This window comes from Acanthopagrus latus, chromosome 13, assembly GCF_904848185.1.
Source record: "Acanthopagrus latus isolate v.2019 chromosome 13, fAcaLat1.1, whole genome shotgun sequence".
NCBI lineage: Eukaryota > Metazoa > Chordata > Actinopteri > Spariformes > Sparidae > Acanthopagrus > Acanthopagrus latus.
Window position 1 is genome coordinate 16,575,938 of NC_051051.1, and position 415,728 is coordinate 16,991,665.

A 415,728-nucleotide genomic window follows, 5' to 3' on the forward strand; every position below is an offset into this window, starting at 1 on the left:
TCAAGTTTGCAAAATGAGAGTCAAGTACTTCGGGAACACTACAAGTGCCTGGGCTCACATCGTATGCCACCAGCCACCAACTGCCAGCCAATATTTAACTGGCAAAAAACAAAAACAAAATCTATCGCCAGCTTAATTTAAAAAAAAACAAACAAAAAAAAAAACAAAAAAACATGCAACCCTACAGCACTGTTGAAAGCAAAGGCTTTAGGTTTATGATGCACACAAGTGAACCGAAGCAAGTAATACCATGACGTCAGTATTTTACTGAAAAAGTCCTTCCTCAGCCTTACTAAGAGACAAATGTAAAAATCAGAGACACCTTGACCAAAGCCACAAAGGTAGCTCCTATATGTGATGCACATACTTCACTAGCAACCCAGTCATTCTTCACCTTCACAACTTCTTCAACAAGGGTGCCTGGAAGCTTGGGTCTTGTGTGTTCCAAACTAGGTGATGCACAAATGGATTTGGTGATTGTTATAGATAATGCTGCAAACACTCTTGCTGCTGCACAGATTTACAATATAACACACGTGTTTTGCGTATACAATTAGCTTTGTTCCTAAACAAGCTATGAATCTTACTTTGGTGTCATGGCTGCTTGGGAGGATCACAGGATTTTTCCATTGCAGTGCCATCGCAAATTGCCGCCACACAAGTTAAAATCGATGTCGCTACAAGGTGGAATAGCATGCTGGACATGATGGAGCCATTCCTGGAGCAGCAACCTGCCATTTGTGCCATCCTCCTCTCTCCCCAGGTGGAACAATGCTTAAGAAATAGCGCCAGCATTCAAGCTAATGAAAAGCACAAACCAAGATCATATTGGAGGGCTCTACAGTTACACTCTTAGTGATTGCTCCTTTGCATGCTCAGTTGCTTCACAACAAAGAAGCAGGCTTTGCTGGCATTGGAACACCAGTCAACCGGGAAATCAAATTGGCAATCCACAGAGATCTGGCTCAAACATACACAAGTGTGCAGAATAAACGCAGTCTTTACACAGCCTCGACACTCGAACCAGGTTTTTAGCACTGCCTTTACCTGCTAACGAAGAACAGCTGAACTCACATGTCACATGACTTGACTCGAGTCGAACTCCAGTCGCAAATTTGAGGACTTGAGACTTACTTGACTAACACTGACGAAAGACTCGGCTTGACTTTGACTTGGCATTCAGAACTTGAAACTTGACTCGAAAGTCTTGGCTTTTCTTTCTTTCTTTTTTTGCGCATATTGAGACGTTAGTTTCGTTTTTGATACTATGCCTTCTGCCACTGTATGACGCGATGCGTGCAAGCCTGGCAGGCGGCGGACGTGCCAGAGTGGCACTGTGGCGGACAGGATCAGAGGAGGGGAGGCAGCATGGAGGGGGCTCCAAAAATCGTCAAATTTGATTCAAAGATTATTTCATTCCTGGGTGATTTTGGCCGCAGTCTTGGTTAAAGCGTGTGTGTGTTTCAGATAGCGTCTTCAGTGCGCACAAAGACATTTTAAATGTAGGCGCGCTCACAACCCAACACGACCCAACTTGTGCGACACACTTGTTTTTTTTCTTGCACGTCCACGTCTGAGTCTCTCCTACTGTTTCTCACAGAGATTTGCTCCATTTGAAAGGAGAAGGGGCCTCATGTGTGTAAATATGTCGACTCTGACATGTAGAAAGTGATTTATAGACCAAAAACACACATTTTAGGACAGAACAGACATGTCCTGTGATTTTCAGCCTACTTTTATAGAGGGGGAGGGGGAACAATTCCTGGGAGTAATCTTCTCAGCTGTCAGGATGTGCAGCATGGTGTAGTTCCAGCATTGATATTAATCTAATCTTATTCTTGTATTCATGGCTTTGAAAAACAATCAAGATCAGCTGTGCGATTACATCATGTTATTGGCTAACCACCCTCTTCTGTTTACTGTGTCTACAGATATGAAGAATACATTCATACGAATTTCTTGTTACTTGCTTGACCTTAGCTATACTATGACTTGACTTAACTTGCTTGATTTTTATCACAGTGACTTGGGACTTGAAGGTTAAGACTTCAGACTTGCTTATGACTTGCACATATGTGACTTACTCCCACCTCTGCAGCCTACTCTTAAAAAACACATTTTCATAAAGTATACAGTACATGTTTTTATACAGATACAGTATAACATTTCAATGCTATATAATGTAGCCTTTGTATAAAGGTGTATGTGTGTATGCATTTATTTTGCATTTTACATTAGGGTGAGGGACCCTTGTTTATAAAGTACAGAATGAACCATGGTGAACAGGTGACCTTTTTTCTGCAGAAGAAGTTGAGACCAGATGAGACTGATGACAGTGCTGAGACACCAGAATCTGGCCCAGAAGAAGGCCCTTAAAGAAGGACATTTGGGGCAAGACATTAACTGAAGTCAGTGTTTTTCGTAAATCTGCCAGCATCAGATCTGAGGAGGGGCTGAGTAAGTATCTGGAGCCCCCTCTGCTGTCTCTCCCAGAAGAATCCTTTCACTGGGGGAGGTCTCATCGGACAGTTTTCCCTTTGATGGCAATATCAGCTAAACTTTACCTATGCATCGCTGGTACCAGCTGAGAAAGTGTTCTCCACTGCCGGGGATATAGTGACAGCACAGCGGAGCAGTCAAACTCCTGAATCTGCAGATCTGCTTATTTATCCAAAAACAACCTAGATATTGCTCTTGGTGGACAGTAATCATACACATCAAGTTGTGTCAGGCCTTATTTAATATTTAAATAATAAGTCTTTTATGTAACATCAGCTTATATGATGGTTTCTAATCAGGTTTTATGGTGCATCATAGCACGGCAACAGCAATGGTTGAAGTTACAAATTACTTCCTTATTCCATCTGATGATGGACTTGTCAGATCTTGGTGTTGCATTTGACACCACTGACCGTCACATGCTGACACAAAACTCGCCTATTGAATAGAAGGAACTGCAATGAGCCGGTTTAAGTCTTATTTATCAGATAGCTCTCAGTTTGCACAGGATAATAATGAATCATCATACATACCAAAGCTAGTTCAGTGGTTCCATAAGGTTATATGCTTGGACCAGTAATATTCACTTGATATGCGTCCTTTAGGGAATATCTTTAGAATATGAGTTTTCATTGTTGTGCAGACGATACACAATTGTACTTATCCATAAAGCCAGATGACACTAATCAGTTGGCTAAAATTCAGGCCTGTCTTAAGGACATAAAATCATGATGACCTGTAAGGCCCTAAACATCTTACAAACATATAATCTGGTGATACAGCTACTCTGGGCGGCATTACGCTGGCCTCTAGCACCACCGTAAAGAATCTGGGTGCTATCTTTGATCAGGATTTGTCTTTGAAATCCCACATAAAACACATTTCATAACCCGACTTCTTTCACCTATGGAACATTGCAAAAATCAGGAGCATCCTGTATCAAAAAGATGCCACAAAGTTAATCCACGCCTTTGTTACTTCAAGGCTGGATTACTGTAGTTCCCTCTCATCAGACTGCCCCAACAAATTTCTAAAGACTCTCCAGCTGATCCAGAATACTGCTGCATGTTTGCTAAGAACTCGCATTAGAAATCATCCCTCTTCAATGTAATTATCTCTGCACTGGCTTCCTTTAAAATCCAGAAACAAAATACAAAATAAAAAACATAAATTCCTCACATACAAAGGCATTATTGGCAAGGCACTTACATATCTTAAAGACTTAATAGTACCCTATTACTTCACTAGAATACTGCTCTCCCAGGATGCAGGATTATTTATGGGTCCTAGGGTCTCCAAACGTAGAATGAGAGGTAGGGCCTGTAGCTATTAAGCCTCTCTCCTGTGTAACCATCGTCCAGTCTTGGATTGGGAGGCAGACACCGTCTCTACATTTAAGAGTAAACTTAAAACTGTCCGCTTTGATAAAGCATTTAGTTAAGACCTGCACAGGCCCTTAGCTATGCTGCCATATATTAAGACTTCCAGGAGACTCCCCATGATGCACTGAGCTCCTCTCTCTTGCTCTTGATCTGTACACATTCGTGTCACATTAACACATGATACTAACTTGGCTTCTTCCCTGAGTCTCTGTGCTTTCTCATCTTGCAGGTTCCCGTGTATTGTGGTCGGCCCTGGTGCAGTTTTCCTGCCTACTACTAGCACTATCACCATCATCATCATTATTAATAATAATGATCATATTTAGAATTAAATGGTTTTCCATGTTTGAGTATTATTCCGACTCATAACTTAAATATTATTGCTGTTATTGCTCACTCTCTGCTGCGAGCACAATTTTTAACGCTCACTTTTGTTTTCGGAACAGTTCACGTATTCACATTCTTCCAGTCGTAGGATATTGAAAATCGCGTGTTCCAAGCCAATTGCTGAAATAAAATGGATAGTGAAAATCAGCATTTTGAAAGAGTAGGTACTTATAATTTGCATTAATTCCCCCTTAAACCAGGACAAGTCCCATGTGCCTAGCACTACACCTGTAATAAAAACTTCATTGCATGCAGAATAACAAGGTCTGGTTAAGTACCCAGTATAGATTTTACTACAACTGCATAGTTTAGACGGGGAGTCTCTCTTGGCAGACAACCTTTCACTCACAGTGCCAACATTTTCATCATCCTTGTTAAAACTCAACGTCATTTAACCGCAGAACTAACGATGTGAATTAACCCACAACCACCCTACATATCATCTTATTCACAAACACATTCATGAACCATAATTACGCCAACACCAACAGAATACCCAAGAGTCATTGTGCCACAGTCCACAAGGGGGCGTTACAATACGCCAGGAGAAGCTGTGATGATGATTTCCAATTTTGAAACGGCATCATGAGAGGAAGCATAGGAATTTTGAAGAGACATTTTCTGAAAATTCAGAGGTAAGAACAACACAAATTAATGCACTGAAATCATCATATCAAGCCACAAGCAGGATTCTTGTCACATTTATGACACAACAAAGAGCAACAGAGTGCTCACTGTGGATTTTGGGTAAGCACAAGAAGCCATTCTCAGATGCAGAAATAGTAAAATAATGCATGACTGAATTGATGGACACAATGTTTGAAGGCAAGCAAAAAGAGGAAATATTCAACTATGTAGTATGATTTATGTTAAAATGGAAATGACATATTTTAATTCATATTTGACTTGTTTGTTGTTGTTTTGAATATTACAGTATTATTGCGTGTGGCCTGACCGACCTCAATACATGGCAGGTCTGACCTCTTAAGTTTCTTTTCAGAAATGATAGGGTGAAACACTGTTACCAGCTCTCATCATGGCAAGCGTTCTTGTTTCCTCTGGCATTGCCTACAGACCCCCCATCTTGTTTCACTGTTTCCAATAAACAATGGGAAACCCCATGGGCGTATTTTGTACATAACAGATGCCCAAATGGCGCCTTTATGGGTTTTGTTGTGCTGAAAGTTTTTGTTGTACTCTTTGTTGCTGGAGATGCCTGTAAGAATAGAAATGCCTGGGAGGGGGTTGCTATTTTTTTTTTTTTTTTTTGCACTTAAAGATGAGCCATTAACCAGTTTGGATTTTCTATCCTGTAGTGCATTTTTCTAACCCACTGCTCAAGAGGAAGACTCACATTAAAGACTCCCAGACCTGTTTCATTTTCTCACACCAGGTTCTGCTGTTGTGGTTTCATATGAAGTGGGTTACGGAAATCAGTTTGGCAGGCAGATGTGATGCTGGTGTCGCGTCGCCTCAGCACAGTGAATTTGGTGGCCTCCTACCTGTTGCGGCCGAGTGAAAGCTAAATGTTGACTGATGACTTGCTTAAGGGAGAGAGAAATGGTGGAAGGAGGGAGGGAAGGAGAGACTGATAAATGTGCCAGGTGTTAGCCAATCTACATCTGTTTCATCTGTCAACAGCCCTGATGCATCACATGCCAGAGAGGATGTGCGTTTTTGTGTATGTGCCTTCATGGAGAGGTGTTTATGTGCGTATTGTGAGGTGGCAGACAGTTGGCTGTCCTGAAGTACGTGTTAATGTGCTGTGATTGATGTCCTTGTATTCTAAGCACATACCTTAGTACATCAGAGGGATAAATAGCCATTATAGGCCTCAGTGATGCTACATGCCAAGCCTGTGATGGATTTTTTTAAAGAACGCCGGACTGTATGTTACGCTTTAAGAGGTAAAGAGTCAGTGTGTGACAATGGGAGAATTCATCAGCTACATGAAAGGTTGCACTATATTTAGGTACCAGGGTGAATCTACATTTTGCCTCTTCAATATAACTGAGAACCTGATTTACTTGATTTGACCTGTTTTACTGATTATGCAACATTTTTCGCCACCTGAGGGCTTTAGTCATCTCCTGCCAACAAGAAAAGCAAAAAAAGTGGAATTCCTGTAAGTGCTGAATCCTTGGTGTTTGCGCAGTATTCATTGTGTGGCATGTCTTCCATACCAGCCAGCAGTTAGGTTTGTTGAATTAAGCATACTGGTATGTGTTGGTGGTTTATGTGAAGCTTATTGCCTCTGTCGTGTGTTCCTTAGCACATTCTCTTCTTTTGATAACATGTCCTTGGCCTCTAGTCAATCCAGCTATTTATCAAGTGACTCCGAATAGCAAAAGACTGGCTCCGTTGAAAACATGCTTGGTGTTTCTCGCGACTGAAACCTCAAAGTGACACCATGTGGCAGTTTCTCAAACACGGCTTCTGTTTCTGTAGATACACGTCCACATCTGGGCCATCCATGGCTGCTTTTGATGTTAAGTATTTTTTTTAATCCTGGTGACACCTGTTCCATATGGCTCCCCTACCAATAATTTGAGCGTCCTTTTTCTTACTGTTTTTGTGAAACATGGATGACTTACTTAGAAAACGGGTAATGAATTTCTGATGACCATATAGATCGACCATGGAATCAACTTATTCAACGGCGGCACCCAACATTGATCAGGAAGGGGGCACTGGCTATTCTTCTTTTTTATATGGTCATAGATCAGAGGTTTGTTTGTTTGTTTATTTGTTTGTTTTGGTGGTGTAGTGTTGGCACAAGTGTATGATCAAAAAATTGTTTCAATACTTTCATACCCACAACAACACCCTTGTTTAGATTAAGTTTGCAATGAATAAATAGTTCAACATTCTGGGAAACTTTGCTTTCTTTTTGCTTTTTCACCACTGCACTGAGACGTTATGAGTTTGGTCGGCAGCAAACAACACTAAAATTAACTGTTTCCAGGAAATAACATTCTAAATCTGACAGTGACAAAAGCCATGGCTCTCTCCTATTCACTTAGCTTTAATGCTACCAGCCTCACTATCAGAGATTTGAAACTGAAGTATAGCTTTAAACAATTCTAGAAACTCATGTACAGCTTGAAAAAGTTTAGGTTTATTTTTAGGAGTATAACGATGTATGTAATTGTTAATGCTCAGTTCTGAGAGTTGTCCTGATCTTAAAGTACCCTAATGAAGTATCACTGGAGAATGTATGTGTCAAATCATATCATTTGAACGGTCGTGGAAAATCTGACACAAGTCTGTCAAAAAGAAATCCATGGTACAGCAGCGTTACATAACCTAAAGAAGTCGTCCATAGGCTTGTGTTGGCAACAGAGATACACAAGAAAAGTATCATTTTCAGGTCATGTTGCAATCCTAAATAAATTGCTGCAAATTGTTACATAGAGCCCCTTTAAAATCACATTACACATTACTTACTATGTTATATTCTTAACAGTAACTTAAGATAACTCACTGCTGACTTTTAGCTTAAAACTGGACACAGTGGTAAATGTCTTGTGTTTGTTCAACCTGTCTATTTGTCTCCAACCTCTGCCCCATGGGAGTTGTTGTTCTTTATACTACTTTGTCTAACTTTCTCCTGTGCTGCTGTAATAGTACCTGCAGCCAGTAGAGGTCACCACCTAAAAAGAAACAGCAATATGGGTCAAGAGGCGCTTTCACAGGTGAGCTATATGAGAATTTTTCTGATGACGGTGTGTGGATAGTTTGTTAGATGCAGCTGTAAAAAGGTAAAACCTACAGGGTAAAAACTAACGTGGAGTGATACTGTCATTCCAAGTTAAAGGGCAGATTTAACTGTTTTTTTCGTGTGATATAATTCTTCTGTGGCATAATCCAGAACACAGAAAATTAATCGTAAATTTTATGAAGCTAAATAGACTGAAGACAGTGGAGATATACTTTTTTTTAAAGAATCTAAGATCTTAGAAAGTATTCACTTGCTGATGAATGAAGATAACTTAGGTTCAGAAAGGTCCTCTGATCTGTGTGGTGCATGATGCTCATTCATTCTAAATGACACTAGATCAAAGCCATGCTAAAGAGCCAATAGAGCCGGTTAATAGAAATTATTTATCACCATGAGCAGTATTTGCATTGCAAAATCCATTTGCAAAAGCTGTTGTGTTATGTATATTGTATGTATGTATATTTAGTTGATTATGAAAATATGCCAATAAAATATTCAAGACTTGAAATTACATGAGGCAACATGTAAATGATAAAAACTATAATGATAAATTCTGATTACCAAAATATATTAGGTTAAGAGCAGAGAGATAATTTAGAAAACTTAATAAAACAGAGACATGATGATGTGTGCTCTAACTTCAAATGATGGATTAAAATTGAGTGATGAATTATTATGAAAGACAGGTTTTTCTTTTTAACGAAAAAGTTATTATTATTTTAATTGAATTAAATAATTTATCTGATTTTCTATGACACTTAAAACAGACTCCTACATTGTTTGAACCTGACACCATGCTTGGACAACAATTCAGAGTTTCAAACTGTATTACATGACATTTACAATGTAAGCTGGTGAAGTAAGAAAGTAAGCAGAAAAAAATAACTGTATTGTATATGAACACATACTATATAGTCAGTACATGTTTGTGTGTTTGTTTCAGTAAGACACAGAATAAACTTGAAAGGCAAAGGACTTTGAAAGTTATATTGCTCATCTGCTCGCTCAGCCATTCTGGTCAGCTTGGCAGAAAATTATCTCCTCTTGTAAAACGATTGCTCAAGTTCAGTGGATGTGCAATTCAGCACCTCAGACTTGGCCTGCAAATCAGTTTGGATTTCAGTTGCTTGGGCGCTTTATAAAGTACCAACACATGGTTCTTGCAATGCGCTGCAGTCTGGTGTTGTTGTTGTCAAGAACTATTGGCAAGAGTAGTGGCAGTCCCTGCTGCTCAGTCTGCTATGTCCTTCATGTCAGTCTCAGCTCTCTCTGTGCCTCAGAAGGAGACTAACAGACCTTCCTTGCCCCCACACACATAAACACACACAAACACGCACACACACACAACATACAAAAAGATGGCAACTAGGACAAGTTAGCAACTTCTTCTAAATCCAGCAACTCCTTAAGATTTCCTTCAACCCCTCAAGATGCACAAGAGGAGTTTTTCAAACTTAAATTTGCACTGTTAATTTTTCAGTTTCTTTTATTTTATTTTTTTTATGAATCCAGTCTTTGGCACCCTGTTACTAGTGTCAACCTATGTTTGTTTATCTCTGCCCTCAGCATTGCTGGATTGCTCCCAGATTTATATGGTGTGCCTGCAGGGTGTGTTGACATCCTGGTGAACCAATTTATACTGATGGATCACCTGTGAGATGATGGTGTAGGTCATCTGTGGAAGCAGTTTATACATATTTAGATTAGTGGCAGTGGTTATCATGACAGGAGCAAAGGAGGAAGTCAGGTGATCAGTGGGAATTGTATAGAGTGTCAGAGGTGGAGACGCGTTCCTTCCAACAAAACCTGCTCAGTGGTACATAAAACAATACTAGTTCGACACCCAGGTATGAAATAACCCAGGTGTTCTGTTTAGCTTCCTTATCGTGGGGCTCATAAAACATGCACACAAGAGACTTTCATTGGCTGCGCTGGATAATTTTTGGTTTAGCCAAGGACATTATAAGAGAGGAGACAAACCACTGACAGCCTTTTGAACAAAAACATCTGCAACACCAGAGATGGCGGTTGTGTACATATATGATTTTGCAGGGGTGACGCAAACAAACGTATCGACAGTTTGTTTGGTCGTAAAGGTATAAGGATGTGTTGAAATACCAGCATGCCTCAGATGAGGTCTCTCACTTTCTCTCCATCTTCATGCAGCCTTGATGTCCTTAAATCTGCTGGTCCTTTTGTAAGTTAGTTTCAAAGTAAGTGTGAATACAGACCACGAGCAATAGAACATACAGTGCAATCTTTGAACTTTTTAACTTGGTCTGCCGTCATCACACAAGAGTCTGACATGATTGAGTTTTTCATGGCAGTTTAATACCACATGCTGGGTCATCAGCATGTTTTCCAGCACCCTCGCAGGATGTGCCCCACATTTGAAATTTGATAGCTGTCTTGGGAACTCAAATTGTTGGCGAGTTAAATATGCCTGAACTCTCAGACAAGACAGGTCATCCAAGTCCACGAGGAAATGGTAGGAACCTGACCACTAACAAGACATGATTACAGGTTTCCTTCACTGTGACACTAATTCAAGAAGCACATCCCACTATCATACTTCAATTGCAGCGTGATTTACTCCATGAATATGGTTTCCGGTGTCTAGAAATATATTTCATGCTGAGTTTAATCAAGTAGAGCCTTGACTTTATCACATTCATTCAGACATAATGTATAATTTGTCAACCCCTTATCCTGACATTATTGTCCATTACATTAGACTAGAAGAGCTGGGTGTGCAGGGTGGCCGTGTGAAACAGCAGGAAATCCAATGACTGTGTAACAGGTCAGCAGGAGATTTTCCTCTTTTTGCATTTTAACTTCTCAGTCTTGAAATAATGCCAACTAGTGTGCCAAGTAGTTAATGAATTATGGTCCACAGAGACATTAATTCCTGCCTGGGGAAAGGATTGGTATAGATTTTTCAAATGATCAATTACCCAATGTAATGGGTTATTGTTTTAGAGCTCATTTCCATAAGCCTGGCCATTAATCTCAATCAATAGTCTATAAGCATGACTTAAAGAGTCCTGTGCCTTTTTCTAAAATGAGAATACTCTAATTTTTCTTTGCCAATATCTCCAGCCGGGGGAAGGCAGTTCCCCTCCTAATGTGAATATTAGAGTATGCAAGATCACTTGGCATTGTCATTTCCAGGCTGTTCCTCTTGTCAAATATTTTAATATGCGTCCAAGATGACTGCCTACTCAAATATTACAGAGACAAAGAGACTGCTGGCCTCATCCCTCTCGCTGAAAATCCTGGTCCACGTGTGAGACACTGTGTGGGGCTGTACAATCAGTTTTTTTCTTTCCTGTAAATATTGTGCTAAGTGGCATATTACGTTAGGTAAACACAATGTAAGCCAGGATGATTGCACATACTAATTTGCAAGAAAGCTAATTGACCGTGTATGCCTTTGTGTGGTCTTTGGAAATCCAAAGCAGGTGACAGGGAAATGGCAGAGACTTTGATGAAACTGATGTCACTGAGTGTCACTTGTGCATATTGATGTGTTGAAATTAATGGTTTAACCTCATCAAAAACCCTGATAATACATTGTTTTGTTTTTGATTATGAAATGAAATACAGATTTTCTTGGGCATACAAGAGCTTAAACATACCTATGGGTCTAAGAAATATCTGTTTCTATTGCAATGTTTTTGCTTTCCTAAAACATTAATTTGTCATATCCCTAGTAATGGATAGTCAACCAATGGTGAGTCAACAGTCATAGTCCTACAGGATCTGCTGTCAGTCCATTGGCAGGTGAGACAGTGATGACATTGGAGCTTCCATTATCCATTTCACCAACCTGTGTGGGTACATATGGCTGAAAATACAATTGTAAAATTTTGTTGAAAGGACAATTATTAGTCATATTAAGTCAAACGCAGACAAGAAGCAGGAGGGACAGGAGGGTGTGCCAAAAGACCCCCAAGAACCAGAGGACGGCATGTATTGTTAAGTTTTATAGTCTAGAGGCGTTTTTTGGAAGAGAGAGAATCCATGGTGCTCTTGAATACTAATGAATTCCTTTGTGTGGAATGTAGGGCTGTCAAAGTTAACGCCCTAATAAGGTGTCAGTGGTTCCTCACTGTGAATTTTTTTGACTCACTACTAATGCACACATGTTATGACCCTCTGTCTGCTCTGTGTTTTAGGAAATAAGGAAGGGATGGCGGCAGAAACAGAGCTCCTTGAGTGGAAATGGATAAAGAAACAGATATTTTGAATGTTAAGTTCAGCTTCAAAGCCCTGCCAGATAGTTGCCTCAACAAGAAAAAAAAAGTTTTTTGCATTGAGTTATCACTGGAGTTCGTCAAAGGCTCAAATACCACTTGCTGGCTGAGCATACAGCTGATACAGAGAGCCCCCCTCCCCCCTTAAAAGGCAGACCATGTTGGATAGTTTAGGATTGGATAGTTTGCAATGGAGACACCTGGACAACTCTACATGAGACAAACTTTCAACAGCGATAGCTAAATGGGTGGCCACAGCTTCATCGACTGGCAGCCCTACTCGAAAGAGAACTCTATGTAAAGGGTTGTAATTTGATTTCATAACATAACATAACATAACATAACATAACATAACATAACATAACATAACATAACATAACATAACATAACATATAATCATTTTCTTCATCCATGTGGGTGAAGTACCTGTCTGAAGCGCAAACAAAGTAGTTACTCATTCAAAGTTGGTGGGATAAGGCTGGACTTTTCAGGTTTGTCATTCTTGACATCCTTCCTCCTTAAGGTCAGGGTCAGTGGGTCTGTGTGCACTCCAACACAAGCTCTTTAATTAAACTAATCAAAATGTTGAAGAAATAATTAGTCTCTTTGTATGTTCCTGTGTTTGGTATGCTACACATTAGATCCATACAGGTTACGAGCAAAATAACCATGTGATTTGGAGGATGTCATCACAGTCCCACAACAGAATCATGGAATTTCTTTTAGGGCAATATTGTGAAACCCAGAATATCCTTCCATCCTTACCTTAAATGAAACTCTACTACGGTAAAAATGCATATTTCAATAATTTAATTTTCTCATTTTAGATTAGTTTTGTCTTTGGTTAGGCAATTAGGGTGCTTACATTTGTGGGTAACATTCTTTTCAGCCAAGGTGACGACAGTTCTGTACATTCAATAAATAGCGGCTTCTTCCATGAGAAACAGTAAACCACTATGAGTTTGGAATTGGTTAAAAAAGCCGCAACTCTGACCATTGGCTAACATTCTTTCTCAAACAGAGAGTATGGATGTGGTTGATTGGTAGACATAAATCATTATATTACAAACAGACTGCTGTTCTAGCAAGATCATAATCATTAGCATGGATGTTTGCATGGATAGCAATAGCATGGATATTACCATGGATCGCAATAGTGGCCACTCTAACATGAGGTCTTCTTGGGTACTGAGAAGCTGTGAGTGTGTTTATTCATCGGCAAACTGTAACATGTCCTCTACATTTGCTAACTTCACTGTTCAATTTCCCTGTGCTCTGTTTGGCAACATGTTCTTTGCGCCACTGAGCAAAATTACAGACACTTTCTTTGAAGTTTGAATCCTTACGGTACCAAACAAGACAGCAACAATATAAAAGTAAATTCCAAACGATGAAGTGGCAGATTATTTATAATCGTATTATTATTACAGCGAAGGAAGATACTTGTGTCTGAGTAATTCCCCTCACAATTTCATTCTTCAGTCTCTTGGCTCATTTCAACCTTGTTTGTCTGTTTTGAGGGATTACTGTGCTCTTATGTTTGTATCAAACCCCTGATTTACAAAGAATATGAAATAGGAGACTCTTCCCCTTTAGAAAACCCCCATGTAGTGTGTAAGGCAATTTGCCAATCTCCGGAGGGAGTGTGGTGGACAGACTGCGAGGACTGTTGACCATGGTGCGTTAGGCCCAGCAGGAGGTTGCCTTGAACTGCTAGATGCAAAATCTATTAGCAATGCTGATTTGTCATTTGGGAACTCTGGAGAGAACAAATAACAGCTTTTCTCTGTCTGATGTTCTGCTGTTGTAGACAGAAACACTGATTTGTAGAGACATGCTGCTCAAACAAATAGCACTCCTAACTTCTTTTGTCTCTTTCATTGGCGGCTTCTCAGCTTCCCTGAAAGCTTTCTTATGAAAAGTGTCTGTGTGGTATTCTAAGAATGTGTTCGTTCTGTGCGTTCATCTTTTTGATATTGTCATAAATGCAAAGTCTAGAAAAGTTTCTCTGTCAACACAAACTTGATGATAAAATAATCTTTGGTATTTGGTTGAAAAGAATCGTTACTATTGCCATAACTTGATGTGCGGTTGTGAGTTTTGTTGCAGCTTCTGCTATAGCTCGACCTTTGTTGGACTTTTTTGACTGATAAAAATATTGTGGAGACTGTATTAAAAAAAACAAAAACAAAAAAAAACATAAAAAAAAAAAACAGTAACTTATACAGTGATACAACTTGACCAAGATTGATACAGTGTGAAAACCAACTTGTCAAGACACTAATTTTAAATTACTCCAAATTTATCAGCTGACATCAAGACTAAATCCAATATGGGTAACCTCTTCATTTTACAGGTCAGGAAATTCCATGATAAGTAGTTGGTTATTATCAATCAACATACATGAAATGTTTTTTGTTACCCCAAAGTTATGAGAATAATTACCTTCAAATGTACTATAAAATAATTAATATTAACATTTATTTGATAATTATGTTCAGTTATTTTTCAATGTGCTATAATAAATAGATGGAAATGTATTTAATGCATTCTCAGGATTTTTTTTAGCAGGTCAAGAAAGTGAAATGAGCGCACCGCATGGGATTTTCGTCAGTAAGCGGCACTGTAGATTGTCGTGGAAGTTCAGGTTTACGACTGCACACGGCAATTTGCAGGCAACACTGAAAACTGTCATGAATTGTCGGAAACTGACGTGGGCCTTGCTTGGCAGTTGTCCAACCATGACCCCCCTGCCCCTAATTCTAGGGGAGGCTTTAACATGTAAATGAAAATGCTGTGAGCTAAACAAATGCAAATCAGGGAAGCAGGGGGAGTTTTAACCCAGGTGACCTTTTGTAAAAGGTACTGGCTTCATTTTAAGAAAATCTCTGGTATAAATAGATCAGGCTCAGTATAGCCTAATTATAGAGTCTTATTTTTAGCTTGAATTGATTTATTTAATGAACGTATGCTAGATTAATTACTATGTATGGCATAAGCAATGGCCAATGTTATGTAAAAAAGATACACAAAATTATTTATTTATTTATCTATTTATCTATTTATTTCTCTCCTGGGAACAAGTTAAGGAAAAAAAGAAAGTTGTTAAAAAGTTAAAATTTGCATGAAATATTATGAGATAAATAAGATATTAAAATATATAAATAATTTCTGTTTAAAATGTGTGACTTTGAAATCTAATTTAATGGGTTCTGAATGTTTTAAAAGAAGTTGAAAAGTAATTCTTATTATGTGTGAGAGTTCACGACCTTTAAGAGTTTTACACTATTAAAAGTCGAAAGTTAATGGTGTCGAGCAGCTAACAGAGGACTGTGTGTGTCGTCAATGTCGTGTTTTATCACTAACGGACTGTGAACTGTTGTTGGATGACGTGCTGTGACTGTGTGAGTTTCACTGTCCATCGCAGTCCAAGTGTTTGTGTTTATTGGACACAAAGTTCGGCTAAGCTAGCTAGCTCCTGCTAGCTAGCAGCAGCTAGGCTAGCGACACGACCATTGTTGAGAGGAGCTTTGCCGGGTCGCCACAGAAACTGTTGCCGACGGACGGCGCTTCGCTGCCGCAGAGGCTCACAAAGGTTTATTGCTGCGAGCATTTTGTTTTCACAGACTAACCTCACCTCATAACGAGGCCATGACCTCCTGTTTGCTCGGAGCTACGTCTGCAAGTCCAGATTTACATGATGCTGACAATGGCGCCATTGTGTGTAAGTAACTTTTACTGTTTTCTCCTGGCTTGTTTATTTTTGCCGTGACTTGCGTTTTTTTAATCACACCACTCTCATTTAATTGTTTTCCAGCTGCCTGTAAGACATACTACGAGACAGTACGCAGGAGCTTCAGGTACAAACAACCAGATCTTGCATTGCAGGGGGAAGATGTGAAGAGTTCAGCTCGGAGTCGATCGAGAAGTATGAGGGTAACCGTATGATAAGACCCAAAGCGCATGAAGAGGAAAATGATCCCGGAAGTCATTCATTGTGTATTGGGAGCCAGGCGGACAAGGAGGGAAAGGTGGAAACGGTGGAGGCGGGTGGAACAGGCGGATTTGGAGGAAAAAAAAGTTTAAAATCCTCCAACTTTATGTAATGACCTATGACGCGTCTTGGTGGAAAAGGTGGAAAATCCATGCGATAACCAATGGGGATGTCTCGTTCTGCTCCCTCGAGCAGGACAACCTGCGTAATTTTGGTTCCTACCAAACATTTGTTCCGAGATGGCACTGGAAATGTTGATTGCTGCTGTAGAAGAACACCCAGTCCTCTACGATTTGACCCTGTTCGCGTATAGGGATTAGAGTTTAGAGCGAGCCCACAAAATCGAGCGCCAGACACATTAACTGGAATTATAAGCTGACCACTTTTTTCAGTAACGACTAATCTAACACGTTAATATTTCCAAACCAATAATCAGATTAAGGTACTTATTCAAGTCACTGTGCGTTACTATTATACTTTTTGTCATTTTCCTTAGTAAAAATATATATTTTTGCTTTCTTCTTGCGTCTCAGGGAGTGATGTCACATGTGCAACAAGTCACGTTTTCAGCGCGCAGTACTGATTGTTTTTACTGATGCTTATTGCAGCTGCTGGAAGCGAGACAGAGTGTGCTAGCTGAGGATGAGGTGGACCTATGGAAGTGCGCCACCAGAGACCTGATGTCTGGTGAATTTTAAAGAATTTCCAGCAGAATTTGATCATAATATGTGAATCATTACACACATTTATTCTTGTATTCTTAATATCTTAAGTCTCTGTGTGTGCGCACACAAATTCTAAACCATTCACTTGAAAGAATAAACGTCTTAAAAGAAAGTAATCAAAGTCATCTGTATATCAATACAGTATTTTAGCTTGTACTACAAATTGTGGCTTTTTACTTGAGTTACTTGGAGTATTTTGTATGCTTAATTAGTTTGGAGATGGAAACTATGACTTGTTGCTCTAATGTCTCAAGCTCCCCGAATCTGAAAAATACAGTATTTGTCTCAGGGCATCTAATTTAATAATCCAGTTTCTTGGTTATATTTAAACCATTTGTTGCCCCTGCTGAGAGTGTGAAGAGTATTTGGCTCTCCACCCAAGTTTAGTCTTGTTTTTTGGTACACTCTGGTGAAATCAAAACATTCTGTGACTGAAAAATCAATTTCTTCACTAACATACCTGGCATATGCTGCATAGCAGATACTTCACACACTGGTGATCTTTAGAAAATAACAAGCATGTATAGGGACATTGCATCAATGTGAGCTTCCTCTATGAAAATGCAGAGATGAAAACTTATTTAATGAGTGATACAAAAGACGGTATCAGCGTGTAGTTTCTGCACATTTGGGTTTTGAATGCTAACTAAACACTGTTATCCGTTATGTAGCTTATGTTCTGCTGTTACTCATCGCATTATAAACTGAAGCAAGGTATCAACCAGCAGAGTTTCATCTCACAGAGATGAAAACAAAGGTCAGAGAAAAAAAAGGCATATTCATCTTTTCCATTTGGGACCACCAAGGTTTTCATTTATTCATGCATCCAACCTTAGCGTATCCAGGCAAATAGGTCTTTTTTAGCACAATTTCTCATTAGCATGGCGTAAGTGTTAGCAGTGTGGACCAGAGAATATGATTTTCATTTAGCAAAAACTGCATCTTGAATTCAAAATGCACACACAGGGGAACAATACACATAGAGGAAAGGTAGAAAGTGTGTGACAGAAATGCAAGTAGTCTCCTAGTTGATGAAACTGTGTCCTTGCTGGAAAAACTTGATCATCTTAAAGCTTATTGATTTTGCTAGTGACTGGAGCTGTTTTATCGGTGTTCACCTTGAATAATCACATCATTGCAACTCAGCCAACAAGGAATACATGCTCAGTATAAATCCAGTAAAGTTCAGCATCATTCTCAGACCAACCTCACACGCAAGCTTTGAATTCAACAGTGCAGTCTTATCCATTCATAAAGTCTATGTGTTCCCGTCGGCAAACAAAGAAGTCTAATCAGGTACCAGCCCATCAACTGCTATTGGAACTCAGCTGCGCATTTGATTAAAAGAGGTGGTGGCCGTGTGTCTCTTGTTACCACACACACATACATACACACAAACACATGCCAGTGCAAGCACTCTGTTTCTGATAGAAATGTGGGCAGTTACGTCAGATAAATGGTGGGGGTGCACACTGAGTTGATGGCAATGTCAAATGGCAGAAACTGCTTTTACTTGGAGATATGCTTGTCCTTCCGTGTCCTTTTAGGTCAGTCACCCCTCTGCTTACTGTGAATAATGCCATGGCTACGGCATGATGATGTGATGTGACAGATAATACAACTGAGCAGCAGCTTTGTTATATAATTTGCAGCAATGTATCATCTTTCACTTTCATATTTCACTTTATCATTTTAATGGCATGTTCTATGATAATTTGATTGACTTCTGATAGACCCTCTTAGTGAGTTCAAGAAACAGGGAAATTACTAATTAGCGCGTTCAAGTCCCCTAATATCAGCTATGAATAACTAGTTAAGCTCGTGCCCACATTCTCTGTTCAGCTTACTATTTAATGTGAAGGGCACTGGGCTGAAGTCTACCCGCCAGAGAATTGCCAAACATTTCAAAGTAGTTTGAGCAGTTACTATGACTTGCATACCCTTGTGCAGGACAGTTTTTCAAGTCCAGGCCTCATTACCTGTATGTCAACCAATGTGATATACAAACTCAGGTGTCCTTGTGATGTGCCTGTGTAGTTAAAACCAGCAGATGTTTCAAGACCAGGATCAGTGAACATGGCAGCAGCATATTCACAGGGGAATGAAGGAACCTTGCTGTAGCCAATTTTTTAATTCAATATGCCTGTGAGTATATGCAGGGTTGTGTTTGTGTTGGTGGATACACACTGTAACTCAATGCCTTTTACATATAATTACTGTGCATAAAACATTTATGTTTTCTGTTTTCATATATGTGTGCATAAGCCACTGTATAAATTGTATACATGGTATAAAAAGAGCTCTAACAATTGGAGTGACTGAATGATGCCTACCTTTCTGAAGCCACATTCTGTTCTTTTTTTAATGCTATCATGATCCCATCATTTCCTTTTGTTTTTCAAATGAATAAAACCAGCCAATAGACCGAATAAACGTGTATGATGATGCATTGCATGCATGTGCATGTTTACTTTTGTTGTAATTTCCATCTGTTATGTGTATAGATACAGAATATAGTTGACCATGTGAGTGTGAACATGTCTGATGTTTCTGCTATGCCTTTCTTACATGCTGTGTTGCTTTGCTACCATCTTTGATACCTGACCAACAGCGACATTTCAGACAAACTACTTATTTGGTATAAACTGAGGCTGTCATTTTGCCGTCTGTGGCCCAGTGGGAAAATTAGGTCTCCAACCTAACATCTGTGAGAGTGTTGTTGTTAGTGAGATATGACAGCATCAAACATGCATTTTAGATGTAAACACTTTGAAATAACATCATTAAAAAGACAAATGCGAGGGGTTTTGGAAGCTGTGTTTCTGTCTGCCGCTAAGCACTAAATGAGTTCAGTTGGTCCACCAATTTTGTGCAGACTGATAAGCCACAACTACTCTTTGATGCATTGGCTTTTAATTTGGTGCAGTAGCTCGGTAACTGACTGGTGTGAATCAACCTTCTCATTAAGTATTACCTCCAGGTAAAATAATCTGTTGGTCCTATACACTAGTTTAAGTACCAGTAAAACTAATGACATCCCAGTTAGCCCCAGTTGTACTTTTGTAGAGACCCAGTAACATAATTTAGCTTACTCAAGCATCACATACATGTTCTCTGCAGTCAAAGCGGCTCATAAAACTACTGACAACAGTTTCATGGTCCACACCATCCACCACATACCTGCGCAGACCAAAATAATCGATCCCCAATGCTGGCACATGTAGGCCCTATTAGTGGAAGAAAGAGATTATTGTAACTTCATTTTGTTTATAACTTATGTAAATGCAAATTGCAAATGAATACTGAACATTGCAAATGAATACTGAACATCCACATGCTGAACGACAGTTTAGACACTAAAAGTACTTGGTTAGGTTAGGGCAAACATTATATTCTTATATTAACACGGGTTGAAAAATGTAGCCTGCATTACTTGTGTAACTAGTGCATGTGTTACACATGTAAATGAAATTACCTTACATGCATGAATGTGACATCACTTAACTACCAATTTCAAATAACTCGCCATCGGACATGAGCAGCTGTCTCTTGGGTGAAAATCCTTGTGTTTGTTGGGGCAGTTTCCATTCCACCTCTGATCCGCCAGCGGATGTAGTAACAGAGCCGCAACATTAAACTAAATGGATCCTTCACTCGTCAAATAAAAGAAATGTCCAACACTTCAACCCACAAAGCAACATTACAAGACCAAAAAACAGTATTGTAGTAGCAGGTAGTGTCTTATATGAGAAAAAAAGTCATCCTGCATCCATATGATTACAGACAGTAGGTGGATACATGTTTAGATTAACAGCTGAAAATGCAGTAAAAAACAAAAACAAAACAAAAAACAAAACAAAACAAACAAACAAAAAAAAACCACTCAAATCTTAACATTATGATGTGTACAGTACCATTGCTTGGTTCAATGTGAACAAACAAAGGCAGGGTAAAGGCGATGCAGCGTGAATGCCAGGCTTTGTTGCGGCGATAATGCAGAATTTCTGTGTGAATAGGGCTTTCTCGTTGTTCGTTCAAGTCTTCTTTGGTCCTTTTAAAGCTTTCCATTAGTATTGAATTTGAAATTAGTAAATGGTAAATTACATTTGCAGCACATGAAACCACTGCATACACTAAGAGGTGACAGAAATGCCCTCACTATTCCATTATTCCCACATCATCAGAGTTGGGAGCTTGTGGTGAGTGTTGATTGCACCAAAGAGGATATGTTGACCAACTAAATTGGAGTGCTACAGTACATGTCTGGTCTGGAACATTGAAACTGACATGAAAAACAGAGAAAGTTCTTGGGTAGCAGCAAACTCTTAACCCCTCTGATGCAGACAGCCATGCTATCTGCTAGGTATCTTGCATGTTCAGAGCACGGAGAAACAGAAACCTGACTGCATGACACATTGAGCAAAATCACTTCGAAATCAATTCATGATCACTAGAAGGATGTGACTTTCCATGTTTTTTTTTATTTGTTACTTTCTTTTGCAAAAACTTCACAACAGTTTCAAAAGTAGCTTTGCACTGTCATCCTTTTACTATTTTGTCCATGCTTCACAATAGGACCAAAGTGCTGTCAGCTGCCAGTTACATACGCCAACTGATTAGTTTCTAGTTTTGATGAGCAACTGACAGATGCCACAAGAAAGTTGGGTTATTTGTCACAAAGCTCTTTCTGTACTCTCGATTGTTCCCCTGGCATGTTGGCAATTTGTCCGCCCACAGCGTGCGCATGACTGCCTACCCACAATGCTAAGCACTCAGTCACAGGGCTGCTCTGCTACCTACCGTTATTTCCACTCATCTGTCACAATTTAGGAGCTTCAAACACCAGTGAATCATATTGAGGGTGAGCGGCTGCAGATGTTTTATACAAATGGGTCACATCCCAACAGTCTCCTGTAATTAGACCATTGTTGTGCAAACCGTCAGTCGTGCAAATTATTAACAAACCATTACAGTGAGTGCCTTTCATCCATCATAAAAGCCAGCTCTAATTGGGTTTGTAGGCATTTATTTTATCTGATGGGCCACGACGGTCATTATTTTTCCTCTTCAAAGCAAACAGATCTTATTAGCATGTTTTGGTCGATGTACTGCTGTGTCAATTTGGGACCGCAGCCCATTTTGCGTGCTGATAGCGACGCGTGAGACTTTGATATCTCAGTTTAGATAACCTTTCATTTGATGCACCTGCGGGCTGACCCATTTTCCAGTGGAATTTATTTGTTGTATCAAAGTACTGTAGGGGCTGTGTGGAGTTCATTCATCCTGCACCTTCCCCTTGCTGCAGCTCTTCTCAGTGTTGACTGCTGTCCCAAAACTACTCATGCAGGACACGTTACTGGTGCATTATGCTGAGCCGGTGCCTGTCAGCTTAATACCCTAAGAGACTACCAATACAAGGAGTTTGGCTTTTATAACTGATGAGTTCCATCCTCGAAATGAAATGTAAATTAATTTCCAGCAAAATAATACAGTATGCATGCAGCATAGAATATAACTGGATCTCTCATGAGCAAATTATATATTTTGTGGTCTCAACTGGAAGGTATTACTGAACAAATCTGTGTTATACCTTCACTACAAATTGAAATCGCAGACCATTAATATTAAGCTTTAGATAAACATTCATATCTGGTTATTTTGATCACGTTTCAAAAGTGGTAATACGTGTTTTATTACACTGAGTAGTATTTCTTGTATGGAAACTTGGTCCTCGATCAGTGAGTTCACTCAGCCATTAAAGTGGGGAGAGAGAACAGCCCAGTAATTTACATTGCTTTCATAATTCTTTAAGACTTCTTAATATGAATTCTGCAGCAAACCCCTCCCCAGATACAGAGCACTGAAAGCTCCTTGAAGCTATGCAGCAAAACGTTGAGCATACTGAAATTTAAGGTGGCTGGTCGATGAATAATAATCCAGGAATCTTCTGTTGTGAGCTGCTGGATGCCAATTGCATGTTTCCAATAAAGGGATGCTGTCCTGCCAAAGACCATGAAGACACTACTATGAAGTATTGTGTGAAGCATACAGTATGGCAGTCATTGCCCAGGTGTTTCACACTAAACCAGACAGTCCTTTAACAGTCCTTTTGTCACACAGCTGAAACAGCTCACTGGAGAGTAGTGTGATAACACTCGCTAAAATTTGGAACAGAAGATGCAACAGCACAATTATTACTAATAACTATATAATGCTTTCAATCTCACCTGTGGATTGGGCCCAAGCTGGTGCTCCCACTGCAGCATGCTGGGTGCTGTCCTCCTCTCTGCATGTCTCTTCAAAGCTATAATGCTTTCTCCTCTCCGGCAGTGTCTGGAGCCTTGAAATGTTGCTCAAGTTTCTAGGGACTGTGTTATGCAAATAACCCGTGTCAGAATTAAAGAATTAATGAACATTACAAACTTGCATGAGCACTTGATATTTACTGGCAGCTACTGCATGCTAAACATATAGTTTACTGTTAACTTATAGCTATGCTCACTAACTAGGCATTCATTTTCATGGTGTGATTAAGTGTAAACATATCATTACATGACCTTGTAAAGATGCAAGTTTAGCAGTACGCCATCGGGTTTTTTTTGTTGGGTAGCCGCACCCTAACAGGCTGAACGGCTGTGTTACTGAGCTGCTGTGGCTGCTGCTGCACCACCGCTCCTGCCTGAGCCATCTGTTTACATAAATTACAATAAACATTATTACGTTATTTTCCTTTACCCCGCTGAAAGAGCAAGAAACCCAGAAGCCGAACGAGAGGGAGTGAGGGAGAGAAAGTGAAAGTTCAAGAGAGTGAATGGAAAGAAACTGCCCCTCACCTGTTGTGTGTATTCTCTTCATGTCTGTGACTCATTCTACACAGTCAGACATTAAAACTGTAATGAAATGCCGGTATGATGTGGACATGAATGTCTACAGGTTGCTTTTTTGGAACTAGAAAATCAGCTGACATGCCACTCACCACTGCCAGCAATGCAGACGCACTAGCACACATGTGTAAATGCTCACAATGGTGTAGACCTCTTGCGGTTATCTCTGTGTAGAGCCTACAGAACGTGCGACAATAAATCAGCCCTTAATATAACACCAGAAGCCAAGGTGGATGGATGACTTTAAGTCCATTCTATTTGGGGGCCAGCCTACACATTACATTTCGTAAATTGCATTACATTTTTTAAATGAAAACACAAAATTGAGGTTATTTGTCAGAAACTATAAAATACTGATCATAAGATCATATAAATGACAAAACACCCTGGCGTGGGGTTTAAAAAAAAAAAAAAAAGTCAGGATGGAACTGTTAACAGGAGCACTGTCATATGCAGTCTTATCACCTCCTTTTAAATTTTAGAATGTCCAGTTATTAATTGATTCAGCCATCTACCAAAACACATTTGCATTGAAATATATTTTATTTATGGCAGGTATTGATATGCAGTTGTTTGCAACTAATAAATACCAACGCTTGTAATTAATAAGATTAACTGTTTTTAAGCACTTCACAGTCCTGAACATACCAAGTTATTTCTGCTAGTCACGTGCCTGAAAATTGGCGCATGAGTTCTGAATTAGCATGTGTGTGACATATTAAAGTGCAGTGCCCACAGCACCTATATTAGAGATGCAGTAGTCACATACACATTCTACAAAAAATGCAAATATTCAAGTTAACATTTTGCTATCAATGATCCTTTACTTGAGTATTTATTGATGCAGAACATTTTAATTATAATTACTAATATAACATAGTGTGTTACTGATACCTGAACTTCAATACTACTTACAACACTTGCTTCAGTAAATTAACACCACTGAGCCCTTAACAGCTTATATCAGATTAAAAGGTTGCTTCTGTACCATTACATGTAGCCTTTGCATTGGGGAGTCAAACATACAGATGTCTGTATTCATGAGTATAAGTGTATACATGAACAGCATCATTGCAGTCACAACTAAGCTGTGTGAGACCAGATAAGTTTTACTAATGGGGTAAAATCACATATTAATTCCATTAAACACTCTGCTGCAACTCTTGACAATTACATGCTTCACCTTCCTTGTGTTCTGTATCCAAATTAATAACCACTAGTTTGGGGTTTTGTATAGCTCGTGACTGGTTACTAAACCTTATGCAACTGTGTAAGGATCTCCTCAAATGCACTTCACCACGCATGCATTTCATTTGCACACACTCAACAAAGGGCTGGTCACAACAGTTATTGAGCTGGCAAGGTCAATTACATGGTGCAGTGATTTAGATAGTGTACTCAGGGCATAAATTTGTCATTGAGCATTACTTTCTAATTGACTGGACTAATTATTGGTTTGGTTTGTCTTTGCCTGAACAATTTTTGTCTTGAGCACTATTTCGAAAGTTGGGAGTGAAATCTAGTGATTGTGCTGAACTTCAGGTGGGACGCCATGTGACTTAAAGGTAATTGCGTGGTCACATTCGATCGATGAAGCAAACCAATACACACAAGAATGTATTTTATTCTGTTATTGAATCCCATACACTACATGACCTTTGTGAAACTGATAGCTTGAGTTAACTTGCCTCTCAGATAAGGAAGCACTGAATGTTAACCATGACTTGTTGATTGGTATTGCTTTGCTCCTATTAGGCCTATACTTACGGCTTACAGTGTAAACATGTTAGAGTGTTAAACTTTAATAAGTGGCGTATATAAGTGTCCGAAGCCTCAGTTTCCATCAGCCACAGATCATGTTTGAGCCCACACGACAAGGTCTGTCCAACCACATGAATACAGTAAGTTTAGAGATGTGGGCATATTAGTCCCTATCCATAAATTATCTTGTCAGATGACTCATTTAGGCTAATATGGGAGATAATACTGTCATTGTTTCATTGCTGTGGGTGAAGCATATCAGTCATGTCCACGTGAAAGAAGAGGATTTTTTTCTTCTTCCTCTGCGAACAATTTGGGCTCTTATTGTGTGCCGCTCTTCATCAGGCTAATTAAACTCAGTGTTCTATAAAGTACCCAAAAGTCTTCATAAAAATCCAAGTAAAGATATCGTGTGAAGATGTGACTTTGGAAAAAGTGAAAGTCAACCATACAAATAGTACTTGAACTACTTGAAAAGGAGTAAAAGTGCAAATAAAAGTAAATTATATATAATATATTCGCATGTATGCGTATAGTGGATATTACGAGTTGATAGGTCAGCCTGGCAAATCAATTATCAGATCTGATATTCGGCCTTTTTCTGATTATTGGAGGGGGTGTTTTTTAATCTCATTATCAATAAAATAAGTTAATTTCAACATTAATTTATTTGGCTCTTAAGCATCATCAAACCTATAATTAACATGAGTAAATACGCTTAATAACATTGCATCACTGATTAACCCAGTGAGCATAAATGGTTGACTACACATGCTAGCTTGAATATTTACATCATGACAGAGAGCAGGAGCAGTTTTAAGGCATGCTGTACTGTGTTTTCATCAAACGTATTGTCATTAACACAATGGACACACTTACTGCTCTCTGTCAGCTCAGTGTCAGCACGGGTCTCTGATGTCCTACTGATTTCAGACAACTACAGCCCGCAGAACTGTGCACTGTCAATTTGACTGTACATATTAAGTGCTGTAAGATGTAAGTTGTTACTACCCACCTCTGCATATGCGTCACTGGTCACAAGGGTAAGGCAGTAAGGAATTATTAACAACGCCCCTGACTAAACCCCCAGTTACTCAGATAGTACAGTCAGTCTGAGACGGAGATGCTTTGCAGTTTCTATGGTAAACACGGTCTTACCTTTCTCACCAATGTGACTACACAATCTGTAAAGATATGTAGATCATACATTAACAAGCATCATGAATACACAGCATTTGATATACAAGATCAGCCTTGCTTCTGAAAAACCCCACCTGATGGAATCATGATCAGGTACATGAGCTTGATGCCAATTCCCTTTCAATTCCCACAAACAAGCGGCTGAACTGCCTATCATGGAGTTCTTAATTTAGTGCATTCATTTTTGATGTGGTAATTGCAAAAGCAAATAGCATTAAGCGTAGACAAGTGCAACCCATCACTGACTTTGAAGTGAATCATTGTGGGGAGAGCTTACCTTTGAGCCCTGAGAGAAAGAGGATATTGTTTTCAGGGATTAGCACGGGCACTGCTGAGAAAGGAGAGCATTTCAAGATGCCTCTAAGTGACTGTGGATGAAATCAAAGACAATTCTCAGGTGAATATACCAGCATCTGTTAGAAAATTGGCATAACCTCTAAATGCACTTTCTTTGTCAAGTCAGGCATTGTCTCCCATCAGCACTCGAGTGGTTCTTGAGCGTCATTACTCACAAACATAAGACACCTTTAATGAATTACCCTATGAATAAATGACCATAATGATGGCAATTAAGATTTGCATGCAGCCTCAGCCTACCACAAATGGGTGGACCTGATTGTTGAGTAAGAATCTCATGTGCAAAACAAGGTGAACTGGGCTAACCCAGCTGCATTACTTTCAAACTTTGACAGTGCCTGTGAGATTCGGGTACAGGGCTTTATTTTTAATTTCATAATGGATAAAGAGCACTACGAAATACAGTGATCTTTTTTTTTTTTTTTTACATGAGTAAAAATCATTCTCTTCCACAGATAATAATACAATTCTTGATACCATTAGTAAGGCAGACAACAGCACAGCATCTGCTCTGCTGAGAAGGTGATCCATGACCTATACCCTTCCAGAAACCTGAGGAGTGTCATCCTGGACATAAACTGTTTGAGACACTCTCCTCAGTCCATTAGGACTAAGATCTCACACCACAAATGTTCGCTTTACATTTCACATCACAGGGCTATGCCATCTGACTCAAATTGCTTCATTAATGCGCATCTCTTTTAGATTACATCTTCTTGGGTAAAATATCTACCTAACACGTTTGAAATATTTTTATACTGCATACTGTAAACCTTTTGCATATTCTGTGTTGATTAGTTTCACATTCCAGGACAATCATGTTATATTCCAGCTTCTCCTCTTTTACTTGCTTTTTGTCTTTATATTTGTTCTTCTTGCAATGTCCATAAATGTTCAGTGGGGCTGAATTCAGGCAATTGTGGAGGAAAGTCAATGACAGTCAGGACTCCTTGGCCCTTTTTTTGGTGTTCAGGAAGTTCTTGTATCCAACATGTGACCAGACCATCAAAAATCATCTATACATGAACTGCCCTGAATATGTATGGTGGCACTTGAAGGATGAGAAAGCCAAGCATTCTGTGACACAACAAGACGCATTGTAAGACACTGTCAGATCATGCTGGGATAACGTGAGTTTTGCAACTTGTGGAGTCCATGCCTGCTTCAGTACATGCTGTCATTCAAGCAAAAGTGAGGCATACCCAATACTAATATATTCTGACATTCAGATTTATCTATTCATCTTTAAGTTGGTATTATCTTTTATAGGGAGAATATACTATCACAGTTGAAACAAATGCAAAATAAAAGTTTTTGAGATGTGGTCACAGAATATTTTCTCTTGTTGCCCTGGTTTTTCGCTTGTTTACAAGTAGGTACACTGAGAGCACTGAACAACTGGAAGGCCTTTTCTTGGATGGATGGATGAATGGATGGATGGATAGATAGATAGATAGATAGATAGATAGATAGATAGATAGATAGATAGATAGATAGATAGATAGATAGATAGATAGATAGATAGATAGATAGATAGATAGACAGATACATTCAAGTACAAATACAATCAAATATAAGGGCAACTATAGAAACAGTAAGAAACAGTGATGTACTATATACAAGATGCAAAAAACAATAAAGTAATATATACAATAAAATGCTTAAGTAGTTACAAATTAAGATCAAACAGTGAGGTAAATAAAATAAATGCCGAGCTAAGTGGAACTTAAGGTGCAAGAGAACGTATGCATGAATGAATGTATGTATCACATGCTTGGCCTATAAAGCCGACTGGTGTTTATATTTTCACCATCTCTTCTTCTGTGTCTTCTTTTTTATTCTGCTGGTATCAGGCAGCAGGTGCTAGTTGTGAAACTGTGTCAACCATTCTAAAACCCCAGAAAGTATCCAGATTTTTGGTTTTCATTAAAGCCCTGGCAGTGTCTGGCCAGTGTGCGTAATATATCCCGCACACAGATGGGGTGGCTAGCAGGGAAGCTCAGAACACCATGACATGTTCTTAACAACAGCCTATATTTGCCTCCACTCCTGCTAATCAATGTCCTCCCTCAGAGGTTTCCATCACTGTGGCTGAATCTGCCAAGTCAAAGGTGACGGGGAAAGGCAAGGAGTCGCTCTATGCCCGCATCTAACACGCCTGCAATTTCCCCTCTTCATCTGGTTGTCCTCCAGCCTCCCATTTTGTGGCCAAATGGAGAGTGAAGTGCGCACTACCATCTGTGCAAGGGGGATAGAGGGGAGCTAATAGTTCCACACAAGGGATCAAAATCTCATCACTCTTAACCCCGTGAGGAATGCCAAGTCGTAAACAACCTTCTCTGTTGGACAAAACATTTACTCCTAATGTGTTGCTGGCAAGTTAAGAGGAATGAGGGGAAGGGATGGACACACAGCCCTGTCTGGCTCCAGTAAATCCTGTGAGGAACCAAAAATCATTCTGAAAGAGTGTACAAATGTAGTATGCACTTATTGAAGAGGCCTTGCGCGTAAACCAGAAAAATTGAACGACAAGATCTTCAAAAAATGTCATCAGTCTCTCATTGTCAGTAAAGGCTCTTGTTTTAGCCCAAGTATTTACCAGTGTTTGTACAGGTGTGTGGTGTCACAATTTGTCACTTTTATAGTGGTGACGCAGCATGTGTTCATTGTAGCACAAATAAGGGCCTCTCAGCTCTACTTGTGGTGGTATGAAGATTTTTGTCAAGTTCAATTTACCCACTGGAGCAAACCTCAAAAAAGCTTTGGAGAGCCAATTTCTTATTTCATACACAGAGTTCATCATCAGTATTCAAAGTATTGCTTGAACATTATCATGGCCATGATAACAATATTATTGAAATATCTATAGAGATTTGAAGGAAAATGCTATCAGTTAAATCAGTCTTTCTTTGTTGTGTGATTTGTCTCATTTCTGTCAGTTGAAAACACAAAAAGGTTTGAGTGTATGGTGGTGGTATTTCCTTTCTTGGTGGTTATTGTTAATCAGCAGTTCCTGCGGACTAGGGGTTCCATGAACAGGCTGACTGTTTTATGAACAGTTAGTAACTAGCAAGCAAACAGTTTCTGCTACTTCTTCTCCCTCTTGTTTAGAGTTCTCAACAGGTCGGGCCGGCCTGCCAAACCAGACCGGACCTGCAGGTTTGGCCTCAGGCTTCCTTTTTTATGAAACACAATTTGTAAAATACATTTCTTGCAGGTTGTAAATTATATATTGTTTGTTGTGAATCATCGCTGTTCACGTGTGGTGAAGGGTAAGTCTGGCTGCCTGCTTCATGGGGAGGGGCAGACGCAGACCTGACACCACTGCCTGACGTACTCATGCCTATTGAATTTCCGTCTGCTGTCTGTCTGATCATGATAAAAAGTGTATGAGGAAAACAATGCAGGTGTGTGGGGGGTCGGGTTCGGGCCAGGTTCAGGCAGACAATTCATGCTGGTGTGTCAGGCTGCGTCGGGTTCGGGCTTAAAAACCCGCGGGCCGGGTCGGGTCGGGTTGTAATTTTCAGGCCTGTTGAGAACTCTACTCTTGTTTTATTTCATTTTATCATGGCCAGTGTGAAGATGCATTACCATCACCTGCTATGACAAAGCTAGAGCTAAGAGGGGTTGTTTTTTATGATATTTTTATATGTATATCATAAACACAACATCAATATTTAATTTCCTTAAATATCACAGTTATTGTCAATGCCAGTATATCAGACAGCCCTAATTTAAAGGTTGCTTTTTATTTTCTTTAAAGCAGCATTAAGTAGAAATTGGCATTTTGTCTGATTTGGTGATCCTCGTAGTTTTTGAGTGGGGTAAAGAAATTCCAGGTCTAAATTCCTCAGATATAATGTAGGTATTTATTGCATAGAAACAAAGATATGAACAATTCTTTGGTAATTCTTTATGAAGATGTATTGTGGTATGAAAGTACAAAACTCCAGGTTTGAGATTACACTTTGTTGTTAAGATGAAATCATATGAAATGATAACTGAGTATAAGCAACGTTGAGGCAGGTATATGACTCAAGGTTAATCACATGTTCTTTTGAGATTTACTCAAATGGTTGTCTTGTGGAGATGCATTAATCACAAAGAAGGGCTCATATTAAGGCTCAACACAATGTCCTTGTCAGGCAGTATGCACCATGAATATTAATTGAACTGAATTACCTCGCAGGTTCCAGTGCAACATCAGATTAATCATTTAACAATTGCATGACAATATAATATAGTAAGATATTAATAAAGAAAGGGGTGTGCCAAGATGGCAAGAAGTGAGCACACGCTCCCCGCCAAGCTCTAACGACTGAAGATTTGAAAATGAGTTAGACATTTTGTATGCATCTATCCTGTCTAACCGATCCACTCCGATTTTGATTCGGATTTGGTTCTTTCCTCCCATCACGTTTCATCAAAATTGTCCCAAAGTTTTCCATTGAGACAAACAAACCCAACTGAAAAAAATAAAAAATAATAATAATAATTATAATAATATTTTGGTGGAGCTTATAATGAGACAGTTCCTTTAAAGATACAATATGTAACATCTCAGCATTAAGACAACCAAACCCTTTCTTTGACTAATGCATTTACATCCCAAAAACCCAGAAAATCAGTAAGTTCCAAAATGATAACAGGTGATACATCAGAAAGTGAGGAAGGAAGCTGGTAAATGAGACCAACAGACATAACAGGAATAAAAGCAACATTATGTGACTTTATTAAAAAAAAAATAACAGCTTCACAATGGAAGTGAATGGTGTGTTTGTCTCAGCCACTCCATCCCTATGTCACTTGTTTCTGCACTATTTAACTTGTGAGGGGGTAGGATCACAGGGTTACATACTTGTGTACTTCAAGATGAACGTTTTCAGGACATAACATGTTGTTATAACGTGATGAGTTTTGTTTGTTGTTAGTACCTAGTGTACATTACGTCTGACAAATCGTTACAGACCTGGGATTTGCATTTACGACAGTGGTGTTGCACTCAGAAACTGTGGGTGGGTGTAAAATTGCAAGGAATGCCAAGTTCTACATAACATAGCTTAAAATGTAAATGTAAATTTGAACTTGAGTCATGTTGATATCTTTTATTTGCCAGTGCTGGGTTGTTTAGCAAAAAAAGACGACAAACTCCCATCATCCTATTCTACTTGTTTGTTTTTTTTTTCATTTGTGTACATGACTTATTTATCTTTAAACAAATTAACTCCATATTTTGAAACTAATAAAGTAAAGGGCATCTGCAATAATAGCAATGATACCAGTGATATAATACATTTTAAGATTCAAATGGACACATATTGGATTTGACTTACTTACTTATATGTAAGCTGTTACTTGCATTTCTTGGCTCTGAAGTCCCCTCCAATCTTGTGTGGAATAAACAAACAACATGTTAGGTGTTAATTATAGGGGAGTTTCACAGCTAGAACTTTCCCCTTGGACCAAAACGGTTTGATGAAGAAATAAACCTTTAAAGCCTCTAGAGCTGAGTAACAAACATTTATTTTCTGATAGCTACATGAGTTACATTCTAAACCAGAAATAAATAACCACCAAACACTCCGCAGGTCGTAAACTGTGACAGGAGCTCTGGGGTTTTCAGTCACCTTTTTCAACCTTTGCATCCCTAACTCAAAATTCTGTCACGCAGGAAGTACAAATAACTCTGCATTGTTGTCATGTAAAAAAAATGTTTTTCAAATACTGCTGTTATCATTTTAACCGCCAGTTGGTCTTATTGGCCTAATGTTAATTGCTCTTCAGATGCAGTGGAAACCAAAACAGAGAATGCTCAAAAGGGACTGTCAGTTGCTAGTGTAGTTCCTGAGATTAGTCTCACTTATGGGTCATACACGGCAGACTCTAGCCATTTGGTGACCTAGGCGAGAATAGGATCTCGCGGGGAACCTCCAGCATGTGGCGCTCTAGGTGACAGCCTATATGGCCTATGCCAGGAGCTCTCCCATAGTTCCCAGTAGGTTTTGCTGAAAAGGATGAGTGAGCTTTAGAGGTGCCAGTGGATGGATTTATTTGTTAACATTGGTAAGAGGCAGGCTAGCTGTTTTCCCGTGCTTCTGCTCTTGATGCTAAGCTAAGCTTAATGGCTGTTGCCTCTAGCTTAATTTTAAACAGATATATTTGAGAGTGGTGCTGATCTTCTCATCGTACTAGCTGCTAGAAAGAGAATCAAAATATGTAAAACTACACCTCTGTTAATGTGCTTTCATTGCCTAAAGTGAAACATATGAAGCAAGTGCACTGTTTGTGCACCCTCCATTCAGCCCTTACACTTTTATACTTCTGTGCAGTGCAAATATTTCTTGACTCTTAACATGATCAAGGCAGCAGTTACTTGCCCCCCAAAATTAAAGGCTATTAATGAATAATCTAGTAATACTTTAACGGTAGTTTGAGCAGACCAAATTGCAGTTTAATTAGTGAAGCAACTGTGTGAAATAAAGACAACTGTTTATCACAACAGATGAGATGTGATAATTAAGTCATGAAAGAAGGTCTTCAGTTGTTAGACTCTTGTGATCGAGTTGCATCTACCCTGAGCTGCAGACAGATGAAAGCTCCCACGCATTCCAGACAATGGTGGTGATGGCTAATGACACATCTAACAGTGATAAGCTGATGAAATGATGATGCTAGCGAATCTGCAAAAAACTGTGCGGTGATAGAGTGGTGGAGGGGCGTGTAAAACAGCAGCAGGAACTTACTAAAGGCAGAGGGATTCATAGAAAGACACAGCAAGACTAATAATGTTGGTGGATTGCTGTGCTGTTCAATGGATGCAACCAGCTGATGAGAACAGCTGATATCTCGAATGACAGCCCAAGATAATGACAGGAAATTATGAGTGTTATGTTATAAGAAATTAAATACAGTCCTAAGAATGAAAAAAAGTCTTTTTAACATTCTGCATGGTTCTCCTAAATGGTACAATTGGGCCCATTCCCCTGGTAACTTTTGTGACAAGGTTCTTTGTTCTTTTAACAACAAAAGACAATAGGTGTTTGCTTTTGGCCTTCTAAGGAAAAAAGTTTGGCCATCCCCAATTTTATACAGTACATTGTTGGTTACTGTGGTAGTACATTGTTGCTCACTGTATTATTATCCAGTGTATAGATTATAACTCATTGCTCATTGCATTGATTCTTTGCTCATAGTGTTTTTAAAGCACAAATGAATCTTTCCTTGTATTTATTTAAGTTTGGTTGGTTCAACAAAATTATGTAGTTTGCCTGTATGCTTAGAGAGATACAATAATGTGCCCATTGCCAAAAAAACATGACTGATGTCTGCATAAGGCTGTCAACTCAACAAGATCACTTATAACAGAACAGCACTGACATGTGGACTGAAAAGTTCCCATCCATACAATAAAGACACATTAACATTTTCACAAAAGTTAATTACAGACAATAATGCCAGGTACAATGTTAAATCTTATTAGGCATATTTTTCTAAAACTTAATCAAACATCTGTCTTGTTAGATTATGTCTTATGTGTAGTGTCAACACTACATGCGCTCTGTGTGATATATTGCCCCAGGGAAAATAATTAGCCTTCCATCATATTTACTGTCTCTATTTCTTGTTATGGTGCATTCCAGAGGTTGTCATCTCATTGTTTACTAGATCAGCTAAGTAGATTTTTCTCCCAGAACAAAAAGGATTCTAGACTTTTTACAGCTCTTAATCAAGTGGATCTGTAGTCTGATGGAAGCGACAGCCCAACTGTCAGTCCACTTTTCATTTATTCAGTAAGACGTTCATTCAAGCTTGTCTTACAAGTAATCTAACTCATAAATAATCAATAAAAACACAAAACAGAACACACAGATAAATAAAAAAAAATATCTGCAGAACAAATGCAAGTCATCGTGGCCCCCCTCTGAAATTCTCTTTAAACCTTTAGGTTCTGCAAGCTGAATGTTGCAATAAAGTCTGTCAGTGTTTGTTTGTGATGATTGATGTTTGTGTCAGGAGTTCTGTGTGCGCGTGTACGTACGTATTCGTGCGTATTTGTGTATAATGTGTGTGTGTGTGTGTGTGTGTGTGTGTGTGTGTGTGTGTGTGTGTGTGTGTGTGTGTGTGTGTGCGAGTGTGTCAGAGTGCTGTGCAGACAAATTTTACCCTCACCACCCTCAAATATAAAATCAGACATTTTCACAGCGCCAGCCACGAATCTGAGTCTAAAATTGAATGTTGGTGTGGGTCTGTGTGAAAGGAAAAGAGAGGGCAGGAGGGAAACTCTGTTCGGCTGCAATTGACAGTTCAAAGGGTTCAATTTGAAATTGAGCTTGTAATCATCTTGTAGGCCTGACAGGCTATCCTAGAGGGCCCACTCTCTTTTTCTCTTTCTGCACATCCCACCTTCATTAATACCCACACATCTCTGGTGTAACAATCCTGCTCACTTAATTATCTAGCAGCCAACCTTACTTTTAAAACCTACAGCATATACTATTATGTGAGCACATACTTGCACAGCGGGGCACCAGATGCAGATGCAGGGAACAGTCTTTGTTATTTAAAATAGTCTCTGATTTGTGAAGAAAATGCAAATCAATTTACCATTATTCATTTCAAGGAATCGAGTCTTGGTCATTTATACTGTCATATACCCTGTCAGTCATACCCAGTAGCTGTAATTTGTGTTAATAAAAGACTGTTCATCCATGAGATGTAATTAGTTTCTGATTAGTATGATTTTGGAGAATAATTATGTTGGATTTAGTTTCAGGATTATTCAATGTTGAGGGAGTCGGGTGAAGAATCAGACCTTCTGTAGGAATAAACACACAAATACACATCAGCTTCTGCTCTGATCCAGAGCTGTTTACTGATGGGAGGAGTGTTCACATATTACTTTTTAACTTTTGAGGTTAAAAAGTGGATTTATCTTCACTCCTGATCATCAATGATTGCAGCAGCAATCTGTGGAGGTGACCTCCATTATCAAGTGTTTATATTTACATTTAGGGCATTTAGCATACGTTTTTGTCCAAAGCGACTTACAGTAATTCAAACATACATTCATACAATCATGGCAGTTGCTGCCATGCAAGGTGCCAACCTGCAGATCAGGAGCAGTTTGGTGTTAGTATCTTGCCCAAGTACACTTTGACATGCAGACCAGGGGAATCGACCCAGTGACCTTCTGATAGCATGACACTGGCTCTACCCCTGATCCACAGCCACCCAATTATGTTGCATTATGTTGACTGCCGACTGAAGGAATGTACTTTACTTCACGAATTTAACATCACACAGAAGAGAGAAGTCAATGAAGAGAGAGAACCAGAGTCTCTGGTGGGTGCTAAGTCAGAGTTTACCTGAACTCAAACACACAGACACGCAAACCCCCAATGTCATTGCTCTCAAAGTAATGAAATTGTTCAGTAAAGAAATCTGGCTGTTTGGGTCAAATAAACTGGCCTGAGTAAATACGTATAACACAAAGGATTCCATGGTCAAACTTCCTTCACTGGCGGTCAACACACCATTAAATAACTACCACTGCTGATGAAAATTTAAGCATGTGACTCAGACTTAAATGTTCACAGATGAGGTTTTTTTTTTTTTTTTTATAGTTTATTCACATTTAGTTAAAGTCAAAGTCACTGACTTCCTTCCTCACTACTATGTTGCCTTGAGTAAACTTGTGGATTTCTCTGAGCTCGGAAATTGTTGGGCACATTAAATTCAATGTAAATACACAACTCAACATGAATGCAACATATAACACATTTAGTCTTGTTGTTTTTAACATTTTGATTCCTGGATATTACGTCTGTCAAAGGTGCATAGATAAACAATAACTCCAGGTGATTCACATGCTATATAATAAACCCATTACTTGAGGCTTGTTTCTTTCAATAAGCTTATATGTGACATCCAACATGTTGCAACAACAACAGTGATGCTCAATGATGCAGTATCTACAGTACTAATAACACAACTGAAGACAACAGTGGTATTGTCATCCAAATGGATATGACCTGCAAAACCTGCTCAGCATTTACTGTGTTGGGGCTGTCACCGGGAACTGTTTCACAAGTGGAGCTTGTGGGTTAAGCACGTACTGTAAATGTTTTGTTTCACTTAGGTTTTCTGGGATCACAAATCTGGTTTAATTCTAACTCCGTCAGACGACGATGGTAAACTATGCTGCATGGCTAACCTGCACTGGATTGACTACTCTGATAGGATCATGAGATAGACAAAAGTACTGAGTTGGTAAGCAATAGCCAACAGTGAGTACACTGTGACCAGTGAGTATGAATAAGTAGTCATTTTGCTTGGCTGGTATTTGGTTGACATGTCTACTGCCCAACCACCAGACCACTGTGAGAATAAAACAAGGCCTTTGACAAAGGAATTATAATATACCACAATAACAGATTAACACATAGTGATTATATCAACATAATAACTGCTCTAAATTTACCACAATTTATTACGAACAGATCTTAAAGTGGTGCTCTGGGTTGAGTTAACATGGCTTTGCCCTCCATGACATCCTTTTCTGTGATTGGAACTGGAATTGTTCTTGTTGTGACTGAGGAGATTATTTTCTGTTCTTGACCCAGTTCCCCATGCCTCATTATTTTGATGGTTTAAGGAGGGTTTTCCTGGTTCGTCGCTCCAGTGTTGCTCTACTGATGCTTGTCTGCATTCGCCTCAAGGTCCAGAACACGCAGTTCACAGCAAGTTCTCCAAATGTCCAAAAGACATTTTAAGGGACAAAACTTTATGTAGCAGACTCGTTAAAATGTGCTCAAATAGTGTATTGTTAACTGACAAGTGGAAAATAGCTGTACTGGCTATGCTGTTCCTCTGTTTCCAACTTTTGCCTTCATGTCTTTGCTGAAGATAATACTGCTTCTTTTCCCTTTACTTCTGTCTCTATCTCTGCCAATGCTTTTTCCTTTGAGTTTGAGATTTTTCTTCTCTCAAACCCCTGCCGAGTGCAGTTGCCTCTGTTAGTGTATCATGTTTTCATGGACTGCTGTTCCTGTTACTGATTGGTGTCATAGTTTGATTATAACCAGATTGAAGGGACGCTCGGCAGCTAGTAAAGGATTGTGGTCTGGGAGATGTGTGGCAGGGATCGGGGTCTGACTGCCATACAGTCCTACTGGTGTTTCTGTATGGTGAATACAGTAGAGTATGTCTCCATGTGTTTCATGAAAGAAACACGCTTTCTCCACATCACAGACCAACAGCGTGTTAGCAGCAATAACAACAATGCAACCATACATTACTGTAGGCATGAGGGGGAAGATATCACACACTTTGTGACTTTGTGATTGTTGCCCTCATTTTTATAATATAGTTCCATTTCCCCACTGAAATCTGTCTGACAATGTCCTCTTTGTGTCCAGCTCAGAAAATCTGAATTTCAATTTGTATATTTGTACATCTCATACTTATTATATTATAATTTCTACAGTACATTTATAAATACAGTGTTTTTTGTTTTGGCAGCTGTCTCGCTTAGTTGTTGCCTCCATTCTAAATATGACATGAAAAGAAATGTTCAAATTTAATGTAGCCATAGCTTAAAGAAAACATACACTGCCCTCATCTTTTCAAACTCAGCTGAAAATTCCAATGTTTGTAAAAAAAAAAAAATGTTGACACTCTCCTCTGAGACATCCTGAATTATGCTCACAGCAATAAGCTTTAATAGTAGCAGCAGTGCCTTGTAAATCTTTAGCATGTAGACCCTCAAGCTGAATGTGTTCAGTAAAAGCTGACATGATTAGGCAACATGAAAGATCAGACTACTTTATATTTCTGAAAATAAGCATTACTGGGAGTCAAGCCTAACTGGTGTCCTGTTCAAAACAGAGTGGATGGTATTAAACTTAATATTCAGCTCTTCTAATAATGTAAAGTAGGAAATGATTTCTGTGTCAAAATGTGGTGAACTTATTAGGAGACAGTTGCTTATTTGGCAACATTTTGATTTTTTTTTTTTTTTTTTGTGTCTGTGTCCACCTGATGAATGTAGGTCCAATATTAGGCAACAAATGTTCTTCTTCATTATGAAACTCGGTTTTTGATATCTACCAACGACTTTTAATACTCTTCTGTATTAACAAGCTATTTGGTAACTGCTCTATCTGGCTGCAGCCTTTTAATTTACACTAGTAGGGTGGTCAAACTAGTCATTTGTTGGGTTCTAGAAAGCACAGAATCTGACCTATTTTAAAACACATTAATAGGCTGTTATTAAATTGCTGCTGACTGGACACTGTCATAGTGTCATGGATAACAGGAAATAAATTGTGTTGTTTTAGTGCACAGAAGCAGCTACTTTAGCTCTATTCAAGCATGCCCCATGAAATTAGAACTGCAATCTGAGGGTATATGTGGTACACTACAGAGGCTGTACTCCTCTTGAGGCATCCAGACAAAAGGTCTAGCTCATTAAGGACATCATGAGCCTCAAGTCAGACATGAACTGTTCTGAGGACAGTTTTTCGGCATGGCATCATACTGCTTCCCCCTGTGTTAAAGTGGCATCCTTCTTGATTTTTCCAAAAGTAAGAACAAAGCGCTTACAATAATAATAATAATAATAATAATAATAATAATAATAATAATAATAATAATAATAATAATAATAATAATAATAATAATAATAATAATAATAACAATAATAATAATAATAATAATAATAATAATAATAATAATAATAATAATAATAATCAAATAAGCACAAATAAGAAATTTGCTTGGATGTGAGTGAGATTCTGAGAGACTTTCTTTTAGTTAGGGAATAACAGGGAATTATCAAAAATATTAATGTTTTTATCATGAATGAAATTAAATGTTTTCAGCAATTAATTATGGTTAAAGTCAATCTATGGAGAAATGACCAGGATATTGTTGTGATTTTAATCTAATTATTGGAAATTCCGGAGTCAAGGAACAATAATGGCATAATCTGAGTATGCATTTCTGAGTTTATGAGTTCACAATGTGCGCTATAATGCACCGTGAAGTTCCTGTTGGAGCTCATGCATTTTGTCGCTCTGCCACTACTTTTTCTCCAAGTGAGGGAATGAAATGTTCACAGTTTGCATAATCTAGTTGAAAAAAAAAGACATTATGACAAAAGTTATAGTGCACAGCCACAGCTTTGAATAAACCATCAGCCTACCTGCTGCAGTCACACTGTCTGTTATCACCTACTCCAAACATGTCCTGTGCCAGGCATTTCACGAGGTTCACAGTAATGAATATGGAAGACCATTCCCCCGTAAACGAAAAGGATAAGATGAAAACCACGCATGATGAAAAAGTATTCCCATGCATAATAATAAAAAGCCATAATCCTAAAATAAAAGGTAGAAATAATCCAGTTAAAAAAGTCAAAATAATTACATAAAATTCATTATTGTGAGATAATAGTCAAAGTTATGAAATAGAAATTCAAAATCATGAGACCAAAGTCATAGTTATGAGATAAAAACTGTTGAAATTATGAGACTAAAATAATACATATGACATAAAAAATTCAATAATTCACCAGTTCATTGAACTCATAACTTTATAACTCATAGTAATGCAATAAGTCATTTATACATCAGAGAGAGGTCAGTCTCTTCTGGTTCATTGTGCTGCTAGAGAATTTTTAATAACAAATTTTTCTCATTCCTATTTAATGCTGCTGCTTGTAATAGACCTACGCATGACTTCAGTATTTTTTAAAATCCTGTCTAGAGTCCTGTGTGCAAAAAAAAAATGTTCCAAATGTTGTCATTTTTTTTTTTTTTTTACCCAATATACAGTAGCTAGCCAGCATTTACTGGCATGGATGAGTTCATGGTGTACTCATAATGCACAAGCTCCCTTTCATTAGTTAGTTAGTTTGCGTTTGTTTGGCATACTCTGGATAACTTCTACAATAGGAGCAACTGAAAGTCCCCTGACTAGATACATTACAATAATGGCATGGCTCTTGCTCGACTGAGGACAGGAAGACTCTACAGTGGGTGATTAAAATGCCCAGAACATCACTGTTACAGTTCTAGATACAGAAACTGAATCTGTCTCAGCCATGCCCCCCTACTACAGAACAGCATATACCCCAAGATGTGAGACTCCTCAATTCATTCTCAACACTCAAAAACTAAAATAGATGTTGCATATCATTGGGATGTGACTCAAAACTTGTTTTTATTGTTTTTTGTTTACATTTTTAGGTGAGGGTTAAAATAATGAATGTATGTGGAAAGATGTTAAAGTATGATAGCTCAATGATTTAGCAAATGATGTTTTTCTGTTTCTTTAGGTACAATTTTAGTCAAGTTACTCTAGGGTTGAGACATACTTGTGTGTGTTTATTTGACAATAGACCTGACAAACATAACTGATATAGACCCATGGCAAAACTCATATCGTATTAAAAAGTGCTGCTACAGCTACAGTGCAAGTGTTGCTTATTACATATTTTGGAAATTAAGCATATGGTGTAATAGCAGATGTTGGGGTAATCAGAATAAACAAATAAAATGATATTCTCTTAATTAACCTGCTTATTAAGTACTGAATATTATTAACATGATTGGAAATAAATCACAATCAAACAATTACAAAGGGCAAGTAACAGTGGGAGACTAAAATACCCTTATTTTAGAAGTATGGTAATGTAACACAATGTCATAAACCCCAAAACAAAAACAAGGTCATCTGACGAGTTTAGGTTGTTTCTGCTAAATCCTCTCAAAAGTGCTTTAATACTGTCCTCACTTTCTGTGCTCACTGCTGTCAAATGAGTCAAATAGTGTGTTCTCCAACTGTGATGTCTTCTCCTGAGACATGCTGTGGGTGAGGTCTCACTTTTTTTGTCGGTGGTGCTCTTTTCTTATCTGTACAGCTTTGACATCTATCACTGCTCATCCCTCTTAACTGTCAGGAAGGAAATAAGAAAACAGTCTCAAAGTTAACGCTGATGCAGCTATGTCACTGATGAAAGCAAAAAAGGCCATCAGCTATAAGATTAGTTATTTCTATGTAGTTATTCTTATCGCCTGTCAACGAGTCAGATATTCTATAAGATAAAACTATTTTTTATGGCGAGGACCCACCTCACCCCACTGCCTTCAGGGTGGGGTTACAGAGAACTGAAGTGCAGAAGGGCTCGCTTTGGGGATTTGGTTTGTAGTTGTTGTTAAGGATTTTGTGTTTTTACTGTGTGTTGCTGTATGTACTGTTTTTGTATAGTGTGTGTAGTATGTAAAGGTCTGTCTGATGGGGACGGTGGGTTAAGTGAAAAGGAATTTCCCCTTGGGATGATAAAGTCTACTGTAAGTAGAATGAACTAAAGGGTCTCACAGCCTGAGAAAAGAAGCTGCTGTGTGTCTGGTGTCGGCATGTCTGCCAGCAGTACTGTGACATTTGATGTTGGCCTTGCAACTAAGCTTTATCTTGCTGCTGGCTTTTCATTATGAAGACATAACTTATAGCTAGCAGTTCACCAACAGATAGATCATATAATGTTCTTGTTAACCATACATTATGAGTGTTTTAAACATTATATTATTGATGAAGGTTCTCAGGAGCTGTATCGTAGGCAACTGGACCAAAGATGGTAAGGACACGTGATCTCTGAGTTTCAGAGCTGTTAGGGCCACTTGGTCAAACCGGCCTTCAATGGGTTGCTAAGGCTAGGTGAGCCCAGGCGTGAGTGGTTTTTAAGATGTCTGAGGAGAGGTCACCTCCTCTGTTGAAAGACAGTTGTTCCAGTTTGACACAGATGGCTTCCTTTACTCCTCTTTCAAACCATCTGTCTTCTCTGGCCAAGATGTTTACATTGTTGCCCTCAAAGGAATGATTTTGAGTGACATTCAGGCTCTGATTGCACCGACCGTGTGTCATAGAGCCGCTAGTGTTTTTTGGTCTTCACATTGTGAAGTTCATGTGCATATATGTTGAAGAAAAAATAACATATGAATATTTCAATTCATTTTCTAATATATATATATATATATATATATATATATATATATATATATATATATATATATATATATATATATATATATATATATATATTCACAGTTCATTAGAAAATGAATTGAAATATTCATATGTTATTTTTTCATGAAAGCCTTGACTGGGTGTGGTTTCATTTACAGTGGGTTGAAAAACAACAAAGGCAGAAGAGAGTGAGACAGACATCTTGTTGTGTGTGTCTGCCATTGATGTTTGTGTCAGAAGTTCTGTGTGCACATGTACGTGTGTGTGTGTGTGTGTGTGTGTGTGTGTGTGTGTGTGTGTGTGTGTGTGTGTATGCTTTTTCTTTCCCTTTCTTTCCTTAGAAATTCTTCTGACACTGGCAGTCCATCAATTTGCAGAGTGGAGACATGCAGAGTCTCCACCCTTATTGTTTTAGATGTCCCTTCTTCTATAGATTGTTTTCTATAGATTGGGTTTCCCTGTCTCCATATACTACTAATAATGTCAACATCTGCATTTGTAAAAAGCATGATCTGAAGCTGTGAGAGTTCAAACCTTACCTCTGAATGAACTCCATTGTGCATTGTGCATCCTCCTGCTTCTTAAGGTTGGATTACATAGCACAGTGCAAAATTGCCCTTTTTCTGTCCTTTTTCACATTAGAATGATCTTTTAGTATGTACGAGTGACTGAACTGATCTTGAACTGGGTTAACAAGGGCTGTTAGTAATGTTGCATATACATCATCCCTAAATAATTGAGAAATCTTTACACTAAAATGTAATCCTATACAAGACCTTTACAAAAGTACGGTGATCATGAAACATTTATGGAAGAGCACAATATTAGAGAGATCACAATATTAAAACACATTAGAAACAACCAATACAAATCCAAGGTTTTTCCTTAGGTTTCTGGAAGGCCTACGTTCCGTGGTGGCGGTGGTGTCGTTTGGCCTGGTGGCATTCAAGGCAATGCTGAATAAAAACTATGTGTTCTGACACAATTACACATAATTAGGGTATGCACTCAGACATTAGCTGAAAATACGTATTGACTTTTTTACTTTTAGAGAGAATAAAACAACAGTCTTAGCCATTATTGCGACAGACTGACGCATACAGACAGCTCACATGTCACTAGAGAAGTACATACACCTGCAAAGATCTTAAATCCATTCTGATCGTCAAGTTGAACTTGAGAAAGCAGGAAGGGTCTGACTTTTTTTTTTTTTTTTTTTATCAGCTTTGGCATACAGGATTTTTTTGACAGCTTCATTTGAGGGTCTGTTCTTGAATACGTCAGTGAGTACTCTACTGAGCACATGCATAACCTAGTTGAGCAAATCACATGATTACTGTGATTTTATACAGGATATTGGCGGTTGCTGTAACATTCAACTTGTAAAACTGTAAATTTGTTGAGGCCATTATCGTTTCTGTGATTTTTCACAGTTTATTGTTGGTTACTGTAATATTATACAGTACACTGTAATTCCTCACAGTAGTGACTTGATCACTGTGATCTTTACAGTTACTTTTTGTCTGGTGTATTTTGATGACTGAATATACAGCATTCTACTGTGAAATAGTATACATAGTATACATAATTTACTGTGCACAGACGCTTGTTTTTCTAATGTGTGTGCCAAGCTAGGCTGCACTGGCGCATCATCTAGAAATTTGGAGTCTTGCTTATTTTTACTGCTTCAAGCGTGTGGTACATTCCAAAAATAGACCTGAAAACGACCTATTGGCAGTCATATCGACAGCATACCAGCATTTCACTACAGTCTGAATCTGTAGAATATGTCACAGACATGGATAGAATACCCAAAGCCGGTGATGGGCATTTTTTTTTTTTTTTTTTTTTTTTTCTGTGGAGTCTTCTTCTTTCTTTTTTTTTTTCTCCCACGCTCCCTTCTCTTTCACTCTTCATCTTTATTGCTCTTTCAATAAGAGTTGAGGAAAGTGACATCAACATATTTATCCAAATTATCAAAGTCAAACTAAATGTAAACAGACAGGGCAGGCACGAGCCGTGCTGCAGCAGCAATCCCCCCCTATGTAAATGTAATGCGTGAGTGAGCAGCAGCAGCTCAGCAATGTTACCTTGATTTTGTACAGCACAATGTTGATTACTGTGATTTTACATAGTTCATTGCTGGTTACAGTAAGATAATACAGTATTACTGTCATTTTAGACAATTTACTGTTGATTACTATAATTGTATACAGTACATTGTTGGTTACTGTGCTTTGACACAGTGCATTGTTGGTTACTAGTGATTTTACATATTTCATTGCTGGTTACAGTAATATAATAAAGTATGTTGTTGGTTACTGTCATGATAGACAATATATTGTTGGTTACTATAATTGTATACTGTACATTGTTGGTTACTGCGCTTTGATACAGTACATTGTTGGTTGCGTATTATGCATTCCATTGGTGGTTACTGTGATTTTCTACATGTGACGATTCACTGTTATGGTTAAAAGGGGGACCCCACAATTTCTTTGTTTACAACTGTTAATTTCATGTTCTGCAGGGAAGAGGTGAAGTGACATGTTTATCTGATGTGTTGAATGCTGTACATGGTTGCGTGCAGTTCTCTGTTTTAGCCACCAGGTTGCACCAGAGAGCACGGGTCGGAGAGAACCGACGAAGAAGAGGTGTTTTTGCTCGGGTTGCCATGGTGACGCGGCTCGGCGCGAAAAAGACCGGAGAAGCAGCGGCGAGGTCTCGCTTTGGTGACCTGGACAAGTTAATGTGCTTGGTGACTGTAATTGTTTTTGGTAAAGAATAAAGTCAGCGTCATTGAAGACTCAAGCCCTGGTGTCCGCTGTCTTCATAGCTGCAACATATATTGGCGAGCTACCCGGGAGACAAGTCCAAACCAGAGGGCGCCGCCATCACGGATATCCCGCGGGCCGCGAAAAAGAGGACTTTTCTCCTGAGACGAACCTGGAAAAGAGACAAAACGTCAACTCCGTGAGTAAAAGAGATGGACCTGGAGATTCTCCTAGACCGTGCCACAACTGCTCTGTGCCAATTAAGCTGGGACCGGATTGTGGACGTCTGTAAATATCTAGAGTGCATTGAAAATAAAGAAGACGAGGCAGTCGCTCTTAAAAGCCGACGGGCATTGATTAAAATGGCTGAAAGCAAGCTGGATGAGATTGAACGAGAGGCAGACACAGATGAAGCCATTCAAACCATCCAAGAACTGTTAGCTTTCATGGAGGGCGAAGCGGAAGCCCGCGAAGAGGAGCAGGAACGCCGCCTCAATGTAAAGATGAAGGAAAAATATTTGGAGCTGCAGCAGTCCCGAAAGACGCTGGATGACGAATTGAAAGTGCTTGGAGAGAAACTGAATATGTCTGAGGATGTCAAGATCAGCACCGGCCAGAGTTCACTCCCAGCTAAGGTGCCAGAAGTGACCATCCGCAGAGAGTTTCGGATCTGTGGCCAAATCGGTGAAGGCGGGCAGCGAGACAAGCTGTCGTTCACAAACCTTATGCACCAGATCGAGAGTGGGCTCCGCAAAGGTCATGGTGAGTCTGAAATAATTGAGGCTGTGATAAGGGCCATTAGCCCAGGTTTGAAGCTGCGAGACATGCTGGAAATAAAGAGTGAATTGACCCTGCCCCAGCTAAAGACTATTCTAAAGGGACATTACAAAGAGGATGACACATCAGACTTGTACCAAAAGCTGATTAACATTTCTCAGGAGCAAAAAGAGTCAGCACAAGATTTCCTGTTCAGAGCTATTGAATTAAAGGACAGACTGCTGTTTGCATCCAAAGGAAGAGAAGCCGAGGAACACTACAGTGCAGACCTTGTCAAAAGAAAATTTTTGAGGTCAGTTGCCACAGGGCTGCTCAGTGACAATATAAAATATCAGATTAAGCCATACCTCGATGACATGGATGTGACAGATGAAACTCTGATTGAAAGAGTAAATGAAGCGGCCAACCTTGAGACAGAGAGGCTCAACAAGCTCAAGCGAAACAGTACCAAAGCACCTAGACTGAATGAGTTGCAGACAACCAGCAACAAGTGGGACAACTCTCCCAACCCCCCTGCACAGAGCTCACATCAGAGGAAGAACACAGAGATCCCAAAAGAAAAGGCAGAGACAGTCCAACCTCCACCAGAACCAGAAATGCAAACTTTGGTAAGAGAACTGAAAACAGAGGTGGCTGAAATGAGACGCATGGTGCTTGCTTCCATGAGTGCCAACAAACCACCGAACCCCAGCCATGTGATGAGGAACAACGGCACACGCAAAGGATCATGCAAAAGCTGCCAGGACAAAGGAGAGGAATCAACCTGTAGCCACTGCTTCAAGTGTGGTCAGCCAGGCCACATCTCCAGAGGATGCAGGGCTCCGCGCCAGCTGCAGGGAAACGCCAGAGGGTTGCTGCAGAGGGACCAGCAGTGACCCAACCAACACCTCCAGAGTCCCGCCACTGCAGCTACTGCCTACAGGCCTACAACATGAAACTCCACACCTGTGCAGGTTGTTCATCCACAGCATATTGCTCCAGAGCATGCCAGAAGAGCCACTGGCAGGAACACAAACCCCTGTGTAGAGCAATAAAACTAGTAGAGGGACACATAGCAGAAGTAGAGACACACAGAAACCAATTTCCAGATACAGGCCAAGTGGATTATCTCCCAGCAAAACAGGGTAAGGGGCTAATAAAACTCATAGGCAGACGGAAAATGGTGAAATGTACTTTTGATAAGGTACCTGTGACAGCATTGTGGGATACGGGCGCTCAGGCAACAGTAATAAACAACAGATGGCGAGCTGAGCATCTGCCTAACACCATTATCAGGGGTATAGATGAACTTTTGGGGCCAGAACCTCTGAGTGGACTTGCCGCAAATCAAACAGAAATTCCATTCATGGGATGGATACCAGTAGAGTTCCAACTAAGTGGGGTAGAGACTCTTAGTGCTAGCCTGCTAGTGCCAGTACTGGTTTCTAGTGACCCCAATGTAGCTGAAGACCCGATTATTGGTTTCAATGTGATCGAGGAAGTGATAAATGAACAGCTGAGACAACAGCAGGGCTCGACAGCAAGTGGTGATGTCACTGAAGTTGTGAGTGGTGCTTTTGACATTGACTCTAATGCTGCAGAAACCTTCATACAGCTAATGCATACTCACCAAGATAACACTGATGGAACCATAGTGAAAACAGGCAAGGACAAAGTTGTGTTACACCCAAATGAAGTCACCCCAGTGCAATGTCGCACACACACACAGACTGAGAAAGACACTGTCATGCTGTTTAGTCCCAAAATGAACACAAGTTTACCAGAAGGGTTACACATCCGAGAAGCACTGGTTACTGTGAAAAGAGGCAACTCTGCCATTGTCCCTGTCTCTGTGATTAACACTTCGGCCCACAGTATCACCCTAGGCCCCCGTGTTTGCCTGGGATACATCGAGAGTGTGAAGGCCGTGTACCCAGCAGCTGTAGAACCAGTGGCACATGAGCCGACATCAGGAGCACCTGAGGAAGCCGCTGAGAAGAACACAGACTGCTCAGGTATAAACCCCCCCACCACTGACTGTGATGAGGCCTGGGATCCGCCAGTGACACTGAACCACTTGTCAAGTGAGCAGCAGACCCTGGTAAGAGAAATGCTGAGGGAGGAATGTAAAGCTTTTGCCCGTGATGAAAATGATGTAGGCTGTATACCCTCACTCCGCATGCATATCACCCTGAAAGACCAGACACCAGTTCAAAAGACTTACATCAGTGTGCCCAAACCATTACATCAGGAGGTTAAGCAATACCTGCAGGACTTGATCAACAAGGGCTGGATCACAAAATCCAAATCCCCCTACTCATCACCCATCGTGTGTGTGAGGAAAAAATCAGGTGATCTGAGACTATGTATAGACTATCGTGAGCTTAATCGCAAGTCAGTGTCAGATAGACACCCCATTCCCCGTATACAAGACATGCTGGACAGTCTCAGTGGGAGCTCGTGGTTTTCTGTTTTAGATCAAGGCAAGGCATACCACCAAGGCTTCGTGGATGAGGACAGCCAGCCCCTCACCGCCTTCATCACACCATGGGGTCTGTATCAGTGGGTGAGAATCCCGTTTGGCCTGAGCTCAGCACCCGCTGAATTCCAAAGAAGCATGGAGGAGTGTTTGTGGGGCCTGCGTGATGACATTTGCCTGCCTTACCTTGATGATAATTTGGTTCACAGTAAGTCCTTCAAAGACCATGTAGAGCATGTAAGAACAGTCCTGCACCGATACCAGCAACATGGAGTGAAACTCACACCAAAAAAATGTGAACTGTTTAAATCCAGTGTCAGGTTTTTGGGCAGGATAGTGTCAAAGGAGGGGCACAGCATGGACCCGGCAGAGGTGGCACCGGTACAGGCCCTGAAAGAAAGATGCCCTACTACAGTGGGAGAAGTCAGACAAATCTTAGGCTTCCTCTCATATTACAGGTCATACATTAAAGATTTTTCTGTCATTGCAAAACCCCTATATGAATTGTTGTCAGCCCCATCCCCTGTTCCAGTTCTGTCACAAAAACATAAGATGTCCAAAAAGAGAAAAGAGAAAACAGCCAAACAGGGACAATTGCCCTCCTCATCACTAGTTTCCTGGACGGACACGCATCATCAGGTTCTGAGCCACCTTGTTGACCAACTCTCTACTCCCCCTATCCTAGGATACCCAGACCTAAATGAGCCATTTATCCTGCACACTGATGCTTCACAGGCAGGGCTTGGAGCGGTGTTGTACCAGCGCAGTCAAGGCATGCTGAAGGTGATAGCTTACGGGTCCAGAACGCTCACGCCTCCTGAGAAAAATTACCACCTGCACTCGGGTAAGCTGGAATTCCTTGCCCTCAAGTGGGCCATCTGTGAGCGCTTCAGGGACTATCTCTTTCATGCCCCCTCTTTTGTGGTATACACTGATAACAACCCGCTCACATACATACTGACAACAGCAAAACTAAATGCAGTGGGACAAAGATGGGTCGCTGAATTGGCCGATTTCAATTTCACAATAAAATACAGACCAGGAAAATCAAATGCAGATGCAGACGGCCTGTCGAGAATGCCAGTTGATTTTGAAAACTACATGAATCACTGCACACAATCAGTTTGCCAGGAAGAAGTCCACGCGACAAAGCAGGGCGTCCTAGTGCATCAGGAGGAAAGCAATCCACTCCTAAACTCAGTCTCTTTTAACACTCTGCAGACAGAACAGTTAGAAGTGGAAAACCTGCTCAACACGGTGCAGCCATTCGAACGAGAAGAGATAAAAACAGCTCAGCAACAAGATCCAGTAATTAGTAAAATATACGACCACAAAGTGAGAAATAAGAGACCCACGGCACAGGAACTAAAACATGAATGTCCAGAATTTAAGGCCTTGGTCAGAGAGTGGGGCAAACTCAAAATCAGAGCAGATGGAACTATGCACCGCGAGTCTCCAACAAGAAGCCAACTGGTGCTCCCAGATGTGTACCGTCCTCTTGTTTTGAAGGAGCTGCATAAGGATATGGGGCACCCAGGACCAGAAAGAACACTGAATCTGATAAGAGATCGTTTCTTTTGGCCAAAAATGCACAGAGACATTGAGCATTTTGTGACAAATGTGTGTGAGTGCCTGAAGAAAAGAAAACCTAACAGACGTACACTTGCACCTATGATGAGTATTGAAACCACCCACCCATTCCAGCTTGTCTCAGTTGACTTCCTGCATTTGGAGGAGTGCAGAGGGGGGTATGAATATATACTTGTTGTTATGGACCATTATACTCGTTTCGCACAAGCATATGCGACTACAAACAAATCAGCTAAAACTGTGGCAGAGAAACTGTTTAATGATTTTTGTCTCAAGTTTGGTTTCCCAGAAAGACTGCACCACGACTTGGGGAGGGAATTCGAGAACAAACTGCTGCAACGTCTGAAAACACTCTCAGGTGTCCAGGGATCACACACTAGTCCCTACCACCCCCAAGGTAACGGACAGACAGAGAGGTTTAACAGGACTCTGCTCTCCATGTTGAGAACACTCACTGAAGAACAGAAAAGTGACTGGAAAAATCACCTTCCCAAAGTCATACATGCCTATAACTGCACAGCTAATGAGGCCACTGGCTATTCTCCATTCTTTCTCCTTTTTGGTAGGCCGCCCAGACTGCCAGTAGATCTGCTGTTTGGACTTGAAAGTCAGGACTGCTCGGGCTCCTATGAGAACTATGTAGAGAAATGGGGGGAGAGGATGGCTGAGGCTTATGAAATCGCTTCCAGAAATGCTTCCAAATCTGCAGACAGAGGTAAAAGACAGTATGACAAGAGAGTATATGGTCCTACTCTGCAAGTAGGCAGTCGTGTTTTGGTGAGAAATGTGGTTGAGAGGGGAGGACCAGGGAAAATCCGTTCCTATTGGGAGGACAACATCTATGTCATCAAGAGTCAGAAAGGGGACAACAGCCCAGTGTTTGAGGTGGAGCCAGAGAGAGGTGGAGGCAGGACGAGGATCCTTCACAGGAACATGCTCTTACCATGTGACTTCCTTCCAGCCACTGCAGAGGGAAATCAGAATCTCACCAGAGAAAAAAAAAAGAAAAAAAGCAGCCACACAAATAAACAAACACATGTGAATAACAACACACAGCGAACAAACAACGAGGAGGAATCTGATGATGACTTCCCTACAATGACACTCACCTGGCCTTCAGCTGCACACGAAGATGCACCTGCACTGAACCCCACGGCTCAGGAGTTTTACCCTCAAGTTGTGGAAACTGTCCCAGAAATGAATGAGCCTCTGCAGGCCCCTGAAGGGGGACAAGCGGAGCATGTCCACCTGGTGACGGACGCGGGAGGAGGAGAGGATCCTATTCCAGCAGACACAGAGAGCTCAGGGGAGGAAATGGAGGAAGAGATCAGGCAGGAGGAAGTGCATCCTCAGAGACAGAGGAGGCAGCCCCAGACTCTGACTTACGATAAACTTGGCCAGCCAAGTTTTAGAGAGAGAACAGTTTTCACCAAAGAGGTAGCTGTCAGTGGGTATTGGCGGCCCTGGTAAGAAAAAAATGTAAAATGTGAATTCTGAGAGACACTTATCACCCCTTTTGAGACACCTTAGTGCTTAATGTGATGTTGAATAACACATAGATTGTTAGCTGAACTTTGTGTTTTGTGTGGACTGAGTTACAGAATTGTTGTAAACAAATTACATAAGATATGGACTCATAGATTATTTGAATATGCAGTGAGAAGATGATTATTTGGGCATATAAACTGATAAAATCAGGAGCACTCCTGTCTGCGGTGCACAGTGGTCAGGGAAACTCTAATGTGATGGTAGTAATGCTATAGACCCATAAATTCTCATATTAACTGTGTATTGTTGTGTAAGCCTAATTGGTGTGGTAAAATGTCGGGACGACATTTCTTAAGTGGGGGAGAGTGTGACGATTCACTGTTATGGTTAAAAGGGGGACCCCACAATTTCTTTGTTTACAACTGTTAATTTCATGTTCTGCAGGGAAGAGGTGAAGTGACATGTTTATCTGATGTGTTGAATGCTGTACATGGTTGCGTGCAGTTCTCTGTTTTAGCCACCAGGTTGCACCAGAGAGCACGGGTCGGAGAGAACCGACGAAGAAGAGGTGTTTTTGCTTGGGTTGCCATGGTGACGCGGCTCGGCGCGAAAAAGACCGGAGAAGCAGCGGCGAGGTCTCGCTTTGGTGACCTGGACAAGTTAATGTGCTTGGTGACTGTAATTGTTTTTGGTAAAGAATAAAGTCAGCGTCATTGAAGACTCAAGCCCTGGTGTCCGCTGTCTTCATAGCTGCAACATACAGGTCACAATTATCTGCTATGATTCTGTACAGTAGTGCTTTGATTACTGTGATTGTCACAAGACCTTTTTGTTTTGAACTGCTGACTGAATACACAGTATACTGTGAAATAGTATCCAGTAATGTACTGTGCATAAATCCAGTGAATTACTATGTATATCACAGTGATTCTTCACACTGATGTGTCAGCACACTGCCCAGGTGGCACAACCTCTGATTCTTTCAAGTACATCGCTTTTTACTGTGATATCATGTAGTACGTTGTCAGTGACTGCGATTTTATACAAAAGACTTTTGGTTATTGCGGTTTTCAACAGTATATTTTGGTTGCTGTGGTTCTAATTAGTACATTGTTGGTAACTGTAGCTTGACACGGTACTTGTTGTTTACTATGGTTTCTTAGTGTACTTTGGTTGTTATTTGTTGATTTTCTACAGGATATATTCACTGTCATTCCTTACAGTAGTGGCTCGATTACTGTGTTTTTCACAGTGACTTTTTCTACTTTAATTGTCAACTGAACAAACAGCATTTTACTATGAAATATTAACACAGTTACAGTGACAGTCACAGTACCTTACTGTGAATTTTTACAGTTAACTGACAACAACGGGGCCAGCTTTTACAAACAAGCATCTCTTGAGAGCATCAGTATGTGCTCTTTTGCTCAGGTGGAGGTACCAAATGTCAGCTCTAAAGGTGTAATCAGAGCGTTTCCATGACTGCAGTCGCAAACAAACATGTATGTGGAAGAATGTGTATTGCTGTACCGACTGCACAGAGGTAAGGGAAAACAAACAGCCCAGGAGAGCAGAGAAGATATGAGAACGTGTCATAAACACGGGGACATGTTCAGCTAAAATCTCCACAAATTGGTAAACTGTGTGTTTTTAGTGCAAAAGAACTCAAACTGATGGGGCCAGCTTGTTTCATAGTTGCTACAGGCTGCAGCAGCTATGAAACAGAATGAGCAGACTGCAGCGCGGGCTTACGCTACATTTCTCAAGTGATGCTTCAAGTGTCTGTGTCACTTCATTCTGTGCTGGTGCTTGGACCATGGTTCTGCATTGAGACATTTTCATCCAGGATCTCATTGAATCCATTCAAGCTTCAGTGCTTATCCATGGTCGACTGGTTCTAACAATTTGAATTGAGGAACCTTAAAAAAAAGATTAAGCCTCCCATGAACCGAATATGGGTTTTAACTACTGCTGTAATATGAAGTGGCATGAAAAAGCATTTACTGACATGAAAATATGACATATTGTACCATTATTTTGACCACGGTAAGTGACAGTGTTTAAACAGTTTCCATTCCACTTCACTAACCTTGTAAAGGATTTGTTATAGTAAAGAGCTCAGGACAAATATATGAAAATGAAAATCCCATGGAAACTTCATGATCATCAGAATCAAACTAAATGGACAATATACAATACATCAGATAGAGGCCTTTTAAAAATGTGCCACAGTTAAACCTTCAGTTGGATATGAGCCGCAGCATTCAAAGCACTCTAAATAATGATGCCATAAAAACAAAAACATTGTTTTTCAGATCACAGTAGGTTTATGCCAAGGGCAAGTACATGCAGCAATGCACCTTGGGAAAAGCTTGTGTATTCTCTGTGGGATGTGTTCATGCCTTTATTGTTTGTGGATGAAACAAAATAAGGGCAGAAACAACAACAGATGGCAACAAACACATTTTCATCAACTATGACAGCTACTCATCACAAGTCTCTTACACATAGTAGGGTAATTTAACATTATTTATCTAATTGATTTACAAAAACGAATATGACAATTAGGTGGTGACACTGTTCTCCAGTCTCTTTGCTTATAACATGCAACATTTTTGAAGCATTATATCTATCTATTCATTTTCTTGTTTTAAATATTTATTTCACTGTGTCTCAAAGAGCATTTTTGGATCAAGATTCCATTATGATTGGTGACCTTCACTGCATGAAAAGTGGGATTTTCGTCAGTAAGCGGCACTGTAGATTGTTGTGGAAGTTCAGGTTTGCGGCTGCACATGGCAATTTGCAGGGAACACTGAAAACTGCCATGAATTCGGAAATTGACATGGGCCTTGCTTGTCCAACCATGACCCCCCCTTCCCCTAATTCTAGGGGAGGCTTTAACATGTAAATTAAATTGCTGTGAGCTAAAGAAATGCAAATCAGGGTAGCAGGGGTAGTTTTACCCCAGGTGACCTTTTTCGCAAAGGTATTAACTTCATTTTCATAAAATAAATAGAAATAGATCAGGCTAAGTATAGCCTAATTGTAGACTCTACATTTCAGCTTGAATTGATTTATTTAATATAAGTTTGCTAGATTAATTACTGTGTATGTCATGGCCAATGTTATGTAAAAAGATAAACACAATGATTTATTCATTTATTTTTTCTCTCCTGCACAGGACCAAGTTAAAGATAAAACGCCAATTGATAAGAAGTTGAAATGTGCATGAAATATTTTGAGATAAGTAAGATATTAAAATGTATAAATCATTTCCGTTTAAAATGTGTGAATTTCTTGGGTTCTGAATCTTTAAAAGAAGTTCAAGTAATTCTTCTGTTGTCGGACGACGTGCTGTGAGTGTGTGAGTTGGACTCTCCATTGCAGTCGAAGTGTTTGTGTTTTATTGGACACAAAGCAAGTTTAGCTACTCTAGCTAGCAAGAGCTAGGCTAGAGGCACAGTCATTGTTGAGAGGCCTGCGCTGACAGGAGGAGATTTGCCGGGTCGCCACGGAGAGTGTCTCCGACGGAGAGTGTCGCCAACGGAGGGCACTTAGCTGATGCAGAGGGACATGGAGGTTTATTGATGCGAGCATTTTGTTTTCACAGACTAACCTCACCTCATAACGAGGCCATGACCCCACACAATTAAGATCTTCACACCTTAATGTCAAGCATTTTATGCTGTTGCATGTCTGACATGGTGATTTTAACTTTGAGATCACAAGATTTCAATCTTTGCAATCAAATGCATCTCTAAATGTCCAGATGTCACCTTTCAGTTGTGAGAATGCTCAGGATTGTTAGATTGCCAACCATCAAATGCAATTTTGCTTTGCATTCCTAATGAGGCTATCAATGGCCAATTAGAGCAAAGGATGAGGTTACTGTCTTGACTACACTGCTGCAAATCAGTTGGCTTTAATCGTTCAACTGAATGCTGCTGATTATGAGTCTGCAATAAACAAAACATTTCCTGTGCCAGCACTGAGGCATGATTCTCTCTTGTCAAAAAGCTTTGTGGCAGGAACATTTTAATAACAGTGATGACTAACCAAATTTTATCCCCCTCTGTCCTCATGTGTGTGTGCCACTTACAACTACTGCTGTCAGATGTCACATAGGGCAAGAAAAGAAATCAACCAGTCCAGTTCTCTGAGTTTTTTTTGTTTTGTTTTTTTTTCAACATCCATCAAAAGGTTTTAAACTACAGTTGATTGACTATTAAGAGCCATCGTTAATGCATGGGATTGTAGAACAGCTTGGAACTGGGGATGGTAATGATCGCAAGTCAAAGGGTGTTCAAAAGATGATATAATAGCGATTGTGCTCCAGGCAGTTAAAAAACAGCTAAAATTGCTTCAACTTGGATAGCTGAAGCAGTGATAAGAAAAGAGATGGCAACATGTGTGACAAACAGTGTATGTCCACAACAAGAGGAGGTTCACATCAAAAGTCAACAGAGGGATGGACCCAGCATTGTCTTTTTCTTTGCTCAAGAAATGGGAGAACCACAGAATGTTCTTCACTGCTTGTCAGCTCCATTTTGTCTTGTGTTGTGAATTTTCACAATGAATAAAATGGATTCAGAGTGCAATGTTTCAGTGCATACCATTTTTGTATAAGATGGTGGATTTTAAATAAATGCATTTGAAAAGAACTGACTCATTTTGAAGAAGCCTTAAATCTTTGTTTGTTTGTTTGTTTCTTTCGTTCTTTCTTTTATTACATTATTTAATGTCACTCACAGTTCATGAGTGCAACACCACTGTCATAAATGCAAATTCTAGATCGGTAACAATTTGTCAGACATAATGTAGATGCCAACTACAAACAAGACTCATTACATCATAACAATGCTGTGTCGTGGAAACTTGTATCCTGAAGTAAGCATGCATGGAAGTTACATTGTGCAGGTACAGCACAAATGATAGGGGGTGGCTGTGACAGACACTTCAGTAAATCTCAATAGAATCATGTCACGACAAAGAAGGAACAGGAGAAGGAGGGCTTTGACCTTAAATGGACACTATGGACACTCTGTTTTCATCTAATCAAGGTGTGTCTCGCATCATGTACAGTATGATGAAGGCATCTATTTGTACCTTGATCAAAACTGTTGTGCTGATTGAATTCATGTCATTTTGAAGACATGTTCAAATATTTTTGCACCCTGTGTCTCAAATTCCACTAACTCTTAGTTTGTTCTCTAATTCACTTCAAGAGCAGCTGGAGGCACAGGCCAGTGCCATTCAGTGCCACAATCAACAACTTACCTCTATAACGAGGGGTTTGCAGGAGATGGCAACTCAACACAAGAGAAACATAGGTTCCATTCAGAAACACTTCCAGAGGCTCTCCCTGTTGGAGAGTGGATCAGGTCCTGTGCCATCCTCCAGTCCTTACGTCCGGACTCCTCAATGATAAGTTTATTTGAAAAAACAAGGACAGTACACATTAATAACATTGCTGTGAATGCACCAGAATTAGCCAAGAGGCAATTTTTTTATCTATAGTCCCTAGACAGATGTTAAAGTCACCCTAAACAATTGAACAGAATATAAAAAAAATAAGATTAAAATTACAAAGTTACTGGCCAAGGCAATCTGCAAAACATGCACAGCAGTTAACAACATGACAAAATAGCATATATAACATCAATCAGAATACGCCATTCAAGACATCCCCAAAACATGCAGCACAAAAACCCAAAGACACATCACACCACAGCATGCAAAGCAGAAGCACAGACACAAAATGCATGCATACACAATAAAAGCAAGACCACAATAAGACATGCATGCCGACACATGAAGGCAGACAGACAACAGCAAGATGGCTACAGGCTCAGCACAGACGGACCGAGGACAGAAAGGTGTAATCAACTCAGGGTTGCAAGAGCTGTCAGCGGTCTCCCAGCTACAAGAGGTGTTGCATTGAGCTGGAGCAGCCTTAGATATCATGTTGCCAGATAACCTTCTTACCTCCCGCTTCAAGGAGAGGGAGACACCACGGCCAGCGTGGACAAGGGTGCCCCTCCTGCCAGACTTTGAGGCTGTGGTTCTGGCGCAGTTCTGTGCGCCTACATGAGACTGCCGCTGGTCCAGTGTCAGCAGGCGGCTAGCAAATGTTAGCGAGGTGTGGCGTATTGGTTTTGAATGCCCCCCCTCCAATTCACCAGTCCCAGACTTCCCTTGTGTCACCAGCAGGGTCACCATAAGGACCAACCAGCTGTTCTAGCAGGAACTGTAGGACAATGGATGGCTTTCTGCTTAGAACACACAGTGCAGTGGCAGTTCAGACAAAGCTAGCCAACACTACAGCTATCTTTTCACTTTACCTGCGCCATCTCTCTCATGGGGCAAGAAGGAACCTGTGGCTGGTGCAGCCAGCTGGCCATAGCTCTCTCACGGGGCTGCCAGTCGAACCTGCCACAATGTTCGGATCAGGGGCACTAACAATGATTCAATGGGCCCAGGAAGCCAGGCGCTATGCCAATGAGCTCTCAGGTCCATTAGCCTCCCCGCAAAGGAGCCGTCGCCCCTCACCGACATGAACATGCATTCCAGCAAAAGAGCAGAAGGAGAGGGGCCAGCCGGTGTCAGGGCTGACTGCCCGTACCTGGCTCCTAATGGTGTGCCAAACCCCAGCTACCCAGGCCCCCATCCTTAAGCCTTAAGAGGCCTGAACCAGTATCTGCGACACCTTCGGTACAGGATGCTCACAGTCCCAAGGATATGCCAGGTCATAAATCAAGGTGACTGGTTTGCCACAGTCGACCTCAAAGATGCCTACTTCCAAAGCCCAATTTGGAGAGGGCATTGGCACTTCCTTCGGCTCCAATCTGGGGGCAGAATCTATGAGCTTGTGGTCCACCCTTTCGTAATCTCTCTGGCACCCCACACATTCACAAGGTGCATGGATGCAGTCCTCAGACCCCTTCGTTGACGAGGCCTCAGGGTCCTCAATTATTTGGACGACTGGCTAGTATGTGCCCAGACACAACAGATGTAGCCTCTACCATGTTTCCAGGCAGCTGCTGCACATCAAGAATCTGGGGCTGCATATAAATGAAAAAAAAGAGCAAACTGTAACAATCATAGGTCACTCAGTTCCTGGGTATGACCCTGGATTCCAGTACAGCGTCAATTTCCCTGACCACACAGCGGAAAGGGACCATAAGGGCCTGCCTCCACCACTTTTGCCTCAACACAAGGGTGAGCTGGAGGCTATGTCTTCGTCTGATGGGACTGATGGCGGCCACTGTCCAGATAGTACCACTCGGCCTTTTGCACTTGCGACTGGTGCAGCAATGTCTGCTGAGTCTGGGGTTGAGCCACCGGACTCCCCATTGCCCAAAGTTTGGGTTACACGGTGACTTTGAGTGGCACTCCCCCCACAGAACTTGGGGAGGGGCAACAGGCTGGACCCTATGATGCATCGGCAACTCCCAGCAACAGATGCCTCACAGGTAGGTTGGGGAGCTATCCACGCGGGCCTAGGTATCCTGGGTACCTTGACCTATAAACAGTTGAACCAACACATCAATGCTCTCGAGCTCCAGGCAATTCACCTTGCGTTCCTACAATTCCTCCCATGCCTGCAGGGTGCCAGGTACAAGTCAGGACCAACAGCACAGTGGCAACAGCCTATGTCAACAGGCAGGGCGAACTGGACTCTCCCCACCTAGGGCAGCTGTCCCACGAATTATGGACATGGGCACACCCATGGTTCCTCTCACTAAGAGTTACCTACCTGTTGGGCCCCCTGAACACCACGGCGGACTTGTTATCCAGGGGAGGTCCTCAACCAGGAGAGAGGAGGCTCCATCCAGAGGTTGTTGCGCAGATCTGGCACCACTTTGAGAAGGCAGTAGCCAACCTGTTTGCCTCCAGGTAGATGGCTTATTGACCAATATTCTTCTCCCTGGGGAGGGACAACCCACCACTAGGGACAGATGCTCTGGCTCACCAGTGGCCCCAAGGCCTGCTGCATGCCTTTCGCCCTTCTCCTTTAAGCCTTCTCCACCCCCTTTTATGGAGGATCTGGCTTGAGAATGCTGTGGTGATTCCTGGTGGCCCAAATTGGTCCCACATGCCATGGTTCTCAGAGATCGCACCACTCCTGAACTGAACTCCTTGGGAGCTCCCCATCCGGAGAGACCAGTGGTTGCAGGCACGAGGCACCTTGTTTCAGCCCTTCGCACAGCGCCTGAAACTGTGGGCATGGCCCGTGAAAGGGCAGAGTTCAGTGCCCTAGGCTTGCCAGATCCCGTCATCCAAACATTGGAGTATGCAAGGACACCTTTGACCCGTGTGGGATATGCCGTCCATTGGGGCAAGTTCGCCTCTTGGTGCTAAGCCCATCAATTGGACACCCTCGTCTCCACATCACAGCATATCCTGAAGTTCCTGCAAGGGCAGTTGGACCAAGGGAAATCTGCTGCCACCCTCAGAGGTATGGTAGCTGCGATTAAGGCTTCACAAGTAGGGAACCATAGCTTGTCGGGACACTGCTCTGCCCTCATGTCACAATTCATGAAGGGCGCCCAGCGACAAACGGTGTAAATTAAGTCACAAACGGTCCCTTCATGGGACTTAGAAAGAGTATTGGGGCACTCCAGCAGGCTCCGTTCTAACCAATCGAGGCAGTTGAGCTGAAGTGGCTATCAATAAGGACTGTTCTACTTCTGGCAGTCAGCTCAGCAAGGAGAGTTGGGCAGCTGCACACCTTACCTGTCCACCAGAAGTGCTGTAAGCTGCTCCCAGGGAATGCTGCCTTCCCTCCAAAAGTACTCTCCTACGCCAATCTGTACCAAACCATCGAGCTCCGCCCATTGCCTCCCACTCAGGAGGGGGACGGAACTGGGCATCAGGCCTCTGCCCTATGCCCTTTCAGAGCACTGCTGTCTTCTTTGAAGCGCACAAACTCAGTGCACAAGACAGACCAGTTGTTTGTATGCTTTAAGACAGAGCACTTGGGCGAGCTGCCGTCAAAGCCAAGACTGTCCAGATGAGTTGTAGAGGCCTTCCAACAGGCATACACAGAAACAGACAGTCCAGCTCTACCAGGGCTCTGTGCTCACTCAACAAGGGGCATGGCAACCTCATGGGCGCTATGGCGAGGTGCTTCCTTACAGGAGATCTGCAAAGCAGCCACTTGGTTAACGCCCTCGACCTTTGCAAAATACTACTCTCTTAATGTAGCAGCTAGCCCATCCTTTGGAGAGCGGGTGCTAGCCACACCCCAGCCCTGAAATGGAGCCTTATATTTCTGTTACTCTTGTCAAAAAAAAAAGAAAAGAAAGAAAAAAGCCCAACACTGAGGCCCAAGGGGCTCTCAGTTAATCACTTGTTTCAACTCGACCAGCCTTGTGTCTGGCAAGGTCAGAGACTCTCTCAACCCCTGCTACACGCTTGCATCTTGCAGGGTTGGCAGGCCCAGGTTAGCGACTGGCAACTGAGCCGAAGGTTGTTTTGCTTTATCTTCCCAATACTGAGGCCCAAGGGCTCTCAGTTAATATCCTGTTCAACTTATGCAGCCCTACATCTGGCAGGTAGATCTGAGTTTATTTCACCCCTCCAATTTAATAGTTAATATTAAAAGGGACTGGGAGTTTTGCCAGTTTTTGTCACTGGTTTAATGAAAAGAAAGTTTGCCAATAATGAAAGTGTATAGAGTGAAGTGGCCTGCCTCTGTGTTTAAGGTGGTGGGTCCCAGAATGCTCTGAAATGGTCCTTGAAGGGATGCCAGTGAAATGGGACATGTTATTGCTTCATTTTCACAAAATGAGAGGATGTATGCACTTATAAGTGGAGACTGCGCTTTCATTCACATTGAAAAGCTAAGGGGAGTAGTTGTGCGCGAAGCAACAAGGTGTCCATTTGCCAACAAACCAGTCTTTCTTCTGGAAGCTTCTTGTACAATAAACACGCACTGTAGGAAAACACCTGTCATGAAATATGAATCTTACCTTCGTATCTTTAACCTTATCCTTATACCTCATGCCCTGAATCCTCACAGATTAGGTCGACATCACTGAGCAAGTGCTTAAGTGTGAGAAGCTGCAGTGGCTTCTTAAGGTATAGATAGGAGTGGAACAGCACTTTGCAATATTTCACTTCATGTCGAGGGGTTTGGGACTTTTAATTAATGTACACAAAATTGTGCAAGGAAACCACTGGAAGAAAGAGAAAAAGAGGAAATGTGTTTTAAGAAAAATTAGAAGTCCTTTCCCTGAAGCATCATGTGAACCGACATCCGTTTCTGATGACGACTGACAGCTGATCCCAAGCTGGATCAAACTAACCCTACTAACTACAATTTGGAAAATGGTTCATTTTAAGCAGAACAATATATTGCACTCCTGGGGCAGGGAATTTCAACCAGTTTTTAAAATGAATAACATATCAGCTCCTTCAAGAATTTGATTGAGAATCTCATCACACATAGAGTGTAACACCTCATTATGTCCCTCTCTGTCCAGCAGTGTTTCTATTCTACAGAAATACAGAAAAGAACATAGCTATGCGCTTAAACTGGGCACAACAATCGAAACTGTCATAATACTGCATCCAAATCCCTCATTAAAGTACACTCACGACAAGTCTGACAGCACCAAAAATCATATCAAGGGATGATTTTCTGAAAATTGCCCCCAATCCCGAAGTCACATTTTGCATTAATTAGGAGGCTGATATTTATTTAACTTAATTGAATATCATTCCTGCATCATCTACGTAAATCCTGCTCTTGTTCTGTCAGAGGGCAGCAAGAGGAAAAAGCTGGGCAGTTGAGGATGCAAAGCCACCAAGAGGAAAAGAAAAAAAAAAGAAAAAAAAAAAAACAGAGCTTGGACTGTTTGTGGATAATCGACAAACGCTTCAGCCAATGGCAGCTGAGCAGAGACTGCCCTCCCCCTCCTCTCCCCCCAGTCATGCAGAGTGCTGGTCCCTCTGTGTGCTGTAGTACGTGGAAGAGAGGGAGATCGAATACTGCGTGAGGAGCCAGCCTCTCTCTGTGTGTGTGCCGTCAACTACTACTTGCACTGGATTTAAAGCATCTTCAGTACAGCCCGCCAGTGGGGATGAAAAGCTATCTAAACTGACATTCAGGGAAAGGCAGAGAAAGATAAAAAAGCAAAGTGGGCAGCTCTCTGAAGCCCTGGTGTGGGAAGATACAAAAGAGCATCTCTAAAACAAACGAGCCGATCAGAATCAGCACTGCTTAGGAAGCATGTATAATTCAGTATGTTTCATCATCCTGTCATGGGTGTTTGCTGTGCTTGTGTTTCCAGGTAAGACTTTTTGTATTCCCCGTGTCTGTCTATGTCCATGTTTACAATCTTCAGTATTGTTGTCTGTGGCTTATCAGCCCCTGTTAACCCGGAGTGGTGCATTGTTGAAACAGCCTTATACTGTTTTCTATGTTATGCTTTCTGTCATCATCATCTGCCAGAGCCATTCTGTGCGGCTTGTTGGGACATCCAGCAATGAGAAGTTGGTTTGTTAGTTTATGGGGAAGCTTTCTGTGTTGGTTCAGTCTCCCGCAAGAAGGGAGAAAAAGTTATACCTCATAGACTTGTCTGCCTGCAAGTTTTGGGGAAGGGTTGATTTCAAAGATTTCCTGCAGGAATTTAATCACTTTTTAGTTTAAATTCATTTGAAAATTCAACGTACTCACTGTTTGTGTGTGTGTGTGAGTGAGTGTGTGTTTTTTTTTTTTCTGATCTCAGGAATGTCAAGAAAATAACGCTTTGTTATTCATATATGTTAAAATCTATTTTTATTAACTGCCTTTTGAAAAAAAATTGATCTGTTAATCCTAACAATGTATGCATGTGTCAATATTATTGAAAGTTGATGTCTGTAATGAAGTGGTATGTGTAAGCAATCGAGACATGTTTGTCAGTGAGGTGGGGAGCAAAGAAGTGCTTTTTTTGAAGAGTTTACATTGTGCATTGATGCGTGTATATAATGCCAGCATTACCCTTTAACCTGTAGTTCCAATATTTTCACATAAAGGAGTCCTGACAGGAAAATCTGGACTGGGACACGATGAGCAAAAACAGATTCCCAGTGGTGTCATGGGGGAGAATGGTGTCTTGAAATTATGTTAAATGAGTCTGATGACTGTAAATGCAAATATGAGCCCCAAGCACCTGAAGTGAGAGAAATATGTTCTCTCTCCTCACGGGGATTAAATGAAGGAGATTATGTCAAAGAGTCTGACAGGGAAATAATGTGATGCATGGGTGTGTGCATTTACCTTAAATTCTACTAGCTCAGCTTCCAAATCCTGCAAACAAGTTCTGTAAGGGATCTTTAAACCCTCCTTTAACCTCAAAGGTAACACAACACATTTTACATATTACAGTGTGTATAGGTGTTTGAAAAAAAAAAAAAAAAAAGTATTTAGTGGCTCCAGAGAACGCTGCATGTAATCAAATAATTTACCCCCAGTGATGTCACTCAGTGGCAGGGTTGCATTGTGGGTAATATTCAATTCAGATTCAGATTTTGAAAGGGAAGAAGAATGTGTAGAATAAAAAAAGCAATATCTCTGTTTCTGCTGTATATATATATATATATATATATATATATATATATATATATATATATATATACATATGTGTGTGTGTGTGTGTGTGTGTGTGTGTGTATGTGTGTGTGTGTGTGTGAAAACAATTTAATGTGTAACCTAAGTAAGTTTTCCTTCAATTTTTTTTTTCATATGTTGTTAGCAGTAATATACAAAAGTAACATGACGCTACTTTTAGTATTTAAGGAGTAATACAATGCTTTTCTGGTTACTGATTCGATTCACCTGGTCTGCATGTTGAATTGTCCTTGGGCAAGATACTGAACCCAAAACTGCCATGCAATGTGCTGGTCAGCACAATGCATGGCAGCCACCACCATCAGTGTATGTTTGAGTTTCTGTAAGTTGCTTCCAACAAAAGTGTATGCTAAATGCCTTAACATACAAACATTTTCAGTAGGATTTGTGCTAATATTACAATTGTGAATTCTGTCTGACTTTATCAAACAAAAATATTACCACTTTCAACATTTTTTGTTTTTTTATTTTTTATAATTTTTTTCATCATGTTGCTGCAACAACATGAATGTGGACTGACTTTGTCGGTTTAGTTTTTAGCCCAGGACATCCCCTGGAGTACAATGAGCACTTCCAGTTTGACAGGCCAATCGGCTCTTTTATGTATCTTTGCAACATGGTGCAATATATTATTGACTGTCAATGAAATACCCACAATTGTAGCCAATCATCCCAATGGATGGGTAGTTGGGTTGCATGGGAACCAAGCTATTTCATTGGATCATAGAGTGAGGTTACACATCGCAGATTGCATTAGGGCCCGGTTCAGAGAGAGCAGTTTTTACCGTGCATTTGTTTTCTTTTCTAAACAAAGCTGAACACAGATCAAATGACTGAATTACTACGTTTCGGGTGATATTGAAATATATTTTAGTCATCAGAGACCAGGTTAATCCTAGGCTATGGTAACAGCAATACTACCATCCTCAATATTATAATGCAGGGTCGCACTTCCCTAAAGTAACATAAAAGTAGTGTAATTACTAAAACATTGCATTATACTTGCAATACATGACATTTTGGAAGTAACTCTCTCGAAAATAGTTGTTAGTGACGAGGGGTTCATATCATATCATGTAGTTTGTGTTCTTGAAACATAAAAGTTGGCCATAATGTTATCAGTTGCAGAGTTTGTACTCCCAACAAAACAACAGTGTGTTGCACACTCTTGGATCCAGTCCACAGTGGTTACATTATGTCCATGGCAGTCGTTGTATCACACATAACAGGCCAAGCAGTCTCATACCAGGCTGAATGTAATATGACAGATTGGGTCTGGCGCCTGACTTCTTGCAGCAGTCTTGAATTTGCTGGGTTGCATTATAATAGTTAAATAAACCACTGATGCCTTTCTTCACCTTGTCTATCAATCTCACTTAAGTGTCGTGACTCTCTCACACAGACTGTGGAGTCCACTAACCACAGTGTGAGGGTGGAATAGGTGTTCTCTCTCAGGTTAAATTGGAGCTCTGGTAGTGTTGGCGTTGTCAGTGGGAAACAAAGTCACTTTTTCTGAAAAGAAAAAAAACAACAAAAAACAAAAACAAAGTAGAATTGCTTTTCTTTTCATTCCATTAGAAAAGTAATTAGTAACACCGCTCATATGTTTGTCTGTTGCATTGTAACCAAAAATAATTGCAAGAGGCTTTCTCTGTTGGGCTGCATTGTAGCTTTGTTGTTGACACCATCAGTGACTGGTGACAATCAGACATCACACATGCTCGTCATGAGCATGTGTGATGCTTGATTAAATGAGCTGCTCATGTCATTTAGTATGAACCCCTTATCAAATCCACAACAGACAGCATCATCAGAAGTCATTTGGTAAATCACAGGGCCATGCAAGGCAAACAGTGTTTTGGCTAAGACCAGTTGTAAATGTGCTGTAAGTTGGCTATCAAACAAAGAGGACAGCATGAGCGAGAGAATGAAATATACTTAAAGAAAATATTCTTTGAGAAAATGGGAAAATAGAAAGGTGACAATCTGGAGCTGTTGTATATGTTGACATTAGTTCTGTCACTTGTATTAGTCTTAGGGTGTAGCCCATGGTCCCCCTGCAGTACAGGCAAACCTCAGACTGCATGTGCGCTCAGCATTTTAAAAAAATGTTTGCTCAATTCAATGACTGTTCTGCAAATACATTTATTCATTATTCAGTGTTGAACCTGCCCACTCATGCTGATCCAACTTCAGTTTGAATTGCTCTTTGCAGTTTTAAATTTTGGTCTCTTACACTGCATTGGCCGTGCTAATGTATGGAAACTGTTGACACCAAAAAAGCTGTTGAGATTATGACAGCTGAGTCAAAAATTTATCATTAGTTTTTCATTGGAGAAATGTGTTTGTCTTTTCATATGTTTTGTTCTATACTCATGCGGTTACCTGTCAAAAACTAATGAACCAATACCGTCACCTGGTACTGGTACCCAATGGGATCTTTTGAAAATGTAATTTCACTTGTAAAGAATAAGTCACCAAATATGACAGGCATTGCTTCAAAGAAGCAAGCTGTTCAAATACCTGGAAGCATGCTGGAGAAACTGTTTCAACTGTGTGCACTTTTTTCAACCTGGATGATAAATAGAGTAAAATGAAAAATGTGATGGAATACCAACACAGTATTGGACTGAAAAGTAACTTTCATGGAAGAAAAAGAAATGGTAGAATTGTCTTTTAGAAGTCATGTCACTACAGCAGTGCTTACATGAATAAAGATGATGACGAAGATGATGGTGCCTCATGGTTCATGTAAGAGGGTTCAACTCTTCAAGAGCACGGTACTCTCTTAAATATACTTTATGTTTAACCTGTTTTTTCCTCTGGTTAGATATGTGTCCCCAGTCAGCTTTGTGGTTTACAGATATTGTAGTGAGTGTTGGCCCGGCTCACTGAAACACCTTACAGGGGTGACATGTCACTTCCTGTCTTTCTCTCTATAACATAATTCTAAATATATGCTTTGACCCTTTTGAGTGGTGTTGAGGAAATTCGGTTGGTGGCTCTCACCACTTCCCACTATTCAGAGTTCCAGAAGCCAGAAGGAATAGTTTACAATTTCGGGAAAAGGCTTTTTCCAATAAGCAAGTAGGACAACATCGTCAGTCTGTCCCTTCTAAAGCTGTTACATGCCTCTGTAAAGAAGAATAAGAGTATTATGGATTATGGATATGGTTTGGCCAGGGTTAGGGTAAATATTATAGGGCATTGAACATATTAAAATATCATACTTAACAAATGGAAATCACTGTCTTATCCAATTTTGAGAAAAACAAGAATTTCAAAAATCTCAAAACTATTCTTTTTAAGGGTTGCATAATTTAGCAGCCTATTGAGGACCATGTAAATTTTCAGTCACAGTTTATACATTTCAGTTTAGTTACAATGCTATCATGTGTTCTTTGATGTTGCTGTTACAGGTATTTTCATCGGGTGATTTTGAATATAGAAAACATGTTAGTACTAAACTGTGTAACACAAATATCCAGCTTTATCTTCTATGCTTATTTTCCTGCTTTATTCGACCTGGAATGGATTTTGCTGACTGTGCGTGTTCATTTTCAGCATTGCTCCGCTTCACATTCGTACACATTCTATACATACCTTCACACCTGGGAGCTGCCCAGTGCTATTATATGTACATTTACAGTACTGACTGAGCAGCTGTATCTTTTACCTGCATTGCTCAAGGGCACCTTGCTCTTGAAAGAAAAGAGAAAGGGGACAGCCACTTTGAAGTTCTGGTCATGAAACTGTGTGTTGGGGAAGCACAAGGAATGAGCTGATTTTGACATAAAACAGTGCAAACCATTTCCTGTGAAAACGCATTTGAGAATGCAGGCCAGGGAATTTGTTAGCTGAATGACATGTCTTGCTGCAACATACACCCTGTTGTTAGCTTTGTTTATCTTTTATTTATTTGAATTAATTGAACTGTCACTCCGACTGTTTGAGCCTGTAAAAGCTTTGCCTTCATTTTTTGTGTCAGCAAACAACAGAGGGAAATGACCGTGCGCATTTCTGATTTGAACGGGTCTGATCTGACGGGTTGAGAAAGTACCACAACACTCATTTGCATCAGCAAATTAAGCTGTCCAAGCCCAGTCCAAGTTTGGATGTTAAAAGTGAATTCCGTATTCTGGCTCGTACAAGACGGACTCTATCTGCCTCAAGTTAAACATTCTCAAGTGAGCCTGTGTGAATAAACGTACTCCATTCCATTAGTCCGGGTAAAGTGTAATTATGTGGAGGCTTGATGATCCCCGAGCAGCATTTTGCTGATGTCAGTCCAATTAATAAGAATTGCTGAGTCTTGTGTGTATTTTGACACCCTTTGATATTAAATACCATGAAAGCAGCGCACATTTATAAAGGATGTCACATGAAGCGGCTTTATCAGCTCATTTAATTTAATTTAACGCCATTAAGGAGCACAACTGCTTTTGCCTCAAGCAGCTTTAATATTGAAGCTTAAATGCCCTAAGATTTTGGCATTGTTACTGCAATGAAAAATGAAACTATTTAATTATGTAAACTAACAAACTGGCTATGAGAAGAACAGGATACGATTTAATGCTGCCTTCACACCTACGCACATTATGTCTGTGTACTTTTGCAATCTCTGCTGGTTTTTTATAGCAGGTTATTTTTTTTTATTTTTATTTATTTATTTTTTTTATGGTATTTTGAGCAGACCAAAAACCAGTCAGCTGTGACTTATGGTACAAAGGAAGCAACATTTATTCAGTTAAAAGTGTCATACAGTGGTGTTGACTTAATACGTCCCTGATGACTGCAACTGATCTAGATAGATAGATAGATACTCTATTGATCCCGGAGGAAATTCAACTCATCATTGGTGGCGTCAAGTCATTTAACACTACACTGAGGTGTTGTCAAAAATATTGATACTTCAATACATATCGATGCAGAGTATTTGAAACAGGTTCAACATTCAGTTGCTGCATGATACATAGATAGCGGCACTTCTCGCTCTGTCTTCTCTCAGTCTTTCCTCTCCTCAACAAGTTGACACACAACTTTCTGTCAGTGTACAGCAAGACCAGCGACCCTCCACACCTAAGCATAGATGGATTTTTACCTCTGCCAAGGAAGTTTAGTTTTGCCAAAAATGCGCTAAAACTACTGAACAGATTTCCACATAACTTGGATGGAGGATGGCGCTCAGCCCAGAGTAGGCCCCCATTTTTGGTTTCAATAACTCCTGTTACAAAAAAAAGAAAAAAAAAGAACAAGAAAAAGAACAAGTAAACAGAATACATGCAGTACTTAAATGGCTATGAAAATAACTTACAACATAATAACTGGTTTACAGAAGCATAACATCTAGTGCTTCATTTCATGAGATGATTGGATGAGTCCATTGTTTTTACACTTATAGTCCCCCTCACACATGCAATGAAACCCTGAACTTATCGCCACCTACCTGGAGGAGCTCTGTGTGAGAAAACAAATGTCTGAATCAGTTGACCCAGTAATTACCCTGACAGCTCCTTAGTCAAAGTCCTTGTAATGTCCATTTAAGCCCATGAGAGAAGAGAGGGAGTGAATTGGAGAATTGAAGACATTTCTATCATAACTCACAATACATTCTCATACCTAAATGACTATATAAGTCGATTGCCAGTCAACCCCCTAAAGCACATATAACACCGTTCCCAAAACAACATCAGCTTTGGAGTGTACATGGGTAATGGATCTTCTTCATAGGGTCACTGGTTAGGTTTAGGAAAACACTGTGCTTTGGCTTAGAATAAATGTCACTTATGCAACTTCAGCAACAAATGTAGCTATTTTATGTATCTAACTTGAGTTACATAATATATGTGATTTATCTCAACTAAAATAACTCAGCACTGACTTCTGCGTTTACACTGGACATGAACAGCAGTCCCCTGAATGAGGGTCCTATGCTTGTTTTAACCAAACATCTGTCCCAATCCTCCTCCCTATATAGACTTGTCACTTCCTCCTTTGCCATCGTAGTAACTGTTTCAGTCACTAGAGGTCCACATCACAAAAAACACAACTACGAGTTGCAACAAGTTGCTTTTACAGTCAACCTCTATGGTCATCTTTCAGATAAAGACGATCTATACCTCGTCCACAATCTTTGATGTCCCATAAACAAAACATAGCAATTTCTGCAGCATGCTTTTTGTATCGTGCCCTGCACACTCTACCACAGTTCCAATACTCACCTAAACTGAAAAGAATATACTGAGTAGGTTAAAACTAACTGATGTGAACAAGTGTTGAATGTGTGAAAGTTGTAACTGCGGACATGATTCTCTGGACATATGACAAAAAGGCTTGTTTTTTGTTCTCACGCCACAGAAAATATGAAAAACGTTCTTCAAATTTGAGTTCAACGGAATCAAATTTTGTGTTCACTTGTACACAGAATTTTCATTGTTCCTATGTTGTTCAACATGATGTATTACAAAGGTTAGGGCAGCACTTTATCTCTGTAAATGACTTGTCTGCAGTTTAAGAAGGTTTTCAGCGTTATTATTCACTTCCCAGAGTTTAGGCAAATCTGCATAAAACGAGACATTGTAATGCATTGTGTGTTTGGACTCTTCAGTAGAATAAATAACAATAGCAAAAGACTTACACCAGTGTTATCCTTGAAACTAACTGCTGCTTGAGGGAAGCTATTTTCCGCACTGTAATTCCTCCTCAATACATGATGTTCCCCTTGAGGCTGTATATTCATCAAAGTGATTGTGGAACGAGATAAAGTTGTGTCCAAAACTCTCTCAACTTTTCTGATCTGAGTGTGACTCATAAGGTAAAGCCCCCTCAGCTTTAGATGACTGAGCCGTTTATCATAATGACATGCCTGCAGCCAACTATAGACAGCATCACAGATTGCCTCTGCTCATCGATCCCAAAAACTCAAAATGATGAATTGCAATAATATCAGTCAAATTGGTTGTGAAAATTAAGCTCGCGTTTATTAGCCATTGATAATCAGTGTATGTATCTGTTTCTACTTAATATTTATACCATCAATTGTCACTTAGCCTAAATTGTGATTGTAAATCATGCTAACGACGGTGCCTTTCATCCCACGGAAGACTCCAGGGAGCCCTGTTTGAACACATTATGAAGCCTAGCACAGTTAAAGTTATTTTTGCTGTTGTTGTTTCCCTGAAATGTGTGAAACGTCAACTTATATGGCCTCATATTACTCACAGCTGACACAACTTATGTCTGTAAAGAAGATGGAACGTGTGACAATTTATCACCTTGACACCCGTCCTGGAGATCACATCACTCATGCAGTTCTTTCACACATTCATATTTTGTCAGTATGAGTGAAGCAAGGCTCTTCAAACTCCAGAAATATATCAAACGTGCTAAGCAGTTTTAGCTGTTAACCCCAATGAAAGGCAAAAAGCTGCATGTAGATTTAGTGTTGTCATAAAATTCAGTGAAGTGTTTCTGCACCTGTCACTCTCACATATATGTAGCCATGTCTATTTAAAGAAAGTCTGCATGTGTATTTCACCAGATGAACTCAAATGAGATGTTAATTTTCAACCGTAAATCCCAATATGTTCCTAGTATATGCTTCAAGACTTGGAGGAATGAGTCCCAGACACACACATTAAAAAAAAAAAAAAAAGTTTCTTGAAATTTTATTCAAAAACCACTAACAAAGTCAGATGGCACATAATCTACTTGGGCATTTGGGAAATTGGAGTGTTGTCTGGAAAGCTTTACAATGGCACAATCATTGACAGTGAGTCACTACTTACACCCAGCCACGGCATTGTAACAATAGCGGACACAGGCTAACATTCATTGGAGTGGATACGTTTGTGAGAACAGTGTCCCCTGGCATCAGTGAACAATCCCCAGCGAGCAATCACTGAACGTTGGTGGCTCAGTGAGAGCATCACACTCTTTGAATGGATGCAAGTAATAGATTGTCGCTGAATAGGCGATGGATGGCACAGGCAAGAACAAGCATTCAAGTGTCATGGGGCTGTAAGGCTTTAATACGAGAAAAGATTGCTAAAGCAGAATCCAATTGGTTTAAAAGGTATTGGAGCCATATTATAGCAGTGTTCATGGTGCATACAAATGAGCTCAGTTTCATCAAGGGCTGTTTCTGTTCAGAGCAAACCTTCATCAGCTCTTTTATCTATACGTTTTTTTTCTTTGAAACAAAATGGTTGCTGACTGATTGTAGTCATTGTTAATATGGCTTCAAAATGACAATTCAATTTACTCCCCCATACTTAACATATAACAGCTACATTTTTCAGTGCGGTAAGAAGGTGGTTACATCATTCTAATAATACCATCAGGTCAGTTATGGATTTCATTCATTTGTTTTTAGTTATACGTACTAAAGCAGACTCAATGGGTTTCTCCTGTAATTATTTAAAAACAGTGATATTGAAGCAGGGCATCAGATCGAGCTTGAAGTCTTCTTCTGATATTGATTCTGCTATATGCTTAATGCCTGTAAAACAGAGTCATTACTGTAATGAACCACTCGAAAGTCTTTGACCATTGGCTGGTTCCAGTTGTTTGCACTGATTAAGTATTTGTGTTCACTGATCCAATCTACTGGGCAGCAGTGTAAAATAGCCACAGGGACATGTGAGTCAGTATATTAGAGTTACAGCTGATGAAGTCTCTACTCCTGCGCTAATCAATATCATCGTACCGAGAATGGGTCAAACCGCTGGTCGTTTAAGAATTACCCCCAATGCTGCAATTCTCCTCAGCTCTATAGACCTCATTAGTGTCTTTCAGCTCATTGTTTTTCATATTTCCCTCCCACAACCTACAGTCACTGTTCTGGTTCACTCTCAGCACTCCCATCAAGGGTGTTTCCTACTGCAGCAGACAGATGTACAACAACAACAATACACACACACACAAACTGTTATCTAACTGCGGACCAAGTTTTGACGTCAACCACTTTGTGGACTACAATTTGGAAACCTTTAGTTTTGCATTATGGCCATTGCTATCTTGTTTTTGTTTTTGTTTTGTTCTTTGCCAAAAATGAACATATTTGGATGACAGTAGAGCTGGGGAGGATATCCTCATTGGATCTGACTTAGAACCTGAGGACACACTGTGGTAGAAACATCTTAATTCCAATGTAGCCACAGCCTAAATCATACCCTTGTCTATTTAACACTATACAGGGCCATAATTTACAAAATGGACACTATTCTGTGTTGAGGACTTGAAACTAGAGATTTACTTATCAGGAAATGAGTAAGAAACCAGATGGATTTGCCCCCTGCTGGCCTAAAGAAAGAATGCAGGTTTAACACTCCATAGCTTTGGCTTTTTAGACAGTTAGCAAGTAGCTGGTGAACACAGCAGCTGAACATGCTTTCTTAGGAGTTTATGGAGGCCAAACAAGAGCAATACTGGAGCAAAACTGGACTTGTAATGGACTGTGTTTAGTCTACTTGCAATACGAATTTTGTGTAGTCAAGTGATCCTGCGGCTGTATGAGGAGTCACTGTATCAGCCCTGTAGATACTGATTTTCATGAGGTTACTCCTGTATGTATACTGTGTGTGTGCCTGTAACAATAGGCTGAATCTGATGTTTTTGAACAAATAAGCTCATGCATATAATGCTGGTCTGAAAGATTATTTGTTCAGATTCTGTACTTTCTCAGTGATATGTAATATGATGCCATCAGTTCAGACAAACACGCTGCTTATTTCTGCTGCTGCTGCTGCCGATGCATGTCAAGCCCAGAATCCACCTGCAAGCTCTGTTTCTTCGTGGTTGCCTAGGGGGAAGAAGCATTGATCTCTCGCTGCTCTGGTATCAAAATAAGCTTCACAGGGGAGGGATGGGAAAGACAGACTTGCGATTAAATTTAAATAGATTTACATGTTTTTATATTGATCTGTCTAGTTTTATACATGCGTTAATAGATTTAAGGTCTAGTTACATTTATTGATATAACATCATATAATATCATATAAAAAAGCAAACCTAGTGATGAAATTGTTCAGTATCTGGAAAAAAAAAACAAGCTGCATCAACTGAGTAAATGCAGAATTTGACACTGAAACATATGCAAATGTGGTACATGTCAAAAGTTCACATTGACAGTATATAATTAACATGACTTGAGCCTTGTCTGCCTTTCACTTATAGCTGCACACATTTGTATGGTTACTGTTGCACACTTTTGTACCCCTGCTCGGTCTGTAACCATATTTTTTCTGATTATAGAGAACATATCGGCACCATCAGCTGATTGCCTTTACTTTTGGTAAAGACATTTGTGCCCCCCTCTGGATGTAATCACTTGGATGATCCTCTAAAGAAAAATGTATTTTATACAATTTGGTGATCCTCACAGTTTCTGAGTGCAAAACAACTGTTGTAAATACAAATTCCAGGTTGTCTGAAACTTGTCGCTGACTACAAACAGAACTTGGCATATCATAACAGTGTTATGTCTTAAAAGCTTAGCAAACACGCATGCTCACGTATTTTGTGATGCATTCAGCTTAGAACACTCGTAACACACTGACCTAATGTCACATGAACCAGTGACAATAACACATAACTATTACATATCACTGGCGAAACCTCTGATGAAGTGGTCTGACTTGGCTTAAGAGCAAAATGTAGGGGGCTGACAACTTTGCTAACACAGCTGAACAACCAAAGACATATAACTTAGCAAACTAGCTAATTCTATTTACCATTCAACAGCATCAAGTCCAGCTTGCATCTATCCTGCTGTGAGACTCAGGCACAGCCTACTTTTAACTCATATGAAAGCCATGTCTCCTAGTAATGATCTTTACATGTGACTACTTTACAACAGCAAATACGTTGAAAATAATGTTGATGGAATACCATTTTCCTTTAATACGAGGAAATGCTGTTAATTAATGCTTGACCTGACCTAAATGTCTCTGAAAATAATCCAGGCAGCGACTTTGTCAATGTTCTTGAAACAGTTCAGTTATATACGAACACCATGACGGCACGAATATGACACCTGCGTATTACTTTGAGAACAACAAGTGTGTGTTTGCGCTGCTTCTCAGGGATGGCTCTGCTGTAAGAAGCATAATGTAAATAAAATGTATTCATTTGTTAATTGAGCCCAAACACCTGTGTGGTATACAAGCGGAAATGCAGCACCTAAAGGTCGCCAGATTGGCTGCTTGTGTGCTGTTTGACAGCTGCGTTGCTGAGCTGCTGTGGCTCACTTACGCATGTGTCCACACAGGCAGCAGTGCTGCTGCAGTGCAGCTCCTGCCCCCTATTAACATGTAAACTTATCAGTAAAGATAATTATTTGATTTTCCCTTACCCCCATTGAAAGAGCAAGTAAGCCGGAGGGGGAGAGAAAAGGAGGGCAAGAAAGAAAAAGAGTGCACAAGAAAGAAAACTGCCCTTCACCTAATTTATGAACTGAACAGTGTTGTTTAGGTCAATTTTGAAATGTATCAGTTTCCACAGTTTAAACCATAAGCATGATGAGACATTTCATAATCATTATAGAAGAGCTTTCTCGCCACCAATCAGTCAAAACAAATCATCAGTACATATGTAGTTTGTCATACTTGCTTGTTAAGTGCAACATCAACGTTGTAGTATGTGAAATGATCAGTCCCTGCCCACACACACTGCCATACATTTAATACACAGGTGCAATACCCTGCTTCAGTATCTAGGCCAGTGCGTGTTGGACTTTCCTACCAACACAGTGCTGGCATTTTACAGAAGGAACTCTGTGCACCCTTCAAAAGAACTCACTTTTGTTAACTGCCAAGAGTGTGTTTCTGAATCGGGTCACAGTGAGGTCAAGGCACTGTTTCACTGTTTATACAAGTGCTGGAAGCAAGTCCCTCAGTATACAGCTGTAACCAATAGACTGACACTACAGCGTCCCTGGATTGTGGTTTAAACGTATACTGATAAGAAAAAGCAATAAACAATTTTAATGAATTGAATTATTTCATGTATTGCCTGCCTACAAACCAGCTCTGTGCCCGTGCTATGTTTGTTTGGATTTGGCAGTGACCTTATAAGCACTTCCCCAGGGGTACAAACCCCCCAAATTTTGTGATAATTGACTTCAATCCTTAATGACTCAGGGAACTCTTGAACATTTTCTAAATTTAAGATTTCATTGTTAATAACAGCTAAGTCTAAGACTAATCAATGGACTTATTATTGCAGCTCTAGCTGTCAATCTAAAAAGAACAACAATTCATTGTTTTAGTCAATTTTTCTGCGTCAAGTGAGAGACATGACACGGCTGCTGGAGCTTATTATGGCCATTGTAGATAGTATTTCTGGTTCCACCAGTTTTGCTATCCCTAACTGAAACTGGTAGAAGCTGCCAGGAATCTAGCCTGGAATTAAGTCAGACATGGGAATGACATATTGTGTCCGGTCAATTCTAAATTAAACATCATGTGCAGACTTGGGATGGACGGCAAAACAAAATCTGGTGTAATAAAAGGGGATATATTATTAATCACAACAAAAACATTAATCAAAATCCTAATCCGTCCTAAATGTCTCTGTTTTGATGTTAAGTCAAATTGTACCAAACACCAGTCTTGTAGTACTGTTAACCAGGATCTTATGGTGTATTAGAGCTGTGTTAAGTTAAAGAAGATGCAAACCAAACCTTTGCTGCAGTTGTGCTGCTTCACAATTTTCCGCTGACCAACTGTCAGGATGCCAGGGAAGAGCATTGCATTCAGTGGATTAAAAAAAATAATAATAATAAAAAAAACAGACACCTTATCTTGTAATTATGAGAAAAGATATTGTAACTACGAGATCAGGATCTTGTAATTACGAGATCAGGATCTCGCAGTCTCACAATCAGACCCATGAAACTTACGTGGATAAGGATTTTGACAGAGGATTTCTTAAGTAGTACACAGTAGAAGTACTTCATACTAGTTACACAATTATTCTAGGAAGTACTTAGTTCAGCAATATGAATCTTGGACTACTTATGGATTATACGTTTTTTTATTACACATCAAAGTCTGGCGAAATATCCTTATTCTTTTTCTCTGTTAAGGATTTTGACACAGGATTACTCATGAAGTACACGGTAAAAGATCTTCTTATTATTCATGCAAGTAGTCTAGGAAGTGCTAAATCCAGCAGTTTATGAACCTTGAACAACTTATGGAAACAATGTCTTGTTTTGTTGTTGTTGTTGTTGTTTTTTCTCACGTCATCCTTTACTTTGAAATCGGGAAGGATACCTCCGTGATACCTTCTAATTACTGTAGAAGTATGATCTCATAATTACACGATCTTTTCTCGTAATTATGAGATAAGGTGTGTTTTTTTTTTAAATTTATTTATTTATTTTTACTTTTTTGTTATCGAGTGAATGCAATGCACTTCCGTTGGATGCATTGATTGTGAACATATCATTGGAAATGCAATGCGTTTGTCACCAAGTTAGCTTAGCAGCGCTATTCCTCTATAAAAGCAGGCATAATTTACCAGATATGTGCATATTATGCATTATTTGGTGAGATGATTATTTTGCAATACTGTTGGGAGGAATAGCAGTTGTACAAATAGCAATAATCTCATCTAGCTACTACATTATGTTTGAGAAGATTCATTTATGAGTCGATGACTTACGGTGACTGATGGTGATGGTTAAAGGTCAGGAAATGAAAAAAAACATTTTTTTGTGCATTTGCATTTCTCTGTAAATGAAATAGCAACATATGAAGCAGAGATGATACAGCAAAGCAACACAGCAAAGACAGAGCATGAATGTTCTCCTAGTGCACAGCAGAGTGTGAGAAACCAAAAGGTCAGGAGCATCAACCTTTTTCTGAGCCAAACAGAAATGTGAAAGAAAACATCTTTGCTTCGGGATGTTGCCACATAAAAGAGAAATGAGAATAGAAAGATGAGAACGAAGTTAAATGCAGTGGAGCAGAAGTCAGTTTGAGTTCAGCTCCGAACTGTTGGAGTCACGCAAACTTGAACGATAGTAGATCAGTAGTGGAAGCTGGAGGTGCTGCTTTAGTTGGTTCAAGTTTCAACAACTGAAGCCTTATAACATGAAGTGTACTTGTTTCAATACTGTCACTGTGACCTTGAAAATCATGAGGCTTCTAAAGATTTCTTTTCTTCCTCACATAAACAGCCCTGGACGTACAAAGAGTCATGTCATCTTAGAGCAGCAAGGACCTTCGTAAAGAAGGTGTCTGATATTCAGATGCATATAGGCAGGAAGTAGAAGTATGGAGGTGAAAAGTAGCAATGAGGAAAGTGCAAAGAGGGGAGCCGGAGCTGATTGTTGAACTAACCTCTGCTTTAATCCAAGTCCTAAACATAACGTAGGCCATAGATAAATTGTGTTCTCATATCAGACTCTCATTTCACTCACTTGTCGCAATCAATTTGCCAAGTGTAGTCAGTCTGATCGCTCTAAACTGTTAAATACTGCGGTGAAACTTGTGCATAATGCTCCATGGCTTTCACTGTCCACACACGGCTCGAGGACAACGAGAATGAAAGAATCAAAAAGCATTTCTTAACCTCCGCCTCAACACGAACACCATTTTCTGGGCTTCAAAAAATCCTTCTCCTCAGCTTCCTCTCAGTTGCAGCCATGAATCACAGTAAAGAGCCACTCATCAGCTGGTTCATTTCCATGCATTTATATTCATAAGGTGCTTTGCATTGACCATTTATGGTTGAATGTGGGTGCTAAGGGGGCGGTATATGTGGCAGGATCCACATGTGCACATCTCCAAGTTGATACGGGATTTATAAAAGGTAACTGTGTACTGGCAAGCATACACATTTTTTTTGGCTTTTTTTTTTTTTTTAATTTGTAAGTAGGCAAACACTTACTGCGGCATGGATTCTCTGCAGAGTTTTTTTCTTTTCGTTTTTTTTTTTTTAAATAAGGCTCCTCACTTGACGTTTTAATTTGATGGCGGTACCACAGGCTTGTGATCACAGAAGGCAAAGCACCTGTGACACGACAGCCTGGATTATCACGCGCTCTATTCTCAAGCTCTCTGTTTCCGATTCATCCAAAATGCACTCCTGAAATCACAGCGCTGCATGCAAAGAAGGCAGGACGAAAGAGAGCACATACCTCTTTCTCATCCAGCGGTAACACGAGTAACAGTTCGAAAGTATTTTAATCTAAATGCATAGACTCAAACAGAAATTTCCTTCGAACACTGACTTTATGTATTTCAATTCCATAGAGGATAAATAAACGCAAAGTATATAATTAAAATGCAAGAAATTTCAATCATGTTGCCTCTAGGTGAATTAATTCAATAACTTAGTCTGTTTAAATTAAGTAGATTCAATTATTCAATTATCAAACTTAGTAATACGTTCAGTAAATGTTTTAGAGAAATTATTTAATCAATTTAAATTCAATATTTTTTTGAGTGCATACAATTAATATCCAGGCACAGTAGAGTAGTGAGTGACAATTCAAGGTAGTCGGACATCTCCACCACCCCCACCTACCATAAATCATGCTCATGGATGCCCCCAAGAAAATCATAGAGATAGGAATTAGGATTTTTGTCTGACAAAATGTCAGATCTGGAGACAGGAGACAATTCCCACTGCGACTTAACGTCCCATGATCAATGTTATTTGGTCCCTAAACTTAACAATCCAGTTATTTCAACCCAAACTCTAATCGTTCCCTTGCCCTAAACAGGTTGCTTTGTGCCTTAACTCCTCAAATTCATAAACATATCTGTGTGAAATTACACAGACCATCAGAGTTATTAACGTAACGAGAAATGTTGTTATCCTATCATGCAATAGTATTTTTTTTTTTTTTTTAAGTGTGGGACTAATACAGATGGTTACACAGGCTGGTACCAACATAATTGGCAGAAAACCGAAAGTCTGGAGGTAAAAACCTGGAGGGCCACCAGCCTGAGAGATCCATTCCCCGAGGGGACAAAGAGGAGATGAAAAGAGGCAGCAGACAGATCAGCAGCAACACTCCACACATCAGAAAGGAAGGTGAAAAACATTCGGGTCCAGAGAAGCCGGAGCAGTTCTCCTTGCTGAGCAGAGTGTGTGGAGCGAAGCCAGGATATTGCTCCCGACAAGAAAAGGTTCAAGCACTCACTTGGCGTCGGAGTGCCAGAAATCGAGCTGGAGCTCTCAAATCTACCTGCTAGAAATAAGAAGCTTTGTGAGCACTGTGAATCAGTGGGAAGCTTTCAGAAGCAGATGCAAAGAAGGCTGCAAAAAAACTGACAAAGCTACAGAGTCAAGGGAACTGCGATTAGCATGATGGAGAAAAATGACCCCATTTCAAATTTTAAAGGCTTTGTTACTTTTTTTCTAACTGTTAAGATTTCCATAAGAGTTTGACTTCCGTCTTTTGCTTGTGCCGACGCATGCGTCTGTGTATGTGTTTGTGCGTTTGATGCACGACACGCGGCTGTATTTGTAGTCTGAGAGCAGGACACTGCTTTCTGTTTGATCATAGATCAGAGGCGCTGTGTGGCCTTCAGAGTTCTGTCTGCCATTATTTATTGATGAAACAACAATTTCAACAAGACCCCATCCATACACACACACACGCACGCACACACACACACACACACACACACACCTCCCTCCTTTACTTCATGAGGGCAGCTCAGATTTTTCACAAACAGACGAGTCCTGAGCTGAATGTAAAGCCTCCTTGTTCATCATTCTTCACAATATTATATTTTTGAAGAGCAGTAATTGCTGAACAATGGACACATACAATCTGTTTAATTCAAATAAAAGTTATCATGATAAACCTAAGCTTTAAACAGATTCTCCGTAATTTGCAAATAATCACTCGTATTCATTATACTGTACACCCACTGTGAACATAGTAAAGCATATGATACAGAGGACCTTCTGTTCTCGTTTTAGCCCCATCAGCTGGGCCTGTTTTGTCTTTCAGCTGTCACATCTCATTTGGTGTTATGTTGCCTTTAGCGATGCAGGCACCAGCCCCTCAACACTGTGTCACTGCTACTGGTGCTGCTCGGACTTCCACTAGGCAATGATGAGGTCACATTTGTTAAACAGGAACATCTTCCACAGGGCAAAGTCAGAAAGGATGACCCAGTAGATTTAAAGGCTTTGGGACAAGTGTTACTGGTCTTGGTGCACGTAGTCGCTCAGGATTATTTTAGACACAGTGGAATATCGGTTATAGGATGAATAGTAGGTCATGTTGGCCTGTAACAAGGCAACATTTGCAGATATGAAGGTTTACCAATTTGTCTATTTTTCAAAGCTTTCACAGAAATTATTATCTATCAGCACACACAAACTAGTTTGTTATTGACCGATTCATGTGTTCAGTGTGTCCATAATACACAAGTATCAAAGGCACATCTTTGTGAAACAGACAAAACCTAACATCTTTTTTTTTTTTTTTTTTTTTTGGAAGATACATCTCTGGCTATCTAATCTGAGATCGTTATTTAGCAACACTTGCCACTGAAGGTATTTACAAAATACTCTATGACTTAAATTACCCAAATTAAAAGTGATAATAGATAATAAGAAATAAAAATTTAGTCCAGCCCTCATTGAAAATAAAAATAAAAATATTACCATACATTTTCCAGTCCAGACAGATCACACTGTCACATCTTCTTGCTTGATTCAAATGACATGAGAAAAAAATATATAAATGCATTGCTGTGTATGCAAAAAAACAAATACTGGAAAGTAACTTGATAACAATCACTGGTTGCCACCACAGAAATTCAGCAAGAAGATATGGCATATCCAACACCTCATGATACCTAAACAACAAAACAGATCGCCAGTGACTCCAAAAACCACATATACAGTGACACAGTCCCACCGTCTGACCATCCAGATGGATACAGAAGTGTTTCAGTGCTCTTATTACATGACCCCCTGGGTTTTTGAAAAAATCATCAAGTAGTTATCTTTCAGAAAAAAAAAAAATGGTTTCTTGTTAACCTTTGGCTGAATATTTAGCCCTGTAAGAACCGGTGATAAATAGATAACTTATATCAGTGAAATGATAACGACATATGTATAATCCTGTTGAGTTTCTTACCTGTAAACAGTGATAATCAACTTCTCAAATAAAATCTATGTAATGATTTGTTATTTTTCAGCTGTTTACTGCATATCATACAGTATGTTTGGCATGCAAATCTTTTGTTTTTATATAATATTCATGAAACACTCATGACAACTATGCAAAATTCACCTTGGTAATATACCTACGGGTGTCAAGCTTAGCACCAGTGCTGATGAGAAGCGTTACCATGCAAACAACCCCAACACACTCTGTGTTCTTCATGATATTGTGTGAAGAATGAAACTCTTAGGAGCATCGATTACTGTATGAAATGACCTTTTCAGCGCTGCTTGAGCAAAGTTCTGAAGGAGTACATGGTTGCGGGACACAGTTTGCTCAACTTCTCCTTTGCTGTCTGTTTGCATAATGCTGAGACACCCAAACACTGACACACATGATTTTAGATGTCCCTAAGCATTGTGAGAAGCTTGAAATACCATTATGGCTGAACAGCAGTGAAAGATGTCTGTGGACATCTGCATAAATTTCCCCCGCGAGAGGTGTCACTTAAAGGAAGATTTATTTCGCTGTACGGATGCTCGTGTTCCAATACAAATATCTGTTTATTGATACTCATTCTTTTTTACAAGTTTAAAATATTGCACATCCTTGCAAACAGTTCAGAAAAAAAAAAAAAAATGTCTGATGTTACTACAAACTATTTTATTAATAATAAATAAGTACATTTGAAAATGATTAAAATCAAATAAATACCAAGAGACCAGTAGAAAATTTATATTTGCAGTGTTTGTTTTCCCTTATCAAAATTGTATTATTTTTACAATCATTATAATATTCTACAATGACAGCACCTCTTACATTAGAGGTCTAAGTGGGTGCATATTTTTTTGTACCTGACTGATAATATTGACAATAGAAATTGTATCCCATCAATCACTAAACATTGTCTATAATATAACTACAACAGACATTGTCCAATGTATGCAGTCCACATTGTTTTGACAGTCAAAGAGGTTCTCAAGAGGGGATCGCTCAGAGACATCCATTGGCTGTTTGGTACTTGTATATATACAACTTGGATTGATTTTGATTTATTTCTATTTGGAAGCCATGTGCCGAGTAGCATAAACCCATCTGATCTGGTAGAAAGAATGCCGATATCGAGCTGTCCCAAGTACTGGTGGTAAGAAGAAACACATAATCAGCACAGGAACAGACTTTGACACAACACTGACCCTCTGCATTGACTGAACTAAGCTACATTGAGCTGAATTGCACTGTGGGGAATGTAGGCGTGGGGTTTTGAAAAGGATACAATGTGTTGGAACTGGTCAACTCGTAAATGATGAAGGTTCAGGAGACTCTGACGTGTTACACTTTATTGAGGCATGATGAAGGAGAACTAGCTGTAACAATTACTAGTGAAAACACCATGTAGTGACAGACCAATTCTGAAAATGATTTCTTAACATGTTAACTCATCCAGCAAAATGAATCTATTAATGAGTTTGATGGCTTTAAAAATGTGATGATGATACTATTAAAAGCAGAATTAAGAAAGAATTAACAGAATTAAGTAGCACAGAATTCAGTCGTTGTTCTTTGTGGCCTGAAGCCACTATTCCACTTGGTCACAGCCAGATACAGATCTTCTGTCAGTGCACAGGGGGATACCTGCCTCGCTTATAATCTGATCATTGTGTTCGTTGAACACCAGATAACTCACAGGCGAGCCTGCTTGAGGCAAGTGTCATTGGAGATTACTGATAAAAGACTCTGTGTAAATGTACATTTTATGAAAAATAATTGTTACCATTGTGCGGTTTAAATTATGAAAAGAAAATTTGGTGGTGAATGCATTGTGGTCGAGGCTTTTATGTGGTCCCCCCTTACTTAACTGTTGTCACCCACTGTGACCCCCACATGAAAAGAATCCTGATCCACCCCAGTCATAGTGTGTATCTTGTTACTTTCCTCTCCAACAGCAGTTTGGCCATAGGTGTCATTTACACTGGTAACATTTCCTCACCAATGTAGCTGACAAATCAGCACCTGCATGTGTAATTGGCTGCTGCTGATTCAAGTGAGAAATATTGATAAAATTGTCTATTACATCACAAACTAAGGTTAAGTAACAGCCTGCAACATGAGTAGGAACTATTATTGTTATTGGCAGAGATGATACATGTTGTTAGATCCCAAGTTTTACCCCTGTCCAGGAGGCACTCGACCAGTTCTCCATTATAAAGGGTTACTCCAATATCCAAATTGTAATCCACAGCATGTTGGCAAAAATGGTTAATCTGTTGTGCTCTTAATTCCTTGGTCGGTTTCTGCTGCAGATTTCTTGAAGTCTTTTCTGAGATGTTTAGGTTGCTCACATTCTCCGTCTCGGGTGTTTCTTCAAGGCTGGAGCGAGAGGAAGAATGAACTTTAGTCCGTGCTTCTCGGTTTATATATTCTCTCGCTTTGGACAGTGGCTTGGTTTTATGTCCTTATTAGGACATTTTCCCAGCCATCTCTCCGTTTAATGACGAATAGTCCCTTGATGATGGTTAACAATTTCAAAACGCTTCATCAAGAAATAATCATCATGTTACTGAGGCTGAGGCGTGGCTATTCTTCTTGTCCTCATGTTGACCTGATCAGTTCTTTAACACTTTCTCATGTCCTCAGCTCAACACTGTTTCTTTACTGATTTTCATTAGATTTCTAAACTTCAGTACATTGTTTTCAATCATGGTTACCCATTGTATCTACTTTTATCATACTTAAAGCAAAGTTCAACACGTAATTCTTATTGTGACAAAAAAAGAAACACCATGGCAGACAGAGCCTGGAGTGTAACACTTTTCCTTTTTCTTACCACACAGTGCTGTGTCACTTCCTCTTCACTTTCTCCTATAACACAACTGTAATATAATGATTTAACATTCCCTTCATTGCATTTTTAACCTCCAATACATCTATTCCAATCTCTGTTAAACATTCCCTTACTCTAATTATGGCAAACACAATGCAGCAGGCAGAGCTTTTACATACTTCAGAATCATGAATAATGTCCATTTCGTGTATTTGTGTATGGCAGGAGTGTATGAATCTCATCTTTTCTGACACTGTCTCAGTGTGTGTTCATACTTGTACTCATATTAGACAGCAGTACATGGATCTCAGCTATTTTGACAATGCTCACATACAATCAGAATGATATACATTAGGATGACTGATTAGGTAGCAAGCTAGAATAACCAGCACAAAATGATGATTTCTTCTTGTTTGCTTGATTTTTTTTTATTTTTTTTATTTATTTATTTATTTATTTTTTTTTTGGCACATGATAAGATGATGGTGACTTACATTACAGTGCTGCTTGCAAATGTCTCCTCACTTATTCATATGATCTCCCATTGGATTGCCTACATTTGCATATGATAAATACGACTAATTCATTTTAGAATCTTTTCAACACAAAATGAGACCCCTGAGTTTGATAAAATGTACACTGTATTCCAAATTTCACTCAGCCAAGGTCCATCCATCCATTGTCTGTAACAGCTTTATCCCTTTTATGGGGTCGCAGGGTTGTTTTGCTGGACAAGTCGCCAGCTCATTCCAGGGCGCTCGCTGATGGCAGATGCTGCCATGCAAGGTGCCAGCGGCACATCAAGGGCAATTTGGGGGTTAGTCTCTTGCTCAAGGACCCTTTGTCATGCAGCTCCGCTCAGCCCAGAGCTGGGATTTGAACCTGTAACTTTCTGATCATTGGTCGACCTGCTCTACCCGCTGAGCTACAGCCGCCCCCTCAGCCAAGGTATGTCAGTACATTTATGTACTGGAAACTTTGGTGTTACATCAAAATTCAGTTTGCTGTTTAACACTTAATGTCCTCTGGACAGAGACTTCCAGTCCTGCTGTGTGTTTAGCTCAGCTATAGACTATTAGCTCTCTTAACTGCTAGTGCTTAATATTCAATATGCAATATTCAAAGAGAAAGCAACAGCCACATTTTAAATTCTTGTTGGATTTGTCAGTTGACCTTTATTAAACAAGCTCCTGAATGTTTTATTAATTACAAAACTAGAAGACTTTCTTAATTTATTTGATTTTGGCCTTAAGGACATGGAGCCAAAGAAATCACACTTTGTCTCCATAACAACAATTCAGTTAAAATCAATGTCGAAGCTACAGACTAAAATCGAATTCATGAATAGAGCCAGTTTAGTAGGCCTATATTTAGTTCACATATGTAACAGTTTCCACCTTGCAGGCTGATGCCTCATGTCCTTGTCTTGTGTGCTGAAGTTTCCTAAGTGACTGATGTATCATAAGGGAGACATCAGCTGTCAACCTGGCCTGTCACACTTGTCAAGGAAGTCAATTCATTAATCATGTTTGACTCCACATGGGAGAGCAGCCTCCATTTGGCTGAGGTCTTAAACACCTGTGGCACCGGGCCAAGCTCTCCGCTGCGAGGTGAAATCACATCTGGAAGTGCTATATGTCAAGAACATGCTTTGATGGGAGCACATTAGAGTGGATTGATGTCCTTCATCTTTCTTTAAAGTTCGATGAGATGGAATTTCACAAGAGTTGTGTATGCATGGCATGAAAGGGTTTTTTTTTTTTTTTTATCAGTTTGGAAGGCTAGAGAGGTTGGGGAGGGATACAGAGGACATCTGGAGGGACTGTAAATAACAGCTCTAGATGTTTTACAATAATGGATCCTGACTGACTGACTTACCATTATCAGCCTTGATTTTACAGTTAACAATGATCTCTGCAATGACAACAATTAACCCATACGGTTCAGAACTACTCCAGTATGAAATATTTTTTCATCATGAGGAAAGTGTCTGATGTTATTGATTTTGGACAATGATTGTTATTTGATTATTTGATGCTTATGATGGAGCACATTTTTTGGTGACTGTTTCATATTTGTGTTAAGTCTGACACCAATGGATTCAGAGAGTCGGGCATAGACAGTATTTAGATCACAACAAATTATTTTATTCATTCATTTTTATTTTTATTTAAAAGGTTCTTATTTAAGGTTCTCAGCCATCCAGGTCATGGTAATTGTAAGTGCTGTTTCGTAGGCAACTGGACTTGTTACACTTTCTTGGAGACGTTTAAGACTTGAACACTGTGATTTGGTCTATTCAAAACTTTTCCAAGTTCAACCTTTTCTAAAAATCATGTAAAAAAAAAAAAAAAAAACTACTATTAAATTCATGGGACCTTGCAAAATCCTTTTGTACTTCCTGCACTCAATGAAAAACAGGCTCAATAGGTATCCAACAAAAGGAGCAGAACCTTGAAGCCAACACAGAACACATATTCAGAGTAGAACAACTGAATGTGGTATTACAGCCAGAGAAAAAGTCATTAAGATTAATAACTGATGGGCTATTATGATACTTATACTTATATCATACTAATTTTGTCACATTATATGTCTGGAATTGAACAATTCCACAGAATTAAAACAACCCTCCTTGAGAAAATGTAAGGTCAAAATAAAATTTTCAAAAATGAAAAATGTATTGTGATTCCAAGAGCAAGAAATATTGACACCATGTCTGGAAATTTGTATTGAAACAAATCACCACGACGGTCAGCCCTCCAGAGAGAGACTTCAGTGCACTTTCCCTGGAAAACAGCAGCCCTCCTCACCTGCGAGAGCCAGACAGTGTCAGCTATTTGCTGCTGATGATTATGTGATATAATTTGGAGCAAAGAACGTAACTTGTTGTCAGAATCCACGATAGTGGAGGGTCAGAATCTCAATCACAACACATTATAACTGCATCCATATGATTATAAAAAGTTAGCGATTCACAAGTGGAAACTGGGGGAAAGGATAAAAAAACAAACAAACAAAAAAAAAACAAAAAACACAAAGATCTCACCGTTATGATGTGCACTGTGGCAACTTTTTTGGTTCCAGAACGCCAGCCAGCCATATAAAATGACACACTGGAGCAGCTTTCTTCGGAGCTGCTTGTTTCAGTGTGAGCAAACAAGGGCGAAGTCTTTGCACACAAAGGCACATTTGTCTATGCAGGACCAAACAACTAATTAGAAAACTATATTCATACTTCACAGAATACACAAACAAAAAAATAAGCACTAAGTGATTATAAGATTACACGCAGAAATTACAAATGAATTATGATTATAGCTCAGAGGCCCAAACATAAAAATATTCAATTTGTGTCCCCCTATGATTTCCAAGCAGATTTATGGAACCCCCTTCAACCCATAAACAACAGTAAATGTTAAAACAAGTAAGTAAGGAGGAAAACAAAAGGTCAAATGTAAAAAACAAACAACAAAATCTGACGTTACATTAGATGCACGTGATATGCACAAGAAGGTAGTGACCTAAGGTGTAATAGCGAGTGATAAATATAGGAACTATCTCTGCAGTGTTTGCCGAGATGAAGTAAAACCTAATATAAAGATTTATTGAAGCTACACTTTTTTTTTTTATTTTGCATTAACTTGAAAATGGTCAGTGTAAATTTGTAGAGGTTTATTTGCAATGGTATCACTGATATCACCCCCCAGAAAATATAGCCTTGGGAAGCTGAAGTCTTATTGTATCTAAAAATATAACAATAATTGCCTCCTTGAGCTCTGAGTCACAGCCACAGCTGCAGTTCTAGCTGCTGACGGTGACACTTTAATAGTGGTTTTGATTTTTGACATTGTCAGCCAATAACCTGTGCTGTGTTTGTTGTTTGCCATTATTCAGCATGAACTGATTCAGTGTCAAGACTTGATGTCCAGACTGTATTAGTATGAATACATCTGTAGTAGTTGTTACTCTGAGAGAGAAGTTCAACCCCCACATAAGGGACAGTTTTTATATTGTCTCTGAAGATTATGGCCTGTTAGTGATAAGCCGTGTGCTAAAATAAGGCCATTGGCATTAGTTCAGTTACATACATACACAGAAAAAAGAAAATCACCAGATTTAACAAGTTTCCGGGCCGACAATACTCATTGCATTAACTACATCAGTATATGTACAAATTCAGCAAAGGGTTCAGCAGAAACAGATGTGTTGCTAATGGACTTTAACTTTCTGTTCTGCTTTCATCAATGACATTCATCTGCAGAAATATGATTAGCCAACATGAATCTGAACAGAGTCTACACAATTAGATTAGGGAGATGTGGGACAGGAAGTTAAAAGGAAGAGAGAAATTGTCTCTGTAATACACAGTGCATTAGACCGTGTCACAAGACACCAGGGTTCCTCACAGTCTGGCACCCAAGAGTCAAAGTTCTCAGTTTAAGAATAAGAACAATTTGGTCCAAAAAACACACACTACAGAATTTGGATGTGTGCCACGCAAGTGCTGTGAAAGGTGAGATTCATAGTGTTTGTCAGCGAATGAGAGGTGCAGGCTACATGTTATATTGCTGGAATACTGAAATGAACCGGGAGACATGATGAGCACACAACAAGTGGAAACAGTTTCTCTGAGCGCAACGGCATACATTTGTCGCACTGACACTTTTATCACATAATCAGTTTGCATTTTTAATGAGACACTCATAGACAATCACAAAGTGATTTTGGATTTTAGCCTAATTCGTTTGGTCATACGTCGATCAGACTTGGGTTGTTGCTGCTGTCATTAACACCCACAGGGAGCCTCTGTCCAGAATTAAAACAAAACAAAACAAAAACTGTTTAGAGCTAATTCTACATGATGATGCTAAGCAAGGTTAATGCTTACCATCGTGATACTTGCCACACACCAATATTTTAGTGTTATCCTTGTGACCATATTTGGTTTATGCTGCCATTTTCACTCAGCTTAGAGTATCACCATTGCCTCACAGAGCTGCTACTGTGGATATAGACTCCTACTCACACATGAAGTAGTCAGTAGTCTCTGGCCTCTCATGAAGCTCTAGCTTTGTGGTTTTATGTTGAGTATGTCATTTACATACGCTCCTCTGAATGGACAGTTATTCTCTGATGGAGATGTCGCACTACACACAAGGAAGTTGTTTGTTTTCTGCCACAAAGGTTTGTTACCCCAATTAGAGAATAGCTTTGTTTTGTCTGTGCAGAATGCAAACTTGAAACTGCTTTAAAAAAAGACAATGATGCTTGAACAGGCACAACTGATCAGCTTTATGATTCTGTAGTCCCACCCGAAGTGATCCACACTCCTATTTTGGAGCAGAGCTGTGGAAAGTTTCTGTGTAAATCAAAAAGCCTGGTTGTCTCTTGCAATACATCAGAGGGCAAACAGTCCCTGTATTGCTGCTGGCTGCCTATTAAATCTCTGTAACTCCGGTTTCCATTTCAATGAATAGCAGCATCACTGTCCCAACTTTTGAGTGTCTATCTGGGAACGTCCCATTTGTCTTGTTTAGTGCTGCACTGGCCAACAATCAACCACTGCAGCTTTAAAACAACATGGACAAGATGGGAAAGTTGTTCAACTGTGGCCCTATTTAGATGGTATATGTTGCTCGATCTAAAGCCCAACGCACCAGTGCGTTTAGAGTGTGTCCAAGTCCATTTTTCTAGTTAAACGGTGGATAATCTGGACGCACAGAGATGGTATTTAGAGTCTGAATTAGTCATGGGTGTATTTTGGGTGGAACATAAATCAAACTAATCCAAGTGTAGTCCCCCATGCCTTTCAAGAGCCAGATGCACCAGGGCCTGACACATATTAACCAGTGGCACTTCGCTAAGAGAAAGGGATGTGGTCCTCGCTGCTGCACCCTCTGCCCAGCCACTTCAAAATCACCTGTCCCATCAACAACTGTGTTTGACTGTATATGAAAATACATACTGATATTTAACTGAGGAGGAGGAGGAGGAGTGCTGCTGAGCACCTCCCTGTGTGCGTGCTGGTCTCAGTCCGTGGATCAGGAAGGATAGGTTATTAAAAAGAATAAAAAGTCAACAGGTAGCATCAGAGGAAAAAATATTTCATTAATTAGGAAATTATTAATGACATTACCTGCAGCGATCCTCCAGCAGAAACAATACAGGCATCTCTACACTCACGCAATAGCACGCACAAGGAATAGCTGACAATTAATGATTTAAAACTCCTGACTCGATTCCTTCTAGAGAGACAACTACAGCTTTTAGTTTTGCTGATTAAATGTGCCACAATATTTGTTACAGTGACATGACTGTGTTTATATAAATGTTTGAAATAACTGTCAGACAGCCTGTCAGCTCCCAAAATCAGAGTGATGAATGGTGTGAACCAGCCTGTGTAGGCGCATCAAACGCATCCTCTAAATAGCAGTAAACAGTCTGTGCTTTTGACTTTAGACGAGCTTTTTGTTGGTCTATGGCGCAGTGACTTTCCACTGTCTCAAGATAACAATCCGCCATCAACGCGCCTGACCACACCTCATTTTAAGTGAAACTCTCACCAAAATGCAACCGAGGCTTTTTTTGTGGATGTATATGAGTCAAATCTTCATGTAAAGCATAATGACGACGAAAGAGGGACTTTTAAGATTGACCGTATTTTCGTTTTCGGGTCAAGCTCATTTTCTCAGTGCAAGGAGCACTTTTACATCAGCATCAAAATCACTATTTTAAAAACAGTAAGGAGGCTCGACACAACATGAATCTTTGCTTGTAATACCACCAGGGTCTCTACACAAGAACACAAGCACTGATCACATTGTTTGTGTACACAGAGTTTACTAAAAAGACAGTTTTTTGACAATCACGTTAGCAGATGTTTCCTCCGCATGCCACCGTCCTGCCAGTGAGAAGTATCAATCTCCAAATGTGATGTAACATGGACATGAGTTAAGGTGGACTGCCTTTAGTTTGGAGCCTCATATAAGAAACAATACTAAAATCAAAAGCCTGAAAAGTCACGTGAGATATTGCGTGGATAGTTGTTGCCGAAAGACAGTAGTATTCCACCTTAACTCTCCTCAAAGTTACATTGCATTCTGAGATCAATACTTCTCGGCTGCCATGACAACTGTGAGTGGAACAAGCTACTGCTAAGGTGATTTGTTAGAAAAACTTTATTTTTAGCAAACTCTGTGTACATAAACAATGTTTTCAATGTATAGAGACCCTGGTGACACTACAAGCAAAGTTTCATTTGTGTTGAGCCTTCTCACTGTTTTAAAAATAGAGATTTTGATGCTAATGTAAAAGTGCCCCTTGCACTGAGAAAAAGAGCTTGACCTGATAAATGAAAATACGGTAAATCTTAAAAGTGCCTCTTAAAAGTGCCCCAAAAAAGGTGCATTTTGGCGAGAGTTTCACTTTAAGACCAACATGCCCAGGGGTGCACAGGTGGGCACCGGGACATTTGCAATTTACACAACGTAGGCGCTAGCAAAGACATGTGATAGAGCCAGCTGTCAAAGCATGTGGTTGTTGCCTTCCTGATAGTGCAAAATAAATATCAAATGAGAACAATTATACAATCAATGATACACCCCTTATGACTTCTTCTCCCATTCCAGTGCACTTAGTAGCCAGATGGGCTTAAACAGAGAGAATCGTACTGTGCCTCAAGAAAATGACACTAAATTTATTGTTGATCTGGGAAATAATATAATAGTACATGACATTACTATTTGTAAAATTGCAAATTCAGTATGCGTTATATAGATGGAGGGAGTCATGTATGAATATATGACATACTTCATTAATAGCACTACAGTTATCATATAACACGCAAAGTGATTTTCCAGAAATATATTTCCTAGTATTGGCCTTTTAAAGAATAATTCTTGTTTCAAGAGCTGCTGGTATGGTTGAGTGTTTGTGTAAGAAATATGAAAAAATGCTTTTAAAGCATTCACAATCTGAAGTGTTTCTATTTACCAGTCTGTTTCAGGAGCTTATGAAAATGTAAATGTTTCAAAAATGCATAGTGTTGAGTGATATGGTTGCTTTTCTTTCTTTTGTTTGTTTTCTTGCAATTTAGAGCAACCATTCTATTTAAGACTAGGAAAACAGAAAAGTGAACTTCAGGGAAAGTGAGAAACATCATGTTGCCTTACTTGGTGTGCCTTTGGGAGAAGTTTGTTGTGTGTATTTGTACGTGTGTGCCTATGTTTACGTGCGCCTGTGTTTTTTGTGTGCACGTACAGAGTTATTGGGTGAGGTTGAGCTCCAAATACAAGGAGACTGGTAGTGTATTACTCAAGGGACTTTGAACCAATTTCACCTTATGTAATATGACTCTGGGGAAATCAGTGCTGTCACACAGTGTTTATGGAAAAGATATCATGGCGGATACATTTGCAAAAGTGAGGACAAAAATAATGCAGAGGCAGCAGACATGCCAGTTTATGACTGGTTGGCATCAGCAAATGTGTCTGGGGAGTTGAATATGAAATGTAAAAAAAAAAAAAAAAAAAAAAAATAGGGGGAACATGAAGCCTTAAATGAGATGTCTGTTTCCCCAATCCAATAAATATTGTGTAGTGTATTGCCCTCTGAGGACCTGAGATGTATGAATAGTATGAGAAGCACTTATGGCTGCACCTAAGTGAAAAAAAAAAAAAAAAACATTTTCAAGCAGAAGGCCACTTTATATGTCATTCTTCATGACCTTAAAACCGAATATGGCTGCAATTTGTGAAATAGTTCACATAGTTGTTTCCTGCACTCGTTTGTCAACATAACGTTACATGTACATGCAACATGAGTTCACTTTATGTGAAATTGATGCCAGGCTAGTGCAAAATCACGTTACGGGGTCGCTGCACTTTATACAAAAAGCAGTTAGAGTAACTGTTTACTAAGTGGCCAGCACACAAGGAAAATTACACTCAGTGTTGGCAGTTAATGTGACTGCTAGAGATGCTGCTAGATGGGATGAAGATCAGAGGGAGAGAGAAAGCCCCATTTACCAGTATCAGTGGATTACTATGAATCCCAGTTTGTCTGATGAAAATTCCAATGAACGTTTCAGGTGTAAAATGGTCACTGCAGAGGTGGTTGTTGTGTGACTAGTGATCCTCAGCTCTCCATCAGTGTGACAAGGCAAAATCAATCTTTATCTCATCATCCACAAATGTGATATAGCAGGGGTCTGCCTCGCAATAATAACAGCTTGATTAGGAAAAGGAAGAGGTTTGAAAGAAGCTGTGACACAAGATTAATGAGCTGCAGATGTCTCCCACATAAACAGGTAGAATGCTAAAGTATAGCTGAAATGTCTAATGTGTGTAATTGGTAGCTCTGTGGCAGCCTTGTCTCATTTGTATGGGATTTAATCAAGGTAAATCCAACAGACGTCTGTGCGTAAAGACACTGTGCTCGGGCGCCTCACTTTTCTAATCAGACGCTGCAGATTTGTCAACATATGTGTCCTGCTGCCTTCAGACGTCTGCAGGGATTTAATGAACTTAAGGAGAAGCTTTTCATTCAGTATATAGCAGCTGTGGACATCAAATACTATAATAATTATCATTTTTTTAGTTAAACGCAGACAAATTTACTGATGTTCTTGCTTTATTCACATTAAATGTTGTTTTTTTTCATGCAGATTATTGAGAGATTTCTATTCTCAGCACGTCTAAGACACATTTTCCACCAGAATACTGAAAAATGTCTTTGTGTTGCTTTATTTGAATGAATCTTCCACCTATTCGCACCTCTCCTCCCACCTGTGTGCCACGTACTCTGGCAGCAGTTGTTGCACTTTAAGCTACATGTACAATTGTGTTGAATACTGGCTAACAGGGTGATGTAACCGCACAATCATAACTGCTATCGTAACTGAACAGGCAGGAAATGCACAGCTTAGTCCTGTTTCTCAATATATTTTATGTTTGATATTTTCTAGGCCAGAGGTTATTAGTTCAACTTGGAACACTTAAACACGATGTGGGAGTAAGCAGAATCCATTAATTTTCATAGTCAGTGGTTTATGTTCGTTGCTGCCATCAGTCGAGGCCAATCTCATTGCCATCATTATCGCTTTTAAAGCAGCAGCGCCTCCTACTATCACGTACTGACAGCTTGGTAATGGAGTCCAGTCTGGCCCCCCTCCCTGAGACATGTGTGGAGTTGGGCTGCAAATATAGGCAACCTCAAAAATACTTCTGATGGAAATGATGCCTTTTTGTAAACTGAATACACACAGTGATGATGAAAATCCCACTGGCCAACATGGTTTGCATGCATCAATCTTTCTGTTACTTTCGCATCTACCGGTTTAGTTTCATTGATGTTCTCAGTATGGAGAAGCCAGTGCCATGTTCCCTCGGATTGGATCTGTGTGGGTATCTTTGCTCAAAACACACTCAGTGCTTTGTCTTGATGTGGTGCATCATATTGCCGCTTGTAACAATTGTCACGCTCTAAGATATGACACATGCTGATTTTGACCTGCCCTGACCTCCCTATATAATGATATGAACGTTTCACTCTGTGTACTTCCACTCACTTTCTCTTTTGCAGTTGCAGCAATTACTACAATTACAAAGTCCTTGCTTAACAAGAAACACAATTAGGGTCACAATAAGCTGCTTTCACAGTCGACAGGCTGGACTTTGGCAATGTTGGACCTTGCATTATGAGGCACAATTAAGTAGTGTTTGCAATATTAAAAGGGAGTTTTAGGTTAAATTTGACTATCAATGATAATTAAAGATTAGGGATCAGGGATAGTTGTTAATTATAATTAATTACATGATCCAATTTACATTAGATAACCTTGGGGGACCACCCTTGAAGAAGGGAAAACACAGCAAAGGTACTAAATCAGTCTCATAAAAAAGGTATTAAACAGTTTATAACTCTGACTAATAATTAACTTAATAACTACAACCAAATTTACCATAACAGTTTGTAATGGTTGAAGGATTTTGGAGTTCTTGACAGGGATTTTTGAGTTCTTGCACAGCATTCAATAGACAGCAAGAAGGTTCAAAAGTCTTTTAATCAACACAAAGATGAAAACACACAATCTGAAAAACATTTACTATATGCAGGTATGTGTGTGTGTGTGTGTGTGTGTGTGTGTGTGTGTGTGTGTGTGTGTGTGTGTGTGTGTGTGTGTGTGTAAGACGTGATGCCAGGTTATAGAAGGTGGTTAGTTGCATGCAGAGATCCTGAGTCTGTGAGAAGTAGCATTCGACTAACATCAAATTATTCGTCAAGGAAAGCAAACTACTAATAACCTCACCTGAGATCACAATAACACTCAAACAGTGACCAAACACGTGAATTGAACACATATGCATTACATCAACCAAAGTTAAAAGTCCTGTGCTAAGCCGTGCTATGCTATGCTATGCTATCTAAGCTCAGTTCAACATTACCAGTCTTTGAAGAAAAGGTGCTGGTGGTTGCAGGAGAAGGTCGGGATTCCAACGTTGAATGCTGCTCTTGCTGTGCAAGGTCTGATGAAAGTCGACAGAGGAGGAAACAGTTTGCTCCTCTCCTTTGCGGGGATAGCAGCTCAGTGCTAACTTGCTTGGTGTTCCTCAGATTGTGAAGTTAGCTGGCAAGCTTTGCGTTGCAGCTGCTGGTGCTCACTGATCTGGAATCCTGGCAGGACCTGTGTCGCTGAAGTGAGGAGAATTTCTTTGTGCATGCTGCAAATGCAGCTTGCAGCTCTCTGCAGCTGTTAGGCCCAGAAGAAGAGATCTTGAGGGCAGGTAGCCCTGTAGGGGGTCTGGGGTGGAGAGGAGACCTTGAGGATAAGATGTCGAAGGAGTACAGGGTGTAGAGTAAGAGAGGAAGAACAAGGAAGGTGCTTGGCTATCTGGTCAGAGGGGGGTCTAAGAGTCCATTTTGAAATCCACACTGAATGACTTTATCTGTGGATCCCAACAGCAATATGAAACTTCAATTTAAGAACAATATTGAAGCAGAAAACTCTCAAATACAATATCCATGAGGACTTAAGTAATCCTTTTTGGATAATTCAATCCAATCTCCATGATGTGTGCCTTTCCTAAACGCTTTAAAGGAAGCAAATACAGTAAAGGAAGATTTTACGCATGTTATTTACCACCACATCACTTGTGACATGAGCTGCCCTTCCCTGGCAGCAGAGAGAGCAACACTGTGGCAGGCTGTACAATATTGACATGCTTCAAAGATAAATGTCTTTAACAAATCCAGCTAACATTCTGGGCGTTAATAAATGTGGATACAATAGCCTAAACACTGAATGTAGGTAAGTTGAGATGTCAGCTGCAGTCATCCATCACCGCCCCTTTTATCATTTTGCAAAACTGGGCTTCAACGTATTTCTTCCTATATCATTCTAATCATTTCCAATGCTGCTTTGGTATTAGGTTCTACATTTTTCTTCATCATGTGGGCAGACTCAAAGTTTCAACAAAGATAGATGTTTTACTCCTCAGCTTTTTTTTTTTTTACTTTTCCAAGCAAAGGTACTTTGGATAACAAAAACTGAATAATGAGTTATATCTTTCCCCCTTTGATGTTTTGTTTTTTACAAGAGCATGTCACAGTGACGCTTAAGGGTGGGATTGAGTGATGCTCGAGAGGCAGATGGAGACAATGAGCTGCTGCAGGAGAGAACAAGTGGCACCTGAGACTTGTTAACCCTCTCCTAGATGTACTCGTCTTTTCGGCAGAGAAGGTAAAGACACATATGGATGCTTCTTTGAAAACCTACCACCCGTACAGATGTGTCGCCATTTGTCAACACAGCAGTGGGATTTCTCCTTGCTTATTTGTATCATAAAAGCTGCTGGGCCTAATGAAGTGAAAAAGCAACATGTGACGGGGGAAGCTGAGGGGGTAGGCAGACCAATAAATAACAATTTAGCTAGGTTAAGTTGGGTAGCTGTTATATTGCTAATTTAAACTACAAAAAAAAAAAAAAAAAAAAAATGATGTGATTCCCTTAGAAAATTAGCTGGCCTAAAGTAAGTAATACATAATCTGTACCTATATCACCTCTAAGAAAAACTGAGCGAGAGCTGAATGGGTCAACTGATGGACAGACAAGTGAGCCTTTGTTTGAATTATTGCCATTATTACCTCAGTTAACAACCATATACTGTAGCATTTCTGTTCTGCACAAAATTCGACCAGTACCTAAATTATAATATAGCCCCTAAGACTGGCATAGTAAGAGTAAATGTATTTGTTTAATCATGATTTAATGTCATGATTTGAAACATATTATATTTTTTTCAATCCATGTTTGATTTTACTTTCTCTATTCACTCATTCATCTTGGAGGAATATACTTAAGTGTCACATAAGTATATGAAAGAAAATATCTCTGTTTTGATATAACTGGTTTGTCCTTGTTAATGAAGGTTCTCAGTCATCCAGGTTATGGTAATCATGTATCGTCGGCAACTGGACTGTGTTTCAGTTTCGTGAAGACGTTTCAACTCTCATCCAAGATGCTTCTTCAGTTCTAACTAACTGGAGTGGCGTGTCCTTACAGAGTCGTTAGCGACACTCTGAGCTTGGAGTTTCAGGCCATGTCCAGATGTACCGAAACAATCTTTTTTTCCCTCGTCTTCCTTGGCATCGTTTCAAGAATATTTTTTCAAGTAGAAGAGACGGAGCATGCGCATAAAGCTTGCGCACTGTATGCAAACAGACAGTAGAAGGAGAAACCGAACACAACAAGAAGACAACAAAAATGGCTAGTGTAAGGAAACCAGGAATGTTTGCGTTGACCGATAATGAGGTTGAACTGCTGCTGTGACACACACTCAACTACTACCACTACTCGGCAAGGGGTCGAGGGGTGGGCCGATGGTGTCATCGATAAGCAAATTATGCGGATTCGCTCGTTCACTGAATGAGCCCAGGTATGAGTGGTTGTTAAGCCGTCTGGGGAGGGAGCTCAACTCAGTACTGATTGTAGGTGGGTGATAAGTAATGTCGTAGGCCACCTCCTCTGTTCAAAGATGGTTGGTACTGTTTGTCATAGATGGATTCTTTTACTCAGCTTTCAGCCATTTGGCTTCTGTGGCCAAGATGTTTACATTGTTGTCCTCAAGGGAATGATTTTTATCCTTCAGATGTGAGTGGACAGCAGGGTCTTGACCTGAGGAGGAAGCCCTCTTGTGTTGTGCCATTCGCTTACAAAGGGGTTGTTTTGTCTGCCCGCAAGGACAGAGGGGAAGGAGAGGGAACAGAAGCACATCAGGGGGGCACTTAAAACCTGTGGCAACCCAAACTGCACCTTTGTCAAAACCTAAAATAAAAGATCCAGAGCCGACAGAGAGGAGGAAGAGACAGAAAAAACATTGTCATTCAATGTATATATATATATATATATATATATATATATATATATATATATATATATATATATATATATATATATATATATATATATATATATATTCAGAACATGCAATGAATGCATTGAATGCTTTGAAATCTGCTACAGTACCACATGTGTATTGATGTTAACAGCATGATTTTCTTATGATTTGACTTCAATTATCATTTATCATTTTATAAGTACTTAGCTGTTATATAATCCTGTTTTGTGTTATGTAACATTTAACTCTTTGTTATTTTATTTATTCATCTTACAAACTTTTAGACCGTTGGTTCTTATGATATGTTGCATTTATTGAGAACAGAACGAGTGAGTTTCCAATTTGCAGTCGCATATAATTCAAATATTTAATAGAAATCAAATTATTCTGCTTTAAGCCAAGTTTCTTTTCGCACAAAGCAATTCATTAACAATCAGTAAAAGACAATCTGACTCTTGGCTTTTTGCTCACCATCCTTTTTGGTCTCTCCATTGTGAAGCCCCCTGCTTGGCCATGTGGCTGACTGGCACTCGCCTTTTGTTTTCACTTTTTACTGACAGGTGAAAAAAAAAACCCAGAATGAACTCTTAACTGAGTAGAAAGAGGATTTCTAAAAGCCAAAAGGAAAGCCTGTCATTTACTATAATGAATAAACCTGACGCTGAACGCATCAAGACTGGAGAACACATGCGGTGTCTCCTCTATGGCCTGAGGTAAGCCTTTTCCAAGGAGTTTGCCTCATCATCAGCCCATCCTTCAACAAAGAAAAATAGGAAATCACCATTTTATGCATTTCCTTTATGAGTTGATGCAGAGATAATTCTAAACAGCCGCCTAAGTTTTCCACAGCTAACCAACTGAGTTTTTCCGATTGCCAGCATGTTCCAAGTCGCTGGGGGTGTGCTTAGATTCCACTGTAGACACGCCGATTCATTTTATAGCAGGATGTCTCCATGAGAAAAGAACAAAACAAAACAAAACAAAAAAACAAAACAAAACACAAAACTCGTATACAGCATAGACACCATTTAAGCTTAAACCATATTCTTCTACCCAATTACATCCCAGTGGCAAATGTATCAAATGTTTCCCCACTACATGAATTTTAAAGCTTTAGTTAGTTTAGTTACCGTTAACCCTACTGCTTGCTTTACCTTACTTACTTTGTGTATATCTCATATCAATAATCTGCTGTTGCAGCTAGGTATTATAATTATAGGTTAAGCCACCCAGCAGTATATACAGTTATTAAAAACACCAGTAGTTATAATTCTATATGTATATTATTCTGAAATGGATAATTTGTTGATTCAGTTCATTCAGTCATAAAAACAAAGACTGTGTGTTTATTTAGTGTGTTTAAACACATGAAATCAGTGAATGAAGATCCTTCTGTTCTGACTAAAATGTCTCTTCCAAATATATCCCAGTAGCTCAGATGATAGAGCATGCAACCCATATACAGACCTCCTGCAGAGGCCCAGGGTTTGACCCTGACTTGTGGTCTCTTGCTGCATCATCACTAGAGAAGTGTAACATTTTCCCCCTCACTGACTTCTTAGACAGTTTTATCAGAGTTATTTTTGGCCTCTGTTTTCATCCTACATGAAACACATATGTGGTGAGTACTACAAAGGCGAATTACCAATATTTGGCATTGCCCATGTTGGTATTAGAGGTATTGTGGGTGAGTGGTTGTGGTGCTGGAGTGAGTGTGGATGAGGGGACCGATTTGGATGCATGTTAAAACCCAAAAAACAACCCAGAGACCAAGAAGATAAATATAGAAGCTAATCTTGTCAGAGTCAACAGACAGGCAGGAAACCAGGCAAGAAAAGGCAGATGAAGTGGCTTGGACTGCTTCGTGAGAAGCACATATGACAATTTGGCAGGGACCAAATTGGGGAACTGGCCAGTATATATTCTGCATGGGCAATGAAGGATGTAGAAACAGGGGCTTACTTAATCTGATAATGGTGTGCACTGCTTTGTTTTGGTCTTCGAATTGAACAACATTTATTGTTGAAAAGGGTATCAAATAGTGTGACAGGCACTTGATGGGTGTGTCAGAGACATCAATACATTTTCACAATATCTTCTTGGGGCAGAATATGCCCCAGGTAGGTGGGGCAGTCAAGGTACGTGTCCACAGGCCTCATTTGATGCAAGGTCACATGACACTTCCCCGCTTTGCACACCGCTGCACCCTCTGACAAACTCACTGATTGCACCTGATTGGACAAACGCCACTTGGGCAGTGAGTGACAGGAGTGACAGAGTTACAATATCAGGCTACATTTATGACAAGCTAAACATACCTATTCGATGCAACTGAATGAATAAAAAGAGGGTATGTTTTATAATTTACTTTGCACAGTCAGATTAACATTTGAGATATGGGTTTGTTTCACACCTTTAGAGACTGCTTGGTGCCATCCCAACAGGAATATGTCCATCTGCTTAATTTAGCAGCTGAACAATAAAAAAGCGAGTGAAATCTCGTGACCACACAGTGTCTATCTGCGTCTACAAAAATTACATATTTTTGTCCCATTACCATCTGTTTACTCAGACAAGGTCCATCACTTACAAACAAAAGGAAGGGGGGCCATGGAAAGTAAAAGAGTGAGGATGTGTATTATGCTCAATATGTGAACAAATACAGACACTCAGTGCGATGAAGAACAGAAAAATCTCTGATCAGCAGCTACTTTGGATTGTGACGCATTCCTGGCTTGCTGCTCTTCCCAAGGCAGCATCCATGAGATCCAGTTGCGTTCAGGGCCAATAATTTGCAACTGATTTGGAAACTCTTTGACATCAGGGTTCATGAATAAACGCATCAATTTGGGTAATTCATTATGTGAATTGCCAGCATGTTTTTATTATTATCATTGTGGCTTCCAGCGTCATTTTAATAGGATTCAAACCAACAGAAGTTTGATGTGAAGTTATTATGTAGCTTAAATTCTGTGAGTGTAAATGTAAGCCAGTACCTGACAGCCTGGTAATATGTATGTTCAGCCATTGTTGTCAATGTCCAGAATTTTATTTACAAATGTGTGCTGATGATGCAGGACAACGTAATTCAAACTGTCTGGTCAGTCTGTAGAACTTTGGATTTACAGCTTTTGACTGGTTTCTACACCATTTTTTCCTTGGACACACACTGCTGACACCACTACATCTGCATCACATATTTTCTTACACAATACTTTTGAATATTGTTTTACATAAATATTCTCTTTCTCTTAAATAATAATAAATAATAAATAATCTCTTTTCCCTATATGAATTGGAAAGACCTCGCGCTTAAAATTGTATGTCACACTAATTTGGTAAGACAAGTTTCTGATTATTTTCAGAGCTGGGTTGCATAATTGGAGCTTATATGCACTTTTGAGGAACACAATATATACACAAATCTGACGAACTACTGGGCGTAAACAAGCTTGTGGCAGATGACCATGTTGTTTCTATTTTTCTCCATTACTGATATGTGCTATTGTTATAACCAGTGCCTTACATGTTAAATCTGAACATTGTTAATGATGATGTCTAACATTTTCAATCCAGCTACCTACGCTATACCTTTCAGCAGGCAGCATGAGCACAGGTCCACTCAAAACAATCGCTAGATTCATCTATACCTATATATTATAGGATAGAGCATGCATGCAAAGAATTAAAGGGAAATGTATACCTTAACCTAGAAATTTAACAGCTTAGTTCTAACTCTTGTTTTACAAATCTTCTTCAGGGACTGCTATGATGATGTCACCCTGTTACAAATCCCAGAGCTGCTCCACAAACAGTGAATAATGAGAAAACTCTGGGGCACATTTTATGAATCACAGCTCAGTGCTTTACATAACTCAGACAAAAACAAACCCACGAACCAGAGACAGCCACTAACTTAATCTCACTTAATCGATTTACTTTCCAATTGGTACCTAAGTGTATAACAGACTGCTGGTCTGATTTCCATTTAATGGACATACTGATCTGTCTTGGAACATATAACCTCCCTGTCCATAATAATATGGCTAGCATTCATTGTTAAGGAAGAGTTGAATGCCATGTTTCACAAAGGTCTTTATCTCCTTGATGGAGTGATGTAACAGTTCACATGGAAGGAGCCGATGACGAAGAGCCCGCTCTGCTCCAAACCATCTGTGTGCTGGTTGGGAGGCAGACGGCTGGGCAGGTGGGCACCAATGCTCAGGGACCCAGGTGCCCTTGAAACCAAGATCCTAGAGTGAGCCTGCAGATTACAGCCACTAATTAGTGAGCAGGGCAGAGTGCGAGCAAACTCATGTGCCAGGCCCTGGTGCATGTACACATGCAAACATACATACGCACAAAACTGAGTCAGACAATTACATTAGTGTATGTGCATACCTTGCAACACGTGAATGGTACTCACCACAGGTGCCTGACTAAAAGTTGTACATAATCATCCATGTCAGATGAATATATAATGTCTGAAAGCCCTGTATTCTGCTGAGATCACAAGCCTAAGTGTTGATTGTGTTTGTTTTTCTTATTCATGCATATTGATTACCAGGGTTATGATTTTATTAGCTTATCGAGGTATAAACACTCTCTTCCACTGATAAACTTGAATTAGTTTTTAATTTGAGGATCAGCCTCAAGCAGTTTGCAGGATAAAATGGTTGTTTTGTTGTTGCTACAGTGAGGAAAACACATGATACATAGTAATACAAAAAAATTGGCACTCTACTGGTTACCTTCTCTTGTTCTCTCAGTTCTGCTATAATGAGTATGATCTGTTCTGATATACATTTATTTTATAGTGTAAAGTTCCTGTTCTGTCAAACCTATACATCTCAAACTGAACAGCTTTCCTATGTTGGTCACAGTGCATTAATTGAAATCTTTGTTTGGTGCTTGTCGGGGCTGAATTAACTGCTTAACTTTCTGTAGTTCAAAGAACACTCTTCAGTTTGTGCAGCCTTCTTTGTCCCCTCATGAAAGTGGCTGCGGTGTTGCTGTTGATAGGACATCGCTAGATGTTTGCAAAGACTAGTGATAGGGACGACAGTTCTTTTTACTGTACTGAATCTCTAGAATCTGTTCATTAAAATCATTTGTTCAAAAGATTTGTTCACCGAATCGTTCAGTGCGCTCCAACTCCCAGGACTGATAAGCAGCCAAACGATCCGTCATTCAGTTCATGATTCAGCCCTGAGGTTCACGTTCACTTACGGTGAACTTACGGTGCGCTCACAGACTATAGTACACAATCATTCGCAGGAGACGCAGTGCTGCTTTGAGTGGTATACATGCACTAAAATTATTACACGGTGAAAGTGTCCTCTGTGCACAGTAAAAACACTTAACATGATGCGACACAGATGCAACACAGTGCTAATTTTAGCAGTACGGTTACTGAACGTGAATCAACTCCTCTGCCCTGAGTGAGTGAGTGAGTGAGTGACAGCGCCACTTTCAGCACAGTACGAGAACGAGAACGAGAACGAGAATCATGTCCTCAGCGACAGTTTGGCGTGTGCAGTAGGATCGTGAATCATGAACGAATCACAGCGCGAACGTGAATCACGTCCTCACCACGGCAGTTCCACTCCCGGCCGGCATGATCGTGGCTGAGCTCAACTGAACTAAGAAAGGAACAAATCAGTTCATGAAGTGATTCCGTTCACTTTGTTCATTAAAAGATTTGTTCGTTCGAACAACACGTTCGCGACCGACACAACACTAGCTAAGACTCTATGAGGTCATTTCTATGTCGCTAAAGTGCTTCGAAGGTTGGCTAAGGTTGCTCGGATGCTCAGGGCACCACTATAGGCCATAGCGTTGGTGGCATCCTCGGCAAGATCCAGTCACGTGATATTAATGAATAGCAGTACCTATATAAACAGTATATTTATATGCAGAACATCAATGTACTGAACTTTATATATTCTTATACAGCCTCACAAATCTTTGATAAATCAAACTTCTGTCAATTTACTATTTTGAATTACTGAGCTGAAATGGTTCCAATAGAGGCTCCAAAGTAAGCATGAACACATATGTTTGTGACTAAAATTATTCAGGTCAGCCACCACTGGGGGTTTAACACCACTTTGCTCTAAAGAATGCAGGAGGGCTTTGCTGTCAACCCATTGGGCCATCTTCCTTATGTGGGCTGTGGAGTAGTGGGAGGCCTCGGCTGCTCACATATGCTGTGCTACTGATCCATGGGTCGGCTCATCTACCTTGTTTAAAAAAAAAAAAAAAAAAGATAATGACCATATCAATTCATATAATAATTAATCTCTAGAGGAAATATTGACATCAACCTTGTATATCACAGGAAGATTACCTATCTGTCCACAGAGCAATTTGGGACTTTGTGCAACACACCATGATGAGTTGTGCACATGGTAAAGAAAACGTAAAGTGAGCAGGCTGAAAAAAACCTGCTAGGTACATTTGGCTTAGCAGGAAATTAACTGTGCTGTCCCAGCCTCACTTTCCCAGTGTCCAAGTTCTGCATGATTGCCAGGCAGGAGGAGGTGGTGGTGGACTGTGTCAAATGCAGCAGACAGGTCAAACAGGATGAGGGCAGAGGATAGCAAGGATAGAGAGGCAGCCTGCAGCGTGGGGAGATTCTGAAATACTGAGAAGTCCAGTCACGGTTCAGTGTGCGAACATGTTTTGAAGGTTTATTTTTCTGGTGATTTCCATTTTTTCATATGCATGTCAGGTCAGGTCATGTCAGCAGAGCAACAACAGCGACAACATCGATAAGACTAGCAGCTCAAATTGCTCTCGTGTAAGGAGAGAAAAAGGCTCAATCCCAAATTTCTACCTCTTCTCCTCATTTGCAAGTGCCCCCTTGCCCCTCAGACGAAGGGTAACAGAGGGTAATGGTTAAACTGGGAGAACGCTTCGGGACCCCTTTACATCATTCATTATCAAAAACAGCATTTATGTAAACGTGACTGGACATCCTGGCAATCCTGGTATGATCACAATGCCATTTGTATTTTTTTTTTGTGTGTAGGAGATTAAATAACATTGCTAACAATTCATTCACAACTTCACACTATCATTGAAGTCATCAAATAATGAAGAACATTGCTTCATTGCCTGGCCACTAGCTAGTGGAGCATTATAGGCTAACATTAGCAATCCATGCTCCTGCCCTGCCTGCCCTGTCTGCAGTGAGTACCAAGTGCAGCAAATTTACTGCTGCACTTTAGTAAAATTCCCAGCGTCATATGCCATCAAATGCAACAAGAAATGAAACATGTCAAAATGTGCAACTGTCATGGATGAATCAGCAATCACCAAGGGGTCTCATATTGGGAGTCCTACTCAAATTTATATTTTAATCGCCATGGACACTTTTACCATATCTATCCACGTGCTGTATTTCACAGAGCACTGTGTCAGTCATTCATTACCAAAACTGTTCCACTTGCTTATTAAGAGAATACCTGAAACCATATCACATTCTCACTGGTACTTTGCACCCAGGCAGATGGAGCATGCAATTATGAACATAGCTGAGTTAAGGTGGGCCACAACAAGACAGGAAAGAGGAAAGTAAGATGGTAAATTAGACTAACCCAAGGTTTCCATCGGGCCTTCCGTGGCCACATTACAGCTTCTATGTGGTTCCCTGATTGTGGCTGTTCTAACCCATGCTCATGTTTCCACCTGCAGCGCCTTAGCACATTTCAGCAGCGTCCCAGAAAAAGTCTATTTTTTAATGGAAGCAGACCATATCCACGTCAGTCTACACAGAGCAGATTGAGCCAGAAATGAAGTCAGACAGCGGCATAGTGCATCTGGTTAGCTTTCATAATGAAACTCCTGGTGCCAACTTGGGCTCAACAGTATGATGAAGTCGGAAATATTAACAATCAACACACTTAAAACAAACAAATAATGAAACAATTTAAGTATGTAGCCTACTCAACCATAGTAGAAGCACAAAAGTCAAGGAAAAACGATGAAATTTACACAGTTTGAGCAAGTCAACATCAGGTGGGCTTGACGCTCAGCTTCTGAAATGCTCCCAGTGGGATATGAAGTTGTGAGAAGAATGGAACAAAACAGCAGCACACACTTTTGTCCTGTCCAAAATGTAGATCAGGAGCCTGTGCCATAAAGCCGTTATAAATGTCACTGAATATGTTTCTGTGCTTTCAGCTCTTAAATTTCTTCAAATAGGTGATGGGGGGTAAAACTTCCTCCAGATGAAATTGCTAAATGTAGGCCTACCTATAATTTTTGGCAAGATAAAAATATGTATTAAACCGCCTTTTAAAGGCACCAGAGTACATGTGGTTTTAGCAAACAAGTACCAATTTAAAAGGACAATGATACATTGAAACAATCAAGAACTTGAACGCCCTATCCGTAGACATGAATGTGTAGAAGAGAGGAGTGGGACTAAGTGGTAGGGGCAAGTGGTGCATATTACAGCTAATGCTGTATATTCGAAAATACAATGACTGTATACAGACACCAATAACTCTGAATAGAAGGGTAGATTAGTCAGTGCTGTCATTATTTGATTAGCTCTATGTTTACTTGGGGACACATCAAGAGTACTTTTCACAGTGTGCTCATGACAGCAATTTGAGCCACAGCAATTTATTTTCAATGCATAGCAGAAACGATTGGTTTCTCCTATTAGATACCGCATATTTGTAAGGAATGGAAGCCATCCCTTGTAGAGTCAGTCGCAGCTCTGTGACCAAAATATTCAGTCTGCATCACTGTGGACTTGAGGCATTACATTTATTAACTTTAGCTGGCCTCAGTTACAGAAGAAACTCCTCTCAGTAATTGAAATTGGCTTCTTCGTCAGAATATTAATTCGCACACAGCAGAACACCCTCAAATAGGAAATGGGGAGAAGAGGAGCCGGCTTGAGTTGGGGTTGTAGCTCCATTTATATTCCTTTACAGTTCAGCAGGTCTGGTTAAAGTGCCTTTTAACACCCCTTGAAGGAATGGGATGTCAATTGTGGGAAGAATTTGCAGGTGACAGCCCTTGACCACCAGTTCACTCAGTGGTGATACTAATACCTTGAAGTGATTGTGGAGCAGCAGTATCTGCAGTTCTGCTATTTTATCATTAGAATTCTGGCAAGGGGGTGACTGGAAATAACAGCTTGAAGCAAGTGAGGAATAATGGAGCACAGGAAGCGTGGGGAAATGTGTCTAAATGTGATGAGCCTAATCAGCATGCAAACGATCTTGCAGAACAGAGAAAGCGTTCAAGTATGTGTATACACATCAAGCTTTGAGAGTGAAATACTTTGTCATTTGTCTATGTTGTAATCTGATTACAGGCCTGCTTAATTATCAACCTTCCAATCAAGTTTATTTCATCTCTCTCGACTTTCATTAGTATTGGATGATCTTTTTGATCTTCTTCATTACTGCATCAGTGCCTATAGCCAAAGTGAGATTTACTGTCACAGTATTGTAATTGACATCACACCAAGAAGATTCTCCTCTTACCTTAGCCTCCCTTTTACATTTCAATTTCAATTTTCTAAAGGTCACCAGACAGACTGAAACGGCCGGTGTTGAGAAAGAGAAAATGGAGGTCGTTACGATTACAACATAGTTATAGTTAGAAAGTGAGGTAAAACAAGAGTGATGGATTGATTGGATGAGCATTCACTAGATGAAGAGGGCCAGTGTTGTGTCACAGTCTAGTCCCTCACCGATATGGCTTCTCCATTCTTTTTACTAGATCATTTATTGACAAAATAATAATGAGTGCAACCAGGTGTTTTACGCTGCCTTTTTATAGCCCTGAAATAAGGATTTTTTGAGCTCTGTTCGCACGGGATTGGTCTGTGAAAACAATACAAGTAAGAAATGGAAAGTACTAAATGTGAAGGCTGACCAGGAGATTTTTAGTCTGTTGTGGCCAGTAAAAAGAAAGCAAAATTAAATGAATTCAGTGATTGATTTTTTTTTTTTTTTTTTTTTTTTTGCCTTCTGTGACTCACACTTTTATTTCTTATTTGCTTTCATACCATTCAGGTTTCAGTTGTTAAAACATAGTGGACTGGGAAAAGAGCAGTATGTGAGACACACAGTAACACATCTGGCAAATGATGAAGCACTGAGCAGAATGACAGTCAATCATCTATGGCCACTGCGATTGGTCCTCTTGGGCTTCTTCCGTGTTAAAGTCAAAAGTCGGTCCTAGATTGATTGAGCCTATGATGAAGTTACGTTATCAGAACAACTGTACACTCTATTATAGAACTCATCAGTGCCAAGGAAGAATTGGAAGTAATTGAAACTCATATCATCATCAACATCATCAACTTTGTCAAGTTTATACAATGCATTTTAAGAGAGGGGCCAGGTGTTATATGGAACAACATGTGTATTCTAGTGAAACAATCAATACTGTAAACAATGTGGTTCTGCTGGGGAAGATGTATTATTTACTCAAATTAAGTTTTTTTGTGATTTCCTTGTAGGGTTTGGGGCATTTAAAATGAACTGGCTATACTGACTGTAAAAATGTATTCATAAACTTAATTTCTTAATGCAAAACAGTTGCCTCTATCTTGTTGACTTTCATGTTCTCAGTTGGGGAAAGTCAAGTCAAAGTTTTTGTCAAGACAATTTCTTAGTTATGGCAAGTCTACAACAACAACAGAAAAAAAAAAATACACTTCATAAACACTGATTTATTATTTATATATTTATAACCCATAAGCTCATTTGTCAGTGAAATACTGACAACATTTAAAAAAAACGAATAGAACTAAACTAAAAACATTTCATTTCATTTAAACTCAGTCAGGCAGAACTCAGGCTAGTAATCATGTCTCATGTCAAGTCATCAACCTTTAACTTCCAAATTGAGTCATTTCTGTGAAGTAAAGCAGCATCAAAACTGTGACTACAGTCAACTTGATTCCAAGTAACAATAACTCATCATTTTACCACATCTCTGGTGCCCAGTCTTAACAACTGTGCGATGAGAACTTACCTCAGGGACACTCTGTCTAGCCTAAACCATTTTACAGCAAAGTTGCAGTCAGCCCTCAATTACATAAGTGAACAATGACTGCAGAGTCCAGTCACATACTAGGTTCCTACTTGGTCTTGTTTTACCATTGCTGTAACTACTGCAACATCTCAACAGGGACATACGGAAAATAATAATGTAGAAAGATGGGATTCTAGGCTGTTGCTGGTTGTTTTGTTGCACTGAGCTTTTTGTCTCTGTGTCTCTTGCATGCAGCAGAGAGGTATCAAAGGGTCACTTGGTGGGCCATCGATATAAAAAATGGACCCCGAGGTTCCACCTGGGATCATTAGACACTGACTTTTTTCATTTAGATATGACCTTGCCTTTTCCTGCTTTGTTCTGTCTGATCTATTAATCCTGGGCATTTGTTCATATTAATGGACGTTTTAAAACTTCTAAAGCATTATTGTTTTCCAATAAAATCCTTACATGAACTGTTCTCTTGTCAGCCCCTATCAGGAGAGTCACAGAAATCTTCCTAAAGCTAAAAAATATCCCCTCTCAAACGTCTCCAAGCATGTCGGCAGAAGTATAAACGCTCCATTTCTACAGCTCATTTCTTCTATTTTTCAGCGGTCTGATGCCGGCTGCTTCCTGCTGAAGCTCCAAACATTCAGCGCTGGGAAAATGGCTCAGAGCAAAGTGTTAGTGGTTTTGATAGAAGGTATCAACTGATTTTGTCTGACCCAGTTTGAAACCCGGACAGTGTGTCAGCCTACTGACGATACAGAAACAGTAAACGGTTGAATGAGATGTCAGTCTGTCAGCCATCTAACTCCATCTTTATGCAGTACACACTGGTTTACAGGAAGAGAAAGGCAACAGTGATGTTTGCATATATACAAGATACCTCCTCTGTGTATCAGTGCAATCTCTCCTGTTATTTTCCCAGCGGTAACACAAACAACTTGCAGACACATTCTGCATGCTTGAGAGCAGCAATTCACTGCAGAATCAGATAGAATGTGAACTGGGAAATTCTGTGTTTTAGAGTTAGTTTATCACGTTATGTGTGAAGTCCAGTAACTTGACAACCCTGCCAGGATATTTACGATCGCAACAATCATTTATCCGTCATTTGTGCTGTGGTATATACTGGTTTTGAGATCAACTGGACTGTGCGTGATAATCTGTTTAATGTTAGGGAAGTTTGGATCAAGTTCAAACGCTACCCAAATCCAAATCCAGTCAAATCAAATTCAATCCAGTCTTCATAAAGACCGTATTTCCGTCCAAAGAAGTGGGGCTTTGACTTAAATGTCAGGATTATAGTGTGCTGATAATTAGCCATTATATTTACAATGTTCACCATCAACTTAGGATGATGGTAATGTGATTACCTTTACAGGCATTTGGTCATAAACAAAGTTAGTTGAGATATTTTGCACACAACCACAAATGTTAGCCTCATCATGACTCTACAGGGAAGGTCAGTGGATCATTCAGGTCAGGAGGATTAATCCTCTAGGGGTCATAAATGGAAAATTTGATGGCATTCCACTCAGTACTTGTTGAATCTTACTTCTAACATCTAATCTTACTGTCAGATTAATGTACAAAGATTACTTTCCCAAGAAAATGCTTACCTTGTGAAGCAATTTGACTTGCAAGATCAGGTGATCTTGCAAAGTCTAAAGAGTTAAGTGTAGCTGCAATAGCATCAGTTCAATCAGACCTAGAGAGTAAATTTCAGTAAGAGAAAAGCGAAGAATGACACAGAAGGCTTCTCCCTGGCTAGTTAGAGTATGATTTCCCAGCCACTGCTGCTGGTAGAAGTCCTGTCCTGTTGATCTGATCGGTTGAAGCTAGCCTTTGATAGACAGATGGTTTATCCAATGACCTATCATAGTCACCTAGTATTTTCTGTCCATTTGCAAAGACAAATGTTTCCATATTACAAACCATTTAGCGCATCATGTTAAAAAAAACAAAAAAACAAAACAAAACAAAAAAAACGCTACAAGCATGGCAAAGAATCTGTTAGTGGCTGGACAGCCAGTAAGGCTGTTTTGATATACAAAAGACAAAATTAGATTCTTGGGAGAAAATAGAAAGAAGCTTTGGCAGTTATTGTTACTGACCAACAAGCTCTGGGAGTAGTCACTTTGTCCAACTCATTCAGTTGCCACCTACTGTATGATGGCTGAAGTAACTCTATATCAAATTATTTAAAAATCAGCTGTGCCTAATAGAGCCTTGTTATCAGTGATGGGGTCGTCCTGGAGAACACCACCTAAATTCAACCATTGCCAACCTGTCAGAACAGCAAATACTTTTTAGAAGAGGAAGAAAGTGCTGTAAATCCTAAAAACCTTCATCACCACCATTAATTATAGTGTCTAACCAGCAGCAGTCATTTAACCATTGGGACTTAATTTGTATATCAGCTTTCAGTAAATATTCACAATGACAAGTGGTGTTGTCTGCTCCTCTAAATCTACAGCAAATCAAGAGTCCATCAGCAATCAGCAATAATTGCTGTGTAGACTTGAGTTTGTTTCCAATTGCTGCTCTTCACAACTGCAGATAAGAGACATCTCTGTGAATTTCCATTTTTGAGCATGCATAGATTGCTGGATTGCCTAATTTAACTTGGAGTGAAACCATGCCTCTAATCAGTGTCTCACAGAAACAGCTGTGTTGGTACAGGTGGGAAGATTTAGTTTTGCCGGTGGCAAACAATGTGCAATCGATAGTTTGTTCTTGTATGAAGAATGAGAGTAGTCAATTAAAAAGCAGGGTTTCATGCTTTGCATATTCTTCATCATTCCTTGTGTTCACTGTAATTGAATGGCGCAACAGAACAGAAATTTCCTAACACAAACTGTCGACTGAAATATCTGTAAAGGAAGTTTTACAAGTTGTATGTTTCTCAAACATAAATTATGTTACTATAACAATTCACCTATGGATATCATTTCTGTGTTTGATGATGTTTTTTAAGTCTACCTTTTAGAGTTTTTTCACAGCAGACCTTTTCGTGCAGGATCATGGGTATGATTGGGAACATCATAAAATGACTGCATTCCATTTCAGTGAGCTATTTCCACGATTCCAATATTGTGCATGCTGGTTCACCAATTTGATGACTGGCATGTCACAATGCCTGGTGTCAAAATATCTGCCATGAGAAAGATCTACCCTGCTTTAGAATCTGTGATGAACTAATTATGCTACTACTTACGATACCTACCCTAACAATAGCAGACATGAGGAAACCAACATGAGTTCAGATTGTTTTGGATATTTCACACTGATTCTCACAGGCACTGATCACGCATAATATTATGACCACCTGCCTAATATTGTCTACCCCTTGTGCAGCCAAAACATCTCATTTTATAGTGGATCCTTAGGGCCTTGTATGTTGCAGGGTGGGGCCTCCATGGATCATACCTGTTCAGCACTACCATTTATATACATTTGTGCTGAAAATATTCCAACATTAAACCCCCACACGCATCTCTTAACTCATCCCCTAACTTTACACCACTGCCTTAACTCAGCAGACCTAAGTTGGTATTAGCAAAACAGTGGTGCGCCTTTAGGTGTACCTTCAGGCATGTAGTATCCTCTCGTCAAAATAATGTTATTTTATTGTGTAATGTTACAAACTCACCTTTTATCTCTGCTGAATTATATATAAAGTGGCTCAAAATGTCAACTTTTCCCATCACTGCCTGATGCTGGCTTTCTCCTGCAACCGGAGTGTGCAGTTTGCTCCAGGCTTTCACATAACTGATGGTGCATTGCTGTTGTGCAAAGTCACAAGGAAGATTATTCCTGGGAGCATGAGGGGAAACATACAGCTATCCAGTGACATCAATAAAACACAGTAATTTCATCGCCTCTTTTTCCAACAATGCTGTATGAAGATTTAGTCATAATTAATGTTCACAGAGGGAGGAAGAAAATAAAGCTTTACATTTTAGTGGCTGTTTTTATAGATATAGGTGACCTGCTTCTGTTTGTCCACCACCCATCACAGCCTTTACTTTTCATTTCCCCCTTTTATGTTATCTCAAATGCCATGACAGCTTCTTAACACGCTGAAACAATTCCCTGAAAATACCTTTGTGTCCTTCTGTGATCCCATGCGTTTTCTTGTTGAAACAGATCAGGGTTAATTTCTCAATGAGTGGCCATCAGATAAAGGGCACAGGGTCATTTCATGTCAGTCACTTCACAAGTAGTCACGCATCATCATGATTACTCTACCAGGCACCTATGCTTTCAAGTGAAACCACTCAGTCAGAGTTTACAAGTTTAAAAAGCAGCACGATTTTGCTGTTCCACTTTCATTTACACTTGTAGTCCACCTGCTCACCAAGAGGCACTTAAAAACTGGCTATATACTAACTGATCAGCACCAAACAGTAGATAGGGAGAGTGGCTGGATAATATCATTGAGCAGTTAGCATCTGGGTAAAGAGCCAGATATTTTTCTTGGCATAGATAAAAAAAAAATAGCTTGAAGGAAAAGCCAATACTGGACATGCTTTCATCAAATATCACACGGACAATTATATGATTACATGTGAAAGGTAATACAGTTCCATGCAAGCAGGAACGGACATCGACATTGGAGAGCAACTTTTAAAAAGTTGCAAATTTGTCCATGTATCTTACAGCCAAAATCTAATAATGCAGCTTCAGACCTCCAGTAATCAGTGTTTATTACTGAATCAATGTTCTAAGTTTACTGTCATACCCACCTCAGAGGCTTATTTTTTTACAGCAATGTTTTGGTGATATGGGCTGCAAATTCTACTCTCATAAATACAGATCAATTTCACTCTGAAGCGAAAAAGGTGAAAAAGGCTCACCTACACACAGTACACTATCTGAAAGAATAGCTGAAAGAATTAGTGACTACCTGGTGAAGAAAGTCGACCAAGACAAGCAAGCTCCATATACTTTTGTCAAGGGAGCTGAGGGTCCACCACCTGTTCTCATTTCCAGGATGTCAAATACCAACTTGTTTTATGGCATCTCACACACATCTCATGTAATACACAAGGTGCACTTTAGCAAAGACAGCCAGAAAGCCTTTCTAGCATGTGGTTAACAGAGTGAATTGCTACAGCCTGGTAAGTTTTTTGTCACTGAAACTACTTACATAGGTACATTATATGATTCATGTTACATACATACACAACATAAATTGTGTAATCTTACATACATAGGTTTAAAAAAGGTCAATTTGGATTTACAGCACAGCATTTACAACACGCACAGGACACACACAGCAGTCTCCTGTGTGAAAGATTTACCGACCTGTGTTCCAGACCTCCTCCATCACTTTTTAAACTACAGTGCCGGTTTAGTACAAATGTGCCTCATATAGATGATTAAAGAATACTATGGATATCTGTATGAGATGCCAGGGGGTATGACAAAACACTGGTATTCCACTGCCTGGGGATGAGATTGTGTGGGGTTCAAATAACGGATCGGCTTTATGAGCTTCTTATCTAGTTTTGCAGTCACAAGTGGCAAAAAAAAAATAAATAAATAATAATAATAATAATTTTAAAGACTAGTTGGGTTACTAGTTTATTGAGGATTGAAAAGTACTTCATAGACTGGTAACCTAAGACCTCTGTTGGGTGTGACTATCCTGAGCTTAAAAAGCATGTTCTAAAATAAAATACCTAAACATATGGTTTCCCATTTGACAGACTTCTTAAATTACTATTAAAACTCCTGCTGCTATTACTATTACTTGTAACTTGTAGTTCACTGTCAGAGTAATATTCAGTTCAGTTTGAGGAAGCACTTGTTTTGAAGTTTAGCTCCTTTATTTAATCCCACTGCATCCGAACCGGGTGTCACTCTGTCCCTTTGAAGCAAGGCCTTTTAATGAACACCTCCTACATACGTATCACTTTCATGCCTGGGTGGTAATTACCTCCTTCTCAACCCAAAAATTAATTACACACCCATAAATTGGCAATTTACTCACTGAGGCAATGCTTACGTCTGTTATATGATTCCTCAGTCAAAAGATGGATGGTACCTCAAGCATCTGCCAAACCGTGTTCCTTTTTTTTGCTTTCCCTGAAGGTCAGGCTGCCCACAGGCTGCCAGCATAAGCTGACACAACCCATAGTCTCAGGTGTATTCTAGGAGCTGTAATCTGTTCTCACTTGTTTGGATGACACGGGGAAACAAGCAATGCACAAAAACAATCACATACATGTCATCCTTCTTCTGTAAATATTATTTTTACAGAGGAAGATAAAACTGGGTGACAGCTGCCTCGACAGTAAAAGAGCGGCCACTGATTTTACACAAACCAGAGTTGATAATTGAAAGCATGGTTAACATTCTTTTAAGACCAGTTTTGTCATTATTTGAAGTACAACTGATAATGTGAAAATAATGATCTCATTCTGAAGGAGCTATGTCAAGTCTGAGAAACCCTAATGATGTCTTGGCTTGGGCTTGGGGCACTGGTGATTGACCAATAGAGGGAGCTAGATCCCCAACTTTAATTGATTAAAATGTAATTACTTAGATATGCAAATGAACAAGGTAAATATTATATAGTTATGGAGTAAAATGTATAATCTGAAATAATACGTTGATTAGAAATATCTTAACTAAAATCACTGATAGGTCACATATTTCCAGCTTGAGGGGGAAGAATCTGACTGCTGCTAATTTACACACCACCAGGTAATGGGTAGCAGCAGAGAGCAAGTGCCCGCTCACCATACTGAAAAAATGCCCTGCAGCCCAAAAAGCATTTTCCCTATAAAGCACCATTATAAAAGGACGTATGTGTAACTGTTGACAGGACACCAATTATAACTATTGTTATAATGAATTTTTGATCCACAGAGGTTTTGTATTTGTACAACTTTACTCAAGCTTGGAAAGTGAAAGTAAAAGTGTGTGGGCAGAGCGGGAACTCAGAACTAAAAGGTTTTTTGTGCTGTATAGGCAACATAATCTCAAACCAACTTAATGTTAAGTTGATTAACTTCAGATCTATTTGTCAGCTTGACTGTAGCAGCGATCGGAGTCAGCCTCCATCGGCAGCTGTTCACATAGTGTAATGTTGACTGAAGCTGGAGGGGAAATGTACTTTGTGGACCTAACGATGCAGAGAGGAGAGGGCTAAGGAGAAGAACTAAGTCGAGCTCTATATTCTGAGAGTTAACCTAAATTTAAACATGGGAAAGAAGTACACATCCTCCTTGTGAGCTGTTGCATGCTTATGTTAGCTTATTGCTAATGCACAGTAAGGTAATCTGTCTGTTTTGGGCGGACAAGCACTGCCTGAGTACCACAAATATACACAAATGATCCAGAGGTCAGTCTCACTGCGATGGTGGTGAATACACCATTAAACAACCACCATTGCTAGTGAGAATATACCTGACTTGACTCAGGTACACATGTTCAAGATGAGGCAATAGCAACAGGCAACCAAACTTGAGGATTTCTCTGTTTTGACCAATGTTGGAAGATTTGGTACCGTAACCTAACAAGACATATTGAATGCTAAGCCCACAATGGATGTTTATTCATTCAAATATGTACCTTTTTTTTATTCGGTCACTTAGGTTGTCTGTATAAATACAGCTAGTTACTACAGACAGAGGCAGGATCCTTCACTCCCCCCTCCCCAGATTACTGTGTAGGTGGTATGCATGATTGTTACAAAAACATCCTTCATTGTGCAGTTTCAAGGCTCAGTGTTCTCAGTATTGGAGCTGTATTCTGACTTCCTAATTAAATCCTATGTTGGACTCTCATTGAGCACATGCCAAACATGGGTTTCTTCTTGCTGAATAATGTTACTGTCAGCTGCTTCAGCAGTGCTTCAAAATGGCATATTAATGAGACTGGCCTTCTGGGAAACATAGCTGTTTTGTGATGAGAAAATACTTACCAAAATCAATCAATCAACGTGACCCAGGTAAATCATTGGCCCCAGTAGTTTACTTTATCTTACTGTACAGTACAGTACGCTGAGTAATATTAGGCCTGTGTAGCATAAAATACGGGTTTTGTATGTGATTTTAAGTGATATATTACGGGCATTACTGTTCTGACGGATGGCACATGGATTAGAGCAAAAAAAAAAAATCATTTGACTGAAATGTTTTTTCGACCTGTAGCCAAGTCATAATCCCAATTTGTAATTTGCGAAACATGTTACAGGGCACGTTACTTGACACGTGCTAAAAAAATAAGATAAGATTTACAGCCTCACCCCACTGCATGTTCTCTAATGCAGACATCAAGTTTAAATATTTGACCAACAGTGTTTTACAGGAGGATGATCTGAACGGCTGTTCTATTTACACTTAAAATGTTTTTTTTGTCTTGTCAATGTAATTTTCAATTTATGAAATCAAACTGTGCCTTTTTTTTTGCCAAGCTTCTCTCAAGTTTTACTCAAATAATCAACCACCTACAGAACTTTTCGGTGCGCTGTTTTTCTACTTCTTCTTCTTCTTCTTCTTCTTCTCATCATCATTATAATTAATTATTATTGTTATTAATAATATTGTTTAAAGTGAGCCTGTTATCGTTTAACAGAAAAATACATCATATATACAGCAACTTTTGCAGTCTTGTCAGTCTGATTATCACCTTTCTCTCATCACTGACATACTGTTAATAATCAAAGAAGCTCTGAGGCTTTACATTTTTTTTCTATAGATTATAATACAAGATTTCAGCATTGAGCTTCAATCAGGCTACATTCATGATTGTGTGCAGTCAAACTAACCAAAAGCTTCTTACTGATCTTCATTATAAAGTTTCAGGGCGTTCCTGAAACCATGGTAACTCACGCTGAATAAAACCATTTACAAAGATACACTCCAGACATAGTCCAGACTATAGTAGTTATTTTACACATGTAGCACACAATAGGAGAATCACCGTGTCAGACGAGTTCTCATGTGTTGACTAAACTCAAAAACTAATTGAGAACTTTAATCCATGCATGCAATAACGGCAGTCGTATTTATTTGTTGTAGGTCCCAAACCATGCATCCCCCATCCTGCATCCTACATGTATTAACGTCCTGAGGTATCATGTGCACACCAGGCAGGTACCAAATAGAAAAGGCAGGGGCATACTTGAAAAAAGCAAAGTAAGATCAGTTGGTTAGCAAGAAGTTTTTAATCTCACCTTACTGGTAGGCTATGATCTAATTCAGCAGTCAGCCTTGTGGGGAAATGACATCACCTCTCTGGGTAGATTCTGTAGACTATGTGTACATAGACAGTAACAAGAAACAGGAAGAAAAAGGGAAAACTGTAAGTGATGGTCTGCACTTGTTTTATCTCAACTCCAATTGAGTCCTTACTGTGTTTTGCTGCCATTCACTATCAAGGTAGTTTCTCTACTCTGTTTGTTTACCCCAAGCACATGTTGGGCAGGGCTCCTCATATACACCAGCAGAGCCAAGGAGAGACAAGTGAGATTGAGATGTACTAAAATAGGCAACAGCCAGTTACATTACATCTCAATAGTTACTGTCTATTCTTTTGTTTAAGTTGCTGGATGAAACTGGAGGCAGTCAATACGTTTTCTCAGAAAAAACAGCAGCCAAAACAGCCAGGTTCAGGTCAGGTTACTATTTGCAGTGGTATTTTAATTGAAGACACAAAAACCTTTACAAAAACCTGGTGGTTGAGTCAGTGTATGACTTATTATGAAATCAAAGCTTGAGCAGAATACGCTTATGCTGTGCAAGTTGTATTTGAAAGTGTGTGAGTAATATCCATCGGTCCTGGGAGAGATGTAGTCCCTTTGCTGGATAAACATCTTTTTAATATTCTAACAGGCCCAAAAATTAGCATCTTATTATTCTATAAACAGCTGGTTATAGTGTTTTGGCTACACGATAACAATGAGAATCTAAATGTCAAAGAAAATTACAGTTAAGTCCTGAGGTACCATTTGTGCTGGCAGACACTTCAAACTCATTCAGTCAGAATGAGGCATTGTGGTGGTTAGCTGCGGGGTCACGCAGTGGTGTGGGAGTGTCGATACTGAGTGCCATCCACGGCCCGTTTGTGTGACATTATGTTGTGAATTCTGACCTTTTTGATCCAGAAGGTGGCATCCAATCATCTCAAAGCAGTTTACCAAGTGCCAGTGAACAGGAGAGGAAACATCCAAAATAAAAAAGATAAATAAAAAAAAATTTAAAAAAAGCAACAACCAGGTTACATACCATTACACATTTTAAACTGGTGCACAAGACCAAATTAATAAATACAATTCAAACGTTACATGAAAAGTCCATTATTTTCCCTCTGTAGCCATGCTACTAGCACAGCCGGGACTGACACAAACAACAGTGAGAGAAGAGACAACAGTGGCGACATTAAGTCAAAGACACCAATGTTCTGTGTTGCAGGCAGGTCTGTTGAATTTAGCATGCTAACCAGCTAGCCCCAGCCTATCCTGTCTAACTCCACTTGACAAGAGACAAGTTTCAGCTGGGAGTTAAATGCCAGTGGCGTGATTACTGCGTTGTGCAAGCTCTGCTGCTTTTAGTCTAATACCTGAACAAAATGAACACCCAAAATACCAAGTAAGAAAATACAACCGCACATTTCCTAAATTCAAGTTTCTATCTCCTGAACTACAACAAGGTTAACAGCCTTGTTAACTCATCATAAAAAGACAGAATTCAAACCCAACATACATTAAATAAAACTCGCCAAGACAATCTGGGTTTGTCTTTGATGAAATAAATCCTCAATTCACAGAGTAAGCTGTGAGAAAAAAAAAAAAAAAAAAAAATCCAGCTGCACACACTGTTTAAGACAGCTGCCCATGCCCGACTCCCTCTCTCTCTCTCTCTCTCTCTCCTCCTCTCTCTCTCCTCGCCCCACCTGCGTTTCTGCTCCTCCGGTGTCATAGTGCTGATTTGAGCTGCTGTAACATCTCCGTACTGATCCTCTCTTCAAACTAGCATCTGTTAGTCTCCGAATCTGTGTTCTGTCCCAGTCTGTGTCTTGTCGTGCCCACTCTCATGCTGCTAAACCTTGTTGAGCTGAGCCCTGTTGCCCGTGTTGATTCCAGCTGTAATCTGAGTTCTGAGTCCAGGCAAACTTCAGCATTTTAGAATGGCTAACTGAGCCATGAGCTACTTAGCTAATGGCAGCTAAAAAAATGGCCAAGGATAGCTAGCAAAGAGCTGTGGATGTTGGTCAGTCTATACCCCCTATGATTTCCGGAGCTACCCTCGAATTCTAACCATATTTTATAAATTACACCTTTAAAAATGGCGCACGAGGCCAAACTGAGTAAATACTATGGGACATTAAATGACATTCCATTGTGTTTTTGGTCATTCATGCCGTCTAGATTGACAATTTATGTGACGTTTGCTGTCTCCTCCCACTCGTTTCATTCTCTAACTGTCTGATTTGATTCAGAGAGTCATGTTGCAGTAAAAGCTTCCAAAGCCTGCAGCTCTGCTCCATAAAACATAACCCTTTACATTAGTTTCCTTGTCTGTGCTGTTGCAACATCAGCCATCCATTTATTTCCAAGCAACACAGTTTGGAACTCATTTAGAGTCTCCCTGGAGTCTCTTCAGGACAGTTGCCACAGTTTGCAGATGCCTTTTTTTTTTCCTGTACTGATCCTTGTGCTAAATACATCAAAGACAAATGTCATGTAGTTCAGAAGGGAAGCAGTCGCCTGGTTTGCTGCTGCAGGCGAGTGGAATGAGTTGCAACACTTGCCTGCCTTTGTAGACCTCATTACAGACATGAGAACAGACAAATGAAATCCTCTCTTTTAGCTCAGTTCTAATTTTAATAACTGTCATGAATGACTCCTATGGTGATGTTCCCCACCTTCTCTTATTCTATTTTCAATGTCTTGTCAGTCATAGTGTTTAGGAGGCTGTTTTTGCTTTTCATATGTTGACCATTTATCACTGTCATCAGTGTCATTGCTGCTGTATGTCCACGTCTGTGTCATGTCTACGCCACACTTACTGTCTTTTGTGCCCTGATCCTTTTAACTGCTGTTAGGCATATTTAAAGAAAGAGAATCATGTCGTTGGTGATGAAAGTAAAATCATTTAAAATAAGTGTGAGGTTTGGGGAAAAAAAAGGCCAGACTGTGTTTTGGTGTTTTTGAGAATGAACACAGCGTTTCTTCTCCTCTTCTCCACTCTCATTTAATACTCTTTATCATGTCAATCCATGAAGCCATTCTGCTTGTCAAAAGGCATGTCGTGTGTGTTGCCTTGTGGACAAAAATAACACGTTGGTATATTTTGGAGGCTTTTGACTTTAATTCTGGCATTTCCTTTTTATCTTTCATCCAATACAATCCCTTGATAATTTTTTCTACCAGTGTGGATTATGGATACAATTTATTCCATTCTTGAAAAAAAAGAAGAGAAAAAACCCACACAAGCAAACAAACACACTTAGTGAAATCACTGGTTAGACTTATTAAATTAAACCTTGTATAATTGGCTTACCCTGCTTTGGAAAGGATAGAAATCTTGAGCGTGCTACAGGCGAATGCCTCTCATGCTGCAGTTGAGCTTCTTGTTCCCTCCTCTCTTGCATCAATGTTTGCTCATCAAGCACTTGTGTACATACTTAGCATTTTGACTTTTTCGCAAGTGCGTCTGCGATTTGAAGGTTTTCGGGCTATGAAAATGATTTTGGCAGCTGAGTCAAAGAATAGGGTTATTTTCTTTTCTGTTGAGCTGTAGATGCAGCCAGTTGGGCTCTTTAAATAGCTTGAGTAACACTGACATCTGCTGGGACAGTATTTTGTAGATGAAAGAAGAGCTCATGGTTTAAAACCTGTAAGTTGCAAACAAATACTGGCTTGACAATCTAACGTGAGATGAAATTACCTTTGTTTTATTTGGGCACCTGGCTCTCCTGTATTTATTTATGTATTCCTCTACCCAGTTCTAGCAGTCTGCATCAAGTGCTACACATCACCATATAAGAGATCCTCAAGTTTCAGTCTGTCTCATTTAATGTCTCAATTTTACACTTTGCCTGTAAATTAATAAACTTACTAGATTTTTTTTTTTTTTTTTTTTTTTTTACTGTAAACCATGACAGAACCTCAAAGTTAAGTTTGCTTTATGTCCAAATATGTACTCGGATATTTTATACTTTTGTAGGATTTTTTATTTTTTTTTGTCTACATCTGACTCTTTTAAAGCAAGTTACAGGTGTAATCCTATATTTGATTCACTGACTATGCAGATGTGCCCTAAATAGAAAGGCGATCAAATCACAACGGTGGAATTTGAAACGAAACTGATCATTTTCAGGGAAATATAACATCCACTGAAAATGAACAACAAAGCTTGGCAACAACCATTGCCTGTTGGCTCAGAGGATGAAACTACATGGATTTCCTTGACAAATCAATGCTGCTGAATGTGATGGCATAAACACATTGACTATGGAGCAAACAATACGTGTGATACCACTGAAAAGCTAAGAAACCCTTCCTTACATACATTTTTAAAGCATTAGTGGTTCAAAAGTCATTACATGTTTTAGAACAATGGCTATTTTTACCGCGGGTGACAGCAATTCTCTCCTAGCCAAGGAGTGAATTGAGCTGCTTGGAAATGAATCTAACATGGTGTTGATTAGAGACATGTCTGAGCCTATCCTGTATTGGATGATACAATATAGTGTGAGGCATCAATCAGCATAGCTCTGTCTCAGACAGGGATTTACATCAGTATACTTGAAGTAGCTGCAACTGTTTGATGACAGACATATTCATAAAGTTCTGAGGCAGAGTCTGTTTACAAGTACAACATTCAGTCTGTCATTCTTCCGTACTAATTGCATTTTTTCCCTCTTCCTTTTTAGGTAAGAAATCCTTACGTGTCTTCATTGCAGAACGGTACTGTAAGATCAACTCTCTGATAAGCATTTCAAAAGCACTCGTTAACCATTAATGTAAATGAGTCCATATGTTTTGTGTGTGTGTGTGTGTGTATGTGTGTGTGTCTGTGTGTGTGTGTGTCTGAGTCAGTCTGTCTCTGTTGGTATTCATCTTGCCAATTTACAATTCATTTACTCCTGCTAAGACTCTCAATTTGTCCTGACCTTAGTTGTTGCCCAGAGACTTGGACAGAATGAGTTTATATTCATGCTTTGGGTCTCAGAAAGAGACATACCATTTTGTGCCTATTTGTGTGTGTGCGTGCTTGTGTATGTTTGCGTATGTGAGTGATCAGGTGCCATTAGGACCTAATTAGGTCCAAATTGCTGTTTGTTACGTTCTGAATGCTAATGGCCCCTCTCCTCACAGCTCAGAATGCGTGAAATGCCGCTCGATTAACCAACCCTGAGTGATCACAGCTGAAGATCGTCTTCAGTGTGAATCATCTGAAATCTGAGTTCATGGAGAATGACTACTGTGTGTGTTACAGACTGAATCATGCTGCCTGCACTGTCAAGCTGGCAAAGACTATGTCATACAATCTTCTTTCAACGAGGCAATTCATTTTTTCTCTGTCTCACTGGCCACCGAAAAGAACAGCAGATGAATCCCGCCTCCCTCCCCGTGATGGTATTTTGATTTCAGTTTCCCATTTCCAGTTTATCACAGTTTGATAAGGTCACCTCACGCTGTCACCTGCAGTATCCAACTCCATTTACTCAAGCGCCCTGAAATGCTATTATCAATATGAAATATTGTCCAGACAGACTGGAGCCTCTTCCAGCGAGGAAAACATCAATGTTTACCGTTCAGAAATCAAGCCCTTGCCCCAGGTGCCAGCCACTATCTGTCTTCTCTGGAAAAAAAAAAAAAAAAAATCTCCAACAGGGATTACTAATCCCCCGCTTGTTTGTAGTGCTGCTGCAATTCAGCAAAACAAGATTATCCCCGTCGCTGCTAACAATTTGGACATCCCGATGAAATGATATAAGCAAAGAAATATTTATTTTGTTGAATAAACCACCTAATCCATTCAAATAGACTGTACTTGTTTTAGTAATTGCATGGTAATGGCTTTTCTCTATGGAAACCTCCCAGACTGTCAATACATGAATGGGAGTATGACTTCCCAGCTGTGAAATATTATGATCAGGATGACCCAGATTCTTTCCCGTGTCTCTAATGAGGTGCTCAGTCGTGTTGTGGAAGAATTACTACATTTATTCATTCTATTTGTGTCTGCCTGTAAAGACAGCTTTTATACAGTGTAGATTAGATGTAATGCTCTTATGGAAACAAGCATGTGTATACATGGTTTTGGTTAAGTTGGTGGAGTACTGAAAAGCCAAATTACATGAACAAATGTGTATTGAGTGATTAATTATTTCAATGGAATTCTTTTGAGATAGGTGTAACCGTCCTTATTGAGATGCAGGATTAAGTTTTCTAAGCCTGCAGCTAAAGCCATTTGAGAATGACAATGTGAATTCACTTAGTGAAAATACTTAACATGCACGGCAGTCTGTGAAACATCTGCAAGTCTCGCAGGACTGACTACAAGGAAGAGAGCAATGTTTCCAAGATGGAAGGGAGAGGACTACCACCATACCCAATCAATCAATTTCATCTCACCTGTGAACTAGCCTCAGCACATCCAGCGCAAAAATGGCTACCTAATAGCTTATGCTGACAGACAGTCAGGGATACTTATCCCCAAGCATCATTCCCAGCTGCTCTTACTGGACCTGGGATTGTATGCTGTACTTTTTAGGGTGTCACTCGGCATCACCTTAGTATAGATCAATGTCCATAACCCCATCGGTATGGGTGGCAAAGCTCTTGATCATTTTAACACATATATTGTACTTTCTTCCCTCAAATGCAATAGTTCATTATGTCAAAATGGTAGGAATTATTGCAGCACTGAGGACTAAATAAACCAATAAATTGCTTGGCCTGATATGGTGGTTGTCATTAAGTATTTGCAGATACATCATAATTGACACTGGCAGCATGTTGGCTGGTAAGCAACACAAAATGCTTAGTAGAGAATTGTAAACACTTCGGAGACTTTGAAATACTTGTCTGATGAGTGGCAATTTGTAGTACAGCACAGAACATATGGACTTGATAAACACATGTCAGATATGTATACAAAAAGAACAATAGCTAAAGATCATCTGCAGCAGCCATCATCACTGTCATCAAAGTCCAGACTGACTGTGAGGCAAATCTGCCAGCTGGACAAACTGTGCTGCTGGTTGTGATGGTGCAGCCCTCAGAAGTGATGTGTGCCATTAGAAACAATGTGTTTACATGTGAGTTTATGTACCAGATGGCACCGACAAGTTTATTTATCTACTAGTGAAGTAGCATTGAATAATAGGCAGTGTAGCCTTATTGCCATATGCAGCCACCATTGATAATGAAAATATATCATATTGACTCCAGCAGAAATAATCACGGACAAGGTCATGTTTTAAATTATTTTTTGCTGGCTTCCATCCTCACATTTAGATGTATAATCTGAAACTTCCCTGGAAGTTACAGCATCTCTTCAGATGCACTTTTGAAATATTCCGTTCCCATGCCTGCAGTTCCTCACCCAGCTGCAGACACCACCTCGACCCAGTGATGCAGCATCAGCTTCTACTGCCATGTCGGAACATCCCACTGATATAGCATCGAGTGCTCCTGTCCCCTCCATCTCAAAAGAGCCTAGTGATGTGCCACCAAGTGCATCTGTCCTTGCCATTTCAGCAATGGCAAATGTCTAAGATGCCGGAGACACCAACTAAAATTTGACAAGATAGACAAAGGTTTGGACAGCAAAGGGCCACAGGGTGGCTTCAAACCCTGGGCCACTGTGACGGGCACACACCCTCTTTACATGGGTTGCAAAGTCTATCAGTTGAGCTAATGGGGTGCCCCAGCACTGCAGTAGTTTTACAAAAAAACAAAGAAATATCAGAAACATTATGGGCAAACCCAGATGAGGAAAATAATGTATATGTACAAGTGCAGCTCAGTGAGAGATGATAAAAAGAAAAAAAAAAACAAAAACAAAAACATGACAGATACACATACAAAATTCTTTTCTACTACTTGTAGTAGAATAGCTGAAAGTTGTCATAGCATGCACACAGTGCTACTGCACCCAGCCAGGCCTGTTTCAAAGACTGTTCAGCAAATCACCATTTTCTAAGCACTCAAGGCTGCAGCATCTTTTGTTTGTATTGAGAGGCAGAAGGTTGCCTGATTGTTGAGACTCAAATATCATGTGACAAAAGTGTCACTACCGATAGTTGAATCCTAACTCTTTGGTATTCAGTTTTTCCAAATAGGTTGTCAGCAAATCGTGTCAAGAGTAGTTTCTTTGTATTCTTTTAATTGTTGCAAATCTTGGTGATATATGGGCTTTACAATGTTGCAATAATTAAAGCACTGGGCAACAAATATCACAATTATTTTATTAAATACCTTGATATCTTGGATTATATTATAGGGATGAGTACTGGTACTTTTACAAAGCATGAACACAATTAGATTTTTCAGAAATGTAATGTGTGTCACATCACAATATAATGATGGCCAAAATCTAAGATGATGTATAGTGTCATATCATGATAACAGAATAATATGGATATATTGCCCAGCCCTATTGATTGCCTATCATGGCTTCTGCAAAAAACCTGCAAAGATGTAATATCATGCAAACAATGGTTTTTACATACTGTGTGTTGACTGCATGTTGTTTGGAGGATGTTGATATGAAGCCTAGAGATTTTGCATCAAGATACAGATGTGTGCATTCACAGTGAAAGAATACAGATAAAATCATTGCAGACAATGAATGAAAAATGATAAAAGTCTGACATCTCAGCCGACAGAAGCACTGGCTGTCTTGTGCATGTGAATACTTAAATACACAGTAACAATCAAGAACAGATTCTCTGTACGTACAATATGATATATGAGCACTTAATATGTGCAAATCAAGGCTAATCCCCACATGGCACTGCATCAGTGGCCCTAGTACAGTTGCCCATATAGTACAGATGTCACCATTGCAACACAGTAAAGCTTTGTGTTGTAGCTTCAGGCTGCATGTGTCCCCTGGTGCAACAGTGAGTCTCAGTTTTGACATGTTTGTGTAGTTTGTGAGTCTGTGGACAGAGATGAGTACAAGTGAGAAAGTCATGATACAGACTGCGCGCCTGTGTGTGTGAAGGACTGTTGTTGGCTTGCAGGACTTGTCTTTTTCCTCTTCTTCATCCCCTCTGTAGATCACAAAGGGGATCAGTGTGACAATCAGTACAATAGTGGACCAGATACAGTCGAATCAGCTGAGCTTTTATACCAGCACTGGGGAAAAGTTGCTTGTCACAATATATCAATGAGCACGTCTGCAAATTTCCATAATACATTACCGTACAAACAAAGCAAGACCTCTTCCAATGTCTCTGCATTCCTTTTTTTTCATCAAATGAACACTGGCCCACAGATCTCGGAGGTCATTCCTTTTCATGCACCTCATAATTAGGCATTGTTTGAGTGTGACAGGTATACAGATGATAGTAAAGGGTGACATTATAAATACAGCTGTGCATATTACATGGAAAGTATGTTTCCAAACACACACTAGTTGCTAGGATGAACTATTAGCAGGTACCGTTTCTGCAAATCACTGAATAATTTACATTTTTCCATGTCATCAGCTTTGTACCGTGTTGACGTTTCTACAAAACATGCCATGTCATGTACACCAAACATGTTTATGACCTGACTGTCATATCAGGAGATCAAGGGGATGGTGGTGGAGAAGGCTGCCAAGTCAGTGACTGCAGTTAACAACTGTATTTCAACATTTGTAACTGAGAAACCACTGGATGTTGGCAAGGGACACTGGCATATCATCATTTGTATAGCATAGCACCATATGATTTTTAATGAGAACTAGTAACAATTCAACAACGATATATGTTGGGATAAAGACAGGTTGTGAAAACATGATCTTTTCCCCGCCCTAACCATGCAGGTTTTGAGCCTAAACCTAGCCATAAGCGCAGTGTTGTCACAACATAAAATTGAAAATGTAGCTTAAAGGAAAACAAAGTTTCATCCAAGGTTTGCAGAACATTGTCTGTGTCTATTCTTTGCTGGGGATTAAGTTGCCAAACACATACTATGCATTGAAATATGATGTGTTACAGGTTAAGATTAGAGTAAATGTCATTACTCAGGCAAATGAAGTCCATGTAATGTACTCCAAAATGACATAAGTCTATGTGTGTCTTTGTCTGTGTGTGTGTGTGTGGGAGAGAGAGAGAGAGAGAGAGAGAGAGAGAGAGAGAGAGAGAGAGAGAGATGATTCAGAACATAGGGAATACATGTTTCCCACAGGATTTCACATAGACAAGGCAAATATCAAGAGATGTTGTTTATGCAGAGGAATAACTAATCAATTCCTGTTGTCACCAAAGGTGGCTGTTGAATTTCTGGCGGCGTTCATTGATAATTTGCCACATTCTGTGTTCCAGGATATATGCGATACATATGCATCTCAGTATGGACTCAAAGCTTTGAATAAAATATCATCAAATAACACCGAAATATATTTGGTTTGACTTTAAATAAATAGTCTAGTAACCGTTAGGATGTGATATGAGGTTAAAATTCAGTTTCTAAGAGGTGATGTCAAGTGAATATAACACATGACTCATTTGTCATAGCAGTCTGGAAATGACTCACTAGAGCAAAAACCTCTGAGACGTGAGACTGAAAAAAAAAAAAAATCTGCCTCAGCTTACAAATTCAACTTCAAGACTGTAGTCAAATACAGATGCAGGGCATGTTTTGTAGAGCGTCACACAAATGCCTGTAGAAAACTAAAACCATATATTCAAAAAGAGCATATACTGTATGCAGCCCATCTATGTCCCTGCTAGAAAGTCAACAGCCTGAAGGTTATGATAATGGAACACTCCTCGTCTGCACTGAGTCTGTGTGCCACTGGGGGGCAAAGTAGCACTATCAACATTTAGCAGCAGTGACCTATTTTCTAAATGTTGTGCTCGTCTCATGCATTTGTTGTTGCCCCTTTGAAACGAAAATATGTATGTGAGCATAAACATATAATGCATTACCATATCAATTGGCAGTGCCGAATGCTGTGTCACTGCAGCAAAGGCCAAACATATTGTTAACAAGCCGCGGACATCGAATGACGACATCTAATTTTTCCTCTCTTGTCATTAGAGAGACATAGAGAGGCAGAGCGAGATGGGTAGATGTGGGAGGCAATAAGATGGAAGCTTTCAAAAATGCTCATACCTGATCATTATCCTCAGTAAACTGTCATATGTTTGCCTGGGTGACACGCTGCTGCTGTTGTGCTGCTGAACACTTTTATTTATTTACCAGCCCTCCAACATTTCAGTGAGGGCTTCTTGGTTGACTTAACAGGATTTAAGACTACAGCAACATGGCCATAAATAATCCACCTCAAGTATCCTCTTATACTTCAAAGAGATGCTGGCTGAAGATTAGCATTTTGCTCTCACCATGGGGGAACCGTCTAAAAATAGTTATGTATATAAAGCATTCTTTGGATTGGGGTACAGGGTGGTTGGCCTTGTCTGGGTGTTCACAAGTGCATCGGGTGGATGGCGGTGCATCTCTTCCCAGTCTGCTGTCAATTTATTCTACATCCAATATGTGCTGGAGTCCTCAGGCGAAGGGCACATGAACCCCCAGCACCCCCGTGAGGATAATTGAAATAAGTTCCAGCGTTGTAGTGGGGGAAATAGTGGCAAACCCAGATGAGGAAAATAATGTATATGTACAAGTGCAGCTCAGCGAGAGATGATGAAGAGAAACATGACAGATACACATACACCAACCTTTCTCTTCAAATAGAACCCACACAAAACATTCCCGATTTTCTAAATCCTTTTCTATTACTTGCAGTAGAATAGCTGAACGTTGTCATAACATGCACACAGTGCTAGTGCACCCAGCCAGGCCTGTTTCAAGGAAAGATTGTTCTGCATATCACCATTTTCTAAGCACTCAAGGCTGCGGCATCTTTTGTTTGTATTGAGAGGCAGCATTGAAAAAAGGATACAAATCTAACAGAAAATATGAATGTTTTTTCAGGACCCTACAGGCACAAAACCAGACAGCTACACAAAGGAAACCAACTGCGCAAGAATAAATAATCAATATTTAAATTTAAGAAAAGAACACTTAAAAGCAAAGTGCCAAGTTTGAATTGAGAAAGATGAGAATGCATTTTTAGAGGCAGGCTATGAAAAAAGCAGCCAGTAGTAATATCTATATATCTACACAGTTCCCAAACAAGTTAAAAAAATCCTTCAAAGTGATTTTTTATTTTTTTTATTTTGTGAAGTGTGCTAATAGCATGTAACTCTGACATTCTATCTAAAATGAATGAATAGCTTGAGATTTTCAAGGTCAAGTGAAACAAAAATATTAATTATAATATTCAACATCTCTGCTGGCTGAAACTGAAGGAGTCTATGTGTGTGTGTGTGTGTGTGTGTGCGTGTCTTTTTGTGTGTTACTTTGCTTGATTGTCACATTTAAATGTTGCAGATGACGTAGGGCTAGCTTCTTCTCTCCTTGATAAGTCTTATGGTTTATAAGTCAGTCTGATTTTTGTTATTTTGGGCAGCTCAGGTTCAGTTATCTCAGATTTCAATAACAAGTATTTGCATATAAGCTCAGTACAAATCGTTTCATCGCTGCTCTGACGGTCATGATGTCTGAATGGAAAGCATGTTGTGCTGCCATGACAACTAGTAAATATGACCTGTCGTATAGCAACAGCATAACAGCAGATTTAATAAGCCTCTAATATTGAGGTTAAAGGATCATATTTTTGTGATTTTATATGCAAAGTCTATATGGGCTATGCAGACATGCATATTAATAAAAGCTTTTATATTGGTTTTGGAGTTGTATATTATCTTAATATAATATGTTACAGTAGATATACTGGTAATGAAGTTGCTGCACTCCACTCCTCTAATATCAGTACAAACTGGAAGAGCACAGGTTTTCTACTTTTAACCCGAAAAGCACCACTAGTGGTCAGGTAATGAAACAGTGTTTTTTTTTTTTTTTTTGATGACTTGATTGATGGCATGGCAAGTTACAAACAGATTGCAAGCATATTGAAATATCAGAAATGATACTGATGATGTATAAGGATCTTAAGGGTTTTCCCATTTCACACGGGGGAGATTTCAACTACGACCCCTAGTAACTCTGTTCTTAGATGCTTGGAGTCATGCAAAAATGAAGGGTAAAACTTGGAAAAGGGACTGGGTCATGGTTAACTAAAACTTGCTGCAAAAAAAATAGATGGATGAAGGTGGCTTAATGTGATAAACATGCACAACTGACGCAGACAAAGATGAAATGAAAAAAAACAAAACACTATGTTTGTCAGACTTCTCATACATGTTCCTTTTTAATTAGCGTAATCTTGCATATTAAAAACTGAGAGTGAACAGAATCTGTTGATGAAGTGTGCAATCTGTATTAAAAGCTCCACTTCCACCATGCAGATAGGAGCCAAGCGCAGGCTTTTCTCTGTGCGCTGTGACAGTACAACAGCTAATGAAAAGGCTGTGCGAGTTAAGCAACACTTGGGCGACCACATTCATATTCATTAATGCAAAATTGAATGTTAATACAAACACTGGGAGTGTAAACAAAGATCATTTACAAATTGAGTATACCAGCAAGTGAACATCACACATACAAACACACGCTAACAAACACATTCCCAAAAAAAAAAAAGTATTGTGGGGGTGTTGAGCATTTTAATAATATATTTCCAGACATCAGCAAGTGATTCATAATTTAACTCAGTGGTAGGTATTGTCTCTGCCAAAAAACAAACAAAACCTGTGTAAGTTTTTCACATGCACAGCAGGTTACAGAGAACCAAATGTTACAAAAAGTTGAGTCATTTGGGGTAAGTGGAAGTCTTGTGTCTATCCATACTGCTGAGATAAGTAACGTGAGGGACTTCCCAAGGCCTACTTTGCTTCATGTCTGGGTGAAGGGAGGAAGAGAATAAGAAGAAGAAAAGCACAGCAGCTGCCAAGCAGACTGCATGAGGTGGTGTCTGATTCAGGCAACAGAATCTTTACTTGATACACAAAGCCCATGGTGTCTGGGGCTTTTAGAGGTCTGCGATCTTTCTGCCTTGTTTTTTGAGCTTGTGTCTGCTGTAATGACACACTGCAATGTACCGACATATCCAGGAGTCAAAAGATGTTCTTTTTAGACAGTCTGTCGAAAATACCTGCACTCCACCAACTTATTTAAATCTTAAAGACACCAAAAGAGGCATTTTCCGAGGTAAAGCTGGCTTGCATGTACAGACAGCCCGGCTAGGAGATGAAAGAGCTTCTGAAGTAAAGGTTTACTGATTTGAATTGTTCATCCTGCCACTTCTACATCAGTGATAATAAGCTGGAATATGTGCTATTTGATGCTTGCATCCCTGCTGGCTTAGGAAATATTGAGTGTACCAAAGATGATGTTATCTGGCTCCAATCACAGTCAGAGGCCCCACTATCTAGAGAGTGGCAGATGTACAGTATGAAGTGAGTAAAAGTCCTTAAATCGAGGTTTAAAGCTTGAGCTGCAGCCACATACAGAAAATAAAATGTTGCATTTTACAATCAAAACAGACCTATTTACATTTTGTAGAGCAGGTTGAACACAGCAATAAACAAATGAACTATATTATTTACTAAACACTTTGACGGTTTAATCAAAGTTTCTCTGTGCCTGTGTTGGAGTGCACAGCGACACACAGACCCAATGACCCAATGGCCCTAAGGAGGAAGGATGTCAGAGAAGACAAGAAACAGAACTAAAAAATCCAGCCACGTCCCTCTAACTTTAGAAGAGTAATGACTTTGTTTACTTTTAAGACAGAGACTACACATAGATGGGCCATTACACCTCTCTAGGGTCATAAATTGTGGGGCATGACAACATTCCTTTCACCCTGCTCCCCTCCTATATATATATATGTAATCTGAACCGAGAAGAAAAGACTGGAAAGATTCCTAGAAGCCATAAGCGAAGCCCACCATTTGCTATATGAATAATCATTCATTTTGTAATCCCCCCTTTTTTTTTATGTAGTGAGTTTTGGAGTCTTTTTGGCTCCATGCATCCCAACTCTGCAGCCTGTCACTGAACTCAGCAAGACTGGAGAATACATGCTGTGTGTCTCCTCTGTAGTCTCAGATAGGCCTTGTCCATCCCTGGATTCATCACCCTGAAGAGGCTTCACTGAACCTGTTGTACGGTGGTTATCATGTGGCTATCTCCGCCAGTCTCTGCTCGATGGATTCAGCGCTTACCACTCTAGCTGTATATACGCACACATGTCTAGACTGTAGTGTTCCTTAGTATTCACCCATGTCTCTTGGTAGTTTGAATATGAATAAAGTTGCTGCATTTGTTTTCCTTTATGCCAGATGGAGGTCAATGTAATCAGAATTTACAACTTTAAGAAAATCAGACTGATTCATTTGGTGTGATTAATTTTCCTCCTAATTAATTAATCAATTAATTAATCAGTGGAGGCGGTGTCCCTTCTAAGGAGCGCTTAATACAGTTTCATATCTGTGGTGACAATGCTACAGTGATTACACACATAAAAAAGCACCTATGAGGCACCTCTTCTCAGATTTTCCTGGCAGCTGACACAAGATTTTATATCCCTGTGAACTTCTGCTTGGATTTATATGACCTGATGAGGACTGTGAGCTGAAATGCATAGGCGCTAAGCCCATTTATGCATTTTTGCAAAGCAGTGTGCCTTGATGTTTCCTTATTGACTTATTGGTGGCAAAGCAAAGTACAAAGCCTTGTTTTTTTGTTTTTTTTTGTTTTTTAATCAAAGGACAACTGTTTTTGCATTTGCTCTTTAGGAACATAGTGGAGCATTTAACTACTAAGATTGGTGGAGACCATGATAAGAAAGGGAACCAGGGCAGACATTTATCAAGGGACAAGAACTTGATTACAAATATTTTTTTTTTTCCATATCTACTGAATTGGTATCCGTCCTTCCAACTGAATTATCATGTATCCATCTACCTGTATCATTATCGGAAAGGGCAGGACATAAACTGGAAGTATTGCTGCTTGCTGGAGGTTGTAAAAATAAGCCTGAAATTGGTATATGTTCATCAGAAGTGTCTATATTTATCATTTGACAAAAACCTTTTTACAAAAAACCTCAGCCTCAGATCCATGTTCCTGATTCTGTTTCTGATTCTAAGATTAAGATGACTATTTACAGAAGCTTTGCATAAACTTGAATGGATAAACTTCAGTCACCCAATAGCTCCTAACCCAATAGCTTCCTTTATCATGAGTGTGGATATTGATACAATTTACTCAGATTATACTTGTTAAAATACTCAGTGACATATATGGACATATTTGCCATACATCATACAATTTTACAATATATACATTATGTATTTCAATATCTAATAACAGAAATGTTTGTTTAGTCGTGTCACTTGTGCATTTACGTTATGTTTAAAACATATTTTGTGCGAAGGACAGGATGGATAACAAGGTTTCTTGTTACTGGTTGGTGATTTGTCAAAGATGGCAGCTTGGTCACTGGTCTTAAGCTTCGAACAATGAGGCTGCCCCCCTCTAGCCTCAGTTTTGGACATGGTGGCTCTGCAGTCAAGTTAGCATAGTTAGTCATTGTCAAACATGTCTCCATCCATTCACTTTCTCTGGGACACTGTGTTGATGGAAAATTGAAAACAATAAAACTATCTTGACTATCTCTAAATATCAGCATGTAATCCAAGACACATTCATATGATTTATTTATTCTTTTTTTTTTAAGCATTGTTACTCTGTAGCAAAATGATATTTCAAGAAGCTTTTCTTTTCACCCTAGAGTTCCTACCATCGTCTATTTCACAGAATCTTCAACAGCACCACAAGACGTCATATTTATAGCACAATGTTTTTACTTTAGGGAATTAAGTAATCCTTGTTTGCTTTTGTGATATGTTTATTTATTTGTTTGACTAGCTAAACAATTCCTCTCTCATGCTGAGCAGGTGTTCTGTGCACGAGCATACTTGAGGGAACACATTAAATGAAGATATCTGTTGTGGTCTGTGTACCGATGAGGAACCAGCAAATAATGCCATCCACCATCACTCACTGCCTTGAAACTAGTGTGCAAGCATATTTCAGCACTGTGGCTTTGGCGGCTTGGTCTGTCAGCTCCCTTATCTCAAAATAAAGGTCCCTCACACCCTCTGTATGCAAGAAATTCAAACTGGAGGCCAAAACATGGAGCCAGTCCATAATGTTTGCCTATTAGAAAAGCTGGTTCAGGCTTGTATTCACCTGTCAAAAGTGGGCTGAGGCGTTTAAATCATCAGCCGTATGCAGAGGAAGATAATGTGGAAGTTCAGAGACTGCCGAACAAATTATTTCTGAGGATTAGCTTCCCGACTGTCATCTCTGCCTTGCTCAGCCTGGCATTCAGAGGCTTGCTGACTCCCCGGACAAACAGCAACCTCTGACTTTGAAAGAGTTAGCCATAGCTCTCTTCCTGCCATAAATCTGCTCATTTTCTGTCAGCAGACTGCTCTGAAAAATAAGGGAATAATAATCTACATCTGCATCGGCCTGCTGATGGATTTTCTTCATTTCTTTTTCATTTGCACAATCTCTGCAATTAAGCTCCTAAGAGCTAAGAGCTGCTGAGATCAGTTAGTGCTGTAAATGTACTTCCTTTACTTATTGCAGCAGGAAAACATGCCCCTCATGCGTAGGACAAATGCAACATCCTTTTGAGTATATTTGTAAAAAATATACCTGCCCAATCAAAAGGATAACATGTTGGCAGTTGATGTCTTTGTAATCCACAGAGAGATCCAAATGTGTATGTGCCATAGGCTACTGTAGTGACATTTCTCTAAAACATATTATATCTTCTGGGCTGGGTGGCGGTAAATTTATAGGGGACAAGACTGCCAAGCTGGTGACTGCAGTTTGAGACTGCATTTTTTCTTTTTCTTTTTTTACATTAGTACACATGAAATCACTGCATATTTTTAAGGTAGCCTGTTTTGTAATAAAAAACAAAACATATTTCTGATGAGAGGGTCAGCAATAAGACCTTCTTCTGCAATCCCTTTCAGTAGTCGGTACCAAAGCAGAAGCTACAGTGTTTTTATGTCAAAGATTAATTTGAGTAAAGTCTCTGTGTGCAGGCAATAAGCGTTTTTTGGAAGCCAGATTGCTCCCTTAAGCGAAATCTCTGCTGACCTGCAACTCAGCTCCTGAGTTATCTGTGAGACATGTACTGTAAGGCAAGATTAAGACTTCATAAGAGTCACTCCATCTTGGCTATTTGTTTAGAATAAATTGCTACCCAATAGTAGCTCGGGGTATTCACTTCATGCACTAACAGTGGTCCATCAAGAACTCAGCCAGGCTCCAGACAGCTGTAGATATCTGAGATGGAGGAGAAAGAGGAGATAATTTGTATGACTTCAGCTGACATAACTAGTGCTGACAGATAATGTGGGAATAAATGCTACCTCCGCTTCCAGCAGCATGTATACATTTTACGGTGCTCCACATATCTTAGCTGGAACCCACATTTATGGTGGTGGATGCAAATGGCAGTGGCACCCAAAATTGCTCCTGTCAAATGGATATGTGTTGTGTTTTTAATATCATAGGACAGGATAGGCTGGTTATTATCCACAGGAGGGATCAAAAAAGAAAAAAAGCAAAAAAAAAAAAGTAAGGTCCTGCAATGATTTTGCCTAATGAAAGTGAGCATGTGATGTGGAGAAACCTACGCACCCACACCTACACACAATTAATATTTAGGCAGCTCTCACATTGCTGCGATTCACATGCCAATCAACCACCGCTGGGCAATTAGACGGGAGGCAGAACGACCCAGCCAAAGCTAATCTGATGGGAGAGGAAGGAGCTAGAGCCTGAGATGGAGATGGATGGTGGGAGAGAAGGGGCTGGTGGGGAAGCTGGAGATGGGTGGGGGTGGGGTGGCGGGTAGCTACATACAATGCGCCGAGATAGATACAGAGGGAAAGAGATGGATAGGTGGAGGGAGGAAAATTGTCAGAGACAGTGCTTTATATATAGCAGGCTGAGACAATATAGACTCTTCATCTCTTCATCTGGCTCCTGGCAGATGTTTAAAGAGCTTGCAAAGGAAAGACTGGTGCTTCCATAACAATGAGACTCACAAGCATTATCATATTCAGTTGATTAAACCAAGAGCTATATTTGCTTCCACCACCATGCAAATAATTCAGTAGATTGCTTTTCTTTCCATCCCCTGCCTTTCTTTGTTTTCACTCATCATTAATTACTGTCTAATAAAGTACAGACAGGCCATAGAAAATTCCCAAAAGCAAAACAGTTGAACAAGGGGAGAGCGACTTCCTCCAACAACCAAACCTTGGTTGATATTTCTGATCGGAGAGGAGTGTTTTGCCATTACATTTTTGTAATTAGCAATTTATTTATTTTCGACGAAGTGATCACTATATAAATAATGTGCCATACTCATAATGGGAATACATGTGGACTTTCACTTGACAAAGCACTCTATGATCACAGAGAATAATTCTGACAGTGAATTAATCTGTGTTTTTCATTGATCAGTATCTATAAACAGCAGAGCAATTATGCGTGAGTTACAGAAAAGGACACCCCTGGTATGTTTAAATCAAAATCCACCCTAATCACCAATAGTACTTTAAGTCACGCTGCACACCCAACTAAATCACCAGAATATATGTTGGCAGTGAACATTTCTGCAAAACATGGATAATGTTTAAACGCCACATTTCTGTTAGGGTTGAGTATTTTTGTCGGACCCAAATGCAGAGATTGGAGACAGAGATCCGTCCAAGGGTGTTTATTTATAACAAAACCGAGATGCAGGGAGCAAGGAGGGTAGGCAGGCGGGATGGAGTGGTCCTGTGGTAGTGAGAAGAGATCCGAGAAGAGCAGATGAAGCAGTGGGCCAAGCAGTGAGATGTTGGAGGATATGCAAATTGGGAGAGAGAAAAACACAAGCATGAGACAGTGTCCTGTCTTAGAAAAACATTAGTAATGACTGAGCTCCAAAAATGTAGCTGGCAGTCACTAGAAACACTGAGGAAAAAACACTGAGGCTTAAGAGAGCGCAGGTATAATCACTGAACGTGACGGAACAATCTGGCACTGGAGTGGTGAAAAGACCAAGGTAATGTAGCCGGAGGTGATGATCTGATGAATTGCAGGTGCGTCTCTCTGCTGCAGCAGGAACCAGTAGCCATGTCCATGACCACAGACACACACAAGGGGAAGGAGCAGGTGAGGGAGAAAGGAGGGAGGGAAACAGGTAGGGAAAAACACAACTAACACAAATACAACACAAAAACCCCTGACTGTCACAGCCGAAAACCATGATACATGTCCTTATGTTGCAATGTTACATTTATTCAGGTTCAAAGGTTCATCAACTAGTCATTTTACAACATTACTGTTGCTGTTGCTATGCTACATGGGGAAAAAAAAGAAAAAAAAAAAGAAAAAAAAAACATATGGTGTTGAGTTCAAGAGTCTTGGCAGCAGATAATCTGTATCTTTTGCCAGATGACAGACTGTGGCTGGAGTGGGTGCCTTCAGTATCCACTGGGCTCTGTGCAGACACGTCACAAAGCTTTGTCTATGCATTTTGGCCTACCGTACACACATAAACATCATCTGAAAAAGGGCCTTTAGGGAAACTCCCTCCTGGCTGAAGATGATCAGAAACTCGGGTGTCTGTGTTTACATATGGATGTGCAGAAACGGAGATTCTTGGAAAACCTAACCCATGTTTATCACTGTATGTAGCATCATTAGCACATGCGATATTGGAGTATTTGCATTTCAACATTGGCAGAGTGGATGCTATATTGTTTATATCTGGAAAAAGACAAACATACAGCAAAAATACCATGATGGAAAAGAGAGACAAAAAAGGCTGCTTACAGTGTTGGCTTTTAAATTAACATTTTCCCCAAAGCTTCTGTGAAGCCTCACCCCTCCCTTATTCCTTTATAGTATTTTCTGTATGTAAGCAGCTGACAGGAGTATACAATCTAATGATGGTGGTATCGTCTGCATACTTCACAACAAAGTTCTCTTAATATCTGAGGGTGCAGTCTCGGGTGAACAGTGTGAACAGTAGGGGGTTGAGCACACAGCCCTGGGGGGCTCAGGTGTTGTTTTTCTATTATATGCTGTCACAACACTGAACTTATATTCTGAACCTAGGTAGTAAAATTGGTTTAGAGTTAGGACAAGATCATGTTCTGTCTTAAAATACCTGCTTCGATTGCCACGGCTGAAAATTTCCGAGGTCTCCTTAAAATATCACGTCACATACTTAAAAATGTTAAAACACCTTGTCACCTGTAACCACCACAATCTCCTCGAGTTCCTGATATGACAGTCTGGTCATGAACATGTAACATGATATGACACATTTTGTAGAAGTGCCAGTACAGAAGCCTATGTATAAATGCTTAAGTATCAGTGGTTTGCTAAAATGCAGAGCGCAGAAACTGCCAACATTTTGCCCTGGTGACTAGGCTGGCATACTGCTCCCGGTGACATAATTCACACTGCAGCTTTTCTTATCAAACTACTGAGTAGGTAGTGAAAGCAATGTGCTGACCAGGAGCTTAATTCAAGCTATACAGTTAACTTAATAGTTATGAACTTAATAAATAACTGTAAATTCCCATCATCCTGGTTTCAGCTAAAAAAAATGTTTTGCTACCTGCTAGGCCTGTGTCCAGGTGTAGTTACAAACGACTCTTAGCCAACATATAAGTCAGCTTGAGGTACCAGATGGATTTATTGCATCACAGCTATCACGCTATATTAGCTTGTTGAAAAATCAAATTGCAATACAGGTTTTCTGTTTTTGCCATCTGCCATCCAGGTGTGACAAAATGAAAGAAGCGCTGATTTTTTAAGTGCATACATAATGTATTACAGCATTAAAATTAGCAAGTTACAGTTGCAAGTCATTGTTGTTGTTTTTACTCCCCCAGTTTCTATGAAGTTTTACAATAGACATGAACAGAATTCCATTTGTGGTAATCAGAAAGAAAATCATTTTAAAAGATGAACAATTTCATTTAGAAATTCAACAGCAACATCTACAACCATTTACTGTATGATCAGCATAAAACTGTCAACAGTTTTTTTTGGTAAATATTCATGTATAAGTAGATCAACTCAAATATTTGCCTCTGATTTCTTTTATGCATGCTACGGACTGCAGCTTTAAGTATGATAATTTTAGTCTGTCAGTCGAGCCTTGACTTTGGTCCACATTGAAAGACTGCAAAAACTGTAGGCTAGAAAGCTCAACTTTCCATCTGGCACCGTCATCAGGTTACAACGACAGTTCGTCTCATGCATAACTTTCTGACCACATACCTGCAAAACTCTGCTCTCTAAAGAGAAAAAAGACATGGAGACAAGGAGCATGTTTCTTATGTATTGACAAAATGGTCTGTTTTATATGGCAAAAAAAGAAAAAAAAAAAAAAACATGACAAACTTATTTAATAAAGATAGCTGTACGTGTAGAACTCTACTCATGAACAAAAGACAAAGATCCTTATGTGCGGATACATTCAGAAGTATACCATCAACCCTCAAGACCAGCAGGTTTAACACAACACCAGAGGAGGAAGTTTGTTGTGTGAGTTAGGTGACCTTGAGAATTATGTTCATTTTTTTTTTTTTGTTTTGTTTTGTTTTGTTGTCTTGTCTACGAGGACTTAGGGGATGTACTTTTTACTAGAATGTCCTCCATTTATGCTGATTTCTTTTGGTGAAAATAAAAAAACTGAGTTGTGCTCAAGGAAGGGAACCTCTTTTGCTGCTGAATTTTGTTTGCCTGGGAGAGAAGGCAGAATGTATTTTTTTGAAGACCAAGCTGCAAAATAACCTTCTAATTTTGGAACAAACTTACATTTTCATTTTCTTTGCATGACATGAAAAGAAAAAAATAATCAAACAATCAATTATAACTATATCATCCTAGTTTCATATTGGGTCATGAAACAAGTTGGACTGTCCAGCAGTCTCCCCTACAGTATAACAAAGTGGATGTTATTATGTTAACAAATATGGTATGGGGAATACATTTCAAGCATGATGCCTTGCAAAGTACAATTACACATTTATAAATATAGAATTTCAAGGTGTGAGGGCAGCCCTTTAAGGTGAAGTCATGGTTGAGGGCTTGATTATAATAAGAGGTGGTGGGGAGGTGGGGCCTCACTATCAGCTGCAGCTCTTTAGGTGCAGCACTGAGTGAGAAGCTATTTGGACAGGGCTTAAGTGGAAGACTTTCATGCATTTCTCAAGTCAAATTAACTCCTCTCTTCTCACATGACATGCTCTGTTTCCTGCACAACAAGCAATGACCTTCATTATCTTGAAAGCTGTAATTAGGCAACTTAAAAGCACCATTTATCTATTCTAAGTTGCCCTAGTCAGATGCTCGTCCTGATTGATAACCCATTGGCTCCCCTCTCAAAGAACAGGAATATAATGTGGCACATATCTGGGTGCATAATTAGCTGACATCACAATTTTTGCTTAAGTTTTGGCTGCATGCTTAGCAGGAATTGCAACAGAGCCAGAGTGAATATTTAAAATAGGCTGTGCCCTAGTACTCTTTGCATAGTCAGTGCAGTGGGTTTTATTTTGGTGAGTTATTCGCTTGCTGTAGCTTTGAATAAAGATCACCAGCCTGGCTTGGGAGCTGAAGGGGCAGGTTGTGACCCCTGGGCCCTTTAGGTACTGCAGCAGAGGGACAAAGCCTTTTTTTTTCGGTTAGCTCCATGACCCGGGCAGAGTCTCATCCACTTCCAATTGCAACAAGAGAGGTTAATCGACTCAAAACATTACAAGTAGAGAAGAGTAGCGTGGGTAGCTGTACTTAAATAACCAATGACCCTGGCAGATTCTAAATGAGCTATGTGCTGTATCATGGGTTTTGTAAACACAGGGCAGTTTAGGGAACTGTTCAGATCTACCCATGTTTAAATTATTCTGAGTTTATGCACTCACAACACTTTATTCTAATGTGGGCACATTGGAATAACTTTTGTTCATGCTAATGTTTGAATCATAGTCCCAGCTGTACAGGAGAGCGGCTGAAATGTAATGTGTTACAGTTGTATCACGTGTGCTTTTTTTCGTCATCATGTTGGCATGTGGCCAGCACAATACTAAGCATCCCTGAAAAATATCAAGAGGAATTGTCCACTCTGCAGGGAATCAGCCATCATTCCCTGCAGGGTGGACACATCCTTGAAAACTAGTTCAGCACAAACTGAGCAAAACATATTATGATTTAGGGGTATTTATTGAATATTTTTACATTTGACATTTTATTTGGCATTTAGCAGACGCTTTTGTCCGAAGCCACTTACAATAATTCATACATACATTCATGCACTGATGGCGGTGGTTGTCATGCAAGCACATCAGGAGCAGTTTGGGGTTCAGTGGGGTTCTTGCCCAAGGACACTTTGACATGTAGACCAGGGGAATCAAACCAGTGACCTTCCGATAACAAGACACTGGGTTTACCCGTGAGCTATAGCTGCCCCCCCCATCCCAATATAAAGTTTAATTTGCCTTCAATTGCCCGACACTCATATATAAGAAAAACGGCAGATTCCTTTTAAACCAATGTTCTAATGACTCAATGACTTCCAGTGCACTGTGTCAGCTTCTGAACTAGGTGGTCTGACATGCGCCAGATGGGGAATCTCTAACTGAGGTGTACACTAGTCTCATGTATCTGAACCTATTTCCACACCCAAGCAGGTAGTTGTGAAGTTAACTTTTATGTGTGAAAGCTGTCCAGCAGTTGCTTCTCAGCGTTAGCTTGTCTGCCTTGGCTAGCTTGCTTCTCAAAATGCTTTTCATGTGTTTGGGAACAGTATCTCTCGATGACATAACTTACTTGGGTACCAGTCTCTAGGTACAGATCTAGATCTTTGAATCCCTCTCTCTCCTCTACACTGATTGGCAGCGTATCTACAGCACATCACACTTTCTTCCCCCGACTAGCAGCAATGTGATCTTTGGATATGAGCCATCTTTACACATGGCAGCAGGGTGCTATATATGACTACTAAACTGAAGGATAATACCATATATTTTAACTTACATCTGGCTTTGTTGCCTTTCTGGAGGAAATGTTTTCACACCTTACTTTGGGACCTCTTCACATTTTTACCAAAGACTGCTCTTGCAAAAGTCATTGACAAACAATGTGTCAAAACAAATAACCTAACGAACCAACCTGGTCCAACTGGTCCAAAGTATTCTCAGCAGTTAACCAATCACATTCCTGGTTTGTATGTACACAGTTGTTTGCATATTACATATTATATTTATCCAAGGGCCTCCCCAAAATGCATGATCAATTGAATCTGACAAATTCATATGTGCCAATCAATGCTCTTTAGATGACTGTTAGATGTGTACATTTTTAACTATATAATTGTATTTTATACATCATCTGACCACATCCTTGATATGAAATCAATGTAGAAATGCTACTAGGGTGCCCAGGGGGGTGTGACAGTGGAGTTTAGCTGAGAACAGGCACTCAGCCATGGGCCTAGGTGCCACCGATCTTCCCTCCTCTTGCTGTCCAGTGGACTAGAGTTAGAAGGGCCACCTGTCATAAAGACCTGTCATTATCAATATTTCCTACCTGCAAGGTTAGTTTGGAAACAAGGCAGTGAGTGGCTAAGCATATGCGGGGAGTTATGAGCCCGTTTCCCACCACTACTAGTGGAGCGGCCAAGTGCTTATTTTCGTGAAAGCGTGACATTTGGCATGAGCAGTCTCCATGGGTCACTTGACAAGAAAATTGTCCAAGACATTTCAAGATGGCGGACATTTTTCAAGATTGCCACCACCAATGTTCTCATAGAAATGTGTTGGGTTTTTCCATTAGGGACGATTTGGTGTCATTTTATTTTATATGTTTTAGATTATGCTTTGATTTGCTGATCATAGACAGATTAGACAAGAGTGAATATCTGCTGCTATATCACTGCTGTTAAACTCAGAGCGGGGTTCAATGTCAGCTCATTGAAAGTTAGTATCCCAAACGCTATCTAATTTACCCCAAAACAGTTAGATAGCCGCACCTGAATTGAGAGCGCGGGAGAGCCGAGCCAAGGTTAATGGGGTTTTAGTTAACTGGATGGTGTACAGATCACACGGGATATAAATGGCATTGAATAAACGATCAGACTAAGTGTAGGTTTAAGGCATGAACTTAGTTGTATCCCATCTAAGTGCTTGGTAAAAGGTGGTAAAGGTATAAACCCTCGGCCTCTGCCTATGCGTTTGCTGCAGACATGGCAGAAGCCATCATAACAGTTGAGAAAACAAACTGGGACAGATGTTTCATCTGTCAGCAGGATATCAAAGAAGAACTCATTCAGCCGAGTTTATTCATCAGAGAGCACGATCGTACTGGTGATGATACCATTGCAAGAAATGTTCCATTATTTCACAAGATCAAGATCATCTTACTTAGATGATGGCATAGAAAGCACATTGACAAGAAACATAGCAAAATATCATTCAAGCTGTAAACATATGTCCAACGACACACAGCTGGAAAGGGCCCAGAAGAGAGCATCTACTGCTGCTGAAGACACCGAAGATACCAAAGATATCCATGTCAAGAGGTCAAGAAAATCCCAGCTCTCGAAAGCTTTGTGCTTTATCCGTGAAGATGAGAGTGCAAAGTCCCCCTTTAAGAGAAGCAATGACAATGAAACCTAATGAAAGGGTTAATGAATATGCCAGGAATCTAAGCAACATGAAGCTCCTTGCAAAGCTTAGGCAGAGGCTGAGGGTTTATCCTTTCACCACCTTTTACCAAGCACTTGGATGTATAGGATATAACTAAGTTCATGCCTTAACCCTACACTTAGTCCACTTAATATTTTGATGTGTTAACAGTTGTTCTTTAGCATAATCTAAAACATATGAAATAAAATGACACAAAATCATCCTTAATGAAAAAACCTAATACATTTCTGCAAGAAAATTGATCTTTTGAGGATCCAGGGGGTGACCATCTTGAAAATAGAAGTTTCAAGTGGCTGGGGGTGTTTTCTTGTCACCCAACCCTTAAGACTGCTCATCCCAATTTGAATGTTTGTGCTACTAACTAAACAATTATATCGCTTAACTGCTCCATTTAGTTGGTGAACATCTTGAAATTTCAAGTAGCTGTGCATGGCTTATTGTCAAGTGACCCACATAGACTGCTCATGCCAATTGTCATGCTTGTATCACGAAATAAACCATCATATCACTTAACGGCTCCACTATGGTGTCGGCCACACTGAAAAACTGCCGCCATCTTGAAATTTCAAATGTCTTGGACAATTTTCTTGTCAAGTGACCCATGGAGACTGCTCATGCAAACTTTCACACTTGTATCACAAATTGAAAGATTGTAGCACTTATCTGCTCCACTATACAGTGAAAAGACCGGATGGCAAAGGTGGGTTGCCCTGCTGCCCCCCCCCCCGCCATCTGGCCTGTCCTCTCAAGGAGGATGAGTGACCCCAAGAGCAGTAACACAGGTCCAGGAGAAGGGCCTAAGAGATCGATGTGTTTACCTGCACAGCTACAGCTTGATTAACTACAATAAAGACCTACTGTGCAAGTCAATAAAGCCATAATAACTTCTGGGTCATTGCAAATTGCAGACATTCTGAGCATAAAATCCAAAGTATGAAAAACAGACAATGCATTGTCTGTTTTTTTTTTGTTTTTTTTCATCACGGACATAAACAAAAAATGTAATAACAAATCAATTTTTCATGTTTTTCTCCACTGAATATCAAATGATAGGGCCAGTGCTGCTTTTGTGTTACAAACTCCTCTTATAAGCCTATAAATTTCATTTAGCAAGAAAGTGGACAGGCTAGCTTTCTGTAAACACACATATCTGCATACTCTGCACTTATTCCATATGACCCGAGACTTCCACGTGTTTTGGTAGATGCATTGCTTAAGCTTTTAGCCAGCTATTGGCATAATATTGACAGAGAAAGTGCAGCCAAAATGTCAAAATACTAACATGCTAGCTTGACAGCAGTGAGTGAGAATGATTATGTTGCCCTCACAGTTAACAGCTGCTGAGCCTGCTGTACAGGAACTAACTGAACTGAGCCAAAGAGTGATCAGCAGCAGTGACAGACTATCATTTAGTCATTTTAGTCTGTCTTGCACAAAGCACACAGCCTCTGAGCCACGGCAGCAGAAACAGCCTGCTTCAAGGAGTAAGATTTTGTGTCGCACAGTGTTTTGTGGCAACTTTGCTTATTTTTGTATGAATGTGGCATTTTGACATTCAACAGAGCTGTTAATTTATGTATTTATTAGACTTAGCTGTAAAGGCAGCTAGCTGGCCGCTAACACATCTCCCTGGCCAGTGAGAGCTACGCGGCATCTTTGTGTTGACACACTCATCTGTTTCTGAGGCTGTGAAGGGAAGCCTCAGGGAGGGATTTTTTTTTGATACTTTAAAAATTTAGCTCGCTCTTGCTGGTTAATCTTACCAACCCCAGCTTAAAACAATTTAAATTGGTTTGTGATTACACAGACAAATATAGCTACTTTGCTTGAAATACAATCTCTCTTTAAAAGCAAGGAATCTATGTCTGCCTGTGTGTGTGTGTGTGTGTGTGGCTCAAATATTTCTGCAGATCAGGATCAGACTGACCTGAGATTACCAACATGGCTGCTGTGTGGTTCAAGGGTGTGCAACATTGCATTTTTTTGGACTACAATGATACTGTTAATAAATTATTTCATAAATGCTTTACGAATTCCGCTAGCATTGTCAACCATAGCCACCATAATCACGTGCGCACCAGAGCCAATCACTGCACACCGTAGCCACGTGCGCACCAGCGCCAATCACTGCAGAGCTCAAGCCCATGACATACCTTAAGAAACAAGCAGATTTATACCTGCAGCAGCGCGAGCTGGACCGGGATTTTGCCAGTGGTTTGTTCCCATTCTGTGCATCTAAACTGACTGTTGTGGATTAATGAGACTAAACTAGTCCAGACCGAGTCTGTTCTGAGATCCGGACACGCGAGGACAACAAAGTGGAATCGTAATCTATGGATGTTCGTGTGTAGCTAGCTGCTAGCCCACCCACAATGTCCGCCATGCTTTTTCGCTAACATTGCCGTCACAGCTAAATGATATGTGATGTGTCTGGTGCAGGAAGAAATGGTAAAAAAAAACTTTTGCTGCTTTTGTCACGTCTGTAAGCAGCAAGTTTGGTTGCTGAGGAACAGGGGAAGTTGTGTAAGGGACACCGGCGGTGAAACAGACAGCGACAGAGATGGCGAGTTGTGAGAGTTGAGAGATTTGTGATATATAGCGTGTTTGGAGTGTATAGTCAATATGTTATATAATGTTTAGTGTAGTGTGTTTAGTGTGTAGTGTAGTTGTTTTTTTGTGTTGTGAGACAAAACAAGGAGGAGACTGCTGAATGTGTAACAGGCAGGAATGAGCTGAGGAGCCCTGCGCCTGAGTCATTGCCTGCATTTAAATGTAAATAGTTACATATAACTTTGCAAATTTCAAAAACATATGCACAAATTTAGCAAACAACAATTTATATTTGCATCATCACTATTGCAATCGGTTCATTAAACATATTTGTGGTTTTCACAGTAAAAAATCTAACTTTTTCCTACTCTGATTTTATTATTTTTTTTTTTTTATAAATCTGTTTATTTAAACACATCACATCATGTTACAAGATGTTATGTCATTTTGTGATTTTAAGTCCATAGTATTAATATAGTATGTCAAATTGAGAAAAAAAAAAAAAAAAAAAAAAAAGTGTACAGTCACACATGTGAGCCAATGGTATAATCAAAAGTAGTCAAAAACAGCCAGTTATATCCCTGACGTCATACCTTCAAACACAACCTCATTTGGCCATCCATGAAACCTCCCACTTTTCTATAGGAATACATGCTTCCTAAGGGCAATGCATTAGTTCTATTACAAATACAACTAAAACAGTAGAGTGCTATTTTATATATAAATAGTTTGGTGCTATGAAGCCACATACAGGCACAAGATAAGGGGTTCTGTACATTCCATTGGAAACTGTCGGAAGGCAATGGAAATAGAGAACAATTTATTGTAACATTATCACTGCAAACCATGACTTATCTTGCGCAGACCCTGGTGTTCCCACTGAGGCAGTGAGTAGGGATATGCCAGCAAACCTGCGGCTTACAGGCAGGACCGAGGACTGAGCTGCGGTTGTGTGATTTCAGCAGGCTGAGGTTTGCTCTCCTCTCTGCCCCTCCTTGTCAGAGCCAAATCCTTGATCCCAATACAAACAATTTTGCATTTTCTCAAGCAAAAGGTTCAATAAGCTTTTGATGCAAGCGCTGGCGACACATGAGAGCTGGCATGACACAAATACATCTAATTATGTCTTTTATTGCAGTTTCAGGTTGTAAAATGGCTTATGTTTGAATTACCTCTGCACTCTGGAGTGAAACAGACCTTAATATCAAACTGTGATAGGACAAGAATGTTTTAGTGCTGAGTGCACACACATTTTATTGTGATAAAATGTCCTGAACACGGCTTTAAAGAGTAAACTAAACATTTTCCATCAAGAACTGGAGGGACACAGGCAATGTCCCCAATGGCATAAGCTCCCTGCTCTGTGAACCGTCCCCATCATGAAACTGGGATTAATAAGAAAGGTGATACTAAAAGAAAAAACACTTTGTTAGGGCCTGACTGACGCTGGATTTTAAGGGTGTTGATATCAATATTCTTTCTAAAAGCAAAGATATGTAATGGAGGCAGGATATTTTTTATTCTAACACATTTCTATTGTACAAAATGACATCAGTATAAACATTATAATAATAAAGCTTTCTTCCGCAGTATATTATGGCAAAAATTAAAAAGCAATGCACTTTATATTACACAGTAAATTGCGATTGCAACTTTCCCTAATGCCACCATTCTCGCACTATGGTATGTGTTTGAGGGCTTGTGGTGAAATCCCAGAAAAATAGTATGTAAAAGACAGTTCAAAGTTAATTTAAAACCATATAATACAATACGAAATACTACTGAATTGCAAAATAGGATACACACATATGCCATTCTTTCTTTGCAGGTCAAGTTGGCCTTTATATTTGGAAAGGATACTTCCTCCTTGGCAATGAAAAAGGTTGTGTAATATTAATTTTAATTCACCTCCTCAGCGTACTGATTAACAACCTCTTGCCTTCTAAATGCAACTGATAGTGGAGTTGCATTTTCATTGGAGTACAGGTCAACGGCATATTTTATGCATTAGACTAGCACTGTGTTTGACCAGTGTGTTGTGTTTTAACTGTGTAGTGCCAGCATGACCTGCAAATTTCGTGTTCCCCACATGTTACAGGTATTGACTACAGAATGTGCAGGTCATTTGTCTCTATTTTTGAGATTCATTTGCTGGTAGAAGTCCTGCGTATCTGTTCTGGAGGGCTTTGGACTGCCGGAGCCGGACAGAGCAGATACGCAGCACAACCAATCTGGTGGAAACGCGGAGGTCGTTTCGCCATTGTTCGTTGAAAGTGAAACCTTCTCGTTCCGCACTCAGAACAACATTAGGACCCTCCCCCTCCTCACATTAGCCACTTGCAGTACCATTCCCAATTCCCTGACCCTCGCATCACATGCTTTGAGCTCTCAGTCTGGACTGCTAGATACACAGCTAACTGAACTAGCTAATGGTACCTTAAGTGATTCTGGTGATATGCTGCCCTCTATTTGTTTTTAGATTGAATTTAATAGGACACCAACTCTGGCATATTGCAACTTTAGCCTGAAATGTAATTGAAAGTATTGTCTTGTCATGTAATGTTTTTTTTTCTTTCAGCCTGCTAAGTAGTCACCTTCGTGCGCGTTGTCAACACATTTCATCCATGTTTAGTTATAAGTTAAACTCAAACTGGGATGGCAGGACAGTAAACAGGGGTTCAGATGAAAGGTTAAAAAGCTCCATGATTTGAGAAGTCCAGAGCAGGAGGAGAACGTTTCAAGCAGCCCTGTTGAAACTGGAGCCGACAACAGTGAACCAAATATGAGTGCTGGTGGCTACTTGAACAGTGCTGCTGAAGTGTTCATTGCACCGGCTAATGTTAGCAGCAAAGAGCGTGAAACAGTGAGGTGATATGACTCAACATCAGTTATAATGATGGTTCTTGTGTAATAATTAATATAATCGAGGTAGTACACAGTTTAAAAAAGTTTAAGAAACATTGACACAAGGATTTAATGAACAGACAGTAATGCTGCTGTACATACTCTCTGGATGCAAACATCACAAATGAAGAGCAAATGATTACTAATATCCTACAGTTTTTAAACAGAAAAGCTTCTTCCCGTTCTCTCCAAGGCTGCCGCACTGCAGCTGACCCTGACCTTTGTTAAATGAAAAGATTTCAAGAATGCAATGATTATATAACTGACATGTTTTAACTATATGTCAAGACTTTTATCGAAAGCTTCCATCAGAATGCATAGCATAGCTTTGACACTGAAAATAGATGAAACCTACAATAAAGGATGAATACATTCAATTAGATGAGGTAGAACCTTACATTCCTTGATTGTTTGAGTGGTTTGATGTAATCATTTGTTTCTTTGAGTGGGAGATTTCTGCTAGGCTTTCTGGAAGGACAACATCTTACAGACTCTGTTGTGCAAATGTCCTTCACACAAGACAACACAAGGATTTTGCACATGGCTAAGAATTGAGGGTGCAAGTTAGTGTAGTAATTATTATTTTTATTATTATGACAGCTAAGGATAATTCCGATACATTACATGTTGGATCTAATTTGTGCAGCTTTGGCCCCTCTTCCATTTGTAAATAACACTGTATTCAGCGCAGGGCCAAGAAACACATGTAGTCAGGCACTTACTTCTTGATTCTACAGAGTGGGTCTCCATTACCTGGCATGTGCAATGCTGTTTATTCGGTCCTCGAATGTGGCTTCACATTCCACCAGGAGCATTTCAGAAGCTGGAACAGGAGCATTGTCTAGAACTGCTGTGATCAGTTCTGGCAGCTGTATATCACTCCCTTAACGCGAGGCAGTTGAGCCCAGAGGAATCTTGGGTTTAGACAGGTTTATAGACAACCCAAAGTTAAACAAATGTATTTGTAGAGAAAAAAAATGGCAAGCAATTTTCCTTTTAGCAAGATATTTTTGTGTGCTCTATATTCATACAGACCAATAGGTGAAGATTACATGGCTCACCGCTTGGTTGAATTACAAACGGTCAGGTCACAACAAGGGTCCTTCAAAGCAATATTATGAAAAATTGGCATTTAGTGCAATTTAGTGCACCCTCTAACTCTTGTGTGCAACACCAATGTCATAAATATAAAGCACAGGTCTAGTCAGATATAGTATCTCTTCACGTCACAACAGTGTTTTGTCTTGACAAATTGTATCTTGAAGTAAACATGTATGTCACACTTTGATTTTGACTACCCTCACAGTGAAGTAACATAGTGCAGAAACAAGGATTTTGTAGCTGTTAGCTGTTAAGGTAAATCATTACATATGTTGCTTTAAATTAAAGGAAAGCATATGATGTTTGACAAAAACTCCAAAACCACATAAATATGTGTGTTTAATCAAACTCAGCTATGATTAAGGTCTGGTTAGGTTTAGGTACATGAATAAATTGGTGAGGTTTGGATCACAGTCAATGTTCAAAGAGACCAACGTTGAATGCCAGTTGGAAATAGGATGCAAACAGCAGTCTCTCCATGGATGAACTAAATAAGCTCATATGGGTGCAGCTTTTCAGCCTTGTAGCCAAATCGTCAAAGTGCTCACTAGTACAGTCACTTAAAAAATTCCCTAAAATCCAAAAAGCATTTGCCACATAGACCACCATTGTGATGTCTGTTCAACTGCAAACAACTCTTTATTTTTTTATCCACTTTTTTTTTTTTTTTTTTTTTTAACTTGAGCACATCGCAAAGACTACTGCCAATGGCCATCTAGCTTGTATGTTCATCTGTGAGAGGTAGTAATTCTCCATGCCATCTCAAAAAACAACAGACGCTCACCGATGGAACAGTGGTGGGTCAGGGCTTTCATCAGTCCAATGTTGACCAATCCAGCCAACATGACCTCCTTCCTCTGTGGACTCTGTGACATCACATTATATCCCCCTGTGCTTCCAACAGCCATAATTCCTACAGCAACTAGTGACCATTGTCACTTGGATGAATACATAACTTAGTATTGGGTATTCGAAAAGACTAACGGTTCGGTTTTATTGGTAGTCTGTCCCATCTGGCTGCCAGTTACTTCTGTTATTGGCCTTTATTGTAGAGATGTTGTTGTGCTCCCAGTATTCTTGTAACTGATAAAATTGCTAGAATACTTGAGAGATCCTTATTTCAAACACATCTTTACACAAACCTCTCACGACCTGTGCTTACCTTAGCTCTGAATGTAACCTATGTAAGTGACTTAAAGTGTTTTTTGTAAGAAAAATAGTTTTTTAGTTTCATTCCTAACTTGTCAAATGATAGTGCTCTGCTCTGGGTCTTCAAACGCGGCAAAAACTGACACTTTGGGATGGCAGCTGAGCCATCCTGTAATACCAAAGTGTCATAATTTGATGATTTGGGAATGAGACTCAAAAATCAACCTTTCTTACGAATAGAACTTTTAAGCAGACACTTTTATAACCAAAAGATCTTGCAGAGGAATTAAGCATTAGGACAAGCCTGAAACAAATGGCAAGTGTGTACTTGTCATGCAGCTCCACATCTAAACAGTCTGTTCTTGACTATATTTGCATTTTTCTGCACAATAGTTTATGAAAGATGTACCTGATTTCCAGTGCAAAATAATAGACCACATCATATTTTCCTCTTCGTAATTCTCAGTTCTCAAAGGAACAGTGCTTGTTTTTCGGCAAAATGTATGCATTTTTGATTAGTTTAAGTGGCAAACACTTGTTAATTTGTGAAATGGATTGATTCAGGGAATCGATGACCCCAGATGGAAATATAAGGGGCCTAGGCTTATTACAAAGCATCCTCTGTGCCTTTAGAAAGACATCAATCATCCAAATAATAGAGCTGAGTGTGTACTGAACTATTGTAAAGGACATCAGTCAACATGGTAGATAATAAGTGCTCTGCATAGATATAAGTAAAAATCGGTTTAATGTTAAATTAGCTTTATGAAGTAGATGAAAGATACAGATTTTGTATTACGTTGTTTACATATAAAATGGTTATCTTGATGCGAATGCACTGGTGAAAAAATGCATTATACAACACCACCTTTTTATCATTCTCATCAAAGACCTGCAAGCAAAACCCTCCTCATCAGGGGCCTGTAATACTAGTTGCACATGCATGCTGTAACTTGCAACACAAGATGATTTTGTTTTGCATTGATTTTGACACATTTCACTGATCAAAACAAACCATACTGCCATGCACAAGCATGTAAGCGACAGTATGACATACAAATGTATTAACAATTTGTGACAATCAGCTGTAAAAAAGTGAAATTGCCATGATTTGTGATGCCCCATGCAGCCCATAGGGATACATAAAAATAGATAATGGATAATGGATGGTCTTGGTTTAAATGAGAGTGCATTTTGATCTGATGCCTGATGCCATGTACAGTACAGGTGGGCTAGCTGTACATGTGAGTGGGTCATTCTGTTAATGTACTCGTTCTGTGACCAACTAAAATCTACTGAAGACTGAAAATGTCTGAAATAAAAACAAATCACACAAAGAAATCAAGGGCTGCCTATCTTAGAGATAACATAATAGCACTGTACAGAGGTGTACAAATTAATGAAAACAACAATGTTGTATCACTTCCATTATATTTTTCACTTTATTTATGCTCAACATTCTATTATTACTCATGACTGGCTCTAGAAAACCTTGTGAACGCTGGTCTAAGGTACATGTGAGGTGCAGACATTCTCACAGCACATTCTTGCGGCACATCAGAAATATAGACAGGATATACCTGTCTATCTTCCACCGAGGGATGTTTTTAAGCAGCTTCTCTCATCTCCTGGCTGACCGGGACAGCTGCTAACATGACGACACGAAGATTACTGTCTGTGCAACACTGAAAATGAGGTGGGAGAGGATGAAAGGAGGAGTAGCTGTGGGAGTTTAAGGTTGCTACCTGGATGTGTAACAGCATGAAAATAAAAAAAAAAAAAAAAAAAAAACTTAAACTACTTCTGTAACCTAACTTTATAAACTTAATCTAAAACTAAAACCATTTCTATTAATGTATGTGATGTTTTTTACAGTTTATTTTTAACATTTTACAACTATATGGAGCAACCTCTCCTAATGCAATAAAGACAAATGAAATATGATATAATACAATTTTATTTTACATCCTTAGGTTGAGTTCCATATAAACACCGTGAACTTTTCAGATCCAAGTCCAAATCCATCCAGATTTATTCATAATCAGTGAAAAAAAAAACCTCACATATTTCAGACATCTGTGCATTGCATACAAAAGGAAAATGCCAAAATCTACCATGCGCACAGCTGTTATGTTCACTTTTGCTGGTTTTCATTTTCCCCAACATGAAGCAGGAAGAGTTAAATGTGTGCAGTGGGTCGGTGTGTTACACTGCATATTTGGTGAGGTTAACCTTTATTGATCCCAGTTGGGAAATTCATTTATTGCATTTAACCCATGCTAAGTATTAGGTGCAGTGTCAGTGCATTGGCCCAAAGGCACATAGAAGAGAATTAACCCAACTTACAGTACATGTTTTCAGTGGTGGGGGAAACCAGAGCAACCGAGACCCATGAAACCATATTTGGAACATGCAAACTCCGGACAGAAAAAGGCCCTGCCCTTGCCAAGAATCACGCCCATGACCTTTATAATGTGATGCAACAGTGCTGACCACTGAATCACTTTGCTGCCCTTGAGAATCATTTGACACATTTCTGCAGTTTATATATTTGGTGTGATGTGAGCCCCGCCCTTCATCCCATACTGTTATTACTTGCTTGGAAATCAACTTTAAGGGGCCACAAAAACTACCAAATACACCAAATGTCATGACAATCTGGGAAGCAGTTGATCAGATATCTTTACCTGGACCTGACTGATGGACAGAGGACCAGATATTTTAGGCAAATAGTGTTAATAATTCCCTTTCCATGATATCATATGCCTGACAGAAAGCCTCTTTGGTTGATAACTTATTCACATGAATGCTAGGGTCCCTGTGTTGATATAGAAGCCTTAAGTGTCATATATGTGCTGGTTTTAGCTCTGACATGGACCAAATCTACACGTTGTACAGCCTGTACAGCAAGCTGTAAGCCCTCCTTGGAAATCCCAAGAAACTGTCCAATTCCAGTAACTTGTGATAAAGTAGCAAAGACAGGGTTCAAATATTAGATCTATGTCTGAGATATGAATAGCTTGAAACTGGAGAGATGTGGCTGAGCCATGGTGCCTGAAATCACATTGTATCAAAGGAAAAAAAAAAAAAAGTTGGGGGAAAAAAAGGAAGAAAAAAAAACAGACTGCCTGACCTGATTTTTAGAACAACAAATAACAAAGGCAATATTTCCACGCTCTACTTGCTGAATCCTTCATGCTGACAGGTAGATCTAGTGTGAGTGTGTGAGTATGATTTATTGGGTTCTCTACTGGCCCATCTCTAATGGTGGATGCTCCTGCCTGCAGGTTGCAGAGTGATTACTGTCCACTAATTCTTCATGGCGAGTGGGGTAGAAAAATGACAGTGAAAGCTGTGTAAAATGGCTAATCAATACTGTATTTATGCCCAGTGAGGAGACAGCATTGCTCACTTGCCAGCACAACAGGGCTTCCATCGATACATCCCAGTAGATTTCAGAGGGAAGATAATGAACCTTTCTTTATTTAGAGCAACCAAAACAGAGCAGTCGATAGTTATGGTGGAAAACTCAGAGTCTTGAGAAGTGCTTTTAAATAATTATCACCTTTCAGACAATCTGTTGAGTGCCACTCCCTCTGATTCAAAGTGCCTCTCGACCAAAACAAACCACGTTCATAGACTCTCTTTATCTTCAGATCCTTGTTCATGTTGTGCATTAATATGAGCTTCACTTTCTTTAGGCCTGCATTTCATTTCTCCAAAATGCTGTTGCTCATTTTAAATTTGGGTCAATTCAGAAAATGAAAAAAAAAAAAAAGGTTTATTTCACTACAGCATTCATACAAAAGAAGGTGACTGTGACTAGTGACCAAAAAATGTTGTGAGATGTACATCATCACATACATCATTAATGTTATGCTGTTATTATGTCAGAAACTTATTACATTTTGAAAAATAGTAGGATGTACATGAAAAGAAGATGTAAAAACATTATTTGATAAACAAAAATATGCATAATCATATATTCATGTTTAGATGGGAAATAGGTAAACATGCACATTTCAATTTAGAATCAGGCTGATCTTGGGGCAGCTATGGCTCAACAGTCCACCAGTCATAGGATTGGTGGTTTGATTCTGAAATGCCCTTGTACAAGATACTGAAACCCATGTTGCTCCTGATGGCTCTTCCATTGGTGGATGAGTGTGTATGAATAATTGATGAGCTTCTGATGAGCAGGTGGCACCTTATATGGCCACGTGCATATGAATGTGTGGTTGAATGGGTCAAGGCTGTGTTGTAAAGCACTTTGAGTGAGTGGGTTGATAAGCCTAGAAAAGCGCTATACAAATGCAGTCAATTGACCAGCCTGTATATTTATTGATTATATTTTGTGTCACAACAGCCATCAACGAAAAGTCTGCCCAGACACACCAACTTTCACCCTGAAGAAGCGGAGCAAACAGAAAAGCTGAAATAGAACCCGATAGGGCCCAATTTACATGTTGTACTGCCTGCACAGCAAGCTGCAGCCCTCCTTGGAAATCCCATGAAACTGTCTAATTCTATTAACTTGTGATAAAATGTATCAAACACAGGGTTCAAATATTAGATTTATGTCTGAGATATGAGTAGCTTGAAACTGGAGAGAACCGGCTGAGCCATGGTGCCTGCAATTAAAAGAAAAAAAAGTTGGGGGAAAAAAGAAAAAAGCTGAGAATGCCTGACCTGATTTTTTAGAACAACAGAGGCATAAAGCAAGGGCAACACATCCACCTGCTGAATACTTTGTGGTGGCAGGTAGATCTGGTGTGCATGATTTATTGGGTTCCATATAAAATGTCAGAGGTACTCAATTCTTATGTAAGAAAAATATTCCAGCTCTAGGTGCTTTTTTTCACCTGCTGCTGATGGCCAACTATCTTGCTCCTCTCCTGATGCATGCCTCTTCTGTTCCTGCCTGCTGAGTCCCCAAAGTCATAGTTGAAGTCAGAGTCCCTGTAAATCAACTTTGCACTGGTTCAAAACTGACCACCACTGGTCTTGGAGTGTTTTCCAAGTCAGGGGTTCAGCCATTTTCACTCAGGTTGGTACATCTGGTTGAGTGGAACCCTGTTGCCCATGGCTTCATGGCTAACTGAGCCATGAACTAATTAGCAAGCTAACTTTAGCTAGCTACAGTCAAGAACAGCAAGCAAGAAGCAGCAGCTATCAGTTACTCGGGTGATTTGCTGCCCCATGTATTTTTTTGAGCTAACTTTGAATTCTGCCAATATTTTTAATGTCACACGTTTTAATGTCAGTTAAAATAACCCTATTTTAAACATGCTGCTATCAACAGATATCAGAGGTGCTAAGCTCAAGGTAACAGTATGCAGTGGTAACAGTCTATCAGTTCTTTTTTTTTTTTTTTTAGGTGCAACAGACCTTTAGATGATCATTGACTGTGATCACTGATCACAATCACAATTTGTGGCATCTTACAGCTACCAGCTGCCATACCAACCCTGAAACATTGAACAAACCAACCAGACAAAGAGTCATTAGCCATACAAATCCGGTTTGTTCTTCTTTATGGCCCCTCCTAGCTAATGTCTGATCACTCGAAAATGAAATGGACGAATGGGTCTGATGTCAGCCAAGCAACAGATAACTGTTCACATCTATATAGGTGCTTTAGGTACCGTGTTCCGTACTGACGGATAGCAGGACTATAGCGGAACCTGGAGTCCTTTCATACCGTCTTATTTAGATTGCTTTTGTCAAACTTTAAAGTGAGAAAAGTGAAAAGTGAAATGTCAGTAACAGTCTAATATGGAATTAGAATAGAATGTTCTGGTCAGTGGACCACAGTTGTGTTTGAACAGTGTGCATAGGGCTTCTGGCCTGCTATGTAAACACACTGGGCTAATTAGATATTGGAGTAAAGTAATAATTGCTAAAGATAGCTCTCACAGTATACATAAAGTCCATATTGTAGCATGTGAGAGGCTGAGAGAGTCTTTGAACTAGGACGACGAAAATATATCATGTAACTGTTGATATCAGAATAAAAGTTTTAATAATAATAAAATATACTACTACTAATAATAATAATAGTAAATAGCAATAATAATAATAATAATAATAATAATAATAATAATAATAATACTAGCAACAATAACACATGTGATTGTTTAAAGGATTTTCACATACTAAGTTAGGTTATTTCATGAGATTTTATTTTTTTTGACCTTAAAAACATGTTGCAATATGATAGCTGCAATTTACATGAAATGTGAGCAAATTTCCAATGGCAAGACATCTCTCAGAAGCAAGGTTAACACAAAATGTTGCATTGTATTGCTGCTGTCTGGAAATACAGAACTATCTGCTGCTGTGACATCAGACCACATTTACAATTACATTTAGGGCATTTAGCAGACTCTTTTGTACAAAGCGACTTACAATAAGAACATTTGGGAGTCATGCTATGCGGGGTCGAGGTCGAGACTACAGAGCAGCTTTTTTCCTCTGCCTGTGAGACTGTTATTCATCCTCTGGATTTCACCATAAACAAAAGCTTATTGTGATCTTATTGTGAACTTATAATTAATTCATCTATCTGTTTTGTTTGGTGAGTAACAAAAAGGCACTTGCGGTTCATTGTATGAGCCTATGTTATAACATGATAAGTAAGTGAGGTTAGGCCAACAAGCTAGTTGGCATGTGAGTCACTCCTCCATATCAGTTGTTTAGGAACAATTCAGGTACTTGGTAAGTACAACAGCAAAGAAGAGAGAGTCGTAGATGAGACAATGATGGTGTACCAGCATTGTTCCACCAAGGTGACAGTTGCACTACTGTCTGTTTCAAATTAAATAAATATATCCCTATGCATTTGTTTTTATCTACCTGCTGTACTGAACTCACATCTACCCATGACTCCCAGACTGAAGTAAGAACCCAGCCATGACTGATGTGCACCTTGACACCCTACCTCATTTACGAATCTGTCCTGTGTTTTAGCATTTCTAAGAAATATCTAGAAAAAAATAAAATAAATATCCCTCCTTTCTCTTGTCCTCTTTCTTTCTCCCACTCTCTTACTTACTGTACATACATAAAAAAGGAGACTAGTGAATTAAATTGCTGTGTCTTACAGTGTATGTTGCAGAAGCTTACCACATGAACATAATTGAGGTGGAAAAGGGAGGCAGTTTTCAAGTATTACTCATATGTCTAGAGGCATGAAAACAAAATAAAGAAATTATATTTTTAGGGTTTGTGGAAGGTAAGGAGAACTCTTACGGATGCTGTTTAAGTGCAGTGACACCCCTTGGGAAGAAGCTGTTGAAGTGACAGCTGGCTTTAGTCATGATGGACTGGTACTGTGTGTTAAAGGAACATTTGTTGTGAGAAGATGGTTGCCTGCTGTGCAGTTGGTAGTGACGCTTCATGCTTTTTCCTTTCACCCCTGTGTCATGTGGCTCTTTCATGCAGGGAAGCTGAGAGTCAATCGCTCACCTAGGTAGCAGAGCATAAAACACAATGGAACAGAAGGAGGAAAAAAGGTGGTACGTCTATGGCACATCTAATTAAACTGTGACGTCATTGGTTTGAGCTGGACCAGTCTTGTGTTTTCTACACCTCCACTGCATATTCTCATTCCTTATATTTTCATTAATCTTAAAAAAAAAAAAAAAATGAATAAAATAGACAGAAAGAAACAGGATTTTTTTTTTTTTTTTTTTTTTTTTTAAACAAACCAGAATTATTGATAGTCTGTCAGGCTTCATTACCTCTTGCATTGGGACAAGTCTTAAGTATGTCATGCATTATTATTTTCGATTAGAAACAGCAGCAGCGTGTCCGTTCATCAACACCATTTAATTTAATGTAATCCTGAGTTCATCTTTTGGTTGTCCTAAGGGTCAATGAAATAAAACACACATACATGCACTCTGTATGCATGCACACACACATATACAGATGATAAGAACATTAAAAATATGTTTGTTAATAACTGACCTGAAACACTAAAACATTCTTCTGCATAGACGGTATGTCCAGTACCAGGACCTCACATATTACAGAAGTCTACAGACAAAACTAGAGACCTTGTGGGATCACACAAGCCACAATGCAATCAACATGCTGATGCTCTGACTCATCAATACTCAGGAGCAGCCTAATTACTAGATTATTACATGCTGTGACACTGTGGCTGGCAATTTTTTTCACCTTGTGAGTCTGTGTGTCTCAACATGCCAAATCCTGATGACACTTTCCTGGGAATTCCACTGGTTGCGTGTACGTTTCGGAATGGCTTCGCAACATATTTTCTCCGTGCTCCGTCTTACGCCATCTGTCAAACCCCACCGACTGCATTTTGAATCCTGCATGGTACAGCACTGCTGAACAGCTGGAGTTATGAGACCTAGGAGTTCCCGCGATAATTACAGAATCACGAGCCACTGCAGGTAAAGGTATGTGTTATAAACACAATAACAAACAGACAAAAGGTTAGTGTTCCCAACCGAAGGATTAGAAGAAGCGCTTGGTGCTTTTGTGCTGGTGTCAGAACAGATTCTGAAAATTAACCTGATGTCATGACTTGTTTTGGTGTGTGATGTGATTGCCAGTGATGTCATCCCAACCATGCATGATACAGTCACAACACTTCACATTTACATTTAAAGGAGGAGTTGAGAGGGAGTCATGCTATGCAGGGTTGAGGTGAAACAAATGAGTCTTGAGTATGCGAAAGATGACGTGTGATTCCACTATCCTGACATTGATCGGGAGTTTGTTCCACCACTGAGGTGCCGAAACAGATGAAAAAATGAAGACCTAGTTAAAAGATGACTTTGGTTCACCCCATGACTACTGAGTATTAATGTAACATTTAAATTACTCGTGGGTTGTAATGTAACTTGTTGAAGAGCGTCCCAGTGGTTGTGATCCCATTGCAAGATAGTCACCAGTTACATGAATGGTCAGTACTCATTGGTTGGACAAGACCCATCTTCAAACTCAGCCTTTGGACCGCATGATCACACACACACACACACACACACACACACACACACACACACACACACACACACACACACACCATCGATACCGTTCAGGCTGTTGTGGCAGGTAGTTGTCAGACAGAATAAACATTTCCCAGTGGTGTTCTCTCTTAGCTGAAGCCAGGACTGCATGTTTCAGTATTAGTACAGTATATTGGAACATCACTATATTGTTTCCCCCCAACAATATGCACTGAAAAATGCTAATTTCAGCTACTTTCTTAAGTTACACTATGGTGTGATCTCCTGTTGTTATAAAAAACAACACACTGGTTGGAGTCTTTCTTGGCTGTGAATTGGAATAGCACACATACCAAGTTTGTGATGAATGATGATGAATGTTGTTTCCTCATATAAAATAGATTTTTGGTTTAAAATTTGATTGAGCTGCTTTACTTTAGGGGTTTAGCAAAGGCGATGGGAACACTAACCTTTTGTCTGTTTGTAGTTGTTTTTATAACACAAACATGTATGATCGCCATTGCTTGTGATTCTATAATTGCTACGGGAGCTCCTCGGTCTTGTTACTCCAGCTGTCCCTCAGTGCTGTGCAGAGCTACACTAAATACACAGCCAGTGGGTGTTGACGGACAAAGGAACACAGAGCAAAACCGCAGTGGAGCAATTCAGCAATGCACATGAAACCAGTTGAATTCTGGAGTTAGGAGGATTTTAAAATGCATGGGACTGTGCAGGAGACAGAATCAGTCCTCCTCTCCTGGGAGGAAGCATCATTTCTCATTGATCAGCAGGAGCACCATGCATACAAGCTACCCAGGGCAAGTACTGACACTCCTATCTTTTGAGTTTGCCACTGATAGTGATCAATAAGAAAAGAAAGAAAGAAAATGACAAAAATTCTGTTTGGCTGCATATGAGCAACATGCTCTGTTTAACTGCAGGAGGAGGAGTGCTGCTGTGGATTAGGCCAGGTCATAAAAATTAACTTTCTGATTAATAGGGGGTGGAGTAGGTGAAAAAATGACTCTTTGATAACTAACATAATAATCATATACACCTGCAATGGACGTTTGCAGAAACATTAAGTGGCCCCCACACTTACAATGTGCCTGTTTATGCAGGAGACAGAGTATAGTTTAACTTGATTGAAATATCCATCACTGCTGTTTCCTCAGGAGAGTATCCTCTTGACGCTCCTGTTTATAATTACAGCTTTTAGTTTTGCTGCTTAAGTGAGTCATGATGTTTGCTAGAGTGACAGCACTATGTGCATGGCAAAATTTAAATGTCAGAAATGCGTTGTGTGTTCTCAATCCGCCTATGTAGGCGTATCTTACTCTCTGATACTGGGCCCTCTTTATAGTAGGTAAAACGCTGTGACACTGACTTTCAATCAAGGGCCCATCTCGCAAGCGGTCATGCAAATTGGGAGATGATGTCATTTAGCGACTTCTAGCGACTTTTAGGACAGCCAATATCGACTTCCCTTACTTAGGAGTTGGCAACAGTGCCTCTGAAGCCACTCTTTGCTGTCAGAGTGTAGGTAGAGCCTACATGTCGACTTCCCTGCCACTGCTCTGCCACCCTTTCTGCTGCACCCAACAAGCCCATAGACACTGTAGCTGCAACAGCCAAAGCATGGGTGTGTTTACTGGTGGTGTGATGGCTCACAATCCACCTCAGCTCCATTACTGGCTGTTTTTTTTATAAACCAATCACAGGAAAATCACAGTAACTACACATTTATACCAGACAGCCACTGACCATACAGTTAAGAAATAGCATCTCTTTTGTGGGTCCCACTGATCTCCCTCTCTCTTGTCCAGTGGACTGCCAGTGCCATGTTAGCATAACTGATATTTTTGCCATTTCCTGACATTTTTGTGGTGTGATTAAATAGTAAATTCATTATATACTGAGTGTAAGCAATAAGGGAAGTGATACATTGTCACTGCTGCCATATGTTCACATTTTTCTTTTTCCCTTTCATAAAGTATTAATGCTTTTAACCGTTTCCAGAATGTGGTCTGACTTATGAAATGGGGAAGTAAATAAGCCTTGTCAACCCTACTTGAATGGAGAATATCAGTGATCCGCAGCCAGGAGTGCAGGAGTTAGGGTTCACCATAACTACAGCTTCTCGGTACTCTGTCCAGTGCTGGCAGAGAACTCCACGCAGCTCTGTCAGGGGAGCAGAAACAGGAGAGCGTTTCAGTGTCTGTGGGATTGCATCAATTGTTCATCATGAGAAAAACCTCTCCACCTTTGCACTTGTTAGACTCATGCGCTTGACACAAAAAACAGAATGACTGGACAGCTCAGTTCAACACCTGATGGGTGAGCCATGTTCCAGCTAGATGGAGGAGGATGCATCCTGCTCTCCAAGGGTTGGGTTCCAGCTAGTTGTATACTGGGCAGGTGTAGATAGTGGATTTAAGGCTCATTTATGCTCAACATTAGAAAAATATTCATATGTTGCATTCATTCTGGCTGTATTTGTGTACATTGTTCAAAAGCCTATGGACACAGATAAAATGGAGGGGGACCAACTTGAAATCATGCGTGGCAGTGTAGCCAGTTGTCTACAATGTACTGAATGGCCTTCAGACCACCTTCAAGTACAAAACTGGCTCAGCTTTGTCTCGTTCTTTACACTATAACACAACCATCTCCACCATCATGTGCTTGTTATTATCTTTAGTAACCACTGGCACTTAAGTTGATGTATTGGTTAACATCGATGCTATCATAAAGGGAGCATGGGATGTGATGTTTACCTCATGAATGACACATTAAAGAGTATCTGGCTGTCAGCCAGTTCACAGCAGCATCTAGAAGATATCGCTGCCACTATTTAACACTATATCACACACTTAGAGCTCTTCATTTCTCTCAGAATCTCTACAACACTCAGAACAGGTCAGGGTAAAATAAGCTGTTTCTTTCATTCAGGTGCATACAAGAGACGGTGCAACTTTTGCAACTTATTATGCCGTGATAATAAAGGAAATGTGTTTTTGCTCGGTTAATAGAACATGGGAGGGTCCATGCCGGGGTCAGTGTCAGCTCTTGGCTCTTAATGTGGCACAGTTCACCTTTCTGTTATACATACTATGCATAAATACCATGCTTTGTGATGAGATCCACTTGTCTAAGTTTTCAGAGCAGTGTGATCAAGGAACAGCAGGCGATTCAGTCATTCATATACATAATCAAGAGAAGAGAGTTTGATGATATGCATGTAAGGCAGTGCTCATACCAGTACACCTCTACTGAAGCAGAGACTTTAAGACAAGAGTCTCACATCCTCTAATTTAGTCATATAGATATAGGATAATATAATGCCAGTACCAGCTGGCAAATGGTATATCACTATCAGACATTTGTGTTACAGTATATGCTGTAACTGCTGGAAACGTGCTGTGATTCAGACTCACCTAACATGCAAGAGTGCGCACACACACACACACGCACACACACACACACACACACACACACACACACACACACACACACACACACACACACAAATATGAAATATTAAAGATGCATGTGCTTTTGGAAGAAGGGGCTTTTTTTTGCGGGTTGATACAATAAGTGCATTCAACCATTGGTCAGAAGGCGTTTGCAATTGTAATAGTGTGTGCTTATCTGAGAGGCAGGTGAAAGCCAGTCTGAAGAACTAATTGACCAGAAAGATTTGATAAATGGTATTATTCAACACGGTTTAATTTTGTAGAAACCCAGAGGAAAGTGATCAAGGAGAGGCTGAAAGTACAGTTCTCTCTTATTCCTCTTTGAAAAACAGTTTATGAAACACTGCCAAGTGGATAACGCGTCATTGAAATGTTGTCACATTTGCCTAAAAAATTGCATTTAAATGTTTGGTATTTGGTATTTTGTCAAGCAATACAATTAATGGATATGTGCTGTGTAGGAAGTTAAACTGGAAGCTGTCTTTCAATCATAGACATCAGGCGGACAAGAAACAAATTAGTCACTTTATAATGAGAGTGATTAATCAAAATGCATGACACGTCATTAATACATAGTTAATTAATCTTTAAATAGTTATTTCATAGTTAACAATGAAAAGCTATACACCATTTATTTAGTAATTGTAAAGGTTTACAGTCAACTATTTACAAATTAAGTGTGGCATTAAAGGGGTGAGAGCTAACAAGCTATGCTTCTTCTCACTCCTTTTCAAATATGTCATTTATTTTACTTTTTATCATTATTATTTTGCTTCCTCAAAATCTTCATTTCCATATGATGTTGTGCAAATAATTTGTTAAATAGCAATCAGGAAGCCATGTTCTATTTGCATATTCGGAATAACATAATAATAATTTAAAAAAAGATGTATTTATCTCAGATCATGATACATAAATATCTGTTTCTCTTTTACAATAAACAATTGTTTTAAACATGGCTTAAAAACCTGAACTAAAGTTCTGTTATAGTTTGGAAGACAGGGTGAGGACCCAACACACAGGAGGCAGGATTTAAGAGACTAAAGGCAAGCTTTATTTAAGCAAAGCTGAATGACACACAAAAAGCAAGGGTCCAGGCAAACCAAAACTGATTCACAAAAGACAACGCAGAAACATACCATGGGGAGACATGCAGAGACACGAGGAGACGCGTATGGGAAACACAGGGTGGCATCACGGGGGAACACGGAACAAACTGACAAAGGCATGAAGGAGAACAAGGACTATATACAGACACAATAACAAGGGGATCAGGTACAGGTGGAGTGAGGCGGGAAAAGGACAGGTGAGGGACAGGGACAGAAAAACACTAGACGGTGATAAATATCACAGAGGGAGGAGCTGAAAAGCAAGACATGAGGGCACAATTTCACAACAAAATAGGAAACACAAAAACCGGGATGATGACTAGTTCAGTTATTACAATTATTGACAACGGTTAATTTAAAGTGAAAAGCAACATGTAATCGAGATCTTACCACTAAATATTTCAGTCATGATGCATGAACTTCATCCTCTAAGTACTTACAGATTTGAGTGATGTCACATTGAGTCAGAGTAAGCGTTGAGTCTAAAAGGGGTGTCCAACTTCTATAGTGACCTATTACTAGGCTGCATAAGTCTGCAGTGCCCTTCATATAAGCTAAAATGTATTTTTTAGATCTTTGAGCTTATTAGATGCTAGGTGTGTTCCAATGTTTATTGTTATGATTGGTACTGGTGCTCTCAGATAGAGTAATAGAGACTATGTGGGTGTCAGAACTATTATTCACACTCTCAAAGGCCTCACAGTCTGTCCTGCTGATTTAGTGTGTGACTTTGGTTCCACCCACAAACTGTGATTCAGATAGTCTTCACTGCTCACAGTCACTGTCTATATTATAAAACCACGGGGACCGTTGCATGGCCACAGTTGCTTAAAGTGATAGTTGGTGTTTTTTTTTAAGTGGGGTCCTATAAAGCACATATCTATAGTCGATCTGTTCCCTACCGTAATCACGGATCAGCGCAGCCTCAGTTTTGAGAAGTAGAGAGCCGTCCAGCCCAGATGCTCAGCTTTGTACTACAGTGAACGGTTAAACTGTAGTACAACGCTGAGCGTCTGGCCAGACTGAGGCTGCGCTGATCGGTGATTACGGTAGGGGACAGATCAACTATAGCTATGCACTTTATATGACACCACTTCGAAACACACGAACTACCCCTTTTAGGATAAATGGCACATGTTGGCATGCTAACTCTTAGTAGTTTGGAATACATCTCTGATGATACAGTTTATGACAACAGTGAGTGAGGATATCTTATAATGTAGTATGTTAATAACAATGATAATGCATTTTATTTGGCGGTGCCTTTCAAGACACCCAAGAACACCTTACAGTGCAGGAGAACAAAGTCACATTAATTAAAACAGCAAATCATGGTACTACATGACCAGCACGACCTAAACAAAACTTATGTTGTGTGAGTTGAGTCATAACACTGAAAGGACAGGTGAAGTGAAAAACATTGATTATCTTGTTAAAATGCAATATTCTGCTGGGAAACCTTGGTTCCCAACATTCACATGGGTGGCAACTTGACACCACCACCTAGGCCTGGAATTACATCATTTTAGGAGCAAGGCCGCTGAAGTTGTCTAGCAGCATGAAAATAGCAGTTTAAAAATAAATACAACTCCAAATCACAAGGCTCTAGATTTGTGTCTATTTTCAAATATAGCTTTTCCTGCAGTTCATACCAAACTAGAAAGCACAGCGTGTGACTTGATGTTATCAGGAGCAAATTGGAATCTGAACAAAAGCCAAAGATCGGTACTGACATTAAAGAGGCAGAGGAGATAATGGCGAACTGTGGTCACAGGGGATGTTATTTTTTGAGTTGGAAAAGGCCAAACTGAGGGGGCCAAGCAGTAGCAGCCGCACGGCAGCTGCACACTGTGCAGTGGCCCACCCAGAAGGGCAATGCACCCTGCCACACTACAAAAAATGCTCAAGGAATTTCCAAGGATAATGCTGGAGAGCTTGATATGTCAATCTGGCCTTGCAGTGCTTGCAAATAGGACCCAGAACTGGGGTTTTCGTGGGATGTTTGCCACCAGGGAAGCGGATCCTTTGAGTCCTGCAAGGTGGGGCCTCCATGGATCAAACTTGTACCCAATACTGATACATGATCAGATTGGGATCTGGGGAACTGGGAGGCCAGGCTGACAACTTGGGCTCTTGGTCACTTGTCATTATTGACTAGTTCTTACTCCCAGCCCATCAGATCCTGGTCAGTGGCCATAGGCTTTTAAGTTTGACACTGCAAGTCCCCTTCTATCATTGCCTTTTGTGCCTCTCTAGTGTGGCAGTATTTAGAGCAAGAAAAGTCCATGTCAGTGGATGGCTGGGTAGATAATATACAGGACACCTGCGTTTTTGCCCTGTTTGTGACCAAGAGTCAAGAGGGATTACTTTATAATTTGTGTAATGTAAGTAAGTGTACGGAAATGATGAAAAGTCAGGGGTATAGGGGTCAGAAGGCTGTTGTAATTTGAAGTTTAAGGCAACTGACCAAGCTGCCAGTTTATAAACTGCTTATAATTTTTTATTTTTTTTTAATTTATTTATTTATTTATTTTCTTTTAACATTTTTTCATTTTATTTTATTTTATTTATTTATTTGTTTTAACATACTGTAACATAGTTGTAAGCAGATATTAAGACATTTTATGAACAGTTATAACCCACTCTGTGACCAAATAGTTAATGCATGCTTGATAACACAATATGACATGACATATGACATGTTTTATCACATACAATCAGATGTCTTGGGTAATTCTAAACACATCTATAAAATAGTTTACTTGTCATCATACAGCAATTTAGCATACATATAAGCATATAATTACTATTATATAATTACTGTATCTTTACTTTTTTAATGATGATTACAGCTTAAGGGCAAATCAGTGGTCTGATTAGGGAGAAAATAATGAATTCAACAAAGCTTCACCTTGTGTACAACATGTTCGTCTATTTATTTTCCACCTTAACAGAGCCCTTGATTGCTCCTGTGTGATTTTCTGCTCATAGACAAATATTCATGGACTTTATGCAGGCAATTATTAGGAAGACTGTATCTGTGTGAGCACAAGTTTGTGATTATGATTTGAAATAAAACTAGCCAATCAAAATCTGACCCCCTAATTTATTTAAATTGTGAAAAATGTGATTCTAATCACGCTAGTCAAAATGTTTAATTTGTCGATTAAAGACCTGTGCAAACGATTCTTATGTATCCACAAATCAGTGTTATACCATTTTACATCCTAGGGTCACACAGTGATCTGACTCAATGTACACAGCAGCATAATCCTACACCCAGCCCCTGGCAGGCTTGTAAATTCCGGACAAGTGTATTTTTAAATGGCAAGAAGGCTATCTGTGTTCTTAAGCCATAACTAATTCACACCAACGCCTACAAACACTCAGAAATAATCCTGCTATCTTCCTATGCAGTCCAGAACCTTTGATGAAAGTCAGTGGAGATCAAGGGGATCTGTCAAGTGCTTTCCAATTTCCCCAACCTAATATAACAGAGAGCCATCCTTCAAAGGAGCACTCTCGTGGTACTATATTCTCCAAGTTCTTCCTCAATAGTCTTACATCAACGGCACAGATTTCTGCCATATGGCGGGGTTTTGCCTTTGCCCCATGGCAGCTTTGTCCTTTGGGTAGAATTCCAGTTCAGAGGTAGGCAGCACATCCACATACAGCTTTGGCAGCTCTTCATAAAAAAATTCCCATGACTTTTATGGCAATAACGTGCCAAGAAATTGTTCATGGAACAAAATTAAGTGTCATGACAGTTTATAACTGCCAGCATTGTGTGTGACAGCAGAGCTGACTCTTGGGAAGTGCAAGATGGTAATCAGGAGTAAGCTTCCCTAGATTTGCCACATTGGCCTCTTGTAACATAATGGATTACTGGCTGCTTGTATTCTTAAGTCCTCAAATCATATTTTCAAATAACATGCTAATTTTATTTTTCCCTTTTCACTTGGAGACAGCTGTTGAGACCTTACTTGCTATTTTCAGTGATGACATAACCAGGAAAATCTACAAAACAAGTGTCCAAACTGCATGCAGTGCAAGCAGCATCTGCAACAAAATTTGCTTTATTTTATTGTTTCCTGTTGAAGTGTCCAAACTGATCGCATGTTAAGTGGTGTGCCATTTGGGGCCAGATGCCTTGTTTCTGATTTCATTCCAGTCACTTGCGTTTGTAAGCATAACATGGAAAAGGAACAGTTGATTAATGAAGTTGAAATGAGGTGCCTGTGTCAATGCAATACCTTCTATTTTCACTTCAAAAAGTTAACAAGGTGCCAGCTGGCTAGAGGGAGATCACCAGGGAGCTGAATGTTTCTGATATGAAAACATGCCATCTTTACTTGTGGCTGGGTAAATCTTATCTCATTTTCAGGGGAGAAACATCTAAATATCACAGTATGAAATCTTTAAAAAAAATCACTTGTGCTCCAGTATCTCAGGTTGTAGAACTGGGGTGATGGGAAAATGGACAGGCAGATGGACAGGAGGTTTAGCGCGGCATTCGCAGTACTGTGAGTGTTGCTCTGGACCCTCGAGGAAGTGACGGGAGTTGTGCCAGAAGGTGAACCTCTCGATTTACCAGTCTATCTACGTTCCCATCCTCACCTATGGCCACAAGCTCTTTTAGTAACCGAAAGAGCAAGATCACAGATACAAGCGACCAAAATGAGTATGTTAGCTGTGCTCAGCCTCAAAGGTGGTTGAGGAGTTGAGCCGCTGCTCTTTTGCGTCAACATTAGCACTGATGATGGTTAGGATGCCTCCTGGGCGCCTGCCTCATGAGGTATACTGAAAATGATCATCTGGAAGGAGACCCAGAACTTGCTGGAGGGACTCTATGTGTCATCTGGCTTGGGAACACCTCGGGATCCATCAGGAAGAGTTGGAAAGTATTGTTGTGGAAAAGGAGGTCTGGAATACCCTTCTAAGCCTTCTGCCTCCACAACTCGATCCTGGATAAGCGGAAGATAATAGATGGATGGCTGGATAATATGAAGAATAATGTATTTATAATACTGGTTATTTAATAAGATCACCCAACTTTTACACAAGTGGTGAAGTCTCTTATCCGATTATCAGTTCACAGCTGACGGGCATGCGGTTTGTTTACATGCTGTAACAGAATGCATATTCACACAACTTAAAGAACAAAGTGTCAGTTCAGCCTCACCCTGGCTTTAAACACATTAACTAAGATAAAGTGGTTGCACAGACACACTTGGGGAAAGCAAATGTTCTTTTTTAACTTTGCCTTATCTGATATGTTGATTTATTTTTACATGACAAAGAGCTCATTAGGAGAAAGCTCACTATGGGAATTACAAGTCCAGAGTGCAACTAAACCTTATATTCTGAATAATGACAGGTTGAACAGGATGCAAAATTTGCCTTATGCAGTATCATTATTAGGGGGAGACAGTTATTATTATCGCTTTAAAAGTCATATTTCAGGCGAAATAACAGCACTCAAGTGGTAATGCACATAGGTGTAAATATTTGTTTTTATTATGCACGTTGCTTATGAGATATAGACAGCTGTGGCGCAGCAGGAAGGGCAGGGCATCCATTAATCGCAGGGTGGGTTTGACCACCAACTCTGCATATCGAATTGTCCTTGAGTGAAACATCAAGCCCCCAGTTGGGAGGCAAATGGTAAACTGTGAAGTAATGGCAGTTTTTTTTTTTTAATTTTCAGAACACTTCTGAACATGAGTTCTTTTAATTTGAAGTCTTTTGACCATAAATGATGAGTTGGATAAATGTAATGTACAGCTCAATCAACTAATAAAAATGTGTCTCTAAAGAAACATTATGATCAAACCTCTGAGCATGCATCGTGTGAGAAGTAAAAGTCTCCTGAGACCCTTCTTTTTCATATAGTTTTAAGAAAACAAATGTTATGAAGACTTGCTGCATATCTTTAGAACATTTCGAGAGAAGTTCTGGTTTTGTTCCTTTTTTCATAATAATGAAAAAACGTTCATGATCATCATGATAAAGGTTGGTATTGCATTCAGTCTTTGAATCAAACTTATACACATTTTATCAACATTGGTTACATAATGTATTCATGCAAAATTAATGCTAGAACAAAGTAGCTTCAATAAGAACCACTGCTGCTGTTTCTTATGTGAAAAGAAGAACACCTCAGAGAACTCAAATGTAAGGAAAATCTAATTTAATTGCGATGATTGTCAGTGTTGCTGAACAGTCGTTGATTCAACTTAATATCTCATATCTATAAAAGTTAACTGAAGATGTATTTTCAAGTTTTGTTAACTTTAAATGTTTTTTTTTTTTTTTTAGAAAGACAGAAAACTTAAAATAAGATCTTAAACAAACTATTCAACCTAATTAATTGAAACTATTCAAGGCAGCAGATGAACTTAGACTTTTAAGTCAAAACAGCCCAAAATTATTTACAGTGTAAAGTGCTTTGAAAGGGAACTATTTGAATGCAGTCCAGTCACCAGAATTTCAGTTTCACACATCTACTGTCATAAAATCCTGTACTTCCCTAACATGCTCTGACAGCACAATCAAACTGCATCAAAGTTCACTTGGAAGTAGACCAAGAAACTCTATTTCATCCTTTTCACACCAGCCTAAAAAAAACAAGACACTACCCCCCTAAAGCTAGTGGTGCCAAAATCTAAAAATCACAAATTTAGCTTAGCTTCTCCCGGAATATCAAAATGACTTGTTAGTTTTTGTCTATGATATGTATACGAAGACTCAGTACAATTAATTGTATGAAACTATCACATTGTGTAATGTGGAACAAAGAAACAAAGAAGGCTTTGTTTGCCAGTAGAACATCAGAAATGATAAAACTTTAACAGGCTTGATCTTGCAAATTGCAATGATAGATTCAAGCGACACACAGAGACCACAGGCAGCAGGTGTGCCTTCTTGGCCCTCTTTGTGGCCGCCTCTTCTGCAGTGTAACAAGGTTACTCATGTAGCTGCAGTTCCCAGGGCATTGTTACATATACCACCTTCTTCATCAGCAACAAGACATCAGCAAATGTGATAGCATTTTTTTTTTTTCTTCATCAAACATATATGTAGGGGCCGGCTGTAGCTCAGTGGGTAGAGCTACTTGGCTAGTGATCGGAAAGTCGCTGGTTCAAATCCCAGCTCTGGGCTGAGTTGCATGTCGAAGTGTCCTTGAGCATGATACTGAACCCCAAATTGCTCCTGATGCACAGCTGACACCTTGCATGGTGGCCTCTGCCATCAGTGAGGGCCCTGCGATGAGCTGGTGACTTGTCCAGGGATGTACCCTGCCCTTGCCCAGAGACAGCTGGGATTGGCTCCAGCAAATCCGCCCCCCCATCTCCATAAAAGAGATAAAGCAGTTACAGACAATGGATGGATATATGTAGCTGATAGCCAGGTCTACCCTTAAGAATACATAATATTGCCATTCCTCATTAAATCATATAATTTTCAAGCTAATAAATGAACAGATATTACACTGGCCTGTGCTTAAGTGAAAGAATATACAAAAAGCCCATGTATTGTGTGTTCCTGTAAATATACTAGCACATCCACACGTTCAGAGAGAAACCTTGACAGCAGTGTGTTCACCATGAACATCATGGCTTCTCTCTATATACTCTTTGTATCTATTACTTAAAACACAAATTCAACAGGGTCAGTGTTACAGTTCGAATGTTGGGGCAATAGCATGATTATGAAGCTATTTCATCAGTGTGGATCCTCTGATCTAAATAGTGATCTAGATTTAATTAAATTCAGTTGAGTTGATTGGTTGCATCCAGTTAATGACCAATTTACAGTTGATCGAATCAGCGTAACAAGACAACATCAACACAATAATAGCTGGAAGTGCAAAATGTCCAGATTTTTGGCTTTTACTCGGCAATGTAGGTTTCATCAAGTCATGGGTGTGTTGAAATGTTTTTACTTTCATTAATGATATAATATCATATTATATAAAGGTAACGTGTCTGTAAAGATAAGACATACTCTTACATAATATTTAAGTGAAACATTTACTATGATGTCAAAATGTCTATTTTTGCTGCAGGCAAAATAGGCTAAACTTCAAATCCCTAGATGTAGAAATGTTAGACACATGCATGAGAAGCACGTCTCATACATCCAATGTGGCCACTCTAACTTGTTAAAATGGACGCCGAAATGAAAAGCAAAGATAGCACCACACACTAGCACTGCACATGCATCCAGTGTGGATTCATGGAGATTCAGTATATACTGAATGGAAAAGTCACATTCCAGCCAGTGCTTCCTCCTGTCTAATGGTTAACATTATTTCTCAGATGGAGAATGGGAAGTGGTTAATTGTTGCACATTACACCATCAGACTACTATTTCAGCATTATTAGCATCATTAGCATGGATACAAATAACATGGATATTTGCAGTAATAGTGATAGCTGTCACTCAAACATGATGTCTGCTTGTGAATTAAGAGGCTGCAGTTAATTAATGTTCAAACTGTAACACGTTTTGTACATTTACTGCCACAAGACAACTTCACTGCAAAACTTTCCATCTGCTCTGAGCTCAGCCAACACCTGTTGGTCTGTAATCATTCATTACAAATTTTGTATTCTTAAAGGAGCTATGTCACTCTCATAACAAGCGTGGGGGATGGCATAAAAGTCTTAGATTGCGTGGGCTGTTGTCAGGGCAGGTAGGGGATGTGCAGGATGCTGGGATTCCATGAGATTTCCAGGCACTTTAGCAGGGATTTGGCTTCTTGCTCAGTTTGTTGGACCTGTGTTGACATCTATGGTGGAGAGGTTGGTGTTGCCCTCGGGTTAGGTTGCTGGATGAGGGCATTCTGGCTGGTGGTGTCAGGCTTTTTGTCCCCACCTTATCATACACCTTTTTAATTATAGTGTTTTTTTAGGAGTAGTTAGTGATAGCATATTGTCCCTCTAGTCAATAAATTACTGTTTAAATATCTATTTTTTATTCACTTGACTGCCCTAGTTGAAACCCTTATGAATCAAACAAAAGCATAACATTGAAGTTCTAAAAATCTGCACTTAACCAGTTGACTATCTACTTTTAGGCAAAATGAGAGAGCAGCCTGTGTGTGACTTAACCCTGACCAGTTTCATAAAAGATGCATGAGTGAAAAGGACAAGACATTTCTGCTTGTGCCCGTGTGAAAAATAGTGTGTTTCAACGAATTGACTTTAATCCCTGAAAAACCACCACGTTCTTACTCGAACCCATTAAATAGAGCAGCTTGGTCAGTCTTAAGCCTCAAACTATGACTATAATCTAACTCTCTAGTGTCAGTTTTTGTGGCAAACAGCTTTGTAGTCAAGTTAGCAATAGTAAGTTATAATGTACATATGAAATGTCTGGTTGGGATAGGTTTAGGAAAAGATCATACTTTATATAACTAACGTTTAGTCATGTTACTTAAATTGATGACAGCTGTATGTATGCGACGTATAAAGTCAAGTACTTCACTTACATCATCATAAATTATGTTACATCAGTAGGTCAACATGAAAAAATCACTCCAAATGGCAACTCCAGTGTATGACCCTTTCAGCCACCCCATCCACCCCCTGACCTGGAATCACTATAGTATAGTACTGCAGTACAGGGGTGATTCAAGAAGTGACACGAGAGGAGTACCTACAGTGTCAGACTTACACTGTCCAGGCTGCCGTCGTGAGATGCACTGGGAGGGAGAAGGGGCTGGAAAGACAATATTTGTAACAGACAGCAAGAGGTTTTGGTCATAACGGGAACATTAAGAGGCTAGGCGAGAGGTAGGGGTGCATATTAAGTTTCTTCTATTTTGTGGCTGCAGGATATTTAGTGGTATGGCAAGTTGTAATGCCAGCAGACTGTACAGTATTTTAGATGAATTTCATTTGAGTTCGAACATATAATTATTTACATATATAGATATGATGATAGTGTGGTACTGGACTGAAATGTTATTAAAGTAATGTTCCCTGCAGTGCATGAACCAGCAAAAGGAGAAACAAAGGTGCCATTCGATGACTGATTGAAGCAAAACGATCAGAAATCAATCAAAGTGTATCTGATGGGTCTATAGAAGCAAGTCAGTGTTGGCTGATGAAGTACAGTTAATGAACTATTAGGGTAATCAAAAAAAAGTTTAACAGCCAAGCAGTCTAGCCTTTCTTCATGCTTGGTTTCCTTCTCTGATTAACATTGAAAGCCGAGAGGAGTATGATGGATTGTCCTTGATTCTCAGCCTTTGAAAGCCTCGAATACATTACTCTATGCTGATACTGTACACTGTTCAAGTGGACTAAACAAATAGCAATAACAGTCAGAGTACAAAAATCCAAGATTTTGTGTTTATTTAAAAACTTAATCAATCTTTGCATCACATTCATTTGAATTTAATGTAGTGCCATTCAGTATAACTTACAAAAGCAGGATGAACAAATTATAGGCTCGAGCTCACAGCTGTCTCATAAACTAGAATGTTGAATATGTAACACCTGCCATCACAATCTTTTGTGTAAGTGGACAGCTCATTTACTATTTAATTTAAGTTCAGTAGGTAGAAACATGGTGCTATTTAGCCACATTGCGTCTCAGTTACTGATCGAAATGCAGAAAGCTAGACTCTAAAGTGTACCATACAATAATAAAAATGGGTGAACCTGGGATGTTGAATTTCAGTTATAAATAAATTCCTGTTTGGTTGACAGCAAAGTCAAACTTCAGTTTGTACTTTTTGGGGTCATGGTTTAACCTATTTAAACATATCAAATATAGCAGCCTGTCAATAGCCTTACGCCTCTAAGTTCGACCTGTAGCTACGCCTCTTGTATCATTTCTGGAAGCGCCCCTCTAGTGTATTAATTAAAAAGGTGAGAAAAGAGTCGGTCAGTGTGTTTACGTAACACTAGAGAAAACCGAATTGCTGGGTTAGTCGAACTGTGATTGGATTTTTAAAGGAATAGTTTGCGTTTTTTGGAGTCATATAAAGTACATATCTATAGTTGATCTGTTCCCTAGCATAATCACCGATCAGCGCTTCTCCGTTTGGAGAAGCAGAGAGCCACTCCAGCCCAGCCGCTCAGCTTTTTACTGCAGTGAACACGGTCCAGAGAAAAAGCGAAATTTAACCACCTAAAATAAGGCTCACCTAAAAAAATAAATCTATATCATTGCAAGTGTACATTGTATAGAGAAAATTCACATCGCTTTACATCGCTGTCAGACTGCCCTTTCTTTTGGCACTACATTTTCTCAACTGTAGAACCTCTGCATCCCTACACAGTTGCGCAGGTTCTACGGTCTGTGTCTGCGTATGTAATTGTCAAGTTTTGTTTTTATCGTAAGTAAACCTCTTGTCCATAAACTTGGCCTCGCACTGTATTTCGTCGCTCGCGAAAGCCCAGTTGCGCTAATGCATAGGGATACGGAGGTTCTTCGGTTGAGAAAATGTAGTGCCAAAAGAAAGGCAGGTCTGATGGCGATGTAACGCGGTGATTTCTAGATTTTTTTTCCCAGGGCCATGAGTCAGAAATAGAGGGACGGCGGCAGCGGCGTCTTTCCTCCGAAATAACCACAAGTAAGAGCACCACTGCACATCTAGTTTGTGTAATTATCATGTACACCATATACGAAATGTACAAAGATGTAGCTTCCTCTTGCTCTTCATTCGCCATCTTTCTCGAATGCAGACTGAGGCAGAGTTTGTTGTTGCTGGTGACGTAAAGAGGTTAGCCGGAGGTGGCTCTATTACCACTAGTTGAAATGACTACAGCGGCACTTGTCATACCGGGGTATGACATGCTTCAGCCAGTAATTCAATTTTCTCAACGGCATGTATATTCAGACAATTGCAGTTGACTGATTGAGTAGCATAATCGAACTATGGCTGTAATCCAACTAAGCTGTGCATTTAAAAGTACTGAGTCAGTGGTTGGGGCACAGTGGACTTTAGCTCCAAAGGCTGCAGTCCATGTCCCATTTGTGACCCATGTCAAGTGTGATTTGCTTTTAATTAATGTAATGTAAGTAAGTTAACCTACACAATACACACTTACATTACATAACATGCATTCTGTCACTTACATAACTTAAGTTAAGGCACTGAATGCAGTTATTTTAATTGTGTTCTTTTCCAAAATCTAACCAGCTAATTTCGTTGCCTACCATTTGCTACCGTTTGACAAGGTTAATAAGAAGCAACAAGCTTTATTTTGTAAGTCTAACTGGATGTTGAATATTATGTATACTTGCTAACTTGACTATGGAGTACATGGAAATTCGGTACAGCTGAAAATATGTAGCAGAGAATCCCCAATGCATAAGGCTAGGTCTCTTTTCAACTGGCAGTAGTGTAATTCTATCTAGTACGATTTTGTCCCACCTTACATAGTTGTTAAAGCCTGTAGTGCGTAAACGGCAGTAAACAGTGAACATACACTCTCTCATGGGTCAAATCTTTTGTTCAAGTATGAAAAAGACAGTATAGGATCTGTCTGATTTCACATCAGGAGGCTGCTAACAAACAGCGGGGATAATATAGGAACTAGGTTTTCTTTGTCAAAATCTCAGTGATGCCGCCTGATGTTTGTCAGCATTTTAAATATGTTTCTATTCACATTAAGGTTGGGAGGGTTTGTGGTTTTGCTCGTCTCCCTTTGTTTTGTTGTGATGTATTAGAATTGAGACTTGTGGTATTGGGTGAATTACTGCCACCTTGGAATTGGCATTGGCATTTCCTCTCACCAAATGTGACAAAGTCAGAAGTTTTCTTCTTATGACTGCATACATTGAACCCTGACATCCATATCATGGAGATTAGGGACAAATACATGGACAATTGCACCCCTTCTATTGACTACATGAAGCTTACTGTTTCAAAATGAGAACCTGTGCAGTGGTATTATGCCAGGTTGCATAATGGATTGATTTTTCTTTGAGGCAGGTCTGCGGCAAATGACATTCAGGATCCGTCACCTAATGCAATTCCCTCAGACGCAGCTTATTTAGGTAATAGCCTAAATAAAAGTGCAGGTGCTATTTTACAAATGAAATATGCTTCACTTACCCTCATCAAGAGCGTCAGTGATAAAACTCTAATTTAGAGTGAAACATAATAGCAACTCCATTGAGGAATGATGGCCTATAAAAATGCCACTTTACTACTAAACCTTTCCTTATCAGTAACCAGAAACATCTGCTGCTTTTATGAAGGTCTTTTATTTTGTTTCATTCTGTTCTGCAGAAAGCAGAAAGACTGTATGAAAACATACATCAGTCTAAATCAACGCATACATGGCTTTCAAAAATAGGCTAAAAACTGACTAAAATGAAATAAAGATGAACAACTTTTCAGTGTGTCCATTAACTCTGCTATTACTGACTAGTATAAAGTAGATCATAAGGTTAATTTCAAATCAGTACTTTTAAATGACTTAAATGTCCATTAAAATAATCGACATTCAGAAGAAAAATAGGGAACTTTAGGGTTTTTTTTGTCATATCCTCTCCCAGAGGACTTGATCCATACAAGGTTGCATCTAGTTTTGAGTCATTAATCATTTATGAGATTTCCTTTTCTGAATATTCTTATTTCATTTACTGTGACTGCTCCAGTATTCTGTGTAAAAATGATGGTCCAGTCTGGCTTTTGCTGTATCTCACAATGCTGCCTGAAAATGTGAGCATGTGGAAGATCGAAGACAATGCTATGCTTATAGCATGGAATACATACATCTATATTGAATCTTTTCATTTTCACTCTCAAGGACACAAATGCGGGATTTATGAGGGACTCATGGTGGATGAGTCTAAATTCTTTCAGGCTGTACTGTAGCTCACAAAGGGAATGGCAATACCCTGAACCAGGAGAAAGTGAAAAATGCAAGTCCTTGATTTTCAACAAGATGCTAATTGGATCAGACAAGATCATTGGCAACCAGTTTAGCCTTGGCTGTATTAGCCAAGGTCATTCCACCAGAGACATCCCAGACTCCATCTAACGAGCGACCTGCCTTTTCATTTGTATTTTGCAAATGCCACATTGCCTCTACAACATCTGCGACCTACTATACCTGTCTGAGACTTTATTGAAATGATAGAGCATATCAGTCCGACACCTTAACAGCAACAATTCATCAGCGTTGGCTAAACCTTTAAGTGCCATTCACTTCCTGACAAATGGGGCATATAAATAGGTGTTGGGTTTAATTTCCTTCTCCAGTGCCATGCAATTAAGGTAATATCAGTATGATGAATGTGATCACATTTTCTTTATTTATCTGCTTAACTCCAGCGTTCCTTACTGTATATGGTCAAATAAGGAAGGATATGCAGTTACAGTTTGCTTGTCTTTAATCTCAATTCAAAACTGATAAATGTGCTAAAAATTAAACTGCAAAAAAGTAGTCTGATTATCCGGACAAATGCATTATGGGTAGAACAGTGGTTATGTTCTTGTAATATGTTTGTTCGTTAACTAATTTAAATGGCTTGAAAATTAGAACCAGTGATCTAACCTCTGATCTCAAAATGCAGACAATTCACTCTGCCTTCATATTACCACAAACAGATATTCAATAATCTAGATTAATTGAATTATCTTCATACAACATGTTGTATGACAGTATCCTTTGGTCTCTGTGCAGACACCTCATGTCACCAATATTACTGATGTAGCACAAAGGCAAAGTGTGTCAACTACAATCTTTGTGGCAAAGACAGTTTACCTTTCGGCTGTTGCTCTCATTGAATGATCATACATTCCATCATCTTCCGTCTCCAACCCAACTGCCAGAATAAAGGTTGATAATATCAATTTTTGCAACTGCCAACATTTTTGGGGAGACTGGGATGTCATCTTTGTAAGCAAGGCTCAAACCTAGTTTAAATGTGCCGGATTCCATTAGAAAAGTCCTAAAGCTGGGGAAAAAAAAAAAAAGAAAAGAAAAAAAAATGTCTGTGCCAAATGCTTCCTCAGATACTTTTTTTTTTAGCAGTTTTTAGCTTAACAACTGTACTTCAGGTTTGAGCATGAAAATTGATCAGTCATATCAATTATATCAGACAAAACTGCACTCTTTGATGTGATATTTTATATTTTTAGAAAATGTAGACAGTCTCTTGTGTTCAGATTTGCCAGTGGTTGTTCGGATTTGGTCGTTATTATGCTGTGTATGTTATCAGGGAAAAAAAAAAAAAGATAGAAAAAAAAAAACATTACTGTACAGGGGACTGCATGATCTACGTGACCTCTGCAGTTTCCCGAAAGACAGAGGTCAAAAGTGAGGCTTGGCAGGGTATCACACAGTGTCCCATTCCATCTGCGCTGCCACTGTTTATGCAATCCACGTTACCAAGCCAGGGATTTGAAGTTCTTAGCACCTTTTGCTGGCATTGGTAAGAGCAAATTAAAGTTGTGGTCAATGATAAGAACACTGTCACCATTGTGTTTCTTCAGGGACTCAAAGTGTTGCTGTTAAAGTTAATTTAGAGTGATTTTATTACACGAAGACTTTTTAGTGTTGACAGATTTCACCAGTGCTACTTCAACATCCTAAATCCTGCCTCCACCCCGAACATAAATCTGCATTACTAGCATGTTGTCCTGGAAACGTGTTTAAACTCCAACTCATTTTTCAGCTAAGGAGTAGATGTTGATCCATAAGCACCTGTGATGGTAAACCAAATGACAACATGCTTGAGTAGTGTGTCACCAAATACCGGGCTTGATTGACTCTGACCCCTAGCGTTTTTACATGAGCAACTTGTCAGTTTGTCCAGTTGTTGATAAGAGACAGAAAATCCCCCCTCTCTTAGAATGCCAGCATCACTCCCTATTTTCGCTGAGCCCTACAAACTGTCAGTAGATAGCAGCATTTCAAATGACAGCCGCTTATCTGAGCAAGCTCTGGTGCATTTGCCAAGGGTGGAATTGGTGATACATAAACCACATTAATGTTGGAAGTTCAGCATCCCCTACTCAGTCTTAAGGCAGTCTTTTAGTCCAGACCTTTTATTTTGTCCCAGTGAAGATCACGTGACCCGCACCGTATCTTCATTTAATAGGCATTACTGTCTCCATCCCAATAGCAAAAGATGCTGGTTGAAGATCAAATGGGTTTTAAAAGTTAAAAGATTGAAGAGGGAAAAAACAGCTTGACAGTGCATTTTAATTGCTAACTGGAAACAATGTTTTCTTTTATCTAACTGTCCTATTAAGTGACTCCACTTTTAATTAAATTGAAATGTTCCACCGGACCGTCGATATGAATGGCACGTCTATTTACATGAAATTAGCATACATCTTGTGATACTGCAAAACACTGGGGGGAAAAAAACAAGAAAAAAAAAAAGAAAAAAAAAGAATTACATCCAATTAATGTCAGTGAGGGCTAATTTAACAACTCTTCCTGACAGCCTGTTCTTTGTACTTACTCATCTGTAACATGAAGAACTAATTACAGGTGATTCAGATCGTAAATTAAATTAAAAACATTTATTCCTTTCAAATGATATACAACAGCAACTAATTAACACTGTACTTTAATGAATAATATTGCAGAGATAAAAACATCTTTTTTTTCTTATTCTTGTAGATATAATGTTAATTTTGAGAAGGCCTTTCTCACCCTGTTCTTGAGCTGTTTTAGGTGGACTGAAATTGTTTATGGATTTAAAGAATGTTGTGTTGCAACCTGGATATATCAACGGTAGATATTAAGGGAGGCACATAGTATATTTTTAAAGATCGTTGTTCTGTGGATGATGCTCAAAGAGCTGTACTTAGTCTTGGCATGACAATGTACTGTAAATTGACAAGCACTTTATGGCATGGGAAATAAAAAATAGAGCAACATGTACAATATTTCTTCCAATCCATAAATATTGAATGACGAAAAGGCTACAAGTCAAAGCTGACTTCAGTAGTAAAATCAGAGGAGGGTCGTCTAGGTGAGGCAAACTTTATGACAGTGAGGGATTATGGCTCCACAAGTCCTTCCTGCTGTGACATTAGTCATCATTGCCAGTTCAGTCATTTCAGGGTTAGACCGGCTGGATATTCATCATCAGTTGACTCGAGAGGCTCTTGTTGAATGAAGGAGGATAGGGATATTTATGGACAAAGGAAGCAAATATCCCAGCTGCCAGTGGTTGGAAGCACCAGTGTTGAGATAGATCATTGGTGACCTTCCTTATTTATGACTGGTAGCTTCTTGCATTTGTGTCAAAAGACATACTGTACTGTCAAGGACTCTATGTCTCTAAGCTGACAGAGAAAAATATATTGATGAAATTATATTTGGAGAGTTATGATACATTGTGTGTCTTAAACAGGGACTCCCATTTGCCCTCAGTCCTCCTAATTCATCCTCCAATTAAAACCAATCATGACTTGGTACCACAGTGAGTATGTTCAGTTCGACACACAAATGCTTTTTGAATCTGATTCCTTTCAGAGCTACAGAAAACAACAAACAGCTCCGGGTGACAGCCTAATTATTGTTCACAATCAGTTGCTATCACCGGAAAATGATATGTACGATGTTAGATTTATAAGAATTGCATGAAAGTTTAAAGATTACAGTTACCTGAGTGATGTTGTTCCCAGGAGATCATGAATACTATTAAGGGTGCTCCTATCAGGGTTTTTGAGGCCGATCACTGATTTATTGTTGCTGAAGCAGTATTGGCTGATACCTATCACCGATCAATTTCTCTACTTTACTGTCATCTATAGTTGTTAGCTGTTAGTGGTTTAGTCAAATCCTGATAACAATCTTGAGGAAACAAATGAAGATAACAATTTTGATTCAAAGAAATAGATTTTGCTCAAAATGAAAATGTATGTGCTGAAAGAGAGAGAAATAAAAAAAGAGTGATACAATTTTCACTCTGACACAACATTGATATAAACATTGATGTAAAGTGTCTGTTATCTCAAAACTGTACGCAGCTAAAGTACTTCAGTATATTTATTTAGTGTAAACGTGTTGTAATGTCACATTAACCTGGCATTTGCCACCAGGCTGCTCATTGAGAGGCAGACGGTCCTTCAACCATTTAGTCTTTCCACTTTCTCTTACCCAGAGATACCCAGAAACACAGGTCATGATCCCCATTATTAACACTGCCACTAAGCTTAGAAAAGGAAAGGAAAAAGGCAATGCTTCCAAGCAGACCATTCACAGTTGTTATGGTCCACGTTGCAGCAGCATGCAGTTACATTTGGGGGTGGATGTCATGCTACAACGTAGGCTATGGTGTAGGGCATGCACCTACACAGACACTACGCTGTATGTACGGTGTCAATTCAACACAGAAGCATAAATCAAGCTTAACACTTCATGTTCTGCTGAAATGAAACTCTCAGTCCTGCATTGTGTTTAGCTCCACTGTAAGTTATTGGCTCCATCAGCTGTAAGCTGTTAACTGAGTCAGCTGTTAGCGGCATTAGCTGTTAGCTCTTGTGCTTTGGGGCTTGAAACAAAAGGAGCTGTGTTATCCCATCACTCAGGCATGGAATAAATTGTACTTATGAGGAACACACAATCCAAAACGATAACTTGAACTACTACTGACTACACTGACTATAACAATGTGTCTACCCCTGCTGTTACCATCGTTATCTCTCTCTCCACAGTTCTGTATCAGCACCGGTAACAATCACTGGCGGGGCTCTCAGCATGAGACCTAATGTTAAGAAAAATATTCAACGGTACCGGCCCATCTATCCCTTCAGTCACAAATGATTTCCTATTATGTTGCGCTGGTTAAACCAAGAGGGCACTGAACATTTTGATTGGTAATGGCAGGATGAGAGCTAATTAGCTGTTAGCAGCCATTGAGCAGTTGAGTCCTGCATTTTAATGTCACATACGGAAACTGTCTCGTGTGTTTATCTGACCGGGCTTCACAGAGATCTTCGATCAACTTTTTGATCAACACTAAGTTATTAGCAACAGTTACTTCAATTTAGTGACTTTTTGAGTCAGAGAATTAAGTCAGTTGTCATAACATATTTAGCAAACGGTATGACATCATCAACAATGCCATGGAATATCATCAAATAGGAACTTTAATTAAATTATGTGGTAATGTGAATAAATGCTGAGAAATAATAGACAAAGTTGTAGTAGCAGGTAATTACTGTGAAGTGTTGGAAGTTAAACTAGTCAGTAACTATCAGTACTTTGATAGTTACACAGTATGAACATCACCACATTGTTCTGTATCAAATAGAAATTACCTTTACGCTCCTGCAAAACGACTGATATATTTCATGGTGCCTTCCTTTTCCTCACTTACGATGCAATATTTGAACCAACCGCTAATTACTAACAACCAAGTGTTATGTTGTTATGTTTATGTTTAATTCCCATATGACTAGGAATATAACCAACGGTCTTTATTCTGTGTTAATTTTGCCTAGTAACTACACTGTTCCCAATGCCCAGTTCCTTCATATTGTTACCAAATTATGTGAATTAAAGCATTACCCAACAAAAATGGATGTCTTTTTAAAATTATGATTTCCGAGGAAAAACACAAGCATGCTGTTACCAGACCATGCTCTCATCACAGCCATTAGTGATGTTGGCTGAATGGACAGCATTTATGCTGTGCTTTTATCAAAGTGCAGGCAGACAGCGGGCTCTGCCTCTTGAGACACAGTTCAGAGTTGAAACAGACTTGAAACTTTGAACCACAGAGTGCCTTGAACACTGCTTTTTAGAGACTGACAGTCTGACTGATTAATAATCATGTGATGTCCAAAACATACCTATGACTAATGAAGAGGCTACACAACATAACAAAGTCTGTGAATAAGAACCATCAGTATACATGGATCAGCTACAAAATTACAACCACTTGTGGATGATTTGAATGACAAAGATCAGTTTGTTGCAATGCAATGTGCTTCTGGGACCCGCTGACTCTGGAATTCTTGTGGATGCCATGTTGACACCACCCACCCAAACTCCATTGCAGATTTTTCACTTTACCTGTCCGTATTTTTCTTGTTGTTATTGTTGTGGCTTACTGGTATATAACCTGCTGTCTGTTTTGGGAAGTCTTCTACCAGTAAAAAGGTTTTCCTATTAAAGACTTTTTTTTTTTTTTTTTTTATTTAAATGATAATTGAATATTAATACTCAAGTTATTCTAGAACAATTAATTTTTTCTCTGAAACTATCAAAACACATATGTTACATCTGAAACTTTTCATAGGGTTTACAGTAGGCTAATAGTTGTGTAATATGTTTTGTCAACCCTTAATATAATGACAGTTATGCCTCATCTAAGAGTTTCAGTAAACAATAAATAAATAGATAAACAGAATTAATAACAAGGCCCAACCTTTACATATTTGTTACGGCCTAGCAGTAGAACTTTTCGTCAGAGCTGTCACTGTGGGCAAAGATTACATCAAAGTCACTGTATGGCTCACCAAGCACAATAAACTCTGAGTCTGTATCAGTCCCAGTCCCAGAGTTTAACGGAGCATCATCCCTCTACTCCATCCAGTCGGTTTGAAATGGAGGTCTTCAGAAATGTCAGCACAATAAACTCTGTGAGAATGTCTACCTCTACACAGTGGCTGGTGCAGGTCTCTTAAGATTCCCATTAGGCATAAAAGAGTTATCACCTGAAAGCCAGTCCCCCTATTCTGCCTAATCCAGTTTGTAAAAGATGTCCAGAGGCAGCAAAATCCTGGTCATCCCTTCAGGAATGACGGCCACTGGTTTTCAAAAACTTCTGCTAATTAACATATAATAATAACAATTTTTCAAAGTACAACTCCATGCTCCTAATGCCTTACTTTGTTCCCAAATAATGTACAATTTAACAAGCAAACGCAAGCTAGACACCCAAACACACCATAGACTTTAGGGCCCAGAAAGGTATGTCAGATATTTAAATGGCAGACATTTGGAACTTGGATTCTTGGTATTAACCTGGAGCGTGATCCAAAATTAAATGATCTTTGGAAACCATCCCTACACTGTTATTGTACCAATTAATTCATGGCAGAAAACATAACATTGTGCTCGAAATCTGTGCTCGTTGTTGACATGGCATACAATGTATTTGTAACAGGTGTGTCAAAATAATTGGGACATTTCCAAGGTCTGTAGGGAATAAATATGGAATACTTAGGAAGAGAATAAGAAAATGTGTTAAAAGATAAGAATTTTGAAGAAAACAAAGACAATATTGCAACACCAGTATTAACAGTATTGAGTGAGCAAGGATTAAAAAGCAAAACAGATATTTTAGTTCCAGTTAAAACTTTGTCAGTTTTGTGGGCATCCCTCTGAATGGAGGCTTTTATAGATACAATTATTAGGAACAGACAATCCAAAACAATAAATTGAACCACTACTGACTACACTGACTATAACAGATCCTGTCTATTCCTGCTGTTATCATCGTTTTTTCTCCCTCCACTGCGCTGTATCAGCACTAGTAATAGTCACTGACTGGTCTCTCAGCATGAGACCTAATGTTACGAAAACTCTTACAATGTTACGTTAAACATACAATTATGCATGTGATAATGTGGGAGTCAGACCTCAGCTGATGAACTTGCTTTCTTTGTCACTTCAATTTACTGGATATGTTTCTGAGTAGTCTGATGAGATACAGCTGAGGTACTTTTAAACATAGAACTAGCAATATAACCTCATAGTCAGTGACAAAGTGGAACATCTTGCTAATCAGGAAAAAACTGGGTCTATTAAATCAAATATTAATTCAGAGAAATAATTAATTGTAGCATAAGTAAAGCATTAGAAAAACTGGAATGCATTCAGTGACTGAACTGTAAAATGACTTTTTAGTCAAACATGTGTTCACTAATCTAAAGACAAAGACATGACAACAACAAGACACAAACCAAGCTATGGTGACAAGACACCAAACAAGACAACAAGGTTGGGGATTTTGAGACCAGGTGTAAATGGTGCTGTGTTCAGAAACACAATAGAACCCTGAATGGAAGAACCTTCAAACAGATTGCACCTGCATTGTTCAAAGCAGGGTGTATGGAGAGGAACTGGAACAAAAGCAGGAAATCTAAGTCTGAACTTTTCTTATTTATTATTTCTCATCCTAGGCCACGCTTACTGAACCGTATTATGTAAGCGGCTTGATGAGGCTGCAGGGGGTACATTATTGATTCAGATTTGTTATGAGTGGCAACTCATAAGCATGACATACATCCATGTATTAGGCACAGTGAAATGAAAAAATGATCATTCAAATCAACACAGTATTTGTTCCTCATTCCATGTGTGTTAACAGACAGACGTGTAGATTAGCATCTACAAAGGCCATGGCACCCTGGGGTCCAAGGTCCTATGGTCTTGAGAGATCAGTTCACATGTCCTGGTGAACTCTGGGCCATGTCTGAAGAGGTGGAATTGGGTTAGGGTTGGGAGATGATGTCCTGGTGTGTTTGGAGACATTGTATGACACTCAGGGAGGTGTTCTGAAGACATGGCTGAGAGGTTTTCCAGTCTGATCCAAATGAAGGCAGGACTTTTTTTTACAGAACAGCCTAAGGTTGAGCCGTTTTTCATCTCAAGAACAAAATCTAAACTTTTAATGTTTTTGTACTTGTTTCAGTCAAGTACTCACTCAACCCTTTTCACAACAATGGGGACATGTGTTTTTTGGCCAGGCTAGTAATGATTCTGTGAAGATTCTTCCGCCAATGTAGTAAACAACTGAATACTAGAATTAAATAAATGCTGGAAGTGTTGTGCAAACATAACATTGTTACCAGAGGAACAAACTATAACACGGGTTGGTTTTATTTTGCACCAGCATTGTGCTGTGTTGGTTCATGACCAAATATCTCAAAACTCATTCCCGTAGCTTTAGCTGTGTTTTCGCCCGTCAGCATCTTCCAATTGTCAATGCCAGCATGCAGATAATGTCCTTTCGCTAACCTAGTAAATGTACTGGCCTCACAGAGCCCTAGTGTGGAAGCCCATTAGAGATAAATTACGATGTAATCTTTAAATTGAAAAGGCAGTTCCACAATAGCATTCTAATTTTCCACACATGAATTTCTCACTTTAATGAAAGTAAAAATTCAAATGCAATAATCCACTTTGCATTTTTATTTTCATATCCAGAATAAAAATGGAAAAGCTGTTTGACATTTTAATACATTGAATTCCTCACGTCTTTAGGGGACAAAATGAAAATGCTGTTTTTCTGAGAATTTGAAATGAAAATGATGATTAATTTTGACATTTACATTTAGACACATTTAGAATGGAGAAAGAACAAGCATGTTTGAGCATTATTTAAGTCACAATTAAAACATAAATGCAATCTAACAATTAGGGAAATAAGAGATAGCATTTCATCCATTTCATATATTTCTTATTGATTGTCGTATCTCTATCATCTATTGGATGAAATGACACACACTCTGCAGACATTCGTGGTTTACAGGCTGTGTGTATATATATATATATATATATATATATATATATATATATATATATATATATATATATATATATATATATATATATATATATATATATATATATATATCATTACAGTATTCATCAACAGTAGAGATGTCAACAAAAGCAATAGGAAAATAGTTTCATAAAATGCTCGATGATGTGTGTACAGTATAAAAATACAAAACAATAAAAAAAGAATATAATGAGTATGCCCGGCTCATGAACAGTCTGTCATATCTCTTGATGACTGAGCATTCTATGAGTGATATGTGAACAGCCAATCTTTTCACAGACAAATTCCATGTATGCTCCCTCCCTGGCTCATTTAAACAGCCTATTAAAACCCAAGGTGATACTAGTGACACACAAACAGCCAATCAGGCAACAAGTACGTGTGTGCCCTGATATGGCGGTTCATGAGCTGTAGTTTTGCTGGTAAACACACCTCTGGAGCCACTCTTTGCTGCTGGAGTGTCTCTAGGCATGTTTGCGCTACCTACGAGCCCAGAGACACTGCAGCTATGACGTCCAAAATGGTGGTTATGTTAACTGGGGCAACTACAACTTACAATCTGCTGTATCAGCTCCACTGCTGGTTGATTGTCTCACAAGACAGGTGGGAGAAAGACACAAGAGCAACACATCAACAGCTTAGTGAGAGTTGAAAATAAGTGATGATGAAGAGGAAATTGTAAAATGATAATAATAATAAACAAAGGACAGATTAGCTCACCCGTATGGCAGTATATTCACTTATTTTTTTATAGACTTTTCAACCATATCTTCCAGGCCTAGCTTTGGACAAGAGCCTATATTGCTGTACTTCTGATCATACTATTATGGGTTTGTGCAACACTGTTGCGTTTCCTTTTTTTAAAAAAAATGAACACCACAATTAAACTGCTTCTATGCCACATCCTGAGGCTTTGTGCAGAGGGGGTACGAGCAGAAGAATGGTTTATTTGTCTTCTCTTTAGCTTTAGATAAAGATAATAAATCCATCCTCCAAGCCTTTTCAATCATCTTTGTTGCTAAAAATGGAGGACGCCCTATTGCTTTCTTAGCTCTGTAATACCGTTCAGTGCAAACACACTGGCCCTGAAATCAGACAACTGTGAGAAAGGGAAGATTTTCAGCCTTCAAAAGCAATTTTTACAGTATTAAATAAACCTCTGAATGTATTTATAATGTTTGATTCACAGGGAAATTTAAAACTAGTTCAATGTGGGGTGCTCCTAAAGCACAGTTGCACCTCATTTACAGAGGCTGTGTCCTCCCATCTGACCCGTGGCCCTTTGCTGCATGTCATCCCCCCTCTCATTCATTCTGTTTCCTGTCACTCTTTAGCTGTACTTTCCAGTAAGGCCATGATGAAGTCCAACTAATAATAATAATAATAATAATAATAATAATAATAATAATAATAATAATAATAATAATAATAATAAATATTTTAATATAGCTTAATCAACTGAGGAGAAAATATCTCACCACTGATTCATTTTCAGAATAGTCTCACCTTTTTAATTACAAGTAATTCAACATGAAGGCTATACATGTGACTCCTTGTGCACTTACAGACATGAGGAAGATATCTTGATCCTGTGAAGAACCTGCTCTGCCCTGGGAGAAAATGGGACAGGGAGATAATGAATATTGAATGAGCATATCTACTTCATGCAATCATCCCCATTGACCAAATCCCATCGGCAGACAAATTGTCTGTGTGGTTATGCCGAGTTAATTAAGATCTAGTGTGTGGAATTAATCAAGTCATGCCATTGCAAATGTCTTCAATCAGTGGACCTGCACTGTCTTGTCTCCTAGTACTTTTACTGCTATAAGAAGGGCATTGATGAAGATGACATAATAATAAAGAAAATCACCCAAAACATGTCATTTTTACAGAAGGCCAAATCCAACTGACCCAGAGACGTGGAAGAAAATGCTTTTACCCTTTTGAATTCAAAACTGACCAATAGGGATACCAAGCCGAGATAGTAAAGACTGTTATGTTGCTTCTGTGTTGCTGTTTTTGTGAGTGGAATATCATTTGGGCTTTTATCTGGGGAAATACTGTACCCTCTCTGGCTTCTTGGACTTCCACAGATAAGAAAAATGAGCGAGATTACTACTCATTTTTCTTCTCAATGCCAACATTTTACTTTCCATTGCCAGCTGTAATTGTGCCCTCCAGACTTTTATACAGTGAGCGCAGAAATTGGTTGGCCAAAGAAAACCACCCTGGCTGAATCAAAATGCCCAAATGAGACATTTTCTGGTCTTGCTGTGACACAAGTAGACAAGCAATCACCTTTTATTGATATAAGTTAATTAAATATGGAAATAGGGAAAAAAGCAGGTCAGGGTCTCAGTTCTAAGTGGAAGTTTAATCTAGTCAGTGTCGAGGTAATTACTTAACCTGTGTAACTGTAAGTGATTCTTTATCATTTGTCAACTTTGAAAACACAATTATCCATGTAGGACTGCTCAGCAGTCTTTTCTCACATTTTTTTTTTTTTTTTGTTAGAAACTAATTTTTATGACAGTGAGAAAGAGATGACATGACATGATATGAAACGCATCTGGTCTTGCGTGCGTGTCTCTGAAAAGGGCCGTTTGGTCTGTCCACACAAACATGACTTGCAAAATGAACTTGCGCATTAACACAAAATTAACTTCAGTCACACAGTTGGTAAATGAGTTCTTGAAACTTGAAACAAAATTGTGTGTTACGTGTGTATGAAGGCTTTCAATCACTAGGGACGTGACAAAAAAGGCAGCACTGAAATACTGAAGTGAGAGTACATCACATTTAAACATTTAACGCCAACAGCGACGGGCCTGTTACTGCTAAAAAAAAAAAAAAAGCACCTTTATTTCAACCAATTGTTGTTAAGCAATGACCTCAAGCGGCTGTAGGAACTACTAACACTCTATAGAAAGACTTGGGGAGAAGGAGAATAAAGAATGAAAAGTCTGGAGGAGGTCGGGGATGGACAGTCAGGGTAAACAGCCGCAAGAGTGAGAGTTCTTTTAACTTGCTAATGCTGTTAAGTAACGTCATATACATAAGGTAATAAGGACAGGCCACACCCACGGGGTTCATTTTTATGAAGTCTCTAAGTAGTTGTGGATTTGAAGAGAGTACAAGTAGTGTAACAGCTTCAGTTCCCCCTCTGTACATCCTTAATATATGGGAGGTCACTCATCCTTTGTCACATTGTCCTCATAACTTTGTGTTCTTTGTCATATAATACAGGATGATTAGTAAACATTAAAAACCAGCTGGTCTGCCATGGCCATGAATGTGATTGGTCGACGGCTTCGTTTGTGGTGTGAAAAAACAAAAAAAATAGACCTTGTTCCGAACAAAAACAACAGTTAAAAAAATACTGACGTTGGAATTAATGGCACAAAAAACATGACCCAGGTCTTAATACTCTACCTTCATTCATTTTCACAAATTATCAAGATAGAACCAAGAGCGAAAAAAAAAAATGAATCACTGTTTCTATTATGGACAAAATTGTTTTCCTGACCTGGTCGAACGAGGATAAAGCGCTCTACTTTTTAGATTGATTTTAAAATACACTGAAGGGTTCAGTTAAATGCTCGTCCTTTGAAAAGGTCATCACAGCCAATGTTTTTGTCATTATGATTTGGGACCCAAAAACAGACAAAGTTCAGCACAAAACAGAGCTGTTGAGCCATGGACCTGCATGGACTTGACTTGCATAGCCCTGACCACTGGCATGCATTTGTGCACACAGCTATTTGCAGTTCAAGGTCAAGCTTTATTGCATAGTACCATTTAATAGAAATTCAGTTTTAATTTCCATACTAATTAACAGGAAAACCAAAAACAAAGAAAGACAGAAATGTGGGTGCACTTTGTGGCATTTGCTAGGGCATTAAATTAATAATAAACATTTTCAAAAATGCACTTTCACATGTCACAGTGCTGAATGCGACTTTAAAAAGTCGTCACATCGTGTCTTTTATTTTTGCTTTGAACAAGAAATACGGAGTAGCGGGAATTACATCTTGTGCGTTCAAGCTTCATTAGCAACATTATGAACACGCACAGGCTTCTAAGCTTATATTAAGATGCATTTAAAGTTTACCCTAAAACTAACTACTGTCATTCATGTCCTTTATGGCAACAAACTTAGCATTAAGATCTGTTTACTCCTACCACTGGATACAGTTTATTTTTAATGGACATACAGTAGAATCACAAGTCCAGAACTCCACCCTGAGGCATTGGTATGTGAACACAGATTTTAATTGCTTTCAGTTTTAAAAAGTTCCACTCACCCACACAGTCACTAAGACAGTCAGTTGCATTTTCATCTTCAAAATTCATGCTTTTCTCAGCCTCTGACTCAAGCTTGCACAACCGCTTAAGCTCTTGCACAAAGACATGAATACAGGATGACCCTAACCCATTATCAGATGCAAAGGCATCCAAGCTTATCTGTTTCAGTCCAACTGAGCATCTTTTTCAGTGTGCAACATCTGTATATTTGTGTCTGCATTTTTATTTAATGTCATTGTCCAGCAGGTAGTGGACTGTGCTGTGCTAAGTATCTCCTTGAATTAAAGCACTCTACTATTATTACAACGTTATTGTTGTCATCTAGATATAATGGTCAAACTCCATGACATTAACCTGTGTTTGTTATTGTGGATTTATTCTTTGGTTTACAGTCAAAGTCAAGTTGAAATGTTCACTTTGTTGTTGAAGTAATCTGTTCCATCTGTATTGCATATCCTGAGATAAATCTAGTCATTCTGAAGTCAATTTTACATAAATAGGCAATTTGGCAATTTGTCTTCTATTCAAGGACTTTAATTAATGTGTCCAACTTACACACATTGACGTCATGATACTATCTGGACTTTGTTTTATAAAATGAATCAATACCACTAAGCATCCTTGGACTAACTGCTTTGACCACATGTTTTTTGTCTTTCTGCATATCTTTGCAACTAATGCTGAATCTCTTACACATTATCTTTCTTTTAAAACGTGTTTTGCCTTCATAAGACCATTGTATAGATGCAGATAGATGAGGTGGACTTAGGGGTATGGAAAGCAATGGATGATTTGAACAATGTGTTGTGATCTTCTGCACATTAACAAGTCTAATTTACACATTTGAGACAACATTATCACTGGAAGTAGTGTGACTCAGGCAAGTGTGAATTGCAAATAAAGGCCACCATTACCATTGTGAATGTAGAGTTCTACTGGGTTTAGTTGCTTATGGCTACAAAGGACAGCAGCTGAACACACATAGAAAACCCTTTTTTAGCACTGACAAGTCTAGTTAAGGCTTTAACCCTTTGATGTGCAACATGGGTTTAAAGTGACTGAGTTTTTATTTTGTATAATTATGGAGTATAAAAATGTAATCATTCAGTTATTCAGCTATCACCCAGTTAACTTGAGATCAATCATCACAATTAATTATTTCCATTTTGCCTTTTTTACTTTTTTGACACCCCTCTAATCGTTTCCAGTGTCAAAAATGGTGCTGGGCATTGCGACACGTGTTCCATCACAAGATGGTGTCTAATTTTCCATTTTTTTTTTTTTTTTATTTAGAAAAATGTTTAATATCTTGTGGTCCAAATGACTGCTGTAATAACTTTTACTAACTATTACTATCATCTATTATCATTTTATAATAATAATTGTTATTGATATTTTTTATCATATTTGCATACCTAGGTCACGTTTGTTTGGAAAATTGGTGTTAAAATGATGTTTGTTCATGAGGTAAAAAAGGAGAGGTGAAAATAATTTGTGGTTATCAAAAACAAGATATTCAATGGAAATGTATGGACATTAAATGATGAAACAATTTATTTCAAAAGATACAGCAAATAAACACTCAGCCATACATGGAATAACAGGACATTGATTTCATTTTTTACCAATGATTTCATTTTTTACCAATGTTGCACATTAAAATGCATTTCCATAGCTTTTGCATCGAAGAGTTACCAAACAAAACAAATGCTCATATGGATACACACTATATTAGCACATTCCCACCTTTCAGGCAACTGGAGCGGCACTGAAAAATAAATCGTGATTGGTATTACTTCCTGATTGACTCCTGCTGATGTGGAAATTGGACGATAAACTACCTGGAACTGTGTGTAACCACTCATTAAATATTCCCTCATCATGTAGATATTTTCCCAACTTTTCCAAACTGCCATCCATATGTCAGTGTCAAATATGATTTGAATGGTTGATACATTATATCCCAAGTTATTAGTTCCATTTGACTAATATTAGAATGGAAATTGCTCAGTCAGATGCATTCACCTTGAAGTGAGCAGAATCCATCTCTGGGATGGCAGTTTCTGCCTAAATAAGCATTACTGGGAGCTGCTACTCTTACTTCAGATTGGACACTGTTATTGTTGCCATCTAAATTGTTTATAACCTTAGGGTTAAAGAAGGCTGTATTTGCATACATACAAATGAACAATTTAATGTTGATGAAACTGACGTTAGGGCTGAAATGACAGCTACTCTTCTGTCCAAGTGAACCACAATCTCTATCTCTTAGAATCACAATGGGACTCTGTTGATGAATACTGTTACCAATGTGGCTTCTTACTAATGACAGTTTGTGTAAATTATGTCTTTAAGAAGTTGCAACTGTCTAAGGAAAGGAAAGATGTAGTAATTGTTGAAAAAGCTGATGTGGAAGTGTTTTGTTGTAAACGTAACAAAATACTGCCAGATTATTTAGCTCTTCATTAGTCTTATGACTTTGTCCCAATACACTCCAAAAACTTATCAGACTTTCCCCCTAGGTAACTGTTGAAATACTATTTCAAAGCCACCATTATCCTAACCATTTACAGAGCAACAAACCTAGATATCATTCTATCCAGACTAATGTGTGCTACGGTAGGGTCTAAAGTCTGAGACCACTTTAAAAAAAAGAAAATGTTTAAAGGTCTCATATCATGAAAAACATGTTTTCCCTGGTCTCTAATAAACTGGTCCTCCATGAGCCTGCCAGAATGAGGAAAACAATGGGTTCCTTCATGGTCTCTGCAGCCCACCCACTGGTAAAACGGGGCTCCTACAGGCTGTTCAGATTCAGCTCCTTTAGTTACATAACAGAAGGAGTCATTTACATAGGCAGGCCTCCTCTGTGCGGTGATTGGAGATGGGAGATGGGATCCGAGAGGAGGGCATTCATCCCAGAGGTGAAGTCTGGTGTGTCCAGCGATAAGATAGCAATGTTTCGCAATGTCGCCACGGTATGATAGTATTTACAGTTGCCTACAAGTATGGTGAAGTCAGCTTTAAACTGGCTAACTAGTTAGCTTCGCTTTGGTCCGCTATGCAATGACGTTTGAAGCAAGTTTAATGTTAATAATATTATGATGGAGCTTGGTTGTCACAGTAAAAAAGTCTGGAAACGTGCAGACTGGAGACAGAGACCATTCGAACATTGTCCAAGAGTTTTTAGACTGTGCTGGAGACAAACACAGCTTTCGCTAGCTGTTAGCCATTAGCTACATGGTAGTAACTGTAACAACACATAGAACAAACAAACATTATTCAGGCACACTAACCATTCGGAAATGTCCTGCTGCAGCCGCAGAGTCTGTATTTCTTCAGGAGCCTCTCATTCTGGATCCAATTCTGGGTCAAACTGGTATAGTTGAACGAAAGCATCTCTGCGAGTCCTAAAGTTACATCCACTGTAAACATTAGCGCATGCTATCACTAGCATAAGAGGCATCGTCTTCCTGAGGGTAATGCAGCAGGCAAGTAAGTGTTGACAGATGGAACTCATTAGCATTTAAAGGTGCAGGCACAGAAACTGCCCTCTCAGTAGAACTGGCTTGAGCGACCTCTAGATTGCTGAAATTAGGGACCACAGATGGGTTTGGGGCAGTGCATACCGAATACCATGTTGCTGGACCTCTGACAGCTGTGTGAAATTGATGAAAGACAGTATGATATGGGACCTTTGATGATTCTTAACGTAAGTGAAAATGTCTGAGGTCAAATTGTTATTTAATGCAAAAAAATACTTTTTCAGCATCAAATGGCTGAACTCAAGTTAAGGGGGCAGTGCATAAAACTCTAAAATTGGATTTGCAGACACTGGGTTAGTTGTATCTAAAGCACACACAGACTGCCCAAAAGTGAGCACATGATCAGAAGATCATTTCATCAAGCTTAGTTCCCTGTGAGATAGAAAAGCATCACCATCACAGACAAATAATTTGCTGAATAAACTATGTTTTAGGAAAAGTCCTATCAAAAGAAGCCTGTTTTGTAGTGGTCACAGAGGACTAGTAGTAGTTGCTGAACCACTTCTCAGGAGAGGAAAAAGGTCAAACACTTGAGATGGACTCAGAAAACCAGCACTTCACAGTGGATGACTGAAAAAAAGTCATATTTTACCAATGAATCCATGTTTGACTGTTTTGCCTACTCTGGAGTTGGACACCTGCACAGAATTGACTCACCCTGATCAAGATGAAGTACCATTACACTTCAACTACACCCTCTGGTTTGCATCTCTGTGGAGACTGATTCATACTACTGCCAGATAATGAGCATAAACACACCTCAAAGCTTTTCAATAACTGTGTGAAGAACCAAAGACCAAGGAATCCTAATTCTCATGGACATTTCTCAGCAGTCACCTGACCTCAACCCCACTGAACATTCATGGAGACAGATGAAGACTGAGCTGGCCAAGCATTCTTAGACAGCACAAGAAGCTTTTATGGAACACTGTCAGATAATGCTGGGATTACACGAGTCATCAGGATTTCCACAAATGTGTGGAGTCCATGCCAAAAGGGAACATGCCAAATTCTAAGATATTCTGAAATTCACAGACATTTTTCAAAGATTCAGCTTTTCACTCAAATGATTAAACCTGTGTTATCATCTGTAATGAAAAAAAGATATTCAAGGTATGCACTATTTTGACTAGTGTTCTCAGACTTTTGGACCCTGCTTTATATAAACTACAGATTCCTTTTATCAACATTGATACAAAGTTTAAATACAAAGTATAAATACTATAAAAATAAAATGCTGAAGAGATGAAATCTATTCTCTTTTGAACTCAGAGCGCAAATATGCTATTATGGCTAAAGAAACACAAAGTGAGTCCTTGTTGATGTCTTTCATATTTTCCCGGCTCTCATAAAAGCTGGATGCGTTAATGCAGGAGGATTCGACCTTCAAACAGCTTTTATGTCCATTACTTGTAGTCAACACAGTTTCTAAAATGGTTGGAATGTTGAGAGATTGAATAAAAAAAAAAAAAGAAAAAAAAAAGTTTTATAAATTGAACACGCCGTTCCATATCAGTGCTGTAGCTTTTGTGTGCACACTTTATTCTGACACACTCACACAAGAAAGTCAGGCAGAGGTCAGTGGACAAGCCTCTGAGCATATCAGCATATCTGCTGGGGGCACAGGGAATATTACACCTATTGATAACACAGGATGTTCTAACATCCAAATCATTTAAAATTACCAGCTTCTTAAATAATTCATGCTGTCATGCTGCGCATACAACGTGTGACTTTGCAACGCATCAGGCGACATTAGCAGAGCCAGAACCAGGGAGGGCTGGGAGTGGATCAAATGTGACAAAGACCAGCACAGCTCCTTGAAAGCAATGCAAGACCAACCTTACATTTTTAAGGCTGGCAACAGACGTAAACAGCCTTTTGTGAGCATGCTGTGACTGCAGCTGAGGCATTGGATTAAAGCTGTCTGATAAGTCAAGACTGAGGCAGATGCAGTTATCTGAGATCAAAGTTGGAATCATGTGCAGCTCTCTATGCCAGAAGCACTTAAGCTCCTACACAGTATAAAACAGCTCTGAATCAAGGTGCTATTTGATTAAAATAAAACGTCTTTCTCAGTCAGCAGAAGCAATCGGTCCATTTTCTCAAAAAGAAAACCCAGCCAATCATGCACTTCAGGCTGTTGAAGCGGCTATAATTTATTTGTTGTTGATTATAGCGGCCCCTGTGGACAAAAGCTGTATGAACACCAACGCCCCCTGTGACAGTGTTTTCAAAGTGAGTGACTTGATGGAAAATGAAAATATTTCCATACTGTTTATCTTTCTTTAACACATCTGTTTGGAGGATGCATGGGGATGAGGTAATGCATCTAGTTGTGTCAATGTGAGATTAATAACTGTTCTATGACAACTGTGAAATAAATTGATGTCCTTGGTAGGTTCCATGTAATCCTATTGCTAACACATCCAGATGCTTTGCAGGCTAATATTAATTGTGTTGAGCTAAAGCTATACATTTGTCAACACTCTGTCTGGCAATACAGAGGTATCCTGGCAATGGGACTTCTCAATTCATCCTCAGCACCTCACCTTAAAAAATAGTTTCAATGTTCAGAAGTTAACCTAGTGACAGTTGTTCAAACAGTTATTTGTTTCTGACTGATTTGCAATCCTGGTCGCCAAATTGCTTGGAGGAAGTGTGTGTTAATGTTTTCTCTGTTTTCTGAAATTAAAACAGATATTTATTTCTAGTTCTGATTTGGTGATTAATGTTTTTTTTTTTCTTTAAAATGACAAGTCATTTAAGGCAGAAATAGCAGGAATAAAGAACACAGTGCAGTTCTATTTAATGACAATGGGATATTTTCACATTTTGCTGTACTTTGACAATTGTAATAGCTGCCGTTACATACCTTAACCTTGTCAACACAGTCTCACTTCCAACTCATCAACAATAACAGCTTAGTCAGGTGCCTCAAATGTCAGTTTTGGATGTGAATGGATTTATGGTCAAGTTAGCAATAACACATAATAAACATTGTGTGGTTAGATATTCAAAACAATACTGACTGACAAACAGTTCAAATGTTATGAAAAATTATGACTTTTGTTTTGAAATATACATTTAGGAAAAGAGCATATGATGGGTTAAAATGAATAAGTCAAGGATGTTACATCAGTTGAGTATTTTGAGGTTTTCTACATGAAAGAAATCCCTACGTGGCTTTACAATAGCTTGGATGTGATGCTACAACTTTGCCCAATTAAGTATGTAGGGTTGAACTGGTATGCCAATTAACACCCTAGCCCCACCCACCATTACACAGTAGCTGCATTCTTTGAAAGTAGAGAACCTCCGAATGCCAATTACAGATAATTAGCTACATCTGCACACCTGACTTTTTAATTAAAACAGCTCATTTCCCAGCAACTCTAAGCTAATGAGTTGAAATGCCCCACCGTGCATTGATGTGATTGGTTCCTAGGTTTTTTAAGTTTGTGACAAATGAGACCCTGGCTGTCTGAATCTGTTTGTTGTTATTTTGACTGTCATTGGTACACTGCAGTTCTGAAACAAAAATGCTCAGCCATGGCATTGACTGGATATTTTGATCATGCTATGTCTTGTATAATATAAAAAAAAACAAAAACACAGTACTGTATCATGCTACGATATGATAATACGATAGAGCACTTAGAATTACCATGACCTGGATGACAGAGAACCTTCACCAGCAATTAAAGAGGATAGTCTAGACCTGCTCCAATTGGACAGAGTCATGAGTGCCAACTTTGGTTGTGAATTAGCACTAAATAAACAAAGATGGATTCATTTGGTTGATTGATTGATTGATTGAACATCATTGGCACCCATCTACTGGATACATAGACATCTTTGAGGTAAGGTGTCTGCACAGAGCCCAAAGGATACTTAAAGAAAACACCCATCCCAGCCACACTCTGTTAACCTCGCCTTTGTCTGGCAAAAGTTACAGAAGTAACTGATGTCATACCACCAGACTACAGAGCAGCTTCTTTCCTCAGGCGGCGAGCTCAGCTCCTCTTCAGTGCTCCAGCATGAAAAAGCTGTTGTTGTGTTATGCTTTTTTTTTTGTTACAAGCTTCCTTTTTGTTGTACAACCCTGTTTTGTAGAAAGTAGCCTAAAAGAAATGTGAACCTTGAAATATTCGACAAACTCCATGCTCTCTCCCACCTATTTTGACACAATTGATGTCAGAATGTTTGTCAATTAATTCTCTAACTTTAACAAAACAACCATTTAACTCAGACTGTGTAAAAAACTCCAATACTTGTATACTCTAACTAACACAAAATAATGTTATGTATTAGAGTCCTGCTTTACTACTTACAAGTTCTTTCTCATTTCACAAGATTTCCCCAAACTCTGCTAGACTGACCTGAGGATGTCAGCCACTTATGAATAAGTTACATAACATTAGTGTTCGTGTGCCAGTGGAATCTGAGCTTCTGCAGATGACTAAATCCATTGAGTGAGTGCTCTTTATTCAGTCTACCCATGTTTATGCTCGGGTATTAGCTTGCTTTGGTCAGAGGCCGGTCCATTGTCTGCTAGCTTTGCCCATCCTTGCATGATATGAATGAAGATTAGCATGGATTGTTTGAATAAACCACCCAGAGTCTGGTGTTAATGTGCCGCAGCAGGAAATTATGTGAATGTCACTGCATGTATAAGTGAAATAAATGAGAAACACAATCTTCCGGGAAGAGCTGGACTGTACACGGCTGCAACCAATCAAAAGGACCTTGATTCAAGTGAAATGGCTTTGTTCATTTGAGCATGTTAAAATCAATACGCTCACCTCCTATTTTAGTGCATGAGTAGTTGATCTAGGCTACATAGTTTTGCTTTTTTCTTTTGCTCTCCGCCTATACTTGTTTGTGTGATACATCGAGTGTGATTCATGTGGGCTGTGCAACAAACAGTGCCATTCTAATTTGTCATTTCTGCATGCTTGGCATCCTCGCCTGTGCTGGAACTTTGCCAAGGTCATTAGATGCACCTGACCCACTGTAAGGCAGAACCATGAGGGTCAAAAACGTAATGCACATGACATGGATTGAAATGGATTGCGGTTTTATTTTATCCTCTAAACACCACTGCGCAGAACTGATTGCTGAAGATACTGCACATACATGTAACCCTTCCCCCTTTCTCTTGATGCTCTTAATATTCTACCCATTTAAGCTTTTTATTATCGTGGTGAACTGATATAAGAAGCCACCAATGTGTTAAAAAGGACAAAACATGACTAAAAGTGTTGCGGCTTTAATTGACTGAGGGTGGTATCTGTGAACAAGTGCCTCTGTTCACCCCCTCCTTGTACCCTTGACTCTAATTAAGACCACATATCTTAGATTTTGCTGAAGTCAGGGAGGGGTTTTAATTTAAAAACCATTAAGACTTTCACATTGTTAGGATTGTGTTGCAGCCCAGGCAGATAATTTTAATTAAGTCTTATCTTTGCTCAATTTCTCCACCACAAGACAACATCATAATTCCTCAATAGCAACCTTTTGAATACACTAAACAGCAGTTTGTTAAATTGGATGAGCTGCTCATGTTACAACAAGAGTTGACCTGCGAACCTCAGGTTTTAACCTCACATGATGACTAAGACGTTTATCCAGCCCAAGCCACAGAATAAATGTTGGGAAAGCACTGTATGTTTCTGCAAACTGCTAATAAACTTTCTATATGTTATTTATGTTGCAACTCTATGTTGCTTTCAGTTTTATGGTCTGGCCAGGCACAAAATCCTCTTGGTTAGAGTTAGGAAACACACTTGTTTATGGTTTCCACAAACATGTCTGGAGCTGCCCAGACTCAACTGTCCTGACCAAAATATTTATCGGATATTGCCATGTTGGGGTTGCTCCTAAATCACCATAACACATTTTATTTTAGGACCATAATCAAAACTGTCAACCCATGTTGTTCTGATGCTGCGACTTGTGCCGGTGATGTTCCTGGAACATCATTAGCAATGTTGATCTGGGTGCATCATCTCAACTGACAGAAAAGAGACACAAAACACACCTAGAGTGAGCTGTCCTGACTGAGTGGGTATCGTTCAGGACTCAATGAAAAGACCAAGGTTTGTATCTCATTTGGAACATTATTAACATTATTATACTCTTCAGTTATTGTTCAATACTCGGTTTACCTTTTATTTTCCTTTTCTTTTTTGTTGCTGTTAAGTGAGGCTTAACAACAATAATACTTGGTTAGGTTTAGAAAAAACATGGTTAAAATAGACCCTTTCACAGCAATAAACACGTGTTTGAAAGGACTTCTCCCATGTGTATTGTTTCCAGTCTATTCCCCCCAAAACATGACATTAGAACAATGTGACTGATTGACTGATGTTACTAGAACAACATTAATTATGATGGTTCAGGAATAACACCATCACTGTCATCACAGATTGTGTTCACCACAAGCACGGCAGGAAATTGTATCGAGGTCTATGTAAAAATATCCAAAGGTGTAATGCTTACAAGCGTCTGAATGCAGTCTCGGACTGTGGTCACTGGCTTGCCAACCTTCTTGCCTGTTACAAAACCACCACCCCCTTCACCTCGTGATGTGAAAGTCAGGTCAGAAACATTTGAGGTGAACATGATATGACGCGTAATTTAGAAATGCCAGTAAGATATGTAACTGCTGACACTCACAAATGTGAACGTATCAATGGCTTGCAGAAGCGTTAACTGGCGCGCTGAAGTCTGAACATAATCTGGAATTTGTGTTGAATGTATGGTGTTAAGCTACTGCCATGAAATGGTGAAAACTAAAGAAATTGGATGTTCCCATTGGACAGTGTAGATGGAACCATTTTATTTATCTTCCACTGTTGAGACTACTTAAAAGAAGGCAATAAAATCTTGAGAAACCCTCACACCTGGTTAAAGATATAATTGTCTTGTTGGCCCCCTATCTTGTGGTGCACTTAGTGTTTATTGCAAAGAGGAAGGCTTTTACTGAGAAGGAGACTGTATGTGAGACAATATTGATGAACACACAACAGAATGCAGACTGTCACTTACAGATACAAGCAGTCAATGTTTTCACTCTTGCACAAACGTTTGATACCAGACAAGAACATTACTATGTGTCACTTGTATCTATTCCAGTGATGGCATCCAGATCGCTTAGTGCATTGTCGTGTGTTGTCCTCTGTCCCAGTATCTAAACAGCATGCCAAATCCATGTTAAGGTAAAGAAATTATCTTGTTTAGTCACCTCATGAGACTCAAAAGCTGTCATGGTAGTTCTGAGTGTTAGATGCACAGCAAAGTGCCACTTTCATCCCTAGTGGCCAGCAGCCCCTCCATGCATACAGATGTGGATGGGGAGAAGCAGGGCTGGAGCACATTAGTAAACAAAGTCAATGTGCTTTAGTGAAGTTCAGACTCTCATTAATTTCAAACCTTTCCCTAAAAGTGACTCTCCTTCGCAGCCTATCCATCAAACAAGCACGTGAACATAAAATTTCAAAATAAATTACCCATCACCCACCTACTTAGTTTGTATAAAATGACACAGCACGGCCTGAGGACTCCCAGCTATTTTTAATAGGGGTTAGAAATCATCATAACAGATATTTAATTTTTTACCACAATGGGGCACAATGATAAAATGTACAAAAATGACTATTATTCTGATCAAAGTTTTCAAGTTTCTAGAGATACAGATGATGAAACATACAGTTGGAGGAAACACAGACAGAATTAACCTTTCTTTCCACCCCAAAAATGTACAATTTCTATTTTTTTCCAATGCTGGAATACCATGCACTGTGCCTTACTGAACACAGATTAAATTCAGACGATTCAGGCACACAATTTAAGAAATTAAGGTACTGAAACTTCATTGTTGCATATTCCCTGGAGCCTCAAGGGCCCTAGGACTGGTTGGTAACACAGCTTTGGTTGTAGCCTACACATAGTGGACACTGAAATCTGTTTCATTACATGTAGCCACAAAGCTTAAGGATTGATTTTTGTGTAGGTCTGTGTCATAAAACAAGAAGAACTTCTTAAGGAAGATGGTGAATATATTCCTTATCAATCGACTCACCATAAGTGGTTCTTGACCCATTTTATGTCATGGTCGCATAAACACAGGCTGGACCTCTATCTTAAATCACCAAAGAGCACAACAACAAAAACAACATTTGAGCGCTACAGTACTTACTGAGATACGAGTGTCTGAAACCTATAATTAGCCTCAGCTCTCTGAGTCACTCTCTGAGGCATTATTTTGAAATGTAAAAATTCTTCAATTTCTTTTTAAATGTGGTGGGGATGTATGGACTCAGATGAAAAAAAAATATATATATATATATTTTAATAATCTTCAATGTACATGATTTCAAGCAATGTCCTGGAGAAATCATATGGGGTCTGGTTAGCTAATGACAGTCGAAAGGATTTGCATAGCAGCTCATCAAACAGTTAGAAAATACAACAACATCAGCCGCACAACAATCATCCAAATGCATCACATCCACAGCAGGAACACCATGTGAACTGAACAGTGCCACTTACACTGTGGAAAGCATTAGTGCATGTCATCAGCCCGGTGATAAAAAAAAAAATATCCCAATATCACTTATGCTAATGTGACTAAAAATAAAAACCTTATTGAGATCATTGAGATCGACTTGATTTGGGATGGCGGCCAACCTGGCCTAAAATCCCGCAGCTACAGTTTTTGCGGAGTTGAAAATGAGACTCAACAATCAACTTTTCTTACTTTAAATTTGTAAAATTATTTTTATATATATTTATCAATCTAGATTATAAAATAATTTAAAATGTCATGCAATTCAATATCAAAATTCAATATTCAATATTTCACACAATTCAAATCTAATACTACTCCCGTCGATCTCCTCCGCTAGGGATGGGGGTGGAAGCATTCGAAACTACATCAGCGAGCAGCACTGTACTGTGAGTCACTATCTCAGTATGCCGGCTACAAAATTTGCCGGATAAGACGCAATGTTGTGTCAAACCATGGGCTATTCTAGCTATGTAGGCTTGCAAGCTAGCTAAAATAGCTGTATTTTATTATATAATGTACAATCTCAACAGTTTTCTTGCACGTGGTAGCCCTAATTTACAGTGCACTTTACATATAGCTGTCATAACTACACACCAGAATAAGCAGCTGCCAGTTCCAGCTGCAGGTGCTGATGAAGAGCAAAGCTTTTAAGAGCCACCGTTTTACAAGTGATAATGACTGGATTGTGCACACTGGAGACTAAAATGAACATGTATGAACCTCTCACAATTATGATGAAGAACATTATATGTTATGTCTGTCACATTTGATAATTTATTATTTGCCATGTTAATAGTTAATAAAAAAAAAAAAAAAAAAGAGTGTCTCCTGTAAACCCCCAAATATAGACCCACTAGGGGTCCATGGGCCCAGGTTTGAGAGCCACCAATTTAATATGCCAACACCGTGGGCTGCAGACCATATGGTCGTCATAATACAGGGAAGTGATGCTACCTGTGATTGGGGGGGCAGAGAGAGAGAGAGAGAGAGAGAGAGAGAGAGAGAGAGAGAGAGAGAGAGAGAGAGAGAGAGAGAGAGACTTCAGGAGCTGTAGCCTACTTATCGAAAAAATAGCCTACAGAAGCGAATTCAGCTTTTTGCATTCAGTGTACGGAGCCTGACACAGTCTCAGCCTCCATAAGAAAAAAAGAGAGCACATCGAGTGAGAGGGGGAGAAAAAAAAAAAAAAACACATACAAGGAGACTTGGCTGATGCATCTCACCGAGAGCATCCATTTCACGGCGATTACAGTTCGCAGCGGAGGAGACGGTGCGCATTCCTCTCAGAAACACGGTGCTTTTCTCTGCTCCGAAGTCAGTTTCCTCGAGCGGCTGGCGGGCGGAAAGACACTTTTTCGCGTCTATCGACACTGACAGTATTTCATAACCAGCCTGTTTACTTGGAGCAAAAAAAAAAAAAACGGCTCGTCCGCAGCTCCAGTCGCCGACATCGCATCTTGTTTTGTGGAGTGGAATTGCTCAAGACGCAAAAAACAAAAGAGAAACAACAACAACAACAGAAAAAAGGAATATCCGACGGTTCAAGTTTTCCTGGAAGTTGCGCAGTGACAGAAGAAAACATGGGCATTTGTGGCTATTTAGCGGTGCCTGGGAAATGCCTTGTGGTCCTCGGACTTAAATTGTTATTCCTTGTACCTGCAGGAGTTCCGGCCAGGAGCGGGGATTCTATATTCAAGGACAACATCACCGTCAGACAGGGGGACAGCGCCGTCCTAAAGTAAGTCTCTGACTAGATTTCATCATCGCATCACTGATATCATGTCCTCCTGTGCGTGTGTTTGTGTCTGTCCAAACAGCTGACCAAGTGCAACGGTCCAGGAGTTACTAAAGGTCATCATAACCGATTTTAAAAAAAAAAAAAAAAAAAAAAAACAGTCAAAAAGAAACAGTTGTAACTACTGACACTGCATGCCTGTCATGTCCAAGTTAAGGGGAAATGTTGTGTAGCCTCTCCCGCTCGTTGCCCTTGAACGTTATTGATTGGGTTGGTTAACGTCTCGTTGAGGATGCACAGAGCTGAGATAGTCAAATTCGGCGCTGGGAGGGGTGTTGTGTATTGATCTGTGCGTGTGATACAAATGCAATTATGACTCAGAATGTTTCAAGGCTGTGTTCTTTTCCTTACACTTTGGGAAATGTTTTGGAAGGTTGGCAGTTTCTCCCTCTCTTTTTTTTTTTTTTTTTTTTAATCAATAAAAAAACATCACAGGACTATTTCTACAATACTCTCCCATGGCCTTATGACATTCACTTATATATAATTCTAATGTCCACTTCTGTCTGGGGATTGCTGCATGGGGATTCACTGTGCTTTATCTCGTGGAATAGTGTTTTTTTTTTTTTTTTTATCTCTTCTCTCCTCACTCTGGTATTCCTCTTTATTGGTGCCTTTAAACTGTACAGTGGCTTTGCTATAGGTCTTTGTTTAAGAATAGACCAGGTGTGGTGTTAAAAGTCAGAATCTCTGCGAAAGGATGTGAGATATGGCCCCGCTCCACCAACCCACCCACACAAATACATACACACAGACACACACAAACACATACTGTACATACAAAGCCTTACATTGTACAAACATAGCGCTTTGTTATCGAAAATATGCATAAGCTCTAATCGTTGAACTGTAACATGCCTGGAAAAAGCTTGAATAGCAAAATATGTTAGCATAATAGCCTGTACATATGTCAGATATACCTGGTTATCCTTGACGGTCACAGGGGGCTGAATCCTACCTGACAGCGACGAGAGCACACCCTGGTCAGGCTGTGAATCACAGGGTTAACAGCAAAATCTGTTGTTATATTCAATGCAAAAAACAAAACAAAACACAGTTTCACCAATCACCATTGGGATCAACACCAAAAGTACCGAGACTCGATAAAGGAAATCACAAAATCAGTGCATGCATGAAACAGAAAATAAGCATTACAGATGGGGCAAAGAGGGAGTAAAAACAATGTGAGTAATTAGATTGTAAGTAGGATTGAGAGGTCAAATAAACACGTGGAGCAATGGTTTTTCAACATATGCCACACAGGAACACACATCTGTGTGGCCTAACAGATGTTAAGTGTTGATTGCTCATTACATTTTAGTATTAACAATTTTAAACGATGCAAGGCAGAAACTGAATGCAAATTTGACTCTGTGGTACTAATGTGAATGTGGCTAATGCCTAAAAGAGGCTGCACGTTCAGTACCTCAAGCTGTCAGTGCAGGGCAGTACAGTTCAGCTGGCTTCAGGCTGGCTGAGATATGGGGTATTTGGACAAGAATTATTATACAGTCTGATGACTGTTGACACAGATGTGCAGCTAAACAGCCAGCTTTTGCACCTTGGGTAGATGAGGTTGAAGTTGATAATGCGCCGTAGCTGCACCAGCTCACCTCAGAGCGGGTGGGAAGTGTTGTCTGAGATGGACTTCAGTTTAGTACTCAACTCCTGCCAGACCTTTTCAGCAATTTGTTAATCTTGCCTTCATTTTCAGCTGTTAAATACTGTATTGCCCCTTTTACACTGGACAGAAAACCCCAATGACGCCCTTTTTACATCTGTCTTCTTGTCTCTTATGTGAATGTGTGCAACTGGCAATTCACTATCAGATCAAATGACGCTGCAGTAGTCAGGGGTGTCTGTCAGCTCTGGCTCTGATTGGCTCTAATAGAAACACACTGCTGAATATTGCTGCTTGTCAGGTGTGATGTTATGATGTGTGTTGAAGTTAAGGCTGCTGGCTCGGTAATACTTTTCCATTTGTCTCTGTCAAGCAGCAAGTTCGGAGAGAGACTAAAGTATGAGTGTAAAAAAAGCAACCACCGTAACATTGTCCGTACCTGATCCTTGCTAGCTACCTGACTAAGACTGCGGATGTGGAACTCTCAACAGAGATGAGAAAGAAACTCCTTAGCCACTGCCATCTCCATCTAGCAAACCATTATTGTTTTTTGTTTTCATTTTTTAAAACATGCATCTAATTGTGTAAAAGTGTAACGTCTCCTGGGTGTAAGCTGATGAGATATATGTTGTGCTGCTTTTCTTCTGTTCCCTGTTTTTTTTTTTTTTTTCCGGCACATTTATGATGACAAATATGACACACAAAGAAAAGAAAATGTATGTTGCCCTTCAGTGACTAATAGAACATGTCGGCTGGATCCGCTGAAACCAACCATTTCACTTTCCTCACCCTGGATAGTGACAGGCTGAAATCCTCTTCTTGCTCCTTTGTCACGCTGATGTTCAGCTAAAAATGGTCGCCCCTGTAGCAGCAGACAGGAGTCTTTTGGCAGACTCATGTCCTCCTCTTCTTGCCCTAACCTATGCCCCTCACAAAAGAGGAGTCATCAAATAACTTGTGGAGCTGCCATGACCCTGACTTGAATTTTAAAAGGAGAGGTGTAGTGAATGAACTCGAAAGCCAACAATACAGTTACCCGGGGCGTCCCTGTGCTGCTCCGCAGTGTATCCAATACACTCCCCCGGAGGAAGATGAGCTGCCGACTGTCAGTGAGCTAGTCAGTCCATAATCCAGGAAACCATGCTATCCACCTGCATCGCTTTGAGCTTCTCCCCAAGCAGGGAGGGGCTGGATGGTGTTGAAAGCACCAGAGGAATCAAAGGACATCATTCTCATCCCGCTTCCCAGCTTCTGCAGGTGGGAATAAGGCCTGTGGAGCTGGTATATGATAGCATTGTCTGTACAATTGACAACTAACTGGTACTTGCCCGGAGCACCCTGAGGCTGGCACTGTGAGGACCCACTGCCTTGCTTGTGAGGAGCCTCTCTAACCACCCCATCATCCAAGTGGCAGTACTGCATAGGTGTGGAAAGACAGCTGGCTGGTGAGGACGGGAGTCAGGGAAGTGGGCCAGCAGCATGTGGCCTCGGGGAGAAGGCAGGAGCGGAGGGTGGCAGTGGCGTTGACCTCTGACAGTGGGTAGACTAGACTGGAAATTAAAAGGTGCTGCTTTGTTTCTGATTCAGCTTTGATAAAACGCATTTCTGCCAGCACACAAAGATATTTCCATGCAAATTAACGAGTCTGATACCTGCATTATTCCACATAAACACAGCTCTAATAAATGTAACATTGTGGTGACTGCTATTTGGGAAATAAGATTAAGTCTGAAGGTAAACAAACAGCATTCATGTTGCCTCACAAAAAGAGATTTAAACAGTGATTCATTCATTCCAACTTGGCAATGAACACTGGGGAAACTACAGCGAAAGTGGGATCTCAACAATATGTGTTGAAATGAAAGATTGCTGCATCTGACTGATTAATACTCCCCAGGAAAACTCCTCGGGTGTTGTTTTATTTCTACAGGGTTGGATGTTTAACAGTCAAGGCAGACACAAAACAGCATTGACACATAAAGAAAGCCTCTGTCAACAGGAGCTCAAGCAGATGTGAGTGGCAGCATAATTAGCATCATTCAACACATCTTTAGCATCAATATTAAATTAACTGTTTTAAGACATGGAGATCACCTGGGAAATGTAAATGGAGAGTGACACATGTAAGAGGAAAACTCGATGCCAATTTGTCTTCTGACTTCCCAGGTAGTGGTAATTATATAATCTACACCCTGACCATCCACGATTCTTCGTGGATTACTGGTAATTTTGCTCATGTAATCTTGCCAGTATAGAGCCATTAACAATGTTTGCCTACTATAACTTATGCGTTGAAAATGAAAATCAACATGAAAGCACATAACTAGCTATCCCCTGCTCCAGGTTTCATGTTGCTCTTTTTTGACAGCCCATTTGGCTGCTAAACTACTAGACATAAACAACATCAAAAGATTTTCCACCTGCCATCTTTATTTTATATTTCAAAACGTTTGTCTATGCCTTTCATTTTGTCATGCCCACACATGATGGTGTTCGAGGTGCGGCTGTGGTGTGTGCTTTATATGGGATGGTACTGGCTGTTAGGCAGCGGTGAAGCACACAGAAGCTCTGCCCACCTTTAGACAGCACCTATAACCTGTTGGGCTGTTCAGACAGTGCATTGCTGCACCCCGGCTGGCGCGCAATCTGCAGACTTTATTTTGGCATCTGTTGTGTTTTCTTCATATGCCACAAGTGAATCTGGAAAACCTGCTGATAACCTATATGAAATAGTGTCACGGCTGTTTGTGATCTTATGCTTATATGTTAATTCCTGGGAGTAGAGGTTTTTTTTGTTTGTTTGTTTTTCCTACAAAAATTCAGGCAAAGCCATCAATGCCCTTTATACACATACACAGGTTTTTCCTTGAAGCAAAACCTATCCTATGCATTTAGGCCTACACACATATGCGCTGTTTCAGGTCACTGGAAACTGAGCTTTTGGAAAACTCCTGCCAGAGTGAAGATAACGCCATTGTCAGTGTTTATGTGTGGACTGGAAAGCCATTTTTTTGGCTCGACTCCTCTGTTTGATGTAAGGGACGGCTGCTCTGTGTGGGTGCGATCCCCTTGGTATTCCCCCACCGGTGCTGGCTGACCCCCACCTGGTACATCTCCTCCATGGCGGTGCGCCACTACCGGTTCTGGGTTGGCTTGGAAAGGCCTCGGGGAAAGGTGGCCCGTGGCTCCGGCTGTCAGTTTTACAGTGACCCCTGCCCAGATCTCGCCTTTTCCCAGGGTCATTGACTGAGTGTTTGCTTCACCCTTTTACCAAGCTCATGGCATCCCTCAGTGTATCGGTTCACTGCACCGTTGGTTTGGCGTGCGCTTGACATCGCTGGACAGCCTGCGTTTGTGTATTCATTTGGACAGAATTTATTTTGAAACACAATTGGTTTGGACTTAATTTTTTGGAAACCGGAGGAGGAAAAACTGTTGTTTTTAAAAAAAAAAATACCTGTGTACGTGTGAACTAGGCCAAAAACTAAAGAAACAAACAAACAAAAAACAAACAAAAAACAGATAAATGAATAAATGAAACTTCACATGTAATAGTTGGTAGCAACCAAATAAACACTAGGGGTGGCCTATTTTTCCTGCCTTGGCTTGAACACATGGAGGTTTCCTATGTCTCGGTCCCTCCATTTACACACACATATACAGTAGCATTAGTGGCACTAGTTATCCTTTTTTTTTGCTACTGCTAATGGCAGAAATCAGAAATTTATAGTGTTAAAATACTACCAAAATCATGAGTAGCTTGTCATTATCACCTGGTAAGTAATGTCATGAAAAGTTTTTATACATGGAAATTGAAATTGAAAGCACAATCTAATTTGCTGTTGATCAACCTGTACCTTTGATGATTAGTGCTACATTTATTTTTCTTCAAGTTTATTTATTTTTTCTGAATGCAGAGGAATTTTTTTGATATCAGAACATGAAGAATACGTAATAACATCCAAAGCACTCACTGAGAAATCAGTACAGTTAAAAGGTTGTGCAAAATCTTTCAGGTCATTGGTTTGCCTGTTTAAAAGGAATGTTTTCTCAAATTAGCATGATTTGCGAGGGCTACATTTTTTTTTTTCTCACTATTTATTTTGATTGTTTTGGCAGATTTTTGCCTCTCAAACTGGAATGTGACTTTACACAGCAGTCCTTGTCATTGCTAACAGTGGTTGACGTGTGAAGGGCAAACCCCTCTTTGACACCTGCAGGTGATGAGTTTCAGTGGCAGGACAAAGCACATGCTTTGTTCACGTGATCCCCCTCCCGGTCCACCCCTCACTATACAGATGCTCTGGCCAACCAGAGTCACAAGTGCAGTGACAAGGACACAGCCTTTGCTGGCTTCTCACCTGTGATCATGGCCACATTTATTGGAACATTGGAGGCGTGAAGTGTCTCCTGAACATTCAACAATGTCAGTTTGCTATGACCTGTAACAGCACATGGGTGGGGGATATAATATCTTTCCACTAAACATTTGCCCGGATGTTGTCATCAGCTTACTCAGTTCAATTGAGCCATTTCAGCTGAATGGGAATTCTTCATGTGTCTGGGCCCTGTATGGTTAGCCTTGGGGCTGTCTTAAGGCTGTCAGTGAGCATGTATGGTCCTAGTTTTTTGTACTGTGTCCTGCACCACTGACACTGGTCCACCCTTGTCTGTGGCTTTTTGGCCGATTGAGCTTGTTACTTTGGTATCCATGATTTCAATTTAGTGCAGTTTGTCCACCTTTTTCCAGTGCCATTTCCAACTTTTAATCGGATAGTCTTGATTAGACGTGAGAGTGGTGTAACAGAAGTGAGAGTTGTGTAACAGTGACAGGCAAACGCTGCTTTATCACCTCAACATTTTGTATATCTGTCTTGACAATTCTGGCTTTTGGAATGATGATAACAGACTACCAGCAGCTTGTTGTATGGAGAGTTATTTCTCTCACAAGGGTTTGTGTTCATATCACTTCTCTTTTCTGTTCCTCGTCTGCAGTGTCAGTGGATGACATTAAAGTCATGAATGCATTCCATGGACTGATCTGCTGTGCTTGGTAACCACAGTCTGCCTGCACAGGCCATGCCTTTTGTTCCTCTGAACTGAGCAAGCCGCTGCTAGCATCAAGGAGAGTGGTACAGGACCTAGACAAAAGTCTTTTCATTCAGCTTTGGGTGACAGCACTTCAGCTTGCATTCTGTGTGGCACTGATCAGTGACCGAAGTGAAGCCTAGTTGGAGAGCAGGTGGTAAATCTTGTTTTTCCTGTCCTAAAGGAGAGCTAGGCCTACCCTTCAGATTTAATGACAGCTGTCTTGTAGATAACCCCCCACCCCCCACACTCTCAATGAAGAGTAGTACAGGAGGCTGTGTCAAAGCTGTTCTGTTACTTATACATGTTTTAGGACAGGTCTGACAGTGAAGGCCGATGCTTTCCCAAAGTATCACTAGCCCTTTTCACACTGAGATTCTGCATTATCTCCTCAGCAGAGGTTCTCCAATTCCCCGCCTGTGTTTGTTCACACAGGACCAAGCAGCTCCGGCTTAAAACTGCATCAGTGTGACATTTCATACGACACTCCAGTTGTAGATCTGAAAGAGGCATGACGGTACACGTCATGATCTTGACATCTGTGTGTTATTTTCAACATGTGTCCTCCTGTTATCTAAACACATACATGTTGACTATTTATAATCATATGGATGCTGTTATAATGTGTTTTGATAGAGCCCTAACACCAACCCCAACCCTAGACCCACCATGCTTCCTGGAGAGTGACAAAGTTTTTTGCTCTTAATTACATAATCGCCATCAGTAAACAGGACAGTGTCTGACTCTCTCACTCCCAGGGAGGGACACTGTTTTCTGGGGTAAAGTTCACTGAAGTCTGGTTGGAAGGGCTGACCATTGCTGTGATTTTTTTTTTTTTTCAAGACAGTAACTACAACAACACAATAGTGGAAGGAGACTAACATTTTTTGCTGAAGACAGCAAGACAGCTTCATATAAGTCGCCAAAGACACAACCAGTTACCATCTTACTGTTGTTTGGTTGTGTAACATTGCTTTATGGGTCATTTTTTTAGGGATTTGTTTAGTTATCGGACTGTGAACATCATCAGAACAGGCTTTTATCTGTTCACACAAACTCTGGTTTGCCTATGCTGCGCCTCTGATAATACCTCCGGAGGCGTATCAGAGCCGCAGCGAAATGAGATCCCTTGCCATATCTTAAACTTTCACACAGAGGAGGGTGCGGAGAATTGGCGCAGGATCCCGGTACTCAAAAGGCAGTGTGAATGGGGCTATGGACTCCACTGCTGTGTCTCTGACAGGTCCTTTCTAATTTGGATCCTGTGGCGCTTCTCCCAGGTGGACAGATTAGCACCAGAGATATTTGAGGTAATGTGCAGCTGACCCACGGCACAATCCCTGTCTTAGCCTTGTATGCCAGAGAGAATGGAGAGCCGACGATGGTTGGCATGTCAGAGTAAAAATGCAGGAAGACCAGAATTGATGCCTTTTTTATTGAATAAGGGTGTGAGTGGACTTTTTCCCAGCAGTAGGAAATAGGAAGCTGTAAGTGTGTTGCTGCTGTAGCATTTATTTTCTCATCATGTGATCTTCCAGCTCTGTGTTGGGTTATGATTGAGGGTGGACTTATGCAGCAAATATAGGGTCTACACCTTATGGGCATATTAGCAGGTACCTAATAAAAGTGCAAGTCGGACCCATATGGCCTTTTTTGGCAGACACTTGGGAGGAGTAACCAGCTAGATTATGCTCATGCCATGTATGAGCAGCTTAAAATGGTTTATTTGTCCATTCTGTGTAGACACAGGGCAGAATGAAAAAATAGGTGTGTATATACAGTGATCAACTCAAGGTGTGGTTACTGTCCAGTACTGTCAGCTATAACCCTGGCACAGGGAAAAGAAACAGGAATGGCATAGGCTAATAAAGTATGTATATAAATAAGTAAAACTGAACTACAGTCTGCATCGATCAATAATGTGCACTCCTTGATTTGACATTTTCAGCTTAAATCAGGAGCTACACTTGTCAGTGTACGCGTTCTGGCAAGGCACTGTTGATCTAATATACAATCTATAAATAAAAAGAGGAAACTGAGTGGGTTGGAACAGTGGGTTTAGAATTATCTCATTATCTCAGAATACAAAGCTTTTCTTAAGACAAGATGCATCTATATTTCAACAAGACAACATAACAATTAACTTATGATCTCACTATAAAATGATAAATAAAAAATTCACCTATAGCCGTTGAGGGCTTTTGCAGTTTAAGTAATACACCATAGAGACCCACACTACTTCATCATGCAATTCCCAGCCTAGTGATTGTCACATCTCACTCAAAAATGATTAGACGTACATGCCTCTAATGAGCAGGTGGGTATTACTTCCAGCTTTCCATTTTAAATAACTGTCTCTCAGTGCTTATTACACATAGTTCCTTGAAACATTGGGTGGAGATATGCTCGACGTGCTGATTGAATGGCTGACTTCCAGTCAGAAGAAATGAAACAAAGGCTTACCCTTAATTGTAGCCTTTTCAGAAAGCTGTGCAGAACCGTAACGCTGTCAGTTGTTCAATAGAGAATGTCATTAAATCTGTGAGGCTTTCACTGATTTCCAACTACACACCAAGGATAAGTATTTCATTTTGCTTTTAGGATTACTCTGCAGCTTTCATTACTACTTTGATGTGTCTGAAACTATCCACCTGAAGGGACAAATATGTTAACCCTAAGATATATGGATTAAAATACAGAGTAACTGTAGGGGATTACTCTAACTCTATGTTGTTTCCCTCTTTTCCTTTTGCTCAGATCAGCACTCGCATGTAACGCCAGGGTTTTTTGTTGCAAAGACGAACATTTTAGAGTTCATGAGCAACATTAAATAATTTAGTGAGCTACTGTTTTCAGTGACTAGGCCTCCACAGGTCTGTGCATCTAGACTGGAGAGTTTCAGAGTTTTGAATAGTATGCTTCAAATGGGCATGACTTCTCTCTGACAGTGACTAGATATTTCAAAAATATCCCTTCAGCTGTGCAGAATTATTTGAAGCTGGGTCAAAAACATTTCAATTGTGCACATGCTTTCTGAAAGTTACAGTTAACTAGCTCCTGTGTGTCTGTTTGAATGTTTTTCAGACATTGACCTGAGACACTAAAGTACATTGTGACTACAATAATAGGTTTGTTACGACTAAAAGTGATATTGTATCGGGGCAGACGAGGGCTTCCTGCAAAAGGGAAGGGATGCAAAGGGGGATTATAATGGGAATAGACATGGTGAGCTTAGTTCCTTTTATCATTATGTTACAATGATGTAACTGGAAATCCTTGGTTATGTTTTATAGCAGTTGTTTTAAAATTTAGGAAATGATTTCTGAGTACAAAAAAAAATCTGTAAAAAATCTGCTTGTCTTTGTCATGGGACTTGTCATGTCAGCAAACACAACTGTTAAATAGCTCAGTTCTAGAATGCAAGGAAGTGATACTGTAAGTTTAATTTATTTATATGGTATTAATGAAAACTTAACTGATATGATGTGACCATGAATTTGTGTAACTCTTACCTCGCACTAAGTACCTTAATAATATTACTGATGCTGAGTAGATGGCTACCATTGATTTTCTGTGCGGTGTTAAGCACCTGCTGCAGAGCCCTCCTGTCCTGGGCTGGGTCTGATGCCACTTTGTCATTTTTACATTCAGGATGGCTTCTTGTGTAAAAAAAAAAAACTTGGCAGAAGGATTTTGCCTGTGCATAAAGTCACATCCTTTGGACTGTCTCCAAAGAAACCCACATCTTTACGACGAGGAAACTTTATTCAGGCTACATATCATACAATGTACAACAGGTACTCTGCATTTAACCCATCCCGTGGGAGCAGTGGGCAACAGTTGTTGGACAACTCCAGATCTGAGCCAGTGCCTTGGTTAAGGGCACTGTTCGAGAATAAACCTACTTAGCGGTGGGAGCAACCGGATAAAACCCATGCAAGCTGGGGGAGGACATGCAAGCTGCACATCGAAAGGTCCTGACCCAACACCATCTTGCTGTGGGGCAAGAGTGCTAACCACTTCACCACCGCGCTGCCCATATTGTTTGAATAAGCAACAAGAGCAATAAGAGAGAAGCAAAATAACTGGTTTGAGTACTGCAGCATGGAAGCTCAGCGAATCTGTGGATTTTGCCAACCTTCTTGTTAGATGTCGGAGTCAACTGCCACACTCTGCTCTCACATGTGCAGTAAAAACACATTTTAGAGCCTAGTGGTCCAGAAGGAGAGCTGCTTTCTTTACTGGACTTTACTTTACTGGACAGTAAAGTCCAGTAAAGAGAGAGATCAGAATTTGATTGGGTTTGTTGAGCTGATCATAATCCATTAAACATTTTTTGAGCAGCACCAATACAGATTTGATTGACTTGGGACTTCTTAAATGTTGAGCCCTAAAATTTGCCTCGACTGGTCCCACACCACATAAAAGCCTTATTGTACATACCCACAGTACCCATATTATTTATCTACTTTGGTCTCAGAAGTAGATTGAGAGAAAACCTCTCTCACTGCCTCATCACTGAAAATATATTTGATTTTCAAGATAAAAAACGGATAAATATTTTTGGCATAGTAGATCATAATCTGAAAAAAGCCAGCCACCAGATTTATAACATTCACACAGACCACAGAATTAATTGGAAGGCCTTTTTTTTTTCCATCACCTCTCAGCATTGAGTCGGGTGGTTAAATATGTAACTGTTGTTAAACCTTCTGAAAAGAGTTATATAGTTCTCTCGATCATAGTGATCATAGTATGTTCAAATCAACAACATTCACAAGTAATGTATGTATGTATGTATGCTACTCAAATAGTAGACCCGCACGATATACCTGAGGGTGGTGGCTCGGTTGCCATGTCCTGTTCTCCAGGAGGCCAGAGGGGTTGTGTCAGTCTTTTTTTGAGCATTCCCTAGACATCCATCTTACACAGGTTGGATTTCAGCATCTTTGTGTTGTCGTAAATCACTGAGATAGTCATTAATTTTTAATATCCAAGAACCTATGTGCCGTACTGCAGTCCAACTAGATCCTCGACTTCTGAGAGGCAGCCACATCGATTACAGCCTGTCTTTGCTGTCCCCCCCCGTGCATGTTTGGCTGCACTTTTCTGATATCATTAATACTCATCAGCAACACCTCACATTCATGCCACATTCTGCCAGCCAATTTACGCTCTGCTACTTTCACTCTCCTACCTACTTTTCTCCTTCCTCTTTTTAGCACATTTTCATTCCTCTTACTCATATTCCTCTATACTCAGAGCCAAGCACTTACGATACATGGACAAAGAGCTCTAAAAGAAAAAGCTGAGACCACACATTATGATTGTCGAGCCGATTATAGTTATGATTTGGGCACCGTGGCTGATCAGACGCTAAGTCTGTTTCAGTCGGATCTAGGTGGTGTTAACAGTGGGGAAATAACATAATAGTTTGAGGGATTCAAGTAATTCTTATGAACTAAACACCTGGTGTTCTAATTAACATGTTTGATATTTAAAACCGAAATCAGGATTGTTATGTCAAATTTTGAGAGAGATTATTATCAATGATCATACCTCAGCCCACTCCAGATCTTTCTTCATGGCTTAGTCTTTGTAGTTAATCCAAATTTAGCTGTTTGCCTCCATCTATTTGCCATTTCCAAGCAAGTTTTGATATATGTTCATGTCTGTGTCTGTAGAAGAACAAGAAAAAAAAAATCTTTACGAGCTTTAGTTGAGCTCGCTCAGAGAGTTTTTCCCACAGAATGACAATGGGACCATGGTGGAGGGGAGGGGTTCAGTTGATTATATTGGACTTGAGCATCCATCCATCCAAAAGGAATTTTGCAATTCTGCTTTTCTCCTCTGTGTATATACAGTATCTGCTATGTGAACATGATAATGTTGCCCAGAAAACAATTTTGTTTTCACAACAGCACAACAACATCTAATTGTTGTTAATTGATTGTCATTGTCTTTTTTAAGAAAGTTCAAAGAAAATGCTTAAATTAATTCAACTGAATATATACTTGGGTGTCTGTTAATATATCTGGGTGGTGGTGTGTGGGAACACTGCTAGTGATGCGACTCTAATCGTTTTTTTTTTTTTTTTTTTCTTTTCCATCACACGCTCAAAACAATATCTGTCCTGAAGAATATTAGTCTGCAAAAAAGTCGAAAAAATGGAATGACAGATATGCAATCTAACCTTCACACCATAGTATAATGTATGTAAGCCTAGTTTCCAAGGTTAATCATTTAAAAGGAGTAATATGTAAGAATTTGTAAGAACTTTGTAAGAGCTGTTGAATTCATACTCCAAATATCGGGCAGAATATATCCAGTGTAACTGCCAACTACTGCTAACTGTGGTTGCCTATCAATTACATTCCTACTCAGTGCACCTTTACAGTTTCGAGAAACTTGAGATATAAAAAGCCAAAGATAATAAAGTAAACTTAATTAGCCCTAAAGTTTTTGCTAATAACAAAAAAAGCATACAGGCATAGCACAACTAACCCTCCAATCACCTGTGGTGTTTAAAGGAACATTTGACATAAATAGTATTTAGTTTCTATCTCAGTTACAGTAATCAGAATGCAAAGATTGTATTTGTCAGTAAAGCAACAAAAATCACATCCATTTGACCTTCAAAACCGTAAAAGTATAGTTTGTGTTTTTTGAAGTGGGGTCGTATAAAGTACATATCTACAGTCGATGTGTTCCCTACCGTAATCACAGATCAGTGCAGCCTCAGTTTGGAGAAGTAGAGAGCCGCTCCAGCCCAGACACTCAGCTTTGTACTGCAGTGAACGGGGTCCAGAGAAAAAGCTAAATTTAACCACCTAAAACAAGGCTCACCTAAAAAAAAAATATAACAGTTCAAGTGTAAAAAAGAAACTTGATAGACTGCCGAACCTCCGTATCCCTACGCATTAGCGCAACTGCGTACGGATACTAGAGGTTCTACAGCTGAGAAAATGTAATGCCAAAAGAAAGGGCGGTCTGACGGCGATGTAAAGTGGTGTGAATTTTCTCTATACAATGTACACTTGAACTGTTAAAGATTTTTTTTTAGGTGAGCCTTGATTTACGTGGTTAAATTTCGCTTTTTCTCTGGACCCTGTTCACACCCAGTACAAAGCTGAGCATCTGGGCTGGAGCGGCTCTCTGCTTCTCTAAACTGAGACTGCGCTGATCAGTGATTACGGTAGAGAACAGATCGACTATAGATATGTACTCTATATGACCCCACTTCAAAAAACATGAACTATCCCTTTAAACGCCTGATGATTGTGAAACTATTGTTGGAGCCTATAAGTTAAGTTCCAACATGTTATGCAACATCTATATATCCTCATAATGGTATGTCCCTGACTGTATCATCTGTGCATCTGTGTTTACTGACAGTAAATGCAGTAACTATGTGTCATAGTAACATAATGTTCTCAACAGAATAGAAAATCTGGTTAGGTTGGAGCACTAAGAAAAAATATATTTGCAAAATAATGACTGAAAATAAGGTTGATCTCTTTAGGGGTGTGAGTCTGGAAGTTAATTTAAATTTTTCCCATGTGATATGTGAAGATAAGTACATTGAGATCTGTTAATCAGAGAGTAACTTAGCTTAATTACTGACCTCCCCAGCATAAATGTTTTTGTTTAATATATCATGGTGATTAGGTGGGACATTAGGGAGCTCATGTTTTCTTGTTTCCTGTTTTAACGGCTGTTCCAGTTGTCCATTTACTGTCACAGTGGTCTCTGTTTCAAGAACATGACTACCGGATGCTGAAAAAGTAGGGCATCTTCTCCAAAAGTGATCATGGTTCTTTTAGGAAAGGTGCACATTTTATGTCTCAGCTTTCGGTTTCAGAAGCACATTTATAAACTTTCAGGGCAGATAAATCAGGGGCATATCAGATATGGGACTAAAGATTAAACCAAAACAGTGAAAATAACTGCTACTTACTGGAGTCACTAGAGTATTACAGTTTTCCTCTCATTTTAGGGCACTTGTTGCCAATCCTTGGCAATGAGGGACTAACACTTTGATCACTGCAGGCTTTCACATTTAAGTACTGCCATATGAGTTGATGCACTGTTGGTGGGCATTAGATCAGTCCTTGGAATCTTGTATGCTATGTTCTTCGTCCGTTCCACTTGTGATTTCCCTCATTTCAGAAATGAGATGTCTCCGACCATCTGTCAACGCAAAGTACTGGCCTCCCGTGACCAGACAAATCATTCCTAATCCTCCCGCCTCTCCTCGGGTTCTGGATCCCAGCCGTCAGTCCTGTAACGAAATAGATCCCCCTAATGAAGGAATATGGCAGAGAAAAGTGCCTCCTATTGAGTCTGTTCCCTGGCCAATGCTGCCTCAAGGATAGTGCAGCTGAGCTATACTTAGAATCAAGGATGGTGTTGACGTAATATTTTTTTTTTCTCTTTCATTGTTCTTTTGAAATCTTCTGTGAGGGCAGGGCGGGGATGAGACTTTTTGCTAATCCTAATGGAGCGATTTCAACGTAAACCAAGCAGCTACACTTGTCAGTTGGTAGCAGAATGCTGTAAATATGGCTGTTAAATGGGACTTGGCAGCCAGCTTCAGCTGACAAGCTGATCACAATGTGAAAGCCATCCCATGAACATGTTGATCATGTACCAGACACTGCATTACAGTGATTATGTTTAGATTAGCAAGTTGTTTATTGCTCTCTGAGACGGTTTGCAGTGCCCCCATCTGCCTTCAGTATTAATCACATAACCATGAAAACCGCATGGGAGTTATATATTTTAGATATACTAAGACAGGCATACTGTAAGCTGGAATCCACTCTCTTAGCATGCACTTTGTAAAATACATTTAATTAGCCTTTGTAAGATACATTTGTATGGTATGGCTGTAATTAATGAACATTATCAATGGAGTGGGAAGAAACAGCAGTGTTGTGAAATGTTATGTGAAAGATGTTTATGTATTGCATGGCAAGAGAAGATTGTCTGATGGCCCTGGTAGTTTCAGCTGGTTTATATGAACCAGTTACTAGCATTACTAACATAACAAACAAACAAAATAAACTCTTACTCTGCTGATTAACACTTGTGCTCTTGGGAATTGTCAGGTATACCATCTTATTCCATCTTGTGAAGAGCTCTTTGCATTGGTATGGAAAAATGGAAAGTGGAAGTCTCCTTCAAAAAGAACCCAAGGCACACTGTAGGATTTGTGCAACAATAAAATGCCTTTCATTTTACATGGGAAAATATATTAAAATGATCAGCGAGTGTGAACAACACAGGTCTTCACAAGAGTCTTTGTCAGCAGCAGCTAACACACCCATGTTCTATTACACTAATGAATTTAGTGGGTTTTGACGTCCTTGTCAACAAAAAGGGAAGTGAGCTGGGGATAGAGAATGGGAGAGTAGGGGAATTGAAGGGAGAAGAGAGGAGAAATATCAAGGAGGAAGTCAATGATTAAAAGGAAATATAGTGTGGCTTCTAGGTCACTCCTCTCTATGTGTAGACATGATACAATTTAATAATTACCCCACGTTTTCTATTCATGACATGGTCTTCCAGTCTTCTTTTTGTTCGTCTTGCATAGGAACATCCACAGTGGCACTGCATAAACAGTATGTGTGATGTGTCATTAAATGAGTGCATGATGTGTTCACATCTTGGAAATAATTGATTTTCGAATCATTATCACAATGATTGCAATTCCCACGTTTAAAAGTTTGTAGCACGGTTGTCCACGTAGCACAGGGAAGATAGCTTTGCACCACCTAGTCTCTCAGGGTTGGTGCACATCTGAATGAGAGCATAGGTGGTTCTAATAATCATTGGGTACTTCTCATGTCTCTTATTTGTTCTTCCTCTGCCTTTCAATCCTTGCCTGAACTGGAAGTCATTCCTGACTGCCATCTTTCAGGCCATCCCAAAGCTCTTATTTGTCCCCATAGGAGCTCGGAGCGATCTCTGAGGAACAATGAGTACAACGTGTTTTTGTCGGCCGACATGCCCCTCTAGTTATGATTGGACACTGCCGCTGCTCGGACTGATCTGATCTGATTTGCTACATCACTGGAGATTTGTAGCGTAGTGAAGATATTAGATCAAATTCAAACGTCTTACTGATGCACAGGTGATTTTTCAAGAAGTCATAAAGAAAGTCACAGGCACAGTATGAACTATAAGGTAGTGGGTCCACATAGAAAAAGTCTAGAGGAAAATTCAACATATAACAGAAGTTTTGTTTGCACAATAATCAGGATATCAGACGGTCTTGTGTTAAACTGTATTATTTTACAGCATGTTCAAGTATAGGCATAGGCCTGACAGTACCTGTACAGTGTAGCTATACGACAAGAAATAGGTGGACACCCTTCAGCATAAAATGCAGGAGTGCAGAGAGAACTTTCTCTCCTTAAGTTCTCTCCTTAAACCCACTAAACTACTTTGTACCAGACTCTGCACCTCTCCAGTCATCTTCTTAAGCCTATTTCTTAACTCCTCCCTACATTGAAGACTACTTTGGTAAGGTATTTGACCACGTACCATCTGGCCCATTCCAGGTCCCTTGGAACTCAACACAGGTGCATCATATCCCCACTAATGAGTGATTAAATTTGCAATTAATAAAATAGAAACTGAACCTGCACAAACAGCGAAATTAGATAGCAAAGCAGGTGCAGTTCCAGCTGTGAGCGTTTCCCCCGAGATGAGCTTTTCTTTTTTAAAAAAAAATGGGATCATCCGGCAAATCTGCGGTGCTGTTCGCTGTAAAAAGCACAGGAATTTTTATAATGTAGGGCACAGACAGCAGGTGAGATAATGCAGAGTCATATGACAGTTGCAAAAGAAATAATATCTACATTTTAAAGGTGCTATTTGTAGAGAAAAGTTGATTTTTGAGTCTGATTCCCACCTTGTGAAAAAGACTGACTCTCTGGGACAGCGGCTGACCGTCCTATAATCTCAAAGCATCACTATTTGATGAGTTGGGAGTTAGACTCAAACATCAACTTCTCTTACAAATAACACCTGTATCCCATCCGTAAATCAAGTTAATCAAAGCCTAATTTCCAAATGGTAGCCTAATACTTTAATCCCCTAAATGTCTGTACTGTTTACACTATAAACTGCAAAGACGCGTTTGCTTATTATCATGGTGAAAAAGCGCAGATCACAGGTACATCCATCAGAACCACGGAAAATCTGTGGTTTGGGCGGTCCAGGTCATAAAATTAAGTATTGTGATTAATATCAGATGGGTTGCTGGTGGATGTAATAGTACATGTTATGTACTTAATTGACATCCTCCTTCACCCATCACTCTATCCCCCCTTCAACTCTCACCCATTGAAGATAGGTGGCAAAACTCTTACATCTGTTTTCCTGGCTAACATAAAAGTACATCCGTACACTTTCTGAATTAAAAGTTTCTCCATTTTACCAACTAAGATGAGATGAATTGCCTCTTTAACTCACCAACACACTCATGTTTTGTGTATCACCTCTGGATTGGTCCTAACAAATCCTAAATTCACAGAGTTAGATGTAAATACATTCAAGCTCTGGACTACATTTCTACCTGCTGCTGATGACTCTCTATCGCCTCTGCAACTGCACCTCTCTTGTCCCCACCTGCTGTGTCTTGTCATCCCTGAAGTCACAGTCTTGGTCAGAGCCACCATAAACCACCTCGGCACTGTCTTCGAATTGAACCCCGATGGTTCAGTCTCAGTTTGATGTTCAGCTTTGTTCAATCTCACATCAGGCAGCCAAATCCAGTTGAGCTGGGCCCCCCGACCCCCGTGGTGACGCCCTCTGTGATCCAAGGTCCCGGTCCAGAGAAACTCTTGAAGCACTGGCTTCACAGTTAACTGAGTAATGAGCTAATTGGCTATTTTAGGAACTACTTTCAAGTTCAGAATCAGAATCAGAATAAACATGTGCAGGCCATGTTTTTAAAACATAAACCTTAAAATACCGACAGGTGCCTGACAGATGTCTGTCATATGTTCTAGTCTACAACATCCATTCAAATGAATGGATGGCATTTAAAAATCATGGGCATCCATCTTGTGAAATACAGCATCCCAATGTAACACTCCCTGTCTGTCTGATTGATGTCACATATTAATGCACATGGTTTTTGTGTGGCTGGTTTAGGTACGCTGAAATCAATAGTGCCCTTGATTTATTATTGCAACCAAATTTCAGTGTCTGAGGACAAGGGAAGGAAGAAGGGAATCCGTCTCAGTCTGCCAGCTGATGGTGCATGGTGCTCATTAATATGGATAAAACTGACAAGGAGTCATCTGGGAAGAATGTCATACCACATTAAACAAATAAGTGGCTGAAACCACTGGCTGTAATTAATTGATTTGCTTCACATTGATCTCCCCTTTCTCCACTATTAATCACATTTGGGAATCACGTTCATGTTCTAAATTTGTGCAATTATGAAACATCAAATATTCTAAGTTAAGGGGGATTCATGTGGTATGGTCTACATTTGCATTATTCAGTGTATTTGTTTCATAATAAACAAAAAGGGAGTGGAATATGTGAATATTTCACCAGTTTGCTAAATTCAAAATTACACACTCCTAGGGAATCAAATGATATTATGATAATATGATGCATATTCAAAATGTATATACCATATGACGAAAATTTGCTCTTATTTGTTTTGATCTTTTTCCAACTAAGGATGCTCTTACTGTTCCAACTGCAGAACAGATTTTAATACCCTGCTTCACTTTCACTCAGTTAAACACATTCACACTCGGGAGCTGCCCTGTGCTACCACAATCTTCTACTGTTGGCCACAGAGCAGCTCTGGTGGAGCAGTCTGTTGTTCACTTCTTTGGTCAAGGGCATATTGACAGTGGTTGTCAAGGGAGAGCAGGGGTTTTTGTGTGAGCTTTTGTGTTACATCAGTTCATATATAACATTTCAAGTATTTCAGTGAGACCTATGCGAGTAAAGATGAATGAATTGATGCATTCATCAATTCAGTGTAGAGAAAACATCACAAAACTGATAGTAAGTCTTTTGGCAGAGTTCAGGTCGCAGACTAAATCAGCCAGTTTAATTTGCACATTGTCTAAAAAAAGAGAGCTGAATCCACACACAATGCTAATTGGTTTCAAAACTGTCAGTTAAGAGGCAGCTGCTGATCCATGTGGATAATCTAGTAGTTTTCAGTGTGCCACCATTTAGTCATAAGACCACTTTTCTAACCCATGGAGTACTGCCACCTTGTCACCCAGAGAAAATCTGTGGAGCTATTTCTCAGATGATAAATGGAGGTCCGACAGGAGAAAAAACCAAGAAACTATTGTAAAACATTTCTGACATATACTATTTAACTTTGGAAAATCAATGAAGGCAATTTAACAGAAGGCTTTTCTTGTTTATCAGAAATGGCCCACCATACCCAGGCCTGATTATATTTTCTCTCTCTGTGTTTCTCTTTTTGGAAGAGTCTTAGCTCATAAAAGTAAAAGGTATGACCTTTCTCCTGGGTACTCACCATCATCTAGGTCCAAATAAACAACTTCCTTTGACTGGCACACTGGGAGGCTGTTACGCAGTCACATAGAATCCTAATGCAAACTGCCAATACTGCACAGTGATCAACAGCTTGGGCTGTTATACCAGAAGTACCATGGAACAGCTAATAATTTATGTGCAACCCCCCCTCCCCCCCCCCCCCATGCAGCTGTGGCTCAGGGGTAGAGCCAGCATTGTGTTATTAGAAGGTAACTGGTTCAGTTCCCTTGGTCTGCATCTCAAAGTGTCCTTGGGCAAGATACTGAACCCCACACTGCTCCTGATGTGCTGGTCGGCACCTTACATGACAGCCACCATCATCAGTGTATGAACGTATGTATGAATTACTGTAAGTCGCTTTGGACAAAAGCGTCTGCCCCAAATGAAAAATTAACATAAATTAAATCAGACTAGGAACCTGGAGGATATGGCAATGCACTGAAAAGTGTCAATTTTCTAATAGCATTCATTTTATTTATGCTCAAATTGAAATTTAGCCTGTTATGAATATTCACTATGTACCTTTACACTGTATACACAGGTTTACAATTTGCCAATGCCATACATCATACATTTTGTCCATGCGAGGGCATTCACTCAATACAAAAAAAAATTAAAAAAAAATACGTATATACTTATTAATGCAGACACTGGTAAGTCCCGTGATGAGGAGGAGAGAGGCATCGCTTCTGACTGGAACTATAAAGGTTATCACATTGAACTGAGACTGAGTTGAGGCCAGAAACCATCAAAGCACAGACAGAAAAGTCTGTTTGTGGGAGCAGACCAGCCGGACACTGAATGTTGCTGCTGACTGTTTTCCTTTTAGCACTCTACACATTGAAAGGCTGTTGTTAGCTCAGTCAGCACTCACTATAATTAACTTAGCATTACCGTAGCTATCTAGCTAATGCCAATAAAAACCATGGTTCTGCACTTCTCTGATCAAGCTCTGGCACTTGATGGGCTTGAAGGACTACAGCTGGACAAAAGTGAGGTTGACAGTGTGATAATATAGATGCCCGGTGCTCACACACTTTAAGTGTGTCCTGGATATGGAACCTTTGATATGAAGACAAGAACACCACATTATCATCACCATTGTATTGCTGCACTTTAGAAACAACCTGACACAGATTCAAAAAATACACTTCGTGCATGTCTTTTTCTGGAGTTGTCATATTCAGCTTTAATATCAAATGCTTGTTTTATTGTTGTTCTTGTTATGGATCCACCAGTTCAACTTTTTTATGTGCTGATACCAGTATCTAAAGCCAGTGCATCTGCTAATACTAGTTACTAGTGATCTTTTTTTATTTCTTCCAAAAATATACTACACATGTATCGGTTAAACTGTGTGGTTCTAGTCAGTTAATACATTTGTTTTGTGATAATGCACCAACTTAGGTTGAATGTCTACCACATCTTCATCTGAGTGCAAGCATATCTGTGTCTCAACACATTGCTCTTTTTAATGTACCCTATACAAATTTTATGTTGTTAAGAATTTTTACACCGGCGGGTGTGCTATCATCTTCATCACCAGTTATCACTACATTATTCATCAGCACAGTGTTAGAAGTTACTAAAGCAGTTATCACAATGATACGGATGTGTGAGACTATTGTGTGTTTCATTTTCATGTGCAGTGCTGCTTATGTTCACTCCATTCGCTCCAGTGTTACATGTAGGTTGAAGCTGAAGTAGCGGCTCCACACCGCTCAAGAGAGAATATAATGTATAATTGAGGAGGTCAGTGTTGAGTTTGACCCACATATTTTGATCTCTGTCTTTGGATTCCTTTAGAGAGAGAGAGCTAGACTTTTCAGAATGCATTTTGTAGAGCTATGTGATTCACTTCAATAGCAGGGTCTGGTAATAAGCAGTTTTATCACTCACCATTAAACCCAACAGGAAAGCATCTACATGCATCTGTTATTTTGTATTTATCTGTTTTATTAGAAACAAGCATGGAATGGTTGGCGTTGGTTTTACTCTTTTTACGTTTTTAGGGTGACCTAAAGGCCCTTTCCTTTTGAGAGTGTAAAAATAAAGGTCCTAGTAAATATATTCTTTCATACATTTTATGTATTTTCCATCTACCACTTTGTGATGGAAAATACAATCTGAAGAAAGGCACACCATGTTATCTAACAAGTAGAATTGAGCCACTTTTCTCCAGGATGCTGACACCTTTAGTTGTTAGTCTGCTTGCTGTTATTTCCTTCGCCCTACCGGCACGTCTTGATACACCTCGATGTGATTAACCTTTTGTAGTTTTTCAGTGTGTAGGAGGACGATAACCTGGTCTAAATAATAAGCCCATAAGCTTGACAGGTTCTAATTAATTTCTCTCTGTAAGCTACTTTATAACCTTTACCGTTAACACTCTTACTGTCTTGGCAGTCAGACTATGGCCTAATGGTTGGCTTGAAGTGCAGTGAGCCATAAGGAAGATATAGACTATAATGATCGCACGGTAAAAAATATGAAGTTGGGGGTTGAAGAGAAGCTATAAAAAGCACACTTTTCACCTCAATGTGATAAAAAGCAGAAAGGTTACATTGATCAACTGTTTAATAAAAAAAGGTATTTAATGTCTATAGTCTCAGAGAAAAAAATAAAAAAATAAAAAATACTGTAGAAAATAATGCCAGAAAATAAGCTGTGTTTTTCTCAGGCTTTTTACATACATGAACTGTTTACAAACATATTACAAGATTCTGTTCATATGTTTATTTCAGCCGTCATCCCTGTTATTTATGACATGGATCACCAAATTCAAAAACTCCAGATGATGAAGAAAACCCTGATCTTCTACTACGTAGATGAGCTGGTTATCCAGAGCGATTAATTTAATTATCTTACCAGTAATATTTTTTAGTACCAAATGTGTAGTATTAATTACAACTCTTTTGTTACCCCCTCGCAAAACGGTCATATTACAAATGTTACATGTTGCCGTTGTACTATTTTTACTTTATAATTAAAGTTATTTCCACACTGCAGACACTTTGTCCACAGGTTTGCCAGAATAACGTTACGTGCGTGTCTGAGTTCTGGGACAAATTGTGCTCAGACATAAAAAAAAGAAATCAGCCTTGGGTCCACGTTCAAAATTGCCGATCCCCAATCAGGAAAAATGCCCATATTGGCCCGATTCCGATCCTGCAGATCGGATCGGGAGATCCTTAATATCTACACTCATTTTGCCATGTATACAGGGTTTATAGTGTCATATTTGTTATCCTTGAACATCTGGTCCATATTTACGAAAGCGACTGAGCATACACCTAAAACTGTGTAGTGTACACAGCATGTGTGTTGAACATGATATAAGAAGCCTAAGCAAGAAATATGTTTGTGATGTGTGGTACCCTCCAGCTTATCAGCCTTCCAGCTTATTAGCCTCTTGCTGAGGACTCCAGGGGACACGTCTCAAGCCTGATCTTTTTTAATCAAATGAATCACACTGTTCAATGTTCCTATTATTGCTTTATATCAAGGGGCTTTGTTTCTCTTGAATTAAGCTTTTCCCTTGTGTGACCTCTTCTTTGTGCACTGTTTTTATTCAGTAGATTCCAGTTCCAGGTATTTCAGTGGGTCTCACAGCTATCTCATGAAAACAAAAAACCTGTCCACACATCCTTTGTTTAATAAAAAAAATAATACATAGATAAATAAGGACATCTCTTTACACAACACTTGAACAAGCAAGCCAGGCCAGTAGTTGGCAACAAAGTTTGCATCGATGATGACAAAGACAGGGAAGATCACTCTGGGCTGCATGTTGAACATGAATGCATAATAAACCTGGTTACAAAGATGCTGCTCAGCCAAGCTAAAAATTCTTCTACAGCCCAAAAAGCTATTTCCCCATCATAAAAGAGATGTCTGCAAAACTGTTAGCATTTTAAACTAGAATGGCACAAACCTCGGCCAAGGCCCAGCTGTCTCTTTTAGGTCAATCAAGTCTAATCCCATATCTCAATTCACATTAGCAATACCCAGACCCCAGATTACAAAGAAAAACAAAGTGAGAATTAAATCTTCCTCATTTACTTGATTTCCATCAAGATCAATGCATTATTCTCCTGAAATGATAAAAATGAAAACTGAATTACAGACACGTCAGGTGTAAATGGCTATAATGTGGCATTGTTCTAAGCACATTTAAACATTGATAATTAAAAAATAAAATAACATACTGTATATTTCATATCTGTAGTTACACGCATACTCACACACAGACATTAAAGCGAAACTCTTGCCAAATGCAATCTAGGCTTTTTTTTGTGAATGTACCCGAGTCAAACCTTTGTGTTAAATCATAATTACGAGCACTTTTAAGATTTACCATATTTTCGTTTTCGGGTCAAACCTCATGTTCAAAAGGGAATGCTATGGGCACTTTTATGATAGCATCAAAATCACTATTTTTAAAACACTAAGAAGGCTCAATAAATCATTAAACTTAGCTCTTAGTATCACCAGGGTCTCTACACATGAACTCAAGCATTGAGAACATTGTTTGTGTACACAGAGTTTACTAAAAATAAAGTTTTTGAACTACTCACGTTAGGAGATGCTTGTTCCGCTAGCCGCTGTGCTGCCAGCCAAGTATCAATTTCCGAATGCGACTTAAAAAGGAGGGGAGTTAAGGTGGACCACTCCTAAAGCTTAGTTCCATATAAATGCACAGATAATTTGTTTTGTCGTTAGCAAAAAAAAAAAACAAACGGAACAAACAAAAAAAACCCAACAATATTGACCTTGAAGGAGCCTCACATAAGAAACAATACTAAAATAAAAAGCCGGAAAAGTCATGTGAGATATTGCGTTGCATTATTGCTGGAAGACAGCAGCGTTCCACCTTAACTTTCCTCCAAGTTACATCACTTTCGGAAATCGACACTTCTCCTCTGGCAGGATGGTGGCTAGTGGAACAAACAACTGCTAAGGTGAGTTGTTCAAAACCTTTCTTTTTAGTAAACTCTGTGTACACAAACAATGTTCTCCATGTGTAGAGACCCTGGTGATACTAAGAGCAAAGTTTCATGTTGTGTCGCGCCTTCTTAGTGTTTTAAAAACAGCGATTATGTTTCAATCGTAAAAATGCCCCTTGCACTCCCAATGAAAATTAGTTTGACCTGAAATTGGAAATATGGTAAATCTTAAAAATGCCTCTTTTGTCATAATTATGCTTTCATACAAAGGTTTGAGGTTTCAGGTACATTCACAAAAAAAAGCCTAGGTTGCATTTAAGAGTTTTGCTTAAAACAATAACTACTGATGTGACAGAGCCTGACCCAAGCGCAGACATTGCGTTGTCCTGGCAAGCCGGGCTGGGTTACTCCAGGAGCTGATCCTTTCTCTGATAGTCACACTGATGTTTTTAATTGCTTATTTCAGTCAGGAATACAACACCAGGATTTTTATGCTCTTGCAACTTCACTTGGGTTGTGTTTTTCCAATCCTCAGCAGGATTATTTGACAAAGTCTGTAAACATATCACTGTCTGCTTTTCAGAGGTTCTTTCAGGCTATTTCCCACTAGAGCAGCCATTTCTGATACTGAGTGACAAAAGTGCTTCACTCCCTCAAAAGAATGAAAAGGCACCAGATGCTCTCCTTATAACCAGTGAAGTATCTGAGAAACGCATGGAGGGGAGCTGATTCTGTCAAGAATAGCAGAAATAGAAGATAGAAATGTGAGCTGACATGTCAGCCACACCACATGTCTTAAGTAAACTCACCTGACAAGCACAGGTGGCTAACTTTTAACTCACTGAAGCAGAGAGAGCAGAGAGGGTTAAACTGAAGCAGCTTGAAGAAGGTTAGCCACAGCCTCTGGCACTATCACTGACCAAAAAGTAAACAAAGCAGACATTTCTCTGTATGTGAACAGCAGGGATATCTCTATCAGGACCAGTTTTTACCCATTCATTGTTTCAGTGTATTCCAAATTGGTTTTTCATTAACTTTACAAATGGGAAGAAGAGAATCTGAATAGGTGTGGCAGGTGACAGATGATACTCAGTGACAAGATCTGAGCGCAATTTGCAGGAAATGTTCTTTTCAAATTGTAATTGACAGGTATGGAAGTGGGGCAAATAATATTGAACACGGCAAAGAACCACACTCTCGCCAGACAATTATGGGTGACTCCTGAAGTGATTTAACCTACTGTTGCCAGGTGGCTCCCAACCACAAATTAACACCTAAGCCAGCGCAAAAATGAGTTTAAACTCAACTTATGTAACAGTGGGGGGATTACCTTGATGTCATTTTTTCCAAGAGGCAATTTTGCCTGCTTTCCAAACTTGATTTAGACCTTGGCTGGACCGTCTCAAGAAGGTCATGCTGATGTTTACATGGGTCTAATACATTTTTCGCCCGAGTGCAGGAAATCACATTTTCAGCCTCATATTTGCAAAGCTGGGCCTCATTTATCCGTGTGCATCTAAATCTATTCGTAACCACTGTGAGTGTATGTTACATTAATTGACATACTACCAGCATGTGTCGCAATGTGACTAAGATAGTAGATGGAGGAGTGACAAGTAAGTCACCAAGTAAGCTGAGAGGAACAAAAAAAACAAACTTTTCTCTTTATTACGAATTGAAAAAAAAAACAAAACACCAACTTCCACAGATATGACACTTGTTTGGCACGTATTCTTTGTTTCTGTGGACTGGAAATAGTAAATCAGTAACCAATAACTCTTCGTGGCATTTTTCTGACCTTTTTAGGAGGACACGAACTCACCAAAAACAATCAATCAACAATCTTGTCAAGTTAGTCAGATTCAAACCCGGTATCTGTTTTTCTATTAAGTATCCACGGTGACAACTGAGCCACCATGCTGCCAATGTTGGTAATTGAATAATCAATATGGTTCACTGCCAATTTGATCCTGTCTGTGTCTTACTACACAAAGGGCCATACAAAAAAGTTTGTGAACCATGAAAATACTCATTATATTCTTCATTGATTCGATTGTTTCTTTTTGCTTCTTCAGTGAAATATCCAGCATTTAAAAAACAGCAAATGCACACAACAACTTAGCATAACTTTTGTTCTGTGATATTTTCATCTTATCATTAGAATTATGCAATTGATAGTCATCAGCTTACTTTAGGAATACCATATGAGCATCATGTATATATTGGCATATGTTAAAAATGCTCTGCATTTATGATGGTTTTAGAAATCTTGTGGTAAAGGATCAGCAATGAAAGTGCAGTAATTAACAATTTCCATCTGTCACGTCACCTGAGGGAACATCCCTTCTATACATGTCTAAAGAGGCGAGGATAAATTACAGAAACATCTTGGCTATGATTCAAATGTTTCAAGAAACTAAGCAAGCCCTGCTTTTAACCTAGCTTTTCATCTGATAAAAAGGCAGATCTGCCCAGCAGCACGTAATGTGTCGCCAGCCTTTTGGAGAGACAGATTAAAAATTAAGCACTGAACTTCAGTGTCATTATTCCATCATTATTATTTGTTCCTTTCAGGAGAGAAAAACAACGCATATGCCTCTAATAATAATCTCACCAGGAGGGGATGATTATGACACATGGCCCACTTATCTCAGAAAACATTGTGTTAAAGCTTCAAAATGAAACAGCGGCACATTCCTGAAGCAGCAGCTGAATTGCAGTCCTCTCTATCTTGGAACATGTAACTGCATGGCTTAAACAGGAATCACAATAAAGGGGCTTGATGTCATGAATATTGAGGTTGCAGACATCTGACCTTCCTCTGGCTGCCCAGTGTCCCTTACTTGGCATTGAAAATAATGAGAACCATGAAAAGCAGACTGTTGACAGTGACCCCTTTGACTCTGCACTAAATTTATAGCTGCTAAGTGGAGACAGCACTCATGGCTTCTGTGGGGGTCAAAGCTATCATGACCATAAAGCTTTAATTACAGTGCTGTCAACTGAACACGTTGTCATGCATTGTCATATATGGGTTATGGTCAAATGCATCTACAGTATATAGAGATATGTGATACAGTACATTTAGTTGTATTTGTTGTATTACAGTACACCTAAATGGTATTTAAATACAGCTTGGTCACCAGAATAAAATGTTAGCAGTTAACAGTTTTAAACACCATAGATATATTTTAATTTGTATATGTCATAGACTACATAATAAATTGACATGTGTACAAAATGTGTATTAACATGTTCACATTACATGTTTATTTCCTGACCTTCATCTCAGGATGTGGAGGAGAAGGTGGTGGAGTAACAGGTGACGGGGTTGTCAAGCCACTGATGACAGCTTTAGTCCCCATTTCAGCATTTGTAAATGTGAAACTATGGGATGTTTTTTGACAGGGGACCCCAGGGTTTGAACATTAATAATAGGCTTGACACCACTGGATATTTTTAAGGAGACTTTTGCACAATTTCCAGCCAGTCTCCTTAAAAATATCTAGTGGTGTCACGCTTATTACTGTTGAAACCCTGGGGTTCCTTGTCAAAAAATATGTGGTGATAGAACTGGGTATTTTTAACAAGACCTAAGGACATCTTGAGACACATCACCAAAACAGGCATTTTAAGCCAAAACATGATTTTATCTTCATCCTAACAAAGCAGGTTTTGTGCCTGAACCTATCCAGGATAGTGCTGTGATGAGGTAAATGGAAATTTAACCTGAAAAAATTCAAAAGTTGCAACATATAGAAACGTCAAGTTTTAAAATCATAGTTTTGCAGAAACTTGCCCCTGCAACTTTAATCTACTGATTGGGTTGGTTACATGGCGTATGTATAACATTTATGCATATTCTCCATATAAATGTACTGTATTCACAAGTATAATATTGAAGTATTTAACAAGCTCCCTTTTTGTCTACTCCTCAAAGGAACTATGCTGATCGCCCCCCCCAGTCCTATTTATATCATATCACCGCCAGAATGACTGCCTCCAACAAAAAGTCTTTTATGGTGCTGCACCCGTGAAAGGTCTGCAGTTTTACCATGTAAAAACATTTAAAAAACCTTGAAAATTCCTTTAGTTATTCCTGCTGATTTGACTCATGAAAACATTATAAAATGCTTTTGGCTTGCAGGTCATGCTCAACATCTCATGTAATATCACCTCTTCAAGTGCTTTGTACTGAGACACCTGTTGTGTTTCCAAGCTACTATGAGTTCATCCACCAGGTCAAATCATTTTTTACACAATTTGGGACCTTTTAGTGATTTGGTTGTGATATCTACACACATATCTATGCATTTATTTGTATTTACTATAAAGTAGAAATAAGCAGCAATTGTGTTTTAAGATAAGGTTAGATGAGAAAGTGAAAAACACTGAGCCAGTGTCACGACTTAAAGAGGTTCATGGCTACATGTTTGGTTCTCAGTAAACATCATTCTAATTTTATAGAAGTGAAAGTGATGCGGGGGCGAAAGCAATGTTACCTTGGGGTTGTACAACATAATGTGCTTCATGCTATGTGACTCTGTGTTTTGCTTTAAGATGTTTCTAAACTGAATGAGTCATTACACAGCACGTAATGGATTAGTGCAGTCAGGCCACTAGTTGTGGTACTTTGCGTACAGATGACTTTTTATCCGTAAGAGTGTGAGTTTAAAGAATAGTTAATCAACCTAAAAACTAAAAAAAAAAAAAAACAACACTGAACCAGAAATAGTGAATTTAGTCTACTGTTAGTCATATTTTATTGATCATATCATGTTGGGCAAATTACATTTTTTGAGAAACTGTATTGTTTAAAAAAGGAATGAAACGTGCCAATGGACCAATATTAATTGACTAATGATTTTAGCTCTTAAGTCACACAATGTCATATGTACCATAGCATGCCATCCACCAATGTTTTAAATAGCTTGCATGGATGTGGAGCAAAAGCACAGCCTGTATTTCTCTACAGCAGTTTTCTGTTCTATTTAACCCAAGAACGGCAATGAGCTACTTTGTCACCAAGCCACCCAGCATCATTTTTTTTGTAAACTGTCACAGGGTTGAACTTTTAAGTGACCATCCCCTACTTGTGTGTGTCAGCATGAACCATTACTGGAGCCAGTCCCACTGTGTGTGGCCGTTATATTACACAGTGTAGCTTTTTTTCCATTTTCTTCACCTGATGGTGTTCCTGCCTTGCAGAAATCTATCCCTGAGACACAGTGCAAGAGCACCAAAAAACGGCAGACTTTGTTTAGAAATGATTTTTGTCTCGCACACAGTAACCACACAGGAAACACACTGTGGGGTTGTAGAATTGTTTTTAACGCTATTCCATCAGCAGGGCATGGAGATGCAGCAGACGGTAACTCCTCCAAAATATTCTACATTTTTGGTTTTTAACCTTGATTTTTTGGTTTTGTTGCTGAAGCACTACTAACAAACATAACTGCTTGTGGTAACAAACATGACCGCTTGTTGTAGAAGTACTGTCATCATTATTGGAAAAGAAAGCAGGTGTTTTGAACTAAGGGCAGCAAGACTTTCAGATCATCACTGCACTCTGTGTATTTCGACCATCCAAACTGACCAGCTGGGTCACCCCAGGAAGGAAGAGGGTTGGAATAAGTGCCATTCTAATTCAGCTTGGTTTAAGGCGACTGCTTGCTAATGTCTGGTTGCAGGGAAAGGAAATGGACAAAATGAGACACATGCTGGCCAAACAATGTGAAATCAGAGGCTGTTGTGCCCACAGAGACCTGTCTCTGCCACAGTATCTTGGCTCAAGCTGACAGAGACTAAAGCTAGAAGAGGATAGGTGGACTAACATCAATGCTTGATGATCACACACAGTCAAAGTTAATGGACAGTGTTCCCCAGATGTTGTACTGTAGCTATAACAGTGCCGACCACATTATCATCACCAACTTGCTTCTTCTTCTTGCGTACACCCTGATGCAGATTCAGAAGATGCAGACATGTTTATGCATATTTGTATATTAATAACTGTATACAGTATATGTTCTGTAATTTGTGTATCATGAAGGTGAACGTTGCATTTTGTTATACAACCCTGTGTTGTATAATGAGGAATACATTACCTTGTACCTTATATAAATATAAGTATGTAATAGCTATTCTAAATTTTTGAAGGAGACACACATAGTGTGGTGATTTTCTGATGTACAAAATGCTCTGGCAAGGTGACCAAATAGATTAATACCTAAAGAGGTACAAACGTGCTTAAATTAATCATTGGCTAGGCCTTGTTTGTGCCCTCGTGGATATAGAGCTTGCATGGGAGGAAAATCTATAGCTGTGAGGGAGCACAGGGTCAATGATGTTGTTCTCCACAAAGTGCATTGCACTCATTTGTCTGCCTCACCGGTGGCACATTTGCCCAGCAAATAAAATAGAATGCTTCCTGCATGGTAGTACATCTGATAAAATTAGCTCCGGAACAAGGGCAGGGCCACCTTCGTAAGCCTTGATAGTGGTCTGTCTTTCAGGTGCCCTTTCAAACTTTTTGGGACACCCGGCACCCTGCTCTAAATCCATACGCTTGTCTTGGGTGAAATGAGCCGTGTCACTTTGGATCGGTGCATCACTATCAGCCCCAAGTTAGAGAACAGCCTCATGCCTCCCCAGAAAGTTTGCAAAGCCTCTCAAGTTTGATGAATTATCTGAAGACTATAAGGAGAGAGCATTTTTTTTAACACGAGATGTCATGATAAGTCTGATCACACTGCTCTGTTTTTCACAATTTATTCTGGAAAAAGAAACAGTTTGCTTTACAGGGCTGTTAGATTGAAAGTAATTATATTTCTTTGAAGAAGAGATAGCAGTTTTATATGCAATGGAAAGATAGAGGCCTTTATAAAATAAAATTGGTAGAGCAGAGAAATGCGGCATAGTGTATAAATCTTAGCTTACTTATTCTCTCTCTGTGACATTCTTTTAATATCCCTGTAGTTAACTTCAGACTGTATTTGCAGCTGACAGAAAGGTCACAATTTTTCAAGCATGTGGCCTCAGCAGTTCCTAGAGGGTAATGCATATCCAAATCACTGAGCATGCTCTGATTGATTGGGATACAGCGATCTTCAGTCTAAAGAGGGATTGGAGTGAAGACTACAAGAGATTACTCTGTTTGTGGGGCAGAAAATCTTATGCAGTGTACATAATCTCTTTATCAAGGATGGATTTCAACCATCAGAGGATGGCTAGTTTCATAAACCTAAAGCCAACGAGTGGTTGGGAAATCTAAGAGCAAAATCTCAAGGTAGAGCAGTCATGTAGAATCTAATCCATTCCCTCCCATACACCATTTCAAACAACATATTAAAGCTGCACTTTGATTAAGGCTGACAAGTTCGATGTGCTGCATATTTATACATGAAAGAATATTCCAATCTAATAGATGTTTCCCATTTCCTTTTTTTTTTTTTTTTTTGTATTTCCATTTACAGTATTGCAGGTATTCACAAATCAGAGGCTGTGGGGAAGTAGATGAGTGATCATTACTGTGACGGTGTCGGCCTTCAGTATCAGCGCAATTGAATGCAAGCTGCACTATAAAGTGAACAATTTTCTGCTTTTGATGTAATGTACTTGTAACAATGTCTCAAACATCAGGAAGAACCTTCTCGTTCTGAGCTGCTCCAACAGTCATGGGCAACTTTGAATAAAACTATGAAACACACAGTCTTTGCTTCATGAAGACACCATACACTTTACATAGGTTCCTCAGCCATGCAGAGGACCAAACAACCAAACTGCTGTTTCTGCAGACCACAGATGTTAAAATTTGTACTTTGTCATATATATGCCATATTACCATGTGTATAAAAACATATGTCATTTACATTATATGTTTATGATATGGGCAATGACTGCAGAGACAGTGACAACAGTTCAGGTCCATGTTTATAAGTATGACACTGTTGGATATTTTTGACCATGGCGTTTCAACATTTGTAAAACATGACACGACCAGATATTTTGTAGGAAGTAACCCTCGGGACAATCTATGTATAACATTGACATTTAGGCCATTTAGCAGACGCTTTTGTCCAAAGCGACTTACAATAAGTTCATTTGCCACAAGAAAGAAACCACAACATATCACCGTTGATAGGGTAAGAAAAGAGTTTTCTTCCTAAATTGAGGTAAAAGTGTTTACTAACTGTAGAATACCATGTTTTTAATCGCCTATTTTTCAACAGAGGTGGAACATTTTCCATGTACACACAACAAATGACAATGCCAAATTGATCTCCTTAATATCATCCAATCTTTTAATTAAAAGCAATTTGTTATGTGTATAAACAATTTCCAATCACAGCATCTGTTAAGATGTTTGAAGATGACACTGGAAAAAAGGAAAGTGCCTTTGTCTGCAGTCAGTTTCTCCGCTAGTAGCTCCTGAACAAATTGAATGAATTAGTACATTGGTGGTAATTTATAAAAGGCAAGGATAAGGGACTTACGATAGATAAAGATTTGATAAATAAGACAGATAAGAGCAATGGATAAGGAGAAGATTAATAGTATTTATGTATCGAGAAGGTAAGTGTGGTTCTTATCTGAGCAATGCCGGGTTTTAAAATAATCAACAAGGATTCACAGTGAGTAAAATTAAAGGGCTTTATCTGCATGAAATGGTGCAGATTTAATTGGGATAAATAGTGTGCTGATGAGGGAAGAACAGTTCAGTAAATGAGTAGAATTAGTCTAAATAAATTCAGGATGAAAGTACTGCCCAGAGTCAATGTGCTTGCAGGATAAGTTTGTATCAATTCCTCAGATTGTATAACGTCTTAAGTGTCTATTTTGACACCTACTGTTAATTGAAGCTGCTAGATGTGGAAACCACATGCAAATCCCTGTCTTTTTTTTTTTTTTTTTTTTTTTTTTTTTTAATTTTGAATGTTCCTGCAGTTGGGCTAGTTCATTTCAGCTAACTTATTGGTTTGTTTGAAACCCATTTCCACACTTGGAATGGATGTGCTTGGTAGCAGATGCCTCAATTTCAGACCACAACAGAAGTGCACACACACAGGCACACGTGCTGGACTGGAACTGTGCCTCCATCATCTTTTTCTTGTCTGACGTACAGATATCGATTTACAGGCCAATTATGAGCTGCCACCTCTGGAGTTTTATAGAAACATGATAAACACCATCATTCTCTTTGTACAGCCTTCAAAAGGTGGCAGATGGTTCATAGCTATTTAATCAATTGGGATTCAATGGTCCAACACACCACATGTAATGGTGCTTATGCTATTTTGGCCTTCTGTGGCGTCAGTTCATGCTGTTAAAGTCAATTTTGTGCACCTGCTCATTTAGCATTATCCAAAACCTTTTTTATATAAATCTAAATTAGGAAGCAGTGTGCATAGTTTGTTTAGTGGCTTCGGTTATCAATGTGTTTCCTGAGTTGAAATTGTGATTGGGAAGATCTCTAAAGCCTACTCCTTATCGTACAAAACACAGCTATATGCACAGCCATTTGTCCATTTGAGCACTTACAAAATTATTACAGATTGGTCTCATTGCCAACAGTTTAAGTTTAAGAGTTTTACAGGGAAAATGTTACATCACTGTGTGCTAACCCACAAGCATGGGAAGCTTTGCTATTAGATAAGGCCTGTTCTGAGACGAATGGACACAAAGGAGCAGGATCAAGAGGGTTTAATCATATTGAAACGTTTCTATAACAATAATGATATATATATATGGCTTTTTTTTTTTTTTATAAAAGTAGAAACGTAGAGTAAAGGTTGGTCATTTTAGTGATAGTGGAAAAACACAAAAAGTGGACGTAGGTTGTGAGAAAGGCCGTAAAGATGGTTTGAAAAATGTGTAAACTGTACTCATACAGTAAAATCAGCACCTCTCAAACACTTTTTAACCTTTACAGTATGACTGCTGAACTGTGCATTAGACTGCATCAGTTTTAATTACATTTTGGAGTCTTGTGATGCCCTAACATTTGGTCTACTGCCACCAAAGTCATTAGGATTTTTCCTCTGGGGACCATGAGCATCTGCACTAGACTTCCCACCAAGCCACCCAGTCATTATGATATTTCAGTATGGACCAAAGGTTTTTAACTTACAAGCTGATTTTGCCGTCCCTAGATAAAAAAAATAAATAAATAAATAAATATGTTGGACTTAATTAGTGAAATAAGACTAGAAGAGTCATTAAGGTAAATGGTTTTAAATCTCTAAAGCTTTCATGGTCAAGGTTTTGCTATGTTTTGATATGATACTTTGTTATGAAATATGTGAACTTGCTCACTGAGATTTAACTTGTTATATTTATATGACGTCAGGATACTCAGGCCTTGAAATGCATTTATGAGCTAACGTTTTGCTTTAATTGGTCAAGTTTTCTGGGTTTGAGGCTCACCGGGGGAATTTGTTTGTCATTACACAACCTAGGGTTACATAAGAAAACTAAAAGCCTGCAAACTGTTTTTGTAAAAGCTTGTCAGGCTATGCAAACATAAAACATGTAAAGAGGTAGTGTATCTTTAACATTTGTGTGGGGCAGAATGTTAACAGCAGCACCAAGATGGTGATGACAGTAGGGTTGGCAACTTCATTCTACATCTGGTAAACACTGTCCATCCACTTTGCCTACGTCTGAGCACCACACATCAGTGTTATAAACACTAAGTCCAACTCTCCTCATCCCACTGTAGTCTTGCACTCAGTCAGTTTAGAACACTCTCAGGCCATCAAGTGCAACAGCTTGATCTGGGTTGTTGTGGTGGAGACTTGTCCTTTTCAAGACGTGGGCAGAACAGTCTTTGATTCAATGTTGTTTTGCCTATTTCTCGGGACTACACATGAACCAGGACCATCCTTAAATCCACACTGCATTAGCACAGCTCATACTCTGGATATCGCCCCACTCCACCCTGGGGCGGTACAACTGGTTTCGTTGGATGGTTGAAAGATGCCTCGGGCAATGATTTGTCTCCAAGAATGCTGCACTTATACTAAAACTGGCACTCTCTTCTCCAATGCTGATGAATGTATTACTGTAATGCTTGTTTCAGTGATAAAGCTGAAAAAGAAAATGCCGGTGTATCTGCATGTGCTACAGTTGCCATACTTGCTGCTGTACAGTTGTTTTAAATATTGGATGACAATAAGTGCACAGTAAATGAAAATTTTGTGATGTGCAATTGATTATGATGTGGTTATAATGATGGTGACAGTGATACAGGCTTTGGAAGAGATTAACTGCGCCTCAGATGGAAAGCAGACAAGATCGGCAGCAGCAGCAGGAGGTGGAGTCAAAAAGCTGCAGTCAAGTTGTTTTTACAGCAGCCATCAGTCTGTACAGGAAGTCACAGAAACACACATCCTGTTAGATCTGTGATTGCAATTTCTTGGAATGTTAATAGACTCAGTTTGTACGCAGTCTCGATTATGACTGGGTAGCTGATTGGAATGTTATACAGGCAATCTGTGATTCCTGTTCATGGTTCAACCTCACCTTTACATAAATACTCACATAAATCAGCATCATAAAAAAAAAATAAATAAATAAATAAAAAAACATTAATAATTAGACACAGAAAACAAATACAAGAAGGTAACTTACACTAATGATCTGTCTGGTATAAAGACACCCAGGGTTTCAATAATTATTAAGTATCCACACATCCCACTTATAAGTTTGTGTTCCTAAATACATCAATAATCCAATCAGTTTGATGTCAATAAACAAAAGGCTGAGACTACATTGTATGTATTAGGTATATTATGTGAATGTTTTGAGTCTAACTGATTACTACAGTCACCAAAACACGTTTAATTTTAACAGAGTAAAACTAAAAATGTCTCCAATCCCAATCAATCAGCTGTTAGATCAAGCAACAGCCATTTGTTTCCCATATTGTCCTGGGTTTTGCAGTCAGTGAAAAGAAAGGTGTAGCGCCAGGCTTCAAAAACTGTGCCTGCTTTCATCTCATGAGATCATTGTTGCCATCAGAGCATCAGACATCAGAGCAAGTCAGACACAAATCTTACCGGCACGCCTTGTTCCGCGATTGCCGGTTATCGATTCTGCACAGGCCTGGCTCATCTCAATCAAGCCTGTTTATGATTGATGTACATGATGAAGGACTGAGCATGCTGTAGCTCAGATCATTAGATCATCATCAGCTTCTTTATTTTATTTTTACAAGTAATCAAAAAATGTCCACAACTAGTCTTTTAAAACTTTTTATCCAGTTGATTATCCTCTGATCACATATGGGGGTAAGATATCATGATTTTCAAAGAATTATCTCATGTAACTGTGAAAACTGTGAAATTGAAGAGTCAATCATGAATCAAAGATCATGTATCTCACGGTGCAAAGTAAAAGATTGATTAAGGTTATCAAGTGTTCATATTTTACCTCCATATTTATGTTTGTTTGGTTATGTATTTATGCAGAAAATGGTCTGGCATGTTATCCGGGCTCTGCTAAAAAACATAGCCTCTTTTTGTCTGTCTGTCAGCCTCTACAAATATTTGTTGTATGTTTTCATTGGCATATGTTGCATTTTGAATTATTCACATCTGAAGTCAGACACAGGCTTGCAACAGTTAGCACTCTAATACACAGAAAACACCCTATCATTTACTTTATCAGTACTTACTGTATATTGATAATGCTGGCTTCAGGGAAAAAAAAACAAAAAAACCCAAAACAGGCTCCTTAATATATATATTTTTAAATTGGCCAGAAATGTGTGTCTATACATGCCACATAGATTGATAGTTCTCCTCCCCACCCACAGTAGCTCCTCTGTATTAACAACCTCCAAAATAATTTAAGCCACTCACTAGGAAGCAGTCAGGTTTCTGTTAGAGATCTCCTCATTAAAGACATTGCAGAGTAGTTGGCTGCAGCAGGTCTTGCAACAAAGTGTCAGTGAATAGAGAGACACAGATAGAAGCTACTGTAGCCTGTGGAGGCATCAGAGTTAATGGATGATGGAAGACTAAAACACAAGATTGGCTGCAAGACCTCGATATGTGTGCTGTCGCACAAAACATGTCTTTTGAAATAGAAAAGAGTGGCCTTACTTTGTGAAAATAATGACACTTAGTTGTGTTAAGGCTGCCTAATGGACTACAAAGAGGATTCTTAAGCCATTAAAAGTGAGGTGTCTTAATTTAGACACTATATTTCTCCATTACTATCTTTTGTAAGCGATCCGACTTTTAAATGAGGACACAGTTCTATAAGCAGTGAAGCCTAACATTTCCCCTGCATCTTGCGCTTGTATCAAAGGCTTTTCTTGGTAGCCAAACACAGGAAACCACATACAATAGTGAAAGAGTAGAGAAAAGAGAATAGAAAAAGAAAAAAAAAAATCTTGAATGGAATTGAGGGAAATTTTAAAAAGTTCAAAGGTTCACCTGGTCTCTCAGCCAACAAGAGTCAATAGAACAAGGCATATCAAAAGTATGCGTTATACATTAGAAGTGCCAGCTTTCCATAACAACTAGAACTGCTGTGAGTGATCATTCTGGCAGCTAGATAACAAACTCTATGAGGTCTCTTGATAAATGCCCAATAAAGAGAGTTGTGTTTTTATTGTGTTAGGACAACTTTTAAAACATATCTTTTAGGTGTATCAACTAATATCCCCCTCACAAACACACGCTATAAATCACATTGTATGTATATACCATTACTACTATGGAGTCATATTTTGTATATGTTGTGTTCTCTGTCACTTTGGAAAGTTTCCCAATGAGCCCACTGGATTTTCTGCCTCTGTCTCCATCTTGTAGAAACATAAGTCAAGGTATTTTGTCTCTGACGATAGACAATCATAGTTGCCGAGCAATCAAGAAGTATCTCTCACCACTTGACAAAGTATCACCCAAATCATGGCAAAAATCTGTGCAGTCAATACAACCACCTTTGGCCAAAATGGGTAAACATTATCACATTTCCATTCGGAAGAAGAAGAAGAAGAAGTAGTAGACAGTGAACAGTGCCCGAGGACCAACTCCAGATTTGTGTCAGTGTCTTGGTCAAGGGCACTGACTATGAAATTATAATAACATATAGTCTTAGACAACAGTTACCATGCATGTGTTTAATTGTCTAATACGATTATACATCAGCTATGTCAGAATAAAACCAGGAAATAAAAAAAATAAAATAAAAACAAAAACATTTTGTGATGAAACAGATATTTAATTGTGTCTGATTATGTTTTTTTCTTCTTTTTTTCTGTAGCAGAACTATGTTTACATGATATCTATAATGTTGCACATTGATGTAATAATATAACATGTTTGTTCATTTGTGGATTATTTCTACATTTGGCCTGTTGTGAAGGAGATAACCCCAGCTGTGCTGCACTGGGTCTGCAACTAGGTCTATCCAGCAACTTCACTGACACAATCAGACACCCTAAACTCTTGATAGTGCCCATAGCCAAATACACAAATGTTCTGGTTATGTGCGTGAGTCAGAGGACCTGAAGCCTCAAAGAGACTTAGGGTTGCAGTTCCATACTTAAAGTGACACCTTAGTCATTGCACAGCCCATGTAGACATCTCTACATATCACCGTAAAGAGGGCATATGTGCAAATATGCAATATGTGTATACAGGAAAAGACAGAATATGCATTGCCATTGCTTATTCTGCCAACAACAACGTAAGACTTCTTGCAGTGCTCTTTTGTAAGTACATCCTCCATTACTGAGCAATGACGGCTGATGATGATGGTGGTTGTTGGAGGTCTCTTGTGTAGCCATTGAAGGAGCCAAATCTTCCTATACAGACTGGGATGAAAAAAGCAAGAACCTTGGCTGAGCAGTCCTTAAGTCATTAGAACTGATACACATACAATATTAGTGTGTATGGCAACCTCACGCTGAGTGCTGATTCACATTTTTCTTGCTGCTTCAAAAACATTTCTGTCCTTTTCTTACCAAATCTAATTCAAGGTATATGCAACATTACGATTAGGAAACATAACAGGCTTTCTTTATGGCATTATGATAAAATGTGACATTAATACATCAAGATATCAATTATGTGTTAGTGCACAATAGCAGGATGGCATTACAGCAATGGCATACTAGCGTGCATAATTAATTCCAGGTTACAGTGAATGATTACACAAATTCTCCTTAACAAATATGTACGGTCTGATGGAAATTCATTCTGTCATTTAATCTGCTGTTGCTGATCCTCCAGTGGAATGAGACAAAATGATGTGAACATACAGAACGACACAAAGGCTTGCCTGCATTGCCCTCACTCTGCCAGGCTTCCCCTCATCAATCTTACTGTGGAAGGCTCATAGGGAGCCAGCTGGGCTTGTTTTGAGACTGTGATGCTTGACAGCTTAAATAGAACAGCAGGCATGATGTCCACTCAGTGACAGAATACACAACGGGTTGAGACAAGTCTCAGTCTTACCTGTGTGATTGCAAAAGCTGAGCGCCGGGCCTGGTATTAACTTATAGACCAAGGCTGAATGATTCTTTGATTGAGCAGAGGTCAGCGGAGGTGACAGGAGATATGGGGCCGGAGGGGGTAATGGCCGTTGCTCTCTCCTCCTCTGTCACTTTTCTGTGATGGTGTTTTTTCTTCTGGATGTGTTGACAGCTTACAAATCTGGGTGCGTGAAAGCTGTTTTATCATTGCCTGTACCTGCGCCAGATATCAAAGTGTGAGGTCAGCAGTTCATCAGGATAATGATTTTTTTTTTCTTGCAGAATTAGTTTTCATAGTAGAAGGATGTGGCTAAGTTATTGTAGGTACACTTGCAAGAGACATTGTTTTGCTTCAAACACTCTCCACCTGTTATTGTGCAACCGAAACAGGAAGTTGTTTTCACAGGTTGGTTTCATTCGGTAAAGGTGTGGAACAACTGGGAAAACTGTGGAAATCTACACTGCAAAAGCAAAGAAAAGAAAAGAAGTCACCATATTAAAAGACACTGTACCATTAAAATGATCTTGAAACTGCTATATAAGGTGAAAAAAAAAAAAACTACATAATGTTGCTTTAAGTAACAAACATTAATCAGTGCCTTTTCATAGCACTTAGATCTGTTGCTGCATCAAATTGGGATTCTTACAGTTGTTTTTTGCTTTGGACAGTAGCCAGGGTGCTAGCTGAGGCCATTTTCAGAATGATGTCTTGTTCAGGTGGCGCAACAATACCACAGGAAAAATACGAGGCAGGGGTTGTCTGTTCATACAGTGCAGGAACGCTCAAACAGCTAAAGCAATTTCAGGGAGCATTGCATGGAATGGTTACTGTTATATTATCCACCTTATTCCCAGCCCCCATGATACCTTGTGCAACAATGGGCATGGCTTCAAGTCAACTGGAACAGACATTTTTTTGTGCTAATATGAACCCTCTTTGTTAGAGTGGCTGGTTTCATTTATTCATGAAGCAACTAAATCAGGTGAATGCTACTAAAACCTTTATTATTGTTTAGCCCACTTAGCCAATGATTCTGAAGCCTTGAAAGAGCTGTCAGTACATCAGTTATTCGAATGCTTTGTTTACTTACGATAGTTCTAATGAAAACCAGTGTCAACCATCGTTGTTTCCAAAGTAACCCGTCCAGTGACCTTCGTAGGAAACTCGTGGATGGCCACTGTTGGAAATACACAAACATGCAATGTGCACCATTCGAAAGTAATACTTCCCTTCTTTCTTTCCCTAAGCAAAGGGAAAAGGGTATAAAAATTTAAGCGACGGACAAGTCTCCAGCCAGATGCTCAACAGACTGAGGCTCACACATGGTGAACTCAGCAGCAGCCGCTAATCCCAACCTTAACCGAGCCCAGAGGAGGAGCTGCTCCCGAAATCCCAAAGCAGAGCAGAATAGACTTTGCTGAGAGGCGAATGACTGCTGCAGATTTCTTATTATTCCATTTGAAGATGGGTTAAGTATATCCTTTTATCAAGCCACCATTGTACATGTCAGTGTAGAATTTTAGGCTGTGAGTAACATTCCCTGGCTAATACAAGGCTGGGAATTTCAGTCGCATGCTACCAATCCAGGAGTTTGCCTTTGCTCTGAGAGAGAGAAAGCACAACATGATGATGGATAACAAGAATCCGGGGGAGGGTGGAGTGAGCGTCAGGTGCACTATTTTCTCTGACATTGTTATTGCACAATGATAAGCTGTTACACAGGGCAAAGGGGAGTTTGACTGCAGGCAGAATCTAGGCCATGTGTAAGAATCATCTTCAATTTGTAGCCTACCAGATTACCCATGGGAAGAAGGAAATAGTTGCTCTATCCTCCTATTATGGCCTGGCTTGTAATTAAAGGCAAAAGGGAAGCTGGATTGCACACTCAGGCTAGCTGAAATCCTCCTAAATGCACTTTTGCAGGTGCGGTCTGTGTGTGTGTGTGTGTGTGTGTGTGTGTGTGTGTGTGTGTGTGTGTGTGTGTGTGTGTGTGTGTGTGTGTGTGTGTGTGTGTGTGTGTGTGTGCGTGCATGTGTGTGGGTGGGTGTGTGTGTGTGCGTGTGTGTGTGAGAGACAAACAGCACAACAGAGGCTAATGAATATGTGTGCATGTATGTGATATGTTCATGCCTGCAGTTTAAAGGATTTGTGTGTGTGCACGTTTTTACGTCCAGTCTAGGGAGGAAACCATTGTGTGCCGGGAGAGCTTGTCTGTGCCAGGGTGTATTCAAAAGTTGATTATGTTTTTGGCTCCGTATTGCTGACAATTATGAAGTCGCTCTGCTTTGGAGAAAATTCTACTAGAAAGCCAATGTGTTCGCTTTCACTGTGCAGAGAATCTGCCAGTTTTACTCCAATAGCCAGACAGAGAAAAGGCTTTTTCTGCGGTTCTGGGAAGCATCACAAATAGACATGACATGCAGACGAACGCTCTGAAAGACACATCAGGAATACATTCTCCATTGTGCATATATTTTCACATTTTTCCCAGACAGCAGCATTGAACATTTTAGCCTTGGTTGATGGCCCTGGAGCTTTGAGTTGTCAGGATCAAACATGCCAAACGTCCCAATTATATAAACAAGAATGGTGGAACAAAAGGGAAGATGGGGCTTTTCAGTCCAAAACCACTCTTTGTTTTTGGGCTGTCTGAAAATCAGCAACAAGAAAATCCATTGCTCTAGACTAGACTAATGTGAAGTCTGAATGTTATTTGGAAGAAATCATTTATGACAGTCATCAGTCCAGCACAATGTTAAGGCCTGAGCCAGAACCAGTAACATTGTTGAAATTATACAGAGCTAAGGATAATTAATCCTTTATTGCGGTATAATGCTGCTGAAGCATCTGTAATACTCACAGAGACTGTTCACACTGTGGCTGACTAACATAGCATTGCGTCACATTTAAAAGGTCAACTCTCAGTCATCAGTGTGCGGGGTGTTTCACATCCTCCCTTAATGTCATTTGGTTTGCTTACTGCTTTTCCCTTCAGAGCCCTGACACACAGAGCCCGCTTCAGAGAACCTACGCTGAGAAATATCGACAGATGCCTGCCTTCACAGCTCTGTTACAAGTTGCACATGAATGCATTACATGTATGCATATTCGGTGCCTGTATGGGAGGGAATACTTGTCAGAAATTAGTATTTTTGTCATGAGGTAAACAAAACTAATAAGACATATATATATATTTTTTTTTACGTCTCTGCCAATGGGTTCATTATCCAAATGTGCCTAGAACACAGATGGAAATAATAATAATTATAAAAAATAAAAATAGAGCCTGTCTAATAGACTGCTGCTCTTATCAATACAACATTATGAATTTGCTGGATAAACCTAGAACTAAACCGTTTACCGGCATGTTGGTGTGTCATAACCCTTTAACCATGAAATATATTAGATGAGATTTAAATTAAATTAAGAAAATACATTTTTGTATATCAATTCATAACGGGGATGTTGACAAATGTGAATTTTTAATTGTGTATTTATTTATTTTTTTTAATTTTTTTTTTTTTTGTATCAGAATTTGCCACAGATATCACCTAAAATATCACTCCTACTTATGGCCAGAAAAAAAAGAAGAAGTTTATTTTTTAAAGATGATTTTTTTTAATGTTTATGTTTTCTTCAAAGTAATTCAGCTGAGTGCTGTCTGCACAGTGTGCACAGGACCTGCCAGTGCTAAAGTAGCTGGATTTTTCACAATGTAGATTTTCAAAATGTGAAAAAATAAGCTGCAGGCTAAAAATATGGATGTGTAGATATTTTCAAGTTCAATATTGAGACAGTCAGTGAGATGAGACTTTTATTAGTTTTCCCTCGTTTCCATGAGTTGTACAGTGCAGGATGAAGTTGCAGTCATCCAGGTCCAAGTGCTGTATCGTCAACCATTCACACCTGGGCTCACCTAGCCCCTAGCAGCTTGCATGAAGGCCGGTTGGGTTAACGACCCACAAGTGGCCCTAAAGACGCTGAAAAGCAGAGACCACATGTGTCCTTCACTACTCTGTAAGGACCCTCCCATACAGAGTTTAAAAGCCTGCAACTCCTCTCTGGTTAGTTAGAACTGAAGAAGCCTCTTGGATGAGAGGTGAAATGTCTTCAGGTAACTAAAACACATCCAGTTGCCTACAATACAGCACTTAGAAGTGTAGAATAAAGCATGACAGATCTGATATTGAAGCCTGGTAGTGTGCATTTCGTGGCAGAGGATAGACTAAGGTGAGCCAAAGTTAGTGACTTAATTCTTGTCATATTTGCTACAAACTAACTATTCTGACTTGGTTGGTTATACTACATACAGTACATCCTGGTTACCCTGCACATACCATTTTAATAATCTAAATTGTAATTGTTATCTAATAATTATTGAGAATGAATGAGACGAGTGACAAGAAGACGAAAGCACTGTGAGAGAGCGAAACAAGGGCTGACACTATGTCAACACTGTGTGTCAACTTGCTTTTCAGAGAGAAGAGAGCGAGCAGCAATTACCTGCCCCTGAAGAGGGTATGCAACTATTGACAATTTGCTTCAAATGCTCTGTGAATGATTCAGGTTTATATGGACACTACACATAGGACTTCCACAGCAGCCAGTTGCACTACAGTGTTTCTGACATGGCCGACCACCGCCAACTTTTTGAACGCATTTGCAAACAGAGCGCCATCTCTCTCTTTGTCTGACAAGCACATCCAGATCAACAGCCACCAGTAAGCTGCAGCTGCTTCTTAGCCTGATCTACTGCAGTTTAGACAAAGGCTTTTACTTTTCCTGTGGAGTTTTATTTTCAACTTCGAGATAACAGCATTTGTTGTAGTTAAAAGGACGGAAGGTGATAGCAGGTGATATATAGGTATATTTTTACAAAACATTCAGACTCTTTTAATGGCATAGTGTGTTGTGCTATCTACATTACAGAAATAAGTGCCAGCTTGTTTGAACTATTTATAACAGCAGCTTTAATTGAGCTCAGGCTACATGGGGAGCAACCCCGCCTTGCCATGACATAATGTATCATTTGGATTTCTGTACTGTCTCAGATTTAATGCTACCACTTGAAATCAATTCCATACATCCTCCTCTGAAAGCACATATATTTAGGGCATCCTTACCATTAATGGTTCATATTAGGGTATCCGTAGGCATCAGTGTTGTGCAAAAGCTACTGTAGCAAAATGCAAGCAGTGTGGGTTAAAATGAAGAAGGGAAGGCTTTATTGATTGCTATCCGTGTACCCTTGTTTTGTTCACTGAGTGGATTCACATTGCCAATCCACAGCTGGAAGGCCTGGTTTGCACAGGAGCTGTCCTTGATCAAGAAAGTGTTTGATAGCTACTCGGGAGAGTGTTTGGAAACTGTCTCGATGCATGTGGAGGAGGTTGCTTGTACTTCGCTGTTTACGACGTGTGTATGTGTGTAAAGGAGGAGAGATAACGGTAAAGAAAATGAGAAAGGCGCTTTGACAGTGAGCTCGTTCAGTGCAGGGATGCACAGCTGTCTTGTGCTTATTTGTTTTACACTGTAAAATGGAGTGTTGTCAAGTTTATGACTTAGAAACAGCCTTCCCGGTACAACACTGAGTGAACTGACATCTATGGGCTTTTTGCCCAATGAAAACCATTTTAAAGGCAATAAAACATATGGCGAGCTGTGTTTTCAGTGGTCAGGCTTTTCAGTGGGCAGTGTGCCTATAGTAACAGTACATTCTTTCAAACCAATTATATGCTGAAATCTCCTACCTTAAAGCTATATTGGCAAGTTATTGTAGCAGAATTTCTGTGTTCTAAACTTCTCTTAAAATCCTGAGAGCAATCAAATGCTCTGACAAATAATTAAAGAAAAAAAAAAAAAAAAAGAACAATATCCGTGGCTATCGCAGGCCTCTAATAAGCCCATCCAATTGTCTCATTCTACTGGTATGAAAATATTGAACATGCAAGCTGTGGTTAGCAATGACAATATGTGCTTCTCTCACAATACACTAGTTGACTACTAGCTAGTTCTGCAGCACTAAGCACACAGCCTCTGAGCCCAACAAAGAGCCATTGTAGCCAAAACACACACCTTTGGCGGCTACTGTTAGGACAGAGCACACAGTCCCTGAGTAAAGACCAGAGCCGATGTCATAGCAACAGCCTTCTTCAGTGGCTGATGTCGGCTTTTTTTCAGTTGGACACTTCCAAATTGTCACTTACTCTTTCTGGTTTCTACAGTCTTACCGACCCCAGCTTTACGTTCAATTAGTTGGGATTTATTGGTTACTAACACCAGGGAACTGTTTCCTTTCCCTGTTGTCAGGGTCATGAGCCCAACTGAAAGTCTAGTATTATTAGAGGATAGGCATTTACTGAACGCCTCTGGTCCATCAGACCAGTGTAGGTAGTTTCTATAAGCTTTTGAACTAAAAATGTCAATTGGAGTTAGTTCACGCAAGGTCATTTAGACACAGCCTCCCCTGTCTTAATCTAAGACTACACACACAAGACTTTCATATAATGAGACTTGGAAACATCACTCATTTGGAAACTGTCTCTCTGAAGTCTTCAATTATGATGATGGTGGTCTGATGTTTTGCCAGCAATGAGCGAAACAACAATTCTATGTGCAGTATTGGCACTGCCACCAATTAAAGTAACAAGTATTCTTATTTTTGTTATTTCTGCAAAAATCCAAGCCCTTCCACATCACTCTGTAGCTTGTCAAGTCACTGTGTGCGTGGGTGGAATTGGGAGCCTAATGGGTCACGCTGTGAGTTTCTTGGCAATTAGCCCATCGTTCATAGATTGATTTGTCTGTAAAATGGAGGTCATGTTGTGAAGCGTCAGGACATCTCGGCCCCGGAGCCAGGATACCGGAGCATATATTGCGGTCTGTGCTTTGGCAGCCACAGTTATTCTTTTGATGGGTTATTAGCTGTCTGCCTCTTATCCCCTGGTGTGTATGTGTCTGCATATGCATGTCTGAAACGTCTTGTTCACTCCCTTCTCCCCTTGTTACACCCAAACACAAATGAAGCTGCTTGATGTACTGTAGAGAAAATTGATGATTTTTCCATTGAAGACAAAGTGTTCTTTAATCTCCTGTCACCAATCTACTATATAAACCGCCAGCTAAATGTCCTGATATTCTTAAGCTATGCACATACTGCATTTCTTTCTTCTAACGCGTAGTGACACTGTTTGATCATTTACATTACTTTTCATATATATATATATATATATATATATATATATATATATATATATATATGAAAAGTAAATTCATTGTGAAACCTTTTCAGTATCCTCCTAATTCTTGTATAAAAGACAGGTTAGATTGAGGGGCAGAGAGTGAGCTATTTTCTGTTGTGTGTGTGGCTTCAGATGGAGCAATGAGAAATGAGTGAGGTGTTAAGATCCTGATTGGCAGCAGCCGCAGTTTCTTCTTGAAACAAGCATCTGGTGAAACGTTGGACTTGAAACAGCCCAAGAAAGCAGATGAATCAGACAAGAAATCATCCAACTGAGTGGAGGCTGCCAACGTCAGAGCACAGACAGTCTGTAAAACCCTCCCCAGACATGCCTGCCTGCGCTACTCCCTCTCCTGTTAATTTCAAATTAATTACTCATACTCATGGCATATGGTGATAGAGTGTTTTTTCATTATCACCTCTGAAGGTGCACTTGCCACTGTTTTGGTGTGATGTCTAGGTATATCGGCCCTCACCTGATTAATGTTCAGGGCTGCTGCAGTATGCAGATAGCGGTGTCTGGGTTGGGGAGAGAAATACCTGCACACTGCATCTTGTGTTTGGTCCAAGATAGAACAAGATGAACAGAGCAACTTTCTCATGATGGATCATGGCTATCTTGCAGTCGCTGGATCTACCTGCAGAACATATCAACCTGCCGTCACCTCTCCTAGTGATTGTGGAAATGAAAACTGTGGCATAAGCCAGGGTGACGCTGACACCCTCGGGCTGGGATTTGCTGCAAGTTATCAGACGCTGTCCGTAGTAATTCAGATTGATGAAAGATAAGGCAAACTGATTGTATGGGATGATGGACAGCTGTATCACAGATAAATCTGGCTATCTCTGACCCAGTCGAATTGACAATTGTGAGCATGGCACGACTTCTATTTCAGACTCTGGTAGTTATTCTGCCGTCATGCATGTTAGTGAGATGTCAACTGAGAGCTGAAACTCCCAGTGCTACGCCATACAAGCAAGGATGTGTGAAATGATGAGAAAATTTCCAGACCAAATAACAGAATTGATATAAGTCTGAGCAACACCGGTCTCCTCCATTTCATGAATATGCCTGCAAAACCACTGCACTAATTCTAAATCACAGTCTTGCAAGGATGCATGATAGATCAAATCCAAATATTTCTTAGGTTTGTTCAAATTTACATCTAGGACTATTTGTTTTTATTCCCATCAACAAATTCTTCAAGCAGACTAATCTTCGGCCTGAATATGTTTTTTTTTAATTTATTTATTTTTTCTGAAATGTAAATAGACTTTAATTGAACAGCCAAATGCATAATTACCTGCTATTTTTTACTGCCAGAATGAGGATCAAGCAGATAAGAGCAGACTTGTACATTATGCATGCATACAGGCATTTTACTGTACATTAGCAGCACAGTTGCAGCATGACAGCCAAATCATTTAAAAACTGAAGAGCTGCAAGTGACTATTACTTGAAAATCATGTAAATCTTTAAAACAGTTATTCCCACACCAGTGGCAGTGACACTAAAATGCTTGACAGAGGCAAAATAACCAACAGAGTCTGAGGTTTCTCATTTCTCGCGGGAAAAAAAAAACTGTGTTTGAGTTAACCAAGTTAATTCTGTAACTTCTGTTATACGTTATATGAGACATTATTTAACAATGTTAAATTTGTGCTATAAACATTAATTTAATTATGGTTTCACATCAGAAGTCAACGATCTCCAACTTTTTTTCAACCTTCTTTCTCTTTCTAAGACCTCTCTTCCCTCTTTGCTGCCATAATAATTACTACAGTTGTTAGATTTTGCTGTGAAAGAAACAAAAAAGGACTGGCTGTTCTGACAAGCCATTTTACCTCCTAAACCTCTAATTCACCATCATTACCGGTTTATTATTATTATTATTATTATTATTATTATTATTATTATTATTATTATTATTATTATTATTATTATTATTATTAAAGATGTTGACAAACAATTGAATTATCCTGTTAAGAGATAGACCAGAGAAGAGCCAATATGTCACATATGTCACAGTTCATTCAAATTCATCACCTCGTCAACCTGACACTGATTTCTAAAGATGAAAACTGCTGCAGAGTTCCGTTTTGGAATGAACTACGCCGACCACGTTTATTGTGATAACAGAATATGTCCCACCGAGAGGCGACCCCGAGGAAGACCCAGGACACGCTGGAGTGACTATGTCGCCCAGCTGGCCTGGGAACGCCTTGGGATCCTCCCGGAAGAGCTGGAGGAAGTGTCCGGGGAGAGGGAAGTCTGGGCGTCCCTGCTCAGGCAGCTGCCCCCGCGACCCGGCCCCGGATAAGCAGACGAAAATGGATATGAAGAATATGTGACCCAGTGCAACAGTATTGTTCCTTTATGGGTTTTTAATTGTTCCAGGGCAATAACAGAGTGGCAGTGTGACACAGAAACATAGGGCTCTGAGTCCACATTATATTTGTTTCACACAGTACTTGTTAGTTGGATAAACTAATTATTGTTTTTTTCAGTCTCCTCAGGGGAAGTTGTTGATTAAAATAAAGCAGATAAAACAAAGCCTTATATTGCATCTATTGTCTCTTTAGAAAGTTGTTGCGCCCGTGTACATACATATGAAGATATGTGTTTTGCACGGTGAGGATGTGTCTTGTTGTTTACCCAAGAGCCACTGCTTGTACTGAGCATACCCATTCAAGCAAATCTGAGCTCATTGGCTGAAAGCGACTATGAATGATAAGTAGCTGGCACAGGTGTGGATGACCCACTTGCTGCTAACAGCCCAGTTAACAAGGAAGCTATTAATTGTATTTATCCGGAAGTCACATGTAAATCCTGGCTACAATTACCCTGATTCCATTATCACATAGCAGATTGTTTACAGCACTTAATGTGCTGAGGTAAAACTATTTTGATTAAGAACAAGCAGGGTCAAGCTTCATATAATGTGTATATATATGCAGTGATTTGATTAAGTAATGGATGTTTATTTATGTATGTATGTATGTATGTATGTATGTATGTATGTATGTATGTATGTATGTATGTATGTATTTAGTTATTTATTTATTATATTTCATAGGGACAGGTATTGTTTTGATTCTTTTGAGACATAACAAATTTTTTATTTATTTATTTTTTTTTACAGCATTTATTCCAGCTTTTATATCTGGTGATGGTGAATGATGATGCTTTCAGATACTTCTTGCCCTCTTTTTCCTGCATCTTCTGAATGCTTGAGGTTGTGTTAAACCTTGCTAAGGAGGCCTCTGGGGTGTTTCAGATTGCAGTTGCATGCATGTGGCAGATTATGTTTCGTGATAGCGCCCTGTGATGTGCACGCGTATCTCTGCTCTTCCATCTCATCTTTTCCACTACCCTTAGGAATTTGATATTAGCTACCTCATGATGCACCAACTCTCAGCAGCTAATGTTAAGGGCGTCGAGTCCAAAGATTTGAGCCTGAAGCAGCGGTTTAATGTTGGCCTTTAGTGGCCCTGCACGCTTCAGAGCTCTTTATTTATGGACGTTTTACATCTAAATCAACATGCACTTTGATAGTGCAGTTGGCACCTCCTGCTGCTTGACTTAAATACTCTATGGTCTACCAATAACACCTCCTGTTTCACAAATGATGTCCTGAGCGGTCATTCATACTGCTGTGTGATTTAGAAAGGATAACAGAAACTGACGGTTTTACACATCTGTGTATATTTCATGGACCGGTATTCTCTTAATCTAAGATACATGCCATGTGTATAACATTTTTCCTGGCTGGATGAATGCCTCTATGGGATAGACACCGACTGGTGCTCAGTTATTAATGGTGTTCCATCACCAAACCAACGAACCAGATAATAAGAGAAAAACATATTTAAACTAGCATCTGCAGCATGGAGAATAGCTGGCTGTATAAGTGATCAGCAAAATTGAAAACAAAGGCTTTTTTCTTGTCTGTGAAGTTGGATCAAGACATGAATGGATCAGTGAGACCAGTAAGAATTGCAGCAGTATCAGCACTGCAGATGTCGCTGTGAAAGTGTAAATGACCTGACCAAAATGACATGGCGAGCCATGTGTTACAGGAAAGGATGATGCTTATTATCAGTGGGGATCTTCTAATTATTTCCCATTGATTTAATCAATTACAGACTTGAAATACAACACGAAAGAATTTGTTTGTTTTCTATTTAAGGTTTTAGGTATTTCCATTTAAGCCTTTCAGTTCCATATATATAACATTTGAGTGGTGGGAACATTTCATTAGATACTTTTACAACTCAATTGATAATTACAGAATTAAACTTTTAAAATAGGAGTAAAGTAACAGCAATTTAGGGTGGTTATCTATATTTCAAAAATACAATGAGGAATATTGTGATTTTGGTGCAAATGTAAAAAGCTTCTTTTAAAAAAGGCATCAGTCATGTAGTTTTGAATACATTTTTAGGGAATAAGTGTAGCAGGCCTACTTCTGGGGTCATTTCAAAGAATAGCAAATATAAACATACAAATATGTTCAGTAGTTATTGCCTTCTTACCAGGAAATTTGTTGACTTGTAAAATAAAATGTTATCCAAAAGACCTGTGGCTGCGAGTATTTCCATCAACCCATATAACACACAAAAAAGTTAGAAACTGGTTGACAGATGTGGAAGGGGGAAAAAATTTGGTATTTGGTCATATGGAGGAAATCTTTTGTTTTTTTTTGTTTTGTTTTTTTTTTCTGAATACATCATGCAAGAGTCTTCATCCAAGTTTGGATTAAATATGGTTTGAGCTCCTCTGATGCCCACTCTTCCCAGCAGACCACAACTTTTCAATATGACATTGTCATATGCATTTCAAACGGCTGTGCAGAGGTGCTGAAAAGGACAGTTCCCTTTTTCTTCAGAACACATCATCATCCACAAACTGACATCGTACACACACTGTAGAATAAGGGACCAGCTGTTTCACATTCCTATCCACCTGTGATTTCCCTCTCAGTTGTTTTGATTGGCAGGCATTTGTGAGCCGTGCAGACAAATATCTTGCGGAGGTCTCTATCAAAATGCGAGATGTTCTGTGATGTGGCAAATCATCCCATTTTACAAAGGAAGCATTAGAATCATTTGTCGACACATGCACACTCTCTGTGAATGGTTCTTTCTTGTTCTCATCATTGACAGGATGAGTGAAAGGAAGATGTGGTAGTTTATCTCTACCCTACACCCACCCGACAAGTCAATCATCCACTCCTGTGCTGTCATACCTGGCTGGAAGGTTCAGCAGAAGCTACTGAGGCAAAAGCCTGATAAAAATAGTGTGCTGTTTATGCAGCATTTACATGTTCTTAATTGCTTTATACAAACAAACAAGGCCAAGCACAAACAAAATACATTATGAGCGAAAAATGAAAAACATCATATACTCCAAAAAAAAGAAACTGCCCAAAACAATGGTTTTCATTATTTTCGTTTATATGTACGTTTTTTTGTTTTTGTTTTTTGTTTTTTTTCTTCAAATTGTCTTACACAAGTTCAGTGTTTCTACCATGTTGAGAGGTAATGGGAACAAATTGCATTATTAGTGATTTATTACAGGAGACTAACCTAATAACCAATTGAAAATGCAGTACTTTTATGAATAAACTTAATAAACACTTGGAAAAAACCCATTATGTTTATGTGTAGTGTTGGGGGTAACACACTATAAAAGTAATGTTACTGTTATTACAGTTACAATGTCCAATAATGCATTACTACCTGCGTTGAAGTGTTAAAAGATGCTTTTTTTTCAACCTGTTTGCCGGCAACCCATTTAAGCAACAGCTCACAACTATAAATGTTTTAACTTATGTCAAGATGGACATGGTAAACATGGTTATATTCTCCACAGTTCAGTCATGAAGTTCATTTTACAGAAACCATGAGAACAAATGAAAGACTAACTCAGCTTTGACAGCATGGTTTGAAAAAGAGAGAGAGAAAAAAAAACAACTCTATGTTAGTAGTTAGTAATTTATATTCCATTAGTCGTAAAAGGTCCAATGATCAAAAAGGGTTTTTCATCAAATTCAATGCAAGTTGTGAATATTGCCCTGCAAAGTTAGCATTTTGCAGTATGCAAACCCCCTGACAACAGCAAGCACACCAAGTTTGGAGGGCTAATCGGCCCTTTTATGTATTTTTGCTGCCATAGTTGAAAGAAATATTACTGACTATCCAAAGGCAATCATTTTCTCTTTACAATTGTGTATGGATGGGTAGCTGGGTCGCTTGGAAGCCAAGCTATTTCGATGCGTCATGGTGTATAATCCCACTTTACGGACTGCTTTAGAGCTGGTCAGACAGACTGGTGTTTTTCCAGTTGTTTTTCTAAATGCAGCTGAACATAGCACACAATAAAAAAAAACAGACAGTTATACTGGAAAGATTTTTCCAATTTATAACTTTCAAATGATAGTAACTCCATGCGGATGTTTTTTTGAAGCCCCACTCCAGTGTGTTTTGTTATTGCAATGACTTTTCCTTTTTGGCTTAAACCAAAAATAATAATAATAAGAAAATAATAATAATAAGCTGATGCTAGAATGGAATGGGCCACAATTGAATCTGGGACTTTTGGGTTATTCAACAAGCTTGTCACAAGAGTGCCGTGGCTCCTTTATGAACAGGGTAGTTTGTACTAAGTGAGTGGAGAGCAACGGTCAGTGGCTGAGCTCAGAGCAGAACCACCGCAGCAGACAGAGAGTTTGGCAGTCAAGTTGTCTAGTGGCAGTAAATGTACAGTACAGTTTGCCCGCAAGTAAACCCTGCAGCTCTATAATAAACAGGAGGACCTCACATTTGAATGGTAGCTATTGCTAGGTTAAGGAGTGTCATAACGCGATCACGTGCAATAAAAGCATTGGTTTTTTTTTTCCCTGATTAATTCATCTAAATCAGTGCTTTTTATTGGCAGCCCTAGTAATACCTAAATAGCACAAAGTTTCTGAACAATTCTGCCCAAATTCAATACAGTCGAACTGTTATATTTATTCATATTTGCTCAACATGATCATACATTTTGAAGTGGAACATTTGTTCATTATAGTACGTAACGGCACTGTTTAAGCCAAGTACTAATTATTCTCATTGTTAATTTAATATAGTTATACATGATACGAAGAAGCATGAATACATAATTTAGAATAAATATTGGATAAAAAATCTTCTTACATAGGCTTCTATGTGCCACACTTTCTTGGAACTATTCATAACACTTTTCTTCTGCAGGTGTGAAGGATATTCCAGTTTTTGCTTGAAGGGATGACAGCTTAGCTTTCAAGTATAGAGGTGAGCAGGTGTTGACCCTCTTGACATAGACACTGTTTTGGGGAGTCTTTAAAGTGTTTAAAGGCTAAAAAGGATGACCCAAGACACATCTGTAAATCATCCTTTCTTGACACACAAGCTTAACATGATGACTCAGCCCCAGAGCAAAATAACATCAGGACAGTAGTTCATGAAGAAATAATTAAATAATGTTTAGGGTAAGCAAGTGAAAAAAAAAAAAATTATTATATTTTCCACAGTTAAGTCTCAATCTTGCATGGAGATTCTTTGGTGCTTAGCACAGCTTAGAGGCTGCAGACTTTAGCAGTCTATGGTCACTTAATTAAGTCCATGTGCTCTTGTATGGCTCAGCAGGCAGAGCATAACATCTACAGTACACTTCCACATTGAGAGATTTTAATTACTATCTGTGCCAACAAAGCTAAAAATAAATGCTGTAATGGCATTGCAAGGTGATCTTGTGATGCATCTTTGAATATAGAGCATGTGCTAGTTTATCAACATAAGAAAGGGTAGCCTTTATGTGCTGTGTAATCTGTGTCCATGTGGGAATATTTACTGCTGAGATTAATGGGAATAAGGTACGGACAGTTTGCTGACATCGACTACTGAGTAATGTCCCACCACAACATTGTGATTTAAAAGCCCCCCACAGAACAGCATAAAACAGTTGCATGTTCCATCAGAGATGCTGTGCGGCAGGAGTTATTGGCATGTCTGAGGGAAAATGAAACTGTTTTTTTTTTTTTTGCTGCTCAGTGAACTTCTTACGCTATTCATGCTCTTCATGCAAACCCAAGACACTCAGATACATTGCTGGCAGCGGTGTTTCTTTTCTGTTGGCTGCTGTCAATGTTTCTGTCACCTATGCCATTGTCATTTACATCCCTTAGCTTCACTTCTTCTTTATAGCTAGCCAGCTAACTTTGCTGCTGAGGCTAAACACACCTACTTTGCAGACATGTGGTGACAAAGACTATTAATATTCCAGCTTTATGCCAGTATTACATCAAATGCCATCAATTTTTCCACAAGCACTTTGGGCCGTGCAGAGTCAAACCAAGCTGCACTGAGTCAAATCAAGCTGTGCTGGTTTGTTCTCCATCACCAGTTTTGCTGTAGAGAGTTGAGCTAAGCAGGGCAATGGAGTAGGACTAAGTCAACTGTGCCCCACCTCCAATCAGGCCGGGGGCGTTGCATTACCTTGACCAACCCCTAACAAGCATCCGCTCCCCCCTAAAATTGATGCTCAATTCATGTCTGTACGGAAAGCTGAGAGAAAGACATTTTTAAAAATCAGTGTGTTGAGCTCTCAGTACTTCTAACAGAATCTCTTTCAATTCATCTCCCTAGATTTAGGGATCAAGTTTGCAGACCGAAAACTTGATCCCTAACTGCACGATAACAACACATTGCAGTATATGCCTCCAGCAAGAAACCTCCATCAAAAAGCCACAAATAATGTTCTGAACAGCACCAAACTTGAGCTACAGGGTCGCAGCACATTGTTCGAGGCATCATATGTCTGCTAGCTTAGCCAGATTTCTATTGTAAAGTGAACACATCTCATCACTTTCCTGCCGCAGCTTCCTGTTGTAGGGAAGTCCCTTTGAGTCGATTACCAAGTGCAATTAGAAATTCTCAGTTCCGCTCTTTTCCCTGTCAGCTCTCGATAATAACTGTTATAAGCTGGTAGGCAAGACACATATGAACTTTGATTGCATTTCCATGAAGTAATAATCATACATTTTCATCCTTGAGCTGTGGATTACTGCACTCAGTAATCGGCTTGTAGGGTTTCCCCACAACAGGAGGCTGTGGCAGGAGAGTGGTGAGTTGTGTTCACTTTACAATAGCAATCTGTCTAAGCCAGCAGAGGTTTGATGCCTCGAACTATGTGCTGCGACCCTATTTGTACTGTTGCTGAAGTTTGGTGCTGTTTTTAGCATTATTTGTGGCTTTTTAATAGCAGTTTCTTGCTTGAGGCATATACTGCAATGTATTGTTATCATGCGGTCATTTCTTAGGTTGCTAAAACTACGTAAGCTAGTGGTCTGCAAACTTGATCTCTCGGGGGGGTCTTACTTGGTGTCACAGTGTGTTAGACCGTGGATTAAACTTACACCGGAATATCTAAGTTACTGCTGGTGTAAAATGCAAAGTTTCCTATGTTGCTGCTTTATCATAAAAGATTTTAAATTATTAAATAACATGGGGCTTTTATTGGAAGTTTATAGAAAATTAAACATGTTTGTAACGGAATTATCAGAGCCACTTGTTAGCGGTGGTTCTTTAATAATACTACAGAGATCATCGTATCATTGGTTTAAGACATAGTTTCAATTGTGCTGCATGGCTTGTCAGTTGGTGGATTTACATCTAGCGTAGTATTTCATTACATATTGGTTTAAAATCCCAAACAGAATAAAAATACTCCATATAAACACCTCAATCAGGCTCTGACTGAACAAAATTTCAGTCCGTTGCAGAGGAGTAGGTTCAACCTTTTCATAATCTGATCTGAATAAAAATTGTCCCACGCAAAATAACACAACGTGCCTGTTTTCTGAAATGGGCACGTACTACGAGGTCCATGAGAGAATTAAAAAATTAAGGAAGCCAGGATGGATGTAACATCGTTTCTGTGCATGTCACACAGTTGTTCAGATTAAACTTGTTGTTCCAAACACCAGACTCACTAATTCCATTCCATGTTAACAGCTGACCTGAAATCTTCAGAATGATCAGAATTAGAATCAGAATGATATTAATTGGAATGGTGTGTATGCTTGGCCCAGGGAACTTGAGCAAACAGCCCCTCTCCACAGGAACACCACACACACCACCATGGCGTAGAAATTTGGAGGGAATAGACAAAATGTGCTGCAATATTTATGATAGGATATGGAAGAAAAGTCATAGTGGATCACAGCATTTGTGTATTTTGTGTTTTATTGTTGTTCAAAAGTAGACTATTTGGCTAAAAAATGCATAACCTCTGAGGCTGGGTGGGGTCAGAAAAACAGGAGTGACTACAGTGGCATGCCACTGAGCAGTTCCTCCCAATGATGTCATCATCCACACAATGTTTCACTATCATCATCGTGTCAATTCAGTCAACATTAACCTACCCAAAATGGGACTGAGACTATTCACTTCAGTGAAAAGAAAGAGACTGTCTATTAAGAAATGTCACAAAACCACATACTTTTACACTTAATTTGTTCAATCTTCCAAGAAAATTCAGTCACATTCATAACTGGTTAAAACCAAAGTGACTAGTGCGCTGGTGACAGCTGAAGTGTGTATCAATGATCTTTTTTGAGCAATTTGCATAGCTTAACATTCGGGGAAAGGTAGTCGACTTGATATGATATAACCTTCTCCGGTTTATGCGGTGAAGTGGGTGCAGAACAGCTTAAATCAGCAGAACTCCAAGACAGAACATAGTGGTCCCAGGCTATTTTTATGAAACTTGCCAAGAACTGTGCACTTCTCCAGGGAGGTTTGGCTTTGATTGTTGGCAATACTAACAGCAGACTGCAATGAACGAACTGTGAGATATGACACATTTCTAAATTGTACTCTGAACTCTTGATCTGGTGGGGTTTTTGGTTCAGGCCGCATGAAGTACATGTGGTTCAGGGCCGGATCTGGCACCCCTTAAACTTTCAGCCAACTCACAGCTGAGTTCTTATGAGCTGTCAATTCCTTTTGATCCGCTGCGTCTTCTGCTTCAGAACGTATCTGTCTCACCAAATTAAACCCGCTTCCCACTTGCTGCTCTATGCCAGTGCTCTGTACATCAGTGAATGAGTACGCACAGCAATAATTCAGTTGCAGGAATCATATTTGTAAATAGAGATGCATAATCAAATATTCTCATGGACTACTGGAGATGGAAGTGTTTATTCGACAGTGGGTTTAATTGTAGCCCCGGTCTTGAGCTGATTAACACTTCAAATTTATGACTGGAGCATCTGTGTTTACTACTGTACAGTACGTATAAAGAGAGAGGATGCAGGTGGATCCACTCATGGTGCTGATTAATCCTTAAACTGTGTGGTAATGTGAAAGTATATTAACTCTCCAATATACCAAGCCCAGTGGACATTCAAATTCACGTCTTGCATGCTATTGAGCAGTACACATCCTGAAATGTCCTTGTGCAATTGAGCTCAGCCTGTGGATGTCTTGTGGTTTACCTCAGGAGAAGTTGAGGTTAAAATGGAGAACAATTTTCTTTGCCTTGCGGACAAGATAGTGTGTGATCACCCTGCATTGTGTAGATGGCATTCCCAGGGATGTAAAATGTCTCTATTGTATGGAGGCAGATTCGTTAATCCAGTAAACAATTAGAATCCAAAGGTATTTATTTAAAGAAACACAACGGATATTTAACATGCCATTGTCCATAAATCTCATTAGAAGACCAAATATACATTAAACATGTGGGGCTACAACCACTGACTGTACGAAACAGTGGACAGAGCCAACATGACATCATCCATAACTTCTCAAAAATCAGAATAATCTACGCTTAACTTCCGACTAATCAAATATGGGCAAAGATGAGCGTGGATGGAGCTGAAGCAGGCTTAGTTAGTTAAACAAGCCAACCGAGCTGGAAGCTACCTAGTTAACACTTAAAAAACTGACTGCGTTCACAAAGAAAGATTAGCTTTTTTCCCCTTGGACCGAGGGTTTATATGCCACAAACAGCCAGACTACCTTTTACATTATCCGCAAGATAGCAAGCAGCTGGCACTGAGGGTGTGTTAGTGTTCGATCTGAGCAAAGTTACACTCACTATATACTTTGCTTCTCTCTGTCATCCCGCAGTGTCTTTTCTTTTCCCATCTCCTGTCTATAAATTCATGAAGCATAGTAACAATATTTTGCCTTCATTCATCAGTCAGATAAGATGTATAGTACATTACAGTGGATTTCAGGACCTCTGTGGCTAATTAATTTATGTCTTGGTGTTTTGCTCAGAAGCTCAGGGCTCCGGCTGTCTCCTGGAGATCTCGCCAGCTCAAGTTGCATTCTACCAGTTAACACTCATTAACGAGTCACTCATTAATCCAAAACACCTTCCTCCGTCCCTCCACACCACTAATCCAATTAACCACAGAGAAGAACAAAGACATCAGCAACTGAAATGAGCTGTGGTTGAAGCCTTAGCTAGCTGTCACTCAAAGCAGCCGTGCCCATTATTATGCATAGCTTTTAGTTTGAGTTTTATAGGAAAAAAAACAAACAAAAAAAACATCCACATACAGTTTTCATTAAGGGTTACACTAGGTATAGATACAACAACTGATTTTCATCAGGCAGGCTATAAACAGTGGCTTCATTTATAAGCGAGTTTCCCGCTTGGCTCCAATTGCCGATTATTTTCATCAATTAACCTACTGATTATTTTCTTGATGAACAGATTTATGGTGCTGTCTTCACAAAAATGTGCTTGTACTATATGATAATAAATGAACAATAGCTCATTATCAAATAAGTTACTGAATTAATTTGTCCTATGAACACTCGCTATAGTTTATTTTTGAATAAATCCCACATACACTGTTGCTGAAAACAGTATATACACAAATAATAACTTTATAAATACAGAAATAAATATAGCCTCATCTAATTTGCTGAATGTCATTATATTTAGCAGTTTTCAGTGTAAGTGACAAGATTTATGTCTTACGCAGCATGCTGCCACACAGCAAACAAAGTCAGAGGTTTGGTTCTCAGCTGGGGCAGGGCCTCTCTGTGGGTGATCCATTTTCCCCCCACCTTAAAAATGTATATTAAGTTCATTCACCTGTCAAAGGCTCTGACCAAGGCACTAAATAGAGCTGAAGGTGATCCCTGGGCACTGTACGAAGGCTGCCCACTGCTCCTCGGGGATAGTTAAATGCATAGACCAAGTTTCACTACATTTTTATCCATAATGTTGTACCAGGTACATTGATAGTAACGTTTTTGGTTTATTTTATTGCCAGCACCAAAAAAATGACTACTCTATTTGTGACTGATCTGAGTTGCATCTGCACAGACACCATCATGGGTATACAAAACAACGGTACATAAGCTGTCTTCATCACTTTCATCAGAAAAGATGGTATGATCGTCAATGTTTGTGACTGTTTTTGTAAAAAAATCTCATGACACATTCATCGGAAACAGATGAAGCGACAAAAGGCATCTGAGAAAACACAACTTGGGAAAAATAAATTCTACAGGACTTATTGTTTAAACTTTGTTTTTTTTTCTAATATTATGCTTCAGGCACTCTTGGGAGGATTATGCTGAATTCCTTTGATGTTCCATTAGACAGTCAAGATTCAAGATGTTTGCAACTTGTCTGTTTTATGTCCAATGATTCATTAACATCTCTGGGAAACGGGCTGAGGCCAAATTTAGCATTTACCACCTGCTGTGTAGGAGCCGGGTTGCCAGTCGCAGATAAGGTCAGACAAAAATACGTTAGTTTTAACTTTTTAACATAACTTTTTTAAGTACATCAAAGTGTGCAATACTGAAATGGGGGGTGTTGCCTCCGTCAATTTTTAGAATTTCCTGAAAGCCAAAAATGATGCCATCTTCAAACAGATTGGGCAGATGTGCAGCAGGAAAAGGACAGAATTTAATAGCTTTTAACGCTTTCATCCTCTGACATACCCAAATTACATGCATAAACTTTTGTTTTTGAGCATTAGGTTTAGGGAATATGGATGGATTTGTTAAAAACTACTTCAGTACAGTAAAGTTAAACAAACATTGTCATAGTAGTTACAATAAGTAACATTTGAATAAGGTAATATAGAAACAGCACAACAGCACGTGGGGTTGGAAATGGGAAACGCATAGCAATGTCCAGTGTGAAAATAACAAAGTGCAGAGCCATACAACAATGTGTAGTATAGATTTTTTTTATATAGAGTAATTGAAAAGAGTTCAAATTAATTATAATGCATAGCTTTATTCAACTTCTGAATCATATTGATTTCAGTCATGATTAAAAAACCAGCTTCTTTTTTTTGGAGATATTATTTCGGAAAGCCTTATTCCACCACAAAACAGTCATGATATATTCATAAGCCTAATGGAACTGAAAGCAGAAATGTATCATATCATTTTATAGATGACTTGTTTGTCATAGGTTATTTAATTGCAACATGAATCTCAAAGCAATGGATGACTCTTTTTCTAAGGAAACTGTTATTCTCTGTGAATGGCTCATATCCACAATGGAATTCAAAGATACATGTTCGACATAGTAACCCATTTGAGAATATTGGTTAATGTGACTCAAAGATGCTATATTTAACATTATCACACATTAACAGTAGTGGTTTTGTACGTACAAGTTGGTGTGGGAAATGTTTCCACATGCCACCACAGTAATAATATAACAGCATTTTACCACAGTCAGACAAACACCATAATGTGGGTTTCCGGCTGGACAGTGCATGTTTTCCAGCAAGTGACATATCAGTTTACTCTCACCTTGACAGGCCAGCTGCCCCCCAACACATGACAAGATCACATTTGTAGGAAAGTGGCTGCTTAATATTGCAGCAGCGCACTACTGTTTTATGTTCCTGCTGGCCGGTAATGGAAAGCAAAGCCTCAGTTTGACTTTGTTGCTCTGGGTTGTGATGTGAGGCATTACAGTGTTTTCTGCTATGCAATGTTTTGAGTAGAAAACTGATTCCATGAAGTGATTTAGAAAGGCTATTATCATTATGCCTTGGTTATGCTATCATCACATCTCAAACACGGCATTATTTCTTTGTCACTGTATCAGCCTATGGGCATGTTATGGGGAAATGTAACCTAAGGAATTTAATTTTAAACACCTGAGGAATGCATCATAGTCAGCATCAGAGAATGTTATAATTGATGTGCTCTTTAGGAGTGTAATGAGCCATACAGTCATGGCAAAGTCAATTTAAAACATTGTTTCCATCATTTAAAGTTGTGCTATGCTGTGTCAGTGCAAAGGCAATTTTGAGAGACACTGTTCTTGTGGATTATACATGCATGCAGGGTTATTGGTTATTATTATCTAATTCAATGTTATTTGACCCTAGGTATATGGTTTTAATGTGTAATGAGCTGTTTTAGGTCTGCAAGTAATCATTATTTTCATTGTAAGTTAATCTGTGGATCAGTTAATGAATTGCTCGATGAGTTGTGTGGTCTATACGTCAGAAAATGGTGTATGTGTGTATGTAAGTTTTGAGTTGTATTTCCATAAGCCTGAGATGAAGTCCTTAAATGTCTAAAGTTGTCCACAACCCAAAAGTATTCAGTTAACTGTCATGGAGAAATACAGCATCCCAGAGATATTCACATTAAAAAGCTGAAATCAAAGAATTATGAAAACTAGTTGATTAATCACTGCACCTCTATTTTTATAAGAGTCAACAGTGACCCTATAGGCTATGTAGAAGATGTAGAAGTTTGTCCAAACTAGTATGGCTCCAGGGCCCAGATGCTATCGTAGCAAACCATCCCCATGGTAATATCTCAGTAATTATTATTATACATCAGAGGTATGATCAATGATCAATCTATTGAGCTCATATTGAAACCAACTTGTTTCACAGTTCAGAATCAGGGAAGGGAAGGGTTCCATAGTAAATAAAAAGTAGTAAGTTTGTTCTTCATGAATGATAAAAAAACAAAGTCTATAAATGCAACTCCGTGTGACATTTTCAAGCATGCGTGAGGGATGCACATTCTCACTGCACATTCTTTCTTTATAAATACCAGGTTATGCATGGGAAAAGGTGTACGCATTGTTTATGCATCCAACCCAGAGTTTGTGCCTGGCCATACCTAGTCCTATTCATATTTGTCCTTTGCTAGTTATCCTAATACCTTCCTCACTGTCCTCACTTCAGTGCTGGCGGCATGCTTGTGACAGTCAGTCCTATACATGAGTCTGCCTCCTGGCCTGTGCTCAGGACTGAAAAAAGGCCAGTTGCAGTAAGCCGCTTGTTGTGTGGTATAGTTGTCTTCAAAATCTTCTGCAAAAGCAAAAAAGACTTTTTCACATCAGGTGAGAGATCTGCAACATTATTACAATATTGTTATCACGACAGACATTCTTTTAATGTGATAAGTTGGCTTTGCGAAATAACAATAATGTTTTTGGATATAACAAGTGAAAAACAAATACTGAATAATTAAAGTGAATAATTTGGTATCCATTACCAGTTCCAGTTAACTTGAAAACAAACTCACAATATGCTGTCGTACTGATGTGATATTAAACATGATAAACGTGTCTGTGCTTCTGAGAGATATTCATGAGAATAAACAGAGTTCTGACTTGAGACAGATAAATGAAGACTGTTTGTGAACAGCTGTCTTTGTTCATGCTTTTAGCAAACACTAGGTGAAACTGGCTTTTTGTTTCTTTACGAATTTCAGTTTGAGCTTAAATGATGCTGATTGCATATCTACCTTTAATGACAGCCAGTATCACTGCTTCAGCGGGCCCTTATTTAATTGATACAGGACACATTACCATTCTATTTTCTCATTTTGTTCCTATCCTATTTATTTTTCCCAGCAGAGTAATAACCTACTGCAGGTACGCATTTGTAAAAGTTACAGTAGCTCATGGAACATGTCTAAAAATTGGCATGGTATAATCAATTTAAAGTTATAGTGACTGTGTCGATTCAAATGAACACAAACTGATGCCTCTGTCACTACTGCTTAGCATTTTAATGCAGATAGCATAACATTAGACATTGGAAAAGGAAACAGACTGTGATAGAATCTCTTATTTGAAATGTAAGATCAGCACTGGTGAAATACGGCACCAGTTCAACGTGTCAGTCATTAAATAAAATTATTTCTGAATCTGTGCTTTCTCAGGATCTCAGGTATCACAGCAACAAACAATAGAAGTGGTATAAAATGTAAATGTATATGTAATGTATATTACATTGTATACCACTTCTATTGTCTGATAGAGGATATGATATGACACAAGTCTGTGTTAAAATAAATAACTATATTTTGGTGAGTTGTGTACACTATCTCAACTGTTTTCAAGAGTGTTCAAACCAGAGAAATTCACAGTAACAGTGTGTTTCAAAAAAATCTTAAACAAAATGAGACTAAACTTTTAGTTAGTTTTTTTTTTTTCTTTTCAATTTAAGTCTGTAAACATTTGTGTAAGCATTAGATAGATTTTCAAGAGTAAGGGTGATTGTTTAATGGTGTGTTCACCAACATAGAAGCACAGTTTCACCTAATTTCTTGTGTGTGTGCGTTTATTCACCCCCTACGAAGCGGATTACTTTACTGTCCATTAGCTGCAAACAAGTGGCAGATGGCACAAAACAAATGTTTGTGTGTCTATGTCATCAACCCCTCACTAAACTCAGCACTCACCAGAGACTCAGGTTCATTTTCTTCCCTCCAGCTCCAGTCAGCAGTCAACGTTTCTGACTGTAAACACCTGACAGCGGAGGTCACCTCCATTGATCCATTGATAAGTCACAATCTTGAACTTCAAATTAAATAATGGGATTGTTGTTGATGCTGCCACACCCCCATGTCACATCTGGTGGCTTGCCAAGCAAAAAAAACAAAAAAACAAAAAAAAAACACACGGTAACTTAACTGTTGAAGTGCTGCGAGTCAACCTCCTCTAACTTAGCTACTAGCTAAGCCAGTAGCTATTAGCAACAGCCAGCCAAACGATAGCATGGTGTTACACCTTTCCTGTTCGGCTTGAACCGTCTCCTCTTTCACTGAAGTTCTTAATAAATGTTTTAAATTTGACAATGTAGTGTGGTACATTGCGAACAAAGGTCAGATATTATATTACATAAAAGTCTAGTCTAAAAATGGCATAGCAACCTGCGCTTCAAAAAAAAATCAATGTAAAAATCGAGAATTGAATCGAACTGTGACCTTAGAATTGAAAATGTAATCGAATTGAGAATTTGGAGAATCGTAACGCCCCTATTGATCACTGCTGCAGTCCAATTGAGTCAAGTAAAGATACATCCCAAAAGTTAAAAAAAGCTGAGCTTTCCTCTTCTCAGTAAATGGCTTCGGATCAGAGCAGAATCTGTTACTCTGAGTGTTTACTCGTCCAGGAGGTCTGGCTTTGCACAGAATCTCTGAACGGCTAAATCCACCTTCTGGACTTAGCCTCCTTGTACTTCAGTCATATATACTGTGACATGTTCACTGTCATCAGGTTAGGTCTGTGAGGGCGTGCAATTGCAAGACTAACATAGGCTGCTGACATATTAAAGCCTAAAGACCAAAATTATAAAAGGCATTATGATTGCTTCTATAGTTTGAACTTCAGCGTTGAAGTCCAGACATTTGGATGCAAGAGCTAGCCAGCTACAGTCTTAGCAACTGAGTAGGGGTTCTGCCCCATCGCTCTGCTCGGCTCTCCCCATACGCCATTCGACAAATGTCTTTTGCTTTGTGATATGATGTTGGGTCTTGGGCAAAAGTGAAACATGCTAAAAACTAGTAATGCAACAATACTTTGAAATACATTTTACTGTAAAAGGGCACATAGAACATAGAATAAGAACATAACATCCTTGATAGAGGAAATAAAATGTCAAATGTGGTACACAAAATTATATATAATATATAATTATAAAAAAAAAAAAAAGACCTAGTCTAGTTCACATGTGGGAAGAATGCTCACTGCAACATTAGACAATGGCAATTGCAAACAGAATTAAAGCTGCAGGCAGCGATGGAAAGGCCCTCGCAGTCCACACGTGTCAGGACATGCTGCTGTTGGGATGTGCCACATAGATGTATTGTATTAGAGATTACCAACGCTTTGTGTTTTGAGCAAAATGTACGGGAAGTTGTTATTATAAGGGTTAGGGTTAGGTAATAACTTGAGTAATGTTTGGAATATAAAAAAAAAATCAAAAAAGTAGACTTGCGACATTTTGCAAATTTCCGTAAAAAAAAAAAAAAAAATCAGATATTCAGCGAAAGCGTGGATATAGCCAAAACGCACTTTCCTTGATTATAGCACCACCTAGTGGTGGAAATGAAGGGTGACAATAGATTATGACATTTTTGGGCACGTGTGATGTATATTCCAAGTTTGGTGAGTTTCGGGGTATGTTCAGGCAGTGGAATCATTTGGGATGAAAAAGTGGTCATTCGAAAAACAATAGGGACCTTGCAGGTCGAGACCTGCTCTGGCCCTAATAAGCCTTCTAAGGCAAAAATGTATGTCACCTGAAGTGTAACTATTCACATGCCAGCCACCCATTATCAGGTACACCAGTGCTTAGTTGTTTAGTTACAATCACATAACTGCCTATACTCAGTGTTCACAATCTATTTCCATTCGAGCAGCATGAAGAACTGTGTGATTACATCTAGAGAATGTTCTGAATGCCCAACAGATACAGAGGAAAATGTGACACATGAAACATATTATTATTACACAACACAGGCATGTAGTTCCTACTCAAATTCATGACTTATCATGCTGTATTGAGCGCTGAGAGGAACAGTCCAGGAACAGTCCAGGAAAAATTATATTTAACAGTTATTTTTACAATTTTGCACTTATTTTAGATCTGTACAACAAACTTGAATGCGGGTATACTATGTGTTAAAGGATCCACAGCAGCTAAACAGTCAAGAAAACTGAACTTGGGATTAAAAAAATGTTGGAGATATGGGGAGAAAGACAGTGAGAGCCTGTGAGAGAGAGAGATGGGGCCCATGACAAGGTTGTCATGGAGACTCGACCTGACCTAATTAGACTATAATCAGTATAATCTGGACCTGGTCTGACTACGGTCCTGGGTCATGTCTCCCTTCCTCAGAACCAAGTGGATCTGCAAAGACCTCTTATCTGCTTGTTATCATTAGTATGGACAGTCTGCTGGGTAGTTCCATCAGTTCATTGGCAGAAAATTACACTGAATAACATTACAATATCAAATTAAGATGATATTTCATGTGTCCCTTCCTCTTACTCTCAGTGGCCCACAGATTAACTTCCCAACCAAATTGTATGAATAAATGTTGCCAATGTACTGTATTTCCTTATGTTGCTCATGTAATTAATGATTCTTTCGGTTCAGTTTTCATGTTTTGGCTTAAAATACATGTTTCGCCAAAATCATGGTTGATAATTGTCCTGGAGTCTCTTTAAAAATATCGAGTAGTTTCACACTTACAAGTGTAACCAGTTTGGCAGCCTTCTTACCTGTAACACCACCACCATGGCTTCTCCCTCCTGCAAGGTCAGGTGATAACGTACAAGGTAATTTATTTGTCATTGTACATCATAATGCATAATGAAATGCAAGTTTGTAAACTCCTTCATGATACACAATAAGAGAACATATATACAGTTATTTATATACAGCAGGGGTTCCCAAACTTCAGAGTGCCATGGCCCACTTTAAAATCTGAAAATCTCTTGTGGCCCACCCAACAACTCTTATCAACATACAAGACTTAAGACAAATGAAATCCCTTGTTTTATTTCATGAACAGAGCAATACATTACCATGGCAATAACATGCACATAAATAATTCATCTAAATGCACGTAACAATTTGTACAGTAACCAATTTAATTCAATATCAATATGAAGAAAAACAGGCAGAAATGATCGTTGAATGTTGAATCAGGCCAACACTTGCACTTTTTCAACACATGCAGTCTGATGCAGTTACTACAATCCATCACAGCTGGGCTGCCGTGTAATATTCTGAGGCATTCAATGACACAAAAGTGCTCTCACTCACCTGCATCTCACCTAAATTAGGAAATTAATAGTACCAAACAGTGAACTGTCAAGGCCATATCATGGCTGTTTAACATTGAATAAAAAGTGTAGGCATACACATGTAAAATCAGCCCAACAATAACAAAACGAAGCAGAAAAAAACAAAATACTATTTGAACGTTGAATCAGACCAATACTTGAATTTCTTACAACGCATGCATGCTCATTACAGTCCATCATAGCTGGACCATTTAACAAAGTGCTGTTACACACACACAAGTCCATCTTGACATTAACCCAATACCTAGTCCAGTCTCTGAGAAACCACTCAATATACTGGTTCTGAGCCACACGTTAGGTAACGTTACACTGTGTTGACTGCAGCTCACCTAATGAGAGGGGTGATGCTGCAGCATAGCAGCTGTCAAGGTTTTGATGTCTGGCTGAATAGTGGTCAGCTTTAGGCAGAGATCCGGTTCAACATCCAGTGTATTCCCGTACTTTGTCTTTAAAGCCACAAGTGCTGAAAATCCAGTTTCACACAGATAGGTGGTAGTAAAAGGGATCAGAAACATCAGTGCCTTGTTAGACAGATCAGTATATTCTGGTTACACATGCATCCAGAAATGTGCCAGGTGCTTCGTGTGAAGATACGTTTCAGAGAAGTATCACAAGATAACTCCATGAAGCTGTCCTGCTCCCTGAAGCTGAGACCTGCGATAGCATCCTCAATTTGGGGGGTGAATGGATTCTGTATCCAGCTGTGTTGCTCGCTGAGCACAGGGAAGTATTCCCGGAGCTGCATCTTCAGGGTTTTCAGGTGCTCGCTAATTGCACCTGCCGCGGAGGCCGGGATCTGCCTCTTCTCTTTGGTGACAAAATCACACAGATTGTCCAAGGACTTGTTGTTCTGACCCACTCTTAGGTCCCACAGCTTGAGCTTCCTTATGGTGGCTTCTATCTTACTGTCTCACATGGTTGCTGTTTTTCGTTTTTCCTTGGAGAGATAGATTGAGTCCGTTTAAATAGCTGAAAATGTTGGCCAAATAGGCCAACTTGCACGGCCACTTGAAGTCACAGAATCGATCTGAAAGTTCAAGCCAGGAGTATACGTGAAATGTTATGACTTTGAGTCGAGTGAGCACTTCGCCGCGTGAAAGCCACTGGACTTCAGTGTGCAGGAGAAGCTGCTGGTGGTCACTCCCCACCTCCTCGCACAATATGGCAAAAAGGTGTGATTGCAGTGGTCGACTTTTGATAAGGTTGACTGTTGTCATAGCTTCATCCCCAGCTGTAACCAGCGGAATCACGTCTTTGACCCTTTTCACAACTCCAGTCAGTCTCCCCACCATGGCCCGTGTTCCATCAGTGCTTAGTCCCACACACTTTTCCCAGTCTATTTCATTTGAAACCATGAATTAATTCAGTGTCAAAAATGGTTTCTCCTCCCTGATGGTGTGTGGCTTCACGGTCTGGGCGATCAACTTTGCCACTTGGTCGGAAATCACCACCGCCTTGGCGTTTTCACTCCCAGTGACTTAAGTGGATTCAACTGCTTTTCTGCGGCTCTGATACTCTCTCAACTTGTTTTCGAAAAAATCTCGAGGCTTTGATAAATATTGTCCATGCTTTGTTTCTAGATGTCAGCGGAGCTCGCATGGTTGTTTGGAGCACCTCCGAGCATAACACACAGACAGGCAGCAGGTTGTCTTCTGGTCCAACACTGGTAAATCCAGGCAATAGGTGCTCACTTGAGTACTTTCGACAAGCCTTTCTTTTTGTTTTTTGTTTTTTTTTCATTTTGGGTCATTCCACATTGGGTCAATGGCCCACCGGGACGATGCCCGGTATGCCAGATGGCCAGTCCCCCCCTGAGGCCTAGTCTAGCCAAATAGGGTTCTCATTGGCTCGGCGTGGATACATACACTATTACTATTACTCCCAATCTTAACATGTTAGATTAATAGTGGCGAGTACTGACATTGAGGTTTACGCTGATTATGATAATGTATTATTAGGTGTTTTCTTACATGGAAATGATGACAACAACGTGCTGTGATCACAGTTCACGGCCCCTTGGCCTGTTGTTCAGCAGATACCAGTGTTAGCATAAACAGATACCCACAAAAAAGAGCAGTAAAAGCTGTGCCGATATGTTTGTGTCACCTTTGTCCGTGCTAATATGATTGTTGCATTAACAGAGTTGTTTAGTTATGTATTCATTAGATTAGGTAAGGGATGAGAGCTTGGCAGATACAGTGAACTGGGCACTAACACTCTCAGTCTGTGGCGGTGTAGACAGGCAGTACTGTTGACTACCACTTAACCTTGTGAAGAAGTTGTGTTTTGTTGTCAGATTAAGGGAAAGATCATTCTTTGGGTTGTACTAACTTAGTTCAGTCATGACACTTGCCTAAGTTACTTAAAAGTCAGTTACTTAATTTAATCATGTCATATTACATAAATTACATCATTCACATATGTATGCTTATTTGCGTAACATTACAAGTCAATCTTTAGTCATGATCAATCTTGGGTCATCCATTGTATGACCTATTTAAGCATCACCGCCATCCCCTGACTTAGACATTTCTTGCACTTTATACTGCACTAGAGGAGTGATTTAAGAAGTGACAAGAAATGTGAACATAGTAGACACATAGTGTCAGACTTAGAGGCATAGATTTAAAAATTGAGCTTGCCCTTGCTGGTCTGCATTATTACGAACCGCGGCTGCTGACCTACTGTTCTTACATAATTCTCAAGAACTTCCTTGAGATATGAGAGCATTTCACTTTTTCAGAGTTGAAGTGACATGCCATCAATTTCCCTCATTGGATCATTACAGTTTAATCTGGTCTTATCCAACCAAATGGAAGTGATTAACGAGAGTAAAAATGTGTTAAATGTTGTGACCTTTTGACCTTGATGAATGATGGACTCATGGAAGACATGCAAGAAGTTCTCAGCAAGTCATCAGAATCAGCTACAAAACCAGATGTATTTCGTTACATTTTATTTAGTGAAATATAACAAAGATTAACCCAAAGGCAGCACCAATGGAAGGCTTTGCATATCAGTTGACCTGATGAGGAAGGAACGAAAGAAAGAAAGAAAGAAAGAAAGAAAGAAAGAAAGAAAGAAAGAAAGAAAGAAAGAAAGAAAGAAAGAAAGAAAGAAAGAAACACACTTGACATGACAGATGGGTTTGTCTTTTCAGCTGCATACTGTACATGCTCTTTACAAGTGTATATACATAGCAAATGGCACAGTGTATTCTGACACCTTTCTATCAGAGCCAGCATTAACTGCTTCAGCAATTTTAGCACTTATTAACACTACATCAGCTGAATTTCAGAGGGTTATGATTTAGTCCTTCACTGTTCCATTCATTGTTTTGCCTTGCTTGCTCATGAATTGGCTTATTTGGGGCTGGAATCATAGTGATAGACGATTCTGAAGAATGTAATACCAAGAGTGTCTGTGCCATTTGCCTACCTTTGGTGTGTGTTGAATGTGTTTTTTTGTTGCTTCAAGCTGTTTTTCCAAAGAAACAACACTAATGGTGTAATGATTGCATACTGGCCATTATCAAACTGACACTGCACACTTAAAGCTGTCTCTGCCTACACCCACCATTGTAATGATGAAGAATCCGTGACATGTGCTCCGAGGCTGCCCACCAGTTATCTGTTTCTCATGATTAATTGTGACAAGGCAAGAGCATCCATTTGGTGTACATAGTAGCCAGTACCCATGACCTTGAATAGATGAATACTGAGCGAATAATTATGAATAATTTATGGTAATAATGTGTTGTATTATAGAATGCATTGTACTTATAGAGCATTAACACTTAAAGTGTTTTCACCATATGCAGCTGAACCTGGTGGTTCTGGTGAGTTGTTTGATCAAACAAAGTTTCTCAGGAAGGTGAAGGACGATTTAAAAAGGTCAGCCATGATCTATGCAAATATGCACAACATGATAGCAGAGTAGTGGCTCGATTGTTTCAACTAATTTAAACATTCTGCCAGATGCCGTTGCACAGAATGTAGTCCATTGGATGCATTCTCACAAAAGTCCCCCAGTATTATTTGTTTTAATATTAGTTGCATTTGACAGAAATGAAACTGTGTTTTTGTCACACTTGATGGAAACAGATGGCAGCCATCCACAGATAGAAATTAACTGAAATAGAATAATGCCCACTTCCTATAATTTTCTTTTTTTTTAAATCCATCATACATTTGGAGTCAAGTGGTGAAGGAAGTATTCAGATCTTTACATGGTATGTCAATATTGTGTTCACAGCGTCATACTGCCTAGGGGTGGGTGGATCAATCCAAATATCGAAAGTATCGATACCAAGGTGAGTATTGGTATCGGATTGATACTAGCATGATGAGCTTGATATATATTTTTTTTTTGATAGTTCCTCTTCTGTAAGTTCAGTAAATCACTTGTATTTTTTCACAGAGTTTGTCCGAGTGCAGTGTCTCTCTCAGTCCTTAGGCACATCACTCCTCTTCACCTCTCTCACTCCGCTCACTCAAGTTCACTGTAACTGAAACTCATAAATATATGCTTATATTAAAATATATAGCCTACCTCAAACCTGAAGAGTGAATATGGGAGAATATGATAACCCTTTTGTGTATCTGTTGAAGGAACATTAGTATTCCTATTTAGACTACATGCAGATAGGTTATAGATTTAATTATGTTAAATATTGTTTTCTTATTTGGCTAAAATCTTTGTCCTGTGTTTTATCATTATCATAATCATGGTCAACTAATTTAAGGCAAAAGTACAAAATCATTCAAAGATCAGGAATTTTCAAGTAAAAAGTATCAGCATCGGTATCTGCAATACTGGCCCTGTAATTACTTGGTATCGGATCAATACCAAAATTTTCAGTATCGCCTACACCTTATACTGCCCTCACAAATCAGTTATTGCAGGTTTAAATAAAAGTGACAATACTGTGTTGTGAAAATACTTGAATACAAGCATAAACAGATACCCACAAAAAAGAGCAGTAAAAGCTGTGCCGAAGTTTGTGTCACCTTTGTCCGTGCTAATATGATTGTTGCATTAACAGAGTTGTTTAGTTATGTATTCATTAGATTAGGTAAGGGATGAGAGCTTAGCAGATACAGTGAACTGGCCACTAACACTCTCAGTCTGTGGCGGTGTAGACAGGCAGTACTGTTGACTACCACTTAACCTTGTGAAGAAGTTGTGTTTTGTTGTCAGATTAAGGGAAAGATTATTCTTTGGGTTGTACTAACTTAGTTCAGTCATGACACTTGCCTAAGTTACTTAAAAGTCAGTTACTTAATTTAATCATGTCATATTACATCAATTACATCATTCACATATGTAAGCTTATTTGGATAACATTACAAGTCAATCTTTAGTCATGATCAATCTTGGGTCATCCATTGTATGACCTATTTAAGCATCACCGCCATCCCCTGACTTAGACATTTCTTGCACTTTATACTGCACTAGAGGAGTGCTTTAAGAAGTGACAATAAATGTGAACATAGTAGACACATAGTGTCAGACTTAGAGGCATAGATTTAAAAAACTGAGCTTGCCTTTGCTGGTCTGCATTATTACGAACCCCGGCTGCTGACCTACTCTTCTTAGATGATTCTCAAGAACTTCCTTGAGATATGAGAGCATTTCACTTTTTCAGAGTTGAAGTGACATGCCATCAATTTCCCTCATTGGATCATTGCAGTTTAATCTGGTCTTATCCAACCAAATGGAAGTGATTAACGAGAGTAAAAATGTGTTAAATGTTGTGACCTTTTGACCTTGATGAATGATGGACTCATGGAAGACATGCAAGAAGTTCTCAGCAAGTCATCAGAATCAGCTACAAAACCAGATGTATTTCGGTACATTTTATTTAGTGAAATATAACAAAGATTAACCCAAAGGCAGCACCAATGGAAGGCTTTGCATATCAGTTGACCTGATGAGGAAAGAAAGAAAGAAAGAAAGAAAGAAAGAAAGAAAGAAAGAAAGAAAGAAACACACTTGACATGACAGATGGGTTTGTCTTTTCAGCTGCATACTGTACATGCTCTTTACAAGTGTATATACATAGCAAATGGCACAGTGTATTCTGACACCTTTCTATCAGAGCCAGCATTAACTGCTTTAGCAATTTTAGCACTTATTAACACTACATCAGCTGAATTTCATAGGCATAGATTTAAAAATTGAACTTGCCCTTGCTGGTCTGCATTATTACGAACCCTGGCTGCTGACCTACTCTTCTTAGATGATTCTCAAGAACTTCCTTGAGATATGAGAGCATTTCACTTTTTCTGAGTTGAAGTGACATGCCATCAATTTCCCTCATGGGATCATTACAGTATGTACCTTTTGAGTGAGGCGATGCTGGCTGAAGACGAAGTTCTTGGTGGAGGAGGAGGTGGCGGAAATGGTGGAGGCTGAAGAAAGCATACGTATGCATGCATGCATGTACATGTACATAACATTATGGAATTTAATTATAAACATTAAAACTAAAACTTACATTTTCGTTATGCGGGGCATTTTGCCGTACCACGGGCAAAAATATTGCCGTTAAGTGCCTTCGTAACTTGAATTTTTCGTTAAATGGAGTATATTTATATATATATATATATATATATATATATATATATATATATATATATATATATATATATATATATATATATATATATATATATATATATATACCTTGGCTGTCTGTCTCTCAGTCTGCTTGCTTGTCTGGAGCTGAGATGAAAGTCAGTCATCTCAGTCAGTTTGCGTTCACTGAATCAGTCCACCCAGTATGTGTTTGTCTCAAATCCTCTGCACTGCAGCTCTGCAGCAATATTTGGGAATTATTAGGTCGACTTTAAAAAGTGAAATTTACAATTAATAAGCGGTTCAGATAACGTGCCAAATCATGGATCAATTTCGTTCAGTTATACCACTCTCTGGTCAGTTCACATTAGTGACAACAGCAACTTAGAAAGAGAAAACTCGGCACACACATACATCATGCACCCGAGCTTAAGGTTAAATTACCTTGCATTTGCTGAACACTTGAGGGTGATGGTCACATAAATTGGATGAGTTGCCACCCCTCGCTAGAGGTTTCTTCTCGCAGTTACTGCAGATAGGGCTCTCATCCTCGACCAGCTGTCCCTACTCATTGTTATAATAACCAGAATACGCCCAGACTTCAGATTTGGTTCTCTTTGAAGGCAGAAAAATGCCTTGAGGGCCGCTACTATCAGGTCCTCCCTCTGCCATGTCTTCTACACTTCACAACAAACGCACGTTGTATGCTGCGCCTGTGTAGTGAGACTTGGATAATTTATCTTGCGAGTTTTCCACTCTGTGGTTGTCGACCACAGCGGTTACCATGGTAATTAAAACTTAAACGGTAACCTTCACTGTCGGGAATTTTACCATGGTTTACAGTGGCACTGGTAACCGTTACATCCCTACAATACACACATGCTAGTGTGCAAGGTTTATGGGCCACACAACACAGAAAATCTGGGTATTTTCATACCTACCAGTTTTGGTTTCAAAATGCCACCAAACATCTTTCATAAGAATGAATGGGCCTTAACACTGTGTTCAGACTCAATATAAGGTACTTGGATTGATGTTGAAGTTAATCTTCAAACAAGGCAGTGGTTGCTTCATTTCTTCCATTTAATGACTGAATAATAACCTTTGCAAGACAACTATTAAGCAGGTCACATGTTTGTGGTGACTTTTATGCCATCATAACATGTAACAGTGTTACGTTACCGGAGTCGAGCAACGGTCAGCAGTAACAACAACCACTAAGAAACACACTGTGGTGAAGAAAAGAACTACCCACATTTTTTTCCTCCAAGAAAACCCCTGCTTCTGCTCAGCGTCTTGTGCAATGATGGATCCCCCGGAGCCAACAGTGCAGCAGAGAAGCTGCTCTCACAGCCGGGCCTATATACTGATAACACAGCACCACGCACTACCGTATTCTGTCATCCTCATATACACATGCATACTTTGAATGAATTATTAAATGCATTATTGCTGTTAACTTTTTTTTTTTAAATTAAATGGCTGTGGATCATTTATCCTAAATTCCAGTTGTTTTTCATTTTGTATTTTAACAGATTAAGGACCCAATTAATTTTTTAGCACACACTAAAGAGGAGCGAAAGACTAAAAAATAGTGCTCCCTTTTCGACTCAGTCAAATCGAAAATCAATTATGAATCGAATCAGACCTCCAACAAATGTAACTGAAAGTTGAATCAGGAGATTGCCAATGATTCACACCCCTTCTAACACACAGGATGTGTGTTCCAAGCCCCAGATTACCACTGACCCCACGACAGTCCCTGAAAGAAACTGCTCAAGTTAAGTTTAAGTATATCAGTTTCGTGCATAAGTACACTATTTGAGTAAATGTATTTATTTTCCACCACTTTGGTTGTGGCCTTATAGTGAGCAGCATCTTCACTGCTTGTTCCTTTCGACGTGAACTCAATAAAATCAAAGAAAATTGTACGAAAGAGTAGCTCAAGTGATAAAGGTGCTAATAATCTACCAAATGCAAATTATTTTATTTAACCTTGTTGTATAGCAAGTATCTGTTATATGTGATGCTATATAGATTTTCACTGCCATGTCACAATTTGTATACAGGTTTTTCTTGATTTGTATTGAGATGGTGGTTAACACTGAGAGCTGTTCAGTGTCATCGTGAAGTACAGGTATTGGAAGGAAGGTTAAAGTGTAATTGTCATAAAATTTTGAGGGATGCATAATTGAGAGTCATCACCAGTACCAAAATTTAGATAGCTGTGTCATCATTCTCAGAACATCTCTTCTAAAGATAAACTAACAATTTACCCTTCCCCTCAAGACCAAACAGACCCAATGGCCAAACTACCAGCAATTGACAAATACCCCCTTAGTACTAAGTCTACCTTATTACTTGTAGTTTAAGTAGACTTCGTTCTAAGTCTACTTTACTGTCACACTGCACCACTAACTTTGATCTCAATGCCAACTGAAAAAAATATGCTACAATTCTGCAGAGGTGTTGTCTGTATTCTGCAGCGACAGATTCCATGTGGGCCTGGATGGTACGCTGTAATAACAGAAGAAGCAATGCTTACGTAATTATTTCACACCCTGTTCTCTCGTGAATACATGTGTGTCAGTACATGCTGTAGGCCACCATTGCACTGTATTGAGAAATAATTATGTGTCATGTCACAGGCTTTACTCAAAAAGCATTACAAAAATAATTTTCTAACTTGTACACCCTGTCATAACACAAAATATCTTGTGGTACCTAAAATTTGAAGTGTTTTATTGAAATGCAGTCTATATCTAACTCATGTACTGTTTCAAGTTACATTAAAAAAATGATGTGTTCACTGTCAAAGCCAATTATTGTGAATTTTTGTCCTAAAAGGAGAATTGGCTATGAATAGAGCAACAAGGTCAACAGTGGCTCAGCACTGAGTAACATATTCTGTACTTAAAATGTCAGTCACACTTGTCCTGTGGGGAGTATTTCTCCACTATTTCTGATTCACGTCCCGACTTTGATGGAGCACTGTGATAGAACTGGATTCCCACGTGGCTGTCTCCTCTGACCCTGCAGTGGCAGTAGGAAATGACAGTATGAGTAATGCTATTCATCCAGTGAGGTCCATTGGATTGAAGGCTAGGCATTGTGTGGTGAGAAAACAATAATCTGTCTTTAATATGAATCCTTTGTCACCCGGTCTGTCCCGGGGACTGTGCAGGATGATCTTGCCATGTCATAACCTTCCTCTTTTCAGACACGTTTTCCCAGTGGAGTTCCAGAGAGTGCTGAAGATATGCATTTGTTGGACTTGGCAGAGATTCATGGTAAATGGAAATTTTCACAGGTGCTGGCATTTTGGGCAATGTAGCATGGTGATCATTACGGAGTGCATTCACTTTAGGTTTGGCAGTCGGTGTCTCTTCTAGTGCTGTTGAGATGCATTTTGAACAAAAAGTATGTTGTGTGTAAAGTATGTTGCTGGCATGCAAGAAAAAAACAAACAAAAAAAAACAAAAAAAAAACAAGGAAACATGAAAAGTTTCACATCATGTGATAACTTATGCTATTATGTCTCATTCACATGATTTGATTAAGTTCTACTTCATGCTTTGGTTGTCGCATGCTTTTATTGAGCATAGTGGATGACATTGTGATCAGTTCTGTACAGTAAGGAGGATTTTAAAATGTATGGGGATGTACAGTGGAAAGAGTAATTTGTGCTGGAGGCTTCATGGACACATGGTACTAGGGGTGCACCGATCCGATATTAAGATCAGATATTGGCCCTGATATTGACAAAACAGCTCAATCGTGGATTGGAAAAATGAACAGATCCAGCACCAGTTTTTTTTTTTTTTTTTTTTTTTTTTTTCTCCGGTGCAGCACATCCTACATTTGTCAGCGTCAGTGTATCACATGCTGGAAGAACACTAGTTGTTGTTTGACCAACTTTTTATTAGTTTATTCTCAGGTTCAGCTGCTATGTTTTATTTTGGAGTCCTGTTTGCAGGACGTTGCACTTACTCACATCACATTTCTCTGCTGATTAGCTGTTAGCCCCGCCATCAGTTGTTAGCCTCACTGATCAGCTGTTAGCCTAGCAACACTAACTTTTAAACCGACGTACTCAATACTCTGTGTGCTGTCCAGCGTTGTTCCGTTGGTCGTCCCTCCACCTTAATCTCAGGGTTATTCACCGCCGGGCTGCCTTGTTGGTCTTCTCTGCTGCTGCAGTCTCCCTGGCTCGCAGCGATGTTGGATGGTCGCTACTCCGCCGTTGTTGGCGGGGTCTTCAGGTACTCAGCACAGGAGCACCTGTACCTTTGCTGTCACTTCACTTCAGGCTTCATCGCTTGGATTGGATCTCTTGGTCTCCTGTGTTGCCCCTGCTGTGTGCACGGAGCCTCCAGACGCTAGCTTGTATACAGACGGTGCTACTGACTTTGGTGCTAGTGTTTCCTCCGTGCTGACTGACAGGTGCTCCATTTATTATATGTGTATTATTATTATTATTATTATTATTATTATTATTATTAATGTTACACATGTTTACAATGTTTGATATATGTTTGATTATTTTGTCTCAGTTAGGAAAGTACTGTTTAGTTAGGAAAGTCTGGTTCCTTTAGTCTCTTCAACATGGTGTAAGGTGGACGGTACACAGTTTATTATTAATTCAACAGCGATATCGGAGGAGGGGGAGCACTGCGTTGTATCTATGTGTGTGTGTGTGTGTGTGTGTAAATTGATGCACAGATCTTAGAGTGCTGAGCAGGCAGGCCAGATCATATTTGTGTATTTACACATCTAGATTACAAAAAAGGGAATGAAAAAACCCAAATTAGATGGGCTGCACGTTTAGTTTACAATATTTAATTCAAGCGAGACTTGAGTCGTGTGATGCTGTGTCATGAAAGCCTACTGGCAATAACATTCACTTTGACATCATAGCATGAACATTGCCGATGTCCATTCATTCATGTACAACAACTGAGGAGAGGATAATTATTGCTAATGGTGGCTGTGGGCGGCCACCCAGAACTATACGATAACGCATCTACTTGTGCATACTGGGCAAAAAAGCAGCGGGTGCGGAGGAGAGTAAGCAAAGATGTTGGATTACCTGGAAATATGTCTCAGCACAGCATAGACCTGATCGATCCAAACTTTATTCAGGGAACAAGCATTCTAAAAGCTGTTTACTTGTCATCTGGCTGACAGACAGCTTTATACAAGGTGGCATTGATGTTGTTATTTCTTTTGATTTATTGAATGTCAAATCACAATGAAATCGCCCTGTTTTGGATTCTTATGTGGTAAAACAGCTGTAGTTACCCAGAAGCAGCACCAGACAGTAAAACTGACGCAGCTGGGCACCACATGAGTAATGCTAATAAAAATGAATAATCCTGTGATAGTGGTATCAGGACAAACTATAATAGTGTAAGAGTTGTTTTCTTGTTTATTATTGCAGTTATAAAAATACAATTTCTCATGTTGTTATGTGGTTTCTCGTGTCTCACAGTGAACATTTTGTTTTTTTAAGATGCTAAACACCAACTAATATGGATTGAAGCAGAATACTTTGTTATAGATTTTGGAAATTATAACATTGTACATTATAACATTTTGACTTTTCAAGTGCTCTAAAATTATTAATTATTAAAAATGTTCGGATTACATGAATCAGAAGTGATCCGATGGAGAAAAACAAAAACAATGACAAAACATTGGCTTATTTTTCCAAATTTCAGTGGAGACACATTAGAGCAATTTTTGGTGAAGCGATGATGATATCTAGTGCCTGTTGAGTCCACTTTGAATGCTCCGGAGATAATGGGATTTCCCAAACTGAATGAATACTGCACATATAAACAGAAAAAATCTTAGTGAAGATAGCTGTTCCCGTATGTCTTTTTTTTTTTTTTCCTTAGTCATGACCATAGTTCCACTTCATAGTTCAACTTGTGAACACTGATATGCCACTCTGATATCCGGAGCTGTCGCTGGGCCTTGGATCATGTCATGGACCTATAATAAGCGGACACAACCCTCAAGGTGGTGCCCAGTTCATTCCTTTGAAAACAGCTCACTGGTGCTTGAAGCCAAAAACGCTGGTCTTCCGGCCAATGCTCCGACTGGGGTTCCTCTAAGTACTTCCAAATAGCATCCGCATATTGTGGCCCATGGTGTGTACGCACTAGAGGCTAACCAAGCTGGCTAATTTCCTGTTTAGCACCCAGCTAATTGAATGGGAACAAAAGAAGTTAATTGTGCGACTCTTCTAATGGCTAAAATCATGACATCTGTGATGCTCAAAAAAATGGATCCACCGTTTTACAGTCCCTTCTTTTGGCATGTTAGCTTATGGGAAAACAAGTATTTTTGGGTTGCAGGGCATCTTGTGATGCTGTTATTACGTGGTTCTGGGGGCTTGGCGTATGTGTGCATGTACAGCAAGGGGTGGGGCTTGACTGACTGAGAGTGAAAGATACTTTGCTGAATCAACAAGATTTTCAGTGGGAAGCGAAAAATATTTCCAGTTCAGTATGACACCATGGTGCAGAACTAGACTATGGTGGACAGCCAAGGCCAACACCGGGCCTTCATTTCAGTCCCCTGCCTTTAGTTTCTTCATTTTTGTGTGCCTTCCACCGCCTCATCCCCACCCAGTCTTTGCAGGTTTACCAGCTTCACGAGCTCACAGGATGCTTCTTGTTGCTGCTCAGGGCAGACAGCTTTTGATCTTGAAATTCCCCTGTACGTGTTAAGAGCCAACGACTTATTCCCATCACATATCATCTACTGTAATAAACATTTTCTTTACTTAATTTACTAATCTTTCCTGGGTGAAATTGCATTTTTAGGCAGACCTTGAGGGACGGGCTACATTCAGGTGTGCAATAACAATAAAGAGGCTTTTGAATACACACTGTTTACACACCATCACATATGCATTAATGCATATGCATACAGTTTGTAAATTAAAGTATCTTTGACATGGTTAGAGTATAGCCACACATCTGGAATACATGTTTTAGCCCAAATTATTGCAATTGAAGCTTTAGAATTCCTGAAGACATGTTCATCTTCACCTGCATTTTAGGAAATTCTCAGCACAGTCTATTTTTAGAATGTAAAGTAACAACAGAGAACATCAAGTAGAGTTTAAAACAATTCTGCAGAAAGAAATATGGGAATATGACACACAGTGATGTTAAAGTTCTGTGTGGAAAGTAGAATAAAAGAAATACCGCTCTAGTGCACTGAGAATTTCTGGGAAGGTGTGAATAGATTTTCTTACTGTGCAAAAGTCAAAGTGAATGACCTTTATCGATGGTGACACTGAAAGGAGTTATTCTTTGGATCCCGTTGAAGTTTTAGTATTTAACTTCATCCAAAACTGACCGTGACATACACTGACTAAATTCAGCATAGGACTAAAACACTGATCCTTAAACACTTCATCACCACTGTGTTATTGGAGTTACTTCAGAGTCTTTGTAAGGCTTTACTTGGGCACGTTCATGCTCCCAGTGACAACGTTTTAGTTTGAAAGTATAACTGGATGTTGCATACAACTTGTTTTTGCTGACTTCTCTCGCTTTTGGTTATTTCGGAGGAAAGCCACCACCACTGGTGGTCCGATTTTAGTCAGACTAATGTGTATTCATGCCTCTTAAAAAAACAGTCATAGTCGGAATAACCCAGCAATTTGGTTTTCTTGAGTGTCATGTAAAACGCACCAAGTGACTTTGAGACGAGTGTTACAACAGGACAGTTTTTGTGCCATCCACTGTTGGCCTCTCTCCAAGTACCGGATCTTAAAATTGAAGCCAATTTGAAAGCTGTCTGCTGTCTGATGTTCCAGTTGGGGAACATCTCGTCAGCAAGGTGTCATTCAATTCTGATTAGTAATAATATTATGAAGGCTTTCAATATTGAATTATTTAACTCTTGTGCTCAATTTGCTTTGTATTCTCTGTACTTTCCATTAGCAGAAATAGATTGGGCTCCAGCCATGCATTGTGTCTGCATTAAATTCTGGTCTCCTGAGTCTCTTGTCAGTAAAGACGTTGGTATCTGTTCCTTTTCAGTGATTGATTTGTCCCTTTATCCCAGGTGAACAGTGCTCCTATTGTGGCTGAGCAGCAGATACCTGGATGTGGCAATGGCAGTAATTTGTATTTAAACAACTAAATAGACCCAGGAGTATAAAGTGGTTGAGGACACCCCATGTACTTTTAAAAATACACTTTTTTTTCTGAAAGAACATAACGAATCCATTTAGAACTTCCACTGTACTGTGATTCAGTAATGTCTAGAGATGTCTGCCTTAGAAATATGCGCTGTTAACCCAATCCAATGGAGCTCCAAAAGCAATGTCCCTTTTCCTCTGTCAGAATTGTTCACAAGTTTACTCACCGTGACCAGCAGACCTTGCTGTGAACAATTTGTGCATTCCTGCACAGATAAAAGCGAGTGACATAACCATGTTACAAATTTTAGGAAGATTCCATTACTGCTGAATTTTTCACATTCATTTTTGTGAGCACAAGAAACAAGCTCCCTTGTGGGGATTGACAGGACATAGATCCATAGTTTGACAAATCACGCTAAAGCTACCTGGATATAAAGATATCCCTTAAGGTCAAAAAACGTTTCAAAGGTCACACACACCCCGGAGGGCCCGTGTTCTGAATCCCAGTATCAGCTGGAAGGGATAGTTTTCCACTGGAAAAGAAAAATAAAAAAAATATTCCTCATGCTCTTTTTACCAGAGTGGCTACTGACAAGGTGCCCTTGAGCACTTAACCTCTGGCAGCACCACAGGAGTTACTCAGTTGCCAGCTGAGGACAGAACTGAAGAGCTCGCAGTGTCAGTGTGAACACCATTATGAATATGAAGCAGGGTGATGCTGAACACAGTGTGGACTCTCAGCAAAACTTTCCCTCACCATGTTGTGATTAACTACCGATTAAGATTAAGACAATGAATAGAAAAGCTTCCTCCAGTTGCGCCTTCACCGACAGCCTTTTCTCCTTTGCCGCGGCTTGGCATGCATCTAACTAAAACCCTAGAGCACCACCACAGCGCCTGCCAGGGAAAAAGCAGGAGAGGAAGATAACCTTTTATATTTCCATTTTAGGACCTAGTTTATTCATATACTGAGGAAATACTTAGGTGAGTGCTTTTTTTCAGCGTTTTCAGTGAATGCAAAGGTCTCCAAGTATGTTGTCCTAGCCTTAATATGAACTTCATTTTTTTTATCTGTTTGTTGCCAGGATTTGCTACTAAAGCATTTCTCTCCCCACTGAATAACTCCTGTGAAAAATTGGTTCCTGTGTATTTCTTCGAGGAAAAGTGGAGATAGACGTAAAATATAGTAATATCCGGTGCCAGGGCGTAGGGTTGCTTTGAACATTGTTAGAGACATTTTTTTTTCATTATTAATGGCCAGTATCAGCATTGGTGTGTGCACTTCATGCCCCCGCTCCCTTTTTCAATGCCATACACACACACACACACACACGCACACATGCACACATACATGCATGCATGCATGCATGCACACATGCACACACACACACACACACACACACACACACACACACACACACACACACACACACACACACACACACACACATATTATTCTGCAAATCGTAAGATATAACACCCAGCAGAGCCTTGTACAGTATTTATTGCGCACATTTATGACTGTATACCCCACCACCTCTTGAAATTGTGGTGATTCACAATTTTTGAAAAGGCTGTTTTATGGACTGCTCTTTTTTTTATACCACCATCAGTTTGGAATCCTTTTGCTACAAGGGACAAAGTATCAAAGGAAATTTCCAGAAATCCTCTACACTAAAACAAGGCTTTCCCAGTTTGTTGGAGGGGCGTTTGTTGTAGTTCAATAACTGAAAAGGTTTGGTCTCATCTTGATCAAGAGAATATGCTGGTTAAAGCAGCTGTAGCTGACATCTTTAACAGTAATTACTGTTGTAAACTTTTAGGTGAGGTACCTACGTCTCTCCTCCCTCCCACACATGCAATAAAAGAGTGCAGAAATGTTCCTCTCTTTATCCAATCAGGACAGAGAGCTCCATAAAAAAGGTGTTCCTGTCTGCTCATGAAGGTACAAAGAGCAGAATCCTCATGTTCGTTGTCCAAAATTGAATTATTTTATATGTCAATAAAAGTATTCACATGCTGATGTTGATTTTTGTGCTGTCATGGAAGTTTAAAATGTTGTTCTTTAAGAAAAAAAAAAATAAAAAATTACATATTCCGTGGAAGAGCAAATTCCTCTGACCACCTTCACCTCCTGCCATGACATCGCAGTAAATTAGGTTCAAGCCATTTATTCATGCCGTGGGTCATGGTGCCCTGCTCCCTTCTCATTCAATATGTGCAGTCATGGTCAAAAGTTTACACACACTTGTAAAGAACATGTATATAATGGCATGCTCCGGTTCCACTCATTTTTGTGATGGAATACGTGGAACACATAATAGTTTATTATAGGTCTTATGTAAACCTGAAAAATGTTCCTAGAAAAAAATTGAATGACCAATTGTGGTGATTAAAGAAGTTGTGTGGATCGAATTTCCTTTGTTGTATAGCCTCTTAACTTCCCGAGTGATTATGATTGATAACAGCTGGTGACTTTTCTGGGCCCATTTTAAGAGGGCTTGTTTGATACAACCACTAGACTCAGCCACAAACACTACAATGGGAAAGTCTAAGGAGCTCAGCATTGATCTGAAAAAAGCCCATTTCTGATTTGATTCAGTCAGGGAAGTAACTTGGAGCCATTTCAAATCAGTTACAGGTCCAGAGATCAACTGCAAACAATTGTTTATAACAATAGATTGTATGGCAAAGTTGAGTCACTGCCAAGATTCAGGAAGAAAACACAAACTATCACCTGCTGCTGAGAGAGGACTGGTCAGGGTGGTCAAGAGTCAAAAAACACCAAAAAGTAAGCCTGCAATGAATTACAAGCTGCTGGAAGACAGGCGTCAGTATCAACAGTCAGCAGAGAAACTGCCAGCAAGAAAGGAGCCCTTGCTCCAGATTCAGCATCTAAAAAGTCGACTGCTGCTTAAAAGTTTTTTGCTGATCACATGGACAAGGAAAAAGCCTTCTGTGGGAAAACTCTGTTGTCAGATGGAACAAAAAATTAATTGTTTGGTCATAATGAGCAGCAGTTTGTTTTGGATGAGAGAGGGTAAGGCCTTTAACCCCGAGAACACCATACCTACTGTCAAGCATGGTGCTGGTAGTATAATATATATATTCGTATTTGATTTTTATATTATAGATTAGAACTTTCCCATTTTGGCACATCATGAAATGAAACACTCACCACAGACACAAGGAACCAGCAAAGAGGAAACACATTTAGATGTGAGAGACAGACAAATGAAAAATTCAGTGGATCAGCAGGTCAACAGCAGGATCAGACTCACAGCATGCAATGCCATGAGTATGAACAGAATTTTATGATAACAGCATCTAACCATGTGGCAAGATTGCATAGTAGAGATGTTATACCTTGATAAAATGCTGCGTGTTTAAGGCGGGCTGCTTCTCACAAACTGACTGCTGCAGAATCTGTTGCCTTCATTTCATCTAATGTAGCTTCCTGCTCTTGCGCTATTTATTCCCACAAAATGTCAAACTAATTCTTAAGAGGCACCAACAAAAGCTGTTGTTTTATATAGAAACTTGTGGCAGAAACAGCAATGATGTGTGCTGACACAGTAATGACACATCATGCATTTCCAGAAGTGGTGTTGCAATAAAAGTCTCAACATAACCCCCCTAGGCAAATCTTTCATCATGAATTAAAGCAACAGGAAATGCTCATTTCTAATTAGTATTGAATAGAGACAGTCCTGACACTAGACTTATACCTAGAGGAGTATTCTAACCGGTGAAAATAAACAGACTACCTTTTAATGGAATTGCCCTATAATTGACTTAAAAAAAGGATCATTTGGTTGGTCACAATCGATATGTCGGTTACCACTGCTCAACACTATTGTCATTAGCTGACAATAAAGAGAACACTGAGTCTTTGGTTGCTCCATGTTTTTTTTTTTTGTTTTTTTTAACTGCAGATGGGTGTTGTACCAGGACTGAACAACCTTCAGATGTTTCTGAAAAATGTGGTTCTTATTCTGTACGCAAAGAGCGTGCATCAACAAGTGTTTATATGTCTCAAAAAAAGGCAGTTGCTAATAAGTGGCTAAAATAGACTACAGAGGTTGTCAGAGCATTAAAGTCTTCACACCTACATCGCTAGTCTGTCTATAAAGGCCGACTAGTTGCAAACTATTCTTACTCTTAACAATTTGGAGACAGATGAATTTAAAGCAAAGTGTGTATTGCGCAGTGCTGTTAGATGCTTAGTGGTGGTAGTTGTAGGTCATATATAGCCTAATGTTAGCTTTTTACCTCTGGCCATTTAATGTATTATAACATCATGAAAGTGGTGTCCATCGATAAACATTGCTGAACAAAACATATGAACAAAACATATCATAATCCTGTGTTATTTTACACAGTAATCCAAAATCCAGTAGATAAAAGCCATAGGCTCTATGGCAAGGGAACCTATAAGCAAATAATTATAGATGTAAATTGAAATTAAAAATGGAAAACAAAAACAGAAGTACTGGGACAGAGCCATGTGTCTGACAGCCTGACAGTTTTTTTTTTTTTTTTTTTTTTTTAAATAAGGCTTCTTTTTTTTATCCCATGTGAAATGTGCACAGTCCAAAGTGAAAAAGGCCACAGTTTAATAAACATTTTTGACCTTTAGACTTGTTTAACTCCCTCTTTAAGACCATTGGGGCTCCTCAAAAAAACATGCTCGCGCTAACCTTCTTTTGGGTTATCTGACCTAAAGTTTCCTTTCAGATTTTTACAAATAATGAACCTCACATTGAAGGTTATTTTTTGAGAGTGGACCTCCACATACACACACACACACACACACACACGCACACACACACACACACGCACGCACGCACGCACGCACGCACGCACGCACACACACACACACACACACATACAGCATGATAAATTACAACTCAATCACCACGATACACGTTGGTAATGTGAACCACAAACATGTTCCAATTTTATGCTTCTTTTATTTATTTTTATTTCTCATTAACCCTCTGGAGTCCAGGTATAATATGCCGTTTTTGACTCATTTTGATTTTACCATTATATTTCCCTTAAAAACTATTTACCTTGCCTTGTTTGGTGACATTATTTTCAGCACAATGTCACATGTGTGATTTCATCGTCATTTTTTTCATGTTGACTTACTGTATTAACACATTGGACCTGGAGTCACAAAAAAATAAAATAAAATCTCTTTTTTGAATGTGAAAATCACAAATTTGTTTAACAAACCAATTGTATTACTTAGAATGCAAGTACAAATTGCAAATTTCAAAAACGTATGCATAATTTTAGCAAACAACGAAGTTATATGTAACTATTTACTTCCTGCCTGCTCCACATTCAGCAGTCTCCTGATTGTTTTGACTCACAAAACAAAAAAACAACTCCATTACACACTAAACACACCACACTAAACACTACATAACACACTAACTATACACTCCAAACGTGCTACATGTCACAAATCTCTCAACTCTCAAAACTCGCTGTCTCTGTTGCTGTCTCTATCACCGTCACTGTCATTGTCACTCTTTCACCACCGTCCCTCCCCAAACTTACCCCTGTTCCTCAGCAACCAAATCACGTGTTTTGCCATGGCATGGTGCCTTTTTTCCACCAATAGGAACGTTTTTTTGTGCTTGTAAACACTTCTTGCTTGCGGACACTTTTGCGAGAAAAGCCTGTTTTTATAGTTTCTTCCTGCACCAAATGCATAGCAAATGTGATGGTAATCAGTCTCGTGATTTGATCACGCCGGCGTGATCGTCGACTCCGCAGAGTTAACCCTTTAAGCACCAAAGTCGCAAATTTGCGACACAGCACTGTACTCAACAAAACAGCTGTTTTCTCCTAACGGGGGGTTACATGTCGTTCATACTCCTCACCACTAGCTAGCAGACATCTCTTACTTAGACCTTAGCTCATAAATACGTCATGCTTCAATGCAAAATGTTCGAGGAAGTCCCATGCAAACTGTTGGATGAGAGACCGGAGACAGCGCGCAACGGAGCTATTCCGCTGAAGCGGCAATGGTGGATTTAGAAGTTATTGAGACGAAATAAACGACAATAGCAAGCAAATAGTTGACACGTAGGGAAGTGATTGAGCTCCCATTCGCTGATTCTGATTCTGAAATGGAAAATCTAACTTTGGGAGATGACGGTCGGGAGATTAGTGAGCTTGCTAGTCGCGGTGCGTCTTTGTATAGCAATGGCGCTGCCGCGCAGAGCGAGGAACATGCACAAGCACAAACATAAGACCCTTTGCCCAACATAGGTGGGAATGGAAATGATACACGAACTCGTATCAGTGGGGGAGTGAATGGATGTAGTAAAAGTAGCGGTGGTGGTGAGAACAGCGCTGGGACCAGCGTTAGTGTTCACTCTTTCTACCGCGACGGTCACGTAGCATCCATCCACGGCAGTGGTGCAGCTGTGCGAGGCAGCAGTGTTCACGAAGCACCGAGCACACACGAGTCCAGCTCTTCTCACAACATTAGAGGGGATGGCAGGGGGAGACGTGGGCGAAGTGTCTGTAGAAGGGCTGATGGGTTTCGAAGGGGAAACGGGAAGGCAGAACAGGGCTGGACATGATGATGATGATGATGATGATGGTAATGGTGGATGGGCTTACTTTAGAGATGAGGAAGTATATCAGGAATGGATAAAGCTCTCTGATGAGCAAAGTGGATATCGTGGTGACAGAGCTATAGTTCTTATTCTCTGTGTGCCTTGCCATGACAGGCTCCACATTCTACAAATACTGCAAACTTTTATCTGGTAGATGGGCACAGATAAGGCCTCTACAGCTAAAAGATGCCTACTGTTATATAATAATAACAATAATAATAATAATAATAATGATAATAATAATAATAATAATAATGAAGAGAAGAGAAAACAAGAAAAGGGAAAGAAAAAAAGACAAGAAAAAGAAAAAGTGTCCTGGGTTGTGGTGGGTAAAAAAAAGAAAACGCATACTGTTTACATGAGTTTTGTGGTGTAGTAATAGTTCTAAATTTACAACTGTTGGCTTAGAATTTACTTCTTCCCTGTTCACTTGATGTGTGGACAACATAACAAATGGATGGAGGGGATGAATATGATGAAATAAGTTCAACTCTCTTTCAAAATATCAGGTATTTCATGGAAATGACATAATCCAACATGGCCGCCACCATATGACGTCATAATATGCAAATTAGATGGGGAAATTTACTTCCAAGATAAACTTTAGGTCATTCTCAATATTTGTCTCATTTACACTTTGTCTCTATCTCAAACCATTTTCAAGCCAGAGCCTTCTGAAATTTAGATGTCAAAATCTAGTATTTTTTAAATTAAACCCCAGCGCCTAAAGGGTTAACTGGATTATACATGTCCTGGAATAATGAAATAGTTGAATGTAGTGATTACCTGAATGCAACCGAAACCTTTAACATGTCCCTGATTATTGTTTTGTTTCCTCTTCATTGACTGATAGATAATGTCTCCTGTTTAATTCACTGCTGGTCAGTGTTTGTAGTCTTCAGTCTTATCCCTCCAAATTCCTATTATACCTTTGTATCCATGGCAATCAGTATCAAAGGAAGACTGCACATGTTAGTTTTGGCTAGAATGTGTTCAACTCTGAATCTGAAATGTAATGTGGATATTGAGTGTGTGAATGAATGGGTGTGTGAAGACCCCTAATTGATGTGCTACAAATGTATATGGACATAACTTGTGCCGGGACCCCGACACTGGATTTGTCTGCCCATATATGTGAATTTACTTAAGCTTCAGATTATTTGGGGTTTACAAGACTGATAACACTGTTGTAAACTCATGCCAACCCATTGCATCCTGGGTTTTGCTTAAAGCTGTGTTCACATTCTATTATTCCCCTGTAGAAAAAAAGACTGCCTTGTATTTGGTGTAATACATCTAAACCTTTCTGTATGAGTCAGATGTGGTAATGAATGTGCAAAGTATGTGATGATATGTTACTGATGTCACATGTGTATGCAGGAATCATTGTGGACATGTCTACAATAGTATGATAATGATTGTGTTATTGTTGTAAATACCTTTCATATTTCATCCATTCATTCTTATTACTATTTGAGTAATACAAATTATTTTCTTTATTTGTGTTTTCTTTTTTTTTTTTTTTCGTTCCTTTTTTTTTTTAATATTGAGTTGTTTTCTCAGCTAATCAAAATGTAGGCTCTTGTTCTATTCCAGTTCTTGCTTGGAAGAGTGTAAATTCAGCTCTGACCTGAACAAATGTTTTAAATTTAAGCCAAAAGTGGTTATATATTATTGGTTGATTTAGATGATATTAGTACTGGGTGATACATTTTCATTTTATAGTTATAGTACTATGAAACTATATATGGGTTTAGATTATGATATTGTTATATTATGATATGACATAAGTGTTTTTGTTCTTTTTTTTTTTTTTTTTTTCGATATCAGTAAAGTGAGATTATTTTCTGAATATGCTAGACCGTTCTCCTTGTTCTAATACTTATATTAGTTTATATTACTTCATTATATCCACGTGACTGATAATTATTCATGAAATATCTTATTGTATAATTTTTATCTCCACTAAGGAGGTTTTGTTTTCACCCTGTCCATTTGTTGGTTGGTTGGTTGGCTGGATTGTCAGTGGAATTACACACCAACTACTGAAAAGATTTCTGGGAAACTTGGATGGAGAATAGGCCTTGGTCCAGAATAGACAGCATTAACTTTTAACTTTTGGTGCAGATCTGGATAAAGGGATCTTAAACATTGCGGCTGATGCCCATTCTTCATCTGAGTACTAAGTGCCAATGTAATTTATAAAAGTACCAGTGATTATCCTGACAATTTTGTTACAATATTGCTATAGAGTTATTCAGTCAAAAAGATAGATATATTTGCTTTTGTCTCACAGTCATAACATTTATGAAGTGCTTTTGAGGAGATTTATATTGTGAATCAAGACATAGCCTATTTTTTTTTTTTTTTTTTTGTATTTGCATTGCATTGTAGTGTGTATATCATGTGTCATTTTGCTTGAACATGAATAATAGGAGCATTTCATTGTGCTGTGTTATTTTCTTAACCTGTTTGCCAAGATCGAATGGAATTAAGGTGGCACTGTCAGCATGCACATTATCTGTGCTCCTTGGATTTGTGCTACTGCTGACATACCCTGACATTAAGTTATGTGTAGTGCTTGTCCCGTGAATACATTTTCTACTCATGAAAGAGACCTGTCATGTCTTGACTGATATGATCTAAGGGAGAAGGTGTGCCTCATCACTGTGTGCACAAGACATTGATTTGTCTGATGACAGTTTCTCAAGGAGCACTCATGTTTGCATCTCTTCCCTAAAAGATGTGGTTATATGTTTTTTTTAAATTGATACATAACCTAAGTTTGATCTACAGATTATATCAATCACATTTTAAATTTCCTCCTACTGCTCTTCTACTCTTACCACTACTCTCTTTTCTTTGAGTATGGAATGTAAATAATGAAACGTTAAGAACAGACAAGTTAAAAAAATAACTTTGAAATAAAGTTCAGCATATGCAAATCATCTTCTAAAGCAGAATGATCATTAGTGTTATAATAACCATGTATAATATAACAAAGGGACACCAATTCAAATAATTATAAGGGTTTACTTGTATGAATGTACAAAGAATAGAATTTGCAGCTCTGGAGCTTTATATTGAGTTTCAGCTGTCCTGTCTACAATTGTACTCTCATGTACAATGATTTTTTTGTTTTTTGTTTTTTTTTTTTTTGTTATCATGGAATTGTTTTGGCCACAAGACACAGATGTTTTCAGGGAAAAAGTCAGCCACACAGCGGCAGGCCCTTAATCTTAACCACCTGTATTTCATATTTATGATAAAGAATAGTAGCTAGGGTTTTTACAGTGCACTCTGTTAAAACTGTCCTCTTTGTAAAAATCCAAAAAACACAATTCCAGTTTCACCTTCTAAAGAACACTTTTACCTTTTATCGCACCTCATCAGACACAGCTGGATGTCAGAATGCCCCCATATTTAAATACTCTTTGAGTGAGATGATGGAGGGCTGAATTTCTAATGTGATTTTTGTATTTTTCTTCATTCCAGATGCAATGTGGACAGCAAAGTATCACGTGTGGCATGGCTCAATCGCACCACCATTCTATTTGCAGGAAGTGAGAAGTGGTCCCTGGACCCTCGTGTCATCCTGATGGAAAACACAGCAGTCACAGAGTACAGCATCAAGATCCAAAATGTTGACGTCCATGACGAAGGGCCCTATGTCTGCTCAATCCTCACAAACAAGAAACCAAAATCCACAAAAGTGCATCTCATTGTTCAAGGTAAGACCTGTCAGTGATTCTATTCAGCTACAACATATAACCAGATGTGCCAAATAAGGGATGATGAATAAACACTGATGTATGTTTGTTTTGTAGCACTACGGGTGTCTTTTTCCCCAAGATTCCAGTAGTGCAAGTCATTTGTCAAATCAAATAAATCTTCCCTCCTCTGTTTTAGGATGGTGTGATTGGATGGAGTTCAGGAAGTATAACCTAGTGATGAAACCAGGATTCAATCTCGATTTAATTTCAGATTGCTGATAGATATTGATTTAGGACACAGTGCACTGAAAAATGTACCTGCTCCGTTTCATTGCAAAATCCTGCTAAATCAGCTGTCAAAACTGGAACAACTCTTATGATGAAATGTGTTGCCTTCATGGTGAGTTTCCACAAACAATTAGCAACAATGCCCCACGCCTGCATTTGAGGCATAGATCATGAAGCTGGACTAAGCTGACATATAATTAAGAAGAAGAGATGAAGTAGTTGTATCACATACTTCCCATAGAATCACAAAGATAATACAAGACATCACGGAAAGGCTGCTGACAACCCATGAGTGGATGCAAATTGCACCACTTGAGATTTTAAAAGGAGTTAAAGCTGGTGTAGGTCATTCTATTCAAAAGCATTTTTTTTTGTTTTGTTTTTTATTAGTTTAACATTTCTTGACAACCAGACAGCAATCAAAATATTAAATGATCTGGCAGGGACAGGGCTGTGATAACTTCATCCAATCAATTTTATCGGCCTGAAGATTTTGTATGGACAGACTACCTGTCAATCAATCTGCCCATACCTGACATCCCTGCCCACCCTGTCCTGACTCTGCCCATCACTCATTGTGCGCGACCCTGGTCTGTTAAACACACTGTCAGAGCTTTGGCTGATGTCAGACAGTGCACATTTATAGTTTGGGGGAGCAGCTTTTGAGAGACGCCTGAATGCAGGGGCTTGGTTTTACTGACAGGAGACCTTCAAATCTAGCCTGGGCTTGATATTTTTTATTTTCTTTTTTTTCCCAACTTACTGACCTCAGCTTTAAGAAAAAAAAAAAAAAAAAACAATTTCATTGTTTCTTCATTGAATAGATTCACTCACTTTCATAGAATCATAATTAACATTGAGTGATTCATAATGATATCTCATTAACTAAAATTGATTCAGAGAAGCATCAGGCCATTGTTTTAATCAAATACTAGACAAGCATACTCTCACACAGACAAGGAATTACGTCTCCAGAAGCTGCAAGCAGCAATGAATGAGCCCTCGCAGTGCGCGTGCGTCGGGGCATGCTGCTATCAGGGCGTGTCACTTACCCGGTCCCATTGGCTGATTACTGTGTATGCATCTCTTAACCCTGTTTCAGACAGTGCAGAAAGGATTTAAATGTCATTTCCAGTATCCAACATGCAGCGCTTTGACTATGACTGTATATTAGCCCATATGTTCAGTGCTGGATTCTTATCAAACGTGAAGTTTTTTTTTCCAGATCGGATGGAGGAATTTGTTCCTTTATAATTCTATGGCCTGTTCCCGTCGATATTAAATACAGAATCTACAGAAATACAAAATAGACCACAGTTCAAAAATCCCTCAAACTAATTTGTGGTCAGTTATATTTTGATTGTTGATTCACAGTCCATGCGCATTGGGCGGCGACTCTGCCGAGGGTGCGCTCACCTTTTAGTTCTATGTCATCTTGTGTTGTATGATATGAAGAAAAACACCTATAAATGTCATGTAAATAGGATGATGTATGTCTGAATGCCTGTGTCCAGTAGGTGGCACTTTGGATATGACAAAGTATTGATGCATGGAGGTATTCAGAGTGACATTGCATGCATTTGTGATGAGTTTGGAGTACATGGGAAATTGTATCTTGAAGTTATGAGGACTTGCTTTATGGCGAAGCATGAACATGGATCACACCCACCATGTCTGACATAGGCAAGAAAGATTTTGATAACTTTTCATCTTCAAGGTCTGAGGCTGATACTGAGTGAGTCTGTGGTCTGTGGTCTTCAATCTGTAGGAGGAGTTTGTTAAAGTACGAGGCATGAAAATGGATCAAAGTGGGGATGAAATGGGAACTTTTTGGACGTCTGGTCAGGATACATATGCATACCGAATGTTGTTCATTTATGTACATGTAGGAGGCGGGACTTGAATTGTTAATATTCCAGGGGGCACTATAGAGTCCCCTGGTAACACCTTTCATCGGCTATCCTCAGGAGGGCATACACAATAATTGTACCAAGTTTTGTGTTAATCCGACCTACCACTGTGTAGATATAAAGTACGTAATTTAAAGAGTGCCACCTAGTGGTAATTGGCCAAAGTTTTGCACAGAGCCTTAGGGGCTCCTGGGGAAAAAGTAACCTGAGTTTCATGTCATCCAGACACACCATGTGTAGAGATGTGGAGAAATGTAAAATTTCCTGCGGGTCAAGACCTGCTCAGGCCCTATTTATACTTTCCCATAGACTTTATCTGTCACTTTTCCTGACCTTGAATAACTCGGCCATCTGAATGCTGCAAGCACACACTTGAAAGTCAAAGCTGTTATAAGATTCCATAGATTGCCATAACTGGAAAAGCTGGGGTTTTTGATACACCGATAAAACACTGGTGTTGGTGCTTTGTGTGTTTACACACAAGGAAGGATGCACCTGTTTCTACAATCAGTACAGCTGTGAGAGGAGCATCTGTCAGTGGTACAAGGGTGGCAAACGGCAAGCCAGCTCATGAACAAACTCTCCATGTAACTAAGAATGCAAATTTCAAGAATGAGAGAAAGTCATTATTTGATATGCCAATAATCCAAGTCAGTTTGGTCTTTTAGAAGCAGATTATTAGAGCCAGACAGATAAATTGGTTGGTCAATGGTAAAATGAAAAAGAAGAAGATGTATGGCATAATTTATACGCAACTATTTAATTCCCAATTAATTTACTGTTTCAGTGTACTGATGTCATTTTTGACAGTAAACGTGTTCAGTTAAATGATAAAAAAATAATAATAATAATGATAATAATAAAATAAAAAATCCTGCCTCTGTTATACACCCTAGTCACAAGGCCCTGCAACACTTCACCGCATGTTCTTCATCGTCCACACTGACAGCTAATATCACTGATTGTAAACATTTTTAAAGGAAATTTACCTATAATCTTTTAATCACTGACACCCCTAATCAGGGCCATTTCTGTCTTTTGGGGGCCCTATGCAAGGTGGTGTTTGGGGGCCCCTATTCTGTCAAACTATGATGGATAGCTTCCTAATTATTTTAGGTGCAACAATCTATTACATCTTAAGAGGAAAACAGGCTAAATTTGTTAGAACCTCTCTCAAATTAAAAACATCTCAAGTTGACCCACCCTGCAATAGGTAAACAATGGGGATCCTCTATAAGTCAATAAAATAAACTGATGCAGTGTTCCTCAAAAATGTTTATTTAGAATTGTAAAACATTTAAATATGTAAAGGTTAAACATTTCTAAACTTAAGCATCCTGGTCCAGTGATGGTTAAGATGGTTTTGCTGCTTGTAGGTCAGGTGGTGCTAAAGGCAGCCAAGCTGCTTCCTAATATTTCAGAATTGCTCCTGCAAAGACAAAACTCCTAAGGTTACCAAGCCAATAGATCCTAAGCAAATATTCATACTATATAATTGAGTTATGTTACACTAATGCAGAAATTCATTAGTTGCTTTTATATCAAATATTGTAATATGCAGCACAGTGTCCCTTTGAAGCATGCACCCAATTTCAAAGTTCTCACTTTTAAGCAGTTTTCACCATATTGTACTTGTTGAAGTTATTAAAAAAAAGATAAATGACTGATGAGCATTATGGGATATTGTGTGTATATTTCGCAGGGTATTCCAAAGTGGACTGATATATGGTCTTAACGTATATTCTGTGGGCAGAACTAATGGTCATAGTATAGTTTAGTTTACTTTAAATTTACTTTAGTTTGTGAAATATGATTATTTTGAAAAAAAAACAAAAAAAAAAAAAACATAGGCATACATTAAAAACTAAAATAAAAACTAAACTGTAGGAATGAAGGCACATTTGTTCACATTACATTGTCCTAATAAATATTATAATAAATGTGGTAAAGAAAGACTCAATAGAGTTAAGAATAATCCACTCAGAGCAATAATCCACTGCCACAATAGTCCATAACAATCCACAATAGGCCTAATATGTATTAGTGTTTTTTAGCACACTTCACACCAGAGACCTATATACTGAGGACACACTAAAACTGAAAAATGAATCATAAGAATAATCCTAAAGTAATGTTATGTGGCAAATATTGAACAGCAGAGGAGATCTATGACAGAACAGCAGTTCCCACTGGATGAGGATACAGCAGTCATGACAGACATCTGCTTAACAACACACTCTCCCTCCCAAATGTAATGCTAATGTGTGCAACCAGCTATGATTCACTAAAACCAGTGTCACTTCAGTCAATCAGTCTTATGACATTTAGGTGTGATACATACATTTTATTTTAGCCCTTTCCTAAAGCAAACACTTAAGCTAGCTAAAGATTCGGCATTAGCTTCCCCTCCACCCACATCATGAAAACAAACCTTAACTTTATCCTGTGAAGGTTTTTTTTCATCTAGGTTCTTAATTTTTTTTTTGTGAACCAGATGAAAAGGTCCATTTTGATGCCATGCCGTGAATGACCAGTACCAGCGGCTCGGCGCCTCGCTTCTCCTAGCTTAATAGTACTGGTCATCATAGCAATGCGGCGCGGTAGAGACCAGATCTGATGGGCGGACGTACGTATCACCTTGGCTTGCTTGGAACCTCAGCGGAGGTGCTACAAAAAAAGCGCCAGGCACTTTTCACACCTTTTCCGTCATGTCACTCCTCAGATATTGAGGCTGGACTTGGAACTTGACTGGGCCCCCTAGTGGTTCAGGGGTCCTATGCAACCACATAGTCCGCACAGACACAGACAGAAGAAGAAGAAGTAACCACCAAGGATTATTTCCCTCATCAGTATTTATGACACAACATATGTTTATTTGTCCTATAAAGTTAAACCTTAAACAAGACGGATCAGATATTTTTGAAGATATATTCTAGCTCCTGCAAATATAGATGGCGAAATCAGCTGTAAACCCTATTGCTCAGATCTCTCAGCTCTCATGTTTAGGATTACAATCTTGTTCAGATGGGGTTTAAGATACAGTTCCTCCGGCAGGAAAAACAATTGAAGATATAAGAGAGTTTTTTTTTTTTTTTTTTTACAATGCACGTTAAGACTCTGAGACTTCCTTTTCATGCTATATTTCTGTCTGGTTTCTGTGAGTGAGTGTAAGGCACAATGAAAGTTGCCATGTAGTGAAGTACATTCTGATATTTATGTAGACAATCCCACTGTTTATTTGGGTAGAGGGAGAGACATGCAGGGAACTAGTTTGTCCCAGTATTTCCCCCACACTGGCACTTTTTAGGCCCAGCAGTGAAGTAATGATGCTTTGGCCTGATTACACACATGCCAGCACCCAACAAGATAAATACAGTTCTTACATATGATTGCAGCCATTTGTTAAACTTTGTGAGAGTTTTTTGAATTGGGAACATTTTGTCGGAAGGGGTGCAGATACAGATTCATGTCACATCCGAACACAGAGTTACAAATGGATGAATACAGTACAGCACAGCCACCTCTATGGCAAAGACGGATCAGGAAGTCCATGGGGGATGTTAGTGGTGGCTTTCGTCCCCACAGGCGCTCTCCTTTCTAGAACCTCAGAAATGGAGATTGGTGTTGAACCTGTACACAGAAAAGGACTCTGGAGGGTAACATCAATCAGCCCAGTGACCTTGTCAGCTGATACCCTTAGGAATATAGGGCATCTGCTTCCATGGTGACTGCGCACAGGGAGTGGACTGACTGCAGTTAAGCCACACTACAAGAAAGAATAATATCTTAGAGTGCTTTGTAATGCATAGTGTATCTATCCCAAGGACTAGAGGTGGCAGAGAACTAGCCAAGGACTCAGAGTCAACATCAAGTGGTAGTTACACTCTGATCCCAATTCTAAAGACTTCAGTTCTTCTTCTTTAATGAACAAAGAGCCTTGCTTTTTCCTTTGTATTTACTATTCCTGAAACACCATCACACAGCAGCATAGACATCAATTCAATTTCTTCTTGAGTTAGGCCACTTGGAGACAATGTCAGTATATATTGCCTATGCAGTTGTTGACTTAAAACAACACTTCTGTCAGTGTTGGTGAGAAATTATATCACAATCATCTGTCAATGCATTATCAATATAATTCTTCCATTAAAAAGCATCTACTCCATGGATTAGCTGCTGAAATCTTGAAGTCTTCCATTGTCTAACATGACCAGTAGCTTATGGTCACTAATCAACACATCCTCTTACCGAGCTGCCTGAATGCGTTGATTGCATGCGACTCCCTAAAGACATATATCACATGGCCATTGTCAGACAGGCCAACTGTCACAGATTGATTAGTTCAAAAAATTAAATTTGTGAAAACATTATAGTTTGTGTTAAAATAATGATGTAATACTTTATAGTACTTGTCGCACTTCCTCCCTCTGTTGATATAATATTTACTGTAACCACTAGGGGTCACAGCATGAATCTTCAATATGGGTTCTATTAACCTGTTCTCGCTGTCGGCCTATTTGGTTGGTTTTAGTGATGAGGACAGGCTATGGCTAATTCAGTGCATCATTAACCTGTTACTGCCACATTTGGCCAACTGATCTCTAAACATTACCTTCTGCCTTTAAATATCTGTATTGAATTTGGTGTTTTCATGTTTTTTTTACAACCCTAGTTCCACAATAGACACTGTGTAAAACATAAATAACAAGAATGTGATCATTTTCTAAACATGTTTGACATCTACACGATTGAAAACAGTACCCCATCAGCATCATTATTTTCTAGAAATATATGTTTATTTTGAATTTGAGGGCAGCAAAGCATTAGAAACAAGTAGGGACAGGGGCAAAAAAGACTGGTGTAGTGGAAAAGTAGTGGAATGCTCAAAAAAAAAAAAAAAGAAAAGAAAAAAAATCATTCATTGGTTACAGGGAATAGGGTATGAAAGGGGCTTCCTTGCAAGGCTCAGTGGTTCACCACTTTATGACTGTATAAAGAATATTACTACAGGGGCTCTGGAATACTTCATAAAACTGACAATACACACAAGTTGCTTGTAAAGATTGTATCATATTTTTGTTTACATTTTACACAGCTTCACAACTTTTTTTTGGAACCAGGGTTTATTTACATCTCTTCAGACTGTAAAGCCTGTCACATATATATCTTTGTAGCTACAACTTTATTCAGACTTGCTGTTGCTGTGACACCAGTGCAGAAGCAAACCTTGTTATTGTTACAATATTTGCTAGGAATAACTTGTTGAAATCCCTCAAGATGTCAACATCTTCTGCCAGCAGACAGTCACTTTTTTGTTGTCATTTTTTTTTTTTTTTCGCCCCTCGCCTTTTCACACCTCAGCTGGCTTGTAACAACTGAACTTGTTCCCTTTCCTTCAGTGCATACTGGTTCAAACTCTGAGCGCAGCAGGCACACACAGTGTTCTCCCCATGCAGTCTGCTCTGTGTCTCTGTCTCATCCATTGGCCTGTAATGCCTTTCATGAAGAGAAACAGAGCAGGCCACTGGGATAGGCCAAGTATTTTGCCTTCAGTTGTGGATTTATCCCAACGCAACAAATATTTTCGTATGAAACCAGTTACTATTTAATACTGCTTGTCTATGACCACCTTTCAGATGTTTAGTGAGCTTCCAGCAGTCTTGCCTCTCAGCAGAAAAGTCTAATCTCTCACAGTCTAATCATATGCAGGTCAGGTTTGAGGAGTCCCTCGAGGAAATATGGAATAACCTGTAAAAAAAAAAAAAAAAAAGTGTCTTTAGTCCTAAGAAGGTGCTCACTGAGTGCATGCAGGAATAAGCTCCAACTCACCACAGCCCCGAGAAGATTTTGTTAGTGAAGAAAAGGGATCAATAAAATATCAGCCACTTTTTATTTTTGCTTCATTTTCCAGTATATTGCACAATCCTAGGACTACTTTCAAAGCAGTATCTGAGCTCTACTTGAGATAACTCAGCCCTTGTGGCTACTTCTCCACAATGTTTAAGTCTCACTGTATTCACCCCTAAGGCTATGAAGATGTCATGCCTACAGCATGCCCCCAAAATATTTAGATTTGGGAGGTGCTTCCCCTGGGTTATTTTTGTAAGCCCAGACAACCACTTGCTGTATTATGTAAGTGAAATTGTATTTTTGGTTACACAAGCCAGTGTAGAATATTAACATTCAACCAGTTAGTTCAATTTGTGATGTTTGGGTGAAAGCTTTGGTGTATGTTCGTGTTCATTGTGCACCAGTTGAGCCCAAACCCAAGGGATGAATAGTGTTGTAGTAATTACTCAAGAAAAAGAATGCACCACACATTTTACTTAAAAAAAAAAGAAAGAATGAATGAAAAAGATAAAGTAATGCAAGTTATTTACTCTATATAGGAAATCATTTGTCACATTACTCATACATACACAAGATCTTATACAGTCTTTTTTTATTGACCAAAATAAATGTTTTTATTGTATTCCCAAAATACACTTATGAATTTACTGATTAATTACTCTACAGACAATTATACAATCGGCAGTTATTAATTATATCATCGATGCTGGACGTTAGTCTGAGCCAAAGTCAGGCAAAAACTGTTAAAGCTGTTATTGTGGCATCATCTAACAAGTGCACTCAGTATATTATGGGTAGATTTTCTTGTCATTTAAATTTGCATGCCCTTATTTTGTAAGATTCACATGCAAAATCTCTAGATGCATGTATCAATTGTTAAATTAATCCTAATTAATTCAATTTTTAAAGGATATAAATATATATATCAGATATTGAGCGTTGCTGGCAGAACACAACGGATTACTCCAGTCCTCCAATTAGCATTATTCTTCTTCTAACCTCTTTTTTTTCCAAATAGTGTGCTGTGCCTATATGAAGGAAAACACACCCAGAGAACTGTTTCCACAGGAATCGATCCCAAAGAATTGTAATAAATGCATGAAGTATATGGAGTAGTCAGCACTAAAAGAGGGAATCTTTTCTTGGTTTAACACACTGTGTTCACACCAGTGTTTATGCATGTGATGTAATGTTATTAATATGGCGTGTATTGTCAATAAGTTGTTAAAAACATCAATGCATTTGTTTTGTCATCTGCCATCACCCAGCTTTTCGACTGAAGTACTCCACAAGATTTGTTGAATAAAAATGACAGATATAATTAATTAACAGTTTAGACAATTTAATAATTGATAGGCGTGATGATGACACAGTTATGGATTTGTTAAATAAATAGAATCCCTCATGGGCACCACCTTTATTTTTATCTCCATGGTTACAGCACATATGTTTGGGGACACAAGCCATCCAAAATTAGCTGCTCTGAAAAAACACTGTTACTGGTGGTGCCAATCTTGATCTTGCTCCCTCAGTCAATATCAAGGGAGACAGGTAAAATTAGCTCTCGAGGCATTTGGCACTGGACAGAGACTGGGGTGTTACCATCGATTCTTGCAGTATGTACTTTAGGCTGTTTTTTTTTTTGCTTTTTTCAAATGAAGGCAATGTTGTTTCTGCTATTTATTTAGAGAGTAGTTGTTCTGTAAACTGTCCAAGAATCAGTTCTTTGTTCTTAACTGCATATATATATATATATATATATATATATATATATATATATATATATATATATATATATATATATATATATATATATATATATATATATATATATATATATATATATATGCATAATAACAAATGGATGGCTTATATTAGATGCTGCATTTAACAAAGACAAAGGCATTTTATAAGACACAGACTTCCATCACTCATGCCTCTGTAATAATGTATGTTAAATAACCTTGTCTTCTGTTGTAATTTACATGTTGTGTATGACTGGTACACAGGTACAAAGGGAAATGAAAACTGTTACATTAAGTTTCACCAATGTAACACGTGTTATCAGTATACACATGCTTCTAAATGTTAACTATGAATAACACGCTATACACTATAATTCAGTTTTTATTTATAGAACAAATAATTGTTTCTTTCAGCTTGTATGACAAGACTAGGCCACCTGTCTATATACATTTCCACCTACCTGCCTGCTTGTGCACTCTTGTGTAGGATTTCCACACATATATATATATATATATATATATATATATATATATATATATATATATATATATATATATATATATATATATATATATATTCCCAAAGCTGTTTGCAAGTTACTGACATAAGTATGTCAGAGAAAGTGCAGCCAAATGTTCCCAATACAAAATACAATTCCCAAAATACTAGCTTGACAGCAGTGAGTACTAACAGCAGCCATTTTAGTTGTTTAAATTCATCATGATAATGTTAGATATTGTTAGCAATAAAAACGATGTGCTGCTTACAGCGCACAGCCCCTAAGTATAAACCACACACCTACAGCAGTAATAAGTAGTTGCGTCAGGTAGATTTTGTAGACTGAGTGACATTTGTGAGGGCTTGTGTTTATACTGTCTAACTGTGGCAGTTATAGAGTTGGTAAGAGTGCTCTGATTGATCTGACACGGATTGGTATTGGTTGACATACATGATAGAACATTTGATCCTTATGAAGCCTGATCAGAAGAGCCGATCAGATAAACACACAAGACAGTTAACCACGCACCACTAAAATGCCACAGCCGCACACACCACAGGAATCTCCTGCTCACCAGCTGCTAACAGCTAACTAGCACTCCTTCTCCATAATTCATAACATTTATTTATATGACCCTGAAGGCATGATAACTTGCATTAAAATGAACTGGGGCTTTATGTTGATGATGACCTGCAACTCCATGGCTGTTTAACAGATGGCATACAGTTTATAAGACCTCTTAATGAAATGATGCTGAATCAGCCCTGCGGCAGATGTAATGGGAAGGGGGGAGCATCAGATTTTTGGGGAGGGCACATTAACTCGGTACTTTGAATTGCAAATTAAATTAAATCTAGGCCTACTCCATACGATGTCTGTGTAGCCTACAGCTAAAAAGTTACATAACTTCCAAAAAAAAAACTTTTAAGTAGCATGTATTAGTTAAAAATTCACAGAAACATCACTTTGAATAAATAAAACTATTTATATATATATATATATATATATATATATATATATATATATATATATATATATATATATATATATATATATATATATATATAATAAAAAAAAAGTTTTATTTATTCAAAGTGATGTTTCTGTGAATTTTTAACTTGTGTTACCATGAGTTAACATGTTTTTTTTTTTTTCCTGAAAGGCCACAATATAAAAGAAGGTATGCTGCAAATAGACTCTTTAATGGATTATGACACAGCCACATATCTGCAGATATCATCTTAAAACAAATAAAACATACCTGTTCCAAATCAATGAGTCAAGCTAAGTTTACACCGTGAATCCCAGAATACTTCTGACTAGGAATGTCTCATAATTATCAACCCAATAATGGGGATTCTAATTAGAATTCATAGATAATGAAATCATTGCCAATACATGCTACTTAAAAGTTTGTTCCATGTCTACCACTAACACAGAAAAGATGAAGAAGAGATAAGGGAGGAGCAGTAAAATTGTTGATGGTGGATGGAGTGGAGGGACGGGGGAGGAACACTGCTTTATTTGATGACTGTAGTTACTAGTTACATTGCAGGTTCAAGTTATTCAGTATTGATGGGTGTATCACTTAAGACGTGTAATGTGCTGACAAATTTCTTCTCAATAGCAGACTTATAATTCAAATTAAATGCAAATATGAGAAAATGGATAGTGAAGTGAAACTCTCGCCAAAATGCAACCTAGGCTTTTTTTGTGAAAGTATGAGTCAAACCTTTGTGTAAAAACAAGAGGCGCTTTTAAGATTTACTGTATTTTCGTTTTCGGGTCAAGCTCATTTTCTCAGTACTAGGGGCACTTTTACAATAGCATCAAAATTGCTTTTTTTAAAACACTAAGAAGGCTCGACACAGCATGGAATTTTGCTCGTAGTATCACCAGGGTTTCTACACATGAACACAAGTTTGCTAAAGATAAAGTTTCTGAACAACCCACCTTAGTAGTAGCTTGTTCTGCTCCCAGTCGTCATGGCAGCTGAAGAAGTGACAGTCTCAGAATGTGATGTAACATGGATGTGAGTTAAGGTGGACAATCAATATTCCTATGGTATAATTGAATTTAAGAATTTTAGTGAGGTTATTGGGACAGCTAGCAACCGAGGAAAAACTAGCTAGCTGCAGTGTACAATACATGTTTTGGGGAGAAAATACCTGCCCTTGCGTCAACTCTGTCAGATGTCAACTCAATCAGGTTCTATGTCGGAGTTGACCTGTACGCTGACAGAGTTGATAAATCCACCAATAACCTCTTAATGTGCTACTGTAATATTATCTGTGAATCTAGTAAAGGGTTAAGATGTTAATTCAGGTTTTTTATTTACACATACATGTACATACATAGCACGCATTACATGTTTTAACCATACACATCTGACTTGTAGAGAATGGGCAGACAGTGGTCTGCTTATTACTGTGTAACATGCAACTTTCAGACACACACACAGAGAGAGAGAGAGAGAGAGAGAGAGAGAGAGAGAGAGAGAGAGAGAGAGATGAGAAGTCAGTGTGTAGATTTTAACAACATCTGGTTATGAGAACTACATACCGCACCTTGAAGATTTTCCATCCATCCATCCATCCATCCATCCATCCATCCATCCATCCATCAAGTAAATAAAAGTCTGATTCTACAGTCTTATTCAAGTACATTTTTCATTATTTTAATTTGTATTGTAGGAAAGCATGGCAAGACAGAAATTGTCAGTTGAGGAGCAAAGGAGAAGAAATAGAGAGTAGCAAAGAAAGAGAAGAGAAAAAATAAACAGTGACCAAGAGAGTAAACATGCATGCAAGGGAAGGAAATACAGAGGTAGAAGAAGTGAGTTAAAGAGAAAAAAAAATAATACAAATAGACAAGATGGGAGACAGGGCAAAGAGGAATTGGAGAAAGTATTGGAGAGAGGCACAGAAAAGGTCCAGACAGAAAAGATCCAATGAAGATGCAGTCCTGGAGAAACACACCCCTCCAGATAGTCCGCAATTATTAGGTTTAGGTTAGACAAAAATGAAATCTTATGTAAGCTAATTGAACCTGATTCTAAGATACAGATTTTGTGTTGCAGTATTGTAGTATCTGATCTACATCCTCTTATGTCTTATTTATTTAACCCATACTTCAGAACTCCAGATTCTTGTTGGATTGGAATAATTAAAATTGTATACTTTTTAGTGTGTCTGACGGAGTTGACACAAATCCAGTTCTGAAGGGAAACATGTTTATTTGTTTTTTTTTTTTGTTTTTTTTTTTTTTTTAAATTAGGAACCTGTTCCTTTACATGGTTAAATAGCTAAGATTTAACATATAACTCTAATTAATATAGTGTGCATTTTTTTAATATGTGTTTCATCCCGACTCAAGAATCAGTGAGGAATAAAACCAGCCTTACCGTTTTCTTGACTGAAGTGCAAAATGCACACAGTATACGCAGTAATTCGTCATGGAATGTGATTTAACACACTCTCCTGTATGTGCTCTCAGCTCACCACCTCTCACACACAATCAGGAATTATGTGAGGTGGTTTCAATTGAAGTTCTTTATTGCCATATGGCAACACTCTTAATTCGTCAAAAGCTTGATGGCAAACAGTTCACAAAGTATGACATTTTTTTTGTGATTGTTGCGGGCAAAAATCCTTGATTATGCGGCACGTTTCTTAAAAAATGTGATGGAATATCCAAGATATTAATGCAATTTTATGCAATGAAATTGCGGAAACTTGCAAAAATTGCGGTTTGATGAAAAAGAGAAAAAAAGTGATTCCCCCAATAGGCTACTACCTTAATGTAAAGAATCATTTCTTATTACTTCCTATGACAAGTAAGCATACTACTTCACAGAAAGTGCTGGGAATATTTAAATTCCCATCTTGTTTTATTTCAGACCTTTATAAACACATGTCTCAAACTTACAAAACATTGATGAGTCAAACAAGTTCTACAGCTTTACAAAAGGAATATGCTATGTGCTTCCTGTTTTACAGAGGTAGCTATACAAAACAGACATCTTCTATTAAAATAAGTGCTTTCAGTGTACAAATTGCAATCTCTTACTGTAACATAAATTTACATACTATATAATTCATAACGTTCCCATGGCAACAGGGGAAAAATGGCTGCTCTTGTGTGAAGTAAACTCAACATTTTTCAGCTTCCTGCTAAGATATATTTGACATTTTTGCAATGAAAATGCGGGGATTATGAAATCATGCAAGCCCTGCATATTTTGCGCGGAAATCTGCGATTTATGCAGCGAAAGTGTGGCGTAATTGAAAAAATGCCGCCCCTGCATAAATATACAGACTTTGGCTGATTATGCATTGAATTATGCAATCGCATAATCACCTTTTTTTTTGTTTTTTTTTCTATGGAGGGACTGATTAATGTGTTGAAACGGCCTCGTACTTGGGTTATAATAACTACGTGCAGACTCTTTATCTAAGTTACGCAAGTAAACGTACTTGACCACACTCACGTAACATAAGTGACAAGTTTTGTCATTTTGTCATGGTGTTGGTTTTGTGAGTCTACTATGTGAGGAAGCTGATGATGCTGACTCACCGTAGTCTTATTATAAGAGATTGGGGCATTCTACTTGTCACATTCGGCAGTCTAAAATCAGCTCCATTGCTTATTGCTTCTTTCTTTCTTTCTTTCTTTCTTTCTTTCTTTCTTTCTTTCTTTCTTTCTTTCTTTCTTTCTTTCTGTTGTGCAGCTGTATATTTTCAAAGAGGGAGGGAAACCCTGTCTTCCCTGTGATCACCATCTGTTTTTACATAACTGTTCTGACACGTGGCTTTGACTTACATCTGAACCCGTAACTCATTGTGCATGACTGTACCATAATATACTGCATATATTTTTTCTCCACAGTGCTTGGCACTTTATGCACTGATTGAATATCTTGTTTATGCATGCAATCAACTACTTGTGAGAACAGGCAGCGATCATAACATTAGCTTGTATTTTTCATGTGTCATTTCTTACACTGTCCTGACAATGGCCAGTGGCCAGTTTGGACCTGCTAATATACAGTATGTGAACTACAGCATACATTATGTGAGGTTGTTAGACTTGAAATTCAATTTATCAGTTAGAAAAAGGTACTGAAGAAGAGAAAAACAAAATAATTTGTGATGGGGATGATACACCATGCACACAAAAAATATATTGTGTCCATGTTCAATTTCAGTGTACACTATGTTTCAGCAGCTCATGGTTAACACATGACAGTTCTATGAAAGCCCTGTGAAGGAAGAAAGGACTGATGGCAGACAGTCCCAACAGTAAGAGTGACAGAAGTGTGTGGGGCGTGAGTTCCAACATATTTCAGGGAAGAATCGCTTTGTTTAAAGGTAGACTCCTGCTGTGTTGGTCTCGGAATCATTTGATGCTTTGGCAGTAGGGAAAAATCCTGCATAGTCAACCGCTACCTTCACGAGAAATGCCATTACAGGGTGAATTGTTATGAAGTGGAGACGGTGCACAGGCCTGTGGGCAAGTGCAACTTAACAGGCACTATGCTGAAACTCACCAGGATGGCATCCTTTGTATCCATCTCTGAAAAGTTAAAATACTCTGAATATTTGCCAGTTGGCCTTGTGTGTTATACCCAGGTACCTCAGGGGAATTCCCAATGGCGCTGTGGTCAGTGCTTTTGGCTCACAGCAAGAAGGTCCTGGGTTTAAGACCAGGTTCTGCCAGGGCAGGTTTTTTTCAGTTTCACCTTATGCCTTAATGGGTTTTCTCGAGATACTCTGGCTTCCTCCTTATTCCAAAGGGGTAGGGTTAGGGTCAAGCTGAGATTGGCTCCAGTTCTCCTGTAAAGGATAAGATGTTACAGATGATGAATAAATATGGGATACCAAGACAAATATTTTCATTTTCATGTGGTGTTTAATGAGCAGCGGAAGTTATGGGACAGACAGTAGATACATCGTAGTAATATTGATTATGGACTAGATTACATGTAGTCAATTTTCAGGACAATTATTTTGACAGTGCCCTAACTGCAGTAAGACAGAAAAATACATATGGACACATACAGTTTACACACTTTACATATAGCTATTAAAAACATCTGTATGGTAGTTTTCTTTTATAGATGGAATTCTGAAACATCAACATCCAAATCCAATGAAAGAAAATTGTTTATTGCAGACAGACTGTGAATGTCAGATTAAACATTAAGCTGATGCAGCCTCACATTGTTACCTGAAACAGAATTGTCAAATTCCCATCACATTCTCTTTTATTTTTCACTGTTTTGATGTTTGACTAGCACTTTTAATTACATAATTTTGTAATTTTCTAATGGTTGTCTGACTGGAGAATTGGCACCACTTACAGTTTATCTTGATGAACCATCTTTGAATAATCACATAACAGTGGGAGATACAAACAAGCTCTCATTTGCATTTAGTTTTCCAATTTAATCAAATTTGTTTTAAAATTGTATATATTTTTCGATGGGTACCTTGCCCCTGTCTCTCTCCACATTTTTTGTCTGCAAATCTAATACTCTCAAACCAAGACTTTTTAAACATCATCCGAATGGTCTCACAGGAAAGTCCACAGTAAAATAGAACTTAAATAATATGCAACTTATATAATAGTGAAAAAAAATCTGTTTTGATCTTTCTTCGAGGTGATCAGTGGTTCTCTTTCATCAGTAAATAATTGAAAAATGATTAAAATTAAATGATTCACAGCTTTATGGCCTACATTCGATCAGGCAAGCAATTCAGACCCACATCATCACAAATTATCAAAAAACAAAACAAAACAAAAAAAACACTAACTTTAAGAAGCATCACAACCTGACAATACATTATCTCTGCTCTTGTTTTTATTAAATGAATTCCTCTGAAGGGAAAATCATTGGGAACAGTGATTAGCATGCTGAGGTAGTATACACCGATCAGCCAGCAACATTAAAATCATTGACAGGTGAAACAATTAACATTGATCAACTCATTTTAATACAATGTTGTTGAGGGAAACCTTGGTTCCTGGCGTTTATGTGAATGCCACTTGATCGGCCATGAAAAAAAACAGCTGTAGACCACATTTTTATCGGTCATATTTATTTATTTACCAGTTTTGGTGACAGGCCTCATACCTTTTTACTCAATATGGATAGATCTAACTTCCAGTTTAGCTAACTTCCAGTTTAGCGCGTGGCTAACTAGAATGGGGGTAAAATAAATTAATTTTATAGACTTTCCAAATTTGTGCTCAAATTCCGATGGTCTAACAAAACATTTTGTGGGGGATCGTGAGGCTCAAGAACAATTATGTTTTTTTTCTAAAATTTTCCTGAAAGTGCAGCTTCCACTACTGCAGGAGTGCAGTATTGGCTTCTTTGCACAGGAAGTTCCAGTCAACGGTGGTAAATGCTCCTCCTTTTCTTCATTGGTTTTACCAGTAGACTAAAAAACACATTACCATCCACTTTAAGAGTATTTAACATCATGCTGTTCAGTGATGGTTGCGGTGTCTTGAGTGAGTGAAAACCGGAAGCCCAGTGCCAAGAAAAGAATATCGATATGTGGCTGCCAATGTAGCTCGGTAGCTAGGTAGAGCAGGTGAGCTAGTGATCACTGGTTCAAATCCCAGCTCTGGGCTGAGCTGAGCTGCATGTGGAAGTGTCTTTGAGCAAGATACTGAACCCCAGATTGCTCTTGATGTGAGGTTCGCACCTTGCGTGGTGGCCTTTGCCATCGGTGAGGTGATGACTTGCTGGTGACTTGTCCAGAGAGTACCCTGCCCTCACCCAGAGACAGCTGGGATTGGCTCCCCGTGACCCCAGTTAAATGTTTACATTTTGTAATTGTGCACAGTTTACTCAAAACATTTAAGTGTTGAGAAACTAGTATATAGCCAGATAAATATTTTTGTAGAGTTAAATGTTTACATTACTATTTTTTTTTTCCAAAGCACACATAAAAAATCCTCTGGTTTCTTCAGACTTTGGTCATCATAGTCTTCAAACTGGCATCATGATCAAAATATATGCCATGATAAATACTGATATTGATCAATATGGGGAAAAACAAATCATGAATAATAGTTTTGGGCACATTACCAAGCCCTAATCTGACCACCGATCTTGCGACCTGTATCTGCTTTGAAATGGCTCTGACTGTCTTTCCTAATGTGTGCAAGTCAATAATGTGCTTTGTATTGTAGTGTTGTAGCATTGCAGTGTTTGCGACTGTTTGTGGTATAAAACACAAACGAGAAAACTGAGCATTCAATCTGTTGTATGTATATTTTAGTCTCTACCCATCACAGAACAATGAGAGCTGTAGAAATCATTGGAACTGACGTCTGCCATGATGTACTTGTTCTTTACAAGTGTATGTAAACTTTTGACCATGACTGCAGGTATGTAACCTAGTTAACAATAAACATAATTAATTTAACCCAAACTCCGATATTTTCAACTAAGCAAGACATTTTCTAGCTTAAACCTAACAAAGCTGCAAGAATATGATGACGGTCTAGTATGCTTGTTGCAAGTACACTGGAACAGTCATGCTGTTTTGGGAATGGTGATTTACAGTGTATCATTTTGGGAGTCAAGTCATGTCATACAGTTTCATAACAAAAAAAAACCTGACCTGTATTTCTAAGGAATAGGAATAGGACTCCAGTTGAACTGAGCGGAGTGTACAATCGACCCTTTTGTGTTGTGTCCAGTACATTGCCCATGTTGAAAAAGTTGAAGCAGATGATTCCTGCAAGAGTGGCCACACTTGAATACTAATTTAATGTAAAAATTTCCCTAGTAAACATTTCTTTCTAAAGAAAAAAGCTGCAAAACTCAGAACAAAAATCCATAAACCTCACACACACACACATTCTACATTCACTCTTTGAGGACACAAAGAAGGGAGCAGGAGAAACACTATCTGCATATACCCTGGGTGAGCAGCTTCCACAGTCAAAGATGCGTTCTGATTGTAACATTCAAACTCCACTTTCAGTGTCAGCACTTTGGCCTTGCTCATGTATAGTTTCAGTGCAAAAAGATGAGGCCTTGCCATATACATTATGCACTGCACGTACTGTATAATGCTTGTACAGTTGAATGCCCTTTTAGTGTCCTAATGCCCTGAATCCTAATAATAATTCACAGGATGAACTGTTTACATAGTTGGATAGAGTGCTCAAAGACACCAGGCAGCTTGCTTTAGGAACCTGTCATAACTTTGGGTGAAAAAAAAAGAGTTGTTTTCTTGAAATATACAAATCCTTATGTTTTATTCTACTTGAAATTTGGCAGTTATTATTTTGAAGGTACCAAGAGTAGTGATAGAGACTTTCTCTAACTAACTCTTTATGACTTCTGACACAAGTTAAGATGAAGGAAGCAGTGAAGTGTAACTGTGTTGATCTGTTTAGCCTTCTCAACAGTGCAGCCACACATTACCAACATAGGTCCAGACCATGTGGAGCATCAGCATTGACGATTCTTCACTCATTTGCTCTTGTGGGGAGCCCTTTGATACAAACTGTTCGCCCATTAGAGGGCATTGGTTTTAGAGAAAAATTTACAACATAAGGCATCTCCTGAACAGAATGCCAGTGCATTGTGATATGCTAGAAGGCAAGAGTAATTTAATTCAATTATAAAATACCCTAAACGGACTACAGGATTATCCTCTTTAGTTTCGTCAAGTGTAATGATGTGGCTCTGTGTTTTTCTGATTAGGGCCTAGGCCTTTCTCTGCCATAAAGAGAAGGAGAAAAGAAAGGAGCATTGGTCCTTTCAATTCAATGCACACTGGTCTAATAAGCTTCAGGGCTCATTATAGAGTAGAGAGAGGCTTCTCCCTTTCTCGCAAAACGCAAGTAATGAGGCATTTGAAATATTCCACAACATTAGGATAACTGAAATTGGAGAGCAGCCCCTTTAAGCTATGCTTGTGTAACACATTAAACATGCTCGTTCTTCCCAAGGCTGGTGGGGATTTCACTTTCAATGTCTCACCTACCAAGCTTGGTGTCCGTTTATCCCGTTTATCCTGTTTACCCTGTTTATCCTGCTCTGTTCTCATTTTCCTGTTTTTGTATGATGGCCATGTTCACATGATGAGTACATGCAGAGATTTAAAACCAGTTTTCTTGGCTTTCATTCAAATAAATTCTTTGATATTTTATATTCAACAGAACTCTGTGTACTATTAATGATTTGCTCTGAGACATTTTTACATCCCATCCTGCAGATTGTATTACCCCGAGGCCTAATATTGGGATCTGTAAGCATCCCAATCACTCCACCTGATTTTACTGAGATGTTTTTATTAGATAAAAGAGCATCAAAAACTGAACAATGATACACTCACCTGGTGGGCAGTCAGTCTGTTTAGTCTTAAAAGTAAGCCCTGTTAGAGCTGATGGGGCCCATGCTAAGAAGATTATCTCCTGTTTTTGAGGCATGAAGCAGCTTAGCCATACACCCCTCTGGACAGGAAGCCAGTCTGTTGCAGCAGCTCAACCCACATCTATCTTTTAAACAGAAAATGTCAAGCAAAGGAGGTCTTTTTTTAACCCAATTTTTATTCTTTAGTATGACCAAACCCAAAGTCTCAAGCATTAGCAGATATGCTTTTGTTACTGAGCTACCTCTGAAAAATCAGTGGTCTGTTGTTACACCATGCAGGGTGGTAAATCTTTCTATTGTTTTGTTCAGTCTTCAATTTCATGTACATGCTATATTTTAAAGGGCTTTAATAGTATGATTATTAACCCTTAAAGACCTGGAACAATTTTTGGGACACCAGACTCTTGTCCTTGCCTCTTTAAACAATCAGCATAAAGTGCCACACATCGTATGATTCAGGAGAACCTTAAAGGGCATGTTCAGCCAAAAATGAAAATTTGGTCATCATGTATGTACCCCCATGCCAATGAAAAGTTGAGTAAACAAAACATTTCTGGAGCTTCACAGCACCACAGCAGCACATTAGTCTCTGAAACAACTGACGTAGAAGAGGACTTGTTTAGAAAAATAGATTAATAAAAAGAAAGACTTTATTCTCATAATTTTTAAGCCATGCATTCTACACTGTAGCTGTGAAGCTTAAAGTATTAGCACATACTCAAGGATGTAAATAACTTATTTTAAAGCACTTTGGGATCTTGGGGCTTCTTACTTGGATTATACTAGACAAACTGTGAGAGGTCATTTTATTTCACTTTTTTCCTCTATTTATTTTACATTTTGAAACAAGTACCATCTGCTTTAGTTTTTTTTTTTTTTTTTTTTTTTTATCAGAATGCAGTAATAGGATCAAAACAATTTTAGAACAATGGCTGTCTTTAACTACCGGCGGCTGTTGTGGACATTGAGGGGTTAATATGACTAAGCATGTACTTAAACACACAGGTGACTTTGGTGGATTATCACATATGTGCGATTTAATAGCCAGGATCCTCGTTGTAGATTAAGGTTGTGGTTATGATTCCAAATAAGGGGTTTGATTACCATTTAGCGAGGCTTGAACCATACAGAGATGCTTTTGGTCGCAGCTATGTGCCTGAACACAAGAAAAACACAAGCTGTGACTTAATCTTAGCAGACAGCTATAATGCTTAAAATAGACATGTATCTTTCCTGTCAGAAGTGTGTGAGTCAATCAACTGAAAAATGTGCCTTAAATATCTCCTGTTAAGACATTTGGGTCCTCATCACTAACATGGACCCAATCCCTTTGCTAATTACATTAGTTATGTAGCAGTGTTAGACTGCTTGCTGAATTCAGAATCTGACACCTTATGTCTAACATGAAGGCCCTGGCAAATTCCTATTTTTGGTTACTTGGGATGTTGATCCATTGTAGAAATCATCCTCACTGTAAGCCTGTGGTTATCCAAAATCGACTGTAAGCCGCTCTTGATCCAAAGCTAGAATGTAAAAGTAATATCATAGGATGTATCCTATTCCCATCACATTGATTCATTCTGTTTTGTGGACCTCAGTTGTACTTAGCATGCCAAGAGGAAAGCTTCTATTACGGCCTGTAAAGGTGTATTTTTAATGTAATTCAATTCAATTGAGATTTGTATTACATAAAGGATAATTTGTATGACCTTTATGGCATGTAACAAGAGCAAACCACACATTTGCAAATCCTAACTCAGATCCCATGTAAGGTATTAAACCTGATACTTTGCACAAATATTGGGTGTACGCTCACGTTCTCTTACTGTGTTGGGTTATAGTGTGATCCTGGGCTTCCTTCTCCTGTGACCTGTCAATGACATCCTCCTTGTGGGAGATTGAGTAGATCTTGATGGTGCCTTGATACTACTTAGATGAGCAGGAAGTGACCAAAGTAAAAGTACAGTATCACCTTACACTGCACCTAACAAGGTGAATGGCAACCTTGGCTTTATAATTGCTTCAGTTCTGTTTTTTGTTTTTTTCATTTCCAACAAAATGTTATTGAAAGTTGGGAAGGAAGTGGATATTTCCACTTGGTTCAGTTCACTTTGTTTGTAACTGGGGAGGCAAAAGAGACATTTGCTAAAGTTTGTTGAAAAGACATGAATTTCTTCAGCTGTCTGGTGAGATTAGAGCATAATGAGGGAACAGCATTTTTACGGAGTACTACTGCAGCATTGTGAAACATCCTTACTATTCTTGGCCTTTATAAAGCCAGGCATTGTAATTATTTCAGCTGCTGTACTGACTCCCAGGAAGTAGTTTCCCAAGTCATTTGAGATACATAACTCCCACTGGAAGCAGACACTGCATTGAAAGCACACAAGGTCAGATCCAGAATACATTTTTCTACAGACCATAAATTTAGTTTCGAAAAAGGTAGAGAATATAAATAAATAAATAAAGAACAATAGTTTTTATTTGAATTGTTGCTGCTGCACCATGTCTCCACCTGCTTGAAGAAACTCTAGATTACATGTTAAGTGCTCTGGTCTCTTGGTGCACTGCAGGATGCATTATGTTTTAATTTGACACAAACTGTAAAGTCTGTTGTGTGAAAACATGTCTGCTGGCATGAAAGGCCTGCAGAAACGGATGAGGAGTGGAAGAGACTTTGGACAAGAAGGAGACGCCAGGAGAAACATTAAAGATCCCATATTATACTGTTCTTCATCAATTTTACACAGCTGTCAGAGGTCCACCAACACAGTATTCGAAATGCATTGCCCCAAACCCATCCGTGGTCCTGAATTTCAGCTGTCTAAAAGTCGCTCAAGGAAGATCTACTAAGCTCTATTGAGAGCAGGCTGTTTCTGTGCCTGCACCTTTAAATGCTAATGAGCTCTGCCTTGCCTGCTACATGCCCCTCTCGGGGAGAAGATGCCGCTTGCACTAGCGGTAGCATGCTAATTTTTTTACGGTGGCTGTATCACTATGGCCGGCCGAGATGCTGTCGTTCAGCTATACCAGTTTGACCCAGAATCGGAGCCAGAAGGAGAGGCTCCTGAAGACGTACAGACACTGCGGCTGCAGCAAGACGTTTCAGGATGGCCAACAGTTTGTCTACAACACAGTCTCCAAACTCTTGGACACTGTTCGCATCATCTCTGTCTCCAGTCTGCACGAGTTTCCAGACTTTTTACTGTGACAACCAAACTCCATCATAATATTATTAACATTAAACTCGCGTCAAACGCCATTCCGAAGCGGAGCTAACTAGTTAGCCAGTTTCCAGCTGACTTCACCATACTCGTAGGCAACTGTAAATACTATCAAAACGTGGCAACACTTAACTGTGGGGCAGTTGTTGGGTCCCGAATGGGTGGGACTGATCCTTTTACGAGGGTCAGTGTTGAGGCAAAGCCAGCTTTGTATTGACCTTCATTACGGAAGCAGTCCGATGGGAAGTGGTAAGTACACATGTACATGCTAACACGAACCGCAGCCGGCACGTTGTCATTAAAAATGAAACGCAACCACTGTCTTTTTGGCTGTTCTGTCGCTGGGACAGAATATAGGCACTTATTTTGATTTTTACAACCAACAACACAGCAATTTGCATGTCTAACTCTGAACGACGACATTGCGAATCACTGCTATCTTACCGCTGGACACGCCGAACTTCACCTCGGGGATGAATGCCCCCTCTCGGATATCTCCTATTATTGTACAGAGGAGGCCAGCCTATGAAAATGACTCCTTTCGTTAAGTAACGAAAGGAACTGAATCTGAATGGTCTGTAGGAGTGCTGTTTTATAGTGCATTATAGCACAGAGACCATGCAGGAATCATTTGCTTTCCTCATTCTGGGACTCAGGGAGGACCAGCTTGTATATGTAGAGACCAGAGAAAACCTGTTTTTCATAATATGGGACCTTTAAAGAAAACTCTATCTCAGTGAAGGTTACTCTGCTTCTTTTCAAAGTGCACATGTATACATATAATCAGTAATTAAATGTGTAGGCTTCACTAGGCATATTGTAAATATAAGCCATGCTATTAATTAAATGATGTACTCTCTGCATGTAAAATCAAAATGATGTTGCTTTTACCAGTGAGTAAGTCATGATTAGTTTCTAGATGGAATTTTGAAGTATAGCATTAGGTTGCAGTTTGACAAACACAACATGCAGAATATCAACATTTCGTGCAGCATGTCTCCTCAATCAATCAATCAATCAATCTTTATTTATATGGCGCTTTTCATACAGAAAAAAGTAGCTCAAAGTGCCTCACAGAAATAAACAAACAACAGCAGAAGAGTTGAAACAGCAAAATAAAATGAGAAGATAGTTAAAAGAACCCAACCCTCCCACCCCTTCAGACATGGACAGAGACATACACACTCATACACACACTCACACATACGCACACAGACACACACACACTCATACACACCCATGCAGTAGCTGTCACTAAAGAGACATGGCTGGACAGCGAGACTTGGTGCATGGAGGAAGCTACCTTTCAGGAGCCAGCCATACTGGGAGAGATCTCGGGCCAAGGCTGCAGGGAGCACCACCACAGAGACCACCCCAACCCAGGCAGACAGGAGGCCCCACACCAAGGTGCAGAGCCCTCTGGTCACCCGGGCCAGAGCCGTCCATGGGACAGCACCCCCCGCGGCCAGACCAGAGACCACCGCCAGCCTGGCAGGCCCCCATGAGGAAACACTGGAGATTAAAAACTGACAGACTAAAACAGTAGAATAAAGCAAAAGCATAGAGGCTGAAAACACGAGGGACTAAAACATAAAAGTATAAAGGCTAAAAGCACGAGGGACTAAAGGTTAAAATATGAGAGATTAAAACAGTAAAAGAAGAAATAAATAAATAGGTAAATAAAATAAAATAAAATAAAATAAAATAAAAAGGATTTATATGAATAAATAAATAAATGAATGAATAAGTAAATAAATAAATAAATAAAAGTGCTCTAATTAGTACGGCATAAAGGAATTAAGAAGAATTTAAATTTCAATTAAAAGCCTGGTTAAAAAGGTGGGTCTTGAGCCTCTTTTTAAAAACCTCTACAGTCTCCGAGACCCTGAGGCTCTCCGGCAGGCTGTTCCACAGTCGGGGCCCATAACAACTGAAAGCCGCCTCCCCGTGCTTTTTTGAACTAACCTGTGGTATGGTTAAAAGGCCGGTGCCAGAGGACCTCAGGGTCCGCGGGGGCTGATAGACTAAAAGCAGGTCAGATAAAGACCAAGACCGTTAAGACATTTAAAAACTAGTAAAAGAACCTTAAAATCAATCCTGAAACGCACGGGGAGCCAATGAAGTGACTTTAAAACCGGTGTACTGTGCTCCCGCCCTCTGGTCCTCGTCAGCACTCGTGCAGCTGAGTTTTGTAATAATTGTAGATTCGAAATGCTCTTTTTGGGAAGGCCAGAGAGCAGGGCATTACAGTAGTCTAAACGACAAGAGATAAAAGCATGCATCAGCACCTCCGTGCTGGCCTGAGAGAGAAACGGGCTGGACTCTGGCTATATTCTTAAGATGGTAAAAACCTGTCTTTGTTATATTTTTGATGTGTGGAATAAAACTGAGCTCAGAGTCAAAAATCACACCCAGATTTTTTACAGATTGTGATGGTTTAAAATCCTTTAACTTTGGTAAAAGTTTCTCTTTCAGGCCTTCAGGACCAATGAGTAAAACCTCTGTTTTGTCCTGGTTGAGCTGTAAGAAATTTGCTGCCATCCATGTCTTGATATCTAAAATGCAGTTAAAAAGGACATCAATGGGCCCTGTGTCATCAGGAGACACAGCGATGTACAGTTGCATATCATCAGCATAACTATGAAAGCTGATGCCGTGCCTCCTGATGACGTCCCCAAGGGGAAGCATGTACAGATTAAAAAGAGTTGGACCTAAAATTGACCCTTGGGGAACCCCACACTTTATTTTGTGGGTTTCTGAGGAACATGTATCCATACTTACAAAGAAGTGTCGGTCTGTGAGGTAAGAAACGAACCAGTTAAGAACAGTACCAGAGAGGCCGACCAGGTTCTTCAGTCTGTTTAATAAAACGTGATGGTCTACTGTATCGAAGGCGGCGGTTAGATCCAGCAGTACCAAGACTGTGAGTTTATGGTTATCTAAGTTGCACCTGATGTAGTTTAAAATCTTTAAAAGGGCTGTCTCTGTACTGTGGTTCGTCCTAAAGCCAGACTGATACTTCTCCAAAATGTTGTTTACAATTAAAAAGTCATTCACTTGATTGAAAACAAGTTTTTCCAAAATTTTACTTAAAAACGGTAAGTTGGATACAGGCCGATAATTATTAAGGGTGTTGGGATCTAGGTTGCTCTTCTTCAGAAGGGGCTTCACCACCGCCGTTTTAAAGGAGGCGGGGAAGACACCCGTCTGAAGAGAGCAATTCACCATATATAACAGCTGATCCTGAAAAAATCCACAAAGTGTTTTAAAAAACGGTGTGGGAATTGGGTCTAATAGGCAGGTCGTGGGCTTTACTTGGGAGAAAACTCGACCAAGTGTCCTCGCATCAACCAGGGCAAAACTCTCTAGTGTTTCCTCGGGTAAAATCAATGACCCAGGTGTGTCAACATTTAAAATCTGTTGAAGTAAGAGACTCGATCTGATGTCATTGATTTTACTTCTGAAGTGGTCTGCAAAATCCTCGCAAAGAGCGTTAGTTGGTGTTTTGGAGGATCTATTAAAATGTGTGTTAAAAAGTCAATTGTGGAAAAGAGGAATTTTTGGTTGTTTTTATGTTCGTCGATTAGCTTTTGGAAATGGGAGATTCTTGACTGTTTGACTGCGTTATTGTAGATTTTGAGGTGTCCACGTAAAATTTCATGGTGAACGGTTAACTTTGTTTTTCTCCATCTCCTTTCAGCACTCCTGCAGTTTCTCTTCAGTTTTTTAGTTTCTGTATTTCTCCACGGGGGTGTAGGTCTTGTATTAATGTTTTTTTATTAAAAGTGGAGCCACTGAGTCCAGTGCTGATTTTATTTTATGGTTAAAGCTGTCAACAATAAAATCACATGGTGCTGGTAAAATTTCTGCAGGAGTGCTCTGTAAAACCTGAATAAAATTTGCAGCCACTTCAGAAGTTAGGTAGCGTTTCCTCACTGTTCTCACTGGGGCCTCCCACTGGTTAAAACTGGTGATTGTAAAAAACACACAAAAGTGGTCAGACACAGCCAGGTCCACAACAGAGGGCACACCAATGGACAGGCCATAGGTTATGACCAGGTCCAGGGTGCGCCCCCTGCTGTGGGTCGGCTGCGTGACATGCTGATTAAAATCTAGACAGTGTAGAAGGTTTAAAAATTCTCTCGACATTGAATCGGAGGAATTATCTATGTGTAAATTAAAATCACCGGTTATCAATATTCTGTTATAATTGCTGTGAGTTATTGACAGTAGCTCTGAGAATTCACTGTTAGAAAAATTCCTGTAGAAAACTGCTTTGTGCTGAGGCCCAGTTGTACAGCGCCTTCTGTGTCATGTGACACTGAAGCTTTCAGTTTCTCAAATAACATGAGAACATCAGCACTTTAGTCATCCTGAAACATTTTGACATGAGTGAATACCATTAGTGCATCAAAAACAGAGAAGTGGATGTGAGTGATATGTGTGAGTTGTCAGAAAGTATACCGAGAATTGTATTTGTCATTGTAATCCAGTTGTGTTCTGCTGAACACACCCCGGTCTTGTAATATTTAATACCTTGAAGCCAGGACATCTCCAGTTCATCTTTTTCTACTACAGTATCGTAGGCAGCAAAGATGGTGACAGTTTAACCTGCTATGTACACGTGTGTACAGTTTGATTGACATCAATCAAACCCCTGTGATGACAGACTTCCCTGGTTTCTTCACAGTCACTGGATAAAACTCCAGTTTAGAAAAGTGTCTGTCCTGCAGGGGTTTGACTTTGAAAACTTTAGCCCATCTAAATGCCAAACATTGTCTCTATATGTGACAAAGTACAACAAGGAATAACAATATGAAATGTATTATGCTGGAGTTGTAAGGAGGGGGCTTTGGTCTACCTTGTGCAAAAATGTCAAACCGGAGTCCAGGTTCATGTCCACACCAGCCTGTGGTAAAGTTGAGGCAACACATGCACGTTAGTTAACAGTGTAATTGGTGACATTCAGCCTCTGAATATGGCATTCCCCCTCCCCCCTCCCATTGCATTCACATCACAACAATGCCGTTGTTCGAATCCCCAAAGTGGCAACTAATAAAACTGGTGATGCTTACGAATCAACGTTGATGAACTATTGCCTGACAAACGTTGTTAGAAGCTGGAACCAACTGTCAGAATGTGTACACTTAGATAAACAAATCAATCATTTTGGACCTGAAGAACACTGTAAGAATATGAATTCACAATCATAATGATGATTTTAAGGAAAAGAGATGGTGTTATTCTGCAGCTTTTGGCAAGCTCTGTAGATGTACTATTTTTATTTCAAGATTATTTATCCACATAAACATGTTATCAATATGATCCTAAAAGATCATAGATTAAGATTAAGGAAAGATTTGGATTTCAGTTAAAGGAGTACGCCACCCCTAGGTGAAATTGAGTCACTCCCCGCAGTCCCTAGAGTTGGATGAGTGAGCCAAAGCGTTTTTTAGCCGACCCAGCCATTGTCCTAATCTAGTTCTAGTCCTAATCCGCGGTTAGCTTTAGCTTAGCATAGTCGCTGTAATCCGGAGTGTCCAGCTAGCATGTCGTTGCAAAAGTGAATCAAATAACTCAAGATTTTTTGTAATTATTTCTCGTGACCTATACATTCATATCGAGTACACATATAAATGCAAATTAACACGAAGGGATTTACTAGACCAATTTATATCTGGAACTATTTGCGGCTGCAGCACAGGCAAAGCACTGCTACCACGCGCAAAGACACCACTCAGCATCTGAAAAGCCTCAACTTCCGTCAATACACCAGCGTGGCTACTAAGTTCTCTGCCTCTAGGCTGACACTGACAGGTGTGCTTTCTCAAGTCCGATGAATATGGAAGATTACTACGACAGACGAAGATGATGACTTTGACTACCAAAATCCGAGACCCTACCTGTTCGAACCTGAGTTCACTGAAGAGGAGTTGCGTGCTTTGGATCGGGGAAGAGAGGACGTTGCGACGAGTCAAGGCGAGTCGGACGAGAGAACGAGAGCAAACACGAACTGGTGGTGTGAGTGTGGAGTGTGCCAACCCATGCCGACTGAAATGGAGTGTTTGTGCTGTGCAGAGTGGGATAAAATACTGCCAAACTCATCGTATTGTCAGGTGAAAAGGTAATTAATAACGTTACAATAAAACTGAAAACGACAATGCGAGTCGGACTAACGTGAAGTTTCCGTGATAATGTTAGCAATGTATAAACCAAGGAAGGGTAAAAATGATAACGTTACTTACAGGCATGGATGATGAACTCTGTTCTGCCTCTGTACTGAAAATGGATGGGACGGCCGTATCCTTCAGATGTAGCAGCATCTTTCTCGTAGCATACTGCATTTTCTCTTCGTAGTCCTCCGGTTTAAAATGCTCATCGCAAACACGATATTGATTGATTTTATCCACTGGTGTTGTTGCAGGAATGCCAAGGACAGCAAGCCAAAGATTTCTTTGTTCCACTGGTTTTGGGATTGTGTGAAACATTATGTTCGTGTATGTCCTCTGCTTGTTATCGCAGCCCTTCACACAGCAAATAACCATTTTAACACTAACACTGGAAGTTGTGGTGCTGCGTGCTGTCAGTGTATTGACGGAAGTTGAGGGTTTTCGGGTGCTGGTCTCAGGTTTCAGGTCTCTGCGCGTGGTAGCGGTGCTTTGCCTGTGCTGTGGCCGCAAATAGTTCCAGATATAAATTGGTCTAGTAAATCCCTTCGTGTTAATTTGCATTTATATGTGTACTCAATATGAATGTATAGGTCACGAGAAATAATTACAAAAAATCTTGAGTTATTTGATTCACTTTTGCAACGACATGCTAGCTGGATACTCCGGATTACAGCGACTATGCTAAGCTAAAGCTAACCGCAGCATTTCTAGATTAGGACAATGGCTGGGTCGGCTAAAAAACGCTTTGGCTCACTCATCCAACTCTAGGGACTGCGGGGAGTGACTCAATTTCACCTAGGGGTGGCGTACTCCTTTAAGTGTTGAAAAAAAAAAAATCTCAATCACTGCTGACTTTTTTTGTATGCTGGCAGACCATGGTATTTCTCTAATCTTAACCGAGTGCTGCCAGTCCATAACTTAACCATAAGAAATAACTGAATAATGAATAATGCTGAAGTCACTGTAAGTAGATAGTGTATTGCAAGATTGTGGAAAACAAATACAATAGGCTATGTTGTCAGTGCCCATTTCATTGATCAACTTTTTTGACATTTTGAGTGAGTGTGTGTTGGAAGGTTTAGACATGTACAATGTTGTGTTGTGAGAGGCTTTCAAACTCATAAAGGCTCCTGTAATGTAATTGAAACCGCAAACATAGGTCTACTGGCACTGACCACAGGGTACTATGCAAAAGGTGATGGATTCTGTTGGACAGTACACAGTAGAACTCTTGCAATCACATAATAATAAATAAAATGTTATTTGATAATCAAGTGTTTTGTCCATCATTTGAAATAGTGTTAGTTTCTACCATCTCCCCCCCAACTAATTGGTATATTTTCATTACCAGTTTCCTCTTTTAAATACTTGTTTTCAGCATGCTAATTCAGTTGGCACGCAGAGACTGGCTACAGACACCATTTTCAAAGGCTTTTATTGTGAGCTGGGTTAGCATGACTGATGTATGTGGAGGGAGATGGGCGAAGGAAGAATATGCATAAGGACTTTCTTTGTCTGATGTTGTCAGCTCTTTTCTGCACGTAGAAAGTATGTTTTGGCCTTTTTATGGTTAATTTAGTAGCAGCTGGTTGGATCTAAAAAAGAAATATATATATATATATATATATATATATATACTCATGGGTTGAAGATGCATAAGCCAGGAAATACATAATAGGCCAGCGCTAGTCAGCTCATCAATAAAGTGAACACATGGCAGAAATTCTGGACCAGTAAACACAAGGAATTAAAGATATCTCAGCCAGCATGTTTGTGGTGCTTTTCTCATGCTGATCACAAGGTAATATGTTTAGGCAGAGCATCATAGTCTGCCATTTGGTTTCACTTCAGGGCTGCTGTCATTACTTTGGACTGGATCCTGGAACATAAGATGCAATGGGTCCCACATGAAAAGCTGCCTTTGAACTGAGAAAGCTTGGAAGTTTGAAGGCAGGTGTCACCGCTTGAGCATTCTACCAGCCAGTGGGAGAACTAACCTAGTTTATTTCCACCTCACCAAAGCTCCCACCTCCCCCCATTGTATCACTCTTCTCATTCTGGAATGTTTAGATCTCTTTCTTGTTGCTTCTCCTGGAGCTGGCTGTGTCTCTGAATTAACAATAACCACTGACAAGAACACTGAATGTTACCCAGATATCTGTCACAGATGTCTGTTGTTCTGGCAGATTAGAAATCTCACTGACAGCGACTCCTTTGATGTTTCAGATGCATGGTAATTTGTTATGAAAGAAGAGTTAGCATCTATTATAGATTTGGTGAATGTTGGTACAGGGCCAGAGGCTTTGATGTTGGGAGATGTCAAAGGTTCAGGCTCATCCTGAAACAATTCTGAGCAAAGCTTCCTTTCATTTATTGATATTCTTTTCATTCATATCTAAAGCAAATTACATTTTGGTCTCATTCCTTTCTCAGTTTTTCATATAAGCAATAACCACATGTATGCTGTGGTTGAGTGTTCTTCCATATACTCTTAAAACATTTGATTTGCTTTTCAGGTTTTCCCCTTTCCCTTAGTGTATTCTATACCTTTGGGTTCATGTAAAAATCCTAGGCAAAAGTCCAGCGATTAGTTTTTACTTATGTACATCATTGAGTATCACAACACCAACCTCCAGTTAGGGGACAGTCCTTCCCACCACACTGTCTGCAGATGTTATCTATGGAAGGTACAAGCCTTCTCTCTGTAGTTTGCTGCATGAACCAGCACAAATGTCTTCATCTACTATCAGTGTTGGTTACTTTACTAAGTTACTTTTCAAAAACATGATGCACAATCTGAATACGCTATAAAGGAATAGACCTTTCAGCCTAATTCTATTCTTTCTGCATAGTCCATCATATAAAATTAATTCAAAAGACTGCTTTTGGTATTTTTTCTATGATGCATCAGAACGATTCAGAGTCTTCAGTGAAAATGGGCAACATGTCCTCGACAATATAGCCAGCGACAAGCTTCTTAAGTTCGGTGGCACTAAGTCCGGTTGCTCTTGAGTCTATTTTCACCTGTTTAGCAGGAGAGGGACCCTTGGAGGTTCGCCCAGTGGAATTGGATGTGGTAGCCGCAGTGGTCATGTCACTGGGGGGATTGCTCGGTGCTTGCTTAGATTTGAGGTGGATTTTTTTGCCGTAGATAAACGTTTTCTTCCCACGCAGAGTGTATAGCAGACGGTGATGTTTTTTGTCACCTTTTGCAGAGTCAAACTCAAAGTATTGTCGGTACTTCCAAGCATTATATGTTGCATGGTCCTGCCCTCTGTGATTTTTAAAACAAGATACACCATCGGAAACAATAAGAGAAAATGAAGAAGCCTAACAATTGCACAAATGTATGCAAAACACAGTTGTTCATAAACAATGAGCTATAGCAACTCAGTATAGTGCCTAGATTTAGCATCAAGGGAGACAAAGCATTAACAAGTCTGTTTTCCACTGCTTATTCAGCAAGTCAAACATCCAAAAGTAATGTTTTCCAGCTCTCCCTGGGGGATCCCAGTGGTTTGGGTCTACCCTAAGGCCTCCTTCTCAAAGGACATGCCTCGAACACATCTGAGCTCCTTACCTGTGTCCTACCCTGCCTCTAAGGGTGAGCCCAGTCACCTTCTGGAAATGAGCTCACATTAGCTTGGGGCCACTGCTGGTATTGTGTGCTTGGATCGTGGTCATGACAGTAAAATCTTGATGACAGGATTTCACTTTATACCCCTGTTTGACCACAATTTGCTCAGCAATGGCAGAGTAGCACTGTCCTTATTTTGACTGGTTGAGTCAACAGAAGGTGGATGCATGTAGTTTAATGTTACATTAATATGACTTATTCAGCTGATATTTAACTTTAACAGCTCTTCTGTGAACTAAGTTAGTTAAAGATGTGTAAGTTTGAGTCACTGTTTGCCCTTGCATAAGCAAATGTTAGTTATACTAACACTCCAACACATCCTTATATCCAAACAACTGAACAAGTGACTGCTAAAAGGACGAATTTCACCACTGCAGCGTATCAGGAACAGGCATTTAGGACCGTTGTTGTATACTTGGTGTTTGGTTAGGTTTAGACAACAAAACTACTTGCTTAAGTTTGGGAAAATGTCATGGTTTGATGGATTTTATGTAACTGGTCATGTCAATAACTGCAGTTACATCATTTACCTGACATAACTCTACTTTAAAGGTAATTTAAAACAATGTTTATTTCTGGTCTCAAGCTGTACATGAACAGCAGTCTCCTGGGTGAAAGGAAAGAGACCTTCGTTTGTTTGAACCTACCCTTCTCCTCCATATGTGGACTTTAACGCTCTTTATTATGCTTAACCTGACTTTCTCATTTGCTGCCCATTAGAGGTCAGTGCCCAGAGGGGGCTGTAATAATGTAATATATGGACTGTAAAAAGTTGCTTTCACAGTTGACCCATTTGGACATTTCTCTGAACAGGATGGGCTGGGTCATTCTCAACTCACAACATTCATACTGAGTCAAGGTGTGAACTTCACCTCTGTGCCCTTTAACTTTTATTTTCTATAGGCATTATTTAGGCACTTAGAGGCTATACATAAAACAGACTACTAATTATAAACATTTAACCATCGATAATCTACAAAACACACTCAATTTACCAAAAAATGACCAACGACAAATTAAAAACAGGGCTATAAATTCTGCGGAAAGGGCAACAAACATAACTACGGAAAACAAACTGCATAATGCTTCATCAAAAATCAATAGCAGAAGCGAGCAATACCATTGCAGTCAACACAGGAATGTCTGAGCAATATAAACACCACAGTGCGTCTTAAGCACAAATGCTCACATTGTAATGCAAAGAGAGCCTTTTGCTCCACAAAGTCTTGGCCTAGGTCCACAACCAACCCCCTTGGGCTATTCATAACATTCATTTGACAACTGTAGCCAAGATTGTGCAAAATTTTACCTACATATCATCTTGTGAATGTAATTCTGTGTGCATGTTAGTGCAATAATGTGATCTAAATTATATAACACCCTGAAAGGGGACATAAAATCAATACTTTGATTTATTTATGTATTCATTTACACTGAAGTCAAATTTTCTGCAAATACATGTGTTACATGTTATTTCTTATGTGAAAGCAGGACTTGTAGTAGTGTATTTCTACATGTTTTGTTGCTATCTTAGCTTAGAATACCTCTTTTACCAGTTGCTGTAGGACGCCAAGGAGAAAAGCAGGATTTTATTGTAAGGCCTAGTTTGCAAAAACATCATATTTTGAATTGTCCTGACCCCACATACCCAATTTCTTGAATTTTTTTTTTTTTTTTTTTTTTTTTCATTCCCCAGTGCATTGTCGGTGTGGAGAATTTCCATTTATATATAATTCATATTATGACAGAAAACAATCTATGGTATTGTAACAATGCTTCCTATATAATTACGTTCTTGTGCCTTGCAGATAGCTACACATTTTTTTACACTATTACCCTGAATCTCCTGTGAAAGAAGTGCATTTACCAGCACAATGATGGTTGACAATAGAAAATGAAATATTATTACAAAGAAAATACAATGACATCAGTACAGCCCTGACATTAAATAAACATCCAAAGAAAGCATCCTTTTCCTCTATGGACAGCCTCTTGATTTCATTTTCTAATTAATTAGTAGCTGCTACACCTTGGCTGTGCCGACATGGAGAGTGACGTGTCCCCAGGCCTCCAGTGACATCCACTAGCAGCCCTGGTGGCAGGGGAGCTGTGTTTATAATCACCTGGCCACTGGCATTATCAAGCTGGAGGAGCCGTCAGCTGCTCTGGACACAGATGCTTGTTCATTCATCTCTGCCAGAGGTCAGTGTAGCTGAGAAAGTGGTGCCTGCTGCGTCCTCAAACCACTGCTCTTCACCTCTACCTATTTAGAGCCTCTTAAAGGTGCCACATGTTGCATTGACCCTCAGTGAATCATTACCACATTAGTTCTGTGGCATTTGTCCAGTTGGTGTAAACGGAAAACGATTGTGGGGAAGCCTTGTCACTAAATTTTTTCACCATGAGGGGTTTGGCAATAGTTCAGGTTGGATCACTTTGCAGTTATCTCAAGGGGCTAGATTTATGGAAGATATTAAAAGCTGTTTAGGGTTAGGGTTATTATTCAAAGCATAAGGAAATTAACGTTTTGTTAAGGCATTACATTTTTAGTGAACTAAATTTGTCAACAGACAAACACCAGGAAAAAGCGGTTTGCTTACCAACAGGTCCCTAAAAGATTTTGCTTATTTTCACCATAACACCACCGATCTAATGTGGCGAATACATGGAAAACGTTGCTGTTGTCTTTGTCCTAATATCGCACGAACGCACTCCACTGTAGGCAGAGATCCTAGACCCCATAATTCCTCATTTTATGTTTGGGCTTAGATCTAAGTGAGGGCCCAGACACCTCCAAAGTCAGACTTCCTTTGTTGTTCCGGTTGTTTTAGTGGGGTAAGCCAACATAGCTGGAAGACAATGGCTTATATACAACAGCATATGAAGAAAAAACTCTGCTTGATATAACATTGCTGTTGGAATCTGCCACTCAGGCCTACACAACAACTGTTAGCGCATTACACTAGCAACTTTCATTTACCATATAAGACATGCTCTCCTGGTGTGTGTGTTTTTTTTTTTTTTTTTTCTATCGATGTGACTCGATTTGTTCAGAGAAGCAATGTTCTTCATTGACAAGATCGGTCCTTCATCATGCTATTTTCTATCTAACAATCACCTCATTGTCAACTTTCCTGGAGGAAACCTTTTTTTCTATCAAAGGAGCTCATGTAGGTTTACAGTGCAATACATACTGCTCCATTTTTATTACATCATATTAGAAATGCAGGCCAGATAATCTTTCCAACAGCATGTATGGACACTGTATGCTTGATGAAATCACCAATGGCTTTCATGGTTTGTTGTATATTGTTGCCACATAGCCAGAAGAAAATGATGGGAGCAAATGGCTCTCTAACATCAGTCTGTCTTTATAGAAAACCGACAAAAAAGCTATGTGCTACATCATGTGTTAGTTAAACTGTTGACCTTTTGTCAACTTTCACCACTTTGCCTGAAGAAAAGCAGGGCACTGCACTTTTCCAAAGTGAACCTTTTGTATCCACTTCTTGGAGACTTCCTATTGACTGTTCATGTAGAAAAGATGCTGAGAGTTTGCAGAGACTGAAACAACTTAGTCTAGCTTTTAACATTTGAAAGCTTGCTTTGTAATGACTTGCCTGTTACTCGTTGTTTTAGGTACTTTGGTAAATTAAACATAACCAAGGGGGCCTGCTTGTAAATGTTTAGTTAGTGAATAGAAAGAAAGGGAAGGAAGGCAAAGCAATAGCCTAAAAAATAAACAAACAACAACAACAAGAACAACAAAAAATTAACATCTTGTATTTTTCATGCCCCACTGCTGTTACTTCTCACCTTGCTGCAATGATGAGGATGAGTGTGTCAGTACAATGTGACATCATGGTTAAACTTATAGGTGTAACAGCACATGGTTAGAAATTTTCTGACCACACCCATGAGTGATGTTGGTTGTGATGTGAGACGAGAGAGAGGGCACAGCGGAGTGAAACACTGATTTTATGTTTCACTCTTACACATTTGACTTTGCAAATCTATCATCAATTTAAAGATCAACGAGTAGCCTTACCCAGCCCTACCATAATGGAGCTTTTCCCCCTATACTTGTTGGCATGTTGAGTTTTACCATTCCACTAAGTTACTGCTGGTAACTCCTCATTGTTCGGTTACATAATAAAAGCTTGTTGATATTTGATAACAGGGGGGCTTTTATTGTGAAGGATTTATAGTAAATTGAATATGTTTATTATCAAATAATTGGATCTTTGTTAGCAGTTTTTCTTCAATAACACTAGGAGACAGACACTCGTCTGACTACTACTCAAGACCAGAGCATCATTACTTATACACCTTCAAATGGTTAGCCCTGTTGTAAGGGAAATGCAACAACCTGCCATGCTAGGCTGACATATCAAGTCAACTCGAGTTAAAATAAGTGTGTTGAAAAGCCCCATTACTGTTCACAGTCTGGGCTAACTATAATTTAGGAAAATGCCATAGTAATGTTGCAATAACAGGGACTTTCAATGTTGTGTTTCTATGTGTTCAGCTCTTTTGCAGCTTCTAAATGAATATTTGTGTTTTGAAGTTTAGTTTCTCTCCTCCGTCCCTTGTATTTGCACATTCAGAAATCTGTTTCGGGAGTTGTTTTGAGTTGGTGAAAAAAAGGTCAAGATCAAGTTAAACTTTATTATCCCACAAGTGGGAAATTCATGTGGTTACCATTGCATGTTCCATTGCTATATTCTGCATATACAACATTAAACTAAAACACAAAGTACTTTGCCACTTCAGGATAAATGTTTTTAATGAAATAAATTACTAATAATAATGAATTAGCAGAGCTTTGTTGCTGGCTACTCTTCAAGGATACTGCAGGGAGGTGCACAAAGGAGATCGAGCCAGGCAGGAAGTCAGAGACAGGAGAAGCATACTCCTTTTGGTCAATTTTCAAATTAAAACATCTACAGCCCAATGAAGTCAAAGATAACAGAATTAAAAAAAAAAAAATAAAAAAAATGGTAATGTTATCTCCATAGCCTCCTCACCCCTGGTAGAAGCACACAAATGAAGGAAAAACAATATGAGCAAGTCAACAATATCAGGGAGGAACAACACGCTACAAGTGAAGTGACTACTGCCCCATGGATGTTACAAAAAATCAGTTTTGCATTAAAAAACATCTACAACTGTTTATCTTATCTCTTCTTTAACTTTAACGTGAATTAGTGAAGAAGAATAAGGTTTGTGATAACCAGCGTTATTGTGTTAGTATGTGTACTTTGTATTTATGCAGTACAACACATGAGTTTATAGATGCTATTTCTAAAACCATGTATTTGCATCTGTCCAGGAGGTTTAATTGCTGTGATGAAAGCAATGTAGTCTCCTTGCATTAAAAGTGGTTAATACAAACTCGACATCTCTGCTCCTGCTGAATGAGTGTTGCGTATAATTGTTTTTGTAATGTAATGTAATTTGAAGCTAAAACTCTAACACCCTAATTACAGAGTTATGTAACCGACAACAAAATAACAGTAGCTTATAGTCATGAAGTGAACCATAACAATAGCAGTGAACTATTTAGAGAAATAAATTTATCCAAGTGATAATTCAAATGAAAAATGTAAGTTACATTTCACATGGGAAAGGAAGGCTTACAGTAAACATGCAGGCTGCTTGGCTTGTGAATATCATTGTTACGCACACCCTGAACAACACTGCAGATATACATTTACATTTATTTATTTAGCTCACACTTTTGTCCAAAGCAACTTACAATAAGTACACTGACAGTACATTGTAACATTCAGGAAGACCCTGGATGATTTCTGCCAGAGTACTGCTTATTGATTTTGTGCATAATGCAAATCAAGCCAGTACTATATCTTCTGCTTTATGGCAGGAATGAGCCCCAAGTATACAGGATTAGCATTTTTGCACTTCCAGTTCTCTCATTGTTTTTTTTTTAGAATGGGTATGGGAAGTATCAAAAGACTAGGCCACCTGGGTCCTGGGCTTAAATACCAGTAAAGAGACACGACACAATGATGAATTTGCAAAACCATGCATTTATTGAACACATTTACTGTAGTTCAGATATAGAGTATAAAAATTTGCCCCACTAACTAAAATAATGTAAGTGCAAGCATATAACAAACCCTTGAGAGTCTTTAGAATTGAGTTTTTCTTTGTTCATTTGGTGAATTGATTGTTGCAGCAAATCCGTGTATACATTTTTATCTTTCATTGGACAGATAAAGATACACACCATGAAATAGCAAAGGAAGTCCATTCTTAGAAGATAATAGTCTTTTCAATCCCTCTCAAGGACCTGTAGGCCGGTTCACCATCCAGTTAACTGGAATCTGTATTCTTCAATGGGTGTGTTGATAGGTGCAGAAATCCACCATTTACCAAAACCTGACTCCTGAACAGTTTGAATACCTGCACCCTCATGCAGGACAGTCGAGTTGAATGTAAACCCACTCATACGTTCACAGCATACATGGTGTCTGGGCCAGGAAGGCAATATCTCCAAAGCATGAACAGCAAGATGTCCGACAGCAAAAAGACAGATCCCAGATCAGTTAGCAAGGAACACATGGCGCTTATCCTGGTTAGACTATAATACATCAGGTCATAAAATTAACCTACATTAGTGTCAAAATAACTGGTTTCAATACTTTACCTGTCAAACAGCTTTGCAGTTTCAGATATTTAATTTGATCTCTTTCCTAGCCTTGGCAACAGTAGCCCACTAAAATATGTAATACCTGCGTACTTTGTGTTGTGCAAGTTGTACAAGAAGTAGCTAAAATTTTGGTAAATTAGAACTACAATAAAATTACCTTTTTCACATTCATATATCACAATTTCAATATCCCAAAAAATGAACTACTTTGAGTTGATTTATTTGATTTTCTTTTCACTGTCATATTCAATACTCTTGCAGTTCATAGAGAACACTCTGCTAATTAACATTAGCAAAACCAAGAAACCGGATGTGTAGGAGTCGTTTGTCAATGATTAGTCTGAAAAGCTGAGCGTTGAATGTAGTGATATATCTAATTCATCTCCTAGCGACTGTTTTTTGGCAATGCTTAACTTGGCAACTTAAGCAGGAACGTTTGTGTTTATGTTCAACACTGGGCATGAACACAATACTCAGGCTCAAGGGTTAAAATAATGCTTTTATTAAAGTTATTCATGTTCTTTATTGAAAAAAAAATAATCCTATCCTATCTTTTTGATAGTATAATATGATATGATGATAGTATGATAATATTTTGAAGTATAATATGATATTGAACTACAATGAAAAGCAAATTATACTTTTACTCAATTGAAGTCTGTCTTATCCATTGCACCAATGTTTTTACAGTTCAAGTTGCCATGACTGAGTTGAATTACAGTGAATAAAGATAACTTCTGACCCTTGATTTGAAGCGACAATCTCACAGGATACACTTAATCAAGAGTTCATACACACACGCACAGAGATTAAGCTGCTCCAGTCAGAGAGATTGGACTAAAGTATGTCTTACTCCAAATCAGACTGATGCTTGTCTAATGAGCTGTGTGGCAAGGACACAAGATGAAGAAAATCAATCATGCATAACACCACAGCGAGCCTGAGAATTGTCAAATTTGTCAGCTAATTTCATGGCAACAGTCCCTAACCTGGGGTTATTTTTAACCTCATCACTGTTCTTATTCTGTGGAATAGTGAGCCCTTTGCTCACATGTCTTTAAATGAGCTAAAAATGTCAATCATGGTTTTCTGCTCTCCCCTCAGTACCTGCCAGGATCACTAACATATCGAAGAACATCACAGTGAATGAGGGCAGCAACATCAATCTTATGTGTCTGGCGGTTGGACGACCCGAAGCTAACGTCATGTGGAAGCATCACTCACCAAGAGGTAATCCATATGTTTTGTTTTGCTTTGTTTTCTTTTCATCCATGAATGTATTATTTTATTCTAAAAGTTGTCTAGAAGTTTTGGTGTTTTGGTTTGTATAAGCAGACAGTTAAGATAAAGAGCAACAATCCTGTAGATTTGTAGAATGAGGCTTTCTTTATGCACTTAGTTACAATAAATAGGATTGCAATCCTTGATAGCTTTTAGGGGACATAAATGTGCCTAGCTGTCAAGTGAAGGCTGAATTTGTGAGTCCATAGGGAAGGCACACAATCAGATGTTAATGCAAAAATAAGAGCATTATACTGTAAAATTGCACCTCACTGAAACCATCGCTGCTGCACCTTCAGTCAATCAATCAGCAGCCTTCACTGTGATCACTTTTTTGCTGTTTTAATACTTTTTGCGTTGTTGCCATTTATGTTTACAGTAATTTTATTTGCATAACCACAATACACCATTGTTTCCCTCACATTCTGTAGTTATGTTTGTGTCTCATGTACATACAGTATATGTATAGATAGTATATACACATGCACATTGTCCCTGTGGTCCTTTATTTATATTCTGCCAAGTGTTTTTGATTTATTATTATTATTATTATTATTATTATTATTATTATTATTATTATTATTATTATTATTATTATTATTATCATATACAATATATGTATTATTACTGTTACTATTTTCTATTTCTGTAAGGCAGTCTCCAAGCAGGACATTTTATATAGTTTCCATCATTTTCTTTTGCAACTGTCAAAGATAATTCAGAAATTCCACTAAACAAATGTGTCAGGCGAAGCTGCAACAGCATTACCTCAGTGTAAAGGTGACTGAACCAGCCCTCCTACACACACGGCCTGATGTCAACATTCCCACACAATACACACCTCCAACACTTGCTTCACATGAATATTCGCCTACGTGCAGAACAGCCATTTACCAGAACGATATGAATCTGTAGCTTCTGTGTTAACACACTGTAGCCACTAGAGGATTTATGTTTAATAATGTCAAGCTTTAATCTATTGAAAAAAGACTTGCTTTCTTTTTAACTGGGTGGATTGAAGGGCTTGAAGCTACACAACCTGTGGCCTGACAGGACTCAAATGCAATCAAGCATGATTTGGCTGAAGGCCACAGTCGGTTTGGTTGGTTCTGTTGTGTTGGCACCTCACAGTCTGAATGAGAGGAATGAAGCTTTGTGTGTGTGCATGCATGTGTGTCCTGTGTTCTAATTGCATCGGCTCTGTGCTTCCCACTGAGCATTCAGCGGTGTGAGTCATGTGCAGCTTCTCCATAGGATCAGATGTTCAGCCTCCAACATGACATGAATTCTTACAGCCCAGCTGTTCCTCTCTCCCTCCCTATTATCTAGCGCCAGCAGAATCTGGTTCTCACAGCCCAGTGGCCCTCCACCACCTCAGCCATTCACATTTCCAACGCTTCCGTTGGTTGTTCCTCAATATTTACTCTGAATATCATGATTTCCACACAATTTGCTTGAAGTGTGACTTGTAATCACATTCAAAATCAGTAGCTTTAGAGTGAGATGAAACCACCAGACAGATGGTGCCATTTGCACTGACTGTATACTTAGTGACACCCCTTTTAGTCAAAGTTTAATTTTATGATTTTGATATAGATAGAATTTGGATTTTGATGAAAACCGCAAGTCAATTCAAGATGTGGAGAGGCCTGTCAATGTTGCAATGTGTGTGTCTCTAATAAAAGTCTCAGTTCTTGTTGGGATCACACCTCAAACCAAGGATTATGAGAACTCTGTCCTTCCAATGTAGTGTTGTGACAAAAATATCTATATTTGATACAACAGGAAAATATTAACAACTAAATTTGTCCAACAATGAGGGGCATGGAATTGAACACTTTATTTAAATTTAATAGAGCATTTTAACAAGACTGCTATAATGGATAATGGTCTTTTAAAGTTAAATAAAGTGTTCAATTTACAAAGTTACAAATATGTAACTGTTTACATTTAAATGCAGGCAATGCCTCAGGCTCAGGGCTTCCTCTGCTCATTCCTGCCTGCTCCACATTCCAGTTCCAGTTTCCACCAATAGGAAAGGGAGTTGCAGAGATTTTTTTTGCTTGCAAACACTTCCTGCTTGCGGACACTTTCGTGAGAGAAGCCCGTTTTGACTGTTTCTTCCTGCAATCAGTTCCCATTACAATCAGTGTGAGCCTCCCATATCTTGGTCTGTCCAATCACATGAAGACAATTAGACAGCAGAAGTAAATGATATATTTAGGAGATAACGTTGTGCCTTCAGTGTGTCATCATTGTATATTAAATGCAGTTTGTGTTACTTTTTTACTTAACTTAAAGAAGACCACGGTGATAAAATTTTATATCAGTTTTGTCCACACCCAAAAAAAAAACCAAACAAAAAAAGCCAAAAACAGTTTCTCTTTTTTGTTTGCATGATTTGGTCTCTTCTCTCTGTTTCTTTGTATCAGGTTACACCATTAAGCAAGAGCAGTTTAATTCATTCTCCACTCTGTGCTCACACAACATTAGCTTGAGCATTTCAATTAGGGCAGGAAGCAGGCACAGTAGCAATAGTTTTGAAGCATGATATACGGTGTGTATTTATTAACACACTCATTACCACAACCGACACACTTACAGATATCTTTTTAGCAATGGGTTGTCTAATGTTCTACTGCAGTATGCTGCACTGTATAATGTTAATTCATCCATAAGTATTGAACCATGATTGTGGTAGGATCAGTAACAGAGAACCAGCAGACCCGTGACCAGCTGTCCACCTGCCTCTTAAGAGTAACAATAATGGAAGTGGCACCACTGGAGAGATGTTTAAAATTGACATATAGTGTACATTTTAAACTCATTTAATCACAGAACACATAAACTCCATGATCACCTGTATTTTCCACCTGCGGTGCAGATACTTTTGTCCATTTCTTCCACCTTGTATGCCACAACAGTGTGAATGTCGAGCCTGTGGTTAGTGCTTGAAGTGACGGGTATGCAGTGGTGAAAAGCACTGATGGACTGGCTGCTCTCTGTCAGCGCCCAGGCGTAGTTAGGCTGTACAGACAGAGAGTGCTATGGACCAGCGCAGAAGTACTGGACAGCTTTCAATCTGTATTGATCATTTCAGTGTCTGCATCACTGCTGTCTGTGATCTTTGTTAAACATACACAACACAACACGTAAAAGCTATATGTTATAAATTTATGAAAAGCATTTTGAAGATCAGTTATGTCTTTGATTTGAAGAGAGTAGAGGTGGAGCAGTATTGACCAGCGGAGAGACATGCCTGCACGCTGCCTACCTAGCAGGGCTCTGTGCTTAAGTTGTCAGGGCAACTTGTGACATTTATGAGTAGTGCAGCTCCATGACTTTCTCTGAAGAGTTGAATATTTTTAACTTCTGGTCCAATGTTAGAAAAACTCAATGCAAAGAGTCTCGTGTCCACATAGGGTATAGGGAAATCACTGGCAGCATGACGACTGGGATTTAAAGTGTTGGTGCTGAGGGAGGAAAAGAAAACTGCACATTATTAAACATTCAATAACGCTCTCAGAGTCTAAACAGGAAGTGTTGCATGATATTAAATTAAGGTATATTGTCAAAATATCTTAGGTCACAACAAATTAGCTTATTCAATATCCTGTTAGTTAATTAATGTATTTGGCATATTTCTCAATGGATATTTTCAGATAACTTCAGAATCTGTTCAAGAAGCCACAAATACACATAATGATATTTCTGTATCATATGACACTGTCTACGACATGTTTATGTTCTCATAAATAAGATGAAAAGCATGTGCAATTTGACAATAGGATGTCATGTGGTTTGAAACTGCGCCCGTAGTAGAAAAGCAGGAAGTCACTCCTCAGTACGTAAGAGCTGAGCTGATGCATAGCAGCAAGAGTAGTGGCAAATGAAGCAATAGAACCACACTTGAAAAAGTAATATAAGGGCTTCTGTAGCAAGGGAGATTGGTATGGTTTGTGTGTGTGTGTCTGCATGTGTGTCTGTGTGTGTCTGTGAGTGTGTATGTGTTGTTGTCAAGGTAATGGGTTATCTTACTTGACATTTCTCTGAGTTGCACTAATGAAAAGAGACACTATGTGGGGAGATGTTTGGGCAGCCAAAGAAATACTTGCTGGCAGTCAGAATCTTAAATGTTTTTCCTGCAGAGTGGCATTTTCCCGACTAGCTTCTCCGTTTGCTTTTCATGTTTGTCACCAGCGATAATGGACTGTTCCCTCAGAGGATAGTGTTTGTGTCTGTTAGAACCGCACTGAAGTGAGCAGCTTTCTCCCTGAGTTAAACTGCATTTCTACACAGTCTCAAATCTGCAATGTGGCTGCCTTGCCATTTGATAGTTGTTTTTCCATGGCATATCATTTAACATTTTCACACTCACATGGTGTCAGGAACATGTGCAAATGTGCTGTAGCAGCTGATGATGCAGAGAGATGCCGCACCTTTCCCTATGAAAGTGGCATGAGAAAATTTTCTCTGGTGAACATCAAAGAAATACTGGATACTGACACAATATTAAAGGTCCCATATTACGAAAAACATGTTTTCTCTGGTCTCTATATATAAACTGGACCTCCCTGGGCCTACTAATGCCCAAAATGAGGAAAGCAAACGAGTCCTGCATTGTCTCTGCAGCCCACCCACTGGTGAAATGACGTTCCTACAGGCTGTTCAGATTCAGCTGCTTTCATTACATAATGAAAAGATAGATGTTCAGAGATTGGCCTTCTCTGCACAATGATAGGAGATAGCCAAGAGGGGGGCATTCATCCCTGAGGTGAAGTTTGGTGTGTTGTAATAGGATCAGTCCCACCCATACCGAACCCAGCAACTGCACCCGAGCCACAGGTAAGTGTTGCCACGTTTTGATAGTATTTACTGGTGCCTACAAGTATGGTGAAGTCAGCTGGAAATTGGCTAGTTAGCTCCACTTTGGTCCACTATGCAATGGCGTTTGAAGCAAGTTTAATGTTAATAACATTACAAGGGAGCTTGGTTGTCACAGTAAAAAGTCTGGAAACGTGTAGACTGGAGACAGAGACTTTGCGAACAGTGTCCAACACAGCTTTCGCTAGCAGTTAGCCATTAGCTACATGGTAGTAACTATAACAACACATAGAACAAACTAACATTATTCAGACACACTAACGATTCTGAAATGTCCTGCAGCAGCCGCAGGGTCTGTACTTCTTCAGGAGCCTCTCCTTCTGGGTCCGATTCAGGGTCAAACTGGTGTGGTTGAATGACAGCATCTTGGCGACCTATAGCAATGCATCCAGTATAAAAACAGTATAATATGGGACCTTTAAAGTTGCACAGCCCAATCTAAGCCTCAAGTTTTTTGAGCTAAATTCAAAGTCATTGTCAGACTCCTCATTTACTGTTTAATATTAATTCTGTTACCAGTGAACTTTTGAACTAAGGAAGATCCATATACTCTCTACACTACATGCCAATAAATCCCCCACTACAGCATGTAAAAGTGACTGTTAGTACCAGCCTCTGTGGTTGTTTGCTTAATGTCAATGCCAGCTATGTTTCACCTTAATTTTTTGCACCACAAGATCCAGTCCCCATTTCAACTCAGTGGGGACCACATAAATGCTGCAGCAGTGTTCACTGAATTGCTGGCTGGAAGCCATTAAAAGGATTAGAAGATATATGGTTGTGGGAAAACAGTTTATTCAAGGGACAACACAGTATGGATCTCTCTGACCCATTAGGGCTCATTAAAGTTCATAAGTTGTGAATGTTCACACTTTCAGATGTCTGTTTTTGCCTTTTGTTTTCAAATTACTGCAGATGGAAAAATAACTGTTATGTGTGCCATCACTGAGAAGTGGTATGACTGAGCTACTGACTGAGTTATGGTTGTTGGCTCTCAGTCAAAATCTAAAGTTGCATGCATTGTAACAACAGAAATTACACTGTTGTGTGTTTGAATCATGTTTTCATGTTAAATGAATACATTTTCTCTTTCAATCTTATATTTTCAAAATTAAGTGTGTATCGTATTTTTGCATTATCAGATGTATTTAGAATGAAATGCAGCGCTTGTAGAATGATTTTCTATTTTAAGCAACGCTTGCTGCATGGTTCTTGGGATAGCAAAGTTGATTCGCCATCTTATCCATACATTCATGAAACAACTCGAACTCTTAATTTTTCAAGAAGTGCCATCACAATGTCATAATGCATGTTTGAATGAAGCGTACCTTGCGGTGAGTTTTCTTTAAGGGGGGAAATTAGCATTGAAATTGTAGAGTTTATTTTGTTTACTCATTAGACTATGTGAACTTACCCATGCATAGTGCATACTTTCATCTTAAACTATGGGAGACTATCACACCTTTGCATCTTGCAATACATTATAGTCCTGGAAGACAGGCAAGTCAGGGCTAGCTGGTTAGCATGTTAACGTCTGTAAACGTCTTTGACATAACATAAGTACTAGTGTTTCCTCACATTCTGTTTATAGTTCCTTTTTTTGAATGTTTAAAAAAACAATATGACGACATCTTATAAATTGCCCTTTTAACCTAAACCATGATCTTCTCCTAACATTCACCAAAGTACTTTTGACACATAAACGCAACTATACAATAACCTAGGGATGTGAACCCAAGTCTCGAGACCTTCACTTTGCAGTGGTGAACTGTGACTATTAGAGCTGGGACTTAAGCTAAGCCAAAGCTTAGCAGACACACCAAGAAAGCAACAACAGGGCAATATATTTTGCCAGGGATGGGTAGCAGGCTACCAGTTAGCTTGTGGCAACTGTAGGTGTAGAGTTGTTCCTCGAGTCAGCTTGTATTGAGTGCTAGATAATCGCCAGTTAAACAGTCATATGTAGCATTTATCTCTAGTATTTTCGTCTACCAACATAGCTCTGTACTGTGTTGCACTTCTGGAAGTTGCTTGGTGAAGGTGGGCAAAGTTTGCTAGGTGGATAAGCCTAACAAATGCAGCATTGGCACAGGCAGATGACTAGTCAGTTGAAAAATGAAGAAATTTCTGGTGGGACAGACTATTTTCTTACAGCTAGTCATCCATAGGTAGCGTTGATGATTGTCAATCTTGAAATGCTTTTCAACACTTTGAGTTAGTCCTCCATTTTGTCTTATTAATTGCTGCTCTTTGATAGCCTGCTTTGAAAAAAACACTGCTATGAAGTTAGCCATGTCGGTCTCCTCTGCCATAGCTGCAGACATGATAAAATGGCTTCACTGCTTTGACTTCTAGTTACGCTACAAGCTTAGGGCAAATATTGTGGACAGTGTCTGGTGATTGAAATTTCATTTATAAACCGTACATTTTTTCCTTCCAAAGGAGCTTTTTTTTTTATATTTCAGTCATTGATATTTTTCAGTTTCATATTTTGAGTCCTGACAAGTAAATCGTGAGGCAAAAAGCTTATATGACATGTGAAGGCCAATCATTTGAAAAATTGGCAGTGTTGAGCATGATTGACAGAACAACCGCAGCACAGACAGATGTTGACAACTTGTGATTAGTCTCCTGATGACTGCCATTTACAGAATTATACAGCAGGAATTAATTGCATGCTACTGCAGGGATGTTGCCTTCCAAAGGGAACAATTCTCCAGCATTGCCTGCTGACAGTGTTGAAGCAGTTATCACTGGGAGAAGAAAAAAAACATGTGTGCAGGTGTGCCTAAGAAAATAAATGGACGCAAAATGATCCTGTTAAAAATCACAATGTGCCTCCCACACGGCTTCTGTCTTTTGTGACAGGGAATAAAGGACACAGACCTGTTTGATTTTGAGTTCCAATATTCATCATAATTGGAGGAGTAGTGATTTTTAAGTCTGTTTTAAAAAGCGTTAATATCACAGTATCAATGCATATGCACAAGCTAACAAGAGTATTGAGACTGGCAGATAACGTTTTTAGAGGAAAATAGACTTGTATCTCTGTATGGTTTACCTACTAAACAGTTCAATACATTGACAAAACCCATCACAGAGAAATAATGACCAAGATAAAATGACAGGCATAGCCTAAATAGTGCACAGTTTGCACAGGAAATACTGAATGCCTTTGACTTATTAACTCCCCCTTGCTGTAACATGCATATGCAAATTTTTGTGTGCAGTTGGCAACAGGACTATATGTAAAATTTTTGGCCTTTGAAAAGTGCTTCTAGATTAAAAAATAAAAATAAAAAATACTAGTGTTTCCTTTTCATTTAGCATTTCATAATTGTTGCGTTATTTGTTGTGCAATGAAGTATTTACCCAAATGATTGTAAAGTTTACTATAACGCCAATGCATAGCCACCTCTTCTGAGTACCCTGACAGCTGATAAACCTGTGAGGCTGACAGGATAATCAGGAGTAGATGCAGGCCTGCAAGATATAGCCAAATGAAGGCTTTAGGCCCCCCACCATTGCCCCAGCATTTAGACACATATGATATGTAAGCCTCGACAAGGTCGGTCACTATCAATGAGTGCCTTGTTGTTGTGGTGTGTCCCACATCATTGGTACTATTCAGCCCTTGTTGGTGAATTTTTGGTTGACTGAGCTAACATTCCGCAGCAAGAGAAATCACTCTGATGGACTGTTTAGCTAAGTGAATTTCTCCAAAGGCAGAAAAACAGAAAATAAAGGGAAAGCCCCTTGAGCCAGATGCTGTTGTAGCCATGATAAAAACCCAGCTGGCACAGGTTCACCTTATTTTTTGCCTTTGCTTCTTTGCTAGTACCATTTGTAACTTTTTATCAGACATATTTTCAATAAGAAGTGTTGCATGCATATGAGAAAGTGGTGAGAAAATTATAGGCAAGCATTGCTATATCATTACAAAGGTTCCACAGTACAGAGTTTTCATGTTTAATTTTATGAATGAAAATGATATACTACCTTTACTTGGTGCTATGGAGAGTTCTTTCCTCTCACGCAGGACCAGAATGTACAGTAAGAGCTTGGTGTAGTCTTTGCAGTGATTTCAAGTGTACTCTTGGTTTTGAACAATCTTCTTGTCCAGATTGCATGTAGGATGGTCATGGGGAGATCCTCTATTGCTCTAACTGACTAACAGCAAGTGATTTTTCTTGGCTAAATAGATGAGGACAACATGGGCAACTAAGGCTACTTGTTTTCAAATACATTTCACAGGCATCATGAACCACTAATAAAACATTAATTTTGATTGACAAGTAAATTGCACAATAAATGATAATAGCAACTACAACTATAGCAATAAATGAAAGCATACAAAACAATTAAAGTATAACATTTAATGGATTTGAGTAAAGGTTGTTTTACAAAGAACAAGCAAATAGCCTTTTCATGTTATATTGGCCCCGCGACCCTGCAGAGGATTAAGCGGCGTACATATAATGTGTACAGATGATGGATGGATGGATGGATGTTATATTGGTATCTTGTTGCCAACCCCCTGCATGCAGGTATTTCTGGTTTGTTTGTTTTGGCCACCCAACCCCTTCTTTGCAACCACTCCAATGTTAACTGCAGACCATCTCCTGGTATTAAATCTTGCTCTTAATGCCTCGATCCTGTTGTTTATGAACCCTTCCTTTCAAAAGCCTTCCTTGCGACAACTGTTGCATCTGACAGAGAAGACAGAGAAGAACATTCAAGGACATTCACATAGAGGAGGCAGCCTCCCCTCTATCCTGACCAGAGTAAAAACATTACAACGCCTCAGCTATGTGCTGACATCAACAGTGGTGGCCAGTGGGGTAAAAAAACAAGCCTCATTCAGCAGCCTTTGCTCGGTTGGCTGTAGCAATGCACGGATACATCCAACAATGTATGAAAGCCCCAGGGCAGTTACCCTGCTGTTCATCAATCTAAAGCAGATGACAGCCATGGAGGCACCATGAGAATAGAAAGGCAGTGAAAAAGTAACCATTCAAAGAAAAACCTTGCCTGTGCCTTACCCTCTAGGTCACCGAAGAAGCAGCCAGGATGTTTCCTGTATGACATCTTGCTACTGCATTCTTATGTACTAACCAGTAGAAAGGAGGCTCTGGATATTTGGATATTACACCTGATGCCCAATGATGCCTCTTATTGAAGTAGAAAAATGTCTTCCTACCATAAGAGGCATTACTGTTATTATTTGAAATATGTTGTCTCCAACACAGTTTTTTTTTTAAATCAGGGTACTGGTATCGTTACATTGTGTTTCATGGTGGACATGAATGTTATCCATGTCACATAGTCTATGAAGTCATGTCCATGGATGCTAGAGCTAAGAGGAGTGAATCCATGCGGCGAGAGTTCAGCGTACTGTCCTGTCCATCTAAAACCAACCCTCACAAGGTCCTTCAGAATCAAAAAAAATAACCAACCCAATGGCTGAGTCCTCCCCATGTCTATCTAGGGGTAAAAAAAAATAATAGTAATAAAATAAAACACACACAAAAAAAGAGAAAAATGTAAATACATCCAAAAACTGAAAAAAGAAACACAACTCTGTGATGGAAAGTTTAAAAAGTTTAGAAGCAATACTTTTTCCTCATCAGATGTCTTTTCTCTCAATTCACCAAACAAGATTAATGTCAGCTACTAAAATACTGAGCATAGAAAATCCCACTTGTAACAGGTTGATACAGTGGACATCAACAGGATAAAAGTTTGTACTAGCTGAGTTCAGTGAGGTACATGGAAATATTGTCAGTCACTGCAGTTACTGAACACAGCCCTCACTTTGTCCGCTCCTGTGCTACAGTTAATTCTTGTCCTCTATACTTATTCCACTAGCAATTGCCACTTTACCATTCTTCAAACCCTTTGTTCTTCTTGTTTGTTCTTCTTAATCCCCCACAATTGGCTGACCTTATTTTATGCTCTGGCCCCACCAATGGCTGTAAAGTTATCATAATATTACAGATTCAACTTAAAAGTACTGCCCTTATCCTTCTTCGTGTTTGTGTGTGTGTGTGTGTTTTTGGGGAAACAAAACTCAGAATGAGAGGCTGCTCTCACTGCTGGTCTTACAACATAAATAACATAGCAGAGCACACCCCCAGATTTTGTTATCCACATACATATATGCATGCTTTCAAATGATTAATTCATGAATAAATGCAGTTAACTTTGTAAAACAAAAAGGCTGCAGATTATCTTAATTTCCAGATGTGTTTCATATTGTATTTCAGCACATTAAGGGCACCAGTAATGGTTTGGCACACAGTATACCAGAGCAAATGACTGAAAATAATGCTCCCCTTATCAATTCATTCATTCACTAACCAATTTTGAATCGGTTCTGAATCGAATCCGACACCCAAGAATCACAATTCAATCGAATCAGGAGATTGCCAAAGACTCACACCCATAATTTGCATACACTGCTTTTATTTTCAGGGATTGTCTTGTCCATTCTGAATTGTTGGGCTGTTTAATCATGCATGTGCCAAGACAGCATAAGCAGTAATCAAAACTTAATGTATTTGTAACGAGGGGTTCATTCTTTGCAGACAAGGGCACAATTCAAATCAGTCAGATCAGTATAAGCCGAACTCTACTGATCCGTATTCATTTTTTTTTTTTTTTATTTTACTTTTATTTATTTATTTATTTATTTTTTTCATGCAGATGTCTTGATAAAATTCACTGATTCAACCTGGTGCATAATGTCTTACTTAATCAATGAGTTTTCCAGAGTAAGGTAGTTGCCATACAGGTATCACATTTTAGAAAAGATGGCAGTGCTATTAGATCAGTTTAATTAGCAGTGTATACTATATATATATATATATATATATATATATATATATATATATATATATATATATATATATATATATATATATATATATATATATATATATATATATATATATATATATATATATATATATAATTTATAGTGTTAAAAGCAGAGGAAAAATTAATGAAAAGAAGTCTAGCATGAGACATGGGGCTCTCAAGGTGGTGGTAGGTAAGGTACATAGCTACATTTGTTTACTTTTGAAAGGTGTAATTATTGTTATAAGTCCTTTGTAATACAGGCTTGCTTTATTAAAGGTTATATTGATAACAGTGTAGACAAATCTTGTCTCTTTCTAATACATATGCAGCATTTGTAGGTGCAGAAAGAATATATGTCTTTTCCTTCCTTATCATGATTGTGAATTCATAATGTTGTTTGGTCCAACTATTATTTTGTTTATCTGTATGTAAACGTTGACAGTTGGTTCCAGCTTCAAACAAAGTTTGTCAGCCAATAGTATACTTTTGAAATCACATGGTAGCCATGTTTCATCAGCATCAAGAGTCTTAATAGTTGACAGTTTGTGAGACAAAAACAAAAACATAACAACGGCTGATATGGTAAATGGGCTTGCATTTCTATAGTGCTTTTCCAGTCTACTGACCACTCAAAGGCTTTACAACACTTTCTATATTCACCCATTCACACACAAATTTACATACTGATGGCGGAGGCTACCATGCAAGGTGACAGTTTTGGGTTCAATATCTTGCTCAAGGACACATCGAAATGCCGTCAGGGGGAGCTTGGATTTGAACAAGTGACTTTCCAAACACTAGAGAACCCGCTCTACCTCCTGAGCTACACTTTTGATATGCTATTTGGTCTTCTGCCAAATGATAATGACACATATGTACATTAGGCTATGTTTATGTAAAACTGGGTAGATGTTAAGGACTTATAATTTAATTGGATTATGAAGAATGTGTATTTTTACTTAAAGTTAAGTCAAGTATCATGGTTCGACAATAATTGTTTTAAATTGTGTTTGCTTGTTTAACACTATAATATGGGACAAAGGTAAATCATACACTCCTAGAGACCATAAATTGACAATCCTATTTCCAATAACAATATCCATCACATCTTGCATTTTTTAACTATGTGATCAAACAGAAAACAAACAAGATAACAAAACTTAATCATAATGCTTTTGAGTTTAGTCTGTCTTCCCTCTGATATTGAATCTCCAGTGATAGTTTTATGTATAAGATCAGTCGAATCAGCTACAGCGTCCAATCAGTAACATATATCCACTAAGGGGGTGTGTCAGCCGGTAAAAAGTCTTCCGTGAAGGCTGCTCTCATGTGTCCTCCCTCATCCTTCCACAGAGATCAGTCGTGCTACTCGCTCCTCTGAGCACAAATAAGAGCTTAGGGATGGCCTTCAAGATGACAGACCAGAGAGACTTCCAGTTCAAGTGAGCGAGGACATGATAAATGAGGGAAATGGGATGTACAGAATAGCAGATTGAGTTAAAAATGTGCAGTCAGCAGTTATTAGTTATTTTCTACAGATCACATGAAATGATGTATGTTCTGTAAGTATGAGCACACATGTTAAACTTGTGAGGTGAAATGTATACTCTGTTCAGAATGTATTATCTCGGTCACAGTGCTAAATTCTAAAATTTCGAGCTAACATCTAGCTGTCATCGCGCTAACGGACTAAGTGCTAGCAGGCAACATCTGCTGTGTATTTTTCCTTTACTGGTATTTCCTACACATACTCATATTTCACGCCTCCAGTCTCTTTCTGCACTTTTAAAACTTGCTTTGTATTCATTGCTCATGGGTCCTCTTGCATTTCACCCAACAAAACATTGAGGTCAGCAGTAGACCAGTGTGTGATGTGGTGTGTGTCCTGAGGAGGGATGGTGCAGAGCACTGACCCAGAGGACTTCTTTGTCCTCAATGGAAGAAATGTAGGTCTTCAGTGGAATGGGGGCATTGCTTTATTTGGATACTTGATTTCTTTGTAATGATCAGACCTCAATTGCATAGATGAAGTCCTGCAGAGGTTTTTCCTGAATTGTCACTTAAACAACAAAATAATGCCACTTACATGATTAATGGAAAAGATATGTTTAAAAAGAGAGTGATGTTGACTTTGAGATTGCTTTTGCTACTTATGTTAATTCTGTTACATAAAGTAGAATTAAAAGGTTATCAGGTTGTGCTTAAAACACTCAGTGTTTGATCAACTCTCCTAGTTCTTGCAGAAATTATAATGGAACCATGTGAAGTTGAGTGTAAAAATCTCTCTTCATTAGCTCAGCCTATTTTCCTTTAATGATTCTTTAGTACAATTAGTTTAAATGTGTAAACAAAGTTGTATTTTTAAAGTTGGCTAGAACATGTCAGTAAACTTTTTTTTTTTTTTTGTTTTATGTATTTACACATAGTAGATGTCTTTGTTAGTATATTTGTAATTTGCTGTTGAACTTTTGGATATACTGAATTTTAGCATTTTTCCTTGTTGTTTTAGTTATACACTATATTACCAAAAGTATTCGCTCACCTGCCTTTACTCATTCTATGAACTGAAGTGCCATCCCATTCCTAACTCATAGAATTCAATATGATGTCGGTCCATCTTTTGCAGCTATTACAGCTTCAACTCTTCTGGGAAGACTGTCCACAAGGTTGAGGAGAGTGTTTATAGGAATTTTTGACCATTCTTCCAAAAGCGCATTGGTGAGGTCACACACTGATGTTGGTCGAGAAGGCCTGGCTCTCAGTCTCCGCTCTAATTCATCCCAAAGGTGTTCTATCGGGTTCAGGTCAGGACTCTGTGCAGGCCAGTCAAGTTCATCCACACCAGACTCTGTCATCCACGTCTTTATGGACCTTGCTTTGTGCACTGGTGCACAGTCATGTTGGAAGAGGAAGGGGCCCGCTCCAAACTGTTCCCACAAGGTTGGGAGCATGGAATTGTCCAAAATGTTTTGGTATCCTGAAGCATTCAATGTTCCTTTCACTGGAACTAAGGGGCCAAGCCCAGCTCCTGAAAAACAACCCCATACCATAATTCCTCCTCCACCAAATTTCACAGTTGGCACAATGCAATCTGAAATGTACCGTTCTCCTGGCAACCTCCAAACCCAGACTCGTCCATCAGATTGCCAGATGGAAAAGCGTGATTCATCACTCCAGAGAACGCGTCTCCACTGCTCTAGAGGCCAGTGACGGCGTGCTTTACACCATTGCATCCGACGCCTTGCATTGCACTTGGTGATGTGTGGCTTGGCTGCAGCTGCTCGGCCATGGAAACCCATTCCATGAAGCTCTCTGCGTACTGTACTTGGGCTAATCTGAAGGTCACATGAAGTTTGTAGCTCTCTAGCAATTGACTGTGCAGAAAGTCGGCGACCTCTTTGCACTATGCGCTTCAGCATCCGCTGACCCCTCTCCGTCACTTTACGTGGCCTACCACTTCGTGGCTGAGTTGCTGTTGTTCCCAAACGCTTCCATTTTGTTATAATAGAGCTGACAGTTGACTGTGGAATATTTAGGAGCGAGGAAATTTCACGACTGGATTTGTTGCACAAGTGGCATCCTATGACAGTTCCACGCTGGAATTCACTGAGCTCCTGAGAGCGGCCCATTCTTTCACAAATGTCTTGTTTCACAGTCTGCATGCCTGAGTGCTTGAATTTATACACCTGGGGCCAGGCCAAGTGATTAGAACACCTGATTCTGATCATTTGAATGGGTGAGCGAATACTTTTGGTAATATAGTGTATATATTATTATTTTTCATTGTCATTTAGCATTTGGAAAATAGTAGTACAGCAAAATAAAGTATTGAAGAAGTTCTTGAAAAACAGGAAGCGAACAACTTCTCTCTGACTGTTTTTCAGTCATTAATTCAACACAAGACTAAAAACTCTTCTATCGGCTGGAAAACTGCTAAACTCTACAATCTCTTCAGTTGTTATGGTTACCCACCGTTCTGTTACCGAGCCCCACTGTTGCCATGGTTACTCACTGATGCTAACTAGGGGCCTAGCCTAACAGTATGTTGTCAGTGTGGAGCAAACTAACCAAATGGTGAATTTTGTCACTACAGTCCGCTACAGTTTATCTAATTGTTATAACTTTTAAGTAAATGAAAGAAACCAGAAGTTGAGCATACTATGTCTAACAAATATTAAGGGTAAATTACTTATACAATAGGAATGTATTAATGGTATATTGCTTGGATTTTGGCAAGAGACTCAATATTTGATACAAAAAAGGCAAATTTTATATATGGGGCAATTTTTAATGCCAATGAGTTGACAGGCTGTTCCGTTCCATTTTTCCATGAGGGTATGTTACTGCTTTTACCCCCCTTATATATATATATATATATATATATATATATATATATATATATATATATATATATATATATATATATATATATATATATATATATATATATATATATATATATATATATATATATAGCATTTACTGAGGTCACACAGGAACACAGCATATACTGTATACAGAAATATATGGTATGGAAATATATGGTAGTTTGTCTTTGCTGGTAATTAACTCACAAAGGAACACTGAGTACATTTTCACACAACATACAGTATTTTTTCTTTTCTTTCACAACAGACTTTTTTTTATCTATCCCTTGAGCTAATGAGGTCACACAGGAACACAGTGTTTTTGCTTTTACCTCAAGGGTGCCTCTTGTAGCAAACGTAATTGCCAAAGGGGTCAGGAAATGTGTCTCTTATCCGCTAGGAACTGCAGTTTGGTTTCACCTACCGGTTTCCAGCTCCCAGACATCCATGTTGCCAAATGGTGAATTGGTGGTATGCATTGTAACTCCCTATTGCCACGCTGCTGCATAGCCTTTGGAGGTGGAAACCTGAAATAAAAACAGTGCCAATGTATAAAATGTTGTATTCTAAAATGTATGATTATGTTTATTGACAGTAACAGTAAAATAAACAGTGTGAGAATATTTGTAAGTTACAAAAAAGTAAGTACTATTACTCAGGAAATGGAGAATACAGAGACTACATTACAGCATGTTGTATACTTAAAATGTAGAAAAGTTGTTCCACTTATAGGTGTATCATAGATAGCATCACACTAAATACATTTCAAATTGTGCTTTTCTACTACTAACACACTTAGTACAAAAATTGGTTGTTCCAAAATACTTGAAGTGCACTGATGATTAGTATGCTATACTAGGATTCAATGTATTCTGCCACTTAATATTATTAAGCACTCGTTAGAAGGGGCACCACCTCCATTGATTATTTAGTCAATCACATCAAATGCATCAGTCTGGTATCTGAAAGTTGTAAATTGATTAAATTGACCTACATCTTTGTCATTAAGGAACACACAAGTACAATGATTAATTAAATCTTGAACCTTGGACATGGATGATGAAAAAGGACCACTAAACATATATACATATGTATATAAATACAGTTAGAGTGGATGAAGGATAAGGCATAAATTAATTGTAAATGTAGTTATTAAACTATTGCCGACAGAATAAATTAGTCAGTTTTGTCAAAAACTGTTCAAAAATGCAAAAGGGGGAATACTTCATGAAGATCAAAAAAAAAAAAGCTTAACTAATTTAAGAATTAGCTTTGCATAAACTCTCAAACAGAGAGCATGAAGATGGTTATTTCCTACTTTTCTGCTGTGATGTATGCTGATGATGAGGTGAACTTCCCGTAAAGCCCGGGAAGCATGGCGAGCAAACTCGCTAAACCTTGGTCACCAGGACTCAGATGATGACTGCTGTACGCTTGGTTTAGTGAAGCAGCTGGTCTCGCTTTTTCAGGATGATGAGTCTAGGATCAGACAAGGCGTGACAGCCACAGAGGAGACACAGCACGTATTCTCCAGTCTTGTTGCAGTAAGTGATGGGATGCAGAGTTGGGATGCATGAAGCCAAATCACGTCTAAAGGTACTTAAATAAAAAAAAAAAAAAAAAAAAAAAGAAAGAAAAGAAAAGAGGATTACAAAATTAATGATTATCATAAAACCATCATAAACCCCCCCCCCCCCCTTTTTTTTTGATTGTTTGTTTGTTTTTTGACATCCTTCCTCCTTAAGGTCAGAGGTCATTAGGTCTGTATGTGTCTCTGTGTACTACAATACAGGCACATGAGCCTTTCAATTAAGCCATCAAGATGGTTATGAAAGAATTTAGTATTCCTGTACTAAATATATATTCCTCTGTTTGGTCCATTACACCAACAAATAAATGAAGATGTATGAAAAGCTTATGTTGATATTTTGTCACTTTACCATTGTTAAAATTTTTCATTTTTGGAATGTATGGTAATAGCCATTGTATTGAATTGATTTGAATAGAAAGTGCTGTAAGATAAAAATGTGTATTATCATTTAAAGTGCTCTGCTACAGCATCCTGTTTTAAGTATTAGACTATTTTAAATGCTACAGAGGTCTCTCCAAATCCTTCTTTAAAAAGAAAAAAAATCATGAATATGCATGAGATAGAGAAATGTTTTAATCATTACAAGTCTCATATAACTCTGTGTGAAGCACAGTTGAGTCTCTGTGCCAGTGAATTCTTTATTGGGTGGCAATCAGGCACCAATTAGTTTGACCCAGTTTTATATGAGAAGCAAGAGAAGCTGCATTTTTTTTTTAAATAGTTTTTTATGTCCTTTTTTTTTCAACTTTTACAGCAATGCATTGTGGTACAGAGATCATTTGTCACAATTGAGAAAAACAGCAACATAACTGTACCATTACAAAATGCAACCAGCCAGAGCAGGAAGGTCTTGTAATTTAAGCCAGCAATCAGCATCAGCCTAAACATATGTACATGGTACATGGTACATTCCAGCCCAGTCAGCACGATAGCATGTTGGTAAGTTCGCTACCACATTGGTCTTGTCTTTCTGTATTGGCGTTGTTATAATCAGGTCTCCAACACACGCACAATTTGACATAATAAAGATCCAACTTTGGATTGCAAACAATAAATGGTTCATACACCACTGTAGTACTAACCAAAGAGCCTGAACTCACAAACTGCTTCAATTCATGACACCTGAGCAAAGTGTGACTGATGCTGGAAGTAAGTGGCACTGTGAAGATGAACTAAACCCATGAGAATGGCTTCACAACAGCAGGAGGCATAATGATGGGCAGAAGGTGTTTGCAAGTGAAGTGTGAGACTGTCACATATTTCAGGTGGCTCCAATCAGTATTTTGTTTTGTAATTGTTACAGATAGTAAATACTTAATAGCCTCATTTGATCTCCTGCTCAATTCCACTGTTTCAGCAAGTAAGAAGTAGGCTTGTATGCGAAATAAAACTAACAAACAAACATGGAGTATATTCTGAGGTCACTCCAGCTTTTAAAACACAAAACAATTTACAACCCAGACACATTTTTATTTTATTTATTTATTTATTTATTTATTTATTTATTTATTTATTTATTTATTTATTTAGTAGGATAAGCTTTTATTAGTAGTAGTATTATATTAACACTGCTGGAAACATTGGTAACAGTGCTTGGTAACATTGTTTTTAAAGTAAATTGTTACGTCACAAGATTACTACAATTGAACAGTAACTTGTTTGGAATTCTTTAGAGTTATCAAGATGCCAAGTAGCCAGCTTTACATGTACCCTGTTTTTCTACTGTGTACTCTACTGTTTTCTACCATCATTTTGTCGCCTTCTCTACTACCCACGATTGGAATCTCTGCAGCCTAATAGTAGGAATATAGCTCTTTATTTTGCTAACAATTTGACAGCAAAGTGGGCAAAGGCATTAGGTAGTAGCCACAGCTGTGAAACAGAACAACAAACACTTATCCTCCAGGCACAAATTGCATTCACCATGATTTTGTTATTGTCCTTTTTTGACGAACAATTCAAATTAATGGGAATATTTCCACAATGCTGACAATGAATTAGCTAGCTATGCATGCACACTGACCTGCTTGCACCCAGCCACTGCGGAGCAGCAGGAAAGAACAGAAACTGTGCAAATGCCTCAGGGATTTTCCTTTCTTTTTGTGGCATCAAAAGGAAAGGAAAAGAACAGCTATTTTAGTATAGTAATGATTACATTTATGAAAAAAATAACTACATAACAGATTACTTGAATTGCAGAACTAAGGCATTATGTTACTTTTTACAACAAAAAAGTAATCAGAGTACCCTTACATTGTCACCCATACCCCTAACACTGCACAGGAAACACACCCAATCACATACTGGTCTGCTGCTGACCTTAGTGTTTTGTTGGATGAAATACAATGGGACCTATGCCAATGAATATAATGCTTTTAAAAAAAGAAAGAAAGAAAAAAATAAAGTGCAGCAAGACACTGAAGGCACGGTAGTTAACAAAGGTTAACTGAAATATGAGTAAGCGTAGCAAATACCAGTCAAGTGCACAAAAAATGCACATCAGATGTAGCTAGCTAGCACTTAATCCATTTGCTTAATGCTAACACATAATAGGAATTAACTGAAATTAACACTGTGATGATAATAATAATAATAATAATAATAATAACAATAATAATAATAATAATAATAATAATAATAATAATAATAATAATAATAATAATAATAATAATAAACAGCTGTCATGTTTTTGTGATGGATTTAATTGAATGAATACTATTTTGTCACAAAAAACCTTCATGAAGTTCAGATCTAATCTGATTTTGTTATAAGTCTTCTGAAAATGTTACCAAATCTGCTGGCTCATCAACATACATAGAACCCTTTTAGTGATCAATTTGGTGATTATACTTTTGATACAGCCATTAAAAACCCATTATTGCTTTGGGCAAGGAAAGAAAGTCACTTGGAGTCATTTCAAAGCAGTAACAGGTCCTAGGATCAACTTCGCAAACAACTGTTAGTGTAACATGCATGGCACTGTTGTGTCACTGCCACAATCAGGAAAAAAAATCACAAACCATCACCTGCTGCTTAGAGAAAACTGGTCAGGATGTTAAAGAGTCAACCAAAAAACACCGTGCAAGAAAGAAGTCCTTGCTCCAGAGTCCTTGCTCTAAAGGAAGTTTGCTGATCATATGGAAAAAGGAATCCGTGGTTAGATGAAACAGAAATTAAGATGTTTGGCCACAATGAGAGGCAGTATCTTTGGTGGAGAGATGGTGCATGGTGCTGGTAGTATTATGCTGTGGGCTGTTTTGCTGCCAGTGAATCTGCTGCTCTAAAAAAAGTAAGTGGAATAATGAGGAAGGAGGATTATTTCCAACAGGAAAACCTAAAATCATCAGCAGATATCAGCTACAGTTCTTAACTAATCCGGCCAGAATTGAGGTCTTGGAACTGTCTTTTGCAAAGTCCTCTTCACTCACTTCACTGTTCCATGTAGACACCAATTGATGAGAAGGCTGATAATATACATTATCTTACCCATGACGTGAACAGCAGATTAGTGCCAGTTATGACATATTCCTTGCCAAATGAAGCACGATAGTCATGTTACATAATCTGTTGACATGTGCTGTAATAGATGCATCTTGTGCTTCAGCCTCTTGTGGTTAAAACAAGTTTTACAGAGAGAAACATTATTTCGTCTTTCTGAGTGGGTTTCACTCACATTTTTTTTTTTCTTTTTAAATCCTATTGGAAAAAAGATTTTTTCACTTGGCTTGTGGAACCTTTTCTTTTTCACTCACTCACATAAGAATTTACTTGCCCCTCAGGCCTTCTGTACAGGAGCCTGTGGGACTGTATGAATATATTTGAGCCAGCAATTTTGGTCACATTTTCAGAAGACCTACAATAATTTCATTATTGAACATCATGAATGTTTTTTGTCTGAGATGCTTTGTTAGAAGCTTGGACCAACAGTCATGATTCTTAGACATGTCTACAGCAAAATCTTGTCAATATTCACATTCAATAAAGCATAGTTTGTATTACAAAGGATTTCCAGTAATAAGTAAAGAGAAAATTAATGTACCAACTTGCAATTCCAGTGTACTTTTTTTGAAAGATTCAATGAACCTTTTCAGACCTGGTATTAACATGCATCCTGAGTGATGTGATCACAAGTGGAATAATTCTAAATACAGGTGTGAATGTCTCCAAGACAACTTGAGGAAGCATTTGAGATCTGATCACTCAGACCGCATGCAAAGGTGGTCCAGGACACACAGGACCACATTCTGTTAGCAGTGTGTAGCCACGTGTGTCCTGGGCCACACTGAAAGACTGCCTCCTCATTTGACGTCATCATACTGTATGAACCAATTTACACGAAAATGCATGTAAGGAGACAACATCATTATTTCAGTGTATGTCCTGTTTTACAAATACAATAAACCATTATATATTATACATTCTTTGATGCCCATGTAGAATGTTGCCAGGCTCGTTGTTGTGGAGTAAGGCGAAAATTGGTAAGATTCGGGAAATGCTCTGTGCAACAAATTCTGAACTGAACTTGTTACATACCCTTTTGTTACTAAAGCAAACTTTATACATGAACATATTTATTTCTTTGAGGGAAACACATTGGGTCTGTTTTTCCCAGTGATGTATGTGTTTATTTGCATATAGAGTGAAGAAGTAACCTCAATGCCCGGTGTGAACTGATACAGCATATAGCTGTCCATTTGTGATCCGATCACTCAGGACAGATGGTAATACCAGGCTTAAATTCCCTCAGTAATTCAGAATCAGCTTCCCCATTTAAAGTAATGTCCTTCTCCATCTCAAATCCACTGCCAAAAATACACATAAGTGGACAAATACATAATGTACAACACATTTGATGGACACCTCAATCCCAAGAGAGGGCGGGGACCACAGTGGAATCTATTTATTTCAGTTTTGCAGTTTTGTACGGGATCACAGTCTGTGTTACCATCCCTCAGCACCGGGGATTAAATGTTCCAAAACAAGGAAAAACACAATACACTTTGTGACCCATTTTAAGTGCTGAGGGAAGGCTTTTTTTTTTTTTAGCCTTAAGTTTAGACAGCAGTGTCAGACAACATCCAAAGCATTAATATGTATGTAGTATGTCCTAGAGGCCAAGAGGAGGGAAAACCAAGCTTCTGCCTTGTGTAAGTAAATATACCCTTGAAACATATTTCAGAACCACTGACAGTCACACTGAAAATTGATTTATCCACAGTTAAACAGTAGCAATCAGTAGATACAGAGGGATGTCATATCTGAAGAGGGATCACTTTGTTACTGTAAGCCAATTACTATGAATCAGACAGGGCCTGGCTTTGGGAATTTGTCTAGAGATGCTGATTGTTTGCCAGCCAGGCCAAAACACAGTGCTGGCTGGTGAAAATAAAGCTTATAACATTAGAGGAAAGCATTTCCCAATAACCTCTTCTGTGGCCTGTGTACTTTTGGGAAGTCTCCAAGCAAGCATTCTTTTCAAATTTATTGGCCAAATGCACTTCTAAAATCACAGCGTGGGAGTGTAGGGTGTTGTTTGGCTGTTAGAGGTGGCAAAAGTAGTATGCGGTTATGTGAGTACAGCGTACTGATGTAGGTGTGTGTGTGTGTGTGTGCTCTGCAGGGGACCTGGAGGGCTCACTCAAACTTTATGTTTCACCCCACCACCCACACAAGGCGCAACAGGCTGTGGGAAAGAAGTGCAAAGCATTCCGAAAAAGTACGGGGTTAGTAAAAGGGAGAGGGCCTTAGTGCAGTAGGTCCTGGGTGAGACAGAGATGGAGAGGAAACAAAGCAGAGGAGGAACAGAGGGGCACAGGGGGCTAAAGGAAAGATTATTTCCAATTTCCTCTTAGAAATGTCTAATATGGAGCAGGTAAATGCCATCAGAACTCCTAGGACAGGTGCGGACTGTTCCGAGTGAATGGCTTCTGCTCTCCTGTCCTCCATCATTAATCACAAAACCAATGCGAGTATTTCCCCTTCAAAAAAATTCATTAATAATATGTAGTGAGTGGACATTTGCACTCACAGCTGTTTTCATAGTGGTTGAGGAGAGGGGTTAGTTCACACCATCTTAATAGTGACTGAGAGTTAGGATGAATAATGTTTCCTAATTAACTGCGATGTATTATCATGATGAGTAACCCTCATCCTCTAGTTTAATTCATTTCAGTGATATGCTTTGTTGTCTGAGATGCATTGTGATAGAGGCTTTGCAGTTTGATTGTTTAAGCTCTCATATCAATAATGCATGGTCATTCTCATTATTGTTTTTTTTTTTTTTTTTGTGACAAAGTGGTATGTGTTATACTCATTCCATCACAGGAAAAAAAACATTTACATTTACATTTCTTGATAGGTGGAGACCTCTAGTGGCCACAAAATATAACAGCCACAAAGGAGGAAGTAAGGGGAAATGGTACATGTAAATGCAATTTGACTGCTTGTCAAAGGCATACAACTAGGAGGCAGAGATTCTAGTTTTTAGTCTATGAAACAAGGGGTAGTGATTTAGTGAATTTCATTTTGAATCTGTATCTTTATTTTCAACTTGAACGTAAAACTGTGGGCCATTTTGCACAACAAGAAAACACTGATGGGTTAAAGATCTGATAAAGGTATATCATATATTTTATATGAATATAGTCTCCCTACAACAAAGAAACATGGCTTGAAAGACTGGCCTGCTACTCACACTAAGAAAGCAACCAATAGAAGAAATTAGCTTCAGTGAAAACTTTAACATCCACATAAACGTCGGAACCCCGAATGTTTGTCACAGCTTATCAGACAGACAATATTTCTTTTCGCCATGCATATCCCAACAACATCATGACCATTGTATGATATATGGCTTCACAGTTACATAAGATAAATAATACAATCGAAATATGGACTGATTAAATTATAACTTACCAAATTCAACAGTTCACCTTCACAAAGGACACAAGATTCTTTACGAAACCAAAACATGTAACGGCATCTGAGGTGTGTTTTTAATCAAGCCTTGGTGCTTTGTATACTCTTAGGATTATCCACTGCTTTAGAATTCAGAGGATACAATTCCTTTTTGTGCCCTGCTTTGCCCTCTGCTAGAGCTCGTCTCACTTGACCAATGCGTTGTCTTTCACTGGTGAGCCATGCACACATCAAAGTGGATATGTCTCCACAATATGCACCAACTACTCTAAAGGGAAGTTTTAGTTAGAGGTGAGTCAGGTTTTTAATCCAAGGAGAGATCCTCTATTGAAATACTGCTCCAGGCAGGATGAGAGGTCTTTGCATTTAGGCAGAGATCAGTTCGGTTGAACTATTTGAATTTTGTTGTCTGTTTTCGTCTCCAAAATGGAACCCTACACATGTAAATCCAGCAATGTCCCTGTCTGGGCAGCACAAAAGGAGCTGTAGGACAACATGACTTCTAGTCAGAAAGTAAAGTGGAGTTTCACAATTCTGAAACTGAGTAACCTGCCAAGACACCTGTTTGCACATATTGTTGGGGTGATTGACTACATACTTCCTACCTGTTTGCAGAAGGCGAGGTTGAACAGTTAGAAGACTTTAGCAAAACCTTGTAAGAACTTTAACTGGTCCCAGATGCAGAAGCAGGTGTTTTTAACAGATCTAATCAATAATGCAGCAGCTCCTCAGAGGATCCTCTCTGAGCCCAGCTGGAAGATGTCTCTCAGTGTTTGCCAGTATATGTAAGTTTGGGGAGAATGATAGATACCTCAACATGCTGACTGACTTTTTGCACTCCTTTCTTTTGAAATTCTGTACTGCAATACAAGGCCTGTGGGACATACAGCACATCACCTATGACCTAGAATGTTCGATCAATGCTAATTCATTATTTGTATCCTGTTTGAATCCTCAGCGCAAAAAGGCCTCTGATGATTGGCCTTTTTTCCCTAGTCTGTCTTGTAGCACTTGCGTTTCATAACTTCAGCATGGAAAGGCTTTTAATTCACTCAGTGGTTTTAATTTGAAAGGGCCTGATGAGGGAAAACACATATTGATTGATCATTGTTCTCAGGAAAGGTCATGCATTTGAAATGAATGAGGCAAATGAGGAAGGGGAAATGGGAGAATGCTCAGCAATTAAATAATAATGCAGCAGGAGGCGGGACTGGGGAGGCTTCAAGTGGAATAAACAACACATTCAGGGGAGTTAACGTGCCCAATCATCAAAGGTGTGTGGAGGAAAAGGAAAAATGGTTGTGCTGTCAGAGGAGCTGGAGTGGTGTGGAGGGAGGATGGGGGGGCACCATGACTTTGGGCTGCTGCTGTGCCTCACTTAATAGCAGACACAAACAAACACACACACACACACGGCGCACATAGAACAAACAAAAGCCTACACGCAAGGGTACATATAAAGAGGCTCACTGGGGCAGAACTACTTTTCACAGTTAGTACTGAGCATGCTGCTGCTCACACCAGTACAGGACTTCTAATTTTTCAAGCAACTTATTGGATGTGTCTGGAAAGTCAGACGTGCGGCGGGTGGATAGCTATGAAAGGGTATTATGTTGTTGCAGACCAGACACAGCACGGCAGGCTTTTGTTCCAATGAAAATAGGGCAGAGACTGGTACTGACAAGGTTACTTTTTTGAGATATGAGATTCTCTATCATATGAAAACTTGGTCACTCATAAATATGGTAATGATAGCAATCATTTGACTGCCTCGTGTCTAGGGGTGGGAACCCAAACTCGGTTTCAAATTAGAACCGAGTATTTAATGTGAGTGAAGTACTGGGTGCCTGTGGAAAAAAAAAAAAAAAAAAGGTTACTCAACAGGACATGAGTGGAAAGAAAAGCTACTTATATCTAAGGTCATGGCTCATCTGGCTCCTTTCAGCATCTGACACAAGTGTACTGTGTTTGACGTCTCCCCGAACCCAAGTTTGTCAGCCTCAGCCAGTGCCTAAGTATCTAAGTCTGCATCTAAGTCTGTACATCGTTAACATACCCAGTCCCTCTGTTTGGCATGTAGGACAGGGTGCTGACAAACAAAAATAAATCAGTGGGTAGGCCATTGTGAAGAGTTGTGATATACTTTTTTTAAAAAGTAATCATGTCCTAGTTTATCACAAGAAAAAAAAGAAAGAAAGAAATGCCCCCAGCATTTAAGGCCCTTAAGACTGAAGCTGTTGGAACTTCATTTTCATTCATGCTATATGGTTGTTTCACACATAAAAAAAACCTTTGGAGTTTGTGGGTTGCTGCGATACATACAATATATTTTTCACATATGTTCAATAATAAGATAGCATGTCAGATTCACTACTACTTGGTGGCAAAAAATCACAAAGCTTATTTTCATGTTCATGCTTTAGACGTTTGCATGTGTATTATGGAACGCTTTCCCCTTAATTTTGGTCCCTCCATTTGCTATTTGTCAAACATTTAAACAACCTACATACTAGCAAAGGAGACCATAATTAAGTCATCATCTTGCCATAATTAGGGCATTGTGAAATAAAGTGTAACCATTTTTCAATATATAATTTGTTATGCTCTGCTGAGAAAGCAAATTTTTATCGCCATATATCAAATTAGACTGTCCCCATTCTGTCAAGATGTGAGAAACAGAGCCAAGAAAGTAAAAGTACTTTCTGTGTGAATGGATTTTTTTTTTTTTCCTTTCTTTTGCTCAGGGATAATGTGGGTCACAAGTAAGTGAGAGCCCAGCACTCTAGAAGCATCAGAATGATTTGACAGTGTATTATTAATCGCTCCCATTTATTCTAACTTTGGGCATGTTCGATACATTTGAAATAGCCAGTTGAATGGTGTCACTGGTGGCCTCTGGTGGGCCTGTTGAAAGTGTTGAGAAATGAAAGGCTGTCATTTTGTTATTTAAGGGTCCATTAAGGCCGCCTCTCTTAACGACTAATGCTTATCTTCTGTAATGAGCACATGACTTTGTTAGACTTTTCAGTTGTAAAGTAAATCCATGTATGTTGATCTGAAGCTCAGCACCAGATATACCTAAACTCACCCTTACTGCCACCGTCTGTCAGTAGGGTAGATTAGCAGAAAGGCTTGCCACACACATCTATTGTTGTCATTAATAAGAAATGCTATATCCATATTCATTCATTCATTCATATTCATATATTCATGCTATATGACTATGTCTACTTGCACGGAGCATCTAGAAAAAAATACGATCCCCGCCCGGGCGATTTAAAGGCTGATGCTTTGATTATTCTATTGGATAAATTAAATTAATTATGACCTGGCCTCTAGATATCTGGTCAAAGCAAATATTATTTTTACCTGAATTACATACTAATTAAATTGATTGTTAGATGCCATATTGGAGGGATCCTCACTCATACCATTGTTAATTGTTGAAAATTGTTGTAATCAAAAACAGAGAAGAAACACGTGGAAACTGCTAATTTGCAACTGTTAAACTATTAAAGTGAAACCCAATGCTGTTTCAATTATGTTGCTGTAATTAAGAGACATTAATAAGCATTTAAATATGTCACATTGTGAAATGTTCACGCTTACCTTGTTTGGAAAACATTTACTGACAACAGATTTAATTTCCCTTTGTTTTACTAATAGCATCTAAATAATGATTTACTTTCTTTATGTTTTTTTTTTCCCAAGGGCTCATATGCCCATATTAGGAAAATATTTTGCTCAAATCATTGATAAATTGAAATGTTTATTTTGTCAACACTGCTGTAATCTCAATCAATAATTTCCTTGTTTCATTTTAAAGAAAGACACAACCATACAGGCAAAATTATTTATGAAAATTATTTTTTGGGACTGGAAATGTTGTCAGGACTTACAAAACATTATGAATAATCATAATAAAACATAAAGAGGTGATTTTATAGCCCCCACTACAAGACAGCATGAGGCTGCTTTTTTTATGTTTTAGGTTTGTTTTGTCTGTTTGTTTGTTTGTTTGTTGTTTGTTTTGCTTGTTTTTTTTTCCCCCGAAAGAGTTTTTTGGGAGCCATAATGTGAACAACAGTCTCATATCTCAAAGTCCTGAGCCCATAATTCAAGCTAACCACCAGTATAAAAATGTAGCTCCACTAAAAAATACTGACTGACAATAATCTCAGTCGGAATTTTATCTGTATATTTTAACTGTATCTGGAAGAATTTGTAACATGTATTTCTAGGATAATCCCACATATACTGTAATTTATAACATACCGCTATATTTTAAGATTCCTTAACAGATGTATAACTCACAGAGCGCAGTGCACATTCAATCACCGGTATTGTCATGCACTCAGAGGTCGGCTATGAGTGTATGAAAAAAATATGACCCTGTGATTTATTTTTGTGCTTGTGACAATGTACCTGTCCTGATAGAATTTGGATAAATTGAAGCATAGAAAGTGTCTTGAGAGCCAATTGCAGTTTTCTACAGGGAAGCCTTTGCTTTTTAACTGAATTATATTTCAGAACTCCGTCAGTGGGTCTTCTGTCTCTTGATAAAGTGGCTAATTCTGTATTGTAACGCAGGATTTCTGTCACTGCTCAGCTGAAGCTTTTATGACAGACTCTCTGACAGGTATTGCTGTTCTTACCCTACAGGGATGACAGGGCATCTGTAGAGGGGTGAGAAATGCTACATGCTAAGTGGCTGTCACACATTGGGTTGCCAGAGAACAGATGACACTCACTTATCCATGTAGGTGGACATGGCTGTCAGAAGCCCAGCTCAGAGACTAAGTTGTGATTAACTGTGGCTGTTCCTCTTCAGGCCTTTGGAGTGGAATCCTGCTGCCTCTTGGCATCAGGAAGACCCTTTATCACAATGAGTTCTGTTTAATTAAGCTATATTTAATCAAGCCATAATGGTTATCACAGAACAAACAGTCTATGTCCAGGTAAGCATAATTGAAACTGAGGCGAGTAAAGCCAAGAGTTGCCTGTCATCATTAAAGCTGTGCGACATCACTGCCTTGACAAAGAGGTTAATCTTTGGTTCAGAGTGAACATAATGGTGCTGTGTCCTGAGAGCAATTCATCATCCAATCTGCTGCCGCTTGCATAAATACATAGATATCTAAAGTAATGGATGCTCGCTTTCTATCCTGCTGCCTTTTCACTTGTCTCGCTTGATTTTAGCCTGACTGTCCTTTGTTCTAATCAAACCCACCTGCATAGGAATGCCCCTGGGCATATTTCAGCTACTTTTCCTGTAGGTTTCAAAGGAGCACAAGCATTAATGAACTGTTCAATAGACTCAGGCTCTTTGGTCCCCAAAGCAATGGCTAATGGCTTGTGATCTCTCCCGAGAGCTCCCTAAAACATTCTCAGCTAAAGCCACCCTTAGCCACATTTCGAGCACAGTCAGTCTTCTTTTAGATATTATAAAGCCAGTCGCACACCTGATGAAGCTTGAATGCAACGCAAATTCCCAGTTCACGTCATGTTTCCTTTCATCTCACATGTGTAACCACTGTCTCCACGCTGGCTTTGTCAAATGCCACAGGGGTGCAACTGAGACGCTGTGCATGAATGCCTCGCTGGTGAATCGTTATTAATTATCATCAGGTGGAATTATCAGGCTGATGCAACACAGGCTTGGGAATTTCACACTACACTGTCACACTGAGTTTCTTGAGATTTTTGCGCTCTGTGCCAGCTGGTGATAAGGGCAGGCAGTTTGTTTTTGTTTTTTTGTTTTTTTGACAAAGTGACACTCCAAGACTGTAGCATGTGACAAGTAGCATCGTAAATATAGCAGGTCAGCTCCAAACCGTCTCTGCCTTCTCACATGCTTTGTTATTTTCTTGGGCCCCCTTTCCAGAGTTTCTTCTGACTCTCTGTTATGTCTGCACATGTCCTGAATTCACATCCCTTTTGCAGGTTGTACTCTTTTTGTAGAGCAAAAAATAGAGAGAGAATACTTTTCACTTAGTAAATGGGTCAACAGAATACACTCTGTATATACAGTAATGTATTACTGTAATATATTCAAAGCTTTATACACTGTCTGGCCTATGCTGGGAAATTGGAAAACACTGAGTGGACTAAATATGCCCAACAAGGCCCAACAGTCCCCTGTGTTTCTTATAAACCTAATCCAATTGTCAATTTAACCATAATTTGCGATTATCTATATGCATCAAATTGTACTCACTACAAAGATCTAAACATATTTCATTTATTTGTCATCAGGATTCATGAATTAGTCCTAGCTAAATTATCTCACAATGTTAAAGAAAAAAGAAATTGATCTGTATGTTTATCCAGATCCGCATCTAATGTTTATGGGATCTATTTTGAGCCAAGAACCATCTTACTGCCAGGTTTGTGGAAATCCATTTAGTATTTCTTGTATAATCCTGCTGACAAACCAAACGCCTACCCAACCAACCAAAAAACAGACATAGCTGCAAAGTTATCCTTCTTGTTGGAGCTAATAAATTCCCACATTTGGGTGTAGTGCTCATTGGGAATTTAGGGGAACTAGTAGGTGCTTTATCAAAACTGAGTAGTGTATGTCTGAACATAAAGCAAGGGGAAGGCAAACATATTGATTTTCGAAGATTTGTTTTTATTGTCAAAGCAGATTTTTTTACCCATCAGTGATGTGTTAAATATCTGGTCGCTGTTTACCAGAAACATCTCAGAGGCGGTGGATCACAAGGATCAGAAAACCTATATGAATCCTATCAAGAAATTTAGAGATTTCGAGGGTTTTTTTTTGTTTTTGTTTTTTGTTTTTTGTCTATTATTGTTATTAGTTATTATAGTATTAAAATTAGAATATTATAATTATTATGATAATATTATAAAACACTTTCCACTATCTATGATCTATATACTATACTATCTATGTGAATTCATAGTAAATTAAACTTCATGACTTAAATCGATAATTAATTCACAGTTAATAAACAATGACATGTTTGACCATGTGTGACCATCCAAATAATGTTTATCGATTAATTTTACTGTATTTAATAATGCTTTTAATTCTTAATTTCAACATAACTGTTAAGACAGCTTTACAACACTTACACTTAATGATGTTATTTTTAACAGCTTTAAAAAGGTAACAGAGTTAAAAAGGTTAAGTTACTCTAAAGTGTACTGAGCATCCTCTTCAGAACTGGAGACAGGTGATGTTAAGAGGCTCTCAGCAGCACATGCCCACTCACACACTTAAGTGCTGCTTTGGAAAATAATTTCTTATGAATGCTTGTAGAAACATTCTTGACTTCTGAGATAGATTGTTATCAGTAAATAGGGCCCTGGTTTGTTGGCTCCTGCAAGACTGCAGTGCTACTGTTGACACGTACAGTCTATCATCAACACTGTCCTATCGTTCAGGTACAATAATTTGTTTTGACTAATATGTTTAAGAGACTGTCATGGTACCCACATCGCATTCCCCGTCTCAGGTGGTAGATCTGTTAATTGAAGGGTTGGTGGTTCCCCAGCTCTTCCCACGCATCAGAGTCCCCTTGAGCAAGACCCCAAACTGCCATCTGTGTGTCAGTGTATGTGCACTGATGAATGAGAGGCTAATTTTAGGCATTTTTGATAAAAGCACCACAGCGCATGTATCTAATGTCTTAAGTCCATGTTGGATTTTTTTAGGGTATCACTGAGACCTTTCTCTAAAACTGAAAAACCCTGATAATAATAAATGTTTTCACATAATGTCAAATAATAAATGTTTATTATGCAGATAAGAAAACACAATTTGCCCGATATTACATTTGCTCCATACACATTGAAGCAATAAGTTGATCTGAACATAATTGTTTGAAACATATATCTTTAGGAATAGAAAGTGAAAAGAAAAACGGTGAGAAAAAGTGTAAAAATTTTAAGAAATAGTAAAAAAAAAAAAAACAGTCACTCAATGGATTTTAGAAATGATTAAATAATGGATCAATGTTTGTACTGCAGATGGTGTTTTAACACTCATTCATCCACATGTGTTAAGTGCATTTACACCTCTTACAATATGGTTTTGATTTCAATAACACTTGTTTTTCTTGTGGATCTTAGTGTTTCCCTTTCCTTACTGGAAATTAACCCTCTCATGAATGGTGCCCACTGCAGTATTTGGAAGCCATTTTGTATTGTTGTGCCTGAGATGGTGATGATTGTAAAATGACATGCTGCAGCACTGTATTACAAACACTGTCTGCACTGAAGAGGTGAATTCAAACAATTTGCTGTAAGCTATGCTCACTAATGACTCACTTGCTAATGTTAACTAGAAGGTCAAGTAGCTCGATGGCACTGTTTTGTTTAGGCAGCTGCTGGTGAGTCACTGAGCAGAGCTCACTCTTACTCACTCGCACACACACACACACACACGCACACAAAGTGATCACTGATTATTGATGACCACCACAAATACACCACAGTTTTCTACTGAATATGTACTAAACTGCCTTGTACACAGGCATAATCCCTTGATTAAAGTATATGGTCTTTTGGGGTGTTGTGTTTTCCTCACTGAGTCAGATAAAGTCTTACTCTTTTGAGGTGTTAGTGATGGCACTTGGAATGAATCTTACTCCCTAGTTGTTGAGAAAATCAATTGCAAAACTGCACTTTTATGTTCCATTTGATGTGTAGCGCTCCTGATGCTAGGTTGCAAATGCTTCCAAATGATGATGTACAAACTGCTCTGTTTTCAGGGAAAACAGGGAGTCAAAGTCCTCTGATGCTTGTTTTAGTGTTTCACAAACACAACCAGTCTTTAGTTGTCTGTGAATATTTATGTTTGAGTCACTCCGGATAAATTGTCATTGTTAAATGGTGCGTTTACCAACACTGATTTTTGTTTTATGACCTCAGAAACATTGCTTATTCACCCCAACTGGTCAAATTATTTTGTTGTGCATTAGCCATAAACTAGCAAGCAATGGCACAATTGTGCCAATTGTGTGTGTGTATCTGTGTGTTTGAAATCATTCATTAAATTTAGCATCCCTCTCCTTTCTGTGACAGTACATTTATATAGAACATTTCCCCTCCAGCTCTAGTTAGCAATCAAGATCACAGCACATAAACAGCTGACATGAAGATCCCCTCTGTCGAGCGCTGCTGTAGTCATGTTGATAAACAGTAATGAAGAAAAACTCACTTTTTAACTCCAAAAGATTGGGAAATGGCTCCTGATCAGAGCATATTTTGATGTGACAACGGGGGTTTATTCCGGTAGAAGGTCAAGCTCTGCACCTGACTCTTTCCTCCCGAGCTGGCCGACTTTGAGCAGTTGAGCACTGGCGCTGTCCCCCTGTTCCACCTGGCTCTCCCCACACAGCGCTTGGCAAATGTGTTCATTTTGACCCCTAGCAACGAAAAATCCATAATATGAGTCATTCCGTGCATAGTGAACCAAAATACAGAACTTTTTTTTCCGTATAATATTATGGATTTTCTCAAAAAAACTCATGTTGAAACTTCCATTAAATTAATTAATTCCAAATCTCAACCCAATCCAGTGAAAAAAAAGCAAGGGTGAGGTTCAGAAAACACATACAAAGAATCAGAAAAATAATGAGTACAGCTATAGGATTTCACAAGGTCCCATGAATTTAACAGAAGTTTCAACATGAATATATTTAAGGAACCGCATGACATGAACTGTGAGGCCCTAAGTGAGATGGCATGGAATGACCCATATGTTTTAGATTTAAAAGTCAAAATGATATACTAGTCATTCTTACCTAAAACCTTGATTAACTGTTACAGTGAAAATGTCAAAATGGCTGACAGGAAAAAAAAAAAACAAAAAAAAACAAACAAAAAAAAACGTGGTTTTAAATGTCACTGTTTACTACAGTTAGCGGAATTTATTTAATAATTTAAACAACAATACATTCAAACAAATTATATATTGATGGGTTTGTTGCAAAGGTGGTTTGCTGTCTTAGGGACTATTAATACATTTGTGTGGAGCTTCTATTCAGTAATGTAAATATTTACCCTTCTCTGCTACTCATAAGGGCAGTCAGCATCCCTCATGCATTCATATTTTCATTTTAGTTTTGTATGAAATGTCAGCAGTCTCTTAATTAGTCTGCTAACAGAGCAGTCACAATTGTCTCAGGAAAGCCTATTCTGGGTATCTCATCCAGGGATGATTTCATATCGCAATTAGAGGTGTTACAATGATGGTCAGTATAATGAAATCATTTGCACAGGGGAATGTAATAATTGCTTGAATGTTAGCCTGTAGCATGACAGCCTTAATTAACAATAAACTGTGGGGCTGTGTGAGGGACAGGATACAGACGAAATCCTGACTATCTGATAAAACAGAGCAGAGAGCACAGGGATAAAGGCTGGAAGTCTCATTCAGGTACAGACATGACCTCAGATCACAGAGACAGCCCTGAAAATCTGTTCTGTTTTGTTCTTTTGTGATGAACACAAATGCCATCCACACAGGAAGTACAACTCCTTCCTCATTAGTCCAGTTTTCATTTCACAAAAATGGAAGAAGAAGTTGAGGGGATCCTTGTTTTAGTCTATCGGGAAGAGCTGGATGATTTGACAGTTGAAGTTGAGTTAGTCTGTCTTTCTGTTCGCTTGTCTGTCCATGAAGAATTTTTCATTGTAATTGCATCACGAACCATGCAAGACACTGTCACAAAACTTTGCAGGCGTGTAGTTGAGTTCCAAAATGAGGGTTGAGTCAAGATGGGCGTGTAAGTATTTGGGTTGACTATTTCACTGGGTGTGGGTGGTTGTGGTGGAGTGTGAACTATTTCACTCAGGTGCCAATTTTTCGGAAGACATGATTTTCATTGCACTGTATAATTTATCTGATATTTCATTATCAGAAATCCCTCGGGCAGAGCCAGATCAGGATCGGAATCTGTCTTGACCACCCTCTGTAGCCTCTTCCTATCTGCCTCAGTGCATTGGGAGAACCACACAGTGATGCAGTAGGCCATGATGCTCTCAATGGTGGAAAGTCACCAGCAGTGTCTCGCAGATGTTACTTTTCCTGAGAACTCTCAGGAAGTGCAGATGCTGCTGTGCCGTTTTGATGACAGCTGAGGTGTTTGCAGACCAGGAAAGGTTAGCAGAGATCACGGTGCCCAGGAAGGTGAAGTGTGGACCCTCGCCAGGGGAGGGGAGATGGATCTGTCCTGTGTTTCCTGAAGTCCAGGATGATTTCTTTGCTCTTTGTGGTGTTCAGAGACAGGTTGTTTGCTGAGCACCGCTGAGACAGTTTCAGGACCTCGTCCCTGTAGGCAGACTCATCTCCCCCCGTGATCAGCCTCACCACTGTCGTGTAGTCTGCAAACTTAACAATGATGTCATCTTAATCCAGGAGCAGGTGATTGGGGGGAGTCTCAGGTCAGACAGTTTGCTAACCAGGATGTCAGGGATGATAGTGTTGAATGCTGAGCTGTAGTCAATGAAGAGCATCCTGACGTAGCTCTTCCGGTGTTCCAGGTGGCTCTACTCCAGAGCAGAACTGCTGTGTTCGCTCTCTAAACTTCGATCAAACTGTCTAAATGTGGCTGGGCTCTTAATATATAAAGCAAGAATCTGTTAAATAGAGATTGCTCGTAAACTGGAAGTTCCCACCTTTTTTTTTTTTTTTATTGTACTATGAAAACGGAGGCTAAAATCACTGATGAAATTGTAAAAAAAGTCGCTGGGGGGAGAAACGTTTCATGACGGAATAAACAAATTATCCATTTCAGAATAATATGGTATATTCTCGGATTATGACTATTGATGCACTGATGTATTCAAAACCTAAGGGCTGCAGCAGGTAAAGGATGGACTATTTTTGGTAACTGTATATACTGCTGGGTGGCTTAGCATATGATAATATAACCTAGCTACAACTGTAGATTATTGATAGAAATTATACATTATTTTAGTGATGTACAGAAACCAGTAACTAACACTAACTAAACTAATTAAAGCTTGAAAATAAATGTAGTGGGATAAAAATGTCACATTTGCTACTATAGTGTAATGGGGTAATGGAATATGGTTTAGGTTTAAAGGGTATCTATCTATGCTGTGTACCTACAGTGAAATCTTGACACATCCCCAGGAAGAGGTGTAGGCTCCCAGCCGAAAAGGCAGTTGGATGGGAGGGGAAAATTGAGGTGGCTGGTTGATAAGTGCATCTCGATCATAGTAAAAGCATGCTTTAGTAGAAGAGGGCATGAATGCAAACAATAGCAAAATGTATAAAAACAATTAGCAAAGATTAAATGAGATACTGGCCACAGCATCTGCATGTGCTGCCGTTGTCATAACAAATTATATTTTTTCTCCAATGAGTTTATTCAATAACTTAAGTTACAACTTTGTAGATTGCAAGTAGTACTTTTTAAAGTGATGATTGATGAATAGAAAAATGCTGAATATCAGATCTGATAATGGCAAGGTCGATAATCATATGACGCATTATATACAGTATAGACACACATACAAATATGTTTAATTTAATTATACCTGTACTTTTGATAGTAAAGTACATTTTTTTTTCCATCAGGTACTTTAACACATTACCTACCTAACCAAGTAGTGTTCATATGGGCAATTTCCACTTTTACAGAGTAGTCAGAGGACTGTAAATATTGCTGAGTGTATATATTTTAGAGTAGATGGGAAAGCCAGAAAAAATATGACTACAAGTCAAGAGAAAAAAAACTTCAGTGGGGAAGAGCATGATCTGTTTACATTACTTACTGTAATGTGTACTTGGAGGAGAGGGCACAGTGGATGGAGACACTAGTAAGAGAGATGCTGAGGCAAAGTAATTGAGGAGCTTAGATTGAGAGGGTACCCTGCAGTCCAGTGACATGGACTTTGTTGGCACATTCACTACTTGTTACTAGCTGAGTGCAGTATGGGCCAGGTGAGGCCAGAGTGGCATCTTCCAAAACAAAAGTTCAGCTGTACAGAACCCCATGTAAACACTACAGCTAGAGTTCAGGTGACACTGTAGCAACAATCTTGCACACATCTACAAATTATTAAAAAAAAAAAAAGAAAGATAATAAAAAATACCTGTTTGCAGTAGGTAACTTAAAGATGCTCTTTGCAGAAAAAGGTGATTTATTTTTCCCAACTCGTCAAATTATGACTCTCTGGGATCGGCGGAAGGGTCAGACACCATGCCAAAGCATCAGTTTTTGACGAGCTGGGAATGAGACTCAAAAATCAACTGAAGATGGTCAAAACTTCCATTAGCTTGTCATTATTATTATTATTATTATTATTATTATTATTATTATTATTATTATTATTATTATTATTATTATTATTATTATTATTATAATGTTTGATTTCATGCTCTAGTTATCCAATTTTCTCTACATTTTTCTCAACATTTGTATGGCTGCAGTTTTTGTTAATAACAAAAATATTAGTTAATAAAATTTCGATAAGATAGTAAGAAAATGATAATGATATAAATATACATTGGATATGTGGCTTATCCAATACACTTATACTTTAAAAATGGAATAAGGTTGATACATTTTGGTCTGGAGAAATCTAATTTCAAGTCAGTTAAAGCAGAACTCTTTTCAACTTCCCCTCCCCCCTGGAGTTTGAAATATGATTGGCAGCGCTTGCAGCCACAGTTTCCGTAGTTATTCCAGTTGTTCCACTATTGCCTGGGGATTGTGACTGGGGAAAACAATGCTTCTTCCTTTTTTTGTACAATAGCAGATGCACTTCTTTAACAGGCTTAAAGGGAATCAGCCTGTGCATGAATGGTGTAATTTGCTCTACAGCAATTACACTGTGCATTCAGTTTTTACTTAAGAATGATAACCAAAAAAGTTGCCCATTTCCATACACTCATTATCATAATTTCTTTTCATCTTCATTCACTGATTGAAAACAATATTGTAATTAACTGTTCATTAGGCTTTCTCTACATGTATTTCCCCTGTATTACTTATCCATATTAACATCATTAGCTTAACTAAAAGCAAATCTCAGTGTTTACTACCCATTTTGAATTCATTTGTATCTATGCACCCATGATCCTCTTGTTTACAAAAGAAGACATTAAATGTTGTTTACATTGATGAATATTTGTTGATATCAAAAAGTGTTTGAATTACAGACTCAACTACATGTGTGGTGAAAAGTGTACATACACTTGTAAAGAGCATGTATATCATTGCAGTTTTCAGTTCCAGCTCTACAGCTTTTATGTGATGATTGAAAATATATATACAGTAATTGCAATGTTCAATTAACCAGATGTTCAATTATTCTGTTTCTGGGCCATTTTCACCTCAATTAGGTGTTCTGGCAGGCATCTGGCTAGATTATCTCTTCTCTTAACAGAATAGGTGAAGTTCAATCAAACTGGTTAGCTTCCTGGCACAAACTCGTTTCTTCAGCACATTCCACATGTTCTCAATATTTGATGTGTGTTTGGGATTACTGTCCTGTTGAATTACCCAACTTCACCCAAGACCCAATCTTCAGGCTGAAGATTTTAGGTTTTCCTGAAGAATTTGGAGATAATCCTCCCTCTTCATTAATCTATTTACTTTCTGTAGAGCAGCAGATCCACTGGCAGAAAAACAGCCCCACAGCACAGTACTACCAGCACCATGCTTGACACTAGGTATGGTATTCTTGGGGTTAAAGGCCTCATCTTCCCTCATCCAAACATGTTGCTGCTCACTGTGGCCAAACAACAACATATTCTGACCACATAGATCACAGGTTTTTACTTTTTCCCTGTGATCTGCAGCAAAATGTAGTCGAGTTTTAAATCCTGCATCTAGACAAAATGCTTCTTTCTTGCACAGCAGCCTCCCAGCTCATGTTGACGCAAAACATACTTGGCTGTGGACACTGACACCTGTCTTCCAGCAGCTTCTAATTCATTGCTGACTTGCTTTTGTGGTGGTTGTTGGTTGACCCTTTACCATCCTGACTATTTTTTTTCTCAGCAGCAGGTGATAGTTGTTAGTTGTAGATGTTTTCCTCCTGATTATGGCAGTGAAATAACTGTGTAATGTACTTTATACTTAGAAACAATGGTTAGCACAGATGATCTCGGGACCTGTAACTGCTTTAAAAAATGGCTATAAGTGACTTTCCTGACTTGTTCAAATCAATAATTTCATCCTTCAGATCATTGGTGAGCTCTTAAGACTTCCCTACTGTAGTGTTTGTGTGTGTATCAAACAAGCCATGTTAAAATGAGCCCAGAAAAATCACCAGCTGTTATCAATCATAATCACTCAGATGAAGTTAAGAGCCCATGCTCCAAAGAACAATGTATTCAACTCATTCATACACAGAAAAATGAGAGCTGCAGAAATCTGAACTGAAATTTGAACTGAAGACTGTGTAGTGTATGTAAACCTTTGACCATGACTGTATCTGTCACATAACTTTTTGTTTCCAAAGTCAGGTGAAACTGAGCCAGTCCCTTCCTACACAGACAGATGGTAATTGAGTGAAGCCATGGTGGTTAATATTTAGGATGCATGCTAAACGACCACTCGAGCTTTAAAGGGCATATGGCACAAGTCATACAGGAATTAAATGGCTTGTGGGAACAGAAGGCCGATAACTTCTTCACCTTTAAGCTGACAAAACAGCCTTTGCATAATATATTAAGATGCACATTGTTCTAGTGGAAAGGTGCCAACTTTGCTGACTATTAGTTTGCTCAGTAGGAGCTTCTCAAACTGATACAGAGTGAAGTTAATACCTGCCATTACACATTTCAATCTAATCATCACAATGGATGTCAAAGGGGGTTATATTGTTTAAAATGACATGCTCTTGCATTGCTCATGTATAAAGTCTGCTCATATAATGCTGTTGTCTTCTAAATATGACATATACACCTGATATAAATATTGTGATTGCAGCTGGTGCTCAAGATGAAAAAAACAGATAAGTCTATAACACAATATTATAAAGAGTTACGGATATGACAGAGAAGATTAGAGAGCAAAATTAAATCTGTGGCTCAGATAGCAGAATCAAATTGACAAAACAAACCGCAGGCTGATGACTTTGAAGAGCAATATTAAATTTGTTGACCATGTTTGTGAAAGCTAATTAGGCCAAAGCGGGGTGCTGTTTTTTATTCAGGTTAGCTTAGCTTTACTGAATATGGGTCATGATGCCTTTGCACTTGCCATGAAAGTTAGTCGATAATAACCTTCAATTGTAGATAAGTCACCTAACAGAACAAAAGGGTTTTCTATTTCTGCATGGGGATGTACTTTGTACACTGCAAAAAGTTTGACCAATGGTTACTTAAAATGACAAACAATTGTGGCAACAAAGTGACAATATAATTGAACAGATTTTACTTACTACAACTTGAGGAACTTGAATGATTTACTGAATATATGGGTGAAATTTACACTGTTTACAAATTTACACTGAACACATTTACAATGCATGCTTATTTAACTGTATGTAAATAAATGTTTAAATTCAAGTGGTAGTGGGCGTCACAGGATATAAAATCCACTGGTCTAATCCATCTATTTCACTCAAATTCTTATATTTTGGTGACAAAGTTTAAAATAAAGTCAACAAATCAGCATGCACAATAAGATTAGTAGATAAACATTTATTTGTGCAACTTTTGTCTTTTTGCTGAATGCCAAAATACAGCAATAAAGAGAGGAACTATAAGAAAACAAAGACATAAACTGTATGTATAGAACAGGGATACACAACATACATGAAATCTATTTGTCATTCAAATTGTTAAAGGTTTTGTTATTTGAGTGGCAATGGATACTCGGTGACCAGTTAAAAATGTGCACCTCTACACTACAATGCAATTCAAGATATTGTACGTGTTTCTGATATTCTCATCCAGTCATCCGTAAATATGAGTGTAATGTAACCTCTTTCTCTATTATGCACTTTAGTACAGCACATCAAACTGTGACCTAAATGATATTCATGTATTTCAATGTACACATTTGTACAATAAAAACTAAACATGATAAACTAGAATAATTATATCTAATAAATTGGCCATTGAGTGGATACAATCTGTAACTCTTTTTCACTAGAGAGAATCACAGGCTAAAATTACCCTCTGTAGATTTAATTGATTAGAGAATGACATTCCAGCTGGTTCAAAACATCCCTACCTGTAAAATATTGGCAAACCTAACACTCGTTAGTAATACCTTGTGTCAGGTAGCCTGAAACCTCAACCCCATGGTCACCCACGCTGAGGAAAAGGTGGAACTCTTTATTATAGGTGCACCACTGTTATTCTGAGACTCAACCCAGATTTAAAAAGCAATTAAAGTATTATGTTTTCAAATGCAAGAAGTGTTCTAATTCTGATCATCATTTCTGTATAATTTCATGACTTCTGTGTTTGCCTTTTACACCTTCTGGGTGGTCATTGGCAGACAAGCACTCTTCTTACGCTGCCATTTCTAGGTTGACAACCTAAGGTAATAAGAAAAAAGATCTAATAGAAAACATACTCCAACAGACAAAAACTGAAAAAAGACAGAGAAGTGTACAAAATGTGCAAATGTGACCAAAGTAAAATACAACTGAACACATGTAAAATATGACCAAACATTTTCTACATGCCTAACAAATGAAGCGTTTGTGCTCTTTGCAGACAGGCCTGGTGCACTGGGAACACCAGCTGCTGACTTTTCTGCCTTTGGAAACTGGGCAGATCATGCACCTCTTCCTTTTTTATTTGGCCCTCCTGTCTGATGTTCTCTTGTGGCTGGGTGGTGGCTGTGTTTTGTTTTTTAAACCGACATCTAAACATTGTGTCATTAATATGCTTTAAGAGTTTGGGCATGCTCTCCATGCACCTCTTCATGCACCGATCAGGCATAACATTATGACCATCTGCCTAATATTGTGTTGGTCCCCCTTTTGCCAAAACAGCCCTGACCCATTGAGGAATGGACTCCACTAGACCCTTGAAGGTGTGCTGTGGTATCTTGCACCAAGATGTTGACATCAGATCCTTAAGTCCTGTAAGTTGCAAGATGGGGCCTCCATGGATCAGACTTGTTTGTCCAGCACATCCCCAGATGCTTGATTGGATTGAGATCTGGGAAATTTGGAGGCCAATTCAACAACTCAAACTTGTTGTTGTGCTCCTCAAACCATTCCTGAACCATTTTTGCTTTGTGGAATGGTGCATTATCCTGCTGAATGAGGCCATAGCCATCAGGGAATACTTTTTCCATGAAAGGGTGTACATGGTCTGCAACAATGCTAAGGTAGGCGGTATGTGTCAAAGTTACATCCACATGAATGGCAGGACCCAAAGTTTCCCACCACAACATTGCCCAAAGCATTACACTGCCTCCACCACCTTGCCTTCTTCCCATAATGCATCCCGCTGCCCTGTGTTCCCCAGGTAAGCAACGCACACCTACCCAGCCACCCAGGTGATGTAAAAGAAAACGTGATTCGTCAGACCAGACTACCTTCTTTCATTGCTCTGTGGTCCAGTTCTGATGCGCATGTGTCCATTGTTGGTGCTTTCAGTGATGAACTGCATGGGCATCCTGACTTGTCTGTGGCTATGCACCCCCATACGCAACAAACTGTGGTGCAATGTGTATGCTGACACCTTTCTATCAGAACCAGCATTAACTTCTTCAGCAATTTGAAAAATAGTAGCTCATCTGTTGGATCAGATCATGTGGGCCAGCCTTTGCTCCCCATGTGCATCAGTGAGCCTTGGCCACCAATAACCCTGTCACCGGTTCACCACTGTCCCTTCGTAGGACCACTCTTGATAGATACTGATCACTGCAGATGCAGGAGATGCTCCAGTCATCTAGCTATCACAATTTGGCTCTCGTCAAAGTGTTATTCACTTCATCTGTCATAATGTCATGACTGATCGGTATATGTGGCAATGCAAGCTCTTTATCCAGCTCCTTGATGAAGAGCCGGCGTGTATTGTTCACACCACCAATATAATCAGGGTGTTATGTGGTGAAGTTGGTGTAGGCATTGAGGGTTGCAACATCCAGCATAGATAGATAGATAGATAGATAGATAGATAGATAGATAGATAGATAGATAGATAGATAGATAGATAGATAGATATACTTTTTTGATCCCAAGCTGGGAAATTTTGGCGTAGCAGCAGCATTTACATACATAAAAGATATAAGCAACACACTGAAATAAAAAGAAGAAATAACATATTAATTACAGTATAAAATGCAATGTACAAATATACACAGTATAGATAATGTATAAAAAGAGGTAGTTATTATTGTGCAAAAAATAAAATAAAATATAAGGTGCAGTGAAACAGATAAATAATCAGCAGTGGACCGGTGGGCATAAGAAAAACAGATAAAGTGTGCATGTACTGTATTAGATGACCAGATTATATAACTATCATTGTACAGTTTGATGGCATGTAGCAGGAAAGAAAAACAGAAAAAACAGATAAAGTGCGTATGGACTGTATGGAAAGACCAGATTATTTAACTATTGTTATAAAGTCTGATGGCATGTGGCAGGAAAGATTTCCTGTATCTGTCCTTTCGACAACGGAGCTGGAGCAGCCTGTGACAGAAGGTGCTCCGCTGTCTGTCCACTGTGTGATGGAGAGGGTGCTGATCATTGTCCATGATGGAAAGTAACACATTCAGCATTCTCCTTTCCACCACGGTCTCAAAAGTGTCCAGCCTGAGACCGAGCACAGAGCCAGCCTTCCTGATGATTTTGTCAAGTCTGTTGGTGTCGCTGGCTCTGATGCTACTGCTCCAACAGACGGCAGCAAAGAAAATGGTGCTGGCAACAACAGACTGGTAGAAGATCTCCAACATCTTGCTGCACACGTTGAAGGATCTCAGACCTCAGAGTCTGCTCATCCCCTTCTTGTAAGCATACTGTACCAGAGAACCTTGAACCACCTCAAGTTTCTCTGCTTACATGAGTAGTTGCTAACCATCTGATCCATTGTATCCACTCCTCGGTTTTTTTTTTGTTTTTTGTTTTTTTTTTGTAGTATTGGATTACTGGATTACTTAATGTCGGTAACACAATTTCACAGTTTCACGTCAAATGCTGTAATAAATGCATGTTGGCCAATTCTGACCCTGTGTGTAAAATTGTAGAAATACAAAAAATACAAAAGCTGTCAGACTTATATAAGTAAGAAATGAAGTAAGAAAGGAAAAAAAATGAAATTGATGATTTGTGTTAACAAAAGCAAGATATTTACTGCATATGTGGAATAGTAAATGATAAAACTAATTCATTTCAAATATATATCATAGAAACACTCAGTCATACATAAAATAACATAGGATGAATGAATGAATATGGGTAATTTTTGACCCATGTTGTGCATTAGAAGGGTAGTGATACTGAGGTATCTAGATGGTGACACATGATGACTAATTGTTTTTCCTTATGTGAGTAAAGGTTCAGGAGTTGGTTTCCAACTGTGAGTGTGTCAAAGGTTAACAGACAGTACAGCCATAAAACTTAAATTGTAAAAAAAGTAAATTGAGTTTGGCCCCCACGCCAAATGGTAGGAGATGCCAAACATTTATGTTCCTGTAGAAGGACAGAAGGGTCATTTTGTGGAGAAGACCTTAGGTTGACAGCAGCCAAGTCAGATGTGTTATAGGAGATGAGCAGGGAGACAGGTCTACTCCTCTTTTTTTCTACTGGATAATTTACCAAAGTGACCAGTTAGAAGAAGTGTGTACTGGAGAAGGGACTCTAAAAACCCCTGCATAGGAAGAGAAGGAAGGGAGGCTACTTGTAGAATTCAAAGGATATAGGAGTTCTGATAGGGCAGGAAGCATGGCATTGCTTTTTCCATAGATTTGAGAATATCTGAAAGTGGCCATTTCTGATTAGGACGTAAGGCTTGAGATCTGTTTTAATAAAGTTTAATAAAGTCAAAACTCAGTCTGCTTAATTTTGAAGCGTAAAATTTGGCATGTTTGGTAACCTACAGTAACACAAAACAATGTATAAAAAACAAAAAATGCTACAACAACTAGCCTAGAAAATATTTGTTAACTAAACAGGTCAGATAAACGGCTGTCTTTAAATTGTGCTGTAATGGACAATGATGGTTGATTTTTCCATGTGGGGCAAAATGCCTTGGGTGGAAGTGTAATTAAAATCAAGACCAAACAAGTAAAATGAATTAATTTCTGTATGTTGACTTTACTGGTAAAAAAAAAACAACTAAATTCTACCCAGTGATTCATATCTGATTCCAACAAAACTGAGTTAAATTAAATTAATAAAAGATAGAAATTTGTTGAAATCAGCTCAGTGGGATTCCAAACTTTCTGAACTTATTTTTTGATTATGCAAAGACTACTGTTATTTATTTATCAAATATTAAGTATCCCCAGTCCCCAGTTTGATAGCGTGCTATTGAAATGTTTTATCACGCAATTTTATTTCAACAGAAATAAAAGTACACTATTATCTTTTGTTTCAGGAAGCCTCTGTTTTTCCTCCAGGTAATGGTGAAACACTCCTTACCACAGCAATATGAGGTAGAGCATTAAAGGTTCTGTAATAACACAGCTAGAAAATGTATCCAAGAAAATGTCTATATTCTGAGATAATACATAAATTGACCTCCTTCATAATGCACAGACTCCCCTTGAACCACCCAGCACTCAAGCCAGCTATTCTCTGGAGCTGATAGTAAAGCAAAGAAGGTGTCTAATGGAGATTGTCCAACCTTGCCTATCAGATCCAAGAGGCATCACTTTTACCATCACAATTATTTTAGCTGTCCAACTGTGGTACCAAACTAAGTATTCTTTCGTTGGTGTTTTGGATCTTAATGTTTGTTTTGTTGAGAAAAAAAATATTTCTGGGTTAAGGATTCTTCATCATCATTGAGCAGTGTATTGCTGTATAGTGGGTTGTATATAGTGAACAAACTGAATAAAACACTGGCGAACTGAATACATTCCGCCTGTTCACAGCCGAATAGCCTTTACCTGACACTGTCTTATCTGTAACTGTGATAACTATTCTTAAGCTTACATTAAATGTGAGAATGAACAGCACACTGACAGGGGAAAAAATAGCTTACTATTGAATTTGCTTCGAGCGGATTGCCTTTACCCAGCCGCCCAAGTCAACCAAAACAAACCAGTCTTGACAGTAACTTTCAGGCCTTATTTGATTGTGGGAGCAGTCTCACGGGCAAATGGATTTTCTGATAGTGCCAGGTCAATTTCTTCGTGTAAGTGGTCAATGCTCCTTTTAATGGCTTTTGCAAAGGAGCATTCTGAAACTATGGATACCTATGCCACCTCTTTAAAGCAAATGATATAAAGGCAGCTTTAAAGAGAATACTGCAGCCAAAATATTGTGGTGGGAGTCCAACTCACTTTTATGCATTTTTAATTTGGATTATAATTTTAATTCAACAATTAGATGAAATGAACATTTCACACATCACGGACAATTTGAACATTTCCATCAGTTTCCACAATTCCCTTCCATTTGAACAATTTTCTCACCTTGACTAGCTTTTGATTTGAACATTTAGCTGCTATGGTTTGAGCTGCTATTATATAGCATTCCTCCTGTCCAAGGTGTAAGCCTCAGTTGCCACAAGTTTGCAAGAAATCTTTTGTAACAAGAATTTATTTCAATTACACTTCCTGTTGAGACATTTTACTGCAATATTGTCTGTGGTGTACTTTTGCTCTTGGGTGTAAATAGAATAGAACTGCATAAATTAGAGCAGGGCACAAGAAAGAAAGCCTCCCTTTGACAGCGCATTTTTCTTAAAAATATGTTTTACATCTTATAATTACAGTGCACAGAGATGTTCCTCACATTTTTCACAGTACTTACATTATCATTACCATAATTTATATTTTGATATTGTTAAATTGTACTGGGCTCTAGAGCCATTTATGTTCAGCATTATTAAAATTGGCAGCATTAGTTCATGTATTGAAATGACTTGAGAAAGAGTAAACCAGATGACGGTATTTTGCCAAGCATAGCATGTAGCCCATTGTATCTCATGCTGTGGAACTTTTTCTTTTGGTCTATCGATGTCAATGTTCAAGCAATGTTGTGAGGCAAACAATGAGAAAAATCTTCTCAGCTGCTGCTCTGCATGTTAAGCAGTTAAAAAGAAAAAAAATGTGGAAAAAAATGCTGTTTCTATAAAGTCTCTCACTTATCAGTTCCTCTCTTTTGACAAGCTTAATTGACTTGTTAACTCATTGCAAATAACACTTCCTTCAAAGTTGACAAAAACAAAATAAAACTTGTCAAAACACTCTTCATTTGACATTGTCTTCGGTTGAAGCTGCTGTAAATACCTCTGAACTGCATCTCTTGTCTTTAAACTGGCATTTAGACTGTATTCAGTCCAAGTTTGTTGTCCAGCTGTGCTGCAGAGCCCTGTTGCCCACAATGACACCTCTTGTAATCCATTCAGCTAATAGAGCCACATAGCTCCATGGCTAATATAAGATAATTGTAGCTGGCTACGCTTGAGGATAGCTTGCAACGAGCGACAGTTATTGGTTACTGTGGTGAGATGTTGCGCCCTACATTTTTTGAGCTACCTTCAAATTCCATTTCACATACTAAACCTTTTAAGATCAACTCACCACCACCTTAAAAAGCAATGCTTTGCTTCTCTCTCTGTTTCAAAGTTTCAAACCTTAACTACACCTAGTATCGCGGGCTGAAGTGATCTTGAAGTGATGTCACTAGTTCCTGGTGTCCACTGGAATGTCACAAGGTGAGAAGTGAAATCACTAGAGAACAGCAAGGTCAGGACAGCAAGGTCAAGTCAGCTAAAACAAGATCTGTAAAGTGGAATTGCCTCCAAAGCATATCTCATTAGCAGGTAAAACAACAGCCCCTGGTGATTCTCGCCTGAATCTCGCAATAGGTCGATGTGTTAGTCGTCTGTTGGCATGACTGGCAAAAAAGTAGTTTTTGCTTTTATGTGTTTGATTTAGAGTTTGATTTAAACAGGAATGCAGGCTTGCAGAAATATTAACCTGCGACAACTGCATCAAACAATTACACAGCTGAAAACTGGCTACAGTATTAATGCTCACCCCTCGGGGACTGGTGCTATCACAGCAGCTCTGCAGCAATATAGTAATTGTTAGGGCCTCATGGGACAGGGGCAGGGATATTGTGCCCAGTCCTCTCACCCATACACTGTATTAGTCATGTTGCAGAGGAGAGGGATAAGGGAGAGGGGAGACTACCCAAAATCAAGAGCAAATATGGCTTTAAGCTAATGTCAATGCTTCATAAAGCATCTGTACTTGCCTTTAAAAAAAGATGCCAGCTCCTGGAACCATCATGGTCACTGTCTCAGCAGAAGGTGCTGTTCTACATCAGTGCTGCCAGTTGCATGGGTTGTTAGTTGATAGGACAAAAAATGTGTTTATCTCCTTGGAGATAAAGATTTCTATTTAATTAATTTGTGAGTTGTTTTTAAGGTGTATTATGGGACAGTTATAGTTTGGGACAAACTTTTATTCTCTAAGAACAATGAAGCTCTGAATAGCCTTTGCCAGACACTGTCATATCTGCAACTGCCATAACTATTCTTAAGATTTCTTATGCTATCCCTATATTCAATGTGAGAACGTGCCAAACCCTGCCAGGAAAAAAAAATACCCTACTATTGTATAATCTATGGAGAGAGCTTCCAGTGCAGGTGCAGGAGTAGGGGGCTTTCAGAGGATTGCCTGTACCCAGCCACCCCCTTTGAGACCAAACAGTGCCAGAGGATATGGTTACACTGGCCTCCATATTGTAGCAATGTTTTCTCTCCCAGGGGAAGCATTGAAAGGACAGTGAAGGTGGTCCAAGAAGGTCATCAAAAAAAAAAAAAAAGATAAAGATGATGGCAGATGCAACTAAACTTTAGTGCGCCCTTCAACACCCAGACTGATGCCTCGGGCAGACGTATTGGTGGAACGTGACAGCTAGGTACGGGAGAAGAGAAAAGGCCAGTAGCCGATGTCAGCAGGAAACCAGTCCCGAGGGAGACACAGTCCTCAGTGGGGCAGCTGGAGTGTCTAGCCTTCAAATGGACCATGGACCGTTTCAAGTACTGTCGGCTTGAAACAGAATTCAGCTTAGAGAATGACCATAGGGCTCTTAAATGGTTAGAAACCATGAAACTCTTGAATTACCTGCTGGCTGCTGTCAGCACAGACACACTACTCCACATCAAGTGTCCTCAATTGTCTTTTACGGGCAAGTGAGTTCCTGCTCCCTTTGTCTGAAAAGAACCACCTCACCACAGACACGCAGACACACATGTATCTGGCTGTTTCTTATTCTGAGATAGGTGGACAATCATGTAAGCAGAAAAGATTTATCTGCCTGTTCCTGTATTGGAGGATGCTGGTGCTCCATATAGATGCTGACATTTACATCGTGGGACTTATGGACTGCAGGAGGAGGTAGTTTGCTTTACCAGCCACAGCTTTTAAAAGCTTTACCTTCCTACACATTAATAATGGAACTGGATGAGAGACTTAACAGTACTGATATAGAATTTACAGTGAGTCCTTCACATCCATTCTGTACATCTGATAGTGCCTAGTATAGACAAAGTATTATTTAAAGTGAAACTCTCGCCAAAATGCTACCTAGGCTTTTTTTTAATTATTTTTTTTTTATTTACCATATTTTCGTTTTCAGGTCAAACACATTTTAAATGGGAGTGCTAGGGGCAAGTTAGCGATAGCATCAAAATTGCTATTTTAAAACACTAAGAAGGCTCGACACAACATGAAACTTTGCTTGTAGAATCACCATGGTCTCTACATATGAACACGAGCATTGAAAACATTGTTTGTGTACACAGAGTTTACTAAAAAGAGAGTTTGTGGATGACTCACGTTAGCAGATGTGTCTTGCGCTCGCTGCCGTCCTGTCAGTGAGAAGTTAGTGAAAAACAATGTTAATGTCTTAATGTGTAGTGACCCTGTTAATACTATGTGCAATGTTTCATGTTGTGTTGAGCCTTCTCAGTGTTTTAAAAATAGTTATGTTGATGCTATCGCTAATTTGCCCCAAGCACTCCCATTGAAAGGAAAATCTGGTAAAACTTACAAGTGCCTCTTTTGTCATATCTATGCTTTTACACAAAGGTTTGACTCATATACATTCACAGAAAAGCCTAGGTCGTATATTGGCAAGAGTTTTACTTTAAAGCTGTGGGAGGATATTTTTTCTAGAAGGATGCTTGTATAGTGTGTGTGGCAACTGTGTTGCTGTGCCGCCGCTGCTCACTCGCGTTGCGGTAAAAAATATGTCATAGAAAGACAGGAATATAAATACCTGGCAAAACATTCAAAATCACTTATGTGTTGGTTCACTCTACACACAGCAGCAACACATTTTCCAATGATTATGGACACATACAGACTCAGAAACTGAAAAAAGTGACATTGTAAAAGCTTGTAAAAAGAGAAACAAATGTATTTGTCTCTCCAGTTTCTATATCCAGTTCAGTGAATATGAATCAAATTTCTGCAGCACACAAGTATCCATTTTGCAGTGCAACACCTGTCTTTGACCATGTCTTTGTTAGCGCATATGTATGCATCCACCTGGGGAACATCTTACACGTGTTTTTTGACTACAAATGTTTGCAGTGTCAGGTTGCACACGTAACTGCAGCTTTGCATGTTGCAAAGTAGGCGAAACGGGCTCCTGGGGCTCCTGTAGTGACAATAATATTGTAGTTGCTTGGATACATGCCGACATAATTCACCTTTTAACTTTTAACTAATAGCCTTTTTTTGGTTTTAATGATATTATTTCTCTCATGGTGCCAAGTCCTCTTCTGCTATCTTTGGTCTTTTCTAATGTAAGGCAAGTAATTGGACTGTCGTAATCTTTCTACAAAAGCTGCACAGAATAGCATCTAAGTAGCAGAGCTCCTTAAGCTAATGGCTAATATTGCTGAGGTGCTCCGTCGAGTGCTTTCAGACGCTCATTTGTGCAGGCTGCCACCTGGTACTTTAATGGCTCTCTTATTAGTCATCTAGTCATGGTATACTGACACTGATGTTGTGCTGGAATTATGACCATCACAGCAGACCACTGATGTGGGTGTTGATGATGATGGTGATGGTTATATTCATTCATCTGGAACAATATGAGATGATTACGGCTTCTTTATATTCATTCATCTGGATAATTTAGATTGACATGTATATTACAAAATGTACATTGTAACCATGCCTGGTCATTGTCTTAGACATTTCATAAACTTTTTCATTTCGTCAACTCTGCTGCATACTGGCTTTGCAGTGATTGCAAGAGGAATCAACTGTGTGTTGACTGTGTTTTTTATTCACATCTGCTATGTTCTAAAGTTGTTGTTTGAATGCTGACGTGTAACTGTTAACTATGTCCTCATGAGCACAAATACACACACACACACACACACACACACACACACACACACACACACACACACACACACGCATACACTCACAGATTGATGTGATGAGTTTTGTTCAGCAGACAGTTGGTAAAAACCCACACACCAGTCCCTGTATGTCTTATTACAACAAGCTTTTACTTTTTGAGGCATCTGTTGGTTTTCAGCGGGTCAGATTCCAAAATATCACTAATTTGAGCCCGCTTGAATAAAATGTTTGATGTTGTATCAAGTAATATATACTTGTCTGTATCAATTTAGTGTTAGAGAAAAGATATGCTGGATCCTGTGATAACTTGAAAGTAATTGAAGCAATTCATTCTTCATATATTTACTTTTGTACAATCAATACAATGAGAAATGTTTTGTCTGTAATGAAATACTTATTATTGAGGAAAGGTAATCAGTGAGATTCAATTCATGTAAAGCTGCCTGTTGTTAGTGTTTCTCGAATCAGTTTGTTATGAGTGACAGTAGCCCCATTCACACTGCCATTTGCATGCGGGGATCCTGCGCCAATTCCCCGCCTCCTGCTCTTTGTGAAAGTTTGAGATGCGGCGAGGGGTGAAATTTCGCTCCGGTGCTGATCCGCCTCTGGAGGTAGTATTATTGGCGAACCAAACCAGTGTGAAAGAATAAAGTGTCGATTGTACAGTCAGCTAACTGTACAGGTCCCTCACTCAACTTAATACAGACAAATTTCCCACAATCACTACACATTATAACAGCATTCTATGATTATAAACTATCTGCGGGTTTGGATTTGACAGAGGGGAGAGCGGAAAAACACTTGAACACACCCCGACATCATCATCATGACGTGTACATCATCTCTCTTTAGGAACCGCAGTGACGGCTTTCTGTGTGAATTACACAGCAGTTTGTCTTTAAGGCAGAGATGCTTCGCTCTGTGTGAATCACCATTAGCGGAGAATTGGCGAACCGCTGCTCCAGAGATAATGCAGCATCGTTGTGTAAAAAGGGCTAGTGTATGCTTTTGGAGTGAGAAATTTTGCCAGCATTTTGACAAAACAAACTTATTTTAAAACATGCATAAGCTGTTTCGGCCTAAGGTGTTCAGAGTCTTGGAAATGACATTATTTGTTTGGCCATAATGCATAATGCATGGTGGTAATACAGACTACAGGAAGAGTTTTGAAGAAGTGGCTTCAGAATTTAGCGTTGCTCGGTAGTGATTGAAAAAAAAAAAAACTGTATGACAATGATTAGTAGCTACAAAATCATCACACATAGCACATAGCAAGCACAATTAGACTTTTAATTGTAGGTTTCTGAGACATTATACATTTAAAAAGACAATAATTCAATATGTATAAAAGTAAGATAGGAAGTAATAATCTAGTGTGCTGCAACACCAATGAGGTAATTATAGTATAATTTGACGGTAATATTCCCTCCACCCCTGGTCATCATTAAAACAGTCTCAAATTACCAGCTAGTAACTCAACAGCATTTTATCACCAACAGTCTGCCTAATATAGTTATCCATGATGAAACTGTTCAATTACCTGTGCCAGCATATCCCTGGTTATATGCAACATGCTGATTATCCCTAGCCCACAACCTTTTCAGTGAATCCCCAGCCAGCTGCAACAGTCTCTGCAGCTGAGGATTTGGAAAACATAATGATATTATGCTAATGTAGAGATATTGCTGGATTGACATTTCTACTGATTGGGATTAGTGCTCCCATCCATTTTTCCCACCCACACAGCAATAGCTTAAGGTCTCTCTGTCACCAGAACATGCTTTTACCATTGCTGGTGCTGGTGTTAGTCAAGTGGGCTTGTTTCAATGCAATTAGTTTATTTTCTTCTTGTAATGAGCACATGCCCTGAGCTGTCATTGCCCTATAGAGACATTTGAAACAGTAAATCCCAAATTCGGTGACAGACTGCTACTGTGGTCTGTGGATTTTAATTTCCTTTTCTTTTGAAATTAAAGTATTCACCAAATGAATCCCAAGATTGTCATCTCTTAGATGTACACATCTTTGCACAAAAAGAACTGGTATTTATAATCAGTGCATAATTAGTGTGTAACAAATAGTGTATTGATAATACCTTCCTATAGTTTCCACCCTACAACTTCAGATTAGCCAGTAGTTCTCCTTTTAAAGGGTGACTGAACAGAAAGTCGCCATTGTTTTCTACCTAACATCCCATCAGCACAACTTTACCATACAATAGCTCCACAGCATATAGAGGCACAGTGTTTTACTTGTGATTCAAAGTTAATCAACAATCATGTACTATATATACATGCATATGTATTCATTACAGAAGCAACACAGTGCATGCATGTCAAAATCAATTTACTAGTCATGTGAATCACAATTTCACTGTTTAAAACAGTTACATCACTGTCTTCTGCAACTCTGGAAGAATTTTGTAATGTCTGATAAAATTACTTAAGTGACATTACTTTGTCTAAAAAAACAGTGGTTACATGACAGGAAATGGTGGGACCAACTTTTTGAGAGCTTGACCTAATTTAGCCATTGCCATGGGAACTGCAGCGCATTAAGATTCAGCAACCAGTAGCTCCGGTACATTTGCTAAATGTAAGCCCTGTAAGTCAAATTGTGTGTGGGTGTGTGTGTGTGTGTGTGTGTGTGTGTGTGTGTGTGTGTGTGTGTGTGTGTGTGTGTGTGTATATATATATATATATATGCAACAGCTCTATTCAGAACCAAGCTTTTGTTGAATGAAGAGACTGTATACTGTATATTGTAAACTGTGTCTGTTTAGGAAACAGCTCGTGGAGTGTTTGCTTTGGCATAGTTTTCAGTGAAAAAGGGTGTCTAGGGACAGATTTGCTATGTATATTGATTGGCGATGTTAGCCAGTAGCACTGACCATGGCAGATGACTAACTCCACTGCCCCTCCAGCATGTTCTCAACTCTTCAACATGGAAGCTTGGTACACAGTCTTCAGCTTCCATCTATGGCACTCTACTTCACTCTCTAGGGTCAGTTTTGCATGTGAAGCGCCGCAGTCAAGTAAGCAATGATATGCTATAAAGTATGCAACGTAAGACAAGGGACTCCAAAACTTTTTTGACAACACAGACCTGATAGTAGCCATCATTTTCCTGACAGAGTGGGGAATGGGGGAGTCGTTAATATCCTCATTAGCTATCTTTTCCCCTGCAATATCCTTTGAATCCACAATTGCAATGGAACCAGATTTCATGAAGTTGTCATCATATTTTCGCATGAATTTTGCTTTTTTAAATTTGTATCAATGGGCCTTTTCAGATTAATTTACACAGCATATCATTATGTTGTACTAGACAGATGTACTGAGAAAATAAACCAAATGTTGATGTTCATGGTTCAGTTTACTATCTTACGCTTTCAAAATAGTGGGAGGAATTAATTTTCTGATGTGATTTTGACCCCTTCAGATTTAAGTTACTGGATAATCATAGCAGAATAACTATATTGGACATTCCTTAAAAGCATAATGTAACACAATTTAACAATCTGGAAAAACTGGTATACTTGAAATAAGATGAATGGAGCAAGGACATTTAATGGATGGAGATGGTAATACTTTAAGTCATAATTTTCATTTTGATTGGTCATATAGTCAATTTTCTTTAGTTGTCAAGGCTTTTAATTCTTTGACAAATCTGATTGAAGTAATGTCACAATATTCTCTTTCTATAATATTTTACTCTGCCTTTCAAAAGAAAAAGAAAATATTTCAAAGGTTGTCAAGATTAAACACTATCAATGTCAGAGCTAGATATCTGTCATTTTTGTTACCTAAAAGGTCCTTTTAATAACAATGAATGATATTTATCTATGCAGTGGATTCTTAAGAGTGAAATTTAATTCAGATAGGAATGAATGTAGATTTGGTCTTTTAGATACTGGATCTCAGGAACATCTTTCCTAGTTTTTTTTGGAGGGAGAGAATGCATGTTGGGTTAGCTACAAATAATGTTAATTATCAATGACATTTGGTGTTTTTTGCTCAAAAAAAAAGATGTTGAATTTTTGACTAATAATATTTGATGATAGTTTGATTATATATTTACAGATGTAGATGTTATAGTATCTTTTTTTGTGGCATACAATACATGATTTGAAAGTCCTTTTTTTAAAAAAGACCATTTTCCATTTGTTACAGAACGATGCTTGGATTTACTTTTAGGTGTATACAACAGTGATTAGATTGAAGATGTTTGTGAAGATTTTTAAAAAAAGCAAATGTCAGGGTGATTGCTGGTATGGTCAAGATACAACTGTATGTGTGTCAGTTAGATGCTGCTGTAATACAACATAAGCTATTCACTCATTTAGGAGGTGAACATTCTGTCAAGGTCACCATAGGTCACTTATTTCTCAACAGGACCTTTTTAATAATGCATTTCTTCCTCTGTTTCTTTGCTTCTACGCAGGCACCCATAAATTTCTAACAGAAGGGGAACATGTGGAACTGGCAGCCATCACCAAAGAGCAGTCAGGAGCGTATGAATGCATTGCTTCTAATGGAATCTTAGAACCGGATGTCAGGACAGTGCAAGTCACCGTAAACTGTAAGGATCCAAACTGTCATTGTGGAAACATATGGAGGGAAAAAATGAACATAATACATTTATCTTGTACACATCTTTAATTGAAGTCTGACTGTGTGAAGCTATGTTTTTTTTTTTTTTTATTTATATATATATATATATATATATATATATATATATATATATATATATATATATATATATATATATATATATATATATATTTTTTTTTTTTTTTTTTTTATGAAATAGTTTGCACAGATTAATGAGGGTTCTTATCATCAAGATGTATAGCTTGTCAAGACTGAGTGTACTGAGAAGATGGATCCGGATACTTTTTCAAACAATTTAACAGGCTCCCTCCTAGTCTGTAAAAAAAAAAAAAAAAGGAAGATACCCATGTACGGTAGTGCTTCTCTGGGAGAAGATCTATATTGAGCCCACACCAGGTTACGATTGACACCATTTTATTAGAAATTACATTAAAGATTATTATTATTAAAAATAATAAACCCTTGTTGTTAATAACTATATACTAAAAATGTAAACATTTGTATCTTGTGTGCACTGTAATATTGCTCTTTTTTTATCTTATTATTATTTTTTTATATATCCCTTCCGGTCTGTATTTGGGCTGCTGCCTGTTCATCATTGTGTCTCTTCACATAAACATAAACACAGAAACAAGAACAAAAGCAGCACAAAACACGAGGCAATGTGGTTTTGTCCTCGTTATGATGCCATTGTGAAACTAATTTCCCTTTGCTTTATAGATCCTCCCTTCATTTCTAAAGCGAGAAGTACGAGTACTCCAGTTGGACAAAAAGCAATCCTGCAATGTGAAGCCTCTGCTGTCCCGAGGGCAGAGTTTGAGTGGTACAAAGATGACCGCAGGCAAGTTTCTCCTCTGAGCTTCATGATTTCTTCAGACTAGGAGTTGTTTGAAGTCAGCATTACAGACTCACAATGACACCTATTCTGCTTGAGGGTATGGACTAACTTTATTTGAAATAAGCTAGGCTATATCTTCTTTGTTGATAAGTCTTGTCTTTGTACACTTCTTACAGTAAATTCTTACTTAAAATAAGATGCTTTTGATGAAATTAGATAATCCTTGATCCACTGCATTGGTAAAATAAACATTTTAATAGTATTATGAATTCCATTAAATAAAAAAAGAAGAAAAAACTAAACCATCTTCTGTCAAATCATTTGCAGCATTAATTTTCATTAAATTATTCAGCATTACATTATAATTAAAGCTTCACCTTGAACAGACATTTGCCTGGGGCCACAGTTAAATAATCTGCACCTGAACAACACACCCAGGAAAGTTACAAAGTATCCATAGTGGTTGTTTATCATAAACATTCTACTTTTAAAGCTGAACATTACATGAAACTATGATTGAAAAAAGTTTGACATGACAAATAAGGCTCAGCAAAGCTATGCGGTAACATAATGTTTATTCATATTTGATCATGCTGGCCCCCAGCTGTCAAAATGTGATCTTAGTTTGGCGCTTTCTTCCCACAAGTGGCAGTGAATGTTGTAGATTTAGTCTAACCTTAACATTAGGCTAAATCAATATGTTCAAGTGAACTGCATACAGTTTGTACAGTTATTCATTTCAAAACAGGCATATAAGTATTTTGCATCAACATAACCCCCGTAGAGCATGGATTTAACATTATTAGCATTAAAAGATAGCATGGCAAATTTACATAATAGCAGCCCAGTTGTAACACCAGTACTGGTGTTGCCACAGACAGTCTGTTAATGTGAGGGGTTACAGATCCAGTCTTAATCCTCATGAACTGCTTAAAGACTCATTGGGGCTACCCCAATAATATCAAACATGTTTGATATTTACAATTTAAATCTGGATGGTTACATTGGGGGGCATGTCAGCTAGTCATTGGAGGGTCGCTGGTTCAAACCTCAGCTGAGTTGCATGTAAAAGTGTCCTTGAGCAAGACACTGAACCCCAAATTGCTCCTGATGCGCGGTTGGCACCTTGCATGGTGGCCTCTGCCATCATTGAGGGCCCTGCAATGAGCTGGCAACGTGTGCAGGGAGTACCCTGCCCTCGCCCAGAGACAGCCCATTAGCTCCAGCATATACCCCCACTATGATCCCATAATAAGAGATAAAGCAATTACAGATTATAGAGTACAGAGTACAGAGTATTACAGGGTACTTTCTGAGTCGGACCACAACAACCAATGAGAAAGGCATTCTGGGGCAGGTTATGCTGCTGCCAAGAAGCAGTTAACATTCTAGCCCATAAGGCTAATGTTAGCTAATATGATACTGTTGACAGAAAGTTAAAAATTCACCCCCAGTTCCTGCTAATCTCCTTTTTGTTTATGACTGCTTCCCCATGAGATCAATCAACAACAACAACAAAAAATCAAATTAGAGGATCACATGTGAGTCCAGCTTCAGTCAGCCATGAAGCCAGACTGCTGAAGCCACGCCCGGCTGCTGAAAAAAGCAATGTTCACTGTTTATTTACAGTTTATTAATATTGAATGAGTCACCAAATTCAACATGACACTTCCTTGTCCTCAGCAACAAACTGGCAACAAAAGGACATACAGACAGACATTCCTTCCTTAATGTAGATTATAGTATAATGCAGTCTTTCCAGCTGAAAGCTGGCTACTGGAAAGATGTTTATGAGCAGTCCCAGAGCTGGTAAGCTGATGTGAACACAGGCAATGTTGCACTGTTAAATGGTCCCTGACGGGTACAGCTGTAATGCTCGTCAGTCCACAAAAGACAAAATCAGTCCTCAAGAACAAAAAGATGGAGGACGCTGATAAAATAAATGACTGACATCTGTAAACATGAAATAAGGCAATGAAACAGCAGCAGAGGAAAAGGAAATGCAATGAGCGAAACAGATGGAAGGTTGTCATGCACTGAAGAATGAAGTGTACCAATTTACAGTTACTTCAATAAGGCAGTGAGCAAGGTTCAGAGTTTGGGATCTAGAGAGGGTTTATTTTTCTTTCATAGCCCAAAGTGTATAACTGTATTGCATTTTATGTCATGCTGGTACACATTTAAAGTAATTATCATAATCTGAATCAGAATCAGTTTTATTTACCAAGTATGAGAACACATACAAGGAATTTGACTTTGACTTCATTTTTTTCTTAGCACACGATGTACACAGACATAAACATAAACATAAACATAACAAACATTAAACTAGAACGAACAAGATCAACAAAGGACAGTAAGTTGAAAAGTGTTCAGGTGTAAATGAGGTGTCAATTATATATATATATATATATATATATATATATATATATATATATATATATATATATATATATATATATATATATATATATATATATATATATATATATATATATGATTTACAGTGAGGATTTATGTTGTATACTGAACATGACAAGACATTATAAGACATATGAAGTGCAATTTAGTCTGTAAATGTAAAGATTGTAAGTGGATGATTTTGGAGTCAGGGGGTTACAAGTATTCATCAGTGTGGCAGCCTGGGGGAAGAAACTGTTCTTGTGTCTGGTTGTTTTGGCGTACAAGTGTTCTGTTCTGTTCTGTTCTGTTCTGTTCTGTTCTGAGGGGAGAAGTTCAGACAGATTGTGTCCAGGTTGTGATGGGTCTGCAGAGATGTTTCCTGCCCATTTCCTGACTCTGGATGAGTGTAGGACCTGGATGGTGGGCAGTTTAGCACCAATGATTTTTTCTGCAGTCCAGTCTGTGCCTGTCCTGTTAGCGTGTTAAGCTCCAAATTGTCCTGACCACACCAAAGGGCCAGCTGTTCCACCTTCCGTGTGTAAGCAGACTCATCACCAAACCCGGATGAGGCCGACAACCGTTGTGTCATCTGCAAACTTCAGCAGTTTGACAGATGGGTATCTCAAGGTGCAGTCGTTGGTGTTACAGGGAGAAGAGCAGTGGGGAGAGCACACATCCCTGGGTGGCACCTGTGCTGATTGACCGGGTGCTGGATGTGATTTTCCCCAGCCTCATCTGCTGCATCCTGTCTGTCAGGAAGTTTATGACACGTGGAGGATGTCTGGGATGATAGTGTTGAACGCCAAGCTGAAGTCCACAAACAGGATCCTAGCATATGTACCTGGGGAGCTGAGCTGTTGCAGGATGTAGTGCAGTCCCATGTTGATTGCATCATCCACTGACCTGTTTGCCTGCTATGCAAACTGCAGGGGGTCCAGCAGGGGGCCTGTGATGTCCCTCACGTTGCACAACATCAGTTTCTCAAGGGACTTCATGACCACAAATGTCAGGGCCACATGCCTGTAGTCATTTAGTCCTGAGATTGCTGGTTTCAGGGGACTAGGATTATTGTGGAGCTTTTGAAACAGGAGCGGACTTCACACAGCTCCAGTGATCTCTTGAAGATCTAGGTGAAGATGGGGGCCAACTGGTCAGCACAGCACAGACCTTCAGACAGGAGGGTGACACACTGTCTGGGCCTGGAGCTTTCCTGGTCTTCTGTTGCCTGAAGAGCTGACACACAACCTCTTCACAGATCCTGAGTGATGGTGGGGGGTCAGAGTAGGGAGGGGTGAGGGTGGTGCAGGGGGTGATTGGGGTTGTTTGATGCTGGAGTAGGTGATGGGTGTGAATGCTGGATTGTCAAACCTGCAATAGAAGACATTCAGGTCATCAGCCAGTTCACGGTTCACTGCAATGTAGGGGGGGTCTCCTGTGGACCTCTCCACACTGACGCAGGCTTGTTAGCTGAGAAACTGTTGTTCAGCTTCTCAGTGTAACACCTCTTTGCCTTTGTCAGTAGCCCTTTTTTGATAGAAAAGATGGCACATTTGCTCCAAGGTAAGGGCAGCAATGTGCCGGCCTGTCTTTCTAAAACCTAGGTGTAATATTCCTCCTTTTCCAAAAGCCGCCTCTGAGGTAGGCATAAACATCTGACGTGACATGAAGCTCGAAGTTGGGCTGTGAACGGTGACATAGAATTTGTCCTCAAAATATGAGCTTTACATTGCACCCCATTGGAGTTTAGAACTGGGTTCTTAGCGGGGGGCTTTTAATTTGAACGTACCGACCGTCCTTAGCTTGCCGACACAACAACAAGCTAACACAACCAAACTGCTACATAGACCGAGGAGACGCTGCATCTCCTGGATCTCTGCGGTTGTTCAGTTGTTCATCTTAATGTCCGCAGATGAAGTGATGGACTGACTGCTGTGATCAGCTGTTTCTTGGTTTTAAAACTCCGTGGCTGTAAGTCACACAACAGTGTAGGTCACTGACACCTCCGCCCACCTCACGCAGAGGCCGGCACATTTCTGCCTCATTTTTAGATAGCAGGCGAGGTGGAAAAAAGTGTACCCTCCGAGGCGGAAAATCAGCGGACCAAAACAGAACCAGTCTGTCTAAAACCGCGGACCGAGCTGCCAAAAGGACGGGCAAATTGGCGGCTTGGTGCTCTGTCTAAAAACGGCTAGTGTGTTCTTGGTCGTGTTGTACAAGACTCGGTCCCCACTTCTGTAGGCTTCCTCCTTGGGCTGACGAAGCATCCTGAGTTTGGTTTTGTACCAAGGTTTAATGTTGCTGTATGTGCATAAGGTTTTGGTCTGCACACACATCCTCACAAAAGCTGGTGTAGGATATCACAGTGTCTCTGACTTTGTCCAGATCTGTAGCAGCAGCCTCTGTGCAGTCAAAGCAGGCATGTAACACCAGCTTTGACTCTGTGGTCCATCTTTTAACAGTCTTTACTACAGGCTCAGCAGATTTGAATTTCTGCCTGTAATTTGGGAGAAGATGAAGCATACAGTGATCATAGAGCCCCAGAGCTGCACGGGGGACAGAGTGATAGGCGTCCTTTAAAATAGTGTAGCAGTGGTCCAGAGTGCTTTTTGTCCCTCGTGGGACATTTAACATGCTGTCTGTATATTGGCAGTTAACGGCTGAGGTTCGCTTTGTTAAATTCCACAAGAACAATGAGCAGAGAGTCTGGATGTTTCCTCTCCATGTCCGTTATCTGGTCAGCCAGGTGTTGTAAAGCCTTAGAAACAGAGGCCTCAGGTGGGATGTAAACACCAACCAGAATAAATGAGGAGAACTCCCGTGGTGAATAAAACGGCTTACAGTTTATGAAAAGTGTCTCCAAGTGGGGGATGCATGATTTGTTTAGCGCTGTGACATCTGTACACCAACCTTCGTTAATATTAAAGCATATTCCACATCCCCTCCTCTTCCCCAAGAGCTCTGTTATGCAGTCCACTCAGAGAATTTGAAAGTCCGGCAGATGTAATCCTGTGTCTGGGATGCGTTCTCTGAGCACAGGGTGGCAGATCTGCAAAAGTTTCTACTGTTAAGAAGCAGCAGTTCATCCATCTTATTGCTCAGGGAGCAGACATTTGCCAGGTGTATTGGCAGGAGCGCTGTTCGAAATCCCCGCTGTCTGATTTTAACGAGCACGCCGGCTTGTTTGCCCCATCTGCGTCAACTGAACATCTCATAGAGAGTTGCAGCTCCACCAACTAAAAGTTCCACAAATATTCCAGGATCGATAAAAAACGGCAAAAAAGTGTGACCAGTTGAATGTTCAGACTGTATTGGATGAGGGAAGAACAACTTATTACGTGAAAAACAAAATACTGTGGAGCAAAGCACCAAGGCAGCCGTTGGATCTAAGTCATTTAAATTATGATGGAGATTTGACAAAAAGCCCCAGAAACGGACAGTCAGCCTCTTGAGAAAAGCGCAAATATTGTTTCATTCCTTTACTGAAGCCTTACAAGCTCTTCCCCTCTTTCTTCCAGGCTCTTCAATGGACTAAATGGGGTTAAGATAGAGAATCAAGGTAGACAGTCCATGCTCGTCTTTTTCAATGTCTCAGAAGAAGACTATGGAAACTATACCTGTGTCGCCATGAATACCATGGGGACCACCAATGCCAGCATAATTCTTTATGGTAAGAATATAAGAAATACTGTGTCTCAAAACTGTATACTGAGGGTCAGCTCTGTTTCGATTATTCTCATTTATTTTCAAATAGAATATTTTTGTGGCTGCTTCTTTTCATGCTAGCAGCTGTGCACATAAAAAGAAATCAGTCCTGGCATAAAGGCCACCCACTGTATGTTATTCATTAATTTACCTTTTCATTTCTACCATTTGCTAGTTTCCATGGCAATTGTTGAACCAATGTATAGCTCCGATCTGCCTGAGGAAATGAGCCACATGAACATTTGAATTCCAGTTACATATTCATATTGAGTTCATAGTGAAGCAAAGCACCGATTTGTACTGAGCTGTACACTGCTGACCTGTGTAATGGAGTTTGTTTTGTGTTGTTCTGCTGCAGGTCCTGGTGCGATGCATGATGTGAACGGGGCTGCTGGGTTGCCACAGTGCTGCTCCATATGCCTCCTGCTGACTGTAACCTTATTCTACCTGCTGAAGTTCTGATGTGAAATTTGACAACCTTCAAGCTTCCCTCAGTATTGTACAGCCAGAACAGACTATTAGTCCTATAAGAAGAATGGAAAACCAAGAGCACCAGTGGTCCACCCTTAGTTTTCTTTCTATTTCTTTCTGGCTTTGCATTGGAGTCTGTTCTCTGTTGGTTCGCCAAGAGTGAGAGGTGTGAATCCAGGGAAGGGAAAATTTTGAATAATGCACTAATTTGATGATGGTAGAACTACTGAGTTTGTGTCTCCCCAAACCTTTTTGTATGTGAAAAGGGAAAAAGAAAAAAATACATGTAACTATTGATAGTTGACTGTTTATTGCCCAATATTGAAGTGTACATTCAGATTATAATTATTGTGTCACGTCCTGTTCAATATCTGTATAATACCATTAAGCTTTTTTTAAGTAAATGACAAAAAAGGAAAAAATGCAATGTGATTGTTGAATTTTACTGTATTTTTACAGTTGTATGCAAAACAGAGGAACAGATCCTTGATGATAAACAGAATAATAAATAGTACACCATGATTTCTCAGGCAAAGTCCTACAGCATAGTGCATCCAAATTTTTATTTCCATTGTAGTGTGTGTAGAAAATGTACAAATGTGTACAGACAATTCCTGCACTGTTTTACAAAATGCATACATTTAGCAAATGGCATTTTTGAAACACCTAATTACAGTGTCATAGCAGCTTCATGGCATGTCCACACTGAGTAGAAAAAAAATCTGAAATGAGCTTTATGGTATGTTAAGTGTAATGTAGGACAGGGGTGCTGGTCAAAATGCAACATTTTTCTCAGAGTTAAAACTTGAAAGTACCGTTAACTTACTGTGCCGTTGTTGCTGATGGCATCATTAACTTGTTAGTGGGGGATCTCATTACCAATGGGTACTTCTTACTAAGTTCTGGTCTTAACTGGGGAAACAAAATATTTCGGTAAACAACTATTTTCCATAAACTGCTAATAATATTTTTGGCTCTTAAAGTCTTGCTTTTAATGTTGCTACTAGTATGGTTATTTTTCAACCTGGAAGCTATTTTCCCATATTTTTGTGTCAAAATTGCTTATGAGGACAACATTTATTTATTTTATTTATTTTTTTAATTGACCAAATATTGAGTGAGATCGCTACTAAACAGGCTGCAATGTAATTCCTGCAGCAATTGTGTGCCGTCAAAGTGCTTGATTTTGCCACTGACAGATAATTAGTCTAAGTATCTGACAACATTATGGGAAGTGTCCCTACAAAGATAGAATGCTGGTCAAATAATAAGGTCCTTGTCTGATAGCCATTTTTGAAATTTGCATAATATAAAACTCCAGGGTATAATCTTTAAGTTTCTGTAGAAGCCACATTTTTTAAATTTTTTTAATTTATTTTTTATTTGGAGTTTGTTTCTCTATTGACCATCAACTGAAAAACAGATGGTACTTGATGATGATATGGTAATCCTCTTTAATATCTCTTAAAATGTATAACCATCAAGTGAGAGAAGAGAGCTTGCAAGTTTTATTTTATTTATTAAGAGCATAATAGTTTGGGATTTTTAAATTTGTCTTTCACACTGTCCAGGCTGTTTCTTTTTCATTCATATTATATTAAAAGTTTGTACAGTTAGAATTAGCTTTATCAAACACAGTAAACTCAAGATCCATTTTCCGTAAAGGTTAAGTTAACAAAGTATGGCAATGTAAATCAAAAGTATGTACATTACTTCTCTACAATAACATGACTTAGAGAACAACAAAAACAGGGATTGCATTGATTGATTACTCACTTGTATCTCAAGCATAAATGTACAGTCCAGTCTCCAGGATAAAATGTTGGCAGTTTATGTGTCTGCAAACCACTGATAGGTTCACACTTTTCGTGTCATGCATCTCCTATTGCTATTTTTACCATATGTGGCAAATCACATTCAGATCACATGTTTATTACCTTAATGTCATATCAGGGGATAGTGGTTTGGTTACAGACAAGAAGGCTACCAAGCCACAAACTGCAGTTTAAGACTGCATTTCAGCACTTGTAAGAGGGACACCACTGGATAATTTCTAAATGACAAGGACAATTTCCAGACACGACAGTTTTAAGCCAAAACATGATATTTTCCTACCAGTGTTTTTGTACCTAACCAAATCATACGGTAGGTAGCGCTGGACCCATTTCAACTAGTGGTAGTAGAGCCACCTCCGGCTGACCTCTTTATGTCACCAGCAACAACAAACTCTGCCTCGGCATTCGAGAAAGATGGCGAATGAAGAGCAGGACGAAGCTACATCTTTGTACATGTTGTATATGGCGTAGATGATAACTACACAAACTCGACTCCTCCTTGCGGTGATTTTGGAGGAAAGACGCTGCAGCCGCCGTCCTTCTATTTCCGGGTCATGGCCCTGGGAAAAAAATATTGAGCCTGCGCAGAACGGAAAATCCTAATCCAATCTGATGGAACGTATACATGCAGGAGTAATGCGACTATCAATCGAATAATCTAGGTGTTTTAATTTGACTATGAGAAATCTGATTCGGTCCAGACTAAGGTGTATACATGCATCTTAAAAATCTGATCATAGTCAGACTAACCCAGTAATTCGGTTTTCTTGAGTATCATGTGAACGCACTGATTGTTACAATATAAGATAAAAAGAATTAACCCAAAGAAACTTAAAGTCAAAATATGAAAAGATGTAAAGTTTCAATATAACTTTGTTTCGTAGAAAAACACGTTGCCAACATCTATTCTTGTGACTGGGTTGTATTTTAATATTTTCATTCATTTAAGATGAATATAAACTGGGATATGTTCCTCTAATTAGCATCTTCACATATTCATCATGTAAATTAACTTTACCATCAAGGTTTATGCAAACATGCTCTGCCAGTCAACCAGAAAACAGGTGTGTTATCATGTTAAGCTTTTAATTGTTTTAATGTCAAGTGGCGGGGAATCACGTCAAGTGAAATACACCTGGGGAGGCCTGGGTGTTTTTGATATTTTCAGCAGAGCTGGCACACAGCTCAAGACAACCTCCAAGTGACAGATGACACAAGCCAGAATACTTCATAAATAATAGGAAAATAACGTCAATTTAAATGGATGGTCGGTGTAGCTGCTATGGGACTTTTTTTCAGGTGTTATGAATGTGTGATTTTACCCTGGTTTGCCAAGAGACAAATGGCAGACACTGCTCTTAAGACCACAGAGGTGATTGTTGTGCTCTGTGGTTGGTTCGATGCATTTTCCTGGAATATTTTTGAGTCTGCCTGGGACAGAAATTTCCCGTGATGAGAATATACTTAAAGCACAAGTGATTGATGATGTGATGTTCTGCTATTGTCCAGTTCACTCCTGTGCATATATGAGTAAGATGTTGAAGACAAAAGAACAGGGATGAGATTGATGTATGTGGGAATGCTTTTGTTGTACTCACATTTAAAAGTTATGTGCTTGTAATGATGGTGAACCAGTCAGCTGCAGACCATGTCATAGGATGGGATTTCACACAGAAAACACTAACAGGTGAGATTCCGATGCCTGCAAGACTAAAGTTAAGGGTCATTGTAACCCTTTAAATCCCAGATAGATGAACATGATCAGTATTGATGTCAGTAAGCTTGAATCAATTTGTTTAAAATCCCCATTAAAAGAGAACTGATATGGGATTTTTTTTTTTTGTTTGTTTTGTTTTGCGTGTATTTTTTTATGTTCAAAAGGATTTTAGATTTATGCATTATATCTAATATCTATAATCCTCCTTAATGCATAATCCCCTGGGCATTTTAAAGTTTGCAGTATTCACAATTCACTTGTCATTCTTTTTACTTTTTTTTTCTTTTCTCTTTTTTTTTTTCTTCTTTTTCAAATTTTTGATTATACAATGTATGATCCCATTGATGGCTACATTGTTGACCTGTTTGATATGTTTTCTGACCTTACTGGAGGTTCAGCATACAGTAGTCACTATTGTGGTATATAGTCATTGTATCATTTGATTGAGAGATTGCAAAAATGTCCATAAACTCGTTAAATGTGAATTCAAGTTGCCGGTCATTTGTTCTTACTATGTCATCATACATACATCACCGTCGTTACATTCAGTCATGTATAAGATGTCACTTATTGTGACATACCAAGCGAATTATCAAGAATTCTGCTTTCAAGTCTATTTCCTCTTCCTCTACACAGAATTTTAGCCTCTTGCAGCTCATTGTTTAGATTTTTCGGCCTGCAGCTTTGCTGTTTTGGCATCAGACAGGCTTAAAGGTCCCATATTATACTGTTTTTCAACAATTTCACAAAGCTGTCAGAGGTCCAACAAGATTGTATTCAACATACATTGCCCCAAACCCATCCAGGGTCCTGAATTTCAGCTGTCTAAGGCCACATGTACCAAAACAGACTGCTTTTTCGGATGTTTCTACCCTGAGACCCGGTTTCAAACTGCACTTTGTTTACAGGATCCATGTGGACGATCGGCCAAAACTATGCAAAACATGCATTTACACTAAAGAACGTTTCTTTAGGGACAGTGCCTAAAATCCTAGGGTCAGTGTCAAGGCAAAGCCAGCTTTGTACTGACCTTTATTACTGACGCAGTCGGATATGAAGTGGTTAGCGCACACACGAATGGCAGCCGGCACGTTGTCATTAAAAATTGAAACACAACTACTGTCTCTTTTGTTGTTCTGTAGCTGGGACGCTCTGTAACAGAGTGATGACATTGCGAAACACTGCTATCTAACAGCTGGATACACCGAACTTCACCGAACCTCGGGGATGAACGCCCCCTATCATATATCTCCTATCACCGTGCAGAGGAGGCCTATCTATGTAAATGACTCCTTTTGTCAGGTAACGAAAGGAGCTAAATTTGAACAGCCTGTAGGAGTGCTGTCTTATCATTGGGTGGGCTGCAGAGGCCACGCAGGAATCGTTTGTTTTCCTCATTGTGGGAGTTGGCAGGTTCAGGGAGGACCAGCTTATATATGAAGAGACCAGAGAAAACGTGTTTTTCATAATATGGGACCTTTAATTTAACTCACAGTCCAGTACCAAACAACAGAAAAGCTGAGAGCTGCAAGGAGAATGATATTGGTCTTGCGTTTGTCAATTGGCCAGAAACCTGATTCCGAATGTACGATAACTGTGCTACTTTTTGGTTTTGTGTAAATAGCCAAGATAGCCAATTTGAAAAAGACTTTGTAAGTCTTTGTATGATGGTTATTAACATTATTAAGACTTTATAATAGCATCATAATGATTCTTTCTCTTGAGGACATTAATAAAAGCCTCATGAGTTTATTTTAATTGTTTATAATGCTTTGCACACACATTTATTGAGCTTACAGTAACTAACGTACCAGTTGTGTCATTTTTAAACTTTTACTCAGCTTTTGCTTTGCTTAATTTAGATGAATATATTAGAATATATACAATATTATGACTTACTTAAC

At 39.1% G+C, this 415,728-nt stretch overlaps 1 protein-coding gene across 2 annotated transcripts; it reads left to right on the top strand.

Moving 5' to 3' along the window:
• The first annotated feature begins 62,882 nt into the window (after window positions 1-62,882).
• On the top strand, window positions 62,883-414,071 carry opcml (opioid binding protein/cell adhesion molecule-like). 2 transcript variants are annotated; one of them, XM_037120657.1, is made up of 8 exons: window positions 62,883-63,579; window positions 210,130-210,205; window positions 304,233-304,468; window positions 345,957-346,082; window positions 402,689-402,826; window positions 403,579-403,699; window positions 409,615-409,766; window positions 410,160-414,071. In XM_037120657.1, the coding sequence occupies exons 1-8, from the start codon at window positions 63,519-63,521 to the stop codon at window positions 410,261-410,263; spliced, it is 1,014 nt and encodes a 337-aa protein (XP_036976552.1). In that variant the 5' UTR covers window positions 62,883-63,518; the 3' UTR covers window positions 410,264-414,071. The 2 variants fall into 2 exon arrangements, with proteins under 2 accessions (XP_036976552.1, XP_036976551.1); XM_037120656.1 differs by lacking the exon at window positions 62,883-63,579 and having other exon boundaries at window positions 209,498-210,205.
• The last annotated feature ends 1,657 nt before the right edge of the window (window positions 414,072-415,728 follow it).

What these genes read in the sequence shown, in the direction of transcription:
- opcml (XM_037120656.1), top strand. Translation starts at nt 210,048, where the DNA reads ATGGGCATTTGTGGCTATTTAGCGGTGCCTGGGAAATGCCTTGTGGTC. An exon ending in AGTGCATCTCATTGTTCAAG is followed by an intron (nt 304,469 to 345,956) that starts GTAAGACCTGTC and finishes CTCTCCCCTCAG; the next exon opens with TACCTGCCAGGATCACTAAC. An exon ending in GAAGCATCACTCACCAAGAG is followed by an intron (nt 346,083 to 402,688) that starts GTAATCCATATG and finishes GCTTCTACGCAG; the next exon opens with GCACCCATAAATTTCTAACA.